We start from the raw sequence: 576716 nt of genomic DNA, 5'->3' as shown, positions 1-576716 counted from the left end.
CTAGTTCTACCCTAAGGCAGAGTAATCACTTCAAGAGTAGCTTCTCCTGTACCTCCGCAGTTTGATTGTTACCCTCGATAAGATGAAGGATGCTGTCCCATTATTGATGTCCCACAGTCAGCATGGTTTCTTTTGTAGGGCAATTAGAATGAAGATGTCAAGCATGTATTTACACAGTCCAGAGCATTTTGTACTTGTTCCTTGATCAAAGCAGCTTAGTTGGCCAACATTTTGATTGTAAAAGGGCAATCCTGAATGCAGTCTGGATCACAGAATCAACAATTGCTGTCATTTTGGGATATTAGTAATGATTCACAGTCCTTTGACAATGATCAGCCTAGTAACTTTGTTTCTACTAATGAACCTCAAGATCACACCTTCCATTTAGAACAAGCTTTTATAACTGAAATCCACATTTTCTTCCACTGACTAGCTTACACCTTTTTGTCTCCCTATGATCTGCCACCAGAGAGTTGGTCACAGGCAACTGCCCATGTATCAAGTAGAGGCCAATGCAAAGTCAGTGATGACTCATAAATTTCATGCAATTGGAAATTTATGCAAAGTAAATTCACCCTCTTGCTTTCTCCACATGGGTTTCATTTCATCAGTTCAGAGAGTGTTCGGCACATCAGACACTCATTTAATTGATTCATCTCTGGCTGTGAAATTTTATTAAAAGAGTGGCTCAAATCACAAAGTCAGAAGAATGTTTCATTGGCCACACAATTCAGAATCAGAGTGTAAATGTGCCTACACAGACAGAATAATCTGGAGTATTTGTGCCCTGGATCTGCCCTGAACATAATTACCAAATTTGGAGCCATATGTTCAGTCAGTCCAGCCTTGATGTCCCGTTCTCTTGTCTCTGTGTCACTACTGCCAATCCCTGCTGGTCATGGAGCTCCTTGCAGCAGCTGGCCATTGCTTGCTGCATCTGCTGAAGTCAGAACAGGTGCTACACAATCAGCAAAGAGGCTCCAATTTAACCCAACACTCTGTTTGGTCTTGTTATTCCATGGTTGGTCATCAATACCATGGAGAGGGAATGAGCTTTCAGAATATGTTCACTATATCCCATGACCAGAGCATACTGAAATCAGAGGATCGGTATGAAATATACCAGGTCATTACTGTAGTTGTCACTGGAATAAGGTTAAAGAGGATCATAAATCCTTTCTTCTACCTGACTCATAAATAAATATTGCTATTGCTTTGGTGTTCAGCCACTTGACATTATGAAGTTGCCTTGACAGTTATAAACATTTCTGAACTGCTCTTTCATGACCTCCCGGATATCTTTTTTCTAATCCAACAGAGGACAACATGTATAAATCTTCACCAACTGCTTTAATGCTTATCTTAATGTAAATGGTACTCTATTAATTAAATATCATAATCAGACTCAGGTAACAGACGTAAGTCAAGTTGTATGTATATCTCTGTTTATACTTGGTTTCACCCACAGTGATAAGAATTTCTGCCCTATTCCTGGCGAATGTGCCTCACCTCTGTCACTAGTGAAAGGCTGAGCTACAATAAAAGGGAAAAGACAGAGAGATTTCCAACCATTCAGAAACATTAAGCTCTTTCGTTAAGTTCCCAGTTAACAATCTGTTGCCAGGTGATAGGCCCATTCACCTCAATCACAGTGGCTAAAACCCATAGTGGGACTATCTGTCATCTCTGTCGATGGCAGGATAACTCATTATAGGGCCGTTATGAGTCCCTGATCCTGTTCATCAACATTTATATTTAGTATAATTATGGTTTACCAAATGGAAATACAAATCCAGTCTCTCTACTACAATATCCTAGTGTCCCAGAAAATGTTTGTATGTGTGTGTATTTGTTTACTCAAATCCCTCCCCATGAGGTATTTTCCATGGTTCAAAAGAAATATTACTTACACACAGTTGAAACAACTTGTATGCCAAAGGCACTGGCCTAACATGTCTCATACGAGGGCGATTTCTACTACTGATAGGTTGGTGAGATTTTTTTGACATGTAACATTTGCTTCTTATTGGCAGCTGCCCTAATTGAACAAGACTGGCTGTTCAGGTAAATTGTCCAAATGGCATTAGACAGAGACTCCTCTCCTAGAAAAAGTCTAGTAGTAGGCTTGTGATGGAAAGGGCAAACTAAATGCAACCTCTATAAATGTTGTCATGAAATCATAAACGTATGGATTTTAAAGGATCCAAAGAATAATGTTACACAATAGGGGTGGTTGGATTTATGGAAGGAAGATTCATATAATTCAATGGAATGCAAGAGTTGGATGCAGAAAATCCCTTTTTGATTTCTGTGATCAGAAGGGTGAAGCAGACCATGTGAAATATATCCACATAAGACACTGGACAACTGCTGTCAAACAGAGTAGACACTGTACTGGTTTAGATAGATAATATGGGAATACCACATTTAACAAAGCCTCTGACAGTAAAGATCCTTATTACAAAGCATTTTTGTGTTTATCAAGCTTTCCTTTCTTCCCCATCCTCCAATTGGTTGGAAATATTCTAGCACCACTGACATTGGAAGAATGTTGAAGGAGGGTTGGAGAACTACACACTTTGGTAGTCCATTTGCAGTAGTATGTCTGCAGTAAACAGTGCAATAAACAAAAACTGAGCAGGCAAGCAGTAGGACTGTAGTGTAGGCAGCCCTAGAGTAGCCGTGTTTGCCTGTATGGAAGTTAAAAAGCAGCTGCCTCCAGAATCTCCTACTGAGCGCATAGGAATACAGTAGCAAACAGGGCTAAAGGAGAAAGTAGATGAGCCTGCCTCATTAGCTATGCCCAGTATGTTTGGCCCCCAAAATAAAAATCATATGAAAAGTGGAAAGTGCTAGAAAAGAAAGTTATCCTTGAATGCTTTCTGGAAGGAATCCTCAAATGGTCTCTAGAAAGTTCAAAACGTTTGTGTTTACTTATGGCAGACTTACTGATCTGGTTGTTTCATTACACATGTGCATGTTGTTAATTTTGAAAAAATACTTGCACATATTGAATGGCTATTCTTTTTCATGGATAGTCTTATAAAATACATGAAGAGATGATTAAGAGCAAATTACATCACTCAACCCTACTTGAATAATGCCATGTATAGTGGATCCCTAGTGGGCTGAGAATGTTGAAAGAATCTGGCATATTTTAAGATAACGGCAATAGTTGAAAAAAATGTGTGCTTTTTAAACAAATGCTCCCAAGATTTGATTTGAACTCCTTCTCCTCCCCCAATACCACTATTGCTCTCTTAAAAGGGACTCTAAGGTTAATACACAAAGAAAGCAAGTAACCATCATATTAGTTTTGTCTCCTAATTTGCTTTGACTTTCCAAACGTGCTTATCACTGCCAAAATTACTCAAGCTAAGTCTAATGCCAACAAGGTGGGAAGTGTGTAGTCTGTGAGCTATGTGCAGTCTTTTGGTACTGCCATATTTCAATATAACTCCGTGAGAACTAAATATCCTAGAAATTATTCCCTGAACAAAATCCTGAAAATTGTCATTTTAGCTTTAAAAACCCAACAACTTTAAAACACATACAAATCACATATTGTGGCTGCAAAATGCTGTTTTGGGGGCTCCCTATCTCCTAAAACCATGGCTCAAATGGCCTGAAATGCAACCAAAAGGAACGTGTCATCCTTTCTGATCAGCCAAAATGGCAGGTGTAATAGCATCCTGTTACAGCTCTTCAGAGCTTTTTATATGTCAACAATCAGGTGACACAACCCTCCAGGTTTTGAAGTGAAGCCAATCTCTATTAAAGTAGTGGGTTGGGAGGGAAAAGATACACTTATCTACACTGCAAACTGTTCCTCCCTTGTTGAACATAACTAGGCATCTAATACAAAAGCAATGAACTGGGAGGTGGGCCAGACATGTATTTCTGTGTCATTATTATATGATCTCAGCTTTGGTTCTGTATTGTTTCCTCAGGAATCTGCAGATTTTTTTTTAATCCCCAAAAAGTCAGTTGGAAAAATGCTACTATCTCCAAACACTGTTGAAATGATACCTTGACTATTAGAGATGTATTACATCTATTAGATAGCTAAGTTTCGATCTCCACATTAGTTTAAGACTGATCAGGCCTTTATAAAAATAGGAATGTTTATGTTTTTGGATTTGAGTTCAAGCTTTTTTTGGCTTCTGGGAGGAGAAAGTAAGAAAGCAGGCACTCACTGGTTACTAGAAGTGACACCTGTTTGTCAAGTCTTGCCAAAATGTGTGGCTCTCTTCCATTGCCCAATTCCCTGGGCCCCAAAATAGTGTGAATTATGAGTGCATATCATGAATGAATCTGCCAGTAAGGATATTCCACATGATACATTATAAACCATCTCATAAGACCAGAGAAGCTATTTGGCAGCATCTACATTCTCTGGGGCTGTTCTTATGTTCCTAAATCAATTACCTTTGTAATTGTCAAATTAAAATTAATTGCAAATCAAATGCTCCATTATAGCTGCAGTCTCTAATTTTCCTGCTGTATTCCAGATTCACAGCTGGAGAAAACATGCCGCCTAGTCACTATTAACATTCAGAACACAGTGGCCTCTTCTGTGTTTGTTTTCTAATGTTCTAATATTGATTGTCCTTCTCCCATGAACCCCCAAAGCTTTGTTTACATCTCTGTAGCATTGCTGACTTTGCGTGGTGGAGGGACTTCCCTCGGCTTTCTTTTTGACAAGGATAGGCTTATTATCCCGATACTTCTGCTGCGCGCACAGCCTCATTCAGAATTCACCAGTGTGTTCTGCTTTATTAGCTCAATTTGTCTTCATTGTAATCCTGCTCTGTTGACCAATAAGGTATATGGCACCATCTGGTGTGTAAGTACCAATAGGGGTATTTGGGGCCTTATTCATTAGAAGATTGGACACCATTTACAACCACATGCACAGAAGGGGGACCCAACCGATCCCAAGGCTCCAGTTTAACAACTCACAAAAGACTTCTTCCTCTGTAAAACAGTCAATAACTCTTTCCTTAACAATAAAACCAAAATTCCCAAGTCCACAGATGCTGGTAGCACAACAAGGTAGTCCAGCAAGGATGAAGTCTGAGGACTCAATTCTCTACTCAAATGCTTCTTTCAACTAGGGGTAACATAGAGGATGTCATGCAGCTCATTTTAGAGCTCCAGTAATTTTTCAAAAACCTAGCTTGCAACACCTTGACATTGCTTGTGAATTGGTTCTGGCACATTATGATTTGTAAGTAGCACTATAAGCGAACTACAGGCAAAGAAGCTAAGAAAGACTCAGGATGCTTCCATACTGGGGGTTCCAACTGCTGAGAAGTGCAGCTATTTTCCCTCTTATTACATTTACTTGATTTTTATGGTGAGGAAGAAAAAAGACAATGCAAATTGAAAATAATGACTGACTATCCCAGGAGATCCCAGGAGTAGGGTACTGTGATTGCACAATAAAACCCTCATCGGGAAGTGATTCTTCATTAAGTTCTTGTCAAAGGCAGCAATAAGTAATTTCAGCAAGCTTTTCCCTTTGTGAGAAAGTTTTAGAAAGCCACACTGTTTACAAAGGGTTACTCTGCACAAAATGTATACATAATTGTTTGAGCAGAAAACAAAATATGCTATATAGGAAATGAAATTTTCTGCATGGGAGATACTATTTCAGTGCAAAAAATATTAATTTCTTGGAAAAACTGTGTGGAAAATGATAATGTCAATGCAAATCAACGATGTGTGAATTTTACACAAAATAAATCCCTATAGCCCTTTCTGTCCAGAAAACTGGATTTTCTAGACAGTAATGGATATTTCTGCTGTTTCTGCACAGTAAATGCTGTTTTCTTTGTAAAACAACCAAATGCCAATTATGCACAGAATAAATTCCAAACAATGAAAATTCTTGTCATCAGGGCTTCTCAAAACATTTTTGACCATTTTTTGAATTCCTTAATATTCTTTCCATCTGAAAGAAGCATTCATAGATTTGAAAATAAGGAAGGATATAAGTAAAGTGATTTACTTGTGAATTAGCCTTTTGGTTGCATAAACTGAAAAGGTTTTGAGAGCTGCTTTTCTCTGAAGTGGGAACAGTGAATGCTGGCAGTATGCTGGAATATTCAAGCTGTAGGGCTTCACCCTCCTATTTGGAAGTCAATGGAAATCTTTAGTAAACCTGGGGCAAGTGCAGCTCACTGTTAGAAACTCGCTGCTATATTTTGTTACATAGGCCCCTTCTACACTGCCACATAAAATACAGATTATGTTTTATACTTGATTATATGGCAGTGTAGACTAATCCAATTCAAAGCAGAAAATGTGGATTATCTGATTTGATAATCTGATTATATACCAGCGTAGAAGGGGTCAAAGTTAAATTGTAGAAACTCATTGCTCTACTTTGTTACTCCCAAAATTCCGTACCACTTTTCCAACATCCCCCCAGCCCTATTCACGTATGCAATTTTGAAAGAATATTAGGGGAGCCAGGCATGTGTGCTTCTAACCCCATTTATCTACCCACCCACTCCTAACTTCCCCATGCTGGTGGAGAAGGTGTGTAAAGGTGCTGCAACCACACCTAAGTGAACATAGCTGTGCATGAACCCAGTTTAAATAGCTTTGAGACTGTGTGAAGCAGAACATAGCTGCTGTTCATTTGCAAATCTTCTTTTCCAATATGGAGAAGAAAGCATGAGGCTGGAACATTCAACCTTGAATCCCTTTAAATGAAGGGGGTGGGGGTTGGTAGGGCTTGACATAGTTTAGAAATTGAAACCTGGTCGTATCAAAAGATATGAGAAGCAGGTTTAGACCAGCTCCAATGCCCTATTCTAGAAGAAGTTCATTCTTTGATTTTCTCCATGCAGTCATGCCGGCCACATGACCTTGGAGGTGTCTACAGACAACGCCGGCTCTTTGGCTTAGAAATGGAGATGAGCACCAACCCCCAGAGTCGGTCATGACTGGACTTAACATCAGGGGAAAACCTTTACCTACCTAGGTAAAGTGTGGGTCTGAATACTTGCAATTTTCCTGCTTCTTGGGAAGGAGTTCGACCGGATGACCCACAAGGTCTCTTCCAACTCTATGAGTCTATGATTCTACATTAGTCTTTAGAAGAATTACATCACCCATGGACCAATGGGCCTTTACTCCAAAACTCTTCAGTATGCTACAAAGAGATTGGGGAGGGTGAGATGCAACATATATTTCTTCTTCTCTTCCTGTGAACTGTCAATGCTTCTAGAGTTCACAAAAAGAGAAGAAGAAATACAGTAGAATCTCACTTATCCAACATAAACGGGCTGGCAAAAAGTTGGATAAGCGAATATGTTGGATAATAAGGAGAGATTAAGGAGAAGCCTATTAAACACCAAATTAGGTTATGATTTTACAAATTAAGCACCAAAAACATCATGTTATACAACACATTTGATAGAAAAAGTAGTTCAATATGCAGTAATGCTACGTAGTAATTACTGTATTTATGAATTAAGCACCAAAATATGATGTATTGAAAACATTGACTACAAAAATGCGCTGGATAATCCAGAATGTTGGATAAGCGAATGTTGGATAAGTGAGACTCTACTGTATATGTTGGGACATCAATATTTCTATTGGGACCTCAATATTTCAAGAGTAGTGGAAAGCTAGTTTGAGGATCAGGAATGTTTGGAGAATTGTTGAAGAGTGTGTTGGCAGGAAGCCAGGAATTCTTGCCTAGCGCAGATTGTAATCCAAGCTACAGAGGGAAACAACCTCAGAAGCTAATTCATCTTTGAGGCCATTATTGCAAGCAAAATGAACCATATTAGATGATAAACTTTCTTGAAATTTCTAGCACCATCTACTAATACACCGTAGCCACTGGAAGCTCAAGCAGTATCCACCGTTCACCTACTAATGCTAGTACACTAACTGTGACTCCCTCCTGGAGAGAAATAGTTTGGCCATAGTTACCCATGTCCTGATAACTTACTTGAATGGACTGCCTTTGAAGTCAAGAAACTGCTATTATTTCTGGTGGTGTAGAGGAGCTGGAGGTCAGAGGGTCAAAGCACCAGCACTTTTTGATTAGCAGGTCTATTCTCTCCTTTCCCTTTGAGCATCTCTTTCAGTAGCTAAGAGACATTTGATTTTTTCCCCCAGAAGCAATATAAGTGTGAGCTATCCCACAGCTATTTGGGGAAGGCTGGTTCTTGAACTGGTAATTAAATCCTATTTCTGTTATAAAAGACTTCATCCTGATTATAGAAACTGACCAAGCCTGCCTTTGTGAACCCACTTGTTGGGATGACTGATAAGGCTTACATGAGGAGTACCTGCACTTCAACTGGATGTTTCTGAATATGGAAGTAAAACTGATAACTGGTGCTAGGTGTAGGAAATCAATTATCTCAATGTGGAAAAAGAATAACTTGTTGCTTCTCACTTTCCAAGTACAATTCAAAGTTTTTCTATTTCCTTTTAAAGCCTTATGTGCTTTAAGGACTGTCTTTTCATGCAAGTCTCCCTCTGTGCTGAGAACATCAAGGAAAAACCCATCTGTGGTGCCTCTTCTTTCTAAAGTGAGGCAGGTGGTGACCCTGGGGGGAGAGTAGTGTGGTTATATGTCCCACTTTACAGAGGTCAGAATTTTATTCAAAGGGCTGTCAGGAGGCATTTCTACATTTGAAGATGCCCTCCTTTGAAGGACCATCCAGTACTGATTGAAATACAAAAAAAAAAAAAAGTAAGGGAAAGCAGGAGTCTTGAAGAGTTATCCCTTGTTTACAGTCATATCTGCTATGCTGGGGTGAACTGCATTTCTATTTAAACCAGGGACCAAAGTGCTGAATCTATCTGGGGACATAACATTCAGAAATTTGGGCAGTTCCTTTAAAGTTCACACTAAAATCCAAAACAGATTTTTCCCCTCCCCTTGAAATGGAAATCACCAGCTTCTACAATAATTCTATATTGTTTGATTATATGAGCAATAATCCCAATACCTAAACATAACAAATAGTACAGGAAGTCAAAACACAGGTGGTTGTTGGGCTAGACCTTAGCTAGTATAGCTAATCTTTTTAATCCTGTGTAAGACTGTGTCTACCTTAGTTTCCTTAGCTCTCTATTAGCTGTTTCATGACAGTAGTTTCCATGGTGGAAAATGTACAAACTTCCAAGCAAAGGGTGGGGGAAGACATCAATACTGGAATGCAGTGTTTGGTATCATTTCTGGATCAGTCACTAAACACAGCTGTGCTGCTGGTGTCTCATGCTGAATTTGAGAAAATGTAAAATCAGATTCCACCCTTATTTCAGGCAAGGCAATATGTTTAAGTGAAACACAAGTTTCTCTGGTCTGTTGTTCCCCACCTGTAAAGAGAACTAATAATGACAGCAAACTACTTCATACTAGGGGGCAAGGGTTGCCATCACTGGTCAGGATTCTTTTCCTGTTCTAGGCTGGATCTAAACTACCATATAATCCAGTTCAATGAAGTTAATCCACATTCTAACACTGCATTATAAGGTAATATAGATCGCGTCCCACTCTCCCTCCTCCCACTTGTTGTTCCAGAACATTTTTAAAAATTACAGTAATATTTGGCTTTTTATTAAAAAAATAACAATAAGAAAAATAGTGAAATCACTTTAAAATATGAATTATGGAACACCAGAAGTACAGGAAAGTAGGATTATGAGGGTATGCAAAAGTATGCACAAGGAACATGGGTCAGCGAATCGACACTGTGCAAATGAAGATAGGGGTGACGATGAGGGTGCACAGGCTGGTATGTATCTGGTTTCAGTTTGATGATTAAAAGATTAAAAAAGATGACATGTTCACACTTTCTAAACACCTTAATGGTTGCCATAAAGATTGGGTGTGTGCTTGTTTTCTGCTGCTTCAGAGGGTAGAACCTGGTCTAATGGCTTGAAGTTACAAAAGGCTAAAATCTGATTGAACATTAGAAGGAATGCCTTGGCCGTGAAAGGAGTTCAGCAAAGGAACCTAATACTTAGAGAGTGGTGGGGACTCCTTTTCTGGGTGTATTCAAAAGGACGCTGGGAAACTACCTGCTAGGATTCTCTAGCTGGAGGTCCTGCACTGATTAGAGAGTTGAACCTGATGAAGCATAAATCCTCCTCCCACTCCATGGTTTTATAAAATGAGTAGCACACACATACATTTCAAGACAGCATTCTCCCCCTGAGATTCCTTCCCCTTGCCCTGATGAGAGGAAAGGTTAGACTTTGGGATCTGGAAAGCCTATTTGTGCGACTTCATAGAATAATTCTATTTGTACAAATAAATAGCCCCAACTGTTTTGCAGTGTATCTTGGTGCCAGTAAGTAGCAAATGGGCTAAAGAATTAGAGAACCAACTGTCCACAAGACCCAGGAGGACTGGTAGGAGAGAATGCAGAAATCAATGCCAGCTGTAGCTATGATATTAGTCCAGCTGACATATCCATCCATGCAACATTGAACTGCATATATACACCATCTATATTCTGTGAAACAGCTTCTACTTGAAATCTTATTGTCATTAGCCTCCTAATGAGGGAGAAAAATACGTAGAACCGTATCAGTTTGTGAAACCATAACCAATAAAGGGTGTCCAAATTTCATTTCTACCCTTTCACACAATGGGCTTTTCATTCTTGATTTTTATATCGCAGTGTAGGTATTCTTCTAAGCCCATTGACCCTTTATGGCTTGTTTGAATTTTAGAAATGATTTTCAAAGCCGTCAATACTGCCAAACTGGTATCTCTGGCCAGACACTCATTGGTCAGGCCAAAAACAGCCTTCATTTTCATCAGATCATAGTGATTTCATTAAAATTATATCTAATACAATAGCCTGGGTTGTAAGGGTAACAAGGAAGCGCTTCTTTCCCCCCTCAAATGCCAAGCAGTTTCTGTGGGTTGTTATGAATCTTAATTATTTGGCACTTCCTAAATCTGTTCTCACAGATGTTACCTGAGATGGTCCATGGAAGCGACTGTTCTATCAGACTGATCTAGGTTTCGTTTGTTTTCTTTCACAAAGGGTGGCAATGGCTACTGACTCTGTCATCTGAAGGAAGATAAAGATAATAGGGAAATGTGAAAATGAGAGATTTGGACACAGTCTCTAAAGATAATTTGATATTGGGATTGGAATATGATGTGTGGAAAAGGCATATGACAATAGACAATAGATCAAGGTGGCTGAGCATCAGTGTTGCAATGAAGCCAGACAGAAAGGCCAGGATGTTTGTTTTCTTTTGAAACAAAAAAACATCTGGCAAACTGCTTAGGCTTTCCTATTCTCTCTCAGAGGCAGGGAGGCAAATCATTGTTTGCTTTGGTATTTGCTTACAAGTGAACAAAGATTGAAGTTTTCTCCTGGCTAAATATGATGACCGTAGACCTGCAGTGCACATTACATGAAGGATCCATTCCAGGACCATTCATGTAACATAATTTTTGCAATGATCTGGAACTTTGTTTTTCATACCAGCAAAAAACAAGGTCTTGGATTTCCGGCCAAAGTGTACCATATAATTGAGCTGGAGAACCCACAGGTGCCTAGGAAAGTGTTCTTTCTAAGCCTCCAAGATCTATGATCTATGATCACCTTCTGGCAGAACTTCTGGCAAAATGTCTGGCAGAAGTTGACCATTGAAACACTGGAGACCTAGAGAGAATACTCCTCCAGGCATCTATAGATCATCCAACATGATTCTATGGTATTCAAAGCTCTCTGTGTATAACTGACATTGTGTTCAATTGGCTAAATTAATAAGCAGCCCTATCATGCAAGATTCTGTGCTTGTTGAGGTATTTTTTTGTCAAACATTCAGGAAGACTGGTGTGTGTGTGTGTGTGTGTTATGTTTGGAATACTTTTCAGGCAGAAAAGCTAGCAGTTTCTGCTCATGCATCTGATGAGGATTGAGAAACGAAGCAAGATGGTTTTTTCCCTCTTTTTGAAAGGGCTAGAAAATCTTACAGAACATAGGCTTCAATCCTGTGTGGATCACATGTAGACTTATGCTAGGCTGACCTATGCAGGCTTATGCTAGGCTGAGTCACTAACCCACCATTTACTGAACAGGATTTGAAACTTCCCTGTGCATGGCTATTCTATGTGCTGAAGCATTATACATGACAAAGCCTAGGCTATTCTAAAACTAGTTTCATTTACAAAATCTCGTATTACAAACAAGCTTCATGCAGAGTGGACAGGATCGCAGAAGTATCTGCCAACATCATCATAGCCAGACACAAAACTATAGAAACATAGAGCTGGAAGAGACCACAAGAACCATACAGTCTAACCTCCTGCCATGCAGGAATACACAATGAAAACACTTCTTATATATAGCCATCAAGCTTCTATTTAAAGACCTCCAGAGAAGGAGACTTCACCATCCTCCATGGCCGCATATTCCACTGTCAAATAAGTTCACTGTCAGGAAGTTCTTCCTAATGTTTAAGTAGAATCTCATTTGTAGTAGCTTAAATCCATTGCTTTGTATCCTCATCTCTGGAGCAACAGAAAACAAGCTTGCTCCATCTTCAATGTGACATCCTTTCAAATATTTAATCACGGGAATCATGTTCCCTCTTAACCTTCTCATACCCAGCTCCCTAAGCTACTCCTCACAGGGAACGTTGTTTTCACACCTAAATGATTACAGAAGTGTTCAGATCAGTAGAAGACCCTGGCATATCTCAGCACTGATGCTATAATTTTTTATTTGGCTATGGAGTAATGGTTCTGCAATCTTGTCTATTCCCTTTGAAACAGGGAATTGCTGAGTGAGGGGCTTCAGAGGCTGTTCTGTAAGTCTGTGGGGCTTTGTGTGCTGTTCAAGGAGGAAGGGGAAATTGCATAGCATCCAAACATGGATGTCTAGATAGTTAAAGTTTTTAGAACAGCAGCAACATATAAATTGGCTATGATGAACAAGGAAAAAACTTTATCGAAGACTGAGAACCATTTCTAAATTTCGTAAAAAAGAAAGAACAAGGGAAACATTTTATCGAAAGGTTCATAATTTAAACTGTTAGAATTTTTGCATATGTATATTAGGTGTGTGTATATATTTATTGTTATTCTTTTTGATAAATAAGCAAATTTAAAATAAAAAATTACAAAAATGGATAGCTGGATTTTCTCCCCAGCTACTTTAGTTAAGTATACTTAACAAAGTAATTTCTCCCAGGCCAGGGCCCCCATAAACCTGAATGAAATGTCCTTCATCCACACTCTAATTGTCAGCAGAATGGATCTCCTTCTTCTCATGTAGCTGATGTAGAATTTGGTGGTAGGAGAATTAGCATTATGGTAATAGTGTCACAGTCATAAACAAGTATTGATTGTGAATATGAAACACTTACCTAAATTTACTTAGCTGCAACTATTTCATATTCATAACTGTTACTTAGTCATGATTTTGGCACAACTGCATGAGAGTTTATTTAGTTAAGTAAGTGACTGATTTAGTCTAATATAAGCATGTGTAAAGGAAACTAAAAAGTGACAATTGTTTTTAACAGGCTACCTGCCAGTTTCCTCCCAATGCATTAAGATATCCCTACCCACTAATAATCAGAAAATGTATAAATATCCTTTACATTCCTGTTCTGAATGGAAATGTAAATTTTCAAGTATTTCATCCGGCAGCATTTGCCTGGCATTTATAAAGCAATTTATTCTACATAGAAATGCATGCTTCTATTTGCATGAAAAGTATGGAATTTTGAGTGAAAACACAGAAACACTGTTTCCAGAAGAATGCCTGTTTTTAAAAAAGTGTTTTCTGTGAAAAATCCCATTAATTTTGTAGGAAAAGCAAGTGATTCTTGACATTTTCTTTACATGGTCACACATATACAGAATCATTTCCTGAAATACATGAAGATGTATGAATATCAGGCAAAAACAGCAACAATTCTCGCCTTTTTCCCAACTATTTTCCTGAGTGTCCAGAATCATATTATATAGTCAGGAAATGAACACCAATGAATATTTTTTGCATTTCTGTTCTGAGCTTTGCTGCTGTCCTTGGGAGGAATAGATTTTTTTTCCCTGCCAAAGGATACTGCTGCGTACTACCCCTGTTGTAATGCAAAGTATTTTGGAGTGGCATGGTGTTGAGACCTCTTAGCTTTTTATCAATCAATGAACAAGTCAATACATCACACAGCTCATAGTAGAGATAAAAACTGCTAAAACTGATTTGTTGATATCTAACAAAGCTGCCCTCATTTTCTGTATATTACACACATAAAAAGGTCTCCTTGTGGGTATAGTTATGAGAACTGTAAAAGCATACAGCTGCACCACTGCTAATAATTTTCCAACTTCATAATGGAACAGCCTAGGAAAGACCAGAGTCATAGAGTTGGAAGAGGCTAAAAGGGCCATCCTGTCATGCAAGATTAGAGTCAAAACTCTTCTGATAGATGGCCTTCGTGTCTCTATTTAAAAACCTCCAAAGATGGACAGTCCATCACACTCCAAGGCAGCATATTCCACTGTCAAATAGCTCTTAGCATCACAAAATTCTTCCCAATATTGGGTGCAATTTGTTTTGCTGTTATTTCCAGAAAGACTAAAAAACTGTTGCCAGTCAAAGTAAGCTAGATGGACCAATCAATTTACTGTACAAGAAAGTTTGGATAATCCAATGCCCTGTGAAATAACTTCTGAAAGGGGCAAGTTATAGATTATTACATCTCTTATTTGAAGGCTAGAAAGCCTATCCCTTATAGCAATAAGGGATATCTATCTGTTTTATAATAAGGGATATCTCTTATTTGAAAGCTCAAAAGATTTTTCTTTCATACAGACTGAATAAGATGCCCCAAATTCCTGTATTTTGTCTTTTTTTTGGGGGGGGGGGTACCATAAAGACAGGAATGTGAACTTCATGTAATGTATGGATGTAGAACATATCCCGATTCTGCTGTCCTTGGGAGGAATAGATTTTTTTTCCCTGCCAAAGGATCTGGGCTGTGGTGCAGGCTGGAGAGCAAGCCAGCTGCTACCAGCTGCAATGAATCACTCTGACCAGGAGGTCATGAGTTCGAGGCCCGCTCGGAGCCTATGTTTGTCTTGTCTTTGTTCTATGTTAAAAGGCATTGAATGTTTGCCTATATGTGTAATGTGATCCGCCCTGAGTCCCCTTTGGGGTGAGAAGGGCGGAATATAAATGCTGCAAATAAATAAATAAATAAATAAATAAATAAATAAATAAATAAATAAATAAATAAATACAGTGATATGCAAGCAAGGTTAACTGAAATCAATACATTCCTTTCATTTCGGATTTATATAGACCACAAACTTGTGAATAACTATTTCTTGATTTTCAGCCATGAATTTTGACTTTACCTTATTGTTATTTCAAAAACTTGGCAACATTAACCATGACTAATATGCTTGGCAACAGCTGGAAACCACAACTGACATCAGCACCAAGAACACATCAGAAAGTGCACCATAGAAGCATTTTGAGTTGTTTCTCATGAGAAGGGAACTTGACTCAATCTGTGGTCACTCTCATATATATCCTGCAACATTTCACTGGTGAAATGTGAAACCTGTGTGACCAAACAACTTCACAGTGCATTCAAGATGGTAAAAGGCATTAATGAGGGAGAATGTATAAATTAGAAGAGATGGTAACAGTTTGTGTCTGCCTGGGCCTACTGGGAAGGACAAGGTTTCACCATCCTGTTTTCTCACAGCTGAATTAATGGTGGGTGCAAAGTACTTTTGTAGCAATTGAATTAACCTGAGGACAAAGGGGGAACGTGGGAGGAGAAAAAAAAGCTGGGACATTTTAAATTGCTGGAAAATTGGGACAACAGAGGATTAATTGGGATTTTTTCTGATAGATTGAGGTAGTTGGGAGAGTATGCTCCCATGTTCTTTCAAAACAAATTGGTAGTAGATGGTAGAGATAGTCTACTTGGCTCCATGATTTCCCCACACATTCTTTCAATGTGATGGTGTTTCTGAGTCACTTTACTGAATTTTGGCTAGCAACATCTTTACAGGTTTGCCTATCCTTTTTGGTCTATTCCATTTTTTTAAAATACAGAGTCTGAAATTGTGATGAAAGGTACACAAGGCTTGTGTTGTCCAAACAACCCTGTCCTAATGAGAGAAGAATATATTGGGTGTATGCATGTTTCCAAGGCAGATGACAATTATTTCAACCTTCTTATATATTGTTCTAGTGTTGCTTGAACATCTTTATTAAAGGAAAACTCTGTGCATTTTTGTTTAGAAATCCTAGGCAGCTATCTAAAAAAAAGAGTTAATCAAGCTCCTGGTAGCTCACCATGCATTCTATAGAGCAGTAGTCCCCAACATTTGGTACTCCAGGTGCTTTGGACTTCAACTCCCAGAAATGCCAGCCATCTTACCAGCTGTTAGGAATTGTGGGAGCCAAAGTTCAAAACACCTGGAGTACTAAAGGTTGGGAACCACAGCTATAGAGGATTGATCTTGCTTTGATGTGTCACAGTCTGTGTCTGTCCACTTTAATGAATCTGAATAATTTTAATCCACAATGCAAGAGATAGGAATACGTACCCAAATTTGCTTGTCTACTTAATTATTCAAGCTACAGGACTGTGTATTCTTCTGCATTTTGTTCTTTTCCAACAGGGAAGTGCAATTTCTAGGCTTCCATGTGTTGCTGGGCTGCAACTCCTATCAGCCCTAGCCAACATTACTAATGATTATGAATGGTGTACATGCACCCCACACATTACCCACCCCTGCCTTTACATCAACATCTTCTATGCACAACCTGTCTGTAGCTTATAAACAATGGGCATTTTGTTTTTAAAACCTTTTCTAATTGTTTTTCAAGATGAAAAATAGGATGATTAGCAAAATGCATCATAAACTATCAATCTTTTTTCAAGACAGCTTGCTTAGCATGTACTATCTCCTGGATGTTTAATGAAGTGACAGCCACATCACACGAGATGTGGGTTAAATTTATCAAAAGCCAACTAACACTTATTTTTTCTGTAGTCTCTGTGCATTATGTAATTTAAAACAACAAAAAGCAAGATCTATAGCTGCAAAAATCCACAGTGAGCCCCCCTCCCTTTGCCTGGAAGTCAGAGATCTTTGCAGAGAGAAAATAATGATCAAAAGCATGACACAAAGAAACTGGCAATAATTAACTGCAACTTTGATCTTGCCTGTAGATTATTTGTTACATTGAGGAATGCTGCAATCTGTCATTTTTATTCCATCACTCCATAACCAAACAATTGTAATTAAAGGACAACTAAAACAGATGCCACATCTCTTGAAAGCAGCAAATAAGGTTATGGATAACATTCGGCTGACCACCTGCCTTGCAATTTATAAAACAGCTTTTTTAGCCCAACAAATGTTTGACACAAGGCCAACTTCTGATCTCAAAAAACAGGGAGAAAAAATCAAATGCAAAGTCCATTTTCTAACCAGCTATATTGCTGGTCCTTAGGGAATACAATACAACAGATGCACCATATCCAACCAACTATTTTAGCAGGATTTTCATGTTTCACAAATCTTTACATTAGCTCATCAGCAGCAATGTTGATGTTCAAACAAAATACTGTTATAGGTCTTTGGGAATCTGAGGACTGGAAGATTTGACCATAGTTACCACCTTAGTGTAGTGTGATCTCAGGGTTCAGAGCTCTGCATGTCTAGCTTCTCAGAAGGTTGAATGGATGCAGACGAGTTGAAGACCAAATCAAAGGTTTACTTCTCAGTGGCCAAAGAGGAGGATAGCAGAGAAAGCACTCCAAAGAACTGAAATACCACAATTTTGGATACAGGACATATTTATAATATTTTGATAGTTATTCAAGGCTCCTGTGCTACCTTCTTATCGGTTCAGAAGTGTCCAGTTAGGATCCACTCCATTATTGGTCAGGGATTGCCTCTGATGTCATTCCTGTTTGGTCCCTGCCATGGCAGGAAACTTAAATAAACTGTCATTAGATTATTTTGAAGACTCTGCCTATTTATTGATCCGCCCCTGAGAGGGGTGTGATCAGAAAGGAATCTGGTGTTCCAATTGATAATGGGCTTAATGATATGGCTCCAGTGAACACTATGGTGTTAGTCTGGATTAAAATGGGTGCTTAGGTATAATGACAATTTCAACGGGTGTTAAAAAGGATGGGTCTCTAGCTTGGTGCATAAGAGAGGAAACGTTCCCATACAATATCAGGCAAAACAGGCAAAAAGGATCCAGGGCTCTGATGCAAGCCCATTGTGTGTTCCCCTGAGTCTCCCTTATTCATTCTGAAAGGATTATGATAATTTGCGGGTTTGCTGGGATTGGGGGGGGGGGTGTTAGGCAACATTCCAAAGTAATTCATGAAGAAAAAAGCGAAAATGCAAAGCGAACTCGCTGAATGTCTCAATGAAGTCACATCTCATAATTCATAATTTGGGGTCCAATTTTTCAATAACATTAGACAGATTTGAATAACGTAGAGCAGTGTTTCTCAACCTGGAACTCCCAGAAATCCCAGCCAGTTTACCAGCTGTTGAAGGTGGAGTTGAAGGCCAAAACATCAGGGAACCCACAGGTTGAGAACCACTGATGTAGAGGGTTCTACAAATGGTTTCTTGTGGTCAATAAAGGTTTCTTGTGGTCAATTTCATATCAATAAATCTACTCCAGAATTTAGTCTGAGCTTTGGTCAAGCACATAGACAGTGTGCAAATGTTCCCAGATTCTATTCTTGCCATCTCCACATGTGGTTGGGAAGAACTGATATCCAAAGTCCTACACTCCAGTTGCTGGTCAATATGAGTCAACTATTACAACAGGAATGTAAATCTTGCCTTGATTCATATTTGAACCTTAAATGAGGAAATTTAAAAGAACTAATGATTTTTCTGTGTGTGCCTCAGTTAAAAACCAGTAAGATTTTGGTATGTCTCTCTCTGCGTGCATGCTTTTATGTGACTATGATTTAAGTTAAACGATCCCTGTCTATTTATCTATCTGTTATCCAGTCTATAGTTTTAAGAAAATGTTTAAAGTAATAGAAGAATGGGAATGAAAAAGCCTGCATTTTTTAAAAAAAAGTGAGATAAAAGTACTGTATTTGTAAAGTCAATGAAAAGCTTTAAACATTTTAAAAACTTTTTAAAAGTGCTGAAGGTCACTTAAAGATCACAAGAGAAGAAAGGAAAGCAGAGTTCTTAGTGGAAGAAATCCTAAAAGTCTGTGACCAATAAAAAGGATGTGTCCCTGGGATCAAACCACAGATAGACCTTAGTAACAGATAAGAGAGCAAGGCCTTTCAAGCTAAGAGCCCAGTTAGATTCCCATAAACAGAGAATACTTCACATCTTCACATCTAAACACTTCACATCTTCAGTTGAGGATATCAGATGTAGCAGAACTTTAAACCTGTAAATGAATGGATGACATTACAACTGGCCTGATACATATGTCTAGTCTCGCACTCATAGGATAATAAATTAATGTGAAACAGTCAGCAACAGATTATGACTAGAGCACAGAAATGCTATTTTAATGGCAGTTTTTGAGAGTTGTAATATAAAAAAATCATTTTGCAAAGCTTTGTTTGTAACCTGCCAAGCTGCTCATTAAGAGAATAGTGCCCAATAAGTCTAATGAAACTTCGTTTTTTTCTTCTGCCCAAGTGGCCATAGTGAAGTATTGGTAGGATGGACAGGATTGGTGAGTGAATATGTAAATCCCATCTGACTGACATGCCAGTTTAGGTCCAGACTCTGAAACAGAATATTCTAGTATTTTAGCAATGTACCTTCATATTTTATCCATTAAAAAGAGAAGCTTTATGACAGGGTAGATCAGGCAGCAATTTTAATAAATGTCAATGGTCTCTCTAATAACATGGCATTTTCACATTGCATGCAGTCCCTAAAGTTAAAAGGCCAGCCCCATAAAGGGAAATGATGACAGGACCCTGTGGGCAATTTTTCCTTCTGCATATGGATGGGGAAGGGGCAGAGGAGGGAATGTCATGGGTAAATTGCTGCGATAGAGATCCAATTCTATGGTCAGAGCCATATTCATTCAAAAAGTGGACCTCAGATAGTCAAAGAACCAGTGGGTTTTTTTTTAACAGACTTGATACTTATGTCTCCCCCTAAAGCAGTAGTTCTCAACTTGTGGGTCCCCAGATGTTTTTGGCCTTCAACTCCCAGAAATCCTAACAGCTAGTAAACTGGCTGGGATTTCTGGGAGTTAAAGGCCAAAACACCTGGGGACCCACAGTTTGAGAACTACTGCCCTACAGCTTCTCTTGCTTCCTCTCAAAGTAGCTGGTGGAGAGAGACTCCTAGTAGCAAGACAAAGTGTTACTTTTGTAATACAAAGGAGTGCCTTGATTATGGATGAGTCATGAAAACCCATTAGTTATTATAAAGGTCTTTCTTCTGAGGTAGAGCAAAATTGGAGTCTTGCTCCTGGAAGGGTTAGAATTGGTTTGCTGATATACATTAACTTAGCAGTCTGTATTTGCCTGTATGGCTTGATTCCCTTATCTATGGACACCATTTCCACCATTTCACTTACCTATACTCCAAATGTTATCCCCACCTGAAGTGTTTGTGGGTCTTCCAGTTCTACTCTAGAGCACGCTTGTGACTCAAATATAATCAAAATATAAAATTTGTAATTACACTTGGTTTCAGTTATCGATGTGGAATCTTAGAACATTTCCCTGCAAATACAGGGTTTGTATTGTACTGTCACACTGAGATCCTAGTGGACTATCACAATATTGCCCCTGCACAAAAGAACTCTAGAGATATCCGGAACTGCAGAAATTCACACATCATGTTTGAAACCTTACGCTGAGTGCCGCAATAAGCAGTAAAATGTGGCATCTGGTAGTTGGAAAGCTCTTGGGCTACAATTCTCTTGACCGTTCTTGGGTTACATTTCTATGGTCCCTTTTTTTCGTGTCAGGAGCAACCTGAGTTGCTTCTGGAGTGAGAGAATTGGCCGTCTGCAAGGACGTTGCCCAGGGGATGCCCGGATGTTTTGATGTTTTACCATCCTTGTGGGAGGCTTCTCTCATGTCCCCGCATGGAGCTGGAGCTGATAGAGGGAGCTCATCCGCACTCTCCCCGGGTGGGATTCAAACCTGGCAGCCTTCAGGTCAGCAACCCAACCTTCAAGTCACAAGGCTTTTATCCCCTAGGCTATCAGAGGCTCCTCTATGGTCCCTAGAAAGGGGTCTTGGCAACACTTGACCTTTTTGTGTCTCCACTGCCAGGGCAGAGAGGATGATGAAAATGAAGATCTGTTCTCGGAAGATGGGAGTCCTCTATTCTGCCTTGGTCAGACCACACCTGGAATACTGTGTCCAATTTTGGGCACCGCAGTTGAAGGGAGATGTTGACAAGCTGGAAAGCATCCAGAGGAGGGCGACTAAAATGATTAAGGGTCTGGAGAACAAGCAGCTTAAAGAGCTGGGCATGTTTAGCCTGCAAAAGAGAAGGTTGAGAGGAGACATGATAGCCATGTATAAATATGTGAGGGGAAGTCATAGGGAGGAGGGAGCAAGCTTGTTTTCTGCTGCCCTGCAGACTAGGACACGGAACAATGGCTTCAAACTACAGGAAAGGAGATTCCACCTGAACATCAGGAAGAACTTCCTCACTGTGAGGGCTCTTCGACAGTGGAACTCTCTTCCCCGGGCTGTGGTGGAGGCTCCTTCTTTGAAGGCTTTTAAGCAGAGGCTGGATGGCCATATGTCGGGGGTGCTTTGAATGTGATTTCCTGCTTCTTAGCGGGGGTTTGGACTGGATGGCCCATGAGGTCTCTTCCAACTCTACTATTCTTTGATTCTATGATTCTATGAGTCACACTTGGAATGCCTTTTTGAGACCTTTCAAAAGCATCCATAGACCTTACATTTCCTGTGCTGGATATGTAGTGAAACAAGAAAAGAGAAAATGAGGACCTGACATGATTGAGGAAGGTTTTTGATTCTCAGAATCCAAAGCGCTTTTTCTTCCTGTCAGCACAGTGGAAAATAAGCACTATGCATAGAGCTCCCAATCTTTTTTAAAAGAAAAAGAAAAGGAAAGACAAAGGAAATGTAAAAAACCCCAACTCTCTTCTGCCATGCTGAGTTTGTGGCAATAGGTCTGTGGATGTATTAGATGTTCCAGTATCACAAATCTCTGCAGGGACAGACTGGCTTGGTTTCTTGGCTTCCTCTCAGGAAAATGGTGGCAGAGGTGGAGAACCCACCTCTTTTTAATGATTCCCAGGAATTGCAGAATGACACCCCAGATGGTTGGCTCCATAATTGAGAGTTAGGTTTCCCTTCCACATTACTGAGATTCTGAATATCTATGATCTTTTCTTTATAATGTAAAAGAAATCCTTTTCCTATTGTGCATAAATGTCACAAGTGAATGCTTGCTGAGAATTAATTTGCTGAAGCCATGAAAAAAGGCAGTATGTGTATACATATAGTGTGGTGCTGATAGGATTGCTACTTATTTTGTTGCATGTGTTCAAGTCATTTATGATACACTATATGGGAATTTTAAAGTGAATTTATCATGGGGTTTTCTTAAGAAGATTGGTTCAGAGAGGTTTGCTGTTGACTTCTTCTGAGGCTGAGAATGTGTGACTTGCCCAAGCATACCCAATGGGTGTCATGGTCAAGTGGGGATTTATCTATGGTTTCTAGAGTTGTAGTCCAGTGCTCAAACCACTATGTCATGCTGCCTTCTAATATGAATATTAATTATTATTTACCATGAGGACAAAGCTACAAAGAAGGTGCCAATTCCAAGACCTATAACAATATTAAGGTGAAGTGCAATGCACAATAATTATTGTGACACTAATTATGATTGTTTTCACACTGGTAAAAGAAACGTCATTACTTTCAAATATGAGATTAATGATGGTTGTGAACACATACAAAGTACAATAGTGATATGAAACTGAATTGCATACCAAATTTTGCAAATACATGTCCTGAGTGTGGGATGATAAATAGGCAGGATAAAGGAAACAGCCATGGAAAGAAAAATATATTGGCTTCACTGTGGCCAAAACATTATCACTCTCTTTCACATATTGCAACAACGAAGGTTGGCAGGTTACACAGAAAAAGTGATGGGGTTGTGGCCTTTTCCAGTCTTGTAACTGTCACTGTCATGAAATTGCATTAATGCAACGCTGCGACCCTCTCATCTACATTGCAGATTTACCCCTTGAGAACTCCCACCTCAGCACTTTTGTTTCTGACATATTTATGGGCAGAGTGGAGCATGATGCTCCTTTGACCTTTCAAGTGGCATGGAGTTGCTGATTCACCCTTGGCTTGGCTCCAGCTGCGTGGGACGCAAAATGCTTGTCCAAAGCCATAGATTAAAAATGGCTGGTGCAGGCAGAAACGTCCACTGTCATTTTGCATGTTGCGGCTCAGAAGGTGTCCTAATTAAGAAACAACGTGTTCGTTTTCTCTTCTGGCTGCCTGAGTGTCCCTAGGCTGTCTCGTTCAGAAGCAAACGAGTACCTTGCAATTGGGTAGACAGTTTGAATATGCCCGGAGCACCCTCCCAGGCTCAAATCGTCTCCCACAGCTCCAGCAGATGAGTCAAAATTGATCTGATAATACAGCTCCCCCTTTACACCCCTCGCCTTCAGTACCTTGACATATGAGGGAGAAAGAATGGAAGAACCAATCTGGTCAACAAGCATATCCTAATCTGCTTCCTTTTTCAGGGGGTCTTTACTATTACATGTCAAATTCATGTACAGCCTGGTATGTTGGAAAAGGTCAGTGAGTACAACTCGTATGCCTGGCAGAGTCAGAGTTAGATTTCATTTCAAGGGAAATGCAATGTCAAATGGGAGAAGGTGTAAAGAAAAAAATGAGAGTTGTGCTGTATGTAGTTTAGTAATGGGTACACAACCTGTGGGCACCACCTGTCCTGATCCTGAAACCCAAGAAAACCCACCCACTTTCCCCTATAGTCCACTGATCAGAAGAGATGTATAGGTAAAGTTGCTAATCACTGGCTTCCAGGATTTTTGTTTTTTTGTCAGTAGTACTAGTGAGAAAACAATAAGGGCTGAAATTCACCATTGATGTTATACATATGTAACAGCACTATAGGTAAAGGTAAAGGTTTCCCCTGATGTTAAGTCTAGTCATGTCTGACTCTGGGGGTTGGTGCTCATCTCCATTTCTAAGCCGAAGAGCCGGCGTTGTCTGTAGACACCTCCAAGGTCATGTGGCCGGCATGACTGCATGGAGCGCTGTTACCTTCCCGCCAGAGCGGTACCTATTGATCTACTCACATTGGCATGCTTTCGAACTGCTAGGTTGGCAGGAGCTGGAGCTAACAGCGGGAGCTCACTCCGCTCCTGGGGTTTGAACCTGGGTCCTTTCGGTCTGCAAGTTCAGCAGCTCAGCACTTTAATGCACTTCGCCACCAGGGCTCTTGACAGCACTATAGGGGATTTGCATTCATGATCCCTAGGTATTCACATTTGTGGCGTTATTGCCATAAATGTAGATATCCCTACTTGTGTTTTACTGGGGTGGCAGCTGCTGCAAGCAGCTTTCCTATTGATCAGGGATCAGCAAAGTAATGTTTACATACCATTCTGCCAACAATCTCTGGTGCAAAGAGGAATTGTGACTGTTTCTGATTGTTGCACTGGAGATGACTAACAAGAGGCTGAGAAATAATGATGGAACAGAGGATCCAACAGCTCGAGCACCGTATTAAGACCCTTAAGGACATTCAGGCACTCGAGCTCTTCTTGGACACTGCACAACACGCTGCTGTAGATCAGCAGCCTGCATCACACCAACACCACCAAGACCATAATCAGGAACCTTATGGGGAGATCAACTCAAAGGTAGACAACCCTCAGGCTTGGAAGGAGGTCACCCATAGAAGGAGACGCAGGACCAGGCAGCCTCCGCAGAACTCCTCTGCTCAGCTGCATTTACACAACAGATTTGAAATTCTTACATCATTAACATACAATCAGGAAACACATCTTGTGGAGGACCACAGTTTCTTAGATACCACTCAGTGGACCACCCTTGATCAATGCGCAGGGGATAGCCCTGACGGGGACAGTGCATCACCACAGTCACACTTATGTAATCATGCAAATGCTCCATCCCCAATCATAGACCAGGAGCAACAGGAACATCCTTGGGAGAGTAATGGGCTCTCGGATGTATCTCAATGGATTGTCATTGATGAATGCACTGGGGATGTTGAGGAGGAGGACAACACTTTACACCTACATGATTCACTTCAACAGGAACACTCTTCAGGGGACATACACACTGTCTTGCACAAAAGGGACCCTGTCAATCCTCAAAGGAAACAGGTCTTGGTAGTAGGTGACTCCCTCCTTAGAGGAACGGAAGCCATCATTTCCAGACCGGATGGGATGGCTCGAGAAACATGCTGCCTCCCGGGGGCAAAAATACACCATATCACTCAGAGGCTCAGCAGGCTCCTAAAGCCCCATCACCCTCCCCACCTTATGTTGATTCATGTAGGTACCAATGACACCGCTAGGCATACTTTTCAAAAGATCACAAATGATTTTCGAGCTCTGGGAACAAAGCTAAAACTGTATAATGTACATGTGATCTTTTCATCCCTCCTCCCTGTTGTAGGACACGGCTCTACAAGGGCCGGAAAAATAGTACAGGTCAATAACTGGCTCAGAAAATGGTGTCAAGAGGAGCATTTTGGCTTCCTTGACCATGGTCTACTCTTCCAAGAGGATGGACTACTGGCAAGTGATGGGGTGCATCTCACACAAGTAGGAAAACATCTTTTTGCACACAGACTCACAAACCTCATCAGGCGCACTTTAAACTAGATCCACTGGGGGAGGGGAACAACAGCCTGGCGAACAATATATTACCCACGACCACAGGGAACCGCCGAAAGGCTAAACGGAGGGCTGCACAAACACAGCAAGGACCAAGTACAGAGAGCACAATAATCCCAAATAAACAGTTCGAGAGGAGGTCACAGGGGCTTACATGTCTTTACACTAATGCTCAGAGCATGGGAAATAAGCAAGACGAACTCCAACTCCTAGCACAGCACCACACATACGATGTCATAGGCATCACCGAAACCTGGTGGGATGACTCCCATCACTGGAATTTAACCATTGAGGGCTATAACCTCTTTCACAGAAATAGAACAAAGGGGAGAGGAGGGGGAGTAGCTTTATATGTCAAAAACAGTTACGTTGCAGAAGAAATGCAAGACTGTAATCCGGGAAACCAGCTTGAAAGCATCTGGATAAGAATCAAGGGAACCGGGACTCAAAAAGATCTTGTCGTGGGTGTCTACTACAGACCTCCGAGTCAGGATGAAGGACTTGATGAAGCCTTCTGTCAACAGCTGACCAAACAAGCACAAAGAAGAGATATAGTAGTCATGGGCGATTTCAATTATCCCGATATCTGCTGGAAAACAAACTCAGCCAAGAGTACAAAGTCCAACAAATTCCTCACTTGCCTTGCAGATAATTTTATGGTCCAGAAGGTAGAAGAGGCAACAAGGGGATCAGCAACTCTTGATCTAATCTTAACAAATGTGGAAGACCTGATCAATACAGTTGAAGTGGTTGGATCCTTAGGGGCAAGTGACCATGTGCTCCTGCAGTTTGCAATACAAAGGAATGCTGAAACTAAGACAAGTCAAACACGCTTTCTGGACTTTAAGAGAGCTGACTTCCAAAAAATGAAGGAATTACTGAGCGGCATTCCATGGACGCCGATATTAAAAAACAAGGGAGTTAAGGATGGATGGGAGTTTTTCAAAAGTGAAATACTCAAGGCGCAAATGCAAACAGTGCCAACAAAGAAGAAAAATAAGACAAGTGCAAAGAAGCCAGAATGGATGTCCAAAGAACTTCTAACTGAGCTAAAGCTCAAAAGTGACATGCACAAGAAGTGGAAAAGGGGAGAAATCACCAAAGAAGAATTCAAACGTATAGCCAACACCTGTAGGGAAAAGGTTCGCAAGGCTAAAGCGCAAAATGAGCTCAGGCTTGCCAGGGACATAAAAAACAACAAAAAAGGCTTTTTTGCTTACGTTGGTAGAAAAAGGAAGAAAAAGGAGGCGATAGGGCCATTGCAAGGAGAAGATGGGGTGATGGCGACAGGGGACAGGGAAAAGGCAGAACTGCTCAATGCCTTCTTTGCCTCGGTCTTCTCAGAAAAAGAAAGCCATCTTCAACCTCAGCAACACGGAATGGACGAAGGATTGGGGGAAATCCAACCCCAAATAGGGAGACACGTTGTCCAGGAACACCTGGCCTCTCTAAACGAATTCAAGTCCCCAGGGCCAGATCAGCTACACCCAAGAGTACTGAAGGAACTAGCGGAAGTTATTTCAGAACCACTGGCAATTATCTTCGAGAGTTCTTGGAGAATGGGAGAAGTCCCAGCAGATTGGAGGAGGGCGAATGTGGTCCCTATCTTCAAGAAGGGAAAAAAGAACGACCCAAATAATTACCGTCCGGTCAGCCTCACATCAATACCAGGCAAAATTCTGGAAAAGATCATTAAGGAAGTGGTCTGTGAACACTTAGAAACAAATGCGGTCATTGCTAATAGTCAACACGGATTTACCAAAAACAAGTCATGCCAGACTAATCTGATCTCTTTTTTCGATAGAGTTACGAGTTGGGTCGATACAGGGAATGCGGTGGATGTAGCGTACCTGGATTTCAGTAAGGCCTTCGACAAAGTCCCCCACGACCTTCTGGCAAACAAACTAGTAAAATGTGGGCTAGACAAAACTACGGTTAGGTGGATCTGTAATTGGCTAAGCGAACGAACCCAAAGGGTGCTCACCAATGCGTCGTCTTCATCATGGAAAGAAGTGACAAGTGGAGTGCCGCAGGGCTCCGTCCTGGGCCCGGTTCTGTTCAACATCTTTATTAACGACTTAGACGAAGGGTTAGAAGGCACGATCATCAAGTTTGCAGACGACACAAAACTGGGAGGGATAGCTAACACTCCAGAAGACAGGAGCAGAATTCAAAACGATCTTGACAGACTAGAGAGATGGGCCAAAACTAACAAAATGAAGTTCAACAGGGACAAATGCAAGATACTTCACTTCGGCAGAAAAAATGGAAATCAAAGATACCGAATGGGGGACGCCTGGCTTGACAGCAGTGTGTGCGAAAAAGACCTTGGAGTCCTCGTGGACAACAAGTTAAACATGAGCCAACAATGTGATGCGGCAGCTAAAAAAGCCAACGGGATTCTGGCCTGCATCAATAGGGGAATAGCGTCTAGATCCAGGGAAGTTATGCTCCCCCTCTATTCTGCCTTGGTCAGACCACACCTGGAATACTGTGTCCAAATTTGGGCACCACAGTTGAAGGGAGATGTTGACAAGCTGGAAAGCGTCCAGAGGAGGGCGACTAAAATGATTAAGGGTCTGGAGAACAAGCCCTATGAGGAGCGGCTTAAAGAGCTGGGCATGTTTAGCCTGCAGAAGAGAAGGCTGAGAGGAGACATGATAGCCATGTACAAATACGTGAAGGGAAGTCATAGGGAAGAGGGAGCAAGCTTGTTTTCTGCTGCCCTGCAGACTAGGACACGGAACAATGGCTTCAAACTACAGGAAAGGAGATTCCACTTGAACATCAGGAAGAACTTCCTCACTGTGAGAGCTGTTCGACAGTGGAACTCTCTCCCCGGGGCCGTGGTGGAGGCTCCTTCCTTGGAGGCTTTTAAGCAGAGGCTGGATGGCCATCTGTCGGGGGTGCTTTGAATGCGATTTCCTGCTTCTTAGCAGGGGGTTGGACTAGATGGCCCATGTGGTCTCTTCCAACTCTACTATTCTATGATTCTATGATTCTATGATTCTAATAGTATGCTGGACCCTGATTGAAAGATGAGAAATTCTATTCATTTTGCAGCATCTGCTGCCTGGTGAATTAGGATGTGGGAAAAGTGCCAGGAGATGATGTTTAGAGCTAATCTAGAATCATAGCCAGCTCTTTTACCGCTCAATCTGAGGACCTTTCCTAACAGGGCCCATATCCTAGGCCATGTCAGATTTTTACCTGGGGCATCCAAACAACGCTTTAGGTAAAAGCAAATTAATTTGGGACATAGCAGGTAAACCCTGCTTTGTCCCAAATTATTTTGATACTCCATTAGACTCAGGCTTCCTGAAAGGCCCGGGTCTAATAGTGTATGAGCCCTGTGGGGACAGACTACTGGGACTCCTTCCACCCTGAGTCCCTTCAGGGAGAGAGGGTGGATAATAAATATATATTTATTATTATTTATTATAGTCTGTCTCTACAGACCAAGTTGCTTCTTCGGTCCCCATGAGCCCAGAAAAACGAAGAGAGCACCCATCCCCTCCCCACCCCACCCCAAAAAGCCTTAAAAATAAAGGAAAACTTACTGGGTTACCATTAGGCCTCACTGCAGGCTTCCTGGAATATACCAATGATGTGCCAGGAAGGCAAATTACTCCCCCTTCCCTCGCCTTCTGGCATGTCATTGGTACGTTCCAGGAAGCCTGCTGAGAGGCCTCATGGTGACTCGGTTAGAAAGCCCGCTTCTTTTGGGCACCCATGGGGACAGCAACGTGGATGAAAACAGGTTACTTTAACCCATTTTTACCCATAATAAATTGCTGTCTGGAAGCACCCAGAGCTATTATTGCACCACAAAAGGCATGGCGGAGGGGGGGGGGGCGGGGGGAGAGAGAGTTTAAGTCTTCCTGGGCCTTCTCACACTACACGGTTAAAGAGCTATATTCCACTTTAACTGCCATGGCACCATGTTATGGCGTCCTGGATTTACAATTTAGGGTGAAGTGTTTAAATTATCAACCAGAGATCCCTAATGTCTCCCAAACTACTCACCACAGATTTCCATAGCATACTTCCACGGCAGTTTAAGTGGAGTCATGGTGATATAATGTTATAGCTTGAAATGATCCCCCTATGGCTTTGCACCAAAGTGATCATGTGTGCATGTCAGAGAAATATTTTGTGTGCATGTGTTGTATGTATGCTTGGTATGTATACATCTATTAACGCATCACCTTGCCACTAGATGAGGTCTGCGGCAATGAAAAGGCTATGCATTTTTGATGTGGATGTGGATTACAATGCAGAAAACAAACTTTCACAGACATGGGAGCCATATTTGTTTCTATCCTAAACTTACAAGGAGCTGCACTGGTATTTGCCATGGAACCAAACAAGATCTCTTTTTAAACTGAAATAAGAAATGTAAAGTACAGTAGAGTCTCACTTATCCAAGCTAAACGGGCCGGCAGAAGCTTGGATAAGCGAATATCTTGGATAATAAGGAGGGATTAAGGAAAAGCCTATTAAACATCAAATTACATTATGATTTTACAAATTAAGCACCAAACCTTCATGTTATACAACAAATTTGACAGAAAAGGTAGTTCAATACGCAGTAATGTTGTGTTGTAATTACTGTATTTACGAATTTAGCACCAAAATATCACGATATATTGAAAACATTGACTACAAAAATGGCTTGGATTATCCTGAGGCTTGGATAAGTGAGGCTTGGATTACTGAGACTCTACTGTATATGCACATTGTAGTAAAGGCCAATACTGCTCCCAAAAACATTATTAGCTTTGTACAGAAGGTATTCCTGCCCTAAATGTCTTAACTGCTGAAAATATTGCATTGCATGCCTGCAGTATGTAGGAATTTTATTTTCATTTTTGCTTTACACAGCTATCCAGAACATGTACTGAATTTATACTGCATGTTTTCTCCCTTGAATGAATAGAAGGATCAATAGGTCTTATCTTTGTCAGAAGCCAGATCTGCTACTTCATGCTATTTTGAAGCACATAATCCTGACTGGTACATCAAAAGGAGATCTGTCCAACTTGCTCACTAGGACAAGTTAACCCACCAAACAAAACATTATACTTTGTCCGGTGTTTAATACCTCCCCTTCATATTTTGCAATCCCAGAAAGATGACGAATACTAAGGAGATCAGCAAAGTTGATCACCTTAGTGTTCCACCACACAACCTTGATGGTGGCCTATACAGTTCAGGCCTGTAGCTGGGTGTGTGTGTGTGTGTGTGTGGGGGGGGGGGGGGTTAAGGGTGCAACACCCCACAAATGTTTCAGGTAAAAAAAACTCGGTTTACTCATTAATTGGTTAATCTGTTAAAATCCATGAGTAACCAAGGGCTTTTTCTTAACCTGAAACATTTTGGGTGGAGGGGGGTTTAAAACCTTACCACCACCACCCCCGCCCCCCGCCCCGGCTACAGGCCTGCATACTTATTTGTTTGGTCAGACATCCAGCAGAAACACACTATGCATGAATATATTTATGTGTGTAATAATATGCTATAGCGTTAATATCAGGTGGGGATTGGTTAAGATGAGCCTTCAGGATCTCTTCCAGTTAAGTTTATTTACTCTAAAGAAAAAGGTTTTTAAGATCAGTTCAGGGGGTGCTGTGGTTTTTAATTAGGGGTGATGTGGGAGGGCTTAAGAGTTTTAAAAGCTATTTTAATGTATTTATTGTATTTTAATATTGTTTTACAACACTGTTATGTAATTGCTTTTACACTTTTGCATTGCACTTTTTAAACTTGTTTAGTGTGGAATGTTAGCCACCTTGAGTTCCTATGGGGAGAAAGGCAGAGTATAAATAAAGACAATAAATGATGATGATGATGATGACGATGATGATGATGATGATGATGATAATGTCTTGACAGAGCAATGGCTTAGTGTGGGAGCCAGGAGGTCATCCCTTTTTAAGACCTGCCAAAATATTGTTGATAGCCTGTAACTTTCCTAACATGTATCTTAGCGGAAGTGACTAGGATGGCCTAAGGAGACACAGCTGTTGGTTAGAGATGAATCATACTTACTCCCCTGCACAAGAGTAGGAAGGAATGAGTCAGGTCTGTGTGTGTAAGCAGGAAGCCAAAAGACGTACCTGCAATTTTGGAGGGGCTGCGAATGAATGAAAATATTGCAAAATAACAGTCTCTCTAACTGCTTTCAAAGGAAAACAATCCAGGGTAACGGATATGATTCCTGAAACTTTCCAACTAAAGGCACTTCCAGACAGGACCCAAAATGTGGGCCCTGTCGGACTTTTACCAGAGGCATCCAAATGATGCCTCTGGTAAATGAGAATTAATTTGTGACAAAGCAGGTAAATACTGCTTCGACTTGAATTAATTTGATACCACATTAGACCTGGGACTTCCTGAAAGGTCTGAGTCCAATGGTCATAGGGCCTGTAGGGACTGACCCATGAGACTGCTTTCACAGTCCCAGGGGTCAGTTCCCACAGCCCATTTCAGTTTTTGGGGGGCTTCCAAAAGCTGGAGGAGTGAGGAGGGAATTCCTCCTCCCCAACCCCAACAAAAGCCTTTAAAATAAAATAAAGCTTATTGGGCAAATCGGTCCTGGTCCCCCTGACTCCTGGCATGTCATTTCTACATGCCAGGAAGCCTGTTGGAGAGGCATCACAATGGCCCAATAAGTTTTATTTTATTTTAAGGCTTAGGGTAGGGCTTTTATGGGGGATGGGTGGCCCCATGCCACCCCAGAAGTTAGTAAGATGTCATGGGGATACCCAACTAGGAAAGCCTGGATTTTTGGGAAAGGCGTGGATACTTAAACCCATGATGAAGCAGGTTTCTTAAGCCCTGTCTCGCAGTGCCCTCAGAGGATAGGAATATATGTATTATATGCATACCGCCCATTTTAACTGGTAGCTACTGCTGTGGTTTTATCGAATTTACTGCAGAGGAAAACATAGGTATTTAGAGGTGGTATGGGATACTGGGGTACTTCTGGTGGTTGGTATGTGTATTTTTCTGTGTTTTCACAGAAAAAATGTTCTAGGGGTTTTTTTAATGAGGGGTTGGGATGCTTGACATAAACCTCAGAAGTGACCAGAACATCATTTCTGGTTTTGAAAAAAAAAATGTTATCATTACATGATATTAAATGGCACAGTTCCCATATAATATATTCAAAAGTTGACTTGCTGCTTCTGAAGCTTCCCAGGGAAGTCAATCCACCCTCTGTGAAGGAGAAGGTATCAGGAAAAGTATGGTCCAGGGAGTCTTGAGGGATGAACACACAAAATAGCACAGAGCCACAGGCTTTCACTTTTGCCTGCCCATGGATAGAACAAGGGTTCATAAACCTTTTCCACTTCTGATCTCTTTCCATCTGAGAAATGTTTTCATGACCCCTTTCGGCCTAACATTTTTATGTGACCCTGACTATATGGGTATATAAAGGGTATAAAATATTAGTTGTGAAATGGACTGATTTTCCTTTTTATGAAGTACAGCTGAATTAATTTCTGCAGATTCCACTGTAAACACTGCATGTTCTAGCTAATAATTTGTTTAAATGTCTACATGGCATCCAGAAACCTTTTCCTGTTGCCAATTTTTTCATAACCCCAGCATCGGGCTAAAGCAATGGTTCTTAACCTGTGGGTCCCCAGGTGTTTTGGCCTACAACTCCCAGAAATCCCAGCCAGTTTACCAGCTGTTAGGAGTTCTGGGCGTTGAAGGCCAAAACATCTGGGGACCCATAGGTTGAGAACCACTTGGAGTTGGGACTCACAGTTTAAGATACAGTGGTCTAGAAGACTCAGGGCCCTTCCACACAGCCATATAACCCAGAATATCAAGGCAGAATATCAAGTTAGCTGGCATTGCCCCTCCTGACGTGCGACGGGAAGTTGCTGCTAATGGTGAGAGAAAAAAGGTTGAACATTGTGAAAGCCACCCACTGTATGGCTATCACCCTCCTCCCACCAGACTCAAATCAAGGAAGGGCTTCATGAGAACCACCACTCCTCTTGATGTTCCTCCAGCAACAGCAAGGGTGTCCCTCTGGGCAGGTAAACCTGGCAATTCTAACTGGATGGCCCCCCAAGAGGGTCTTCCTCCAGGGGCAAACCAGGAATGGGCAACATGGAAGTCCCTAAACAGACTCAGAAGTGGAGTGGGCAGATCAAAAGTCAACTTGGCAAGGTGGCACTGCCTGGAGGAATCCTCCACCTTGTGTGACTGTGGAGCTGAACAAACAACTCAGCATATGTATGCTTGCCCACAATGCCCTGCCTCATGTACAGAGGAGGAGTTGTTTAAAGCTACAGACAATGCGGTTGCTGTTGCCCGCTTTTGGTCCAAAACTATTTAGTTGCTTGTGATTTCTTTTCTTTTTTATTTTATTTCCATTATTTGAAATGTATTTGCTGTATCAATGCTTTTGACATGAAATAAATAAATATAAGGCAGAAAATCCCACAATATCTACTTTGAACTGGGTTATGTGAGCCCACACTGCCATATATTCCAGTTCAAAGCAGAAAATAAGGGATTTTATTCAGCTGTGTGGAAAGGCCCCCAGTATTTGTTACAAAAGCTATTCCTGGGGCAGCATATTGGATCCTTCTATCTAAAACATCTGCAGTGTTTAAGGACTGCAGTGGGAAAATAAAATGGTTTACTATGAATGCTGTGGTGTTAATCATACTTATGTCTACCTCAACTGCTTCCCATCCTCCCTCCCCATCCCAAGTCACAGACGTTTACAAACTATTTCCCTGTCCATCCTCTCACTAATAAATTACCATCTACTCGATTGTCTTATTTTATTAATAATAGTCATATGTTCTCTTAGTCATTTATCCAAAATCTCACTTGGTCTAAGGGTGGTTTAAATCTGCTATTGCTCTGGCACATATAGCTGACAAATGGTTTCCCTACAACCTCGAACAAATTATCTTTCCTTTCTTCTCTCTCTAATCTTACTTTGTATGTTAATTTTTCAGATAAAGCAATGGTCCATATTCTGTTTAATCAATTCTGTATTGATAAAATTTCTAATTTTTCCATACTTTGACTATCTCTATCCTTGCAGCACATATCAGAAATACTATACGTTCTTTATTCAGTAGATTAAAGACTCAGTTAAACACAAAAACAACCACAGATATTATTGATAAACAATCCGTTAAGACATTCCACAAGCCAATGAAAAAAAAAATTGGAAAAAAATTCATTAGGGACTATGGAAATTGTCCTACTGTCAGGCACAGTTACCCTTGCATTTTCAAACCAAAGATATGTTTTGTAGTGGAGCTTCATGATTAATTTGCAGCATCTTTTGGACACTTTGGTAACACTTTGGCATCTACTACAGAACAGAGTCAAGAAAGGAAAATGAAAGGACTAGAGCCTGGACTGGAAAAATACCAGCCAGGACTAGAGGGGCTTTGGGTGGAAAGTTACCAATCAAAACAGAGAGCTCAGGCAAGAGGCAATTTCAAAAGGAAATTGCTGCCTTTGAAGATAGTCTGGAAGCTGCAATTAGTTCAGAGATCAGTAGCCAGATTACTTAGCAGAGTGCAGTATCATGAGAGGACGACTCCCATGTTGTGGCAGCTTCACTGGCTGCTGATCTGCTTCCAGGCTAAATACAAAGTGCTGGCCATTACCTATAAAGCCCTAAACGGTTCGGGCATAGACTATTTGCAGAACCGCATCTTTGAATATAAACTGCTCGAGCGTTGCGATCTGCGGAGGAGGCCATCATCTGTGTCCCACCCCCGTCTCAAGCATGGCTGGTGGGAATGAGAGAGGGGGCCATCTCCATGATCACTCTCCACCTCTGGAGCTCCCTTCCAAAAGAACTAAAAACTGCCCCCTCTTTCCTCCCTTTCAAAAAGCTTCTAAAAACCCACCTATGCACCATGGCGTATGGAGAGGAAGATTAACATGCCTCAACCTACACCTTTGGCTAGATATGTTAAGGCTTGTCTAAAGCTTGTCTATTAAAGCTTGACCTCAGCCTGCTGGTTGCTGCAAATCATTTCATCTTTCTATAAGGTTTTAGTTATTAGTTTCTAGATGTTTTTTACACCATTATAAATTTATACTATGTATTTATGTTTGTATGGGTCATTTAATTTTTATCTTTGGCTATTTTTATCTGTTATTGAGTTCAAAGTTGTGCTACAGATATACTATTTGGTGCAAACTTTGGTGCACACACACCTTTTTTGGCATTGAATGTCTGCCATATATGTTGGAAACTGCCCTGAGTCCCTTCAGGGAGATAGGGCAGTCTATTATTATTATTATTATTATTATTATTATTATTATTATTATTATTATTATTATTATTAATAATAATAATAATAATAATAAGCAGGCGCAGAGGGGAGTGCAGGAGGGGTAATTGGCTGCTGAGGAAAAACAGGCACAGGAATCCTGATAAGAGCTGGCATCAGAAGGGAACAAAGGAAGAAACAGAGCTGAGGCACAAATTTAAGGAAAGATTTTGTGCGCATGCTCAAGGTGTTGATAAAACTGAGCTGCATCTCAGTATTGTGTGACACTTTTTCCTTTTGTTCACCCGGCAGTGTGCTTTGATGAATTAAACCTGTTGAATGAACGTGTTTCCAGTGTTTGACTGGAAAAAAGATCCTGTAGGTTTTTGGCCCATTTGGTAATAAAGGGACATGACATCATGTCCCAACGGTTTTTTTTTTCCTTTTGATATTAAGTATGATTTTAAGACTGCAATTCCCATCAATATTTCAAATTACATGATCTCTTCAATCTTCTGGGGAGGCTCTCCTCTCATTCCCTCCATTATCACAGGCTCGGCTTGTTGGAATGAGGGAGAGGGCCTTCTCTGTGGTGGCCTCTCAGCTCTGGAATTCCCTTCCTATGGAGATTAGACTGGCCCCAACCCTGTCTGCCTTTATTAAACAGCTAAAAACATGGTTTTTCAGATGTGCATTCGAACAATCAATGACATCTTAGACCCCTCCCATTGACATACTGTTTCCTTGCACTTTATTTTCCCTCCTACCTATCCTACCCAAATTATCTCAGGAAATGCTTGACATTTGTCCAGGCACTTTATTAATGCTCTTGAAATCACACACTTTTGACCTGATTTCCCCATTTTATCCATTGATGGTGATGTTGTTTTTACTACCTTCCCTATCGGGTCATTATGCTGTTTTTGTATTTTTAATTTGTCTATTATATCTGAATGTTATGATGATATTGTCTTTACTTACTTATATTGGTTTTAACTGTCATATTTTGTTTCTGTTTTGGGCTTGGCCCCATGTTGGCTGCCCCAAGTCCCTTTGGGCAGACGGTGGCGGGATAGAAAAATAAAGGATGATGATGATGATGATGATGATGATGATTTGTAATGCATTTCTTTGGGGATGGAGTAACAATTGTTCGCATAACAACATTTAAAAAAGATTTTAACATTAATGCTATTTTTGTGAAATGAGTACTATTTGTGACATGACTTAGTAATTTTGGGAACATTTTTTCATGTACTTTTAAGATAGCATGTTAGTAAAACATTATTAATTCACAATGTAATGTATTGCTTCCTCTCAAGATAAAAATATGTAATGAATTGATTAGTTTTTTTAAAATACTACTGAAAATTACCTCTTATCTTTTGAGAAATAATGTTTCATTCTTTTACATTATCCGCTGCTATCTGATCCTTTTCAAACTGGAGATACAAATTTATACTATCATAAGTATCATACTTTTCTTTTAGCTTTTTTGGTATTACAGCTCAGTTGGTTGAAAGAGATTGTGTTAAAAATAGACTTTATTCTGAATGCATTGACATTAATAAAAGTAAAATCAGCCCTAAATTAGAAGTCTCCAAATATTCCTACAGAAGCTGATTTATGGATGGCAGTGACTTGTGAAGTGATGGAAAATCTGCAGAGAATTCAAAATCAATGGTTCATGATCAGCATGGAAAGGACATGGAAATCTTTTCTTAATGGTCAAATTCTTTTAGTTAGATTTCAGCAGACTTAGAATTGACTGAAGTGTCATCATATGACGGGAAGGTTCAGAAACCTCTGTTTCCCTCATGTTTATTGATTCTGGTTGGTTTTATTTTCTGCTTGTTACATTGTGATCTGTTTTGCATCCCTCTTTCTGTCCTACGGTCCTTCCATCAAAGTCTCAACTCACTCTCTCTCTCTCTCTCGCTCTCTCTCTCTCACACACACACACACACAACTTTCAACTAGAGAAGTTGAAATAGATATGAAAGCCACAAAATGGTCTTGGAGGCTGCCCATATTTCCTTTATATGATTAGGACCATATTGTGCAGTATTGTCAGTAGGGACTGACAATAATTTTCATGGATGCAACCCTACTTTCTGTTGTCCATGTATCCATTGCAATGAATATGTCCGAGTAGGACATGGATGCTATTCCTGACTAATAGGAAAAGCAAAGAGAAAATAAACAGAGAATGTATGAATAGGTAAGGCAGAACACAAAACAGGTAAGGAAGTCAAACCATAACAGTTACAAACATCTGACTAATAAACAACTCATAGTTAAGAATGAGGGTGAGACAACAGGAAGTGAGAGAAATCTACCCCTCGGAAAGGAAATTTACTCCATGGGGGAAAGTGTCTCAACTGGAGCTTTATCACCATTCCTCATTTCCACAACAAGCCTTTTCCCCCAAAATCTAATTATCACAAGGACAGAAAGTGAGGTGGAATCTTCTGAACAGCAGCACTGGCAGCAAAACAAACACCACAGGGGGGTTAAATCTTCCTTATGATATCCAAAGCTAATATATATTTTTGGCTGGAGTTACACTGAAAAAACGTACTTGTTCTGACTTTCATACAAATTCAACTTAATAACAGACCTACAGCTGGGCTGTGGAGCAGGCTGTTGAGCAACCAGCTGCAACAAATCACTCTGACCAAGAGGTCATGAGTTCGAGGCCAACTCGGAGCCCCGCGTTTGTCTTGTCTTTGTTCTATGTTAAGGCATTGGATGTTTGCCTTATATGTGTAATGTGATCCGCCCTGAGTCCCCTTCGGGGTGAGAAGGGCAGAATATAAATACTGTAAATAAATAAATAAATCTATCTTGTTCATAACCCGGGGATTGCCTGTAGAGGGTCTTTAATAATTTGTTTCCTCTCCACTCCCTTTCTTTAACATTGAAAAAATAGTAAAATTCTCCTTCCACAAAATGAAAGCAAACAGAGTCCTCTGAGAGAAAGTCCTGAGAATTCCACCGAACTACAAATTCTAAAATTCCACAAGATGGATTCAAAACAGTAAAATCTAGTATTAAAACATGTTAGCTGTACAGTGCTGTCTAAAATTCAAGATCTAGACTACACACAAATGGTGGATGACATAAAGTATCAGAATGCAATCATTCGATGAGGACAATGTCTAGATTAATGGTTCCCAAACTTTGGTCCACCAGGTGTTTGGGAGTTTAGATTTCAGAATTCCTGGCAGTTGGCCAAGCTGGTTGGCATTCTGGGAATTGAAATTTCAAACACCTGGAGGACAAAAGTTTAGGAGCTACAGGTCTAGATTCTTCATTAAAAGTACACCAGTGAAGGATGAAGATTTAGGGTCAAGGGAAAGATAAAATGGAAATAGGCAACCTTGCTTGAAACAGAAACCTAAATCCCATTCCTAACCCCAGCCGATGGGTCTTAGGACTTCATCACACAATGGTCTGCAAGCATCCTAGGACGCTTGCAGCACAGCTGAAAGATGAAACTTCATGTCACTCATCACACAGTGTAGGCTCACTTCCAGCAGGGCTTCATCCATGAACTGGGGTGCAACTGTCCTACAATGATGTGCCCAGAACATGGAAGGCTTCCCATGTTCCATTGGAAACCACAGGGCCTGCGCGGGGGAGTCAGTTAGTGATGTTTCCTCACATGTGATGGGAAAGCATCACCACTGGTGAGGTGGGGTGCTGGGATTGTCCCACAGCCCTGGTGATTCACCACAGAGGCTGGCAAATCGCCCCGCAGAACCTCATCAATGTGATGTGGTCCTTAAAAAGGAACTGGTCTATCATTCAGTGGATCTAATCAAATTAGATGTTTCCCACACAACAACGTATGATTTTTGTCCACTTTGCATTTGCTTTACATTCTTAATTTTGGGGGGTGGATCCAAAGAATATGTATAACCTATAATGTATGGGTGGATCAGTCTACAAAACAAGGATCCCTAACAAATGTAAAGACCATTTTAAAAGTACACCAACAACACAATTGATAAAGTGGTGTTCATTCCACTTTCTTGATTGTATCACATTAACTTGTGACATGTAATGACATGACATGCTAAAATATCAATAATCAAGGTTTGGCCTTGTAACTTGGGTTAGCAAAATCAATAACTGTCTGTAATTTATCTGCTTGAAATCTTGAGAAGATCTGATGAGGATAACTTGCTTGCAAACCTCTTTTCCATTTAATTATTCAGCCCCTTATTTCTGTGCTCTTCAGGTAAATTGTGCTTGATTGTTTAATAACAAAGCTTTTTATGATGTACAGTCACACTGGCAGATTCCACACTGCTTCATTCATGTTCTGCTTAGGAGGAAGCAAACCGAGATCAATTATGTACTCACACTACACGATACAGGTTTAGCATCAAGAATGTTAAAATCTGAAATACTCTTAAATCTGTTTTTTAACTTTATTTATTTATTTCAAAACATTTAACATATTACAATTGCCTTGTTACATCATCTCTTCCCAGATCTATACATAGCCCCACCATCAACATCATCCATATACCGTTATAAAAATACAGCTCTGCCGGTTCTATTACTTTTACGTATTCCGATTTTATTAACTGCATATAATTATTATATTTTGTAATCATTCATTCATAATCTTTCTTGGGCATTTGGTGGTTAGAATTCACCGTTACTTTTACACATGAAGCTGATAAATTGTTTCCATATATTATGAACTAGATCTTTCTTTATTTCTCCTATTACTAATATTAATTTATAGGTTAACTTTTCTGATATGGCTATAGCCCATATCTTATTTATCCAGTTCTCTAGTTTTTTCCAGGTTCTGAATATTTTGAGTCTTGTGACACATAACATGAGCAATATAAGATTTTTATTTACTAAATCCTTATTCTTACTTTCAAATACTGAAATCATTAGTAGAACTTCTCCAAAGCATACTGTCTGCCCCAGCTACTTGGTTTATCCATGAGAGAATGTCATCCCAGAATCTTAGTACTTTGGGACATGTTATCCACACATGACTCCAATCCCATATTCTCTAACATAGTTTAGAAACTGAAATTCAAAACTATCTACATGGGTAGCTGAGATAGAAACACCTTTGTTCTCTGATGGTTTAATGTACACAAACCTCCACTACAGAGTTTGAAGTCTATACAGCATTGGAAGGCCAATCTACATTGCAATATAATCCAGTTTCCGAATTCAGATTATCTGCTTTGTACTGGTTATATGGCAGTGTAGACTCAAGTAATCCAGTTCAAAGAGGATAATCTACATTCAGAAACTGGATTAGATGGCAGTGTAGATCCTGCCTGAGCTATAGTTATGAAAACCTACAGAGGACAGACTTTAAATGTACATGTTATATCACAAGAGATACAACTTTTAATGGAATTTGAAAAACATTTTTAAAATAGTTACAATTATATTTATATAGGTCGTTGACATTGTAGTTTAAGGGTAAATGAATGAAATACAGGACAGATCCATTCTCCCAATAAAACTTGCATGCGCTCCAGCTTGCCTTATTCCTTCTTTCTTTTTTCCTCCCCCTTGATTCTCTCTCATCTTCCTTGCCGCCTTTCTGTTTTTCTCCTTTATGTGCAATAGACATTACACCCACTCATGAAAGCCAGCTTTAGGGGCTCTTCTACTAAAATATAGGTAATCTTCTTTTATCTATTGCCTTTTCTATTCCAGATGGATTTCCTGAAACAGTAAATGTAAGTTTTACTTGTTTTAACCGTACAAGGGCATCCTGAGTATTTATCTCTTATTTCCTATTACAAGCTCGTATTGTTCTGGCTACACTGCACTCTGCTTGATATAGATACCAAATATTCATCTAAGACAGACAGTGTAATAGTCGTTGAATTTCAATGGCACCTGCAAATATGAGCATGGCAGCAAATTCAACAGGAAGGCAGTCCCTCATGGGTTTCACGGATCCAATGCAGGACCTGATCCTGATAAATTATGGACTCTTCCAAATGTTGTTGGATTTCAGCTGCTACCTGCCCCAGTCAGCATGACCAAAGGACAAGAATGATAGCTGCTGGCATCCAATAATTTCAAGAGACATAGTTTTCTCCATATCTGATATAGAGCTTTACAAGTGAGGTCCAGAATCTTCACTTCTGTCCAGAAGTAGAGTGGTTACCAGGAAAGTTTTTCTAATAATCATAGTATATATTCCAAGTAGCCAGTTCCAATCAACAGCTGGTTGTACTTATTACAGATTTTGAATTTTGTCTTTCTGGAGGACAAACCTTAAATTGCTCTTTAAAGTAGGAGTGGGCAATTTGTGGCTCTCCAGATGTTTTTGAATTGAAGTGAACTATTATAGTTCCAACTATCACATGGGTAACTTAGCTATCATCAACTGCAGCTAACTATTGAGAGAAATAATTTTAGCAGCAGAACTACAATATCTGGAGGACCACAAGATTTTGACAAACAACCTTAAAGAAATGGGACCCTCTTCAAGCAGAATTTTATGCTATTCTTAGATCAACTGACCCACCTTTTCTAGGTCAGGAGTGTATAACTCACAGAGCTATGGCCATATGTAGTCCTCAAAGGATTCCTGTGTAGAATCCGCAAGATTATGTTAACTTCCTCCTGTCACTTAGCTGATCCATGCCTCATGCTTTACCCAATGATCAGTATTCCCTTGGATTCCAAAAGTGGTAGAGGATGGTATCACACTGAGGTGTGGATATAAGCACACATGGGCATGGATGCGTGGCCTTCAACTCCCCCTCCCTCAACTAACACTAGATGTAGGACTTGATACTGATAAATCTGAATACACCTTCCGCTTATTCTTCTTCATCTAGCCCACAATTTATTTAGACAATAACTCTTGAATTCTATGGCATCAGCTACATCTAAGAAGTTGTATATGATCTAAATGGTAATAAGTTCTAGTGAGCCAGTGTGATATAGCAATTTCTTGGGAGGATTTCTTTGGAGGAGATTCTGTCTTTGCCTCCCCCTGAGGTTGTGTGAATTGCCCCAGGTCAGTGCAATGAGACTCCCATGCTAGCTCACATGATTAGAGGTGCATCCATTTTCCAGTTCCTAACTCTGTGTCTTTAACAAGTCAAAGAAAGCCAATGAATGATGATGATGATGATGATGATGATGATTTATACCCTGCTTTATATCTCCTGAAAGAGACTCAAAGTGTGGTCCCATGAAATACATAGGATCACCATAAGTGAATAGGCAATTTGAATGCACAAACATAACTTGTATAATACATTTGTAGGTGATGGTTGCAAACAAAACCAGATATGGTCAGGGTCCTGATATCTAACTTGTAATTGGTCTCTTAGAAGGGATTATTTAAGGGAGCATTTGCTGGACATCTGAAGGAAACCAATTTTAATGGACCAGCTTCTGCTTCAGAGATCTCAGGAGGGTACACTGCCTCACAGTTACCTGTTTTCTCTTTTCATGGTCAAATCCATGATTTTCCAGAGGCTGGGGTTGCTGAGAGGAAGTCCCCTTAGAGACAGAACCTAAGAGGAGCATCTGGGACCTGTATCACCTTTTAGACAACAGGGTAAATTGTAATGTTTGTCCAAAGCTGAATGTTGTTCTGTTTCAGGAGGTTTAAATATGTAAGATTAGCTGATGACATCTTTGTGTAGTTCTGCTTCCCATAATCAGAAAGAACCTTGGGCATAAAACACTCAGGAGGCCCTCAAAAAGTCAGTATTTACAAACTGAGAATTCTCCCGGGCTACAACTGATATTTTTTAAAATAATAGGCCCACATATTATATGAGCTCATTGAACGCCATTTCAATTATACACGAAGAGCTGCAAATTATAAAAAAAATGATCTTGCAATGCCTGGAGAAGTCTTCTCTATAGGACTCCAGTGCAACTCCATATCAACTTCTTCCAAAAAGTTCCACCTGAAGTTGACTATGATCCACCCATTAGCATGTGAATAACCATGAGGGTAGCAGAGTCAATTAGTGAGGAGAAACATAACCTACAAACAATCTACAGACCTGCTAAGAAAATTCAACAAATGCTACATTCAGCAAAGGAAAAATAGGATCCAATAACTACTGCAGGAATCTACCCCATACTGTGCAGCTGTGGAGAAGTCTACATAGGGACCACCAAATGCAGCACCTAGATACAAATCAAAGAACACAAAAAGCACTGCAAACTAATTCAACCAGAAAAATCAGCGATAGCAAAACACATGGTAAACCAAGCGGGGCACAAAATATAGAATCATAGAATCATTATGTTGGAAGAGACCACATGGGCCATCTAGTCCAACCCCCTGCCATGCAGAAAAAGCACAATAAAAGCACCCCCGACAGATGGCCATCCAGCCTATGTTTAAATATTATTTGAAAACACAGAAATTCTGGACCACTCTGACAGCCTCTATGTCAGACTTCACTGAGAAGCCACTGAAATCCACAAACACATGGACAATTTCAACAGAAAGGAAGAAACCATGAAAATGAACAAAATTTGGACACTAGTATTGAAAAATACTAGAATCAAGACAGTGACTAATGAACACCACCCAGACACAGGAGGCCTCCTGGCAGCAAAGCAATCAAGGGCTAGTGAACACCACCCAGACCTAGGATATCTCTAGGCAGCAAACAATTCAAAAGGAACAAAGGTCAGGCTACTTTTATCCAGATGCCCTCGTTAATTGACTATGCTACACTCATGGTTACTCACAAGCTAAGGGGTGGATCTCACTCAACACACACAAATCTAGCTTGCTAATGGCACCCTTTACACCTGTTTAACAGACAATTTTTCTTTTCTCCCATCTTGGACATTCCACATGTAATTATACTCCTCTTGCTTTACTAACATCAGATCCTCTGAAGATTCCAACCACAGATTCAGATGAAACGTCTGGAGAAAATGCTGCTAGAACACTGCCAAACAGCCTGGAAACTACACAACACTCCAAAAGAAAATACTATTTTGGTCATATACGCTTGCAGCTTAATTCAGGGCCAAACCTACTTTCATCTGGAAGCTGGAACAAACTTGTTCTCTACTGCTCTTGAGGATAGGACCTAAACCAATGGGTTGAAAATTTCACATTCTAGCTAAAAATAAGGAAGAACTTCACAATAGTAAAAGCTGTTCAACAGTGGAATAGACTGTCTTGGCCTATGAAGAAACCATTCAATACCAAACTATGAAACATCAAAAATGGTTTGATGAGAATGATAATGAAATCTGACATTTAGTCATTAAGAAAAGAAAAGTCTTCCAAATGTGTCAAAAAGACATCAGCTGTGATGCTATGAAAAAATATATATGATAATGCAAAGCTGAGGTCAAAGAAAGACCAGAGAATTTAAGAACATCTGGTGGACAAAAATGGCTCAAGTATAATGTCCACAATGCATGGGGATTCTTTAAAGTCACAAAGGTCATTTATAGCCCAACAACCATGACATACACCCTCTATAGTCATCAGATGGAACCAAACTTCTAAAAGACAAAAGATCAATTGCACTATGTTGGAAAGAGCATGACAAACCATGGATGAGCTTGGCACACTGACTATCTTGGAGAAATCCAGTAAAACCATCAACCAACCAAAAAATAACAAATCCAGTGGACCTAATGGAATTCCTGCTGAAATCTTTAAAGAGGGTGGACATGAGCTGACACAACAACTCCACAAGCTTATTGAAAAAGTGTGGGTGACTGAGAAGTTTCCAGCAGACTTCAAAGATGTCATTATATCACCTTTTTCAAAAAGGGGAAAATAACAGATTGTGAAAACTATCAACTATCCCTTTTAACCTCCACAAGGAAAATCCTCCTGAATCCCAGAATGGCTTCTGCCCCTCCAGAGGAACAGTAGATATGATCTTCACTCCATGACAGCTCGAAGAAAAATGCAGGGAACAAAATCAACCTCTGTACATGGCATTCATTGACCTTGCAAAGGCCGTTGACATGGTAAATCGCAATGCTGTCTGAACCATCCTTCTAAAAATGGGATGCCCTGAAATATTTGTGAACATCCTGTGGCTCTTCCATCATGGCAACAGTCTTGGACAATGGTGACTCCCAACACAACTCATTTAAGATGGGATCAGGTGTCAAACAGGGATGTGCTATTGGCCCAACTTTCCCATCTTCAGCGCAAGGATTATGCACCTTGTTGATGGTACGCCAGTGTAGAAATCACATATCTGATAGATAGCATGCTCTTTAACTTCAGCAGGCTGAAAGGTAAAAGTAAAGTCACAATAACTTCTATTATAGAACTCTAGTATGCTGATGATAATGTAGTCTGTGCTCTTTCAGAGGAAGACCTGCAAGCCACTTTAAACACATTTGTAGAAGCATACAAAAAGCTTGGCCTCTCACTGAACATCAAGAAAATCAAACTGCTCTACCAGCTGGCACCAATCAATCCCTCCACAGTGCCAGAAATAAAGCTCAATGGTGTAATGCTAAAAATGTTGAGCATTTCAACTACCTAGACAGCCACCTCTCCAAAAAGGTTGACACCAACACCGAAATATACTGTTTTAGCTCTGCGAGTGCAGCATTTTTAAATGAAGCAGAAAGTGTTTGAAAATCAGGACATCCGCTAACCAAGGCTCTACACTTGGAAGACAATCATACTTGGTCACGATTGATAGCCTATGACAAGGCTGTCTTTGAAAATTCTTTTTGATTGGAGGTTCTTAAACATATCTTTGAGATCACATGAGGATGTTTGGCATAACTGCACTGGAATAACAGTGAATACTGTTACAATCATAGAATCATAAAGCTGGAAGAGATCGAACGAGCTATCTAGTCCAACCCTATGCCATGCAGGAAAAGCACAAAGTACCCTGGACAGATGTCCATCCAGTTTCTGTTTAAAAACCTCAAAGAAAATGTGTCCACTACACTCTGAGACAGAGTTCCACTGCTGAACAGCTCTGTGGGTTCATACTATAATTCTTTGGATTTATGCTAGGTAAAGGAAAAGGTTTTACCCTGACATTAAGTCTAGTCATGTGCAACTCTGGGGGATGGTGCTTATCTCAATTTCTAAGCCGAAGACCCAGCATTGTCTGTAGACTCCTCCAAAGTCATGTGGCCAGCATGACTGCATGGAGCACCATTACCTTCCTGCCAGAGCGGTACCCATTGATCTACTCAAATTTGCATGTTTTTGAACTGCTAGGCTAGCAGAAGCTGGGGCTAACAGCAGGAGCTCACCCCACCCCTAGATTTGAACCGCTAACCTTTTGGTCAGCAAGTTCAGCAGCTCAGCAATTTAATCCACTGCACCATCAGGGCTCCTTCGGGTTTATGCTGTGATTCTATTATTTCTTCATGTATATAAGCAAAGATATATGATATATCAATAAATCTTGAGGAAGATGAAATTTTTGAATCTGATCAGAAGGGTCAGTGTCCAATTATTCCTCAGCACCGCTGATAGAGTACACAACTGTGTCACTCTCCAATAAAATGCTGCTACAATTCTCTTCTTTCAGAGCTGGGCTGGGTTGATTTCCTAACAGCACTTAAATAGACTGGGAACTAAGTGACCCCTTAGCTCCAATAAATACCAGACAGCTGCCATATTTTATGTTTCATAATGCAATGTCTGCAAGGCAACATCAGACACACTGTGCACTGCCTTATGGAATACTTTAAAAGCTTCCACCTTTATTAAATCAAATCTACAGGTTAGGGTGGAAGACAACAAGAGGCAAACAAATCTGGGGGAGGGAAAAAATGAGGAAAGAGGAGGAATGCAGAGGGCTAATGCTGTGTTATTTTGCTAGCTTGTAACTCAAGAGTAAAGATAATGTTGTTCTTTGGTAATGCATCATACATCCATTTATCATCCATCTATATTCAGATGTAAACCCTCAAAACTCAATGGTAGTTTACATCTGAATATACTAATGAGTCCTGATAACATGATTGTTTCCACTTTACAGGTAGCATATGTTTCCTCCAGCTACTACAAAAGATATCCGGAGACCAGGTATGGTTGAATCCTGCAACTAAAAACCAGACAATTTAAAACTAGTTTAAATGATTTTAAATAAATTAACCATGGTGCATGTGAAGCCTATATAAAACCAGTTATGCTTGTAGGCTTCAATAAAAAGCCAGGTTTTGACTTGGCATCATTAGGATCCCAATATTGGTGCCAATCGGGCCTCCAATGGGAGACCGTTACACATCTGGAGTTCCACCACAGAAAGTCCTCTCCCCATAGCCTCTCATTATGCATTTATCCTACTGATGGGACACAGGGGAGTGCTCCTCCAAAAGATGTCAGTTTTGGGCAGACATATATAGGGAAGCACTCCCTCAAGTATCAAGGCCCCATGCCATTCAGGGTACTAAATGTTATCACCTTGTTTTGAATTCATACCGGAAACATATTGGCAACCAATGCAATTCCTTCAGAACCGGTGCTTTATGGAACCTGTACAGAGTCCCATACCCCTTTGTGAGGGCAGCATTTCTCCAAATGAAGCAGAGAGTGTTTGAGGATTGGGACATCCATAGGAATACCAAGGTGCTAATTTATAAAGCTATTGTCCTTCAAACCCTGCTATACACCTGCAAAACATGGACTGTCTATAGACGTCACACTCAACTCCTGGAAAGTTTCAATCAGTGTTGCCTCTGATAAATCCTGCAAATCTTTTGGGAAGACAGGCGGACAAATGTGAGTGTGCTGGAAAAAGCGAAGTCCACCAGCATTGAAGCGATGCTCCTACGCCATCAACTCTGCTGGACTGGCCACGTTGTCCAAATGCCTGATCACCGTCTCCCATAGCAGTTACTATACTCCCAACTCAAGAATGGGAAACGTAATGTCGGTGCATGGGAAAAGAGATTTAAAGGTGGGCTCAAAGCCAACCTTAAAAGCTGTGGCATAGACACCGAGAACTGGGAAGCCCTGGCCCTTGAGCACTCTAAGTGGAGGTCAGCTGTTACCATTAGTGCTGCAGAATTCGAAGAGCCACGAATGGAGGGCTTAAGGAAGAAACATGCCAAGAGGAAGGAGCGTCAAGCCAACCCTGACCAGGACCGCCTTCCATCTGGAAACCGCTATCTTCACTGAGGAAGAACATGTGGGTCAAGAATAGGTCTGCACAGCCATCTACGCATCCACTGCCAAGACACTACACTTGGGAGGACCATCATCCTCGAGCTATGAGGGATCACCTAAGAAGAAGACAGCATCCCAGCAGGCAGTTCAGCTGCAAAATTTTGTGCTAACTCCAGTTTCCAAGTTGCCTTCAAGGACAGCCCTACACAAAATACATTAAATTATCTAACTGGGAAGTAGCCAATGCATAGACTACTATGACTATGCACTGTCCAGGAAAATGACAACTAGCCATAATTAGAATAATCCATAGAACCCAAAGATTATATAGTTTAGAGAACTGTGGTATCTTCTAAATTAAAAGAGATAGATTTTTATCTCCTATTCTCTTGCAACAGGAAGGCTCGTGATACAAATCAGGACAATGGATGATTTGTAAAGCAAACAAATTAGTAATGTGTGCTTGGTTTAAACATTTATCGGTGACAACTGTCACAGCTACATACATGATGCTGAATGATAAATATCAACTATAAGATGACAAATATTAAATCATGTCCTTCATTTAATGCAGCCTTTTAAAATCAATCATATCATTTATAGTTACTGCATGCACAAATCAATGCAGACTGCTTGGCAGGATATAGCTTTTAATGACAAAGTTCATAGGAGACAAACTTCTTCATAAAACTTAAAGAAGAGTTGAAAGGAAGCAAATTAAAAACATAATTTTGTTTAGATTACAAATAGGCTGAAAGATTCGGTGATGAATAATGCTGTGTTCTTTTTATTCTCTTTTGTTTTCAGAGAACAATGCAGCCCTCTCAATAGGAGAGGAAATTGCCTTGAAGTTTTACTCTTCTGAAGGAACACATTGAAAAGCACTAAATATGTTAGTTAATCGTTTTCCCTCCCTTGCACATTAAAGGGTATTTCTCACTTTACAAAGAAATTATTAAAGTTCTAAGTCGAAAAGTTTAACACACTGTCATCCGAATCAAATGCCAAAGTGGAGATACATACTCTCAATTCATCTATCATATTTAATCCATATTAGAGGTTCTACATTTGTGGTTCATGGGCATCTAGAAGGTCCAATGGATTGACATCATGAACTATTTGTTTTCTTTTTGCTTTCCTTCCTGTTTAAAATTGAGCTTCAGTGATTGCATTAGCAGGGGATAGATTCTATCAAGGAGGCCATGGCCCTGAGTCTGCAAGATCTGAGCGGGGCTTCTGATAATGGGATGACCTGGAGATCTGTCATTCATAGAGTCCCATAAGCTACGGTCAATGTCACAGCAGTTAAAAACAAAACCATTCCACCACAGGAACGTGTCATCCACTGCGTCTTTGCTATCATCTGCGCTGGCAGGACATTCACCATTAGGCAATGTGGGGCAACTGTCTTAGTTTGCAGATGCTGAGGTGTGGCAAGGACAGATATTCCACCTGAGCGTCCCAGCTCTTCTCTTCTCTTGGAGGCATAGTGGTGCACCATCTTTTAAGCTTCAGTGCCAGTCTTTCAGCACCAGTCATAAAGTATGATTTTAGCATCTGGCCCAACAAGTGTCTGCACATTAAGTGGAAAAAAGGATATTATCTTTAACTTTTCTAAATCAGGGAGAAAGGGAAAGGAATAGCAATTAATTCATTCCTATTAGCCATTATAGTGTTTGATAAATATTTGCTAGTTTTCTATTACATTTTGTTCAATAAAAAAACATTTAGGATTGATATGAAAATGATATAATATTTGAAAATCTTGTTAAAATGCCTCTCAAATTTCCCTTTCAAAGATGAAAATGAACGTCAATAGAGAGTTACCCCTATACATCAACAGAGTGAATTCATTCTTACTTGTCTTTCACACTCACTCATCAAAAGGCACTAGATCCCATCTGATCTTGGAAGCTAACCAGGGTCAGCCCTAGTTAGTACTTGGATGAGAGACCACCAATGAATACCAGGTACTGTGGGCTATATTTCAGAACTGGGAAAATTACCTTGCTAAAGAAAATTATATGAAATTTATAAGATTGCTTAAGTTGACAGGTGATTTAAAGATACACATACAAACGTCACACTCAAATGAATTAATTACAGTTAATTGCATTACTTGTAACTGATAACAAATCTGGAGAAGGGACAATGGCCAGTGATAGGAAAAGCTTGGAAATGTGACTTCTGGGGACTTCCTCAAAAAAATTTTTCACAAGTTATGGTGTTAGACATACATTTTGGTTTTGAAGCTCCTATATTTCATTCCTAGCATTTCCAAGTCAAAGGATTTCAGGTAGGAAAAGGATCAGGGAAATAGCTTTCCCTCAGACTTTGACAGCACTGGGTTAAATGAGACAATAGAGTAATTCAACATGTCAGCTTTGTACATTATATACAAAGGAATGGTGAATATCATGTCATTTTATGTAGAATTTCTTTTGTAAATCATGCAACTGTAGTTTGAACAATTTTCTTCCATTTTTCCTCTCTTCATTGGAGGACCTTTCCTACTTCTATAATGAAATCAGCAGCTAAACTGGTGAGGAGCACCACCAGATAGTGCAATGATTTGCCCGTCATTCCCCGCCTTGCAGAAAGTCATGGAATTAAACTTCAGTTTTTGGAACATCTGTAACAGAGATCACATCTATACATCCAGAGCAGAACTGCTTAGACTTGTCCTGAAGGCAGCCATATGTGCCCTCCTGAACCTGCAACAGTGGTGAGTACTGGACCACCACCTTCCCATCTATGATACTACTCCCAGATAGCCACAGAGCTCTATGTGAACTCCTGACCATTGCAACCAACCACCTAGTTATGGTATCAGTAGGGGTGCTTACATGTTCAGGATAAAGACAAGGAAATCAGCCCCTTCCTTTGCTGATGTTAGTACAGGGTGCCCACAATCGCCAGGAGCTGTCATGGAGCTCTGTGGCCATCTGGAAGCAGTGACAGCAGCAACACAGGGCACTATCTGTACCCTTTTCCATGGACTGAATCAGGCTTGATCCTGCTGTCCACACTGCCCCAAAGCATCTTCTGGCTTTTCTTAACACGGGGCCAAACTATATTAATCCAATTTACCTCACAATTCCTACCAGAAGTGAAGGAATGTAAGAAAGGAAGTCTGGATTGAATTCACAGCGAGTAAAGGTTATTCTGCCCCTGAATATAAGCCAAAAGCCTTTGAAAATCTAGTGCTAGTCAAAAAGAACACTGGATTAAATGGATAGATGGATGTAGTGAATAGGCATTTTTTGCTTTTATTTCCTCCTGAGTGAATAGATGTCAAGTTGCAAAAGAAGCAGGTGGGTGTTTAAAAAACAATTTGATCCCGTCCTTCAGTCGAAAAGTAAAGTTGCTGATAGAGCAGCTTACAAAAATCAATGAAAAAGGAAGATCATATTTTTTATGTTTATAATCTAAAAAAGTGTGACACAAAATGGAAAAAATTGGAGATAAGGTAGAAAAAACAAATGGGCTTGTGTTCTTGAATATTAGATGTTTGATTAGCTCCCAATGAACAAAACACCTTTTCAGAAGCAGTTGTTGGCCTTATATGGCAGAACCAGACATAGGGCTAGGCCCCTACATCTGGAGACTTTAACCTGGAGCTTTGTCTTCTGGGTCTTTATTGGAATCTAATAGCATTTCATCACTCCTGACATGGCCTTCAGAGACCACTTTAGAACAGATGGACCTTTTGGTCCTAACTGGACATTTGTTTCTGACACACCACAATGAGGCGAGAGAATGGCTTCAACCCGGCTGGGGAGAAGAGCAAGTAGAAAGTCTACCTGAAGAAGGGCTCATGTTCGGAGGGGAGGTGGAAGTGTGGGGCTTGAGCAACTGGCTGCTGGCCACGGGCTCCTTGTCACTCTGCTGGGCCTTCCAGAACTCCAGCAGGGACTTTTCTCAGATTGCTTTGGAATTGTACTCCTTTTCATATAATGTGTAACACACCCTCTTCAAGTGACATCTAAAGACACCACCTTAAATGTTCTGTACTATTCAGAACTTTGTGGAGTTCTTTCATTTGATCTTATGGTACATCATCTCAGCTGTGTTTCCTATCATTATTTTATAGAACCAATGTGGCGAGAACAGCCTATATTGAATTTTGCATGAGGAAGAATTACTTTTCCAAGTTGTGCAGCAGGGACTGTTTACTAGATTGGTGAGCAAAAGGTACATTCAGTGTAGGAATTCAAGCTTGACCCGGGAATGAAAATAGTAGCCAAGCTTTATTCCAGGTGCTTCTGGGAGATGGTGATATGAGCACAGCTTCTCCAGGGCTGAGATTACTGCAAACTGACATTCCTAATTTTCAGAAATAGGAAGGCTGCCACCTCATTAAAAGGAACACTGTGTTATTAGTCTCTTGGCACTGTACCAGCTGTGGAAAATGCGGCACACATTTCTTCGTGACCAAGGGAAAAACTGCTGAAAAGAGGCTGTGAGGAGATTATTTTGAGGAGGGGAGGTAGAAGGAAGAGAAGCTTTTCAATATTTCTGAGAAAATAGCTGGGCACAGAAGCCTCGCAGACTTGAGCAGCCCCACTGCATGGTGTCATTCTACCTTCTGTGATGCAAATCCACTGAAGCTGTTTCCCTCTTTGACTCATTAAGAATCCAAAACATGGGCCAAGATCCCACACTGAGGATGCATAGTATAAATCTCTGCATGCAGAGATTTGCATTAATTGTACCATGCTACCTTGTGGTGAATTGCACCATTTTAGAATGAACCAATACTAATACCCTATATCACCTCCAGAATTTTCCCACTTTGCTTTCTGATGCCTTGCTCTTTCAGTACTTGCTAGTCACAAACAGGTTCCATGTTGGGTTGTTGTATGTTTTGTGGGCTGTAGGGCCATGTTCTAGGAGTATTCTCTCCTGACGTTTCGCCCACATCTATGGCAGGCATCCTCAGAGGTTGTGAAGTATGGAGAAACTAAGCAAGGAAGGTGTGTGTGTGTGTGTGTGTGTGTGTGTGTGTGTGTGTGTGTGTATATATATATATATATATATATATATATATATATATATATATATATATATATCTGTGGAAAGTCCAGGGTGAGAGAAAAACTCTTTGTCAGTTGGAGGCCAGTGTGAATGTTGTAGTTAATCACCTCAATTAGCATTGAATATCTCCTGGCTTCCTGCCTGGGGGCATTCTTTGCTCAGAGTCGTTACTTGCCCTTGGTTCCATGCTCTTTTGTCAGTTCTTCTTGCCTATGGAGCTCACTTAGGAACTGCTTGAGCAGACATGTGCAGCTTCAAGGCTTGCCTATAGAAAAAGAAGACCTCCCCTCGAATAATTTTTGAATGCGTGTAAAAGCTCTTTTTCTTTATCATGCAATCAGAAATGATATGTAATGTATTATTTATATTTTTCACCAGCCAAAATGCAAACCTGGGCTCTGCTTTTCAACCAATTCCACTATCTGACAAAACTCTGACCTGCCAGATACATAGAGGGGCTTATTGTTGATAAAGGTAGGTTGATATAGGTATCTGAAGATTTATGAGAGGGGGGAATGCAGTTTTTAGGGCATACCAGTCATTCTCAAATTTTGTTTTCAACTCCCAAAAATCCTAGTGCATGTAGCTATAGACAGGAAATCAAAGTTCAAAACACCAAGACAACCAACTCTCTGTTTTTGCAAGTCTTTAGCATTTCAATAGCTTTCTTCCAGTCCATAGAAATAAGGTGGTTGCTAATTCTATCTAGAAATGTAATTATTTGCCAAATTAGCTCTTGAAAGAAGTAATGAGTAATTTTTGTTATTTTTTCCCACTATCAGAAATTGTGACAGTTTTCAAAAACAATTTATTTATTTATTTATTTATTTCCAGAATTTATACCCCGCCCTTCTCACCCGGGGGGACTCAGGGCGGCTTACACAGTTGGCAACATTTAATGCCAAGAACATAATAATAAAACAAAAAAAAGTACATATAATCAATTAAAACTATAAAAATACATCATTAAAATACATTATAAAAATGAAAACATAAGTAATTAGATCCATTTGTCTAAAAACCTCATGCTTCAGCCTTCAATCGGACCATGTCGATGTTATCATATTACTCGTTAAAAGCTTGTGCACACAGCCATGTTTTCACAGCCTTTCTGAAACCCAGAAGTGCAGAACTTAGTATGTGAAAATATTGACTCATTTGTGTATGTGTATGTGCAGAAAATGGCATTTTCTATGCAAATAGTAGTACATTATGTGCAGAAATATTATTTTCTGCAGGGAAAAATGCAGTTTCTCTAAAGAAAATGCTGCTTTCTCCCTCCTCCCCCAATATTTTTATCGTTTCAATTTTACAATATCTTGTTTACACTTAGTTTAATTGGTATTCATATTTATTTATAATACTGTACTTCATTTCTATGTAATATTGCTTTTATCTGCGCCCTCTCGTTTTATATATCCTTCTCTTTAAAAAGGGGGAAAGGAAAAAAGAAAAATAGGGAGCGAGAAAAAAGGGGGGAAAGGGGGAAGAGAGGTGATCTCTAATCTATCCCAATCTAGGCACAAAGAAAAATAATGCCATATGCTTCACCCTGTAGACCTCTCTTTACTAATACTTTTCTCATATTACAACATTAACAAAATAAAACCCTTTAATTTATTCTTCAAAACTCAGAATTGGCAAGCCCTTCTCTTCATGCAAAAAATGAATACAATGTTTCCAGTCTTTTAAAAAAGTTTTCAATGTCCTTCTTAATTTGTGCATTTTGGCCAAGTCCATCATTTGTATTATTCATTCCCCTGTTGTTGATATTGTTTTACTTTTCCATTTCTTTGCATAGAGTAGTCTGGCTGCTGTGGTCATATATTGCCATAGTCTATCCTGGTTATTTTTATCAGTCAGATCAAGTAGAAAAGTCTCTGGTTTTAGCAGTATACTTCCCCCTAAAATTTTCTAGATCACTGTAGTTATTTGAATCCAATATCTTTGGCATGTTTACTTGTCCACCACATATGATAGAAGGACCCCACTTGTTTACATTTCCAGCAAATATTGGAGCTCTTTTTATATATCTTAGAGAGCTTTCTGGGTGTCCTAGTCCACTGGTACATCAGAAAATGTGATTTTCTTCATGACTATACAGAACCAAATTTTGCACAGAACAAATTCTGACTTGTAAAGAGCAGTCTAGGATTCTTCTCGATGCCCAAGAAATGTGTTTTTCATTTATTTATGAGTTTTTTCTACTATTGTCTATAACCCCTGCTTCTATCTGCCTTAATCAAAGCAACTGACAGAAATGACACAAAATGTGTGAGAGAAGTTTTGTTTCACCTCCTTGGAAAAGTTCTGACTTTCCTACCAGGATGATATGGTTGTCTTAGACCAGTGGTTCTCAACCTGTGGGCCCCCAGATATTTTGGCCTTCAGCTCCCAGAAATCCTAACAGCTGGTAAACTGGCTAGGATTTCTGGGAGTTGTAGGTCAAAATACCTGGGGACCCACAGGTTGAGAACCACTGTCTTAAACCTTTTCGAAATACCAAGCTGTCTACATTCAGACAATCTGCAATATAGATAAAATAGTATCTATGTGTCTTTTTCCCCAAAAGCCTTCCCAGTGATGCACTTCTTCATATACTGGTTCCCTCATTTAAGCAAGCCTCTTCATCAACCGTCATGATGGCATGGGGACGTTGGAGAAAAAGCTCTTGCATTCTTAACCCGTGTTAATTGGCATGTCATACACCTTGTTTCCATTTCATGTGAAGGATTACTTGCAAATGGAATGGATTTGAAATGAATGGCTTTGTTCCATCAGTGTGTATGCTGCCCTTTTCAGAAGAAACAACTAATCTTAAAGATGCATTGTGTCTATTAGGGCTTACAACCTAACATTATCTAATTAGTCATGATATGTCATCCATCATAGTACAATCGTCTTCCTGGGACCAGCAAGAACAGACTACAGAAGAACAAAACAAAACCAAAATCCTAAATGCGTGCAAGATTAAAACAACTAATTTGGTTGCCCCACAGCTGTTGAATTAGGCCCAGTTTGGGGGTTTGGTAAGATTTTTTTTTTTTTGAGGGGGCAACTGAAGTTCTTGGAATGAACAAATCAAGTAACCATGGCAACTGAGATTACACAAAATTCATTACATCTTCATGCTAGAGAGAGTTCAATTTTCTTTGTGTTCCTACTAAGAGCATCCTACACTGCTTTAATTGATCATTAATAATTACAGCAACAGTGGTAGAGCTGTGCTGCTAATTAGTTAAAAATATCAATTAAGGAACTGAAAATTACAAGGGCCCAGATTTAGATGCACCAACTGAACACCAGAAGACACAATGGGTTGAACACAAAGTGATAGAAACTTTCTTTTCTCAGTCATTTTTTCAGACCTAGCTACATGAATGCCAAAGTCTTTATTGTGGTGGTTATTTGGCTGATTTCTTTTGCTGCTAGCTAGACTGAAACCATGGTCTACAACATTATCGGCCAGGCACTTCAGTAATTGGCGTCACAACCAGATCACTAATGAAGGCCTGATGAAATGGTTGCTTCTCATAAATATGGCAAGAAAACGCTTGCAGGGTTGTCCCTCAGGAGAGAAGAATTAGCAGGTTAATCATAGTCAAGTTATTTGGCCCCCTTCACTATCATTTGCCCTACTGCTTGGTGCAAGGCCTGCCAGACATTCTACACTTGACACTTAGGATTTCTATCCCTTAGAAATGGGCAAACCTTTTTGCTTTGGGGCCGTACTGCGGGCCTAGCCAGAAGGGCCGGGCCAGAAGAGAAGATGGCCAGACAGATGCTGAGGGTGGCAGCCCTGGGAGGGAGAGAGCCCAGGAGAAGGCGAGCCAGGAGGAGGCAGAGCATGGCCTGGTTCATCCTCAGGTTGTCCTCCTGGCATATAGACAGGACTGTTCGCCCCATCCTTATGCCGGGAGGAAGCCAAGACATGCAGCGACTGCCCTGATCCTTCTTCCAATCCTCCTTCCCTGATCCTCAGGCTGTCCTCTTGGCATTATGTTGAGAGGAAGGTGAGAAAGGTAGTGGTTGAGAGTGCCTTGGAGGGCTCTCAGCTGCCTCGTGCCTTCCTTGAGTCATCCTCAAGCTGTCCTCCCGGTAAAATGACAGGACAGCTTACACTGTCCTTATGCCGGGAAGAGGACAAAACATGAAGTGACTGAGAGTGATTCAGAGGGTGTGCTGCCGTGTCCTTATGCAAAGAGGACAGGGAAAATTAGGACGGCCTCAAGTAAGTGTCCAAGGGGGCGCATATGGCCCCAGGCCATAGTTTGCCCTCACCTGCCTTAGAAGATTAAAAAAATTGAGTGATACATATTTTTCAAGAAGATGGCAATTACATATACATATAGATTAAATTGTGTCTCCCTAATTTTTCACTATGATGATAAAAAAGGTAAAGGTTTCCCCTGACGTTAAGTCCAGTCATGTCTGACTCTGGGGGTTGGTCTCATCTCCATTTCTAAGCTGAAGATCCGGTGTTGTCCGTAAACACCTCCAAGGTCATGTGGCCGGTATGACTGCATGGAGCGCCGTTACCTTCCTGCCGGAGCGGTACCTATTGATCTACTCACATTTGCATGTTTTCGAACTGCTAGGTTGGCAGGAGCTGGAGCTAACAGTGGCCGCTCCCGCCGCTCCCGGGGTTTGAATCTGAGACTCCAGCTCAGTGCTTTAATGCACTTCGCCACCGGGGCTCGCTATGATGATAGGCAAGCTAATTACATTAATCCTAATTGTGTTTATATAACCTGGGAAAGCCCCAGTGGCGAAGTGCTTTAAAGCACTGAGCTGGAGACCGAAAGGTCCCAGGTTCAAACCCCGGGAGCGGCGTGAGCGGCCGCTGTTAGCTCCAGCTCCTGCCAACCTAGCAGTTTGAAAACATGCCAATGTGAGTAGATCAATAGGTACCGCTCCAGCGGGAAGGTAACGGCGCTCCATGCAGTCATGCCGGCCACATGACCTTGGAGATGTCTACGGACAATGCCAGCTCTTCGGCTTAGAAATGGAGATGAGCACCAACCCCCAGAGTCAGACATGACTGGACTTAACGTCAGGGGAAAACCTTTACCTTAACCTGGGAAAGGAGTCAGCGTAGTGTAGAGCGCTGAGCTATGACTCTGGCGACCAGAGTCTACTTGGCCACAAAACCATTCACAAGTCACTCTCTCTATGACTGGGGGTTGGGGAGCAATGGCAAACCTCTTCTGAATAAATCTTGCTTAGAAAATCTTGTGTTAGGTCTGCCTTAGGGTTACTTTGGATTGGGAATAACTTGAAGGCACCCAACGGCACTAAAACTTGGAGAAATCTTGTACATACTATATTTAGCTTTAACACATCATGTTTATTTATACTGCTACATTAAAATTATTCTCTCCTTTACTCCAGCCAAATTAACTTTCCAGATCACTGTCACAAACTGAACTGTTTCCTGCTTTATTTTGATGTCATATATTTGTTAATATTCCATAACATCTAAACAGCAGCTTGGATCTCGCTTGAGAGAAAGGCAGGGTAAATATCCAATTAATTCATTAATTAAACATAGTTTGATCAATTGTTAAAATAAAAGCTACTGTTAAGCACCAGCTACCTTTAGGCTTGTCGCTGCATGATTAAAAGATATGTATGTGATTGTATATGTGTGCCCTCTGTCAACTTATGGCAATTCCATTTTTTTTCATGTTAGGAGTGACTTGAGAAACTGCAAGTTGCATCTGGTGTGAGATAATTGGCTGTCCGCAAGGATGTTGCCCAGGGGATGCCCTGATATTTTTGATGTTTAACCATCCTTGTGGGAGGCTTCTCTCATGTCCCCACATGGAGCTGGATTTGACAGAGGGAGCTCATCCACACTCTCCCCAGGTTGGATTTGAACCAGCAATCTTCAGGTCAGCAATCCAACCTTCAAGTCAGCAGTCCAGCTGGCACAAGGCTTTAACCCATTGCACCACCACAATGAATTTCATAGGCAATGAACATTCAGAGGTGGTTTGGCTAGTTCCTTCCTCTGAAATATAGTCAATAGCAGCTGGTATTTACTGATGGTCTCCCATCCAAATACTTACTAAGATTCAACTGGCATTTAAGGTATTTAGGCCCTATGTGTTTGATAGGAGAGAATGTATGTATGTATTCAAACAATACCTAAGTATTTTTCAATTTTCTGTTTTGTATTTATGGTCAGTCATCTTGCAAGAAGCTGATGGAAATTCCTATTTAACCTTCTTTTCCTATGCCCACTTTAGGGATCACAACAATCTGGACCTAACACAACAAAACATATTCACTGAAGTGAGCTAAAATTCAATTACAGAATGAATTCATTGGAGCAGGTGGTTCCTAGTATATTTGCTGCCAGAAAGAGAGTTTTGCAACCAGGTAAAATCTTACTTCCAGTGCCAAGGAGTTAATCAAAAAGCTATTACAACTTATTACTGGTTAAATTCTGGGTCCACAAAGCATTGTAAACACCATTGTGCTATTTAGGAGTCCATCCTATATCTTTCTCTCCCTCTGTTTGTTTCAAAATTAAGATGATGGGGAATATATAAACATATGTAGTTTGGCATGATTCAACCAGGTGAAATCTATACCATGAAAAGAGTGCGATTTTTGCTCCATCCTTCCCAATTAGAAGCCTGAGTCTATCAGAAGCATATCCATTTGATATTATCAGAAGGGGGATTTCACCAGTGTGAAAAACAGCCAGGAGAAATGACTACAATCTTCAACACTTCCTTGGAGCCAGACTTTAAGAACAGAATTTGACACCAGGACATTTCTTAACCTTACTGTATTATGTAGTTTCTACTGAATAGCAGTTTAACATTTAAAAGGCAGACCAGAAAGGGAGTTCCCTTGTAATGAATCAGATCACTGGCACATCTATTGAATCATAGGTCCGACTCTGATTGGCAGCAATGGGCTTCCAATTTCTGGAAGCATTCTTTACTAGCCATACTTGGAGGTTCCTGGTATTCTCCCATCCAAGTACTAACCACCTTAACCTTGCCTAACTTCCAAAATCAGATGATATCCAGTGTGTACAGCATGGAATAGTGGTATAAGGGTTTCTATAAGTTATCAATGGATTTATCACACTAATCTATTTCTTGAAATATGTCTGACTTGCACATCTATGTATAGGTCAATTTTTGATATCACAAAAGGAGACCTGGTCCTGCAATTGTTTCTCTTAGGCACAACCCAGGAAACCAACTCCCTTGAAACTTTGCTATCAAACATAAATTGTAAAATGCCTCACTGCAGCAGGACCCAATTCAACTGCAATTCCTATTCCCTCCCTTACATCCACCTATTTCATCCATTAAGTCAAGACGGAATTCCCAGTATCACGATATCAAATGTAGACGGGGTGATTGCCTTATGTTTGTATCCAAAACTTTAAAGGTCCACATCCAGTGCCGTTATTATAAGATGGCAACACCAAAACCAGCAGGTGCAGCAATTTCATATAATTTCTGAAGGCCATCAGATGCCTGAAGGTTTTGCAAATCTCATCCTTAATTATGTTTGAAAAATCCACTGAGAAGAGCATGTTCTATACTAAGGAACATCTTTTTCGAAGTGTTCCAATTAGGTTGATGTGTAAAGGCAGATCTTTCAGAAGTGGCATTTCCAAACTTCTTGGAAAGATTTGTTCCTTGAATGCCAAAGCTACTGTTTTCATAAAAAAAAGCTCCCATTTTCACATGTGCTTTAAAGTGAATGCTTTCCTCTTCTGCTTCTAGGAAAGAAAGTTCACTGATCTTCAAAAAAAAAACTGTTGTAGGAAGAAGGGGAAGAAAGGATCATCTGACTCCTGAGGAAGCGATTGCTTCTAAAAATCTGTGCTGAACTTTTTAAAATAATATGTAACTAGGTTTCTAAGCAAAGAAACAGACAAGCAGAGGTAATTGATACTGAGTCACTGATTTATTTTAACTCATGAATTTCTACCTTGCTTTCAGCCCACAACCATCACAATTAGCATGTCATTTACAGCTCAAATCCACCAATGCTCAGTTTAAAATGCAATAAAAACATTAGGGCGATAAACTGAACCATCAAGATAGAACACAAAAGATTGTTATAAAGTCTTCCACTGAAGAATGATGGTAGCAACAGTCTAATCACTTAAAGGTTTCCCTAAAAGCTGCCATCCCATTTCCAAAGCTAGAAATGTGTAGTCCAAATAGAGAGGCAAACTTTCTTCTGCAGGGAGCTCCTTGAGGAAGTTATAAAATCACATTAGGCCTCAGCTCTGGTAAGCTCCCCATTTGCTACAGGGAAACCTGTAGTGTAACTAACTTATCAGATTATCTCAAAACACTGGGGGTAGAAATACTTTACAATGTGAGAGGCACACTCCACCTGGTATCCAAGGTCTCAAGCAATCTTTCATAGCCTGGTTCCCTCTGGATGTTTCAAATTTAAGGTCCAACACCCCCAACCAATTTGCAAGGCTCTAGGGATCACAAAATTGGACTTCTAAGACATGCATGCCCTAAAAGGCTTTTCTCATCCCTGCCTTAGAATATGGCAAATGTGTATAACATGCTCAGAAAACGGTAAATAATGGCTATCATAGTTATTTGGAGAAGCCCAAAGAACCAGATAGGGAACCCATAGTTTCTGGATTCAGCCCTAAGCATGAAGTTCTCCATCTCTGGTATATATGTCCTGAAGAATACTCTTATAGTAAAGTTGCTATTATAATATTTAGTCCAACTTATAGGCACAGTTTCTAGCCTTTTTTCGCCGGGGGTGGGGGGTGGGGAGATATCTAATGGCCAGCTCTCCCCTTGCTGGTGAGATCTACCCACAATGAGTTCTAATATCTGTAGTAACATCAACCAGGAACACTATGGGGAGTTTAAAAATGGTAGGTGCCCTCTTACCAAAACCCACCAGGTGACACTTTTCTATGGGTCCCCTTAGTCCTTGACCCAACTGGGCTTTAACATAGCCCTCCCTTCCTCAGATTGCAGGGACCACCCACTTCACCCAGGCAGGTAAATCAAGCCTTTTTACATTTCTTCTAACACAGTAGATTTGCCTTCTATCGCTTTCTTTCTCTCTAGCATTTTATCTTCCCATATTAGACATCTCCCAAGTACTCATTACTATAACATATAGGATTTCACTAGGAACATGATGGCTTGTGGTAAGCACTTGGAACTGCTCATAACCAAATTCGGTGGCAAGCTGATTGAATACAATTTGTTTAAAATCTATGAACTTGTCATCTGAGAAGCAGATCTGTTAAATCAATATCTTTTAAAGAAATATTCACCAGCTTTTTTATTCCTCTCTGTCTGATTAACTTGTATGTTACATTCCCATAGTCATTACAGTTCCACTTGTCTGAAGCAAAAAAGGAGAAATGATTCAAAGCTCCAAAGACTACTTGAAGGCACAGCTTCCTAGCAAGTCATCTTTTTCTATGGCTGTTTATTAACACCTTCCTCTCTTCTGCTCACAGAGCTATTATACTTGTGCAATGACTTGCAATGCTAGCATTGTGTCTGAGGCCTAGAAATGGAAAAATTGTTTTGTGAGAGTTGAGATTCTTGATGAAAACATCCATTTTGCACCTCCTGAGACTCATTGCAAGACAAATTACACATAGCTTACAATGTGTGCACATTTCTGAAGGCTCATGGGGACTTTTGGAGAACTAAAATATACACACACTGAAAAAAAAACTAAAATGCTAAAATACATATATATGTGAAACATGTACAAACTATGGGGTAAAATTGCAGAAAAATAACTTTTAATCAATTGATAAACTTTGGATTAATTAGATATATAATATAGAAATATGTGCACAGATTAGAAAAAATATGCTTGAAAATTGTGTAAATTTCAGAGTGAGAGGAAACAGAGGGCTCGTAACTCAGGACAAGACAGGAAGAAAATGTATTATTTTTGATGTCGTCATTTTGTTGTTAGTAATAGTAGGACAGAAAGAATGAGGAGATGGCACCATATTCCCCTGCCTCTATCTTCCCTTCCTCCCTCCCTCCCTCCTTCTTTCTACTTCCTTCCTAAGGAGAAGCCTAAAAAATATAGCATCCCTACTTTGCAGATTTTCACTTTTCGCGGGTGGTACTGGAATGTAACCTCTGCGATAAGTGAGGGAACACTGTATTTTGCGCTTGCACAGAAGATGTGTTTGCTCATATCTCTTAAATTAGGTAAGAGGATTCTATTATTGATGTATGTTTTTGCTGAACCCTATATATCCATGGATATAACTTTTTGGGGCAATAACAGCTTGAATATCCCTTACCTTGGTGTTCTGAATTTAAGATTTTTTCCCCAGATTTTGGAAGATTTCCATATATAAAATGAAATATCTTGGAGAAGGGACCCATGGCTAAACATAAAAATTTATATATGTTTCACATATCTAAACATAGCCTGAAGGTAATTTATATAGAAGATTGTGAACATTTTAGGGTATGAAATAAAGTTTGTGTAAATTGAACAATCAGAAAGTAAATGTGTAACTATTTCAGCCACCTGGGTATGTTGTAGAAAACTTGTGTGACCACATAGTTCTTATTCAGAATCATTAATTCAAACAAGTCCCACTGTTACAAAAGAACTCCATTTTAGAAAGACCTCATTTAGAAACAGAAAGAGGATCAGACTCCTGGAAGTATCCAGGTGTTGGGAGATGTAAGACACAAACAGCACCTTGACGAAATCTGTATTGTTCTGTATACTTCCCATCGAACTATCTATATTTGCATAAGCTTCCTTGTTGTCTCAGAAACTGACTCCTTTTGTGTACACCAGACCTCACCTATAATCCTATCTTGGACTATTTACATGTTGCCTCAAACCATTTGATTAGCCCAGCCTGGGCAGACTATATGAACGGCTCCAGCTTCAAATGGACAAATGACAGTTCTCTATTATTCCTGCCATGAAGGAAACTCCATCCATGTCTGATGTCAGAAGGAGCCCCCCTCCCCCTAATGTAAGCCGAGATCCTAACTTGACCATTTTTCAGCCAATCAGGGGAAGGAGGGAGTATTTTGGATAACTGTCCAAGGGGATAAAATGTCTTGTACTGCATTATAAGGGTATGTCTGATTTTTTAAGAGCAGAGACTCTGTATTAGACATTTTTCAGGCCTGAAAGCTAATAAACTTCTGTTTGTTGCCTTTAATCATTATTGGCTGCTAATGCAACGGGGTGCACCAGACAATAGATCCACACTGCTCCTTAAGTGGTTAGCGGAATTTTGGCTTCAGGAAGTCTTTGGATTGTGGAATATTTCAGATTTCAGGATAAAAGATACTCAACCTCTAGTGGGCATGGTGCAGGATTTTTTTTTCTTTATGACACTATCTTCTCTCTCTATCCAATGACTGCCAATAGAATGGCATCATTTTAACAAACATTCTGAGCTGAATGCAGCAGACATATTTTGAAATTTGGCTAAAAGCCACAAAGATTGGGGATGAAGGCAGCTAGTTGTGCAGCTGGGGGTCTTTGAGCTGATTGAGAAAAAAAGATACATAATTTTGAGTGTAAACTGCACCTACAGTTTCCATTCACAAACATAGCACTGCAGGCATTAAAAAGAAAGCTGGAGAAATACAATGTAGAAGCTGAAGAATAGGGAATGAGCCAATTGGCTGATCTTTTTTAAAAATGGAATTAACAGAATAGACTCCCCCCCTCCCACTATGTGCATTCAACACTTTGTAAAAGCTTACAAACAAGTATTTGTGTCCCGCTGATCACTATTTAGTTACACTTGACTAATTTACAGCTGTGTTCAGAGCCAGTACTGGGAACAAATGCATACAGATGCTGTAAGAGTTTCTATATGTGGATGAAAATCACTGACAACAGAGACAAAAACGAGGAGAAAAATATTTTAAAATGTGTTTCTTGCTATCTCCTCTCTCTGTAACATAATTTCTAAATTAGCAGCAGAAGTGTACACATTTACTCAGGAGTACAAGCTATTGAGTTAAATGGAGCTTGCTCCCAGGTAAATGGGTGCAGAATTGCAGCTTTAGTCCTTTAAATCTGGCAGCAGAACTTGTACCGCCCTGAACCGAGAAAGCAATGCATTTCATACTTGATTTAACCCAAATATGTGAAATTGGCAGGTATGCTTGTCCATTTCCAAACTCACTGCGGAGAATAAATTAGGCAATTCTGATTTCTCTTATCAAGTCCAACATAGCCGGGACACTCAGAGTTCGCTGGAGTCTTTCAGTGCAGCTTCAGTCCCGCTCCGCACTATTGAAGTAGGTGACAGACTTGCCAATGACATATGAGAGCAAAGGATTAGGGGGATTGTAAAGAGATGTCTGTATACCACGGCAATGCCTCTGTCCCCTATGGACAGACTTTCCACAAGAAGCATAGCATGCTGGGTAAATTATGTCACAGCAATTCTTAATCTAAAAATACTTTGCTCAGTCAAGAAATATCTGGCTCCAAAAGCTTAAGAAAATGGTTTGAAACCCACACAGATGGGACTCAAAGATGTCTCTGTATGTTTATGTGCAGATAGAAATACAGATTTATATGGAGATACATACACACACACAAAGAGTAACAGAGAAATAAAAACTTCAGATAGTGAAATGGAGGAAAGATGAAAGGCATTATTTCTTAATTTGTGTATTGAGTTTATAACCTGTCCTTCCCCCAAAATGGGGGATTGATGTGTTTATGGGCATTGAATGTTTGCCCTATATGTATATAATGTGATCCACCCTGAGTCCCCTTTGGGGTGAGAAGGGAGGAATATAAATACTGTAAATAAATAAAATAATTTTTAAAAGATCATGTAAAATAAAATGTTACTTTATCAAAGTTAAGGAATTAAACCAATTTTTAAAAAATCTGCCTAAAGCAGTTAAAATATTTTTAAAATAAGTACAAATAAGAAAGATTAAAAAGATTACCAGTAAATTTCTCAGTGAACGGATGATGCTCCCTAACATAGCCTTTCCCAGTTTAAGTTCCTAGATCTCATCTAGGATTACAGATCGCATTGTCCCCAATATGACCAACAGTCTGGGATTATTTATATTGTAGCTCAATGTCTGGAAATCTTAGGGCACTTTACACTATACCCAACTGATTCTATTTTGTTTATATTTTTATATATGTTTTAAGATCGGGTGGTGTGTGAGCAGGGTGATCCTCACAGGTATGAGAGAGCAGAAGAGGCTGGAAAAAAGATTCAACTTAGCCTTCTCTCTGGCATGCTATTTTTTCCACTTGTAAGGAGTTTTCTTCCCTCAAATGACCATGTCAATATGCAGCCTTCTCAGCATCTGCTGCCAGACTTGGATAATATACTAAAACATTTATCTCCTTGCACAAACAAGCCATAAATAAATATACATTTGACACATGAGAGATTTTGAGCAGGATACCCATTATATATCCTATATCACCATTTATTAAGTGCGTAAAATATAAAATTGTTTTGTGTTTCTGGGCAACGAATTCCAGAATCCCCCATTCAGAATGACCAACTGCCAAGGGGAATTCTAGAAGCTGAAGCCTGTGAAATAACTTTGCCAAGCTCTGGGAATATCATGCAGATAGAGAATTCCAATACAAAGTCCAGTTCTTGGAAACAGCGGATCAGATTGCAAATCTCTTTGCTAAGTCTACAAAGGCTGGTACTACAACTTCTTTATCTCAGTCTCAAAGGTGCTACGAGACCCCTCTGCATACCAATATTCCAGACTAACACGGCTATGTCTTTGAATTCTGATTGCAAGTCTGTACAACTTAAGAGTTCAACTGAATGCAAAGTTTGGAACACTTATTTCAGATAATATGTTGCATACTTTCCAGTAGTCATGTTGACTTGGGGTTCTGGGAACTGTTGTCAAAACATTTCTAAGATATGTGATAAATATTTAGGTCAATCCCTTTTTTTAATACACCAGTGATTATTAAAATATGCACATAAAACAAAGTGCTGCTGTACACATTATTTTTAAATGAATCACAGTGGTGTATCAGTCATAGTTACAGAAATTCCAAAGTAGTTTTTTTTTGGGGGGGGGGGGGGGGAGAGGGATACTCTTTATTTCACATAGCCATAGAATGTGTTCAGTCATCACCTCCACAGTTTGCCTGATGAAATGTAAGTACAATATCTCCAGTACAATGTCCCGCATTCAGCTCCTTCCCACACAATTTTGGATCTAAACTCCCCTTGGAACATCTCATTGATTAAATTTTGTTACTTATTTTTTGCTTCTTACCATAACAAAAGACTATTTTTTTTCCTGCTAAGAGGTGAGCAAGTGGCTCCCTCTGGTGCCAAAATCTCTATCAACGTCAGGGAATGTATTCTTCCAATTTCATGTGACACAAGCACCATATGGCAGAATCAGGGCCAGGAAATAAAACTAGAAAAAAACCTAATTATGTACTTATCATTTTGACCCATTATTTCTAAAGCTCTTAAAACAACATTTGGGGGTGGGGGTGGGGGATGGCATTGTAAATAATCCCTGTTATATTATTTGATTGGAAAGAAAAACTCCCTTGAAAATGTTTATTCTGATGCATAGGAGAACTAGTCATGGAGGAAAAGAGTTTAAAATGTGATATAGTAATACATTACCATTCAGTTCCTGTGTGTTTTCAACTTTTAATATAACACAATCTCTAAACCTCACTCTCTATGTTTACTGTGTTTTATTATTTGGAAATGACAAGTCCCAGAATTTCCAGCTATCCTGATTCCAGCAGAATTCTGGATGTTGTAGTCCACCGTCCACCCCCCCCCCCAAAAAAAATATTGCTTTTTCCATACTATGCAAGTACAGCTCCACTCTGGTAATATCCAAAAAGTAATATCCTCATGCATTAGATCAGAAAGGATTTCTTTATAATGTATCTGTATTTGCATGTGAGGTATATGTAGGTGTGTGTACACTCTAGGTTTGTGTATGCATTAAGGCAAAATAATAACCCTCACCTCAAGGTCTAAGGCCCGTGAGCCTGCTGCAGCCCTCCAATGTCATTTACCCAGCCCCTGCCCTAAACTTTAAACTTAATGTTGCCTTAGGTCTGAAAGAAACTGAAGACACACAACAATAACAATCAGAATTAACTTGACTCTCGTATCAGCCAAAAGCAGGTCCACACTTCCCATTGAAATACTGATAAGCTTATGTTGGTTAAAATTGTTCTTCATTTTAAATATAGTATTATTTCATTTTTTGGCTTACAAATAAGATATGTGCACTGTGCATAGGAATTTGTTCATTTTTTTTTCAAACTATAGTCACCTCCCAACAGTTTGAGGGACCCTGAACTGGCCCTCTACTTAAAAATTTGAGGACCCCTGTTCTAATCAATGTAATAAAATGTTTCAAAACTATACCTGTTAAGGCTTCTTAGACTGCATTTTCATCTATCACTTAAGGAAAATCAAAGACATGGTTGGACATCATTTGCTGATTTTTTTTGGTAAATGACGTCACAGGTGTAACTATGCCAGATGATCAGTTTCTCATTAAAATTTCAATGCAGAAAAGGTTTTTAAGACTGAAGGAAAAACCTCATAATGCCTGAAAGTCTATTATCTCAATCAGAAATGGTTGATTTGTCTGTAGGATTTTACCATAAATTGGAAAACAGAAAATGACTGTACAGTTAGCCTAAGGGGAAATAAAGTATTTCAGATATTGCTGTACTATACACAAGCCTAACCGCACTACAAGTAATTTTTAATCATTTATTTTTAAAATATAGAATGCTTTAAAAATGTAAACACAACATTTGGATGGTGTCCAATTTAAAGCTGAAGATGTAACAAGCATGAGAAGAATATGATCACAATTGTTTTTCATACACATGTGTGTATTCCAGTTTTTTAATAAATGCTTTTTTAGTCATAGAGCTGGAAAAGAGTACAAGGAATATCATCTAGTCCAACTTATCATCCAGACTTGCACAATTAAACCACTCCTAAGAGATGGTCATCCAACCTCTGTTTAACAATAGGAGAGCCCATCACCTTGAAAAACAGTCTATTCCACCATCCAAAAAGAAGAGGAGGAGGAGGAGGAGAAAGAGGAGGGGTTGTTCTAGTGAGCAGGCTTGTGCACAGATTCAGTTTGGTCAGTTCCCTTCGGCTTGTTCAGACAGCTGTAACGGCAAGGGCTCAGCTGCCATGTCTTTTTCGACTGAAATAGCCAACGTGCTCCCTGCGTGGTTTCTTCCCTTCTCTTTGGGAGTATGTGGTGCATGCTTCCTTAAACCCATTCCTCAAACTCAGATTCCCTTGAAGACAAGAAAGGAAAGGGTCCCAGGAAGAGTGATTCCTTAACCTCGTTGCTCAAAACCAAACTCCCTTGAAAGGAAGAAAGTAAAGGATCCCAGGAATGGAAAAGGGGAGCCTTGTACATTCCCCATTGCTGCCAGCTGACCAGATCTTCCCAGATCTTTTAGCTGCCTAGCCGAAAACAGATATTTCCATTAGCTGATTTTCGGAAAGCTCCCGAAAATGGATCTGGGTGCCCGACGAAATTTGAACACCAAAAATGGATCATCCTCCCGCCAAATTGCACAAGCCTACTAGTGAGTAATACAGAACAAAACAAATTACCTGGTTGATGCAGTCCAAACAAAGCAAGCAGAGCAGCAGCAAAAAGAAAGACATTGAGTCAATTGACATCCATGAGTCAATGTAAGTACTGTACTTCTACTCTTACCCACAAAGGAATGTCCCCATTATCTGACTATGTGAGAGCTTTGTTCATCCCAATGCTATCAAAACCTAGGACCCCAAAAGACCCCAAAACCCATGGCATTCTATAAATGTCTCTGTATGTATCAGACAAATGTGTGATTAGAGAGTACTGTCTCTTCCACAATCAGTTTTGACTGAATAAAGCCTCTGATTCTTGCCTTCATTCTGTTTGTGTCTGATTTGAAACTTCAGAGCATAGGCACTCTGGGACCCCAAACACACGGTTCTTGCAGAGCTGAAATCACATATCCCCAGGAAAACCTAAAAGAGGAACCAACTAACCTCTCCAATATGGTGCCACCTCTAGTCTATTTGAATGCCTGAGAAAGTATATGGTTGAAATGGTAATCAAGGATGACTGCCCCCTGGAAAAATCTAGCATTTCCTCCTCTTGACAGAATGACACTCAATTTATCATATCAAAATCCACAATTATGGCTCCAAACCAATCCTTAACCTTTACAAGAGGTCAACTTATACATGAGTATATATGGTATATCTTTTCCAAATGTAAAGCATTTTTCTAAGTAGACAAATGTATGGGGAAGCATATCTGAGGGGGCAACTTCTACTTTTTGTAATATATCTACAAGACTATACAAGCCCTTTGCATTGTCCGCTATCATATATTGTGTGTTCCATGCATCTCTATTTAGTCTAATCATTCAAATTTATTCAACACTCATTACTCATTTTCTGCTATACCAAATGATTTTTTTCCCAAATTCAGTCACTAAGCTTATCACTTTCCTCCTGACTAGAGAAGCATTTGAACCAGGTCAGAAGGATGAGAATCCAGAAGTGCAAGAATTGCATGTACAGAAGTTATTGTTCATTCTGAGCTAAAAACCAATAGAAAATTGAGAGAATGGTTAAAAGGTACATTTAGGTAAAGGTAAGGTGTGAGAAGTCCAGAGTAATCAATTCCTCTCTTTTGGCTTTGAAGGACACAGCCATCATCTCAGGAGTCTGAGCAGAAACAGGATCAATAGCCATGGAGCTATACCCAAACAAGGATGCCCAAAGAACAGTCAGTGGTCACCCTAGAAGGTACCTCAGTTCTAGCCAAACAAAGGGAGGCAAATAACCATTCAACTTTTCCTTCTTCTAGGAGCGGAACAAACAATTATGGGGGACAGGGTGAAGCCATGCTAATTTTGGATAAGTGACATAAAAGAAAGCTGTCTGTAGTTTCTGTATTCTATAATGAGCAAATGAAAGAGATGAGAACTTGCCTGGGTTTTAAAAATGGGACTCCACTTGGCAAATTGGATATCCCCATTTATGACTTCCACAAAATTGTACTTAGATGTATTTAAATTATTTATTCATTTTTAATTAGGTATTTGTTTATCACATCTTAGCCTGCTAAAACTTCCAAGGCAATATGAAGCAAATATAAACATAAAAATCCAGACCAAAAAAAGTTTCTAAAAACATTTTTGAACACAAATACGTTTTTACAGTAGTGTGTTTATACAACAAAGGCAACAAAGGCCTATCATGCAGTAGGGCCTTAGAGGCAGATGGCTCTAACCCTTGTTCACTTTGATGTATCCCAAAAATTTCTTCCTTGTTGCTTATTCTTTTGAACATTTCAGAAACAAAAAGCTCATGTTTTGAAAATTACATTTAGTAGTAATCATGTCAATTTCCAAATCATTCTACCATTCCAAAATTAACCAGGGGATCTATGGTACCACTGACTCTAGCAGCTGGAGATTCCCCCTGAGCATCCATTAGCTTCTGAGGCCAGACCAAAATAGGTACTCTCCACCCTGCAAAAGTTGAGCCATAGCAGATACAGATATTATTAGGCAGACATTATCTGTTCATGACAGCTTCTGTGAATCATTCTCAATCAGATGAGCAAAAACACTTAGATGGGTATGTCCAAGCACATGTGTAGGATTAGATATCATCAGAGACAGCATTGTGGTTCCCACAAATCCTGTGCTAGTCATAGCGAGGCCAGAATGTTAGCACTCCTCTAACTCAGTGGTTCAAACCTTTGGTCCTTCAAGTGTTTTGAACTTCAAATCCCAGCACCCCGTCAGCTCTGCCAAAGACTGCATCTACACTTACAGAAACACTTCAGAGTAAACTGCTCCAGCCTATTGTATGGAGTTCATATAGTAGGCTGGCCTGATAGCATATTATACTTGCTACACTGTTGCCACCACTATTTCACCATTCAGAAGCAGCTGCAAGCAGCTCACAAGAGCCTCGTGGGTGGCATTGCTTCTTCTGAGACCACAATGCATGCCCTGCCACATGATCTCTAGAAATTGTGTCCTGAGCAAGATTATGCCATGAGATGCTTCTGTCCAGTGAAACCATGCTGGGCATCATACTAGATCCAGCCTGATCCAATTGTCCTAACTACACGAAATACTGTGATCACTCTGGAGCTTTCAGGAAGCTCTGGAATCAATTCCAGTTCCCTTTGTGCCAGATGGCTGGAAGAAGCACTTCTGCAGCAAAATCAGCTGTACATCACGTGGACTCTTTAAAGCAGTTGCAACATCTACTTCCTCAGATGTATCTTAGGACATTATCCCATTAGGCCCCCACTCCACCCCAATGGATGGGATGTGTCAAATTTGCCCATGTTGAATCGCTTCAGTGAGGTAATGGGTGTTCATATGGGCAGTCTCCTACTAAACCTTGACATTTCTCTCCCAAAATCCTGCTTCATGATCCTGACATGGTAATTTTTAAAAAATTAATTCATTAGAAATACCAACATTTTAAGATATCACCACTGTTTTTCCTGTCATTTCGCCTTCATAGTAATCTTGGCTTTTGAAGTTGTGCTACTGCTAGCTTTTTAAGTTTTGGACTTTCATGATTGAGAGTAATGAGATTGGGAGCAAAGGAGTCAAGAAAAGGGGATCTGCCTTAAGAATGATGCCTTTTGTCTCCTTGAGAGTGAGGAGATTGGGAGGGAGAGCAGAGAAGCCCATGCAGAGAAATGGTGTCTGTCTTAAGAATGGTGCCTCGGGTCTCCTCTAAGTGGACAGTTGAGGTGAGAGGAAGCAATCCTGTTTGATGGAAATAAGTAAATTCTTTGTCTTCTTTAAAGATGCAATCCTACACAAAGAAGATGATTCTACACTCAAGAAGACCCCCCATTTTCCCCAACTACATCTGATGAAGTTCCTAATCTATTAAAGTTTATGTGATCACTTTATTCTCTAAGTTGGTTTCTAAAATGCTACATACTTTGCATACTGACATTCCAGACTAACATGGCTATGTCTTTGAATTCTACTTCTTCCCACTTGACTCATGGAGCAACTCTCAATTACTTTCATTCGCCTTCACTGACATCAACAGTCAAACTGATGTCATCTCATTCCACACATGAGTGAACAATTGGCTGGGATTGCCCATGTGAATGAACCATGAAGGGAAAAAAACAAGAAATAAGAAATAAAACTGATGGTGAAGGAGGGAGCAAGCAAGGCTTAAAGGAAAACGAAAACAATATCAGAGTGAAAGCTTGATATTACATCGCTTCTCTGAAAGTATGATTTTCCCACACCTCAGAATGGAAATGGACTAATGTTTGGCACACTCTTACATTATGCAGATTTTGATTCTAAATCTGTCATAGCCCACTTATTGCATGCTTCCACAATTTCACTTTACAGATGCCTGCCCCTCCCATTGACGGGAGGGCACCTCTTGAATTGAGAAGTTTGCATTAGGTATTTGCACACAGCTTAGCCTGGTGAGTTGATGAGTTTTAGAGAGGCCTCTGAGTGCCCCTGGAACATGAGCAATAGCTAACAATAAGCACCGTTGAATGGATCTGAAGCTCTTCTCCTCTAACAGAGTGACTTTTCATTTTCACTGTACCACCAATTTAATGATAAAAATTGCCAGCCGTATATAGCTTTTGCTGGAGCTTCATCTGCAGTTAAGCCCCTTTTAACTTTAATTTTCTAATAAATATGCTTAATTAGAGGCACAGAGGGTTTTTCTCACTGATTCCTTTTTTTGAATTTTTTTTTAAAGTTAAACGTTTCTCAGCTGGAGGTGAGACTTTATTGAAAACAGCAAGATAAGTTAATTCTGCCAAAGAAAACACTGAACACAAAAGGGAAATATGAGACAAGAAGCAGTCAACATCAAATAACACCAACTAATGTGGAGCTCTTAAAGAGAGTAATTGCATTAAGTTCTATTTATCTGAACTGCTTAAGTCTACTGAGTAACAGAAATTAATAGAATGAAACTTTAAGAAGAGAGGGAAACCTTGTGTAGTAATTTAGATGATGTTGCATAATATCCTTTTCAACTCCCCATGTTTAAACATTGTGTACCTCCAGCAGACTTCAAAAAGAATTCAAAAGCAGTTCGCTGCTGGATAGCCAGCGGGAACTGTGGATATTCCCCACCCCTTCTCCTACAGAACAGTGTTCTACAGTGGAAATAAATAAATAACTATGCAAATAGCTAAGTTAACATGCTTCTAGACAGCTAGCTTTGACTGAAGAAAGGCAGAGCATTACAGGTTTGGTGGAAGTGATTCATGAATGAAGATTCCAACACCCAGAATGAAAACACAAAACAAGAGACAAGACACATGAGAAATCCAACCCAGAAGATTGTTGAACTTTAGGATGCTTTAAACCCCCTACATATCTGTCAAGAAGGTGGTTCCATCCTGGCTTCAAACCAGTGGCTGCCCAAAGTGTCAAAAAGATATGGTTTTACACTTCTACAGCTATTTGAGCACAGTAGTCTTCTCTGTGATCCAGAATCCCTGAGCTAATCAAGATGTTTTCTTCCAAGAAAGAATTCTACATCCAACTCCTATATAGTCTTTCTGATGGCATGATGAATAAATAGAGATGGCAGTGGGCTAATGAGTCTGCTGAAGTTGGGGCCAACATCTGAATTTGGGCTGAAATGTGCTTGCCCCAACCCTCCCCTTCCATTCCTGTTCCTGAGTAGTATTGTCAATGATGTGGGGATCTTCCATGGCTAGAAAAGGCTTTCCTTTTTAGAAATTAAACTTCACATTGCCACTAAATATAAAGCAGAGCATATGGTCAAAGGAGACATCTAGAGAAGCTGCCAGCACATGCCATTCTGCAAAGCTTAAATGATTTTGGTGTACCTCTGGCGGGGGTCCACCAAAATACCGCCATAATAGAACATTCAGCAAGAAGCCTACAAGACTGCCTTTTTATTCCTTTCACACACAAAAATCTGTCAAACAAAAGGAGGCAGGAAGGCATACAATCTCTTGACCATGCCAAGCAATACATAGGTCATGGCTATGCATGTCCACAAAATTTCTCCCCAGTCCTCTGCTTCAGTAACTGCACCTACATTAAAGCCTATGTCTTCATTAAAAGGAACTGCTGCTTTTTCTAACTTGAAGATATAAATTGTGAGGTCTCCTAAGAAAAAATCTGTGTTGAGATTGGTGAATTGTACAGCATGTATTCCAAAAGGAACTCTCCAAATTAGGTGAATTGTCAATAAAATGGCAAACCAATTTAATGTACATAAACATCAACTAATGTAAAGGGTAAAGGATTTTTTTTAGTCACATATATATTATGGGGTTGAGTAGACAATGAAAGATCAGGAAATTGACCTTGGATGTTGTGGTGAATAGAACAGAATGCCAAGTGAGCAGGAGATGTGAAAAAGCCAAATATAACATTAAAGATCATTATGGAAAATAGAATTGTTACTATCATACTACCATTAAACAAATTGGTAGTACAACTAAAATTAGAATATTGTGTTGTGTTCTGGTTGTTCCAGTTCAAAAATATAGTGCAAAGTGACAAAGGTGACTACTGAAGTCAAATAACTGAGGCTGGACTCATGTTCCAATGAAGAAAGGTTAGCGCTTATGACAATTGCTAATTTTGAAGAAGTAAATAAGGATAATAGATCATATGGAAATAGGGGAATTATCTAGTGAAGCTGAACAGTGGAAGATTCCGTGCAGACAAATAGAGGTATTATTACATACAAAGTACATGGTTTCTCTATGAGATGTTATGACTACTAATTCCAGTCATAACATGATGTTATGGCTACTAATACCAGATTACGAATAAGATTATACAAATTCATAAAAGCTAAGTTTATCAATGCTCACTGGTCAAGATGGCAATGTGAGTATTCAGCCTCTGAGGACACATTCTTCTGAATATCAGTTGTTGGAGAACAGCAGCATGCCATGACTATTGCCTTTATATTTTCTTTTGCAGTTTTTTCAAAAGCAATGTGCCAGCTACAGTAAACAGTAGATGATAGACCTTTGGTTTATTACAATAGCCATCTTCTTATCTTAGAACTGGAAAGAGCTGCAAGAGCTAAACCAGTCTATTCTACTGTCAAGCAGTTCTTACCATCAGGAAGATATTCCTAATGTTTAGGTGAGGTCACTTTTTTTGTAAAGAAATCACTTGTTCATGTCCTAGACTTATAGCAGCATGAAACAAGATTGGCCCACCTTCTACACGATATCTCTCCAAACATGTAAAACTGTCCATCATGTCATCTCTCAATCTTCTCTTCTCCAAGCTAGACATATTCAATACCCTAATCTGTTATGAGGCTTGCTCTTTACAATCCTAGTTATCCATCTTTGGACATATTGGTTGTCAATATAATTCTTGAACTGTGGTGCTCAGAACCAGATATAGTATTCTTAAAAATGGGTAGATCGTGCCTATCAGTACTGTTACTTATTTTGCTTGCAATTTTATTTGAAGAATTGTTAGAATATAAGTTAAATCCAGTGACTATGGCCATTTTTCCATAAAGGCCACAAGATAATTTCTAGTTTTGTAATAATGCTAACAAGGCCCAAACAAGGTGTAATGGAAAGAAGGAATAATATTAAAATGGAGAACTGTGAGTTCAAGAGATATATACATGAACAATTGTTTCTCCAGGACTCTTCCTGAGATGCAAGTCTCAATTTTTGATTTCTGTTTGTTTTAGGGCAGTGGAAGACTGGTTCAGGGAAAACCTCTGGAATCATACAAACTGTTTGATTGAACCTAATGCAGCCAGTGGATCACAGAGTCACATTTCTCCTGTAGGATCAGAAACCTGGTTATAAGGTGATCATGGATGTAATTGTTCATTTTTCCTCTTTAATGTTCTTTTTTTCTCTCTCTTGGGCCTCTAGAACTGGCCATCCATGGACGGGGGATACTAAACTAAGTGAATTAAAATACAGCACAAAGGCAGAAATCCATTCCCAAGTTTTGTAAGTGAATCAGTTTAGCCACTAGAATAATTGAACCTCAGGTCAGGCCAACAGTGCATTCTTACACTAGACTAGATGCACTGGTCTCTCGAGTTTCTTTATCGATTGGGTGGTGCAATCAATTCCAGATCCACTAGCACTTAAGGGGCTGCTTTAACAAATTGCCTTTGTGGCGAGGCATCATTTGACCTCTTGGTCCCACCTTGACATTTTGTTTCACTGTGTTAGAAATGTATCAGCCATTACAGTTTTCTGCTCTATCAGGTTGTAGCTCATTTTCTTCAGTAATGTAAAGATAAAAAAATACTTCTACCAAACTGTAATTTGGACTAGCAATTAAAGATAACCTTGCATGATTAGGCAAATGCTAGTAAATTAATCAAATTAATTTTAACGTATTAATTTATCAATAAAAGTAAATTCCAAGAGGATCCAATGGTTTTCATGAAGAAATACCTCTATTCCTGATGGTGGAAGAAGTCTTCATTTTATTAGGGGCTTAGTGTTGGAAGAGGCATTCTATGAGTCTTATCATTGGTGGAGTTCTCTCTGGATGCAGCTTGAACTACAACTCCTACATGGGTAGGTCAGTCCCCCAAACCCCTCCAGTATGTTCAGTTGGTCAACGGGGTTCTTTGTGCCAAGTATAGCCCAGATCCATCAGTGGTGGAGTTCAGAATACTCTCTGGATGCTGGGTGAACTACAACTCACAGCTGTGTGGGTCAGTTCCCTCCCCCACTCCTCCAGTATGTTCTGTTGGTCATGGGGGGGGGGGGTATGTGTGCCAAGTTTGGTCCAGGTCTGCCATTCGTGGGGATCGCAGTGGCCTGTGGAAGTTGGAGCCAATCGGAAAGCTGAGAGAAACATCGCTGCACTTCCCGCCCACCTGTCACCTAGAGCTGATGATGTATGGGGAAAAAAGATTTCTGTTTGTAAAAATATTCTGCATTTGTTTAAGCATCACCACTGAAAATCAATTCAAATTACAAGCTCATGAAAAAATTTTGGAAAGTACAACTGGCCATAATAGACTACTGTCTTCATCTTAGCTGTGGAAAGACTAACTCTGTGGCTTTCAATTTTCTATTCAGAGGGCACTTGTGTTTTTCTGTAAACGGGCCCTTAAATATTTAAGGATCCTGATTTACTTTTTGAACAGATCAGGGAGAGAGGCCAATACTCTTGGTGCATATCATTCTCACATTTGATTTGAATGTGAACTCTTGAAAGCAAACTGGTATCATAGAGGATGATAAATAATTTGTGATTTATGCCCCTTCTACACTGCCATATAATCCAGATTATGAAAAGAGACTATCCACGTTATCTGCTTTCAACTGGATTATATGAGTCTACACTGCCATATAATCCAGTTCAAAGCAGATAATCTAGATTTTATATAGCTGTATAGAGGGGGCCTTAGAGGTATGGTTAAGATACTAGTTTGGTTTGTGGACCTCTCCCCCACCACACTCATATTCATCACAGTGATTGCCCGTAAAGGAAGGAATTCCTAATCTGTCATGTGAAAGCAACATAAACATTGTTTTTATAAAATTTGGTAATGTAATTAATAAACTCAAAACTAATATTCACAACACCTTTAATGCAACATTTCCAAGCTGCCATCCCTTTATCACAGACATGGGAAAACTAAGGCCCGGGGGCCGGATGCGGCCCCCTGGTTGGTTACCTCAGTCCCTCCTCATTTTCCCTGTCCTCTTGGCATAAGGACATGGTGGCCTGACACATCCTATGACCAAAAAGATGGGGGAGGAAGGCACATAGAAGTTGAGAGCTCTCTGGAACACTCTCAGCCACTGTGTGTCTCATCCTCCTCCCGGAATAAGGATGGTACAAGTGACCCCATCCTTAAGCCAAGAGGACAGCTTGAGGAAAACACGTGGTGGCTGAGAACCCTCCAGAGCACACTCAGCCACCATCTGTCTCACCATCCTCCTGGCATAATGCCAAAAGAACAGCCCGAGGTTCAGGGGAGGACGATTGGAAGGTGGATCAGGGCAATCGCCATGTGTCCCACTTTCCTCCCAGTATAAGGATGGGATGAGCAGCCCCAGCCCTGCCCTGCCCCCCTTGGCCATGTCCTTTCCCGGGACCTCCCCACCCACCATGTGCCTGAACCTCCTGGCCCACCCTCCTGGCTAGGCCCACAATGCTGCCCCATGGTAAATAAGTTTGCCCATGCCTGCTTTATTACCATTAAGTCCACGATCTAACATTCCCTAACTGTAGCAGCTTGAAGGTGGCATTTGACTCAGATAATTATGAGTTGTGCAGTTGCAAAGTTTTCATTAGATTCTGGAGAAACTTTCTCCTGCTAGCTTAAAGTCAAGAGGAAATACAAGGGAACTTCTTTTTTATCTCTACCACAAGTTACCCTTAACAGATTTAATTTACCATGCACCTAGATCAGCAATGTTCCCAATCCAATAATGAATTACTGAACTGGCCTCGTGAACTCTAGCGTTTGCCTGCAATTCACTGTCATTTAGAATCACTTATTACGGCTGCATTCACGGGCATAGGATCTCAGAGGGTTTTATGATAGTCTACTAGCAAGACCAATTGCCTTAAAGACAGTCGAGTCAGCTGTAACCAAAAAAAACCTTACCAACAAAATAATCTAGTTCTACAAACACCATCCTTCTAATGTTGCTGGTGGTGCTGATATTATTATTCCCCCAACATTGTCAGACTCAGTTTTCCATAACTACATTGGATCCCATCCCAGGAGAAAAGCAGGGGGCTGGATTCAATAAATAAATAAATCAATTTCCTCAGGAGGTGGTACAGAAAAGCCACAAAATTGTTTCCTGGTTCAGAGGCAGAATTCAAAATAACCTTTGGAAGACAATGATTTATCAAAACCGTAGGAAAAAAGACATTTTCCACTATCTCTCAATTCACGTTTGGATTAACACAAATCCAGGATGGAATACCATACCAGAGAAATTTGAAGGAAAAAAGGAACAGAAAGAAAGAAAAACTCTTCCCATACAGTGTCTCGATGAACTCCACTCTCTACAGGTTATATAGAATTTCTTCATTTCCCCTGGAGAAACTGTCAAAATACCCAGGGCAAATTTGGCACCTGAAAATGTACTCGAAAGAAATGGCCATTTCAGCTCACTGTTGTTTTCAATTCACAACCCACCCACTACTTAATTTTCTTTATAGTAGGCTTGTGTATCACATGAGGGATCCATTTCAGACCCTTACATATAATACAGTTTTCATGTAATCTCACCTGAGATGAATCATGCCTTAGGCTTCTAGCTGAAGCAAGCCATAGAATTATTCTAGGAGACCTAGAAAATGTTCAAAGAACTGTCATCTCTAGGCCTTCTGCATGATCCTATGGTCCACTTTCAACAGAACCAATGGAAACTGACCGCAGAATTGCCCTAGAGACCTAGAGAGAACACTTTTGTAGGCATTTCTATGATATTCAAAGCTCTTTGCATATAAATAAGACAACGTTCAATGTGCTTACATGATAAGTGAACCTACTGTGTTTGTAACGTCATACACATTCATACAGCAGGAAGTGCTATTACACTGATCTGCTCATGAGAATCCCATGAGCAGATCAGTGTAATAGCTAAATTATATAAGCATGTGGCTTGGTTCAGTGGAGAACTAACATGGCGCAGTGGTCTGTGGGCTGGATTAGTTAGGGAGAATAGAATTCAAATTGCCAGCTCAGTCATGGAAACCCATTGGGTGAATTTTTGCAAGCACTCTCTCATCCATTGAGGGGAGGTAATGGCAACCCCCCCCCCCCCCCCGAAGAAATCTTGCCAAGAAAATCTGCCACAAGTTAGAGCCAGCCTGAAGGAACACAACAACTGACTTATTGTATCTTGTTACACTCTTAAACAGTATGGTGAAAGAGTTCGACAACTGAAGGAAATTCGTGGGTGGCATAGGAAGGAGTTACAGGTTGAGCATACCTTATCTATAATTCAAAAATCCAATACGTTCCAGCATTAAAAATGGTGGTGGGGGGGGGGGGGAAGCTGACCAAGCACTTGCAGAAGGCACAGCATAACCACCTCCTCTTTTTGATAAGATCTTATATAGCCAGGCTGGAGAAGGAACATCTGACTTAGACTTTGGAGAGCCACTACCAGACAAAGTAAATGATGCCAGACTAAATGGGATCTCAGCTTGGAAGATATAACCTTTGGAGTGCAAGTCTCAAACTCCCCCAGTCAGCAGATTGTGATCATTCTGTCTTATGGTTTAAGAAAGTAATTATTATCCCAAGCTCTGAAAAATGGGCCATTGGACTGTTGTGATGCAATACAGCTTTATACATTCACATAGGCAGGTGGTTGTTCCCGGATTCTGGAACTTCTTTTTTTTGTTAGAACAAAATGAACCACTTCTTGCAGTCCTTCCACTGGAAGGCAAATACTTTTTATGTGTTGAACTGATTGTATTTTAACTGTATTTTTTTCAAACAGCTTTTTATCATTTTAACTATATGCCTTAAATTGTTTTTAAATGTTGGCAGTTTCATTCCATTTTAATGCTGATCTTTTCTGTTTTAATTGGACTGTATTTTAATTTGTAAGCAGCCTTTAGTCCTAATTTTGGTGGAAAATTGGAATATAAATAAACATAGATGACAGTGAGGAAGAGGGAGGGACAATGACAACAACATAGGACGACGAGGAGAAGAAGAAAAAAGGTGGTGAAGATTTATTATTTTGTTGTGACACACACAGGCCAATAATCAAGACAAATAGATAAACAAAAGGTCACTGCATCAGTGGGCTAAATCAGTGGTTCTCAACCTGTGGTCCATGGAACATCAGTGGTCCCCAAGAACTAAAAAATGGTTTGTGGCCTCACCATTACTACACCATTGCAACGAAAGCAACTGGTCTTGTGGTACCCTCTTATAGTGCTGAGGCAATGGGGAGAGGCTGAAAGGTGCAAAAACAAGCACCTTCCTAACTGCTTATTCTCCTCCTCCTTCCCTTGAGTGGAACCGTTGCATATGACGCCTGGAAGCGGGCTTGGTGTCTTCATTTTTAGGCCTGTTCCTGGGGTTATTTGGGGTGTTGATTCAGAAAATTGCATTGGATAGAGCATATCAGAAACCCAAGCTAATGTGGTCTATCCAATGCAATTTTCTGAATCAGCACCCCAAATAACCAAACCAAATCTAAAGTTGACCAAAGTTGATTCGTAACCCTTTTGGTACTGATGTTGGAGAGTGGTCCCTGGTCAAAGTGGTCCCTAGTCAACTGGTTCCTGGTCAAAAAAAAGTTGGGAATCACTGGGCTAAATAGACTGAGAATATTCCATGACTGATAGAGAAAAGAAGAAGAAAGTCTCCTTGACTCATGTTGTCTACCATGAGAATACCCATTTCTTTTTGGAAGATTGGTCTTTTTGAAAGGCTAGTTCATTTTTCCTGCCTTTAAATTAGGTGACTGTTTTCTAGCTAATTGATTGCTTTAATACAGGTATGTGACACCTTGTCTGTGGCTTGACACATTATCTTTGAGTTATCTGCTTTGTAAGGTATTCCTTGCTTTCTGATACTAGCTAAACTACACTCTGACAGCCACCCTTTGTGTTGCAGGATTGGGTATTGCTTAGAATACTTATATTTTTGGATTACAACACCCATGCTAGCTTTGGGATTATGGGAGTAAATCATTGCTACTTTGTATCTTCAAAGCACTCCCAATTTATGGCAGTTCTAAGGAAGTTTCATGGCAAGATTTTTCATGGCAAAGAGCGTTGACTTTGGCTCCTTGTGGGGCTGAGAGAATGTGACTTGTCCACAATTAAATAGTGGGTTTCCATGGCCAAGTGGAGATTTGTAGGTTGGTTTCCAGAGTTATCATCCAGCATTCAAACCAATACACTACTCAATCTTTTAGTTGATTTTAAAAAATCATAACACTACATCCCTCAAGCTTTGTGGTCCCAAAAATACCCAGGTAAGGAAGTATTGAAGCTACACACATGTGCTGGTAACTAAAAATCTATTTAAAATAATTGTAAGTACACATGAACATTTATTTCTCGTTAACTTGAAGATGTAATAGAACTTAGTTATACCTTGGTAGTTTCAAAATGAAATTACAGCCGTTCATTGTACAAAGTACTGCCAAGCTTTGATCATTTTGCTTAAATCAAAACAAAGTCAAAGCTGGATTTCAGAACACATGACTCAGGAAACCAATTAGATTTGGAGGTGGGATGCTTGTCGGGGCCTATCTAGCTATCCGCTGATCAGATGAGACAGACAGAGAATTCATATAGCATGAATAAATTGAGATGTATAGAACCTAACATACGAATATATCATATGATATGACAGAAAGAAATCATGCATTCATCAAAATCAGTCATGAAGTTGCCTACAAACACACTACATAATAAGGAATCCAAACACCGGGGTCTTGGGGACATTTTGTTATGGAACAACACTGAGAACTACATGCAGCCAATCTAATTTCTCAGTCCATAGTGACACCACAAGTTGAGAATCTATGCAATACTATTTGCATAAGTGGTAGGATTTCCACTTCTAGTTTCCCTTTTTTTTGGGGGGGGGGAGCTGGAAGAGTTTGGGGAGCATCCTATGACCCCACAAAACAGCACAGCATAATTTCTAGTGGATTTTAAAAGGGCTTTAGTACCAAAAAATAAAGAGGTAGGAGCATCACAGGAATTCTATAGGTCTTCATAGAAATGGTTCTGAGGCCATAATATTCCCACCCCTACACTATTATACTATACAGGATTATAAAGGCATCTCACCCCATATATTGAAATAATGTGTGCAAATATCAGAAAGCTGTAGCTCCTTCTAGTGCCATCTGCTTCAGAAATGTTTCCCATCCTATACATATTTGAATAAGGTATGAAAAAGCTCTGGCCTTTGTGTCAACAGAATACCTTTCCTCGTGATGGGTTCTCTAATCATGCACATGAAGAACTCTTAGAAAACATCTTCAAAAATAAAAAAAGCTTTCCTTTCATGCACACAGCCTGGTATTTGGGAAGTTCTGAAGGTGTAGCCCCTAAAAAGTATTTTTTCCAAACTCTGCACAATAAAGGTGGTTGGGAGTGAGGCCCTAGCATGCATGAGGAAAGGGGAGGTGGTGTGTTTGCCTATGCTGCCCTGCTCACACTTTGCAACCTTCAAATTCAAAAAGTGGCATAGAAAAATCGTAGATAAGGAAGTAATGTGGAGAAATTGTGGTTCACCTAAGCCCCCATAGTAATTTCACAGCACTGATGAGATATGATTTGGAATTTCTTGGTCCATGATTCAGTGACTGAGCCTCAAACGCTTCTTGAAGATTGCTGCAACCTGGGCTGGCTCTACCATTCAGTAGTGAGCCACTTCTCTTGGGTGACAGATACTGTAAACCAGTAGTTCTCACCTTGTGGGTCCCCAGATGTTTTGGCCTTCAACTCCCAGAAATCCTAACAGCTGGTAAACTGTCTGGAATTTCTGGGAGTTGAAGGCAAAAACACCTGGGTACCCACAGGTGGAGAATCACTGGTGTAAACCAATCGTAAGGTGTTCGAGGAGAGTGAACTCAAGCAGCAAAATGTCTTGGGCTGGTCCTGGTTATGGCCCATGCAAAGTAACTCCTATTGATTAAGATACGGGTTTCTACTCTGTCCAGTTGCCCCAGAACACAAGCAGTCATTTGATCTATTGGCTGAAGCTACATAAATATTAAACAGAAAAGCTACAAGGTAATTCTCTAGTTAAGAAATTAGTTTCATTGATTAATTATATTCAATACACAGGTGGCCTAGAGAGCTCACGTGATGAATAGAGCCTACATTTCTAATGATGTTTTCCTACAATGAATGATTTGTCAATACCGTTAAATGGAGCTCCAGCTGAATCATGGCAAGATATATTTAAAACAAATGATTGGAGGCAATCAGATATACAACTGTTTGTCTTTAGTTTCAGCAGCAGAGTCTTTTAAAAAGACATTGGGAAGTAAGAGAGGAGAAAAAATTAGGTAAAGCTGTTAAATCTTTTGCTGGGCTCGTTTCTTAGCTTAGCAATAGCAAACAATTGAGCAGCAGTATTATTATTTCTTGGTTGGTCTGGGAGTGCTATAGGGGATTTGTATTATTTATTCCAAATAAAGTTTGCATTTATTAGCAGGAAGAAGAGAAGGAAAATGTTCATCAAATCCCATTAATATAGGAGAAAACTAAAGCTGAGATGTAGTATAAGGATTGAGTGACATACATTTAGATACATACATACACATAAGCTACAATACCTCTTCCTCCAGCACTGCAGGAGCATTAAATATATTCTGCTGAAAAACTGAATGTCACACAGCTCCTGCCTTTATTTAAGAGGATTGCAAAGGCTAACACCCGAACTAGTAGGCTTACAACAACATTGTACTCTGCCCACCATCACCCACCCCACTTTTAATCAAAACATGGAATCAGATGGTCAAAACGGGTGATTCACAGTTGATTTTCATGTTAAATCACTAAAGCAAGTCTTTCAGGTGACTTCACTCTTTGTCTGATCCAAGGAGGATGTACATTTTTGATGCCGCTTTGGCTGCCCACCACTGTCATCATTCCTAAACCTCATACCCTTCTTGTCTAATACGTCCTCAGTTTCCTGTGATCATCCCACACAGAACAAGTGTTGAAATAGATGTGTGTGTATGTGCATGTGTGTCAGAGCCAAAGATCTATGATCCAATGCTATCCACCATTTCTTGAGACACCTTTATTACCAAGAACCTTTTAGTAGTTGTTCACAGCAATTAATTTTTTTGGGAAAGAGATGCATTAAAAATGTTAACATTTATCTAAAGAGGAGCACAAGTCATTTGAGATAGATACAGTCTGCTTTATTAGCACAGAGAGATTTTATTTTAAGACCAAAGGAAAAAAAAGAGACCATTAAATGTCATAAAATGCGGAATATTTCTGCAATTAGCTGCTTGCTGAAAGCCTTGCTCTTTCCCAAGTACAAACCTGGGACATAAAACATAGCCCGAAGAGCACATTGATGAACAGAAAAGAATCTATATTGCTAAGGCCAAGCCTAATCTCTCTTCCCCTTCCTTTGGTTCACCTCTTCTTGTCTGAGCTCTTAATTACATCATGTGAAATATATAACTTTAGCCCAGGGAAAAATAATTTTAAGACAAATGATTCTTTGCAAATCAAATAAATGTTGACCAGGTGGTTCCCACCGTCCCTTTGTTCCCCACCACCACCACTTCTAGTCCCTCCATATAAGAGGAGAAAGGACGTCTACAGAATATTTCTCATCCCTCTAATAATAGACAACCAATGAGAATGACACTCCTGGAAACTAACCTGGGAGGAAAAACACTGTGGAAAGGAATATTAACATCCAAAAGACAGAAATATTGGAATGAAGAGGAGGCCAGAGTGTGATGATGCTAGATCCAGAGACAGAAAACAAGTGTGACAGAAGGCATGCGCTTCACTGTGGTGGCTCAAGTTGACAATGCCTTTCTGTAGCCACATGTGTGTGAGTGTGTGTGTAAGAGAGAGTGTGAGTACAATCAAGTATAAGAGAGCACCGCGTCACCGTTGGGGTATATCCATCTGCCACCAGGTGAATGACAGCCACTTTACTCAGTTAAGTTCAAATACATATACAAATCCACTATATGTCCGATGAAGGAGGTCCTTGTGTAGATGAGATGCTTGCTCACTTATTTTTGATCCAACAGGAAGACCTCATCTTTATGTATCCTATGTTTCTATTCCCCTCCCCTCCTGATTCCTCTATAGTTCTTCAATATCCTCTTCCCACCCTCCCTCCATCTCTCCCAGCTGTTTCGCCCAGTTGTCTTTCAGCTGCCTTAGTAACTAGCAACTAGCACTATGAACACACAGACCTCCAATACCAGCGTGGTCCTACCACTCTCTTGCAAGACAATGGGAAATAGACAAGGAGCCCCCCCCCTTTTAAAGTGGGGTTTCTCCTTGCCACCATGAACAGCCATTCACTGTGTTAATATGTACAGTATCTCTTCCCAAGAAGACTTTTCTCTGTCCCTCCCAAACACACACACACACACACACACACACACACACTAATGATTGGAATTGGTCACTCAGAAGTCAGACCAGGGTGAAGCAGAATGCCAGGATTGTAAGAGACTGAGAAAAGACAGGTCAAGTCAGCATGTATTTGAAACCAGATGGGTCTGATGCTTTTTTTTTTCAGCTTTAGAGGGATCATACTGGGAAAACTCAACATCTCATCCATTGCCATCAGCTCTTGAGCAAAAGAAAAAAAAGAAAGGAACTGCCTCTTCCAAAAAGATTAAGAGGCCCAAACCTACAAATAAAGCCATAATCCATGCTTCCCCTTTCCTAAAGGAATCTAGCTATATATTTATTTATTACAGTCAATGACCAGCACAAAAAATGAATAGGAACATATACATTTAGGTATTAAGAAACACTGTCAAAAGCAAAGTTAAAACCCAGTACTGAATATGATAGCCGTCTCCTTTCTCCGGCACCTCACCACTCTGTTCCCAAGGGGTCCTGATGAAATGATTTCTTCTCATGAAATATGTTTATAGAGATTCAGAGAAAACCTTGGGGTGCTGTGTTAGGAGAGGGTACCACACTTCTCATTCCATTCATCAAGTTCTCCAGGTTATTGGGGGGCAGGGGAATAAAAAGGAGGGCTAAGAAATACATACTCATGCCTCTGTGGTGTGAATGCAGAGGCTGAGGAAGAGAGAGGATGTATTCCCTCCCTCCCAAATAAAAAACACTGAGAGAGAAAGGAGAAGATGAGTGTTTGGTTCCTCAGGAGATCTTGAGATGTGTGTGGAGCAGGCATCAACTCAAAAAAAAAAATACATGGAGAGGGATGGGGAAGGAGAGGGTAGCATCAGGTTCTCTCCTCCTAGAAAGCAAGCCAAGAGAAAGCAGATCTGGAAAAGGCTTCAGAGGGAGAGAGAAGTGTAGGGATTCTCTGGGTGGTGAGAAGAGAGATCTGGAAGGAGGGTGTGAGAGATCAAGTTCTCGGAAAGACCAGGAGGGAAGAAGAAGAAGCAAAAGGCAGAAATAGATGCCTTACCTTCTCAAACTAGTCCTCCTTCGCATCGGATCTGCAGCCACACAGACTTGGAGACGAGGAGACGAAGTTGGGGGCTGCAAAGGGAAAGCAAGGAAGGCGCGGGCTCTCTTGGGGGGCCGAGCCTTCAATGCCCCTCTTCGGCCAAGCCACCCCACCGGAGGCTGTGGGAAGACGGCCCTTTGGTATCCATTAGCTCCCCGGAGCCTTGCAAGTGTCTTGGAAGAGAAGCGGCGAAGGAAGGATGGAAGGAATGGTCTGGCGGAGGAAAAATGTGAGGGGCGCAGGGAAAAGCGAGAGCTGTGCCTCTCTCCGCCTCGCAAGGAAATCAATGGGGCCAAGTGGGGATGTCAGAAGACGTGCCTGGCCTGGCTACAAACTTGGCAAGCCGAAGGGGTCCACGAGAGGAAAATCCTTGTCAAAAGGACGGGGAAATAATAATAATAAAAGTCCTTTGCAGAAGGGCGCCGGGATGATGATGATGATGATGCCATAGAAAGAAGCCGCTCCGAAGTGATTTCGAAAATTAGTGACCAAAAGGGAGGGGTTGGGAAACGAGGAGGAGGAAGTGGGGCGGTGGGGGGGGGGGGGGGGAGAGAGATCAAGAGGAAGCCCGACGCTCTCTGGGCAAAAGAGGAGGAGGAGGAGAAGAGGGAGAGTCCGGGGAAAAAGCTCCCTTAGCCATCCACGCGTCCAAGGCGGCAGCACCCAAGGGCTTCCCGATCCCAGCAGAGGCGCCTCTGCAGCCCGGTTGCCTCTCGCCTCCCGACGCCGCTGCTACCTGTAGACATTGAGGGAGAGAGAGAGCGGGAGCGCGCGCGGCGGGAGCGCGCGTGGCATGGCATGGCATGCGGGCACGCACGCGCGCGCTCTCTCCCTCTCTCTCGCTCTCTCTCCCTCAGCCTCGCGCAGCTGTCCAAGAAGGAGCAGCAGCACAAGCTCCCGCCTTTATAGAGATTCCTCCCTACTCTCCAGTGGAGTGATGTGGGGACTCTCTTTTGGGGCCGAGGGACAAGAGGAGCATCCCTCGTGTGGGAGGACAGAGACAGAGATTGACGGAGAGCGTATGGATGGAAGGAAGGAGGGAGGGAGGCTGAGTGTCTTGGGGTGTCCGCGCGCGCCTGCGCACACTTCACGCCTTTCTCTCTCTCTCTTCTCTCTCTCGCTCTCGCTCTCTCTCTCTCCCGTTTTCTTATCTTTCCCCTTCCCACCGAGTGAAGGCAGCCCTTGAAGTGGAGGGAAGGTTGAGGTTCCCCTTGCGGCCCGTGACGCGGGTGGCCAGGGAAGGGAAGGAGGCAGGCAGGCAGGAGGCGATGCGGCGCCGTGCGTGGGCGCGCTCCCGCTCGCCCGCCTTTCGCAAATCCTTTTCCGCCGCAGAAAGTTTTCCCCACCGAGTCCCCTCCCCACGCCTTGGCCCCCAGTGCGCCCCCCCTCCCTCCCAGAAATAAGAATCTCATAACGAGAGGAAACGCTATGAGAAAGAGGACGAGGTATTTTGCTATTACAATCCGCAGATTCTCCCTGACTTATCGTCATCATCATATTTATTTGTATGACGCTTCTTCTCTCAACAGGGACTCAAAGCGGCGAACAGTGCTAAAAACAATAGAATGTACGATATAAAACATCCATAGGGATACTTTGATGGCTGAAAGCGAGGAGGAGCTGAGGGGGCTTATTGGTTGTTTATTCTTCGTTCAGTTGCTTCGTGACCTCATGGACCAACCCACGCCAAAGCTCCCTGTCGGCCGTCGCCGCCCGCAGTTCCTTCAAGGTCAAGCCAGTCACTCCATGGATACCATCCATCCACCTTGCCCATATACCTGTTGTTGTTTATTCATTCAGTCGCTTCCAACTCTTCCGACGCTTCCTGACCTTATGGACCAGTCCACCCCCAGCTCCCCCAAAGTCAAGCCTTGAAGCCAGTCACTTCAAGGAGGCCATCCATCCATCTTGCCCTTCGTCAGCCCATCATCGTGATCTTTTCCAAGCTTTCCTGTCTCCTCATGATGTGGCCAAAGTACTTCATCTTTGCCTCTAATATCCTTCCCTCCAGTGAGCAGCCGGGCATTATTTCCTGGAGGATGGACTGGTTGGATCTTCTTGCGGTCCAAGGCACTCTCAGGATTTTCCTCCAGCACCAGAGTTGAAAAGCATCTATCTTCCTTTGCTCAGCCTTCCTTATGGTCCAGCTCTCGCATCCATAGGTTACTATGGGGAATACCATTGCTTTGACTATGCAGACCTTCGTTGCCAGTGTGATGTCTCTACTCTTCACTGTTTTATCAAGGTTGGCCATTGCTCTCCTCCCAAGAAGTAAACTGGGAAGTAGACTTCCTGCCTGAAGTCTGTGTCTGCTGTAAGCTTTGCACCTAGAAATGCAAAGTCTGTCACTGCCTCCACGTTTTCTCCCTCTATTTGCCAGTTATCAATCAGTCTGGTTGCCATCATCTTATGGAGCCTTATAAGCAAGGTGAAAGAAGAAAGTGCAAAAGCTGGGTTGCAGTTAAACATCAAGAAAACCAGATTATGGAAAAGAGATTTAAAGATAGTCTTATAGCTAATCTTAAACACTGTGGCATAGACACCGAGAACTGGGAAGCCATGGCCTTTGAGCATTCTAGCTGAAGGTCAGCTGTGACCAGCAGTGCTGTGGAATTTGAAGAGGCACCAATGGAGGGCAAAAGGGAGAAATGTGCCAAGAGGAAGGTGCCTCAAGCCAACCTGATCAGGACTGTCTTCCACCTGGAAACTGATGTCCTCACTATTGAAGAACATGTGGGTCAAGAATAGGGCTAGCTCTATAGTCACCTATGTATCAACCACTAAGACACTACACTTGGAAGGCCATCATACTCGGACAATGAGGGATCACCTAATCTTATATATACAGTAGAGTCTCACTTTCCAACATTCACTTATCCAATGCAGTCGGCCTTTTAGTAGTCAATGTTTTTGTAGTCAATCTTTTCAAAACATTGGTGCTGAATTCGTAAGTACAGTAATTACTACATAACATTGCTGTGTATTGATCTGCTTTTTCTGTCAAATTTGTTGTAAAACATGATGTTTTGGTGCTTAATTTGTAAAATCATAATGTAATTTGATGTTTAATAGTCTTTTCCTTAATCCCTCCTTATTATCCAACATATTCGCTTATCCAATGTTCTGCCTGCCCGTTTATGTTGGATAAGTGAGACTCTACTTAAAGACTATAAACATTAAAATAGCATTATTTAAAAACAAAAATTAATATACATAAAAACACCCCACCCCCGACTCCCTGTTAAAAACTTTCTTCTTCTAAAAAGAAAGGTTTTCAGGGAAGCTTTTCAACCCCATTCTGCCAAGCAGAAATACACAAAGCATTCCTGACAGATGGCCATCCATCTTCTGTTTAAAAAATCTCCAGAGAAAGAGAGTACATCTCACTCCAAGGTAACATATCCCACTGTCAAACAGTCCTTACTGTCAGAAAGTTCTTTCTAATGTTTAGGTGGGAAATCTGTTCCTGTGGTTTGAATGCATTCCTTCATGTTTTTATCTCCAAAACAGCAGAAAACAAGCCTGTTCTTCCTCAATGTGACATCCTTTCAGATATGGCTCTCATATCCCTTCTTAGCCTTCTTTTCTCCAAGCTAAACATACTCAGCTCCATAAGCCTCTCTTCATAGCCTATAGGGCTCGGTTTCCAGATTTTTGGCCATTTTGGTTGCCCTTTTCTGGACATGTTTCAGTTTGACAATATCTTTCTTCAATTGTACTCAGAATAGGGCATAGTTTTCCAGGTGAATATAAAAAACAAACTTTAATCCTGCCATTTTACTATGCCTTTGTACAGTATATATGTATGTATGCATGCATGCATACATACATACATAGTGGGACTGGACCATCCCCAGATTAGAATAGAATTAGATTAGAATAAGAAGAGGCATCTAAGATTTCAACCCAAATGGTTCAGCAGATTTCCCTAGTTAGCCTACTCATTTCATGTACAAGGTGTTTTGAAATTCCTGGCTGTTGGCGAAACTCCTGGAGCTGAAGTCCAAAAAACCTGAAGGGCCAAGTTTGAAAACCACTGGTTTAAGAGATATTTATCTTAGTCAAGAAACTTTTACCTTTTAACTTCTAGAACATGGCCATACAGCCCGGAAAACATACAACAACCCTGTGAACCGGGCTATGAAAGCCTTCGACAACACAAACCTTTATCTAATTCATGCTAAGCCATGATGAGGCCACAATGGCTCCTGCCTGGTAATCTGCTTGAACTTAAGCTAGTGGTAAAATCGTTTTCCTCCTAATGGAAATAGTAGTCAGCTAGTCTCCATGTGATGTGTGTGTGTGTGTGTGTGTGTGTGTGTACAGTAGTATAGCTGTTACAGCAATGCAACCCTAGGGTCAACGTATGCTTATTCATAAGTTCCCAGTAACTTTATTCCAAGGGAACGAAAATCCTGAATAAAGGCTTGTACTTTTCCAGTATTTGTGCTCTGAGAATTGTGTTCTGGGAGCACAATGATATATATGCCAAGTCTTCTGGATTTGCCACACTGAACTAAAACTGCTCCCAACCTCCTCTTCATTTTTCCCCCGTTTAATGTTTTGAGGTTTTTCAAAAAGTGCTTTTTTCAAACAAAGAACCACATTCCATTTTCATCACAAGTGGGAGGCAATCAGAGCATTTTAAAAATAGTTGTACATCACAGCATTTTTAAATAGGTGACAGAATAATGCCGTACTTCGCTTTGCTGTACCAGCTATACTACTGTATACACACACACACATCCTAAACATGGTCAGAATTCTATTCCTAAGATATCAACATGCTTACTATGAGACTATGATGATGTGTTTTATATTGTTAATTGCAATCAAGTTAATGGTAGTTAGTAGCATATTTGACTTATGACAATTAGTAGGATGGTAGCATCATTGACCTGTAACAATTCTATGAAGGAAAGACCTCCAAAACATCATGTCATTAACAGCCCACTCAGGTCTTGCAGACTCAGGACTATGGCTTCCTTGACTGAGTCTATCCATCTGGAATGTGTCTTCCTCCTTTCCTTGCCAAGCCTCACCATCTTTTCTAATGAGTCATGTCAGCTCTTTATATGTCCAAACATGATAGCCTCAGTTTAGTCCTTTTGGCTTCTATGGCGAAATCAGCATCTATCTTTCTATCATCTATCTATCTATCAACTATCAATAATAATAACAACAACAGCAACAACAACAACAACAACAACAACAACAACAATTTTATTTATACACCACCTTTCTCCTGTGGAGGGTCCTTCCACACAGCCATATAACCCAGAAAATCAAGGCAGAAAATCCCAAAAGGACTGGGTTATCTGAGTCCACACTGCCATATATTCCTGTTCAAAGCAGATAATGTGAGATTTTATTCAGCTGTGTGGAAGGGGCTGAGGAATCAAGGTAGCTAACAATCCCACACTAGACAAGTTTTAAAAGTGGAATAAAAGGTAAAGGTTTCCCCTGACGTTCAGTCCAGTCATGTCTGACTCTAGGGGTTGGTGCTCATCTCCATTTCTAAGCCAAAGACCCGGCGTTGTCCATAGACACCTCCAAGGTCATGTGGCCGGCATGACTGCATGGAGCGCCGTTACCTTCCTGCCGGAGCAGTACCTATTGATCTACTCACATTGGCATGTTTTCGAACTGATAGGTTGGCAGAAGCTGGAGCTAACAGCGGCCGCTCAAGCCGCTCCCAGGGTTTGAACCTGGGACCCTTCAGTCTGCAAGTTCAGCAGCTCAGTGCTTTAACACACTTTGCCACCGGGGCTCCTCGCACACACACACACCAACACACATACAAACACACATCAGAGTTTTCATGGTAAAAGGTGCTCAGAAAGTAGTTTGTTGTTGCCTTCTTCTATGCTTGCCTCAGCAAGAGTAAGCTACTGTTCCACTGTCATTGCCTCTGAGGTTGCCACCAGTCTATCTTTTTCTCTGTCTCTGTCTCTGTCTCTCTCTCTCTCTCTCTCTCTCTCTCACACACACACACACACACACTGCTGTCCCCAGTAGCTGTTTGGCAGGTTTAGTCTGGCTTCCCACCAAAGGCCTGCTTGACCTGAGAAACCCTACCAGCTTTGATGCTCCCATCAACATAGCCTTTTGCCTCATAGGAGCATTCAATTCCATCAATCAGAAAGATAGTGATATGTGTGTGCTGAGCGATTTTGTAGCAATCACATTTTTCTATTGCAATGCAGAAATCAAAACTGGATTACAACTGGCCTCTTCTTGCTTCCCTTCCATATTGCCATATTGTTTGTTTGCTAGTGTCTATTCAGCTCCCAATAGCAAATGCCCCGCAACTGCTATTTCCGCTTCTCCTCTTGTAATACTTGTATACGGCACCCACATATCATCCTGTGGTCACGGTTACTTCATCCAAAATGCATCTGAGTCATCAACACAAAAGTGAACTGTAGCGCACTACATGTATATTTCATTTAACTTGTCAAGGCTAAGGTAATGCTGTAGCTCCACTGAACTGCCATTGTAAGAGACAGAGTCATGCAGCTTTCCCAGAATTTGGGGAAGCTACTTATTATGCAGCCCACATGGCATTGGCTATTAGTCATGTTGGATGGGAGTTCTGAAAGTTACAGCCCAGAAAGGTAACATTTCCAAGTTTGGAGTCTCCTCACAATTGGGATCCTCTGGATAATTTGAATTACGATTTTCATCCTCTCTTTAGCCACCATGGTCCTTAACCCTGTTATATGGGAATAACAGGGTTTACCGTTCAATACATATGGAAGGTATTGGGTGCTACAGTGAGGCTGAACAATTTTCAGGGCTGATGTGTGTTTAATACAGCTAGAGCTCTTTTCTTCCTCCCATCCATGACAGCACTGCAATACCACACTCAAAGCTGTTATGGTCCACAAGTAGGAATTTGACCAAGCAGTTGGACATCCATGAGGTAAACATAATGTGCAAATCTGACCATAATCCATGTTCCTCTAGGCTGTAATAAATATATACCAAGAGCTTTTTTATGACAAAAGCAAAATAGCCCAACTGTTCAGTCTCCATGATGGGATGAACAGAAGGAATGGAATGTTGTATTTTTTACCGGTAGTGTTAGATATGAGACAGTCTGGTTGTTTCTGTGGATAGTCCAAAAGATATCACACTTCCATGTGGTCACAGCCATTTGTTAAGCCCTGGGGTCCGCAGGGCATTGGGGGCTCTATTTCCCAAAACTGGCTAGCTGTGCCAAAAATGTGGTGCCTTTTCAGATGGCCAGAGAAAAATGTGATTTAATAGCAGAGAAATGTAAGGAGTTTGGACACAGTTCTTCCTCTTTAAGTGCCAACAACTAGTTCTTTTGAAAAAAGGGTCAGACATCCCATCTGCCACGCAGCATGATACATTCTATTCAAGTATTATGAACAAATATGTTAAATAAACATATGGATAGGGTGCTCTTCAGAGAAGAAACCTTCTTCACATGGAGGCCACCAGTTTGCATATCTTCCAACTATCACAAGTTGGTAGTGAGAATATTGATTAATCCTTTTGTCATATCACTTTTTCCACTTCTTTAAAAATCCCCATCTTTCCCCTGTTCTCATTTTACTTCAATAGCTGCAAAATGAGTTCAAAGTCCAAAAGTAACTTGCATTGAATTAACTTCGTAAAGGCTTGACAACAGAAAATTTGAACGGAATCTAGGAGTCTTAGGCTGGATCTACACTGCTATATAATCCATCATCTGATCCCAGATTATCTGCTTTGAAATGGATTATATGAGTCTACACCGTCATATAATCCAGTTCAAAGCAGATAACCTCAGATCAGATACTGGATTATATGGCAGTGTAGACGGGGCCTTAGTAGACCACAAGCTGATCTTGAGTCAACAGTATGATGTGGTTTGGTTTTGATACATTTTAATGATGTTTTTATACCCTGTTGTTTTTTATTGTTTAATTAGATTGTTACATGTGTTATGTTTTTAACCGTGTTTTAGTTGATATATTTTGTTGTATGCCTTGGGCTTGGTCCCGCATGTAAGGCGCCCTGAGTCCCTTCGGGGAGATGGTGGTGGAGTATAAAAATAAAGTACCATTGATGTTGCCATCCCAGGTGACAGTTGCATTGACGGAAAACAACAGGAAAAACTCAGCCGCTATCAGGACCTCAAGACTGAACTTCAAAGACTCTGGCAGAAACCAGTGCAGGTGGTCCCGGTGGTGATCGGCACATTGGGTGGCGTGCCAAAAGATCTCAGCCAGCATTTGGAAACAATAGACATTGACAAAATCACCATCTGCCAACTGCAAAAGGCCACCCGACTGGGATCTGCACGCATCATCCGAAAATACATCACACAGTCCTAGACACTTGGGAAATGTTCAACTTGTGATTTTGTGATATGAAATCCAGCATATCTATCTTTTTGCTGTGTCATACAACGTCGTTGTGTCAATAATAATATAATTATTATCTGAGTCCACACTGCCATATAGCCCAGTTCAATGTGGATTTTATACAGCTGTGTGGAAGGGACCAAAAGAGCAAGCCTGTTTTCTGTTGTTCCAGAGATTTATAGTGTATCTACACAGTCAACTAATGCAGTTTGGAACCATTTTAACTGACATGGCTGAATACTATGGAATCCTAGAAGGTGTAGTTTGGTTAGGTTCCAGGACTCTTTGGCAGAGAAGGCTAAAGATTATGTAAACTACAATTCCCATGATTCCAAAGCATTGAGCCATGGCAGTTAAATCACATAGTTTTTTTTAGCATCCTAGAACACTTCCCTGCTAGCCCAGTGATAGATGGGCATGCTGCTAATCACAACATTTCTGGACTTCCGGCGGAGGCCCCACACACAACTGGATTGGAAGCATGTTAGGAAGCTTCCCTTCAAACACAGGAACCTGCCTATGTTGTGCTGGCACTAATGGAGCCAGCACGGATCCACGCCACTTCAGCAATGCTTCCCCTATGTGAAGCACTATGTGTTGCCCCATGTAAGCCGCCCTGATTCCCCTTTGGGGAGATAGAGGCGGGGTATAAAAATAAAGTTATTATTATTATTATTGCCCTGACAAAGCAGTACATGGGGCAAGAGAGTCAGCCCTCATCCCTGCCATTTCACCATGGAGATGGGCAAAACAGCACTGGGTTAGGGGGAATCCAAATTTGTATCAAACAGCAAACATTTTACACTATAGGTGTGCCCTAGGACACAGAGCAAGATATTCAAATTACAGGGAAAGAGATTCAATCTAACTGTTAGGAAGAACTTGTGAAGGTGTTCAACAGCAGACTATGCTGCCATGAAGTATAGTGGAGTCTCTTTGGGGTTTTTTAAATAGACTAGATGGCCATCTTTCAGAAATTCTTTGGCTGTGTGTTCCTGCATAGCAGGGAATTAGACTGGATGGCCTTATGATCTCTTCTAGCTCTATGATTCTATGATTTTTATTCTATGATTATATGCTGTCATATTCTCCAATCCTTGACATCTCTGGTTGGTTGACAAGGAACAGATGCCAGCCATAAAACAGGCCGGCCATAAAACATCAATTACCCTCTGGTATGTGGGAGCTCCTATATATGTGGGCCAAAAGAAGGTTCTGGCATTCGGTACAATAAAAATCTGTTGGAATCTACCAGCGTGTCTTGTGCTTTTTCCTTTGGAAGACGGACCCACAGCACAACTGAGAGAAGAGAACCCAGCATATGTTCAGACACCGAGGGAGTTATGGAAAATGTAAGGAGCCTCCCAGTTGTAGTTTTTGACACAACTGAGTGCCATGTCTGAGTGGCTTATACTGACAATGGAGGTAACTCAGATCTGGAGCAAATCTTGGGAAAGGTGATGAATATATTACTATTATTGATAACAGTATCATCTTTTATCAATAACAGTTGGATGTGTCTAGTGCTTTAATATGCTAAGAAATCTTTTGTCCTTTAAATCTTGCAACCTACATTCTTGGTACAGAGGAGGCAATAGTGGACAGAAAGGGAGGGAGAAGGAAAAGAAGAAGCAAGCTTCTCTTTCTTAAAAAGACTGAAATCCAATCTGGGAGCAAATAGCAAGGACAACATAAAGTCATTTCAACCACAAATAGAACCCTCTTCTTCAGCCAGTAATCACAATTCTCTCTGCCACCTCTGTGCTCTTTCCAAATGTCTTAATTCTGAATCAGAGAGAACCTTCACTAGAATTCAGAAAGAATAATGAGAAATAATTGCCTGTTTTAATATCAGAGGTAGGGGGGAGAAGACTTCTGCAATCATTATCTCAGTTTTCATAAGACGCAGAAAATAGAGGGGGCTAAAGGAAGAGAAAACTATGTGCTGGCTTCTCTCTTCTCCCCCCTCCCTACACAGACGCATACACAGCACCCTCGTTTTGTAGAGTAGTGGAATAATGCACGTTCTAACAATGCGGTAACTGTTCAAAGGACAATTGGGGACGAACATTCATTGCAGGAAAATGTACCAAAAAGAGAACACTTGTTACGTTTTGGAAATTTAGTGCAGGGCTTCAAATGATTATATAAAAGCTCACTTTCTTTTTGTCTGTGTGTGTGTTATGTGATTTAAGCTTCGCTAAAATCACGGGTTCAGGGCCTGGAGTGGCAAGCTTCCAAAATACCAGATAATACACCGACAGGCTGAAGGGAAAATCAGAGGCCTCATTCTCAATGGCCAAAGGGGATGTCAGTGGAGATCGACCTCTAAAGAACTGTCATAGCTCAATGCAAACATGTATACATATTTATACACTTTGACAACAGTTTAAAACAAAGGACTTCTACTGTCGTGAGTGCTGATTGGTCCAGGTGGTGGCAGGCTAGGGTCTGTAGGCTGATTGGCTGGGATGTGCTTTCTGTCATTGTTGCTGATTGGTCTCCAAGTCTGGAGGGAAATTTAATAAATTGGAATTGCTCAGTTTGAGGTTTTGTGGCCATTACTAGTTCCACCTCTTAAGGATGTGGGTGGGGTAGAGGTAATGGTTTATAAAGACTGTTCCCATTCACTCCATTATAAAAAATTGGTTCTTTGAAAATCAGATCTCAGGCCTAGAACAGGTGACACTATTAATGCCAGATTGCCAAATACGTAAAATTCTAAGGTTTTTTTTTTACTTCAAATATTTTTAGCATATAGAGAATTATAATAGACTCTCCAAATTTGTTGGGGTTAGGGAAACAGGTCAATCTCAAAAAAGTTTTTAAAAAATCACAAATAAAAGCCCGCTACCTTTACCTGAAAGAACCCATCTCTATGAATCTCTAGGTCCTCCAGCATGACTCAGTGGTCAACATTTGCAAATCAGCTCTGCAAATTTAAACACAAAAATGTGGAAGCCAACTCTATTCATCTATAAGAGGTGAGGCAACCTTGCACATAACGTATCACAATGTTTGGAGATAGGAAGTGATATCAAATTACACAAATGTTCAAAAACTGTGAAGAACATGTGGGGGTGGGAATGTTGATAATGGAATTATGTTTAGCAAATATTACTGTTATTAGTGTTTGAGGAGACAGTCAGAAAAGACAATAGACCAGATGGGTTTCATTTGTAATTAGAACAACTTGGAAGGCAGTTTGGTAGCACAATACAAAAACGTAACATGGCCAAATAAATCAGATGATTGCAGTGTACAATCAGCCCTTCATATCAACAAATTTTGTATCTGTGGATACACCATATATGGCTTGAATATATATGTGTATATATATATATATATATATATATATATATATATATATATATATATACACACACACACACATACATACACACTCCCAAAAGCAAGCCTTGATTTTGCCAGTTTACATATGGGACACCATTTTGCTATGCCATTGTATAATGTATATAAGGAGGTATCCCTGGATGTTGGTATCCATAGGGGATCCTGATACCAAACCCCAACAATACCAATGACCCACTGTACTATTGACAGCAGTAACAACAGGAAACTAAAATGACATTTCTGTAAGAGAGATGGAGTTTTACAGGATATACCTGCACATAAATAGCATTTTGGTGTCCTCCACCATATTTTACCAAATTTCTCGAGGGGTTTCATGTGGGATGGGTTCACCAATAGCAATGTACATCTTCTTTCTTTTTATAGTATTTTTTTAATTTGGTAGGCTGGCAGTTGTAACACTAATTGGTCATTCATGACAGTACCCTCATGTTGCATCAATTCCAAGGCTATGGGAGGCAAGGATACATGATGACTACAAAATTGGACTAGAAAAGTCTACACACTGCCCTTCTCATTCTCATATGGGTGGGGACCATTTATTTATTTATCATATTTATACCCCACCCTTCTCAACCAACCTCACATATTGGCAAAAGTTCAGTGCCTTAAAATACCATACAATTGGTAAACATCTGCATTAAAAACTAGATAAATTAAACATCTAAAAACAATTACATCAATTATTAAAAACACATAATCCATATGGTCCACATGTGGAACACTTCATCCCAATTTTGTGATCCCTCTAGCCTCTTGGTCATTTCCTATGAGCCTCTGCCCCCCCCCCCCCCAATAAAAATAGGAGAACAGGTTTCAGGTGATTTTCAATTGAAATATCTCACAAGGTCAAATAAACTACAAATGTTACAATTCAGCTTCCTTGTCCCCAGAATCCTTTTCGACCATACATGCAAAGTTTGGGATGAAAACAGACTGGCAAAGATGTGATGCCACCTCTGGTGTGTTCAAATGGACTAGAGCAAGTAGATAGATGGGCAGGGTAAAATTTGGTCTCTGTGTGGGATATCCGTCTCTCATTGTTGGGGAATGAGACAAAGAAAGCTCTCAGAGATTTTCTTGGAAATTTGTTTTCTTGGAATCCAGTTCCCCAAAGCCATCTTAACCAGTGCTCAGGAATTCTGAGAGTTGAAATAGGAAATTAAAAGATGGGAAGACTAATTTTGCCTGCAATGCCCATCCAGCTAAATGGACCATCATCATCATCATCATCATCATCATCATCATCATCATCATCATCATCATCATCATCATCTTTATTTTTAACTTGCCCTCTCTCCCTGGAGGGACTCAGGGCAGCTTCCAAAGTGAAAAATGGCAAACATTCAATGGCATGTGCAAATAACAAATTAAAACAATTAAAACAATTAAATGTATGTCATCTTGCCAACACGAAGCTGCCATCTTATCAACAGCCAGCACTTCCTCAAGCTGCTCCCAGTGATATCTATTTTCAACTGTTCGGCATGATAACATTACAGAACATATTTCCTCCAGTACATCTTTGCCAAAATTACTTCTACTTTCAAATCATGTGATCAGATATAGCTATGGCTAGGCTCAGTTGACTAAACCCAGAATGACAATGAGCTCTTCCTTTCCATCTCATAACCCGGGCTTTCCAGATAATAAATATTGCTGAATGTGTTTGAATTGCAGTTATTTTATAAGCACGTTTAGGCTCATTGTGAGATTATTAGAGACTTGGAGAGAAAGAGAGGGGAGGGGGAGAACCTGCTCAGAGTTTTATCTTCTAGCAATGCAAAAAGTGGCAGCTGATGAATCCAATGTCAATGCAGAGGTGATTCCACTCTGGGAGTTAGGAGCTATGCATGGTACTGAGCCTATTTGGGGTTGAGGTTCTACATCATTGCTTGCTCCTTGAAAGTTTAGACTAAAGCCCAGAGTGCGTTCTCAACCCCACTGATTTGGAACTAAGAATAGAAATAATATTCAAAAATAGTTGAAAAACATAGTTGAAAAATTGCTTATTGTCTTGCTGGGAAACCCTGATGAGAATCTTATGCAGACAAAAATCTTTGCAATGAAGGACTTTTTTGCATTAGAAAAAAATGCATGTGGTTTGTTTTTGTGCAAAAGCCAGCATTTTCTATGCAGAAAATAGTATTTCCAGTGCAAAACAAATAATATTGAAACACGGCGTTTTAAGCATAGTCCTGATATAAGACATGTAGTAAAGACTAGAGCCCTCAAACACCAGAGACCTAACAGGGCTTGGGGATGATCATACATTCCTGTTTGTTAGAATTCTGATGTTTCTTCAACCCTTTTCCCATGATCACACACTTCATTTCCATATCTGAGAATTCCAGATCCACTAGATGTGAGGGAGAGCTGTGATTGTCCTTCGACTTCGACTGACATTGTGATGCATGCTTTGTACTTGACACTGGTACATTTCTGCTGTTTTCCTCCTTTTAGCAAAAATGACACAGAGAGAAGCTTTTGAACATTTGTAGATTCATTTAAAAAGTGTATGAGGCGTGATTATGTAATCCCCACATGGTGGGCTGGGAATCTTGCTGTCTCCACAGAATACAACAGTGTCTGGTTATACTACAAGTCTGGGATGCCATGCATTCCTCTGTTCCTTGGTTTGCTTGCGCATGTGTGTGTATGTGTGTGTTAATCCTGGCCTCTTTTTTGTGAAGGCTAGTTAGCACATTAGGCAAATAAAGCACATGTTGTCTTGTAAGTAGGGCAGTTATTCTCCAACTCCAAGGGCATGCCAGTGTGCCACAAAAGAAGAATCTGCATATCACATTAAATGAATGAAAGAAATCACAGGAAAGAAATCTTCTGTCAGCCTAGAGCACACATTTGCACTGAAGAGGCTGCCATTGCAAGTCTCCATGATTTGAAGTTGTGCTAACTGGCACCTTGTTAGTCAAACTTATGCCTTTGCATGTTTTGTTTATTTGTTTGATGAATGCTGAAGTTGGTATTCTCTCCCTTCCTCCACAACAACCAAAGACATACCATAGGACAGTTGCTCTACACATGATCATTCTGTGCATGGTAGAAAATGAAGAGAGAAAATGGAAGAAAGCTGTTCTTGTGGCAAGATGTGAAAATATTACATCATTTGTTGCAACATCTAATGGACCTCAATGGATGGTTCTAATCATTTCTTTTTTGGCTGTGAGGACATAGCAATAGACTTCTCCAATATCAACACCTCATGCTCCACCCATTATGGGATGGCCACAAAGAGGTCATTTCAGCTGGTCCAGTATGAGTCAGGGGTTTAGTGAGAGGCCAGCTGTAGTGTAGTTATGCATGGAAAACTGCTACTCTTTGCTGAGCCATAGAGGATCTCAGCCATTTTCTGCTGACAAGAGAGGTCACTGAAATCTTTTGGATTTCTGGGTTTAGTTGGGGGCAGGGCCAGATTTAGAACCAGGCAACTTCTTTACATACTGAACTTGGAGGTGTCACTCTTTAAATGAACTGCTTATTCCTGACCTGTGTTGACTGATAGTGGTCATTTCAATTAGTGGGGAATCTGCTGTCTATTTAGTCCAGACCTTAAAGGAGCTCTCTATGGTTCTGAATCCTATGCCAAAAATAGGCTCAACAGCTTTGAAAATTTCAATTGAAATCTAGACTAGATTCAGTGATTCACTACCAGCCACCATTGTTCAGTGGAAACATCAGAAAAAAGATTGAGTATCTCTTATTTAGAATTCCAGAATCCAAAAGACTCCAAAATAATAAAAAGTCCACATAGGTTTCTGAGACACTGACATCTTCAATGGTTCAATATACACAAACTTTGCTTTATGCACAAAACTAATTAAAATGTTGTATAAAATGGCATTCAGGCTATCTGAATATAAAAAGTATAAGTAAATTTCATATTTAGACTTGGGTCTCATGGTATCTCAGTATATATTCCAAAATCTATAAAATCGGAAGTCCTAAGCATTTTAAATATGAGATGCTCAACCTTTATCTAGTCTGGCTCACAGTCTTAAGACTAGGCTTGTTGATTCTTTAACTGGTTTCTACAAAAGGAAGTTGCCTTATACTATTTCTTTATTTATCATGTCAGAAGAGCCAAGGGTACAAGTTGTAATGTATTTGAAAACACAAAGTTAAAAAAAACACAACAACAACAACATCAACAACAACTTGGAATTATACTAAATGTCCTTTGACCAGTAGCTGACCACTTGGAATGCCTCTGATGTTGGTTTAAGAAGATCCTTCATAGTGCATGTGGCAGGGCTCAGACTGCTGCCTTATACTGAGGTAGACCATTATTCCATCTTGCCTTGCATTCCTGCACTATCTGTCTGCTACTCTTCAATGTTTCAGAGTGGAAACTTTCCTACTACTCTTCAGAGATTATAGGGATTTAATTTGGCACCATCTATATGTAAAGCACATACTCTATCACTCCACTTCCTCCATCCTGGTAGCTCTGCCTTTCACAGGAGACTGATGTGTGGACATTTGCAGATGAGCACAGTTCTTGACATGCTGTTAAAAACTTCACCTGAAGATCAATCTGCCCATCAGTCTGACTTATCTCAGTAAAGATACTAGAACAAATGAAAAAGGAGCCAATTTGTAAGTATCTTGATAACAATACAGTGATGAGTAGAAGCCAGCATGTATCTGTGGTGAAAAAAATCCTGCCAGACTAACATAATGGTTCAATTTGATCAAATTATTAGTGAATTGTGGGAATGCTCAAGATGTTATTTATCTTGATTTTAGCAAAGAATTTTGACAGACTGCTCCATGGTATTTTGGTTAGCACATTGATAAAAATATGGGCTCATGTAATATTATCAGATAAGTTTACAATTAGTTACAAAGCCATATTTTAAGAGTACTCTTCAATGTTTCTTCATTAAACTGGGAACATTTCAAATGGGAACACACATAATTTTATACTGTGTCCAATATTCTTCAACTTTTAAGACCAATGAGATAGATTAAGTGCTGGCAGGCAGACTCATCATAATCCAATTTACTTTTAGCACAAAATTGAGAAGGATATCTGACACTTCAGAAGATGGGACTAAAATTCAAAATGATCTGGACAGAGTGAAAAATTGTAATAACATAACATTCACCTGGGATGGTGGTGGGGGGTTGAACATTATTTTATTGGACAAAATAACATAACCAGGGTGTGGTGTGTGAGTATGTTGAACATTATGTTGCTCGACAGACCAACTGCACAAATATAAAGTGAGGATAAGTGAGTTAACAGAAGGTCCTTGTGATGATATTGATCCATAACTTAAATCATAAGTCAACAGTGCTATATGATTGCCAAAAAGTGTGCTTAATAGAACCATAGCTTCAAACTATATAGTCCCACTTCATTTGGTAGTATGGGTCTATTTCCTCCCCCCCCCCCAAAAAAAAATCCAGCTGTAATTCAGATTATTCAGCCCCGTAGCTGGCCTGAATTCACCCCACTAATGGCACACCTATTGATAATAATATGCCACATTGAAATAATATTGCTGTCTCCACACCATTTTGGAATCAGGACCAGTTTTAGCAATATATTTGGGAGTAAGTGATTTATTAGGAGTAATCCATTTATGCTTCTCCCTCTTGATTAGACCAGTTCCTTGTCCTGCTCTAATGGCAGTGATTTGCTCCTCTCCTCTGTCTATCAAGTGTCTGGGTGGCCTATAGAACTCCTCTAGCAACCACTGTCATTGCTGTTATGGGTGGTGACAGCTGCACCCAGTTTTCAGACCCACCATGACCATCATGTCACTTGGGCAAGGTTGCAATAGTTGCAATGGTGGCAGTAGCTGGTGAGATGGGAGCCAGTGTAGGCAAGTGTGGGTTGACTCTCCACTTGATTACTCATGACTAAGGCCCTATGTCCCAGGATCTTATCCCAGGTTTTCTGTTTATTCCAGATTATCTGGCAGTGCAGACTCATATAATTCAATTTAAAGCAGAAAACCTGGGATCAGATCCTGGAATATAGGGTCTGTCTGAAAGGGCCCTAAACCATCCCTTCCATATTTTGAGTAGGGATTATGATATTCACAACAATATAAAGGATCTGTAATGTTATATTAAAAAATGTTCAAAAATGAGAATGCTTGCTACCCTAGCAACCTGTCCCACCCCTTTCACCAAAGCCAGTCCAATCTCAATTGCATGCACATAGTAAAAGACAGTTTTGTTGTATCACATCAAACCCTAAAAGAAGGGGTTGTATGTCATGTGTCAAGATCAAGACAGCTATGAAGTGAGTACAATTTTTTGTCTTCATAGACAGGCCCTAAGACATCTGAAATTTTGTGGGCATCATAATTTATAAAAGTTATACACAAGTGGAAGCTGGTTGCTTTTTACTCTGTAAATCATTCCTCGAATCTTCTGGATTAATAGTGGACCAGAGGCACTTTTCATTGAAAGACATAACAAACCAACAGACAGACAAATACAATGAATCTATAGTTGAACTGAAAAAAAGTGTTGTGATAGATGCATATGTTGCTGTTTTTATTTTTCCTTACTCTCTTGCTTTATCTTTTCCTACTAGTTTGGTTAATCAAAAAATTAAGTTTTCCACCCTTGATCACCCTGCAAGTTTATTATACTGCATGTTTCACTCCATGTTGCAATCAAATAGGGCATTTGTCCATTGGATTGTTCTTTACTTTATAGCTGCATGTTATTGAGGCTATTCTGAATGTCATTAAACAGGCTACTGGGGGAAGACTGGTGGGAGCAATAGAAGAGGATAATAGCTTTCAGAATTTGATGAATTCTTCTTCTGATCATTTCTCCCTTCCTCCTTGAAACAAGTCCTCATCTGCATGTGTTCAAACACATGCAGGCACATGTACCCAAGATATGCTGTAGACCAAACCTGCGGCAATTTGTACGGGGAGGAGAGAACATTTCAAGAGGCTCTGGAAGGATAAGAAGCAAACGGTAATTGTGAGTGGTGGCTTAAATGAGAACAGTTGGAGACTTGTGCTTTCAGGCACAGGAAACTTCACCGCAAATTAAGTCCTGTTTCCTTTATGAGCTGCACCAGAATGACAGCTCTGACAGACATATGGATTGTTTACAGCCCCGAAGGCTTTTTTTTTTTCAGTTGTAAATGTACCAAAATTCACTCAGCTACACCATGTGATGTAACTACTCCATTATGACCAACTTCTTCAATATAATGTAATTGGAGTGTGGCACTGAGACAAGGAGTAGGGTAATAGGAAAGTAGTAGTAGTGATGGTGGTTTGTCATTAACATAATCATTATCATTGCAGCTCATTGGGGAAATTTTTTCCAGGTCAAATTAGCTCTAAGGAGAAGGTATCTTGAAATCAGGGCACCACCACAGAGAAGGACCTAGTTTGTCTCCCCATTTCCCTCCAGTAATAGGATAATGAGACAGGCTTCCCCCATAGATCAAAGAGCACTGGCTGGCTGGTAACTCACATCGAAGTCCTCCAGGCAGTATTATAATAACATAACTAATGGTGTGTTTCCCCCACTGTGTCTATTAACAGCTTCAGAGAAAGACTGGTATACAGAAATTGAAGTGGGCAGAGCAGAACATTTAATGCCATCTCTGCCCCATCTCTACCACAGCTCCAGGTCCGAATCAGCTCCTCATCTATATATCTGCTTTTAGGAAAAGGAACAGCTACTGGAAGATCTGGTTTTAATCAGAGGTCTCTTTAGAGCGTAGAGCCAGCATGGTGTAGTGTTTTGAGTGTTAGACTATGGGAATTCCCACTCAGTCATGAAAACTCACTGAGTGACCTAAGGTGAGTCACTCTCAGCCTCAGAGGAGGGCAATGGCAACCCCCTATGAACAGAACCTGCCTAAAGAAGGGTCACCTTATGTCTCCATAAGTTGAAAACAACTTGAAGGAATACAAGAAAATGTATATATGCATGTATTTATTTATTTATTGCATTTCTAAACCACTTTTCTCATTCCTAGGGGGACTCAAAGTGGTGCACTTTTTAGAGCAACTGTTCTCAACCTCTCCACAACTCTCAGAATTTGGCCGTCACATAAGATGGTGAGGCTTTGGGGAACTGAAGTACAAAATTCCTGGAGTAACAAAGGTAGGGAACGCTGCCCTAGAGTCAGAAAGAGCTCTGTAGGGTAATTTTTTTTTTGGAATTTTAAATAAAATTGAGAAGTGGATCTATACCTCTTAATTCAAAATAACAGGGTAACTTGGGCCTGCTTATTTTCCAACCCACCAGGCCAGACACAGCTCATCACAAGGTTGGAGATATTGTCTTTCCTACAGAAAGCTACCACAGTCTGAAAGAGGTACAGTAGAGTCTCACTTATCCAACATAAACGGGCTGGCAGAATGTTGGATAAGCGAATATGTTGGATAATGAGACATTAAGGAAAAGCCTATTAAACATCAAATTAGGTTATGATTTTACAAATGAAGCACCAAAACATCATGTTAGACAACAAATTTGGCAGAAAAAGTAGTTCAATACGCAGTAATGCTATGTAGTAATTACTGTATTTATGAATTTATCACCAAAATATCACGATATATTGAAAACATTGACTACAAAAATGCGTTGGATAATCCAGAACGTTGTATAAGTGAGTGTTGGATAAGTGAGACGCTACTGTACTTCCTTTGCCATGACAAGCAAGCACTTCCTTGTCTTTCCAGGATGTCAGAATGTTCTGGGAGCAGAAGTAGCTAGTACAGAGAGATAACTATGGATAACAAAAGTGTGTGAAATGTCACAAATCTGTTTTGTTTTGAAATACGAATTTAGTATGCCCTCTGTTTTGTTTCATAAGTGTTTCTAATCTATCTTAAGGGGGGGTCCATTTTATTTCAAATGTGAAACACCAAAATTTTGTTAATATTTTGTTTTGTTAGTCTGCCCATTCACACCAATGAGAACCCTTCCGGGCTAGTTTCTCAGTCATTATATGACTATCAGAATGAAACTTGCCACACTTGTAGGACACATTTATTACTGGAAGCCCCCCCCCCCACACACACACACACATTTCAGAACATTTCACTCATCCACTGATTTGGGGAATTTAAAAAAGCTTTTACAAATAACATTTTTTAAAAAACAACAACAAACAACAAGAGCGGTGCCCTTGACTTTCTCTACAATGGCACAACATAACAAGGGCATTTTTTTTTCAATTTCAGAATGTTGGCAAAGTCACTCTCTAAATTAGTGGTTCTCAACTTGTGGGTCCCCAGGTGTGTTGGCCTACAACTCCCAGAAATCCCAGCCATTTTACCAGCTGTTAGGATTTCTGGGAGTTGAAAGCCAAAACATCTGGGGACCCACAGGTTGAGAACCACTGCTCTAAATGAATCCTAGTAAACAGACCCCCACCCCAAACACACACACACACACACACACACACACACACAACGAGATTGGCAGCTGCATGCAAAAAACATTGGAGAAAGGACCATGAATGATCTCCTGATACCTCAATCGATCTCCCTCTAAGAATTATGAGAGAGGAGGCATCATGGCTACAATGGCTGCTGCTGTGATGGAGAAATGCCAGCAGCTGGGGCTCTACCTCCTCTCTTCCCTTTCCCTTAGCCCCAATAAGCTGAGGAGAACATGCGACAGAGCAGTTTGGCTGCACCTCCCAGGACAGTTTTCCTGCGCTCAAAAACAAGCTAATTCATAGAGACATATGAAAACAAACTTCTTCCAAAATTTTCAGAGATGGGTGTTTTTATTCATCTGTATTCAGTGGAGCGGTGACTCTTGTTTTGTAAGTCCCATCATAAGCCCAAATTTGCTGAAATACTTACAATTTATGACCTGCGTCAAAATTTTTGCACAGACCTAATGAATGGGAGGGAATGAGAGAAAAAAATAAGGGAATTTCCCCCCAATAAGAATTCTGCCCCTCAGTTTTCAGATTTCTAGCACCTCGTCTGAACATTTAGGAATACAGTTTAAGCATCCAAAGAAGAAAGGCAGGCTAATTTAGCAAGGGTATATGAATATATCATACATGAGTTGTGAATGATTTTCAGTGATTCACTCTCTGCAATGCTAGAAGTAAGGTGACTGAAGAAGTGTGGAGAGAAGAGTTCTTATTTGGGAGGGTAAAGCACTATAACTAACAAAGACAGTGCCTCCTATGTTCATTGTTGAAATGTCATAGGTTATTTGTTTGCTCTGGGTTTTAGCCTGAACTATAAAGGAACTAGCCAAGATCCTGAACTTATTTAAGAGATAGGGTTCAGCACTTGAGATAATTTCACCAAAGTTGGAGATGTGCCTTCGAGTTATTTCTGACTTATGGCAACCCTAGGGCAAACCTATCCCAAGTTTTTCTGGGGCTGAATGTGTGTGATCTGCCCAGAATCACATACTGAGTTTTCATTGCTAAGTGGGAATTTGGTCTCCAGAGTCATAGTTCTATGCTCAAACCACTATGCCACATTGGCTCTCTTTGGACTACAGCTCACCAGATCTTCCAACTATCATTCCAACAGGCTCTGGACATAATATATGGGCTGTATTTGCCCCCACAGGAAAGGTAGGTCTGGAGTCTTTAGCTGCATGCATCAAGGTGAGCTTTAAAGAGCCCTTCTAAAACACTCTTCTCATGTTGTCGTCTCACCAGGTTCATCTATTTTTCTTTTCCTCCCCAACAGAAACAGTTCTGGATATCTGGAAATGTGTTCCTCTCCCTGCAGGAGTTTGATCTAATTTGTTTCATTCAAATGGCACAGAGGACCATGCAGAGATGGAAGAATTAGAAGGTGGGGGAAACACAAGCCCGGCCCATCTCCACTACTGTGTTGCAAACAGAGCCATGATGAAAGGGTTTTGCATCTTGAAGGGCAGATTGGAAGAAAAGACACTCTTTCCCCCATTCTTTTCAAATTTAAAAATATCTCCTGCATGAGCAAGAGCCTCCTGGGTGCCAGCCTCAGAAGCCACTTAAGAAAGGAAACGCTTCTGTTATTTGCAGCTAATGCTGCTGTGTGCGGCTGCTGTTTTCACATGAACCCAAATGGAAAGCATGCAGCATTTGTAGGCTGAGGTTTTCACCCACTGCATGCAGGTAATAATTATTGCCTTCTCCTCTTTCTGTATCCCTATGAATGAGATGTTTCTTCAAGCAATTAGACACTCTTTCTCCCTCTTTGATAATTACTAGACAACAGCATCAAAACCATGACAATTATAACAGTATTATGAGGCACGTGTCAAGATTTTCCTCATAAAAGTGAATGGGCTTAAAAAGAAAGGCTGAAAAGGAGACCTCAATGTAAAACCATCATAGGATAAAATAACCTTTAAGGATCAGAAATAGTTAAGCCTTAGCCATCATTTGGGTTATTGACTGATCCAGCCCAAACAGTTGAAATCCTTGGCTTGCCTTTCTTCCCATTAAGGCTTCACAAAGCAAGGGAGCTTTGTGAAGTATTTATCTGGAGATCTACAATCAAATCCCCATTTCAGAGAAGAAGGGGAAAACCTATGTGGGTTAGAACACTTTTGAGGGGAGCGTTTCTTTTGCAACTTGACCACAGCTTAATGAGTGTCTCGCAACGTGCTAGGCTTAGTCTTAAGAGGCCAAAACTTTCACCCCAGAACATGACAGCTAATAATAAATGTCACTAAGAGTACAGAAGTACTTTGAGTACCAATTAAAGAGTCACACACTAGTGAGCCTCTGAGCATACCTCAAATGCTTTTCTTTCACTGCTGTGTCAATGCACACAACCGCTGCACTTTGGAAACTAATGTCAGGAGGAGTGCTGTCAGGTCAGAGGATGAGGTCCAATCGGGTTGAAAGCCTGGTGCCTTTCTTAAAGCCTGAATTTGTTTTGAAATATTTTTGCATTCAAATCAATTGTTTGGTGCACTGTGGTATCTTCCAGTAACAGTGTTTGCATTAAGTAGCTGGAAAACTAAACTATGGGGCTATTGTGCAAGCTGCAGGTCACATTTGGCCCACAGATACAAATAGCAAATCTTGAGATTCTTACCAAACCCCGCAATTTTTCAGACAATCTCCTTCTTTTTCAGCCAAAAAGGAAGGAAGGAAGGAAGGAAGGAAGGAAGGAAGGAAGGAAGGAGAGAGGGAGGGAGGGGGGTAGGCTATGAGATACATACATATGCTGCTTCAAAGAGTCTCTCACACCAAAACATAAAGACCCCCCCCCCCCAATACACACACATACCAAAAGAATCTTCTGATCTTCTATACCACCCTGGACCCTCAGAGCTCCAAAGATACCGAACATTGGCTCCCCTGGTGCTCTGGTCTCTGAAGAGTACCCACCTCTGTGATAAACCATATCGTGTTGTGCAAAGTTTGCAGATTAGCCTCTGGAGCAATGAACACAGTCTCAAGTCTCCCTTTGTGCTCTTCTCCCCACATTCATGGACCTAACAAGTTGATTTCTTGTTTTACTTGAACTAAGGATAAAACTTGAGTTAAACATTTTTTTAACTGAAGATGAGAATTTGATTTTGAACCATAGTTCCTGATTCATATCACCAGGAGTTATACGAGGGTTGAATGAAAAGTAATGCCTCCACCTTCGTAACTCCTCAACAGATGACAGTACTGGTATGCAGGAGGTACCAGTAGACTCTCCTCTACAGTTCAATTTGGCAGGAAGCCTTAGCATTGAATGGTTGTGCTGTTAAAGTGTAAAGTATGGAACCCTGCACAGATGGTCAGTCAATGTGACTTAAGCAATGTGCAGTCATTGAATTCTTGACATCGGAAGGTGTCACCCCAAAGGAGATTCCTCAGAGAATGCAAGCTGTTTATGGTGATTATGTTGATGTGAGTACTGTGCATCGTTGGGCAAGTAAGTTTAAAGATGTTGAGATGGGAACATCTAACTTGCGTGACAAACTAAGAGTTGGACGTCCTGTGACAGCAACCACCGAGTTTCACAAGCAAAAGGTTGACAGATTGATTCAAGACGATTGTCGTATCACTCAGAGAAAAATTTAAATCATAATCAGCATTTCACAAGAACGTGTGGGTCACATTCTTGCTTTGCTTGGCTATTGGAAGATCTGTGCATGATGGGTACTGTGAGAAGCTAGTTGCAGAAACAGAGTGTCGACTTCTTCCGTGATGGCTTCAGAAAACTTGTTCATTGTTGGCAAAATGTATCCAATTGTCTGGTGATTTTGTGGAAAAGTGAATAGTGGTGGTTAAAGAGCACATTCTAAGGATTATTTCTGCGTTTGATTTATTAAAATATTCCCATCCAACCCCAAGTAACGAAGGTGGAGGCATTACTCTTCATTCAACCCTTGTAGATACTAGCTGGCAACCTATCACTCAATTATCATGCCATAAACTAAACTTGCAACCTCATAATTGTTTTATATTCACATTTACAACCATGGCAGCATTGCCACAATTGTAAATGCCCCTAAAGCTCACCTTAAAGGCTAAGCAGCCATACCATAGAATCAGGGAATCAGAGAATTGGAAGAAATCACAAGGGCCATTCAGGTCAACTCCCTGCCATGCAGGAATACAAAATACAGAATCATAGGTGGAAATGAGTTGTTGTTGTTGTTGTTATTATTATTATTATTATTATTATTATTATTATTATTATTATTATTATTATTATTTATTCCCACTTTTCTCCCATGAGTTCTTCAGCACTGGCGAGTGGAGCACAGAAAGGTGATGCACCCAGCCATAATGCAGCGAGGGGTTGCAACAGAAAACATGAGATTGGACTATATTGTTCTTGTGGTCTCTTCCAACTCTATGATTCTATAATGGGGGGGGGGGGGCTGACTTCTGCTCATGGCAATGCAGCTTGATAGTAGGAGAGGGCTGAACATTTCATTTTTTTTGTCATCCCACTTCCTAGAACCACAGCATTGCTTTTAAGGTGGTTTTTAGAGGGTCAGACTGAGAGATGGAGATGGAGCATACCAAGACATCGTACTTGCATGTCTTATGCAGGTTCTTGGCCACTGAAACAAACTGCTGGTTAAATTCTCTTCACAGTCACATGGGAAAAGGAAAAAGACCCTTTGCTCAGGATTACTATGAATTACTACACCATCTAGTACTAAATTCTAGGTTGGGTATAACAATGTAGGACTAAATCTTGGTCTAATGTTATGCATGAAATAGCCAATAGAGTTTGGCCACTGACCACCTTCATTCCTATCCTCTTGCCTATTACAAAAACCCCATATCCTTGTCTATATATGAACTTGGCACCCAAAGCATGAGCAGTTAATGGCCATTATATCACCTGCAACAAATTGTAATTAAATATATTCTGTTCCATTAACTCCCACCCCTACTTTTCATCTCCGACCACCGCCACTGAATAATCAGTTTGCACTAAGGAGAATAATAGTCACAAAATTTCTTGTTTTTGATGAGCAAAGCTGCCTTGACACATCAAGACAGCCTGCCAAGAAACCAGCAGCCTTCTCAAGAGTTCTTGCTTCCAGTGTGAATGTGAGACAAGAAGAGCTTTGCTTTTCTATGAGGTTTCCATATCTGATGCAAAAAGATGTCTCTCTTCAAAGTGACTGACTACCACACAAAAGTACTGACTCACCACGAAGCTTTAGAACGGAGCCATGACAATTAAAATGGCATGAAGCCGCAGTGCCAATCACCAGGCGCTTAAAAACACTTCAGGCACTTTTGCTAAAAATGAGCAATGGCACCTAGGACATTTAAAAAAAAAACATTTGATAACAGGAGGAGTATTCAACCCAGAGCAAAGTGATAAACAATATTTTATTTCTTTTTAAAATAACCCATAAATTGGACTGGTGTATTTCCAGGGGGAGAGAATGCTACTCAGATGGGGCTACCACTGAAAAGACATTTCTCCACTGTGCCTGTTAGTTTGATATATTAATTAGCCAGAAAGGGAGAAAAAGTTTGTGGCTGATGGTAGTGTTTGAACAGGGAGAGAGAGGAATCTAAACTAAACCAAAATAATTTGTTATTATTTTGGCCTTTGAAGCACAGTTCCGATCTCACATCTGTAAGCTAAGAGACATATATAGGTCTACCAGTGCCTATATTACATAGTTTGACTGTGCTGAAATTATACCCATAAAATTCCCCTAATTTTGTGGACTGGAAAAAAAGGAACAGGCCTTAAAATCTGACAACCCATTGCAATATGTTTACTGAATAAGCTTGTCATCTCTCAGGGCCTGTTTTGTCTTCTTCAGTCTACAAGATGAAGAGAAGGAATCTCAAGAGAAGAACACTGCCTAAAAAATGTACATATGCCTGCATCTGTGTTATGTATGTGCATGTATACACACACACACACACACACACACACACATATCCTTTAATAGGTGTCATGATAATTATTTGAAGGCTAAATAAATGCATGTAGGTTGAAGAATGAATGTTATAATAATAATTTAATCTAGGTTATAAAAATTCCAACTTAAATTTAAATTTTATGTAACGTTAGCTCCAGCTTCTGACAACCTAGCAGTTCGAAAACATGCCAATGTGGGTAGATCAATAGGTACCGCTCTGGCGGGAAGGTAATGGCGCTCCATGCAGTCATGCCAGCCACATGACCTTGGAGGTGTCTACGGACAACACCGGCTCTTCGGCTTAGAAATGGAGATGAGCACCAACCTCCAGAGTCAGACATGACTATACTTAACGTCAGGGGAAATCTTTACCTTACTATTCAGAATGTTATCCCTGCACAGCAATGTCTTGCTCATGCTATTAAAGCACATAGTTGCAAACCTCACTTTTAAACAATCCCAACATTACAATTAAACTTTTATACATATATGTGAATTCCTTATTTGTTAGACTGAATGTTTTTGTTTGTTTGTTATTGCTTTTTTTCAGAATTTAAATAGCATACTCTTTAAACCAAACTGTGGTTGATTCTTAAGGCACCATCTTAATGGTATCACCAAATACTGTGTTTTTTAACATCATCCTTGTTAACATCTCTAGAACCCACTCTCTTTGAAATCATAAGACATCATCCAAAAGTCTGGTTTTATTGCTGAAATCTCAGGGCTTGGCATAGTCCTAACCTGACAGCACTAAAATTACATATAATAATGATCTCACTTGCACAATTATTAAAAAGAATGCAGCAAAATAGATGTATGTAAGGGGGAGAGGTGGATAGTTGCCTATGCTCTTCTGTACAGGGGAGGTGATGAGACTGAAGGGTCCTATAGTCCAAATTCAACAAACTTTCTTGTTAATCTCAGCTCCAATATTCATTCATGTTAGAATGAAGAGACCCAACACACGTAGCACCCATCCATAAGAACTTTTGGTGACTGCTCTGAAATAGATGAACCACCTCCCATAAAAAGCTATTTGACCCCCTTCTCTGATCTTCTTCTGCCAAAAGGCAAAGAACCTGCATGCATTCATTGAAGTGGTTCATTTCTTGTTCTTAATCATGAAAAATATTCTAAGGAGAACTACTGGAACAAAAAGGTAAGAATCCTAAGTATTATACTCAGTTGTGCAGTGGAAGTAGGGCTGCCAGGGTCAAAACACCATGATTGTTTGAACATCAGGGGCAATGCCAACATCTGCCACACCCTTCAATCTTTGCTAAACTGCAGGAATTGCAGTTTTCTGGAGAAAAAATGTGTCTACCTAATGTTGGGAAAGGACACTCTTGTTAAACTGAATATTGTGTGTACACAGAGAGTGATTTATAGATCTGGATCAACATCACCGCTTCAGTTTTGACCAGTCAGTGCCTACATAGTAGCAAGTGGCATCCTTGTCATCCTACTTTGGGTTTTACTGCAACAGTTAAAGGAATGATCCAAGGTGCTGAGCACTATGAAAATGAAATATGGACTTTGCTGATCTTTCTTTAAATTTGGACTAAAATGTGTAGCAGATATGCTTTCATAAAAAACCACCAATTGTCACTGCTATGCCTATGCTGAATCCTGCAATATATAAAGCCTCTGGTAGATGCCTCTAGTCTTAGATTTTCTTTGAAGGCATGGAAATGGGAACTGTTGTGATGGGCATCTGCACTTCACAATTTGCCATAACAACATGGCTTATTATTTCACACTTGTCAGAGATATAGGCATTGAGGCAGATATCCTCACTTGAACCTGAGTGGAGTTCGGTGACTACACAAGAACTGGATTTTAATAAGTAAATAAATCTCGTAACTTAGATTCACAGTCTGGGGATGCAGAGCCTTCAGCATGAAGGAAGGTAGAAAGGCATCTTATGTGTACTATTGTGCATGCATAAGGATGTTCAACAGCTGGCATTGCGGAAAAGCAGATGGGAACAATACACAACCGAGGAGGAAGAATTTCCCTGCACTAAACAACATGTTTGTTTTCAGGGTATTTTTATTTATTTATTTATTTTCCCCCTCCCTTTGTTCACTTGCTGTTGATCAAAAGATGTCACAGTCCTTCACTGGCAGGAAGAAGTATTCATGTTAGCCACATCAGGTGTGTTTGCCTGGATACATGCCAGTGTAAAGTAGAAGATTATTGCAATGAGATCATGGGTGGAAAACTCCCATTCTCAGGATAAAAAGCCAGACTAAAGAAGCCTTCTTCAAACTGCTGCTCATCAGAGTTGAGTGCTACATTCCACCCATGCAATTCTACATCCCTCCCATCTAAAAAAAAGGCATCTTTCAAGCACTTCTTTGGCCATTTTCTTGCCAGAAGGGAATGAAGTTGGGGAATTCACCTCGAAAAATATTTGAGAGTCACTGTTACTCCAAAATAAGACATCCAGGCTGTTGTTGTACTGTGTCCTTTACAAACCATACATCATCTGTCCTGAAGCAACTGATGTCCCACTTGCTTCTGAACTCAGCTTTTATGGAATAAAACTTTAAACATCTTGCTTGGGGCTAGGATATGTGAAAGACTATTTCCACCAAGACAAGCCTGCCTAGAATCTGATACCTCCTCAATAGAGGCTATGTATCATATTCCCAACACCCAAAGACACAAGTCGGGGCTTTCTCATCCACTGCAGAACTTCTGTCATCAGTTACAGAATTTTCCGAGAGACAATTGAAATTGTTTTACCCCACCAGGCCATTATCTTTTCAATTTTTAAAGTCTGTTTTGAAAGAATGCTTCATTCCTCTGTGTATATACAGTAAGATCCCCATAATTGTTGAACCCATATGCACAGTTTCATTTACCTATACTGGGGGGGGGGGGGGGAGGTTCCATAGGAATTTACTAGGTTCTCCAGGTGATTCTATGATATACTTCCCCCAAAAGTTACAGTAGAGTTGTGTTGGAAGACCTAGACAATTCCTAGATGATACCTGTTGTGACTCAGCAGCAGTGCCAGAGTGAAGATGAGGAAGGGGATTTTGGGTTACAGATGCAGGAGTCAGAGGATGGGATGCAAGATGAATTCCAGGATGATGTCATGGGGATGAGGAATCATGGAGTTACACAGGCTGGTTCAGAAGTGCAAGAAACGCAGCCTGTGGATGAACTCCTGAATCAGCCTGTCACAGATGAAAACCAGGGAGACATTCCCATGGGAAATAATGAGCTTGATTTGTCTCAGGCTCCTATTCAGGTGCAAGATAATGAACTGTTTGACCTTGACAGAGCTCCATTGCTATCTTGGGCAGATCGTTTGCAATGGAAAGGAATGCCTTGGCGTAGCCTGGGATTAGCTGGAAAACAAGAGGCCTCTGAAGGGAAGAGAAATGCCTTTTTGGGTTGCTTTTAAAACGGTGTGTTGGGAGACAAATCTCTGTCAAAGCAAATTCATGCTTCATCAGAGTGGATGGTTTCTCTCTTCAAGCTTTGGAAGTTCTCCTGCTTGTGAATCCTAGTAACCTGTGGACTATTGTATCTTTGGGAATAGACTCTTGTTTTTGCCTATGGACCATTGGATTTATTGACTCTATTTTACAACTACTTTGGGAACTATATTTTTGCCTGCTTTGCTATATATATATATATATATATATATATACACATACAGTAGAGTCTCACTTATCCAACACTCGCTTATCCAACGTTCTGGATTATCCAACGCATTTTTGTAGTCAATGTTTTCAATATATTGTGAGATTTTGGTGCTAAATTCATAAATACAGTAATTACTACATAGCATTACTGCATATTGAACTACTTTTTCTGCCAAATTTGTTGTCTAACATGATGTTTTGGTGCTTCATTTGTAAAATCATAACCTAATTTGATGTTTAATAGGCTTTTCCTTAATGCCGCCTTATTATCCAACATATTCGCTTATCCAACATTCTGCCGGCCCGTTTATGTTGGATAAGTGAGACTCTACTGTATGTGTGTATGTATGTGTGTGTGTGTATGTATATGTATCTATGTGTGTGTGTGTGTGTGTGTGTGTGTGTGTGTATATATATATATATATATATATATATATATATATATATATATATATATATATTGCTTTTGCTCAATAAAACTACAAAAGATTATTTTCTGTGTGTGGCTTGGTGTCAAAAGCAAGGTGAACTATTCTGAGGTGTGACAATACATCTCTAGAGATGTTTAGGACTTCCAATGGAAGAGGCCATTTAGTAACCTCCATGTATGGAAAGTAGAGTCAAGAAAAACTTGCCCCAAGAGGAAGCTGGGAGGGAGCTGAGTCTTTTCCCAGAAGGCAAAATTGGATCACTCAGTCTCCTATATAGTTGAATTTCCTTGGGAGTTATCAGTCAGAAGTGTACTAACTGATTAAATGCTAAGAAATATTAAAACAGCAATTGTTTTTGGATCCTGCAAGGAATAAACGAAGATATCTGCAATTTACTCTATGCACGCCTACTTGAAACTAAACTATGCTGAACACAGACAGGGCACTTTGAAGTACTTGCAAGAGTCTCCATATGAAATTATGTTAGAATAATGGATCGGAAAAAAATAGTGCCCGATACCTACAAGTTGGCTATAATAGTAATAATAGGCTGCCTACCAATCTTGGCTCTTTCCACTATCTTATATATTATATTTATTTTGACAAATTATTCTTCAGCAAAAGCTCCAAGAATGGCTTACCAACCACCTTAAAAACCAAGTCTCTAAGGGCATTTGATGATGCATTACTTCCTATATCCTGTGAGGAAGCACAACTAGGCCACAAATATCTATAGATTTACCCTACAATTTATGTTTTCCTTTTGAATTTACATTTGATCCTGCGTAAGGCCATTCTGCTTTAATGATTGATGCTTCTGAAGCAATTTCATCTTTTTGAAGCTCTGTACCTCTTTTGAACCATCTATATTTTACAGCTTGATTTTTCCTTATTCATTTCTTGGTTTGTTTCTGTTTTTAACCCCCCTTTTAAAAAAACCTTGGAAATGTTAATGAAATATCACATTCCACACGCATTACCTGCTGTTACCAAGGCAGTATTGTTTTGAAATTTGTAGAGGTGGAATTGCTTTCATTTTATCTCAAGTGCTCTATTTTGATCTTGGATCTGCACCTGCTTAGCAACAAAAAGACATGTGTTTGCAGGACTCGCTCCAGCCCCTGAACAAACCCAACACTGATTTGCAATAGGACAGTCTTAAAGATCATTTGGACACATTTGAGCATACTTTACACATTGATCCAGCGCTTTGCAATGTGATGTGATGTCAGCAGTATTTTATAGAGAAAGGAGTACAGTAGAGTCTCACTTATCCAACACTCGCTTATCCAACGTTCTGGATTATCCAACACATTTTTGTAGTCAATGTTTTCAATACACCGTGATATTTTGGTGCTAAATTTGTAAATACAGTAATTACTACATAGCATTACTGCATATTGAACTACTTTTTCTGCCAAATTTGTTGTCTAACATGATGCTTTGGTGCTTCATTTGTAAAATCATAACCTAATTTGATGTTTAATAGGCTTTTCCTTAATGCCTCCTTATTATCCAACGTATTCGCTTATCCAACGTTCTGCTGGCCCGTTTATGTTGGATAAGTGGGACTCTACTGTACCTTATATACTGTATTAATCTGAAGCTTTGGTCAGCCAAAGAGTTCATCTCATCTCTCTTCTCAACTTCAAATTCAGATGTTGCCAACATCTTTGGTTATGAACTGGAATAATTGGGAGGTGCGAATTTCATTGCATGACACCATTGTGGAGAGTGACACCAAAATTACTGTCTATCATATTTTTTTTGTGCAGTATACCAGCAGGGATGTATTGTTCCTTTATTGAAAAATATCCCTGCAGCCAATTATAACGACAGAACCATGTTTTGTAAGCTTGGTTTACATGTACTATATCAATACACCTACTGTACATTTTGAACTTTCTGATTATTACTCAATTAGAATGAAGCTTGAACTCACACGATTTCATTTGCACCCATTAGAAGTTTGCACTGTTGTTTTCGAGCTGGTCATTGACCGTAATAAAAGTTTACTTACTGTTGTTTTCATTGCTACTGTTTTTTTAAAAATATATATGCTTATTTTGTTACTATATTTGGGGATTAGGATTTATGGGTCATATTAGTATAAAGACATTAATAAGGATCCTCTATGGTCTGGTATGGGAGGAGGTCCATGGAGATGACACCAGTGGGTGATATCAACCCTCATGATACCACTGATGCTCTACCTTGCAGACCTAACAGCTCAACTCTAGATAGGACTAGAAATTGGATTTAGGCCACCAATTTCTTCTGGGGTTCTCCAGAATATTCATATGTCATAACAAGAGAAGTTTTGAGAACTGGGAGTGGAAGTGTATTGGAAATCAGACTGTGAATGAATGGAGTCCATAGGCTGGTGATTCTTCTCTGATCCAGAGATGGGAGAATGACATTAAAGGGCTGACAGAAAGGCCATCATGGGGACTGAAGAAGAAATACATTATCCACTACTATTCTTTTGTCAGAACTTGACAGAACATTATGGCGCATCCATTTTTTAAAGAACGATCTGTGCTTTTTTGTAATTTAACATCATCACAGGCTTTGCAAAAATCAGCAGAAGCTGATTTTCTTCTGAAATTCTTTGGTGCTCCGTTATCCAATATACGCTTGCTATATGATCCTTCCTGACTCATGATGAAACAATCCAATAAAAATGTATTATTTACAAATTTGCAGAATAGAACATAGCATTTACAGAGCAGAGGAAAATCTTGAAACATGTGTTTGCTAGTTCATGGTCCTGTCTTTAACAAGCAGCCTGACAAATAACCATTTTCATCACAATAATCAAATTAATGTCTAATGAGTAAGGTTTCGCCCTATCTGTAATGCTTCTCAAGAAAAGAAAAGAGATTCCACCTAAAGTGTTGGACTTAAGCATTATTCAGCAGTTGACTGGTTGTATCAGGTGAAGCAATGCTTCTTCTTATGAGACTTTTGCATAGAGATTGGGTGGTCATCTCTCAGGAGAATGTGTTGTCGAAAGGTTTCATGGATGGAATCCCTGGGTGGCTGTGAGTTTTTCGGGCTGTATGGCCATGTTCCAGAAGCATTCTTTCCTGACATTTCACCCACATCTGTGGCAGACATCCTCAGAGGTTGTGAGTCTACATAGGGACCACCAAGCGCTGCGCCCAAACATGAATCAAGGAACATGAAAGGCACTGCAGACTAACTCAACCAGAGAAGTCAGCCATAGCAGAGCACTTAATGAACCAACCTGGACACAGGATATTATTTGAGAACAAAGAAATACTGGACCACTTTGACAACCACCATGTCAGACTGCACAGAGAAGCCGTTGAAAGCCAAAAGCATGTGAACAATTTCAACAGAAAGGAGGAAACCATAAATATGAACAAAATATGGCTACCAGTATTTTAAAACTCTAAAATCAGGACAGAAAATAAAGTACAACACTCTGAAAATAGGGGAATTCCAGACATGGACCAATCAGGGCCAGCTAAGAATTCCCCCAGGCAGGAATCAGCCTTGAACCTGCAAGGCCATTAAATGCTAATCAGGTCATTAATCGCAACATTCACATTTCCTCCAGCAGACTAGAGTTCTTTCTCCCATCCTGGACCTTCCACAGATATATAAACCTCACCAGCCTAGTTTCCAATATACCTCACAACCTCTGAGAATGCCTGCCACAGATGTGGGCAAAACATCAAGGAAAGAATGCTTCTAGAACGTGGCCATACAGCCTGAAAAACTCACAGCATCTCAGGAGAATGTTTCAGCATGGAAGGGGTTGGACTAGATTGCTTTTGTGGTCCCTTCCAACCCTGTATGATTGTATTATTCTGTGATTCTATGAAAAGAGAACCAGCACTTTTTCCATGTACAAATGTGTGAAAGTGGCTTCATACTAGCTTGCCTTGTAGGGAAAATATTTTTCTACATATTCCTTTTGGAATAAAATCCATTAAGGAGTGGAGCCACAAAGAGACCACGGAGCATCTGAGAGTAACTGACCTGTGGAATGGATATGTTTGATTCCTGGGCTGTCCCAGAATGAGCCATTTTGGGACCACCCTGGAAGATTTATTCCACAGCAGCATTGCCACAGCAGGAAGCTAGCCGGTACAGTTCTGCAAAGCCTGCCAATACCCCATTTCCCGTGACTTCCTGGCTGTGGCATTTGCTGCAGTTGGCCAGTGGCCAGTTAGCCTCTCTGGAGCAGTCACTTTGAGCACCTTCTGGCAAGAATACAACAAACAGACAAACAAGCAGATCATTAAAAAGGAGGGAAAATACTGGTTGGAATTATGAAATGGGGACAGCATTGTTGTTATTGCATGAATTCTAGCCAACAATGGCAAGAAAGAGTGGAAAAGAGGTGATATTTCCTGCACATTATATTTATATGGGCTCAAAGCTTATATGCACAAAGTTAATATGTAGTACAGAATTTCAGTAGCCAGCATGATGTCATTTGGGCACTGGACCACAACTCTGGAGACCAGGTTCTGTTCCCTGATTGGCAATGAAACCCACCAGGTGATCTTAGATATGTTACCCTTTCTCAGCCTCAAAAGAAGGCTGAACAAATCTTGCCACAAAAACCCTGTGATAGGGTCACTTTAGGTTCTCCATAAGTTGGAAATGACTTCAAGGTACACGGCTACAACAACAGAATTTGAACAGTGGAGTATCACAGCAGTGTTTACCTGTGCACTGTGTTTTTCGAAATATGGCTTTTGTCTTTAGCTTTTTGAAGAAAAAAAACTTTATCAAAAATGGATGGATAGGAGAACAGTATGTTTTGTACTACTGACCTGTAACTTACAACATTCATATTTTAAAGAATACAGAAGTTTTGTCGAAGGCTTTCATGGCTGGAAACACTGGGTTTCTGGGCTGTTTGGCTATGTTCCAGAAGCATTCTCTCCTGATGTTTCACCCACATCTATGGCAGGCATCAGCAGAGGCTGAGGGGTCTGTTGGAAACTAAACCACACTTACTTCATTTCCAGCAGACCCCTCAACCTTTGAGGATGCCTGCCATAGATTTTGATGAAATGACAGGAGAGAATGCTTCTGGAACATGGCCATACAGCCCGAAAAATTACAACAACCCAATACAAAAGTTCTGTATTGTTATTTGAGAAAAATAAAACAAAACAAAAGTTACTTAAATGTAATCATAATGAGAATCAGCTACTTATTTGCACTTTGGAGCAATAATGGTAATTAATTTTATTTAACTAATTTTGATTTAATTTTTAACTATTTTCTATTTAATTGCTTTTTAACAAGAACTTTCCAAATCATGAACCAACTAAAGACATAGGGCAATGATAGACTTTGTATCTGCTCAGAAGTATTTCCTGGCCAGTTACTCATCCAAGAGGGCAGTCACAAGATCCAGTCATAACTATATAACTGCCAAATTTCCATTCTTTGAACTCCTGTGATTTTCAGTTTAGAGAGAGACATTTGGAACTCTTGGCCAGAGATCACTAGTGCTTCAGCAACCAACAAGTACCAGGATTTTATATGGCAATTAAAATGGATTATATTGTGCTATAATTATATAGTGTGAATGGGTGAAAGTTTGTCATGGCTGTTCCATATGTGATGACAGAAATGGATTTACAGTTCAGTAAAATACAACAAAATACAAAATTCGCAAACAGCAATACCAACTCCAAAGCAAGCTTTCAAAGATTCACTGGTTTCTTCATCAGGCAAAGATTTAAAAAATCATACAGGAGATTAATAGTGACCATGTTTGAATCACAACCCAACATTCTGTCTGAGATGTTGTTGGTTAAATTAGTAGTAGTAGCAGTAATTTTACTTCTTACCCACCTCTCCTTTTGGCTTGAGGTTGATTACAGCATAATAAAAACACATAAGCATTATAAAAATACCACAAATATACATATTAAAATGTATTTCTATAAAATACATAAAACAGAGATTAAACAAAAGACACAAGTTTTAAAATTCATGCTTAAAACTAGATGAGTAGTATCAAGGAATTTCAATGTAGGCAAAAGCCACTTACCTTGTTGGCCTTGTGAGGACTGGGAACAAATAGTAATAAAAGAGAAGTAATAACATTCAACTCCATTAGTACAGAAAAAATAACTTCTCTTGAGATCCAGTTGTTACTGTCCTATTTGAAACTAACTATTCCTTTCTTGGGTAGAGAAAATTGTTTTTCTTAAAACATCTCTGGGAAAACTTTTGACATGTTGTATAATAAAACAATTGAATAAAAAGTGTTGTGCACAAAACAGAGATGACATTCTTTGTGGCATTCAGTTTGCCAAATTCATCTATCCATCTAACTGGATATTGGCAAAATTCTTGTTCTTATCCTTATTATTTCCCATACATCTACTGCATACATTTTGGAGGCAATCTTCTTAAAAGGGGGATTTAAAGCAACCCAATTTAAAACAAGACAATCCAGGTTTCTGTGTGTGATAAGAACCATAACATTTGCTATAGGGTCCCCCAAAAGTTGGGGGGTTTTTTTGGTTTTTTTGAGGCCGGATCTGGCTGTCTTGCCCAGGCTGCGCCATGGCGGCTATTCACTGGAGTTTTGACCTGCCCCGTCTCCAGCCTGGGCCGATTCACCTCTTCTGAGGCAACCTGGCGGCCCCCGGCTCCCCACGGGCCCCCATATTGATGCCAGACTTAGCCCAGACACCCGATTGGCATAGCCCGCCGCAACCCACAACTCCTAGCTCGCGCCATCCGCCGCCCTCAGCTTCCTCGCAGCTGGATTACAGGCGCGCACCACCGCACCCATTTTTTTGTTGTTGTTGTTGAAGGAGCCCAAAGACTCACACCACTCCTGCTGCCACCAGGAGTGCCTCCCACCCGCAGCAGCAGAAGAGTGACGGCTCTTGCCTTGTGGGCATCACTCGCTGCAAGCCGAATGGGTGCAAGTTGTACAGCTGCAGTATGGCACCTCCCTTGCATTGGGTTCAAACGTTGCTGTTGGCTACTAGGCTTGCTCAAATAATTCGATTTTCCCGTTACCCGTTATTAATTCGTTATTTTCGTTTGTTTTGAAGCAATATAGAACCTTGGTTGTCCACACGTCAGGATATCGCGGTTTCGAATCGCGAGAGGCCGTTTTTTCTTATTTCTTCGTTTTTTTCGTTAGGAAAAAAAAGCTTTTGCAAATCACCCAAACTCCTTTCCTTTTGCCCCTCAGCCAATGGGAGGCTCAGCCAATGGGAGGGGGCGAGGGGGAAGGAGGCCGAGGAGGAGGAGGAAGACGGAGGGGGGAAATGGCCGCCGCCGCCGCCGCCTCGCCTCAGCTCAGTGCATTAATTAATTGGGCCTTAATGAGCCCCCTTCCAAGCCAAACCCACCAGAGAAACACCCTCAATGCAAACCTTGCAACGTCCTTCTCTCCTTCTTGGACACAAAGGCAAAGGGAGGAGGCACTTCGGGTTCCCAAGCGACCTGAAAAGAGCCATAGAGAAAGGGAGAGCCAGTGCGCATGCTCCACCCTCCAAGGCACACAAGGGGGGAGTTCGCATGGGAGCCGGAAGTGTTGGGGCCTCCGTCCCTCCCTTGCTTTTCCTCTTTGGTCTCCCTATCTTGAACACAGAACACGCATGAAAAAAAACACACCATAATTTCACAATATATAGTTTAAATAACAAAAGGAAGAGGAAGGAAGAGGCCCGGGATGCGAGGGGGTGTGGGCCAGGCCCGTCCTCGGCTGCTCCCAGGGGCCCAGATTCGCACCCTCCCTCCCCCCAATACAGGTCTCCAGTCCATACCACGCTACATGAACTTGAATGGATACTGTGGTTGTGTTGTCGAAAGCTTTCATGGCCGGGATCACACTGTTGTGGTATGTATTCCGGGCTCTATGGCCATGTGCCAGAAGCATTCTCTCCTGACGTTTCACCCACATCTGTGGCAGACATAGAGGTTTTGACGTCTGTGCGAAGCTAGGCAAGTGGGGTTTATATATCTGTGGAAGGTCCAGGGTGGGAGAAAGAACTCTTGTCTGTGGGAGGCAAGTGTGAATGTTGCAATTGGTCACCTTGATTAGCATTGAATAGCCTTGCAGCTTCAAAGCCTGGCTGCTTCCTACCTGGGGGAATCCTTTGTTGGGAGGTATTAGCTGGCCCTGATTGTTTCCTGTCTGGAATTCCCATTTTCTGGGTGTTTCTGGGAAGGTAATGGCACTCCATGTAGTCATGCCGGCCACATGACCTTGGAGGTGTCTATGGACAACACTGGCTCTTGGGCTTAGAAATGGAGATGAGCACCAACCCCCAGAGTCAGACATGACTGAACTTAACGTCAAGGGATACCTTTACCTTTACCTACACACACACACACACACACACACACACACACACACACACACACACACACACAAGCAGGGACTATATATACACACAATATATATCACACACACACCAATTTAACAAAGTTTCAGCCACAAAAACAAAGTTTCTGAAGTAGAACAATGACTTTCACAGTAAAGACAACCCAATTTAACAGGAAATAAGACTTTCAAACCAGGAACAGATTTCTGCAATTATTAAAAAATGGTTTATTATAAAAGCTATGAAAATTTGCCAAAAATCAGAGGATAAGGGGAACGTTCCACATTTTGGTGAGCTATCAGTGTTAAATGTGTTCTACCACTGTACCAAGTTTGAAGAAGATCACTCAAAAAATGAGGGCGGGAGAGCCCCCTAAGTCCCCCCCCCTTCGGGCTGTTTTTGGGCCACCGCGCATGCGCGTCCGCCATTAACGAATTAATTTCGAAAATAACGAATTTTCGTTAATTTCGAAAAATTTTGGGGGCCAAATTCGTTATTAGCAACAAAAACGAAAAACTGCCCCCTCTAGTTTTGAAACGAGTTTAGAATCAAATTTTTCATGGATCGATCAAGCCTATTGGCTACCATGCCTTTCCTTTCGTATTGCTTTTGTTCTAGTTCTTATGCCCCAGGAGCAAGGATTGGAAAAGTGCAGCCTTTGAAGCCCATTTCATTCCTTTTCCCATTGTCAGACCCTAAAGCTTCCCAGAAGACCCTCACCAACCTCTCCCAAATTGTTTTGTCTGGTTTTTTTTGTTTTAAAATTGCCCAGCCCATTACAAAAAAGTCCCCTTGCCTGCATCACCCCAAACTCAGAAAAATGGGGAAATTTTAAATTAGTCATTTTCAGCCTTAAATCCATCCATCCTGGGAGCAATGCGGTGAAATTTCTAGGGTTGTCCCAGTCACCCATGCCTGTCCTAAAGCATCACAGGCCTGTTTCTGAATGACCAGCAAAAGCTTATGGGAAAATCTACAAGCAGGATCTGAAGCAAGATACATACTGCTTTGAGGATGATTAATGATTAGCAGCAGCGACTGTGGGCACAATTCTATTCTACATCATAAAATGAACGTGAATTTTAATTTTCCAAAGTCTCTTACTTCTGTCAAATTGTGCTGGTGCCTCACCAAATTATACCTTCCAGGATTCCATAGCAGTTAAAGTGGTGTCAATTTGCATCCATTCTACAATGGATGTTAGGGAGGTGCTAAACATGCACTGGCTTTATTCCAAACTCCTAAGAACAACGGTAACATATGAAAGCCTCTTCTCATTACAGCTTCATACGGCGGTTCTACATATACAGTTATTCCAGGAATATTTGCATTTTAAAAAAGTGAATGTTCCCAGGTCCCCATCCACACACACACACGAGAAAATGCATGCTTTCTGGGGTGGGTGTCCAGATGTTCTCCCGGAACTTTCTGGGAGAACACCTGGACACTCTATCCCCCTCCCCAAAAGTCACCCAAACCACTTTGAAAAGTAAATTCACTTACCGGGCCACGATTAGAGTGGTCCGACAGCTCTCCTGGCTATGCACCAGGAGATTTGTCTGAGCACTCTAATGGAGGTGGTTTGGGGGGCTTTTGGGGAGGGGGTAGGTGTCCTTGCGGTTTTCCAGAAAGTTGTCTGGACTGCAGTAGTGGGTTTATCCCGCACCTTCCTGGAAGGCACAGAATAAACCCACTATCAAATTAATTCACACAAAACAGGGTTTTCCTGGTTTGTGACGAATGAATTCGTGGTTTCCAGAAACATTGTCCAGACAGCCCCCTTTTTGTAGCGGGAAGTCCCGCATTAAAGGGGCTGTCTGGATCAGCCCTTAGACATCTCCTTTGAAGTTCAGAGTAATCACCCGAAGGACATTGGAGCACTGATAACTACTAACCAATTATGCTTATTAACTTCATAATTGAATTATGTGAAAACTCCAGGTTGAAAGAAGAGTCAATATGCATCGCATTGTGCTTGAATTGTTTTTTTTCTGTGTAGAAAATGCTGTTTTTCTGCAAAAAAAAAAAAAATTATACAGAAGTCCTGAACTGAGAACAAATTTCCCAAACTACTCAGTTATTGCTAAAATTATTCACTGCATCTTTAAGAATTATATTAAAAATAATGACATTCCTACTGAAGAAGTATGATTTTGTTGTTGTTGTTGTTGTTGTTGTTGTTGGTATCCTCTTAACATTTAACTTCAATACCTCAGTTTTTAGTGGGTAAGCTCATGGGAGTACTATTTTCCCAGAGATACTGCCAAGGATACAGCACATGTTAAGTATATGACTGCATTTAACTGGAATAAGAACACTCAAAAATAATGGCTGTGGAAACACAGGAGGTTCAATTCATAAAAATTGAATTAAGGATTTCATATGTCAGAATGTATCCTTTTTACTGGCAAGGTTGTCACAAGTTTGCAGAGGGATAATATACTATCAATTTCCATTTTGTTTATTTGATAAAAATTCAAGATTGTAACATTTATTTATGTACATATTAAAAAATATCAAGGAGGATCTTTATGGCCTAAATCCCATGGTAAGCTCCAAATAGAGCAGACCTATATGCATTATTTCACTTTTCAGCTTTGATTCTATTGGTTTATGCTAGCTAAAACCAACCAAAATTATTCCAATCTATATATATATGAATATAGATATAGTATAGCTGTAAAAATGGAAACATTAATTAATGTGGCATTTAAGAAAAACATGTTCCACTTCATTTGGAGAGCAAACCATATTTTCAGCCCCAAACATTTCAAATTATAAAGCAAGTTCGTGATGAAATGTGTCAGGCCTTAACCCACCCACCATGTGCAGCTTTGACATTTTTGAGACAAAATTTAAAATTCCATCATTGGCCTGATATCTGATGAATGTGAAGAACAAACAAAGGAAAATACAGTCTCCCAAAACCACCTTTGCTTTTTCACCTGTCCTCTATAAGCTAAACAACCCTGAATTGATGAAGAATAGAGATGCAGGGAACCATGAAATGTAGGAGCTCCACCTTCTCTTTTTCCTGGACCAAAACTGTTTGATGGATCTCTTATTAAATTTGACCAGGCAGCTTACAATTTGTAACAGAGTGTATGAATCTACAAAGGTCTAGGGAAAACATGAACTCGAGAAACTGCCATAGTTTCATAGCAGTCAGAAATTTTAGATGAATCCGATATCAAACATCAGGGGTATTTTTCTAAGAAGGAGCTAAAAGTTCTCATTTCCAGGCAAGATAGTAAACAAAACAACCCTATAATGACATATATGTTATACTCATTTCATTGCCTAGGCCATCATCTGGAGGTTAAATAAAAAATGGCAAAAGCTCCTGGAAAATTAGGGCCCTTCTGCACATGGCTAAAACCCCAGAAGTTACAGGGTTAAAGGGGGGCAGGTGGCTAAACAACATTTAGCCAAAATTGCAGGTGGAATCGGATAAACAGCTGAAAAGCATGTGTTAAAAAGGTGTGTTTTTATTAAACAGAGTTTGAATTAACAATTGGGTGAAGAGAGAGATAAAAAATATGCATGTGTTTACATTAAGATATTTTCATGTGCCCATATGAGGTCCAGTGCATAACGGAGTAATTTTTTAATAAAACTTCCATCAGATGTCCCCATCCGCCCTCCATCTTGATCCACTTCAAAGGAAGATGTGGAGAGACAGGGACCAATTTCCCAGGACTGACAGGTCTCTGTGTGGACCTGTTGTCAAGTTCTGGGATTTTTTGCCCCAGATTTAAAACACACGTTTTGCCGCTGTCTGGAAGCACCTTCGGTGTAACTTTGACACATAACTTTCTTTGTAAAAGAAACAATGACATACTATGCATTTACTCAGAATTATGTTGCATTTAAGTACAACAAAACCTTGATCCAGTCAATAGGCTATATAATAGATCCAAGTACCAAACTGAGAACTCATCTACACAGGCCTGAAAGTAGGATAAAAGTTGGGGGGGGGGGGGGACTACAAAATGCACACCCATAATGTGTGCTTGATTCCTGGATGACATGAAAAACGTGGTAAAAAGTTTTGCAGAAAATTCGTTACCAGAGAAAAATGTGCTGCTACAGAGCATTGTATGTCCCCGCGTTCCCACAAAATCTCCCGGGAGTTCCTTGTAGTACGTTGGTGTGACTGCTCCAGCGCTTATCCTCATTTTACAATCCCAAAACAGCTGACGGAGGGATGTAAACAGATGGAGCCATGGGCACACAGAAAGCACAAGAAGAAAGCAATTCCCATGAAAACTCTCTTTGACCAATCCTTCTTTCCCATTTCTTGAGTATTACTGAAAGGAAATGGAGCTTGAAATTGCACAGTGAATACCAGCATGTCCCAGGCAAGTGACCCCAAAGGAAAACGGGGTTCAAGGGGGCAAACCTGCAGGCACCAGGAATGAGGAAGAAGAGAAATGACAGAAAATCCACTTGTGCACATTTGGCAAAATGCTTATGAGGTGCAGCTCACCTTGGAGAGTCATAAGGAAAAAAATTAAAAGAAAACTTCCAGCGGATGTCCCAACATATCTTTTGCAGTTCCCTTCAATCTGCATTAACTAAACCTTTCTGGATGCTGTGGGGCCATTTCCCAAGACTAAGAACTCTGTGTGTGTGAATTCTCCTTGAAATACGGGGATTTTTAATCCCACTTTCTTACGCTGGCTTAAACAGCTGGCTGGAAGGGCCCTTAGTTCAACAAGGTTTATTCCAAGGAACGTGAATCCAGCATTGCAGTCTCTGATGTGCTAATATTTCTATGGATTGCGCTAATATAGAGAGAGAGCGAGAGATAGAAAGAGAGAGAGAGGGAGAGGGAGAGGGAGAGAGAGAGAGGGAGAGGGAGAGGGAGAGAGGAGAATGACAGGTAAATAAATAGCAAGTAGTTGTATTTATTTTTCTCCTGTCTTTTGCCTGAAGGGAATGAGCACCCTTATCAATACCTATACCTCCACTGAAAATAACATCATTTTCTTTCTTTGAGTTCCAAATAGAAGTATTATATGAGGGTGTTCAAGAATTATAGCTTCCCATGCTGAATGTCAGAAATTGTCATTACTCTCCAAACTGCTGTCATATATTGATTTAGCCTGTTAAAGGAGAGGAAGCATTTTTACAGTTCAGATTTTCAGTGAGGTTTAAAAACCTATTCCAGATGGAAGAAGCCTCTCTCACATTTCCTGGTACCTTTAATGGAGTAAAGGTTCAGATGTTGGGTCAGCCTTAATATAAACTAACATAAACACAGCTATATCAAATACCAGATTACATTTCTCTCTGCACTGGAACAAAATGAGATATAGACCGTTCAAATCAATGGAAGGCGAAACATCAAGAGTGCATGCAAAACTCATATGCTCTGAAAATCCCTATGCTCCCAATTGTCTGGTAGCTCAGCAAAATAAATCATTATCCCAATTTTGGGATGGGTGGGAGAGTTTGTGGGATATTACACAGTTCATTTTGGTGTTCAAGGATCAGGAAGAGGGCGTTAATTTAGGAGGCCTTGAATGGTTGGGGGGCTGAACTGTTGTTTCTCTGTATATATTGTTGTTTTAGTTTGGTGTCAGAGAAGTTCACATTCTCTTCCACTTCTCCTTGGAGCAGAAAACATAGCATAATGTAGTTTTGTTAATAAGGGGACCATTCACACCATACAGTTATTGTGCAATTATTCGACTTTAACTGCCATGTTTCCATCTATGAAATCCTGGAATTTGCAGTTTAGGGAGGAGTATTTAAAATTATCAGTCAGTGCACCAACACTTCACCAAACTATATATCCCAGGATTCTACAGGATGGAAAAATACAGTTTAAGTGTAATGATAGCAATATAGTTGTGTAGCATGAATGAGTGCTTAATATTAGAAGAAGGTACAAAGTTTGATGCATCCTTGGCACAGTTATCTTGAGTGTCTAAGATGTTTATTGCACATGGATGAAATTAACGTATAACTTTATTGCCCTTCCCAAGCATATATTGCACCAATCAAAAACAATCTTCTGTTTAATTCTTGGCTTTCTCTGTTACATCACCCCAGTTATGGAATATCCTCCCCTTAGATGCTCCTTGGGACCATTACCAGCAAATAAAAGTATGGCTTTTTAATGAAGCCTAATTGGTTTTACACAAACTCCCATATGTAAATAAATGGTTTTAAATTGTTTTAAATTGTTTTAGCTAGATTTAATCTATCTTTTGAACACATTTAAATTTGTTTAATATGGGTTTAGCCTTTAAAACATTTTTACACTGTTTACATTAGCCAGGTTAATTTTATTGTACATCAATCAAAGATCTTTTCAGAGAGGGTGAGATATAAATATTTTAATTAATAAATAATAAACAACTGGCATGGAGAGAAGTGAAGCCAGTTAGGAGCATAAAAATAAGGGGGGGGGGGGTTGGAAAAAGCTATTGCATTATTTAAACAAAGACCTTACCCTGACTCTCTTCTAGATTTTTTTATTTTGCTTTGCTTTGCTTCTTGAGTAAATGTTTTAATGCATTCTGATGTCTTTAGGCTTTAGTTTGTTTCTTTGTCTCCTTTCGTGAGAGAATTCTGAATTTCTTTTCCACAGTTTTGAACATCTTTTGGCCTTGATCATCTCATTCTAAGTCCTTCACTTGCAGTCAGATGCTTGACTCATGAGCTGCCTGGAACAGAAACAACTTCCTTTTCATTGATATTTTCCTTTTCTCATTTCTTGTAATTTTTCATTTCATTTCTCTTTTTCTAGTTTCCCTTTCTCTTTTTTCTCTTCCTCACATCAAACTCTAGCTTCAGTACTTTATTCTTTAATATTTCCAAGCAGAAATAACCTGCACAGAGAATGCTGTTTTCTGTGCAATACAACCATGTACAGAATATATCACAAATTGTGAATAGGCTTCAAAAATTGTGTGTTTTGAAGTTATTTGCACAACAGGAAGAAAATTTTAAAATTACCTGTTGCTTTCTTCAAGAAGAAAATTAATAATGAATTAAACCCCCATTTTAGGCTGAACTTAAAAGGTGCTATCCAATGCAATTGGCATATCTTGATGGGATACAGGTTGCACACTCTCCCCCCCAAAAAATTCCATAATAGGTTTTCATAAGCTGGAAAAAACTTTAAGGTACACAACAATGAAGGGTTCAGTACCCTAGATAGATCCTTCAAAGTTTAAACTAAAACCCAAAGGGGATTCAACCTATCACTGTCATGGAAGCCACCAATTGGCTTTGTTGATTTCTAAACTCTAAAAACTGCTTGAATTTCCTTCACAGCAGCTTCCCTGTTAGTTCAGCAATTGGATCTTAAAACTGGGTTTCAATATTAAATTCCCTGTAAGATCATAAGAAGAATCATGTTGGATTAAACTAAAAATCTATCTAGTACACCTTTCTGTTCACACTGGGACCAAAATCATAGAAGGTACACCCTTTAATAAAGTATAATCAGGACCACTATGTGTCTACACTAGTATGCTTCTATCAATTGTTGAGAAGTGAAAATCAGGGAATAAAATTCCAGCCATGTCCTTCTGGCAGGTTCTCCATAAGCTAAAGGTTGTCCACTCCAATCTATCTGAACAAAATGTTGGACTAAATTATCTTCTGTTGTTCTAAGAAGTTCCAATATAAATACTTTGTGTTCCATTTTGTCTTTATATCCTTTCTGTGAAAAAAATGGGGATATGTTGACTGAATAAAGTCATACAATGAAATTCTTGTTCTAGCCCATCACTCTTTGCACTGTACCAGATGCTGGCTGGAGATAACTGTGGTGATGAGTGTAGCAACACTCATCACTGTAGGAGTAGTGGTTAGTTTTGAGGTGAGGATACTCATTGTGATCATTCCTATAGCCATGCCTTATGGAAGGATCCAAAAAAGGCAGGCAGCTGTATTAATCCTTATCAGGAAATCAGTTCTGACAGTTTTCATTTTCTCCTGGAGGAACTTTTTAGTAAATCAAGTAGGTTTTCACTGAAAACTGAAGTCCAAGCTTTATATCACAACAGAAGTAGCTCACAATATATTGCTGGTGGGAAAATACCTTTCTTCCTAGCTCAGGTACTCTGAGAAACCACTGAGGTTGGGGAAACCATTGAAGAGCAGGGTCGAGGGAAATTAGTTCTTTTTTGGACTACAGCTCCCATAATCCTCATTATGGCAAAGTGATTCTTGGAGTTGTGGGAAGAAAAAAACAATTTTTCTAAACTCTGATAAAGTCTTTTTCCTCTCCATCTGAAAAATCTGTCACTTACCATCTGCATCTAAATGATGTTGCTTGTGCTCTTCTCTGTGACAAACTGATATGAATAGCTTTAAAACAGCATGAGCTGTCAGACATTCCTCTGTGGCTGGAAAGAAATTCCCACGCATACCCATCCAAAGGAATCATTTTTTTATTCCTCAGCCTTTCTTAGTCATCTTTTGTTGAATATGAATAAGGACTGGGCATGGGATAAGGTGTAGTGGGATGATAATTGCCCAGTGTTCACGCAGGTCACTTTAAATCTGTACCCGAAGGTTAGCCAGGAGGAGAGTTGTAATGGTTTTTCAAATGATCATAATATTTTCTGCATGTACACCCACTGAGGGCTGGCATAGATGTAAAGCTGAATAATATAATGCTAAGAGGACAGTGGACTGGGGGAGTTGGAGGCTTCATAACCAATCTTGAAGGTCACTCCATGAGGAGTGGGTGGAAAGGGGAGCAAGAAGATATTGTTTTATTCTACATTGCTCTTTTTAGAAGGATCAAACTGTAGGCTGTTATATGCTTCTTTGTAGCAAGATTGCACATTGTGTACCAACCAAGCGCACTGTGATTCACAGGCAATGTGCTGGGGCCAGCGAAGTACTGGTTGGCGATCTTATCATTTGTCCCCAAAATCATTTGTTCACACAGTATGAAGAGAATTCTCAAATAGGAATTTTGTCCCCAATAACATTTTCTTTCAGTCTCAAAATTTCTTACATTGCATTAATTTAAAACATCAGTTCAGTATTTAGGGATTCAATTCAGGCATCCAAAGCAAAAGGGCAGACAAAAGTACCAAGGGAATGTGAACACGGCAGATATAAAGGTTCCAGGTTAGGGATGTAATTCTTCACAATGTTTCTTCTTTTGCATAGCAATGAGTAATTGTAACAATTCTCTTCCTACTGTGTGAAAATCTTCAAAACATCATGACATTTGAAGGCTATTCACAATTCAGGACTTATTCCATACAAAATTCGCATGTAGTTGTTTTAGATAAGAAACCACCACATAGGAATTATCTGCAGGAGATAGCATTTTGTGCATAGAAAGCAATATTTCACTATCAAAATATTAATTCATGGGCAGAAAATGCTGCTTTTCTATGCAAAGCAACAATGTGTGAATTTTACGCAAAATGAAACTCTAGTTACAGCATTTTCTGACTATTAGCTATTGGTTCTGAGTATGTTTTAATATATTATATGTTTTTTGATTTTATGTCTATATGTTTTAAATATATTTGTGTGATTGTATTTTATTGTGTATTGCTGGGCTTGGTCCCCATGTGAGCTGCCCTGAGTCCTTTCGGGGAGATGGGGCAAGATATAAGAATAAAGTTGTTGTTGTTGTTGTTGTTATTATTATTATTATATTATTATTATTGACACAACGACGTTGTACAACACAGCAAACAAGATAGATATGCTGGATTTCGTTTCACAAAACCACAAGTCGAACACTTCCCAAGTGTCTAGGACTGTGTGATGTATTTTTGGATGATGTGTGCAGATCCCAGTAGGGTGGCCTTTTGCAGTTGGCAGATCGTGATTTTGTCAATGTCTATTGTTTCCAAATGCCGGCTGAGATCTTTTGGCACGGCACCCAGTGTGCCCATCACCACCGGGACCACCTGCACTGGTTTATTATTATTATTATTATTATTATTATTATTATTATTATTATTATTATATAGCCTCAGTATCAGATCCATGTAGTGTGCATGGCTCGCAAAGTGTCTGATTCAAGTTTTCTCCATGTGTGGGGAGTGTGAGTACGTTTTCTTCCTTACCACAATCAATGGCATACACTTCATATGTAATTATAATCCCTGCACTCCAGGTCAATAGGACTGTTTGTGAGCAATATATATTCCTCACGACTAGGTTCCTTAGAGACCCACCTCAAAATGCACCAATTTTCTTCTCGTCAGAACGTCGATGGGAAAGTTCCTCAGGCAAACTAAAAGGAGATCTCCTTGATTGATACCAGTGGTGTCTGTGTTGAATCACTCACGCATTTAATTTTGAGTTTGTACACTGCATTTACTTAGAAAGCCTTAATGATGTTAATTATTTTTGTTGGCACACCATGACATTTCAAGATGTTCTATAATGACTCATGAAGAGGGCTGCTGTATGCTTGTTGAAATCTATGAAGTGGCTGTTGCTTTTCAGTGGACTCTTGGATGATTACCAGGGCTTGATTAAAGGCCATTCTCTTTTTATACCCAAAAAGGAAAGTGGAATATATATATATATATTTGGGAATTCCATTCTATTTGAGCAATAATCCCTGTTACTAGTGGGCTAGACATTTTCTTATTGACTTTGCATTGCCATGTTTTTGGGTCACATAAGGACAGATTGCTTGCGAGGCTCATATAAATGGAATTAAAAAATAAACATGATAGAACTTCTCCCGATGTTCAATGCAATTGAGATTGTGAGCATTGTTCTTTTGTCATGAGATTGCTTTAGGATTGCCTGAAAATGTGCCAAAACATAAGTGGGTGCGTGTCTTTAGTCCCAGCTGTGCTGCAGTTGAGGGCAGACTTGCACATCCTCATTGCTTTTACATAACTGTTTTCTTCTTGACTGTGGACCACATACTGTGCCAGGCCCTGGATGGTCTTCCTGTGATTAGAGTTGCTCTGAATCACAAGCTTTGAAATCCCCAAATATATAATACAATGCAACTACAAGTGAAAATGTATACATAATAACAGGCTGTGTGCGTAAATTTGCATTTTACAAATTGTATGTCCCAAAGCACAGTCTGGGGCACATAATGTAGCAAACTTGCTAAAACTAAAAAAATCTTAATATAGTTGTTGCCTTTTGGACAAAACATAAAGCCAGGTATACATTGAATTGAATCCAGACAAGACAGAAATCCACCTGGTCAGTCGTAAGGCCGAACAGGGCATAGGGTTACAGCCAGTGTTGGACGGGTCACATTCCCCCTGAAGACACAGGTCCGCAGTCTGGGGGTTCTCCTGGACTCATCCCTGAGCTTGGACTTGTGCTCCAGCTGCACCCGTACCTTGGGAAGTCTGACTTGGCCACGGTGGTCCACGCTCTGGTTACATCCTGTTTGGATCACTGCAATGCGCTCTACATGGGGTTGCCTCTGAAGACAGCCTGGAAGCTTCAATTAATACAACGGGCGGCAGCCAGATTGATAACTGGGGCAGCATACAGGGAGCGTACTCCTCCTCTGTTACACCAGCTCCACTGGTTGCCTATATGCTACTGAGCCCAATTCAAAGAGCTGGTTTTGACCTATAAAGTCCTAAACGGTTCTGGTCCAACTTACCTGTCCGAATGTACCTCCTCCTATGAGCCATCAAGAACTTTAAGATCATCTGGGTAGGCCCACAAGGTTTCCGGATAAATGGATTTAAGTATTTTATGGTTTGAGCTTTGTATACTGATTTTATCAAGTAATGGTTAACTGTTATAAATGTGTTATGTTTTATTTCATTGAATTTTGTTATTGGCATTGAATTTTGCCAGATTTTGTAAGCCGACTTGAGTCCCCTCGGGTGAGAAAGACGGGGTAGAAATGCTGCAAAATAAATAAATGTCCTTAATATGAATATAAGAAAGATCAGATATATATGACCAAATACAGGTTGAATGTCATTTATCTAATTTTTTGAGGACAAAAAGAGTTCCATATTTTGGATTTTTAAAAGATTTTGATACTCACACACACACACACACATGACATACCTTGGAAATCAAACTCAAATTTAGTGTATATGTTGAACACTATCCAGAAAGTAATTTTATATGCAATATTTTAAATATTTTTGTACATGAGCCAAATTTTCTATATATTGAACCATTAGAACACAGGGTTGACATCCACTTGAACAATTTTGGACATTTAAGTATTTTAGATTACAGAATTTCTGCTAAAGAATACTCAGATTTCTATTGCATTTACATCAGAGGTTTGGCAATTTATAGAAGGTGAGAAGATCCTCCAAGTACACAAAATACAAGAATTATGTATTGCCTATGTATTTCATGTTAAAGATAAAGAATGGTAATGGAAGCAAGAGAATTGGCTCAAATTTGATGGATTGTTCCTTCACAAAAGATTTTTTCTTGGATGAGTTCAAAATAGAAATTTATGCCTATCTATTATGTGTAGAAAGCCCATTCTCATTTTAAACCCCCAAGGCAAGCTGAGTTACTTCTGTAATTTCATCTTTGTATGCACAGGTAAGCATACATCTGAAAATGGCTTTAGCTCTGGACAGAGATAATTAATTATCTGACAGCAGATTAATTAATATGGACAGAAGATGCAATGTAATTTATCTGCAAGTTTCAGGAAATCCTTGATGAAGTTCCAGAAAACAGGTCATGCATAAACTAATGTGTCCAGAATTTACCGTAATGAATGGAAGCATATTGAGATGTATAATATCAATTTAAAGAACAAAGCATTCCTACCTTAATATCTTCATATTCCCATAGATTATATGGACAAATAGGTCAAAAAAATAGAAAGGACAATGTATTTTTGCAAAAAAAAAATCTTTTACATTTACTATAGAGCTGGGTGGCTTTTAGTGACAGTGGCTTCAGAGGCATTATGGTTGTAAGTGCCATTTGCTAGGGAGTGATGGGGGGACGATGGAACCTGCTCTCTTCAGGCCCTGTTTTTGGTTGGCTAAAAGCATGTAAGTATCCACTATGGAAAATCCGAAGCTGGACTGGATGAAGAAAATAGCACTATGGCAAACATAATTGCCTGATGGAGTCATTTTCAGCAGGAGGGAAAGGTTAAAATCCCTTCCCCTGTGCTCAAGTCCTGACCCAGAAAGAGTGGGGTTGTATCTGTTAACTTTTCTTTAAAAGAGGGTAATTCTAAACACATGATTCAAATGGGTGCCACCTCTAGTTCAATTGAAAGGATGACCAACCAGATCCATTTAGGAAGCCTACAAGTACTGCATGACAACAGTAGCACCTTTCCCCATTGTTGGACCCACAAACTAGGGCCCCTTCAACACTGCCATATAAAATGCAGATTATCTGCTTTGAACTAGATTATATAGCAGTGTAGACTCATATAGTCCAGTTCAAAGCAGATAATATGGATTATCTGTTTTGTTAATTTGGATTATATGGCAGTATAGAAGGAGCCTAAGTTATGCAGTTGCATAGTTCTTCTGTATTGAGTGAAATGTTAGACACAGCCAACATGGCTTCGTATAACCCCCCTTTTTGAAGGAATAAAAGCCTGCCTCCCACCACCAAGAAATAACCCCAATATGGAATAGAGATATACAATTGCCAATGCCTTTTATTTCCCCTAGGAAAAATAGATTCCCCCAGGAAAAATAGATGGTTCAAAAGAAGTTTAATATTAATCCATTTTATGGGCACAGTATGTCCGGCAGCACTTGGGACTATTTTTGTGGTCTCCTCCCCACTACCATTGATCAAAATGAATTCTTGGAAATAAAATTTCAAAAGCTTGGGGGGGGGGCTTGTTCCAGAATGCCCTTGATTTTTTTTCTTCTAGGAACCAAGGAAAGCCCCCAAACATGATGAGAATGCTCCCATGTCCTAAAGGACATTTTGGATATTAAACTGATGGTTTTTTGTGGGAACAGGTTGCAGCTTTCCAAGATCTCCTGGGGAGTGAATTCAGCTCCCCAGTCTTTCAGTGATGTCTACACCGTTTAACTACTTTGGGAATGATGTGGGGTATATATACGTGTGTGTGTGTGTAGATCAAGCATCAGTTTCCTATTTTAGGAACATATATTGTATTATGTATGATTTGTCTGGCATAAAATGATGTTTAGTAAATTAAAAGAACAGTGTATTTGGACAGTGATCACAAAGTGAATTTCACACACTCACATACACACATGTTGTTCTTATTGGTGGTGCTGCTGTTACAAATGGAGTGGCAGGGCCGTGATTGATAAGAATTTGTTTGCCTTTGCTGTTTTATTAAGAGTAAGCTGAAAGTTATAAAAACAAGACCCCATCATCATTTGTAAAACAGAGAAAATTGTTTTCATCTCCTCCAGTTGTCCATAATGTCAAGCAGACATAAAGCATGCATTCTCATAAAAAGTACTGAGAAAAGAAAACAAGGAGTGGAAATGATCAGATACTAAACATTGTTTTCTATAAAGATCTTCCTTATCCTTGTTTTTAGAAATAAATGATAGGTTTAATCATTCGACTATGACTCCATAGACCAGACTTGGAATCCTTGCTCAGCCATATAAACCCACTGGATGACCTTGGGCAAGTCACATTCTCTCAGCCTCAGAGGAAGGCAAAGGCAAGCCTGGACAAATGTTATTGTCACTGTGAGTCAGGAAAGACGTAAAGGCACAAACCAACCACAAATAAATGAACTTCATTATTGTCACCCTCTTGGCAATTTGGGATATTGTAAACCCATTTGGAAGCTCCCGGTGGTGCACTGGGTTAGACTGCTGAGCTGCTGATCCGAATATGGGGAGCAGGATGGGCTCCCAAAGTTAGCCCCAGCTTCTGCCAGCCTAACAGTTCAAAGACATCCAAATATGAGTAGATCAATAGGTACTGCTCCATCAGGAATGTAATGGCGCTCCATACAGTCATGCCGGACAACGCAGGATCTTGGCTTAGAAATGGAGATGAGCACCAACCCCGAAGAGTCGGACATGGCTAAACTTAATGTCAGGGGAAACCTTTACCTTTACTAGAGCTTGGGAAACTACATGGGATCTCAGAAATGTTGGCGATTTGAATTGGGAGCAGGGTGAGCTCTCGCTATTAGCTCCAGCTTCTGCCAACCTAGCAGTATACCCACTCAACCCCATCTGTGGGAGCAGAACCTATGCTATCAACTATCCACAGGTGACAAAATATGTTCTGGGTTGTTGTGTGTTTTTCAAGCTGTATGGCCATGTTCTAGAAATATTCTCTCCCGACGTTTCGTCCACATCTATGGCAGGCATCCTCAGAGGTTGTGAGGATGCCTGCCATAGATATGGGTGAAACGTCAGGAGAGAATATTTCTAGAACATGGCCATATAGCCTGGAAAACAAACAACAACCCTGTGATTCTGGCCATGAAATCCTTCAACAACAAAATATGTTCTCTTTAAAGGTCTTTACAATTTTCCAGACAGTTCAGTTGTTCTATGGTATGATTCTACCAGAAGTTACCTGTGTAAAACAACTACATACATTGAATTCACTCCCCATTTTCCCTGCAGGAAACAGCTTTTTATTTATAGAAAATAATATTTTCACTTACAAATGTTTTTTTCTATGCAGAAAATACTGTTTTATATGTAAATCTTGCAGAGAGTATTATCAAACTGCAATGCTTCTTGTTAGTCCAGGATACTTCCCATGCTATTCTCAACCCCTGCAAAGTGTAGTTCTCAGCTACTTCTCAAATATATTTGAATATTCAATCCACCCCTAGTGTATAGAGCAATAGTAATGTTTTCATTTCAAAAGTCTGTAGCTATTTGGAAAAGGATTGATTGATAATGCGCTGGATAAGAGCTGGCTTTTTAAAATTCATTTGTCTTAATAGCACAATTATTTATTTATTGCATCTATTATATCCCTATATGAATATCTGAGAAAATGCCAGCACTGATCAAAGCTACGGTAACTAACTCTGTGGACCTGTAAGCGATTCTAATTTTAAAAAGACAAGGAAACCCTTCCCATGTAGCAGATGGACTCACTGTGGGATTTTCAGGGCCAGATAAATAATTATTGCTGTTTTCAATATTGCTGTTTTCATTGCATTTACTTCTGGCACAGTATGGCAACAGCTACAATTGCAAACCCTAGTGGTGCCCATGTATGGGCCATTAGCTCTGGGTGCCTCAGCCACTCCTGCTGTGTTGGATGTATCCAGGTTTTTAGCCAGAAAAAAATGGGGGGGGGGGGGAGGTGAAACAATATTTCTTTAGCAAATCATGAAGAGTAAGTCTATAACACAAAATAATTTACATTAGAATAATAGAATTATAGAGTTGGAAGAGATCACACAGGCCATCTAGTCCAACCCCTGCTATGCAAGAAAAGCACAAATCAAACTACCCCCCTAGCAGATGGCTCTCAAGCCTTTGTTTAAAAGCCTCCAAAGAAAAAGCTTCTATCACACTCTGAGACAGAGTGGTGACATATTCTATATTTTATATAGACTTAATTAAATCCAATTTCTATTTTAGCTATAAAGTTTCAAGTCTAAAAAAACCCCTGAAAATTACTCTCAATTGGTAATTTAGTGGTTACAAAAGAATACCGCAAGGCCTGCTGGAAACACTTGAAAACTGTGTCAATACACTAACAGAAATCAAGCTCCATCAATCATCTTTGGTGGACACTCAAGAGTGCAAATCCAGTCAGTCTTCCTTGCCCTTCTTATGTATCTTTTCAAATGTTTAAGAGTTGAAAACAACCTTTCATTTGTAGCTGTTAACACAGGCAATGTTGCAGAAATCTGAAGAATTTTATTCACATTCAGGAAAAACTGTCTATCACAGACAAATATACTTCCAGTGCATTTCATGGTTTTCTGCAGGTGGGATCTTTTCCATTTTCTACACCACAGATCAAACTCTTCCAACAGTGTATCAGTGAAGGCATTAATTGTAAAGTTCTGTGAGAGTTCAAGTTGGATTTTAAATGGCCACAATTAATAGGAAAGAACACTTGCAGTTCCTGAACTACTTCCCTGTGCCTTGCAAACCTTTCTTGAAGTTGACTTCAGAAAAAATTCCAGAAATGGGATGTACACATCTAGCCTATAAAATTCCACTGGTGTTTGGTGAAGTTGCCTGGAGATTGTTTTTACAAGTCTGCCTTGAACAGATGCAAGGAATCCTAACTTCTCCACCAATAGATTCCACCACTGACCTTGCTGTGTCAAAGATCTCTAGAAATTCTTATACAGATTCTCCCTAGCTTCTTCTAAGAGACTGTCAATATGTTGAAAACTACAGAAATATCTGTATCTACTTTTTGTAATGTTTTGCTAAGCTGAACGGATGGTGACAGAAGCTGTCTTCTTAAGATGCTTATGGTTACTGGAAATTCAGCATGCAGAATGGCTAAAAGAAGGTGTCCAGATTGGGAAGAAGCATCACTGTTGTACAGAAGACTCTCTTTTAATTCAAGTGTTTTCACCATCACACTGTATAGTTCAACAAAACATAAAGCTGCACCATGTCACTCGACCTATCCGGTTTCACAAAGTGGCAACAGGTTGTTAGCTCTTGATTCAGGGAAACAGTCTTTTATATTTTTCTTCAACAGTTCCCATCCACTAATACGACCACTCATATTAGCAGCTCTATCATAATCTTGTCCACACAAGAACTGCAAGTTCAGCCCAATTGTTCCAGTATTTTCAAAATAATGCCTGCAAGTCATTATTTGCAGAAGCCTATAAAGTCTTCTCTTATTCTTGCAACTTCAACATCAAAGTACCTTACCAAGAATGATAACTGTTCTGAGGTATTCACATCCAAAGTTTCATCTATCAAAACAGAGAAACACTGTGATGCAATGCATCTTTCAACAAGTATCTTGTCACCACAAATGTCTACCAGTTCATTCTGCATTTGAGGACTAATACACTGGGCATTTATAGCTGCAGGTTCCAGATGAACTTTCAGGTCAGTATCTCCTGATCTGGCACGAGATCTCAACAAGGCCCCCAAATTGCCTTCATTATGCAAAGGTTCTTCACAGATAATAGGTCTTGAATAATTGATTTCTCTTAAAGCTAGTTCTTGTTGGCCACAAAGGACAATAGTTTCCACAATTGACAGAAGTTTCTTTCTATTTTCTTCTGCTTTCTTCTTATTTCCTTCATTATGATGAGGGTTGTAGAAAACATTTTCTACTGTGAATTAGCAAGAATTTTTCAGCCAAGCACAAGTTGTTCTGATGGTACTTTGTTTTTTGGCATCCATTGAAGACATGTATTGCATCTTTCCATCACATAAATGGTTTAGCGCCCAGTGCACCAAGCTTCTGATGACCATCTTTATCCTCAGTTTCTCCTTCAAACACCACACGGTACTTACAGAGTGCAGCTTGTACATGAAATGAATAGGCTAACCAGGGACATCTGTTAAACAATTTGGGTTCAAACTTGGCTGCGTCTTCCTATCCACAGAAAATACATATCCTGGCAATGGTTTATGTGGATTTTGCACAATTGAACTTTCACTTGGTCATCAGAAACAGTTTTGTTCATATAAAATCAAAGTTCTAACAGTGACACAGCTTCTTGTCTTTGCTCCTGTTCCATGGCAGGGCTTAGTTTAGATGAACCAGTGTTAGACACCTCAGTTTTCACAGTTTTCACAGTTTTCACTTGTAATCCAGATGTGCATGTTCTGGGGCCTTCATCAACGCTGTCTTCTGGGTCTTCAATATTTGCCTTTTTCTTTTCTGCCATGAACCCTAAAACTTTCAGTTTATTTGATAGACATTTAGGCACCTTCTGAAGTCGGCTGGATGAAAGGAAACACTAACAGCAACTAACAAGGCTTTAAGTTTCAGAATAGCAACTCAAGCTAGCAGACAAATGCACAATAAGACAGCTACGTTTGGAATGACCCACAGCTGCTTTCATGGCTTCCTTTTATACCCCAGTGGGAGGAGCAAAAAGGCAGATAGAAAAGAGAGCTCTGAAAGGGGAAATAGCAAGAGCGCAGCAATGTGACTACTTTCAGGTGATCTCTTTATAATATTTCAAAAACTATTAAAGATAATTACATAAGATAAAAACAAATGAAACTACATAATAAAATCTATAATTCTGTCCAAATTTCACAAAAAATGTTGATTAGAATCAGAGATACATATATAAATACAGTATATACAAATATTTTCACTTTCAATTGGAATATCTAAAAATCAAAATCTATGACCCACACATATTATTACATTTTATAAACTACATAAAGTTCCTTTAATCTGTTACCTAGTTATTCAAAAATACCTGATCGTTTAGGAGAAATTAAAGTATACACTTTTAAAACAAACACAAATAATCATAGTTGTTATATGCCTGGAAATATCTCATATATATATATATATATATATATATATATATATATATATATATACACTGTGTGCTTTTCCTATGGAGTAAACAACAAAACCACTGAACCAAATCAAACCAAATTTGGCCACAAAAGACAAAGTCATCCAATCTATGTCTTTCAATAAAAAAAACCTAGAAAAATACATTCCAAATTACAGAGAACGAGGAAGATCGTTCTTCCGTGGAATAAAATAGAACAACATAATATCTAAAATCAGGACAGCAAATAAAGAACAACACTCTAAAAACAGGGAAATTCCAGACAGGAAACAATCAGGGCGAGCTAACACCTCCCAACAAAGGATTCCCCCAGGGAGGAAACAGCCAGGCTTTGAAGCTGAAAGGTCATTACATACTGATCATTCTGTCTAATTGCAGCATTCATACTTCCCTCCAACAGAAAGAAAAGGAACAACCAGAAATATTGTATATTCACATGCTTTAGGAAATAATATATACTAACTACCACCAATTCCTCAATACTTTATTTTCCATACCACCACACTTTGCCACAGCAACGCATGGCTGGGCATACGTATAAGCTTAAGTTTTTCTTATGGAGTCTAACCTGGGGATTCTGATTCTGATGTCAGTTTCAGTGGATTACATCATCTTCCTGTCAAAAATGTTGATAAACATCTGTGACATCAGAACATTGTCGCTTCCACTATGCCAGCTATTGCTGCTATTACAATGCAATTTGTCAGAAAGGTATGTAATGATAATGGGAATAAATGATCAAAATTTGGTTGAGATAGCACTTGCAATTCTGGAGGAACTCTAATTTTTGCTTCTCATAGACTTAGCATGGAGATTTGGTTAACTAATTAAAATGTATGAGTAAATGAGTTTTTTAAAAAACTGAAAAATTGGGGGGGGGAATAGGAGGGGTTAGGGGGGGGCTGGTGGCACAGTGTGTTAAAGCGCTGAGCTGCTGAACTTGCAGACCAAAAGGTCCCAGGTTCAAATCCCGGGAGCGGAATAAGCACCTGCTGTTAGCCCCAGCTCCTGCCAACCTAGTAGTTCGAAAACATGCAAATGTGACTTGTGCAAAATCACCTAACCTGGTGATCCCCAGTCATAGACCAATGCTGATATTACTGTGTCATTCTTTGTTTATCTTCTTTATATATTTAAATCCAATACCATATTTAAAAGTCCAAAGGTTTATGAAGAATGCTACAGACAATTCACTGACAATTTGTACATTTATAAATGAGTCACAGGTACAGAAGGACAAAAGGCAAGCCACACTGACTCAGACCAAAGGCATTTTGTCCTCACTGCAGCTAATGTGGGAAACCATTGAGCAAGATATGAGTTCAAGTAGCGTGTGTTCTGTTTGCATTTCCCAGCATGCAGTCTCTGATATTAGAAGTAATATATAGCCACCGTGGCTTGAAGATTTGAATCAAGTCAAATCAATGAGTCTAAGTGTGTTAATTCTGGTATTCAGAATGATGTAATCCTCATTGTGGAAAATAAGCAGCTCCCATCCTGTAGGGAAAAAAAGATCTGAAAACATCTGCCACTTGGAACATCTGATCCAGCATAGCTTTAATTTAAGGGAGATGAACTTCCTTTCAGAGGCAGATTATGAAAATTCATTTTGCAGAATTTGCAATGTTCTAAATGTTGATGAGGGATAACTGGAAAATAGAGATCTGTAAACCTAGCATAATGTTTGAACAACAACAAAGTTGAAACAGCCCACATATTATGGCCAAGTCATCATTTTAAACACTAGAATTTTATATTTAAACTCTTAGGCATGCAGAAATCCATTTTTGGCTGTTGCAAGGGTTGGTATTTTCTCTTTCCCTCTGCAACATCCAAAGCTTCTCTCACAACATTGAAAGCCCCCAAAGCCACTTCATGTGGCCATTCTATGCTTTTCAGCAAGCAGTCAGGTTGAGAGAAACATCTGATTTTGCCATAAGCACAATATGGCATTAGCATGGAGATCTAGCAGCGCAGCCCAGGGGCCTCAATGTGATTGTCGTCGTCCAGACAGGGCCCATAACACACGAGCTCCCACGGTTTTATGAGGTATCCAAACAACGTCTCTACTAAAGCCAAATTAATTTGAGACAAAGCAAGAAAACCCTGTTTTGTCCTGAATTAATTTGATACTCCATTAGACCTGGGCCTTCCTGAAAGACTCGGTTCTAATGGAGTATGGACCATGTGGGGACTGACCTCCAGGTAGTCCTGGGACTATCAAGGGGTCTGTCTGCACAGCTCAAATCACTTCTTCCGGCACTGTGGGCCCAGAGAAGCGAAGAGGAAACCCACCCCTCCCTAATTGCCACCCTCTTCCAAATCCTCCCCCCCCCCCCGCTTCCTGGTATTGCTATTCGCCAGGAAGCATGCAAAGAGGCATAATGGTGGCCTGGTAAGTTTTTATTTTAATTTAAAGGTTTTAGGGGGGGGGATTCGGGTTGTCACCATTGTAGCGAGGTTGTTACAGCACTACAATGGGGACAACGCACATGTGGAAAGCAGTGTGTTTTCTTGTGAGATAAATTGCTGTCTGGAAGTGGACCCAGAGGACAAAGTGAGATGCTTCTTAGGACTCTTCTACACTGACTATATAATGCAGTTCAAAGTCAACTCAAGGCTGTGGTGGCCACAAAATAATAATAATAATAATAATAATAATAATAATAATAATAATAATAATAATAACTTTATTTTTATACCCTGCCTCTATCTCCCCAAAGGGGACTCAGGGCGGCTTACATGGGGCTAAGCCCGAATAAAAACAATAGCAATATAAAACACAACAATAGATAAGAGAACTGCACAAATATAAAAATTTAAACATTACCCAATAAAAACAAATGACAAAAACTGATAAAAACATGGATTAAAACGGAGAGGTTGTAAAAGTAGACTAGGTAAGGTGCACCATATAAATATTGTAAACACGAGGTGACTGATAAAGTGCTGCAAATTCTTGGAAGTGCAAATAACACATATTGACAAAGCACAGTAAAGAATTGTGAATGGGGGCTGCTGAAAAATCCCCCAAGGGAATGGCTTTTCAGTAGGGGACTTTTGGTCCCTAACATGGGGTAAAACCAGTTAATGTGGTTTAGCCTGGAATTTCACCTGCATCTTTGCTGAAATCTGTAAAGGCACATAGCAGCAGCCAGGAGCTTTCTGAAACTCTGTGGCCACATTTCAATGCTTCAAACCAGCCCCTGATTTTGTGGTCTGTGTAGATGGGCCATCAGATTGGTGCAATTTGACATGACTTTAACTGCCATGGCTTAATGCTATGGACACTTGAGAGTTGTAATTTACTAAGGCACCACACTTTTTTGCAGAGGAGGTTAAGAACCTTGTAAAACTACAGCTCCAGTGATTCCACAGCAGTGAGCCATGGCTGTTAAAGTGTGTTGAGCTGCATTGTTTCTATAGTGTAGATCCACACTAAGATATAGAAAGACTGATTCAAATTATAGGAAAAGAAATTCCACCTAAACATAGGAATGTCTTCATGAATAACCTCAGTGGCCTGAGACCCAGGGAATTTTAGCGGTACATGTCGTATTCATTCGGCTTGTTGAATATTGTTTATGTAATGTGTTATTGTTTATTTGTTTTATTTCGGGTCATGATGTTGTGCTTTTGTGTTATGTAATTTCTGTTGTTTTAACCATTGCTTGTCGCTTTGAATCCCACCCATGGGAGAAAAATGGGATAAAATTAAATAAATAATAATTATTATTATTTCTGCAATTCATACTATTTTAAAAGATGTGCTGAATCGAAGTCTTCAGATGATCTCTAAGAAGAACGAAACCTCTTGAAGATGCATGCTGATAAGCAGGTACTTCTGCAAATAAGTAATTGGATGTTTAAGAAAATACTTATCTGGAGAACAATCATTTGGGAAAGGAAGATCAGTTGGCTGGCACAGTTTCCGAAAGCTTTCTCAGAGCAACTGACTGAAGTCTGTTTTAGAAGCATGCAATGCTTCTCTCATCCCAGCTTTACCAGTTGATGAATCATTTCTTGATACCATTAAGGAGGGAGGGGGCATTTATTTCCCTGAAAGCCCTAGATACACAGAGATCAGGATCTCTAAAAGTCTTACTTCTCCTGTATGTATATTCCTGCCGCGTGTTACCATATTATGCTTCCTCAAATTTAGGCATATAATTTGCATATTATAGGCATTATTATATCTATGTATCTTATTAATGTGCATTCTAATTTTGAAGATTTAACACCATAACAATTGCATTTATTTCCATAGCTATATTTCAGCCATGGTATCAGGTTTATAGCAATCACATTTCCAAGAAAACTAATAAAGCAATGTTTACGGTTCTAAACCTGGAAGAGACAGACACATGTTCAAATCTTTCTTACCATGAGATCCTTGGCTGTTGCTACCTATCAGCAAATCCACCTTTCACTGTTGTTGTGGGGATCAAGAGCAGGACAGGTGTTGGATGCATATACGTGGTGTGTTAAACAACTCTTTTTGGCCGGCATGGATATTTCAGTAAGGGCTTTGACAAGGTCCACCATCACATGTACCTTTCAGAATATTTTAAGGGTTCCCCACCACCACTTCTACCAAAATGTTTTCACTATTATAATTGTATATTTATATTACATGCAATATTACTAATAATATTGCGATATAGTTGTATAATATAATATATTGTATGTATATATACTTGTAAACCACCCTGAGTCCCCTTCGGGGTGAGAAGGGCGGTATATAAATGTCGCAAATAAATAAATAAATAATTTCATCACAATTTTCACCTTCTATAATCATAGAAACATAAGGCTGGAAGAGACTACAAGGGCCATACAGTATATCCATCCACCTATGTTTTAAGACCAGAAGAGGGCTTTGTTTAAGCAGATAGCAATCAAGACATTGATTACCAATTACAATTTACTTCATAGTAACATAAAGGCTTCTCTAGAGTGAGAAGAGTGGCCAAAAATATACTGCAATTACACTTTTAACCTTCACCACCACCAAAATGAAAACAACCATGTTGGGGAGATCCCTTTGTGGTTTCAGAAATAATAATGGGGAGAGAAGCAAGCAATCCACAGGACAATGCTTTCCTCGCCATTATATTGCTCTTCATTATTTGTTTTTTCATACTTCTTGAAGACTTGGCTCTTGCTGTTTCAGTGGGCATTTGGCCTGGCCTTTATTAGGCTTTAATTAAATAATTCTACAATGATTCTTAAAGTTGCTTTCTTTTCTTTTTAAATTTACAAAGTTTTAAATGATTTGATTGCATTATTTTTTTTGTTTTTTTGCTTCATCATATCACTTCTCATTTGAAGTAGAATCTAAAGCCATTGAGCATGCAGTCAATACCCATTCCTTCTCATTGATCAAAATGTAATTTTGTGGTTAGTAACTGATGGGTAGTGACTGAACACTATTTGTTTGTTTGTTTGTTTGTTTAGACTCATATTCTATATCACCAAAAAAAGGATTTTATCAAGCACAGTCATCTCTGTTTCTATGCACTGCTGAAACAGAAGCCCACGGATGCCATCACATGATGCAAGGCCACTTCTGGTGGTTGCCCATGGGATTCTGTTGTGGCAGTGTAGAGAAATGGAGGGAAAACTGCACTCTCAGGAGTTGGGTACTACCCAACTCACAATGGGAGAAGGCATATAGAAACTGGGTAGAAGCAGGGAAAGGACATAGGATGGTTGCCATCTTTGAATACAGAAAGTCGTGGGATCTGACAGTAGGGAATGAAATAAAGATGTTTCCTTCTGCTTTCCTCTGCTTTCCCTCACTTTCCCCACATTCACTTGATGAGGTCCTTAGTTACGTATGCATGATTAAATTAAAATTTCTTGGACCTATCTTCCCACCCACTAACTACTTTAACATCCACACTAAAAGATTTGCAAAATTTTACAATGTTCCAACCACAAAAAACACTGATGCAATGATACAGTTAGCTTGCTAAAATAGTTAGGAATGCTATTTTACATGCATGAATAATTAGCCAAACTGAAGGCATAAGGGTTTCAATCATAATATTTTCATACATATGTAAACTTTTCCTCTCTACTATCCCTCAAGGTAGGAGAAACTATCCAGTTAAACCTAATGTTCCAATAAAGAATCCACAGCTTTACCCGAAATATTAAATATTATATTGTGATATTAGTAATAGCTAAATGAAGTTAGACAGCTCCATAAAAACCATCTGAATGGACTCGTTTCGCTTCCTTTTCTGCAAAGAGGTAACTTCACTTTGCCCCACTCAGATGGAACAGCTCCAAGACACAGTGATAAATTGAAAATACAGGTGAGAAGGCCCAGGGATAACTGAAGCATCCTGTTTTAAAGAAGTGTTGGAACCAGCCCAGATACATTTCCCTGCTGTTGCTGCCACTACTGCCTTTACAAGATCCGTTGTCTTTTCCTTTCTTTCCCCAATCTCTCCTCCTCTTTCTTTCTTTATCTTTCTCATCTTATCTCATACCATCCAATTCATTAGTTAAACTGTTTCTACATTTCAACCCCAGGATCCAGTTAGGTAAACAAGATGAAACCCATAATTTTCCCCAACATGGACGAATCTCTCCACTAAATATTGTTTTGAGGGGATGGGAGACACTCTGAAGCAAGTTGTTTTGCTTCATGGTGACTCCATGATGGAGGGCAGATCTCCAGTTCTGGTAGACACAGTAAATCTAGCTTAATTTAGATCTTTGAGGGGGTTACTATTTTGGCTACAACTCCCACAGTCCTTACTGATAGGGCATTTGGGAGTTGCTGATCACATAAGACTATTCTGAGTTTGGGGCAAGACAGTTGCTTATGATTGCCCCAAAAGAAAGAGGAATCTCCATTCCTCAAATGCCTCTAGAAGGATGTAAAATTGTGATACCATCACACAACTTCTGGCGGAGGCCCCACCTACAACTGGGAGCCTTACCGTGTTGTGCTGGCTCAAATGGAGCCAGCATGAATCCGCATCGCTTCAGCGATGCTTCCCCCATATGATGGGGGAAGTGTTGCCCTTCATCCCCACAGTTTCTCTGTGGAGGCTGGCAAAATGGCACCGAGGGGGAAGAGTCCCCTGTGTGATAAGATTGTTGGTTTGCTTGTTTTTAAGGCTATTTGTAAAGGAAGAAAAGAAAGCAATTTTGAGGGGGGCGGGCTGTGACGCAGCTGGCTAGTAACCAGCTGCTATAAATCACTACTGACCGAGAGGTCATGAGTTCGAAGCCCGGGTCGGGTTAAGCCTCCGGCTGTTGACCTATGCAGCCCCGAAAGACAGTTGCACCTGTCAATTAGGGAAATTTAGGGACGTTTTATGTGGGAGGCTAATTTACAACACCATAAAACTGCCAGCAAAACATGAGGAAAGGAATGCGGAAGTACAGCCACTACTGGACGGTGAAGCAACAGCTCCCCCTGTGGCCGGAATCGTGAAGCTGGAAAAATGTTAAAAATGCCTCCGAGTCTGTCTAATGTATGTTGTTTGTCTGTTGGCATTGAATGTTTGCCATATATGTGTTCATTGTAATCCGCCCTGAGTCCCCTTCGGGGTGAGAAGGGCGGAATATAAATACTGTAAATAAATAAATAAATAAATAACTACTTTCTCGTCGCCTTTTCTTTCCGTCCAAGGACAGCCAAGTTGGAAGGAATCAGTCAAAAACATTGGTTCAGCATTACATATACAAAAAAACCCCCTCCATCTTTGCCACATGTGCTTATGGGCCAGGGGAAACCTCTGATGTTTCCTGTAGTGAAGCTAGAAATAAGGCCTCCCAAGACCTTGTCACATACTTGTATGTCAAATCAGGATTACAATTTTGGTGCCAACTAATGTATCAGAATGCATTATTAATTTCCCATTTACAGACCCGTTTTATCCTCAAGAGACTCAGTACACAACATAAGTGTGAGAAACCATTGCTGATCCTAAGCACACAGCCCATTAACCTGAGTTCTTAGACTGAATTGTTAACACTCTTAGAAAAAAAAATGGCAGACATCCTCGATTATGGGAATCACTTTGATACAAATGGTAAATATACATGTAAAAACACTTCTAGTTAAACTGCAAATTAATTTAGGTAAAGAATGGCTTTGAATGCTAAGCACCTTTACTAGAGATAAATGAAAAGGGAGGGTTTTCCTCCTCCTATTCTCCTAGGGAGTATTTTACATCTGTTGTCAAGTTGTTGCTGAGATACCATATTAATAGCATGTACGTACAGTGATTTATGAAAAGGACATATTTTCTGTACATTATCCTTGATTGCCTACCTGCCCTCTTGAGCAATTTGTCTACAAGGAAGCTTGGGAACAGCCGGTCACACTAAAGTAATATGTCTGTGATAGTTTTGAGTAGAGATAATGTGTTTTTTTAAAAATAGCATCTATCTGTTTTAATGCTACATAAGCACTGAGCCAACCCATCAATGAAATTATTTATTTTCTCTAGGATGTAAGAAGAAAAGAAATACTCAAGTATCCATGGACCCATCTCTGAGAGTCTCAGCATTAATTAGCATTGCCACAGTAAGATAATAGCCACCTATCTGCACGAAACAATCAAATGAAGAACCAGATAAACACAACTTATAATCAGCTGCATATAGTCATCACTGATAACACTTCATCAATCTGCACTTTCAAGCAGTATAAAATTAGTGGCTTTCCCCAGGTTATTTGTAAGAGTTTGGCACAGTGAAGAAAGTGAATTTTATCCCATGTTTATGCTCTTGGAATTATAGCATCACATATGTTCAAAAGAGGAATTGCAACATTGGAGAGACACAAATATCTTCTCAAATGGGTAAAGGGAATGAGCAACAGTGGTCCTCTAGGTGCTCTTGTCCTGCAACTCCCATCAGACCTAGCTAACACAGCCAATACAGAAGGATTATGGGATCTAATATTTGAAAATGTAGAGAGCAACAGTTGCTCACCTCTGCTTTCAACTGTAGATGGGGTTGCACAAAAAAAAGATTATGGATTCATTGTTATAATTCTATTTATTTAGGTGCAGTCCTTTCTATTTCCCTAGGAATACAGATGATTATTATTGATTTATTCGATTTATACTCTGCCTTTCTCCCAGATATATAGATGGAGATAGATCAGGGCTTCTTAACTGTTTTTGTGTTATGAACTCCTTTGCCAGTCAGGTGAAAACTATGGGCCCCTTCTCAGAATGTTATTTTGTTACCATTACATTTATTATAATGGTGCAAAGAGAAATATTTTATGTATATAATTTGTACCAACCCTGTGATTTATTCTCTCCAATGGTGCCCCTATATTTCAAAAGATTAAAGACACTACTCAAGAGATTTCCTTGTCTGTTACCTATTCTGGATGGCAAGATTAACGACTTCATCACAAAGGGCACATCACAAACTGGGCAGATATGCACCAGTTCTGACCTACATCACACATGGAGCCTGCTGGCTCCCATCAAACGATGCCGGCACGACTCTCTGGGTGATGTAGGGCAAAGCAGGCACATGCCACTAGCATGGCAACACTGGAGGCTTCCTGTGTTGACATAAGAAACAATGGGGAAAGCTGCATGGTCAATGCTTCCCTCATGGGATCACTGAATTCTGGAGTTGGGCAATGAGAAGCATGGTGCCCCTCCACGCCCCCAAAAGACATAAGGCGATTCCAGCTGCCATGTGACAAGGTCAATCATTGACCAACAGTTACAGGTCAAAAAATAAAGATAAGTTTATGTTCTTTCCATTCAAACTTCTGAAATCTTTCTATGGATTCCCAAGAAGCCCATGGACCCCTGGTTAAGAACCCCGAGTTAGATGGATACCTAACATGACTTCTCATTAACTAAAACTCCCTCCTTTAACTTTTTTTCTTTTAAAATAACAAATATAGGATTTTAAAAACATAAAAAATGAAAGTGGGAAAAACAAGAGAAAGGGGGAGGAAGAGATATATGTAGAATAGCCTGGGCATATACAAAATTGCAGCCTGATTCCTATTGGCTCCAACTATAAGAGATTATTGAATCCATTCAAACATGAGTCAATATACAGGTAATTTCAAGTGATTCAATGGGCTTGCTCTAGTTGAGACAGTAGCATTCAAGCCTATATGTCCAAAATTTTTGGAGCTGGCATCTGTAGATCATTCACACATGACTAAAGCACTAAGATCTTGTCCATGAAAAGATAGACAATGAATATTTGTCTTTCCAGCCATGGAATATGTGTCTTTAGCTACATTTTATGATAAGACTTTTAATTTCAGACTTATTTAGGTTCCAGGTTCAAGAATACAGTTTAAAACTATATGCACAACTACAGAAACCAAAGACTTAAGTTACTTTGTGGGGGCACACCCATTTGAATACAGGGTTGGTGACTGGCCTCATGATTTCCCTATTGAGTTGGAAGGGACCCCCAAGGGCCATCCATTTAGGGATTTCTTCCTAGCCCAGCACAGAGATTGACTAGCAGATTCAACAATTTATTGGAACTTGGGGTCTGGGGCGAAGTGTTGTGCTGGTCACCCTGCCTGGCAAACAACAAATCAGTCCCCTAAAGAAGAAAAGGGTTTGGTGGAGGGAAGGAGAAGACTCCCAGCATGGCCAGGGGTCTGGAACAGCTCGTAAATTTGTTGTTTGTAAAAACTGTAGTTTGCAAAAAATTGTCGTTTGTAAAAATTGTGGTACAAAAGATTGTGAGGTTTAGGCACTGTTGTCCAGCTCAGGGAAACTGTTGCAGCCCAGACACCTACTTGATCCCCTTTTCACCCAAACACCACACAGATGAACAAGAATAAGTTTATTAAGAAAATAGTATCTAATATAAAAACAGTTTCAAAAAACATCCATGAGCTAGATTTCCAGAAGCTCGTGGAATTTAAAGCCAAAATGGCGGCCGCTCTGCCTCCCATTCCCCCCCCTCCTCCGTCAGCCCTGATTGGCTGAGAGACATGCCAACAAGTTTAGCTTTACCTCTGAGCAGAGCTTGGTTTTCCTGTGAGTTTTAACTGTGCCACAGGGGCCTTATGAATAAATCAAAACTTAATAAACAATGGCATCAAGTTTCAATTTTTAAATTTTTGGTGCACACTATGCATGCGCGTTGGATATCACATTGTAAGTACGAAAATAACAAAATGGATCTGACTTACAACTGAATATGATTTTTTCGCTCAAGCCTACTACATACATCAGATCTAATTTCTGACCCCTCTAAATAGACCCCCTTTAAAATTCATGGAAGTATTTCAAAGGTCATCTAGCCAACTTTTCTACTTTTTCAGGAAATATACAGTAAAAGCCTTCCAAAGTAGACCATTCTAGTGCTAAACAGCATTTGCTATCAGGACATTCGTTTTCAGTGTTAGCAGAGATATCCTTGTCATATGAACCAATTAGCTTGGCTTGGACCTTACCCTTTGAAGGAGCAGAAAACACCATCATTCCATCTTCTATCTTACAGCCCTTCAAATATTGAAGATAGTGACGATACTCCATCTCAATTCTCTCTTATCTTGGCTAAGGTTGCTGAGCCCTCTCAACTGTTTCTCACAGGATTTAGTCTCCTGGCTCTTTACCAGAGAAATGGAAAGCCTGCAATCTGCAGGGTTTTTGGTTTTTGTGTTGCTGCCTTGGCTTTTGTTTAGTTTTGTTTAATCTTCTTGCTTTCTCCTTTCCTAGACACTCCCATCAGAAAAAAATACAAAATAAAATCTTCAACAAAATGCAAAAGAAGGCTATTCCAGAAAAGATTTTGTAGCCAGAAATGGTTTATAATATAGATATCATTTCTAAATGTTCATCTGCATAAATTTTATGCAAATCTGTAATCTTTCATCCTCTTTTTTAAACTGATGTATTGTCTATTTTTAATGAAGAAATGTCCATGACCAAAATGTAGTCTCCTACAAGTCTCTACTCCAACAATTCTTCAAAAGTGAGATGATGTGAATATTAAAAGGCTTTAGTATTAACAAGCAGAAGCATCTCCAGAGTCCAACAGTTATGGAAAATGAAAACCAATAGGGTCATAGGACTGAGACAACTGTTCTACAAAGGGTTGAGTTAGCAAAGATTTTGGAAAGGTAGATACAACCATGCACGACAAGCAGAAAGTAGACAAGAAAGAAATTTTCTCCCCCTCATCATACTGGAATCCAGGGTCATCCACTTACATTAAATACAGGGATATTCAGGAAAGACCATAAGAGCTACAGCTTCACAAATTGTGAAACTCACATCCACACCATTCAATGATGACCACCAGCTTGGATACTTGCAAATTTGAACTTGATGAGGCAATCAATGTTTACTATGTTGCCTCCTTTAAGTCCTGATTTGTCAGTTACTGGTAAATGTGAAGTCTAGCATTCATATCCTATAGGTAAGCTTCCCATGGACAGTGTATTGTGTGAACAGGATGTTGGACTAGAGTGTACCTTGGTCTGATTCAATTCAAGTTTTCTTTGGATAGTAACGATTTGAGATAAATTGATCTTGGAAAGAAGGGGAGAGAGGGGGGGAGGAAGAGGGGGGAGGGAGGGAGAGAGAGAGAGAGGGGGGGACCTTTTTCAAGGAATGAAGGTTGCCCATGTGCATGGAAATATCTGAAAAAAGTATAGATTCATCAAGGGTCTTATGCTGTCAATAAATAACAGAAGTTATAGGACAGTGTGAAGTATTATTTCTTATCTATCATATTCTGGCCTGTGGATTGATACCCATGTGCAGAACTTGAAAACCTAACTTTTTTGGATTCTAGCTCCCAGAATCTTAAAGCCATCATAGTTGAAACAAGCATTTTTTTTTCAAGAATGATCAATAACTGGATACTTGCATTACTAAAATTTCAAGTTTCCAAACTGTTGACATGTGGCAACTTTTTCCGGCTGATTTAATCTTCTGATTCATCATTTTCTCTGTGACACAATTCCATTCAGGAGGCCAAAGAAACAATAAATCTTGTGCTCCCGAGAACAAAACTGAGGGTTTCAAATTAAGGAATTGGCTTCTCCATCAGCAGTCAGTCCCCTGCCTTTCTAAAAGGTCTGATTGTTTTTCTTGTTGAAGAGACCAGTGGACTGATAAGAAGGATCACTGTTGGTAGAAGCAAAACTGATTTTGAGAAAGTTCTGGGCTGGGCTAGAGTTTGGCCTAAAATAGGTTATATTTTTCAAACTGCAAGGAGAGCCTGTTGTAATTCAAACTTCCCTATTTTAAACTTTCCTCCAGTGTTGGGTTTATCTAGTGAAGATGATCTTGGAGCGAACAGAATTCACTGGAAATACAGTGTTTAGACAACAATTATCTAATACAGTCTTTCTTACAATGGGGTGTCTTTGAGGTGTTTTGGATAGATGCATAGCTAGACATCCCAGCACTAAGGGCTTGACCCATCTTTTCTGGTTTTCAGTCCAATGAGAATCAATCTCAGGATAACAACTTTACCTTGAAATCTAGCTAGCTAGTTACCTACTTATCTAACTAGCTAGCTAACTATCTATATATCATCTATCTCATCTATTATTTTATCTATGAACGAATAGGGCAAGCTAAAGATATCAGTATTACTGCATACTCAGAGTTCCCATACTCCCTAATGTGGCTAATGTAAACTGTTTTATGTTAAAAAGAGCCATTTTATCTTTCTTATTACACATCCCTTTAGGAACCCAGCTGCGGAGAAAAGTGATAAAATATCCTCCAAAAAGTGCCTCCAAGTTGGCTCAGATTCATGGCAACCCTATCAAAAATTTTATTGCCAAGATTTATTCAGAGGAAGCTGCCTTTCTGTCAGAAAAAAATAATGTAACTTACAAGAAGTCAGCCAAGGTTTCCATGGCAAAGAGATAAGTCCAACTCTAGCCTTCTGGACTCTCGGGGAGCATCTAAACTGTGGAATTAATGGTTGACATCAGTTTGACTGCTATGGTTCAATGCTATGGAATTCTGGAAGGTGTCATTTTACAAGGTCTTTCACTTTTTTGCCAAAGAGTGCTGGTGCTTCACCAAACTACAACTTTCATGAATCCATTGATCTTGATCCATGGCAGTTAAAGTGGTGCCAAACTGCATTAATATTACAGTACCCCTCATCTAACATTCAAACCATAACACCATTAAGATCCCCATGGAAGGATTTGTTTTTTGTAAAATATCTGCTTTCAGTTTACAGTTACAGAAACAAAGTTGCAAACGTATTGCCATTACATTTGTGCGTTTCACACTGGACAGCTAGGTAGACACTGTGCATCACACATTGTGCCATACCACCTTGGCTCTTAATTTTGAGGAAGAGGCTGGTATAACAGCAATGATTTGGATATAGATTAGTAATTTTATTTTGCATCTCATCTCTATAGTCTTGGGACTATGGACACCAGCAACAATTCAGGAATAATAACTGTGTGTGGGATCACGGGGAGAATACAACTGTGGTTGCAGTGGTGATATGTAGTCTGGGAGCAATTCCAAATGGACTGAAAAACATACAAATAAATAGGATCACAACAGCACAATTGTAACAAGCTCTGACAGCTTTATTCTTTATAAATTTGATTTCACTTAAACCATTTGGACTCCATATGAAATCACTAAACTAATTGGCTCATCAAAACCCTCTACTATTATTTAGTAACTGACTGACAAAATATCTGAATGAAATACCATACATAGGATCAGAACAACACAGTGGCTAAAAAGAGATAGGTACTAATTGGAACATGCTACATTATTTGATAATATCTCACTGGTACCTAGATCCTTGGATAGATTCTGCATCATTGATGGTCCAAAACTCCAGTGCCATCTGTTAGACCATGAAACTGAGATAATTTTAATGATGTTGGTAATGATGAACAATAATAATAACAACAACAACATTGTTTTCATCATCTTGATGTTACCATGTGGACACCACTCCAAGTTTCTGCCTCAGGCAATAGGACCGTGCCTGCTTTAGAAATGTGCCTTCTTTCAAAAGACCACACAAATACATTTCTGCCTGGTGTTCTGTGTATTTCTATTCTGTTTTTAAAAGCTGCCTGTGGATTGCCTCTGAAGACTCTTAATACAGATCTTCCTTTTGACAGAAACAGATGCATACCATTTGTTCAAAGTATATCTCAGTTCCTTCTGAATTACTAAGGATCAATAGTTTTCATTATGGTGGATGAGAATTATTTTGGTGCCGCTCTTCAACAATTTGGTTTGTACAATCTCAAGGTGTGAAAAAAGCAGTTTATCTGGTATTTGAAAGCTTATTTCTACAACCATTTCAGGCAATTGCTCTTTAAACAAAATAAAGCAATGTAGCTTTCATAACAGATGTGATGCTGCAAAAGAGAATAGCTGTGGACCTCACAGTCAAATCAATGGTGAAATTAAGACATTTAGATCAGACAGAAAGGATTTTATCCACAAAGTGTATTTTCACAGTTACAAAATAAGCATTGATTGCTGCAGAGAAATGAATACATAGTTTTCATATGTATTTTGCTGCTGAAAGCCCAATTGCAGCAAACATAAAAACCCAAACTCTTTGACAGTAGCATTCCTTCAAAACTTCATTATAATTAACCTTAAAAGCATCATTATACAGGAGGGTGGGAAGAAACATTGAAAAGCTAGTTACCAATAGACAAAGCCAAGCTTAAAACCCAGTTCTGTTAGAATCTTCCAGACAGATATTTCGTTATAGCTAAATAAACAAAGATCTTCAACTCCTAGAAGTTTGCAGTGAATATGGTCCCTGGTGGGTAATTTTAAAGGTTGTTGTTAAGCTCTAGGTCACATCAGTTCCAGTAATTTCAGCAAACCCACCTCCAGATTTGGTGTGTTGTGAACATGTTTGCTTTACTATTTCTTCCCATTAACATTGTACTTTAATGTGTGTTGATTAGTCATATTTTCCATCTTAGTGATGACAGTTCTACTTCCAAAGTCCACACACCAAAGGCTCTTTGATCCTACACAAGTATAGCACTATGGTTCCACTTTAATTGCCCTGGTTGCATCCTATGGAATCTTAGGATCTGTAATTTGGGGAAGTACTAGATTTCTCTGGCAGAGAAATCTAAATATTCCTCCTGAAATTGCAAACTCAAAGTGAGATAAAAATGGAGGAGGAAATCCCTGTGAACTTAAAACTCTTTCCACAGAGCTTGGCTCAGTAATTTTGGAAGGAAATCAAGGTTTTGTTATGCCTAACGTGGGGTCAAGGGAATGAGAATGACTAATTGGGTCCTCATCCACCTGGAGATGGTAAACATTGTCCTCCATCCAGAAACAGTGTGTTTTCAGCTTCTCAGCAGAAAGCAGATGTTTCCAAAGTAGCCAATATAATACAAGCCAAAAGAACATCAAGTGACATAATTGTAGTATCTGGTTTCTGCCATCTTATGAATTCCTTTGTTACTCAAGCTATTTTATAATAAAGAAATGAGAATAAAGACTAAATACTGGAGCAATTTACATCTCTTTGCTTTGTTAAACATAACAGTGATTATGAATTACCAAATCTGTACGCCATGCAAAGTATTTAATAAAGCAATGTTAATCTGTACTTGTCTTCCATTCATCCATGCAAATTGGAAATATCCTGATCAGCCTGACCCAGGGGTAAGATGCTTACAGGAAAAGCCTCCTCATTTATAGTAATAACATCGTAATCATCAAGCCATTAGGTTACATGTAAGTGTTGCGTGTATATCTGTGTTAATTTTGATATGACTCCAATGGCACTTTAAAATTATCCACTCATTGAGCACGAAGGAAAAACTTACATTATTACTTAACCACTATCACCACCACCATTATTACCAATAATAACAACACATTAAAAAGATATTTAAATAAAAAGCTATATCTTTCTAATTGTACTTGTGCAGCACTTTAATTTGGGCAATGAAATTCATACAAAGAAGTGTGCAAAATCCACTGCTTGAATCGAGCAACTGATAAGGTTCATCCATATTTCTCCTCCTCTCAGAGTTGCCTACTTCCATGTTGCACAGTTATTTCAGTCTGATACCACTGTAGCTGTCATGGTTTTGTTTTACAGAATCAACTCCCCACCCCCCACAGAGCTGGGGGAGGGAAGTGGCTTTGCCACCTCCCACCGGAAGAGAGACTCATTGGGGGGCAGGGCTTCTAGGAAGCAGCCCGTCCTTCTTCAGTTGCAATCGGAAAGTCAACCCACCCACCCGCCACTAACAGTATAACAATTTGGTCACCTAGCGGGCTAGGTAGGATTTTTTTCCCTATTATGTTCTAGGAGGGGTTTTCGCATACCCTATACTGTTTAAAGTGGCAAATTGGGAGATGTGATCAATTAAATAGGGTAGTGAACATGATAAGGGAATTACATCTTTGGTGTACACTCCAAGGTACCTCATTTTGGGTCTGGGCCAGAAGCAGAAACTCGCCTAGGGTTCAAGCAACGCCGGCGAGGGGGAATGATTATGGCCTAGGAATGAGAGATTATGACCTCAATTATTCTTGGGACAGAACTCTCCACCACATTCCCCTTTAGGTCATCCAGGTTTAGTTGAGCCGGGGACCTGATGTTTCACCCCAATTCAACTAAGGGTAGGTCAGGAAAGACCACCAGCTGGGCTTTGTGCCTCACCAAAATTTCAAGAAACACTTTAGAGTTAGCTGCAAGTTGCAAGTTATAAAGACTTAATTAGGTAACATTCAATGAAGTTGCCCAGTTTTAAACCCGTGCATGTTGTGTTGGCTCGTTATTTCAGTGAGTTGGATGGCAATACTGAGATTGGTAATTTGTTGAGATAGTTAGAATTTGATGCTTTACCACATTTTGAGGGGAATTGGATATAAATTAAATAATAATAATATTTTATTTTTTACCAACCTCCCCTCATTTTTCAGGGTGGGTTACAACATCGCTTCTGGCAGGATGGAGTAGCCACCCCCAGAGGACCTAAGTGTGTGGAGTAGATTGTACGGGAGAAGGTGATCCTGTAGATAACCTGGACCCAAACCACTTCATGCTTTAAAGGTCAAAACCAACACTTTGCACTTTTCCCAGAATCTAATAGGCAGCGCGTGTATTGACCTTAGTATGGGTGTAATATGCTCACTCCTGGATATTCCTGTAACCAATCAGGTTGTCATATTTTGAACCAGCTGGAGTCTTTTATCTGTCAGTTAGACAGATGATAAGGACATGACAAAATGGCAGATGAAACAGCCCCAAAGCATCTTTTTTCCTTTTGTATGTACCTGCTATTGTTTTGTAGTCAATGCTGAAACTGACCAGTAACCACAGCAATGTAACTGGGCTTATACTTTTTATTTTGCCTGGGAATATCATTGCTCTGTTTTGCTAGTGTGAGCAGTTCGACATTTCTCTCTATCGAAAGGCTAGTGCTTTAAGAAAGAAATATTACATAGCAATAAAAATGTCAGAATTTATAACATTTCAACCTCTCCATTTGGAAAGTAAATTAATGCACGTTCTGGAGATGGTATTTTGGAAGGTCTTTGGTGAGGCATTCTGTTTGACCCGCCTGGCACATTAAGCATGGCAACCATAGAAGGACTCCTTTTGTTACTGAATGCACAACACGTCATCCTGTCCTGTCAAGATACATGGGCAGGTCTTTGGCAGTCACATTTCTGGTGATTTGAGCCTCAAAAGGGCTGACCTATCCTGAAAAATGAGTTGTGATTAAATAATAAAGAATGCACCTTTCCAGGTTTTAATAGTGTGTGTGTGTGAGAGAGAGGGGGGAGACCTTGCATGCACAGCTGATATTCATGACAACATTTAAAGACTTCAGTTATGATATATTTTGAATAGGGGATAAAGCTTTAACCTCTTCCTCTCTCTATTGTCTTGGGCCTCTTTTACACTACACATTTATATCAGTATGGTTGCACTGTATTGCTGGCCTTTCACTCTCGAGTTAAAACTCTCGAGTTTTATGGAACCAGGCCTTTCCTGAAGATCAACAATAGGTGATGGCCAGATGCATACAGGTAATTGTATATTTTTGGAATGTTATTTTGGACCGGCAATATTTTAACAATGGCCTAAAGGAAATGGAGCTTTTAGAACAACTCTTTTAAGGGATAATCTTAATTGCCTGAGGGTCAGGGAATTTTTTTAATGATATAATGGTATAATGTTTTCATTTATTAATTTGTTAAATTTGGCTTATGTAGTGCGTATTTCTGTTTACGTTGCTTATATGATTTTTTTGTTGTATTTTTATTTTATGTAATTTTGTTGTTTTAACCATTGTACGCTGCTTTGAATCCCACCTATGAGAGAAAAGTGGGATTAAAAATAAACAAACAAACAAACAAATAAAATCCACTATTCATTACTGTTTAGATAGATTCAGTTGAAGTGAGATAGCAGATTTCGCATCTATGGCTACATTAGCTTTTCTTTTCCACAGAAGTGAAAATCAACAATAATAAGTATAGTACCAAGCTGCGTTCATGGAGAATATATTCCATGACTCCCCCATGGATGCTTGAAACTGTTTGATTTCTTTATGTGCATTACTTCATTTATAATGATTAATTTACTTTATTTCTGTCTCACATTTCCCCTGATATAGAGACTCAAGGCGGTTCACAAGGTGAATTACAGCAAAATGAATACATATAAATAAATTAAAATGTCAACCCAACTTGAAATCAATCACACCATCCTTAAAAGCCTGTCTTCTTTGAGAATACATGTGCGCACACACATCTTCAGTAGTGAACTGGATGCATTTAACAATACAATGTAATTTATGGATCAATGTAGATGTTGTGAGGTAATAAGAACAAGGCCTTATGATAATTTTCCATATTCTCCATAGTTTTAGCGCTGGACTCTTCTCAGTGAATCAGTGTTTTCAGAATAACATTCTTATACTGCTTCCTTTATGGATTCAGGATGAATTTGTTTTTGTTGATACTATTACTTTGCTTCTTAATCGCATATATATCTACTAAGCATGTGAGGTCGATGAAAAAACGTTTCAAAAATCATTACAAAATTAAGGGGTGAGGGTGTTTTGTTTCTAAAGTGTTTCTAAAGTATCATTTGAATAACTTTCCTTACTATAATGAGAGTAAAAAAAAATTACATTTTCGTTATCGTAATTGCATAAGTGGAGAAAATTCAGGGGCTCCTTTCTCCCTCATTTGTATAGATATTGGGGTGAAACTTGCTACAATGGTAGAACACATTTACCACTATCAGTTTATCAAGTTTCAGAATGTTTCACTTACCCATGAATATATGGGGAATTTTAAACATTTTTTTAAAAAAAAACTACAAGAGCAATCTCTTTGAAATTTCTATGCAATGACACAAAATAAAAGGGGATAATTCCCCCAACTTTCAGAAATATTAATACATCTACTGACTTTAGGGAATGTTTTTAATGTTTTGACAAAAATGTGTTGGTTTTTTAAAAGTTATTTCATTGAATGTCTCTCATATTAACACATTAACATATTTAACACATTTCTTCCCAGCCCAGCACAGAGATTTACTTATTAGAAGTATCAGTCAGTCCTCCTCTTTGCATTCAAAAATGTATTGGGACTCTAGCTGGCTGATGCTATGGAGAGAAAATAGCTCTCCCCTATCCTGACTGGGGCTTTCTTATGCTGAACAGAATTCTGGGAAATGTAGTTTAGGGCAGGGCCTTTTGAATTCTCTAGCATCGGGCTCCTTGCCTTCCCACACTACATTTCCCAGAAATTTGTGCTGTCTCAGTCTCTTTCCCAGAGAACTCTACTTTCTCCCCACTGTTTCTCTCTCCTAATGGCAAGAGGCCATTAATTTAAAGAGGAAAAGCAGCCTTTCTGGCTTTGCTTTGCTTCCTTGCACTGAAAATGAAACTGACTTTGGGAGGCTTCCAAGATTTACAAAATGTGAATGAAAAAGTATTGGGCAAATTTTGATTCTTAAGTATATGAATGTCATATCATAAGTACAAATTTAATTAATTTGATCTGACTTATGACGATTAACAAAAAATTGCACGTACCTAATTTCTACCAGTCACACATTAAACTCTCGTGGCTTGAAAATGTTTTTTTACAAATAAATTCAGGAAGCAAAGCTTGATTTTACCATTTTACATATATACAGAGCAACATTTACACCATTGTATATTCTGGGACTTGAACATCCACATATTTTGATATCCACTGGAGGGAATGGGAGAGGGTCCTAGAACCAAATGCTGGTGGATACTAAGGGCCAGAGTATTGAACTATGAGTGAGTAGGGTGAGTAGGGCTTGAATGCCACATTACCATGACCACATCCTGGATCACAAACTGGAGATTTGTGATCCAGAAAGGCACTAGAGTTCTTTGGTTGTGCATTCTAAACACAACCCCTTAAACTGTGAACTCAGAATTCCATGGAATGGAGCCACGGCAAATAAAGTAGAATCATAGTGACATATGCTGTGTGAAAAGACCCTTGATAAGGCCTGCTGGCAGAATCCCTCACAGAATCCACAGGAACCGGATTTTTCCTCTTTCAAATGGGTGGCATTCTCACTATACTAGATTGCCTCATCTCCACAGAATGTTTGGTCAGATGAAAAGGATTTTCTCCCCAGGAAGCCTACAGAGATCTTTCCTTACATCCCTTTAAAAAAAAATAATGCCTTACTTTTGAAAGCAGGAGACAATGATGAAAGAGATGCAAATAAAAGAGAGAAGAAGCACTTTTGCATAGAGTAATGCATATAAGTGTCTGTATTAGCATGCTTTCTCAGAAAGTACATATTATTTTGCTCATTATTTTTAACCCAATTATTGCTGTTATTGTTGAAAATGCAGAAACTGCTCTCTGTGAGTGATGAAGTGAACAAAAGTATCTGTCTACAAAACATGTAGAAGTGGGTACAAAGACAGTCCCCCACCCCGCCACCCATTGATTCTATGGTCAACTTTCAATTAAGGCATGGATAGCTGACACATAATGAGAAGGCAGGAAAGCTTGGAAAATATCATGATGCTGGGGAAAATGGAAGGAAAAAAGGAAGAGAGGCCGACCAAGGGCAAGATAGTTGGATGGTATCCTTGAAGTGACTGGCTTGACCTTGAAAGAACTGGGGGCGGCGATGGCCGACAGGAAGCTCTAGTGTGGGCTGGTTCATGAGGTCACGAAGAGTTGGAAGCAACTGAACAAATAAACAACAACAACAAGCTGACAGTTCAGTAAATAGTGGCCAATTTGCAGCTCTGGACCAATGTGTTCCTAGTGCACCAAAACATGTACATATTTCAACATGTGATACCATTGTGAATTGCACACATACAAAGTGCATTCTGCACTATACATTACACATATGAATAAAGGCACTGGGCATTGTAATCTCACATTTATTTGCACATTCACTTGTGTAGTTTTGTAATGCAGTAGTGTACATTTCTTGTGTAACTTAATTACACAATACATTCATTCTTTCTGATGGAAGAGCTCAGCCATAGCTTCTTTGAGTCACTAATTTGACCGATATCAAGGATTTGTGGTATATTGCACTTCTGGGAAAGTGACTAAACCTGCCACATTTACAGATAGTTTTGGTACATTTGGGATCTGATTCAGGCAAAATAATAATCCAGAAATCAAATTGGATTAAAAAAAAATAGCAGTGTCCAGAGGTGCTCCAGAAACGGCAAAACTGAAGCTTGTGGACTTCACTTTCCCCATTCTGGTATTAAGGGGTGTGTAATAATAATACTAATACTAATATTACTACTACTAATAATAATTATAATAGCATCTGTAAACCATTTAATTCAGACTAATATACTTCATTATCTTCCTATTCTGATTGTTTTCCCTAGATCACTGCTTCTAATTTTGCTTCCTTCAAGTCTGGGTTCCATAACTTTGGAAAAAAACACAACTTCCAATTGCCCCAATTAAATCTCTGTCATCCTACTAATTCAACAGCCCTGACTTTTTCTTTCTTTCTCGCACCTTGCCTTTCTTGGGCAAGGTGCTAAAGCGGGTGGTCGCCTCTCAGCTCCAGGGATTCCTAGAGGACACTGACTTCCTTGACCGGTCACAGTCTGGTTTCAGACCTGGGCACAATACCAAGACGGCTTTGGTCGCCTTGGTGGATGACCTCCGCAGGGAACTAGACAGGCTGGTTCTCTTGGACATCTCAGCAACTTTTGATACCATCGACCATGGTATTCTGGGTCAGCTCTCAGGGATGGGTCTTGGGGGCACTGCTTTGCAGTGGCTCCATTCCTTCCTGGTGAGCCGTTCCCAGTTGGTGAAGCTGGGGGACACTTGCTCGGACCCCTGGCCATTGACCTGTGGGGTCCTGCAAGGTTCTATTCTGTCCCCTATGCTTTTCAATATCTACATGAAACCGCTGGGTGAGGTCATCCGGAGTTTTGGAGTTCGGTGTCATCTGTACGCAGATGACACTCAACTCTACTACTCCTTTCCACTGAAATCCAAGGAAGCCCCTCAGATTCTGGACCAGTGTCTGGCCACTGTGATGGGCTGGCTGAGGGCGAACAAGCTGAAGCTCAATCCTGACAAGACAGAGGTCCTCCAGGTCAGTCACTCAGCCGATCGGGGCATAGAGTGGCAACCTGTGCTCGACAGGGTTGCACTCCCCCTGAAGACACAGGTCTGCAGTTTGGGGGTCCTCCTGGATTAATTGCTGAAACTTGATGCTCAGGTGTTGGTGGAGGCCAGGAGGGACTTTGCACAATTAAAACTTGTGCACCAACTGTGACCGTACCTCATGAAGTCTGACTTGGCTATGGTGGTTCATGCCTTAGTTACCTCCAGGATGGACTATTGCAATACACTCTACGTGGGGCTGCCCTTGAAGACAGCCTGGAAACTACAATTAGTCCAACGATTGGCAGCCAGACTGCTAACTGGAGCAACCTGCAGGGAGCAGTCAACCCCCCTGTTTAAGGAGCTCCATTGGCTGCCGTTCACTTTCCCGCTCCAATCCAAGGTGCAGGTAATCACCTATAAAGTCCTGTATGGTTCGGGACCTGCCTACCTTCGTGACCGCCTTTCTCTCTATGAGCCTGCATGCTCTCTGATCTTCAGGGAAGGCTCTCCTCTTGTTCCCACCACTATCACAGGCTTGGCTTGTTGGAACGAGGGAGAGGGCCTTCTCTGTGGTGGCCCCTTGGCTTTGGAATTCCCTCCCTAAGGAGATTAGGCTGGCCCCAACCCTGTCTGCCTTTATTAAACAGCTTAAAACATGGCTCTTCCGGTGTGCATTTGAATAACCAACAACATGCTAGAACACCTTCACTGATATACTGCTTCCTTGCACTTTATTTTCCTTCCTATCCATCTTATCCCAAATCTTCTCAGGCAATTCTCCGACACCTGTCCATGCACTTTATTAAATGGTGTTGAAATTATGCACTTTTATATGACCGCCCCCATTTTATCCATCAGTGGTGATGCTTTTTTTATTACCTCATTTTTATATAGTAATGATGGTAGTATACTGCATTCTGTGTTTTAATTGTAATTGAATTTTTTTAATTATTTTATTTGATTGTTTTATTGACACTTTTAGTTATTGGTGCTTGTTTTAACTTGTTATGTTTTGTCTCTGTTTTGGACTTGGCCCCATGTTAGCCACCCCAAGTCCCTTCGGGGAGATGGTGGCGGGACAAAAAAATAAAGTTTTATTATTATTATTATTATTATTATTATTATTATTATTATTATTATTATTGTGTGGCCCTGAAATCAAACAAAATTTGAGACTTCCCTCTTTTACCCTTTGTGGAGGCCGCTTCCCACCCATTATTTATTTATTTATTTATTATTTACTAAATTTATATCCTGCCCTTCTCACCCCGAAGGGGACTCAGAGCGGCTTACAAATTATATTTACATACAATTCATTATATTATTAGCATAGTACAATACTAGTATTAAATTACTATATTGTACTATATCATTATATCGTAATATTATTAGTATTATATGCCAGTTTTAAAAAGCCCAAAACTGCTGATCAGCTGTTTGGGCTCCCACAGAGACACAGTTGGTTTCCAGCTGGTTTCAGGAGAGGAGAATCAAAGAGCCATAAGAGGTCTCCAAAAGTGTTTATTTTAAACTTTATAATATTAAATAAGGAATTGGAGGAAAAGGGAAATCAGCGGCATTAAAAAATCCTGCCATTTTGCGCTGATGCATATATGCACACATAGAAATCTCTCCATATTTGTATTTGGATGTTCATATAATTGAGTGATTTTTTAAACTAAAAATTCCAGTGGATGTCCCGGTCCATCCTCCATTTTATTCTGAGACACAGAAGGGCTGTAAAGGATGGTGAGGGAAGAAAGCCTGGAATTGGCAGGTGTGTGCTGGGACCTGCTCTGAGGTCTAGGATTTGTTTATTCTTTATATTAATCCTGCATTTTGGTGCTGTCTTGAAGCACCCACAGTTGCCACAAACTGAGCTCAAAGTGCCACAGTAATTTGCACTATAAAAATGTAGTCAGGGGAAAGGATAGGAAGAGGAAGAGCATAGCCAGGCCTGGCCCAACATGGGACGCTAACCACGCCCCCGCATTGGGTGTCATGTTCCCAGGGGCGCTATTGAGCCAGGGACAGAGGCGGGGCCAGGGTGCGCAGTGTGGGAGGCGGGGCCAGGGTTGCAGCGCGGGAGGCAGAGCCAGGTCTGGCCCCGCCTCCCATGCCACACACCCTGGCCCAGACAGGCTACAGTGGGAGTCAAGGCCTTCGCTGCAGCCTGGAAGGACTCCCGCCGCAGCCTGGCTGGGCCAGGGCGCGTGGTGTGGGAGGCGGGGCCAGAGGTGGCCCTGCCTCCCGCGCCGTGCACCCTGGCCCCACCTCCTTCACCGCCCATGCCACGGGAGGCGTGGCCGCACACCGCGGCACGGGGGGGGGGCATTTTTTTCTCTTCAAATTTCCTCAGGCCAGTCCTGAGCATTGCCTTCTTAGTAAGTTCAGGCAAATGCAGACTTTCCTAGGTGAATTCTGTACCCATTTCACCCCATCACCTGCATAGCTATTCTATGTACACTTGTATAAGTTTTGACATTTTAGTCAAAAAAACCTACCCAAACCAAACAGGGTCAAGTTATTACGGGTCAATGTTAATACCGCACCATAATTCTTATTCAAAAAGGAACCATCCCCTTCTCTGAGTAGAATGGTGAAAGGCAAGAGAACTAAAAGAACCTCCAACCCTCTCTACTCTTTCTGCCATGGTGCCACTTCTGGCCTTTTTGAATGGCTGAGTGAAGAAATGGTAGAGGCTACCAAGATTGCTGGCCCTCTAAGGTGACATTGATGCTTTCTCCTCTCTGAAGAATTACACTCAACTTATCCATGGGTCATATCAAAATCCATATTTTGGCCTCAGAACCTGTCCTGGACTTATATATGACTTATACATGTGTATATGGTATTTTAATTGAATGAATAATTAAGCCTCCATCACAAGCTTGGTTGGTGGAAACTAGAGAGTGGGCCTTCTCGGTGGCTGCCCCTCAACTCTGGAACTCCTTGCCCAAGAAAGTCAGAATGGCCTCCTTCCTGCTATCCTTTTGGAGGCAGGCTAAAATCTTTTTATTCAGGCAGGCTTTTAAAGAAGCAGTCTTTAAAGATCAAGTTGGGGGGGTGCTGTGGTTTTAACTATGAATAGGTTTTTAATCAGTTTTAAGGGTTTATTTTTAATCCCGTTAATATTTAATTCTATTTTAATGTTTGTATGTTTTTCAGGTAAGCCTCTTTGAGATTATTTTTGGAGATAAATGTAGGGTATACATATTATTATTATTATTATTATTATTATTATTATTATTATTATTAAACATTAACCATTCTTAACTATTTTACTTTATTTTCATTAAAAAAACAACAATCAAACACTACTACAGGTGTTTGCATTTTGTGCTCCACTTCCCCATCCAGTCATCAGGATGCTTGAAATTGGAGGACACCACACAATGTCCTTGAACTCATTCAGAGATCTGGCTCTCCAGAACCATGCCTTAGGCACTTAGCAAAACTTCACATTGTTCTTGAACCAGATATAAAAGTTTGGGTAATGATTAAAAAGGCATTTGTAAAATCCCTAAAGAAGTAAATGTCTTTAAAAAAAACCCACACACACACAACCTCATTCTGTTTTCAAACAAAAGGGGGATTTTAAAGTAATAAGTCAAGTGTAAGGGAAGGAAAGGTATCTTTGTGCTAAATTGCTCTAATTTTTGCTTTTATAGCAAAGTAAAAGAAAGCTGGTTCAATATTGTATTAAGACAAAAATCTGCAGGTTTAAAGGGCATTCAAAAGTAGTTATCTGTTTATAAAAACACCTTCAGGGGTGTAACTAGGGAGGGGACAAAATAAGGACAGTAGACCCCTCAAACAATGCTACTCCCCAAAATTAAATTTTCCTTCAGTCTCCAAATTTCTCAGAACACATATTATAAAAAGTGCCTTGCATAACTGAAAGAAATATGTACGCGGGAAACATATTATGATGGGAAAAATTGTATAAATTAGGTCAAACGCACAAATAAATATGCACACTAAGTGAAATGTGTTATGAATATAAATGTATATGAATTTCAGTGCAAGATGTAAAAACAAAATCTTACAACCTGATATAAAAAAGAGGGGGGGGGGGATTGAGAACAGGGTTGTAATTCTTTGCTGCATTTTTTCTCAAAGGAAACAGCAGATAATTTTAGCAATATCTTTTCACAGCAAGAAAGCCTCCCAAAACTATGCAGTTTTTGAAGAATCTGCACAGATCGTGACTTGTTTTGTGCAAAAATTGAACATAATATTTTCCCATAGAAAACAGTATTTATGCACACGAAACCGTATCTTATGTGCTGGAATAATTCATAATTTGTGCAGAAAGTGTTGTTTCCTGCACAAAAAATTGCTGTTTTCTGTGTAAGCCAGCTATTTGTGAATTTTACACACAATAAAGACTGGGCAATGAAGTTTCTCATCACTCTTGGATTTTTCTCATCAGGGCACCTGAACTCTTGAGAAATAAGTTTTTCATAAATGGTATCAAATATTTTCAAATATGTGTTCTATGAAGGCATAGGAAAGAATGAATTTACCTAAATTTAAATATATTGTATTAAATTATACCGGCTAGCGTATGACCAGTACATTACGACCGCCCTTGGTCTAAACTCATATCAAGTTGCTTCCCATATCTTAGTCAGTGTCCCAGAGAAAAATAGTAAATAGTGTAAGTCAATAGGATGCCCCTTCTTACCCAAGCTTCTGTGCTTGACTTCTTTATTTCATGTTTGGGCTTCAGTTCAAAGTACTTAAAATTGGGATCCTAGAAAATTACAATTGCAGTGTTCTCCTTGTGACAGACAAATTGAGAGAAGCACTCACAGCAGGAACCCAAGGATTATGTCTAGATTCAATACATTTGGGACATTTGCCAGCATCCTAATCTGCAGCACTTCAGGTATGCTTCAGTTGGGATGGTTCCCAAGGGAAAGAGTAAGTTTGGAGGGTTGATGTCATAATCAGATAAAACTTCAGTGATGGAGCTCAGCATTGTAGTTATGCCTGATGATAACAGGATCTTGGCCACTAACTTTAAAAGATTGGTGTGGTTAAGCTGTAAGGGACTATTCAAACATGGAGCACAATAACATAGCATTATCTGCGAGTTGTTCTTCTGTTTCAAATGTCCCTTTCTTCATTGCTAATGTCATTGGAAAAATGCGCTAACATATTGCAAAAACACATCTTTTACATGTGACACGCCCTGGGTTCAATTCCTAACATCCTCATTTGAATTTTTTAAATAGAAGATCTCCGCTTATTTATTTATTTATTTATTTATTGTTTCAGAAGCAAATGGAGAATACAGTTATAATGAATAGAAAACCACAAACAAAGTTTAAAACTTGGCAGTGTGCTAAATTTCCTTTGACCAGAAGCTGGCCACTTCAAGTGCCTCAGGTGTCACTGTAAAAAAGGTCCTCCACTGCACTTGTTGCAGTGCTCAGATTGCATTGTAGTAAGTGGTCTGTGGTTTGCTCTTCTCCACACTCGCATGTTGTGGACTCCACTTTATAGCCCCATTTCTTAAGATTGGCTCCGCATCTTGTGGTACCCGAGCACAGTCTGTTCAGTGCCTTCCAAGTCTTCTGTGTGCCCAGGGAAGAGCTTCTCATCTAATATCAGCCACTAATTGAGGTTCCGGGTTTTTACCTGCCACTTTTGGACTCTCGCTTGCTGAGGTGTTCCTGTAAGTATCTCTGTAGATCTTAGGAAGCTGTTTCTTGATTTAAGATGTTGGCATGCTGGCTGATATCCAAACAGAGGGTGGGCTAGACATCTCAGCTGAAGACCCCCAAAAGCTGTTATCAGCTGCAGAGGACAGGACTGGGATAGATGGATGAATAATACAAACAGGTATAAAGCAATTTATGTTTCTTTGATGCTTTGTGATGACAGCTCATTTATGAATGCTTAGAGCTAGTTTTTCACAGAAGCCTTTCCCTTTTCTGAAGCAGACAGGTTTTGTTTTTATTTCTGAATTTTAGTCAGAGTGCCATTCTCATGCTGTTTCTTACTGCATGGTAGCTTTTTCCTTTCAAGATCACATTTATCATACCTTGCATGGAAGGATCATTCTGCTCTATGCATTTTAAGAAATGGTATGTCTAGTTTTAAGTTTGATATGTAAAATGTATTATTTTGCAAATATTTAACACATTATAGGGTTGATTCATTTTGGAAGCTCATTTTCACAAAAACAGAAAAAACTTGTGATTGTCTATGTGGACCTGTGAGCAAACATTCCCTTTTCAGAGTCAGCTGGGTTCCTCTCTGAGACCATAGATGTGTTTTACAAGTCACCACAATTCAGATTGTTGCTGTGTAACTGACTAGTTCACACCATTGTCATTTCATGTGGCCATGAGCCTGTGTTATTGGCTGCACGGAGAAAACCAGCCTTCTCTCTGTGTTTGCTGTGTGAAAATGTACCCTGTAGAGGAAACACGGAGTGAGACAGCCCACTGTCCTGATCCAGCACAGCTGTTCTTACAGAAAGTGATCTCATTGTGGTGGAAGATAAATGCCAGCCAAATCCACCAACCTCAACAGGAAAATGAGTACATTTTAATATAATTAAAGCAAGAAGTCTGATTTTTTTCTCTCTTTTTTAAAAAAAGCAGATACTTAACCTCACAGGTACTGAGAACATTCTGTTCTGGATACAACGTTGAGCCATTGCAACCCTTTGTAATTAGGCGAATAGCACCTGCTCATTTTGCTGCTGATTTTGTCCATTTAGTTTAAAGCGGTAGAACTGCTTAGAACTAAAAATGTGGGAGCTAGATGTGAGTAAATTGCCATTATATTTTAGCCATCATGTGCTAAATGAGAGAGAATTGCTGTTCCATTTGTTCAGCTGGTTTAGAGTTCAAGGGCAGTGTAAAATTGCAGGTTGAACTTTACCTGAACTACAGCACTTTCTTGTATGTATTTAGGCCAACTATATTTAAAATGATCTAGTGTGACATGCTTTGAAACTTTCATGTAATGTGTATTAATTGTGCCATGGTCTGACCTTTATAAAAACCACAGTTGGACTTTGCTTCAGAGTATCATTTTCTTTTCCATATTGGCAGCCTAAAGCCTGATATTTTTAAAAGAAAGAAAGAAGAATCATTGTAAGTGGGCAGAAAGCCACTTGAGTAAAGGCAAAATGAGCTTCCCAGATAAGAAGGCAACCACATCAGAAGAAACCTGCTGAATCAGAGGAGAACACCCTTCACCATGTGAAGGAATTATATTGAACAGAAATGAGCAAATGTCAGGCAGGGTCAACATATGGTCAAGCACCAATATTGCTACAGCTGAGTTATGGTTTGTCGAAGGAAGTTATGCATTTTTCCTCAATGTAAAAGTCATGTAAGAAGATCGAATTCCATGTCCAGTATTGTGGAAATCATATAATCACTATCATATCTAGTAGCCATATTTTCCATGAGTTGTTCTGGTCCCTTTTAAAATAATCCAAGTGAGTCATCGTCATTTTATTTTCTGATTGCAAACTCTATGTTACATGAAGAAATGCTTCCTGTCATTCAACTTCACTGGATGATTTGGGCCTACATTCAGTACTTAGTTCCAATTAAAGTAGATGCACTAAATAACTGAAACTTATATGACAGATGATTTTCCAAATTCATATTGATTCAGCATGTCTTCTGAAGTTGGGACTAACAATGGGATTCAAACCCAGGGCAAAAAGATATTTGGAGCAAAAAGGGGTCTTTCTCCATGCTGTGCATAATTTTACACATCACTGTTGTGGTCTCTATAATATCTTTACTAGACTTACGGTTTTACTGTATGCAACACTTTGCAAGCAAAAAGAAATGAGTTGAGCTCTACAGAACTATAAAAACACTGTGCACATGGCCAGAAACTGGCACTGCAACAGAAACTGGGTGACCTGGGGAGCCAAAAGAATTGTATCTATAAGTCTACTATGGAGACTTATGCTTATCTATGAACTTTCTATTGATGAGGCCATCTGCCTCTGGGCCATCAGCCCAGAAACTCCTGATTTCCCATCAGACCCCTTATAAACTATGATATATATTTGAAAAGTAAAACATGTTATGCGTTTTCAGCTACCACAATGATCGTGGGTTTGGAGCTTGGAGTATCTAGCTCCCAAAAGATCAAATGAGACACCAACAGGATGAAGGCCATGATCAGATACTTTATTCTCCTTGAACAAAGAGGATGTCCACAGAGTCAGTGCTCCAACACTGACATACTTGTAATTACGAACATACAGATTTATTTATAGCACTTTATCAGCTCTCCCATGCTGACTTCTGATTGGTCCAGAATGATGCGAACTAGGATCCGCTCCGTAATAATAGCAGGGCTCCATTTTTTTGTCATCACTGATTGGCTCCAGTCATGGTGAGAAATGTAATAAACTATCATTTGATTATTTGAAGACTTGTGTCTTTTTATTGATCTAGCCAGGAGATGGGTGCATGCAAAAAGGAATGTAGCTGGACAAAGGATAGTGGGTTGAAACTGGGTTTTGTTAAAACAATGGGTGCCAGCCAGGTTGGCAAATTCAGTAGAGACCCCAAGGAGAGTATCTAATTTAGCAATAGGGTTGAGGGAACGTTCCTAGGGGAAAAAATTATCTGATGATAATATCAGGAAACCTTTTGGCTCTTCCTGTGTCTTCTCAGGGTATTGTGAAGCGGTTAACTAAATGAGGTCATTCCCTGAAGTCCAGGGTGTGTGTAGTGGTTGTGCAGCATTCTAGAGAAGTTCAATGAAAGGTGACTTGAAACTGAGGAAAAGGTTAAACCCGGGCTCCCTATTAATTCCTATATAGGCAAGGCCTCTGGGGTTCATCTTTTTGGAGTCCAGTTTTTGATAACACATAGAAATTGGTCACTTCTACATCAGTTCTACATCAGTAGAACAGTGAGACTTTTCTAGGTTTTAAGGTGCTACAATACTGTCAAATTATTGCCGTTTCACCCCACTTTAACTGCCATAGCTCAATGCTATGGAATCTTGATAGGTGTGATTTGGGGAGGCATCAGCACTCCTTATCAGATCTTGTAAAACCCCCAATGATTCCATAGCTTTGAACCATGGCATTGATTCTGCAACATAGATGCACCTCTAGTCCAGGGTGCTGAACCCTACCTTCAAGGAGTGGATTCCACAATCACTAACATCACTGGTGTCTCCAATCCCTGAAATTCTTGGTGGACATGGCCAGCATAGGACATGCTGGAATGGGTTAAGCATTACTAGAACAAGAATATATATATATATATATATATATATATATATATATATATATATATATCAGTCAGTGATCTTAAACTACATCTGTGGTGGGAGTAGGTCTGAAAAGAACCTGAACATGTTTAAGTAACTCTTAAAGAAATTACCCTCCCACGTCTTCAGTTGTCAGGTTCCCTAGGTAACCTTGAGGGCAGAAGTTTCTTGTTTCAGTGTGCTTTCCTTTGAAACTCTGCAAAAGACAATCACCCCCAAGACACTGCTTGCATGTGAAAAGTATCTCCTGCATTTCAGTTCTTTCACCCCAATAGCAAGTAGTTGTTAGAAATCACAATGGGGTTCCTTCTGTAAGGGAAAAGAACAAAAAGAAAGCATAGCCAAAAGCAAACTCAAACAACGTTTTCTATTTTTTTAAAAAACACAAATGGAGAGGTTAATAAATGAAGTGGAGCTAACCAATTCAGATTTATTCCTGAAAGAGTTATTAATGTTAAGAATAGGACAAGTATGGTGATTGGGCCACAACTGAAGAAAAAAAAAGATAGGGAGACTACGGGGAGGGGGGGGGGATTTGAGGCCATTATTATGGAGAGGTTTTGTATATTTGTGATGATCCTGATCTATTTGACAATGTTGCTGCTAAGAAGACTATTCTGATGTCAGTGAGATAATGAATCTATTAAATTCTTTAGTCCAGTATGGTCCAGCACACGGCCTGCTGGCCACATGCGGCCCACCAATTCATTTTTGTTGGCCCTTGCCCTTCTTACTGGAAAAATATTTTAATTTAACGTTTAAAAAAAAGTTTATCCTTCTTACTGCTTTAAGCTTTTAAGAATTCATTTTCTTTCTGGAATGTCTCTGATCGTCACATTCCTATACTAAAGTTTGATTGGCTCTCGGGAAACTAAAGGTTGGACCACACTGCTTTAGTCCAAAGTTTAAAAGAGCTATCCAAAAGGGTTAATCTTTTCTAGGTTTCAATGGGTACTTCATCTATGAGCATCTTTGATGTGCCCAGATCTTGTTTGTTTCACAAAGGGACCAAAGTTCTACAACTTTGCAGAGCAAGGATGTGAATTGTGCTGCCTTTGAGTTGCAGCTTTGGTTTTATTTGGAGGGGTGGGGCATCCATTGAGATCCCCATCACCAGCAGGAGCCAGTTCCAAGAAAATGTTTTTTCAGTCACCTCATCAATTCCAAACATGTTTTTAAAAGCATCACAGGACACTTTTGCAAGAGCGGGTCTTCTCCCATCCCAGAAAGTCACTCTCATGCTCAGAATGGCCTCAAAGGTGACTTTAGCGATAAGTCATCACTTCCAATTGCCCAAAATGGTTGCTATGAATTTGCAATGTCTTCCTGATTCCAGAGAAGTGGTAAAATTGATATTTCATCTTTTTTTACATTTATTAAAGGACTAAGCAAAGAAAAAATGAGGCAAAATTAAAATTGAGAAAAATTGAAAAAAACTAAACAGCTTTAAAAATTAAAGGAACAAATGGACCATTTGCCAATTAAATTTATTTGGATTCATTCAATAACAGACCGAAGATATTTTAAGGATTTTACTGGGGAGCTTTAAATAAGTGTTACTTATTTGCCACTCAGATTAAGACAAAGTAATTTTCCTTTATAATTCAGGCTTTACTTCTGGACAGCTGGGCAGCTCCAAGATATAAAGACTCATGTATTGTGTTGCACCCTTTCCTTGAGATGCTGGATCTAACCACAGTGATACATGTAGACTATTGTGACACGCTCTACATGGGACTAATGTCAAAGAATGTTCAGACATGGGACATAATACTCCCCTGTTATAACAGTTCAATTGCCTGTTTCCAGGCACAATTCAAAATTCTGGTTATGATGTATAAAAGCCCTATATAGCTTCAATTCTGTTGGACCATATCTCCCCATATGAGACTTTTGTACAAAAGAAACACCATTTATTTATTTATTTATTTACTTACTTATTTACAGTATTTATATTCCGCCCTTCTCACCTCAAAGGGGGCACAGGGCGGATCACAGTATACACATAATTGGAAAATTTTCATTGCCATAGACACATAGAACAGAAACAGACATAGAGGCAATTTAAACTTCTCCAGCTTCCTGAGGGTATGCTCGATTCCGGCCACAGGCGAGCAGCTGCTTCATCATCCACTGCAACAGCACTTCCTCATTCCAACGGCGGCTGGACAATTTTTTTATGGAGTCGTAAATTAGTTAAATTAGCCTCCCCACTTTATAAGTGATACCTTAATTTCCTACTTGATAGATGCAACTATCTTTCAGGTTGCTAGGTCAGCAATGAGCAGGGGCTATTTTTTATTTTTTATTGCCAGGTGCTCACCCCACGGGCTGGCCTCGAACTCATGACCTCTTGGTCAGAGTGATTTATTGCAGATGACTGCTCACCATCCTGCGCCACAGCCCGGCATGGAGCCCCACTGGAAGTAGCCCTTCACCATATGATGGGCTCTGGGAAACTTCATGCCGGCATCATGCCAGCAGTGCAGATAAGCAGAGAGAAGACGCTTCTTGGACACAACATGATGAGATCTTAACCAGAGACCAAAATCATAGCCCCTCTCTTTTTTCTTTTCTTCTTTTTCGCTGCCTTCTATTGGTAGGCAAAGCCCTTTTTATCTGAACAGGACTGTAAAACAGAAAGGTTTGTTTTTAATCGGGATCAGGGGTGCTATAGCACTTTAAACTGAACCGTTATCAATAGGCTTTTATCTTTTTAATTGCATTTTATTCTTTTGACTATAGGTTTGAATTAATTTAATACAGTGAATAGGTTAATTCCCTTGCAACAGTCACTTTGTATTACTGTTAATTGTCAATAATTTTTAAAAGCACAACTTTTTTCTTCCCAACCCTCCAGCCATTGAACTTCTTTGCCTTTTGTTTGGTTCTAGTTTCTTCCTGATCTGTGTCTATTTCACATCCAGATGTGCCGCCCTCTCAAAATAATGAGTTTTAAATAATGCTGGATGTGCACAGCTGTGTGTACACAATGCACAAAAGCAACTGATGATTTTTGCAATGAAAAAATCAGTAGCTGTACACAGCTGGAGGGACAATCCTCTCATCTGCCCAAAGACTGTGGCTTTTATATATGTTTAATATGGTGCCAGGTGTGATGGAATGATTTAAGTGTGAAAGATGAGGATTTAAATCCTTGGTCATCAATAGAAACTCACTGGGAGACCTCGGACAAGTTACTCTTCTCAGCCTTCAAGAAAGACCTGGAATACTGTGTCCAATTCTGGGCACTGCAATTTAAGGGAGATGTTGACAAGCTGGAATGTGTCCAGAGGAGGGCAACTAAAATGATCAAAGGTCTGGAGAACAAGCCCTATGAGGAGCGGCTTAAAGAGCTGGGCATATTTAGCCTGCAAAGGAAAGGCTGAGAGGAGACATGATGGCCATGTATAAATATGTGAGGGGAAGTTATAAGGAGGAGGGAGCAAGCTTGTTTTCTGCGGCCCTGCAGTCTAGGACGCGGAACAATGGCTTCAAACTACAGGAAAGGAGATTCCACCTGAACATCAGGAAGAACTACTTCACTGTGAGGGCTGTTCAGCAGTGGAACTCTCTGCCCCAGACTGTGGTGGAGTCTCCTTCTTTGGAGGCTTTTAAGCAGAGGCTTCATGCCCATTTGCTAGGAGTGCTTTGAATGCGATTTCATGCTTCTGGGCATGAAAAAAAGGTAAGGGGGAAGGGTTTGGTTTGTGTGTGTGCATGTTTACTCTACTCTGGTCAACTACAAAATCCATGATGCAGATCAGTCTAAAGTGGTGCTCTTTCTATTGTATACCTCTTAGTGTTACTCTGCAGATTAAAGCTATTGTATTTTAAAATCTCCTCATCTCTATTGTCTGATTGGAATAGATACTGGGGTTTTGGGGGGCGCCTAGCCTTAACAGTGTAATGATAACAATATCAGAAGTAATCTTTATGAAATGATTGTGTGCTTGTCATGTTAGGATGAGATACATGAGAACTTAGAAACACAAAGTAAAACAAAAGTCAAACTAGGATTGAGTCGGAAGTTCATGATACAAGAACAAGTAACAGATGGCATTGTCAATTGTGTTGAAATAATCAGCATTTACAAAGCATAAAGATATAATTTTGTCTAGTGATGTCAAGTTATTTGCAGATCTGATGCACCTAATGCTGAACGAAGTTCATATTTTTAGAGTTGGGCTGCGTCACACACAGAGGCTATTTTAGAAAATTTCCCTGTCAAAATGTGTGATTGACATGAGGTAGAAATACAGAGACCTACTCTTAGGAAAGTAGCAGGCAGAATAAGGAAGGAAAGAATGTGGAAAAGGGAAAGACTTTTGTGAAACACTAGCTCTAAGCATTCACAAAGGAGCTGTCATCACAAAGCATCAAGGGAACATATGAAGTTGCTTTATAACTAGTTGGATTATTCATATATCTACATCAGTCCTGTCTTCTGCAGCTGATAACAGCTTTTGGAGGTCTTCAACTGAGACCTTTTTTAAAAAAAAAAATAATCAAATGAGGATGTTAGGAATTGAACCCAGACCTATCACATGCAAAACATGTGTTCTTGCAATATGTTAGCAGCATTCTTCCACATGGCATTAGCAATGAAGAAAGGGACGTTTGAAACAGAAAATCAACCAAATGTATTTGTTGGTGTCATGTTCCACTTGCCACATAAGGGAGAAGGAAGTGTGAGATTGCAATTCCTGAGATGTAATAGAGGAGCAAAGACCTGAGCAGAATAAATACAAAACAACAGAAGGTGTGTGCAGTATGTTTTCTACACCTGGTATCTTGGAGAATCTAAATAGACTACCATCACCTCCAAATGAAACCAAAAGTGGCTAGAAGTCCATTTTAGGTTGTGAAAAATTGGAGTATGTGTAAAGCCATGCTCAGGGGTAGCAGGAACTATAATCTATATAAAGGTAATTTGCCACTCCTGGATTTTTCTCAAGAGTGCAAATTTACTATTTCTGATGACAAATGATTGGGACAAGATAATGGGGAATTTTGGGGGTTGGCCACGAATGGCCTTCATGGTGTAATGGAGCCACCACTGCCTTAGGGGTAACCTCTTTTGATTAAAATCAGTGTTGGAAATGTCTGACTAGGTCATTTCAAACTGTTAAACACATTGACTTGAATCTTGTTGGTATATTTGATGTGCCTAAATTCCCTGTGGACTCAGTTGAACCTTTTTGTCCAGTGCTCATCTGCATCCAGTTCAAAGTGACACACCTGCATTCATATGTGCTGCAGCCATACATTGTTTATTTATGTGCAAGCTCTCTACCCCTACTGACACTGGCTCTTTGTTTATCCATGTTGATTGTGTGCTTTCCAGCCACCTGTTGACTTATGACAACCCTATAAATTTCATAGGCAAGGAATACTTAGAGGTGGTTTTGCCACTTCTGAAATATAATTGACAGCACCCAGTATTTGTTGGTGCTCTCCCATGCAAGTACTAACTAGGACTGATCCTGCTTAGCTTCCAAGATCAGATGACATCTGATGAGTAAATAATAATAATCTTACGTTTATAATTTGTTACCTGCCTCTCCTTGCAGCTTTGATATTTTAAATATACATTCCTGTATCCGTTCTTTGCATTAGATTGACATTGATTGTGCTTTCCATTTTGCAGCACTGCTATGTAATACAAAGTTCCTCTGGCAGGATCAGTGAGTATGTAAAGATTTACATGCAGAGATTTACTTTACCAAAACCTGATGTGTGATTTTAGCCACTGAGCTTTAGCGCTAGATCTTCAGCCCATGGAAATGTCACCTGATAGGAGTCTCTGAAAAAATAAAAACACTGGTCTGCCACATCAGATAGCTGAAAAAAACCTGATCTGCCCTAACCTTTAACAAATATGGGTAGAACCTGAAAAATTCCACTACACTGCTCTCCATGAGCATGAGAATGGCACTCTGACCAAAATTCGAAAATAAAAACAAAGCCTATCTGCTTCAGAAAGAAGAATAGGTAAATATCTGAGGGGAGAAATTGAGAAAGCTTTTTTATGTGCACCCTAAGCCATTGTATGATTATTCAAAAGCAAGTTCCGCTGAGTTCAATGCAGAGCTTGGCAAGGTGGAAAGAACAAGTGGCAGATTATGTAACATATACCTGCACATTTTTATCTTCCCCAAGTAGAAAGCGTATCTTCACACATCATGGTATGCCCATTGTACCTAGCCTCCCAATAATATTGGAGCAACACTACATTTCAAAAATAACAGAAAGAAATGGCAACAAACTTACCTGAGGCTTGTCTTCACTACTTAAAAGGAACATTCATGCCCTGAATCTGGGGTGGGTGGTCTTCACAATGTTTGGCAACTTCCAGTATCCAAGGTTTTTTGTCCTTAACCTAACTTTGCTCCACACCCAGTAAAATCAGGGAATACTCTGGAACACCTATGGGGTTTATAAACATCTGGACAGGTGGCTCAGGTCAGTTTAGGTCCAATCCATTGTGCACATGGAAACTCCTGCAGTCACCCTTTCCTTGCATGGAGAAGGAGACAGATCTGCTCCTCCTCACCATTGCAGCTTCTCACTCGCCACGGAGCTCCGTGCAAATATCTGGCCAATTCAGTTGCACCTGCTGAGGTCAGAGTGGGGTGTCTGTGTAAAAGAGGGGATTGTTCTACCTTCTCCTTGCTTATATGATCAGCAAGGAGGGGATAGAGCAGTGTTTCTCAACCTGTGGGTCCTCAGATGTTTTGGCCTTCAACTCCGAGAAATCCTAACAGCTAGTAAACTGGCTGGGATTTCTGGGAGTTATAGTCCAAAACACCTGGGGACCCACAGGTTAAGAACCAGTGGGATAGAGCAACTCTGCCTTCTTACTGATCTTATGACCTCAGTAGATGCAACCACGATGGCTAGACACTCCATGTCTGATTACAACAACATGGACAACAAGGAGATGGCCTAGTGAGGCCAATGCAGTCTCAGCTCAGTCTGGACAGAAACACAGTGCAACAGAAATTAAAGCCCTGTATGTATGGCCACCATCACAGTCAATCCTGGGGCCAGTCTTGAACATAATTTATTTTGCTGGTTCTGGATTAGAAGCCAGTCTAGGCAATCCCATTGTCACTGTAAAGAACACCAGTTTCTAATGGCAATATTTTCAAGCAAAACCTTTAAAAGGTATTTTGACAGCAATTGTATGTGATTTTTAAGATATAGAAGATTTTAATGCTAAATTTTTCCCCTACTGCAAAGTAGTAAAAAATAACAAAAAGGCAATAGGTAATGTTACAAGTCATTCAGGGTAACTTTTTAAACATTGAATTGAGTAATAAAAACAAGTTAGTCATTAAATGCTGTAACTAGTAAAGAGAAGATTATCTATCTGTCTGTTTCAGTGTTTTCTCAAACTCCTCTAGATGTTTTGGCTTTCAGCTCCCATAATTTCTAACAGCTGGAAAGGAGCTGAAGTCCAAAGCACCTGGAGGAGCAAAGTTTGGGAAACACTGATCTATCTATCATCACACTGATCACACTGCAAGATATGGTTCAATGAAGCTTATTCCTAGATCAGTTTAGTGGGATTACAAGTATGCTTGTCATTGACTATAACAGTAAAGAATGACAGATTGGTGAAATTGCTGTGGAATCCCCATAGAAGAGCCTACAGTGTAGATGTTTCATTTCTTTTCAATGGAGCTTTCTTCTAAGTATATGGACATTGGTTTGTAGCCTTGATGTATCTACTCATAAGAAAAAGACATTATGCCACTCAGCAGCTATATTCTGTCGCAACTGCAATTCTGTATCCTGTCATTAGCTCTCAAGTCTGCTTCAAAACACAAATCTATCATGCCTCGCAAAATGCGAGCTCAACTTATTATTGCTTTTTCCTATTCCCTAAATCTAACCAAAGAAGTTAATATAGTTCTATCTGTGTCTCTGCATGTATGTGGTATTCTAAATTCTTTTTCAGTTAATTTTCAACTGAAAGACCATCACATATATTTCCATTTGCAGCCCAATGACTTTTCTGCAGACTTTATTGCAATCCTGCATACCGTTCAATTTCTGTATGTGTCCTTAGTGAAATATTTCTGCTGTTAAAAATCTGATTTGGACACAAAGGGGCTATTCACCTTTATTTATGGGGGAGGATGAAGAGGAAAGCTGAAAGTGTAATTTCTCTTCTGTTCAAACCCCTTGATTCACTTTTTTAAAGGAAAAGAAAAGGATTTAAATCTTGGGACTGGGATGGGAGCTCACTTGGCTGTCGATAAATCTTGGCATAGATTTTGATTTGGATCTGTGAGGCTGATTTTATTCGACAGGGTAAACTAACCGTTGAGTAATTATAATGATCCAATAGCCAACACACACTTTGTACATCCTGAGGCATCTCCTGAAAGAGCAGAGTATGTGTGACAAAAGCTGATGCCACTTCTATAGGAACTGCTGGCTGTCTTTGCATTGACCCTTTCATACAATTTTATGAACCAAAATAAACATATCAGGTGAATATTCAATAATTGAGTGAAATGAGGTTTCTTAGAGCTGAAGTAATGGGATTTTTTTGGTGAACAGGGGTATGTGCCTTTAACTTGGAATAAAATAAATAAAATAAAAAATAAGTTGTTAGCTGACTTGTGATGCCCCATTAACTTTATACAGTTTTTTTTTAAGACAAAGAATACTCAGAGATGGTTTTGCCAGTTTCTTTTAGCTGCTAAACATGCTGACTGAAAGGTCAGTGGTTTGAATTCGGGGAGCAGGGTGAGCTCCCACTGTTATCCCGAGCTGCTGCCAACCTAGCAGTTTAAAAACATGCAAATGTGAGTAGATCAAAAGGTACCGCTCCGGTGAGAAGGTAACAGAACTCCATGCAGTCATGCCAGCCACATGATCTTGGAGGCATCTATGGACAACACCGGCTCTTCGGCTTAAAAATGAAGATGAGCACCAATCCCCAAGTCGGACACAACTAGACTTAATGTCAAGGGAAAACCTTTACCTTTTTACTTCTCTGAAATATAGTCAAAAGTGCCTGATATTTGTTAGTGGTTTCCCATTCAAGCATTAACTGGGGATGACTCTGCTTACCTTCCAAGATCAGAGGGGATGTGTATTTAGGCTTGTTGTCACACTTTAAAATGTTCCTCTGAGTTCAGCTGCATCTCTCAATCTTACTAAAAGAAAATGCGTTGCTGTAAGGTATGTCTATAACAATGCAATAGGATTGCTATGTGAAATGAAGAACATGGCTCCTATCTCTTCAATAACTGTGCAGAAAGAAGGATTTCCGCAGATGTTACTTTTGTGACAAGCAACACCTACTAACATTCCTGTTTCTATCCAACTGTCTGTGCCTTGTTTGAGTTAGCAATCTTACAATGCAAGCTATTATAGGGTTGTTTGATCCAATTTTAAAATCATTAGATTGATAAAAGGTCTGTTCTCAGTGGAGAAGGACATTTCTACAACTACTAGCATAAACTGTCACCATGGGATGGGGGCAAGATGCTTAGGTTTCTCTTCAGTATTTTCCATGAAGTTTTTGGGTAAATATGCCGGATTTCACTAATCTTTGTCTGATCCCAAGTGATTCCTCAGCTAGATAGTGTAGTTCCACATCTGATGGGATAACTTCACAAATACAACATTCCTCCCCTCAATAGTGGCTCTTCTTCTTCTTCTTCTCCTTCTTCTTCTCCTTCTCCTTCTCCTTCTCCTTCTCCTTCCTCTTCTCCTTCCTCTTCCTCTTCCTCTTCTTCTTTAAAAAGTGAATCAGCACCTCAGATTCATCACTTTTTTTGTATAATGTGTATTTTGTTAATATTTGATTCTTGGTTGTATTTTTAAACTTTCTCATTAAGGAATGTCATCTGTGTGATGCTTTTTCTATTATTATTATTATTATTATTATTATTATTGTTATTATTATTATTATTATTATTATTATTATTATTATTATTTCAATTATATTATTATTGTCTGCTTGTAAATGAAAACTTTCACCTAGCTCATGCTCATGGACTACAATACCAATTACGGGGAACAAAATGTCCCCTGCGCCACCACAAACATTTCCTAAAGTTCATGATGCCTCTTGTGTTTTGTATCAGTGCTGTCAGATCCCAAGTTCTGAGGATTTTCCTCCCACTGCTTGTAGGTTTCTAAATGTCAGTAGAGATGATGTTAAGCACCAAAGTGCACATGTGCCCACATTCATGGAAGGAAAGGTCCACAGATGTTTTGTACCAATATGTAGTACACAGGAAAATCCCATTCACTGATCACTACACAGCTTCCTTGACACAGAAAAAAAAATGTACCAATGTCCTTGGCCCCAGTGATTCATTCATTTTATGATCCCCAAACTAGAATTGAGAGTCAGGCTGCATATCTTATGTTCTGGCCTAATTTCTGGACGTTTTTCTCTCCACCCTACGAGGTAGCTTGATAAATGCTTTCTAGAAGCTGTGGGATAGTCCAGTGTCCAGAAAACTCTGGAGAATTCTCCCAGCTTTGTCCAAAGCATGGCAAAAAAATACCCAAACCCCAGTGATATACATTGGAAGTTGGCAAATATTGTGGTAACAATCAGAAGTGAATTCTATGCGAGTACAGGTTGCCTTGTCCATTTAGACTAATCTTTTGTCAGGCCTCTTAAGCAAAGAAACAATTATGTTTGTCATCTGATGATTTTACTGTTCACTATTATTAAAGCATTTCATATCTTCCAGCATTTCAAATATGAAAACTGCAGTGTATGCAGCCAAACATATTATAGTGTGCTCAAGATGGGGAAAGCAATGAATGATAAAGAAGTGGTGAGTTTGAGGAGACCACAGCAGTTTGTTTTTGCCTGAGCCCACTGGAAAGAACAAGCTCTCTCTGTGGTTAAGTTACTGAGTTCAGATTATCTTTACATTTCGAGCTCCAATTGCAGCAACTGAAGTAAGTTTAGGACAGAGGGGGAAAGAGAGACAAGGGCCCCTTCCACACAGCTGAATAAAATCCCACATTTTCAGCTTTAAACTGGGATATATGGCAGTATGGACTCAGATAACCCGGTTCAAAGCAGATATTGTGGGATTTTCCATCTTGACATTCTGGATTATATGGCTGTGTGGAAGAGCCCAAAGTTACTGAGACATTTTAAAGCAGCAAAAAGGAGGATGACAGAAAATTAATTGGGAATGTTCCTGCCAAATCAGGGAAGCTGTGGGCTGTGGAATACAAGGCAACTCAGCCCATAATTGTGTAGAGGCAGATGGTCGAATGATAGCGATACCTGAAGTACATGTTTCATGTTGAATTATGGAACATTCTTGAAAATAGCCAGGGCCCTTTCACATTAGACAGCACTGTGGTTCCACTTTATTTGCCATAGCAAACAACACCCTATTGAATCCCGGGGTTTGCAATTTAGAGACGGAATATTTAGAATTCTTAGCCAGAGATCTCTAGTGCCTCATCAGACTGCAAACCTCAGGATTCCTTCGGATGTTTCCATAGAAATTAAAGTGGAATCATAGTGCTGTAATGCCCCCAGATTGTTTCTCTGCAATTATTCTTTCACAGAAGAAAAATATTGCTCAAGGATAAGTGTTTGTGAAATTTTCTGTCACAGATACTGATCAGTCCTATACAGCTTGATGTGTAGGAGTAGTTACATCTACTCTGACAGCAACATGCTTTATTCAGAGCTTGTAAATTAACTAGTGAAGATATACCAGTTTCCTTCAGTCCATGTACTCCCTTGAAGAAAAATTCTCATCTCATCCCAGCTCAAGGCAGCCCTGCCCGGCCAAGACCTTCTGGGATCAGAAGTTCCTGGTGCTTCCAGTCTCTCTGGAAATCATCTCCACATTTCTCTAGTTTGGAAGGTGAGATCTTAGGTTTTATGCTTTAAACCTCTTTGACATTGCTGGTGGGTTGAGTAAAATTGCTTATTTTGTGGTTATTTCAGTTCCATTAGAACACATTGCTCTTATCTCCAATGTATTGGGAAAAACGTATTCCAAAACTTCCACATTCCCCTTAGGAAGTGAGGGATGTCTTGCAATTCAACACAGATGGGGAAAAATATTGATGAGATTAAGATTTTGATGTCTTCGAACTAGGTTTCATGTTTATATATTGCCAAAATAAAGGAGTTCATAAACTGAGGTTAAAACTCAGTATTCAGTGTTGTCTTGAAGCTTGGTAGAAAAAGCATCTCAATTGATGATCTTTATAAATGAGGGTTGTACCCTTTAAACAAATTATCAAAGTCCCAAGCAAGAAAGAGTCTTCAAAATGTACATTCAAAGAAAGCAACAGCAAAAAACAACAAGGGTTCCCGGGGTATTCTATGTCCTTGTTTCAGAAATTTAAATTTTGTTTCATGCTACTGGGTGCTGGTAACAGCAAATCTATTATATTGTCTCCTTATAATACAGTTTGTAATAATCTTCAGAAGACTATACAAGAAGCAACTAAACCTGAAGAAGGGACACCCATCCTGAAACAAGGACATAGAATACCCCGGGAACCCTTGTTGTTTTTTGCTGTTGCTTTTTTTGAATGTACATTCTGAAGACTCTTTCTTGCTTGGGACTTTGATAATTTGTTTAAAGGGTACAACCCCCATTTATAAAGATCATCAATTGAGATGCTTTTTCTACCAAGCTTCAAGACAACACTGAATACTGAGTTTTAACCTCAGTTTATGAACTCCTTTATTTTGGCAATATATAAACATGAATGCTATGTTTGCTATAATGCTGTGAAATAGTTTATATAATGCTGTAAAATAGTTTATATATGTGCCTTGGTGATTATACGTTTGCTACTTCGTTTCTATTATATACTGTGTGTAACAGGACAACCTTTCTCTACATTATATATAGGTTTCTGTGTTATATTAGTTCGAACTAGGTTTGGCAGTGGTGGTGATTGCTATTCAAGACTTATTTGGGGTCCAATGGTAAAAAGAAAAAAAGGGCTATGGAACAGATTACAATGAATCTCTGGTTTGTCTTATCATCTCATGATTGTGTTTAATTTGAAGAGTAAACAGAGGCCCCTCCCCCCTTCAAACTGGGCATCTGGATTCTGGAATGAGGGGACAAAGAAATGGACAAATAAGGAGAAGTAGCAAGGTTGTACTTTCAATAGCTCTACATCTAGTCCAGAGTGTACCTTGATAAGATTATGTTAGTTGCCTCAAGACAATGGGAGGTGATTTCCAGGCAGCATACAAAAGTGGTGTAAAGCAATTTTTCTCCTCACTTGCCATCTCCCAATACAGAACTGAATTCTAGTTAGGAAAGGAAAAGAGATCAATCAGACGGCAGAAAAATTGTTACTGGGTCAAAAGCAATTGCACTCTTTTCTCATTTTAATTTTACTTACTACTTTGTCCTGCTTTTTTGCTACTAGATTTGTATTTGTTCTGGAGTCTTTGGGCCTTACTTTGCTTTTTAAACTTTCTCTGTGCTTGAACATCCTTCTTACTTCAGCTTTTTTAGCATACAAGAGGTTTTTCCTGATGCTTCATGTATGCAGAAACCTTTTTATTTAATTATATAGGGAGATGTATCTTTTTAAATAACTTTCAATTTGCTCGCACTGATTTTACAATGGGTTCAATATGCCAGTACATAGTAATCCTTAAATTTCTTGCACTGCTCAGTTTTTTTTTCTTGTTTACTTCTTTCAGTACATTCTGCTCTTTTCTTATAATTTTTATACAGAGATAGCTTTTTCTTCAACTAGGTAGATTTACAGCTTTTGTGTAATTTAGAATAAATTTTGATATTTTTCCATTCTTTTTTCCTCTTTCTTATGATCTTCTAATGAGATACAAACTTCACTACATTGTTTTTAGTGCAATTCTCCTGAATACTGGCAGAATACTTTTCATGAACATTAAGGTTTAGGATGCACCATTATATGAGTACCAAAACATTATAAAAATTTGCTCGTAACAGTATACTGAATAAATCATTTGCCCCAATATGACCTTGGTCTTTTAATTTTTCTTCTATTTTTCCTTGGAGTAAGTTTTCCATCTAAATTTCCTTGACCCTAGATATATTGTCCCTGGATTAATCTTCTTTGACTTTCAATTGGGTCCTCAGGAAACCTGTCCTCAGAATCAGTCGCTTCAAGTTTTTGTTATGCACTGTTTATGCCACACTATCATATAAATGGGAACAGAGCCATCTTTAACAGAACTAGTGGACAGTTAAAGAGAAGTGTTTTATTGAAGGCTTTACTGTGACCAATTTGATTCTCGAAAATGTTCTTGGTATGAGCCAACCTCATTTTATGTTTAATCGAAATTGTAACACATTGTCCTTTGATTAAATATCTGTGCTGTACTTGTTTCCTGGAATTCATTTCTTATGTATTGTGCATTCATCTCATATTTCTTAATCCTTGTTTATCTTGATTATTTCTCTGAATAGCATTGGGTCTTTCCTGGATTAAATAAATAACCTAATTTCTAATTATGGTGGTGATGGTGATGGTGATGATGGCAGTGGCTACGAATCCACCACCCCAATAGTACTCCCACTTTTAATCCAGGTTTGCATGGAGCACTATATCAGAGACAGCATGAAGTATTTCTCAATGTACATCCTCAAACACATCTTCCAAACTAAGGTATCCTAGACTTACAGAGTTAGAATGGTCTCCAAAGACCATCTAGTCCAACCTCCTGGAAGAATACACATCAAAAGCGCTCCTGAAAGATAACTATTCAAACTCTGTTTAAAGACATCCTAAACATGATGTTTGTGAGGAATCTCTTTGCTTTCAATTTAAACTTGCTATGGTGCTCTGTTTTCTTGCTATGCTGCTCTGTTTTACAGATAAACCTCTTATGTTTGGAGTGTAGAGAGAGAAGTTTTCTGGGTGAAGGCATCCTCAGTTTGAAAGTGAGTCCAATCTGCCTCAAGTTGAAAGATAAAGAGCTGTAAGAAAGAACAGTGGTGTCCTTGATATTGCCTATCAATAGTTAACAAAAGAACAGCAGACTGAGCAGGCACACAGGACACCTGCTCATAGTCTTCTCTCCACCATTCTTATGAGCAAATGAAGGCAGAAACACAATCTGCTGTTCAGAGATTTCACTGGAATGAACAGTTTTGTACTTCAATTCAAATTATAGTATAATTGGCTGGAATCTGGACTTAGTCGTACTTCAAGGAGACCCACTGTCATCACAGAGACTTAAATAATCATGACTCATTTGTCCAATGTAGATCCAACCCATTTCTAAAATATGCATCTCTATTCACAAATTAATATATTAAAATTTGTGATATGTAACCTTTTTGGGATGATTCTGCTTCTCTTTTATAACCATACATAACGGGATAAGTGCATTGGACTAGGTGAAATTATTTGGCCCAAAGGTCTTCAAAATAAGAACTGTGATAAGAGTCATCATACCATTTAGCCCTCTGGCTTTATCTCTTTTAACCACTGGAAGACGCTAAAATTCATTCTGTTACAAACATGATGTATCTGCTGCCAGGGATGATCCCCAAAGCAGAATGTGTTAGTAACCTGGATTATCTTCCCGTCTGCTAAGTGATTTACGCCAAATGAAACTGCAAAGCTAGGATTTCAGCTCAGTCAATTCCAGCTTTTGTTTACATTTTATCAAATAATTGGGTGCTGGTGGGTGTTGCCTATAAAAGAGATTATTTATTTAAGGATGTGACATTTCATGGCAATACATGGAATACAAAAGAATGTCAATAGAAAATCCCTATTGTGGCTAGGAAGGAAACATGTTAACATGGAGTTTTAAGACATTAAGTATAGAAAGAGCTTACATTGATGATGAACACTTGAGGATACAGGTGACTCTTTCCAGTACTGTTTCTGAACAACCAGAATATTCTTCATATGTGTTTGTTTCCCTTATGGGAAAACCAGAACTAGCTGAAAAGGTTCAAATGGACAGAGAAATAAAAGGGGGTGAGAGTGGAAATACCATTCTAGTTCCAGAAATTGAAGAAAACAAAATAAAAGAAAATAGAGCCAGCAGAAGAACCAGATGGTGCACTCCATATTCAGGGCAGTTCAGAAACCTAGTGCTATTCAAAATAATTAATGCAATTAAATCACTGTAAGTGGGTGCTTAATACAACCTACTCACAAATGTATACACAAGTACACACACCCTTACCTCTAAATTCCACCAGGAAGCATAATTCAAGATGTAATTTTCTGAACTCTGTGTATTCAATATCTACTCCTCCTGAAAACACAGTTCACAATTGTCAATACTTCTGGATTCAATTCTGAGCCTATAGGCCAAAGTTTCAGCTGTGACCAGGAGTTCATTTGCACAATTAAAGCTAGTGTGCCAACTGTACCTACTCCTGCAGAAGTTGAATCTGGCCAAAGGAGTACATGCCTCAGTTACCTCCTGTTTAGATTACTACAATGCTGTCTACATGGGGTTGCCTTTAAAAAGGATTCAGCCTGATTTTTAAGTAGGGTTGGCTACAGGAAGCAAAGGCTTTTTCTTTTCCTAGCACAATTCAGTGTGCTGGTTTTGACCAATAAAGCCCTATACAGTTTGATTCCAAGTCATTTGAAGGACTGCATCTAGATTGAGGAGTCCATCAGAACTTTAAGATCATCTGGAGAGGATCTTCTCTGAGTCACAACATCATCTCTGGTTCATTTGGTAGGAACAAAGCTGTTGTTCAGACTTTGGAACACCCTCCCCAGAGAGGCCAGGATATTATCAGAAACATCTTTATGTTGAAACTCAATCCAGGTAACATGTATGTTTATATATTTAGGTATATAAACTGGAATCCTAATTGGGAGAATTACTCTAGTATGTAACTATATCTCCATACCTATGTCTCCCAGTCCTACTCTATCTCAAAACCACCTTACAAATAGTGGAGCTCTCAAACCCAATCATTTTTGTATCCTTGGAAAGGAAGGGGAATCTGTGGAGATGCTACCAGCTATATTCCTGTAACCAGATGTACTCCAATAGACATATGAAGGAACCTTCATTGGTCCCTGTAGATTATTTCCTTGCAGTATATCAACAACAGGAAAATAGCTTAGCATATATCTGCTGATCCCTCAGTTCTCCAATGAGACAGAAATTGCTGTGTTTAGGCTTTGCTATGCCACTTTTCAAAGGGGCTGGGGATTTCATCATTTTCTTGTCAGCAGATTCAGCTGGAGCTATGCAAGTGCTGGGCCAGTGCATGGATGCTGTAATGGGCTGGATGACAGCCTGTAAACTAAGGCTGAATTCTGATAAGTCGGAGGCTCTATGAATTTGAAGTTTGAGGTCTGGGAAGTGAGTAAACAGCCTGTTCTAGATGGGGTTGCATTCCTTCAAAAGAGCAGGTACATAGCTTGGGAGTGCGCCTAGTTCCATCCCTGTTACTGAAGGATAAATGTACCCGATGGCTCAGAGTGCCTCACACAAGCTAGGAGTAATATGCCAGCTATGGTCTTTCCTGGAAAAAAGATCAGTTATCCACAGTACTCCATGCATTGATAACCTTTGAGTTAGACTACTGCAATGCACTTTACACGAAGCTGCCCTTGAAGTGCAAAATGCAGCAACTCAACACATCATGCCAGCCTAGAAAAAGTTTCAGCAGCTGCAAATAAGTGTCATGGTCTGAATTCAAGGTGCTTGGGATGATATTCAAAGACCTAAATGACTTGGGACCTTAGTACCTGAGAAAAGACCTCTCCCCAAATGTACCTGTCCAAGAATTAAGATTTATTGGGCAGGGAGAGTTCACCATGTCCCACCAGTGAGATAAACATACCATGTTGGGACATGTGAATGGGCATCTCAGTTGTGGCATTTTAGTTGTGGAATGTTCACATAGACACAATGGTATCCGAATAGTATCATTTAGGTTCCTACTTAGCCTTTCATCAAATCCTTTGGACCTAATTAACTAATCCCAAATACAATATAGAATCTTGGAAACATCAAGCTGGAAGAGACCACATGAACCATCCAACCCCTGCCATGCAAGAAAAGCATACCTAAAGTACCTATGGCAGATGGCCATCCAGCCTCTACTTAATTCCAAAGAAGAAGTTTCCATCACATTACGAGGCAGAGATTTCCACTGTTGAACTGTTCTCGTGGTAAGAAAGTTTTTCCTAATACTCAGGTGAAATTTCCTTTTCTGTCATTTGAACCCATTGCTTTGAATCTTAGGGTCCTTCCAAATACACCCAAAAATGTGGGGCCTATCGGGCTTTTATCTGATGCCTCCAAACGATGCCTCAGGTAAAAGTAAATTAATTTGGGACAAAGCAGGTAATTCAGAACAAATTAATTAGATACCTCATTAGATCTGGGCCTTCCTGAAAGGCTCGGTTCTAGTGGGTTATTGGGCCTTAGAGGACTCACCCACAGGTAGTCTAGGACTTCTTGGGGGTGAGTCCCCATTTGCCATTTCTCTCTTTTTGGGCCTCTGAAGCCGAAAGGTGTGAGATGGTACCCACCCCACCTCAAGCCCCCAAAACAAGCTTTTTTAAAACAAATCAAAACAAAACAAACTTACCATGCTGCCATTAAGGTGTTCCTTCTGTTCTCCTGGAGCATAAAAATGATGCGCCAGAAGACTGGGAGGGGGGTGAGGAGAAATTATGTGCCAGGAAAACAGAAGGACCACCCTAATGTCGGCCTGGTAAGTTTTAAAAATAAATTTAAGGCTTGTTTGGGGGTTTTGGGGGGTGGACACCACCACCATGAGAAAACCCGGGTTTGTTTGGGAGGGAGGGCTCAAATCTGCGCCAAAGCGGGATTTTGAAGGTCATTTGAATTCTGATCCTGTCTTCTGGAGTATTAGCTATGCCTCCCAATTTTGTTTCATCAGCAAACTTCTAAACCTTCGTCCAAATCATCAAGAAAGATGTTGAACAGAGCTGCGCCCAGGACAGAACCCCACCGGCACCCCATAGTGTCGGAAGCAGCAGAAAACATGCTTCCTCCATCTTCTGCAGGACATCCCTTCAGATATTTAGAAATGGTTGTCATGGCATATCTGTCTGTATCTGTCTTCTATAACTCTGTCTATTAATATCTATCTAATTGTGTATTTATTTTATTAATATACAATCTTTTTTCCTGCCATTGGTCAGGAAGTTTACAAGAAACTAAAATATGACTATGAAAGTTTAAAACAAATGAGAAACTATTAAAACATGAAAAGATAAAAGAACATTGCATCCTACTGAAAGACAAACTAAGAAACCCTCTGTTGTCTACTCCAATGAATCATTGGAGGAGTCAGAAGTGAACAGATGCAACACTTGTTCACAGATATCTAGACCATTATTGCATCACCTTTGACGACCCTAAAATATTTTCCTGAGACCCTTTATGGCTTCCTTGTCAAGATTTGCCCTAAGGGATGTACTGTGTAAACTTCAGATGTGTAGTGAAAATGGCAATGGAACTGTCTAGAATTAGCTTTCTTGTTCACCAAACATTTTGAAAAGCTGAGGAGCAGAAGAAATCTCTCAAAGAGATAAGGTCAACAACATGCTCACCTGCACATCAGGAGACAGCATAATAGCATTTACTGCTCCTTGAAAGGTTTCTGAGCCAAATTACAGTTCCTTTATTACAGGCAATGGCAGCATTCTGCTCTTGACTCTGTTAGATACAAACATTTGATCTACCTCCATCCCAGTTATTAAGAACTGTTTTATCTGGGGAGGGGGCAATCCCTTGTTGATCTTGGGGTCTTCATTTTATAAATTGTCTGCTATTCAGACAAGATGATGGATTTCTTTGGCATTAACGTGCTTCTGATTGACCATATTGCTGCAGTCAGTGACACAGTTTCAGGTTATTTGGAGAAGCCAATTTTCAAGGTTAATGCCTCAATTGAGTGGAAGTATAGCTCCAATTTTCTTCTTTTAAAAATGTGCATCAAATTACATTGTCTTTCTCCTCCTTGGCAAGAGTTTTATGATTTCACAGGTGGATGAAACTGTGCTAAAGCTCTGTATAGAGCTGCCTATAGGCCTACAACTCAATTGGAAACCCGATTCAGTGTTTCGGGTTTGGGCCCAAACAGGGTGCAACTCAGTCCAGAACAATAAAGTCCAGATCCATGCCCAAATCTGAATGCTAACTGTGACTTGGAAATTCAGATCAGTTGCTTTTACTTTCTTCACTGAGAAAATAAAAACAACCATGGCTAGCTAGCAAAATATTTGTTCATATAACCACATAAAACTCGAAGACATGGTTTCTAAACCCAACCAAACTTCAGGCAAGTGTTGGTTTGTCTGTAAAGTTTGATGTTTTCCTTAAAAGGAGAAACCTGTTGACAGAACACTGTATGTTCTTTGTATTTTATATCAATATTCTGTTATCTACTCAGCAAAACATGTCAAGATGTTAAGAAGCATAGATCAGCATGTTTTGGACATGCTTAACTTGAAATCGCTGAGAGCTGCTAACATTTTCCATGTCTGAGCAGACTGTTTTCCTCTAGTGTGGCTTTATCTGCCATAGATCATATGGTTACTGACTGGTCTTTCCTTTTCAGTGCCCACCTGGGACATAGACTGTAACTTTTTTTAACAGAGAAAAGACATCTCTGCCTTTTTTTTGGCTCTCTTTAACTATGGGGTGAGTCTCCTTTATTCAAAATTTTTGAGTTCAACGGTTTTTCAGATTTTAGATTTTTCCCAGTTTTTGGCATTTCTGTATTTGCATATACATAGAGAATGAGGGATTCGGGAAAGGGGGCTAGCTATGCATCCAACCTCCACTGAGTTTTTCTCAAAGAGCTGTTAATCTACTACAGTCTGATGGAGTGGGGGGGGAGGAAGGAGCAAGACCCTGGGTTTTGCTGCTAGACGTATACAAATCCCTTGTAAAGTTAGGGGAGGAAAAAACCCAGATGCACCTGGTTTCTATAGTCTCAGATAACATTGCCATGCTCCAATGACCAATCCATGCAGATTCTAAGGTGTCCACCCTGCTCCACCATTGGACAAATGGAAGGAAAGCTCTACATGGATCATTAATTAACTCATTCAATATAATAGAATATATTAGTTTCACATTCTGCCAAGTGCTCTTGACTGGTGTTTGGACCATTAATGATTCAATATATCGGATTAAGAATTTAGGAACCAATGAGATGTTAATGGAAAACGTGGCATATTCCAATTAGCAGTACTTTCTGCAGTTGTGATGATGATGATGATGATGATGACGACAATGACAACAACAACAACAACAACAACAACAACAACATTTCTATTCAGGGTTTTTTTCAGTTTCAGTAACTCCAAATAATAGATGATGATTATGAATACTGATTGATAGATTGTTTGATTGATTGACAATTAATTTACTCTTCTAATGAATTCTTATGAAATCCAACTAGTTTATATGGATTTTGAAAGACTGGTCAAACTCACCAAGAATAAATCTGTCAAAAGCTTTTCTGGTAAATAGAACATTCAGGCTTAGAGAATATATATCTTTAGCTAGCTAATATAGAAGGCAGTCAGCAGAAAATGTCTACAGTGCTATGGCCTGTTTTTGAGTTTTAAGACGTATTTGACTCACATTAAAAGAAACAGAAAAATGAACTTGATGGCATGACCTTGTCTCATATTCTTATTTCACTATTATTAAGATGAGCTGGAATGGATAAAAAATCTAGGTTAGGGCCAATAACTTCTGTGCACCCAAATATCTCATTTCCTGTAATTCTGAGGACTCTGTGAAGTAGTTCAAGGTCATAATCTGCCCTAGCCAAACATTTCTGATTCAAAAATGACTCAGACTGAATTATTTGAAGTTGAACTCTCAAGATATGGCAATACAAGTCCACTGCTAATTAGTTGTGCTTTTGTATTTATGAGAGAGAAACCGTTTGAACTTTGAGTCTGAATATTCAAAGCCAGCAGACATGATGATGACAATGACGATGATGAGGATAATGAAAGAAAATGACACTCACTTGTTACTGTCACAGTGGAATTTACTTAGTTAGGCCCCTTCCACACAACTGCACAAAATCCATATTGAACTGGATTATGTGGCAGTGTGGACTCAAATAATCCAGTTCAAGGCAGATACTGTGGATTATCTGTCTTGATATTCTGTTTCATATGGATGTGTGGAAAGGTCCTAAGCTGCACCTTCCCTGTAATGCTCTCCTCAGTTTAATGTTCTTACATTTAAAACTGGGTACATGTACATATACACCAAAATCTGGGGACATTCTGAAGCATTTTTGCCCAGACAGGCATAGATTCCCCAGAGCCGTTCAAGTGGTCTGACCCTGACCCATGGCATTAGCAGAAGCAGAATACAGACTATCCAGTCAGGCTGAACCCAAAACAATTGACTTTATGAAGGACTACATGTACACAACCTCTGTGAAATCACAGCATATTGTCTTTATATTAGCCAAGTGCCCCAATAGCAGACTCCCAGGCAGGTTTGAAAAACCAAACTCAAATTATGCACATCAAGCCTTTAATGTTTGCATTTCTCACTTTCCTTTAGATGTGCCTTCTCCACATTGTCTCTCGCTATGGGACTTCCTGCAGTGTTTATGTCAAACTGGGTCTAGCCTATTACTAACATTTTGAAACAAGACCACCTAGGTACTCCTTTACCCACAGTTTATCTTGTTTTAAATCAAATCTATGTTAGTGCTTTGATTTATCTTGTTTTGTGCATATTTCCCCTGTTGGTATTGCTCCTGAGCCAACAGGAACATGAGCACAGCTGCCATGTTTGAAAAGAACAATTCAATTCAGCAGCTGTTCTGCCTGTCACTCCTGGTTGTACTGTCTCTTATAGTCAAATTGGAAAATGTGCTCACTGAGAAAGTCTCTGTTGCACTGTACTTTATACTTGCATCATCAAGGTTTCCTTTTAAAAGGTGTGCACAACTCTCTCGGATTTATATTTATTTTCTGGCAGAGTGTACGGCTTTTCCAGTCTATTTGAAGGTCAGTTACTTTTCCCTCTCTTTACATGCATAACTCTGAAATGTTTAATAAAAACATTGTTTTTAAAAATAAAAGGCAGTGACAAGCTTACACAACAAATTGTACCTAGATGCAGCAACAATTATTTCTCCCCAGTACATCCAGAACACTGCCACCAAAACATTGCTCATTTTAAAATAGCCAAAGAGAAAACCAAGCCTTGTCTTGATTCTATATTCTTTAGCTATTTCTATCCTTGCAGATCAAGATGTTCTTGCTCCTCAATACTTCATATCTTTTTTTAAGGCTGTCATTGCATGTGTAATTTATTTTACTGATGGCTTTATGGCAGGGATGGGCAAACTTTGCCCCTCCAGGTGTTTTGGATTTCAACTCCCAGAAATCCCAGCCAGTTTTCCGGCTGTTATGAATTGTGAGAGTTGAAGTCCACAACACTTGGAGAGCTGAAGTTTGCCCATGCCTGCTTTATGGTCATCCTTCCACATTCACTGGGATGCAGAGTCCCGTAAAAGTGGGAAACCCATTAATAAAGTGGTTAATATCTACCTGAGAGAAGTGTTCTTCTTAGGATACTCTAGGTGCTCCAGTGCGGCTTCTTGCAAAAGTCGAAGATAGAGTTGCTCTGGGGGATCTTGAGATCACTAGCGGGAACATATGAGCCCCATTTGGGGAGATAAAGGGCCCTTCCACACAGCCATACAATCCACAATATCAAGGCAGATGATCCACAATATCTGCTTTGAACTGGTTTACTCATGGATTTTAACTGATTAACCAAATCCCAATGAGTGTCCACTGAAGTTTATCTGTTTTGAGTGTCCACTGAAGTTTATCGATGGAGCCTGATTTCTAAATTATTTTGCGTTATGGAAACTATATGATTCGCTAAAAAAAGTTTCAACTCTCCTCCCCCTGCCCCAATTTTTTCTGGCCCTCTGTGCATACGTATGCTCTGAAATCTGGAGGGCCACACTGCGGCATCTTGGGCAACTGGAAATTATAACATACTAATCCTAGATGCTTTGGGTGACATTTTCAAACTGTTTGGGGGGAAGGATGCTTCCCAAAGCTCTATTTCACTACAGTTGGGAAGATGGTCAGCATACAAATAAAGGCCTTAGGAAATTAATAAGACTCTTTTTTCCCCTTGGCTAGTGTTCTAGACTTTTATAAACAGTGAGGACTGGAAAGGTTCAATTACTGTTTTCCTGAGTGTATATCAGTTAACCAGATGCTCCCCAGGAGGTGTGAAGTGTGAGACATACTTAGACAAAAACAAGAAACCTGTGGGATGATTCATATCAAAGATGAAGACATTTGCAAGGAACAGGAACAAGAGGAAATCTACTCTACAAAGTGTACATCTCAGAAGTCATGCTCTTAAGTCTGTTTCAGGTGCTGGAATCTTTTAGTACACTGTTATCCAATGTCCTTCGTGACATTCCTCCTCAGCCATCACTCTGCATAATCACATCTGGGATGTGGCCAATTTGGTCATTGAATTGTGTTACATTGCATTGCATTATTTTCTCCCACTGATGAAATTCAAGTACCACAATACATCTTTCTAGCCTATACCATCTCTGTTCCTGCTACCCAAAGGAGTATTTACCCCTATATGGTACGGCTTATGGAACTTGCAGGGACAACAACAATTGACAAAATCCTACTTGTTGTTCCTTTACCATCCAAGCCATGCCAAGTGAACTATTTGAGTTATGGTTGCTCTGCCTGTCATGCCTGTGATCTAAAGCCAACTTCTGGTCTCAACTAGAGGCATTGAATCAATACTATTATATGTAAGTATTGTGTTAGCTTTCCCCAGTTTAATTCACTTGGTCTAATATGGTTGGAAATGGCAATTGAATTTGGACCACTGGATTCCTAACCAATGATTAGAAAACACTATTTTAAAAATACATCTCTCAAAATACTGAAGTCAGAAAAATAAATAGCCATACTGTCTGGAAGATTTTGGACATGGTAATACAAAAAGTAAAATATCCAAATTCTATACCTAAGAGCATTTTGAGATTCTTTAAGTATGGGTAATTTCCTTGCCATCTAGTGGCTGACACAACTTCTGAGGACTTCTGAGGACACTGTCCATGGCATCTGCATCTACTAACTCAAGCAACCATCGCTCGAAAATATTAAAGAAAAAAAAATTCAAGCAGCAACACCTTGATTTTGTATTGCCATCACATATAATGGTCTCCTTGAGTGTTTGGTTTTAATGTATAATTTTTACCTTCAATTTTTATCTAATTCCATGCAAGGAGAGTCCGAATAGTGGTCAGAGTGAGGCAGATACCTCAGGCAACGGGTTCAAAGTGGACAAAGAGAAGAAAATTATTACTTAGGATTTTAATATTACTGTATTACTGCTACAAGGGAGAAAAATTTATGGGCTTTCCTACCATAAGACATTCATCCCAAAATAAAACTTGAGTCCTTGAGTCAGAAAAGTGGCATCCTTTGCTACCTAGACTCAGGTAGCAAAATATTTTCAACTAGGCATAATCTTAAAGACGAAGCAGGTACAGTTGGCTTTCCATGTTTATGGGTTCCCCATTTGTGAATATGATTATTCACCAATTTGATTAATATGTTTTCTCTAGAAATCTCTTGATGCTCCAGTGAAACTCAATAGTTCATGCTGGAAGACATAAAGATTTCTAGAGAGAAATGGAAATGGAAGTTGACCACAGAATTGCACTGGAGGACCTAGATGTTTATCTCTTAGTTTTAAAAAACTGTATTTGTTATTTGAGGGTTTTTCCCCATTTCCACAAGAGTGCTATGCTTCTAATCCTAATAAATATGGAGGGATGGCTATACATGCAGGAGAAGACAACCCCTCAGAAAACCAGGTTCCTGGCTACTTTGGATTTCAGAGACTAATACTGGTTTTTGGAGTTGGACCCAGAAATGGACTGACAGCCACTAAACAGTGTATCTGTCTATCTGATTGATTGACTGACTGACTATGCCCCTGTGTGTGTTTGTGAGTCTATGCTTTTATCTCATTGACATAAGTCTATATGTGAAGGATTTTTTAATAAAAAAAGGCACTGGGTTTGCATTTTCTTCACTGCAGACCTAGTCCCTGTTTGATTTACTTCCCCACAAGAAGGTGACTGAAAGATTAAACTTTTGTGTAAGGTCGCCTAGTGATAGTATGTGGGCTGCAGTTCTAAATCTTTCTGCACATTTCTGCAGATTGATGGTAAGAAGTGCCCATGACCATTTTCAGGACAGCAAAAACCTTTCATTGTAAAGGGAGGGAGAACAACACAGTTGAGCAAATATTACAGTTTGCTGATATTGGGCAGATTCCAGGAGGATGTTCGCCTGCTGAAACAGCCCTATTGTGGCAACAGCAATATTGTAGAACTCCTGAACAACAAACCAGTCAGTTGTGTCCTTTAAAAAGCAATCCGGTATGAATCTGGAACAGAACTTGGGAGACCTACTTTTTTCAACAAGAACTTCTGGATTCCAGATTCTGCTAGCCAGTATTGAGGGGCAAGTCGATTTCAAGCTCTCATTTGGATTACAATCTGTAGTGCAAACTAGGCAAACACTTTTGAATGATTTTCCCCCATTCAAACAGTGCAGTATAGATGAACCTATTTGGGTGCATCTATACTGTAGAATCAATGGAGTTTGACAGCACTTTAAATAATAATAATAATAATAATAATAATAATAATAATAATAATAATAATAATAATAATAACTTTATTTTTATACCCCGCCCCATCTCCCCGGAGGGACTCGGAGCGGCTTACATGCCCGACATAAAAATACAATAACAGCAATAAAACAGTAAAACAATTTCACATCAATAAGACATCAACATCAGTAAAACAGTCATAAAAGTCAGCATACAGCATAAAATATTAAAAACGGGAGGCTAAAACACGGATCTGGGCCAAAGTGCAGAAAACTTCACATGGGAGAGGTAGTTTCATAGCTAAAATAGTCAAAGTGCAAAGTAATAATGGCCAGGCATCTTATTTTTGAGTGGGCAGAAATCAACCTACAATGATTAATCCTTGAAGGCCTTTTGGAACTACCATGGCTTAATGTCATGGAACTCTTTGTTTTGGTTTGGTAAGGCATCAGTATTCTTTGGCAGAGAAGGTCAAATTCAAAACTACAACTGCCATGTTTCCATGGTACTGGGCCATGGCAGTTAGAGAGGTACCATCTGAATTAAATCTACAGTGTAGATCTCATCTAAAGTGGTCATTTAATACAGCTACAAGTTAGCTTGAAAATGCATTGGCTAGACTACACACACTGGAAATGTACACTGCAGCACATTTTAAGGGCTATAACCCAACACAACCAAATTTGGGAAATAGTCCAAAATAGAGCCCTTAATGTGCATCAATGTGCTCTAGTGTAAATCACACTACATGGTGAAATTGACTCCACAGAATGTGAATTGCTGTGTGGATACCAAAGCGCTTCACTCATGAACACATTTGCACTTATTGGGAAGGAGTTGAAAAAAATGTATTCCCAGCCATGGATATGATGGATCCTTAAAGCAGTTTGAAGCCAGCTGCTGCAGTTTGTGTAATCACCATCCAAGCCTCAAACTGGTTCCAGGATTACCAAACGAATCATGCATGCACACTGAAACTGCTTTCTCATATGCCAGTGTGAAACTGACTCAAGTGGTCAATGTAGATATGTAGAATGACATGTTCAAAGCCCCACTCATCTATGTAACCACTGCCACTATAAATGATAAAATGGGAGGTGTAAATCACTTATGCCATCTTGAGCTATTTGAAGGAACAATGGGATGTCGTAGGATTGCCAGATGTTTCGACTTTGCCCAAAATCTGTGGGAAAAGACCCACCCTCTGGGTTGGAGGTGAGAACAGAAATCTCAAGAGAGGTGAGCTATGTCTTTCTTAAACAAAAGATGGGAAACACGGCTTTTTAAATAGGGCATGCAGTATCCAGCAGACGAGTTACTGAAAATCCTGGCTAGTTCACTGTCGGAATCTATTCGGGGTGAACGTTTGTTCCTTTCCCCCTTTTCCTACCGGATGCTTGCAGAATCACTCATTAAGACCTCCTGCTTTGGCATGCTTGAGTAAGGAAGGAAAAGATAAGCTGCAGAGGTGAGGGCACATTGACACCTTTAACAGCAGCAGTTAGTTTGAGAGCATGGTGCAATATTGAGAGAGCACACTTCAGACTGGTTAAAGTTTTTCTATGCTATTCCTAGTCTTCTCAGAACCAGCAGACAAAACACACTGCTTCATTTCCAGAGGGAGTTCAAGAATTGTGTAGGCTGCAACTCTGCCACTTTGTTTTCAAACAGCTGACCAGAAAGAAGATTCAGTTGTCCTCATTTGATCTGGTGTTTTGGCTGGAGATCAAGCTTTTCCTACTGATGCTAGCTGTTGCATCCTACTCTCCAATATTGGCTAGCATAACATAACATTATAACATAGATCTAGCTCTCACAGTGTGGCTATGGTATGTGTCTCTATGAGCAGATGAAGTGAGTGGGAATTGCTTCCCCTTTTTAGCTGGTGTTAATTACTCCTCCTCCTCTCTTATCCAAAGAAATTATTTTGGTTGGCTTTTTTATCCTTATAATGAAGCTGAATCTTCCTCTTGTTTTAAAAGACAGAGTGGGAGATTAAAGTACAATACAGCCCCCATATGTGCAGGGGATGTGTTCATAGACTTTGTGTGGATACATGAAATCTTGGATAGCAGTAAATCTTATTAGAATGAAAGACTTGTGGCCCAAATAACATACAGTCACATTGGAAGACCTAGAAAATGCCTACAGAGAACATATTTTGTCAGATATGAATAAATGAAACCACTGATACCTGTATGGGGGTTATACTGTTCAGCCTGGTAAGTTGTTCATCATCATCATCATCATCATCATCATCATCATTAATTACTTATTAATCGCCCTCCATCCACGATGCTCTAGGCGATTTACAAGATAAATTTGTAAAGGATAAAAATACATACATACAATATATTCAGTTCTCCCCATTCTTCTCCTATAGTAACCAAACTCAAGATTTTGCTATGGCTGTAGCAACTGAAGTTGGGAATCTGAGGATGCATCTACACTGCAGAATCAATTCAGTTTGACACAAGTTTTACTGCCATGTCTCAATACTATTGAATCTTGAGATTTGTAGTTTTGTGAAACACCCGCACTCTGGAAGAAAAGGCTAAAGACCTTGGGAAACTACACCTCCCAAGATTTCGCAGCATTGAGCCATGGCAGGTAAAGTGATGTCAATATGCCTTAATTCCATAGTGTATATTCACCCTAAGCAACACAGACAGTGTGGAAAGCAGAGGCGAGGAGGCCTTATTTTAACTTCAAGTGAAGGCAGATCACGCTCCTACTTCTTTCCCCCAGTTTGAAAGATGTAACTAAAATCAATGCTGGATCAAATATTTCTTGCTCCAATTGTCTTTGTTACTTTTTCCAGATATTTTGTATTTCTATGTGTTTTTGCATAAATATGCATTTCTTTAGCAAGGCACATATCACTGTGACTGATAAGCCTAAGCCTCTCCAGGAATAGGCAGAGCTGCAGCCATAGTTTTAATTTTGCAAATACACTTCTGGACTCCACTAGAACTCAGGGCTTACCCAAATATATACTCAAGTTTCAGCAACAGAGTGTTCATTTACCAGGGTAATGTTTAAAATGCTTTTTAAATAAATATCCTTAAACATAGTTTTCTAAGAATTTTTATTCCAAGTAGTTGAACCAGTTTTATTAGTATCTCAGAACAACAAGAACAACATACAATGAGCCTTCCAAAAATTAACAGTCACAACCATCTCAGAGTCTTTGTCTAGTTCTGCAGTTAGATTTCAGAGACAATATATCTGTCAGCAATCTCTCCAAATATAAAGGAGAGGAGGCCATTATTCTGAAATATAGACACCTGACTCTCATAAATCTTTAGCTGGATAGAAAAGGGGATGTGCAAATCCGTCGGTCTCATTTTTGTTTCATTCCTCACAATCCCACTGGCATATTTTTTTCACTCCAGTTCCATATCAGTTTGTAGGGAGGAAATTCCAGCATAGGAGATTGGGTGTGTTTCCTTCTAAATGTGCGCACCTTTTTAAAAAATATATTTTTATTAAGTGTTTTTAAACATAAAAAGAGTGGGAACAATAATAAATGTAGAAAAGAAAGTGAAACCTAATCTCTGGATTTTTCTAATTATGCAGTTTGGTACTCATTCTTCTATGGCAAGCAAAGGTGGGGAAAATATGACCCATCAGTTACATACAATCCACAAGCTACACATGAATAACATGTGGCCCCAATCTCCCTACCTTTAGGCTCTGAGAGCTCCCTGAAATAGGTTTAGTTGCCAATACTCCTCTGGCTTTCTAAGTGGGTAAGAAGAATATTTGCCTTATGCTTGTCCATCTATATGTACCTAGCACTCCTTAGTGTTCACCATTGTGGTCACCTGAATATGCCCTTATTGTAATCAACAATATAGCCTAGTAGACAGGTCAGTATCAACATTCTCCTTAAATATATATGAAGCTTTGGACTTTGCAGATATTTATATTATAGGAGAATAAATAGACTGTGGCATATTTTTACATCACACTATTGACCTTATCACACGAGGGACTCCCCCCTGTGCTGTCTCGCCAGCCTCCGTGGTGAAACAGCGGGGCTGAGAGGTGACTCTGTCACCCCACATGCTGCTTTGTTGTGGTGACGTAGATCCGTACTGGCTCCATTGTGGGCAGCACAACATGGGAAGGTTTCTGTGTTGCAAGAAAAGTGTCATACGATGCTTCCACTCCAGTTGTGGATGGGGCCTCCACCGGAATTTCAGCAACATCATGTGATGGGCAACATATCCATCTGTCGTGAAGCTTCCTAGGACACTAAAGACACTTTGTGTGATGAGGTCACTAGGCATTTTTATTTCCCACCATTATTACTCCACTCAGTAATCTGCCCAAATAACTCTTAATTATGAGAATCTTTGTGTCTTTCCATACTTCTGCAAGATAAATTTGGAAGACAGTGGTAGTGGCATCAACCTTTTTTTATAAAATGACTGTTCCTGACCCAGAACAGAGTGTTTACGACGTATTCATGAGCTCCCATTTTGAGTGGTTGGACTTGCTGCTTATGTGTCACAATGTCTTTTCTTGTTGCTCTGCCAGAATGTCTGAATATTCACCTTCTGTGACTCAATAGTGAACAAATAAATATAAAGCTTTGGGTTTTTTAATATTATTGAAAAACTCATAAAGCTGTTCTTTTCCCTTTTCGCCCTGGGTTTTAAAAACAAAACTGAACAGAAGCCTCTCAAATGAGTGTCTTAAAATATACAGCTGAAGAAGAAGAGAACAAGAGATGATTTAGTACCAGGCAGGTGTGATCTCTAAGAGGCATGCAGGTGTGGGCAAATATGCTGGATCCAAAAGAATACACAGCTAGTAGTCGGTAATTTATGGTCCTGCTGTCAGTGACTCTTAATTTTGCTTCTCTTTTAAACTTTCTTGCATGAGGGGAAAAAATCGGTTCATCACATTACTGATTACTGTTAGGGAACATTACCACAGCTTGATTCTTCATTAAAGTATCAATAATCTTCCCAACACCATTTGCCCCCGAATCTCCCATTAAATTGTAACTTTAATTGTCTGCCTCCACTGACGGATAAGTAAAACGCAGAGCCCAAAACTGCAGTAATGAGAGCATTTCCTTAATGTGGCATTACCGTGCAGGTTGGATTGTTTTGTTTCTATATAATGTATGAGCTGCTGACTAGTGACATGCCTAAAATAATAATAAAAAACTTTTAGTATGACAAATGGTATTGAACTGGCTGCATTCGCTGGTATAGTTTCCTACTTGGTTTGGCACTGGTTCCGTGGCAGATGGTGCCCTTCATTTCTGTGGGGCAGTGAATCCATGCTGGCTTTTAGTATAAACTTTGAAGAGCCACTCAAAGTGTATTGATCCCCCCTTATCTGAAGAGGATACATTCAAAGACATTCAGCAAACACCTGAATCTAAACATAGCACCTATAGTTTTGGACTGCAGTTGTCTGTCACGACCCAGGTTGCAAAGGCACCAATAACCAAACACAGAGGCCAGAATCTAACTAATATCTTTATTGAAGGAATATATAAAGTTAATAAAAACAAGTGTAGAAAATGGTCCAGAATTAGACCTTTCAGGAAAGGTCAAAATTAGTCCAAAGAAACAATGTCCAATATGAAATATTAAGGTCCAAAGTTGTAATCCAATAACCGAAACACTCACTTTGCCAAGCAAAGTGAGGGGAGATGACAAGGTCCTTTAGTCCATGAAACTGGAGCGAGGCTAGGAAATAACTTGATACTTGAAACAAGGCTTGAACGTGGAACAAGGTAACTAAGAACAAGAACAAGGTCCGTGGAATAACTTGGTAAAATCCGTGAAACAAGGCAAGGATTGATCCTGGGAAACAAGGCAAGGTCCGTAGATAAACAAAGGCTGGGAAGCAAGGCGAAGGCTGGATAGCAAGGCAAGGCTTGAGCAGGAGCGAGGCTTGAATCGGAGCGCGCTGTCCAGACACAACTCGCTCCGTAGGCTGACGAATTGACTCCGCAAAGTTACTACGCGGGTAAAACACCTAAATAGAGTCTAACTTTCCCGCCGAAGCGGTTCTCTGGGAATCAGAACCGAAAGCTAACTCTGAGACCAGATGTGAGACTCCCCAAAGATTCTCACGAGAAGCAGTCTTAATTGGCCACATTCTTAGCTGCGATCCTCGCACTCCTGCGCGAAGCTGATTCCAAACTTCTCTGTTGTTTACAAAACTCCCGGCGCAAGAACACGGGAGAAGTAGGCTCTGGGCTTGTTTGACATACTTCTGGGAGACAACTTTCTTGCAGGTGCAAGGTTCCCAGATCAGCCTGGGAAAGATCTGGCTGAGAGGAATCCAGTTCAGACTGGGAAGGTAAAAAACCCAAGTTTTCATCTTCATCAGGAATTACAATGTCCTGAGCAGGACTACAAGGCCCATGGGTCATCACACTATCCCCCTCCTCAAGGCCCCTCCCAAACTGGGGCCCTCTCCCTGAAGCGCGAGGTCGCGGTTTGGTGGGATAGGTCTGATGGAAGCGACGGGTTAGATCAGGAGCATGGACTGTGGAGGCGTCTTCCCAAGAGCGTTCCTCAGGGCCAAAACCCACCCAGTCAATGAGATATTGTAGGCGGCGGCGGTGAAAGCGAGAATCCAAAATGTCCTCAACCTCGAACTCCTCCTCCCCATTCATCAAAACAGGAGGGGGGGCCGGTTGGTCTGTATCAGGTCGTACACCATCCGCCGGAAGGAGCAGGGAACGGTGAAACACTGGGTGAATGCGCATTGAACGCGGAAGTTGGAGTTTGAAAGTCACGGGGTTTAATTGCGCCACCACTGGATAGGGGCCAAAGAAACGGGCATCTAACTTCCGGCAAGGGCGGTGGGAGGGCAGAAAACGAGTGGACAGGAAAACCCGATCTCCTACCTTGATTTCGGGGCCCGGCTGGCGATGTTTGTCAGCGTGGCGTTTATAGTCCTCCTTGGCTTGGTCCAGTTGCTGGAGCAAAAGTTGTTGCACCGCTGTGAGTTCCTGCAGCCAATCCTCTGCTGCGGGAACTTCTGAAGTTTCAATGACAGGGGGGAAGAAACGTGGATGGAAGCCGTAGTTTGCAAAGAACGGCGTTTCCTTTGTAGAAGCTTGAACTCCATTGTTGTAGGCAAACTCAGACAGTGGTAACAGAGAAGCCCAATTGTCCTGTTGGTAGTTTACGTAACAGCGAAGATACTGCTCCAAAGTGGCATTGGTGCGCTCCGTTTGCCCATCTGTTTGGGGATGATGAGCTGAAGATAAACGAGAGTCTATGCCCAATAGTTTTTGTAGTGCCTTCCAAAAACGAGAGGTGAATTGAGATCCACGGTCTGTGACTAAACTCTTGGGCAATCCATGTAATCTGAAAACATGTTGAAGAAATAGATCCGCAGTTTCTTTGGCCGTGGGGAGGCCTTCGCAGGGAATGAAATGGGCTAACTTGGTGAAAAGGTCCACCACCACTAAGATCGTGGTGAATCCACAGGAAGGTGGTAGATCAGTGATGAAATCCGCGGAAATTATTTCCCATGGGCGAGATGGGGTAGGAAGGGGGTGTAAAAGCCCTGAGGGCTTCTCCCTTCGTATCTTGGAGCGCTGGCATACTGGGCAGGTGTTGACATATTTTTCCACATCCTTGCGGATCTTGGGCCACCAAAAATCCCTTAGGATCAAATGCATAGTTTTAAATAGTCCGAAGTGTCCTGCTGGTTTGCAGTCATGACACAGGCGAAGCGCTTTTTCCCTGCCCGGTCCGGGTGGGATATAAACATGATTTCTATAGCAGAGTAGCCCATCTTTAAGCGAAAAGGGAAAATGCAGACCCTGGCGAAGTTGGTCCTGCGCCCAGGCATCTGCTTGTTGACTAGCCCTGATTTCTTGAGCACAGATGGGTCCTGGAGTAGGGGAAGTTGAACCAATGGGAATGGATTTGGTGTTCCCCACCGTGAGCGTGGCAAAGTTCTCGGGTTGTAGCAGTTGGGATTCAAAGGTCTCCTTGCGTCCTGCAGCGTATTCCGGTTTACGTGACAGGGCGTCTGCTTGCTTGGTTTGGGCTGGAGTCACATAATGGATCTGGAAGTTGAAACGTTCGAAGAATAAAGCCCAACGTTGCTGTCTCTGATTTAGTTTGCGGGCAGTTCTTAGATGTTCTAGATTACGATGATCAGTGTGGACTTCAATGGGAAATTTGGCCCCTTCTAGCCAATGTCTCCAAGTTTCAAAGGCTGCCTTGATGGCCAGTAGTTCTTTTTCCCAAATGGTGTAATTTCTCTCTGGTGTGGTTAGTTGACGAGAGTAAAAGGCACAGGGATGGAGGTGATCTCCCACCGGTTGTAAGAGTACAGCCCCAATTGCCACATCAGAGGCGTCCGCTTGCACAACAAAAGGGGTTCCAGGATTTGGGTGCTGTAGAATTGGCTGGGAGGTGAATAGTTTCTTTAGTTGCTGAAACCCTTTCTCTGCTTGGTCAGTCCAGCGGAAAGGCTGCTTTCCACGGATGCAGCTAGTGATGGGGTCGGACCAGCGGGCAAAATCTGGAATGAACTTGCGGTAATAGTTCGCGAACCCCAAGAAACGCTGCACCTCTTTCTTGTTAGTTGGCGCCCGCCATTCCAATACTGCTGAAACCTTGGCTGGATCCATGGAAAGCCCTAGAGGCGAGATGCGGTAACCAAGGAAATCTACCTCTTGTAGATCAAAGGCGCATTTTTCCAGCTTGGCATAAAGTCCATGATCCCGCAATCGTTGTAACACCATTTTGACGTGGTTCTCATGTTCTGATTGTGATCTGGAAAACACCAAAAAATCGTCCAGGTAGATTATCAAGAACCTGTCTAGATAGTCCTGAAAAATGTCATTGACAAAATGCTGGAACGTTGCGGGGGCTCCGCATAAACCGAAATTCATAACTCGGGACTCAAATAATCCGAATTTGGTCTGGAAGGCGGTCTTCCACTCGTCCCCTTCCCTGATGCGAACTAAGTTGTAAGCCCCCCGAAGATCCAGTTTGGTGTAAACCTTGGCTCCTCGAAGCCGATCCAGTAGATCCGAGATTAGGGGCAGGGGATAGCTGTTCCGCTTGGTGATATTGTTCAATGCTCTGTAGTCCACCACCAAGCGTAGTTCCCCTGACTTTTTCTTCACAAACATCACTGGGGAGGCGGCTGGGGATTGAGAGGGTCTGATGAATCCCTTGCGAAGGTTTGTCTCTAGGAATTCCCTGAGAGCTTCTTGCTCTGGTTCAGTCAGGGAGTAGAGATGCCCTCGCGGGATCGGGGCCCCCTCCACCAAGTCAATGGCACAATCATAAGGTCTATGTGGGGGTAATTTTTCGGCTTCTTTCTCATTGAATACATCCCAATACTCGGAGTACTTCTTTGGCAAGGTGATGATGGGTTCGGTGTCTGTGGCATGGCATACCTTGGCTACGAGGCAATGGTTTTGGCAGTACGGTGAAGCAAACTGCAGTTCTCTGTTGGACCAGGATATGTTAGGGTCGTGGAGAGTCAGCCATGGAATTCCCAAAATCACAGGGAAATGGGGAACCTCGGTGACAAAGAAGGAAATCTCTTCCATATGTTCCCTTATCCACATCCTGGTGGGTTCCGACCACTGACTTACGGGGCCCGTCTTGAGGGGGCGGCCGTCTATGGCTTGCACCACACGGGCATTCTTGAAATCATGGTATTGTAATCCCAGAGAGTCGGCATACTCTCTATCGATGAAATTGTTGGTAGCTCCAGAGTCTATCATAGCGTGGATCATGACGGGTCCCCTTTTTGCTGACCATAAAGTGACCACGAGAAGGAACAGGACCCCGGTTGGCGGCTCTTGGATGGATTTTTTGACCGGGTTGGCGAGCCTCTCTACACCCGGTCGTTGGCTTCCCCCGCCGGCTGTGTGCCAGTCGGCTCAGACGCCTTCGTCTCCGTGGAGGACGCCGCCGCAAGACGGGCGGCCGGCTTCCCTTTGGCTGGGCACTCTCTGGCGAAGTGGCCCCCGTTCCCGCAGTACCAGCAGAGGTTTAAGCGTTGACGACGGGCCTTCTCGGCGGCATCTAGTCTGGGACGCACATTGCCCAACTGCATCGGCACCTCCTCGCCTCCTCTGGGGTATGGGGTTGGCGGTGGGGGTCTCCACACTGGTCGTGGCTGAACGCTGGCGGGAGCGGGGGGTTTTGCCCCGGCTCTACTGCCCTGGCCTCGAACCCACTGTTTCCTGTTGGCAATCATGACTTCAGCCCGTAAACATTGATCAATGAGTGCCTCGAGGGTCTGGGGAGGGTCCACCTTGGAGATTTCTTCCAGCATTTCAATGTTGAGACCCTCCCGGAATTGTCCTCTGAGGGCTACATCGTTCCAGCCGGTGTTGTGGGCCAGCACTCGGAACTCGGCTATATACTGAGACATAGGTCTGTCTCCTTGGAAAAGGCGACGGAGTTTGTGACCGGCTGCCTCCAAATTGTCCTCGATTCCCCAAGTCTCCTTGAGGTGGTCCAAGAAGTGTTGCGCTGATCTTAGGTGTGGAGAGGCTTGGTCGTACAGTGCCGTCGCCCAATTGGCCGCTGGCCCGTCTAGAAGACTGTAAACCCACGCCACTTTGATGTCTTCTTGGGGAAACTCGGCATCTCGGGCCTCTAGATAAGCTTGACATTGGCGACGGAAAACATGAACCTTAGAAGCTTCTCCAGTAAACTTGGTGGGCAACGCCATGGCCGGGAGGCGGACTCCGCGCTCCCGCAAGCCCTTTATTTCTCCATCCTGGGCGTTGAGTCTGTCGCGGATGCGATCCACCTCTTCCTTGTCGATGGTGTAGGTAATCGGCTGGCCGCTCGGCCCAGGTACGACTCCGGTGGACATTCTGGCCGAGGTTAATTGGTGCTTAGGGTGGCGGAGTCAAACTGTCACGACCCAGGTTGCAAAGGCACCAATAACCAAACACAGAGGCCAGAATCTAACTAATATCTTTATTGAAGGAATATATAAAGTTAATAAAAACAAGTGTAGAAAATGGTCCAGAATTAGACCTTTCAGGAAAGGTCAAAATTAGTCCAAAGAAACAATGTCCAATATGAAATATTAAGGTCCAAAGTTGTAATCCAATAACCGAAACACTCACTTTGCCAAGCAAAGTGAGGGGAGATGACAAGGTCCTTTAGTCCATGAAACTGGAGCGAGGCTAGGAAATAACTTGATACTTGAAACAAGGCTTGAACGTGGAACAAGGTAACTAAGAACAAGAACAAGGTCCGTGGAATAACTTGGTAAAATCCGTGAAACAAGGCAAGGATTGATCCTGGGAAACAAGGCAAGGTCCGTAGATAAACAAAGGCTGGGAAGCAAGGCGAAGGCTGGATAGCAAGGCAAGGCTTGAGCAGGAGCGAGGCTTGAATCGGAGCGCGCTGTCCAGACACAACTCGCTCCGTAGGCTGACGAATTGACTCCGCAAAGTTACTACGCGGGTAAAACACCTAAATAGAGTCTAACTTTCCCGCCGAAGCGGTTCTCTGGGAATCAGAACCGAAAGCTAACTCTGAGACCAGATGTGAGACTCCCCAAAGATTCTCACGAGAAGCAGTCTTAATTGGCCACATTCTTAGCTGCGATCCTCGCACTCCTGCGCGAAGCTGATTCCAAACTTCTCTGTTGTTTACAAAACTCCCGGCGCAAGAACACGGGAGAAGTAGGCTCTGGGCTTGTTTGACATACTTCTGGGAGACAACTTTCTTGCAGGTGCAAGGTTCCCAGATCAGCCTGGGAAAGATCTGGCTGAGAGGAATCCAGTTCAGACTGGGAAGGTAAAAAACCCAAGTTTTCATCTTCATCAGGAATTACAATGTCCTGAGCAGGACTACAAGGCCCATGGGTCATCACATTGTCAACCTAATCTTAACTACTACCCACAGAGTTAAAGGGGACTTGAAAACTGCAGCTGGAACGAGCACACTTGCATGCACTTAGCTGCTGCCCCATAGAGACTGGGGCAACCAATCCATTGCCAACTTTCCCTTTGTTGTTTTCCCAGCCGATGTTTGTACAACACGTGGAAAGTGAGAGGTCAACCAAGACCAAGCATAGCATAGAACTGCATTAGAAGATCAAGAGTTGGCCACAACATTAACATTCTCACATGACAACCACAGTCTCCTAGTATCCAGTTTTATGAAACTGAAACTGCAGAAAAGTAATTTGTGCGTGGAGGGGGATCTACTGTATTTTGGGGATAGGGATTAGCTTCTTGGAAACCTTGCTTTAAGTTCAGACTAAGAACTGCAGCAGATGGAAGCCATCAGCCATAAAGGCATTGCTTGACTTAAGGCCATGAAGTCCTGTTTAATACTGAAACAAAGATTGTGGTCGAATTCAAACTGGGCCATTTACAATTTCATTATTTCTCATTTACTAACCCAACTGGAAACCACTGAAGTAGTCAAGCTGGAATACTAAATTTTATATGTATGTACAGAAACTGAAATGTCAGAGCCCAAACCTGAGGAGAATTGGGGGACGGTTTGGGAGGGAAACGCTTATAGAACAGATCTCTTCTGGCTGAATAGTGAGATATTTTCAGACAGGTTGTCTAGCTGACAACAGCTTGTGCTCAATTATATCTCTCTGGTTGTTCCTTTTTATTAGGTTTGCTAATGTTTCTGGGCTGTTTTTAATTAAGGAAATGTTGGTGCCTTAACAGGCTTCTTAGCAATGGATTACATGATAATATAAGGCTTGCTGTAATTCGGCTATTCTTCTAGTATTATTGAATGTCTCAGTTTGTACCAATGTTCCAAGCCATTTTATCCATTACAGTTACCTAGCAATGCCACTGGGCAAATGTGAAAAATGTGTTGTTATTTTGAAGTTTAAAGTAATTGCTCTGATTCTATGAAATGAATCCTATGTAGGGAGTCTTTTGTATTTTACAGCCAGCTTATAAATAAAAGCATACTATGTCACTTGTATCCATGGGGGGATAGGTTCATGAACTTTTAATGGACACAGGAAATGGTGGATTATGGCAAATCCTATTAAAATGAATTACTTCTACCGGAGGTTATTATACAGTCAACCTGGAGAACCTACACAATTCCTAGAAAAATAGTCTCTTCATTCTACAGAGAAATTACTAGTGGAGTGCCATAAGTCTCTGGTGTTGTTCAACATCTTGATACATGACTTTGATGACTGAATAAAAGGCATGAAGATGGCACCAAATTGGGGAGGGTGGTCTGTCATGCCTTGGTTATATCATGTGGTTGCATGACCCATTAGAAAAAACAATAATGTTTAGCCAATTAGAAGGCAGTAGGAAAATGGGAACATCCCATTACAAAAAGATAGACTCAATCAAGATAGAAACATCTTTGAATCTGCAAGATCTGAGCAAGATGGTTGATGCTGAACATTTAAAAATGGAGGTTGGGGAGAAAGCATAGGACAGGATCTTTACACATCCCACTGGATTCTATTCTTCCTGATCTAGTCTAGAGGAATTATTAAATATAGGTTATATCTGTTCATTACTACCCAGTTCACCTAACATACTCCCAGAATGATTGTGAACCTCATATTCTCCACCCCTACTCTGGACAAATTGTTTCTGTACACACCCACCTAAGTCAGGCAAAGCTGGATGAAGACCGCTGCCTAAGATGGAGAATACCACATGATGGACAAGTGCTCAAAGGGAGCTCCATGGCTGGCAGAGAGTGGTGATGGATACAGGGGAACAAGCCAACCTTTTTGCCTGCAGTGATCAGCACTGTTGATGTAGATGATGGATCAGGACAAAACAGACCCGATCCTACTGCCCAGACCACCAAAAAGCTCCAGGATACTCTGGAGTTTCCTGTCAAATTCAGGGTACTCACCGGAAGCCACTTTGCATTGTGAAAACAGCAGCACTGGATTTGAGGTGAGTCCAGGATATTTTTGTCCATATCAATAAGTGCTCAGTCTCAGAAGAAGGCAAAGGCAAAGCCCCAGTGAAAAATTCAGCCCAAGAAAAATGTGTGATAGGTTCCCTTAAGGGTCACCATAAATCGGAAATCATCTTAAAACACACAGCAGCAACAACAAGAATTGTTTTATTGCAAACAAATTTAAGTTAGACTTCCATCTACTGCATATGAGCCTGAAGTGCTTTCTCTCCACCTTGCTACTATCACAGGCACATTTGGTGAGGATTACTTTGAGAAACTACAATGCCCAGATCACATGCTAGATGGAAGATTATAAGAATTACAATTTTTCTCCCCCCATAAGGTGTTGTTTCTAAGATCTGATATTGATATACACGTTTGTACGCATATCCTTACTCCATTCCATTTATAAAAAGAAACATTTCCATTGAATTAAAGTTTTAGGGAGGAAATCCTGTAAACCCGGATGTAGAACTGAATCAAATAAGTGTATATTTGAGGATGGGAAGCTCTGCAGAGGGAAAAATGGGGGAGAGGGAAACTCAGAGATGCATCTTAAACTTGGCATATGTTATCAAGAACACTATAATCATATCATAATTATGTATAATACCTGAGAATTTTCTATTCATCCTACTTAGAAGTAATGTAATATGAGTCACTGAAATTATGAAATGAAATTGCCGTTTTAATTCTAGGATATTATTACCTCCCATTTGTTCAGCCCGGAGAGATATGACTAGGAATTATATTTTTAAACACATGTTTCTATTTACGCAAGCTCTGGAAGGGAAAAGAAAGGAGGCAGGAAATAATTTAGGGACCTGTTGTTTGGAAATTGGTCTTTGTGATTCTGGGTGACCAGGGACTCAGCCGATCGAGATGGTTTTTCCTCACCATCCACTCCCTTTTCTTGTTCCTTGCCACGTTTCCCCTGTTATTTGCCAGCAACAAGATTGCAGTGGAGGTCGGAATCCAGCGATCTGAGTGGGTGATATCTATCAATCTCATACCAAGCACAAGCACAATTGCTAGGCAACCAGTGGCAACACGACACCCACATACTACAATTTCCTCCTCGTGATTTACTCTTTCACTCTTAATATATTAATTACATCAAACTTTCTCTCTTTTTTATATACTTTGGGCAAATAATCATTCTTTTCATGTGCCAAGAATCCTTCCCATCTTGGAAACAAGCAGTCAGCAGTGTTGCTGTTCAGGTTGCAAGGTCCAAGTAGTAACAAAAAAAAAAAAAAACTCCATCCCAAAATTCCCCGACCTTTATTTTTGAAAATATACTAGTAAAGTATGGATGGTCATCAATTTAGGGTGTAGGTATGCTGTACAATTGATGAAGTTTTACACCACTTTAATTGTCATGACTCCATGCTATGGAATCATGTGATTTGTAGTTTAGTGAGGCACCAGTACTCTTTGGCAGAGAAGGCTAAAAAACTTATAAAACCACAGCTCTCCGGAATCATAGTTGAGATATGGCAGGTAAGGTGATTTCAAATAGCATTAATTCTGCAATGTACTGTAGATGCACCCTTATATGTCTTTAAGGGAACTATTGATGGAATATAAACCTCTCTGTCCATAGCAATCATGATGGTTCTATGCTGTCTCTAGCATAGTGTGGTATACTATGAAGCACAAGCTGAGAAGACAGCCACAGTGTGCTTTCCAGACACACCAGATTGACCACTATCGAGATAAGGTCCTAAGACACGTGACATCTACTGATCCATGGGAGTGGAATCTTTGTTATTCCAAATGTTTTAGATTACAACTCCCATAATGCCTGGTGGCTATGGTTGATGGGAATTATGGGCCCAATCACTTGGAATTAGAAATCTTCTTATGAGCAAGGAGATTTTATTCCCTCCCTCCCTCCCTCCCTCCCTCCCTCCCTCCCTCCCTCCCTCCCTCTCTCTCTCTTATTTATTTATTTATTTATTTATTTACACCATTTATATTCCGCCCTTCTCACCCCGAAGGGAACTCAGGGCGGATCACATTACACATATTAGGCAAACATTCAATGCCTTTTTTAACACAGGACAAAGACAAACCAACATAGCTCCGAGCGGGCCTCGAATTTATGACCTCCTGGTCAATGGCTCATTGCTCTCCCGTCTGCGCCACAGCCCCGGGCTGCATTTGTTTGTCTTTCTTCTTCCCTAACTTGACAAATGTTGGGTCTGAAATCTTTTAAATTTGTCTGTATTGTTAATTCTAGAATTTAAACAAATAATGTTTCCAGTTCTTAAATTGCTTGATCTTGAACATTAGGCCTGCAGTTCCCACAAATTCTAGATATGCTTGCTCACACAGTCTTATGCCCATCTCTCATGCCTTCTGCCTACTTGTGCCTAAGGGTCTATGACATATTGCAAGGTCCGTTTCATCAGTAACCCATAGGCATTAGTACACACAGAATTTGCCAATAGGACCTTTTGTTAAATGGGAAATAATCAACTTAATTCATCATTTGTTTCTTCAAGTGCACCAGTGATTATATACTCATCTGCAGCTCCTCGGCTTGCCCTCTGTGCCAGTGACTTGTCTCTTGGGGAATGTTTTGAGGCAGTCTTTTAATCCTGCTTGCACCCCCTTGACTAAATGGCTGGCAGTACATTTCTGGTGGCAGTCAGAGAAAGACTATAAGTAAAGCCTTAAATGTTTGGGGTTTTTTTAAGAAACTGTACAGGTTTGTAGGAGTAAATAAATGTTTTAACGTTCCTCCATTGGGTAGAAAGAACAAAGTTGTGCAAGATCTATCTGCCAAAAATAGGGGGTAGAGATAGTGACCTAGAAGAACATCAGACAGATAGGAAGGAGTCATCTGCTGGCTGTGTGATTTGTCAAAGGTGCATTATTTTATTATTTATTGAAAGGAGGGAAGTAGTGTGATGGGGTGGAGATGTATCTAATCCTCATCTAGTCTTCTTAAGTCATGGGTTGTTTTAGACCAGCTCCAAATTGTGTGCCCCCCCCCACTCCATGGATGGTCACCCTTTTCTTTATCATTCTCACTGTGGCAGTAGTCATGGAGTTCCAGAAAGCACCTGACCATCACTGGGTGTGTTTACCAACATCTGTGATGTGGAGAGGGCAAATGTGGGGGGAAATCCTTCTTTGTCCTCCAAGTCACATGCACACCTTTGCTGACATTGGCAAAAGTGCCCAGTGAAAGCCAGGAGCTCCCTGAAACTCTATGACTGCTGCTGAAGCAACAAACACTGAAAAGAGTAACTGCCATTCCCTTTTCCCAAACTGCAGGGTGCAGGAAAAGCAGGATGGCAACACTGGCCTAGATGAACAGCGGAGCTGATTCTGAATTAGAACTATATGTGGGTTAAATCACATTAGTCTGTTTTACACCACGTTAGTGTTCCTGAACATTTACTGGATGTCAAGGAGTGACCTCTGGTCCACTTTGGGGTTTGTGGCCCATACAGAGGGGCCGTAGGTTTATCATAATCATTATATAAACATTACAACCTGATACCATTTTGTGTGACCAACCCACAATAAGTTGAATATTCAAAGCTTCTCAAAAATGGCACATGTGATGCTTCAGAAGAAGGAACACCATCAGCTTTTTGAAATATTTGCAAAATACTGTGAAATGTCCAAAGGACAGAGGAGGCCCACGCAGTCATCTATAAAACTCCAGAATGGTTGTCAGCTGTTCCTGCGCTGAAACATAGCCTAGAAAGACAAATAAAGATATTTGTCTTTAAATGCCATTTAAAATCACAGTTTTGTTTATCACCACACTCCTTTATTTCATGTCATTCCACTTGAAATCTGATGAGCCAGTCTCATGAAGTTAACCTTGCTTCTTGTGCATTAAGAGTGCCAGTTGCATGCTTTTCATTTTATTTGCATTAATAACACCATTATCAACTCCACACTTTGCAATTGGTTTGTCTATTTTTTTAAATGCAGCATTTATAATGGTGCAGCAGTACATTGTAATGATATGGCAGCAATGTGTATATATATATTGCACAGCCTCTATATATATATATATATATAGGCTGTGCAAAATTAGTGTTAGTCCTCATAAGTTGGATCACATTTGTTAAATTCGTACTTATGTCACGCTATCCGACACGTGGACATGGCCCGCTCCAAAAACTTTAAAATCCAAACTTACCCAATACTTTTTTATTTGGATTTTATAAACCACAGAAGCTTCCCAAAGTCAGTTTCATTTTCAGTGCAAGGAAGCAAAGCAAAGCCAAAAAGGCTGCCTTTCCCCTTTAAATTAATGATCTCTTGCCATTAGAAGAGGGAAGCAGCAAAAAGAAAGAGTTCTCTGGGAAAGAGACTGAGAAAGCACAGAATTCTGAGAAATGTAATTTGGGAAGACAAGGAGCCCTATGCCAGAGAATTCAAAAAGCCCTCCCCTAAACTACATTGCCCAGAATTCTGCTCTGCATCAGAAAATCACAATCAGGATAGGAGAGATATTTGTCCCTCCATAGCAGCAGCCAGCCAGTTCCAATAAATTGTTGAATCTGCAAAGAGGATGACCGACTGATACTTCTTGTAAGTAAATGTCTGTGCTGGGAATGAAAGAAATCCCTAAATAGAAGTTATATTGGTTAATATGAGATACATTCAATAAAATAGCTGTTGTGACTATAAAAAACATTTTGTCAACATTTTAAAAAATTCTCTAAAATTAAATATATAAAAAATTTAAAAATTTAGATATAAAAGTAGATATATGAATATTTCTGAAAGTTGGGGAAAATGATCCCCTGTTATCTTGTGTCATTGTATAGAAAATTCAAAAAGATCGTTCTTGTAGGGTTTTTTTAAAAAATGTTGTTTATAAAAACTTTAAAAATTTCCCCAAATATCTGTGGATAGGTGAAACAGTCTAAAAATTGATAGGTGAACAGCGGTAAATGTGTTCTACCATTGTAGCAAGTTTCACCCTAAAAGCTGTAAAACTGAGGGAGAAAGGAGCCCCTGAAGTTTCCCCACTTGCGCAATTACTATAACAAAAAGTAACAGAATTTCATTACTCTCGTTATAGTAACAAATTTTTCACTAGTCATACTTCAGAAATAAAATTCCGGTGCAATATGTTTTGAAACATTATATCTCTATCTATCTATCTATCTATCTATCTATCTATCTATCTATAAAACAGAAGGGAGTCATAAGAGAGGTTTAAACAAACTAGAAAAGTCATCTTCCCTGCCTGAAAACCAGAAGTGATCTGGAGCTTCTCTGCTAGAGATTTCCCTGAAAATCCCTAAGAGAAACACACCTAACATACCAATCATTCATGGAAGAAAGCACTATGAAACATCTCAATCCAATCTGGTTACTGAATTACTGCAGATTATTTCCAGTGTGTCAGAAAGACGCATTTCAATGACCCTACAACACAAAAAACCCTGGATGACACAAGGTCTGAAACTTAGGAAAGGATGGGGAAAGTGTGGTATTTTCCCTTGCAACAGTTTAGAGTCCCACCCCCCACTTATAAATATATGTTCAAGAATTTCTATTTCATCTGAAGAAACATAACAAAATGATTTCCAAAGTCTCTCTAATAACAAATAATCCTGAAAATTTTTGAGATACTATTTGTGCATGGTTCTAGATTTTTTTCCTGCAGGATCTAATAATAGAAACTATCCATCGCTCAATCATCTATTTTTTAATCCTATTAGCAATTGGGAACTAAATATGTGTCCATGTATTAATGAATTCTGACCTACAAAAGAAGCCATAGGTATATTGTAATACCTATATCCTTCTGCCAGGATAAAAAACAGTTTTTCCTTCACAGTCTCTCTTTTATACACAAAAAATGATCTCTATGGGAAAATTGCTATTTTAAGTTAGGGTTTATGTCTTGGCTGTAGAGCCTGAAGATATACCTTTCTCCCACCTTTGAGTTCCACTGGCCCTGCAGAGCTAGACATGCTGAGAGGCCTACATAAAAATCAGGATGAATTTTTAAAAATTAAGTTGTTCCCTGATGCACGTTTTATGCAGGATACAAGTTTTAGTCAGATCTGAGAAAGCAGGTTGCATATGCTAACGCCTGCCAGCAACCTAATGAGAAAATGATACTGAGCTCCTCCTGATTCATTGTAGAAAAATGTTTTTCACTTAATGGTTTTGTTTTTGTTTTTTTGCTTAATGATTTTGTTTTGTTTTGTTGGATTTTAAAAGAAGACACGGAGGGAAATAATAGAAACTTTGTATAAAACAGTATAACCCTATGTCCATGAGGGATATGTACCTAGGCATCATATAAATAAGTGAAACTGTGGATAAAGCAAACCCTATCCCACAAAGAACTATTTTATCCCCAATACTTTTCAATATTTACATGAAGAGATCATCCATAGGCATGGGGTGAGTTGTTATCAGTATGCTGATGCCTTCCAAAACAACCTCTTCTAAGGAGAGCGTGTCTTCGCCAAATGAATTCCTAGATGAGGCAATCGACTGGATGAGGAAAAATTGAAACTGAATCCACACAAAACAAAGGTGCTTGCCATCAAGGGTCCTAATCTTGGGACCCTTACACTCCCCCTAAAAGATTATGTTTACAGCTTGGGAGTGCTCCTGGATCCATCTCTCCAAATGTCAGCCCAGGTTGATGTGACAATCACTTACTACCAACTTCAGCTAATACGCCAGTTGTGCCCCTTCCTAGATTTGAAGGACCTAAGAAGGACCTTGGATAACCTCAAGTTTGGACTTTTGCAATGTGCTTTACATTGGACTACCTTTGTACCAACTTTGGAAACTCCAGCTGGTTTGAAATATGGCAGCCAGGCTGGTTACAGGAATATCCAGGATTGAACATATAGCACCTATTCCGAAGTCACTCCGCTAGCTCTGGGCAAAGTGTTGGTTTTCACCTTTAAAGTCCTACATGGTTTGGGTCCAGGTTGCTTTCAGGATCACTTTCTCCCAAACAATCCTACCTGCTACTATGGGAGGCAGCTACTCCATTCATTCAGAACATGACTGGCAACCGTTACCCAAATGACCTTTTCATCAGCTGCCCTAAGATTGTGGAATGATTTGCCGGAGGAACTCCAACAGCTAAATGAGCTGCCAGAATTTAAAAACCATCTAAAGACCTATCTCTTCCAGCAGGCCTACTTAGCCAGTTTTAATCACATTTTTTTTAACTTGCATCTTATGTGTCTTTTATCCGTGTATTTTAATATGTATTTTGTAGAATGCTTATAGATGATTGTGTGTGTTTTAGTGATGTCACCAACCTCGAGACATGAGGAGAGGCGGGTAAAAAATAAAATTATTATTATTTGATATACAACAAGATTAGTACACAGCCAGATCACTAGGCTGGCTTTTATATTGGATCACACGTCTGACACTTCCCAAGTGTTTAGGATTGTATGATGTATTGGCAAATAATCCATGAAGATCCGAGTAGGGTGGCCTTTTGCAGCTGACAGATGGTAATTTTGTTAGTGTCAAATGTGTTTAAGTACTGGCCAAGGTCTTTAGACACTGCACCCAGTTGTCCGATCACCACGGGGACCACCTTTACTGGCTTGTCTTTGCAGTTCGAGCTTTAAATCCTTGTATCGTGTCAGCTTTTCCAGTTGTTTCTCTTCAATCCTGCTGCCACCTGGGGTTGCAACATCAATGATCCATACTTTGTTTTTTAACTCAATCGTGAAGTCAGGAGTATTGTGCTCCAAAACTCTATCAGTCTGAATTCGGAAGTCCCAGAGTAGTTTGACGTGTTGATTTTCTGTAACCTTTTCAGACTTGTGGTTCCCCGAGACAGATGGTATTACTATTTATGGCACAAGTTCCAATGGATCAATGGAGCAATATTATTATCATCATAACCATCATCATCATCACCATCATCATCATCATCATCATCATTTGTCTGAACAACAGAGGTACCAAGAATCAGATATAGCTTATGCAGGAAGGTCCTAAGTGAAAACCGCACCCACAGCGAAATAGGGCAAGCCCGTGAGGTGGGGAGGGATTGAATGCCCCCTCAAAGGATGCCAGAATGGTTGGGGCCACATCAGCTTCAGTGTCCTGGTCACGTAGGGAGGGGTGAGATCAAGCCTATTTAAGTCTGATCCACCCCTCCTTCCTCCTCATGCTTTCGGCATGTGGCCCTCCCACCCTATTGACAGTGTGAGTATAGAGTGGTTGCATTAGGGCCGGGTAGGAATTTTCCCCCCTCAAGATATCTTGGGGCATGGTGGGTTTCACTTACCCCACACTGTTTCAGATGGGTGTGGCAAATGGCTTAGGGTGTGTCATTTCAGTTGGTGATTATGGTAAAACAAATGTCCTTTTAGCTCCACGTTTTGTGCCTGGTCTCTTTATTTGAGGATGGGAGTTCAACATTGTGATACATGAGATTATTATAGCACTTTAATGGATAAGGGAGTTCTACGGTAACTGGACTTCAGGCTTCAGATCACATTGAGTCACTATGGTGTAGTGATTTTTTTTTCCGAACACAGCACCCTCACTCCTAATTAAAAAAGGATCTGTAGTTCGGCAAGGGGCCAAAATAAATTGCAGCAGCACTTTTCCTTTTAGATGAAGTCTTCCCCAATCCACCATATGCCCACAGCAGACCACTCTCCTCCATTTTTCTATTTTACACTTTTTGGCCCAATGCTTTAATGTAAGCTGATCTGGATCAGCACACGTTCAAAGAGAATCAGGACTGCTTAAATGTGCACCCCAGGATCGAGTGGAGTTGGGTCCACCCAAGAGCCTCTTTCCTGGAGCCCAGGAATCTTTAACAGGCTCCCCAGTCTCGACTTTGCCCTGATCTAAGGGAGCCAAACCCTGGCTCCCCAATCAATGCTAGTCTGCACTAGTCTCATGGACCCTGGCCCCAATGTGAAGCCTCTCTAGGGAAAACAAAATATTCAGTTTACCAAAATGAAACATATCTTTATGATGCTACAATGTATCTGTCTCCATGAACTTCATAACACTTTCCTTTTTTATGTCTCCATGTTCTTTTCTCTCTATTAATATTTGCATGTGCACAGGAGCCAGATAATAAAAGGAAAAAGGGAAATAACCTTTATAACCTTCACATGTATGATCACTATGCAGTCATTTCATCTCCTCCAGACCCCTGCTTCTCTCACCTATTTTCCTAACTATGAATTATGCTTGATCTCATTTTATTTTAATTTATTCCTAGAAGTATATTAAATAGAAGGCAAATTTCAAAGAACTGTTTTAACCTCTGCCCAGCCCCTGGGCAGAGTCAACATTCTTGGAATTTCTCTCCAATGCCTTAAGCTGAAGGCTCAGAAAGGAAAATTATCACTTGGACATTATCTATTTGCAACTAAGATGATGTTCTCATGACTGGCATCCTGAGTCCCCTTTGGTGGGACCTGAGGCATCAGTTAGACATAGCCATGGACAAAGAAATATGATTACTCTGCTATTCCCAATAGACATCTTGAAACCCAGTAATTGTTTGTTCAGTCTGGGAACAGGCATAAGGAATTGCCACCCTTTGTCCCCAGCATCCTGTACTTAGCATTTACCTAATCCCATCATTCCTGCACCTGGACATTCATTGTTTTCCAAATTCCATCCTGGGATGGGTGCAGCTTCCTGGGAACCCTCTCCACCTCAAGACATGCCTCCAAAAGTTAATTGGAAGCCCCAGGGCTTCCTTGCCCAGCTGGGTGGGAATCCCCAGCTGAGTAATCAGGGCTTGAACCAATTACAGAGTGAGTTCAACTGAGTCCACCCCTCAGCCAATCAGGAGTGGAGGTGGCACTCTGCAATCTAGTCCTTGGCCAATCAGGGAAAGGTGAGAGAATTTTAAAACTTGGTAATGTTCATGCATGGTGTTTCTTCTGTACAAAAGTTAATGCATCTCTCATGTTGCTTAAACTTGTACATTTTGGCATCCAGTGTGGTACATTGCATTCCTTCTGCAGATTGAATAAAGCCTTTGTCATTTACCTTCACCTGGTGGGTCCTTATCTCTGTTCCGGAATATTGGCGGTTAGCAGAACCTGCCAGGCAGCCCTCATTATCCGTGATCCTTAGAAAACTAAATCCCAACTTCAATTTGAGTACTGGCCACAATATCCAGGACACCATAGTTCAAATCCCCACTCAGCCATGGACAAAATCCCCACTCAGCCACTGGATAACCATGACCCAAGTTGCGCACTTTCAGCCTCAGAGGAAGACAATGGCTAAACAACTGTTGCCAAGAAAACCCTGTGAAAAGGTTGTCATATATCAGAAATGACCTGAAGACACAAAACAAAAATTAAGGATAAATTGAGAGATAGAGGTGGTGAAGGTGAAGTTTTTCTTGGCAGTGAAATAAACCGATTAAATGAAATTTCACCTATTCATTGCAGTCTTTCATACTCCTCCAGAGCATGAAAAAACTACTTTCCTCCCCTATATCATCCAGAATTCCAAGGCAAAATTGGGGAAATTCTAGGAAATAATATATCCACCCATTCTCTGTTACAGATATAGCTCTAGATCCTACAGGACTCAACATGGTATAAAAGAATTCTGCTGGATGAACTCTGCTACAGCTTCCCTCAAGGTTCACTGTTTTTCTGTGACAGCCTCCTTCCCCAGTGAGTGTGAAGGGGTCACGGAGCACCCAAAAAGGGTTCTGGGGGTAGGCTTTCAACATTGTGGAGGAAGGAAGAGAATGACAACTTTTGCAACAACCAAATAAGATATGGAAAGATGTATTTTTGAGTTAGTACTGCATATGTCATTAATGGGATGCTACTCTCTGGGTTTTTTTAAAGGCAGCAATGTCCATACATAACAACAAAATCAAAAGTTTGGTGATGCTTTTATGAAGAGCACTAAAATATTTAAAAGTATTGCATGATTTTGCATTGCTTAGGCACTTCTTTTGTCATAATTTAGTGCTCTTAATAAAGTTTAGTTTGAGCCTGGTCATTTGGATTAATTTTTAAGACTGCTTTTGACTAGCTTGCAAACAGCTGATCAGCTCAAATGCAAATTCAGCATGCATATTCAAGATATTATCAAGAAATTCAGTAACAGAGCAGTCCTATTTATTTTCAGATTTTGTCTTTGCCTTTGAGGTTTTGGGAGGCACAGGGCTCTTTAGAGCTCACATTTTGGAACCTAAGGAAGAAGTGCACTCCAGAGTATGTGAGCAGACCTTGGAGATCTTCTAATAGGCAAAACAAAAGAACAGCTACACTAGTATTAAAATGAAGGGGTGGAGAGAGAGATGCAGTATAGCTTTAAAACTGACTGGTGACCAATATATTCTTCAAAATATATCCTTGGGTTTTTGTTATCTAGCATTTCCAGACCAAAGCTCTTTCTCAGGGGAACTCAGCTCTGACTTTCTGCAGTGACTTTTAAAAGCTATCCAGGGCCCCATCTACACTGACCATTTAATGCAGCTTCAACCTAGCTTCAAAATGCAGCAGCAATAAAATGGATGTAGTAAAAGTGTACTGTAGCATCCAAGCAGTTTTAATGACAAATTTTAAACTTCCATTCTATGTCTAATTTTTGTTTTGTGTATTTTAATATGTATTTTATGGAAATATGTTTTAATATGTGTATTCTACTGAGTGTTTTTAAATGATTATGTGCTTTGATTATGTGTTTTAGCAATGTTGTAACTCGCCTTGAGCCATGAGGAGAGGCAAGAAATAAATACAATTATTATTATTTTATTATGACACAGCAAACAAGATAGATATGCTGGATTTCGTATCACAAAATCACAAGTCGAACACTTCCCAAGCGTTTAGGACTGTGTGATGTATTTTCGGATGATGCGCGCAGATCCTAGTAGGGTGGCCTTTTGCAGTTGGCAGATCGTAATTTTGTCAATGTCTGTTGTTTCCAAATGCCGGCTGAGATCTTTTGGCACAGCACCCAATGTGCCGATCACCACCGGGACTGCCTGTACTGGTTTCTGCCACAGTCTTTGAAGTTCGATCTTGAGGTCCTGATAGCGACTGAGTTTTTCCTGTTGTTTTTCATCAATTTGACTGTCATCTGGTATGGCAACATCAATAATCCAAACGTTTTTCTTTTCCACAACTGTGATGTCTGGTGTGTTGTGTTCCAGAACTTTGTCAGTCTGGATTCGAAAGTCCCACAGTATCTTTGTGTGATTATTATTATTATTATTATTATTATTATTATTATTATTATTATTATTATTATCAACCTACCCTGTACTACCACCCACGAAGATAACACAAATTGTGTTTGGTTGCCAGTTGATGTCATTATTTATTATTATAAATTTGTTTTTACTCTGTTTTTATATTGTAAACTGCATTCATATGTAATTTTCATTTTAATTGTGTTGTTGGGCATTGCCCCATGTGAGCTGCCCCGAGTCCCCTAGGGGAGATTGTAGCGGGAATGTTGAGACAGACCCTCCTGCAACCTACACAAGAACTCCTATGGTCCTTCCCACCATCATGTTGGAGAAAATAGCAAGGAGGTAGATCTGGGGTGTCCCGAGTGGAGCACGCAAGGCATAATCCAGCCCTCCCCATTTCCAATCACCAATGCCCCCTTGCAAGGGAGTATGTCATCCCTGTCAACTGTCTCAGTTTTATAGAGGCAGTCCCAACACATTCTCTATCATTTCACTTTTACACTGATTTTAAAATATCCCAATTTCTTTCTTCCCCTTTTATCCTCAATTTACTTCCATTCCTGCAAACGGGATTATTTGGATTGTGTGGTTTTGTTTTTGATCAATGATTTTGGGAAAAATTTTGTGGGGCAGGCATAGAATTTGTAGAGCTCTCCTCCAGCAACACATTGGAATTGGAATTGTCTAGAAATCTAAATCTTTTTTCATAAAAACACTTTTAGGGAATGAAGCAAGTCAGGATGATATGCTAAAAGAATTACTTTTCCTAGAGGATCCTGGTGATAGTTTTTTTTTTCTCCTGGTAAAAATAAGGGAAGGATTAAAGAGCTTCACATAATGACTGCAGGATACATAGCCCACATGTATCCAGCAGTCAACATGAGACCTATCCTTAAGGTAAAGGTAAAGGTTTCCCCTGACATTAAGTCCAGTCGTGACTGACTCTGGGGGTTGGTGCTCATCTCCATTTCTAAGCCAAAGAGCCAGCATTGTCCATAGACATCTCCAAGGTCATGTGGCTGGCATGACTGCATGGAGCGCCATTACCTTCCCGCCGGAGCGGTACCTATTGATCTACTCACATTTGCATGTTTTCGAACTGCTAGGTTGGCAGGAGCTGGGGCTAACAGCGGGTGCTCAAGCCGCTCCCGGGCTTTGAACCTGGGACCTTTCGGTCTGCAAGTTCAGCAGCTCAGCGCTTTAACACACTGAGCCATTGGGGCTCCATGACCTATCCTTACTTTAATTCTTTTCCATATCTTTTCCTATGCTGCCTATAGCTGATGGGAGATGCAATCCCACAACACCCTGAGGACTGCAGAGTCCTCACACTGGATGTACATGGACCCAAATCCTAACCTGAAATAAAGCAGTGTTTCTAGTTTCTAACTCAGAGCTCCATAAATAAATATCTTCTGAAATAAGAGGGATGGAGAATTGTGCACTGGTTAGTTAGACCATAAAATTTATATAGTATTTTACCTTCCAGTTTCCTATTAAATTCTTATTGCACTTGACAAGGGGTTGTAAATAAAATTTCTTTAAGAATTGTCTTCTTAAATTGCATGCTGAGAATGGGCCTGGGCTACATTCTCATCCAAGGGATATATAAATCAGTATAAATTGAGTCACATTTATGTAAAAACAGTAAAATTAAGGGGAGAATTGGACCTGTGTTTTTCCTCTATTCGAGTCAAACAAGGAAAAAGTCCTATGCTTTCTCTCCCAAATTTCATCCGATATTCTAATCAAGCAGCTCAATGTACTGATTGTGCTCAAAAGTATTTCCTTTCTAATTGAATGTACACTTTAATCCTGTGTCTAAAGTCATCCAACGATGCTCTCAGCATGGTCCACAAAGTGATTTAATAATTCATTCCTCAGTATGTGGAATAGCGGACTGCACTGGCAAGGGTTTAGGCGATAGGGAATTACTTATGCAGCACTTGTGTGACTTGTGTGCCATGTTCTAGTGAGAAAAATAATCTTTTCCATGCTTATGAAAATTACATAGTTCAAATGTTTTCATTGAGATAATAAGAGGCATTGCCTAATGCCTGCGGGGACTTTTCATACAATTGTTAACCATCCTGAGTCCCCACGGAGAGATAAGGTGGGATATAAACAAAGTTTTTATATTGTTGTTTGTGTGTGTGTGTGTATAAAATACAGCAATAGTTTGCAAAGACCATTCCATTTAGTGCAAAATATTTCTTTTCTCTCTCTTGTGAATGCAATCCTTGGATGTGTCAAGGACTGGGGATAACGAGATTTGTAAATAATTTTTATATTACCAGTGTTTATGTGGGTGGCTGCTTTTTGGGGGTGGGCAGGTTGTTTCTTTGTTGTGATTGTGTGTGTTTTCTTTGTGTTAAAGGCACTTTTGTATATGGAATGTGGATTAGGCTTGTGTACTTGGGGATCTTTAGGCATTAATTCTAGTATTTTTGTGATTTTTTTGTTGTTTTAAAGGAGAATAATATTGCTTGGATGTGTTTCCCTTACCATTTGCATTTTTCCTTCTGTAATTTTGCTTTGAGAGACAAATATATAATTTGGCATTTGGAGGTCAAACTCCAACTCTTTTCCGAGCTCTAGTTCCTGAGCAAGTCAGTCTTTTAAGGCTGAACTTTGCCCTTCTGTGAAAATTGTACCCTGTTGAAAGAGAAAATTTTAGTGCTGTGTTCTGCCTTTTGTGTTTATGCTGTAGTAAACTTTAGATTTGGCCAAATAGCCTAGAGCTGTCATTTTGTGGCCTGCCAAATCCATATTAACCTGACCCATTTTTTTTGTAAATGTCTATACAGTTGGCACTCCCCATTTGCCGATTTGAAATTTGTGGATTAGATTACACAGCCCAACCAAAAAGAATTCTTGGTATCTTAGTTTTTAGGCCTGTTCCTGGGGTTATTTGGAGTGCTGATTCAAAAAAATCGCATTGAATAGACCATATCAGCTGTAGTTCCTAAGCTATGATTATCATGATTTTCTACAAGCAAGCAGATGAAGACTGTTATATGGAATATTTTCTATTTCTCAAAATCTAGAACTGATGGGCTGGTGTCATTTTTTAGAATCAGCAAGTCAAATATACCCAGAAACAGGGCTACTATTTGAGACACCAAAACAGGTCTGGGCCAGAGTTACTTGCCAAATTAATTAATATGGTCTCTCTGGGAATTTCTAGGTCCTCTAGCATGACTCTATTGTAATGCTGACTACAGAATTGGACTGGAAGACCTAGAGACTCCTAGGGACACCATAAAATAGGTTTTTAAATTCAGTTTTTCCACTTCCATGGAGATCTTTTCCCCCTAACTCCAGCAAGTATGGAGGACTGACCGTAGTCCTTTCTCAAAATCCTCAATCTGCTCTCAAAAAGTTGGGGGGAAAACAGGTTAATGAAAAGTTTAAAAAAAATGAAGAGCATTGGCTTAAACTCCATGAATTGATCTAGAACAACAGATGAGGGAGGGTACGCTGAGAGATATCAGCCCCAAATCACCTTACTCTGTGAGTTTTGTGACTGAATGGGGATTTGAACCTGCATTTTTCCACTCCTACAAAAAAAATTAAAGCAAGAGAGCCACTAACCAATGAGGTGGCAAATCTGCATAGGCAAACATTGCTTTCTTTTCTTATTCTTCAAATTCCTATGGCTTGTCATCCTGTCAAGAATACTTGAGTTTCTTTGGAAACTGAAGGTAGATTTTTGTAAACACAGTGCAGGTGTTACTGCGAAGAAACAAGAGTCTTCACTCAGGGTCAAATTGTATGCTCATTTATGCCAATCACTCTGACTGGGATATGAGTCAGGTCAGAACTTCGTGCTCGCCTTGCCATGGCAGGGCCATTGTGTGGGCTAGCATGCCAAATGATTTATGGGAGGAATGCAGAGGGCAGATGGGGATCCCATCTGCAAATGGGACACAAAGGAGAAGTATCTTCACCTGGAGGATAACAGATTCTCTGTCCCCTCAAGCCTGCCCAAAGCAGGAAGGAGGGAGAAAGTGACTGCATCTTCAAGAATGAAGATTAATTGCTTCACAGCCAAAACGTCTGCCCTGAATTTGTTCAATCAAAGAGAGACAGCCTGCTTAGCTGTGTTGATTCCTGGACAGAGAAGGTCAAGGCTAAAGCAAGAGGGTGAAAGAGGACTTCAAGTCAATTGTGCCATCCTTCGAAAAAGCAAGGAGGGGAGGGATGTTGCCTGATGGGATTTTTGCCAAGTTAGTGAAAAGATAACAAGACACCATTTTCATTACTGAGAGAAGGTGTTTCAAACAAATAAACTGTATATCCAATAGATGAAACTAGAGTAAGTAGTAGCATAGAATTGAAAGAGCTGTATTGTATATAACACTATGTGAATGATGGGATAGTGGTGGGGTGAATAGATCTGTGAATAGATGATGTAACAAGACAACTCTATTATGTAAAACAATTTATTTATTTATTTATTTATTTATTTATTTATTTATTTATTTATTTACAGTATTTATATTCCGCCCTTCTCACCCCGAAGGGGACTCAGGGCGGATCACATTATACGCACATAGGGCAAACATTCAGTGCCCATAAACACATCAAACAGAGACCGAGACAAACAGACGCAGAGGCAATTTAACCTTCTTCTGAGGGGATGTTCGATTCTGGCCACAGGGGGGAGCAGCTGCTTCATCATCCACTCTGATGGCAGTTCCTCATTCCAGGTCGTAAATTAGTTGAACTTGCCTCCCCACTTTTTTATAAGTGGTACCTTATTTCCTACTTGATAGATGCAACTATATTTCGGGTTGCTAGGTCAGCAACAAGAAGGGGCTATTTTTTATTTTTTATTGACGGGTGCTCACCCCGCCATGGGCTGGCCTCGAACTCATGACCTCATGGTCAGAGTGATTTATTGCAGGTGCTCAACAGCCTGCGCCACAGCCCGGCCCTTTTTTCCACTGGGTGGCAGATAGCTGGTTTCAATAACACATTTAAGTGTAATGCAACACCATATTCATTGAGAGCCATGACAATTAAAATAGTACCAAACTACATTAATCAGACAGTGTGGATGGATCTACCCTGAATAGCCCTAATTCAACACTTTAACCCAGGATAGAAAATCCATGGTCTTCTAGTTATCACACCCCAACTCCTGTCACCCACATCTAGCATGGTCAACACTTGGCAATGGGAGTTGTGATCTAGAAACATGTAGAAAGTCACAAATTTCATACTCATTCTCCAGCCACTGCATTATTTTTGTTCTTACATCCCATTAGCAGCAAGCCATAAATAAAAAACAACCTAACAGCTACTCTGCTGCATTTCAAACTGTAGCCATAACATATTTTGGTCCTCCAACACACAAGGCCTGGAATGAATTAGTAACATCAATTTTGTGATTGTTCTTCCTATGCCAGGCTGCTTTCTACAATGCGATCTCTTTATATGGAACCCTGTGAAGCCCTTTGAGAAAAACAGAGGTAAGTCCATCTAAAAAGAAATTGGTATCCTGAGCCACATAATTTCACCTCATTTTCTTGTCCCCATCTATTGGGTTAGAGAAAACTCTCTTAACACTGTACAACTCAGCCATCACACACACTGTATCCCAGCATTGCATAGAATCAGGCCCAACCATTACTCAGATATTCCAGGCGAATGAGAGTGTTGATGCCTGGGGGAGAAAAAGAAACACCATGGCAGTGAGTCAAAGCAGGCCAGGAATTCCCATCTAATGAGGCTGGCCATTCTCTTTGGGGGGTTCCAAGCAAAAGAATAAGTTTGTTGAAGCAGGGACTAGGAGTTAAGATACCGTCAGGATCTCCCAAAGGGAAAGGGCTGTGTTATACAATATGAACATGTTGTAGCCAATTTAAGAAATGTACATCTCAATCTGAACATTTATAAATAACTTGTATTAATTATTTTGCTTTGCTGCATGAAACTCAAAAACACAGTCCCGTTCATTTGCATGTGCATTTGTACTGTAGAATTAATGCAGTTTGACCAGACTTTAACAGTAATGGCTCCATGCAAGGGAATCTGGGAGTTAGCCTTTTCTGCCCAAAAGTGCTAGTGCTTCATAAAACTACAGTTCCCAGGATTCCATAAAATTGAGTGGCAGAAAGTAAAGTGGTGTCAAACTGCATTTATTCTACAGGCTAAATGTACCCTAAGTGCAGGGTATTAATTATTGCATTATGAACATTAACATATGATTAAGCTAAATATGCCCTCCTGCAATGGGATGTGCTTCTCTTTGTTTTTAACAGTAACGACTATGCTGATATGAGATAGGCTTTCCTTAAAATTCATATGATTCAACCATTTAATGAAGGGTACCTGACCCTTCATTAAAAGATAAGAAAACATGCATAATGACATAGAATCATACAATACAACCTTTTGCCAGTGCAGGAACCCGTCAATCCATGTCAATGTTCAGTCGATTGATTGATAATTGCCCATAGTCCTTCTTTCCACCCTTTTTAAAGATGAAGGCAACATTTTCCGACAGGTGCACTTCAGTTTGGTTCTCACTTGTTTCTAAAACTTCACAATCGGATTCTAGAGAAAGGCTCTAAGTTTATATTTGCACATTCTTTTATTACTGTTGGAGAGAGTTCACCTGGCCCTGAAGACATGAATTCATTTAAAATACAGTTAGGTATATTTTGGGTGTTCTGTACCATGTCTTTACTTATTTTGAGCTGCAGCCCACTCACTACATCATTTATTCTATTTTGACCCTGTTCAGCAAAGATTTTCTTTTGGGAGATGACAGAGGTAGAATAGGAACTGAACTATTATCTCCCATTAGCATTTCATCATCCTCTCCATGCAATGGACCTACATTTCTTTGTTCTTCCTCTTGCTCTGAACATATCTGGGGGAAAAAACCTCATTATTTTTAACTTTCTTGCAAGTTCTTCCAGAGCTTTATCTTTATTAACCTATTTTCTACAAATACTAACTACTTGATTGCACTCCTTGGTGATTTTGCTGTTTCTTGTGTATGCAACTTTAGAATCCTAGTTCATCTAAATGTGCTTATGCAGCCATCCTGATTTCTTTAAATGCTTCTCACTTTTCCTTTGGAACATTTTGTGATGATGCCTTCAGTATCCCAACTGCAAGAAGCTTCCATATGTCTCTTTGAACATTTCTAACTAGAATACCAAGTATTTCTTTAAGCTTATTGAAAATTGCTTTGTTAAAGTATGCATCTGGCTATGCATGGCTTCATCTATCCCATGTATCTAAGGAGCATGTGGTCAGTGCCACCTAAGGTTCTCATTACTTCTAACACATTGAATAGTTCTTCCTGACTGGTGAAAAGTGGATTCACAATAGTCAATCCCTTTGCGGCATTTTCTGCCTTCTGAAAACTGAAATTATCAGCAAGTGAAGAATTCATTGAATCTTATATTTATGTCAGTGTTTGACTTCCAAAGATATTAGGGCAACTGAAGTATCTTGCTACATATCTCATTTGTGAATGTTTGATAATTTATTCTAAGGCATCACTCTGACTTAGAAGTCAAAAGCTGACTTTCACTCTGATATCTATTTTTTCCTCTCCTACTTTTTCACTAAATCCTTTCAACCTCTTTTCCACGCTCCAAGTTATGAATCTTCTGACAGTGTACACAACTTTTATATGTAATGCTACTTCCTTCTTGTTTGGTCTATTCATTTTGAATCTTCTATCCTACCCCTTGTGCTCAGTTACTACATACCAGATTGCAATAATGCCTCATATTTCTTTTCCTGTTAAATGTTAAGAATTCAGGTTCATCTTATTTATTGTTATGCTCCTTTAGGTTAACGTAGACACATCTGAAACCATGGGTCACTCTGTCCAGCTCCTTCCTTATTTTATCCTAGACATTTGTGAGTTCATTGAAAATGGCCCCTATAACATGAGTGCTATTGTTGCTAGTATTTGGTAACCATTGTCTTCTGAAATACTCCACTCTAGGATTCAGTTTAAAGTCTCCTTAATCGTGTTTTTAACACTCCTAACAAACAAATTCTGACTTAATGCTATTGGGTACAACCCTCTGTTGCTAGAAATCTTCATTAATGAAGTATAGCCCTTGGTCCAAGAGCCAAAACTTCCCCAACAACACCATCTGTACAACTGATTATTCACTTTCAGTACTCTTCTCAGTTTTTATTGCACCTCAGCGCAGGTACACCTTGCTCACAAGCACTCACCAAGAAACCAAACATTATGGTAAAACAGTTGATTGATAAAAACATATAAAAGGGGGGAAATGTCACGCCCGAGGCAACGGAGCAGCAAGAACCGGACACGGAGGCCAATAACTATCTAATATCTTTATTAAGGAAATATATAAGAATAATAAAAACAAGTAGAAAATATAGTCCAGAAGCAGACCTATCAAATGAGGTCAATTGTAGTCCAGAAATACTTTGTCCAATAAATGATATTAGAGTTCAAAGTAGAATCCAACAAACCGAAACACACACTATTGCCAAGCAATAGTGTGGGGAAATGTCCAGGGTCTTTCAAGGTCCAAGGTAAATTCGCAACAAGGCTGAAACAAAACTCGATTCCATGAACAAGGTCCGTGACTAGGAACAAGGCAAGGCAATACTTGAATACTTGGTTAGGCAAAGCAAGGAGGCTGGGGTTGCGGACTTTGCGAAGTCCACACAAGGCTGGAAACACGAAATCACTCCTGAAGCTGCTCTGTTGACTCCGCATGGAACCAACCGTGCCAGGCACATTTAACTGGGTCTCGTTTCCCTGCCAAGCAGGTGTCCAGCGTTCTCTTTCCCTAGAGAACAGGAAACGAAACCCAGCTTTCTCCAGATGTGAGACTCCCTAGATTTTCCCAGGGGAAACATGGCTAATCAGTGTCTTGTTTAGCTGCAATTCTCAAACTCCTGCGAACCTGCTCTTTCACTCCCCTGTCCGCAGTATAGGACTGTCTCCTAGCGAAAGGAGGTGAGAGCTGCTCAAGGTCTGTTTTAATGGATTCTTGGGCAAAAACATCAACATCAGGCATCTGGAAGGATTCCGGCTCTTGCTGAGCCGGCGAAAACCCCATGTTTTCATCTTCATCAGCCACAGTGGCACTAGGAGCAGGACTACAGGGCCCATGAGGCATTACAGGAAAACACCATAAGAAATCAAAAGGTAAAATCCAAGAGTTGATATAGAGGACAAGTCTCACATGTGATACGCCAGGTCAGACAGGCAGTAGGAAAATAATCCAAAGACACTATAGATCCAGGAAACAAGGCTTAAAACCATGGAACAAGGCTTAAAGCATGAAAATGATTCCTAAGGTAAATCCAGAAAACAAGGAGCAAAACATGAGCATGAATCCAAAGGTATATTCATAAAATCAGCATCAAAACATGACATGAAACTTGGGTCTTGAACAAAGGCCTGAAGTAGGAACAAGATAGGAGTTCTTCACTTGGATAGCTACATTGTTTGATCTAAAATCCCAACAGAGCTCTCTCTGCTTTAAGGACTGCAAAGCATGAACACATTTCTTTGACCTTGAGGGACTTGCTTCTGCTTCTCTTTCTCACAGATTCTTTCTGATTTCCTGAACCTGAATCTCTCCCCCCTTAGAAGCAGTCTTGTATCTTTATTCCTCGGATGAGCTAATGTTATCATGGCTGCTTGTGGGTGAAAGGTCAATAGTGAAACACATTGGCTCCAAGTGTACTGAAGTCTTACCACTTCATCACATTTACTAAATTCCACTGAGTGCTATACTTAAAATCTGGGAAGACATTTTGCTCAACATATTAGTTTGGCTTCAAGTGTAGGATATAGTATTCTTTGCATATTTTAAGCATGGGGGTCAGCATTCTTTTCAAACGTTTCAAAAGGCATTGGGGAAGTGAATTTTTGGTAATGATCTGGATGAATTGCCAATTCTCTAATGTGAGGGCATGTGTTGCTCCCAGGTTTAAAATGAAATGTTTCCCCAATTTGTGGAAGGGAAAATTGTGGGAGGAGCCCAAAGTATCCTTGTTGGGGAAAGCATTACCTTTTACTCACTGAGTTTTTATTTTGCCAAAACAATTTATTTTTTAAAAATAGCCTTTCTGGTCTTTCCCTTCCCTTCCTTCTGTGATACATCTGTGCCTCTCTCCGGAAAGCCGGGAGAGAAGGATGATGATGTTGATGATTATGTCATGTCTCCATGCTGTGCAGTCCTGGGAGTTATAGTTTTCCAAGGTCCATACTCTTCTCTTGGTGCATTTACACTATCGAATGAATGCTGTTGGAGCCCACTTTAAGTATCATAGCTCCATACTATGTTGTCCTGGGAGTTATAGTTTCCCAAGGTCCATACCCTTATCTGGATGCATCTGCACTGGAGAATAAATGCACTTGGGGTCCATTTTAAATGCCATTATTGTTGTTGTTCTTCTTCTTGTTGTTGTTATGCCATGTCACCATGCTGTGCAGTCCTGGGAGTCATAGTTTTGCAGAGGTCTGCTCCCTTCTCTTGGTGCATTTACACTATGGAATGAATGCCCTTGCACCCAATTTTAAATGCCATGGCTCCATGTGATGGAGTCTTCCTGGGAGGTATAAATTCTCAAGGTTCATACCCTTCTCTTGGAGAATTTACACTATGGAATGAATGCAGCTGGACCTCACTTTAAATACCATAGCTCCATTCTATGCTGCCCTGGAAGTTATAGTTTTCAAGGTGCATCCTCTTCTCTGCGGGGCAGCCAAGGGGGGGGGAGCATCATCACTTTCCCTCCCTCCCTGTTTCCTTACTTCTGGAATTGAAGGCACATAACTGCTGATATTTCAAAGAGAGAGTTTTTGCATCCACAAAAATGGGGGGGAGGGATGATGGGCGGTGCCTAGCAATTAAAGTGTGATGGCAAATGTACTGAAAGAATACTGAGTACCACTGATACAATTAACTGTGTGACGAAGGTATGGGAAATCATCCATTTCATTCCAACACTGAGTCAGACGGAGTTCTACATTTCCCAGCTTAATGTGATGAAGTGGTTATTCTCAGTAGATTTTTAAACAGAAGCTGGATAACCAACTGTTGTGGGTGTTTTCTGTGTTACAGGTGAGTTGTGCTGGGTGGGTCTTGATTCCATAACGTTCAATGGGAAGGAGTGATGAAATAAAAAATCTGTGCCACAAGGTCCTTGTGTTCTACCCAAAGTCACATCTGCCATATGTTAAAGTCTGGATCTGGCAGTACCATGTATTCCCACGTGTTTCAGAAGAAAGAGTTTGTGGTCAGTGATCTTGATGAATCTTAGAAGCCTTTATATTACATCTTGAATTCTTGCACCAAGGAGATGACAAGACCCTATGTTAGACCATAAACTGGTACCCCTATCCTCTCCATTAGGGAGACACCTGCCAATCATACATGTCTCCTCCTCCTGTGGGAAATGCCGGTATTCTTTCTTCCACAGATCCCCTTATGCGTATGTTTATGTTCTCTAAGGTTTGTAACTGACCATGTGGTCCAGAATCACTTTTCAGATTGTGCCTGGAATTGATTTTCAAGGCACAACAGTGTTCCTAATAGTCTTGCTTCTGTATGTCACATTCTTCCGAGCATTTGCTTTCTGCTTTTGGTAATTTTCCTTACGCCTAGAGCCGCCATCCCCCATTGTTCATCTAAGAGAGTCCACTCTGCATTATCCAAAAAAAACTATTCATCTCCCCTGATGAATCAAAGTGTATACATGGGCCTCATGCTGTTGTATCTTCTCTTCCAGCAGGCAACCGGCTTGCTCTTGCTGCAGGTATAGCTTTCTACACCCTCAGGCAGGAAAACAAACATGGTCCAGATGTTGCAGGTCACTGCAGCAGCTTCTTCACATCTATGTCTCATTGCCTATATAGGCAATGAAACTCCAGGCCTTTTAAAAACTCTCCTTTTCACACACTGTCACTTGTGAGCTCACAGTGTTTGTGAGAGCAGCTATATAAAGCTAAGGGCCACTCAGGGCTGTTACTATGCGCAGGGTAAAATGAAAAGATTAACCTCACCCCCACCCCATAACAATTCTGCCCTCCCAAGTGAAATTTCTCATAAATCCCCAAATTTTTAGCTTGGAAGTCACTTAAAAATTCAGCCACACAATCTATATATATAAAAGAGTGATGGCATCAGGGCATAGAATCATAGAATCATAGAATAGTAGAGTTGGAAGAGACCTCATGGGCCATCCAGTCCAACCCCCTGCCAAGAAGCAGGAAATCGCATTCAAAGCACCCCCGACAGATGGCCATCCAGCCTCTGCTTAAAAGCCTCCAAGGAAGGAGCCTCCACCACAGCCCGGGGGAGAGAATTCCACTGTCGAACAGCCCTCACAGTGAGGAAGTTCTTCCTGATGTTCAGGTGGAATCTCCTTTCCTGTAGTTTGAAGCCATTGTTCCGTGTCCTAGTCTGCAGGGCAGCAGAAAACAAGCTTGCTCCCTCCTCCCTATGACTTCCCTTCACGTATTTGTACATGGCTATCATGTCTCCTCTCAGCCTTCTCTTCTGCAGGCTAAACATGCCAAGCTCTTTAAGCCGCTCCTCATGGGGCTTGTTCTCCAGACCCTTAATCATTTTAGTCGCCCTCCTCTGGACGCTTTCCAGCTTGTCAACATCTCCCTTCAACTGTGGTGCCCAGAATTGGACGCAGTATTCCAGGTGTGGTCTGACCAAGGCAGAATAGAGGGGGAGCATGACTTCCCTGGATCTAGACGCTATTCCCCTATTGATGCAGGCCAGAATCCCGTTGGCTTTTTTAGCTGCTGCATCACATTGTTGGCTCATGTTTAACTTGTTGTCCACGAGGACTCCAAGGTCTTTTTCGCACACACTGCTGTCAAGCCAGGCGTCCCCCATTCTGTATCTTTGATTTCCATTTTTTCTGCCGAAATGAAGTATCTTGCATTTGTCCCTGTTGAACTTCATTTTGTTAGTTTCGGCCCATCTCTCTAGTCTGTCAAGATCGTTTTGAATTCTGCTCCTGTCTTCTGGGGTGTTGGCTATCCCTCCCAGTTTGGTGTCGTCTGCAAACCTGATGATCGTGCCTTCTAACGATCGGACAAAACAACAAAACTACAGGCAGCGGACAAAACAACAAAACTACAGGCCCCCCAACCTCGAAATTTGACAACACAACCCATCATTCACGGCTCTAGGTTGATACAACAACAAAAAAAAGAAAAATAAAGTCCTAATTACAGGGAGAGGAATAATAGTTTTTATCCAATTGCTGCCAGTTAGAAGGCTAAGCTCCGCCCACTTGGTCTCCTAGCAACCTACTCAGCCCAGGGGACAGGCACAGTTAGTCCTCACTTAGGCCTCTTCCACAGATTATCAGATTTTAACTGGATTATATGGCAGTGTAGACTCAAGGCCCTTCCACACAGCTATATAACCCATTTAGAATATTATATTATCTGCTTTGAACTGGATTATCTTGACTCCACACTGCCATATAATCCACTTCAGTGTGCATACTAAGCATAAAGACTACCATACAACAGACATTCAATACCACCACTACCTCAACAATTTCTCACCAACACCACCAGAAAATGCCACAGCAACGCGTGGCTGGGCACAGCTAGTTAGAAATAAAAGAAGAAGAAAGGCAAACCACCATATAAAGGCTATAGGAGAGAACAATTTCCAATGCCTCACTCTCTGCAAAACTAAACATTTGGAGGCTGAAGGAAAATCCCTACTCCACGGAAGTTGATGATCAGCATTAAAGGGCATTACCCTTAAGAGATTTCAGTTGTCCATCTCTATAAAAGCCATTTCTGAAGATTCTCTCACACTACCACGTGGACAAGATGCAGAACCTAGAACTGATTTCTTCTAAGGAACAGGCTCTACAGACAGGGTTAGCATCATTTCTAAATTGCTCCCACTGAGATCCATTTGATGGAGTAAATCTTGACTGCTCTGCACACAGAAACTTATATTTATTCAACACTAGGGAAGCCATGCTATATTTAAGACTCTTCTTCATATAACCATTACTGATATGCACAATTTTTGAACTTGAGTTGTGCTTGGCTTGACAATTAACAAACATTACTGGAAAACACATGCATGAAATCATGGCTCTATAAGAGCTTCTTTCAGAAAGAATGTATGAGCCAGTCTGGCATAGCTGTTAAACCATTGGATGGAGACTGGGAAGATCCAACCTTGCTGAGCCTTAAAACTCACTAGGTGACTCTGGGCCAGCCATTCTCTCTCTCAGCTTCAAAATGGTTGTTTGGCAGGAACGAATCACATATCCAGTCTTCAGCTCATTAGAGGAAAGAATATAAATGAATGAAATACATCTAAAGAAAATAAAATGTTGCATTTTATGAACTCATAAAAAAAGTTGCTCCCATAGAATTCCCACCCCTGTAACAACACATCAAAGGCTTCTGAAATTGGTTTAAGGAAACTGGATATGTTTAGCCTGGAGGAGAGAAGGTTAAAATGTGACACGTTTAAATGTTTGAAAGGATATCATATTGAAGAGCTTGTTTTCTGCTTCCCCAGAGACTAAAACACAGAGTAATGGAGTCAAAGTACAAGAAAAGGGGTTCCACCTAAACATTAGGAAGAATTTCCTGTTGGGTAAAATTGTTCAACGGTGGAATACTTTGCCTCATAGTGTGGTGGAGTCTTCTCTTGGGGGTTTAAAACAAAGTAGGATGGCTATCTGTCAGAATGCTTTGATTGTGTATTCCTGGATAGTAGGACATTGGACTGACTGGTCCTTGTGGTCTTTTCCATCTTTATGATTCTATGGGTGCATCTACATTGTAGAATTCAGTTTGATACCACTTTAACTGCCATGGCTTAATGTTACAAAATCATGGGAGTTATTGTTTGGTGAGGAAGCATCACTTTTTAATAGAGAACACAAAAGACCTGGTAAACAGCTGTTGCAATAAATCACTCTGACCATGAGGTCATGAGTTCGAGGCCAGCCTGTGGCGAGGTGAGCATCCGTCGATTAAAAATAAAATATAGCCCCTGCTCGTTGCTGACCTAGCAACCCGAAAGATAGTTGCATCTATCAAGTAGGAAATAAGGTACCACTTATAAAAGTGGGGAGGCAAGTTTAACTAATTTACAACGTTGGAATGAGGAAGTGAGGAAGTGCCATCAGAGTGGATGATGAAGCAGCTGCTCCCCCCTGTGGCCAGAATCGAACATCCCCTCAGGAGAAGGTTAAATTGCCTCTGTGTCTGTCTGTCTGTTGTCTCTGTCTCAGTTCGATGTGTTTATGGGCATTGAATGTTTGCCCTATATGTACATAATGTGATCCGCCCTGAGTCCCCTTCGGGGTGAGAAGGGTGGAATATAAATACTGTAAATAAATAAATAATAAAACCACAACTGTCATCATTCCATAGCATTGGGCCATGACAGTTAAAGTGATATCAAATTGCATTAATTCTGCACTGTAGATTTACCCTACATTATTATTTCATTATTGCACTGTGCTGTCAAGACTTATGTGGGGTTGTTCTAAAAATTGCATACCTAGTTAGTTACTACAGCAGTTGGTTTTCTCCATGTCAATGGGCCAGTGAACCTCCTCATATCTTAATCTCAGCTTTAAAGGAGACATCTGAGGTTCTGAAATCTGTTTCCCAAGTGCATTCAGTATCTTTGATAGCTCCTTTGATATTTAGGCTAAAACTCACTGGCATGGAAGGCACTAGCTGCTTTTGTAAGTTACAAGTGCTCTGGGTCAGCAGTAGATCAACAGCTGCCAAACAACTGCCAACACAGCAGCCACCATATCTAGCCATTTAGTCTGAAAAAATTGGACTGCCGAGCACAAAGTAGGCAATGACACTTGTCATACACATGATTTCAGTTGCAAGCAGAGGACCATTTTCATGAGTAAAGAACCCTATCTTGAAAATATTTTTACACCACATTCTTATCGTCATGCTCAGTGGTGCCACAAGTCATACAAGTTGGCATTTTTCTAGTTCTATAATACAAAGCCACACTTGTAGATATTTTCATAAGACAGCTATTACTTTTCTTCTACATTGGAAATATGGGAGGGGGGAAGGAAGAGAGAGAATAGCCCAGCAACTCATGTTTTCTTTTGCATCTTATTGAATCATTTGAACTTTTTTTCCTTCAGCTATTAGCAAGAGACATATTTCTAATAATTCCAGCTGGGATACATAAAGCCAATGCTGAACATTACTAATTTTCAAAGCAGGCTTCTTATCGCACAGTAGTATGGGCCACAAACATTTAATGAACCAACCAGAGATTTCTCAGCCAAAGCCAATGAGCTAGAGCCTTTGACCTCTCTGGGTTTGTGTTTTGCTTTGTTTTTAATCCTTTGATGTCAAGAAGGCCAGAAATATAAAAAGTACATAAATTTAGGGGAGAAATAATGGCTGTATCGATGTGTCCACAGTAACATTCTGAACCACATGTGTGATTGACGATAAGACCAGCTGAGGTTATCGCCCAGTGCTTCTCAATGGATTGATTCTGGGATAATTGATTCAGCTGAAATGTGTTTTTTCCCCCTAAGAACTACCTTTTCAGCACATTTTCAAGCTAAAGCTCAAAAGTGACATGCACAAGAAGTGGAAAAGGGGAGAAATCACCAAAGAAGAATTCAAATGTATAGCCAACACCTGTAGGGAAAAGGTTCGCAAGGCTAAAGTGCAAAATGAGCTCAGGCTTGCCAGGGACATAAAAAACAACAAAAAAGGCTTTTTTGCTTACGTTGGTAGAAAAAGGAAGAAAAAGGAGGCGATAGGGCCACTGCAAGGAGAAGATGGGGTGATGGTGACAGGGGATAGGGAAAAGGCAGAACTGCTTAATGCCTTCTTTGCCTCGGTCTTCTCACAAAAAGAAAGCCATCTTCAACCTCAGCAACATGGAATGGACGAAGGATTGGGGGAAATCCAACCCCAAATAGGGAAATAAGTTGTCCAGGAACACCTGGCCACTCTAAACGAATTCAAGTCCCCAGGGCCAGATCAGCTACATCCAAGAGTATTGAAGGAACTAGCGGAAGTTATTTCAGAACCACTGGCAATCATCTTTGAGAGTTCTTGGAGAACGGGAGAAGTCCCAGCAGATTGGAGGAGGGCGAATGTGGTCCCTATCTTCAAGAAGGGAAAAAAGAATGACCCAAACAATTACCGTCCGGTCAGCCTCACATCAATACCAGGCAAGATTCTGGAAAAGATCATTAAGGAGGTGGTCTGCAAACACTTAGATACAAGTGCGGTCATTGCTAATAGTCAACACGGATTTACCAAAAACAAGTCATGCTAGACTAATCTGATCTCTTTTTTCGATAGAGTTACGAGTTGGATCGATACAGGGAATGCCGTGGATGTAGCGTACCTGGATTTCAGTAAGGCCTTCGACAAAGTCCCCCACGACCTTCTGGCAAACAAACTAGTAAAATGTGGGCTAGACAAAACTACGGTTAGGTGGATCTGTAATTGGCTAAGCAAACGAACCCAAAGGGTGCTCACCAATGCATCGTCTTCATCATGGAAAGAAGTGACAAGTGGAGTGCCGCAGGGCTCCGTCCTGGGCCCGGTTCTGTTCAACATCTTTATTAACGACTTAGACGAAGGGTTAGAAGGCACGATCATCAAGTTTACAGATGACACCAAACTCGGAGGGATAGCTAACACTCCAGAAGACAGGAGCAGAATTCAAAACGATCTTGACAGACTAGAGAGATGGGCCGAAACTAACAAAATGAAGTTCAACAGGGACAAATGCAAGATACTTCACTTCGGCAGAAAAAATGGAAATCAAAGATACAGAATGGGGGACTCCTGGCTTGACAGCAGTGTGTGCGAAAAAGACCTTGGAGTCCTCGTGGACAACAAGTTAAACATGAGCCTACAATGTGATGCGGCAGCTAAAAAAGCCAATGGGATTCTGGCCTGCATCAATAGGGGAATAGCGTCTAGATCCAGGGAAGTCATGCTCCCCCTCTATTCTGCCTTGGTCAGACCACACCTGGAATACTGTGTCCAATTTTGGGCACCGCAGATGAAGGGAGATGTTGACAAGCTGGAAAGCGTCCAGAGGAGGGCGACTAAAATGATTAAGGGTCTGGAGAACAAGCCCTATGAGGAGCGGCTTAAAGAGCTGGGCATGTTTAGCCTGCAGAAGAGAAGGCTGAGAGGAGACATGATAGCCATGTACAAATATGTGAAGGGAAGTCATAGGGAAGAGGGAGCAAGCTTGTTTTCTGCTGCCCTGCAGACTAGGACACGGAACAATGGCTTCAAACTACAGGAAAGGAGATTCCACCTGAACATCAGGAAGAACTTCCTCACTGTGAGGGCTATTCGGCAGTGGAACTCTCTCCCCCAGACTGTGGTGGAGGCTCCTTCTTTGGAAGCTTTTAAGCAGAGGCTGGATGGCCATCTGTCGGGGGTGCTTTGAATGCGATTTCCTGCTTCTTAGCAGGGGGTTGGACTGGATGGCCCATGAGGTCTCTTCCAACTCTACTATTCTATGACTCTATGATTCAACTTCAAACTCAGGAAAGCCTGTTTGAATCTCTGGAGTGTTTTGATACATTAAAAATGGCAATACAGCTTGAAGTGATTCATGCTGCAAGCCAAGACTGGATCAGCCATAAAGGCATAGAAGTCAACATTCCTCTGCTCTAAAATCATACGTGTGTAGATATCAAGTATTTTGACATCATAGAAAGAAACAGAGTGAGCTTACAATTCCTAATGTGGCAGAGTGAGATGACCTGGGCAATAGAGACAATTCCTTCCCATGTTTCTCATGTTTCTCCTTTATCACCAGTGCTGCAGAACAATTCAGATGCCGCTTCAATTGAAATATGAGTTGGTGCCCTCAACATTTCATGCTGAATGTTTGGAATGGCAGGGCTACCACGTCCTTTACTTGAAGCACAAAAGATCTTGGGTTAGTTCTGGTGGAGCATAATTCTATCGAGACTGGGATTGTTATACCACAGTTGGAATAATGTCACTGTGATTATAGTGGGACCAAAAGGTAAAGGTAAAGGTTTCCCCTGACATTAAGTCCAGTCATGTTCGACTGGGGGTTGGTGTTCATCTCCATATCTAAGCCAAAGAGCCGGCATTGTTCGTAGACACCTCCAAGGTCATGTGGCCGGCATGACTGCATGGAGCGCCGTTACCTTCCCGCCGGAGCGGTACCTATTGATCTACTCACATTGGCATGTTTTCGAACTGCTAGGTTGGCAGGAGCTGGGGCTAACAGCGGGTGCTCATTCCACTCCCGGGATTTGAACCTGCGACCTTTCGGTCTGCAAGTTCAGCAGCTCAGTGCTTTAACACACTTCACCACCGAGGCTCCCTGGAGCAACCTCAAATCAAAAATGCTGAATCTGGGACGGTGTACAGACAAGCCAGGACCACATCAGCCTCAATGGGCTGCTATTCTCAGTGTCACCTCCATCACTCCTGTTGGTCACAAAACATCATCCAAGCATCTGGCCATTTGATGGAGTGCCTGTGCTATTATCAAGAAAGAAGGGGTCAACTTGGAGGACAAGCCAACCCTGATCAGGGGCAGTGTCTGTCTGGGTAAGGTATCAGTCTGAACTGAACCGGATCCAGCTGTCCAGACTCCTGAAAAGACCTGGATTTTGCCTAAAGTGGAGCAAAGTTGTATTAACCCTCCTCCCCTGCCTCAAAACCTGGAAATACGCTGAAGGTTACTGTGAACCGTAGAAATAGCCAATGTTGCATTTGTGCTGAGTTTTTTGGCTAATGTAGACAAGCTCTAAGCTAAAGCCAGGATTTTGACAAAGAGAATGAACTAACAAGATTGTCTGGCCAAAATCCCAGTTTCTGAATATCTGAAAGGGTGATTGCAGCTTAAAAATGTCCACAACATTCCAGGGGAACATCTCAGGTCACAGGTTTTGGCTCTAAAATCTCATGGCTTGGGATGCTCTTGACATAACAACCCTAGCAGACAGAGCAACCCTTCCCATACTGAAGTGCACATATTGCTTTCAGGCAGGGGTACCCTATATAAGAAACAAAGCACTGCAGTTGAAAAAGTTTGCTCTTTTTATGGCATCCTACCTACCTTCTCTTCCTTGGAAGAGAATATATCTGAAAAACATGAGCACAAAAGGAGATTCATGTGAAATAAAGTAGTCCTGAAGATCTGCTAGAGGCTTTGTTCCAGATTTCATCTGCTTGAAATGTAAATTGGACATCTATCTTCCACGTCTGCAGGGGCTCTAGAATTTCTGTGAAAACTCTGCTTGTGTTCCTCCATGATATTATTTCAGAGGCAAGTAAAGCCATATCAGTAATTTCAAATAGTTGGGATAAGTTAGAAACATTTTTATTTTATTTTATTTTAAAAAACACAACTATTTGCTTTATTTTTAAAATCTTGTTTGAATTCCTTTATCTGTTTATTTTTTTTTACCTTGCAAACTCTCTTTGGAAACTATTTTTTGGGGGGAGGGTCAAAAAGCGCTTTCAACATTTTTCCATGGAATAGGGAAAATATTCTATTGACTTCCTTTTGAACCTCTTCTCTCATCTCTCCCTCCTTTTAGCAGGCTCCAAGGCTTCACAGTTGTAGCTCCAAGGATTTGCAGCCTTGCAAGTTTGCTCATTTGAGTTAGTATTTCCCCATCCTAAAGCAATGTTATTCAATGAGGTGCTTTTTTGTACTTCACATTGCTATTTATGAAGCTCTGTAATAGTATTACTCTTGCCCAATGCAATTACAGGCTGGAATTCAGGATTAGATTTACAAATTTTTAACCTGAAGTTAAGCATCAGTTCCAGCTCCCTTGCGCTGAGATTTCACCCTTTGGGCCTCAGGGTTGGATTATGGGAACCTTATAGAATGGCAACTGCTAGTTGTTGAGGAACATAATTGGGATAAAGCTACTGTATTCATATCTTCCTTATGGGTTTTCCATGGTTTTTTGCTGGCTCCAGTGACAACAGAAGGTTTATTGTTTTCATCTTTTAATTGCATTTTTTCCTTTTTTATGAATAGTCTTAAATTATGCTAATATTGCCAACAGTTAATTCCGCTTCAATGGTCACCTTATTGTATATTTTACTTGTACTGTTTCTAAGGAGGAGGGGGAGAAACCAGCACCAGTTATGTCTTTGGTTTGATCCAGCATAGCTTCATATTTTTAACAATCTATTTTTAACATTCATGAGACATCCTGCTTTTTTCACCAAAGGTAATGGGAAATTTTAATATGGGGAAAGATAGCATTTAATCTTGATTATATTTATACAAGGCATATGAATACTTAATTATTTAGCTGCATATATATATATATATATATATATATATATATATATATATATACACCATTTTTTCAGCAATACCATTTCTGAAGCAGGTAGCCCATAAACATTAAAACAATAGATTCCACCAGAACTATTACAGACAAATGGACTAGGAGGATAATGCTAGAGAAAATTTTAAATTCAAAAAGATATTAAGTCCCAGTTTTCATGAATAGCAGATGAAGTTGATATTAAGTTGATCTTCTCCACTCATGCTGCAGAACTAAAGACTGATTTTATCTACTACTTCAAAAGATGGTCAAGTGGGATGACTAGATGGATTTTTCTCCCACTGGGAAATCATGCTATTGCTGTGATTATGCACTAGTTCTACATAGTCACCATATATTGATATTGGCAGTGATCAAACAACCCCCTTGGCACTGTCAAACAACTTTGGGGGCAGATTTGCCCACTGGTCATGCCCTTCATATTGATGAATCTACTGGCTGGACTCCCATTCCCTGATCAACACTTTAAAAAAGAAGTCTATCCAATAGAGGTGTGCACAAAGCCAAAAATCTGCTTCATTTGTATTTACAAAATTCGTGCAATCCCCATTTTTATTCTAAAGTGTTTTAAAGTTTTTGTAAGGGGTCCGGGTCATCTCTAATGCAAAGTGACAAAAAATGTTATTTTTTCCATTCATTGTTTTTTAAAAAACCTACAAGAGCTAAGACAGTGATTCTCAACCTATGAGTCTCCAGATGTTTTGGCCTTCAACTCCCAGAAATCCTAACAGCTGGTAAACTGGCTGGGATTTCTGGGAGTTGTAGGCCAAAACACCTGGGGACCCACAGATTGAGAACCACTGAGCTAAGGTCCCGTGGAGCTTGGGGTTCCTGTTCTCCAGCCTTATGCAAGCAGAAGGTGGCTCTGAGGGTCAAAAATCCTAAGTCATAAATCATTAAATCATAAGTGCAGATTTAACAAAATGCTTATGATTTACAGTCCTCTTACAATTTTTTGCACAGCCGTACTATCCACATACAGCTGCATATAGAATCTTTCCTACTAACCTTGAATGTCTTATCCATCAAAGTGTATGGTCAGAATCACAAAAGCATGTGGTCAACTTTTTGCTCTTCTGTTACTTCTATTCATTTGCCTGTTCACTGAATGTATGGAGAGTTCAAACACAGAGTTCCACAAGCGTAATCAGTGGATATATGGACATACGGATAGTGAATTGCCCAATGTACGGCTTGATTCACAATATTGCATAATTAGTCACTGTTCAATAAGCAGACCCCTTTATGGATACACAATTGGTTGCAAATTCATAATATAACAACAACAACAACAACAACAACAATTTTATTTCTAGACCGCCCTCTCTCCCTAAAGGGAATTCATATAGCACAAACATATTTAACTATGTGCGTGTAGATTTGTATCAGCCTGGCATGATGTATGATTTCAGCCAGCCTTCACACAAGTCTTCTTCAGAGGAAATGGAGCCTACATGCATGCTGCTCACTTGATGACCAAATCACCCAGTGGAGAATGACATGTGAATGATACACCAATGGTTAAATACTGAACCAACTTTTATATCATATCATCAAAATCAAATAAATGGTTTTCAGTTCACTCACTTCACACATTTAAAGGTGACTCATCAAGTCCAAAATGATCCAGGGACAATAAGAGAAATAATCCAGATCTCATCATGTTCACAATCCTGTCTATATGAGAAAAATTGATATACATGGATTTTACCATCCTAATGACTATGCTGATATCTCCCTCTAGTGGCAAGTTTTCTTCATTCACTCAAAGTAATATGTTCTAAACTTTCATTAAGTTATTCAATATATTGAGCCTTCTTCTCCAAAGCACCCCTGACAGATGGTCATTCAGCAGAGCCTGGGTGGCCATAAATTGGGGGTGCTTTGATTGTGTGTTTCTGCATGGCAGGGGGTTGGACTGGATGGCCCTTGTGTTTTCTTTTAACTCTATGATTCCATGAAATAGATTTAGTGCCTTGGATTGAGGGAGCCACTGGTGGTACAGTGGATTAAATCTTTGTGCTGGCAAGACTGCTGACTTAAAGGCTGGATTGCTGACCTGAAGGTTGCCGGTTTGAATCCAACCAGGGAGAGCACAGATGAGCTCCCTCTTGTCAGCTCCAGCTCCATGCAGGGACATGAGAGAAGCCTCCCACAAAGATGGTAAAAACATCAAAAAACATCTGGGCATCCCCTGGGCCACATCCTTGCAGACAGTGAATTCTCTCACACCAGAAGAAACTTGCAGTTTCTCAAGTCGCTCCTGACGTGAAAAAAGTGCCTTGAATAGTTTCTTTAAAGTTCAGAAAAAAATCAAAAACCATAGCAGATTCATTACTCTTCTGATATGGGAGCCACTGGCTATGTGGAAAATTCTCTAGCTGCCTTTAATTTTTTTTAATGCACTTCCTTGCCCTCTTTCAACCCACCTCCCAAAATCTCTACCTAAGTTTCACTCCATGCATTAGTTTTTCTTAGATTCAGTGGCATCACTAGGGGTGTGTGGAGGGGGGTGCGGACTTCATCATCTGACATTATCAGAGCACTTGACACCAGAATGATTGTTAATACAATTTTTGTGCAGGGTTTCAGTAGATATGTATTATATCTCTGTATTAGCTTTGATAAACACAAAAATGTTTTTGTAAGCCCAGCTTACATATACAGTATCAATATACCTACAAGGCTAAAGGTATGCTAATTCACTTTTTGCTCTCACATGCTCTCCTGTCAGAGCAGTCATTGTTACCCAATTACAATGATACTTCAAGTCAGATAGTTTTATCTGCATACACTACAAGCATGTGCTGTTTTTTCATTGGTACTGGGTTTTTTATAGTCATTAATGTAATGATATATGGGAATATATAATCACATTTAATCATATATGGGGATTTTGATTTACAAGTATCATTAGTAGAAAAAGATACAGGGAACACCGTGGATGTAGCGTACCTGGATTTCAGTAAGTCCTTCGACAAGGTCCCCCATGACCTTCTGGCAAACAAGTTAGTCAAATGTGAGCTAGGCAAAACTACAGTTAGGTGGATCTATAATTGGCTAAGTGAGCAAACCCAAAGGGTGCTTACCAATGCGTCTTCTTCATCCTGGAAAGAAGTGACTAGTGGAGTGCTGCAGGACAAATGCAAGATACTCCATTTAGGCAGGAAAAAAAATGAAATGCAAAGATAAAGAATGGGGGATACCTGGATCAACAGCAGTATGTGTGAAAAAGTTCTTGGAGTCCTCGTGGACAAGAAGTTAAATATGAGCCAACAATGTGATGCGACAATGGCAGTTTAGTCAGAGTATAGTGACTAGATCCAGGGAAGTCCTGCTCCCCCTCTATTCTGCCTTGGTCAGACCACACCTGGAATACTGTGTCCAATTTTGAGCACCGCAGTTGAAGGGAGATGTTGACAAGCTGGAATGTGTCCAGAGGAGGGCAACTAAAATGATCAAAGGTCTGGAGAACAAGCCCTATGAGGAGAGGCTTAAAGAATTGGGGATGTTTAGCCTGCAGAAGAGAAGGCTGAGAGGAGACATGATAGCCATGTACAAATATGTGAGGGGAAGTCATAGGGAGGAGGGAGCAAGCTTGTTTTCTGCTGCCCTGGAGACTAGGACACGGAACAATGGCTTCAAACTACAGGAAACGAGATTCCACCTGAACATTAGAAAGAACTTCCTCACTGTGAGGGCTGTTCGGCGGTTGAAATCTCTGCCCCGGAGTGTTGTGGAGGCTCCTTCTTTGGAGGCTTTTAAACAGAGGCTGGATGGCCATCTGTCGGGGGTGCTTTGAATGCGATTTTCTGCTTCTTGGCAGGGGGTTGGACTGGATGGCCCATGAGGTCTCTTCCAACTCTATGATTCTATGATTCTATAGAAATATGGTCTGGTATGGCAGAGGCAGTCTATGGAGTGACACTATGAATTACCACACTGGATGACACCAACCCTTGTGACATAACTGCAGAAATCTGTAGGGTTACAGATTACAAGCATTTAGCAAAGAGTTTTGCTGGATGAAACCAAAATGTCCTCATGCTTCCAACAATGACCAAGTATATGTCTCTGGGAAGTCCATAAAGGTCACATAGGTCATTTTCCTCTGTTGTCAATGCTCTCTTAGCCTTTGTTAATAGTAGAATAAGACCTTTGAACACCGAGACTGTTTCTGATACCCTAGCGATGACACAACTCAAATGCTTCATTAAAAGAGATGTGCAACAAAAGGGGAGAAAAGAAACAAGCAAGGATGAAGTGCCAATTCCTCCCTGTGGAGAAACTCTCATAAATGTTAAGTTTTGAAAAATCCTGCTTCTTAAAGATTATTATCTCAGAGAACTAACTCAGTGAAAGATCTCATGCGCCACTCTAACCTACGCCCATCTTGGCAGTACCCTTTCAATTTTCCACTTCTTAAGAATTATATACTTCTGGTACTTTCCAGTGGCAAAGCAATTGCCTTTTTGATTTGTCTGAGAGAGGCAAAAGCACTATATAACCCCTTGTGCTGGCAAAAGAGCATCAGATCTGCAAAGGAAAAAGAAATGAATACGGGAATTTTCAAATTGACCTCAATGGAGCTCATGCTTAGAAGTATTAAAACATTCATGAGACTTGGTTCTGGAACATGAACAATATCCTCTCTTAAACATTAATGGTGGGGTAATATTTAAAGTAATTTGTTTTAAAATGGGAAACAAGCCTATCTGGATTAGGGCTCACCCAGTCCTATTGGGATTGTTTATTGACTCAAGATACAGACAGAAAGAAAAAGTTAAATATGATTGAAAGCAGAGTCAGCAAAAACAAAATGAATCATGAATAAGTTGGATAAACAATGAGAGGAAGAAGGAGAAAGATGTTAGGTAAACAATACAGAAAATTGACAGTTTCCATCATCACAGTTTGGTTGCACTATTTTCAAGTACACTTCGAGAATATAGCCATGTTAGTCTGGATCAGTGTGCAAAGAGATCTTTTATATCCTTTGAAACAGAGAGCTGTAAGTTGGTTGCATTAAGCATTCATGGAGTTAATACATCTGATGAAGTTTATGCCTGTGAAGGTTTATGCTACCAACTTATTAGTCTTAAACTTAGTGTTAAAGGGGATACAAAATCATTTTGCTTCCAGTGCATTGTAATGGAAGCGCCATGAATCAGATTGCAATAAGAATGAGTCTACACTGGCTCCTAAATCTGGGACTAGTCCGGCGGTGGACAGACACCTATCCAAACCCACTGAGATATGGTGTTGCCATCCAGATAGTCCATTCAAGCCAAGACCACATCAGTATTACTGGACTGTCACCTCGCCCTCTGTATTGCCACCACGGCTCCCAGTTGGCTATATAGATCCATTCAGGCTGCTGGCCATCAGACGGAGCTCTGGTGCTGACTAGGAGTGGCATTGGTGGCACAGGCACAATCCATTCCCTCTTCCTGGGAAAAGGGTATGTGTCGGTGTCCCACCTGATCAGTAGATTGATCCAAATCTGTTCTGACCCTCCTGTCCAAACTGGCCCAAAGTTGCTGGATACTCTGGAGTTTCCAGCAAGCTCTAGAGATCCCAAATCTTGCCAAAGCAAGGTAGTTTGTTCAGCCCCCCAAAAAAACCCACAATACTTACAGAAATGAGCAAATGTCATGGGGACAGTAAGTCAATAGGCAGCATGAAGGCATATGTTGTTGTGTATATCCAAGTCATTTCAAGCCTGTGATGACCCTAAGATGAACCTATCATTGGGTTTTCTTGACAAGGTTGGTTCAGAAGAAGCTTGGTGTTGCCCTCCTCTACATCTGACAAAGTGTGGCTTGCCCAAAGTCACTGAGTGGGGTTCATGGGCAAGCAACAACTCAAACCCTTGTCTCCAGAGTCATAGTCTAATACTCACACCACTATACCATGCTGACTCCCTGAAGATATATAGACACAGACATGTACACAAGAGAGAGTGTGGTGTAATGGTTCAATTATTGGTCTGCAGGTGCACTGCAGAATTAATGCAGAGTGACACCATTTAAACTGCCATGGCTCAAAACTATAAAACCATGGAATTTGAGGCACCACCACACTTTGGCAAAGAATGCTAAAGGTCTTCTTAAACTACATGTCCTAGGATTCTACACCATTGAGCCAGAGCAGTTAAAGTGATATCAAACTGCATTAACCTCTACAGTCTAGATGCACCCTGGCACTCTAGAGTATGGCTTAAATCTCCACTGAACCATAGCAAGCCACAGTCTCAGCTTCATGAGATGGCAGACATGACAATGCAACAAAAATATATACAAAATTATGTGTAAACAGCTAGTTTTTCAGATATCCTCAACAGATGAGTTGTTACAAAAAGTAGCAGTACAGGAGAAGAGATAGAGAGGGGGAAAGGTGACTTGAATCTGAAGTTGTGAAAATCTTATAGGATTATCCCTAAAATGGAGTAGCAGGGAAGACACAGCTTTAAGTGGATTTGTTAGGTGTCATGCTGGATTCTGCAATGCAAAGAAGATAAGAATCAACCACCTGAAAATGAGAGTTATCATCATAAGATTACCTTCCTTCCACCTGCTAGGCATAACTATCCAATTTGGTTCCAATTTCTGTCAAGGTTTCTTTTTTTATTTAATGCACCACCCAAAATCAGGCTCCATTATTTCAAATAGGAAAAATTGTTACTTTGGTCTTTATTCTCTGTTTGCCAATGCACCTACATTTTTTAAAAGTCAGTGGTGACAAATTCAAGTACTAAACGGAGTGTTTGTTTGTATGTATGAACATTAAATGACACAATGAGCCATTTCATCTGGCATGGACAATGGATAGCCCTAGGTCTGGATGGAGGGCCCAAGTTTGTTTATATGGCCCATGCATCTCCAGGTTACCTGGGTCACCCTTTTTCTGGCCAAAAATAACATTGACTCCAGGACCATACAGTTATTTTTATACACTGCGTGTATGGGAGTTTAGTTTAAAATAAAATTCTCATATTTTATTTCTTAAAAACACATTTATGCCCTGCCCAATATTATGGAATTTCAAGGCAGCATAGAAATCAAATCAACTTAACATATTTAAAACCATTGAAAACAATAGAAATAATAGCTAAAACAATGTTTAAAGTTAAAAAGACATGTCAAAAATAAGAAAGCCAGTTAAGAAATGTTAAAACTGCTTGAAACTAAATGAAAGTTTGAACATAATAAATGAGACTCCAGAGACTTTGGTAAAAAGCTGTGCTACTTTGCACTGGCAATTATGCCAATGTTGGTACTAATCAGGCCTCCAAAAGAAAGGTCTTCCAAAAGTAGGGAAGGTCTCCCTGATGTTCTCTGATTTCTTTGGTTTTTGGCTGTTTTTTCAACCCCAATGGGTCCTAATTGCCTAATATTGCCCAATATTGTTATAATTGCCCAACCCCACAATAGATATTTCCAACAGAATCCTGGGCATAATATGAATCCTGCACAGCATGTATCGAAACCTAAGCCAAATTTCAGCCTATGAAAGGTTCATCGCCAGAACGTTTCTTTCTCTCCCCCTCATCTTCTCACTCCCACCCTGCTTTTTGTTCCATCTTGCTCACTGAAGAAATCTGGAGATCTCAAGAGCTTGCATACAATTTCACACATATTTTGCTGGTTCTAATCAAGATATTGCTTGTTAAGGGATCTTGGATATTTTTGCCCATTTATCAGCCAACATGTGTTATACTGTTAATGAGGATGAACCACTTCTGCTGCTTCTTCTGTAGACTGGCTTTCCAGAGAAGTGGGCAGTTGTTTGTGGAATGTTTCCTTTCAAACCCATTGCAAAGATTCTGCTTGTTTCTGAACTGACAACTGTTCTAACTGTGGTTCAAGAGACAAGACAAGTGTGGGGCACTCAGGAATGCAACACTGATATCGAAACGGCTGCTCTGAAATAGTGAGTAAACATTGCTTGTTGGGGAGACTATGTGTATTCATGGTTGTATTTATTAATTTGATTTTTATCCTAGTTTTTTTTTTTGTTCCGTGTGCCCAAAGCAGCCTACAATGGTTAGAAAAAATCAGAACCCCACTAAAGAAAAAACCTGGTGCTTAGAGGCAATAGGACAGCCTTCACCAGAATCTTGGTATCCAAGGCTGGAAGGAAGCTAAGAAGAAATACGTTACAAAGCAGAATATTGAAATAACAGACTCAGAAATCAAGCTAGTATTAAATACTTTAAAGTAATACAAAATCATAAAACCATCTGATCTTTTTTAAAGATCTCCAGACAAGGAAATTCCTCCACTCTTTGAGTCTCTGGAGCAGCAAAAAACAAGGTGACCTCCTCTTCCATGTGATTTCTATTCAAAATACTCAAATATGGCTATCATGTCACCTCTCCGTTTTCTTTATCTAGCTCCATAAGCTAGTCTTCATAAAGCTTTGATTTCCAGACTTTTTGCCATTTTGGTTGTCCTCTGGACATGTTCTAACTTAACAGTGCCCTTCTTGAATAGTGGTGCTCAGTACTAGATACAGTATCCCAAATAAGGTCTGGCTAAAGCAGAATAAACTGTCACTATGGCTTCCCTCAATCTGGATTCTATACTTTTGATGCAACCCAGAATTGGCTGTCCTTCTTCATATGAACTTGCTACCCATTACCTATAAAACCTAATGTCAAATGAAATTTGTGTATTCAAGGTACTGAAAGATGATTCCTGCTCTCCCCCCACCTCTGCCCACTGTATATTTTATGTGTTTTTATTTATTATATTTTTCTTTCTCTTTATGACAATCTTCCAAAGGCACGTATATGCCACTTCTCTGGTAGCAGAATTCTATTCTCTTGAATAGAATAGATTGGATGCATGATAAAAAATAACTATGTCTGTTTTCCTTTTAATACCCCACATTCAAAATATACCACATTCTCCATGTTAGATGTTTTAAGCTTCCCAATAATCCAGTGAACTAGGTTATATTAATTCAGTTTACCAACAAATAAAGCAGAAAATGGCAAGCCTAACACATGATAGTTCTGTTGTTCTAGCACCAAGTCCAAATTGGGCTGTTAGACTACACTGTCAACATTCACTCATATTAACAGTATGAGTAAGAATAGTGGTTGTAATCCCATGTCTGAGAAGATAAACCTCATTCCCTTTTCCCACTCTGCCAAGAGTTTAGATTTTTATCTCCATAAGTTTCTCTTATTGTCCCTCAGCTAATTTAATAAGGTGCAACATATCTAATTATCTCGGCCATGGCTTGCCGGTCTGCTTTTTATATTTGAAGAAATAATGGATGGGAGCGGGGGAAGTGTAACTTTTTTCCTCCTGGTCAAATTTTGAACTCACATGCCAGCAAATTTTAAAATATTGCCACTTATTATCATCCTGTTTACGGGAAACAAACCAATCACATTATAAAATCCTTTCCAGTAATCTCATCTAGAATTAGAAGAACAGAGCATCCTTGGTCTAAGGAATGAAGATGTATGTTGTTTTTTTCTGAGCAAACACTCATCTGTTTTTTTTCCCTATAGAGTAGGGGAGAAAGAAAAGAATACAACTTTTGGTATTCATAGAATTATATAAAAATATAGAAGCTTATCAGGGCTCATTTACATTTTACTGAATTGGGAATGAGAAATACATATGGATGAATCATTTGACTTAACTGTAGATATTTGAGGAATCTGAAGATTAATGAACATTGGCTGGCATTTTACTTGGGACTTGCATTTTTATAAATGGTCTTACATGTACAGAAATGGAATTGAGTAGTTGCACAACATCCACATTAACCTAGACTGCAGTGATATTATAACGTAGAGGGATCCATTTCACAAGGGTAGATTGACTGATTTGCATGATCTATACTCAATGGATACTATGCACATTGGGGTTATCTCCCCAGTGCACATCCAAATACTATTAGGGAACACCAGAGCACAACAGACATGCCCAACATGCACCAGAAATGTCTGATGCACATTGGAGCATTCTTACACCTCTTCACATTATGTCCCTTTAGTACAGCTACAGATTCATAAAATTACAAAATGTAGATCATGTATGAAATGGCTCAAAAGTAGATGATCAATTTAAAATTATGAGTCGTGAGCAGCCATAAGAAATCATGTGTGTTGCTATACACAAAATTCTTGTCATTCCATGTCACTACCATATCTATACTGTGTGGTCTCATGCTGCTTCCCAAAACCAAAGCAGAAAAATGCATCTTAAAGCAGCCAACTTAAAACAATCTTTAGAGTCTCTCTCCATGGAGAAAAATCATAGCCATTTGAAGAGTAGTCGAGATGCCATACCAAAGCTCCTGACGTCAGTGTTCGAGTCACATTGCCACCAATTGAAATTCCAATGGCAACATCTTGCACCCTTTAAGCCTTGTGGAATTTTCTCGGGAAGGTCATAAAATGAAACATTACTGCATGCTCACTTAAAGGTTACAAAATCATGGGCTCAAGCAGAAACATTAGTCTGTGACAACGCTGGCGTCCTTCCAGCTGTCTGCAGGAGATGAAAAGAGAAGTAGGGCTAAGGAGGAAGAATACGTAAATGTACATTTGAGGCTGTAGACAAATGATTTCTTTCAATAAAGCTGAAGGTGATCAGATGGAAACCTTGTTGCCTATGGTGTTTCCAAACTCAGAAGCTCAGCTCTGTTGGATCAGACCAAAAGGTCCATTTAATCCATCATCTCCTTTCCAGCAGTGCTCAGTGGCATCTCTTCAAAAGAAATGAACAAGATGCTAAAGACCTTCCTTTGGTTTTCATCTCCAGCATATTATGTCCAAAGATACATTGCCTCCAAATGTAGATATCCCATTAAGTATAATAGATAATAATACAATTGACAAGACTTATCATCTATAAATTGAACTGTACAAACTAGTGACTCTTATCATGCCTTGGACACCATACAAAGTACACTGCCCTGTTGTCATCCCTGTGTACTGGCTTGTTGGGGTTTTGTAGTGGTGTTTTAAAAGGCAAAACCCAGTTTGTCTTCTTATGGTGACAGGACAAAAGAAATGAGCATGTTATACACAGGCAAACAGGCTTCTCTTCTAACACTGCCAACTCTTTTGTACCACTCCAGCCTGTACTGATGAATGAAGTGTGGCAATGCAACTGTTTTGGACAAACTCTGAACTCCAGAGAAAATGGTTCAACATTTGGATTTGGTCTGAAGCAAACTGGATCAGCCCAGTCTAAATCCAGAGTGGGTCAATTTAATTTAAAGTGATTCTGATTGATAAAAGGTGTACAGGAATGGTAGAAAAGCTGTCTCCAATAGCACCATGTAACACAGACAAAGACAACTGCTAGTTTTGACCCTTCTTTGTTTTGTAACTTCTGGACTGGAAAATGGTCAGCTCCAGGGTTTTGTGGTGTTATCTTGGAAGACACAAAGGGTCACAAAAGGCACAGTAGACAGAAGAACAATGACCTGTTAAAGGTTAATCAGTTAGCTTCATTCCAGAATGGACTCAATCTCAGTCACACCATAATATGACTGAATGTTTGGAACTGAATTAGGGAAAGAAATTCTTTACACTCATTAGTGTAAAACTTCTATCTCAATGGAATGATGAAGCTCCTCTGGTTTTTAGCACATACTACTTTAAAAGAGATATCCAGTGTGCCAAATATATTAAGAGGATAGGATTCAGCACTTTCAGAGTTTCATTTAAAGTTCAGTCTGAAATCCAGAGTATGTCTCTATCAACACTGAAACCAACAGTTGCCATTGCATGTGGTAAAACACCCAAAATATTTTCTTTCACTAATGCTCCCTATTAGCAGTATGTGGATGCATGTTTGAAAGTTTCAGGACTTTTGCCCTTCTGTTTCCTGCACTGGGAAATTTCAGGGTGTGGGTGTGCACCTGGTGATTCCACATGCATGAATGCTCCAGTGCCCTTCTACCAGTTATCACTTAGATTCCTATTAGCCAGCCGAAGCCAAGCAGAAGAATTCCAATGCTACCTTTAAGGATCACCTGAGCGGAAGTTTCCAGATAAATTGCATTGTGCACAGTGTACTGGCATTCTGTGCATCTAAACTGTCAGAAAACTGCTTAATGCTGTTGGCTGAAGTGTAGGAGGATTACAGACTGACATGAAGCCTGTCTGTCCCTTTCCCCTCAACAAAGGATAAACCTTTGATCACAGGAATTGACTTTAGTGGTTCCTGCAGAAATCATATTGCTGAGGTCAGAGAAGATTCTAGGTTTGGATTGAATTTCCCTGGCCATTGGAATTGCAGTCCAAAAAGGAACATTTTCTTAGCTCTGCAATCTGTCCTTGGCTTCATCTTCCCTCTTTCCAGGGCTGCATCTACACTGTAGAATTAATGCAGTTTGACACCAGTTAACTGCCATGGCTCAATGTACTGGAGTCATGGAGGTTGTAGTTTGGTGAAGCACCAACACTCTGGCAGAAAAGGCTAAAGACCTTGTAAAACTACAACTGCCATGGTTCCATAGCATTGAGCCAGGGCAGTTAAACTGGTGTCCAGCTGCATTAATTATACAGTGCAAATGCACCTATGTCTTTCGAGTAGGTTTACTTTTATGAGAGAATTTAAGGGTAGGGTCATACTGGGCAGTGAAACTTGAAATTGGTACAATTGGATGTGCTAGGGGCAATAAATAGAAGCAGTTAATGTCTTATGCAATGGGACAGTTTGTCTGCTTTGAATTTTAGTCCAAGATACCATGGATATCTCTTTTAAAGTTCAGATGAAAACCTGAAGTAGATTTATCACCACCACCAGCCTTCACTCTGGTCAATTTTGAGTTCAAAGGCTGCAAAGAAGACTCCTCACTCCTAAGCTGCTTTGTTCTCAGCCACAGCAATAAAGGTGGGATACAAACAACAGCAACAGCAACAACAACAACAACAACAACAACAACAACAACAACAACAACAAGCATTTATATGAGCCAGCCCAGGCTCTGAAATCTTTTTTACAGTCCCACCATCCTTTCAAGTATGGTTGGTGGGGACGTGAAAGATGGCCTTCTTGGTGGCTGCCTCTTAACTCTGGAACTCCCTTCCCAAGGGAGTTGTCCTTACACTGGCAAGCAAAAACCATTATGTTCACACAGGCTTTTAAAACTGAAATGGGCTAGGGATTTTTAAAGTTTTTTTCATATAATTATATTTCTATTGAATTGCTTAAATAACGGAATTAATTCAACCCTTCTTTTTACCTCTCATATGATATTAACTAACACTTTTTAATTGTTAGTTGTGCTGTATCCCATCTTGGGGAGGGGGGTGGTGGTGCAAAAATAAATACAACAATAATCATATAAAAATGAACTCGCTCAATTCACACTTCCCAAAATAATAAGCAGGTCAGGATGCAATTATCCTTTCATCCTGATATACTTCTCCAAATGTTGCAGTAATGTACTCATTTTTAATGTGCTTTCAATTTGACTCCAGTTTATCATTGGGGTTCCTTGACAAATAATTATTCAGAAGAAGTTTCCCATTGCTTTCTTCTAAGGCTGAGAAAATGCGACCTGACCAAGATCACCTGGTGTTTTTGGGGGTCACAGGGATTCAAGCTTAAAGATCCTGTAGTCCAACAATCCAACCAAGAAAGTCCTATAACTCAGTTACTGGAAAGTACATAACAACAACAAAATTGCCTGAGCAGTTTGAGTTCACGCCACCTCATTCTGCCGTAATTCAGGCTGAAGACTGTAATGTGACATCTTTTTTTTTCCAAGTAAGAAAAATATTTTAAAGAAAATTTAAAGGTCACATTACAAAGACTGTGACAGGGTCACTCTTGATAGCCCAGTTTTACAACAGGGCCATCAGAAGTGTCAGGGTGACTTAGTTGCAGGTGTTCTTTTAATATGACCTGGTCTTTAGTGATAAGAGAATGAATTGAAAGCATAACAACCCTTGTGATTGAATAAAACATACAGTAAAACGTATGGCCAATGTGCCAAATACTCCTCCCCCCCCCCTTAGAAAATTGCTTCCTTTCACCCTAGTACTCGGGGATGGAAAATTAGATTATTTTTAAAAAGCAAGAGTACAAAAGTACATTTTTCCAAACCCATTTAAAATGGGTGATGTTTTCCGTCAGGTTTTTTTCCCATTTGAAGAAGTCTGCCCACCTTGCTGCTGTGTGTGCCATGTTTGTAACTCATCATTTTTCCAAGCCAAAAGAAGTTAATTCTAAGGAACACAAAGATGCTTGCTCACATCAGCCACAGAAAGGCACTTTGGGGAACAAAAAGTCATTCTGGAAGAAACTGTTCTCTGCAAATAACGCTTGGTAGCCATCTCTCCTTTTCATTCTTGATGGCTTATGTTGATTATAAACCTTTTAGATGAAACGGAAGATTCCCTTCCTTGACTGTTTATAACGCAATTATGCTTTCAATGGCACATAGCTTGGAGGGAATGTAATTTTACAGCAAACCTTCCCAAAGACATGGAATAATAGGCTGCTTAAGAAAAGTGATCAGGAAAAGATGTCTATCTGACAAAGATGATGATTTGTGAACAGTTGCTCCTTAAAGCTGTCAAGGGATTGGTTTGTCTAAGCAAACTGTTTCCACAGAACAGCTGTTAAAGATGTACTAACTGGTTTTCTAAACTACTTATGCAAGAGCAGAGATTACCTTCTTCTTATACATAGGTGTGTAAACGCCATTAGGTATTAAATCAGTGACAGCTAATGGCTTCCATGTTACTGGATGGAGAATTCATTATGGGTTTACCCTGAATGCCAAATGAACAATTCAAGATGTTGAAATTTCTCTCCAAATACATTTCCAAGCTTGAACAGCTCCCATGAAACCTGGAAGAAAATCTGGGGTGAGTCTACAGCTTCACTGACATGGGAACCAACAGTCACCACAGTACCATGCATCAAATTCCAATAAAACCAAGTTCCACTAGAAACTCATCAACTATGGAAAAATATGAAAATATCAAAATAATTTAAAATCATCTATACCTTGGCTGAGTAATTAATTAAAATAGAGCTAAATCAGAAGATTAATGCTTGGAAGGAAAGTTGTGAATGAACTAGATCACATCCTCAAGTGTAAAGAAGTTTAATTAAATACCAGAATCAAAATAATCATGCTGTATATTTCCAATTGTTATGTATGGTTGTGAAAGTCAGACAATTAAGAGAGATGACTGGAATAAGATCAAAATATTTGAAATATGGTGCTAGAAGAGAGTTCTGTTGATATCAAAAAGACAAATAAATGGGCCAAATCCACCCCAACCTCTCACTAGGGGACAAAATGGATAAACTGTGGCTATTGCACTTTGAACATATCATGAGATGAAATGACTTCCTTAGAAAATATGATAATCTTCACGAAAAAGGAAGGCAGTAGTAAAAGAGGAAGACCACATTAAAGATTGATTGAATGGTTGATTCCATCAAGGAAACCACAGCTGAGTTAGTAAGCCCTTAGAAGAGTTGTTGGTCTATGGAGGTCTTTCTTTCATTGGACCACCACAATAGGGTCAGAGCTGACTTGATGCCAAAAAGCAACAACAACTGGAGAAACCAATAGATACAAGTGATTAACGATCCATCATCTATATGAAAGACATATTGTCAAAGGCTTTCACGGCTAGAGTCACTGAGGAGTTGGGTGGTTTCCGGGCTGTATGGCCGTGTTCTAGCAGCATTTTTTCCTGATGTTTCACCAAACGCAGCTCCCATACATGAATCAAAGAACATGAAAGGCACTGCAGACTACTTCAGCCAGAAAAATCAGCAATAGCAGAACACATGATAAACCAAGCTAAGCACAGAATATTATTTGAAAATATAGAAATTCCAGACCACACTGACAACTACTTTATCAGACTACACAGAGAAGACACTGAAATCCACAAGCACATGGATAATTTCAACAAAAAGGAAGAACCATGAAAATGAACAAAATCTTATTATCAGTATTCAGAAACACCAAAATCAATACAGTAACTAATGAACACCACCCAGACACAAGAAGGCCCCAAGTGTTGAGGCCTGTGAAGCCTCTGAGGATGATGAGGATGTTCTGTTGGAGCCTGATGTTTCTGTGGGGGGAAGCAAAAATGTTTTTCAAGACTATGGGAATGTTTGGGGTAGATCTGTTATCAGGGAAACAGGCAGTGATTCTCATGAGAATCAGCCAGGGGTTGACTCTGAAAGGAATGTGGGGGAGACAGGAGGGTTACTGATAACCCAGCGTTTACAAATCAGAAGAGGTAGTGCAAAACAGAGACAAATTCATTGTTCTCAGAGGCTGAAAGATAAACAAAGGGAACCCAGGTGTGAGCAAGAGTGATGTCATAGGCCAGAGAGAGTATTCTTACGGAATTGGAGTCAATGTTCGGTGGGAAGATCAGTGTTGGATTTTCATGTGTCAAGTTGCCTATCTTGGGAGCTTCTTTTCTCGAATCAGGAGTTCTTTTCTCGAATCTGTATCTTGTTTTGCTGTTTAACTTCCATGCCTACTGTTTGGATTGCAAATCTTGCTTTAAGTTTCAAGCCTCTGGGATTATAGTCAACTTCAAGTATCAAGTCTTTGGATTATGGTCATATTCATGTTCAAGCTTTTGGATATAATTCTAGTTTAAGTGCAACAAACCTTGGATTACAGTTTCTTGCTTTTGTCTCCGGTGAAGTTTGGAATTCATATTCAGAATTGATTACTTTTTTTTTAAGCTCCTGGAAATCTAGCTCCTGGATGTAACTTTGAAATTGCTTTTACATACTGGGTTTTGCTGGTACTTTAGTGAATGCTTCGTCTATTTATTTTGAACACTATTTTGAAACTGTTTTTACATTAGATACTCTTTTCTTAATAAAATTATTATTATTGATCAATGTGGTGTTTGGGTAAGATAGGGATCAAGCAGGTGGCTGGGCTGCAACAACAGGCAGCAAACAACCAAGGGATAGTGAACACCATCCAGACAAAGGATGCCTCCAGGTAATAAACACTGCAAGGGTACAAAGGCATGGCTACTTCCAGGCAGATGCCCTCATTATTGACTATGCAATCTTCTCAGTTACTCGCATGCTAATGGATGGATCCCACTCCAGCTCTTGCTAATCAGGCTTGCTAATTGCACCCTTCACACTTGGTTAACAGACATTGGCTCTTTATCCCACCCTGGACATTCCACAGGTATATATATACTCCACTTGCTTAATCACCATCAGATCCTTTGAAGATTCCAGCCACATATGCAGGCAAAACATCAGGAGAAAATGCTGCTAGAACATGGCCATACAGCCTGGAAGCCATACAACATATGAAAGACCTTCACCTGTTGGAAATGAAGACTGACGGACCTTTGAATTTAAGATAAATGTTTCTCTTTCATACAGGGAAGAGAAATTCCACTAACATTTTGAATTAGGCATCTTAGGCAGTTAGGAGAAATATGGCATCTATTTTTCTTCAGCCCAACATGTTAATCATTATGCTACCTTTTCTAGCTCACTCTTCTACAACCACCGACTGTCGATCCTAATGGACTTTGTTGTAAATAAGAGCTGGGGGGGGGGGGAGAGAGAGAGAGAGAGAGAGAGAGAGAGAGAGAGAGAGAGAGAGGGAGAGGGAGAATTTGTATGACAATTTCTCAAATCACCCAGTCAGCATATATTGTTGTCCCTCAAAAACACATAATTGAACCCATTGGTACCTTTGAGACTAACCAGTTTATTCTAGTATGAGTGTTTATGTATATCAGTTCACCTCCATGAAAACGCATGCTAGAATAATCTCAAGGGTACTACTGGATTCCTTTATGCTTTTTTACACCAACACAGACCCACTGTTTTAATTATCTCTTTTAATAGTCCCAAAAAGCAATGCTTCCCAGTTCTAATTTTCACACTGTATTAAACGTACAGCTATATGTGAAGATTTATGACTACACTACTGAAACCTACAAGCTAGTCATTAATGCAATTATGTTTTGCTCACTGTTGTTGCAATAAGGTGTATTTTGATCATTTGTGAAGATGGTCCTTCCAGTTTCTTAATAATTTCTGCAGATTTTATAAAATCTTTTTCCAGCTTCAAATACTGGAAAAGGCAGTCAACACAGGAACAAGGGTTTGTCCAGAAATCCACTTATGTTCTGGTCTTTTATGATCCAACCACATATGTGGCATTTATTCAGTATTAGTTGTATACTAATTTCTTTGCCCAAATATTTAAAAAATAGAACAAAGTGTGTAAAGCTTATGGATATGACCCAGTCAGAGTGAAGTACTGTTTGTAGAGTCCTATTAATTTCAACAGACAAATTAAGGGCATGCTTAAATTGCAACTATTGAAACTCAAGTGAAATTTCACTTGTGTTTTCTTACGCTCAAAGAATAGGAAATATCTCTTCTTCCTTCCATCTGAGCCCAGCCACACTGGGAGGATTCCTTTTTCCAATTAAAGAGCTAGGAATCCTACCCCTTTGCTCTCGTCCCTTACTAGTAATAACAGGATCAAGGTAATAGTGGCCTCGCTACTGTCCGTAATGGCTGGTGGATTCTGAGAACCCATGTAGTTTCCCAAGCTCTAGTAAAGGTGAAGGTTTCCTCTGATGTTAAGTCTAGTCATGTCCAACTCTGGGGTTTGGTGCTCATCTCCATTTCTAAGCCAAAGAGCCAGCATTTTCAGTAGACACCTCCAAGGTCATGTGGCCATTGGCATGACTGCATGGAGCGCCATTACCTTCCCTCCGGAGTGATACTTATTGATCTACTCACATTTGCACATTTTCGAACTGCTAGGTTGGCAGAAGCTGGGGCTAACAGCGGGAGCTCACCTTGCTCCCCAGATTCGAATGGCCGACCTTTTGGTCAGCAAGTTCAGCAGCTCAGTGGTGTAACCTGCTGCACCACCGGTGACTCCTTCCCAAGCAGGAGGTGAATAAAGTGCACCTTATGGGCCATGTGCCTCCCCAATGACATTTCTGGGACCCAAGAGATCCCCACTTTCCACTGATTTGATAGCAATCAAAATTTAAATGTATACTATATCCTGCAGCCCAGATGAGGATGAGGAGCTAGTTTATCATTTCCCACCTCTGCCTATTTTAAGTCCTTTGTCACAGCAAAGTTCTTTATTTATAAAATTAATTCAAGTAAGGAAAATGCACCCTGTGATCCCCAAGTGTCAGTAAAAAAACAGCGAATGGGGGCATCTTTTCTCCATTCTAAGCTTTACAGACACTAATTTTCCTATATACAGAAAGGGGTCAAAATTCTGAAATCTTTAAAGGCAAAAAAAGAAAAGAAAAATCCCTTTTCTCTTTGCTAACTATAGCTGAGTGGCACCATTTGAAGTTAGCAGCTGTGGGCAAATTGAATAAAGTGTTTCCTTTGCATCCTTTATTTGCACAGAATTGTAAACATTCCCACCTTTCTCCTCCTCCCTCTTAGGATTCTGCATCTAACTACTTTGGGGGTCTTTTTTTTGGTGACTCATGGAAACAGCAAGCAACTCACATTTTGAAAACATCACAAATGAAATATGCCAAAAGGAGTACCTTGTTGAGGAAGCAAGAGGAAAAACATACCAGCAGAATGATATTTTGGAAGCTTTGCAAGAGGGTAAAAGCCCCTCAGGGGGAGAAACCATAGAAATTGTAATGGAGAAACTAAAAACTGAGAAGAACAGTATCAAGGAAAAACAAAGCCATGATGCAGACAGACTGAGCCTTAAAAGAAAGTCAGAAAGTGATGAAAAGCTGATTCTGCGGAAGGAACCACGCCTGTCAGAGACAGATTTCCAGCCCCTTCCAATACTTCTGCCCCATATCCCCTTAAAGAGTCTCATGGAGGTAGAAATAAAGTTGGTCTACATGGATGAGGAGGATGTCACCTATGAGTTTCTGGAGTCCCAGCTACCCACCAATGAAGAGCCAAAATATTCAGTGGCTACAAGTATGAATTCCCAGAGAGCTTCTGACACGAGCATTGTTCCACCACAGATGGACAAATGGCTTCAAGTAGCTTTGAAGGATGCCAGCACTTGCTATCGGCAAAAGAAGTACGCAATGGCAGCTGGGCAGTTCAGAACAGCTCTTGAGGTAGGTCAGTGGCATAAGAAGCACAGCTAAGCTCACTAATCAGAAAAGCAATGACACCAACTATGACAAGAACCATAACCCAGGGTGGTCACAAATCCCAATGCCCTCATATGGTTTTATAAGATACATTTTGTTTAATTTCTCCAAATTAGGGGTGGAAACTATTGGTTCCCCAGATGTTGTTGAACTGTAATCCCCATAAACTCCAGCCAGTCTCATCATTGGTGAAGAACACTAGGAGCTGAAGGCCAACAATATATGGAGGGATACGTGTACATGATTTATATATTCTAACCCTTGGCCAAATCCCTTTAAAAACTTCCAGAATTGGGAAGTTCAGTTGGTGAGTAGAGACCTAATGTCATGATGTGCTGACAATGGACACTATCCATTCTTCATGTCAGTGATAACATTTTGCCCCTTCTTACTTTTAAGTAGTGCGAGACAGTTGCCATAATTATTTAAACAATTGATTGTAATGTGGGTTTGATTATAATTCAGAAAGCTTTGTGCCAGATTCATAATTTAAATCTAGTTATCCCCCATCCAAACTCAGGTTACCAAAAGTTATGCCAATAAGGAGCTCTCCAAATGTTGACAAAGTGTAGCTTTTATTATCTTTTCTCCCTAGTTAGACTCTCTAAAGCTGGTATCCCATTTCTATTTTACCCTTCCTTAAAACCAGTCTGCTTTCATCCAGTCCTGTAATGCAAGAAAGGTTGAGAGCAGGTGGCTGATGCCAAACTGAGGATTTTCACCTCAGTTTCCCCAATGACAACCCAACATGCTACCCAAGATGCCACAACAGCTTTCCAACTTTGTCTCTGCTTCTGGTGCATTGGTGTTTTAATGCTGTTGGGAGGCTTATGGATACATCATCCTCCTTCATGACAGGGAAAGCCAATTAAGTAAACCATGTATGCACTATCTTAAAGGGGCTCACAATCATGACAGAATGATGAACATCCAAATACACCATTGAGTTCAATTCCTAAATATAGAAATAAAGGAAACCTTTCGCCATCAAATAACATTCTTTAAAAATAAAGCACAAATAAAACTTCAAGGTCTTCTCCAGCGACTCACTAAATATTCTGAGGCACCTTCCACATCTGAATAAAACCCCACATTGTCTGCTTTGAACTAGAATATATAGCAGTGTAGACTCAGATAACCCAATTCAAAGCAGATTTTGTGGCATTTTCTGCCTTGATATTATGGGTTATATGACTGTGTGGAAGGGCCCTGAGAAAAGCTGAAGAGCACCTCCAAAAACTATTTCTAGCAAAGGTTGTCCTCTCTGTGACAGACAATATACAAATCATGCCACTTCGGGCTATCTTAAAAGGGATTGCACAACAAGAAATACTGTATTTTCTTGAGTCTAATGTGCCATAGAATCTAATGTGCATCTCAATTTTCAAAAACCTGAAACCAAAAAAAGTATTTGCTGTTGAATATAATGCACAGAGGCAAAACATGTGCTCTTTGTAGTTTGGCCAAAAATGTGCACATTACTGTTGCTGCCTGCTTAGAATTCCTTCAATATAAACAATTGCAATAGAACACCAAAGCTTCTAGCAATGGAGAAAAAAACTTGGGATGCATCTATGCTGTAGAATGAACTCATTTTAATTGCCTTGGTTAAATGCTATGGAGTTGTGAGGGCTGTAGTTTGACAAGGTTTTGAGCCTTCTCTGCCAAATAATGCTGGTGCCTCACCAAACTACAAATCCCAGGATTGCATAGCATTGAGCCCTGGACATTTAATTAGAGATGACATCCCTCAAAGAGGAGCTCCAACTGCACCTCCTGAAACACCTTCTCCTTTTGCTTTGGCTCAGCATTAACATTACTGTATTATGTGAATCTTATGCACACCCCAGTTTTGGCAAAGTCATTTAGCCCAAAATGTCGAGCATTAGATTTGAGTAAATATAGTATTCCATGAGATACACAAAGAGTTCCTGAGTCACAGAGGATTTTAAACATGTCAGGATTGAGTCATCAGCAGCTGTTGTCTCAAGAAATCAGGAGACATAGATAATGCCAATTACCACTATTATGTGACTCATACTTCTGCCAGGAATCTGTCCAGATATTCTAGATACCAAGGGTGTTGTCCAACAAAGACGGGTAGGAGGATATCCATTCAGTAATAGCTAGCCCAAACCTGAGCAGCATTGGCTCAGATACCTCACCTCTTTCTAGCCCAAGACAAAACAAAGCTCCCTGAGTTTAGGGAAGACAGGTGAAGTTCCAACCCAAAAAAAAGAAGCCCTTTCTTGTCCCCGCTCTCGAGACAGTCCCAAAGTGCAGCCTTGTTTGACATGTTTAGGTCAAACCCTAAGGATTCGTCCGTTGCATGAAAAACCTTCTATCTCTCCATTTATAGTTGCACAGAAAACATGCTTTCCAGAAAAAAAGAAATGCAGAAAATGAGTTTTGCACACACAAATCCCCCACAAATCTCTACAGAATAATATATCTGCAACATTTCAAGATGTTTGAATATCAGGAGAAAAATATACCAATTCTTATTAGTCTATTCTTCTTCCTGAAGAGGAAATATCTACAAATATTGTTTCTGTCCCTAACATCCACAAAGGCTACACACAGAACCAGAAATGTCCAGTTTTTATTTCAATATCACTTGGCACAAGCAAAATCTGTGCCTACTGGAATCTAGAAAGTCAGTGGTGGGTAGACAAAACTGGCAGCTTAGCTCAATTTGGGGCATTTGTTCTCTTCTAAATTTGTGAGTTGTAGATTCTACCTTTCTCCAAAAGTCAGTCAGTGAATTTTTGGGATCTTGTCGCTTCAATGGGGACAAAGAGGAAACATGGCAAAGCCTCAGTGGAAAATGGAAATTTACACCTATTAGGTGTGTGCTGGCTGGAAGCCAGGGCTATTGGCATTTACAGGAAAGCCATTGTAATGTTCCACCCTGATTTCTGTGGTGCTGCCAATCTGATCTAATTATATTGGAAATCCCTCCTATCATAACAATGTAACTCCTACTGTGCTGTGGCTCATAATAATCACATAATGGTCCAGGATTTAGGTGTAATCAGATTTTAGCTTCCCTGTCATGTTTCCTTAAGGCTGCTATAAAACTGACATAATTGCCCAAATAAAAGGGGGGGAGCAAAGCCCATTATTAAACATCTTTATCATATTGATACATGACAGCTCTCCCTCTTTCTTTTTTTCTCTTTTTCTGTCACCTTTTTCAAAAATATATCTTTCTTAACAATGAGAAATAACAGAAATTGGATTACCACTGCTGGGAACAAGGCTATGATAGACAGTTTGCTTGTGTGCAGACTCAGACACCACTGTTGGCATTGAACTCCCTTTATCGCTGGCCCATTGGCTTGTAAAGGGGATAGTGCTCCCAGATGGAAGTATAGATTGAAGGCTGTAGCTCAGAATAACACATCAGTATTGCAAGAAACAATCTAGCTTTGAGCTCCTGCAGATTATGGAGTCAGATCATTGTTATCCCTGTGCACCTAATATACATAGAATCCTGGGTGGTGTAGTTTGGTGAGGCACCTGCACTCTTAGACAGAGAAAGCCAAATACCTTGTAAACTACACTCCCATGATTCCATAGCATTGAATAATAATAGTTACAGTGGTGTCAAGATGCATTAATTCTACAGTGTATATGCAGCCATGGTTATCCCCTTTAATATTTAGGTTAAAATTCAATGATGTTGGTTACCAGAAACAAAAGCATAGTTCCTTGCAGTTTGTTCATTATTTTTCCAATGAAGATATTACTACTACTACTACTATTACTATTACTATTCCTGTAATTCTTCCAGCTCTACGATTCTTCTATAACTGTATTTTAATATAGAATATCTTTATTTTATTTAATCTTTGCTTTTTCTGTGATGTATCACTAGTTCACCTTGAGAATTAGCTCTGGCTTTGCTTAATAGTGGAGAAGTAGGAGCACATGGCTGTTGCCGTACTTCATGCTTCTACTTCATTCTCTTTCATGAGCGAGAGATGACTACTAGATAGGAGCACGTTGTTTTGTACGACAGACCAGTGGCCTGCATCACTTCAATGTTCAAAATAAGTAAAACTAGTTACTTTTAGGGTAGAAGGCAGGAAGAGAACTACTTTTAATGGAACTAGTTTGTTGCTGTTTTTAAAAATTTGGAACCTTTGTAAACAGATTTACATGTGTGGGAAATAGAATTGAACAAAGTCCATGTCCACCCAGGTTATGCCATGACTTTTCTGTGTATGAACATCCATTTTACAATGGTGGGGTGACTGATGTACCATGGCCCATATACAATGGGCACCAATATGCATGAGGTCATTTCCCAAGGTGCATTTGATCACCAGTTTGGAATTGCTGGAGCACAAAAGGAGGACCCAATGTGTGTTGGAAAAGTTCAATGCACATCAGAGGTGGTTGTAAATGCCCACTATCCAGCCAAGATCCTAATGTGCAGGAGACATCCCTGTTTGAAGGCTGTAGCACTCTTCCCAATGCTCTGTTAGACATCTTCAAAATTCACTAACACGGTTTTGTTGCATTTGTTGAATAGTTAAGGATTTGCCAAGTTACATATTTTACACAGTGATGTGAAATATCAGCCTGTGATAGTGACATCAGACTTTTGAGAGGGCCTTGGAATGATCATTGTCACTTACTGCTTGTAAAAAAAAAGTGAATTTCCAAGCTCTGTGTCTCTTTATGTCATCAAATGACAGCCTCGATGCACAGCCGCTGCTCACGTTAAGCCCATGTTTGCATTCAGATTTTTTCTATTTTTCTGATATACCACCTCATATTTTGTGGCAACTGCCAACTGAAGTGTGCAGAAAACTGAAACAAGCCACTTCTGACATCTAGCCTGCTTTTGCAGCGTTTAACAATTAATCCCACAGGGAGGCAACATTTGAAAAACCCTTGTGCTATTCTAGCGCTCCTAAAAGCCTACCGAAGCCTGCTGGGGACTTGGCATTTACAGCTGTATGACCAGAGCCTTATGTGTACAGCAACTCAACAAAGTTGGGAGATAAATTGCAAAATTTGCATTGCAGCAGGACACAAACCACCTCAGGCCCCTTTTGTCACCATAAAGCCCCACATTTTCTTGACAGCTGCCACCCGGTAGAAAAAAGCAACATCACGAACAAGTGGTGGGAACCAGCAGCTACTTTTCAGCAACAAGGAAACAGGACAACAGCTTCGGGGGCAATTGAGCCGTGTTTGCCTGAATTTTATGTGTGACACATTGACCCACCTTACTTGTTTAGCATCAAAGAGGGAAGTTTGGTTTCCTGTTAGAAATGTTTGGACACACCCCCATAAGGGGGAATAGTGACAAAGATCTCCCTTCTAACTGACACAACGGAAATTGCTGACAGGAAGTGAGGTATAACCATGTCTACTGCATGCATGTCCAAAGTCTGGCCCAGGGGACAATTGCTGCCTCTGTTCAAATTTTCACTGGACCTCTATCTCCAGGGCTCCGTCCCTCCCTTGCTTCTTTCCTTCCTCCCTTCTTTGTCTTCCTTCCTTTCTCCCTTCCTCCCTTCCTTTCTTTGTTCATTCCTTCCTTCCTTCTTGGCAATCAGGACCCCAGAAAAGGTGGGTTCCTAGGGAGGAAAGAAAAAGAGATGGAGGTCTCTTGCAATTAAGTGTCACCTTCTCCTCTGATGACTCTGGCCTCAGGCAGCCAATCACAGTAGCCCCCCCCCCTCTATTCTCTGATAACTTTTTCTTTAGTTTTTGGGAAAAGAAAGCTCCCCAATTGTGTGCTTGCCCCAGGCGCTCTCTGCCATTGCCACCATCACTGCTGCCACTGCATGGCTAGAAAGGGCGAATTCTGGAGGCTGAGCACCTGCCTAGTTTCCCTTCCTCCCTTCCTTCCTTCTCTGCTCCACCACAAGTCCCTCTGCCCAGTGGGATTCCAAGTCTATTTCTGTCTTGCATGTCTAGGAATCATTGTTTTTTATTACAAGTCCAAGAACCTTCAGACATTAAAGCCACTAGTCATGCTGTAGTGCAACTTTCAGAAATCCCCCTAGACATGGCCACTGACAAGGCTGGCTGGGGTGTCCTAGGAGTTGCCATAACAATAAGTACCTCTTTACAAGATTTGCTCTTTCTTCTACAAACACATATTCTTTCTATGTGACTCTAACAATAGCATAAAGCAGCTAGGGCCCTCCATTGCCTTTTCCAATTGCTAGTAATCCTGGGAAATGTAATCTTATACAGCATCTTTGTGGATCATACTACATTTATTTGGGCCTGGATAGACTAGATAGCACAGCATCAGATTACACTGAGAATATCTTTTGCCATTATTAGAACCGACAGTTTACTAAAAGTTTGGAATAAGAGAAAGGTAGGACAGAGACAAATTGTGAGACTGAACAAGGAATGCACTAGATTCCTTTCTAGCTCAGAATAAAAGCTAAACAAAGAAATGCATGAAAAAATGCAGTCACTGTGAGGAAATGTAAATATTTGGCAATATAATCATTTGTTATGCACTTAACAAAGGTAGAAATAACATGTAATCCTCCATCCAGATCAGAAATGGGAGGAAAAAAATCCTTAAGACTAGCATTTCAAGATTCCCTCAGCTAGCATAGCATCTAACCTTTCCAAACTCCTCTCCAAATATTGTTGGGCTGCAACTTCCATGGTCTTCATTACAGACTCTGTTGTTGCTGATCATCGACCGTAATAAATAAATATATATATATATATATATATATATATATATATATATATACATACAGATTCTGTTTATTGGGGCTCATGGGAGTTATAGGGTGGCAACACTGGAGGGCCAAAGTTTCTCCAGCAATAGCTAGTGCCTGATATCTCAGCAGGGTGGTGGAATATATTCTGGATTTTAGTCTGAACTTTAATGGATTGATTCAAGGCCATACACCCTGTCCCCAAAGAAGGTTCAGCACCTTGGATAGTTCCTTTTTCTTGTTTGTTTTAATGTATGGGAGTTGTGAGCATACTTTACAGTTGCCTATGTGCTCTCCTCTTGCCAGTTTCCTTTCTGAGACTGGCATGATGCCACATTAAACAAAGCAGCCTTTTCTCTATTACACCCGCAATGCAAGTTGCAGTGAGGAACCAGCATTTCTTACCTGTGGCTTCCTTCCCTTTGCTTTTATGACCCCATATCTTGTAAAAGGCACATTATGAACTATAATTCACAGAATTCCCCAGATGGTCATGTTATATTCTGGGAACTGCCATCTATAAAAGCAACTTTTCCCAAGTTCTGCCCAATCCTCATTCCATCCTGGAGCACCTGGTCTCAAAACCTTCACCTGTGGTTTGCACAGTGATCAGCAGCCCTTATTATCAGAGTTCTCCGTGTTGTTCAGAAAGATTTCCAAGGCACATTCTGTCACTCTGGGTAATGGCGTGCTCCCCAGAGGCTGGGAAATGGCCTACTTTGGAGTGTATGTGTATGTGTATTTAGCAAACCATGTTCTTTCCATTCGAGAACCAAAATGTAATTAGCTGCTGTAATTTATCCCAAGAGGGAAGATTTCCCTGGCACCTAACCCCAAGAGAGATGTTAGCTGCTCTTACGAGTAAGAGAGCTACAGCATTCCTCATGTCATCTTGCCTATCGTTTTTAAATACTTGATCTTTCTTTCGCTGTTCTGTTATTTATTAACTTTAGCTCTCATTGCTTAAAGATAACTGTGAGGCAGGTGGAGAAAGAACTAAATCTTAAAATTGCAACATTCACTAGACAAAGCCCTATGTCACAGATGTGTTGCAGAAGGCTCTGCATGTAGAGTTGCATTTTAATTGTGCTACATAGTCCTTGTGTAAAATGACAACATCGTGAAACTGAATCAAGGCACCAAACATACAACTGAGTGCACATCCATATGCAATATAAAACACATTGGTGCAAAATGTGTATCCATACATAATGCACAGATTGTGCAGGGTCATTACCTGCAAAATTCCAATTCTGTCACCTTGACTTGAATGCAAAACTGCCCATCCACTTCTATAAGGATCATACACATATGCAAGGCATCAATGGGTTAAAACAGGTAGAGCCTGGAAAGTTCTTGTTTGGGAATCAAGTGCTCCAAGTCCCATTTGCCAGGTGGATTCTCAAAATTGTAGTTCCAAACATTGTCCATCAACAGTTTTCTGGAAGAATAAACTCACTGCACTCCAGAACTATGGTTCTTTTTTTCTTGTGTGGGCATACATGATATGCAATCATGATTAGGATTTGAAAAAAAATCTTTGAATACATTGTAATGTACCATAAATAATCACAGCATTCTAGCTGATGATTGGTGCATGAGCCAAGGGCAAAGATGCATTGATTGACACAACTTGTGTTACCTCTCAGACTAGGAACAATTTGCTAGTTCCCCAAATTCAATGCCATGCTTTTATTAATCCTAAATTTTGTATTTTAAGAAACAGGATGTTATGAAAAAGCAACAATCGAACAACAATTAATAATAACAAGCTAATTTCACCAGCACCACCACAAGAAGTGATAATTGGTCATGTTTCCAAACACCATAACAAGAAGTTGTTTTTAAAAAGTAATTTTCCAAGCTCTGTTCCTCAGCTAGGCATTGTACTTAACACATTCATATAATTCCAGTCTCAGGAAGATGCCGAGTCCATAGCCAGTAAGTTATATGTGGAAGGTGGAATGTGATAGGACTGAGACACCATTATAACTCAGAGCAAGAACAGGTTGTATTCTGCTGGCTAGAGTTGGACTGATAGTCTAATGCTGTGAATTGTGCAGTCCTTCAGAATCAATTGCAATTCAGCTCCCATCACAATTGGCTATGCCAGCCACGGCTGCTAGGAGTTGAAGTTTACTCAGAGATGTCACTAAAGGGATATGGAGAGTACAGATCACACCAGGTGACACCAGCAGATGGGGTGGCTCAAAAATAATTGTCTTTTGAGGGGGCAGTGTTCCAACAGAAATTTGTTATCTTTCATAAAAATGTCTCTCTACTTAGATATAACCACAAAATCATTTTTCACAAGCCCTGATTACATGTACTATATCAATATACCTACACCTCTGAGCATTCCTTGCCTATGAAAGTCATAAGTTGGCAGATGACTTGGTATACATTTTTGGTTCAAGCTGAGCTAAACTGATGAAAGTAATTCAGATCCTCTTATCCTCTACAACAGCAGAGCCCAGTCTTATATTTACAGAATCTTGTATTGTGACCAAAATCTAATTTTAGATGGAATGTGATGGCAGTCCTGGTCCTAATTTGTAAAATGCTTTGCTCTCTTTTATTCCATTGGCCTTTGTAATAATCCTTGAGATAATCCTGTGACCTAGTTTGCCACATCTGTGTAGCTGCTTCCCACAGGATGTAATGGCAAAAATATGTGAGAGGGGTGTATGGGCTATTTCCAAAGTACCTGATGTCATTACTATTTTTCTATTCTTCAACACAGTTTCACAATGTCCCTATTTTCGACCACAGCATCCAGAATCCTCCTACTCAAGCATCTTGTGAAACTCTGCTCTTCCCTACCCTTTGTGGTTATATCTCCATGGGGCACAGGGCAGAAGCCAAAAAACCAAATTCTGAATGTCCCCAAACAAATATTAAGATCAGCAACCATGATGCATTTATACATCTTGTTTATCATTGAAGGTGTACATCCATGACCAGTAAATGTTCTTTGCTGCCCTGCTGAAATAACCAGACCTTCCGCAAGTTTTGTTGTTAAAGTGGGAGTTATTAGCAAGATGTTTGGGGCAAGAGATGTCTCGACAGCCAATTAATTATACTGATAAAGATGGTGCACATATTCTAGAAAGGCTTCCTTGTGCCATAAATCTCTTCCAGAATTAAATTTTACACTCTGTTGTCCTGAAAATAATCTCCTCCAGGTCATTAAACAAACAAATGAAGTAAGTTAATGGCTGGTGTGTTACTTCAGAGCCTAGAAACCGCTCCAACTGTATCGCCGGTGCATGCTGTATTAGATGCCAGCCTTTGTCTCAGGCTGGAAATGAAGATCTCAAATGAAGTGTGATTAATTCACCAGAGGGCCATCGAAATCTCTTTTCAGGGCTAGATTAATTCCATAATCCACAGATGGTCATTATGGTGCTCTGCTGATGGGATTGTGAAATAAAGATCAGCGAGATCCTCTATTTATTTATTTATTTATTTATATTTAATCGTAGCCTGGGTTTCCACTTAACTTTTTGTAAGATGTTCTGCAGTAATGCATATCCAGCTCATAACCTCACATGCTTTTCATGGACAAAGGGTATTTATACATGTATGATCCTTGCTGATTTTGTATAGTGGGTACCAATAATAAAAGTCAAAATCGTAGAGTCATTGAATCATATTTGCCTAGATGTCGGCTCACCATTCAACATGGATCTACTCTAATTGGTTTAACCAATAGGATTACCATCAAAGACTTCCAAGTCAGGCCCATCTACACTTCCAAATAATGCAGTTTGAAACTGAAACATAATGCACTTCAATGCAGTTAAACTGTATTATATTGTCTACAGTGTAAATCCAGCCACAGAGAGATCCTTTAAATCTCCAAGTGGATCTAAGGATATAGGCATGGAGTGTGGGGAGGAATAATGTTTCCTGAATAACAATTCTGCCCCCCAACTCAGGAAATTTTTCTACAATCTTCAGATTTCTAGCATTGCAGCAAATTCCTAGCATTTCTTCCTAACAGTTCACGGTTCAATGTTTACAACCATACATAGAAATCAGAAATATGATGCCAATCCTGACTTTGATATTCAATAATACATTTTTATACTTGAGGATCTGATCTAATTCTGTTATAGCTATCCTTCCAAGTCCTACCATTCTTCTGATTTCTGGACTGCACTCTCCATTTTGATTATTGATTTATCCATGTATGGAAGGTTTTGAACCATATCAAGTGTCCTCATGAACTGCTTTAAAGTTATATAAATAATCTGTGCTCATTATTTCTTTTTTCTTCTTGTTCAGCTGTAACCTTGCTTTTCCTTGACTCACTGCAATAATCATTCCAAATCTTTGCTACTTTCTGCTGGCAGTATGGTGTCATCTGCATATCTTAAATTGCCAATGTCCCTTCTTCCAACTTTCATGCCTCCTTCCTCTGAACCTATGCTATTTTTATGTGTCAGTAAGCAGTCAAGTTAAATGGATAGGGTAATAAAATGTAGTCTTATCTGATTTCCTTACTAAATTACTAACTTTTTCTGTTTCCCCATATTTTGTCCTGACACTGCTCTCTTCTCCTGAGTACAGGTCACACATCAGGACAATCAAATGTTGTGGCACATCAATTTCTTTAAGAGGGATCCATATTTTCCATTGTTTGTACATAACTCTTTAAATAAACACATGTGGATCTTTCCTCTCTAGCTATAGTTCAGTTGACAACATGTGGTTCATCATGATTTCAACAATACTAGTTTCTTCTGACTCTCATGGAGGGATGGGATAAAAGGGACTGGAACATTTACTTTTATCTGCAACAAAAACTTCTTAAAGACAGGAAGCTAACAGATAAAAATATCTCTTTTCTTAGTAGAAAAGACGGCTCTACCGATTACTTTTCAAAACTCCAATGTACAAAAGCAAGGAAATGCAAGCAAAGCCAAGCCAGCAAATATTGTGTGACAATCATTGTGTATTGTGTATTATTTGTATTACACAATGATTGCTATGCAGGGTTTCTTCGCCAGCTTCGTTTGCACTTTCTTGCTATTGTGGATTTTGAAGAATTAATGACTATAGCAACTTTAACTCTTAGTGTGATAAAGGCTTATTTTATCAGTGAGGGCTGTAAAACGTGTACATATCTTAAATGCAATGGGACCACCAGTGGATAGTGGCGTCTATGGCAGTGGGGTTGGCAAACTATTCTGGGTTTTAGTCCAAGTTGTGCAAGCTATCAAACCTATAGCCCACATAGTACCACAAGCTTCTTATATAGTGTATTTAAAAGTTGGAGTGAAGCCCCATGTGGATTTATCAACTTCTCCCTCCCTTCCAGTTTGCAGCTGCTAGTGAATAGGACTTACATTTGAGTAAATATGTATGTATATGATTGCATGTTTTCAAAATCTGAAACATGAAAAAACTGAAGAGCAGACTGGAAATTGTTAAAAAGAGGTCGAGTGACCATCTTTTAGGAATGCTTTGGTTGTGTGTCCCTACCCGGCAGGGGGGTGGACTGGATGGTCTTGTAGTATCTTCCAGCTCCATGATACTATATATTTGTCAGCAACAACCACATGCAATTAACAGGGAATTGATTACTAATGAAAGTCCAGGAAGCTCTCAGGGCCTAGCTAGGTCCTTAAAGGGGGCATCCTACAGTTCTGAATGAGAGCACAGCAGCTGGCCAATTAAAACTTCTGTTGAAGCACACTAGAGAGGAAGGTTCACTTGCAGACCTAAAGAGCCTTATGCTTTGGCCAAGCATGGACAATGTAAATATGAACAACTCAGAAGCAAATTTCATTCAGTAGCAGCTGATGGCTTCCACATTCTTCTCTCATCCTTCCCCGGTTGCCCTGATTTCCCTGCTGCGTGGGACCTGGTATGAAGGATCACCACTTGACAGAAGCCTTCCTTTCCCTTCAGTATCACTGAACCAAGCCCAGAAAATTGAAATCTAGTTCATCGGCTGACTTTCATGGTGTGGTGCTCTCCTTACCTTATAAGTAGCTATCCAACACAATGCACAATTACAGCAGTTGGACATGTCTTTAACAGTCATCTTTCCATTATATGGAAGGTTTTGTGAAATATTTAGAATTCTGTTCTTTAACCTACAGCATTGGAGCAATTCAGAATGAAATCAGATATCACAGCATTCCATAAACTTTTCCATGGCTTTTAAAGGTATTATCCAATTGCTGTAATTGTCTACTATAGATTCAAACTAAATAAACAGCCTAGGGACAGGAGAGGAAAAAATGTGTATACTGACAGAGCCACAATCTCACCTTCACCTTTTCTAAAAAGCAGAGCTCAGGTGGACAGGAGATGTTGATTGTTCTGGGAGATGGGGAGGATCTCACAAAAGGAAGAGAATACATAGTTCTCCTGTCCTTTTTTCTAGCCTTACCTTTGTTGCAAAGCAAAGTGAATGAAACCGCACAATTGCATGAACCAAAGGAAGGAAGACCCACTGACAGGTCTATTTGTCATTCTTCCTAACTTTTCTATCAGTAAGCAGTGCTCTTCCACTGCTTTCTGATTCTCCTACTCTGAATTGTCTTGATGCCAACATGAGGCACAAAGCAGCAATACAAGGAAGAAGCCTAAATAACCCAGCACATCTGTCACCATCACCATCGTTAATGCCCCATCCCAATCATGAGTGCATAGAAATGCATTAACATTATATTGCATGAAAAATGTGCATATTTTTCTTACATTGCATCCTTAATTTAGTGCCATTATGCTCTCATTAACCAGAGAAACCCACCCACTCACAATGAATTCCTAAATTATATGTTATTTTAAACACATTATCTTTTTTTAACATGTTGTTTTCCAGCTCTCGTAGTGTTTTTTGCCACTGAGATTGCAAGATCAGTGACTTAACATTCATGTCAATGGTGTGCCATCAGATGTTTTGATATTCACCTGATTTTTCACTCCTGGGGTAGATGCCCTGAAATAGTTCAAATCTGGTTCAGCTCTGGCAGGATCATTTCTAGAATGTCCTTGTAACCTGGTAACCTAGTTTAAAGAGAAAGAAGAAAAGAGGGCAGCCTTTTATTTGAAAGGCTGGAAAGCCCAAATCTCATTTAAAGATTAAAAATATGTACATGAAAGGACAGCTCCTGCCTTGAACGTATTGACCTACAGCTAGCACTCAGTAGACATGTAGATCACCAGGTGACAGCTGTTACTACTAAGCTGAGATATTCTGTCTTTTTCTTCAAATTATGGTAAATCTCTAAAAAGAGTATTATCAACTACAAGTTTGATACTGATATATGTCCTCTCTTTTGGTGATGCGGTTTCTCTTTTGGGGGATAATACACAAATGGCAATCCTATTGAAGGTTCTGATCAGGGAGAAGTATGGATTTTCAGGGCAACTCATTTCCTCTTTTTTGATTATGCAAGACTGAGTGTTCTAATATTACAACTTTGCATGCTCCCACCAGGGAAGAAAGAAGTGGAGCATCAGTCCTATGTATTGCTGTCAATGGTGCTGAAAATGTTTAAGTAATGCCATCACATGGATCCTTTAAGGCAGGGGTCCCCAAACTAAGGCCCGGGGGCCAGATGCGGCCCTCCAAGGTCATTGACCTGGCCCCCATCCTCAGTTTTAGACTTAGGTTCACCCAAAGTCCAAAATGGCTTGAAGACACAACAACAACAATCCTACTTAGCTTGACTATCTCATTGGCCAGAAGCAGGCCCACACTTCCCATTGAAATCCTGATAGGTTTACACAGTATGTTGGTTAAAATTGTTTTCATTTTTAAATATTGTATTGTTCTTTAATTTACTAATACTGTGCAATCCTAATATAATATATTGTGTATACATATAATATTGATAATAATCTTATAATGTAATACAGTATAATATTTGTTTATTTATTTATTACAGTATTTCTACCCCTCCCTTCTCACCCAACAGGGGACTCAGGGTGGCTAATAATAATAATCATACAATATAATAATATTGTGTAATATAGTAATATTAATTGCATATTATGTATTAAATGTAATATTACTAATAATATTATAGTACAGTGGTATAGTACAATATAGTAATATATAATGCTAATATCGTGCTATGCTAATAATATAATATATTGTATGTGCATACAACTTGTAAGCCGCTCCTAGTCCCCTTCGGGGTGAGAGAGGGTGGGGTATAAATGTAGTTAGTAAATAAATAAATAATTGTTGTTTGGGGGGGGGGGGTTTGCACTACAAATAAGACATGTGCAGTGTGAATAGAAATTTGTTTGTATTTTTTTTTCAAATGATAATTCGGCCCCTCAACAGTCTGAGGGGCCATGAACGGGCCCTCCACTTAAAAAGTTTGAGGACCCCTGTTTTAAGGTTTTGGCTTAAACGTCTTTTTCAAATGTTATAGCAGAACATTGAGATGACAGCCAGTGGAGCTTCAAAAACCTGCAAAATGTGTTTTGTGCCTTTTCGTTAGCTGATGGAGGTATCAATCTTTTATAGATTTTTGATTTCATTGTATTTTGCTATCTGTCCAACATGGCTACCCCTGAATATGTTTCCCTCAGCAATCTTCATAAAAACATACAAATGGAGGAGATCTTGATGACCATCTAGTCCAAACCACTGCCAGTGCAGGAATATGCAGCCATAGCATCCCTGACATGTGTCCATCTAAAATCTGCTTAAATAGCTGTATAAAAAGGATGGTCATGTGAGAAGGGGTAGAAATGTCAGTCAGCTGATTCCTGAGTTACAGGGAAACAGATCTCTGTCAATTGCAATAGTTGTTTAGTGATTGCTGAAAAAATAGGGAACGTTCATGGTCCCAGTGTGTCCCCTAAACTAGGGAATACATAGCGATTTTGAATAGTATACAGTTATCAATGCATAATTCTGGGTTACACATTCATGGCTCTTCAATAAGATTCTGGCCAATAAATAATAATGCCGACTGCTTGGTATTGAAGCTTGGCACTTCCTAGCTTTTGGTTTGGAAGGCTTCATCTCTAGGCTGAATTGTGAAGACTCAAAGTGTGGGAGTCATTGATTTATTAAGCTCTTCTCTCCAACTTTCTCCCGTAACTCAAGCTTGAAAATCAAACATATAACATACATTGTGAAGCAACACAGTCATATTTATTTTTATTAATGTGAATCTATGCTTTATCACTGTGGTATTATCACTATATTTTAGGTGGCATTGCTAAGGAATTGATTTTCACACAGACATACCACTTCCCTTGGTACTTTATATTTTCTTTTATTGCTGTTAGAGATTCATTTTTAAAAAAATGATTATAATAATCTATTCCCCCATCCTCTTTTCTGATAGATGAATTTTCAATCTATCCCATCTTTTTTGGCATTTTATGCTGTGTGCCATTATCCTCAGAATGGTAGGCAGAACAATTTGATTATTTGACCACCAAAAGTCCTATTCTGCCTTCTCTCTTTGCATTAACTTCTGCTATTTATTTGACTTTACAAGTGCGTGGGTGTTTCTATCACTAAGGAACATCTTCTGAATATTTGCAACCACATGCTCATATGTGCAAAAATTCTCCATTAATGAAAAAGAAGGGACTAGAACAGATTGGGTGATTTATAATTAGGTCTAATTGGTTCCTCTGTAGATTTGGCAATTTTACCCAGAGTTGACAAGTCTCTAAAACTCAAAAATATGTCTCAGCTATTCTGGGAACATATTTAATAATCCCAGAATTTTTCCCACAAGGTGTCATTTACACGTGATACAAAGGTTCCGGCAATCTGTATATGAGTATGTATTATCTAATCAAGACAGAAAAATGATGTTTTCAATGATGAAAGGGTTTTTACTGATTATTGCTTTTGCCTTGTCAAAAAATGAGTGCTTTCTGCTCTCCTCTTGATAAGCTGTGGAAGCAACTTGTGGCTTTCATAAATGTCATTGGACTCAAACTCCCATTGACCCTAGCCAACCTAACCAATGGTGTGCATAAAGAAAGCTGCAATATAAGAAGACCTGGAGAGTTGGATTACAAAAAGGTGGCTTTTTCTGTTATTGGATTCCAAGCACAACATCCTAACCCCATCTCAAAAACGTATTATTTTTTTGCATATCAAAACTATTAAGATCATTTCCCCCCCCCCCCCTTGGAAAGCTACCCTGTATCTCAGGAGAGCCTCTACAAGTGTTTCCAGGGAGGAAAGCCATATTACTCTCTTTTGTTGAAAACAATTTGCTTTTGGAAAAGACATTGTAGCCATTTCTGTAAGATGTCCACAAAATCAGGCAAATTTTGCAATCATACTAAGCCTATTATTGGGGGCTTATCCATGAGCAGCAGTATAATAGAGTTCACTAGGATCTAGGTAGCAGGAGTCACAACTGGAGAATTTTCAGGATCAAAGGACAAACAACAAAACAGGATTATAAAGAAAAGCCAGGCACCAAAAGTAAAGGACAGCCAGAAAGCAATCTAGAAAGCAGATTGAACAAACCAAGTGCCAAAACTAAGGAGATAGTGCAACCAGGATTAAAGGGCACAGAGAAATTAGAGTAAACCAAAAGGGTTTACTCTACAGATTTTGACATCTGTATGAAAGTCAAAAGCTGAAACTACTGTGTAGCACAACAGGAAGATCCAATGATCTGCATTCCTGCACCATTGCTTGAGATCCTATTGGCAGATTCACTGGAAATGTTATTGAATTAGATAAACCCCATTGATTTAATGACCCACTCTACCTGGATTTAACAATATGATTTGAACCATATTTGGAAATAAAAATAACGGAAAGATTTATAATTCATTATTATGACTGCATAATCATGTATTATAATCTTTCAGTTAATTTTATTTCCAAATATCATTCAAAATCATATTGTAACAAGCCGCTTTAAGTCCTATTGGGAGAAGAGAAGCTGGACTTGCATTAATGCAGAAGCTGCATTAATGACCTGATAATGCAGGCCTGGAATGGAGGAGAAGGAGCACTGGGACCCCTTGTACAAAGAGTTATCAACAGGTGTTTCAGAATAGTCGTTCCTTTTGCTGGCCCTGCAAGACACATGAGTATTCAAGACAGAGGTGGTCCATAGTGCTGATCTTGAGCGGAATGCCTTCACTTTTACTGATATCATGGAATTGTATGAGTGCTCAAAATCTGGCACAGAATTCTAGCCACCCACTCCCAATGAAACAAAGTCACAAGCACCTGGAATTTATACCAGAGACATACTGGTAGTCAATACAGTTCCTCTAAAACTGGTATTCGGAGCCTCTAGTGGCTCAGTGTGTTAAAGCGCTGAGCTGCTGAACTTGCAGACTGAAAGGTTCCAGGTTCAAACCCAGGGAGTGGAGTGAGCGCCCACTGTTAGCTCCAGCTTCTGCCAACCTAGCAGTTTGAAAACATGCAAATGTGAGTAGATCAATAGGTACCGCTCCGGCGGGAAGGTAACGGCGTTCCATGCAGTCATGCCGGCCACATGACCTTGGAGGTGTCTATGGACAACACCGGCTCTTCGGCTTAGAAATGGAGATGAGCACCAACCCCCAGAGTCAGACACGACTGGACTTAATGTCAGGGGAAACCTTTACCTTTTACTAAAACCAGTATTATATTGTTTCTACATTCTGATCAACCATCTAGCAGCAGTTTCTGAGTCTTCTTGAAGGGCAGCCTCACATAAAGCATACCACAGTGGCCTTTTGGTAAAGGAGTATTGTGCCATAGACATGATGTTGAATGCACTCATTTTTGTAGTCATTTGGGAAATTTCTCTAAAAATTATTCTAGGCACATGGATATTTTGAAGAGGGCTCTAGAGAAGAGGGCCTGCTAAGATCAACGTTCATGGACTGATTTGAGAGGGGCTTTATCCATGCAAAGATAACACAGGAGGAGGTGGAAGGTGAATTGTCATTAAAGCACTTTAGTGGCATTTAGGCTATTTGCACTGAGACATGCTGGCAGAACATGGTGACAGCTGCTAGCAGAGACATTTGTTATTTCACAGTGTCAAAGGATGAACAACAACAATGTGGGGGGAGATGCTGTTGACAGAGGGAATGAAAGGTGTGGGAGGACATGCTGAGGGTTTGGGCTCTATTCAAAATGAGGGTCTAGTTTGTTTGTTTGTTTGTGTGGTCATAATGCATTTGAGATTGCTAGCTTGCTGCAACTGAATGGTGACAGCAGCTTTTTGGAAGAATGCCTCCGCATCTAAGTGGAAGAAGAGGCAAGGAGCCAGCTGAACATACGTAACGTCAATTCAGTACTCTTAAACAGCCTATAATGGTGGCTCACATCCAGCAAATGCACAAGCTCCTGTCAACATATTGTGGATTTCATCCCAGTGGGTGGTGGGTGGTTCATGCTTTGGCATGACTTTCCCTCATATGCCCAGGAATTAATGTTGGTATTAATCTGCACATTAAGCTTGGCAACTGTCCAAACTGATGTTGGAACCCTCAAACATCACGGTCTGAGACTTCAGTCTTATCCTCTTGGAGGGTGAGGGCAAGAGGTAGGTGTCATGAGAGCCTCATTAATTCAACTATTTGCATGACAGCCATATTTTCTTTAACTGAATGTGGAGTTGTGTGATCCCTGGACTAGGTTGCTTTCATTCTAGTTTTAAACAACGAATGACATGTGAATGTTTTTCCCTTTAATTTCATGCTTCTTGTTGTTGTAAACATTTTTTTAAATCAAAGCAGTTGTAATGAAATATAGAAAGTAGCAAGTCCTTGTGACATCACACTCACTTGCCAGTCAGTACTGATTAGAAATGGCTTTTACGGCAAACTTGGGTAAACTTTTTCCTGGAACTAAACTACAGGGGGGATGCTTCTGTACTGAATCTCATTCAAATTCTTACAGATCTATCCTGATGCTCTACAAAGTGTCTTAATGCCCTTTCCCCTATAAAGTAGGTGGAAATTGTGCAGCCCATAAACTAAATGTAGGCGAAGTGCAGAAATCCCAACCAACCCCTCAATGTCTCCAGTGTAAACCCCCCCTCCCCCAAAAAAATCTTAGCCACTTTGAAATAACCCCTCTATTCAAAATAGCATAAGTCCCACCACTGGGAAAGGCCCAAAGATTGGTTAGAAGTGGCATAATTTTACCTGGAGCCACCTAAAATGGTGGCTCAACAGCATCATGTGGTCCTTCAGAGCTCCTGAATTGAATGAAATAGGATAGTCTTATTCTAGACAGTGGTCCATGATCTTAGGAGCTGAAGTCCAAAATACCCAGAGGGCCAAAAGTGGTCCTCTAAAGCAGTGGTTCCCAATCTTGGTCCTCCAGACATTTCAGTATTCAACTCTCAGAAGCCCCAGACAGTTTGGCCAACTGGGAGCTGAAATCAAAAACACCTAACAGGCCCCTGCCATAAAGTACTAGGGATTTTTAATTCAAAAAAACTGAATTGATCTTGTTTTGAACCCCCCCCCCCCCCCAAAAAAAAATTAAACACCAATAGGAACAATTTCTTTAGGAGCAGGACTTTGAAGCAATTTAAGATAATGATTTTTTAGACTAACGTAATGAACATGCCCCTGGTGGCACAGTGTGTTAAAGCATTGAGCTGCTGAACTTGCGGACCGAAAGGTGCCAGGTTCAAATCTCAGGAGGGGAATGAGTGCCTGCTGTTAGCCCCAGCTCCTGCCAACCTAGCAATTCGAAAACATTAAAATGTGAGTAGATTAATAGGTACCGCTCTGGCGGGAAGGTAACAGCGCTCCATGCAGTCATGCCGGCCACATGACCTGGAGATGTCTATGGACAACGCTAGCTCTTTGGCTTAGAAATGGAGATGAGCACCAACCCCCAGAGTTGATCACAACTGGACTTAACGTCAGGGGAAACCTTTACCTTACTTAATGAACATGCTCGTAGAAGTCTGAACTAGAACTTCAATACCCTGGGCATGAAGTGTTTGAGATCTGTTCAATGACCAAAACTTAAAGATTTGAAAAGTTAATTTTCTGGATTTCACTATCCACAGTCCTGTTTTCTGGGTTCTAGTACCCACAGTTATTTTTTCTCCTAAATAGTAATTTTGTCCAAAAATAACATTTTCACATTCTTTTTAGATTTACAGATATGTCTTTGTCTGACATCATACAGAACTGATGAGTTTGTTAGTCAGGTATGTGTGTTCTACCCAGAGATCTGGCTATCTTTGGAAAAATGTTTGTATAGTGAAAATTACATTTTCACACTACAAATCCCAGAATATTTCATCCAACAATAAAAAATTACTGTTTCAGGTTAGAGTAAAAATACATGTTTGGGCATTTGATTGTAAGAATATTTGGATGACAATCTTTGTATACCTGTATAATTTTTACAGTCAGCCTCCAACTTCCCACTATAGTTAAAGACACAGCATAATGAAAAGTCATCCATCCAGGGATGGTTTTGTGAACTGAAATATTATGATGAATCCCAGACTTTTAGCCCACCTAGCTACTAACAGTGCCATGAGAATAACAAACAATAAAACTCTCAAGACAGCAATTGCAGAATGGTTCACATAAAAGCAGTAAATTCAGCTACTCTTGGATGACAGCTGCATACAGATTTAGTATTGAATTAACATGAAATGAAAATTTCAAGACATTGTGCGGGAAGTTATTTACACAACTCTCATTAACAATAAAGACAGGATTTTTTAAAAATAGAATTCTTGCATGGTCAGCTGAAAATGTCTGCTTGTTCATATAGTATTGATTTGAGCAGGGAAGGAAACTGTTCCAATCTGTTCATATTTTATTTTCATTTAGAGATGAGGTCCCAGCATCCCCTAGCCACAATGAATAATGCCCATGGTGTCATGGGGATTTGTAGTCCTAAGAGAATAGCCTGTGAATGTTTTTTTTACTACAATCCCCAGAATCCCCTGATCATCTTAACCAGCTATAGTTCAAAACTTAATCTTTCTAAGCTTCGTAAAAAGTAACTTTTCTAAGCTTTATGCATGCAGATGTATACATATTATATTATCTTTAAACAATCTCTCATCACACTCTTTTCCTGACACTTCACCAGTAAAGTAGGTTTGAGTAGCATGTGAAGTACTATTGTTTAGAGACTTTCCTCTTGGTTTCCTACATCAACAATCTTTTGGATTGAAGGCCTCAAGATAAAATATAGCAAGAAGCAGTGAGCAGCTTGCCATATTTGAAATGTAGTCCCCAGTGTAGCCTTCCTTAAGAGGTACTTCATGAAATGAAATTCGTATCTTGAAGCAGGAACAGCCAAGTTCTGTATTCTTCAGGACCATTTAAGAATATAAGAGCCTTGAAGGTTCAGAGTCAAGGTATATCAAGTACAGCACTCTGTGCCCACGTTGACCTGTGAGAAGTGTACAAGCTAAACATGAGCTCACCAGCACCTATCCGTGCCTGTTCCCTAGCAATAGACATGGTAGGGAAGAATTACATATCCATTGCAAGTAATAGGCATCACTAACCTCCTCAAGGGTTTGGAGAGCAAAACCAGCAATGAACGGTTGAGAGCCTTAAATATATTTATCTTGGAGACAATGAGAATGATCTTTGAATATGGAAACAATGTCATCTGAAGGTGGAGCTTCTCCAGATTGCAGAACCAAAAGCAATTGACTGAAATTTCATGAAAAGAGATTCCAACTCAACAAAAGGAAGAACTTTCCTAAAGTAAGTCCCGTTGAACAATGGAATGAACTACCTGGGAGAGAGTAGGTTCTTCCTTGTAGGACACAGAGGTCTTCTGTCGGACTTCCTTTACTTATGGATTCCTCCTCCATTATAGGCTGTTTCAGAATACTAGATCAACATGACCTATGGGGTCCCTTCCAACTTTACAATTTTACATTTCCCCATGGATTTGTGTAATGCTTTGGCAGCCATGACTACAATTTATTAATCTAAACAGCCTTGTTTAAATATGTGTCATGTAGAATAATCTGTCTACACTTAAGGATATAACATGTGATTGATTAATCGAGTTTGAATACAACACATACTATACAAGCCAGTGCCTCTTTTTAAAAATTGAAAAGCATTTTGTTCCTTTTCTAATGACAAAAGTGTTTTTTAAAAGCAGTTTGTGTATATGTGCTTTCAATTCACTTGTTGACTTATCATGACCCCATTGATTTTATAGGTTTTTCTTAGGCCAAATTTTTAAGGTGGCCTTTTTTTTCCTAAAAGGAATTCAAAAGAGGCAAGCAGCAAATATTTGATATAATGAGTAACCAGTAAGCTACAACAGCTCTATTTTTAGGTTACTATGGAGGGTTTTGTAAGAAATTATAGAATACATTGCTTGTTAAAGATAGCTCCTCAAATTCTGGCAACAGAGATATCCCATGGCACTTTCATCCAGGTCTGCGTTATTAAGAAAACTAAGAACTTCTGTTTCATTCATAGATCATATGCATACATTTGAATAATAAAGAACAACTCTAAGGATGAATAGTCCAGATACTGGCCCACTGTACACTTAATTTGAAATTAGTTCAAACCTGTTATGATGCTGTTATGAAGGGAGCTGGAACCATTTTGTGGCATGTTTAAGGCTCAGACAAAAACATGTAGTGAAGTCTCTGCCCCCATTGACATGGAAAGGACTAGAGGAATGGGTGTGGTAGTCTTCAGGACAGACCCCCCCCCCCGGCCTTAAGGTTCTGCTTCTGAATGCCAGATCTGTCAATGGTAAGACAACTGTTATTCAGGATTTAATCCTGGATGAGGGGGCGGATCTGGCATGCATCACCGAGACGTGGTTAGACAAGCTGGGTGGGGTGAATCTCACTCAGCTGTGTCCACCGGGTTTTGGGGTGCATCAGCAGGCCAGGGCTGGGGGGCGGGGAGGAGGAGTCGCGGTGATCTTTCGGCAGTCCATCGCCCTGATCAGATGCGCCGTTCCGCAAACTTCGAGGTTCGAGTGTGTCTTCCTGAGGGTGGGAGCCCGAGACAGCGTGGGGATTCTGCTGGTGTACCACCCACCCCGCAACCCAGCAGTCTCCCTGTCCGAGCTAGCAGATGTGGTCTCTAATGTGGCCCTGGCCTCCCAACAACTTATAGTTTTGGGAGACTTTAACATTCATGCCGAGACCACATTGACAGGTGCAGCTCAGGATTTCATGGTTGCCATGACGACCATGGGGCTGTCTCAAGTTATATCTGGGCCCACACATCAGGCGGGACACACGTTGGACCTTGTTTTTATTGTGGACGGTGGGACAGTCAGAGTGGAAGAGCAAAATATTCGTCCATTGTCATGGTCTGACCATCATCTGATCTGTGTAAGTTTCGCCGTGTCTTCTAACCTCCGCAGGGGTGGTGGACCCACTAAGATGGTCCAACCCAGGAGGCTGATGGATCCGAATGGACTCCTGAGGTCTCTTGGGGATCTTCCTGTTCTGGAGACTGGCGATCCTGTCGATGTCCTGGCTGATCGCTATAATAGTGAGCTGACAAGGGCATTGGACATGATCGCTCCCGAACGTCCCCTCTCGCTGCGTAGAGCCACGTCGACCCCTTGGTTCACTGAGGAGCTGGCCGTGATGAAGCATGCGAGGAGGGGACTAGAGTGCATCTGGAGGAAATCTCAGGATGTGTCTGACCAAGCACGGGCTAAAGCCGCTATTAAGGCTTACTCCGTGGCTCTGCGAGCAGCCAGGAAAGCTTTCACAACTGCTCGCATAGCGTCTGCGGCCAATAGGCCATCTGAGCTGTTCCGAGTTGTGGGAGAGTTTCTGTGGCCTCCTGAGGCCCAGGGGCTCCCCGATGACTTGGCAGCCAGGTGCAGCGATTTCGCGCACCATTTTGCAGGCAAAGTTGCTCAGATACGCCGTGAGTTGGACTCCAGTTTAATTGTAGTTCCAGCGGAGGTAACCGAGGTACCTGTCTGTTCGATCTTGTGGGATTCTTTCCGGCTTGTTCTTCCTGATGACGTGGAGGGGATTCTTGGGTCTGTGAGGGCGACCACTTGTGCTCTGGATCCTTGTCCCTCTTGGCTGGTTAAGCTGGCCAAAGAGGGGCTGTTGGATTGGTTTGTGGCTATAATAAATGCCTCTTTGAGCCAGGGGTCAGTTCCATCCTGCTTTAAGCAGGCGGTAGTAAAACCGCTACTTAAAAAGTCCTCGTTAGACCCATCCGTATGTAACAACTACAGACCAATTTCCAACCTCCCATTTTTGGGCAAGGTTCTGGAGCAGGTGGTTGCCACGCAGCTCCAGGGGTTCCTCGATGACACTGATTTTCTGGACCGCTCGCAGTCTGGCTTCAGGCCTGGGCACAGTACCGAGACGGCTTTGGTCGCCTTGGTGGATGACCTCCGCAGGGAACTGGACAGGGGGAGTGTGACCCTGCTGGTTCTCTTGGACATCTCAGCGGCTTTCGATACCATCGACCATGGTATCCTTCTGGGACGGCTCTCTGGGATGGGGCTTGGTGGCACTGTTCTGCAGTGGCTCCGGTCCTTCCTGAAGGGCCGTTCCCAGATGGTGAAGCTGGGGGACACCTGCTCGGACCCCTGGCCTTTGACCTGTGGGGTCCCGCAAGGGTCTATTTTATCCCCCATGCTTTTCAACATCTACATGAAACCGCTGGGAGAGGTCATCCGTAGTTTTGGAGGGCGTAGCCATCTCTACGCAGATGACATGCAAATCCACTACTCGTTCCCATCTGACTCCAAGGAAGCCCCTCGGATGCTGAACCAGTGCCTGGCCGCTGTGACGGACTGGATGAGGTGGAACAAGCTGAGGATCAATCCTGACAAGACAGAGGCCCTCCTGGTCAGTCGCTCATCGGATCGGGGTATTGGGTGGCAACCTGTGCTGGACGGGGTCGCACTCCCCCTGAAATCACAGGTCTGCAGTTTGGGGGTCCTCCTGGACTCAGCGTTGACGCTTGAGGCTCAGGTGTCGGCGGTGGCCGGGAGGGCTTTCGCACAACTCAAACTTGTGCGCCAACTGCGACCATACCTCGTGAAGTCTGACTTGACCACGGTGGTGCACGCCTTAGTTACCTCTAGACTGGACTACTGTAATGCGCTCTACGTGGGGCTTCCCTTGAAGACGGCCCGGAAACTACAATTGGTCCAACGCTCGGCTGCCAGATTAATAACGGGAGCGAGTTACAGGGAGAGATCTACTCCCTTGTTTAAGGAGCTCCACTGGCTGCCGTTCATTTTCCGGTCCCAATTCAAGGTGCAGACCATCATTTATAAAGCCCTAAACGGTTTGGGACCCACCTACCTTCGTGACCGTATCTCCTACCATAAACCTGCCCGAGCCCTTCGATCATCTGGGGAGGCCCTCCTGTCACCACTGCCTTTATCTCAGGCCCGCCTTGTGGGAACAAGGGAGAGGGCCTTTTCTGCTGTGGCCCCCCGTTTATGGAACTCACTGCCCATTGAGATCAGGCAAGCCCCCACTCTTTTAGCCTTTAGGAAAGATTTAAAAACATGGCTCTTCCGGTGTGCTTTTGGAGAGTAACTGTATATACCTCCTTTGTTTCTCCCCCCAACATCTATCCTTTAGACCCCTGTTCCCCATGGTTTTATTCTTATCTCTTCTTACCCCGAGTTTTTAACTTTGTGTCCATGCGGCCCGCCCTTGTTATGTTATGCTACGTTTTGCTTTGATTTTGTTCTGTACTGTGTAGTGTTGTTCTTGTATTGTTTAATTGTATTTTGATATGTTGTTTTTATATTTTGTTTATTGTATTGTCTTGAGCATGGCCCCATGTGAGCCGCCCCGAGTCCCCGTTGGGGAGATGGTGGCGGGGTATAAATAAACTATTATTATTATTATTATTATTATTATTATTATTATTATTATTGAGACACCCATGGGTAAAGCTGTTACAGTTTCCACAAAATCTACTAATGGATCCCAGTCTATGTTGATCATAATCTCTCACATAAAGTTTATCTTTTCCTTTCCATCGCAAGGAACATCTAGAGGGGAATACCATCTGCTAACATTTAATGGTTTTGCTCTTTTTAAGGCTTTCTTGGGATTAAGGTGCTGAACCAAACTCTTCAAATTGGTTGAAATAACACAGAATACCTTTAAAAGTATTCGAAAGGGCAAGGCTTTAGTGCCAAGGGTCCCAAATAATTGTCTTTTTCTAGCTATGATTCAAAACCTTGCAGTCACAATTTTCCAAGTTGCCGTACACATATTTGTGAGGTTGAAGCAGGGTCTAGTCTGTGTAAAAGCATTACTACCAGACATACATCCACACAATCTTATCCACATCATCCCCTAAAAAACTTGACAATGCCTTTGTGCTCACTGAGGTGTGTGAGAATCATTCTCTGGCATTTTTAGTCATATCTGTATCTTCTCTACTGGAGTATTTCAAAGAGATGATAGCAAGAGTAAAGTTGCAAGCAATGTACTCCCTGATTTATGGCACTTGCCTATAATGAGATATTATGGGTATTTGAAATTGAGGGGCATTACATTTGGCCCTTCATTTTTCCTGGTAAAGGCTGGATAAAAGAAAATAAGTAACTGTTCTTATATACCATATTTCACGTATCCACAACACTTCTAATGCATTTGTTCAGGTTGAAACTAGAAGGTGGCAATGATGTGGCACTCTGTCTAGGTCATGGGAATCCATAATAAAATCCACAGAAATTGCATTAAAAGTGTAGTCAAACATTGGGAAAGCTGCCTTTTGGAACTGATCCTCACAGAATTCTTCAACTGAGATTGGAGTACCTTATGGCATGATACAGCGCTTCTCCCCAATACACACTACTGACAGCAACCTGTTTTAATCCCTTGTGTTTTTTCCTGACATAGAGATTATTCCATTAATCTCATCTTAAAGTTTTAAAATATTGCCATCATTTTGTTTCCGTATTGAATTGAACACAATTTTTCAGATTTCCAAACCAAAGGGCAGCAATGAAAAACTTAGAATCATAGAATCATAGACTTGGAAGAGACCTATGGGCCATCCAGTCCAACCCCCTGCTAAGAAGCAGGAAATTGCATTCAAAGCACCCCCAACAGATGGCCATCCAGCTTCTGCTTAAAAGCCTCCAAAGAAGGAGCCTCCACCACACCACACCACACCACAACACCACACTCCTTAACCATGTTTTGTTCAGACAAGCTCACTGCAAACCATAGTTTCCAATTTAGCTTGTTCTGACAAACCATCAGTAAGAGTAACCATTATTCATGGTTTGGACATTATCGTTTACATTGAGTAATGAAAATAGAGGCAGAAGGTTCTGATTTGCCTTTGCAGCTATGCTAGTGCAGTGAAGGAAGAGAGGACTGATTGTGAAGGGAGCTCACAAGCCTGTAACATACTGTAGTTTGTACATACCTTTATTAACAATGAGGTGGTTGGTGGACTCCATCTGTGGAATTATGGATCCATTCTGTGTTTTACTGAACATTAAAAGAGCTCTCCAAGATGCTGAAGCTATTGGGAGGTAGGGAACAACTTCTTGTGTTTCTCTTTAAAATTAAAAGTTTAAACTGACACTAAGTCCAACCACACAAAAAATAACCAATGCAAAGTGTCTCCGTATGGATAAGAAAATGAGTCAGATTCATTCTCTTGTAGCAGCCCATGCTGTGATTTTAAAATGATATTTTATGCTTGTTTGGGTAGATTTAATAATGAAGACTTCCTGGTTCTTATTTGTATCAATGCAGGTCTACAAATTAATTGCTTATGTATTGTTATCGTTTTATTGTGTTTTTATTGCCAGATATGAGGGGATGCATATGTAATTTGGTAGGTGGAAATCATATACCGGTACTAAAAATAAAAAAGAAACAATCCCTTGGTTGGTTTTTGATGCAATAGGAACTGAGCATGATGAGTAACACCAATTTCTTCTCCATCTCAGGCAGCAAAAGATCTGGACAACAAGCCAGCCAGTACTGTATTATTTTTGTTCCCTGTTGGCTATATTGCAAACAGAGACAGAGTTTGAGACAGAGGGAAAGCTTCTGGCTTAGTGCCATTTGTTTCATCTTTGTACTAGTACTTTTAAATCTGGACCATTATTTGTTAAATGCCACACTGTAGTTAGAGATGTAGAGATATATTTGTCCTTGTTTGCCATTTCTGAATATAAAAGGATGACCAAAGTAACCCTTTTCTTGTTTCTTTCACAAGCTTATAATGCAGATAGCTTTTAAGAAGAGAGGCATAAGGATTTAATTGCACAGAAATGCTCAAAGCTTGGGAAAGCTGGGGGCAGGGGGAGATTTACTACTGTCACAATTCTCTGGTTAGGGGATTCTGGGAGCTGTCATCCAAAGGAAAGAATTTCTAGAAATGCTTGTGTTACGTCTGTGTTGATATCAATAGACTACCATGTGTTTGCCATAATTATAGAATCACAGAATCACTGAGTTGAAAGAGGCCCATAGGCCATTGAGTCCAGTTATCACATCTTGCGCAGATAGCTGTCCAGCCTCTTTTTGAAGACATCCAGAGAAAGGTCCCCGTCACATCTCCAATTAATTGGTTTCATTATCAAACTGCTCTCACTGTCAAGAAGTTCCTTCTGAAGTTCAATTCAAATCTCCTCTCCTGTGACTTAAAACCATTAGCAACGGCCATACTGTCTTGGGCAACAGGGAAACACATCTTGACTTTTCTCTTTGTCGTAGCCATTTATACATTAAAACAGTCATCCCATCAGTCTTCTTAGTATTTTTCTGAAAATAGGGAATTTAGTTAGCCCCATTCTGTGGGAAAAGACATTTAGAAGTGATCGCCTCCACTACCCAGGCCATTTCTTTTTTCCAGAGATGCCAAATGGACAGAAACCTTCACAAGACCCAGGAGAAATCCATCCAGATCCATAAGCCTCTGGGGATGGATGAGCCCCTCTTAATTGGGGTCTGATCCTGCACTGGCTCCAAACCACAGTGAATCTAAATTTTTTCTTTCACTAGGAGTATAGTATCTATCTCTCTTCTGCCTTGGTCAGACCACATCTGGAATACTGTGTCCAATTCTACTATGTCCAATTGAAGGGAGATGTTGACAAGCTGGAATATGTCTGGAGGAGAGTGACTAAAATGATCAAGGGTCTCAAGAACAAACCCTATGAGGAGCGGCTTAAAGAGCTGGGCATGTTTAGCCTGCAGAAGAGAAGGCTAAGATGAGACATGATAGCCATGTACAAATATGTGAGGGGAAGTCATAGGGAGGAAGGAGCAAGCTTGTTTGCTGCTGCCCTGGAGACTAGGACGCGGAACAATGGCTTCAAACTACAGGAAAGGAGATTCCACCTGAACATCAGGAAGAACTTCCTCACTGTGAGGGCTGTTTAGCAGTGGAACTCTCTGCCCTGAAGTGTGGTGGAGGCTCCTTCTTTGGAGGCTTTTTAAACAGAGTGTGGATGGCCATCTATTAGGGCTGCTTTGAATGTTATTTTCCTGTTTCTTGGCAGGGGGTTGGGCTGGATGGCCCACAAGGTCTCTTCCATCTCTATGATTCTATGATTCTAAATCCCACCAAGTAGTGGTCCAGGTCCGTGACAGCAGCACAGAGAAGTATAGTATTTCCTGCATAGTGGATACTACCAGATTTTATTTTGGAAAGATCAATGGTTGTCATAGAAGATATAAAATCCTAAGCAGTGACTGAGTGGCCTCATGTTGAAGTTCCCCAGCACAACGTGCTAGAAAGGGTGTAGGGGAGGCTCCTGTGCCATTGCTGAGATGAACTCAAGGTGGTCAAGAAGAAATATTGCTGAGCAGCAGTGTAGAAAGTACACCAACAGAATCCTTATTATGTCTTGGCAATGCACCTTCAAATACATACTATCCAAACTGAATAGACCATGAGATGGGACACTTGCTAGTAACTCTGTTAATGGACTGGAATTTTCTTTCAAATAAGCCATGTTCAAGTATTTAAAAAGGAGGGTGGAAGGAACCACTTTATGCCCACTTTCTCCACATCATGGAGTTTCACATACCTGTTTTTGTTTATTTGTTCAGTCACTTCCAACTCTTCGTGACCTCATGGACCAGTCCACGCCAGAGCTCCCTGTCGGCCGTTGCCACCTCCAGCTCCTTCAAGGTTAAGCCAGTCACTTCAAGGATGCCATCTATCTGTCTTGCTCTTGGTTGGCCCCTCTTCCTTTTTCCTTCCATTTTTCCCAATATCATTATCTTCTCCAAGCTTTCTTGTCTTCACATTATGTGGCCAAAGTACTTCATCTTTGCCTCTAATATCCTTCCCTCCAGTGAGCAGCTGGGCATTATTTCCTGGAGGATGGACTGGTTGGATCTTCTTGCGGTCCAAGGCACTCTCAGGATTTTCCTCTAACACCAAAGTTCAAAAGCGTCTATCTTCCTTCGCTCAGCCTTCCTTATGGTCCAGCTCTCGCATCCATAGGTTACTATGGGGAGTACCATTGCTTTGACTATGTGGACCTTTGTTACCAGTGTGATGTCTCTGCTCTTCACTATTTTATTGAGGTTAGCCATTGCTCTCCTCCCAAGAAGTAAATGTCTTCTGATTTCCTGGCTGCAGTCTGCATCTGCAGTGATCTTTGCACCTAGAAATATAAAGTCTGTCACTGCCACAACGTTTTCTCCCTCTATTTGCCAATTATCAATCAGTCTGGTTGCCATGATCTTGATTTTCTTGATGTTTGACTGCAACCCAGCTTTTGCACTTTCTTCTTTCACCATGGTTATAAGGCTCTTCATATCTTCCTCTCTTTCAGCCATCAGAGTGTTATCGTCTGCATATCTAAGGTTGTTAATGTTTCTTCCTGCAATTTTAACTCCGGCCTTGGACATATACCTGTTAGTGGAGACAATATATAAATGCCATTGATAGTAGCTATTAATTGTTTGGTAAAAGGAAGGGAGTGATGAAGGATAAATGAGTGTGGAATGGAATAGTGACAAATTTAAGTCATCTCCTGAATATATTGACCTACTTTGATACCCCCTTCCCCAAATGGGCTAATATTTTCTTCATGAAGAGAAAGACTCTGCTCCCCAAGTGTCAGCCACCTCATTCTGCCCACCAAAAAAGAAAAGAAAATACACAATGCCTAGAGAGGTTTTTTTTTTTCCTTCCTCATGACACTGCTTAAAATTGCTCCATATAAATGGAGAATCTTAGCCTTGCATTACAATTTCAGAATGCTTTTAAAGTATGCTGTAATAAGGTGATTATTCTATATTAAATTCCATGGAAGAAGAATATGAGGTGAAATATGAAAACATGCTCATGTTATCCTTAAAGCATTCTGTGGACCACTTTTCAAATGATTCCCTTCCATTAACTGAGAATTAAGAACAGAAATTACTCCCTCTTTTTATTATTTTTCTACTTACATTCCTCCATTGCTTTCTTGATGGATGGATTAAAGCAGCCTTTTCTAATCTGAATCCCCTCTGTTATGATTGGACAGAGGGGAGTGAGGGGGAAAATTATAAAAGGTGTTCTCATATTTTTTATTTCTTTCGACCTGACCTTTTTCACCGACTAAGAGATATGCAAATAGGATTCTCAACTGGATCATTGGGAGAAAATTATTCTAAATCGTCCTAGAATATTCTGTTCCCCTTTCAATTCATCCTTCATGGGCTCTACTATGCCTGGTGGAAATCTCTCATAATGAGCAATGAATAGCATCCTCATTCTGCATAACTTTACATCTCTTTCTGGACAAACAGTGTACATAGCCTGACAGCACAAAGTAGAATGTATTCTCTACCTTAAGTACCTTTTATGCAAAAAAGCAGGAAAACATGCAGAATCTAATTTTTTAAAACTTGTCTTTGATCTTCTGCATTTTGTAGTGTAGTCAGATCTGGAATATATTCCGTTAGGGGTACAAAGTTTGTTTGTTTGTTTTAAAACTAATAACTCATTATGACTATGAAAAACACCAGTCAAATCGCCTCTGAAATGCATAACATTTTTAAAGTAAAAAGGGCACATTTACACTGCAAAACTAATGCAGTTTGACTCCATTTAACTGTCATGGCTCAATACTATGCAATTACAGAAGTTGCAGGTTTATAAGGTCTTTATCCTTCTCTGCCAAAGGGTTTTGTGTGTCACCAAACTGCAAATTCCAGAATTCCATAGCACTGAGTCATAACAATTAAAGTGATGACAAACAGCATTAATTTTACAAGGCAAGTGCACCACCAAACAATAGCACTTGTTCAACAATAAAGTAACTTCATACCTATATACGAAGCCTCCGGTGGTGCAGCGGATTAAACCTAAGCTGCTGAACTTGCTGACCAAAAGGTCAGTGGTTCGAATCCAGGGAGCGGGGAGAGCTCCTGCTGTTGGCCCCGGCTTCTGCCAACCTAGCAGTTCAAAAACATGCAAATGTTAGGTACCACTCAGTCGGGAAGGTAATGGCGCTCCATGCAGTCATGCTGGCCACATAACCTAGGAGATGTCTATGGACAATGCCAACTCTTCACCTTAGAAATGGAAATGAGCACCAACCCCTAGAGCAGGGGTCCCCAAACTAAGGCCCGGGGGCCGGATGCGGCCCATCGAAGCCATTTATCCGGCCCCCACGGCACAAGGGCAGAAGGGGGTTGGGCTAAATGACCCAAGGGGTCTCTTCTTCTCTTAAAACCCATTATTATTATTATTTGAAACACAAGATGAGTCCACAGCAGACACTCTGCTGGCTGTTGTATTGGATCATACGTCGGACATTTCCCAAGTGTCTAGGACTGTATGAAGTATCAGCGAATAATGATTGCAGATCTCAGTAAGGTGGCCTTCTGCAGCTGGCAGATGGTAATTTTGTTAGCGCCGATTGTGTTTAAGTGCAGGCCAAGATCTTTAGGCACTGCACCCAGTGTGCCGATCACCACTGGGACCATCTTGACTGGCTTGTGCCAGAGTCTTTGTAATTCGATCTTTAAATCCTCATATCGTGTCAGCTTTTCCAGTTGTTTCTCCTCAATCCTTTTGTCACCTGGGATTGCAACATCGACAGTCCATACTTTGTTTTTTAACACGATTGTGAGGTCAGGAGTACTGTGTTCCAAAACCCTGTATTATTATTATTATTAACATTGAGGCTGGGTGGCCATCTGTTAGGAGTGCTGTGCTTGTGCTTTCGGTGCACAAAGGCAGAAGGGGATTGGACTCAATAGCCCAAAGGGTCTCTGCCAACCCTCTTTTTTATTATTATTGTTGTTATTATTATTATTAATTATTATTGCTCGGTGGCCAACTATAGTCCGGCCCTCCAATGGTCCAAAGGATCGTGAAGTGGCCCTCTGTTTAAAAAGTTTGGGGACCCCTGCCCTAGAGTCAGACACAACTAGACTTAATGTCAGGGGAAAACCTTTCCCTTTCCCTAGACCTATATACACACGCTAAATAACGTATTGCAGGGGTGAATGGATTATTTGGTATCCATATAACACACATAGCTGCTGCTGTTTACATGGCCATCCTGCAATCCCTGGGCTCAGGGGCTCAGGGACAAGGTTTGGTACTTACTGTAGTCATCTTCTTGCCATTGTAGTGGTGACAACGAAACACAAAGGTACTCCTAGTAATTGCTCATCATCTTTGCTGATACTTGCAAAAGTAGTAACATGGCTTGGAGAATGAAGAGGGTTATGAGCAAAAACAAGAAGCGCTTTTCTGCTCTGTGGTCAATGCTGTGGTGATGACAAGATGACAGTAAAGCTGGCCACTGGATGGTGTGGATTCCCTCCTGCAATTCCAGATACCCTCCCATGTCTGCAGTGGCATGGAGGTTGGCCTTGCAACCTCCACCCCCCAACCAGGGCCAATCCACTCTGGATCAGCTGTAAGTTAAAAGATCAATGTAGATGCTTTTTGCTCCTGCATGGGGCTAATTTAGTTTGTGATTTCATCTTGCCCTTGATAGCAAGAAGGAATACCTTGTAAATAGCTATCTTACTTGTAACCCAATTTTTCCAAGTTCTGAAGTTTCTTCATTTACTGAGTACAAATATTATTATTATTTCTTTACAATATATAATCATTTCCTACTGCTAAATGACGCATGTAACACTGGCAGCAGAATTCACGTTAAGCTGTCGTCATGATATTGTGGCTTGTTAAGTATTAAGAATATTCAGCAGGATTTGCTTTGTTTTGTCTTATTCCTATCAGGAATGTTGAAGCAGCTGTAAAAAATGCAGTGGCAGCTGTATGTGAAAAAAAGAAATAATTAGTTGTGTGCTTCATGTCCACAACAATGGACATAGCTATATAATGCCTGCTCCCTTCTGTAAGACCATCATGTTGAAGGTCTAAAATTACCTCATTGAACTACTGTCTACATCTCTTTGCTCCTTCTTCTCTATAGACCCAAGATGGGATCTTTGAAAGTTGAGATGCAGGAGTTAAAGCCACAGAAATCAGCCCTGAGCTGGTGGTGGGAGTCCTGCATTGATCCAGAATATGGAAGCATCGCCTTTTTAAATTACTCTTCCCAGGATTTCCAATACCCTTAATGAATAAGCGATTCTAGGACTTGTATGTGTAACTTTTCCAAGCTCCACACCTATTACGTTGGGAGTGGACATTTCTGAATTGGTTGGGCTGGAGTACTGTGGCTGCCACATCTTAAGAAGAAGGTAAGCAAAATGGAACAAGATCAGAGCAGGACACTTGAGATGGTCTGATATAAAGCAAAAGCAAAGCAAAGAACTGCTATGAGGAAGGTTCGAAAGGATTTAATGTATTCAACCTTGAGAGGGAAATGACTGAGAATGGGGAGAGGAGAATCGGGGTGTATATTTTCACTTTCTAATTTCATTCTTGAAATAAAATTAGGAATTTCGGTTCAAGACAGTATTCTCCATGCTAAATTTGGATGGGGTATTTTTGGGAAGAAATCGGCATTTTATGTGCAAAAATATGTGCAGAAACACTACTGTCTTCTAGAAAATGCTGCTTCCTGCTCACAAAATGCTATAGTTGGAGATTTATTTCTTGCACAAGATTTCTTGCAGATGTTACTTTGTACAGAAACCAGATTTGTGCAAGAAATTATGTTTTGTGGGCACAAAATATGCATGTCCATAAATATTGGTGCCTGCTTAGAAAAGGAAACCTTTCCAACAGAAATGCTGATATTTGTAAAATAATAATAAAAAAACCTCCATGTGCAAATTTTGTGCAACATAAGTCCCAAACTACAGGATCCTCCTAGTAAAACTTTCCCAATAGTCAAGAAACATGCTTTTTAACCATTGTTGAATATTTTAAAATATTATTTACATCCTTAAATGACTTCAAACTCCTCAAGGATTATTACATAGAAAATACCACTTTGTTCTCCATTGCCCATGTAGGAAGGATTGAATCTAATAGCTTTATATTAGATAGCGCATGTGGAAATTTCATCAGATAATCTGAAAAAAACATTTAATGTGTAATTACAGATTGACAATGGTTCCAATTAAAACAGGGTTAATCCAAGATAGCAGGTCTGTTCAATAAAAACAGCATGTCAAGTTAAAAGACTACATCAGATTAACAGACTGAGGATTTGCATATCTGTGTGTGATTGCCAGCAAATTAAAAGGATATGTTGGGTGGACTTTTCCCCTTAAGTCATTTCTTCTTCTTCTCTTTCTTATTATCTAGAGGCTTTTTTACTTACACTTACCCTTGGTCAGTCCAACTGAAGCTACTTAGAAAAAGCCATGTCCTCTCACTCTCACGTCTTCAACTAAGTATGTTGAGAGTGATGAAACAGACTCTTTACACCAGAATACGGGTGCATCTTGTCTTCTTGATTTTCAATGAGGCTCTCTTTGAATTCTAAGAGACCCATACCACTCCTCCATGATTACAACATCATTAGATTATTTCCTAGCGTTTATATAGATTTTTCCTTTCACTGTGGCTAAAAAAGGGTTAAATTCCTCTCCAGTGGTTAAATATTGGAAGTATGAGTTTTAAACTAAAATATAATGATATTGTTCATCCTGTTTTTTCCCCTTTGATCCTCCAGAACGTGCCTCCTGAGAATTTACCTCCAATTCAATTTAGGTTTTTGGGCAAAAAGATGTTTCTCACTGTTGCTTGCAGAGTGATGGCAAGTTTTATTGGGAAATATAAGAGAGTGTAGTATTCTCTCAACTGGAATTACTAATGCACCAGGCATAGGTTGAACAATTCATCAGCCCACTCCACATACAAGACCTAGCAGAGAAAGATACCAAATTTAGTCTTCTTTGTATTTTGCCAAAGTATTTTTACTCATGAAAACTTGACCAAAATCAATACAAATTCATTTCTTCATCTTACCTTAAAGAAAGGTAAGAAGAGTTGAAGTACCTCAACTTGAGAAGCTCTTAATACAGGTAGATAAAGAGAGAGGAGTGCAAGTGGAGGAGACCTTAGAGAAGAAAGTCTATAAGGAGAGCGTGAGTGTGACCCAATTCACAGATAAACATGCACTTACAATAAATATGTTGTTCTTAACCTCCTGAAGAGTGACATGCACTCTAACTACCAATGAGTATAGGCATGCAAAAGTTGCAAACTCCAACAAGTTTATCATAATTTGCAGAAAACAAAATAGTTTGGACATGAAAAATATGAGTTGATTGCTCCATTTTTCATCTGGATACATGATTTACTTGTCATACGTGTGTGGCATCACATCAGTAACGAGTCAACTCTTTAATTTTTTCTTTCTTTCTAGCTCTGCAGCAAAGGTGCAGCTTTAGGGAAGCCCTTTGAAGCCTCTCCAAAAGATATTTCAAGCATTGCCAGTTTCATTGAAACAAAGCTTGTAATCTGCTACTTGAAAATGAGAAAGCCTGACCTTGCACTGAATCATTCCCACAGGTAAAACTCCAGAAATATTGGTGTAATCTTTTTCGGTGAAAACATCAAGCACATATATGTGAATGCATGCAGAAAGATCAATCAAGAATGGGAAAACATGTCTCAGGATCATTGTAAAAATTACAATTGCCCAGGTAATCTCTCAATTTGAAAAACATATTCAGATGTATGCACTGGTTGGTTTCTAACTTCACAAATTTGAATTTTTGTTGAAGCAAATGGTTTTGCATTAACATAACTCTGAACAAGATGCCAGCCTAAAACAAGAGATTTGGCAAGTTTCTTTTTCTTCTGCTTTAATTCTGACTTTGGTTTATTTAGTCATATTTTGAATATGAAGAAGAAAACTTTTTTTTATTTGCATGTGTTGAATGGCATTTATTTTGGTTAACTTGGGGTGTTTTCATGCTTTTAGTTTACAGTAGTTAACGTTTTTATTCATTTCTATTTGCCTCCTTGGGAAAGTTTTTGCTTGAAATACGTCGGGCACCAAGGATATTATTTGGAGATAAGTGTAATTTTTCAGAACCCTGAGCTATATCTTTCTAAGGGAGAAATTTTGTATTCTTCTTCTTTAAATCTTTTAAAAGAAAATGGAAAGAAAGAAGATAAGATAAGATAACAGGATGAGAGCAGGATAAGAAAAAAGTGGAGGACTGAAGAGAAAAGGAAGATAGATATATAATGTGAAAAATGAAACTTGGTTCCTGTTTATCAAGCTAGGGTTTTAAGTCAGTCTTAAGAAGCTAGATGCTATTATTTTGATTATTATTAGATAGATGATAGATGATAGAGAGATGATAGATAGATAGATAGATAGATAGATAGATAGATAGATAGATAGATAGATAGATAGGTATCAATGTGAACTTCTCAGGTCTCAGCTCAATACCCTGATCAATATGCCACCCCAGATTTTTCTAACCCAATACTATTATCTAGGTAGGTTTGCTCTGCTGGGTCCCACTTTTTAAAGATGTTTGCTCAAAGAGCTGCCAGAGCAGGACTTTTGTGATGATGTTACTTATGATCTAGAATCAGCTCCTAAATTAAAATTACTAATGTACGACTCTGTAAGGATGTATGAAAAGTCTTTCTACTTTATCTGGCTTTTAAAGATGTGTCGCCGTTTATCTGCTGCTTTGCTTTAAACGACTGCTCAGCTAATTAGTTGTGGTATGAAATTTGTTTTGAATGTCACTGTATAAAGTGCTCATTGTCGGGAATAATAGCTTTTGCCTATTTTGAATTTCTTGCTCAGCAGTGTGCAGAGAGCCTTATATACAGATTCAGGTCCTTTCAGAGAACTGGAACAGCAGGGAACATATCATAGTGATGGACAAGGTCAGGAGATCCGACTTAGGATCACCACTGAAGCCGTGAAACCAGCTTGGCTATTCAGCTTGACTTACCTTACAGGGTTGTTGAGAGGGTTGTTGAGAGAAACAAGTGGGGGGGAAATATGCAAATGTCGATAATTCTCTTGAAACAAGTAAGAACACAGAGGCAAAATACCACATCTTGAACTCCATGGAGAAAATGTAACTAACAGTAACAATAGTTAGCAGCCATTGTTGAAACTCTATGGAGAGGGAGGATGGTGGTGGAGGAGAAGGGATCTATGTTAATTGCTGTAATAAAATGTTTCATACATATGTCTATGTTTGATATTTTTGTAGTTTTAATGCTTGATTTTGATTTGGATATGTGATATATTTTTATATATACAGTAGAGTCTCGCTTATCCAACGTAAACGGGCCGGCAGAATGTTGGATAAGCGAATATTTTGGATAATAAGGAGAGATTAAGGAAAAGCCTATTAAACATCAAATTAGGTTATGATTTTACAAATTAAGCACCAAAACATCATGTTAGGCAACAAATTTTGCAGAAAAAGTAGTTCAATACACAGTAATGCTATTTAGTCATTACTGTATTTATTAATTTAGCACCAAAATATCATGATGTATTGAAAACATTGACTACAAAAATGCGTTGGATAATCCAGAACGTTGGATAAGCAAGTGTTGGATAAGTGAGACTCTACTGTATGTGTGTGTATATATATATATGTGTGTGTGTGTGTATGTAAGGCATTGAATTTTGCCATTTATTATGTTGTAAACCGCTTTGAGGGGTGAGAAAAGCGGTATAGAAATGCAGATGATGATGATGATGATGATGATGATGATGATGATGATGATGATGATGATGATGATGATGATGATGATGATTGGGGGAAAGCTCTCATAACCTCTAAAGAGATTATTCTAGTTTGTTATTCTAGTTTGTTTTTGATAAATGAATCTTTTCAGAGAAAAGGCATTTTAATAAAGTGATGTACTGTTTTTAATTGTACTGTTTCTACACTGACTATTATTATTACAGTAAAGTCTCACTTATCCAACATTTGCTTATCCAACGTTCTGGATTATCCAACGCATTTTTTTAGTCAATGTTTTCAATATATCATGATATTTTGATGCTAAATTCGTAAATACAGGAATTACTACATAGCATTACTGCGTATTGAACTACTTTTTCTGTCAAATTTGTTGCATGTTTTGGTGCTTAATTTGTAAAATCATAACCTAATTTGATGTTTAATAGGCTTCTCCTTAATCTCTCCTTATTATCCAACATATTCGCTTATCCAACGTTCTGGATTATCCAACACATTTTTTTTAGTCAATGTTTTCAATATATCATGATATTTTGGTGCTAAATTCGTAAATACAGTAATTACCACATAGCATTACTGCGTATTGAACTACTTTTTCTGTCAAATTTGTTGCATAACATGATGTTTTGGTGCTTAATTTGTAAAATCATAACCTAATTTGATGTTTAATAGGCTTCTCCTTAATCTCTCCTTATTATCCAACATATTTGCTTATCCAACGTTCTGCCGGCCTGTTTATGTTGGATAAGTGAGATTCTACTGTATTAGTTGTACATTTTACGTTATTTTTAATTCTGGCTGACAGTATTGCAATTATGGATTTTAAACCTGGAGTTACAGATTCGTACACTCTGTATTTACTCAGTAAGACTAGGCAATTTTAGGACCTCTTCACACGGGCTAGAATTTGGCAGTGGTGGTTTTTTGGGATTTTTTTTTTTTTGCACTTTTGCCACAGAGCCTGCCAGCTCCCATCACACACCGGAAAAGTACTTTTGGGGCAGCTCTGGGGCAAAAGTGCAACTCCCCCCACTGCCACTGGAAAAAAATGCCGACACTGCATGACAGGAGGCTTCCCGTCTTTCCATAAGGAAAGATGGGTTGAGCTGGCTTACTGAGGCTTCCCCCATGTGATGAGGTAGAGGGGAGCTGCGAAGGTGCAGGGTGACAGATCCCCACACCCCCTGGGTGGATGCCGCCAGATTCGCAGTGATACTCAGCAATTCCGGTGGCATGTGTGAAGAAGTCCTTACTGGAAAACTATATAAATTCCACCTCAGACCACCTTAAAGTCTAGAGTAAATGTCAGGTAAAGGAGGTAAGGTCAGCTTCTGGTCAGAGTGCAAGGAGGATGTTTTCACTTCTTTACCACCAGTGTGTAGGACTGCTACAATCAGAAGCTGTGAGACCTTGTTGCAGCCTTTCTATTGTAGTCTACAGTGTTCCCTCACTTATCGCTGGGGTTAGGTTCCAGGACCACCTGCAATAAGTGAAAATCCACAAAGTAGGGACACTATATTTATTTTAATATTGATACATTATTTTAGTAGTTATACACTATTTTAAGTCTTTATCAACCAATCGTGTGTTGATAAATCACCTCCTTCTCCTCCCGTTGCCGCTTGGGCTCCATTTCTCTCCCTTTAGCTTCTTCTTCCTCCCTTCCTTAGGCTGTAAATTGTAATTTTTTTATGATTTATAATAGTCTTTTAGAGTTTATTGAACAACCGCAAAACAGCGAATCCGCGAAAAGTGAACCGCGAAGTAGTGAGGGAACACTACTTTAGGGGTGGATGTCAGGCCTAGAGATGATATTTTGTATACAGAAGCAACTAAATAACTAATGCAGGTTCAATATTCCTTATCAAAAATGTTTGTATTTCAGGGGGATCCACAGGTTTTGGAATACTTGTATTTGCATATACCGTGTTTCCCCTAAAATAAGACAGTGTCTTATATTATTTTTTGCTCCCAAAGATGCACAAGGTCTTATTTTCAGAGGACGTCTTATTTTTCCATGAAGAAGAATTCACATTTATTGTTGAACAAAAAAATGAATATTTATTATATACTGTACAGTAGTTGTTATCACAAACCATCATAACTAGACAAACTGTGAATCCTATCAAGAATTTCTTGTTACTACTATGGTACTTACATTTACTGATCCTGCATGCTCTGGTGTTCTGTTCGTTGAGCATGCTTCCAAACAAAAGCTTTGCTAGGTCTTACTTTCAGGGGAGGCCTTATATTTAGCAATTCAGCAAAACCTCTACTAGGTCTTATTTTCTGGGGGTGTCTTATTTTAGGGGAAACAGGGTATGTGCATAATGAGATATCTGGGGATGGGACCGAAATCTAAACACAAAATTCATCTATGTTTCACAAACACCTTAAACACATAGCCTAAAGGCAATTTTATATAAAATATTTTAAATAATTTTATGCACAGGGGATGCTCAATCTGTAATTTAATTACATTTTAATGGCTGTTTTAACTCAATTAAACCTATCTTAATTTGTAGGCTGCCTTAAGTCCCAGTGTTGTGGAGGAGGGAAACAGAGAATCAAGAAAGATGGTGGTGTTGGTGGTGATGATGGTGGAGTGGGGGGTAGGGAGACATGTGATGGTGACGGTGACATAAACTGTGAAGCACTGGAAGGTGCCATCCACTTCTTTGAAGCTTGTACTTATTAATTGGAAATGACTGAGAGTTTATCTTCACTGTACAGTTTTATTACCTTTTATGAGTTTTCATAATTATCAGACTTTATCCTATAGAATCCTGGGCTTTGTAGTGTGTGGTGTGATTCTTCTCTACAGAGAGCTTTGTCTGTCATTCAGAGGCATGCACTTGAGTTCTCTAGCAGAGAAGTCTAAGGGCCTCATCACAAAAGCCAGGGGAAACATCCCATTTCACCTGGGGTCCGGGGAAAAAAGGAGGAGCCGTGGGGCAAATCTGTCAGCCCGAGCACAGCTCCCTCTCAGCAATGCTTTCTGCATCACACAAGGGAAGTGTCGACAGAGTGCCAAGAATCTTTGCTAGCTCCATTGGAGCCAGCACAACACAGGAAGCCTTCAGTGCTGAGAGTGAGGCCTCCGATGAAGCTATCACCCCAGTTGGGGGGTAGGGCCTTTGCCAGAAGGCATCCAATATTGTGTGATGGCTGGCGTGGGGCATGATTCCCATGTCAGGGTGAAAGCGTCCAAGGACACTGCTTAAGGTATGTATGATGAGGTCATAACTACCTGACCAAACTCCTGAATCCCAGTTTCCACTTAAGAGGATTGACCAAGATAGTCAAATCAAACTGATTGTATAGATATACCCTGAATATGAATGACATGGAAATGATGATTTTACTCTGAAGTTATATCACACGCTGAAGTCAAAACCATGTGAAGTGATTTCACTGGCTGAAAACATGTCTTTCGACCACAGCCAAAATTCTAATTTCCCAATAGTAGAAAATGAATAGGACAACCAAGCAGTTACAGAAGGCTTTGGAGGGAGGTTCAGGTTCATGTCACTGTTGACCACTGGATCTTAATTACTCAGGTGGGAAATATTACCCAAATTACCCAAGTGATTAACGGCGCTCCATGCAGTCATGCCGGCCACATGACCTTGGAGGTGTCTATGGACAACGCCAACTCTTCGGCTTAGAAATGAAAATGAGCACCAACCCCCAGAGTCAGACATGACTGGACTTAACGTCAGGGGGAAACCTTTACCTTACTTTTTTTACCCAAGTGAACCTTCTAATAAGTTGTTCATAGCTGAAAAGGTTACAATAAAGTTTGTTAAATACTGCTTCATTGTGCTATGCAGATATTTGGGGGAGTTCCTGCAAAAGTAAAATAAATAAACCAGCATACACTGCATGCATGACTGTAAATTGATAATAAAATGTGGTAGCAGAATACTCAATTGCATAAACCTTTGGCCTTATTGTTCAGGACTTTTTTTTCACTCCTTTACGTGATCCTGGAAAATGCAGGAGCTGACCATTCCATTCCTTGTTTAAAACGTTCACTTTATTTCAGAATTGAAGGCAGGTCCTTCAGGGAATATGTTTCTGAGTATGGCAAGCTACTCATTGCTTCCTGCTATGCTTTACCCTGAGGCATTCATGCAAAATAACTGGTATGGGCTAGACAAAGAAGTATAGCTCAGATTAATAATACTGTGAGTGGGTAAGGTGTTTTCCTCAATGAGTTGGGAGTGATGCAATTATAGAGATGAGCCTGTCCAAAATCATCACAAAGTGTGATCCAGTTAGAAATCATTTGCCTATTGAGAGGGTACAAAAGGGGAATTGGAATATGCTGAGGAATAATGGTCAAATTCACAATAATTGAATTCAATTTATAATGGAGAATGCGGAATAAATTTGCTGTCCCTGTGCTTGACACATTAATATAAGAAAATTCAGGGATACAATTAACGTGGACAGAAATGGAAACATAATCAATAGCTGAATTTTTTTCAAAGAAAAAAAAAGATAAATAACTTATACCGAACATTCCAGGTATAAATAGCTTTCAGCCATCCATTATGTGATTTCCTTTTTCCGTTCTATTGAGTCTTTATTTGCTGTATTAGAGTGGTTTGGTAGCAAACCTTTTTTTTCTATTTCTATTTGGAAGAAGATTCTTTGTTTTGTATGTGTATTATAACATCCCTGCACATGTTTCAGTGCATTTCACCAAGATGACGATCCTGTTTGAGGAACTACAGTAAAAAAAAAAAAACTTTTCTGAGCTGGGGGCCCTTTAGATGGAGATGCTGCAGAGAGTTTCTTGATGACCCACAAGGCCCCTTCCAACTTTATGATTCTGTGACTAGATGGATCATATTTCATAAAGACAGTTTTAAGCACAATTAGGATACAGACATTACTTTGCACCACAAAAGTGAAACAGACTCAAGTTAGATGACAGGAACATTGTGTGATTGGGAACTACTCATGGGTTTGGGATGATTATGGGAAAGACACAGACTAGCAGTAGGATGACCATGACATCATGTGGTAAGAACCATCACTAAAGGCAACATGATCTGCCTGCTGCATGCGATAAAGTCCTTAGATAAGGATGCCAGAAGCCAATCACTTGGGTTTGAAAAATGAGTATTTAGAAATGCTAACCAATCCTATTTAAAAGTAAGAAGCAATTTACCCATGGTGGAGGTCAGTAAAGGGGGTGGTCCAGAAATCAAGGGTAATAAAATCACTTGGGGGGGGGGGGTCCTGCCAATGAAAAGATATCGCTAACAGCAATGTTTAGATGCCAAATGGGTTGCTAACTAAAATGGTCCTTTCCCTAAAATGTACCTAGGTCATCATGTTTAGTTGAGAGGCAAGCACAATTACACTTGAGAATGAAACTTATAGCAGGAGAAGGCCTTGTTTTGAAGCAGTATTTCACACTGTTTTCCAGTCTTCAAGATGTTTTGAACATCAGCTCCCAGAATTCCTAACTGTCACCCAAGCTAATGGGGACTTCTAGAAGTTGAAGTCCAAGACAGGTGGAGGACCAAAGGAAAAGCTTGGAGCTACTTTTGAGAAAAGGAAGAATAAACAAGGGAAGCTCATGGCTCTTCAAGCTTGTTCAGGAAAAATGCTTGCCCAAGAAGTAGGCATGACAAAAAGCATTGAACTCTTGCCCAAATGTCAGCTGCACAGAGATCTTCCAGCAATTAAGACCTAAGAATCAAATTGAATAACAACTTCCAATATTTTCCAGCATTGCCTATTCTACCACAGGCAGATAGTCCAACAACAGCTTGAAAGCCGCATGGATCACAACCCTGCAGACATGTCTAGAAAGATATACCTTATTTCCTGACATCACTCTACCAAGTGTTATCTTGCAACACCATTGGGAGAGAGGGCAACCGTGTTAGGGACATAAACTAAATTGTCTGAAGGTCAAAAAATGGGGGAAGCAAGAGCTTAGAAAACTTAGTTTTGGGCTAGAACAACTAGTATTCCCCCAACCAAGATAGCCACTGGTATACAATTACCGCCTTGCTGGCTGAGGCTGGCTGTGGTGCCTTAAGGAGTTGTGGTTCCAAATAGTAACTTCTCTCAACTCTGGAGCATTCAGAGAAGTTACTATTTTCATAACTACTTGTCTATTGTTCTGTAATGTCTACAGTTTATTTTTTACCTTAAATTCTTTTGACTAATTTAATTTTTCTGTAATATTTATGTGAACATCTACTTGTAGCTAATGCATGAAACAACATGAGGAAAAGCAGCATTTGTAATGTGAATGTGCATTCAGGCCAATATAAGTTTCATATTCTCCTCTGAAGATACTTGGAACAAAACCAATTTAAGCCTGGTGTGTCAAATTGGTATCTGTTTCCGTGAATTTATCTTTTAGAAGTGATTTGTTTGACTAGACTGAAGATAACATTGAATGGAGAGCCCAAGAAGCAGTGAGAAACCTCATTTGATTAATATGTATTACTGTGATGATGCAAAATAGAGAGATCTTCATCAGTTACCAGGCATTGTTAACAACTGAGCCCAGAAAAACTGGATGTTCAAAATGATGGATGTATAATGTCCACAGTGACAATTAGGAACTCTTCCACACTCCTGCTATCTCTCCATATTTTGGGCATTCAACAAACAAATGAGTTATTATCTACATTCCCTTGCCATTGTGAACCATTTCTACACTTTGGACAGTTTCACAGAGCATATTAATCATTTGATTACTGCAAAAACATCAAGTGAAAACTTGCATGTGTAAATTGACCTTCACAGCTAAATAGCATGGTTGGAAGTTTCATCTCAACCTCAAATGAATTGTTTTTCAATTTGCACATTATTGCATTAGCAATGGTATTTGTGATATTCACACACATGTCAATTGACTTACTGGAAGGCTAAATTCAGGAGCCATACATGTGAATGTAACATGCATGCATGTATGCTATGTAATGTTTGTATCTTATGTATGTATATATATTATGTAACATTGCGTAATGGTTTGGGCATTAGGCTGTGACCCTAGAATCCAAGGTTCAAATTCCTGCTCAGCCATGGAAACCTACTAGCCACAGAACACTTTCTCAACCTCTGAAGAAAGTAAAAGCAGCCACCACCATCCAACAGGAAAAGCCCATGATAAGTTCACCATAGTATCATTATTAGTTAGAAATGACGTGAAGGCACACAAGAGCTATGTATTAAAAGGATGGTTGTATATTGTCTACAATACTCTTTAATAGAAGAAAAGCTTTATTTTATTCTCTCTGCATTATAAAAAAAGTTATTACAAAGCAACAATATGAAAATTATGTTGTCTTTTGAACCAATTACTGGAGATTTGAAAAACTGGAAATGGTAGGAAATCATGACTTATGAACCATAACTTGTATGTAGGAGTAGGAAGCACCACCCATAACATGCAAACCAAGAAACGATCAAAGCCCAGTACTTAGTGATAAAGCTAGAATTTAAAAGAAACTTTTTAGCCAGTGTCATCAGTGTCAATGCTGACTGAGGAATTCTACCTATTGCAGTCCATAAAAAGCTCTTCTATGAATATGTTCTTTGTATACATACTCAGCCACATTCTCCATAATTTCCAGTTCAACAGTTTTCAGGAAGACTGCCTTAGACATTGCTGTAATAGATGAACCAATGGTCTGATTCAGCCCAACCTCCCAACAGTTTCAGGGACTCTGAACTGGCTCTCTGCTTAAAAAGTTTGAGGACCCCCTGGTCTATTTGGATAGTTTCAACAAGCAGGGCTTTCTCCAGAAAGCCATTATACCGCGTTTCCCCGAAAATAAGACCTCCCCAAAGAATAAGACCTAGCAGGGGTTTGGGGGGATTGCCAAATATAAGGCCTCCCCTGAAAGTAAGACCTAGCAACGAAGGTTGCAGCAGAGTTCCATTGGGAAGCATGGCTGCCGGGCAGAACCAGCACTCATACACACACCGGAGGGAGGGAGGGAAAGTGCTTGCTTTCTGTGCCTCCCTCCCTGCCTGCCTTGCCTTGCCTGTCCCCCAGCCGAGGCTTGAAAAACCTTCAGTGGCTGCTGCCTGCACTGCCTTTTCTTCCTTCTCCGTCCTGGCCATGCTGGCCATGCTCTCTTCTTCCCAGAGGCTTCTGATTGGCTCCTGGTGCCAGGGCAAGGGAGGGTGGGAGGGAGGGAAGGAAGAGGGCTTTCAACTCCTCCCCAAGGCTTCGCTCCTTAAAGGTACAGGACGCATTGGGATTCTCCTCTCATCTTCCTATCCTATGCCATGAAACTGATTATTTTATACTATTATTCTATTGCCATATTATTATCATCATATTCTATTACTATTATTATATCCCATTATTATATTATCTTATTAATATATTTTAAATCATTATATTATATTTTTCTATTATATTATTATTCTATTATTATTCTATTATATTTTCATATTATTATATTGTTATTCTGTTATTATTAAATTCCATTTTATATTACCCTATTAATATATTTTATATCATTATATTCTATACTATTATTCTATTATATTATCATATTATTATTATTTTATTATTAGCATATTCTGTTATTATTATTATATTCCATTTTATATTATCCTATTAATATATTTTATATCATTCTATTCCATTCTATTATTCTATTATATTATCCTATTATTATTATATTATTATGCTATTCTGTTATTATATCCCATTATTATATTATCCTATTAATACCATATTATTATCATTTTCTGTTATTATTATATCCTATATTATATTATCTCATTAATATATTGTATATCATTATATTATTATTATATTATCATATTATTATTATAGTATATTATATTATTCATCATTCATGACTATATTGAAACTAGAATAGAGAGAAATCAGCATGGAAACCTTGTGAAACCTAAATTGCAAGAGGTACCATAGATTGTTGCACATGTAAATAATGGTAGTAACAAGAAATTCTTGATAGGATTCATAGTTTGTCTGGTTATGCTGGTTTGTGATGACAACTACTTTACAGTATATAATAAATGTTCATTTTGTTGTTATAAATGTGAGCTCTTCTTCATGGAAAAATAAGACATCCCCTGAAAATAAGACCTAGTGTATCTTTGGGAGCAAAAATTAATATAAGACCCTGTCTTATTTTCGGGGAAACAGGGTATAACAGTTTTGCATGTAAAACAAAATGTCTGTGTGGAGTCTGTCTTGCCTGAATTTGAGTTCCATTTTCACAACAATAAATACATCTGTACTTCATAGACAAGATAAGTGTCATTCCTTCTTGGGTGACCTGCTTTTCATGCAACTGGTTCATGTAGTTTCATGATATATAGAAACAGTCCTGTTTTGTATGCACATGTGGATGCTATGTATGTGTATACAAGGATTCTTTAGAACATGGCCATTATTATTCTTTGTTTAGAGCTCCTGAGATATGGCGAGTATTACATATATACTATCAAAATAAACACATTGATTTTAGTGCATGGTAGAATATTGAAGTAGAATTGCAAGTATCATGAAAATGTGGAAGCATTTCCATTGTTCATGTCACCTGATAGATCAGCAATTTCAGGTATAATGCAGATGCACATAGAATCCCGTCTCCAGATGGATGCCATCTGTTTATTTTGCACTGCTTCCAGTGAAATTCTCACTAGTATATGCATCCCTGTCCACAATCTGAGTCAACCAGACAATTCAGAAAAGTTTGTTTGGGAAATGCAGTTCCCCAAATCCCACATCCATGCATGGTTAATATCTTTCCTGGCTGGTGGACATTTTTCCCTACTCTGACCATATGTAAATCTCTGTTTACCACATATCTAGAGTTTGACCAGGGCAAAAAATTTCCCAGCTGCCTCCTGTAAGATATTTGTTTCATACTATGACTATGCTGCCTACCTTATGCTCTCCGTGTAGGTCAAGATCCATATTCAGTCCAGAAAAAAGTTGTATTTGTATGTCACTTAAATCTTCCTTGAAAAAAAAGGAAGAGCATCATAAATCAAGGAAGGAATCACTATGAAAGAAAACCCAGAAATTGTATCTTCTGTAAACCAATTATAACAAGCATCCAAGAATGTAAATCAGCACACAATAAATTCTGCCAAGGATATTACTCTTCACATGGATTTTCTTTTGAAAGGGAAGGGAGAATGGTAATTTTAATAAACAAAATTGTGCTTTATACACAAAGCTATTATAAGAAAGATTTATATTGTTACAGGTCACCACATACAGTGGAAAGCATATATCTCAGCCAGTCAGTCTGTTGCCATGGTTTGAGATGGAAATGTTTTGAAGATCAATTTTGCATAAAAAATGCAAAGTCTGCAGATGGGGAAATTATGATTGGACAAGATCTTCATGTTCTATCAGACCTGCCCATGGATAGATTCTTTATCACAAATAGAGATTAAAGTTTAAGCCAAGGATCAAAACAACCTGTACTTTATCTCATGAGTCAGAATTTCTATCTTCACATCTCTGTGAGATACGCAGCAGGATTGATTGCATCCTAAATTCATTGTTTACAGGACTAATAAATCCAGAAGTTCCAGCTTCATCCAAACTAGCACATTCTAATGTTCTAAATTAAAATAAAGTGGGCATAATTCAGCAAAAGATCAGCATATTTGTCCACAGATTTCATAAATGAGTTAAACCTCTGCATGGCTGTTAAAAGTGCTGTGCAGCCTAAGCTTTTGCATGTTTATTCAAAAGTCAATCTTATTGAGTTCTGTGAAATTTATGTCCAGGTAATAATAATAATAATAATAATAATAATAATAATAATAACTTTATTTTTCTATCCCACGGCTCCCCATGTGAGCCACTCGGGGCAGTTTACATGGAGAGGTGTTACAGGATTATATCCTTATTTTGGTAAAATATTTTAGATTAATCCCAAGGCTTTGATAAGGTAGAAGCACTAAAGTGGTGGGCCAAAATCAAGTGCTGAGCTTTTATGGATATATGCCATTCCCTAGCTCAGTGGTTCTCAACATGTGGATCCCCAGGTGTTTTGGCCTACCACTCCCAAAAATCCCAGCCAATTTACCAGCTGTTAGGATTTCTGGGAGTTGAAGACCAAAACATCTGGGGACCCACAGGTTGACCACTGCCCTAGCTTATTTAAGACAGAATGTACCTGTGCAAGTGTAGTGCATTAGTCTGCATTAAGAAACATGAGCAAACATGATGAAAACAAGTGGAATGTTAAGAGAATCGGAAGATATTGTGTTTGTTTTTATCTAAATGGAAAAGAAATGTAATTTTCCAAGCATCTTTAAACTCAGCCAGAGCACCTACAAGGTCATCATATTTAGCAGACTGCTATGCATTATTTCAGAAGCCAGGACTTGAAGAATCTCATTTTCAAGTGAAACAAAATAGCACTTCATTGCTGAATCCTCTTTTCTGAAGCTCTTTTAAGCTTCTATCATAATGCTGATTTCTAAGAAAAATCTCAAGATTAGATCGGTAGCTCTTCAGTAACCAAATTTAGCTGGAAAGGGATGCTATAAGCAAAAGAAGATGAGTCTCTCTCACCAGAAAATTGGAATTTTTAGGTCTACATTCCCTGCAACTACTGCTTAATGCTCCCCAATTTTAACTATATTATCTATTTTTCTTATCTAGTACACCACTTACATTCAAGCTTCCTTTTCTTGATAAAAAAAATATCCTGTCTAGTTTATCTTGGTTTCGGTTTTCTGGGATGTAATTGTCCACTAATTTTGTCCTTAAAGAAAGTAACAAATAATTTGAGCAATTTTCCCATTTTAAAATTTTTTTAGAAATCCAGATTTTGAAGTCTATTCACAATTTGAGATTGTGCAAAATTCACACGTGGTTCTTTTGTGATGAAAATAGCATGCTGTTTTCTATGTATATCAAACACATGCAAATTTTATGCAGAAAGTAACATGTTTTTCAACTATTTTCAAATATTCTTTCCATCCCTACTCTCTATCCAAGAAATCTGTGTGTTAACCTAAGAATGGAGATGCAAGTAAAAGTCAAATTTTATCTTATCAGACAACCGTTGTGTTTTCAGACAGCTACAAGTTTACGGTGAATCCTAGGAGCCACCTGAAAATTATAGTTGTATAGCTTAATCTATTCCTTAATCTCCCTTTAATCTTATGAAAATGTGCTGTTACCACGATGATTTCACATTCATTTTTAATTTCCTTTCTCTGTCTCCCTTCCCCTTTCTTGAGTAACAGTTCTTAAGAACCCAAAAACCATCTTGTGACATCTTGGTTAGTTCTGATAAAGGCATTCCCTCTCTCTAGATTGTAAATGTTCTTTTTGATGGACCAATACTGCTTCTTCTCCTTTCAATTTGTCTTCATCTGTCAGTCTATCTATCTTCTATATTTTTACCCAAGAGCCACAAAGAAGATTGCAAAGTTGATAAAAATACAAGTGGGAGCTGCAAGATATGAGTTGTTCCTTGTCAATACACTCCATTTCTCAATGCCCCTCTCATCTGATTTTCCATTCTCATTCCCTGCAATGGTCAGCCTATACTCTGAACATGTTCAGTCCTTATTTTGGTGGTTTCTCCTCACTTCCAGCTTCTTTCTTTCCTATATTTCTTCTCTGAGATATTTTTGTTCCACTGAAAACCTCCAGGCCTACTTGCATTTTTATAAGCCCTGCAAGCTGCTTTGCATATGTTGTGATAATTTGTGGCCAAACAGAGACAAATAAAGACAAAAATAACACTGGCTAATCAGAAAGAATTGTACAAACCACAATCAGGCCATGTTTTAATCAGAAGTCTACCATTACATTGCTTCCTTTTTGTGTTTAGATGATGCTGTTTTGTTTCTTAAAAACAACTGGGCATATCTCAAAACATGCAAAATGGTGGGAAGGAAATAAAAGGAAACTGGAAAATAAGCTACCCTTCCAAAGTGAAAAATAGGAGAAAAGCAAGAAAAAGATTGTTTGCAAATGAGGCATTTGAGAAAGTTTAAAAGCTGTCCTTATTGGTCTCCAACCCACCTATGGTTTCTATTTCCAGTTCAAAAATTAGGGTGTCATTCACACTTTGCAACACTTTGAATTCACTTCAGCTGCCATGACTGACACTTATTAAAACTTGGGATTTGTGCTTTAGTACATCACTAGAGCACCCTGGCAGAGAACTCCATACTACAAATCCAAAGATTCAGCAGGATGGACCTAGGGCAATTAACGTTTATCAAAGTGCAATAATTTTGCAGCATGAAAGAGTTCGTTTTAGTCACAAAGAATTTAAGCAAGAATTTCTGACCACATAATCAATTATCTCTTCTTTTTACAAATGGAAAGAGGGCTTTGGAACCCATTTCCTATGCCTGGAGAATAGCAATAAATGGGTCATAAAAAGTAGCAGCTGGTGGCTTCCACATGAGATCAGCACTAAATCCATTCTAAACCTTAGTCAGAACTTTATAGAAGTTCTCCAAATGAGCTAACCCTGTCCCCAGAATAGGTCCAGCACCTTGGCTAGCTCCTTTTATGTTTGGACTAAAGCCCAGACTGAATTAACCACCCCACCACATGGAAGCCATCCACCATCTCAATCAGAAATCAAAATTATGGTGTTGCAGCAGCATCTGTCAATACAGTACTGTTCTTACTGAAGCCAAAGGCAATGTATGCACACATTGATTCTGACAGCTCAGTGAAAAAGTGGCTCAGCTTACAGGTCTGGAGTGTGGCTGGAATGGTTTTCAGAAAAAAAGTATATCGAGCAAGGGATTCGCTTTGAAATTTTGCCCTGAGGGAAAAGCAACAACAAAGAGTACAAACAGGTTTCACAAAAAGTAATGATTGCTCTCCTCCTCCAAATGACACTGGTTATAAGGAAACTGGCAAGGTTTCAGTAATTGAGAAATTAGTTCTTACTTTGATGGAAAATCAGTCAGTGTCATAGTAGTCAAACATGATGGAGGGTTGGAGGTGGAGGTGGGGGGTAGAGTAAGATCTACCTGCATGAACTAGGAGTGATTCATAGTGTTGAGCTGGATGCCCAAAACATAGGCTTCTTTTCTGTCTTGCAAGGTGGGCAGAAAAAATAATTTCCTTGTTAATGAAGCCAGAGCTGATGAATAGATTTATCTGTTTGTTAGTAATTCAAAGCATCTCCCTCCCTTTCTTCTCTCCCTCCCCCCTCCATCTCATACACTTTGAATACTATAAGGAAAATACGTTCTGCATCTAAATGTCTGATGATATGCCTTCAGATCACCTGTCAACTTATAGTTTCCCATTAATTCTATAGAATTTTCTTAGATAAGGAATACTCAGAGGTGGTTTTGCTCAGAAGTGGTTCCTTCCTCTAAAATACAGCCTACTGCAAAAGTTTGTATACCCTGGTTGGTTAGTGTGACTGTGTAAGAGCAATGTATTTTGCATACCTAAAAATTAGTTCCTGTGAAATAATATGCTATTGTGTACATGCACTGCATTGTGGGCATACACTGCATATGAATGTGTTTATACATTCAGCACCCTAGTGCATGGATGTGCATACAGAGCTGTCAGCATTTGTATGAGGAAAAGGGAAAAGGTGCCACTTGTCTTTCACTTCAAGCACAAAATGGCTTGGGCTGTCCTTCCAAAGAAAATTATGCATATTCTTCTTAGAGTACCACAGCCAAACCACCTTGTTATTATTACTATTATTACATATGGTTGACATATTACTGTTTATGATGCAAACCACTTTTAATACAATGTATTGGCCTGAATGATATTGGCTAGTCCCAAATAGAGTAGGCCCACCAAGTTTATTGTAATATACTAGGTCAACATACAGGTTTCCTGTTAGTTGCAGCCAATTCAGCTTCAATTCATGGCAATTGTATAAAGAGGAGACCTTCAAAATTCATCCTCAGAAGCTGAATCAGCAAAACAAAATCTGAGTATCCCTTGCCTAAGAATACCCTGTGAAATCAATGAGGCCTTTATGAGTTGACAAGCAATTTGAAGATACACACACAGATGACAGCCTCTTATTAACAGCAATGTAAGATCGTGCAAACTCAGGGCCATGACTATTCTTATTCTTCCCATATTATTTCTACTAGTCGTACCAAATTTTCTATAAATGAATTAATACTTAGAAACACATATTCTTTCTTCACTGTACATTAAATCCCTACATGGTCTGGGTCCAGTTAGCTATGGGATCACCTCCCCCCATATAATCTGACCCATACACTCAGGTCCTCTGGGGACATTTGCTCCGATTAGCCAGGACAAGGGATGCATCTAACCCATAAAATGAATGCAGTTTGACACACTTTAATTGCTATGTGTTGATACTGTGAGACTCTGAGATTTGTTGTTTACTGAGACACCAGTACTCTTTGGCACAAAAGGTGAAATTTCTTGTTAAAATGGCATTGAGTAATGGCAGTTAATGTGAGATCAAACTGCATTATTTCTACAGTGTAGATGCATTCTTAGCTGACAATTGTTACCCAAATAATTTTTTCTTCAGTTACCCACAATTTGTGGAATGACCTGCTAGAGGAGCTTCAATAGCTGGATACAGTGAGTTGGAAAAAACCCTAAAGGCCATTCTCTTCTAGAAGGCCTATCTAGATTATTTTTAAATTATGAATTTGTGTAGCAACTCTTTTACATGTAATACTCTTGTGTGTTCTTTTAAAATGATGTTTTAATTGGTTTGTATGTTATGTGTTTTTAACTGATGTTGTATTTTAGTATGGGAAGAGATTGGCAAGAATAATAATATACATTGTTGAAAGAGATGGCACCTCAATTCCAAATACAGAAAAATTAGATAGGCTGCACTGTTCCAAAGTGAAAGGCCTAACCACTTGTTGCTCAAGCTTTCTTGTTACTGCAGACTTGAAACATCTGAAATAGGTGTGCAAGTCTGTTTTTGTTTTCCCCACATATTGTGAATGACACCCTGTATATCTGCATTCAAATACATAACTAAGATTGTAGGATCAGCGAGTGATGTTCTGTTAAATAATATGGAAGGGCCTGCCTCCTAAAAGTAGCTGTCTTCTCCAGATACATATAGTTAATGCAATGCAGGCAATCACAGAGATGTCCAATACAAGATTGGTGACTGACATTTTAAGGACAGGTTTTATCACCAATTTAACACCAGTAGATTATGTGGCTGACAGAAAATTATAATGGGAGGCTTACTGCTGGCTCTAGCAACACATTCAGAGTTTTGCTAATAGCTTTATGATAGTTTTGGAAATGCTGGATGGATTTCCACCTCAAATGGAATGAGATGTTGGCTATTGCTTGATCCATGTTTTTTGTGGGGAAGACTATTTCAAAATAGTGGTTGTCTTCTTGAGATTGTCATCAGTCAAAAGCATTACCACCATGAAGGAACTGTTGCTACAGTGATTTTCATTGGTGTTATAGATGCCTCTGATTTTTAGAGCCTAACAGTAGATATTATTCATTTGAATATGCTTGGAGTAGTCATTTGATTAAGTATGAGCATCAGCAGATGTATTTTGGAGATCACTGCCAATTTTGTGATTTTTCAGTTGGGTAGAGGACATCAAGGAAAGGAATATGTTGGTGTTGTGCTGCTAGGTGTAAACCTGATTATTGGATGGACAGAGATGATATATAATACAAAAAGTTGGCCCAATAGAGATTACACTGTTAAAGATTTTTTTTGTACAAACTTTCTCAAGCATCTTCCTCTATTCATCCAGTCCAAGAAGATGCCAACAATGTACTGCCACCACATGGGAGGCTTGTCATTAGCCTATTTAAAGAAGTTATTTTTAGGTTGCCCATGAATAGATTTGCATGAGAAGTTTAAGTAGTAGTAGTAGTAGTAGTAGTAACAACAACAACAACAACAACAACAACAACAACAACAACTCCCTAGGGGACTTGGGGTGGCTTACAACATTAATAATACAATAAGTACAATACAATAAAATACAGAAAATGGGATACACATTAATAGCACATCAATCAATATAAAACACAAAATACGACACAATCAAATACAAAAATTAACAATAAACATTATGAGCATTGAGATAAAACACAGTCATTCAATTAACTAGTAATCATTCTATAGCCTGAATTAAAGTGCCCTATCTTTCAAGTACTTTAGCTCATGGAGAGAATTTCTGGCTCCACAGACTTAAGACCATATGGTCTCAGCCTAGAAGATAATACAATACAACTCCGTATTCACTGGAGATATGTTCCAATACCCTACATGGCTACTGAAAACCACAGATAATAGCAAATCATATACATTGCCTATATTTGGAGGAGTCCCCAGTGGCACAGTGAGTTAAAACTTTGTGCCAACAGGACTGATGACTTGAAGGTTGGGTTGCTGACCTGAAGGTTGCCAATTTGAATCCAATTCAGGGAGAGCATGGATGAGATCGCTCTATCAGCTCCACATCCATGCGGGGACAAGAGAGAAGCCTCCCAAAGGGTGGTAAAAAAAAAACATCCAGGCATCCCCTGGGTAACGTCCTTGCAGACAGCCAATTCGCTCACACCAGAAGTGACTTGCAGTTTCTCAAGTCGCTCCTGACACACACACACACAAATTATACTTGGGCCAGACAAAACTCATTAACATCATCACTCTGGGCTCAAAACAAATGCCTTGTAAGTTCTGTTTGTTTTCTTTTAAATCATGTGGGTGTTTGTGTGTTTAAAATCTAGACTTTGCAGATAGGATTATTTTGACACAATTTAAGATTCTCAGATGTAATCCATAAATCTAGCTTGGACAAATCATGAATCAATTTTCATAGAGCACCTTGATTGTCTTGCTGTATCAGTTTTAATGGATTTGAGCTTTAGATGTGAACAACAAACTGTAGGAAGAGAATGATGGTCTAAATATGAACATTCTTTATTCATGTGAGCGGATGGTTTTTGTTGTGGAGATGCAATCCCTACCCCCCCCCCCCCCAAATACACACACACACTTTTTTTCCTTTCCTTTTCTTTTTTTTAACTGAAGAAAAGATAATAGGGCCAACACCATATTATTTTGAAGGTTTCTGAGGAGATGTCAAGAAGAAAAAATGAAAATGTCAAAAATGGGTTGATATACTATATTACTTACAGCCTGTTTGGCTGAGGGAAAACTGACCAAATGATTTACCGAAAGCATTTACAAGACAGTCTTTAGATTACAGGGAGGATGAAAAATAAATGAAAATCTATTTTGTGTTTACTTTAGTGCAGCCATTTAAGAGAGACAGGGGGAAGGATTGCAGATTGACACGTCTAATATTCATGTATAGAGTTTGACTTGCGTATTTCTCTCAATACAAATCTCCTTCTGTGTGTTTGCATAATGTAAAATAGATATCTGACAGAGAGATAGAATAGGTGAATGAAGTCAACCATCAAGAGAGTCACTGCAAACGAATGACAGCCAGTAACTCTGGAGCAATGCATCTGCTCTGGGTTTTTGTCTGAATTTCAAAGGAACTATTCAAGGTGCTGAACTTTAGTCTCAAAATAGTCTCAGAAATCTGGTTTGCTCCTTCAAAGTTCAACCTAGAACTTGGAGCAGAATCAATGCTGCACTAACATTGGAGCCACAAAACACAAATAAACAGATAAAACTTTCTTTACCTGTTAATGGCTGGTGCTACCCAAGGAATCAAGAAGTCAGGAGATGATTAGGACTTGTAAAGGAACTAGATATGATCCTCATCATCATATTGGAAAAGCCATGATCATCCATGTCATAATTTTTATATGTATGATTGTAAATACTGGACAGAGAAGAAAAATTATGAGAAGGGAAAGCTCATTCAAAATGTTATGTTGGAAAGAAAAATAACTATGGAAGAAATCATGTCTGAGCTCTTCCTAGAAACCAATATAATCAACTTGAGGCTACCATACTTTGGCCATATCATGGCATAACATGACTCAATGGATTTCTTGAGGAGAGATGGCTGCAGCTCAAAATTCAGCTTTGGAAAGTGAGGAAACACATTGTGCTTGACAGAACTGTAGGGCTCCACAATCTGTAAAGAATTAAAATTGCAGGAGACCCCTCCAAGCAACCAAATACTGGTCCATGCTCTTACCTCAATCAACATTATATTTCGGATTCCTTTAAAACCAATGAGCATGAGAGCTGGAGAAACTGATTGTTTCCATTTGGAAACAGGCTATTAGACTAGCTTGAGTCTTGTGCCACCTCTACACTGCAATATAAAATCCAAATTATCTGGTTTGAACTGGATTATACAGCAGTGTAGACTAATATAATCTAGTTCAGAGCAGATAATCTGAATTTTATATGGCAGTGTAGATGGGGCCTTGGGCTGATCCAGCATAATTCTTTTGGTTCTTGATGGGCAATTGCTACTAGGGAGTCTCATGCAGACTGGAAGAATACAACTGCAAATATTAAAGTGACCCAGGCCTAAGGCAATCACCCATCCTGCTGCACAAATAATTTTAATTTAGCTAGCAAACTTTTGAAAAGCATTGCATGGCTGGCCTAGTTTTGGACTGTTACTGCTTTGCAATGTGTACTTCTTCTGAATGTGTTCATATCCTGGACATTTCCCACACAGCCAGATGGACCTTCCATCTGCTCACTTGTTTAATGGTTAGCATTTCTTTCTAATCTCTCCTTTCATCACACCCATTTTTATTGGTTGTTGATTTAAGTAACCCATCTACCATGCTTCTTGTTTTTCCCTTTAATGTAGGATGGTTTGTTCTTCAAATTATTATTTCCAATAGGGAGTAAGAACAACAAGTTCTGCTGCCTTTTCATTGCTGAAGTTGCCTTCCCTCCTCCCAGCCCTATACAGACGTCACACTCAACTCCTGAAGTGATTCCATCAACATTGCCTCCAAAATATTCTGCAAATCTCTTGGGAAGACAGGCAGACAAATGTCAGCATGCTGGAAGAAGCAAAGACCACCAGCATTGAAGTGATGCTCCTATGCCATCAACTCTGCATAGGCCACGTTGTCCAAATACCCGATCACCGTCTCCGAAAGCAGTTGCTATACTCCAAAACTCAAGAATGGGAAATGTAATGCTGGTGGACAGGAAAAGAGATTTAAAGATGGGCTTAAAGCCAACCTTAAAAACTGTGGCATAGACAATGAGAACTGGGAAACCCTGGCCCTTGAGCGCTCTAACTGGAGATCAGCTGTGGCTGGCAGTGCTGCAGAATTTGAAGAGGCATGAATTGAGGGCTTAAGGGAGAAACATGCCAAGAGGAAGGTGCATCAAGCCAACCCTGACCGGGACCGCCTTCCATCTGGAAACCAATGTCTCCACTGAGGGAGAACATGTGGATCAAAATAGGGCTCCAAAGCCGCTTACGAATCCACAGCCAAGACACTACACTTAGAGGATCATCATCCTCAGTCTACGAGGGATCGCCTAATGGAAATGGAAATAATGTATATTTTTACATGAAAGATGAAATGGCCAAGATGAGTTTTTATTATCAACACTCTCTTGTTGTCTAAGGGACACTGAAAAACCCCAATAATTCATTTTTCTTACTGTTTAGAGTAGTTTAATTACAAAAATGGCTCTATTCAGATTATCCATTCATCCATCCATTCTATGTATATATGTATGTAGGTATCCCTTTCTTTCTTCTAGCATGGGATTCAAGATGGTATAACAACATTTAAAAGCACAATATAATTTTTTAAAGTTCTGATGCAAAAGTTAAATTGCTAACTTTCATTTAAAAAACACTAGTTAAAACAGCATTAAAAAGACATTTAAAATGTTCTAATGTACTAACAGCACTATTGTATTACAGTATTATTATTAAAAACCCTAGTGATACTTAAAATCTAACTAATGTGACATGAAAAAGTTGGAATCGTGGCATAATCAAACAATCAATCAAAAACTCTGAGGCATTTCTAAATCTTACACATTTTCTTGGTTCCAACAACAGTTGTCTGAGGGTAATACATCATTTATCACATGATTTTTAAAAGATTTACAGCATTGTTTTTGAGTGTCTGTAGAATTAATGCAGTTTGACACCACTTTAACTGCTATGGCTCAATATTACGGAATCCTGGGATTTGTAGCTTGGTGAGACACCCATACACTTTGACAGAAGGCTTAAAATTGCAAAATGTCAATTCCTTTCATTTCATAGCACTGAGCCATGGCAGTTAAACTGCTGTCAAACTGCATTAATTCAACAGTGTAGATGCACCCTTTGTGAATGTTTTACTGTTCCACTTGCCAGCAAAAATTGGATTAGATATCCATTTTCAGTTTATATGCATGAACTCGAGGAGCTCATAGCAGAAGAGAAAGACAAACTCATAGAAATTTCTATGGATCGTGCTCTGAAATTTCCCTTCAAGGAACAGTCCATTCCAAATTTCTGAGCTCACTTACAAGTAGATTTTCTGTAGATTTTCTGTAGATTTTATTATTATTATTACTATTTTATTATGACACAGAAAACAAGATAGATATGCTGGATTTCGTATCACAAAATCACAAGTCGAACACTTCCCAAGTGTATAGGAATGTGTGATGTATTTTTGGATGATGCACGTAGATCCCAGTAAGGTGGCCTTTTGCAGTTGGCAGATCGTAATTTTGTCAATGTTTATTGTTTCCAAATGCCGACTTATTATTATTATTATTATTATTATTATTATTATTATTATTTGAAAAATTTGAGTCAGAGCTCAGAATACAATTTTCAGCTTTTAAGTCTAACATTACAAGGCTTGTAAGTGAAATGCAACACCAGCCTTCTCATTGCTTAATAATCAAAATTAATAAATAATTTTAAAATATGATTCAGTGTTCTATAATTATTAGTTGTGTGGAATAATTCCAATAAAATATTGTAATAGGAGCATGTGCATTTTCGTATTTCTCCTGTCTTTCCAAATTTGAATACACTTGATAAGCAATTTTAAATGAATATTTGATGCACTTTAAGGTTGCTTAACTTTGAGATAAGTCTTTGTAGTCCAAGGCAATGAAAGGTATTTAAGGGGGGCATAGTAAACAAAAGGTTAAGAACCACTGCTTTATTGACTCTGTAGTTTGTTTCTCTGGTGGGGGTAGTGTACAATCCTAGGCATCTCGTTTTAGGAAGCTGGAGTTGGTTTGCAGAAGGGCAACAAGAATGATATGAAGTATGCAGAAAATATAGAGATATATGAGGAACTACTACAGGAATAGAGTATGTTCAGCCTCACGAGAAGACTGAGGGTGATATGATTGCACTCCTCAAATATCTAGAGAGCTGGGAGTAGGTTTGTTCAATGATGCCACAGAGAATAAAATCAGGTCTTACGGTTTTAAATTACAGGGTGATAGACTTCAATTGAACATTAAAAGGATCTGCTTGATAATAAGAGAACATTGGCAATGGAACAGATTACCTAGAATGGTAATGAGCCACCTTCCTCTAACAGCTACTTTCTGGGATTGTTTTAGCTGGATTTCCTGCATTGAACATGAGGTTGGACTCGATAACCTGTGGACCTCCTTCCAACTTTGTGATTCTGATTCCTCTGATAATATTTTTAGAAGAAATGTGACTCTTCCCCACAGAAAAACTATTGCCCTCACTTATGATCTCCAGTAACATTTTCCTATCCTCCTTTCAATACATGTGGAGGAGATGGCATGCCACTGGTTTTTCTAGGGTCTCCTAAGACCTTGCTGCCAAGACTAATCATGGTCAAAGCATGTTTTGAACAATCATCTGGATCAACTCTGAAACTTTTTCAGTAAACAAAAGTAGCTTACAAATCAAGAGAGATTTGTATTTAATTTGTCAGAAGCTAATTGGGGATACAGTTCTAATATATTTAAATAAATAAATAAAGTTTAAATCTTGGCATTATACTAGATTTCCTTTGCTCAGAAGCTGGCCACTTGGAGTGTCTGTGGTGTCCATGTGAGAAGGTCCTCCATTGTGCATGTGGCAGATCAAGAGATTTACCAATAGAGTTAATAAGATATTAAGAAATGCTGTCATATTATTCCACAGAGAAGACATGAGAAAAAGCACAGATCTTAGCGTGAAAACCAATTTGTTCAGTGTGCTACAACTCTCTCTCTCTCTCCCTCATTCTGTCTCTCATGTGAGTGTGTGTGTGTACACACCTATCAAAACACATCATGCTTTAAGAGTAGGAAATGAGTGGCTAACTACCATAAAATGATTGATTTTTCCACCAGTGCTATTGCTTAGCTGTGGTACAGTCAGGAACCTGGTGGGGGAATCAATATAGCTATTATCAGCCGTTGACTACAGTTTACAAAAGCAATAATAGTCTTTAAATTCTTTCTTGACAGCCTCAGCAATCATCCCATTTGTTAACATGTTAAGACTCTGTGTGAGAGCTTCTTTAAAATGCAAAAAAAACAAACCCAATTTTTATCTAATTTTTGCTTTTACACAAAGAACTTGTCTCTTACTAGTAGGCTACTATGCTAAGTAGAATTGTGTAGGACCTACAGAAAGTAAAACAGTAGAAACCAAGCTAGTGTTCATTTGAAATATACGGCTTCTCTTCTTCCCAATCTCAAGATAGGTAAAGGAGGTCAATATGCCCTAAATCTGATTTCTTATCCAAACTAGACAAGATCCATTGAACAATAAGTACTAGGTACATGGACATTTATGTAAGTTGCATTGATTGAATAAGTCCATTCAAGTTAGGACTAACAATTTTATTTTTATTCTGACAGGTTTATACGAGTGGACTGAAATGGGTTTTTGTGTGTTGTCTTGCTGCTTTTTATTTTCTGACTTTAATTGACTTTTAAATGGTTTTTAATGCTATGGATTGATTACATTTATTTTAAAACAACTTCCATAAATAAGGCCTACCCTGAAAAAAAGACCTGTCATGATTTTTCAGCATTTCTAAGGATGCTCAAAATACACACCCTATTTCAAAAATAAGCCCTAGATATAGTTCATTTAAAAAGTCAATTTGGAAAAATAAGACTGCCCCTGGAAACAAGCCCTAATGCAAATTTTAGAGCAAAAATTAATATAAGACCCGGTCTTACTTTGGGGAAAACAGGATATATATTCTGAATACTTTGTCAGCTGCTTTGGGGTCCAATATTGGAAGGAAATGAAATAATAATAATGATGATGATGATGATGCCAATATTTTACATTGCATGTCTACTTAGTTATACATATGCATAACTATCATGTGCACTCATGTATCAGTCAACCTCATGAATAAGTTGAGAACATATTTAGAGGCCAAAATATAAGAGCTCACACATATACATACATGCAAGAGTTGAAGTAGGGCAGAGGTAATTTTTATAGGTGCATTCACGCAAGAATAAATATTTTTAAAGCCCTCCCTCATTCCTGGAACCTGATCCGATCACAAATGGACACAGATACACATCCAGCAGCTGCCTTTTTAAAAAAAAAACAACAGCAGTCACACTGTAATATCTTATCATGAAATCTGTACTTTACACATCCTTTGGCCAAAAAGATTAGTAATTCTCTGCTTTCTGCTTTCTGATAATGCTTTCCCTATTGGCTTGCTTGCCCAAGGGTCTGTGAATATTTGAGAGACAAAAACATTTTTGGAAAGGTAACCTGCCACTGAACCGCCATCGCTGGTGGGCTTCGTAGAGCAAGGAAAACATTAACACTAGCACCAATGAATCAAAATTCAATTACTTTTTTAAACTGCTAATGTTAAAATGTCAAGGACATTTTAGAAAATTAATTCCTTAATTATTTAAGTTGTAAAAGCATTAAATTAAAATACCATTTAAAATTACTAAAAAATGTGCAGTGACAAATTACAGTCACAAGGAACATTGATTTTTATTCAAAAATAACATTATTTGGCATTTAAATATTAAAATAGCAAGTTCTAAAATTATTGTTGAATTTTTCAAAAAGAAATTCTGAGTAATACATTATTCACAGACTCCAGGCATTTGATTAGTCACTTCTGGGATCAGGATAGATCTTTTGTCTGATTTGGTTTCTTATGTTCTTATGCATATTGGAAGGGTCCTCCTCTATGTCCTATTAGAATGTGAAAGACATTGTGGGAGGACATGGGAATTGTCTCTTCTTGGATCCCTGATTGGTACCAACACTGGGATCATTATCGCACGAAGTTAGAACCCAGCTTTTTATTAAAGTTTTCAAGCCAAACTGATTTCGTCAAGGATGCATATATATTCAAGATTATTTTAACTGGTTATGAATTAATCAAATTGAAAGGCTGATTCATATATTTTTAATCTTTTTAAAAACTTCTGTAAATATTACATTTAGTTGATTTTATTATCAACTGTACTGAGATCTTTGGCTAAAGGACAGGATATGGCTATTAAAATAACTAACAGATTTCTAACGGGAGCTGGCTATAGGGAGCACACAATGCCCCTATTAAAGCAGCTCCACTGGCTGCCAATAAACTACCGGGCCCAATTCAAGGTGCAGGTCTTGACCTATAAAGCCCTACACGGCTCGGGCCCTACCTATCTCCGTGATCGCATCTCCTCCTATGAGCCAGTGCGGACCTTGAGATCTTCCGGGGAGGCTCTTCTCGCACTCCCACCACCGTCTCAAGTGCGGCTGGTGGGGACGAGGGAACGAGCCTTCTCGGCAGTGGCCCCCCGGCTCTGGAATGCACTGCCAAAAGAGATCAGGCAATCCCCTACATTATCCAATTTCCGTAAGGAACTGAAGACCTGGTGGTGTCGGCAGGTTTTTGAGTAATTATATTGGACTACCGCCGATTTCTGAGCCTGAATACATTGCACAAGATTTCCCTATCCTAAAATGATACATTTTAATATATTGGGTTTATGGTTCCCGTCCCCTTGATCTGGTCATGTAAGTGTGATTTATCGTTATAATTGTACTATTTTACCTTGTTTAATAATGTGTGTTATGTCGTTATGTAATGTTGTGTTGCTTTTATGACTGTAAACCGCCCTGAGTCCCATCTGGGAGATAGGGCTGTATATAAATAAAGTTTTATTATTTATTATTATTATTAAATAAATTAGTCAAAGCTTTATATTTCTTGAAGGCCTCGCTTCTCAAGGATGGGCACAAAGCCAAGGTAATAGGGACAATTGTTTGTATTGTGGTACAAAGAAGCCTATAGTCCTGGGGGGGGGAGGTTATGGGTTCCACCCCAAAATGTATCAGGTTATAAAAAAAAACCTGGTTTACTCATGAATTTTAACTGGTTAACCAAATCCCCATGCTAAGTCTATGAGAAGCAAAACTTAGAGTTCCTGCAAAACTTCAAGCACTATCTCAACCAAATTTTAATAATTTATTCATGCTATCATTACCTACTTTTCCATCAATTTACATTGCAATAGCAGCAATAGACAACATAGTGGAAGTGACCAGGTTTTTGACATCATGTATCAATAATTTTGATGTGAAGAACAATGTAATCCACTGAAACTGATATCAGAATCAGACTCCCCATATTAAGCTCCATAAGAAAAATGTTAAGTTTAAATAAAATTTACAATGTTTCCAGGTATATAACAACTATATATATAACAACTATAACAACTGTATAACAACTATGATCATTTGTGCTTGCTTTAAAAGTTTATACTTTAATTTCTCCAAAGCTATCAAGTATTTTTTTTAAAAAATAATCAAGAGCAAACACCCTGTTGCACTTTGTAAAACCTTGCAGAAAAGCCATCAAGTGCACTGGAAGCATATCTTGTCTGTGACAGAGTTTTTTCCAAATGTGAAGAAACTTCTTTAGATTTCTGCAACAGTACAAGTGTCAACAGCTACAAATGAAAGGCCATTTTTAACTTTTGAATATTTGAAAACATACATAAGAAGCACAATGAGGAAAGAACGACTGACTGGACCTGCACTCTTGAGTATCCACCAAAGTTTATCGATGGAGCTTAATTTTTGTCACAGATATCAACAGGCATTGTGGCATTCTTTTGTAACCTCTAAATTGTTTCAACCCACCCACTCCCAATTTTTTTCTGGCTGCAGGCCTGGATATGAGTGGTTGTCCAAACTTCTCCTGTCATAAAAAAACTAGTTCTGTGACCCCCATCCCGGCCAAAGCTACGCATTTGAGAAACAGACAACTTGGTTCCAGAAGCTGTAACCTCCTCTAGCAGCTGCCACTGGCTGGTTTCTGATATTCCTTACTGGAAGGAGGAAGAGGGAAATAAAACCCTAGCATTTTGGGATAACTTAGAAACATGGATTTCTTTATAATTGTGTGGGCTGGTCTACACTGGCCAAAAAAACCCAAAAAACAGTCTCACTGTGAATCCACAGATTTCTGTTTTAAACCGCATTATATGACAACATGGATGGGGCCTTGCTTTTAGCAATACAGTACTTTGGGTCTCAGCTTTGTGATGTCTTTTTTTTTTTTGCCTGCATAATATATGCTTATTATCCCAACCTACAGATGCAGATGACAGATAACAAAAGGCATTATTACAGTAAGGCCTGATGTCTTGCTGATTTTTATATTCTTGATAAATGCAGTAGAACATATGCTCACAAAGGGTTTTAACTGCTGCTTCTCTAATAGGCAGTGCTATGAGTGAAATTACATTTATGACACAGCTTTAATAGACATTTCAATAATGCCTGTTCGTCCATCTCAGCTGTCAACAGAGTAGATGTGATAATTTATTGTTGGGGACTGGAAGAAATGCAATCAACTTAGCATTGGTAGGAGAAATGTTTGTGCATACACTGTGTGTGTGTGTGTATAACAAACACACACACATATATATAATATATGCTAAATATATGCTAAATGATCTTCAAACAATCCAGTGAAAGGTTTTGACTTGCATATTTATTTCCTTTTCTCCCCAAGGAGCATTATGCTGAATCCTGCCTATTTCCGTAACCACCTTCGTCAAGCTGCTGTGTTTCGGAGCTTAGAGAGATATTCTGAGGCTGCAAGGTAAATCTGGGGTTCACTGGGGACTCTTCCTCATCAATACCACACTGTTTCTTTATTTTATCTGTTGCTTCCTGGAAAAACTAAGGAGGATGAGTGGAGAACTGCCTCATTTTAGAATCAGTAAACCATCCCTGTTCTTCCAGCCTCATTGCAACACCTACCATTTTCAATTTTTAATCGACGTATAGGCAAACATAGAATTATAAAGTTGAGAGGGACATTCAGTCCAACTCACCGCCATTCAGGAATGTGCAAGAAAAGCACTCAAGACAAATGGTTATCCAACTTCTGTTTAAAAATGTCCAGAGAAAGAGACTCCGCCAAACTCCAATGCAGTGTATTTCATCACTAATCCCTCATTGCAACATTAAGTAATAGCAGTGGAAGTATGAAAGAATTCATTAACATCATAAATTACTTTTGTTTATCTGAATGAGTGTAACAGTAGGCTGAGACTTGTGGAATTCATTAAGGATTTTAGTGGCAGTTTGTGGCTTCCATATAATTTAGACCAGTGTTATCCAACCTTTAGTTACCCGAGGGCCAATCAGACTTTAGTATAGGAATGTGAGGGCCAGATGTACCAAACAGATATTTTTTGGCATAAAAGAAAGAGGGGCAAGGATGTCACCAATGTAGGGTGTAAATGTAGGGGCCGGGCTGTGGTGCAGGCTGGTGAGAAGCCTACTGCAATAAATCACTCTGACCATGAGGTCATGAGTTTGAGGCCAGCCCTTGGCGGGGTAAGCACCTGTCAATTAAAAATAAAAAATAGCCCCTGCTCGTTGCTGATCTAGCAACCCGAAAGATAGTTGCATCTATCAAGTAGGAAATAAGGTACCACTTATAAAGTGGGGGAGGCAAATTTAACTAATTTACGACGTTGGAATGAGGAAGTGCCGTCACAGTGGATGATGAAGCAGCTGCTCCCCACTGTGGCCAGAATCGAACATCCCCTCAGGAGAAGGTTAAATTGCCTCTGTGTCTGTCTCTGTTCTATGTGTATATGGGCATTGAATGTTTGCCCTATATGTATATAATGTTGATCCGCCCTGAGTCCCCTTCACGGTGAGAAGGGTGGAATATAAATACTGTAAATAAATAAATAAATAAATAAACATGATGTTCAACTAGGCCAGTGGTTCTCAACCTGTGGGCCCCCAGATGTTTTGGCCTTTAAGTTCCAGAAATCCTAACAGCTGGTTAACCAGCTGGAATTTCTGAGAGTTGTAGGCCAAAACACCTGGGGACCCATAGGTTGAGAATCACTGAACTTGATGGACTCCCTAAGAATGCTAGGGTAAATTGACTCTTCTTAATTTCTTTGTGAAACTCAGACCAAGTGTAATTCAGCTGAATTGTGGGAAACCAAACAGAATCCCACAGCACTATTTTGCCAGTGCCCACTAATAGAAATGTTGTGGAGGAGTTTCTGTATTGGGTTTCTTTGGATTGTGAGAGAGAAAGAAATATGACATTTTAGGAGAGAGTCTGTCAGAAAAGGCTAATGATTTTTTTCCAGGTGACATAGCATCCCAGGAAAGCTTCTGAAGAAACTGCAGTGAGGAGTTATGCTAGAATTATAGGAGGAATAACATGCTCATAAAGAGGTTAATGTGGTGACCGTAAATCTTTAATGAACCTACACTAGTGTCCAGAAATATCTGCCTTTGAAATTAAGAGTCAAGGTCTGTTCTTAGATATACAAGTGGAGAGGCTCATAAATTTGCAAATGAGTTCTTTTGTGTGCAATACTTTCTCCATGTCTGTTTTCTCATACTTCTCATACCCCCTTACTTGTTTTCATACAATATTCATATACACACACACTGTGCATATATTCTTACGTATACACAAGCAAACACATACACAACCTTGTAATAGTGACATTTCTTGCTTTCTCTGCTGAAATCTCTCCCCCTCCCCTCCAGTGTAAAGGACTGCCTTAGTTCCTTGGGCCATGCATTGGCCTTAAAAGGTGCCTTTTCTATTGTGTAAAATCTTCAAGCTATGTATATATGTGCATACATGGATTTTGTGTTCAAAGTATCTCATTATCTAGTAAAGGTAAAGGTTTCCCCCTGGCATTAAGTCTAGTCGTGGGTTGGTGCCATTTCTAAGCCAAAGAGTCAGCGTTGTCCGTAGACACCTTCAAGGTCATGTGGCTGGCATTACTGCATGGAGCACCGTTACCTTCCCACCGGAGTGGTACCTACGGATCGACTCACATTTGTGTGTTTTCAAACTGCTAGCTTGGGGCTAATAGCGGGAGTTCACCCCGCTCTCCAGATTCAAACTGCCAACCTTTTGGTCAGCAAGTTCAGCATTATCTCATTATCTGCATATAAGCAAATACAAGTATTCCAAAATCTGGAAAAAAAATCCAAAAAACTTTTCATGTGAACCATTTCAAATAAGGAACACTCTATCTGTTAAATTAATTGTTGAAATTGCTATATAACATTAATAATTGTCCAATCCTGCCATACCTGTCTGGCAGTATATGAAGAAAATAGCCTTCTCAAATACCAATCTGTTCTGAAGTTCTCTAACATATGTTTGCTATGTCAAATAGATAGGTGTCGTACAGCAACTTTCCAAAACATCTATAACATTAGAGCACTGTTTGAACAATGTTTGATATGAACCTTAGGAAGCTTACAGTATATTCAGACCCAGGCATAATTGGCAGTGGCTTTTAGATCTTACTCATCCCGTTCATTGGGTTTCTTTTAGGAGAGAGAGAAAAAAACAGAATACAATATTATTATTATTATTATTATTATTATTATTATTATTATTATTATTATTAATAATAATAATAATATGTCCTATCTGATGCTGCTTTTCATTGTAGCCTCCAATGCAATCAAAGATACTGTAGAAATAGACTTTTTTTGCAGAGAATGGAATCATTTCCTTGTGGAGGAAGAATAATAGGATACATAGACTTTTGATTTGATCTTGGAAAACTATTCTTAATGTTTTTAAAAAGAGATCTAGGAGAAACATTCTGCAAAAAAATAACAGAGCTTTACATTTGTGGACTCCCTATAGAGTCTAGAAGCCTTCTGGTTTTGTTTAGAGAAGTTTTCATTATGCTTTTTTTATATAATTATGACATTGTCGTCTTTCTGCTGATCTGAGAAAAATATACATTCCCTGGATTAACTGTATTATTACATTGTGCTTGAAAAGTTTTACGGTCAGCCTTTTTGACATCAGCCAGAACACCTGGATCTAGGCGGAAGAAAGGTATAACATTTTTAGAGCAGCAAGATCATTCTGGAAGCACTGTTTAAATGACCTGTGCCTGTTTTGCTCTGGGACTGAGCTTGAACAGAAAAAGAAAGGAAAAGGAAAAGAAATAATACAATTCAGAGGAAAGGCTGGCTGTTTAGAGCGCTGATTGGGTAGGGTTCATGCCATCATCAAGAAGCATCCTGTACAATCCCAGGAGTCAAAATGTAATTAAAGAATAGATTCTTTTTGAGAATGCAAATGAATGCATGAGTGAATAGTCAAATGTTCATGCATTTTGGGAAATATTCTTTTTAAAGTTGACAACTGACCCAACGCTTAGGTTTCTCTTGGGGGTGTTCATATCTCTTACTGTCAAAGAGGGTTTGCCCCCCCCCCCTTTTCCATTAACAACAACAATGACTGGAAATTAGCTCCTTGCTTCCTCAAAGCTATATCTAATGGTGTATCTCACTAGAGAGTTACAGTAGTCTGATATCACTTTAGCTGCCGCAGCTTCATCCTACAAATTTATATTTTGCGGAAGGATTTAGAATTCTCTGCAAAATAGACAATTTTAAGTACCTCAGCAAAGTGCAAATCCCAGCATACCATAGGATGATGTCCTAAAAGTAAATGTATGCTATAACTCTAAAGCATAGGTAAGTTCAAAAGCTGGCATCCTATTGATTAGTCATTGATAAAACCACCTCTGAGTGTTTCTTGCCTAAGGAAACCCTATGAAACCCAACTTGCCTGCCAACTTATGGGGTCACCATCAGTTAGCAGGCAACTTGAAGGGACAGAATAACAGAGTAGACCCACTGAATGACTTATTTAGTCACTGGTGTGGTGACACATAGATAAATCCAGTTGTTTCTATGTGACTCCTCTAGTCAAAACAAACAATAGGATTAGGAATGATTCTATAAACTAAATCAGACCCTATCTACACTGCCATATAAAATCCTGTTTATTTGATTTGAAATTGATTATATGGCAGTGTAGGCTCATATTATTCAATGCAAGGTAGATAATCTGTATTATCTGATTTGATAATCAGGATTAAATGGCAATGTAGGTCCAGCCTCTTTAGAAACTGCCTTCCACAATCTTGGCTCTAGGAATGTAAAAATCTCACAGTATCAATTCCATTGGATTGTTCTAAACCTGCATGCAATGTGTTTTCATCTTTCTTTTCTACTAGTTGTCAGACTTTCGTGGGGAGAGGTAAATTCAGGCATATTTTTGTATATATACAGTACGTCTCATAAAGTATGCAGATTTTATGCATTTTCCGTCATGTACTCATTTTTCCAATTTTCTTGTTTTTTATGAGAACTGTCTCTTTTATTTTTTATCCTTGGGATATTTTTTTGGGATATGTGATTGCACTGTTAGTCCAGTACATGCCAAGACAATCTAGAATTGGATATTAGAAGAGTCAATGAGTCAAAGCATGGTTCTTGTCCTTGGTAAACAATGGAAAGTTGTATGGTCGGTCGTCTATATCCACAGATTCTGTACCCATGGATCCAGCCATCCACAGTTTTTATTTAAATCCCCAAAAGGAAACCTTGATGTTGTCAATTTGCACATGGGATACTATTTTACTATGCAATTGTATATGATGAAAGTTGAACATGCATACATTTTGGTATCCACAAGGAGTAATGAAACCCAACCACCTCAGATATCAGCACCCACTATTTCAAGAAACATAGAGATGAACAAGTGACTTACTCATATAACAGTTTGGCAAGTTATTGTTATTATTATTATTAACTTTATTTAATATTAATTAACTTTCTCCCTGCAGGGACTCAAGGCAGCTAACAATCCCACACTTAGTCAAGATTTAAAAGCACAGTACAAAGGTTAAAAACAATTAAATAGTAACAGTATGGAAAAAGTGGATTAAGTAAAAGGTAAAGGTTTCCCCTGACGTTAAGTCCAGTCGTGACCAACTCTGGGGGTTGGTGCTCATCTTCATTTCTAGGCCCAAGAGCCGGCGTTGTCTATAGACATCTCCAAGGTCATGTGGCCGGCATGACTGCATGGAGAGCCGTTACCTTCCTGCCGGAGTGGTACTTATTGATCTACTCACATTTGCATGTTTTCGAACTGCTAGGTTAGCAGGAGCTGGGGCTAACAGCGGGCGCTCATTCCGCTCCCAGGATTTGAACTTGGGACCTTTTGGTCTGCAAGTTCAGGAGCTCAGTGCTTTAACACACTGTGCCACCAGAGGCCCCTTAAAAGTGGATTAAAATATAATAAATAAGGCTATTTTATGTGTATTTATTATAAAAGTGGATTAAATATAATAAATACACATAAAATAGCCTTTAAAACTCACCGCCCCTTCCCCCAATCCCACCCACACCTCCCCAGCAGCATGCCCTTTATCCTTCCCCAAATACCTACTGGCAGAAGAAGGCCTTGACCTGCTTGCAGAAGGAGGCCATCAGGGATGGGGTCATCCTGGTCTCCCTTGGCAGGGAGTTCCACAGTTTAGCAGCAGCCACTGAAAAGGCTCTCTCCCATGTTCCCACCAAGCATGCTCTCTTGCCTAAAATGTGTAACTAACAGCAACAACAGAAGGTGGATCTAATTTCAATAGAGGATTCACAATACTTTTAGAAAATAAAGTTCCAGGTTCGTTGTTTGTGGGGGTCACAGTGGTGTGATTTGGATGAAGGTACTGCAAATCTCATCATCTCTGGTTTGTCTTCCTTTAACTGCACCAGGACGTAAAGTAGGGCATGGGGGGTTTTTGTACCAGGTTTGGTCCTGATCTGTCATTGGTGCAGTAGCAGTGGCCTGTGGGAGGTGAATTGTTTGAAAGTACTGCATAACCCATAATCCCTGTCTCTCCCTCCCCCAACACATTTTTAAATGCACGCATATTGGCATGCCATGTTGTGTCAAAATTTCAAGTTGATCAACCGACTACTTTTAGAGTTTTGTGTGCACAACAAATACAGGCTCTATTTTTTATATGTGTGTGTGTGTGTTTAAGGTTAGTATACAAACTCTTTGCTAGTTTCATTAAAGTTGAGACTAAATATAGATTGGATTCAGCACCATAATAATAAAGCACAATAATGCACAATCTAAATCTGAAGAATACTTTTAAAAAAATATCTAGCTAGGACTTATTCCACAGTTAACTCCACCATATGTCTATCTAAAACTTACTATGAAGGAGGTGAAAGCTACAGCAATCTTTTTTTCTCTCTGGCTGCACTTAGAATTCATGCCAAACCACAGTTTGTTATTCTATACATAAGCAGAATCAAGCAGAGCCAAACCTCAAACTCCAACAATCCCAATTTCTTTCTTTTACCAATACACCTGAGGTTTTTAAATTGACCACAGATTTGCCATCAAATCATGATTTGTCATAGTATGCAAGTGCAACAAATCATAGCTTGATCAGACTTTTATGTTGTTCTTAGTCATAAGTGTGTCAATGATACAAAATGAGCACTTAGATTTATTATTATTATTATTATGTTTATTTATATCCCGCTTTTTTTCTCTATAAGGTTAAGCCAATTACTTTCCACACTGTAGGTATTTCCAGTATGTTGTTAAAATCCTGCCTCAATTCCTGCATAGGTTTATTTTCTTACTCAGGACATTTGATGCTATCCACACATAGAGATTTAGCAATCTCTGTTTTAGAGGCTTAGATATCTCTTTCCACCCCAATTGGAAAAGCATTTTGAAAAACACCGGAAACTGCTGACATTTTGCTTCTGGACAGCCTATAATCATGAATACGAGTTTTAGTTATCGAATAGTCAAAAAGTCCAGACAGACTTTAGGAATAAACTAAAGAATTAAGGAACTTGACTAGGAAAACGAAAGCATTTAGCATCCATTTGTCTTCGTGCTGGAAGGATTTTCATTCCACATACTTATACTTTAAACAACCTAATTCAGCAAGACTATATTTCTCTCAGCTGTGTAAATGGAGCAGTCTTGGATCAATGGAACCTGCCAAGATATCACAGCTATAGTATCTTGTGGAAAAGTCAGACCAGACAAAGCTCTCCCTGCTTTCTTTCCAGCTCAAGGAATCATTTTTAACACTAACTGTGTGAGCCACCTTTAAGTATACAATGTCAAGCATTCCTATCATTTGCCAAGGGTCCATCAAATTGTATTTACAGGCCTCCTTCGGGCTGAATTGAGTGTAAGTTTGGCGAGTATGTATTCACAGCCTTGTCTATATTGAGATAACGAAAATGGAGGGGTGATAAGAGTGACATGGATGGGAGGATCAGCAAGCAAGACGAGGGATGCTTAACCCAAGGCCAGCCCTACCATTAGGCAGAGTGGGGTGACTGCCCCGGGTATATTTTGACTGTCATGGAAGAATAGCAAATTGTTAGCTATTTACATCATCATTATTATTATTTTAAAAAACAATCAAGGGACTTAAGCACTTAGAAAGATAGAGATTTATAGAGATGAGAAATAACAGAAGATAGCTAGACAGCTAGACAGATAGATGATAGATAGATGACAAACCTCTTGTGCTCAAATATCTTGACTGCTTTTGATGTTTATATGAGTGAGTGGGGAGCACCATTTGTTGTACTGCCTCTAGTATTAAAAGGACTTAACTATCATCCTGATTTAGGCCCCCGCACACACACATTTTCTACGGCCCTTTCCTCCTCTGTCACATTTAATTTTAGAGCCTGGCTTCTGTGGTATGGTATAGATGGGAGACCTATCAAATGAGGGAAAGCTTGAGACATCTTGGGGGCCACCCATTCCCATTTGCAAATGCATGCATTCATTCATTCATTCATTTATATCCCATGACCACTCAATATGGGAAGTGAGGTAGCTTAGCATATAGGTTAACAAAAAATAGAGAACAACTAAAACAATAATAATACAAATGTTTTTTAAAACCCACTGAATAGGAAATCCTATGAAACATGAATTTAACAACATTTTAAAAACACATTTAAAACCCAATAAGGCAAAAATCTAGCACACTCTTTAACATAGCCAAGAAAAAGTTGAATAAAAATGCAAGATGACACCATCTTGCTATTTCAAAGTTATATTTATTAAAATAGGAATACCGTAAATAAAAAAATCATATACTAACAATTAATACTATAATTATATGTATTTTAATAATGTTAAAGGTAAAGGTAAAGGTTTCCCCTGACATTAAGTCCAGTCATGTCTGACTCTGGGGGGTTGGTGCTCATCTCCATTTCTAAGCTGAAGAGCCGGTGTTGTCCGTAGACACCTCCAAGGTCATGTGGCTGGCATGACTGCATGGAGCGCCCTTACCTTCCCGCCAGAGTGGTACCTATTGATCTACTTACATTGGCATGTTTTCTAACTGCTAGGTTGGCAGAAGCTGGAGCTAACAGTGCCCACTTACGCTGCTCCCGGGATTTGAACCTGGGACCTTCCGATCTGCAAGTTCAGCAGCTCAGTGCTTTAATGCACTTCGCCATCGGGGCTCCTTAAGTAATAATAATGTTATCTGTGTTTTAATCATGTTTTGTTTTATTGAGCTGTTTTAATTTTGTTGTACCCCACTTGTTGTACCCCACCTTGAGCCGCAAGGTGAGGCAGTTAAATGCTACAAACCCCCCCCCCCCCAAAAAAAAACTTCTCTAACTCTTTCACTCATACAGAGAAAACATCTTCAGCCCAAGGATATCTGTATGAAAAATAGTCATCTTCTCATTTCTGCGTAGTATATAATCATCATATCTTCTACCTAATGAGCAAAGAAAAGGTAAAGCTTAAGTCAAACCCCACAAGCGTCTTCATATTTTCCTTCTTTATGAAAGTTGAAAAGAGTTCACAATCCTTAATAAAGTTCTCTAATGACTTCTCTTTAATCAAATTGGATAATTTATGCATCTCTGCCATCTTCAAAATCCAATTTTCAAGTCCATATTGTTCCATTTCTATATGTAAAGCAGCACCATCCTCTAAGTTTGAACAGCAGAGTCTGCAAGGAAGTTGTTTTTTGTATTTTCTTCAATATCAGCAGAACTCTTAACAAAATCAGAAATGCTGGTAAAACGGGATTCCTAGTTGCACTATGGGATTTCATCACATTTAGATGAATGCAAATCAAACTCCCTCATAGATCTTGCTGCCAATTTTAAGCATTAAAACCCTAAATGTCATAGGGCCAAATATCTGAATACATATTTGGTGCCATCCTGGTCAGTAGGGACATAAAATCCACTATTCATCCTAGTCCAAACATGAAAGGAGCTTTTGAAGCCACTGAAGCCCAAATGGGTTGGATGACTTCTTTAAAGTTTGGATTAAAACCCAGAAATGATTCACAGCCCAACTACCATGAAAATGATGGTGTCAGTCTGATCAGCAGGGAAGGGTAAGAAAAGAAAAGTTAGCACTTGTTACTTGCAAGTACAGTGAGTTTAAATCAACTCCAGATGTTAGATGAGACTTGAAAAAAGCTATCTGAGGCCCCTTCAATACCGCCCTATAATTCAGATTATCAAAGCAGATAGTTCACATTATCTGCGTTAAACCATATAATCCAGTTCAAAGCAGATAATCTGGATTTTATAAGGCAGTGTAGAAGGGGCCCAAGAGGCTGAGCACTGGTCCCAATTAGGTTCAGCACCTTGGATAGCTTCCTTACTGACCTGACAACTCCAAAATAATTTCACCTGACAACAAAGATCCAGCTGCCATTGGTGTCTTCTTCCATGTCTACCCTAGGATCTGCATCATCCAAGTTTCCTCCTCTGGGTGCTCCCATCAAATGAAGCAAGGCTAATATACAGAGGGACTTCTCAAAGTGTTTCAACTCATATGTGGAATGCCTTCCCCAAAGAAGTATGGTTATTGCTGAGAGTATGATCTTTTTAGTACCAGTGATTCGTTTAGACATTTTACAAAATATTTATTTAGACATTTTAAAAAATATTTTAGTGCTTTTTGTTGCTGTTGTTGTTAAATGTTTTCAAGTTGAACACTAACCTGACAATAGGGCTTTTTGGAATCATTTATTCAGAGAAGGTTTGCGACTGCCTTCCTGAGAAAGTATGACTTGTCCAGGATCACCCAGTGGGTTCAAGGCTCAATGGAGATTCAAACCCTAATTTTCCAAAATCCTAGTCAAATGCTCTAACTATTACACCATGCTGGTCTTCGCTCGCTTCTATTTTGTTCCTGGCTTTACTTGATCCTTACATACCACACTGGTTTTTTAATCTTTCATTGCTAGTTTTTCCTGAATTCTATTATGTCTCATTTTTGTTCATGGTTCATTATTTCAATTCAGTGGTAACTGACAATGTTCAAGTCAGGTGGTGAATCTATTCTGGGTTTTCATTCAAATATTCCAGGACCTATCTAAGGTGCTGGTTCTTATCACCAAAACAGGTTCAATACCTTTGTTTGGCAATAAAGGCTGGCACTTTAGATAGAGACTACCAGCTTCCACTTTTTGTACATTTTTTAATGCTGGATGCACATCACCTAGAAATCACTGGGTGCTCTAAAAGTAGACCAAATAAACTGCATAAGTAGAGGAAGCAGAAGACAAAATGCTGCAGAAAGAGCAAATATTCCATAGCTATTTTCCTCCTCCATTCAATCTGTCAGAACCCAGGTTTACAGCTCAGGAATTTTGCTTGGTGGCCCCAAGACAGAACTCTGGATTCTAAGGCTTTGAGCCAAAGTTGGAGACCAAACCAGGACTGGCTAAAACCTGTCATGGCTCCATACTTGTCTTGTTATTGATTTTTACACTATATCCCAGTCAGCCTTTCGAGAACATTCTGCATCAATCTTGTATCAAGTTTCATATATTTCCTTCCTGAGCTAAGGAGGCAAGGGGACCTCCACTGGGGCAGAAAAGGAGAAAACGATGGCATCAGTCTGATCAGCAGGGAAGAGAAGGGAAAGCAAATACATTTTCTGGAGATGTTGAGCTAAAAAGACTCCATGTGTCAATGTGGCTATGACCTCCATTGTTCCCAGAGACACATTCCAAGTAGAGCTGCTGCAAATTAGAGTAGAGAAAGTCTCTGTTGACACTCATCTAGACCTGCTCACAGGGGAGCCTGCATGCCCTGTTATTTAATTTGACACTCACATATGATGCAAGTCAACATCTCCCAAAATAATATTTCTATGCTAAATTCATTAGGCTTCCAACAGTCCAAGCAGGATTTTTGCTGATCACTAAGCATATCAGTCTGTCTCAGTTACTCAGGCTGGATTACTGGTTACGTTTTTTTTCTCAACACTATATATATTGTTTCCGTTAGTACAATTTATATTTCCTGAAGACTGCCCCCTATGCTCACTAAACTGGGAATAAGTCTTGTTGAATTTAATAGAGCTTACCCTTGAGGAGATTTTCTGTAGGATTGTGCTCTAAAGGAGATGGCAATACATTCATAAGAGAAAAGAACACAATAGAACTGTAATGGTAGTATTATCACTATAGCTGGCACATACATTTTAAAAGCAGAATAAATTGCTCCTGTATAATCAGTTAATCACAAGTTCTGCCATCTAGCACACAAAGTGCCTATCACTCTGAGAAAGAACAGGACAAAATCCTACTTTTTTCTCAGGGAGAAAACCTTATCTGAAATGTGTTGTACCATTTTGGTGCACTGGACCATTTTAGGAGTGCTAGCATGGTTTGAGCCTTGGACTACAACTCTATTCCTTGTTAGCCATAGGAACCCAATCGGTGACCTTGGACAAGTCACATTCCCTCACATGTTAACCTTAGGGTCACCATATGTTGTAAACTTCTTGAAGACACACAATAGTGAACACCATTTTAGTCTTTAAAAGTCAGGAGGAGGCTCCATTTGTCTAAAAGCTACTCTGTACATGTATATCTCCTCCAGAATTTCCTAACTAATATGAGCTGTTCTAGTTTTAAAGAGGATTTCTTTCCCAAGTCAATTTGCCTGTGCCAGACATGAGGTTCATACAACCCTTGGTCATTTGTAGGTCCTGGAGAATTAAATAATTCTCACTCCTGACCTATGGCAGCAGTAGAAAATTTATGATCTTCCAGATGTTATGATGCTACAGTCCTTACTATCTTTGGCCATTGGTCATGCCGGCTGAGGCTGATAGGAGCTGCAGCTCAACAATATCTGGAGGACCACAAAGTCTTTTTGCCTGCTTTACAGAACATAGTAACCCTCTCCTACAACCACTCCTGTTGCACATTGCAATATAGTGCCTTATACAGGTACAACAGAGCACTAATAATAATAATAAACTTTATTTTTATATCCCGCCCCATCTCCCCGAAGGGACTCGGGGCGGCTCACAACAGGGACAAGCCCGAAACGACAACACAACATATTTGACAAAAACTTAAAACATTTCAACGATACACAAAATAAAATAATGGACAATACATTAAAATCCAGTACTAGACTCTGGATAAGGCCTAAGAACCAAGCAGGACATCACAAAGTATTCAGTAAAGTCTGGAGTGCCTTAGGAGACTCCTCCAGACTGAATTTTTAGCAAAATTAAAAATGTGGCAAAGTAACAGTGGAAGCTTTCTTTGTGACTATGATATCATGGCTCCCCCTTGCTCCACCTCATGCTCAATTTTCTAAAACGGAATATAGAAGCTGTTGTGCAATATTACTTGGAACAAACTATAAAGGCCACAGAAAAATCGAAATCAGAGGCTGCTGTGAAGTATGCAGGGGCAGGAAATGGGGGACAGAGTGCTGCTGCTCTCAATTACACTAAAAGTGTTTAAAGTGTTTAGACAACATCCTCCCCCTCCCTCAAGAAAAACCCTTCAAAATCCTGGCCAGTTTTTATTGGTTTGTTTGTTTTCTTTTGTGGCCAGTCTGCAAGCTTACGTTTATCTCAGGCCATAAAAACAGATGCAAATCACTTTATACAATTCCTTAGTTTCTGAGAGACCACATACGAATGAATATTGCAAACACATATAAAAATGTAAACAACAACAAAACTGCATTTTTTATATAAATCTAATATAGATTGTTGTTGCCTTCAAGTAATTTCTGACTCATGGCAATCCAAAACCAGATTGATCATGGGGGTTTCTGGCAAAATTTGTTCAGAGAGGATTTCTCAATGCATTACTCTGAGGCTGAGCCCTGATGGCGCAACAGGTTAAACTGCTGAGCTGTTGAACTTGCTGACTGAAAGGTTGGTGGTTCAGATCTGGGGAGTGGGGTGAGCTCCTCCTGTTAGCCCCAGCTTCTGCCAAGCTAAGAGTTTGAAAACATGCAAATGTGAGTAGATCAATAGGTGCCACTCTGGTGGGAAGGTAACGGTGCTCCATGCAGTCATGCCGGCCACATGACCTTGGAGGTGTCTATGGACGACACTGGCTCTTTGGCTTAGAAATGGAGATGAGCACCAAACCCCAGAGTCAGACAAGACTAGACTTAATGTCAGGGGAATACCTTTATCTTTACTCTGAGGCTGAGATAGTAGGACTTTCTCAAGAGCAGAGATTCTAGCTCTATCCCCCAGAGTCATTGGGTGCATCTACACTGTAGAATAAATGCAGTTTGACACCACTATAACTGCCATGGCTCAATGCTAAGGAATCATGGATGTTGTAGTTTTACAAGTTCTTTAGCCTTCTCTGCCAAAAAGTACTGTGTCTCACCAAGGTATAACTCCCAAGATTCCAAAGCACTGAACCATGGCATTGAAAGTTATGTCAAACTGCATTAATTCTACAGTGTAGATGAACCTTTGTTCAACACTTGAACAACTATATGTTGGCTCTCCATTGCAGATACAGTTTCCTAAAGTCCCATGTCTCATTCCCCACTCCCACCCACATCGCCAAAAAATGCCAGGTTTGCTTGCTGCTCAGCAGGTATTTTTAGGCATCTCAAGGCCTCCAAGAATAATGCAAAATAGATATACACAACACCACAAAGTCCAGTATAAGAAAGATGCCTTTCTACTCCCTCCTAACTCCACACATTATAAACTACAGTACATACAATGGCAAAGTCCTTATTCTTATCCCAAACTTAGCTTCTCTCTCTCTTCCTCTCCTCTCCCCACCATAAGGAAAGGTACATCCCTATCCTTATGGTTTCTTTACCCACTGGGCCAAACCAGTAATTCGTATGGACTACACTGACATAAAATAAGTACCAAACTAAATGGGATGTTCGTGCATTTTTTTATTTTTTAAAAATTGCAAACACTATAGAGAATGGGGAAGAAAATTAACCAGAGTTCAAGAGATTATGGGGAAGAAATAATGTTTTCTTTTCAGCTGCTCTCTTAAGAAAAATCCCGCCTGTGCTGTTATAAATTCCTATTAGCATTAAGAGGGAACTGATACCCAAAGCAAACAACTTCACCAGGACTCGACCAGTAAATGAAAGAGTTAAGTTCCTCCTTCTGCGATTATATATCTTTTAAAACCACAAATAATGGATGTTCTTTGCAGTTTTTAAAGTGCACACATTCAATTCGTACATTTAGCATCAGGTCTCCCTTCGCCCTGCTTTATTAGACATAAAGGCTCAACAAGGCCAACCTGTATTGTCCTTAATACTTGCTTTTCTTTATGTGTCTGGCTGTTTTGTTCTATCGTATTTTCTGCTTTTGCAGCCTATCCATTATGGGTCACTTTGGGCTAGGTTATGTCTTTCTTGCACAGCACAATGACTGGCATTTTGAAAGGAGGCAAGCCTCTCTTTTTTGTAGCAGTAGTAGTAGTTGTCAGACTTCCACTGTATTTCTCTCACTGCGACATTCTGCTTTTCCAATAGACACATTACAGCCTATTACTTTGAGATGGGTTTCTATTTTAATGGCAGCCACGGTACCAAAAGAGGGGATGTGGGGGGAGGGCTCCATGGCCTGGAAGTTAATGTTCAAATGCATTGCAGGAGATTTATTTATTCTTCCTATCCTGGGTTTCAGACAGCCGAAATCACCTGGGAACCCACACATTACAGAAACTGCATGTTTATATCTTTGTGGAACTGCCTTATGCAGTTTCTAAATGGCTTGTAGACAGGGTTGTCCCCCCCCCCCCATTTTTTCAGGTTTAAAAAAAAACCTGGTTTACTCATGAATTTAAACTGATTAACCAAATCCCCGTGAGTATCCACTGAAGTTTATCAGTCTTGAGTGTCCACTGAAGTTTATCAGTCTTGAGTGTCCACTGAAGTTTATCAGTCTTGAGTGTCCACTGAAGTTTATCTGTCTTGAGTATCCACTGAAGTTTATCTATCTTGAGTGTCCACTGAAGTTTATCTGTCTTGAGTGTCCACTGAAGTTTATAAATGGAGCCTGATTTCTAAATTATTTTGTGTTATGGAACTACTTTTCATGATTCAATAAAAAAGTTTCAAACCCCCTTTCACACGAATTTTTTTTCTGGCTACAGCCCTGCTTATAGACTGAAAAAAATGTTGCACACTTCATAGGCACTGTGATCTTGTCACACACATGGTGATTCATTTGCAGTACACTTCTTCATGTCATCTTAACAACAAATATGTATATGCATGTGCATGATGAAAAAAGCTATAATGAAAAGTGTGCATCCATGGTCATGTGGCCAAAAATAATGTGAAGGATTTGCAATGTGTGCCCCACTACACGGTGAGCAAGGCAATACTTTCATAGGGAAAGGTACAGCCAGTTATGGCAGTCTTACCACGATGTGAGAAATATATGTAGTATTACCAAGTCATGCAGGATCAATGCAGACCAGGAAAAGGCAGTAGCAAACACAGCTTTTTTTGGCCATGGGAGACAAATCCTTAGACTGACTTGACTCTGTTGACTCAGCATTACCAGAACCTGATGCCCAGCCCTTGCTGCTTCTAAGCTCAGGACATACATAGGGCAAAGCCATTGGAGTTATTCTTCTTGGCCAGGTCATTAAATGGTTGATAGTCGCTGCAATTTTCTGTAGCCATATTCTTACATACATAATGATGCTAAGAGTAAATAGGGCTTTCCCTTACAAATGCAAAAAGCAACTTCAGAGAAGAGCCATTTGTTTGGAACGCAACCTGGGAATAAAGGATTAAATGTCCCAATGCAATTACTCTAGTTGTGGATTCACACATTTGTGATCCCAACTAGGTTAGTGTAATTCTTTGATCTTTTTTTTTTTGCAAAAAAAAAAAGTGCAAAGGGGTTTAGAAATCAAATAAAACTTAAAAGAAAGAAAAATGCATCAAAAATACATGAAAGGAAATCAGAATTAAAACAACAGATAAAAAATATAAGTAGAGATTAGAACATATGCTTTTATGTGAAGCAGTCCCCAAATTCTCTCAAGGAAATGATTCAGAGCTTAGAAACTATGCATTTTTGGACTAGAGATCCCAGAATCCCTCAGCCAACATAGTCATGCTGGCTGGGGAATTTTATAAACTCCAGTTCAAAAAAGCAATTGTGCTAAAAATTCTAATATGACTAGTTGTTAGTGTGCCTCTTTCTGGGTTCTACGGGACCAAGTACAATTGAATTCCGAAGTCCCAATAAATGTTTTTTTAGCAACAATATGACAAATTATATATAAAATTGGACAGACATCCACTGTCTCAAAATACAGTTGGCCTTCTACATTTGCAAGTTCAACTTTTATGGATTTGATTAGTATGTTCTCGCTAGATATTTCATGGTCCTCCAGTGCTACTCTAAGGTCAATTTCCATTGCAACTTGACTATAGAGTCATGATGAAGGATCTAGAGATTTGTGGTTTTTCTTCTTTTATGTGCGTTCTTGCCCCTAACCCCTGCAAAAGAGAAGGGCCTACTGTATCACAGCACGTGGAGGCAATTTTAAAGCTCTGAATGGAAAAAATGCAAGTCAGAGATAAATAAAATATTGAAATCACACTATAAACAATTCGTCTTTTTGTTGTTGTTGTTTCTGAATGCACAACTCCAAATGCCATTCCCTTACTCAAGATGATGAGGGCCTGTTCCCTGGACCCAGCAACTACAGTTCCTCTCCAGGTCTCCCCGATAAGCACAGCCCCTTCCTTAGGGTTTCCCCACCTGTACAGCCAAACCAATACTCATAGGGTTTACATTAGCATAGGTCGCATCATCCCATTAATGTCTGCAAAGGGGACTAAAGATGACATAGTGCAGGCTCTGGTGATCTACCCTATGGTTATTAACTATATATCGTAGGGTTTTACTCCACCCAGTGGCCAGATTCAGCAAATAAAATCCATATCTGAAATTGATGGGGGGGGGGGGGTTCTACCACAGTGTTGTTGCTCTTCCTGCACACCATTGCCTATTTAGCAAAAAGGTTTTCACATAATGTTTTGCAAGGCTTTTTGAAGCAAACTTTCCTGGCTGTTGAGTATGTTCTTGAAATTCATGGGGCCTTGCCACCAGGTTTTTAGAAGCCTGGCTTCTAAAGAATTGTCCTTTAGAAAAGATCCAAATGGACAAAGATCCAAATGGACAAAGATCCAAATGGACAAAGATCCAAATGTTTTAGTGGGGAGGGTGGCATCCCAAACAGGAAGCTTTGCTTTGGATCCAATGGAGGAGTTAGGAATGACTAGAATTAGTTGGTGGAAGGTGACCAGGGCCGGCAGGTCATGTGCTTGTCCTGCAAGAAAGTGAGCTCAGTATATATATGGATAATTCAGATCAATATACAGTAGAGTCTCACTTATCCAAGCTAAATGGGCTGGCAGAAGCTTGGATAAGCGAGTATCTTGGATAATAAGGAGGGATTAAGGAAAAGCCTATTAAACATCAAATTAAGTTATGGTTTTACAAATTAAGCACCAAAACATCATGTTATACAACAAATTTGACAGAAAAAGTAGCTCAATACGCAGGAATGTTATGTTGTAATTACTGTATTTATGAATTTAGCACCAAAATATCATGATATATTGAAAACATTAACTACAAAAATGGCTTGGATAATCCAGAGGCTTGGATAAGCGAGGCTTGGATAAGTGGGACTCTACTGTACAAATATATCAGTATTAACATACCTCTGCATAACAAGATAAAGGCACCTTAAACAAAAGTACATATATTCATATGCATGACAGGAAGGGTAAAAAAAAAAAAGAAAGCAAAGTAACCACTGCCAGGTGGCTGCTAATAGTGCTCATTTTCTTAAAGCATACCAACATCGAGGTGAGTTTGCCCAGGGGACATGTATGGCCACTAAAGACAAACTCATCACAATGTCTGTGCCATGTGTGATGTTAACAAGGCAACCATAGGGTCTACATGGATCAGGAAAATTCAGTGCCAATAAGGATTTTTTTTTCAGGTATAGACAGACCCCCAGTATTAAGAGCAAATGCTACCCAGCTAACTAGGTCTCTTAGATGATCTGGAAACTTCAGCTGGTTCAAAGATCGGCAGCCAGGCTTCTAACTGGAGCTAACTATAGAGAGCATAGTACACCACTACTAAAGCAACTCCACTGGCTGCCAATAAGCTGCCAGTCCCAATTCAAAGGACTGGCAGCCTGCCTATCTTCATGATCACATCTCCCCTTACAAACCAGCATGGGCTCTAAGATCTTGCTCCCACCGCCGTCACAAGCATGACTGGTGGGGACGAGGGAGAGGGCCTTCTCAGTGGTGGCTCCCCGACTCTGAAACACCCTTCCTAGAGAGATCAGCACCTACACTGTCCTCTTTCCACAAGGACCTGAAAACTTGGTGATTCCTGCAGGTTTTTGAGCAAGATTGGTCCTGGGCCCCCTCTGGTTGTGAGCTAGGACCCTGATCTGCACTTTATCCACTTCCTAGCCCTATGATATTATGTTGCACTTGTGTTGTCTAGCACTTTATAGTTGGCCATGCCCATTCTGAAGGCCTGGTCATTGCATTTTGGCCCCGTTGATGGAGCATATTGTAACTGGATTTTATTCTTTATGATTGTTTTGAATTGTATGTTCTTGTTTTGTGTTAATTATTTTTACTCTGTTTAATTTGTTGTATGGTTTCTATTCAGCAATTGAATGTTTCGCTATGTTGGAAACCGCCCCGAGTCCTTTTGAGGAGATAAGGCGGTATATAAATAAAGTATTTATTATCATCATCATCATCATCATCATCATCATCATCATTTAATTACTTATTAATCACCCTCCATCCAATGTGCTCTAGGCAATTTACAAGATAAAATTGTAAAGGATAAAAACATATGTTGTCGAAGGCTTTCATGGCCGGGATCACAGGGTTGTTGTATGTCTTTCAGGCTGTGTGGCCATGTTCCAGAAGTATTCTCTCCTGACGTTTCGCCTACATCTATGGCAGGCATCCTCAGAGGTTGTGAGGTATTCCATCTGAGGATGCCTGCCATAGATGTGGGCGAAACGTCAGGAGAGAATACTTCTGGAACATGGCCACACAGCCCGGAAGACATACAGCAACCCTCCGATAAAAACATACATACAAATCTTGATAAAATTCACATAGATCAAAAGCTCTAGTAAAGAGCCAGGTCTTGAGTTGTTGTTGTTGTTGTTGTTGTTGTTATTATTATTATTATTATTATTATTATTATTATTATTATTATTATTATTTCAGCACCTATTGCTGGGCTTTATTACGTACTATACCTGAGAGTAGAAAGCTAGATCAGGGGTAGACTATGCTGCACCCATAGCACTGTCTTCAAATATCTTGCCAGTATTGCCTGTATCCCTTTTCGCTCTCCACCTGATGCAACAGCCTAAGGACCTCATCACATTAGAGCATGGATCCACTTTAAATCCAGTTTCTGTGTCCTGCAGAATTCTGGGGCTTGTAGTTTAGGGAGGGGCCTTTAAACTGCTCAGCCAGATAGGTCCTGGGCCTCACTAAACTACAAACCCCAGAATTCTGCAGGAGGCAGAAACTGGATTTAAGGTGGATCCATGCTCTAATGTGATGCCTAATGGAAGGGCTGACTCCAATGTTAGAGCACTAAGTTAAGCTGCAGTTGTCATGACAAAGACATGGGAGATCATCTGACTCTGCCGTGCCATTTTCAGAGACAGACACATTGCGTAGTTCTACCCAAGATGATAGGTGTGGGCTGGCTTTATTGCAAGAAGGTGCAGAGAGAAATGTTACATTTGCAAATCAGTCAAACAGATGGAAGGTTTCACCTACGCTGCCAACAACCAAGTTGAGGGAAGCCACTAGCTTATGAATGCACCCGTATAACATATACACACAGGTAGTTTCATTTGGACAGTGATGGAGCTGCTTGGCACTAACAATAGTGTAAAATCCATTTAACAGAAAATGGAAAGATACTGGTGACATTTGCAGAATTTAATCTCTTAAACTACAGTTGCTTTGGAAGCATCAGATGCCGTGTGATGAATAAATAGGTATTTATATAACCAGGATTCTTTTCAAATAAAACCAAATAAAAGTTATGTCCTTCTGCTCCCTTCCATCATCATACATTCTGATACAGAACATCTGCATGACATGGACAAGATATAAAGGTTAAATTGGACAGCATTTCTTGACACTGCAAAGGAAAAAAAACTGTAGATGAAATCCACAAGCTCAAGCTATTAAAGCCATCCTTTCAAATCTCACTTCCACTATAAATGTCCAGCTTGACCTTAAGAAATTAACTGGCTACAGTCTCAGAAAAAAGGAGCAGAATAATACCGAGGCATTGAAATCTAAAGACAGAGACATCTGCAGCCCCCATTGTGCCAGAAACTGGGTTTGAAGGGTTGCTAAACTTTGCAGGTTTAATTTTCAGCTACACATAGTACAGGCGGTACACCACACACACACACACACTGCTTGCAAGCTGAATTTGCCCCCTCAGGAATACACACCCAAATTTAGTAGTAAATCATACTGCTGAAAGTCAGCAATCAACCAAGAAAGGTTCTGTTTCCTGCCTGATTCTACTGCTTTTCCCATGATGTTGCCAAATATCAGAGCCATATTATGTTCCTGAACTTCAGAAGCATGACATCAGTGTATATAACCCACAATGGTCCCTATCTTAGAGAAAGGCAAAACTAAGCCCTGTTGCCATGTTCTCTGGTCCTGATTTAGTCCCTAACACAAGCATTTGCCTCTTGACTTGCTGAAGGGAGATTCCAGGCCCAACTTCACATTGTGGCAAGATCTGGTCAGAAAGCCTAGATTAACAACTCCCAGCCCACCACATTTTATCCTGAGAGCACTTCCATGTTCACGTGGTATGGAACTGCTGAGAACATCAAAGTCAATATGTACGAATTCTTCATTTATCAACACCTGGCCCAAAGGTGTAACATGATTGTACTGTGCCGTTTATTAACTGTGTTTAATTTGAGGGTTAGCATGGTTTCATCGAGATTTCTCAGATTTTTGTCAGTGACTTACAAAATTTCAGTGAAGAACCCTTAGCAGATATAGACACCAAAGTAATTCAAGAGATGGATGCATCTGCGTACAGATATAGATTTATCTTATTTCTCAGTTTACTATAGAATATCGCCACATTCTCCCACTACACCCAGATAACTCTGAACCGTTTGTGATTTAAATCCTCCATTTCCTTTATTTTCATTTGGCCATATCTCATTAAGAACATAATGCAGCTTGCAAAAACATGCTTGAAAATGGCATTACTGCTAGCCTGGGATTAGGGTTTTATAACACATGTAACTGGGGAGAGAATTCTGAATTCAATTTACGTTAATGTCAAGGAGCAATAAATATATCGACAGTGATGGGGAGGGGAGATGGGCAGCTAGACGCCGATAGGAAAGCATCAACAAATAAACTTTTTGTGCTAGTAATTAGACGCAGAAGATTATTATATGTTTAATTGACTAAAGTGACAATTTGAAATTACATCTAGTTTCATTTAATTGGATTTAGAATCTCCAGAGGGAAGGAAATGGAGAGGGGTATTGGTGGAGCAGCCATAAAAAGCAATCCAGTTTTCTGAAGTCTGTTGAAGCCGGCATTAATATCCATAGCACAATAGTTTTTAATATCCTCCTAGCCTAATAAGAGAAATGTGGCAGTTGTTAACACACACTCAGGGTACTAAAGCATATTGAATTAGCTGGCGTGTGCGCTGTCTCCTCCAACCTACCCTTCGCCAGCCCATAAGAAGAGGCGTAATTTAATCAAAGGTGAACTGTGTTTGACTTCACCACAGACTGCAATATTCTTCTCTGACACCAGCATCACACTATATCAAGCCTTCCACCACTGTCCTAGAAGACGTTTTGACTGTATATAATGTGTGAGAGTCCGTAAATACTTTAAAGCGAGCCAGAATAAAACATTTTTGAGTGAGCATTAAATATTTCCACCCAGTAAAAATAGAAAATGCTATCAACGGTTAGGATTGTTTCCCCTCTCCCCATATACTTTTGTTGCCTCATAAAACAGCTCCTCAGAGCTTCCCTGCAGATATACCATGACTGATTATTGTGAATCTATAAATATAATATAAAACTAATAAAAATAGAGGCATATATAAATAACCGTTAGTCCAGCAGCTATGCCACAGTTCATGGTAACAATGAATTAAGGTGTTGCATCAACTGTACAAATTCTTTGGAGCTAGTGAAAGGATGGCACTGGGGATATAGCCATGTCCCAGAGGTGTAGCCAAAAATATAACTTGGCATTATTTGGCCTACCATACTGTAGGAAGGGTGAGGGATCTTTCCTACCACCTAAAATTGTTCCCCAAACGTTACTATGCCTAAATTAACAGGCATAGTCCCTAAGTTGCAAACATTCGACTTGCAAATGATTCAGAGTTAAGAATGGGGGTGAGACAACAGGAAGTGAAAAGAAAAATTCTCTCGTGAAAGAGTTATCATGGGGAAAAGGTTTCTCCACTGAAGCTTTATCTCCCATCCTTGTTTCCGCAACAAGCCAATTTTTTCAAAATCCAATTATCACAGAAACAGAAAGTGAAGTGAATCTTCTGAACAGGGGCTCGGACAGCAAAACAAACACCAAAGACGTGGGGGTGACTTAAAAATTATCCTCACCTTTCTTTTTGGCCTGAAAAAAGACCAGCAACATGGGACAGTGATTTCAGGTTATTGGGGCTGAGAGAAGCAGTGGCAGCCATTTTTAATAAGGAAGGTCTTTCTACATTAGCTTCCCTGCAGAGAAGCTGTGGAAGCCGTTTTTAATAGAGGCTTACAAGTGGAAACGTAATTCTTTCCTTCCTCTCCCCCTTCTTTTTTCCAGGGGGCATTCTCATTCATTTTCCTCCTTTATAGTCTTTCCTCTTTATGTATAGATTTTAAAGTAATAAGATCAGAAATGTAATTTACCCCTCCCTTAACTATAACCCTTGCTTGGCTCTTTAACTCCAGCCAAACTCTAACTAATTGGCAGCTACCCTGCTGATAATCAGGCTAAGACATGAGCTGCCCAATATGTATATTTTATAGAAATATGTTTTAATACAGGCTTTTGTTAAGAGTATTTTATGATGTGTTGTGCAGTGAGCCCCCGATGGTGTAGCGGATTAAATCGCTGAGCTGCTGAACTTGCTGACCGAAAGGTCGGCAGATCAAATCTCGGGAGTGGGGTGAGCTCCCACTGTTAGCCCCAACCTAGCAGTTTGAAAACATGCAAATGTGAGTAGATCAATAGGTACCGCTCCTGCGGGAAGGTAACGGCACTCCATGCAGTCATGCCGGTCACATGACCTTGGAGGTATCTAAGGAAAATGCCAGCTCTTCAGCTTAGAAATGGAGATAAGCACCAATCCCCAGAGTCGGACACGACTAGACTTAATGTCAGGGGAAAACCTTTATCTTTACCTTATGCTTTAATATATGATTTTATTGAATGTATTTTATTATGCATTATGCCCCAACTTCAAGCCTTAAGGAGAGGCAGGCAATAAATTATTATTATTATTATTATTATTATTATTATTATTATTATTATCATCATCATCATCATTATTCTGCACTTCACTTTTCCTTCTAGATTGCCATCTGTACAGGTTAAAAAGATTCACTTCAGTGGGCCATATTACAGCATCCAACTCAGACAGTGATTTTCCAGACAAAACTAGCAGATTTTCTCAACCCGCATGGCCACTGTTGCTACCAGGAGATTCTGAGAGTTTAAAAACCTATTAATTTTGCTTAGAGCTCTGTTGGTGCAGTATAAGAATACATTCATTTTCATATCATGAGCCTGGCATTCTTGTACCCTCCCCAGATGCCTTTCCTCTCCCTCAGTTATTTCACTTACTGATTCTGTTTTTGTCACCAGGAGCACTATGGTTGCTGACTACATCTACTGGTTGTCTGGAGGAAGGGAGCAGCATACCAGCAAGCTCATCAAACTGTATTGGCAGGTAAAAATTGATGGTCCAGCTCCGAAGGAGGAGCCCATCTTGCTGTTAGAACCCAAATGAAGGATTGTTGCTTAAAAGACTGCCGGCTGAGGTTGCTCTGGGGCTTATCAATCAGGAAGCCATTACAGAGCAGTAACGTATTTATAATGAAGTAGATTTTTTCCCCAAGACTAATTTTAAGGGTAAAACGCGAGGTTGTTAACCCTTGGCTCATACTTCAATTTTACAGACAGACATAAAATTTCATCTTTGATAATGTATCATCCCAAGTGCTACATATATATTTCCATATATAGATAGAGATCCCTCTTAGTATTGAGGCTTCCCTGGAAAAAAAATCATGCACAATATTTTGATATGCACTTTGCACACAAGGAGGATTCAACCTCGAAAGAAGTCTGTTGTTACAGCAGATGAATGTTGTAGTGTGGAGTCATCGCAATTTTTTTTCTTACAAAATCTCAAACTAATATGCGGATCAGAACTTCGCTGGCTGACAGATTTCACAGTTCCTGCATGATGGGAGGCAGTCCTCATTAGTTTAACTGTATTCAAATGAATACTTAAATATCGAGAGAGAGAAAATGCACATTTAAATAGTGAGGGTTGAGAGTTTTTTTGGGGGGGGGAAATATTCATAGAGCAACCAAATGGAACTAGAGTCAACTCACCACATTCACTGGGATGAGAGGTGTAGGACCCCAAGGAAATGAAAACCTGTAATGAAAGAATTGCTATTTTTTCTTCTTCTGATGGAACACTTCTCTAGAAATCTCTTGGTCCTCCAGCGTGACTCTATGTCCAACTTCCATTAGATATTGACCACAGAATTATGCTGAAGGACTTAGAGATTCCTAGAGGTGATCTCTCCAGGAATCTTCTGATTAAGGTTGACCATTGGATTGCACTGAAGGACCTAAAGATTCCTAGAGCCAGGAAAGGTTTTTGGTTTTTTTGAGGGGGGGGTTGGTTTTGGATGATATCCTCCAAAATCCCTTAGCCAATATAGATCAAGGGAAGGCTGTCTTGAAGAGTCTGAGAATACCGGATGATGATGATGATGATGATGATGATGATGATGATGATGATGATGATGATGATGATGATGATGATTGATTATGATGATAATGATGTTTTGATTCTCTGGCCTATCCCTAGTTCAGTGCATGCTCATATTATTGACAAATATTGAAGGATATATTTTTCAGTTGCTTTTAAAATGTCCTACTTTCTCTCTCCCTTCCCACTTTCTGTTTTGCCCCCATCTTATATCCACTACTTCTCAGTAGGTTCAGACAAATCAAGCTGCTGTGGTAGTGGTGGTGGTTGTGTGCCTTCAAAGAGTTTCTGAGTTATGGTTACCTACAGCTAATTTATTATGGGGTTTTATTGACAAGATTTGTTCAGGGGGGGTTGCCTTTGCCTTCCTCCAAAGCTGAGAGATTGTGACTTGACCAAGGTCACCCTGTAAGTTTCCATGACCAATAGGGGATTTGAACCCAGATCTCCAGAGCTGTAGCCCAATGCTCAAACCACTACACCATGTTGGCTCTCTCCTAAGCTTACTCCCACTCCCAATTGAGTTCAAGAAAAAAAAAAAGTTTGCATTCAGTTAACCCAGCAGAAGGGGAGAAGAGTGGGCAAAATCTTGCTCTTCCCAGTGGGTCCTGGTCAAAGCAAACTGCCGTAGTCCTTTCTGATTTATCTATTGTTCCCTGTTAATAAAAGTTACCGTTTTTGACCACACTCCAATGTTGCTTCACTACATGACTCCCGGATTTCATATGTGAAATTTGGAGAGGGGAGATATGTGATAAGAGCTGTTTGAAACTGACACCAACTGCATGTAGAGATAGTAAAAGCTGCCCATTGTTAGAAATATTTAAGCAGATGTCAGAAGGCCATCTGTCTGGTGAACTGTATTTATAGCCCAAAAATCATCTTCTGCCTTGATATAGTTGGGTTAGATGACTCCAAGCCTCTATCTCCTCCTAAATTCACTTAATCTATGACATGCTTCACAACCCATTTGTTTTATTATTACATTTTCTTCCACCACTCCTCCAGAGATCTCACAGAAGCATATGATCTGTCTTCTCCTTTTTAATCATGAGAAAACCCCTGCTTAATAGACAAAGCTTGAAACGTTATCCTTCCTCATGCTGCTGGTAGTGGGTTATGAGAGCTATAGCCCAAGAAGGTATTTTCCAAATGTTACTTTTCTAGTAGAGTAAGCTGAGAAACAATGATGGCAATATTTAGGTTTGGAAAAGTTGGATCAGACTACCCAGGCAGTCAGCATTGTTGGAAAGCTGCATTCAAGTCTTCCTAAATCAAATCCAAATCCATCACTAAATGACAACAGCTCTCAGCCTACAACAGATATTGTATGTGCACTATATAATTAATGCAGTTTGACATTACTTATCTACCCAGATGTGGGTAACGAATGCAGATCAGGGGACTACACTGATACCCAGAAAAATCACAAAAGGTCATACCCCTTCACCCCAACTTTATTTTTGTTTAGTTTACACCCAAATGCACCTGTGGGGGTTTTGGGGGGATTCCCATTGTTCAGTCCATTTATGACCAACAATGTCATTACTTTTCAACAGGAAGTAATCAGAACCTCAATTTCAGGTCACTTTTTATTTGGGGGCAAAAAAAAAGCCTCTTATGAGCCTAAAATGGCAAAATGCAGTGAAATAGCCCCGACAACTTCTGGAGGCATCAGGGAAGCTGAATGAGGACTTCAAACCATACTTTCCTCACCCTTGATTTCATCAGCAGTGGCTGGTGATCCTGATGTGCATTTTATTTTGAATTTCATTTATTTAGAACTTCTGGGTCCCTATTGGCATGACATTATTTAAAAACCTACTACACCTGTCGCAAAAAGCACCATTTCAGAATCTAGCTGTGTATATTAATATATAGTCTCCAAATTCAGATAATGCCAAAAATAACTTGTCACATGTTTGTACGCACATGCTTCTGTGTTACCAAAGCAACAGCAACCGATTATGTACTTTCACAGTAGCCATCAATATCCTCCCTTTTTTTTTATTTTCAAAATCGCATGCAATTCTTGATGAAAATATTGAAGGAGTATAAAGTAAGGCAGTGGGGGATTTTTAAAAAACAATAACGATCAAGGCATGCATTTGTAGGAAAAACTCTTAGTTTTTTGACAGAACTCAACTACAGTTAATGAGGTCTGTGTGTCTGCATGTGAAAATTTTAATTGATACTGAAAATGTTTCCTCTTTTCAGTAAGAATTTCTTTTTAAAATGTTCCCACATGGTGTCGTAAGGGTATTACTCCATAGATTGAATCCTTAAGAATTTAGTTCCTGTTCTTAACGGCCATTAAGTCATCTTCAACTGATGGTAACTCCATGAATTAGAGACCTCCAGGTCATCCTATCTTCAAAAGCCCTGCTCAGATCTTGTAGACTCAGGACCATAGATTCATTGAATTTATCTACATCTGGAGTGGGCAAGATGTCACTTTAAGGCATTTTAAGCACATCATCTAATCCAGTGGTTCTGAACCTGTGGGTCCCCAGATATTTGGTCTTCAACTTCCAGAAATGCTAACAAGCTGGCAAACTAGCTGGGATTTCTGGGGGTTGTAGGCCAAAACCCTTGGAGACACACAAGTTAAGAACCACTGTTCTAATTCCTCTGGTCCTACCATTGGAGAAAAAATTCCAATCAAAAGTAGATTTTCCTATTATTGGATACCTCTAAGATTGATTTTCCATGATACAGGGCACACAACACCCCAGACTACACAACTCAAGAAATTAAATCCAATATAGACATTTTATTATGTAGACAATTTATTTCTCTTTATTTTGACATGTTTCTGAAAGAACTGTGCTCTGTATATCTGTGTGTATATACAATTCTCCCAGGACTGTCCAAAGTTGTCCACATTTATCCACCATGGCCCACCGATCCATAATTACCCACAATTAACTCTCCTTGTTGTTGTCATGCAGCCATAAATGCCTGGTACATAGCATTAGAAAATCATTTCTTTTCTTGTTGGGCCATGAGACTAATTTAGGGATGGGTTTCTTCCAGATGAAGGCAGCTAACTTCAGTTTCGAACTAAGCTCAAAAATTAGGAATATATGGCCTCCTCCAGTTGGAGCGGATGTGTCTGGAAGTTGTAAACATTGCTGTTTCAACATGTTTGTGTTTTCTTAAAGTGCAATATTTCTGATATCTAGGATGATTTTCTGACAATTTCTAACCCTAGTTGCAAAATCTTGTTTGAACCCTTGAGTGGATTTCTTTTTAATTCCAAGACACATCAGAACTAAGAAAGTCTCATCTCCTCTTTTTTACCCTAGTTTTTTGTGCAAAATAGCTACATCTGACATGTGTGCAGAACAAATCCTGATCTACAAACAGGTTTCAAAACCTGCAGATCTTTTGAAGACTTTCTCACAATGGGAAGAAAATTGCTAAAATACTTATTGCTGCCTTTGAGAAGAAAAGAGGTACATCCTGCCCTAATGTAAATCCAAGAAATTGCCCCAGAGGAATAGAATGAGTGGACACAGGGATGAGAACAATTAGCAAAAGCCATGGAGTTATTTTGTAAAAACTGCTTTCATAAACCAATCTGGAAGAGCCCAGAGGCTTGTCTTTCAAGATTATTTTTAAACATATCCTAAAATACCTGCAAATACATTTTAATATGATTCTTACAACAATCAAGCAGTTATAACACAGTAGCTGTTAAATCTTCACCTTGTAAAGGACAAGGAGAGATAAGCTTGCTGTGGGTATGAGAGTCATATGTTTGCCACTTTTAAAAAAGAAGACAGTCATAATTGAAAGTTTGCTTGCTTTATCTGCAGCAGGTTTCCATGCAAAAAAGTAGAATCTAGAGATATTATCAGTTGATGTGCCTTAAATCTGAGCATCAGCAAAAATCTTTGCATGTTGGTTCTTGCCTGCCAATTTGCTAGTAAAGTCACCATAGATATTGGGTTGCCAGATTCAAGGCCAGAGCTCCTTTAAATCTCCTCACATGGTAGCAGATTGGGCAGACAGCCTGATTTGTTCCAGCAGAAAAGCCTGTGAGAGATCCAGGTCTGATGCTGGCTACTCAAGCCACAGGGTGGGAAGTCCAGAGAATGAACAAGTTGACTACAGTTTACACATATGTGTTTTATTTTTCAAGAATAGACTTCTTTCTCATTTAAAACTTCACCCTGGTTCTCACACCAGGCTTGATGATCCCAGATTTCCCCCCTTTTCCTGTCCTGTTTTGAGTGCAGAGCTGTCATTTTGCCTTAGGCAGATCATAAATTCACCTGGATTGAAATACTTTACAGCCAGGTGGGATGATTATCTACTCTGACCTCCCACATAATGTGCAGGGCATACCATTTCACTACCAATTCCTTCACAATGCTTAATAGCTCCATTGCATTGTAGCCGATCTCCCATCGCTCTGCCTCTCCCGCCTTCCTGTCCGCACCTGCCAGGTGTGTACCTGTCTCTGTCCTGAAGATTACTGAGTTAGGGAATCCATCATGTTGCTTTGTAAGCTGTCTGACTGATTAATTACTGGTCAGTTTGTTTTTCTAACTGTGCTTTGTTTCCTTGTTGAATTTGTCTCAATTCTGTCTGTGGCCAACAAATTTTATTACAACATATTTTGTAAGATAAAAAGATCCACCAGTTGACAGGTATCCTCAAACAGAAAAGGGACCATCAGAGAGTGTTATAGAAGAGCATGCTTTGGTGCAGATTTTTGTCCCCACTCCCCTCAAAAAACCTGGGCATGCAGCCACCTCCAAAGCCCCCCCCCCCCAAAAAAAAAAACCTAAAATAAAGTTAAACTTACCTGGTCATCATTACGTTCCTCCTCACGTCAGAAGAGCACAAGGAGGAACATAGTGACAGCAAGTTTAACTTTATTTTTAGGGGTTATTTTGGGGCTTGGGGGAAAGGCGTGGGTGCCATCCTGGCCCTTTAGACTCCAAGAGCTCAAAGGTTTGGCATGGTAAATGAGGACTCACCCTCTGGTAGTCCCAGGACTACCCAGAAGTGAGTCCCCACAGGCCCATTACCCGATTAGACCTGGGCCTTTCAGGAAGGCCAGATCTAATGGAGTATTTAATTAATTCAGAATAACTTAGGTCATTCTGAATTAATTAGTTTTTACTGGGGTATTGTTTGGATGCCCCTGGTAAAATCCCAGACAGGTCCCACATTTTGGACCTGTCTGGATGGGCCCTAATTTGCTGCCTTTGTTCATCTGTTTCTATCCAGAATCTCTTCCTGTCCAGGTTCTTTATAAAAGCCTCTGTTTCAGAAGACGTGTAATTCTTTTGTCCTTGGGGATGGAAGAAACAGTGCCTTTAAGTAGAAGCCCTTTTTGTAAGGCACTAGCAGCTGTGTGAAATTGATGAGGATCATGACTGCAGACCTGCCTAGCATCATGCTTCTGCAAGTGCTCGAAGGAAAATCCTGCTGTCAAAGCACATCCTCCCATTAAATTGTGGTCCTAGGGTACTGAAACTATACCATTGTTCACTAACCAAACATCTTGCCCATTTGTTTTTAAAAAACAAATACAAATTGAGAACATCAGAAGCTGCATGGATAGTGGGCCAGTCACACTTAATTTGGATGTAGTATACAAGTACATGCAGAGTGTCGAGCTCAGTTGATAGTCATAAAATCATGCACAGAGTAGGCGAGTTTGGGTTATGGAGGCCATCTCTACATCGTCATCATTTTTAGCTCTCCTGCTGGGACCAAGTCCCACAGAATATTGTCATCTTATACCACATTTAGAATTTCTCATGGCCACAATGATCCCTGGGCCAAAGGCAGACAAAACTGTTTTAAAATAAGCTGAAGCCATAAACTGCGTTTCTTGCATGGAGCTGCATAAAATCTAAGGTTTTAAAAAAGAGGATGGATGGCCATCTCTCATGTGTATTTTATGTGTGCATGGGAGGAGGTTCGACTAGGTAAATCTGATATCTAGAAATGACCCTTTCCGATGTCACTGGGGACAACTGTGACATTAGAAACAATACATTCAGCACCAGCTCCGTTATACCATCCAAATAAAAAAATCCAACTCTCATGAATGAGATATAACAAGCACACCTTCTTTTATGACAGCACTCACACCTTCAAATTCCTCCCACCCGGAAGGTTCTCTGGTCATATGATACAACTGCTTAGATACATCTCCACAACAGGAGACAGAAAAGGGGAAAACTTTAGAGACAGCATGTACAGGGTAGAGGCATGCAGAAAACCTGTAAAGCTTAATTGCTCTAATAGCAAGTTGGTAATGGGATTAAACAGAACGCTTGATTGGGTAGCACTTTCCAACAGGTGTGAGCAAATTCTTTTGGTCAGCTGACACGTATCAGGTTGAAATCATCCAATGGCAACTCAGAAGGGCAGAACTTGGAAACATTGCCTTTCTGACATACAGTTCCATGAATTTCCTAGTGGCCGGTGGTCCAAACAGAATGCTTTTCCCATACTCGCCAAAAGAATTTCTATCTCTTCACTATGGACATGAGAGAGAAACTCACATTTAAAGCCATAACCTTGTGGTCCTCGTTTCCTTGTCCATTTTAGGCACAGAATGAAATACATGCATGAACTTACATCCTACTGAAATTTGCTGATAATATGAAACCTCTAGATCTGCCCAGTGTGGAATAAATACTAGATAGCCTACCTTTTGGGCTTATATCAGTGGTTATCAACCTGCGGGTCCCCAGGTGTTTTGGCCTACAACTCCCAGAAATCCCAGCCAGTTTACCAACTGTTAGGATTTCTGTGAGTTGAAGGCCAAAACATCTGGGAACTCACAGGTTGAGAACCACTACCTTATATGCTGAGGAGAGCTATACATTTTGACCTGGTGCTACATTTCCACCATGCTCAAATTTCCTTCGTTTCCAATGGTTAAGCGATGAGTGTCATTCTTATATAGTCAAAGTTCTATTGTCATGCAGAACAGATGATTGTGCAGAATTACCCCTGAAAATTAGGAGGCAAGATTAGCTTTAGTGTGGATGGGGAAAATAAAAAAAATCAAATGTGGATGAAATACACACAGTGGCAATGAACTGCTTAGCACTAGAAGCAAAAGGAGCACAGAGTAGAGTATCCTGGCTGGAACTGACTGGAACCTTCTTCAATGGTCCTTCATTTATTTGACTTTGAAAGGCCTCCTACAGTTCAAGACTGGCCCTATCCTTGAGATTTCTGGGTTAAAACAGACCTAGGGAAAGTCCTCAAGATGTCATTAAGCATTATTCATTAAGAACCGATTCCAGTTGCTCACAGATGATCATTTTCTGTGTGTGTGTGTGTGTGTGTGTGTGTGTGAGAGAGAGAGAGAGAGAGAGAGAGAGAGAGAGAGAGAGAGAGAGAGAGTTTATGCTTATTAAAGAAGGACCATTTAATCTAGCCCACTGACTTCTAACCAGAGGATGATGCAAAGCGGAACGGAATGTGAGCCCTAGCACCACAACAACTGAGGCAGAAATAGGAGATTTATTAAGAAATTGCATAGACCTCGACCCCCTCCCGTCACCACCACCCTGAGAGTCTTTGCAAGTAACATCAACAAATAAATTGTTTCTTACCAATTATAGGAAGCTGCTACTCTGCTAGCTGAGTGAAAGATTTGCCCACAATCCTTTCTTTGTGCCCAGAGCTGAGCCCACTAAAACATTTCATTTTTACCCTTGCCTCCTTCATGGAAATAATCCACAAAAACAAGAGTCAAGACCAGGCCAAAAATCTGACAAGCCCATCCCTTGCAGCTTCAGAGGGACATGAAGGCAGCCAGAAATGAATTCTGGCTCTTATTTTTGTAGGGGCAATGATGGAGGAAGAAAGCTTCCTCTAGGTCTCATCGAGTCAGGAACCCCAAAAAGATGGCGAAATTCCCCAACCGTATCCACAATCAGCTTGTTCAAACAATCCCTGCTGCAACAAAGAAGTTCACACTGGGAAGCTGCTTTCCTGGGTGTATCTGCCTTACTGGATCGAAAGAACATTAAGTCCAGATCCTCTTTCCTGCAAAATAATACACTTACAGTTTGCTGTAGCATCTAACACTTCCTGAACTTTAAAATAAATCTCTTAAGCCGTTGTGCTTTTGCCTTTTAGAGCTCAGCAGAACACCGAGATATATTTTTGGCTGTTCTGCAAGGCCAATTTTAAAATAACTACACCGTGTACCAAAATACAACTGCCGTCTTAAGTTATTAAACACATTTAAGAACCTAAATAATAAGCTGATATGTGACGTGACCTACATTAACAGAAGCATAAAATGGCAGATAAGCTACATGTTCTCAACTATAATACATTGGATGTTTTATTCATTGAAGTTATTCTACCAAATTGGAAAGGAAGAAAAATACACTGTATACATTTTCCCCATTCCTTGGAAATAAAAATAACATACGGGGATCATAACAGGAAGTATTGTTCATGTACTGTTCAAGAATATAAGTCTAGTGGAAAAGAATTAGCATGTTGTAAAGGACTATGTGTTGGACAAGGATTCCAGGAGACCTGTGTTCAAATCCCCACTCGGTAGTGAAGCCCACTGAGTAACCTTGGTCAGCCCTAATTTGAAGTGAGGTAAACTTGGTTTGGAAGCACTCCTAATTCTCATTTTCTAAGTACAGGACATAGTAAATAATGGCTACCTAAATTTCCAAGGCAATGTACATTTTGTAAATGTCATTATTCCCTAAGGAATCCTGAATCCTCAGCTCAGAATGCATCTGGTCCATTCTTCTTCCCACTTTCTCCTCTGACTTCACCATCTGTCCTTGAGACCTTCACTGTATTGTAGCAGATTTAGAAATGACTCCCATTCCTTGGGAGAATTTGTGCAATGTGAAAATAGGCAATGAGATTGACTTCAAGTCTCTCTATGCACCATGATTCCTAGACCAAACCTATAACACATTGATTGTGTGACAACCATTTGAAACATTTTTCAGCTCAATGCAAAGGGTTCAATGTTAGACTCAAATTCATATCCAATATTTGGGGGTTCATTGAGTAGCTTCCACCAAATTGTTGCCACACTGCCTCAACTAATGGAAATGGGCCAAGTAGCTTGGGTAAAAGTCACCACTGCTCCTGGCACTCTTCTCATCTCATCTGAACCACCTGTCATCAAAACTCCTTCAGTAGGATAATCCCCCATGACTACTTCCAAATATTCAGTAATATCTTTATAGTTCTCAGAATCCACAATGTTCTACAAAACTATACAGCAAGAGTAGGCAAATGCATAGGTTGGGAAGGGAAGATTTAGAATGAGGAGGAAAAGGAGGTGAAGGAAGAGAAGTTGACACCAGAAACCTACTTCTGCCTGAAAATGAGATGGCTAGTTGTTACCATCTGCCCTATAGGAAATATCTCAATGACCTTTAATATTGATATTTTCCCTGATTTTAGGAGGAGTTCTGTCTTTAATTGGAGCCCCCAGTGGTGCAGCAGATTAAACCACTGAGCTGCTGAACTTGCTGAGCAAAAGGTCAGCTGTTTGAATCTGGGGGGCGGGGTGAGCTCCCACTGGTAGCCCCAGCTTCTGCCAACCTAGCAGTTTGCAAACATGCAAATGTAAGTAGATCAATAGGTAGTGCTCCGGCGGGAAAGTAAAAGCACTCCATGCAGTCATGCCAGCCACATGACCTTGGAGGTATCTATGGACAATGCCGACTCTTCAGCTTAGAAATGGAGATAAGCACCCCCAAGTGTCTACAGACAATCCCAGCTCTTCGGCTTAGAAATTGAGATGAGCACAAACCCACAGAGTAACTAGACTTAACATCAGGGGGAAACCTTTACTTTTACCTACCTCTGTCCTTAATAGGGAGGATATAAACTATTTTAACAAAAAAGAACATATGAAGCATGAGGAGAACCATTAGATCAGGCTGAAAGCCTAATTGGTCAAGCATTATGTTCTCATGGTGGGCAACCATATACAGTATACCTGTGTATGTCCACAAGCGATGGGCAGTAATGCCTTTTTGATAGCTTTCCTAACTAGCTCATATTCAGAGGCATTTTGCTTCTGTATAATGTAAGTCTGGGGAAGCAGCATTTCATAAGAGAACTGAATACCCTGGAGATTTCCCATCAAAAGCTGAAAACTTTTGATGGAGGGCTCAGTAGATGGATTAATTTCAAAACATATTATATGAAAGACCATGATGGACAGATAGCAACAATAAAAGTTACCTTTGGGAGCAGGAGAAGATGAAAAAAATACAACCCTTTCTGTTCCTCTATGTTGCCAGGCACTGGATTTTTTCCATTAAAAATAGTTTGTAACTGTTTATTGTTAAAAGACAACCCTCCCACCAAGGCTGCTACTGCTACTATAAACTATTTACTTTTCTGTTTCTTAACAGTAGCTAAATCGCTTCTTTTAGTTCCATGTTTAAATATCTAAATGCTACAATCCACAGGTCTGTGATTCAGAACTATCTCTTTTCCCTTTCACCCCATTATCACCTCAGTACCCATCACACAGCCTAAGGCAGCAACACAAAATAATAACACAAGCCATCATTTGAGTGTTGTTGTATTCTTATTCTACTATTTAGTGAGGCTACATTCCTGTAGCTACTAAAGTAATGAAAAAGTTACAGTGAGAGTGCAAAGGGAGTGATGGTTACTCTCATTAAGATATTATCATGATGTGATGTAGTTATATCTTCACCACTGAAGAATGAACTTGATTACTTATTGTTTTAGCAAGTTTTCTTTCAAATCTCAAATACCAGTTGAAGACTTCATATTCCAGAACTCTTTCAGCTAAAAAAAAAAAACAGAGTTATATTCATCTGATAACAACTTTGGTGATTGTAAGCGCCTTTGTCCCATTCCTAGAGGTTTTTAACATACATACATACATACATACATACACACACACACACACACACACTTTGTCTCTTACTTCTCCAATTTGAGTCCACTGCCTTCCTTGAAACAGGTTATCCGGCTTTTATGTCAGCTTACTCTCTGTGGAGCCCAGCTTGCCTATCCATCAGTGAAATGCCAGGATGTGCAAATCCAACTTTGTGCCTCTGGTGTTGTTGATGTGCATGTTTGTCAGTGATAAGTTAAGAAGACTGTGTGCCTTGGGCTTTGGCAAAGGTCAACAACCTCACAAATCTGATTTCTGCACCAAATGTTTCTTAAAGCTTGCAAAGGGTGAGGACAGGGATGGACACAGTTTTCAGAGCTGTGGTGCTTTGGTCTGGAAGCACACTTGCCACATTTGATACAAAAATACTGCCTTTTCTCTATTAAAGGAAGGCCTGGGAAACCAGCTTCAGAACTGGAGAAAACCAGGAGTGAAAGCAAGCACCAACTGGCTAGAACTTGTGAGGTTGTCCTTGCACTTTCTTTTTCCCAGCCTCTAGAGCTGTGCAAAAAGTATTTATCAAGGGACTCAACCTTTTTCTCTTTTTTGTCTTGCATTCTTTGAATATAAATTTATAATATAATTTGTTTACATTTTAAAATTGTGTTTGCAATAAAATGGCCCAATAGAACCTAAGGGAATGGGACAAAATTGGAGCTTAGAATCAATAAACACAATTTTGAAAATGTAAACAATTTGCAGATTCATATAAACTTTCAAAATCCAGCAGTCTTCTATAAAGTGCCAATGCAGACTTGCTTGCAGAAATCCTGCTGCTCAGTTGCTCAGCAACCACAACGCCTTACTCCAAAGTGACTAGGGCCTAATTATTACCCCCCCCCCCCCCCCCGCCCTTCTTCCCAAACCAAACTAATAAGTACAGCCCTTTCTTAGAATTTCTGCACCCACTGGGCCAAACCAATAATTCACAAAAATTAAATTACTATGTAACTAAGGGCACTTCTACAAAGGCATTAAAATCCAGACACATGGTAAATTGGTTCCTGGCTGTCTTAATGATGTCTGTACACTTCTGAGAGTATTGTGGGTTAAATTTGGTTATTCTGGCTATGACCTGCTTTACCACGTCATCACACAAAGTGAACTTAGCATCCTAGCTCACTGCCAGGACACTTCCTACTAGCTGGGCTTTATGGAGGAAGTGTCCTGACAACATAGTAGGACACTTCCCTCAGAACACAGGAAGCTTCCCGTGTTCCATTGGGAACCACAAGGGGGAAGCCACATGACGATGCTTCATCACTTGGAATTAGGAAGCATTGCTGCAGGAGAAGCGGGGTGCAGGGTGCCCAGATTGCTCAGCAGCCCTTCTGATTCGCCACAGAGGCTGGCAAATCACCCCATGGAACCTCATCCATGCAGCCACAAATTTTAGGTAAAGGTAATGGTTAAGTCCAGTCGTGTCCGACTCTGGGGGTTGGTGCTCATCTCCATTTCTAAGCCGAAGAGCCGGCGTTGTCCCTAGACATCTCCAAGGTCATGTGGCCGGCATGACTGCATGGAGCGCCGTTACCTTCCCACCAGAATGGTACCTATTGATCTACTCACATTTGCATGTTTTCGAACTGCTAGGTTGGTAGGAGCTGGGGCTAACAGCGGGTGCTCAATCTGCTCCCAGGATTTGAACTTGGGACCTTTTGGTTTGCAAGTTCAGCAGCTCAGCGTTTTAACACACTGTGCCACCAGGGACCCACCACAAATTTTACCTGCTCCATTATCCAAAAGCAGCCACTGGTAAGAAAGCAAAGATTTGCTTGGAGAAAATGCACAAGTAAGGGTTCACATGGTGCTCCACATAAAGCCCACAAATTCTCCTGAACAAAGGAATGCTTTTGGCATATATATTCCTCAACTTAACAAGAGGGCATTCTTCCTTCCTTATAAGGATATGTTTCTGTATCATTTCTACCCCCTTTCTCTCCAGCCTGCAATCAGTACAGGTATTCTCACTATCTTGTACATGATTTGCTGCTTAGCTCTAATGATGGGGAGGCAAATTCCCCAAATTCTTTCTCTCAAGCCCTTCAAGAGCACGCATACCACAAATGGCTTTCTTTTTGCCCCCTTCCTCCATTTTACACCCCACCCCATCTTCTATTGTTTCCCCATGTTGGAATTTCAGATTGCATGTTCTCCTGCGCTTTGTGTAGTGCCGCACACCAAAGGCTGGCACATTCTCTGTCCTTCACACCAAACTTAGGTGCCCTTTCACGCTGTGCAATTACAGCCTTCTCATTTTGCTTTAACTGCATCCTGTTGAATCCTACGTTTTGTCGTTGGGTCTGACACAAGAGCTCTTTAGCTGAGAATTCTAAATACCGCTCCCTGAAGTGCAAATCCCAGGATGTTGCCATGGCAGTTAAAGTGGAACATAGCACTATTAACTGTGCAGTGTGAAAAGGCCCTCTGGGCTAGATGGGCTGATAATATGATTCAGAGTAAAGTAGTTTCATGAATTCCAGTGCAAAGATTCTCAGGCTGCAGAAGAGGGATTTGTTTATTTTAGTATTTATTTTGTTCTGCTTTTCTCTTCGGCCTTGCTAGTGTGACCATCCGCACACTCAGTGTCCCTTCCTGCAGACAATCTGCTGTGCATATTACAAAAAACATCACTGCTGAAAAAGATTGTTCCAGGAGAAGCATGATTACTGTTTAATTCATTCTGCGTGGGTGATACACCAGGAGGGATATGCCACACATTCTTAAGAAGAAAATGTTTGAAAAAGCCAAACTCCCTTCCTTTCTGAACATGAAATATAGACTCGGGATTTTATGTCCACAATGACTGGAGAAACACAAGTCCAGGAGGATGATAAAGCAAATAGCCATGAAAATAGCTGGACAGTACTATTGGGGGTGGGAGAATGGGTCATATTTCCTCTGTGGGGATATTTGTACCCTTTCAGGTACCTTTTATTGATGATGCCATCTCATTACAACCACCCTTTTGCTTCATCAGACTATAAATGGCACCAACATTTCCCCTACTTCCCCATTTCTACCTGGAGTCAAGAAAAAAACAAATCAAGAAAAAAGTGTTAACAAAACCTTCATAGTAAAACAATTCATACACAGGGATGTAAGAATCAAAGATGTTCAGAACCTGCAGTAACCTCAAGTGTTTCACCAGAGAGGAGGAAAAGGAGGAGGAGAAGAAAAACAACACAATGCCCTGTATTCACAGGAGATCTGTTCTAAGACATACACAGCCCCCATTATATATTTATGGCCAGAAAGGAAGAAAGGACTTTGTGGAGATTTTTATTTGCCTCATGTGCTCAATAATTTGATTGGTGTGGGGTTTTAAATGTGCCTTAACTTGGAAGGGGATGCCACTGGCTTCCTCAGATGGCAACGTGGCTTGTGTTGGCCCTGCCTAGACCTAAGCCTGCCTTATCTTAACCTTTAGCTTCTTCCCTGAAATGGTTAGAAAGAGCAGGTCTTCTTTGCCTTGTGGCATCATCCCAGTGCATTTCATTCCCAGAGCGTCTTGCATAAGGGCAAACAGATCAAATCACTGTTTTCATCAGAGGCGGCGTTCAGCTGAGAGTGAAGTGGTATAATGCACAGCAAAGTACCTGTTTATGTCCATTACAAAAGAGAAGACAAATACCAAATTACCTCAGCCTCTCTATTCCAGCTGAGCAGAGACAATTGTCTCGGCTTTTGGAAACATTACTCAGATTTACACATAACTTCTCCGGCAATTTTACATCATCGAGGAGTGACCTTGAGATGCAAAACACTGTCTGTTCTGCCTGCCAGTGAAACAGCAAATGGTTATTTCTCAGTTCCGCACCGAGATTTTTCCCGTTAGTCATTCCAGGGTGAACATCTTTTCCTTCCACCTTTGCCTTTGTCAGTTTATCTTCACTAATAGCAAACTGCTGGGGTTTTTTGTTTTAAAATGGGCATTAGGTTGAATTTGTCTCATCTGTCATATATGCAGTTGATATGCCATGTCTTTAGACAACATTCTGTTCCTAAAATCAAAGGTTTTCTAAGTTTGGATACAATAAACATGTCAATGGGATAGCAAACATGTTTTTCCCATTAGCTCTGGAGCTTTACCCCATGTTTGGGATCCTGGGCTCCCTCAATATTGTTGAACTGCACCCCCACAATTCCTCAATCCAGGCCTGAGGCTTACTGCTAGCTTCAGTGAGAGTAATTCTGTTCAGTCAATGAGATCAACCAACTTGTTGATTCCCCATTCAATAATCAATTTAGTGGGAGTTGGAATTCACCAGTAGAATTAAGGTCCAAGCCTATTGAGACTAGCAATGCGACAATATCTGGAGAGCCATATGAGCCCCAACCCTCATTTATACATTTTTTTTCCCCTGTCAGGAGTGACTTGAGAAACTGCAAGTCACTTCTGGTGTGAGAGAATTGGCCGTCTGCAAGGGCATTGCCCAGGGGACGCCCGGATGTTTTGATGTTTTTATCATCCTTGTGGGAGGCTTCTCTCATGTCCCTGCATGGAGCTGGAGCTAATAGAGGGAGCTCATCAGCGCTCTCCCCGGGTGGGATTCGAACCTGGCAGCTTTCAGATCAGCAACGAGGCTTTAATCCACTACGCCACTGGGGGCTCAATTTATACATAATGAAAGCTGTATGTAGATGAACTGATTTCATGCTGTGTTTGCTCTATAAAAAGAGACAGAAAACAGATCAAACATACAAAGCCTACATCTGTAATGCTTGTATTTCTCAAAGCTCTGTGTACATGGAGCAAGACTTTGGTGCTCTGTTGGTAGGATCTGCAAGTCGTACAAGATGTTACAATGTTGGTACATTTCTTTACTATTCCAGCTATGGCAATCCATTCCTCTTCTGATATTAAATCCTTTTCCCAAAATCAGTCATCATTCCATAGCCCTGGAGCATGATGATTGGATTGATTTAGGAGGCAATGTTCTTCTGCATCTTTGGAATTGTGTGCATGTGGTTGCCTGAACTTTTGGGGTCCGACAACTGGCTGATAGATCACACATACATGTAGATGTGTGGCAAAGCTTGGAAATGTTGTTTCTTTCAAGTTGTTGTTACTTGTTGTTACATTGACTTCAACTTATGGCCACCATCTGCATAAATGACACCCAAGATCCACAATTGTCAACTATCATGCCTAGATCTTGCCAATTCAAGACTATGGCTTCATTGATTGAGCCTGTCCAAATATATTGTGCTCTTTCTTTGTTTCTACAACCTTTCACTTTGCCAACCATTATCACCAGTGCGAGTGAGTCTGATAATGTTCCAAAGTTTAATCACACAGAACTAAACCTGATTATATCTAGGGCCAATTCATCATATCAGCCATACATCATATCCTTAGAATATTCCTCCAGCACAGTGGTTCTCAACCTGGGGTCTCCAGCTGTTTTGGGCTTCAACTCCCAGAAATCCTAACAGCTGGTAAACTGGCTGGGATTTCTGGGAGTTGTAGGCCAAAAACATCTGGGGACTTCAGGTTGAGAACCACTGTGCCCAGCACATTTCAAATGAGGTTTTTTTTTTCTTCCTATCAGCTTTCTTCTTATCCAGACTTCACATATACATAGAAATCGGACTACAGTTACCAAAATCCCTTAGCTAGCATCCCCAGTGGCTATGCTGGCTGAAGAACTAAGGAACTTCTCCAGGCTCTGGTGGATGGTCTTTTGAGTTAAGTCTGAACATTAGCAGCATAGGGGAAATGAATCTGCAGGATGTTGGCTAGACTTCTTTACTCCCTGGCCTTCTAAAGACCTCTTTAAGTATCTGTCTGTCTGTGGAACTTGAGGCAAGGATAGCAGATTCATTTAAAGATGCTCTTTGCTTTTTGATGTGTGCTTATAAAGCCATTGCTTTTAGCCAGTGTTCTGTGACTGTTTTCTCATGGCTATTGGCTGGGTGTATGTGTATATAAGATTTAATGTTTGTTAGCCACTTCCTTATAACCACCCCCATCCCAGCTCCAATGTTGACTGTATCTTAATTTAGAATGCCTGCAGAAGGTTTGTGGTTTCCAATTTCATGCGTGAGTTCTCAAAGTCACAAAACACTTGGCATGTGTCAACAGCAAATCCAGTGTCCCTTCCCGACACTGCTAAAGGTTCTGGATATATACACTCTAGGCTATGTATATTCTCTACTCTAGGAAAAGCACCAAAATGTGGTTATATGGGCAGAATTCAGTCTTTCTGTTATCTGAGTTAGCTTTAGAGTTCTTTTCCCATAAACAGAGTGAGGTTCCTAGTCCCTATTGTTGCAAAGTTATTTTTCACACTAAAAAATTCTAGCATCCTAATTTTGCTCAAACTGCCATGGCTCCATCCTATCAAATCCAGGGATTTGTAGTTTGGTGAGGCACTGAAGCTCTATGTTAGATAATTGTAAATATTTCTCTCTAAACTACAAATCCCAGAATCCCATAGGGAGAAACCACGTTAATTAGTTAGCTTACCTCAGGTGGCGGTGGCACAACCAGTGGCAAGTCACTCCTGGTCAACTTTCTCCTTCCTGTCAAGCCTCGAAGGATAGCTTACTGTGAAATTAATGCAATTTGACACCACTTTAACTTTCATGACTCAGTGGTATGGAATCATGTGAGTTGGTTTGGTGAGGAACCAGCACATTTTGGCAAAGAAGATTAAAGATCTTGAACTACAACTCCCATGATTCCATAGAATTGAGTCATGGCAGTTAAAGTGATGTCAAATTGCATTAACTCTACAGTGTACATTCAGCCATGGTGTCCCTTATCATCCTATGGGTTTTCTGGTGGCAGGCTGGATCATCATCTCATTGATAAACAGATAGTTTGGTCAAGCCCTGAATCCAGTATCATGTATTGGGCCAACTAATTTCAGCTGTAAACAATTAAGTTAGGATATTTATTGTTCCAATTATATTGGTGTGTGGTGTTTTGTTTGGAGTCAGAGCAGTCTTGCTCTGTTCTCATATTTAGTAGAATAATGTTGTTATAACTGAGTAATGTGGAAGGACCCCTGGCCACAGCTTTCCCCATTTGGACCAGATGATAGTGAAAAAGCAACAGTCATTTCTATCAAAATTACAGTAATTATTTCTAAATTTGTATCTGTGCATGCAAATTATCAATATATGAGTTTTATGCAAATCTCTGCCAAGTTTATTGATTGCTGGTTTTCAGGGGATGCATTTCCTCTTAAGAGGCAGCCTTAAAAGTAGTTGTATGTAGATCATAAATTGTTTGCCCTTTTATTATATCCTGCACGCACTGCCTCGTCTCTGGATAATCCACATTTGAATCAACTCAAATTGAAATCAATTCTCCAAGCTTTGAACAAAATCTCTGGTGGTGTAGATATAACCTTCAAAGGAAGTAAAATTCATTTTCTTATTATCATTGAGATAATTTCTCTAATGCTGCTATTCTTCCTATTGAAGGCATAGACCCACCACAGAGGAAACTGTTTACAAATGTTCTCATTCTACATTAAAATTGACTTTCTGAGGGCAAGATAGGCAATGCGTTCTGGAACTAATTTGAATTTTTCTCTTAATTAATATTCAGACCCAAAATATGTTATCTTTGCATGACTGTGCAATTATTAAGGGGGAAATATCATCCATGAAGGTAATTATTTTTCATTTTCCTTCCCTTGTCTTTCCCTCCCTTCTTCTTTAATAGCAGCTCACGTATTTTAAAAAATGCAAAGTGTGTGCTGTATCTTTCTTCCCCCTTTTTAGGCTATGATTGAAGAAGCCATCACAAGAGCCGAATGTTTTTCGGTGATGTACACACCATTTGCAACTAAAATAAAGGCTGAAAATATAGAGAAGCTGAAGGAAGCTTTTACCAAAAAGCACCCGGACTATGTGGAATACATCTATACAGGTGACAAAGTTGATGTTTGCAACCAAGAGAGTAGTCCCACCAGAACTGAGCGTTTTAGAACAATGGATTTTACCTTTTCAGTTATGTATGGTTTAGAGAGAAACCAGACAAAATATTTTTTAAAGACAACAACTTTGCAGCCCTATAATTAGGTAGAATAAGATGGCTGCTTCAGACACAAGATACAAGACACTGAGATTTCAGGGGTAGTATCCAGATTGAGATGCTGAAGGACATAACTATCTATACTAAGTTACTTCTCCTGAACCCTTTAAGTTCTGCTCTTACCTTCTGTGGTGATGAAATATGCTATCTGGTGTAAGATTCAGTTTCTAATCCAGTTTGTGTGAGATGTGTCATTGAGTCCTTTGTCTGAGGTATCAAAATTGAGCAGACCTTGGAAACAGAAAAAACTGACAAGGCAGCAATTAAAATTAAAATTCAGTAACATAAAACACTTCTCAAGGATTCGTAATACAGCATCCTCTCTGTTTAATTGAAAGCTCAGAAAAGAAGACGAGTTGATTTTGATTGGATTCATCAAAAAACTGAATGTTGAGACCATGGATGTATCCACACTGCGCAATTATAACAGTTTGATACTATTTTTGTATCCTTTTTATAACTGCCATGGCTCTACCTTATGGAAGCTTGGCAAGTTCTTTAGCTAGAGAGTAGCTTGGGCGAATGCAATAAGAACTCTCAAGGGTTTTTTTTTATGTCAGGAGCGACTTGAGAAACTGCAAGTCGCTTCTAGTATGAGAGAATTGGCCGTCTGCAAGGATGTTGCCCAAGGGATGCCCAGGTGTTTTGATTTTATTTATTTATTTACAGCATTTATATTCCGCCCTTCTCACCCCGAAGGGGACTCAGGGTGGATCACATTACACATATAGGCAAACATTCAATGCCTTTTAACATAGAACAAAGACAAGACAAACATAGGCTCCGAGCGGGCCTCGAACTCATGACCTCCTGGTCAGAGTGATTCATTGCAGCTGATTGCAGCTGGCTTGCTCTCCCGCCTGCGCCACAACCCGGGCCCCACCTTGTGGGAGGCTTCTCTCATGTCCCCACATGGGGAGCTGGAGCTGACAGAGGGAGCTCACCCGTGCTCTCCCTGAATTTGAACTGGCAAACTTCAGGTCTGCAACCCAACCTTCAGGTCAGCAGTCCTGTCAGAACAAGAGTTTAACCCATTGCGCTACCAGGGGCTCCAACTCTCTGGTGGCAGATATATTTGAGGGTGCACATACACAGTAGAATTAATGTAGTTTGACACCACTTGAACTGCCATGGTTCAATGCTATGGAATCCTGAGTAAGGCACCAGCACTTTTTGGCAGAGAAGGCTAAAGACCTTGAAGAATTCCCAGGATTCCATAGAATTGTGACATGGCAGTTAAAGTGGCACCAAACTGTATTAGTTCTACAGTGCAGATGCATTCTAAGGCTTCATATCCTAGCATTCTGTAAAATGGAAACATGGCAAATAAAGAGTTATTAGGCTGTGATTATTGTGCAGTGTAGATTTATCTCCCTAGCAAAGATCTCTGGGGAATGTCTTTCTGGAATGGGGTGCTGTTATGATCAAAGAAATTACTAGGCCAGGTGAAGGTGCCTAACTCAGGCATCAGAATGAGAGGCAGGGGATTGTAACCATGAAGTGGCAAACAATACGAGAGAGGGCAGTGAAGGCCTTACTATGTGGTCACTGCCCATGTGTACATAGAATCATAGAGTTGGAAGAGACTTCATGGGCCATCCAGTCCAACCCCTGCAAAGAAGCAGGAAATCACATTCAAAGCATCCCCGACAGATGGCCATCCAGCCTCTGCTTAAAAGCCTCCAAAGAAGGAGCCTCCACCACACTCTGCAGCAGAGAGTTCCACTGCTGAACAGCTCTCACAATGAGGAAGTTCAGGTGGAATCTCCTTTCCTATATTCTTAAGGCATTGTTCCATGCCCTAGTCTCCAAGGCAGCAGAAAACAAGCTTGCTCCTTCCTCCCTAGGACTTCCCCTCACATATTTATACATGGCTATCGTGTCTCCTCTCAGCCTTCTTTTCTGCAGGCTAAACATGCCCAGCTCTTTAAGCTTCTCCTCATAGGGCTTGTTCTCCAGACCCTTTTAGTCACCGTCCTCTGGACACATTCCAGCTTGTCAACATCTCCCTTCAATTGCGGTGCCCAGAATTGGACAAAGTATTCGAGGTGTGGTCTGACCAAGGCAGAATAGCGGGGTAGCATGACTTCCCTGCATCTAGACACTATACATCTATTTATGCAGGCCAAAATCCCATTGGCCTTTTTAGCTGCTGCATCGCATTGTTGGCTCATGTTCACCTTCCTGTCCACAAGGACTCCAAGATCCTTTTCACATGTACTGCTGTCAAGCCAGGCGTCCCCCAATCTGTATCTTTGCATTTCATTCAGTTGTTTCAAGATCAACAATTATCTACCTTCTGCATATGGCACCATTATGTCTTGCTGAGGATGCTTTTCCTGCACTTTGCAGGCTGTACACAGGCCCTTTTTACAAATGCACTGAAATGCGTAAGGCATGAGCTTGCCCTTCCCTGTGCAACCCTCTATGCCCCAAGGGGATGCGTTATATCCATAAACATGTTGCTGAACCTACCCTGCAGGTCAATGAGAACCTTTTATTTCAAATTTCAGTGCAATGAAGAGGTCAATTATCAGGGGGGGGGGGGGGGTAATAGCCAAAGGGAACATTAGTCTTTCCTCTCTACAGTCTGTAGCACCATCATGAAACTTTAGCTGGAACAGACAGGGAGACCCATTCATCCAAAAGAAAACGTTGCTCCCCTAAAATCTGATCAAGAGAGATTTTTTGGAAAGGAAGAGAAAGAAAGGCATTTCCCTGAAAGATTGTGACAGTGACAGAATGAGGTGGGAATAAGAAGAGGAGGGATAGATAAGGGATAAGAGATAATGTGCACTGAGATAAGAAAACTAGAGGAGATATCTGCAGCAATAAAGTGGCTGGCTACCCTGAAGCGATGGCCTTCTAAAATGTTAGGAGCAAAGCAACCCACTGCTTATTCTGGCCTGTCTTCCCTAGATTATGTGCAGCCCCGAGAGATTTCACCAAAATCTTAAGACATTCTTACAAGTAAAAAAAAGGAGGGCCCTTACTTATTCCAGCAGAACAAACAGTGATTGTTAAAGAATTTAGTCTTCATTATTTTTTTACAGAATTTATATTCAAAATTGCTTTTAAAGTTCCTCCAGGAATTCAGGGAAATGAAATCAGTAGGGTTATATTTATACCACTCTCTGTGTACTGACTGTAACAGAAGTTCCTCTTCCTTTCATATTTCAGATCCTCATGGACTACACAGTTTGCCTCAGACAGCTGACTGGTCTTGTCCTTCTCCCCAAACTTATTTGCTAACACTGGGCTTCCGAAACAAAGAAGTTGGAAAATTTCTTGAAAAGATGTCTTGCAGAAAGTTGCCCACATTTTCAGGTAACAATCATAGAGCTAGAAGGTATTTCATGGGCCACTTGATTCAACCTCCTTCCAGTTCAAGAATTGACAGCTAAAGTGTCCGTAATAAGAGGCCTCCCTAGAAAACATCTCTGAGGAATGTCTTTTTGGAATGTGTTGCTGTTCTGATCAAAGAAATTACCAGGCTAGGTGAAGACACCTAGCTCCAGCATCAACAAGCAACAAAAGCCTATTCATTCCTCAAATGGAAGGAGAACAAGTCTACCACAATCCCATTAGTGTCTATTCTGTGCATGGAAGCCAGAGAGAAGATAAGGCTTTCTATCAGTAGTTGCACAAAACTACCAGCACTGTGGTTGGAAGAGACAATCTCTGGCTCTGAGGAATCCTGCCTCAGGGCCAATATGTTGAACTTGCTAACCAAAAGGTCAGTGGTTCGAATCAGAGGAGTGAGGTGAGCTCCTGCTGTTAGCCCCAGCTTTTGCCAACCTAGCAGTTCAAAACCATGCAAATGTGAGTAAATCTATAGGTAACACTTTGGCAGGAAAGTATCAGTGCTCCATGCAGTCATGCCGACCACATGACCTTGGAGGAGTCTACGGACAATGCCAGCTCTTCGGCTTAGAAATGGAGATGAACACCAACCCGCAGAGTTGGACATGACTAGACTTAATGTCAGGGGAAAACCTTTACCTATGCTTCTCTCAAAATTTTCTAGGTCCTCCAGCACAACTCTGTGGTAACTTTCATCAGAAGCTGTTCATATAAATAAGGTTTGCTATATTTTCCTTTGTTTCCTGTTTCCATGGTAAATTCAGGAATCTATCTCCAATAGATCTGGGAGTTGTATTGTATTCCACCAGATGTGGGTGGGTTGGGCACTCCATACTGCAACATCACGGTAATGTTGGTGGTGGTTATGATGAAGCAACAGCAACAGTTATCTTCATATGACAATCAGTGTTGAGAGAGACAACAATTTCAGATGAGATTTCTTTTTATTTCCCCAGATCATAAAGCTCCTTTCAGCCCTCTCACTAAAGAAGAGGCAGGAAGACATCTGGAGACTATAGGGAAAAGAATCTTGCCAATCATGGATTTCATTCGAGGCACCAAATTAACTGTAAGTATAAGAATCACTTTCATTGGAGTTCTCTCCCCATTCTAAATATTTTATTACATGCAAGTAACAAATTATATGTTTGATATTTCCTATAAAGAGTCCCCAAGCGTTTTCAACAAGGATAAAACACATTAAATGAATTTTCAGGGTAAATGCAATCCTCTGCCCTGCCCCTGTCAAAATGCAACATTATAATTTATTACATTTCAACAATACCAAATTATCGTCTCAGCATCACTATAATTCAACTCCTACAGGACTATGAGCTATTTATTTCTTTTCCTGAAGTATATCCTAATTTATGAGACAGAAGAAGACTGGTTGGTTCTAGTGAATCTGAAGGGAAGGTGTTTCCAGTCAGCTCCAAGCAGAACTGACTTGGAACTGCTGATAACCAGCAGCAGATAGAAGAATTTGATCTCCATAAAGCAGCGTGTAAGTCAGATGCTGAAGGACCTTGGAGAGCTCCTTGGGGTAGCTGAACACTACCCAAGGAGAGAGCATCATGTGGCATCTTACATATGATCCAATTTGTTGTGACAGAAGCTTTTATGGAGTACAGCAGCTTAATCCTTTTATTCCCCCAGTAGGAAATGACCGCCTGATGACTTCCCTTGCTCCAGGTGATTCCAGAAATATTGAAAGGAATTTAAAAGAATAGCATTGTAGTCATGCAATGTGCTCTTGCTAAATAGTCATGCAATGTGCTTCGGGTTACCTGAAGTAACATCTCCCCTACACAAATCTCCCAATAACCTATGATATTCAGTATGAGTATGGTTGTTCAGGTTCAAACCCTGGGAGCAGCGTGAGCGGCTGCTGTTAGCTCCAGCTTCTGCCAACCTAGCAGTTCAAAAACATGCCAATGTGAGTAGATCAATAGGTACCGCTCCGGCGGGAAGGTAATGGCGCTCCATGCAGTCATGCTGGTCACATGACCTTGGAGGTGTCTATGGACAGCGCCGGCTCTTCGGCTTGGAAATGGAGATGAGCACCAACCCCCAGAGTCAGACATGACTGGACTTAACGTCAGGGGAAACCTTTACCTTTACTATGGTTGTTCATACCATAGCCTTTGGATTACTGTTTGCTAATAATAAGAAGCCATGTCACCTGTGGTGGGTCCATAGCAATGGAAAATCCCCCTTCTATCAGTCCCCAACATTTGACATGTTTTATGGCAGGGTGGGCAACTGGAGTACTTTTAAAATAAAATAATCTGTATACAATAATGAAAAAATACATATACAAAGACATATCACATGCTACTACTTGCCAACTAGTATTGCTAAACTTCAAATGGCTAATACTGTGACTATAAAAAAGAAGAAAACTAAATACACATAAAGAATAGATGGAGGTGGGGAGCGAGAGAAAGTTAAAAGTTTACTTTCAACTTTCCTACCAAAGTTGTAGATAAAAATCCGACTTCTCTTACAATCCCAGTACTTCACACTTCTACTTGTTCTAAACTACAAATTCTCAAACTGCACCATTAACATCTTCTCAATTCTTTCTTGCAAAAAAAACCCACCAAGCCATCAATTGTTTCCAACCTTTCAAAAAATTCCTTAACATCAGTGATCGAAGATAAGAGCAGGAGTTGTTGGACCACTTGTAGGATATCATGACTGCTCTGAGGCCTGGTCATCCCACCTGTAGGTATCATGACTGTTCTGAGATATCATTTCATATATGATCACAGGTATATGCATTGATTACATAAATAAAATATAAATAACACAGACTGGAGGCTTCACATTGTTGGCATATTGTACTGTGTTTCTTTTTAAAAAAATTAATACTCCTGTGCACCAGCTGGGCATCTGCAAGGATGAAGGGCAGATTTTAAATATTTTAAGATCAAACAATATATCAATATGAGATGCTGGTTTCCTATTTGAGGGGAGCAAAACTGGCTGAAAACAGCTGGAGCCTCTATGAATGTGAATCTTCAAACACACTCCTTTTGAAAGTGCTCCCTTTTCTTCCCACATAGACACCTATTTTCACAATGTATCTTTGCACTTAACATGCGCCATAGGGGTTTTTCTTTTTTTTCTCTTCTTGGAAGGGGTGGATTGTGCTTCTTCTTTTGATTAGCATGAAGGGTGAACAATAAAAAATTTGCATTGAATCTTAATGCAACCCTTCAATTATTCTAGAGACAATAATAGAAGAGGTGTGCAGAATCTCTCCTCAACACTCTGCAGGATAATAACTTCAAGGTTTATTTTGCAGTCAACAGTAACAGCCTCCCCAAAGGGGCTCCTAGGTGGCATGAAGGAAGGAAGGGGGAATTTAGAAGGGATGTCTTAGCAGATCATCTAATTTGCATTAATAGAGAAAATATTTAATCAAAATCATAGACTCTTCGTGTTAGAAGGGACCATAAGGGCCATGAAGAATACACAGCTAAACCACTGCTGAAAAACGCCCATCCAACCTCTGTTTAGAGATCTCCAAAGAAAGAGAGTCCACAACCCCTAAGGCAGCCCTTTCCCATCAAACAGCTTTTAACAGCAAAAAAAAAAGTTCATTGGAATCTCTTTTCTTGTCATTTGAATCCATTGCTTTATGTTCTAATCTCTGCTGCTGCAGAGAACAAGCTTGCTCCCTCTTCTACATGACATTCCTTCAAATATTTAAAGATAGCTATCATGTTACCCTTCAGTCATCTCTTCTCCAAGATAAAAATATCCAGCTCCCTAAGTCTTTCCTGATGAGGCTTAGACCATCTTGGTTGCCCTTCTTTGGACATATTCCATATTCCAGCTTGGCGGTATCCTTGAACTGTGGTGTTCACAGACAAGTTTTCCATGTGAGATCCCACCAAAGCAGAATAGATTAGAACCAATGCTTCCATCAGTCTGAATACTATACTTCTCTTGATGCAGGCCAGAACTGCATTGGCTTTTTAAACCTCTGATTTCACACTGCTGATTTACCTTTTACTACTACTAAGTCTACTAAGACCTCCAGATCTCTTTCACGTGTACTGTTTTCCAGCCAGGTATCCCATCCTATATTAGTTCATTTCATTTTTCCTGTCTAGAGGCATCTATTCAGAATACAGATGTGTCATCTAGAAACCTCCAGATATTTGGGTCTGGTTTCCATATAAAACCTGGCAATTGATCAATGCTGGACATGGAACTTCGGGGACTTGTAGCCCAAAGCCCTGTAAGGGCACTGCATTACCTTCACAAAGTTTAGAAAAACCATCTATCAAACTAATAAAGTGCTCAATTGTTGAAAAAAAATATTTTTGGGAGTTGTGGAATAAAACAGCTAGAAGGTACAGACTTTCTTTCTGCAGTTTACAAAGAACATCTGCCAATATAATATACACAGCAAAGGAACAGTAAAGCACACTGACAGGGTGAGAATCCCTGTCCTTTCTTGTAAACATCTTTTTACATAGTGATCATGAAAAGTGAGCCCTTGACTCGCCCAAACTGGATTATATAGTAGGTGATATAGGACAAGAAGTGCTCTTCATTCCTGTCTAGACACTGATGGAATTGGACACTTCTGTTTGCTGTGAAAGTAGTCCAATTTTTGTTTGAATTATATTTGCAGCTATTATTTATCAGCCTTAATACCCATTCCATGGAAGAATGTGCTTTATAGAACACTTTCTTTCATGTTACCTGCTATTAGATCTTTGAATTTATCTTGGGTTGTAGGAGAGGATGGTTTATGGGGGAGAACATACTTCAGTTGAAAAGAGGCAATTATTTTCTGCACGATCTGAAAGACTTTGGATAGTTTTCTGTTGAAAAACAGTGATAGAAGCACCTCAGGACGAGATGGGGAGAAGCAAGCAAACATGCAAGCTCCTTAATAGCCCAAATCTGCAAGCCAGCTATACCAACATTTGAATGAATAGCTCACAACATTAGCTTTTTGAAACCTGGTATTTTGGGTGACCTGCTTTATGAATTGGGCTTTAAATAAGGCGAGTTGCTTTAAATGAAAATAATCTCTGTATTTAAAAAGCCCCACAAAATATGGTTGTTTTTAAATACAACTTGTTGCATATCTTGAAAATAGCTAGTTATTAGTCAATTTCATTTTTCTAATAACCATGTTATTACTGCCTTAAATTAGAGCAGTGGTTCTTAATCTGGGGTCCCCAGATGTTTTTGGTCTTCTACCAGAAATCCCAGCCAGTTTACCAGCTGTTAGAATCTGGGGAGTTGAGGGCCAAAAACATCTGGGGATCCCAGGTTGAGAACCACTGAATTAGAGGATTAATTTAATAAAATCTCCATTTTATGATGTAGCTGTAACTTCTTTTTAAGGTTTCCCCTGATGTTAAGTCCAGTCATGTCTGACTCTGGGGGTTGGTGCTCATCTCCATTTCTAAGCCAAAGAGCCGGTGTTATCCGTAGACACCTCCAAGGTCATGTGGCCGGCATGACTGCATGGAGCGCCGTTACCTTCCCGCCAGAGTGGTACCTATTTATCTACTCACATTGGCATGTTTTCGAACTGCTAGGTTGGCAGGAGCTGGAGCTAACAGCGGCCGCTCACGCCACACCCGGGGTTTGAACCTGGGACCTTTCAGTTTGCAAGTTCAGCAGCTCGGTGCTTTAACACACTTCGCTATCGGGGCTCCTAGCTGTAACTTCTACTCACTTGTAAAATTATGGAGTGGTAGTCTTGCTACATGTTGGAGGAAGAATGATACATTGGTGTTGGCTTGCATTGCTGATCTCTAAGAATTTATGGACTATTGGGTGGATAAAGGGGAATGTTTCATACCACAGACCAGTGGCTCTTTAGCATTCAGATGTCTTTCATAACTAAAAAGAAACTACTTAGGTCCATTTAAAACATGAAAAGGTATATTCTAACTATAATTGCCATGAACCACTTCTTTTGAGCTAGTAACTTTAACTACTTATTAATAATATTCCAAGCTCTGGTTGGATGCACAGGATTTTCCACATCCTAACAAGGTTCATTTGAACTCTTTCTCTCCATCAGGTACAAGCAGAGTCAAGCATCCTGTAGTGCAATTGGGGCTTCATATTAGATAGAAAGTCCAAGGGACCTGTGTGGTCATTATGTTCAGAGAATTTCAAGTGAATTGGTTACTATCAAGCCATTCTCTTTCATTAAAGTAACACACTGAAAGGTGGGACGTGAATATTTAAAGTAACTTAATGGTGTTCCATCAAACCTATCAAGTTGGATTTGGACTTAGTCGTACTTAGGTTAGGACCACTGAAATGAATTGAGGTTTATCTGTCATGACTAATTCATGACAATATTCTACTATCCTCTGGTGTGAATGGACCTTAGGTTTATGCACTGGATTTAAACAAGTCTCTTACACATTACCCAATGGCAGCATTTAGATACCACTTTAACAACCTTGGTTTCACTCTTTTGAATCCTGGGATTTGAAGTTTTAGGAGGTCTTTAAAGTTCACATCTCCAGTGCATCACCAAACTGCAAATCCAAGGATTCCAATGGATGGAGCCATACCAGTTAAAGTGGTATCAGAATATTATAACTAGATGATGCAAAAGACATCCAAGGACAGGTCGAAAGCTTGCTTTGCTTTGCCTATATAATTTCTTCCTTAGAGAAAGCACTGTTGCTATCGGCTTCTAGCATTTGTTTCATTTTTGCCTTCACACAATTGAGAGGAAACAGGAGTTCATTGTTGGACCCTCTGACAAATCTTGCTTCAGTTCATTTCCTTCCTATTAAAAAGCCCATTTCCCCAAACCTCATGCCAAGTTTGTTTCCTCGTCCCCATTCCCATTTGTCAGGCATTCAGCTATTTCCTCTGCTAAATCATCCAATTCTGTCGGCCTAAAGCCTCTATTTAAGCTTGCTATTTACTTAACCTTCACTGTATCAGGATGAGGTGGTTTCGGCTTCATCCTTGGCCACTTTATTATTTTCTTTACTGCAGCTTAGTCGCCTCTTGAACTCCACCGTAGCTCAGGTAATTCTCATCATGCGTGCCATATCCCGGTGGGCTCTTATTGCTGCCAGAAGCAGTTATTTACACTCTCTTTCTGCATTTTTCCTTGCCACTGAAACACAACCCCCTGACAGCATTCAACCTGCTGCAATCTCCCCTTCCCTTTTAAAAGATGAGAATTAGGATGTAGTTTATTTCTTCCAGTTGTAGCTGGCCTACTGTTAGGCTTATAGAAAATTGCCACGTCTATTGAGTGTTAGCCAGAACAGGCACTCAATTTGGATTTGCTAGTGCCATTGTGTTTGAGGGCAGGACAAAGGGAGGAGAAAACTCCCTGCGTTTAGTAAATGAGCCCAGCAAAGAAAAAGGTTAATACCATTTTCTACCTGATGTGCCTATTTACTACATGTAAGACGTCTCTGGCATGGATAGATACATTCAGACATCACCATCTGCTCTTTGATATGCTAAACAGTCCATATTTCTACCAACACAGAAGTCAAAGCCACAGAAGACAAACAGTTATGCAGTTATGAGTGTTGATTTGACATTCCCTTTCTCTGAAATGAGCCATTCAGTACCTGGCATTTGTTGGTTGTCTCCCATCCAAGTACTAACTAGGGTTGTCTTTGCTAAACTTCCAAGATCAGACTGAATCTGGTGCCTTTAGGGTTGTAGGAATAAAAAAGAACAGTCAGCTAGTCTCTCAATGGTTAGCCTCAGTTTTTCCCTTTCTGAACATTCTCCCCATCATCTAATTTTGGAAGCTAAACAAATTCAAGCCTGATTTGCACTTGGATGGAAAATTGTAAGAGATCTCTACATAAGGCTGGGAAGGAATTCTGGATGAAACTGTGAAGAACCCCAACTTCTAGACAGAGATGAGAACATTGAGCTAGATGGACTAATAGTCTAACTCCATTCTTCTTCCCAGCACTCTTCCCTTAGTCTAAGCAACAGTAAGGTGGTGCAAACAGGCAATCACGTAAGGAATACCATTATTCTGACATTCTTGTTATGGAGCATATCTACACCTACCTAAGTAATCAGGAGTAAACCACTCCAGAGCTACTCCAATGCAGACCAGGAACATCTCCAGAGCTTTTTGGGTGTCTGTATGGCCAACTAGACTAAGGGTGCATTGGAGTCTCCACTAATAGGATTGTGTTGCTGCAAGCAACTCCCTCCCAGAGACATGTTGGTGATGTCACATTTCTGGTCACGTGGCATGGCACCTTAGTGTGTCATCACCAGAAGCAATCTTCTAGTTATCTGATATAGGCCTGAGATACAGAAGACACAATGGAAAATGCTGGTTATATAGCTTTCTGGACACAGGGATCCAGAGGAGAGGAACTTCTCTCAGCCCTACCACTTCCACACAATCATGGCTGTTGTGGTTGTAAGGAAGAGCCTTCTTGGTGACTAGGTAGACCAGAACAGCTCTTCCTGACTGTCCTCCTGCCAGAATGCAAAGACTGTTTTATTGCAATAGGCTTTTAAAACTAAAAGAAAGGGGATTTTAAAGGAGTGATTCGCAAGCTCTAGTCCTCCAGGTGTTTTTGATTTCAACTTCCAGCTGCCTTGGCCAATGATCAAGGGTTCTTGGAACTGAAATCCAAAACACCTGGAAGACCAAAGTTTGGGGAGCACTGTTTTAAGTGAGGCTGTTTTTAGTTTATTTTAATTGTCTTAAATGTATATTTTAAATTGTACTGATATTGTTAATAGTGTAAATCTCTTTTGATGTTGATTTTTTTGTATTGTTTTAACTATATTGTAATCACTTTAGTTCATAAACTGTGTTGATTCCTAATCTTGAGGGAAATACATACATATTTATTTGTACAGACATAAATAAAGGGTATAACGATGATAATGATGCTGATTTAAAATTAATGTGTTCTACATCTGAGCTATGCCTGAGCCTTTCCTTGCTTTCCCCCCATTAAGTCCGACAACCTGGTTATTGCAAGGTCATTCTTAGTCAACAAAAGCAAGTAATAATAGGTGTTGGCACCCCACCTGCTTGCTGACATTCTTGGTTCACTTATGAGTCACAGTGAGGTAAAAACCCACCTGAGGCAAAACCCGCCATTGCTGCTTCCCTGGTTGTTTATTCTGGCATGAAGGATGTGAATCCAGATTTTTGCACCTGCCAAGGGGTTCTGACCCTCTTTCAACCGCAGACAAAAGAGGGATTGCCCACGGTGGTTTGCTGGATGTGTAAACAAGCTTATATCAGAAGGAAGCCACTACCTTCCATTGCTGTTCTCGGAGCAGATGAGGGCATCATCCCTGTGTGTTTGCAAGATCAAGTTCAAATCCTGCCATATGTCAGTGTCTTGAGGTTTTGCTTAAATATTTTGGATTCACATTGACAGTGAAAAGCCTGTAGAGATTTATGTATTACAGGCTTTTCTCCCTCTCAAACCTAACATTTCAGTGAACTATCCAATGCTTTTTTTTTCCCTAAAGAAAAAGGATTATGTAAAATTCTGGCAAGAAGAAGGGGGGGGGAATCACATTCTTCTCACCTCTTCACAGTTCACATTCATATATTTAATACAAGTATTGTATTTTCTGGTGCCACACTAGAGAGGTTGTTTCAAAGATCTGTGACAACCTATTATAGAGATCTAGCACAACCAGAGTTTTGTGTGTTGTGAATGAACCTATACCATCCTCAAACTGGTGCCTACCTTACTTTTTGTCACTTCCTCTGGCTTTTTATATCATCTGGATAATGTCAACTTTGAACAAGATGGCTACATGGGTGATAAAGATCACCTATTCAAGTGAACCATAGTTAATATTAACCTGGAATATGGAAGTTGTAAGTTATCACATGTTAGCTGTTGCTGATGGGTAATAAGAATTGAACAATATTACATTGCAAAAGCAATACAAGCAAGCACAAAATTACGTTACCAGTGTATCAAATAATTTCCCAGTTACTTTCAAAAGTTAACTGTTCAGAGAAATATTGACTCAAATACGTTGGGTTTTACGCCATTCCTTTATCAATAGTAAGACTTCACTATATTGTTTCAATGCATTGTTAGCTGCATTTAATAATAAGCAAGGGTGCATCTACATTGTAGAATTAATGCAGTTTGTCACCACTTTAAAAACCATGGCTCAATGCTATAGGACGGTGGTTCCCAACCTTTGGGCCTTCAGGTGTTTTGGACTTCAGCTCCCACAGTTCCTAACAGCTGGTAAACTGGCTGAGATTTCTGGGAGTTGAAGTCCAAACACCTGGAGGCCCAAAAGTTGGAAACCACTGCTATAGGATCTCAACAGTTGTAATCTGATGAGGCACCAGTACTCTTTGACAGAGAAGGCTAAAGGCTTTGCAAAAGTACAGCTACCACAATTCCACAGCATTGAGCCATGATAGTATCAAACTGCTTTAAATCTAGAGTGTAGATATACCCCAAAACAACATGTTATTTAACAACTTACTTTTCAGCTGCTATTGGCTACTTTTCAAACAGAATAATAAACAAGGGAGTATATTCCTTTTATAAAATACTAGCTGTGCCCGGCCACGCGTTGCTGTGGCGAAGTATGGTGGTATGGGAAATAAAGTATTGAAGAATTGGTGGTAGTTAAAGGTAAAGGTAAAGGTAAGGTAAAGGGTAAAGGTTTTCCCCTGACATTAAGTCCAATCGTGTCTGACTCTGGGGGTTGGTGCTCATCTTGAGTCTACACTGCCATATAATCCAGTTGAAATCAGATAATCTTATTTTATAGGCAGTGTGGAAGAGGCCTGACTTGAAGTGGCCCTGGGCTGAGTGGGTTGCTAGGAGACCAAGTGGTGGAGCTTAGCCTTCTAACTGACAGCAGACCATGTGGGTGGAGCGTAGCCTTCTAACTGGCAGCAATTGGATAAAAACAATTGTTCCTCTCTCTCTAATTAGGACTTTATTTTTCTTTTCTTTTTGTTGTATGAACATAGAGGCATGGATGAGGGGTTGTGCTGCCAAGTTTAGTGTTTCTGGGATGTGTGGTTTTGTTGTTTTGTCCTAGGCCGAAATTTCATTACCCTTTTATATATATAGATAACTCTCCTAGCTGAGCATTAACCATGGTTTAGAGATCATATGAAGCAGTGGTTAATGGAAATCAGGAAGCCAAGTCTTGCCAAGACTCATTTACGTGGCATTAAATGTGTTAATGTGATGCTGAAACAAGATGCAAATCTGATCACGGAAGGGCAAATATGTGATGAGAAGATACAATGTAAACTTTCCAGAAGGGTATTGGACCCTGTCCAACAGCTCTCATCTAACCCATCTGCTTTTCATTACGAGCTCAGGAGACTTTCTGTGCATGTTCTGGCATGATAGAGAAGCTGCAGCATGCCAGCCTGCTTGGCCGCTTGCAGCGTGTCAAGGAGCAGTCCCAAGTGATCAATCAAGCCATGGCTGAGCTTGCCACCATCCCCTACCTCCAGGACATCAGCCAGCAGGATGCTGAACTGGTAAGTGATCGCTGATTCTAGCCTTGTTTTGGCTTTGGTGGTCAAAGAGAATATTACTTATTTTCACTTTCCCTTGGCATTCCCTCCTCCCCCCGCAAATATTGAAAGCTTTGAAAACATAAACACATCATTTTGGCAGAGCAAATGGCCAGAATGGACGCAGAAGTGTCAAAATGCAGGATTATAATTAAAGTGAACACCCCTCAGAGGTCTACCATTAATGTGACTCTTTTTAAAAATATGTAATAAACCATGAACATTGTGCCCAGTGCTGTTAGCATTCTATAGTATAAAAGGCACATTTGGAAGCACATAATAGCAACAAATCTGCAGTATGTCTTTATCCTAGTACTCTAATTTCAGGTTTATTCCTGTGACTTGGTGAGTATGGCCAGAAAGCACACTCACCAAACCACTGACTTAATGCTGTTTCTCCTTCAAAACTTCAAAATTTCTCAGACTATTTTTAGGATGCATTGCTCCTTTATGCTTCCAAATGTACGAAAACTAGTGTTATCACCTTTTCACAGGAAATCCATTCTCTAGGACTGGGGAAAGAATCTGAGGCCAAACACAGAAATTGAAGAGAAAGCTAGAATCATAGAATCATAGAATCATAGAATAGTAGAGTTGGAAGAGACCTCATGGGCCATCTAGTCCAACCCCCCGCTAAGAAGCAGGAAATCGCATTCAAAGCACCCCCGACAGATGGCCATCCAGCCTCTGCTTAAAAGCTTCCAAAGAAGGAGCCTCCACTACAGTCCGGGGGAGAGAGTTCCACTGCCGAACAGCCCTCACTGTGAGGAAGTTCTTCCTAATGTTCAGGTGGAATCTCCTTTCCTGTAGTTTGAAGCCATTGTTCCGTGTCCTAGTCTGCAGGGCAGCAGAAAATAAGCTTGCTCCCTCCTCCCTGTGACTTCCCCTCACATATTTGTACATGGCTATCATGTCTCCTCTCAGCCTTCTCTTCTGCAGGCTAAACATGCCCAGCTCTTTAAGCCGCTCCTCATAGGGCTTGTTCTCCAGACCCTTAATCATTTTAGTCGCCCTCCTCTGGACGCTTTCCAGCTTGTCAACATCTCCCTTCATCTGCGGTGCCCAAAATTGGACACAGTATTCCAGGTGTGGTCTGACCAAGGCAGAGTAGAGGGGGAGCATGACTTCCCTGGATCTAGACGCTATTCCCCTATTGATGCAGGCCAAAATCCCATTGGCTTTTTTAGCTGCCGCATCACATTGTAGGCTCATGTTTAACTTGTTGTCCACGAGGACTCCAAGGTCTTTTTCGCACACACTGCTGTCAAGCCAGGAGTCCCCTATTCTGTATCTTTGATTTCCATTTTTTCTGCCAAAGTGAAGTATCTTGCATTTGTCCCTGTTGAACTTCATTTTGTTAGTTTCGGCCCATCTCTCTAGTCTGTCAAGATCGTTTTGAATTCTGCTCCTGTCTTCTGGAGTGTTAGCTATCCCTCCGAGTTTGGTGTCATCTGCAAACTTGATGATCGTGCCTTCTAACCCTTCGTCTAAGTCGTTAATAAAGATGTTGAACAGAACCGGGCCCAGGACGGAGCCCTGCGGCACTCCACTTGTCACTTCTTTCCATGATGAAGACGACGCATTGGTGAGCACCCTTTGGGTTCGTTCGCTTAGCCAATTACAGATCCACCTAACCGTAGTTTTGTCTAGCCCACATTTTACTAGTTTGTTTGCCAGAAGGTCGTGGGGGACTTTGTCGAAGGCCTTACTGAAATCCAGGTAGGCTACATCCACGGCATTCCCTGTATCGACCCAACTCGTAACTCTATCGAAAAAAGAGATCAGATTAGTCTGGCATGACTTGTTTTTGGTAAATCCGTGTTGACTATTAGCAATGACCGCATTTGTTTCTAAGTGTTTGCAGACCACTTCCTTAATGATCTTTTCCAGAATCTTGCCTGGTATTGATGTGAGGCTGACCGGACGGTAATTGTTTGGGTCGTTCTTTTTTCCCTTCTTGAAGATAGGGACCACATTCGCCCTCCTCCAATCTGCTGGGACTTCTCCCATTCTCCAAGAACTCTCGAAGATGATTGCCAGTGGTTCTGAAATAACTTCCGCTAGTTCCTTCAATACTCTTGGATGTAGCTGATCTGGCCATGGCGACTTGAATTCGTTTAGAGTGGCCAGGTGTTCCTGGACAACTTGTTTCCCTATTTGGGGTTGGATTTCCTCCAATCCTTCGTCCATTCCATGTTGCTGAGGTTGAAGATGGCTTTCTTTTTGTGAGAAGACCGAGGCAAAGAAGGCATTAAGCAGTTCTGCTTTCTCCCTATCCCCTGTCACCATCACCCCATCTTCTCCTTGCAGAGGCCCTATCGCCTCCTTTTTCTTCCTTTTTCTACCAACATAAGCAAAAAAACCTTTTTTGTCGTTTTTTATGTCCCTGGCAAGCCTGAGCTCATTTTGCGCTTTAGCCTTGCGAACCTTTTCCCTACAGGTGTTGGCTATACGTTTGAATTCTTCTTTGGTGATTTCTCCCCTTTTCCACTTCTTGTGCATGTCACTTTTGAGCTTTAGCTCAGTTAGAAGTTCTTTGGACATCCATTCTGGCTTCTTTGCATTTGTCTTATTTTTCTTCTTTGTTGGCACTGTTTGCATTTGCGCGTTGAGTATTTCACTTTTGAAAAACTCCCATCCATCCTTAACTCCCTTGTTTTTTAATATTGGCGTCCATGGGATGCCGCTGTGATGTCTCATGGGCCATGTAGTCCCCTTCCTAGTACTATTGTGGCAGACGAAGAGGAAAACTTGGGTTTCCCACCGTTTCAGCCAGAATTGGAGCCCCTGCACCTGCAAGATGTTTGCCCACGAGAAGTCAGCCAAACAAGCCTTGAGCAGAATTCTCCCCCGTTCTCTCGCAAAGATAATTATAATCGAGATAGAGGCGCTAGGGAGGCGAATCGCCGAAGCGCCAGAATCGCTGCCAGACAATTAGCTGATTAAGCCTGTTTCCCTTGGGAAATCTTAAGGAGTCATGCATCTGGACACAGTATGGGTTTCACTTCTTGTTCCCCAGGGAAAGTGTTCCTTGGCGGGAAAACAAGATCCTATATAGGTGTTTACCCGCAAGGAAATCCTTGCGGAGTCAATTCGTCAGCTTCTGGAGTGAGATCGTGTGTGGACTACGCTACTCCAGTTCCTTGTTCCCAGGACCTTGCCCCGGACCTTGTTCTAGTTCCAAGCCTGCCTTGTACCCCGGACCTCGCCACAGACCCTGTTCTTGCTTATTGCATCTTGTTGCCTCGTATCAAGTCTTGTTTGCCAAGAATCTAGTTTGTTTTCCAGCCTTGTTGTCAAGCTCCATTGGACTAAAGGACCTTGTCATTTCCCCACACTTTGCTTGGCAAAGTGTGTGTTTCGGTTATTGGATTATAACTTTGGACTCTAATATCTCATATTGGACATTGATTTCCTGGACTATATTTGACCTTTCCTGAAAGGTCTACTTCTGAACTTTATTCTACACTTGTTTTTATTGACTTTATATATTTCTTTAATAAAGATATTAGATAGATTCTGGTCTCTGCGCATGGTTATTGGTGCTCTGCAGCCTGGGTCCTGACAGCCGCTCAGTAATTCCTTCATTTTTTGGAAGTCAGCTCTCTTAAAGTCCAGAATGCGTTTTTGACTTGTCTTAGTTTCAGCATTCCTTTGTATTGCAAACTGCAGGAGCACATGGTCACTTGCCCCTAAGGATCCAATCACTTCAACTGTATTGATCAGGTCTTCCACATTTGTTAAGATTAAATCAAGAGTTGCTGATCCCCTTGTTGCCTCTTCTACCTTCTGGACCATAAAATTGTCTGCAAGGCAAGTAAGGAATTTGTTGGACTTTGTACTCTTGGCCGAGTTTGTTTCCCAGCAGATATCGGGATAATTGAAATCGCCCATGACTACTATATCTCTTCTTTGTGCCTGTTTGGTCAGCTGTTGACAGAAAGCTTCATCAAGTCCTTCATCCTGACTCAGAGGTCTGTAGTAGACACCCACGACAAGGTCTTTTTGAGTCCCGGTTCCCTTGATTCTTATCCAGATGCTTTCAAGCTGATTTCCCGGATTACAGTCTTGCATTTCTTCTGCAACGTAACTGTTTTTGACATATAAAGCTACTCCCCCTCCTCTCCCCTTTGTTCTATTTCTGTGAAAGAGGTTATAGCCCTCAATGGTTAAATTCCAGTGATGGGAGTCATCCCACCAGGTTTCAGTGATGCCTATGACATCGTATGTGTGGTGCTGTGCTAAGAGTTGGAGTTCGTCTTGCTTATTTCCCATGCTCTGAGCATTAGTGTAAAGACATGTAAGCCCCTGTGACCTCCCCTTGAGCTGTTTATTTGGAATTATTGTGCTCTCTGTACTTGGTCCTTGCTGTGTTTGTGCAGCCCTCCGTTTAGCCTTTTGGCGGTTCCCTGTAGTCGTGGGTAATATAGTGTTCGCCAGGCTGTTGTTCCCCTCCCCCAGTGGATCTAGTTTAAAGTGCGCTTGATGAGGTTTGTGAGTCTGTGTGCAAAAAGATGTTTTCCTACTTGTGTGAGATGCACCCCATCACTTGCCAGTAGTCCATCCTCTTGGAAGAGTAGACCATGGTCAAGGAAGCCAAAATGCTCCTCTTGGCACCATTTTCTGAGCCAGTTATTGACTTGTACTACTTTTCCGGCCCTTGTAGAGCCATGTCCTACAACGGGGAGGAGGGATGAAAAGATCACATGCACATTATACAGTTTTAGCTTTGTTCCCAGAGCTCGAAAATCATTTGTGATCTTTTGAAAAGTATGCCTAGCGGTGTCATTGGTACCTACATGAATCAACATAAGGTGGGGAGGGTGATGGGGCTTTAGGAGCCTGCTGAGCCTCTGAGTGATATGGTGTATTTTTGCCCCCGGGAGGCAGCATGTTTCTCGAGCCATCCCATCCGGTCTGGAAATGATGGCTTCCGTTCCTCTAAGGAGGGAGTCACCTACTACCAAGACCTGTTTCCTTTGAGGATTGACAGGGTCCCTTTTGTGCAAGACAGTGTGTATGTCCCCTGAAGAGTGTTCCTGTTGAAGTGAATCATGTAGGTGTAAAGTGTTGTCCTCCTCCTCAACATCCCCAGTGCATTCATCAATGACAATCCATTGAGATACATCCGAGAGCCCATTACTCTCCCAAGGATGTTCCTGTTGCTCCTGGTCTATGATTGGGGATGGAGCATTTGCATGATTACATAAGTGTGAATGTGGTGATGCACTGTCCCCGTCAGGGCTATCCCCTGCGCATTGATCAAGGGTGGCCCACTGAGTAGTATCTAAGAAACTGTGGTCCTCCACAAGATGTGTTTCCTGATTGTATGTTGATGGTGTAAGAATATCAAATCTGTTGTGTAAATCCAGCTGAGCAGAGGAGTTCAGCGGAGGCTGCCTGGTCCTGTGTCTCCTTCTATGGGTGACCTCCTTCCAAGCCTGAGGGTTGTCTACCTTTGAGTTGATCTCCCCATAAGGTTCGTGATCATGGTCATGGTGGTGTTGGTGTGATGCAGGCTGCAAATCTACAGCAGCGTGTTGTGCAGTGTCCAAGAAGAGCTCGAGTGCCTGAATGTCCTTAAGGGTCTTAATACGGTGCTCGAGCTGTTGGATCCTCTGCTCCATCAGAGTCATCTGTTTGCATTTGGAGCAGATGTAGTTGACTAGTTTTTGTGTGAAAAAGCGGAACATGCCGCAGCTGGTGCATGTGATGGGAATGTTTTGCTTTTGTTGCATCTCTTGGTGAGTGTGGTGGCCAAGTGGGATCTTTGTACAGTTAAGTAATATGCACGCACTTTATGTGCAGACTGCCCCAAACCACCTCTTTGTGTATTTGTTTATGTTGTTTTGTTTCCTGTATGTACTGCAAAGGATAGTTAGTAAGGTGTCCTCCTGCTGCCTCTGCTTCTGTGAGAACCAACTGCCCTTCTGAGAGCAGCCTCTGGCAAATAAAGCTTTCCCAGAAACTCAATTAACAGGGCACAATGCCTGCTGTCAATCAACTTAAGTACCTGGCTCTCTTTCAACACAACAGTCACACAACAGTTAGACTTTGACCACAGGAGCCAAGCCCAAACTCAGTTTAAAATCTTAGCCAAATCTTAGCCAAATCCTACCTGAAGCCAGGGAGCAAAAATGTCCTCCTGCTGCCTCTGCTTCTGCGAGAACCAACTGCCCTTCTGAGAGCAGCCTCTGGCAAATAAAGCTTTCCCAGAAACTCAATTAACAGGGGACAATGCCTGCTGTCAATCAACTTAAGTACCTGGCTATCTTTCAACACAACAGTCACACAACAGTTAGACTTTGACCACAGGAGCCAAGCCCAAACTCAGTTTAAAATCTTAGCCAAATCTGTGCCAAAGCTAGACCATGTCTGATATTTATTAGCTTTTCAGTTCTAATTACTGGTTATGAACAGACATAATCAGATCAGGATAATAAAACAGATTGTCCAGCAACCCTGTTCAAAACTATAAGGCCAATTAGGAGTGTGTTAAAGCACTGAGCTGCTGAACTTACAGACCGAAAGGTCCCAGGTTCAAATCCCAGGAGCGGCGTGAATGCCCGCTGTTAGCTCCAGCACCTGCCAACCAAGCAGTTCGAAAACATGCCAATGTGAGTAGATCAATAGGTACCACTCTGGTGGGAAGGTAACGGCGCTCCATGCAGTCATGCCAGCCACATGACCTTGGACGTGTCTACGGACAATGCCGGCTCTTCGGCTTAGAAATGGAGATGAGCACCAACCCCCAGAGTCGGTCATGACTGGACTTAACGTCAGGGGAAAACCTTTAACCTTTAGGACTGTCCCATGATACAAGACTAGCAGAAGCACAGTGAACAGACTTTGAAAACAAGGTCAAGGAATTATATTCATTCCAATGCTGTTATCAGGAGGAAGCCCGCGGTGGTGCCATGGGTTAAACCTTTGTGCTGGCAGGACTGTTTATCGAAAGGTTGGTGGTTCGAATCCAGAGAGCAGGTTGAGGTCCCATCTGTCAGCTCCAGCTTCCCATGCAGGGACATGAGAAAACCTTCGTTCAGGATGGTAAAACATCAGGATGTCCTCGGGGCAGCATCCTTGCAGATGGCCAATTCTCTCACACCAGAAGCGATATGCAGTTTCTCAAGTCACTCCTGACATGGTAAAAAAATCAGAAGTAAAAATTCAGCAGGCCAGACAATAGCATGATGGAAGAGCCCACCCTTCAATCTCTACTCCTATCCTGAGAGCAAGTGACTGCCCCTCTCCTTAGTCCATTACCAGTTTACCCAAGTGCAGAATTCTTTGCCAGGTTCTCTCTGAATATAAGTGCCTTCCTTAGCCCCTCATGAGTTAAGACAGGATATGTGCCTGTGATGCAGTGGATATGCTTTGGGTTGTAGTCTGAACAAAGTGCTAAGTCTGATCAGCGCCTTGGATTGTTCCTTTAAAGCTCAGACTAAAACTTATAGCAGATTCACAGAAACGTTGCCCCTCACTACCTGACTGGATAAAAGTTTTCTTTTCCATTGCTAACTGGAGGCAACAGAGAAAGTTTCTCCATCCCACCTTCCTTCCAATTTGGGGAATGGCCACTGAGAGGAGAGAAATGTGTTCTCTCTGATCAGATAACAGCATGATTTCCTCACACAGCATTTGTCTTCTCAGTTTGAAAACAAGTTGCATATGGTGCAACTTCCTTCACTCCAGGGGTTCGAGCTTCACCAGATGAAACAGGACTTTGGGGAGAATGAGGCTAGAATAGAGTGGTGGGTTGGGGGTTTTCACCACTTGCTTGTTCTGTGGTGACTTTCATATCAGTAGAGCAGTGTATCCACTCTGGGTTTTAGTCCAATCCTTAAAGGGGCTCTCCATGGTCCACAACGTTTTGTAGAGGGAGGGGAGAATGTTCAGTAGCTTGACTAAGTTTGGATTAAAACACGAGCAATTCAGTGTTTCGGTGACATGGGAGCCACCACCCATCCACTAGTAATTGGGCTTCAGCTCCAAGGAAGTCAACTTGGCTAAAGGTCATGGGTTGTGGTGGCTGGAGAGCAAACATTTTTGAACTGCTATTCCATAGATTTCTTTTAGCTCTGTGGAATCTCCTGGCAACAGCTTGCTGAGTGTTTACCGTAAGCATAAATCCCCACACAAGAGGCCTTCAAACAAGCAGATGGTTTTGTAAGGCTGGTTACACCAAAGAAGAGCACACTTGTTTGTTACCATGACCTTACGAGCCTCAAAGGAGTCCACAATGCAAAAGGTTCCTGAAAGATTCTCAGTGAAACCACTGGTCATTCTCCCCACACAACATGCCACCCAGAAATCTGTTTGAAACAGAGGCTACAGGCCACTTTTAAAACTGTGTGCATTTAAATTAATTATTGTATGCAAATGAGCAGTGGCTGGTACTTTTCCTTTGGGATGAAATGGCAGCCCAAACCATACATCACAGCCTAAACCCATGCTGTGAAAACATTACTTAAAAACTAGCTCTCCCAGCTGCAAATTTCACCTTCAGGAAAACATGGTGACCTTCTCAAGGGTAGAATAACAGCAAACCTCTGGAGTGTTTTCCGTTGTTTCCAATCTTTCTTTATCAAATGCTGCAGCTTCAGAAGCCCATTCTGAATATTCAGTGATGAATATGCTCATCTTTCTTTTGGATAGCTAGATGTGATGCAGCGGGACATCCGTGCTCAGCATCCTCTCTAGTTTGGGCATTTTTTAAAAGCTAGTTTTTGCCACAAGTGGAGGATTGAATTATACTGTGCTCGAAAAGTGCTTTCTGACTACTAGAAGCTCAGCGGTCATGTTGATTGTGGGATTCTAGAATGTGTAATCAAAAAACCATCTTTTATAAATTGTACCATAGTGAGTACATTTTTTGCCTTCAGGGCAGATAATAGTTTGGTGGGCGAGTGGGTAGAATTTTAATTAGGAAAAAATAAGGGAATTAGAGGGTTTTTAAACCCTTCCTAGTGTCCTGATGGCCATGTATAGCAAAGCAAAATCAGAGTGTAGTCAAGAGAGATCATCCGGAGTTTCGGGGTGCGGTGTCATCTGTACGCAGATGATGTCCAGCTCTGTCACTCCTTCCCACCTGTCAGTCCTTCCCACCTGTCACTAAGGAGGCTGTCCAGGTCCTGAACCGGTGTCTGACCGCTATGTCGGACTGGATGAGGGCTAACAAATTGAAATTGAATCCAGACAAGACAGAGGTCCTCCTGGTCAGTCGTAAGGCTGAACAGGGAATAGGGTTACAGCCTGTGTTGGACGGGGTCGCACTCCCCCTGAAGACACAGGTTCGCAGTCTGGGGGTTCTCCTGGACTCATCGCTGAGCCTGGAACCCCAGGTCTCGGCGGTGGCCAGGGGAGCCTTTGCACAACTCAGACTTGTGCGCCAGCTGCGCCCGTTCCTTGGGAGGTCTGACTTGGCCACGGTGGTCCACGCTCTGGTTACAGCTCGTTTGGACTACTGCAACGCGCTCTACGTGGGGCTGCCTTTGAAGACGGCCCGGAAGCTTCAATTAGTACAACGAGCGGCAGCCAGGCTTATAACTGGAGCGGCGTACAGGGAGCACACCACTCCTCTGTTGTGTCAGCTCCACTGGCTGCCAATATGCTACCGAGCCCAATTCAAAGTGCTGGTTTTGGCCTACAAAGCCCTAAACGGTTCCGGTCCAACGTACCTATCTGAACGTATCTCCTCCTATGAGCCCATGAGAACTTTAAGATTGTCTGGGGAGGCCCTGCTCTCGGTCCCACCTGCCTCACAAGTGCAGCTGGTGGGAACGAGGGACAGGGCCTTCTCGGTGGTGGCTCCTCGGCTGTGGAACTCCCTCCCCAGTGACATCCGGCAGGCTCCATCCCTTCTGAGTTTCAGAAAAAAGGTAAAGACCTGGCTTTGCGAACAAGCGTTTAATGAATGAATTATGATGGCTTTAACTCGGTCCGGACTAAGGTTTACGTGCAAGGTTTATGTGGACGAATGGATTAAGTATTTTATTATACTGTTTTAAATGTATTTATTGGATTGTTTTAAATTGATTGTTTTAATTGCTATGTTTTATTTTTCTACTGTATTGTGAGCCGCCCTGAGTCCCTTCGGGTGAGAAGGGCGGCATATAAATGATGGAAAATAAATAAATAAGTCATCTGTGGAAAGTTGGAAGGTACCTCCACCCCACTTTTCAAAAGCTGAATTCTGGTTTACAGCCAAAAGGGCAACAACATAATAAACCTACCTGCTGTACTATCTACAGGGAGCACTTATGTTTTTAAAAACCCACAGCTGTGGGGCTCATGATGTCTGTACATCTGGCAATCCAATCTCACTTTTTCTATATTCAGCTGGTAAGTGCAGCTTGTTCCTTAGGGTTTTCCCAAGCAATAATTCATATGGGTTGCTTTTATAATTGTTCGATACTTTTTATGAATCACCTAGAGTGCCCGTGGGATTTGAAAGGTATATTGCGATTTACTGTTCATTTTTAATAGGCAAATCCAGTCTGTTACACACTTTGACTTCCTTGTTAGTTTCAGCTGAAGAAATTTAACTCTGATCTTAGTCTTAAACTGAAATGCACGTGACTTTAAAATGTGTTTAACTCTTCATTGTTGAAGTTCTGTCTTAAAACTATGCAATAGTTACAAACCTATTATAAAGTAAATGTTTTTTTCCTTTAGAAGTCTATATTCTAAAAGTACAGTGGACTCTTGGTATCCACTGTGGTTTGGTTCCAGGATTCCCAGGTGGACCCAAAATCCATGGCTGCTCCAGTCCCATTATATACAATGGCATAATAAAATGATATCCTTTATATAAAATGAAAGATCAAGATTTGCTTTTTGAATTTTTAAACATATTTTTAACCCATGCATGGTTGATACAGAGCTAACTGTACCCATTTTCCAGTGGAAGTTTCCTTTTTGTTGGGCATTATTCACCCCACAATAACGCAAGGCAAATGTGGATGACACACACATAACCACAACCCCCCACCCCCAAGCAGTAGTGGTGCACATTGTGTGAAAGATGAGCAATAAAATCATCAGCGTACAAATGATTTTTTAATTAGGTTTTAATCTGTGTATTTAGAGAAGTTATTTCTGTGTGAATTCCATTCTGATAATTTTTATCTTGGTGTCACAGCTGCAGTCACTAATGGCAGATGCCATGGACACCCTCGAAGGAAGGAAAAGCGATAAAGAGCGTGTCTGGAATAAAATAGAAAAGGTAAAAAAAAGAGGAGTAGAAGAAGAAATTATTGCTGAAGACAGAGCAGATATAGTGTTTGCTGAGAGAAGTAAAGGTCTTTCTCAGGGGTCACACTTGTTACAAAGGGTTTGCAAGAGTTTGTCACATTACTATCAGGAACTCTTGATTTGGAGAATTAGAAGCTTGTGAAGAGTTTTGTGTCGTGCATCAACATGCTCTCATCTTGTTAGTTCCTTTGCTGTAAGGCCCATCAAGGTAGATATTTATCTACAGTTATATTGTTAATTGTGGCCTAGACAGTCCATCAAAATATTCAGGTTTACAGGAATCAAGCAGTTTTGCAAGGAGCAGCAATGAACTTTGATAATAATTGCAGTCAGAGAATTATGACTATAGTTCCCATCCTCAAGCTTCACAGATGAAAAGAGGAATTGAAAAGTTCTGTTTTCTGTCTACCATCTCATTCAAACCCTAAACTGTGATACTGTGATTGCAAAAATTAGAAAATTAGGTTTCCCTTTCACATTAACCAAAGCTAAACATGTTGTCTGAATTATGAACAGTGGCTATTTTTCATTATGTTTAATGAAAAGAAGCTAAGTTCATGAACCAGTTTGAAGACATGCTTCCTAAACTAAGCTACTGTGAAGTTGGTTGTTTCTATTGACCATAGTTATGATTGGCTACAGTACTTCTAGGCTCAGAAGGCATGGCAAATGGTTTCATGTTGTTGGGTTGGATCCTCTGCTAAGAAACCTCTTGGATAGGGGTTTGGACTCCCCCAAGTATCATGTTCATAGACTATAAGTGTTTTTACATCCATTGTTAATAGCAGGACTGGTGAGTTGAAACACCTTTTCTATGTGGTACCTTTGAAAAGTATTGGGAAGCTCCTGCTATTCTTAAATAAAGTACTTTACCAGCAGTGATGGGAAGATAAGATTTTTCCATCTGCATTGGCTGAGGTTCCATTTCAAGGTCCAAGTTTTAACTTTTAATTTCATAGTAGTTTAAGACCATCTTATCTGAAGAATATTGGCTCCCATCTATAACTGCCAATGTTCTCAGATCTTCACTTGTTTTAATGTTAATTTTATCTTGAATTTATTATGCACTGACACTAATTAGAGTTTATTGTTTTTAATGTTTTCTATACTGTCCACAGAACTTATGTTAGTGGGTAATTTAAAGTGCAGTCAGTCAACTCATTTGGAGTTAATAGAAGCAAAGCTTTTGAATGTCTCCATTGTGACTCCAGCAGGGCATGAGCCCTGAGGAAGACTAGCGGCCCATCCAGACAGTACCTTTAACCCAGGAGCTCCCACAGCAATCAGGAGAGTGGCCTGACGCCATTCCCTGTAAACCTGGAAGCAATCGCTACAAAAGGCAAAAAATGTGAGATTTCCATGTGCATGAATATTGCAGTTTTTAGCCGAATATCCAGATCTTTGCATGTCTGTATGTCCCTGCAATTGGAAATCAGTGAATTTTTATCTGGGTATTTTCCTGGGTTTTAGATATTTTTTCCTGATTGGTCAGTTGCTAAAAAGAATGTGACACTTGAGTAGAAGGCAAAAACTCTGTCCTGGGAATAGGAATTTCGTCCTTCACCTGTTTAATGAAGCTTGTGGCAGAAAAAAATGAAGTTCCTAGGGTGCAACAAGTACTTTCACATTAAGTAGTAAACAAAGAAACAGGAGCAGACAGTTTCAGACCAGGAACAGAATGTCATCATTACTGTAGTTAGTCAGACCCTGTTGTATGGCCATCTGTGCAGACAGGTTTCATGGTATACTTGTGCCAGGGAACAACAGGATTATGTTGCCGGGTTATACATGTTGGTTCCTCATTGGGTGTATGCTGACAATATGAGTACAGTTTAGTAAATGCAAAAACTTACTACTGGCTGTTGGGACATGGATGTGCTGGAGAGGAATGTAAATATTGAGAGCCAAGGTCATACAGGTGGCTAACAGAAACAGCCATGTATAACCCAGGAACAGCACCCTATTGTTCCATGCCACAAGTACACAACCAAATCTATCTGGACAGATGGCCAGGCAGCCAGGCTCTAAAAGTGTCAATAATGACAAAGTTCTGTTCCTGGCTTGAAAGTTTGTGTTCCTCTTTTATTGTGCACTGCTGACTTGGACAATAGTGATCCTACCCCATGAGGTTTATTTGTGTGGCAGATACTTCCTGAAATGTTTGGAGGGCACCATTTTTCTGGCCAGGACAAAGAATGGAAATTTTGCGGAGATCTGCATATCCATATATCTGCATCACAGGGCCTTTTTAAAAAAGTTGCTGAAGTTTCCGGAGGAAGTCCCATGCTGGCCATCTTGGGAACCTCTAAATCTCAGAACAAAACAGCAAGTCTGGAAAATGGAGGCAGAAATCCCAGGACTACAGGTCTGTACGTGGACCTCTTCTGAAGTCCTGGGATTTTTTGCCTCTGTTTAAAACTTATGATTTAGTGCTGTCTGGAAGTGCCCTAGGTTCAACCTTATAATGGCACACTGTGATTGTGTGTTTATATAAAGCCCACTCAGTGTTGTGATACAAAATAAGAACAGCTAGTGATTACCCAGATTGTGATATGCATATTCTGGCTTCACCAGCAGAGTAAGTAAAATAAGCAAGTGAAAATGACAGTAGCTGGCTGAACATCCTCAGAGACAGTGTGTGTTTTCAAAGACACTTTATATCCCATTCCTTTCTGTGTTCTAGCAAGTGATATTTTTAGGCAGAGAGAAAGTACATATTTAAAAATACAGGCGCAGGGGCGTATGGCACATGACATATTCTCGGAAAGGATGTTCTTAATTTACATATATTGGTTGGCATCCTATTAGCAACTTGTTCCTTTTTGGACAGTGCACAAAAGACTAATCTGTTGCATTTATACTGTGTCTAAAAATCTGCACAGCTTCTGAAGTAACTCCTGCTCCTGATTCAGCAATAGTCTGCCTGATCTGGGCTCCTGGGAAGAAAAGGCAGATGGACACCACATGAAACACTACTTTCATTTCTCTCCCTCCACTCCCAACCAAATAATAATGTTAATCATTTTATTTCTTACCTGCCTCTCCCCGTGACTCGAGGCTGGTTACAACATCACTAAAAACACATAATAATTTAAAACATTCTATCAAATGCATGTATTGAAACATATTTCTACAAAATACATATTAAAATACACAGAACAAAGATTAAATACAAAATGTAAGTTTAAAATTCGTGATTAAAACTGGCTGGGAAAGCCTGTCGAAAGAGATAGGTCTTCAAATCAGTTTTAAATTCTGACAGCTCATTTAGCTGTCGGAGCTCTTCTGGCAGGTCATTCCACAGCTTTGGGGTGTCTGATGAAAAGGTCCTCTGGGTGACAGTTGCCAATCAGGTTCTGGGAGGCTGGAGCAGATGCCACACAGAAGACCTCAGTGTTTGGGGTGGATTGTACGGGAGAAGGCAATCCCGTAGGTAACCTGGACCCAAACCATGTAAGGCTTTCAATGAGAGGTCCAGATTGCTCCCTCCTTGAACTATTTTAAGTGAAGACTTTGTTAATTATTTGAGAATTAAATAACATAGCAGTAATATCTGTGTGAGATAGCATGCTGTGCAGTATTCTCTTTCTTTAGTAGTAATGCTTGAAATGTATTTGTATTAGGTTGCTCTGAGTTTTTCAGTCTCTATGGACATGTTCCAGAAGCATTCTTTCCTGATGTTTCGCCTGCATCTATGGCAGGCATCCTCAGAGGTTGTGAGGTCTGTTGTAAACCAGGCAAGTGGGGTTTATGTATCAGTGGAATAATCAGGGTGGGAGAAAGAACTCTTGTCTGTTTGAGGCAGGTGTGAATGCTTCAATTGGCTACCTTGATTAGCATTGAATAGCCTTTCAGCTTCAAGGTCTGGCTGCTTACTGCCTGGGGAAATCCTTTGTTGAGAGGTGTTAGCTGGCCCTGATTTATTCATGTCTGGAATTCCTGTTTTCTGAGTGGTGTTCTTTATTTAGTGTCCTGATTTTAGAGTTCTTTAATACTGGTAGCCAGATTTTGTTCATGGTTTCCTCCTTTCTGTTGAAATTGTTCACATGCTTGTGGATCTCAGTGGCTTTTCTGTATAATCTGACATGGTGGTTGTTAGAGTGGTCCAACATTTCTGTGTTCTCAAATAATATGCTGTGTCCAGGTGGGATCGTCAAGTGCTCTTGCTATGGATGACTTCTCTGGTTGGATTAGTCTGCAGTGCCTTTCATGTTCCTTGATTTGTGTTTGCATTTGTATTGTTTTTAACTATTCTTTTTAATAATTGCTTTATTTAATTCTTTTTTAACTTTGGTAAAATGAGATTTCAGCTTCATCTTGTTTTAAATTAATGGAAGCCAACTTGGATCATAACCTAGGAGAAAAGGTAGGGAATAAATGCAAAAATAAATAAGATGTGAAATTGCACATGTGGATCTATGAACACATGTAGAATTGTGGCCATTATCCCTTTTGCAACTGGTTGCAGGACATGCACAGGTGGGGTGCGGGGACAGTATTAGATACCACCCCTACCCTTGTGTTAACTTTGCAAATGTGTAACTACTGGTGCAAATGCTCTTGTATACATTGAGCATGCCATTTTCAGAATTCCAAAATACTCTAAAATCGAAATAGTGACACATTTGCTTTCTGATGCTTCTGTATACAGAAACGTTGTACTTATTATACAAAATTAACTCCAGGCATACATAAGGTATACATGAAGCATAATTAAATATGTTTATTCTTGTGTCCCATCTCCAAGATATTATATACAGGCAGTCCCTGAGTTACAAACATCTAACTAACTAACAACTCAGAGTTAAAAGAGAGACAACAGGAAGTGAGAGAAATCTAACCCTAGGAAAGGGAATTCACTTCTGAAAGAGTTATCATGGGAGAAAGATGTCTCCACTGAAGTTTTACCACCAATCCTTGTTTCCACAACAAGCCAAATATTTCAAAATCCAATTATCACAGGGACAGAAAGTGCAGTGAAATCTTCTGAACAGGGGCGCAGACAGCAAAACAAACACCACAGGGGTGTTAACCCTTCCCTATGCTATCCAAAACTAAAATATGGGCTGAAGTTACACTTCAAAATGTACCTCTTCCAACTTACAAACAATTCAACTTAATAACAAACTATCGGAACGTATCTAGTTTGTAACTAGGTAAGTTCTGAAGTCCAAAACAATTTCTTCTCCCAACATTTTGGATAAGGGATACTCAACCTTTGTAACATAAGGACTTCACTGGATGCATGCCTTCATCTTCAAAAATGCAGTCATGCTGCCTGGAAGGATTTTAGGAGTTATAGTCCATCACCATTACAAAAAAGTAATATTTCCAAACTCTGAATCCTTTGCATGCAAGCCCTCTGGTCTACATTTGCATGGAAACTTCATTAGATATTAAACCTAACATTTCTATGTTCAGCCAAGTAAAACCAAGGTGTCTCAAGCTAATTAAAATAAAGTATGGTTGGAGAAATATAAAGAGATTTGGCTATGTTTGGAATGAATATTTGTCAGGAGACTTATATATATATACACCATCATCCTCAGACTGCACCTATAACACACATATCTAAAAGAGATAAGAAAACAATCATGCCTTGTTATAGTAACTGGTGGGGGTGCCTTCCTGGGCATATAATTTGCTTATTGTGGTTTGTTCTGGAAGCACCCAGAAAACAAACACTGCCCCTTTCTTCTCTGTGTTTCATCTCAAGGGATAAAGAGCATAAACTCAAGCCATTTCTGAGCTCTCTTCCACTATTTGATCTTCCATTTGCTCACACAGTCCACTGGAGAAGCCTTTTAGAAATAATAAGTGCAAATTGCATTTTGTTATTAATGCAATCATTGGCATTGGAATAAACACAAATTAACTTTGTCTTGTTATTTGCCTCCCTACTTCCTCTTCAATATTGAAGACACAGGCAGACACTCCACTGGCAACAACTGGGCTTAAAGCATCGAGTAGAAATTCCATGCAGAATTAATGAATTCAATGTGAAGTATAACACTCAAATACATTTTATTCCTATCCATGTTAAAACAAGTATTTGTAGCTAGATCAGGACTTCTTAAACTTTTTCCACTCATGACTCTTCAATTCAAAATGCTCTTAAGTCGGGATGCTCTTAAGTAGAGGTTTCACTATTTATAACAATCAAACATTTACAGATAAATCAGTATTTGCAAGACTTGCTAAACTATCTGGTTGTTGAGTATGCTCAAGATGGCTGAAGTCATTAATGAGGCAAGAGACACAAGATACCATGTTTCCCCGAAAATAAGACAGTGTCTTATATTAATTTTTGCTCCCAAAGATGTACTAGGTCTTATTTTCAGGGGGTGTCTTATTTTTCCATGAAGAAGAATTCATATTTATTGTTGAACAAAAAAATGAACATTTATTATATACTGTACAGTAGTTGTCATCACAAACCAGCATAACCAGACAAATTGTGAATCCTATCAAGAATTTCTTGTTACTACCAATATTTCCATGTATAACACTCTACGATACGTACATTTACCAATCCTGCATGCTCTGGTGTTCTGTTCGATGGGCATACTTCCAAACAAAAACTTTGCTAGGTCTTACTTTCGGGGGAGGCCTTATATTTAGCAATTCAGTAAAACCTCTACTAGGTCTTATTTTCTGAGGATGTCTTATTTTAGGGGAAACAGGGTAGGAGAGCCTGCAATAGCTTGCTTTTGCCTGAGCCTACTGCAAAATATAAAATGCCACACTTTCTCTCCTCTTCTTCCTTCCTGCTTATGTGAATTGAATGCAAAGTACTTTTACACTTTTAATTCAGCTTGCAGCAATTGAATTAAGCTGAAGACAAAAGGGGAACATGGCAGGAGGGAAGAAAACAGGATGTTTTAAAAGCTGATGAAGAAGAATTAATTTGATTAATTGGAGCTGTCTCTATCCAATTGAAACAGTTGGAGAATGTAAATCTGGTTCAAAGATAATTTAAAAAAAACAAGAAAAGCTACAGCGACCGTGAAGCTGTTTGCCAGCACTTTGCAGCTTGGATACAAAAGAAAGAAAGGCAATGCCAATATGTTTCCATTTTCATTAAGAATGCTATTGTGGCTCTAAAAGAATATGGTGTGATAAAGTCCTTGAGCCACGGACTCAATAAGAAGTGAACACAAAAGTTTCCCTGTCACAGCCTTCCCTACTAGAGTGAGATGCATTGCTTTTCTATTTTAATTATAGTCATTCTTTCTCATTTAGCATCTACATACATATCTTTCATTCATACGTAATTTTAATGAGCTCTGTGCCAATAGATTTTGCAGCATTTTATCATTTAGAAAAAAGCACTGAAAAATTACTAAAAGCAACATAAACAATAAAAATATTAAATCACTAGTAAAGCAAATTAAACAAGAAAACCATAAACATAAAAACAGCCTCAAAGGACTGCCTGAAGGCAAACACTTCTTTTTTTCTTTAATAACGATGATGATGATATGCAAGTAGCTATCTAATCTTTATCATGTAATGATAGTAAGGCTTCATGTAGTATTTGAAGTATGTTTCACTTATATTGGATGACTACTTTGTACAAATATCCATCCTATTTGGTTACCAAATAATCCAGACAGACAGCATGAGACTATAGCTTGCATGAGGTCAGTATTGTGTAATGATTAGGGGGTAATTTAGGACTTGGGGGGGGGGGGAAGGTTCAAATCCTCAAATCCAACTGTTTATTCAGTCATGCTGGGCTGGCTATTTTCAGGTTAACTTATCTCACAAGGTTACTATGAACATGACAGCCAATGATTGGGGTTGCTAAATAGAACAGGTAACCTGTGCCCTGCCACTTAATTTCAAAAAGACACCTTTGGCAGACCTTTGGCAAAAGTAATCTGCCTTTGACCCAGCAGCCCACTGAGTGGGGAGAGAGAGAGTGAGTGGTAAGTCAAAAATGGGGACAAGAGAAGAAATCACAGCAGAGACAGGTAGGAGATACCAGGGAAAGGGAGCGGGAGGGCAGGGATAGGATAACCAGTTCAGGGCCTCACATTATCCCTCACTGGCAAGCAAACTGGTTTCCAATGTAGCCTCCAGGAAAAACAAACAGTGATCTCCAGTCTATGGACCACATTAATCCTTCAGGACGTCCAAGGACTTTGTCGCAGGAGACAGGCAAACAGACATCGAAGCTTTGGTGATGGTCCCTTTCATATGACATTGTGCACATTCCACTCCGGCTCTCCCTCCTCCCCTCACTATTTAGGGGCAAAGAGTCAATAGCATATAATCTACAAGCAATAATATTACCTATATTGTTCAATGGTTTCATTCTGTTTGCATGTGGAGTCTCCTTCTATGGAGGTTTTTAAGCAGAAGCTGGACGACTATCTGGTGGTACTTTGATTGTGAAAGTATGGTTGCAGGACCATGATATGGTGAATTGAAGAGAGGTGTGCTACCTAAGGGACTCGTCCTATTGTCTATGATCGTGCAACTGCCATGGAATATAGGCTTCGTGCAATAAAGTCCCAGTTCCCCCTCCTAGAAACCTTCCTTCCCATGTAAGCTAATAAGGAGTAGCCCCACATTTTTGGCTTGAAACTTAGTCACCACAATCATGAAAGCTTGCTAAAAACGTAGCCATTGTGGTGAGACCCAGGAACTTCCACCTTTGTGCCACATTTGACTCATGTCTGGTCCAGGTCATCCTGTGCTCCTCTAAACTAATGAGGATCATAAAAGCAAATCTTTTATCTCTTTGGTTGGCTGGATTTAGCAAGGATTCCTGTTTCCACTTCTCAGTGGTCATGTTCAAATTCAGATGAAAGGAAAATAAAGGAAGAGGAAGCGCAAAGTCAGTTGGTTTCAGAAAGCATAGGCTAGCATAGGCTAAGAGCCTGCCACAAAGCCTGTTCCCCACTAATGTTTTTGGTGTAAAAGCTCCATCCTCACAGATAATGCCAGGTGTGGGTAAGCAATCCCAAACACTTTTGGCTCAAGCGTACTTATGTTAATCGCAGTGGTTCCCAACCTTTGGTCCTCCAGGTGTTTTGGAGTTCAACCACCAGAAATCCCAACCAGGTTACAAGCTGTTAGGAATTGTGGGAGCTGAAGTCCAAAACACCTGGAGGACCAAAGGCTGAGAACCACTGTGTTAACAGTTAAATTAATCCAATTGATTGTGAAACTACATTGCATGGATACACAGCTCCTGCCACCTGTTTGAAAGAGAAATAAAGGGGAAACAAACATCTCTCACAATCACAGATCCAGGTTTGCTGTTTTGTCTTTATTGCAATCAATTTAATTTGCACGTGCTGAAGAAAATAATCACAATTTAAGGCCGTGCAATTAGTGCGTTAAATGAAAAGTGCTGATACTGCCATTGCATCTCGCAGTTTGGCTGTTGTAGAAGAAACATCTGCTGTGCTTAATGACACAACATTCAGCCTTTTCCTCTGAAACAGCAGAATAACGGCTGCAATGCCTGTTTTCCAAATAGTTTTTTAAAAGGGGGGGCATTCAGAATGGGAGAATTTCTGTTAGGTACCATATCTTTGGGTAGAAATGTGCATCTAACTCTTTGCATGGGAAGCAAACCCATAGGAAAATAGGACAGCTTGAAAAGTTTTCATGTGAAATTTTCCATGTGATTTTTGAGCATTTGACAGCTAGGTTTAGCTCTAGCAAAAAGGTGGGTAACTGTGGTCAGGGACTATTTTTTGTCTCTCTGCCCTTCATACAGTATATGACAAGGATGCATTCAGAGTGTTCATTAATGCCACTGCGTCATTTAGGGCTGCCACTTTGGCCAATTATTATTATTTTTATTAGTTAACATTCACCTTACTCTCAAAGTGACGTCCAGTTTGCCAAGTTGCAATTAGTTATCAGCTGATTTCTAACATATTTGTATGGTTTGGCAGCTTGGGGGACTCTGTGGGGTTAGAAGACATAAAATTCCACTTTTGCAGCTGGTTTACATTAATTTGGGGATTTAAAAATCTGGCAAAAATTGGCAAGAAAGCATGTTTATGCTTTCAAAGGCTATATATATATGTATGTATGTATGTATGTATGTATGTATGTATGTTGTGCTTTCAAGTAATTTCTGACCCTAAGGTGATCCTATCATGAGAATTGACAGAATTTGTTCAACAATATTGGGTAATCTTCCTCTCTCTGTGTGTATAGTGGGGCCCCTGCAAAAGTGAAAAACCAGAAATAATAAAAGTGTTTCAACTTTTTTGCCTGAGAGAACACCTCACTAGGAATGTCTAGTTTCTCCAGCCTGAAGGTTTGGTTTACCCTCAATTAACTCCGAAAGAGGGAATAAAGCCCTTCTCAGAAGGCTTAGGCAAAATCAAACAACTATAACCTCTCTTAGCTTTTTCTACATTGATATCTCAGCCATCATGACCACACTTTATGTTGTTTGACCACACATGTCCATGCTTTCATCTATGAAATGTTGGAGGGACTGAAAGTGGCATATTGGGGTGGAAAGGTGGCCGGCAAATACACTGGGATACTATTAAACTGACTTTGTGCCAATTACGTTATCTAGGCCAATCTTCATTTTGCTCTGCTAAAAGGTTACACTATAAACATTAGCATGCAATTTTCCCTTCCACATCAATTCACTGTTAATTTCAAGCAGTAATTGCACATTCAAGTTGTAAACGAGTTTGGGATATAACCAAACCCACTGGAAATCACTGCCTGTGCTTCCAATATAATTTCTACAGACACAAAGGTCTTCGATGTACTTTTTCAAGAAGGAATGTTTTTTTCCCCAGTTCCAGTTGCACAAAGGGAAGGGAGAGAAAGAACAGTGCCTTATAGCCCTTGAACTCATTTTTGGGGTGGAGGAGGAGGATTACATTTGCTAAGACCCAGAGATTGCTGCAGTGTAAGGTAGCTGCTTATAGATCACCAAAAAGAGAGAAATTCATCTCCAGAAAGGAGCAAAATAAGACAATTATTGTCATAAAACCTAGACATGCAACCTTTCATGCATAGATTCAGGTTTAAAAACCTAAATGTATTTTAAAACCAATCTGGTCAGCGGTTTGAATCTGGGGAGTGAAGTGAGCTCCCGCTGTTAGCCCCAGCTTCTGCCAACCTAGTAGTTTGAAAATATGCAAATGTGAGTAGATCGATAGGTACCGCTCTGATGGGAAGGTAACGGTGCTCCATGCAGTCATGCCAGCCACATGACCTTGGAGGTGTCTACGGACAATGCCAGCTTTTCAGCTTAGAAATGGAGATGAGCACCAACCCCCAGTCTCGGGCACAAGTAGACTTAATGTCAGGAAAACCTTTGCCTTTACTCTAAAACCAATTCATCTCATCCTAACAGGTAAGCAATGACACTATCATCTATATATAGTTTTGCCAGGTTTTTAAAATAATAATTTGGCACAGTTAAAAAAATCAGGGTTGTCAATCAGGAAGTACCTTATCTTAATACCAAATCAAATGTTGGTTTAACATAACCATATGCTTCAATGTAAAATTAACTTATTTTCCTTTTTCATAAATTACATGATGAAAATCTTTCTTTATGAAGGGCCGCACAGCAAAGTGTGGACATTTGGGAATGGGGGCCTCTTGTTAAGTCTAGATAAAAAGAAAGCTTTCCATCCCTACTAAAAAGGGAGCATCGCTTAAAGTAAGGGACACTTGCTCCTATATTTGACGGTATCAGTTTTAGTAAATCAGCATTCTGCTCAGGAAACAAGACTGGCTTTGCTTAACTGTGTTTTGTAGCAACGAAACATCTATTGAAAGAACAACCTCTGAAACAACATACAACTTGACCTGTCACAAATGCAGTAGCAGTTGTATGTGTGTAGTGAATTAGCAAGATCCATGCAAATACATTTACTTAAAAGCTAGAAAACAGAGTTTCAGACCAATATAGACATGAACTGAAAGGCAGAATAGGGAAAAAGGAAAAGAGTTCTAATTTTTGTTGAGACATTAATAGTAAAGAGAGGTAGTACTGAGCCCTTCACCATTGTCTTCTCGACATTTGCTGCTGTTGCTTGCAGTTAGATTGTCTTAAAAATCAGAAACATTGTGGCATGGATAGTTCTGACTTTGATATTATGATACACTTTGCATTTGAGCATCTAAACTGCTTGGAACCTTGTCATCTCAGCCTAAAAGAAAAAAATATATAGGTATGACACAAATCTATTTTTGACTCAGGGTTTCATAGCATCTTTGATGTGAATTTAGACTTAGAAAGTCACATCACGTAGAGAGATAACATACACCCAAGGAATTCAGGATTCTCACCACTGCAGGATCGCTAAAACAAAACAGCAAGATCACTGCTGCTACCAACTGTGTTTCCATAGTATTTCTTCATCCAAAGGAGCCATTGTCTTTTTACTTTTAAAATCAGAGCAAGATTGCCTATAGCAGAGTAAATAAATATAGGAAACAGTATAAGAGGTGGTGAGGTTTGCAAAGGGTTCCTCGGTACAGAAATGCTGGTGAAATGTCAGCAAAGATATTTAACATTACATTCACAAAGGGTTTTTTTTATAATAACTTCACTTGTGGATTAGGGTTTATACATGATTTTTGTGGGATCTCTACATTTAATATAACCATTCCAGTATCTTGGAAACAGTTGTCATCTCCATCTCCATTCATTTAGAAAGAGGGAATGGCAGACAAATCTGTTGCATCACTGAGTCCATTTATCTTTTCATCTGAAAGACATTCTATCTCTCTTTCCCGCTTTTATCTACTAATGTATAGTCTATGTCCTTCACAAGATGCTTCTATAGAGATAGGGTCATCTTTCAATCAAGATCTGTCTGTATTCATTTCAAATGAAGATGACTGGTGGTGTTGGATTGTATGTATATGTGTGTGTCTGTGTACCATATATGTGTGAGTATAAGTTCACCTCATCTAGAAGTCAAGGACAGGGGTTTTAGAGCAAATTTATGGAATTTGATAAAAATTTATAGATAAGTTGAGGGCCATTCCATGGTGAAGAAAAAGTAGTAGCATTGCCCCAGGATGGCAGCTAACCCCAATCCCTGCTGCCATTTTCTCACCCAGGCATTATGTTCATGTATGTGTAAGTCTACAGATGGAGCCCCCGGTGGTGCATCGGGTTAATCCACTGAGCTGCTGAGCTTGCTGACCGAAAAGTTGGCGGTTCGAATCTGGTGGGCGGGGTGAGCTCTCGCTGTTAGCCCCAGCTTCTGCCAACCTAGCAGTTCAAAATCATGCAAATGTGAGTAGATCAATAGGTACCACTCTGGCGGGAAGGTAACGGCGCTCCATGCAGTCATACCAGCCACATGACCTTGGAGGTGTGTATGGACAATGCTGGCTCTTCAGCTTAGAAATGGAGGTGAGCACCAACCACCAGAGTTGGACATGACTAGACTTAATGTCAGGGGAAAACCTTTACCTGTAAGTCTACAGATTTTTTCACTAAAATACCTAGATCTATACATTTATACAATGTTTATACAGTACATACACACATAAAATAACCCCGTATCCATGGGAGATGCACTCCTTAACCTATCATGGAAATAGGATTGCTTGTTTAATAGCATACCCTATTGAAATGGTTTGCTGGAGGACCTAGAAAATTCCTTAGATACATACACCTGCGGTAGGTGAACCGCAGGTGTATGTGTATACAGAAGGAATTAGAATCCCTTTCCCTTTCCATTTAACATTTCATGTTTGGTAGAGGGTGGAGGAAATATAACATTCATCTGAATGAAAACACCCCCTCTCAAGTGTTCCTTTTAAAATCCATCTCCTTGATTGAGGAGCAATTCCACAGTTCAGTGTTCTCAACTTAATCCAGTTCTCTTGTGAAAAGGCACTTGGTTGCCGCCTGACAGCCTTTCATAAAAGGAGAGAAAATATTTAACTGTTTGTAATTTCCCCACATTATCGCAGACTAATATAATAGTGTATTTGTTAAACGGGTGCCACTCTTCTCCTCCGTGGCTAAATGAACCATAGGCCATCTCCTTTTCTGTAGTCAATTTGGAATTAACATATAATGCAGAGTAATTGACTTGTCGGCCACCCAGCCATTTTACAGAGTGAATTATACCTTTCATCATTTTCCTGATGCATGAGGATGAAAAGTGCTTTAAGGTTCCTTCCTTTGGTGTTGTGCAGTCAGATACAGGTGGTTCCTCTTTGTAGTTATGTTGTGAGGATTAAAAAAGGAAAAGAAAAGAGGAATTATAAATTGAATATAAATACCCTTTAACCACTGCCACTTAACAAGAGGTACCTTGGCAACCAGGAGAGAGGAAGAATTTTATGCTCAAGTAATTAAACAAAAAAGACAAAGAGGAAATCAAGACCTGGTGCTGAGGGCCAGTTTATACATTGGAGTTGGAAGAGACCACAAAGGCCAAGCAGTACAACGTCGTTCTGCCTGGCAGGAATACATAATCAAAGCATTCCTGATAGATGCCCACCTAACCTATTTAAAAGCCTCCAAAGAAGGAAATTCCACCACATTTAGAGGGAATATATTCCACTGTTGGACAGCTTTTAGTATCAGGAAGTTGCTCCTAATGTTTCAGTGAAATCTTTTTTCTTGCAACTTGAATCCATTACTTTGTGGCCTAGTCTCCAGAGCAGCAGAAAACGAGCTTGCACCGTCCTCAATATGATATCTTTTCAGATGTTAAACATGGATATCATGTCCTCTCTCAGCCTTCTATTCTCCAAGCTAAACATTCCCAGTTCCCCAAGCCACTTCTTAAGGGCTTGGCTTGCAAACCTTTGACAATTTATTTGGCCATCTCTGGACACATTCCAGTTTGTCAATATCACTCTTAAATTGTGGTGCCCAGAACTGGATACAGTATTCCTGGTGAGGTCTGGCCAAAGCCGAATAGAGTAGAAAAATGACTTACCTCGATCTAGACACTATATCCCTATTGATTAAACACAATAGCTTTTTTAGCTGCCACATTGCAATGCTGGCTCATTTTTAGCATATCATCTGCAAAGACTCCCTAAACCTGTGAGTCCCCAGGCGTTTTGGCCTACAACTCCCAGAAATCCCAGCCAGTTTACCAGCTGTTTTTGTGAGTGAAATGCTAAGACATCTGGGGAGCCATAGGTTGAGAAACACTGCCCTAGATTCTTTTCACCTCTAGGCTGTTTCATCACTTGCAGGCATGTTCTGCTCATCTAAGGAGATTGTCATTCAAAACAGGAATCAAACTCCCATTACCTGTCTACCTCACAATCTGGAAAAAAAAGTCCAGGCCTTGCCTTCCAGTTTTAAAACCAACCATAAGACATCTACGGTGACAATTAAACAACAGAATAAAACATGCCAAGAAACGCAAATGAGGGAACATGATTGCAGGACTTTAATTTTAAAATGCCCACTGAAATAAAAATAGGCTTTTCCAGTCATTGAAAAGCAGCCAATACAGATTATTAGACTTCATTTCCTGAGTATGAATAATTTAGCTTGTGCTTCAGTTTGCCCCTGTGGAATTTAATGATTGTTTTCTCTTAAGCTGCTGCAGCATCACATTTAATGGCAAAAATCAGGATATGCTAAGAACTGCTTTCTATTCTCAGCTGTAAATAGAAGTTAAATGTGTTCAATATATTTTCATATGTTTCTAGTCCTTATGGCAGCCAAGAAAGTTGCATATAGCAACTTAGAACTAAGGCCATGTTTTTGTTTGGGTTTTTTTTCACAAGGGTACAGTTCTCATCATTTTGAGAGGCAGAGGTGACTTTGCAATTTCATTGTGAAGATGTCTGCTCCAACCTTTAGAATTTCTCTGCTGATCTTTGCAACTGGTCCATAACATCTGACCAGTTTATTTATGCTACCAATGCTTTCCTTCTCCATTCTTGGCACGGAGCACTCTCCGTGAGGCCTCAAGATCAACCTCTGCCTTCCAAAACTGACAATGTCTGCAGTACAGTTACGAGCTGTCAGTGCTAAAATCTGAAGCACCAAAGGAAAATTTATAGATGACGTAAAACGAATTGGATTTAATATCAAATTAAATAGCACAAGGAATAAACTGCACCGAGCCTATTATCTGTTTACATATTTCATTCCATTAAAAAAAACCTTGTTGAAGCTGCTACAGCACTCAGAACCTGGCACCAAGCAGATGTTTTGTGGGAAAGGGACACCCTCAATACATAAAAGAGGCCAAAAAGTACCTGAAGCTCCTTCCAGAAAAAAAAAAATCTGTTCATCTTGGGTTGACATACAGCCAAGGAAAGCATCTGACTCTGGCTCCCATCCTGTTAGCTGAAGTTGCTCTCATTTGGTTTCACCTTTCAAGAAAGCAACATGCTCAACACATGGAGGAGACCATACAAATAAGTAGAGTTTTTAAAAGGGCTGGGTTTTTTGGGCTACAACTCTGAGTATCTTGCTTCTGAGGGGGATTCTGAGCATTGTAAGCCTTCCAACTGTTCCCCTTTGGCAAAGAGTCCCGGTTAACCCTCTACTATCCCACTTTTCCAGCTGCTTTTGAAGTGTACCAGTTTCCTTTTCTGCTTTCCCCTTTTGTCCTCAGCTTAGCATCAGTTGCTACTCACTCCAGGAAGTTTAAAATGCCAAGTTTGCACTTAACTCAATGTAGGGGAGTGGTTAACCATATTGGGTCCCTGTATTGAAAGAAAGACAGGATAAAAATTAAGTAAACATATAGGAATAATCTATCCCTATCTTGTATTCTCAAGCAAAAATCTATAGTCTCTCCCAGCTTTTGTGTTCTCAATTATTGATCACTTTTGACACATTGGCCATGTTTTAATGTTGCTTGGAAATATATGTCCTGAATTCCATCTGTGAAATATTGGGGGAATAGAGTTGTAGTCTATAAAAGTACTTTTTCCCAGCTTTATAGACCATGTTTACTTCATTAGAAAATCCAGTTATCAAAACAATAGTTGCAACTCACACAAAAAAATAGGATTGCCAGGTTAGGACTTTCCAAAGCCATGAGCTATCAGCGCCAGAGATCTTGTGGCATCACAGGAGCTAAGACCTAATGGTGTTACAGGGAATACTATCTGCTGATGACCACATTTGCCCCTCTTTCAAGTTGAAAAAAAAAACACAAAGTCTAGCAAATGAAGAACTTTATTCAAGGTGATTCCTGCCCTCACTCAGAGGACTGGAGAAGTGGGGCCAGGCTTAGAGATCTGGGGAACCTAAGAGTGATGCATCTTGAAGGAAACAGAGTTCTTTCCCTATTTGCCTTATTTATGTTCTAAGGGGAGATTCAGATCTAAGTTGGGATTTTTCAGTTCTAGTCTATTAATTCATTCTATATCTTTCCTTTTTCTGTTCCTGTTTCTCCCAGCATCACAAACTACTCTGAACTGCAAGACCATGTAGTTTTTCTCCCTGACATTTCCCTTTTTCAACCTAAAGCACCTTCAGGTTGAAAGAGAGACCAGATAGCAAGGGATATCACATAGCACCGTCTACACAATACACTATCAATATTTTTTACATATATTTATAATGCAATTCTGTCTTTTGCTAAAGTAAGATGTCATTGTTAAAAAAATAAAAGCAATGCTCACTGACAGAAAAAAGGCAACAGCAGTGAGACAATCAAAGAAACTTTTGAATATCGGAAGCGGTACCACAGAGATCTTAAAACATCCAGCTTTATTTGATGTTGGAGGCTAAACAAGGCTAAGCCTAGTTGGTATGTGGATAAGAGATCAGACAAGTCTAAGTAGGACTATGAAGGAATCCTGCCTGAAATTTGAAGAACGCTGGTTGCCAGTCAGAGTTGACATCACTGAGCTAAATGGACCAATGGTTTGTCCATTTAGGCTCCCGAGTCTTAAACAAATCCATGGTTATTTTTAATTAAAAAAATAAAATAAAACAATTTAGAACTCCAGAAACACAACAATGAGCAGAAGTGGCCTTGGAAGAGATGAAGCAAGCCTCAGTTACTCTTAGTAGTGTCTGCCTCAAATGGGACAGAGGTAACCATTGGCTACCATTGGGATGGTCCTCAAGACCTACCATCAGAAGCCTCTGTGTGTACCCATTTTGTGGCATTGACAAGTATTATTATTATTATTATTATTATTATTATTATTATTATTCTTTTACCCACCTTTCCTTGCAGTTCAATGGAAACAGATATTTCCATTTTCATGTATTTCATCATTCCATGACAACAGAAAAATATATATATTTTAGAGGAAGAAGCTGGCAAAACCACCTTTGGGCATGCTTTGCCTAAGAAATTCCATGGGATCATCATAATTAAAAACTGAAAGGCAAATAGACACTTGTTTATTTGTGGCGTAAGATTGCACCTCAATGGCTGAGTGCAAGCTTTGCATGGATCCTAGAGACAGAGATGACAAACAGACAGACAGATGACAGCTAGTTAGTAGCAGTAGTTTAAATACTTAATTCTGGGAGATCAGAGTTCAATTCTCCACTTTGTCGTGCAAACCTACTGGGTGACCTTGGTCAAGTAACACTATCTCAGCCTCAGAGGAAGGCACTAGTAAGCTCCCTTTGAACAAATCCTGTGATATGTTCATTTTAGGATTGCCAGAAGTCAAAAACAACTTGAAAACCCTTCTTCACACCAATATACATTTACATATTTATTTGAGGAGTGAGGTTATACTTGAGCTCTTGCAGGTAACTTTTACATAAAGTCCCAGATTCAGTAGCTGGATCAGAACATCCCTCTAAGAAATTAGCAAAGTTGCCTATTACATTTTCCAAACAGTGCCTTCTCTGACCTCAAATTAAGGAGCACAAGCATTTTCTTCCTCTCCCCTGGCAGTACAAATACAAAAGTAAATGAAAATACTGTTTCTGCCCTTGACAGCCCATATTAGTTAATGGCAAGGCTGGCTCCCATAGAAGACAACACTGGCTTAAACCATGAATCATGCAAATATTTAGAAATTGACTTCATCTTCCAGCACTCTTCAATTTAGCTAAGTTGGCTCAAAATGAAAGGAAATACAACTCAAGAATATCTGGAGAGTGCCATGACTTCTATCTATGAATTAGGTGAATAAACAGCTCCACTTGCTTTCTCCTACTGTGTGTCACTTTATTTAAATATTAATCTATATATATAAAAGGGTAATGAAATTTCAGCCTAGGACAAAACAACAAAACTATACATCCCAGAAACACGAAACTTGGCAGCACAACCCCTCATCCATGCCTCTACGTTCATACAACAAAAAGCTCCAGCTACTCCAGAAAACGGCCAGGCTTTGAGACTGCAAGACTATTCACTGCTATTCCACCTGGCCAACAAAGGATTCCCATAAGCCACAGCAACGCATGGCCGGGCAAAGCTAGTTACATATATATTGCTTTTCAGCCCCAAATGAGGCACTTCTCATTTTTTAAAAGTACTGTATTTACTCAATTCTAATTATATGCTAATAAAGGCTTATTGGATTAGGGGTACTCAATTCTAATGCTCACCTTTTAAAACTAAATTACCATCCCAAAATTAGGGTGCACATTAGATTTGCGTAATATGGTAAATACTTTTTTTGGTTTCAGAGTTTTGAAAATTGGGGTGCGCTTTAGATTTGATGGTGCATTAGACTCGAGTAAATGTAGTAATTCTTCCATAAAGCAACTACTAATTTTCTAAAAAAACAGTAGCAACAGCAAATAGCAATGAAAAGTACACCTCAACAAAAGCAACAAAAACTCGCACAAAGAGCATTTGTGTTCTTTTTGAGGGCCAGCAGAAAAGAGGTGCTAACACCCGAAAGGTCCTGTCCTATGTAGTCACCAAGCACTCTTCAGAGCGTAATGGGAGACAGGGCAAAACTTCTGTCACTAAAAGGCTGAAATCTGTTCATCCTCGAAGTCATCCCTCCTAGTTTCAAGTCAGAAACGCTTTCATCGGAAGCAGCCCGCTCCTTGTGACAGGAGCATTGGCAGCTTCAATGAAGACTTGCTCTTTGAAATCCCCTCAGTTGCCACCTGCCAACTGCGCCTCTTCAACCTGACATCCAGGTCTCACACTTTAAATGCTTTCCCACAAAGCGAAAAAATAAAAATGAAATAAAATGCTGGCATTTCCCAGGGAGATGCAACCATCCTAGCTTTTCTTCTTTGCGAAGGCAGATCAACAGGCAACTTGAAAAAGAAAAGGGGGAGGAAAAAACAAAAAGAAAGAAGGAAAGAGCTGACATTCTCTCTCACTCTCAAGTTTGCTTTTAAAATCAAAAGTAGAGGTAGGAAGCCATGAAAGAGCACTATAGCCATAACTGCCTATCGTAGCAGATGTTTTTGTACTATTTCCCCACCATCACCACCCAATGTTTTGTCGATGGATGAAGGGGTGTGTGTGTGCCTATATTTCTCCCCATTCTGTTCATATCATAATTTGTTGCTTGCACACACTGGCTACATATAGTTTAATTATATGGCTTGATTGGCTTCATCAGATGCAGCCGTGACATAAAAATCAATTATACAGCTAAGACTTCTTCCCGAACCTTCACACACTACATAACAAGAAGGTGATTATTCTGAAGCCTTGCTTTGATAGACAAGATCGAAATAGAAAATACGGCTGTCACTTGATATGTAGCGGTAACGATGGGATGGGATGGGATGATCAACCACTTAAAATGTTATTCCAGAATTTGGAAATGTTACTTTTTCTTTTTCTTTTTGGAGTAATGCTCTCAGAATTCTGGGAGCTATAGGACACAAAGGAACCAGGCACGAATATCAGGGAAGGAATATTCTCAATTGAAAATATGCAGATGACATCATATTACAGTAGAGTCTCACTTATCCAACATAAACAGGCTGGCAGAACGTTGGATAAGCGAATATGTTGGATAATAAGGAGGGATTAAGGAAAAGCCTATTAAACATCAAATTAGGTTATGATTTTACAAATTAAGCACCAAAACATCATGTTATACAACAAATTTGACAGAAAAAGTAGTTCAATACGCAGTAATGCTATGTAGTAATTACTAATTTGGCACCAAAATATCACGATGTATTGAAAACATTGACTACAAAAATGCATTGGATAATCCAGAATGTTGGATAAGTGAATGTTGGATAAGTGAGACTCTACTGTACTTGCAAAAAATAGCAAAGTTGTGGAACCACGACTGAAATCAAAGATGAAGGGGCAAAAGCAAGCTTCCAGATGAATATTAAAACACAGAGGATTTATACAACTTTAAACAATGTAGCAAATACATTGGGATAGTTAAAGATGTCTCTGTACCTTGGCTCAAAAAATAGAAATCTTAGTGATGAATTGAGAACAAGACTTAAGATTTGGAAAAGCGACCATGAAGGAGCCAAATGAGGTCCTCAGGTATTAAGTCATTAAATATCAAAGTCATTCGTTCAGACAGCTGTATTTCAAATCTCCAATATTTCAAATCTTACTGGACAACAAAGAAATTTGACAAGAAAAAAGCAATTGCTCTGAAATGTGCTGAAGAAGAGTTCTATAAATACTTTGAATTTGTTGTTGTTGTTCAATCACTCAGTTGTTTCAGGCTATTCATGACCTCATGCACCAGTCCACTCGAGAGCTCCCTGTCGACCATCACCACCCCCAGTTCCTTCAAGGTCAAACCAGTCTCTTCAAGGATACCATCCATCCATCTTGCCCTTGGTCTGCCTCTCTTCTTTTTTCCTTCAATTTTCCCCAGCATCATGATCTTTTCCAAACTTTCCTGTCTTCTCATGATGTGGCCAAAATACTTCATCTTTGCCTCTAATATCCTTCCCTCTGGTGAGCAGCCGGGCATTATTTCCTGGAGAATGTACTGGTTGGATCTTCTTGCGGTCCAAGGCAGTCTCAGGATTTTCCTCCAGCACCAAAGTTCAAAAGCATCAATCTTTCTTCGCTCAGCCTTCCTTATGGTCCAGCTCTCGCATCCATAGGTTACTACGGATTGCTAAAAGACAAATGAATAGGTCTGATAGAAAATCAAGCTTGGACTGTCCCTAGAAATGAAAATGACCAAACTGAGGCTGTTGTAGTTTGGACATATTGTGAAATTGTGTAATTTATTGGAAAAGAAAACGATGCTTGGTGAAATGGAAGGCATTAGGAAAAGAGAAACCATTCCGAGTTTATTCAAGTCAACGAAGCCACAGCCTAGAGTTTGTAGGATTTGAGTAGGACAGTAGATGGCCAGAGATCTTTCATTCTTAACTCCTCTATAAATTGAAGTGGAAATCATATGAAAACTACAAAGTAACCTTGGAAAAAAAAGGGACACTGACTGATGTAATCTTAATGCATCAAAGATTAGGGACCACCACAGGGAGAAGGTCATCCTCAAATACTATATGTTGTACATAGGAAAACCAGAAAAGAAAGAAAATGAATATTATGGCTAGCCATGGTAGTTTGAATCTGCCTCTAAGAGACTGAGAATCATCCTGTTGCAAGCTGCTGTCTGAGCAAATGCCATTTTAGCACACACTGACTCAAAATGTGTGAGCTCCTTCATTACATTGATGTAACTGTAAACAAACCATATCCACAATTATTCATACATATTTGGTCACTCACTTGCAATCATGAGTAAAAACACTTCCAGTCCCACCAGCCCCTGAGGAAAAAAGAAGAAGCTCATTCAGACTAATGACAAAGTGATGCATTGATTTAATTTTACTTCTCTTTCTTTAAAGAAAAGGAATTCAGCTGTTTGCAATCCAGGGAAAAAAGAGCTTCCATACCTGTATATCTCAGAATGGAAGCAGTGGGGTGGCTTAGTGGATAATTAATTGCAAACTTCCAGCTATCTTGTGCTCACTTTATTGGGCTCTTTGCATTTCTGAAAATGGTAATGCCTATGAATAAACATGAAAGATATGTAGCTGGGGTTGGGGGTGAGGTATTCATACAGAACACCTGGATGCTGCCCTCATCTGTATATAGTAAGATGCTCTTTAAAATTGTTTTAAAGCTGTTCATGATACGAGGGTGGGGGGAGGAAGAGGCAGGGAGACAGGCATTTCAATATGCCACTTATTAAAATAATTATTGGTTTGTTCTTGAAGAAGATGGATGGCACCTGCACGAATTGTTTTGCATCCTTTATTCTTTTACTGAGCCCTCTGGTGAATGATATTTCTCAGGAAAATGTATTTATTCAGAACTTCATTTTGATTTAATAGAAAAATGGCTCTTGCCATGGCAGTGTGGAATGCACATTTTTCTCCCTACACTGACTTTCAGCCTGCAAAATGCCAGAAGCTCCAATTCTTCTGTCGGTATTCTCTCCTTATCAGGCAAACTTGTTCAAGATTAATTTTCCCGTCGTGCCCTCCTTTTAAAGTGGCTGTTTTTCAATGCCAGTTAAAGACAGCGTTTTGATAAATTCCCAACGGTAACGTGCACAAGCAGAACGAAGGCACTATTGTCGATCTATCCCACATCAGGAAAATTACAGATACCTTGTGAAGCTTCTGTATGCATGCGTGAACACACAAACAAGCGGATAGACACAGTCTTACGACATAATTTGTCAAATTAGGCAAGACTATTTTGTTTAAATTCGAACATGGACTGGAGAGAAAAATGCAACATTTTGTACAAATACAGTATTACAAACCACTGCTTTTAAAACTGTGGGTTTCAACCCCAAATGGCTCAGTGTTGAGGTCACAAAAATCTGGCAACTTGGAAAGGTTTTTGAATGCTATATAGATATTTACACAAATGTGATAGCAACAACATGCACTGTTTACAGTGGACTCTGCATAAATTGCTTCAGTTGTACTTCATAAAAGGAGAAATCAGCCTCTTTAGCAACCCTTGCAACTGCTGGTTTATTATCAGTCAATGTTTAATTTTATACCTATTTTATATGGCTATATATTCAGAGTCAAGAAAAAAATCTCATGCAAAGAAGGCCGTGAGTGGGAAAAGTTTAAGAAGCCCTGCTACAAACTATGCAGAGAATATTCTTGTTGGACACTATGGATAAAGGCTGCAGACCTTCTTTCTCTTGAACAGTGGTGACAAACTTGTGGCACTCCAGGTGTTTTGAACTTCATCTTCCAGAATTCCTGGTCATTGGACAAACTGGCTAGGGCTTTTGGGAGTTGGAGTCTGAAACATCTGGAGGGCCACAAGTTTGACACCTCTGATCTTGAGGGTTAGATTCCTGGAAGTCCTCAGGAGGTCATATTCCACCAGTGAGTTGGGACCAAAGACAAAAGGATGGGCTCATGTTGCACTACTAGGCTGCATAGGCACATCAAAACCACACTTAAGCCCCAGAATATAAGCAAGCAAGCTGTTTATTGAAGATTATATGCAAGCAATAGCAAAATCAAAGTTCAAAGTCAATAAAATGGGTTTGAATCCACAGGAACAAAGTACTTGAAAACCTGGAAACAAGAGTCTATAAAAATCACTCAAAAAACATAGCCCAAAACAGATATCAAAGTCAGTTCCAAGAAAAGTATCATGAGTAGTCTGAACAGGATTTCAGGGATTAATCCAAGGCATGAATCAAGCTGGGAACACAAGAAGCAAAACTGGAATACAGGAACAAAACTCCACATTTAGTCCAAGGTAGAGAGACAAAGCTGGAACACAAAGCAAGGGGCTTGGCTGGAACCGAAATCCAAACTGCAAAATACTGGAGCATTCAACTGGAAACACGGGAACAAGCAAGGCTGGAACTTGAATCAAGATACAAGGCTGCAGGAATACACACAAAGCAAAGATCTTCCTTCTTGGATTAGCAAAGTTACCACGTCTGATAGTGTCAGAGAAAGAAACCCTTCTTATGAGAAATTCAAGGTCCTTTTCCATGAGAAGGTTGCTCATTATTTTGTTTTTTAAAAAGTCTACTTCTCCTTTTCTTTTCTCAACTGAGTTATCACTCTCCTCCTGTCAAGCTCATTATCCCTCTCCACCTTATAAGTTCCAGCATCCAAACTAGAATGTCCATCTGGCACCTGAAGATCTGACCTTGACTGCTTTGAGGAATGTGGTTCAAACTGCCTACTTGCAACCATCTTGTCTCTGGTCCCAGAATCAACTGGAACAAACTCTGGCTGCATCTCAGGCCCAAACCTGAGTCCTCTGGCAAGGCAGGTGCAGGGACAATCACAGACAGAATGGGGCCAACCTCAGGCTCACCTGACAGCTCAGATGGAGGCTAGTCTACAACAGATCAAATATATCGGCATGTTTTCACTTTCACCTCTTTCTGCCAGGAAGTAACTCTAAGGAGAAGCATTTCAAGTATTTATAACGGGGAGAGGGTATATAAATTTGGAGCTCTGTCAGACAAGTGTCATAAAAAGGGGGTACATGACCATATGGAGTCAGATTGAATTGCTACAACCTGGAGCTTCTGATCCCTGTAAACAGGATATATACACATACCAAAAATGACCCAAATCAAAAGATTATTGTAAAAGATCCATCATCATAAACCATGTAAGGGCTCCATGTGTCACAGTGAATAGTTCAATCTAATACATGATATAAAGGTGTGGTTCTCAACTTAGGTACTCCAGGTTTTGTAGACTTTAACCTGCAGAAACCTTTACCATTGGTCATGTTTGCTTGGGTTTGGGGGAGAGAATGTCCCAAACACATAGAGCACTGCTTTTTAAACTGTGGGGTCCCATGAGCTCAATGTTGGAGTCACAAAAATTAGCAATAGTGAAAGGTTTCTGAATTCCACTTATTTACAAACTTGTTAGCAAGAATGTACAGTGTTTACAGTGGATTCTGCAGAAAATGCTTCAGCTGTACTCCACAAAAAAAGAAAATCAGCCTATTTAGCAAGCCTGACTTCCAATCAAAGGCACCTTAGGAATGTAGCAATGTAATGAAACTAGGAATTTTTAACTGAGGGTTTACCATGGCTTCCAGGAATTAATTTTATTTATTTCATTTATATATTGTTGCTTTTCTCAGGGGATGGGAACTGGGACTCAAGGCAGTTTCCAGGAATAATAGGTGGCTTTCAGAATGAATGAATGAATGACTGAATTAATGAATAAAGAGCAGCTCTACTGATTCAAATCTATTTGCATTTATCGTATAGAACCTGATGTATCTGACAGAATTCTGCAAACTTCTCAGCACAAGACCCATCATTTCTATAAGCCAGTGGTTCTCAACCTGGGGTCCCCAGATGTTTTTGGCCTACAACTCCCAGAAATTCCAGCCAGTTTACCAGCTGTTAGGATTTCTGGGAGTTGAAGGCCAAAAACATCTGGGGATTTCAGGTTGAGAGCCACTTCTATAAGCCCTTTTTAAATCCTCAAAAATATAAGATTATAAAATGGAGGAGTTTTAACCTAAATATATGTTTGCCTAACATGTATCTTTCTTGTAGTTACACAGTTTATTTTGCTAACTTAACACAGGGACTAGAAGACATGCCATGGTGAAGAGCAATTCATGGCCTCAGCCATGACGTTTTTGTCTACAATTCCTATTAGTCCCTGCTAGAATAGCTAATGGTGAAGGAGGGTCTGGGGTTTGACTCTGATATTTCCTGAGGGGTTCAAGTTTGGAAATTCTCTTTCAGATCTTGCTATCTATTTCAGCCAGATATTCCAAATCTCTTTACTTGACAAGATAGACTTAAAGCAAGGCTGGGAATCATGTGGTCCTCCAGATGTTGTGGATCTGCAATTCCCAGCATTCCTCAGCCTTGCTATGATGGCTAAGTTTGCTAAGACTTACTTTCCAATAACATGGAGGGCTGCATGAATCTCACTCCAAAAAAAAAAGAAAAGAAAGAGAAGTACATAGGTAGTTAGGATCATATGGCCGGGCTGTTAGGATCATATGGCCGGGGCCGGGCTGTGGCGCAGGCTGGTAAACAGCTGCTGCAATAAATCACTCTGACCATGAGGTCATGAGTTCGAGGCCAGCCCATGGCGGGGTAAGCACCCGTCAATAAAAAATAAAATATAGCCCCTGCTCGTTGCTGACCTAGCAACCCGAAAGATAGTTGCATCTATCAAGTAGGAAATAAGGTACCACTTATAAAAGTGGGGAGGCAAGTTTAACTAATTTACAACGTTGGAATGAGGAAGTGAGGAAGTGCCATCAGAGTGAATGATGAAGCAGCTGCTCCCCCCTGTGGCCAGAATCGAACATCCCCCAGAAGGAGGTTAAATTGCCTCTGCGTCTGTCTGTTGTCTCTGTCTTGGTTCGATGTGTTTATGTGCATTGAATGTTTGCCCTATATGTACATAATGTGATCCGCCCTGAGTCCCCTTCGGGGTGAGAAGGGTGGAATATAAATACTGTAAATAAATAAATAAATAAATAAATAAATAAGCTGACTGCGGCTGCTATCATTCCTCACCTCCAGCTGTTGGTGCTGTCTAGGGTTGATTAAAATTGCAGCAGTTTGAGCATTGGCTTAGTCCTCTGGAAAGCAGAGTTCAAATCCCCATTCCACCATGAAAACCCACTGGGTGACTATTAGTGAGTCACACTCTCTGCCCCAGAGAAAGCAACAGCAAGAAGCCCTTTGAACAAATCTTGCCAAGAAAACCCTGTGATAGGTTTGCCTTAGAGTTGCCACAAGACGGAAGCAACTTGAAAGCACACAATAATAAGTTCCCTATTATTGAATGAGGTAATTTCTTTTTAAAAATGGATGCTGTCCATTTTGTTTTCAAGGGCAATTTCCAAAGCAAACATCCAAAGAAGCAGCAGCTACAATCCATGATTTTTCTGTTGTTTGTGCTCATTCCCTTTTCTTTCAGAGAGATTAAACATTGTGTTCCCGACTCCAGTTTCCATATGTGTAATGGGAATATTATGGGCCTCTGGGGGATGGTTCCTGCACCTGAATAATATAATCTTTACCATTTTGAAAGAAAAGTAGTCCATTTAACAATGGATGTTGACTACCTGCAAGCAAGTGAATGCTGCATTGTCTGACAGCCCCGTATCCTTTTATGTTTCCTTGCAGGTTGGAATAATAGAAGACTTCTTATACCAATTAGAAGATAGTTTCTTAAAGACCAAAAAACTCAGAACGGCAAGGAGGCAGAAAATGAAAATGAAGCGGCTTCAAAGTGAACAGCCCTGCTAGGCCTGCTGGGGGAAGAGGCTCCCGTCCTGCACCGGGGATGGCAGGAGAGGACATTAATATCGCCAGAGTTTGACAGCTGGGATAACAAAGGCTGGCCTTCAAATTAATGAGGTGTCCCCTCCCTTACAGCTCATCTTTCGCAACCAGCTCCTGCACTTCATTAGTCTCATCTGACAAGAATAAACGTTCACAGGATGCTTGACTGGATTCTTATGCAGAACAGCCTTGTTTATTCAAACTTAGTGTGGAATATGGATCATGGCAATATACTTTCTTTTAGGCACATTCAAAGTGATGCAGTTTTGCATGGGTCTACTGAATCCCATCATAGGTCTTTTCCAGGAGAAAATTCTCCTGGAAAGGTGCATTGTGGGTCTTTTTAATCCACAGTGCTTCTATACAGGAATTATATAGCTATGCCCTTCACATAATACATAATGCCTTCTCTTTCTTTATTACTTAAACTTTTCAGAAATCTGTTACCCAGTTAGGAAAGGGGATCTTGTTGGTTGCATAAAACTGTTGGTTACATGTACTGAAGTCTGCTTTATCGGATGCATGTAATTAAGTGCTTTTGGACAGACCTTTCAAGCTATCATTAACAGGCTGTATTTGTCAATAAAAATAGAGACTTGCAAAAACTGTGGCTATGGTGACCAGATGACTAGTTCAGTTTTAAATATACCCATTAGGGAACAAAGCTGGACTGATCTAGACTAACGTGTCTATATCTTTGACTGCTACCCAGTTGTGTTAGGCCTGAAAAGCTGCAGCAACATATGCTGTAAAAGTTCCCTAGCAAATCAGTGTATTCTGTCAAGTTAAATATGTTAGTATAATAAAGGCACCAGATCCGATCTAATCTTGGCAGTTAAGCAGTGTCAAGCCTGGTTTAGTGCATTATTATTATTAGTATTATTATTATTAAAAATAATAATAATAATAATACCCCACTTTATTTCCCTTGAAAGAGACCCAAAGCAGCATCAGCATAACAATCTAAAATATAAGAACATTTAAACAGGATTAAATATAAAAATATTTTAAAAGTTCCCAGTTAAAAATCATTAAAACAAAGGTAAAGTTAAAAACTACAGCACCCCCAGAATTGATCTGCCTGACTAAATAAAATGGTTTTAGCCTGCTGCCAGAAGGACAACAGGGAGGGGACCATTGTAGCTTCCTTAGGCAGGGAGTTCCCGAGTTGTGGGGCAGCCACTAAGAAGGAAGTCCCAGTCTCTCATTCCCACCAACCGAGCTTCAGATGGAGATGGGACTGGGAGAAGGGCCTCTCCTGAAGATCTCAGGGCCTGGGCAGGTTTGTACAAAGGGGATGTGGTTGGCCAAATAGCCTGGACCTGAACCATCTATGGCTTTAAAGGTCATAACCAGCACTTTGACTTGTTCCCGGAGCTGCTGTAACAGGGGGGTTGTCTGCTCCCTGTAGCCAGTCCCAGTTAGAAACCTGCCCACAGCCCTTTGGACCAGTGGAAGTTTCCAAGCACTTTTCAGAGACAGCCACACATAGAGCATGTTACAGTAATGCAGACGGGATGTAATTGAGGCATGTACCACCATGGCCAGATCTGGCTTTTTCAAGAAACAGGCACAGTTGGCACACAAGTTTTAATTGTGCAAAGGCCCTCCCAGCCACCGCCAACACCTGGGCCTCCAGGTTCATTCAGTGCTGAGTCCAGGAGGACCCCCAAACTGTGGACCTGTGTCTTCAGAGGGAGTGTGACCCCATCCAGCACAGGCTGGATCCCTATTCCCTGATCTGCCTTCTGACTGAAAAGGAGTGCCTCTCTCTTGTCTGGATTAAGTTTCAATTTGTTTGTCCTCATCCAGTCCATTATGGATGACAGCACTGGTTTAGGGTCAGGACAGCTTCCTTGGCATTAGGTGGAAAGGTGTAGTAGAGCTGGGAAGATCATCAAGGAATAGGAAGTGCTGTAGGACAAACCTCAGAAGAACGCAACAGCAAATAACCTCTGAGTATTTCTTGCTGAATAAAATCCTATAAAAATCATGGGGTCTCCATAAATCCACAGGGAATTTAAAGAACATATACCTTCTCTCTCTGTGACTGTCTCTCACATACACAGAGAAAGATTAAAAAGAGTACACATGGAAAGGCATACAAACATGTTATAGATGTGGGTGCTTATGTCCAATCCAAAGCTCCAACAAGCCCCCCTTAGGACCTAAGGTTACTTGCTACACCAAGATTACTTGCTACACTAGGGGTGGAAATAATTTATCTTATGGTCTGAAGGCCACCTTTTAGGGAATTTACCAGTCTTTTGGACCCACACAGTCCCACCAAGCCTATGGCATGTTTACCCAAAAAAACATTCCACCAAAAATAACTCAGAGGCAATCAAATCCCCCCTCAAAAAACCTCCTGATTATAATGGTGTTGAAGGGGGCTTAAATGCCTAAAGTTGCAGGAGAAAGCCAATTGAAAAACATCCCACAAAGCGAAGGGCAGTAATATATCATGCTTGGGTGCCCAATATGGCAACTGTGCTGGGCTTTCTAGGAGCTCAGGAGAAGCCAACAGGGCAACGGTGCTTCATGGACTAAGAGGCACCTACCTTTATTACCCCCCCCCCCAAAATTGGCCTGTGATCAATCAAAGAGCAGGGAGAAGAAAGCTGCCCTTCCACCTCTCTGACCAGTCTGCAGCAAACAGGCATGGAATGGGGCATGGAAGCTGGACTGCCATAAAATCTTTCCCCCTGCTCAGTGTGATAGCATTGTTTTGTCCATTATGTATGTGTAAATCAAGTTGGCTTATATTTCTAAAATAAAGAAATGCATGGTCTTGATTTATTTCTGAAATAAACCAGGGTCATGCAAATAAGGTCTGCACGCAGTTTTCCACTCAGGCATTGATGAGACCTGCTGAGCTTCAGCCAAGTTATTATATCATATACCTGTAGATTATTTACATACTGACGTCAAACTGTTTGCCATCGAGTTCAGACAGAGCAAGCTTTGGCTATCACAGCTTGTTTCTCCCTTCAGTTACCTGTGGCTTCCTTGCCACCCACTCCCAGAATACATCCTGTCCTGAAGCCCAGCTCTTAAATCAAAATGCATGCAAGATGCACAAGCTCACCAGCATGATAGCAGCTTGATTTACGCAACTGTGACTCAAAGAAATTGTGTAATGGAATCAAAAAATGATCAAATGTTTTTTGCATAATCTACCTTGAAAGAGTGCAGACTCCTGAGAGAGAGCTACAAAGTGTTATTGCACTATGGAGGCAGGAGTAATTGTGCCAATCTTTTTTCTCTCTCTCCAATGGAACTTTATGACACCATGACAAGCAGCCTTTCTTGATGAATGCAGGCAAGGTAAACAAGAAAGATAACTCCGCATGCATCATTAAGGTTACAACCTAAATGTTTCATAAGTAAACTCTCTAATGTCAGAGCTCTTGTGTCTCATGGCATCTCCTGCATTATGCAGTTTTATCATGCTTTCCCCCACACCCAGGTTTCTTTTAGATATAGATACCTTTGTTGTGTAGAAATGATCTATTCTGTTGTCTACTCCAATTTCCTGTTGTAGCCTGGAGTGTCAATGCTTTCTTAAGTGCACATAGCTATGCTTTTGGCTGTCATCATCCGAAGGTAGTTTGATGACCAACCATGGAATAATGAGACCAGATGCAGAAAGTTGGGTAAACAAGGGCCACTTTAGTTTATCTATCTCCTGTTTACATTGGTTGTACCTAAAAGGCACAAAAGGAGCAAGCAAATTGAAGTGAGTTCAGCCGAACCCATGTGTTTACCCTAGACCACTTCCTCAGGCTTTTCTTCACAAAACATCTGAGACCCCAGGGCCATCCAACAGTTTGATTGCTCCCCAGTTGGCTACTTACAAGAAGATGAACCCAGAGTAATCTTATTCAAGCCCCAGGACCTTATAAATGAATGTACAGTTCCTCAGGTCAACCTCAAGAGTAGATCCCTTCCGTAGGCTATTCCAGAACCTTAATCTTCACCAAATCGGTCCATCCACTGGGACAATTGAAAGAGGACTATGGTCCCACCTTCTTCTTGTTTCACATTTTGGTGCCCTACGCCACACACAAAACCTCCTGTTCTCTGACAATGGAGATCATAAAAAGGTACCTACCCTGGCAGTACCTTTTGCCATGCTGATCCTGGTCTGTATTGTCCATCCAGGTCAATTCATGATTCTAGAATTGTCATGTCAGGACTAACTCGGGTCTTGAGATTTCAGAGCCAAAACCTGAGACCCAGGGATCACCCCTTCTGATGCTACTAGAAGCAGGTCCTGTTGATGTGAAGGTACTTTTTCAAGAGGTGGTCTCTGGTAGTGTCATTAATCATTATGCATTTAACCTCAACTTCTCTTCCAGAGAGCACACCATTCAAATAAAAAACACCAAGTCTAACCAATGACTAAAACATTCACATACTTTAGCTATAGTGCTCTTCTCCTGAGACTCCCCTCTCGTATGCTACAAATGGAAAAAGAGGGGTCCAGCCCAAGACCTGGGAACTTAATCAACTGCCATTTATACTTGTCTCAAAAAGTTAGCATGCTTTTGTGCCATGCTGCACACCTTACTGTAGTATTATTGCCCTGAGTAAACATTTTAAGTACTTTTATAAGAAATATATGTTCTATTATTTAAAAATATCAACATATCAGAAGGAACTACTCAAATGTATTTAAACAGCAAACAGACGAATGGAGATGGGACTACGGTATGTGTGGAGACAACTGACTGAGTTTACCATGTATGCATAACCAAAAAATTATTAAAAATGCTGCTGTAAATAAATGTAAGTGCATTGCCAAAAAAAGGACAACAGCAACAGAGGGAAGCAATTTAAAATAACTACCATTTATATATCAACTAAATAAATGGCAGTAAAGACTGTGAGTATTGTATATGCCTGCTCTATCTGCTGTTTGAATACTCGGTTATTAATTAATAGGCAACATCAAGATTTCTGTTCACATTAACAGTTCTTTTTCTTTAAACAAAGCTTAGACCAGGCAGATTTTCAAATGGAAAGCTTCCTATCGAAGCTTGTCCTGTCTAAAGTAGGCTACATGTCCATTTTGATGTTCTGTGCCTTCAAGGCATTTCTGACTCTAGTGGGTTTTTCTTAATAATAATAATAATAATAATAATAATAATTTTATTTTTGTACCCCGCCACCATCTCCCCAGAGGGACTCGGGGCGGCTTACAGATATAAAACCAACATACAATAATATCGAATACAAAAACACACAAATAAATTTAAAAATAAATTTTCTTGGCAAGATTTGGTCAGGGGATGTTTGCCATTGCTGTCCCCTGAGGGTGAGAATATGTTAACTTGCCCAAAGTCACCCAGAGAATTTCAAATTCTGATCTCCCAGAGTCCTACGCCAGAAGTCAAACCGCTACAACACACTGGCTTTCCGTGGCCATTTAGGGAACACTAAATGCTAACCACTATAGTAAATCTCTGCCAAACCACACACCTGCTCATTATTTCTATTCACATAGTGTGAAGCTGTCTTGGTGCTTGATGACCAGTTTTTGTAATAATAGTCAGGCATCAAAAGAAGTGGGTGGAGGGGTGGATATTTACTGAAATTGTCACAAATAGCTAATAGCAATAGGCTGTTCACTAAATGTATTTGGCATGTGAATTGTGTTGGCCCACTCTACCTGTATCATCACAAAGCACTCTGCTATAAAGACTAGAATAACTGTTTTGAAAGAACCTTGAACTACTTTGCATACCCCAAAATTAAGAATCCTTTCAAAACAGAAGTCAGGTCTTCCGAAAGAAACTTGATTTTGCTGACAGAACTATGTTTTTATCAGAACAATGACATTAAACAAACAAGAAAAAAGTCCTACAGAAAATAGGCCTGGCCGTCTTGAGTGGTTAAAAAAAAAAAAACATGTGGCAAGATTAAATTATAGAAAGGCATGGGGTGGGAAGGTGAGAACCTACTGAGAAGTTAAATGATTTGCTTAGGGGCGACAGCACGAGTCAAAGAAAAAAAAGGAATCCTAGAGGATAAAATATCACCAGGCAGTAATTACAATCAAAGGAGGAATGCTGAAATACACTAACCTACACTTGCTGATTTTAAGAATAACATCTGGCACTCTTCTCTAAGACATGGTCTTCTGCATTCTTTTAACTTTAAACTAACTAAGAAAGATGGGTTAGACTCCTCCAGAGTTCCAGTTTTAAACAATTATTGTCACAAAGACCAGCTTTAATACTGAGCTCTTTCTTGTAACAATCCATCATGCAGTGTGACACCCAAACTGGGACACCTTTGTCAGCCAATGAGAGATAATAATAGAATGCATTACCCTGACCTTTTCCGTTTTGCCTGGCAATGCAGTTGGAAATACTTTTTTCTCCTCCCTTCTTAACTACCCCATTAACCTGGGCGGGAAAGGGGGAGGAATGGACAATTAGCCCGCAGCATATTAAAAAGGTTAACACTGAATGGCACATTCCCAGCCAGCCTCAGTCATGGTGTGGTATTAAAAATCTGGTGTGGTGGTCTACTATCCAAAATCTAACAATGCCTGGTTTTAGACTGGAGAGACTTGGGTGTTTTCTCATGGAATACTGAGGGAGCCATGCATCCTATTTTACAAAGGACAATCCTTTTTGTTGATAAGGGTTCTCATAGGACAATCATTTTTAAAGGAAGTATCCTTTAGAGGGTTGCTCAGTACAACTCTACTTTAGAGATAATGGTAGACGCAGGAAGAACAGGATCCATACAGCTGTCCAACAACTTAAAGTCTGCATATCTTCCCCAATTTGATGAGATTTGTTGAAACTGTATTTCAATTACAGTAGTTATATCTCTATCTATCTATCTATCTATCTATCTATAATTAGGATGTGCTTATTCCACATAATTCCAATTGGTCCTCGCTTTGTAGAATACTATCTTGGTGGAAATTAGAGTATCCCCATCTTAGGCATGGCATTTCGGTAGCAGCCTCAGCATGTCCTTGAATAAAGCCAATACAGAAGAGTTTGCCATAGTACAACTTGGAGGATATGAACATATCTTACACATAATGAACAGCCAGAACAAACAATTCTATATTCAGCACTGAAAGGTGAAAATGTAACCCAGCTATGAGAGGGGGGAATGAGAATATCTGAATAAACAGCCTTTAATTACCGGTTGCCTGCTCTCGCTCTCTTTGTTGTGATCTACCTGAGCAAGAACCACAATAATATGTATAGGCAACATAAATGGGAGCAGAAGAAAAACTATCCAGCACCCATACCTTCCATCCATCATACTTAAGCTCAATGGTATTGTCCAGACCAACTTTTAATGGAATGCATTGATGCAAACAAAAACAGTGTTTTATATTGCTATGTTTTTCAGTCTTGAAATAGTTGGTGCAATTCAGGTGAGCTTTCCTCAATCTGGTATGCTCCAGATACATTTGGATCACAACTCCCATCATGCCTAAACAACATGGTCAAGCTGGCTGAGGATGGTAACCATTGCAGTGCAACTTATATGGAGTGTTTGACATTGTGGAAGGCCGGTTTAGTTATTTATTTCATGTCAAAAGCATTGCATAATAAATATGTTTAAAAGCAATGAAATAAAGCAATCAGAAACAGTTAATTAGTTTTAGACCAAAAGTGGGCAACAGCAATCGCATTGTCCGTAGCTTTAAACAACTCCTCCGTGCATGAGGCAGGGCATTGTGGGCAAGCATACATATGAGTTGTTTGTTCTGCTCCATAGTCACAGAAGGTCGAGGATTCCTCCAGGTAGTGCCATCTTGCCAGGTTGTCTTTTGATCTGCCCACTCCGCTCCTCAGTCTATTTGGGGACTTCCAGGTTGCCCATTCTTGGTTTGCCCCTGGAGGCAGACCCTCATGGGGGGCCATCCAGTTGGAATTGCCTGGTTTAGCTGCCCAGAGGGAAACATTTACTGTTACTGAGGGAACATCAAGAGGACTGGTGGTTCTCATGAAGCCCTTCCTTGACCTGAGTGTACTGGGAGGAAGCTGATAGTCATGCAGTGGGTGGTTTAGTGGAGCAACCTCTGTCTCCAACTTGTTGCTCAGACTTTGCTCTCTGAGTTATAAGATCTAAAACTTGTTATAACAGTTTGTTATAACAAGCTGGTCTGTTCCTCTCTGCTGATGCCATGGTATTGGTTTTCTCTTTTATTCGTCACTGTGATAACTAGTTTTTATTGATTTATTTATTGGCACACTTCCTCCGTTAGTCTCAATACTAACAGCTCTGGACTGTGATTGCTACTTTACTTTGGCCAAACTCAACAGGGAGCCAAGAACTGACAATGACTAAAAATCATTAGCAACCTGATGCAGATTCAGTCTCTTGACCGAGAAGACAGGTCCTGAATTTCAATACTCAACTAATTCTCTTGGGATATGCTTCCTAATTCAATTAGCTCTTCCACTGTATACTCAGTTCAAGAGGATTCACTTTCTAAGATCCTAGTCAATGGTTTACAGCCTCACGAATATACTATCAAACAATCAGATTCTTACTGGATTTCTCCAGACAAGCTGTTTGGTCCCATTAAAACCTTTGTTCCTCTAAGCTGCCTAAATATGTCATTTGTATTTATTAGTGTAAGATAAATAAGAGCATACAACATTTCTGAAGTAAAATGTCCACCCACACTTCTGTGATTTCACACATTACAATCTTCATGCTTTTGGTTTTGATTTTAATCATGGAATGGTTTTCAAGATCTAATAATGTGTTTAATGCATCATTGATCAAAAGAGCTGCTATTCATTGGCATACTGCCTTTGAATTTAAGAGTTGCACACAGACATCATGACTAATATCCCAAATTCTTTGAAGATTTGTAATGTCAACTGGTACAGATAGTCCTTCCACTAATGTAGATGGCTATTCTGCACCGTCACTTTGCTCACAGCTACTGTGGACAATTTATCATAGTCAAACTTCTAGTGACAACCCATTATGTACTTAGCTAAAGCAGACCTGAGATTATGACAGAAAGTCCACCTCTAGGGCTATACTTGGATGGTTTTTCCAGATTGGGGGGACTTGTCAGATCTTGAACTCCACTGGCATAGCTGTTGAAATTTCAGGATCATACCAAGGCAAAATATATTTTGGAATATCATAATAGTCTTGGATAAACTTTTCCTTCATGGGCCATCTCATTTTTACTCTTGTATACTTGTATACTACCATATCTTGTGAGCTCAATGAAATGAAAATTATGCACGTATTATATCCACTACTGCTTTAATGTTGACCTATGTGGATAGTTTTCTTTGACCTTGTGGCCATTCAATGAATTTGATTGAAAGCATTTTTGAAGAGCAGAAATCTACCTTTTAAAGAAGTCAGAGGAACAGCCCTTTACATATCACCACGTATTGTAGTTCACTTTTGTTTTGATGTTTCTTGGGAGGGTTAGTATGTTTGTCAGTCCTTGTGGCTTGCAGAGTAATCTGGGGAAGACAACTGGCTTTTTGACTCGCCAGCAACATCTTCCCTCTTCTGCCAAGTTGATTCTCTTTCTCTGATGTCTTCAAGAAAATGCAGGGCAGATATCTGTTGGCAATGCTCTACCTCTGAGGAAACATAGAGCACGGAGAAAGGAATTGGACTATATGGCCTACAAGGGTTTCTCCAAATCCAGTGGACTGTGTTAAGCCATCTCTATGTTAACAATGCTACATGCTAAACTATGTTCCTGAATCAGGCTGTGGAAAGAAACTTAATGTTGCCAAGCAACAAGATAGCTCACCACAAATGAAACAATTAGGGAATAGATTGGCTCAGGAAAACTTTTTACATAATTTGGAACATTTCATTTATATTTTCTTCCAACATGGAACCTAAGGTACCTTACAACAAGACTCAAACAAATTAGTTTTTGAAGTAATTAATTCCTTTTACTCAATAGCAGGGGTGAGAATTATGTGGCCTACCAGATGTTGCTTGTCATAGCTCACCCTCTGGAATACAAAGCATTAGATGCAGAGGAGTCTGTGATGTCTCATGGGCCTTGTAGTCCCGTTCCTAGCACTATTGTGGCAGACGAAGAGGAAAACATGGGTTTTTCACCGGTTCAGCCAGAATCGGAGCCTCTGCACCTGGAGGATGTTTGCCCTCAAGAAGTCAGCCAAACAAGCCTTGGACAGAATTCTCCCCCGTTTTCTCGAAAGGACAATTATAATAGAGATAGAGGAGCGAGGGAAGCGAATCGCCGGAGCCTCAGAATCGCAGCCAAACAATTAGCTGATTAGGTCTGCTTCCCTTGGGAAATTCTAAGGAGTCATGCATCTGGACAGAGTTGGGTTTCACTTCTAGTTCTCCAGGGAAAGTGTTCTTCTGGCGGGAAACGAGACCCTATTTAGGTGTTTTGCCGCGAAGGAAACCTTGCGGAGTCAACTCGTCAGCTTGAGGAGTGAGATCGTGTGTGGACTTCGTGATCCCCAGTTCCTTGTTTCCCGGACCAAGTTCCAAGCCTGCCTTGTTCCCCGTTTGACCGCGGACCTCGCCACGGACCTTATTCTTGCTTCTTGTTCACCTCGTATCAAGTCTTGTCTAGCCAAGTATCAAGTTTGTTTTCCAGCCTTGTTGTCAAGCTTCAATGGACTAAAAGACCTTGTCATCTCCCCACACTATTGCTTGGCAAAGTGTGTGTTTCGGTTATTGGATTATAACTTTGGACTCTAATATCACATATTGGACATTGTTTTCCTGGACTATATTTGACCTTTCCTGGAAGGTCTACTTCTGAACTATATTCTTCACTTGTTTTTATTGACTTTATATATTCCTATAATAAAGATATTAGATAGAATCCGGCCTCTGCGCATGGTTATTGGTGTTCTGTAGCCTGGGTCTTGACAGTTTGACTCCGCCACCCTAAGCACCAATTAACCTAGGCCAGGATGTCTACAGGAACCGGGGCGGAAGCCCAACCACTCAGCTACACCATTTCCAAGGAAGAATTCGACAGAATCCGTGATACACTCCGTACGCAGGAGGGAGAAATCCGGGGCTTGAAAGAACGCGGTGTCCAGCTCCCTGCCCTAGCGCTTCCAACCAAGTTTTCTGGAGAAGCATCCAAGGTTCATGTTTTCCGTCGCCAGTGCCAGGCGTACATAGAAGCCCGCCAAGCCGAGTTCCCCCAAGAAGAAGTCAAGGTGGCGTGGATTTACAGCCTCTTAGAAGGGCCTGCGGCCAATTGGGCGACGGCGCTATTTGATGCGGGTTCCATGCACCTAAGTTCCGCGCAAAACTTCCTGAATCACCTTAAGGCGACATGGGGGATCGAGGACAACGAGGAGGCGGCCGGCCATAAACTCCGGCGTCTTTTCCAAGGGGACAGGCCGTTGTCCCAGTACATAGCCGAGTTCCGGGTGCTGGCTCAGAACACCGGCTGGAACGATATAGCCCTCAGAGGACAGTTTCGTGAGGGTCTCAACATCGAGATGCAGGAAGAAATCTCCAAGGTAGATACTCCAAATTCTCTTGAGAGACTTATCAATCATTGTTTACGAGCCGAAGTCCTGCTTGCCAACAAAAAACAGTGGCTCCGAGGCAAGAGTGGAAGAGCCGGAGTGAAACCTCCCGCTTCCGCCAGTATTCAGCCACGTCCAGTGTGGAGATCCCCACCACCAGCCCCAAACCCCAGGGGAAGCGAGGAGCCGATGCAGTTGGGCAATGTGCGCCCCAGACTAGATGTTGCCGAAAAGGCCTGCCGCCAACGTTCAAACCTCTGTTGGTACTGCGGGAATGGGGGGCACTTCGCCAAAGGATGCCCAGCCAAGGGAAAGCCCACCACCCGCCTGGCGGCGGCGTCCTCCGCAGAGGCGGAAGCGGCCGCGGCGACTGGAATCAAGCCGGCGGGGGAAGCCAGCGACCGGGCGTAGAGAGGCTCGACAACCCGGTCAAAAACCCCGCTCAAGAGCCGCAAACCGGGGTCCTATTTCTCCTGGTGATTACGCTGTGGTCGGTGAAAAAGGGACCCGTCATGATCCACGCCATGATAGACTCAGGGGCAACAAACAATTTCATCGATAGAGAGTATGCCGACTCTCTGGGATTACAATATCACGATTTCAAGAATGCCCGGGTGGTGCAGGCCATAGATGGTCGTCCCCTAAAGACGGGTCCAGTAAGCCAATGGACTGAACCCACCAGGATGTGGATAAGGGAACACATGGAAGAAATTTCCTTCTTCGTTACCGAGGTTCCCCACTTCCCTGTGATTTTGGGGATTCCATGGCTGACGCTTCACGACCCAAACATCTCCTGGTCCAACAGAGAACTACAGTTTGCCTCAAGATATTGGCAAAACCATTGTCTAGTAGCCAAGGTCTGCCATGCCACAGACGCTGAGCCCATCATCACCTTGCCCAAGAAATATTCGGACTTTTGGGACGTTTTCAATGAAAAGGAAGCCGAGAAACTACCCCCACATAGACCCTACGACTGTGCCATTGATTTGGTGGAGGGGGCCCCGATTCCGCGATGACACCTCTACTCCCTGACTGAACCAGAGCAAGAAGCTCTCAGGGAGTTTATAGAGTCAAACCTGCGCAAGGGATTCATCAGACCCTCTCAATCCCCAGCTGCTTCCCCAGTGATGTTTGTGAAAAAGAAGTCAGGGGACCTACGCTTGGTTGTGGACTATAGAGCATTGAACAATATCACGAAGCGGAACCGCTACCCCCTGCCTTTGATCTCGGACCTATTAGACCGGTTACGAGGGGACAAGGTTTACACCAAGCTGGATCTCCGGGGGGCTTACAATCTAGTTCGCATAAGAGAAGGGGACGAATGGAAAACGGCCTTCCAGACCAAATTCGGATTATTCGAGTCCCTAGTCATGAATTACGGTTTATCCGGAGCTCCTGCAACATTCCAGCATTTTGTCAACGATATCTTCCAGGATTATCTAGATCGGTTCTTGATCATATACTTGGACGATTTTTTGGTGTTTTCTAGATCACAATCAGAGCACGAGAAACACGTCAGAATGGTGCTACAACGATTGCGGGATCATGGACTATATGCCAAGTTAGAAAAATGCGCCTTTGATCTGCAAGAAGTAGACTTCCTGGGGTACCGCGTCTCGCCACTAGGGCTCTCCATGGACCCGGCAAAGGTTTCAGCAGTATTGGAATGGCGGGCGCCAACCAACAAGAAGGAAGTGCAGCGCTTCTTGGGGTTCACAAACTACTACCGCAAATTCATCCCAGACTTCGCTCGCTGGTCTGACCCAATCACCAGCTGCATCCGTGGGAAACAGCCTTTCCGCTGGACGGAGCAAGCAGAGAAAGGGTTCCAGCAGCTAAAGAAGTTATTCACGACCCAGCCAATTCTTCAGCACCCTGATCCTACAACCCCTTTTGTTGTACAGGCTGACGCCTCTGATGTGGCAATTGGGGCTATACTCATGCAACCAGTGGGAGAGCATCTTCATCCTTGTGCCTATTACTCCCGTCAACTAACAGCCCCAGAGAGAAATTACACTATTTGAGAGAAAGAACTTTTGGCCATAAAGGCAGCTTTTGAAAATTGGAGACATTGGTTGGAAGGGGCCAAATTTCCCATTGAGGTTCATACTGACCATCGTAATTTGGAACATCTAAGAACTGCACGAAAGCTAAATCAAAGGCAGCAGCGCTGGGCTTTGTTTTTTGAACGTTTTGACTTCCAGATCCATTATGTGACCCCGGCTCAGACCAAGCAAGCAGATGCTCTATCACGGAAACCGGAGTATGCTGCAGGGCGCAGAGAGACCACAGAGTCCCGATTGCTGCAGCCCGAAAACTTTGCCACGCTCACGGTGGGAAACACCAAATCCACTCCAACTGAACCAACTCCCTCTAACCCAGAATCCCTTTGCTCTCAAGAAATTAGAGCCAGTCAACAGACAGATGCCTGGGCTCAAGAACAGATTCGCCAAGGACTACGTTTCCCATTCTCACTTAAAGATGGCCTGCTATGCTACAGGAACCATGTTTACATCCCTCCAGGCCCCGGCAGAGAAAGGGCATTTCGTCTGTGTCATGACAGCAAGCCAGCAGGGCATTTCGGACTATTTAAAACCATGCACTTGATCCTGCGAGACTTCTGGTGGCCCAAGATCCGCAAGGATGTGGAGAAATATGTCAATACCTGTCCTGTATGTCAGCGCTCCAAGACACGAAGGGAGAAGCCCTCAGGGCTACTTCATCCCCTTCCCACTCCTTCTCGTCCATGGGAGATAATTTCCGCGGATTTTATCACTGACTTACCACCTTCCCTTGGATTCACCACGATTCTAGTAGTGGTGGACCTTTTTACCAAATTGGCCCATTTCATTCCCTGTGATGGCCTTCCCACGGCCAAAGAGACTGCAGATTTATTCCTTCAACATATCTTCCGCCTACATGGGTTGCCCAAGAGTTTGGTCGCTGACCGTGGATCTCAATTCACCTCTTGGTTCTGGAAGGCACTGCAACAACTATTGGGCATAGACTCTCGTTCATCTTCAGCTCACCATCCCCAAACGGATGGGCAAACGGAGCGCACCAATGCCACTTTGGAACAATACCTTCGCTGTTATGTAAATTATCAACAGGACAATTGGGCTTCCCTATTACCTCTGTCAGAGTTTGCCTACAACAACGGTGTCCAGGCTTCAACTAAGGAAACCCCGTTCTTTGCAAACTACGGTTTCCATCCACGTTTCTTTCCTTCTGTCATTGAAACCTCAGAAGTCCCCGCAGCAGAGGACTGGCTGCAAGAACTCACAGCGGTGCAACAACTCTTGCACCAGCAACTGGATCAAGCCAAGGAGGACTATAAACGCCACGCTGACGGTCATCGCCAGCCAGGCCCCGAGATTAAGGTAGGAGATCGGGTTCTATTGTCCACTCGCTTTTTGCCCTCCCACCGTCCCTGCCGGAAGCTAGATGCCCGTTTCATTGGCCCCTACCCAGTGGTGGCACAACTTAACCCCATGACTTTCAAACTTCAACTTCCGCGCTCCATGCGCATTCATCCAGTGTTTCATCATTCCCTGCTCCTTCCGGCGGATGGTGTACGCCCTGATGCGAACCGGCCGGCCCCCACCCCTGTTTTGGTGGACGGGGAGGAGGAATTCGAGGTTCAGGACATTTTGGATTCTCGCTTTCATCGCCGCCGCCTTCAGTATCTCATTGACTGGGTGGGTTTTGGCCCCGAAGAACGCTCTTGGGAAGATGCTTCCACAGTCCATGCCCCCGACTTAATCCGCCACTTCCATCAGGCCTACCCTGCCAAGCCGTGGCCCCGCGCCCTGCGGAGAGGGCCCATGTTGGAAAGGGGCCTTGAGGAGGGGGATAGTGTGATGTCTCATGGGCCTTGTAGTCCCGTTCCTAGCACTATTGTGGCAGACGAAGAGGAAAACATGGGTTTTTCACCGGTTCAGCCAGAATCGGAGCCTCTGCACCTGGAGGATGTTTGCCCTCAAGAAGTCAGCCAAACAAGCCTTGGACAGAATTCTCCCCCGTTTTCTCGAAAGGACAATTATAATAGAGATAGAGGAGCGAGGGAGGCGAATCGCCGGAGCCTCAGAATCGCAGCCAAACAATTAGCTGATTAGGTCTGCTTCCCTTGGGAAATTCTAAGGAGTCATGCATCTGGACAGAGTTGGGTTTCACTTCTAGTTCTCCAGGGAAAGTGTTCTTCTGGCGGGAAACGAGACCCTATTTAGGTGTTTTGCCGCGAAGGAAACCTTGCGGAGTCAACTCGTCAGCTTGAGGAGTGAGATCGTGTGTGGACTTCGTGATCCCCAGTTCCTTGTTTCCCGGACCAAGTTCCAAGCCTGCCTTGTTCCCCGTTTGACTGCGGACCTCGCCACGGACCTTATTCTTGCTTCTTGTTCACCTCGTATCAAGTCTTGTCTAGCCAAGTATCAAGTTTGTTTTCCAGCCTTGTTGTCAAGCTTCAATGGACTAAAAGACCTTGTCATCTCCCCACACTATTGCTTGGCAAAGTGTGTGTTTCGGTTATTGGATTATAACTTTGGACTCTAATATCACATATTGGACATTGTTTTCCTGGACTATATTTGACCTTTCCTGGAAGGTCTACTTCTGAACTATATTCTTCACTTGTTTTTATTGACTTTATATATTCCTATAATAAAGATATTAGATAGAATCCGGCCTCTGCGCATGGTTATTGGTGTTTTGTAGCCTGGGTCTTGACAGAGTCAGATTAACAGGAGTTTCAGGCTCAAGATAACAATAGCCTAAGTCTGAGAAAGTGAAAGCTAAGGAAACTGGGCGTCCGTCTCCTTTACAGAGATGTGGCAGATGGTATGAATGCATCTTCCTCTGAAGTTTATAGAAGAGAATAATGAGAACAACTCATTGTAGGTAATTATGTTACTTGTAATTTGATAATTCCAAACTCTGTTCCTTTACCATCTCAGAAATACGTATGAGAAGGTGTAGAAACACAAAGGATCTGATCTGGCCATCTCTGTACATTTCCACAAACTCAAAAACTCAGGAATGTTTTTATCAAAGCTTTGGTTAGAAAAGCATAATGAACACTGTTTGATGCCTCATTTGTCTCCTAGGCACCAGTCAAATATCTGGACCCATTACATGGACACTATGCCTTCCAAATGTTCCCAAATAAAAAGGAATCACACTGCATTGCCTTTGACTTTTCAACTCATTTCCAGATTAGATAAAAATTGTTTCATTTTAGAAAAAAAAAGATCTCACATGTTTCAGGGAAGATAATCCTAATTAAACATAAGGTCATCGCACTTTGGGACGTCCTCTCAAGCATAATGCCCCTTTTAATGAGCTATTTCATTTGAGTTATATTTTAACCATCTATTTTTTGTGAAGTCATCTAATATGGCTTCCTAACTCATTGAGTGGTCCTGTTTCAATGGTGGATGACGACTCTCTCTCAAAGGGCTCCTACACTTTACTGAACAATAGAAAGCTAGAAAGGAAAGGAATGTTAAAATATGCCAATCTTGTTAGGACTGTTTTAGTGCTGGGAGTGAATTAAATTGAAAAAAAATAGCCTAAAATCCTTGCTGCTTAACCATCTCATTCTGTAGATAAAAGTTGAACGCCTTTTTGTCCTTGACTTGGATGTGATTGTGGAGATACATGAGGAAAATGGTGCATTAAAAACATGCGAAACCACAGAAGCACCATGAGACACCATTCGCTCTTGCAAGATAGTATTTCAAAGCAATATAATAGATTTCTGAAACAAAATTTAACAATAGCCATCTAATTTAACATGACCTGCAGACATTTTGCTTTTTCCCAGAATAAGAACGCTTTCTAAACAGAAATGAGACAACACATTATTTTACCTGGTCATATAAAACATAACTTTTTGGGGAGGCCAAAGAAGGTTCAGGCTAATTCCTTTAGATTCTGCAGAAACTTCCCGAAGTAAGTCCACTTTCCTCTTATTTTACACCTTTTCAAATTTTCAAAGCTACCATAAATGCCTTGATTTATTATTGGTAACCTTAATGATCTACAAACCAGTTTTTATCCTTTGCTTAGTTGCATCCAGTCACACAGAGTTTTCCTCAGGATACTGCCCAGTACTGGCTCACTTCTCAACTAAGGATGGACATCTTTGAAGCCATTGATAATGTTGGTCCTCCATGGGCCATCTATCTAATATGGCTTCCCAAATCTTAAGAGAGGTATTTTAAATCACAAAAGTTGAGAAACTACCAAATCATGGTGGGAAACTATCTGGACAAGGTCAACCAGACTGGGACCTCTGAAGGGCCAGAGTCAGTCTCAGGTCCTGAGGCTCCTCACCCATGTCTTAGAAGATTAAGGCTAGTTTGGCTTTCTAGTTATGGCTAGCCATCAACTGGGGAGGGTGTGACATTTAGTGGTCTGTAACAGGGAAGAAATCTTCTGTCTTTGCCAAAGAGAAAGTGCCATACAAAATCAGTGTCCGCTGAATGTCATTCCTGCATTCTAGGGCAACTATTAAGTAGTGCCCCAGTAGGGCCCAAAAGTGCTTATATTTCTGCAAGTTAGATAGAAGTAGCCATTTAATTCTCATATTATTTGTAAATGACACTAATGCTAGCACTTTATGACATTGTGAGAAGGGGAAATGCCATCTCTCAACCAACCTTGGGATGACATTACAACTGTTGCTAAGAAGTACATTTCACCAGGGACTGGAGGGGTCATGGATATAAAAGCAGGCTCACCAAGGGGAATGTATTTCCAAATCTGCTCAAACCCAGTCACCCAGGAATCTCCATACTATAGTGAAGGTGAAACCACGGCTTCAGATCAATGTTAGGAAGTAACACCAGGTTAGTATTATGGAAACAGAGAGAACAAAATGGACAACCAACTTAGGTGGCTTAAAGGGGGAAATTGACATATTCAAAAATATTAAGAAAACCATTTGAAAGGTTAAGATGGCTATATAGAAGCCACAGCCAACAGGATGGCTGATTTCTTTATATCCTGCTTAGGGGCCTATGAGAAGTTATTGATTGTCCACTAGTCTATGTGAATGTGTGATCTCACCCAACAGAGCTCTGCCTGTTCTTAAAAACTGATGGTTTCTGTATCAAAAAAAACCCTATGTAATGTTCCTAATATTTTTTTCCCAATTTAAACTGTGGCCAGTAGATCCGTTAGTGTCTCATAACAGAACCTTCTGACCTGAGAACAGAGTTGGAAATGCGACAGCCACAACCTTTTGATCTGCTTGATCTGCTTCTTCTTCTACTTTGAACATGCAAACCAGTGAGGTACCAAAGATAGAAACTAGCACACTTCAAATCAATTATGCTCATATATATATTCACCCTAGGCCTGACACTGTAGAAGTAACTGAAATATTATCTTTACCATCACAGAGTAGCAGAAAGCATGTAGGTGCTTGCAATCCTGTATAGTTAATAAATCACTTCCACTTTAGGCAAAGAAAATGGAAGTTTGCATATTTATAAGGACACTGAGGCTGAGAGGTATTTAGTATCCACTTTTGGTTCTCCATGTGCCCAAGCTTCAGACACCAGTAAGTGGCAAAGAGGCACTATCATTTTGGAAAGGTGCGTGAAACAGAAAACTCAGCCATATGATTTATATTCCACTCCAGTCTAGTCTAGAAAACTCTATAACAAAGTTAATGCTGAGCATGCTATACTTTCTGGATGAGAGAAAAGGACAAGACAAGTACACATAGCAGCTCACCATGACTTAGAGAACAACAAAACTGTAAAAATACAATTTCCCCTGCTCCTCCAACTCAGTTCCATATAGATAGAGCTAAAACCGCCTGACAAATTTAGCTTCCTCTCAATTTGTTTGCAGATGAGGAAAGAAGAGGATCACATTATCCTATGGCCTAAAGAGTTATATCTGATACAAACCTCAGAACAAGAGGAGAGATTACATAACTATAACTGTAGTTCTTCAGGTGGTAATCTCAGAAATCATACAAATGGATTGTTTGCACCTGTGTAGCAGTTTAGAACCTTCTAGAGCTGTCACATAAACTTTACGGTCATAACCCTGTCCAGTATTAGGTCTCTTCCCTCATTTCATGCCCAAATATTGAGGGTTATGAAAGCAACAGTAGTTCTCAAACTGTGCCCTGAGGAGCCCTAAGGGCTCTGTGAGAGGTGCTCAGGGGCTCTGCGGGTGCCTCACCTCTTCAGAGTTTTGCTACTGCTACTGTTGTTATTATTGTTACAAAGGCTGGGTGGCAATCTGTTGGAGGTGTTTGTGTTTTTCCTGCATGGCAGAAAGGGTTTGTACTGGAAAGCCCTGGGGGTCTTTTACTGAAATACTGTTAAATTTATGTTTGTTTACATTGTTATTCATTTTAAATATTATTATTATTATTATTATTATTATTATTATTATTATTATTACTATTTTATTGTATGACACAGCAAACAAGATAGATATGCTGGATTTCGTATCACAAAATCACAAGTCGAACACTTCCCAAGTGTCTAGGACTGTGTGATGTATTTTCGGATTATGCGTGCAGATCCCAGTAGGGTGGTCTTTTGTAGTTGGGAGATTGTGATTTTGTCAATGTCTATTGTTTCCAAATGCCGGCTGAGATCTTTTGGCACGGCACCCAGTGTGCCCATCACCACCAGGACCACCTGCACTGGTTTCTGCCAGAGTCTTTGATGTTCAATCTTGAGGTCCTGATAGCGGCTGAGTTTTTCCTGTTGTTTTTCGTCAATGCGGCAGTCACCTGGGATTGCGACATCAATAATCCAAACCTTTTTCTTCTCCACAACTGTGATGTCTGGTGTGTTGTGTTCCAGAACTTTGTCAGTCTGGATTCGGAAGTCCCACAGTATCTTTGTGCGCTCATTTTCCAATACTTTTGCAGATTTGTGATCTCACCAGTTCTTTGCTGCTGGGAGGTGGTACTTGAGGCATAAGTTCCAATGAATCATTTGGGCCTCATAGTTGTGCCTCTGTTTGTAGTCTGTCTGTGCAATTTTCTTACAGCAGCTGAGGATATGATCAATGGTTTCGTCGGTTTCCTTGCACCGTCTGCATTTTGGGTCATCAGCTGATTTTTCGATCTTGGCCTTAATTGCATTTGTTCTGATGGCTTGCTCCTGGGCTGCAAGGATCAGGCCTTCTGTCTCTTTCTTCAGTGTCCCATTTGTGAGCCATAGCCAGGTCTTCTCCTTATCCACTTTTCCTTCAATTTTGTCAAGGAACTTTCCATGCAATGTTTTGTTGTACCAGCTATCAGCTCTAGTTTGTAGTGCGGTTTTCTTGTACTGGTTTTTTGTCTGCTGTGCTTTGAGGAGTTTCTGAGCACAGCAGACATCTAACCCATTAGCATTATGGAGAATCAAACCCAAACGAAGTCTATACTGGCTCGGTCCTCACCCAGGATAAAAAGGACCACGGTGGATGCTGCTGATTCTGGTCATCCATCGACAAGTGGGCTACGGAATCAAAATACAAATGAACAGTCACAGAAGCGGCAGAAATAGACAATGCCAGAAAACCTCACAATTATTATTATTATTATTACTGTGTGAGTTAGTTTACACAAACACTCTCCATCTATCTGCCACTGGCCCGGCCCATGCTTGATATATATACATACATTATATATAATATATAAACTTAGGGCTCCATGAGAAACGTTTGCTTTAAAAAGGGCTCCACGGCTGAAAAAGTTTGAGAACCCCTGATCTAAGGGAAAGCAGCATGCAGTGAGGTCAGAGCCAGCAGGGTTGTGTGAATTCACAGATGATCACTCAAAGAACTAGTTACAGATATGCAACCTGACCTACTTCTTCATAGCCTCTGTGACTCAAACAATTGGGAGACTATTTACCAACCCTAGGAGAAGGTCATCATGCAAGGCATGGGAAAAGTACAGGTTTCCTAGAGCAGCATCATCACTATATTGTGCATCTATCCCATAGAGAGAAACTGAAGATAAAGGCTGCAACCAGGTGACTGTCTTCTAAACATTCTCCACAGGAACACCTCTCAAGAAAGCAGCAGATCCAGCTGGAGCTCACGGAGAATGAAATCAAACCCAAGCTTGACAATCTCTCTTGGCCAGTTCATAGGCAAGATGAATAGTAGAAACCATTTAGCTAACCACTGTGAGGAAACAGAAAATATTTTCTTCTTTGAAAAATAACAAATGAAATGTCTCTGAGACTAGCAGTCCTATCAACATAGAAGACAAAGGCTCTTTTAACATCAATACAATGCAAGCCTGTGGTAGAATTCTGCATTAATGTATGTAGCATCAAGTCCTGAATAATGTGAAATGGAAGCACCACATTGGGTGGAAAAGTAATATTTGACGTGAAAACATTATCACAATGGAACCAAAGATAAAGTTGATCCACTCAAATGCACATAACTCTCCTGATTATCTGGCTGGTGTAACTGTGAAAGCCATCTTCCAGGTAAGTAACTGGATATCTTAAAATGTTCAAACCACTGTCTGCGAAGTTGAGACACAACTAACTCCATGTCCCACTGAGGCGTTGACTTTGAAACTGGAGGCTGAAGATTCTTGTACACTTTTGGAATCTTAGCACTTGGAAATAAGAAAGCTTATCCCCAAACTGAAAGTTAACTAAAATTGTAGCATGCTAGCATTTCAGGGAGGAAAATGAAAGACTTCTATCAGACAAGGATATCAGAAATTGCTAGACATGGCTACTGTGTCTATGGCACAGAGTTTCCTCCAGGTACTAAAACGGCACAAAACATACTCCATTTCTAAGTATAGTAACATTGTGTACCAGGCCTATGAGTCACAGCACTGACAGTCTTGTCAATCTGAAGCAGAGAAGCTAAGGATGTACCCTCTAAGCTAAGACTTATAAAGTGTTGCTATCAGGAAGGATATTCTTCTTCTTTAAGAGAGTGTCAGGAGGGGATTAATATGGATCATCCCAGCAGAGGGATTGTCTGCGAACTCTATAATATGCCTATCTGGACAATATCAAAGTTAAACATTCTTCCCCCAATCGTGTTTTACCAACACTCAATTTTGAAAGCAACAGTTATGATTTTCAGTTACATTTCTGATCTCCAGAAGAAGGGAAAATAGACTCCAGTACATGGTAATATCAAATTGGTTCTCAAAGGGACTTTGATTCTGAAGCCTTGTGAATCAAGGAGCTAGCTTTATGGAATGGAATGAAAACATTTCTGTCTTTTATCCTGACAGACCAGAATCTGGAGAGAATGAGGGCCCTAAACCATGAGCCCTTGCAACTTCATTTGCCAAGGCTGTGAAGTCACTACTGCAAAGCACATGTACTTGGAAATTCCATCAAGCTAACAAACAAGGTAGAAATCAAAACTTCTAGGCATCAGTTCCTCATATCACAGCATTGGTAACCAAAACATGCTACATAACTGGCAGTGTCAGCTTTTCCGATTGGAGGAATTTTCCCAGCCTCAGGACATATGAGTATAAATAAAAGATGCAATCATTTTGGGGATTAGTACATGCAAAACCATTTTGTTCCACCTTAAACTGATTCAAACTTTGGAAAGGATGCTAGTCTCAAGAGTATACTCAAATGGAGAGTGCATGTATCTGAAAGAAAGCAACACTTTAACACCAGTTTTACTTTCTATCTTTACATGCTAAAGGGTTTTTAAAAGTAAAAAAATAATAATAGAACATATCTCTTTCAGTGCCACTGGAAGCAAGCCAACTTGAGCTATCATAACTGTTCCAATCTTTCCACCACTTCTGTTCAATAAAGAATATAGATGAATCACCGTAGTCCATAAATGCCTTACTTACACTGCAGTGAGAATATATGCCTCTTCAAACAGCACTAGGAACCTTAAATAGATTGGAACAGTGCTGACACGGGAAGATAAACATATTTCAGGCCATGATTAATTCCCTCCACATCTCTCACCCATCTCATCAGGTGGCTCCTAACCCTAAACTGTGACAATTTTGATAAAAGAATTTGTTACTTTGCCAGACTATGGGATCAATGCACCCCCTTCCCCCAAAAGTAGAAAAGGCAGGAAATTACTCTTCATCTTGGAGCATGTTGCATATAAAATACTTTGTGTATCGGCATGTTTGATTTCTATCCATATGAAATTTCTTTTCATGCCTCTACCTTCATACAATTCATTGTTAGATTTGGAAATCTAACACTGCATTAAGTTCACCCTTTTGGACTTCTCTGTGGAACCAAGAAGATATGAAAGAAATTTATTTCTCCTTGCCTTCTAAAACTGACTATGGCAGTCAGCAATGGCTTGCATGCCTAGTTTTCACTGAAAGATTATGAATAGGGTATTTCCAGAATTGTGGCATGACAAAGCTCTAATAATTCACAACCACTGCAGTTGTTCTCAAACTTGGAAATGCCCAAGTAAGGATTCCTGACACACAACTATTTATGTACTGGCATCACCATTCTTACCTTCTGATCTGCATTTTTCTTCCTGTTGAGTGGAATGGGAATTGAACAATTCTAGTGAAAAGCATTATTGTAGTGAATCAGAAACTTTCAGTGGTATTTTAGTATCACATTAGGAACTTTTTTGGCCAACAAATTATCAGAAGCAAATAAAATGTTGTGGAGTAGTTGAATGTGAAGATGTTTTCAACACATTAAATAAAACAGATTACGACATACATATCCTTGATCAATTTTCCATTGTAGGAAATCCTCAAAAGCAACTGAACAAACCATGCATTCTATGTGTTGCTAAGATATGGAAAAAAATCACACAGCGACAGAGAGCACATCCCTTTTAACAGGTCTAGTGATTAATATCACTCTGTTTCCAAGTACAGTTCAAATGTCTGCTTACAATCTATACAACCCTATATTGCCTGGGTAATAACTATCTGAAAAATCAGACCTTCCCCTATGAGATTTTCAAGAGGCCCACACGTGTCATTGCCATGGCCCTCATAAATAGGTTTACTGTAAATGCAAGAGAGGACCTTTTCTGTGATTGCACGGTTTTTGGAACTTCCTTCCTAGAAAATTGGATTGTCTCCCCTGTATTATAATTTTTTATTTTGCTCCAACAGGCTTTTTAGAATTTTTGTGTGTCGTACTCCTTTTATCTTTTGCTTTTCATTCAACTGATGTGTTAAATGGTTTTAATGGCATAGACAGTTCGATGCCATTTTAAACATAAGTATATCTTTGTTTTATTTCTATTTCTTTGTATCTTGTAAGCCTTCTTGATTCTGAGCTTTGGAGGAAAAAATAATGTATTAATGATGCAGTACAATCTAATCCAAACATTACTGCAGTGATAGGGGCAAAATTTATAAGATTAAGAATTCAACGTTAACATAAACAGTTTATTTACATATGTTTCTGCCAGTATAGAATTTTTAAAAGATACAGAAGTAATAAAAGTGTCACAAATTATGCCAGCATACAAGTAGCATCTGTGGTTAAAGGAATGAGAAGCTAGAAGTCCCACCCACTATTTCTCCCTAATACACAGAGCAAGTAAAAGATTAATTTCCAGAGAAAGTGTTAAAATTCTATTATGAAACCTGATTATTCCATAGATGTTTTTCTGTAAGGGAAAATACTAGAAGCATAAGAAAAAACACAAAGCGAATTTTTCAAAGGAATTTATATAAAGGCCTATGGATAAAAAAAAAAATAGCAGCAGTAGATATTGAAGTCAAATCTACATTTTATCTCCATACTGAAATCTGTGCATGAGCAGTATGTGTAAGAGGTGTTTCATTATATTTTAGAGACAGCTTCTTTTAAAAATGGTCTCCATCAAATATTATAAATATAATGATCAAAAGTGATATTTTTTTAGCACAGTTCCTATCTTGGGAAAATTTCCTTTCTGTTGAATAATAGTTAAACCTAGCAGCTGAACATTAAATCAATTGAAAAACTGGCGAAAATATTTCATGTTTTCCACTGAAACACCATCATCACCACACTGTCATGCAGGAATAAAAGAATATTCAGACATTTTGAAACCTCAATTTTTTTGATATCCTATAAAAACAGGTTAATTTCTGTACTTTAAAAATGAAGCATGTTTCTTACTGTACAAATTTGTTAATGCAGTTGAATAAAACCCACAATATATGCAGCCAATATATATATAAAAATACTGTTTTAAGAGGAAAATTCACCATCCTCGGTCAGTTGGGATACCACTGATTAACTTTCAATTTTTCAAATACCATTTTATTTATGACGTTTTACATAAAGCAAAATATTTTGATTATGTTGATAGAGTAACATGTGCAAAGAAAAAGCTTATACCCAAACCAAGGTCCAGTCCTTTACTTCGTTTTGTAAACAAATCAGACAACTCTTGATGCTCACCTTAGTGTTATCTACAAGTTTACTAATTGCCACTAAGTGCTAGCTAAGTACCTCCATTCATGTCAGTAAGGGATTGCTTGGGAAGCCAAACCACCTTTTGGCCATCGGCAATTTTATGTTGCAAGTCCATTTCCCACCAAGTTCATATCAAATGAGTAGTCGATCGACTTAAGGTATGACTCCTTTTTTCAAACACCGACGGCAGGTTGATCAAAGAAGGGGAATGGATGCCCTGTTAAAAAGAACGGAAGAAATATTGACTCATCTCATTAGAAAAAAAGAAATCCCAAACTATCCCTGTGGGTGGAGGAGTTGAGGGAGGAAGCTATTCAAGAGGATCCCAGGAAATACAGAAAAACCTTCCTTTTTAAAGAATCCAGGCTTTCAAAGTTCTGGCAAGTTATATTCAGCAATACTGTTGAGATATATATGTGCAAAATGTATGTCAAAATCAGAGCTCTCCTTCAGACTTTGATGTTCAGTAACACTTCTTTTCAGGTTTTCCAGTCTCAAAAAATTAATTTAATTGGCTCTATTTGCATGTTCACATTTCCAAACAAAATAGTATCCTTCCATCTAACAGGGAGGTCAAAAGCCTCTCTGGATAACAAGAATGAATACAAAACTCTTTTTTTTTTTGGTACAGGTTAAGTTTCAGGGTTGCTTAAAAAGTTGCTGACTGCCCTTCAGTTTTCTTCCCTACATTTACATCCTTTGGGATATAAACACCTTCTAATGATTCCGTACCACATCAATAACAAAAGAATGAAGCACAGTACAACTTAAAAATACAAAGCTGATGAAGAAGTGATTACGGAAGTTATCCTGACTTGTTCAAACAATCTTCAAAATTATTATTTAATTGTAATTAGGTCCAGAGTTCAAAGCCAAATCCCTACACGCCACATTTAAAGAGAAACACCTGAATTTTAGAAAACATGGAAAGAAAGCCCAACAAATATGTATCCATGGTGAACATATCTTGCCCGATGAAGAGAGTTAAATAAAAGAGAAAGAATTAAAGTGTCGCCTGGTATGAGCAAAGTGTGCTGAAATCCCAAAATAGACCCAGAACGTAAATCAGGGGTGAGTAGGAAAGTCAAGGCCCCAATTTCACCCTCCCCTAGACCATGGCAGACCACACATTCATTTTTAAAAATCAGAAGTGTCTGGAAGTTCACTATAATAAAAGGCCATTTGAGCCTCAAAATGGACCCAGAGGAGTGAAATAACCTTCGGTGGTTACAAAAATAATTTAGAGGCTTCTGCAAGCAAGGAGGGGAAGGGGGTCAAGAGATCTGAATCCCTGACAACCCACAGGCCATATTTCTCCTATCCCTAACCTAGAGAACTTAGTACAGGCTGTGCACCTTATTAAATGAAAGCTATTTTGCACCCAAAGTGTGTCCAAAGAGGGGATAAAGCTCACTTTAGGCAACCCTTTTGTCTCCACCCACTTCGTCATTAGTGGTGCCCAAGCAAGAACAGGCCAGCGAGGGGACACTTAAAGTTTCCGAGCTGGAGGCAGTTCTCCCTTGCCGATCATGGGAAGTACAGATCAGAGGCCGAAGCCTAGCGGTTTGGGAGCTCCCATCAATAGAGTTGGAACGCTGCACACTAACAGTATTTTTAATAGGTCCACTTAAGGAGTATGTAGAAGAGGAGCGAATCATCTAAAATGGGGAGGAAGAGAAAGCATTAAACTACATGGTGCATACAAATACAATTTAAATCTCTCATTTCTTCCAATACTATTTATTTTAGATGGAAGGGGAAAAAACAACTTAAGCCCTAGCTAGCCCACAGACCAAGAGCAACAAATTAACAATTTTCTTGGAAATCTTCCATTTAAGCTCCACTGGAACTAGTTTTACTTTCTAGAGATTTATTTATTTATTTTATATTATGATATTGTTACCCAGTATGACTAATCCTCTCCATTCTTAAAGAATTTACATTCCTCCCCTCCCAAAAATTGTTTCAGCTGCTGAAGTTGCAAGATATGGTGTAATTAAAAAATAATAAGTACTAAAGCAGCATCTTTAAGAAGAGATTTCTAGGAAAGAGCAACAACTGGTTTAAACTTAGTTTAAAATGTGTCTTCATTCAGTGTCCTGCTTACAAAATCTGCTATTAGTAGCTACTTGCCCCTTCCTTTACAGAGGAAAAATCAATTCCTTGGAATATGGCCCATGGTTGCACCTCAACTGTATCATCACTATTTCCAAGAGGCCTATAAAATGAAACTTCAGTGAATTCTTTGACCGTCAATCTCTCTTTTCTGAAAACTAAATTGGTTGCTTTTTAGTGCTATATATAGTTTTAGTTGTGTTTTGTTTTAATTTGGTCTGTAGGCCTCAGAGAAAGGTGGCATATAAAATCTCTTTATTTATTTATTAATTTCATAATCTCAAAGAGTCTTCCTTCTGGAACTGTATAGCTAAGCCTCCTTTTAGAAAATGTGTATCTACAACATGAGAGTGATATACAGGGTGTTTGAAAAAGAACTCCCTAATTTTAACTTAAAACACATTAAAACTAGGGAGTTCTTTTTCAAACACCCTGTACTTTTCTTCCTTTTTTGTCCTTCTTTCAGTTCTTCTAAAGTTACATGGTTCTCTACCTGGATGATGATATGAAGAAATCAATAATGCTTCCTGTAGTAATGGTTATTATGGCCTGGTGTATGAAAAGGTAAAAGTTGATCATGCCAAAAACAAAACAACCCCCCCCCCCCCAAAAAAAAAATGCCATTGGGCTGTCAAACTATACTCCAAAGGCTCTATCCATTTGGGATATAACTAAGTAGTCATAATCTCATAACACTAAATACAACTCCATATTTAAGAAGTATACTATATAAAAGTTTCATGTCATGTTTTTTTGTTTTGTTTTTAGAAACTGCAAGTTGCTTCTGGTGTGAGAGAATTGGCCATCTGTAAGGACCTTGCCCAGGGGACGCCTGGATGTTTTAAAATCCTATAGGAGGCTTCTTTCATGTCCCCGCATGGGGAGCTGGAGCTGACAGAGGGGAGCTCACCTGCTCTCCCTGGATTCAAACTGCCAACCTGTCTGTCAGCAGTCCTGCCGGCACAAAGGTTTAACCCATTGTGCCACTGGGGGCTCCATTTCATATTTTGAATTGATATTTATATTGTGCTATTTACAATACCAGTTTCTATCTCTTCTTTTTTTCTTTTTCTTTTTTGAGCCTTTATTTCTACAAGAATAAGTTTTACATTTAAATTTCTCAATACTATCCCACCTCAATACACACATATTTGCAAGTATTTCACTATCGGAGACATTTCTCTATGGCAAGATTATTCTTTAATGGATACAAATCTCCAAGACCCCCATCACTCAGGTTTAGTTAATGCCTTGCTTTCTCAGAAGTGTGAAACCAACCACAAGGGGAAAGATTTCCTTCTGTTAAATACATTCCCCAGCATCTCCATCATGTGTATACTCACTTCTGGTTGACATTTACAATGCACTTATCTAATTCAGTTGATAATGTCTTTTAATCACATCACCCATGTAGTTGTTATGAATTCAGAGAGCTTAACCAACATGCCAGAATACATTTCATTATTCAAATACGTATAATGAAAGAGTCTGTCTCCCCAGGCAAGTCACTTACTGCTAGGGATGAAGTACTGGCAAGGCGCCCCCCTAAGTAGCTGTCACTTGTTGGGCAGAAATTATTTCCGTCCGCACTGTTATGTGCCATCAACGCTCTTCGAAGGGCTCTCTTGGGCGTCTTGGAAAAAGAGAAGGCTCGGGTAACCTGCAAAGTGTAACCACAGTCACATAAGTGGTAAACAAGAAATGAAGTCATGCTACTTGGAAACTTGGAATTCAATCTAAGGTTTGACAGTAAGTAGTTATTATACTGAGCCTCAGTTATGCAATGATTTCCTGGATTTTGTATTACTCCTCACCAAACATCAAGAAATAAATAAGGCAATAATCTCATCTGACATTATGTGCAATCCAACCATACAGTCAATTTTCCTCTATGCATCCCCGACGAAGCACCTACCCATTGCAATCCTTAGCTACCAAAGACTTGTGATCTGATGTATGTACCCTTTCACTGGCATCTGGGCAGACATCAGTGGTTGGCAGCAGGAAATGTAGTTCGCGCCACTCATGGAAAGAACCGTCACCAATTCTCCCACTGGTGGCTAGCAGATGCAGTGTCCCAAAATGTGGTATCCTGATGACAGACAAAAGCTAGGACTGACTTCTTGTTGTTATCCTGTTTTCCTCTTTCAAATGAGACTCAAATCAGCTTAAATGCCCTCTTATACAGAAGAGAGACCTCCTTCTGAAAGTGTGGTGAAGCATAATGTAACCTAAAGACCCATAATGAGGGAAACCAGGGGCTTTTCAAGTTGCACATTCTCCATTCCCTGGACAGGTGACTGAGCAAACACACAATTCACCAAGTCAGTTTCTCCAACTTGGGTGAGATGTATTGTGATTTTGCTTATACATATCAGTTTTGATTTTGCCTCGGGGCACATAGGTTGGCTTATGAATTTTATGCAAGCCAGCATCCTCATGTTTTGACAACATTAATCAAAGCTGGTTTTGGGCCCATGGGACCTGTTTCTTTTTCCAAAAGAGACCCTTACAAAATGTCTGGAGAATGCTTAGAACTGCCAAAAGGGGTGGCAATTAAATACCCTGGGTTGTTGTGTGTTTTCTGGGCTGTATGGTCATGTTCCAGAAGTATTCTCTCCTGACATTTCGCCCACATCTATGGCAGGCATCCTCAGAGAATATACCTCACAATCTCTGAGGATGCCTGCCATAGATGTGGGCAAAACCTCAGGAGAGAATACTTCTGGAACATGGCCATACATTCCGGAAAACACACAACAACTGAGTGATTCTGACTATGAAAGCCTTTGACAACACAGTAAATACCGTTCTCCTGGTGAAAGTAAGTGATCTTCCTTGCCCCTGTTTCTAGCTGATGTATAGCTGAAAAGCTGTGAAGATAGGAACAATCCCATCTCAAAACAACTTTATCCACCCACTTTACTTTTTAAAATAAGGCAACAAAGAGCCTTATACTACTGTGTGTGTGTGTGTGCGCGCGCGCACACACACACACACACATATCTTCAAGTTGGCTTTTGATTTCTACCTTAAGGGCTAACAAATGTAATAAGCTTTATGGATGCATGAAACATTTATCCTCCATTGGTAAAAAGTCCCTCTCTCCCTCCCCATCCTCTAAAATATTTAAGATAAATACACATATAACAAATTACATAAACGGAGAGCAGAGAAGTTGCAAGTGGTTGAATCAAACTACAATCAAATGGAAGAAATGCAGACTCTTGCTTTTCCAGGATTGAATCTAAATTCAATTAATCTCCTTCTTTGTGGTCAAAAAGAACGTTTCAATTTGGAAAATATTGAAGTGATGCTAGTTCTGAAGCAGACTCTCAAGCTTTGCAGCACACACAAACACACACACACAAAATGAAAACCTTTCATAAAACTGTGAATCATTGCAGACTACATGTATTCAAAATGTGACTTCCAGTTGTCAGAAGAAAATATTCTCTCATCAAAAGAGTGGAGTGTGTGTATGTTCTTTGACTTTAAAAGGTAAATTTATCTGGAGCACTTTAAATGGGTACTCTATTGGAACAGAAGTTTGCAGTTTTCTGTATATAAACCTCCCTTGGAGAGAATCTATCCCCCCAAAATATTGAAAATTAAACAAATAAAATTAATAAATATAGCAACTGAGAAAGGACTGAAGTGGGTTTGATTAAACTGTAACCTCTGATATAAGTAACTTCAGAGTAACACTTTTAAAAATCAGTTATATCCTTACCTTTTTGGATGTTTTCCTTATGGCACGGGATGCTCTGCTCAATGTACTGTCCATATCTTTTGTGTTTACTTCAATGGAATCAGGATCAGTTGTATAAATTAGATTTTCCTAATAAAAGAATGGTCAAGAAAATCATTCTGAAATAAAGATCCACATGCAAATATCTCAGCTTAAGTGCTCAAGTTTCCTCAACAAAACCAAGATGTTTTACTTATGCAAAAGGGGAAATATATACATTAGAATGTGCACACATGTACATCTACTAACATTTACTCTTCATGGCTTCAGACTATTTTACAGCTTAGCCTGAAAGTAAAAAAGATAAAAATTAAAGCCTCTGCTGCCACCATGTGGGATGTGTCTGTCAGTGTACATGAGCATTTTCAACCTGCTTCTTGACACAAATGTTTGTAAGAAATTTTAAAGATATTTGGCTCTATAAAGCCTACTGTACTTCAGCACTAGTCTTCCTGTATGTCAGACATTAAACCCTAGGTACTGGATCTGCCCCATGACATTAGGAATATTAAAACATTGGCATAGGCTGTTTAAACATAAATTTTATTAGAGGCCTAGAAAAAATGGATAAACTTGCTTTTAATCATCTGTTCCACACCATTTCAACTAATTATTTTAATATGCTTTGAAGAACAGAGTTTCAAAATTAACCACAAGGTTATATTAATGTTAAACACGGTTTTACACACTTGGTCAAACATGATAGTAAATTGTTCACTTGACTACAAAGGGACCTTGTAACATCTTTGAGACTGAGAAAAGGCATCTAATGAAGCAGACAGGTATCCAAAAGCTTGTGATACTGATTTCCTTCGTCATTCGTCTCAAAGGTAGTACAAGATCCTTTGCATACTGATCAAGACTGACATGGTCATGTGCTTTGAATTCTATTTACTCAATAATTTAGCATGACTTCAAATGTGTTGTTTTATCATTTTCCCATTCAGATATATCATAATGTCTGTAACAAAGTCATTTTATGGGAGTGCATTCCCATCCCGGTTTTTTTCTGCCTAGATTAAACTTTTGTTTTGTTTGTTTTGCTTTGTTTTACAGCATTAGCACTGGAAGATGGTGAAGTGGGACTGGAGAGGGGAAAAAAAGCTTTCAGTGTTGGGCTGTAACATCATGTCTTTAATAAATACTGCAATAAAACTTGACCAGAGAAGGAACAGTATTCTGTTTGTGGTTCTCCTGTAGATGCGTGCTTCCATACAACAGCAAATTTGCCTCCACAATGACTTACTAGGCATATTTAAAGAGAAAACAGGGGGAAAGGGACAGTAGTGTAAGCCTGCCTCACCAGCTGTCCTAGCGTACTGGAAAAAAGCATAGATCTTTAAGTTTGGCCACCAAAATGGTTGAAAGGTGGTTAAAAGAAGGGGGAAAATCAACCTGAGTTGCAGTTTGAAAGAGGCTTTCAAATGGTTTCTACAAGAATCAAAATGTCCTTATTTATGCAAGGCTTACTTGACCTGGTTGTTTAATTTTACATGTTCATAATGTTAGTTTGGAATAAAAAGCTTGCTGAAACCTGTTGAACATACTATCTCGATTTCCATGTTTTTTCTACCTCTGGCACCAAATTTTCTATAAACGTAGAAGCCCAGGAGCAAATCTACTTCATTAACTGAGATATACCTGTGTTTGCATCTTTTTGTAATTTCCTTTTCACTTCTAAAAGCTCTATGGACTACATTTACTAGGCTATTTATTAACTCAGCGTAGTACAAACCTTAATCATACAAAAAGAACCCCCCTGAGTTCAGTAAACTTAACAGCTTCACAAGTGAAGACACGCCAATCTATCTCCATGAAATAGTGATAGTTGGAACATACTAAAGCTACAATTCCAAATTAATTCCCGGTAGAATGAAATTAGTTAAGAACAGAATATATAGATCATATTATGTTGACTGAGCAATAATATAGTACACTGATTCATTCCCTGTAACTAAGGAAATGGCACATTTTTAGAAGCAGCCATATTATTGGTTTTTGGAAGTATACTTGGCATTAACAAATCCTCTTTTCACCATAAGACCTAATCATTTTGATGATCACAACAAATCCAGTGGCAAACACAAAGAAGTTCTACTACTACTAAGATTATATTGAATGTATTTAACACCTATTTCATCTGCACCTTTTTTCTCAAATCAACCTCAAGATACCAAACAAAATTAAAAACTATGCATAAGGCAATGGAAACAATAGAAAACAGAAAATATTATCACTAGCACCAAGAGAAAAAAGAAAATAAAAGATAAAAATATTTCATTAAAATAACTTGACTAGGCAGCTTTTAGAAATCTAATAAGGCCCAAAGGGTTCCTGAAAAGTACCCCACTCTTCTGGGCAGCATAGCTTATCCCATCTTTTTTATTATTGTTGTGATTGCTCTTTTTTATCTCATGCAGCTAAACAGGTAGACAGATGAATCACATCAACATATAGCAATACACTTACCCACTACTGAACACTGAGTACCAATGCAAACCAAAAAACTGCTGCATTTGTACACTGCACTGCTTTGGAGTAATACAGCCATAACAATCTAATTTGACTTACAAGACATTTTGAATTTTGTGAAAATTATTGGCAACTGTTCAAGACATGGCAAATTTAACAGCATTCCATTTGCCCTTCTGCCTTTGTCTATCAGTACCAATGTGTTATCAGTAAAATGAATAATGATTCCCAGAGTTCCTGTACTGTTTCTCTGTCATCTGGGAACTTACAGTGTCAGCTTTACATATTGTGTTGGCCACATGCCGACACAGCATCTTCAGCCAGTCCTCCTTGGGAGGCTCCTCTGTTGTTATCTGGAAACTGAACAGCAAGTTGGTCTGTTCTGTTGGGGGTCGCACAACCAGTGCAAATGCTTTGTGGCAATCTATGAAGAGTAGAGAAATTATTTTAATCATTTAGTGTGGGACTACAGGAGGAGAAGTAAATATTTTGGGAATGAGAAAATCTGTAAAGCATCAAAATCAACATTTAAAGGCTTAACTATCTACAAGCAACTTGTAGGCTAACTCATTCCTATCCATAAGTAGCTAAACTGGTGCTCCTTCTTCTGATATCACAAGCTATATGTGTGACTCTAGGGAGTGCCTAACAATGCTTCTGGCTCATTGTGGTGGGACACAAAAGAAATAGCCATACTAGTATAGAAGTTTAAATGCACAAAAGACTACCGTAAGCCAACTATAGGAATACATATCTTCGCGAAGTTCCCATACCTACAGTGAGTCTTTTTTTTCCCTAACTGCAGAAAGCAAGAGGGCAAAGTTCAGCAGGGCTCTATACACAGTATTGTGGCTGCAGGATGTTTTGTTTCAATCTGCAGTGACTGAGACAGGGTACAAAATCCCATTGGACAAGGTGAGTTGTAAAGGCATGTCAGCTGAATAAAGATACAGGAGTGAAGAGTACCCCCGTTAAGCCACAACAAGGTCACTGCAGAGAATTCAGAAGCAAGAGGTGAGTTTCTATTTGTCGTGCCCTCTGTGAAGAGGGCTCAAAACCTTTAGGACTTTCTCCCCCTCCCCGTGCTATAATAAAAACAATTTGTACTGCTGTCATGCCCTGACTTCTAAGAATTGTTACACTTCAGATATAGCAGTGTATCAAGTAAAATGATTCTACCTGTCATTCCCTGTACTCACAGATTATTTCTTTTGCTCAGCAATCAAATACAAACCCTCAGCATCTCCTCCAGGAGCAGAAGCAAACATGCAATTAATTGGAGTTTAGGGATCAGGAAAGGTTCGTGGGATATGGTATAAACACGTCCACTGCTACTGAATTCTAATTCCCTACCACACTAAAGCATGTTATTTTTATACAAACCTTCCTCCAAAGAGCTCAGGACTGCCTACGCAATTTCAAAAAAATGTTTACTGGTCAAAAGTCACCCAGTGAGCCTCATGACTATTTTTTAAAAATGAAAACAGCTCTTTTCTAAGGCCATGTGAGGAGCAGGAATGGGCCAGTCTTGTTATTGGACTGCTACTCCCATCCACCCCAAGATAGACAGGTTAATGGTGAGAAATGCTGGGATTTATAGTCCAATAAGATCAGGAGAGTTGTAAAATTTCACACTTGGGCCTACGTCAACACAATGTCACTATTTATCACGGCTATGCTGAGCAGTGAATTAAGTGAAATTAAGACTGGCATCATGTTGATTTCATTGGGGTTTACAGCCGTATTAATGCCATAATCTAAAGAAATGTGCAAGGTATCTCTAGGGCAGGAATATGAGCTTGGTTTCTACCTGAGATTCAAACTGCTAGTCACATAAAGCTTTGTTCTGAAAGGATAAAATGCATAAGTTAAATGCTTTGTTTTTAATACAAATATTGTACCAAGGTACATGGAAAGCCTCCGTGTGTGCTCTGAAAGCTTTGAAAGATTTCTCTCTTTCAAATACAAGTTTAAAACTGACATTTGACTGCTTTCTTACACTTGTTCTTTTAATGATTATTTTTAGTTCCACTGATCACCAAAGTGAAACTTCTTTGGAAGGAATCTTGTGGGTTGCCCATGTGTCAACACATTAGCATTTGAAACCATTATTCCGTGAAGACATCCTCAAAACCCTCACTTCTACCAGAAATGTTCCAACCTTCTGTCTCTCGGATGTCTAGCACTTTCTTGATCTGAGACAACGGCATGAGGACGACATGCTTGAGGCAGGCTGGGGGCCTGGTGTGGCTGTGCGGGCTCTTGAAACCGCCAATGACTTTGTGCCGTTTCCTTGCAATCTGTGTTTTAAAAGAAAAAATAAATCAAAATGAGTTCCAGTGTTCCCAGAGAACTTTCAATGGCAAGTTCTGTATCAACAATCTTAAGCAATTATAACATATGGATTTATGTTTCTGTTTCAAATGCCAAGTTTCCGGTCTATTATGAGAAGAATTTACAGTTTTTATGTTCCTTTGAAGAGTACATGCTGAATTCTAGTGCACGTCTTTCCTCTCTTCTGTAAAGTGTTCCAGGACTGCATATGGTTAGTGGCAAGGCATGGAACAGGCATGTCCAATTAAGTACCATCACTTCCTCCACAGGTAGGTACATTTTGGATCATGACCCATCAATTATGATAGATCTTGTGAACAAGCATACATATGGCTCTAAAGATACTTTGAGGGCCTCAGCTTTATATGGATGTTGTGTCAAATGCCAAAATCCATTAATATATGCAGAGGAACAATGTAGATTCCTTTTCCTAACTCAACATCAACTCAAATACATCAATCTGAACACCCAAGTGAAAGGCAGCATTTATTCATTAAAAGGAAAGGTATATGATGCATTCAAAAAAGTACATCAATTGGCTTAATAATTTTCTGGTGTCTATGTTACATTAGTTAAAAGCTGTTTAACATTTTAATGTTTTTGATACAGTCTAGGGCTGTGGCTGTCAGGACATGGAGCTGTTCTTGGCTTTCTATGGGACCTTAGAAGACTATGTTCAGTCACCATGCTCTCCACCTTCTAGATTTCTTTTTATTTTAATCACTAGATATACTCATCCCACCTGAAGTTGCTCAAGTGAAAATTGGATAGGTTTAATGGTTGTGTAGAAGCAGGTATCATCTGGTTGTTTGGCAAGCAACTCCTGCTGAAATGTCCTTTAACACAACTATTAAAAGTCAAGGCTTCCCTCCAGTTTTCAGCCTGGCAATCCTATTCCCATCCCTATGGTAGAGTAGGGTAGACAATTTCATTACTTTCCCCCCTTCCCAGTTGTTTTAGACCCAGGAGAGGCTTTCAATAAAGTAGAAAACAAGTCAAAAGTTGACTTATTATTTATTTCCTCTTTTCAAAAAGCTTTCTCTTGGGCCTAAACAGTCTGGTCAGTTGGCACCCATCTTCTAGAGGTCATTTACCATTTTAAATGTTCTTCCACAAAATTGGGGGGGGGGGGGGGCTCTGAAAGACCTCGGGTGCATTTAGCATCAATGCGATTTATCTTCTCCTGGTGAACTGTAAACAGTTTTGTCAAGTTTATAATGGTATTGCTGCTATTGTTATTTATTATCAGAACAAAAAAATGTTTGTCAACAGAAGAAAAACAAGGTGACTGATGTAGTGTCATAGGGAAAGAAGTCACATGGACACCCACTTAGAAGCTATAATAAACTGTACGGGTGGCTTCTGTTATTTTCATAAATAATCCCTCTCTTCAAGGTAGAAAGAAGACCTAAAGGTCCACTAGATGTTTGACTTCTGGTCCCTTTTGCCATTGCCTACATATTTTCAAGCACCACTTTTAACTGTATTTATACATACTTATAACAGCTAGATTAAATTACTTCAGCAGCTTCTAAATAGGGTTATATCTCAGGAGTGTCCAAAACATCCACCAGTTACAAAATTATTTTTTTCTAAACATGTAATGCCAATATTACATGCCCTACCAGCTCTTGATGCATTTCAAAGTTCACTTATCCTGAAAGTCATTAATTCTTGAGAAGCTGGATAGCCTCAAAGGACCTGAGCCTTCTACATACATTGGGCTTTGGAGGAAGTTGAAGCTCTGATTCATCACCTATAACACAGCTTGGATGCTTTACTATCAGCGATGGGAGTTGTCTGGTGTTGGCACCAAGGATGTGAGGCTCCCCTGCCCCAGGAGAGCTGCAAAACATCTTCACTGTGTACATTTGAGGGTTACAAAAACCCCTGAATTGTCAGTCATCAGCCATTCCAAGAGAGGTGGAACCATTCATGAGCCCCTTCCAGCTCTTGCTTGTCTTAAACCATTTTTCATTGCAGCTATTGTAAGAATTCTGCAACTTTAAAAACTGGATTTTATTTTATTTTTAATTATGCCTACTCTATCTTTTTTTTCTATTGTGTCAAAGCATAAGACTGGGTGGTTGTCTGTAAATCCACTCTAGGTGCTTTTTTGGGCTGAGGAATGGACCAAAATTATTGAAATAAAAGAACAAAGCTATTTAAACACACATTTCAGTTAGATATTCGACTAATCTGGTTATTTGCTTGTTGGTCCTTTAATGCTGTTTTTATCTTTTATTTTTATCTCAACGGGTTTTTTAAAAATGACTTCAACTTCCTTGCACCACCATTTTGCATTTTGCATAAGGACACAAATGGGGGGAGCAGATTCCTAGGAAGGTGGAGGCCACAAGCCATCACTCCATTATAGACAATCCTGCTCTAATTTTGGCAGTTAAATCTCAATTGACCACCTGGCTTAAGTACTCATCATGGATGATCAAGGCCCACCTTCAAATTAAGTCATGGCCATTCAGGGCACATTTGCTTCAAAAGTTCTGCATCCCCCATCATACAACAGGAGCAAGCTACAATGAACATGTGCTTTATGGCTTCTCCCATGCTACACTTAGACCTCTGAAACTTAATTGGTTTGTTTTCCCCTAGCTCAGTATCTTTCCAACAGCAATTACTGGTTATATTGCTTGTGTGGACACTTTATGTGCACATTTTGTATAGCCTAAGCAGAAGCCAAACAGACTTACCTGACACAGACTAGTTATTTATTCACATTAAATTACAAATAAGCCCCATGACAATTTGTGGGCTGCTGAGCCACTGTCTTGACAACCTGAAACAGTGCCAGGACTCTAAGTAGCACCAAGAGACCAACTAATTCTGATGAATTACATGTGTGCAACCAAGATGCATCCATTCCCAAGATGCAAAAAAAACAATCTACTACCTTCTCTTGCTTGTTCTGCATCAAGTGGACATTAGGGACAGGAAGACAGTAAAAGACAACAGGAAGATCGGAGACAGTTCAAAAGATTGAAGCAGTTCTCTTCTGTACTTAACTACTGAGTTGGGAAATCAGTTTAACCCGAATTCTGAGGTAAAAGGAAACCCATGTTACTAAGGCACTTGACTACAGAATCAGGACAATTGATTTGTTCTTTCCAGCCAATTATAAGCTTCCTGACTGACAGGTTGCAATCTTATGCATGTTGAACAGGAGTAAAACCTCACTGCACTCAGTAAACTATACTCTGTATATATATGACCATGTGAAGACTTTGCAAATCCAACACAGTAGTACACTCCAAGTAGCCCAGTAGAATTGACATATAATAAACCTATTTTAGACATCTCTGCATTAAACTAAGGAAGCAGATTCATTCTGCAGCGCACTAGCCAAGTATCCTCTGGAGCAGTTAAATAATATTTTTTCACAACCACATTGCACAGCAATTATTAACTATGCATTGACAACAATTATGCAGATTGGGTCACAGGCAGGACTGTGGGTCTTGCTGTTATTTTCAGGAGCAAAAAATAACAACAGAGACAGAACTGGGTTTTCAGTGAGCTTCTATTTATATTAAAACAGAAAGGAGCATATTAACAGTTGGTATATTGTTGCAGTAAAAACAACAGGCTCTTGTAGAACCATAGAAAGTAACAAGTTGTATTCAGCATAAATTCTTGTGGAGAGAAGACTAGTTCATCAATTAAATGAATTGAGTTCCTCAGCAAGCAAATGATAGCTTACAGGCCACAGAAATACCTTGCTAGCCCTTGGGAGCTAAAACCCTACAAAAATCTCAGAAACCAAAAGATACAGCTGAAGAATTTCTTGAGTACAGATATTGGACCTCAGGCCCAAAATGGCATACCCATTTGTTTCAATTTGCACAATCTGTTGTAAATTGTAGAACTCAATCCCCTATCACAGAATTTGCACTTTTCTCTCTGTTTTGTAAACACACAGCTTTGGTAGTAACTCATTCAATGAATTACATAATTTATTTCCTCAAGAACTCACACAGAATTGCTGAAAGGTCTCTCACTGCTTCAATAAGAACACCCCCTTCCCATCAACTTTCACTTCTCAACAAATCTTCTCACTGCCAGTAGCAAGACATAGCAGTAGAAAGTTGTTCTGTCTGTCTTCCTAATTCCCACAGTATCGAGCTACAAAAGCATTAAGTCTGTAGAAATAAAGTGCTCCTTGTGACAATCTGCACAGCAGTTCTTACCAGCTGAGCGAGTGCTACATATAGTGGAATGCTTTCTGTCAAGACAAGAAAAAAGTGTTCAAGTTGTCCTTCACAGACTCCAGGTATTTTGGCTGCTATTTATTCCTCTGGGTTGGAAGTCCATTCCAGAATGTCACCGCCAAATGAATATCTACAGACTTACCTCCAGGCAGTCGTTAAAAAGAAACAGTGTGACCTGCTCCCCTCTGTCACAGAGGTCATCACCAAGTGCTACCGTTTCCAGCCGCTGAATTAGACTTCGGTGAGATGACAAGAGATTGGCCTTTGGGAAACAGAAGCTCATTAAAAAATAATAATCATAATTCAAAGGCTTGCCACATCAGCCAGAAATAATAATAACATACTGTTCTTTTAGCTGCAAAGATTTCCTAATACAAAATGTGTGTGTTCATGCACATGCACACAAACACACACATGTGAATATATAGTTGCTGTATAGTTAATGTATAGCATTATGAAGACTAGATAGAAGCCCATATCAACACAGGTTACACGTACTAGTGGTTTCCCTCCAAAAAATTGACTTTCTTTTCAAAAAGGTCAAATATCAAAATGCAAAGGATAAATAGAAAACTTTAAAAGTAATGTCCTTTCCTTCAAGCATTTGCACAGTTCCAAATCAGGAATTACCTCAAGATCAAAAAGATCAACATCATGTTCTCTCAAATACAGTAGAGTCTCACTTATCCAACATAAACGGGCTGGCAGAACGTTGGATAAGTGAATATGTTGGATAATAAGGAGGGATTAAGGAAAAGCCTATTACACATCAAATTAGGTTATAATTTTACAAATGAAGCACCAAAACATCATGTTTAACAACAAATTTGACAGAAAAAGTAATAACGTAGTAATTACTGTATTTATGAATTTAGCACCAAAATATCATGATGTATTGAAAACATTGACTACAAAAATGCATTGGATAATCCAGAACATTGGATAAGTGAGCGTTGGATAAGTGAGACTCTACTGTACTGTACATCTGATTTCAGGAAAAGGGGGAGAGGGAGAAAAGCCCAAATTATAACGATGTTTCATCTTTATTGCTTCTTTTACTACCAAGTGCTCATCTAAACATAACATGCAGAATCAGGCCAAAGATCTAGTATTCCAACCCTGCAATAGCTGTCCAATACCTGGCATGTGAAATACAGTACATTTCCTTCCTTGTGTTCCTCAAAAACTGGTACTTATACTCATACTACAATTTATCAACTACAGTAAAAATACTCCACCCCACAGTTAAAGCACCATTACTTACTGGGCAACCATCTACTTCATAAACAACATCAAAAATCTGCCTCTGTGCTTCAGTTTTCCTTTTATCTTCATTAATATGCCTGGAGGGGAAAAGAAAATAAGAAAAAGATTTCAATTCCTGGGTTGAGACACAGCTCAGAAAGTAAATTCAGATTTTTGGTTTTCGGATTAAGTGATGATAAAATCTACCACTTAGTTATGTGATGTTAGCTTTCATTCAGTTAAGGAAAGTGAACATTCATGTGAAGAAAATTCATGTGAACATGTATGTTTTCTTCTCAAAGTTTCCAGTAAATCAAATACCCTAAATCTAGATGATTGCAATTACTTCTGTCTAGCAAGTATGTAGGGATCAACTTCCCACTATCCTTCTATAAACTTTAAATTGGGGCAGGCAGACTTCAGTCTTGTGGGATCTACTTTGTTTTAAATTAGAACCCCAGGATCTTTAATCTATATCCAAGTGCAATTTGAAAAAAATACATACTGAGAACTCAAACATCCTGAGCATAGTAGTTTGTTTCCAATTCAAAAACTGAAATGAAGTCCAGCCAGACTGTTACCCAAAGATTCTGCATTTCAGCATGGATTAGACAGAAAATGATATAATTTTATTGTTGTTATCAATGAACAATCTCAAATTGGACATTCTTATCTATGCATTTCTCTCATGGGTCTCCCAGCAAGATCTCTGTCTTCGCTACAGCCTTGCTCTTGCTAAAGTTTTGTGCTAGCTAAGGTCTAAGAAGCAACCCACATGGATGGTTTTGTCAAATACGTTATTCACCTGAGCTTTTCCTGGCTTGAGTGAGAAAAGAAAAAGGTTCAAAATCTATCCTGCAGCCTTAAGGAATAGAGCTACTTCTCTTACAGAAATGGGGAAGTCTTTATTTGTTCTTTGCTACAAAATTCTCAACAGTAACGTGAACTTGTCTACGAAGCAAATCATCTCTCATTACAAAATGTATTATTGAAAGGATACTCGTGCTAGAGGTAAGGGGTGCAGGTTTTCCAGGAGAATAAAATGCTCAGGGCCTGTTGTAATCACAATCCAATTCAAGGCCTAATTTTTTGGATGCAGCTGCAGTTCAGCTCCACATTTAGTTATTTCAGCACAAAAGCAGTCCCTTGCTAGCTAACTAAAGCATCTACTTACAAACACAAACTGGAAATATAACACAAGAAAAATTATATAAGGAATACATGCATGCTCAGCAGACAATCTATAATATTCCATAATAATGTAAGTAAACTTTTTCTAGGCTGCACTGATGACGACCACTTACGTCATCACTTCCTTTAGTGACTCAATGGCTTTCTCAAGAGTGGCCTTGTCAGGATTGTCTTCTGCAGTATGTTTCCTGAGGTCTACAACAAGAAAATATCAAATTGGTATTGTTTTTCAAAATGCTACGGTGATGTTGGACATATTACTGTAGGAGAGGTTTTCAATAAGCCCATCCATAATCTTTTTAAGTTGCCCCATTTTTCATGGTAGTGGGGAGAAATTTAGATGTCACAGTTGATTTTTACTAATGCACAGGCATGGTTTTCCTCACTTCCAAAAGAATTCAAAACCTAAGTAGATATCTGAAGATCTGTAAAACTTTACATCTTTCAGGCATATTCTAAAACCTGTTTTGGTAGCCAAAATTTAAATGCCAAATACCCCAATAACAGTTTTGCTCATTCAGATTCAAATAAGCACTCAGAGACAGAAATGGCTGGCTGGAGAAGAAAAGCAGATACAGGATACATATTACAGATACACAGATACATATTTTGATAAAATGGAACAGGAATGCTTTTCAAAGTGACTGTTCCACTGCATTCCATCAGGCTTATTAAGATACATGTTAAAGATACCCTTAGTGTTATATTAAATTTGTTTTACGCTCTAAACAGACACCATCTGTATCATAACTGTATCAGAACCTGGTCAAATGCATGTTAAGTTCATTGAAGTTATTACATAAAGTTATTACAGAAAGTTTGGCTCCAGAATGAAAGCAGATCAAGTGAAATCTCAAACTTATTTGATCTCAATCACTAACGAAGTTCAATAAACAAGCCTATACCATTTACCGTTTAAAAGAAGAGCAACGCTAGGAAGCCTCTGAACAGGACGAATGAGGAGTTCTGCCAAACTCTGGCGGCCACACTCTGGTTTAGCTTGATTTATCTGTTGCAAGCAAATGTATGGAATTATTTGTGACAAAGAAATATAGCTTTTATAATTTCAATCCTTGCCATTCCTAAGGGATAAATTCTTAATTTTCTCCACTTCCTCAGTCTCCATTCCACATGCTGACAGGTAATTAAATCTGGTTTTAATAGCCAACACCACTGACATGTTAATAAGCTGTTAATTGCTTGCTTGAGAATGCTATTAGATGTTTATATTCAGAACTGGCTAAATCAATAACTTGAAAGCATTTAGCACAATTGTAACATTACTACTGCCTTTTTTCTTCCCTGACAGTTACTCATATCAGCACCATAGCTTCTGCCATATCTCCTTAACTACTCTTTTAATATTTTGAAAAGAGGAAATGAAAAAAAGACTCATCCACCCACAGTGCCCACTTTTGGAATATTTTGAATTTCAAATAAGGGATTCTCAACCTACAATAGATACAGGTTTTTAAATTTAGCCCTATTTTTAATCTTACGAGAGTTGAAACAATGAAAACTAGTTGACTCAGTACTTATAAAAGGGCCACTGACTTGATGGGCCTACTCCAGTTAGAATTTTTGCCCAAGTCTCTATTACAAAATGTTTCTGCTACAGAACAAGAAGGCAAGATTTTATTCTAATATACTTGTTTCTTCAGTGCTCAAAATTGTGATTGCTTGTCTCTATCTCTACAGTAAAGTGGAGGTGACACTCTACATTAGAGGTCAGAGAGAATGAAACAAATAGAAAACCATTACCTTCAAGAAAGCATGAAACCTTGGCTTCTGTTTTTCACACTTGGTAATTGTTTCTTTGCTCATTTCGAAGAAGTTCACAAATGGAGGGTACGTTTTCAGCAAGTCTCTTGACTGAAAGAATGAAGAATGTTCATTTACATCACAGTGCAAAAAGATGCCACTAAGAAAACAGGGTTTTTTGGAGCAGCTGTAACTATTGGTGCTTCACAGCAAACAGCCTTAACATACTCTGAAGTAAATGAAGGCATATATGGCCGTCCAAATCCACAGATTTTGAATCTACAGATTAAATTCCACCACCTGAATTTTAAAGAAATCCCAAAAGCAAAGCTTGATTTTTGCCATTTTACTTCACTGGGACACTTTTTTACTTCACCGCTAAATATAATGGGACTTGAGTATCCACAGGTTCTGGTATCCATGAAGGGTTTTGGATCCAACCCCAATGGATACTAAGGGCCCAAATTGGTCAAAACATTATATATTTTGGTAATGCTGTACCACACTGGTGTTAGGAAGAAATGTGGTCAATCCCACACGTTGCTGTGAGTCACTGAGATGCAGAGGGACTGGGTATCCCACAGAGAATACTATACTTAAAGTTTACATACAAAGAATCAAATATACTTGGGTTTTCTTCCCAATATCCTCTCTAGTACAAAGGACCTTTTTAACATTTGAAGCTTAAATTAATTTCCTTAGGAAAGCAATCCTGTTATATTCCATAAAGAAGCTTTGCTTAATCAGATAATCACCAAAGGCTTAAAAACTGAGCTGCGAGTTTACATTGCTCCTGCATTCATGTACATAATCGGAGCTAACGAAAAAAAGCGAATTATTCAGACTATACAACATATAGTAGAGTAGCCCCTATGCAAGAAATTAGACGATTGAACATTCTCTATAGACATTCCCATGTTGAAACACGTAATCCAAGTATCCATTTTATAAACCAATCACTGATAAATTTAAGACCAACAGAGGGCGAAGGTCAAAGTGCTTATGAACTGAAGGAACATTATGAATCATGTAAGTCATCTCCTTCAAACACTACAATGGTCCAAAGATAAATAGTATCTCAGGGTTGTCTACTATTACACAAAATCCACATACATATTGATTTAAAAATAGTTCACAGCTAGTATAAAGAAATTACATATTTGAGGATGACATCGCCAATGCTTTTGCTTTCAGTCCAATTTATCATAAGGTCTTCAAGGTCCTCCTGTAACACAAATATGAAATAGTGGTCATTTTCTTCAAGTATTTACAGTTCCCTAAAATGGAAGTTTCAATTAACATTCTGCTCGTGTGCTACTCTTAGGTGACTTTTCATCTGATGCCACATTTAGAGGCAAGACATAAAAAATAAGCTCTATTAGTTTTAGTGCTGAACTTAGTAAGAGTGAATTTGAAGGTGTCCACTTACTAGATATTGTACTAAAAAACAGAACAATATGTATTACAGAATGCTAAACTTCCCAATATAAGACCAGGTTTTTAAAAAATCATCAATGATCAAAATAAACATTGTAAAAATAATTTGTAGAACACTAGAATTTACACAGTGCACCTGTCTAACCATCAAAATTATTTTATTTATGAACCATGCCTTCCCTTTCTAGAGGGTGTAGATGGTAGCATTCAGAAAACTACCTATGAACAGTAAAATGAATGGGTTGCTTACATGTAACCATGTTTCTTTGAGTGGTCATTTGTGAAATTGTGCATGCACATTTTCGGACTCTCTAGATATTAAAAATTGTAACATTTTGGCAGTAGACCTATCCACTTTCCCCTTGTAGTATATAGCCTGTGGGGGGGCGGGGGGGGCGGGGCGGAGAGTAATGCCTCCGTCCCTTAGCAGCAATAAAGGCCATGGATACCTTGGTCCTCAGCTCTGTCGCTGGATGCTTGCTAAAATGGTCTGGCGCCCCAAACAATGCCTGCTCATAGAGTAGGGCTTTCATGCGGGACTCATGATTCTTCGTGGCATGGGAGGTAAATGCCTGGCAGATGCAGCAAGACTGGACCCCATGGGTCTCCCCCAAGCACAGCAGGCACATGATGAGACCGTCGGTGTCTGGCTGCTTTCCCTCAAGCTGCACACTTCTTAAAAGAAGTTGTAGTCACCATGATAGAATGGTCACTAGCCTGATCCAGTAGACAGAGAGCTTATCTAAAAAGTCAGCATCAGTAAGGAATAAACAAAAGTCCAGGAAATTGTGAGGCAAAGAGAGAAGTCAAACCAAACAGTCAAACAGTCCAAAGAAGTGATCCAAAGAATAGTCAGCAAAAGTCCAAGTCAAGCCAAAAACAGATCCAAAATCCACCAAGAAAGAGCGAAAGCTAGAGAGGTTCCTTAGCTACTGCTATTGCAGTGAACAAAAGGAACTAAGGTGTTAGCCCCTCCCACTGGCTATATACTACGAAGGGAGGTGGGTGGAGCTACCGCCAAAATATCACAATTTTTAACTTCTAGAGTCCGAAACTGTCTGCACATACACAAGACCTATATGTGCGCATTTCACAAAGACCACAAAGAAGAATTTTTTAAAAAATCCACTTGAATAAGTTTAAATAAGAGAGATTCGTTATCTCTCATTTTAAGATTACCTTTATTTTGATGTGTACATCTAGGATGTCAGGAATACTTCCAAAAATAGTTTTAATTTCTTCTGATGCAAGGATGGGCCCTCCAAGCTGTCCTTCCTTTTCCAATGGCACTTGAAAGACCTGAAACAGACAACAATGAACACAATAAAATCTTCTTATTTGGGCTGAGATAGTTGAGAACCACTGCTCTATCAACTAGAGCAGTAGTTCTCAACCTATGGGTCTCCAGGTGTTTTGATTTGTAACTCCCAGAAATTCCAGCCAGTTTACCAGCTGTTAGGATTTCTGGGAACTGAAGACCAAGTCCTTTCCTACCGCCCAACCTAAGAAAGAAAAGTTGTTCCAAGAGCATTGCTCCCCATCTTCTGCTTTGATTATCTCACTGACAGACCATTTCGGGACACAAAAATGTCACCTTTCTCTTCCTTTTTAAAGCAGCAATCTATAAAAGGTATAGAGTATATAGCTGCAAACATGAGATCTGAGAGTGAAAAACTAAAGAGGCAGAGTGCAAAGTGGAAGGCACCTGATTTTGCAGTAGAAATTAAAACAAATAGACATGGAACTGACTATTTGGATGGGAAAAGAATAGATACTCTTGTAAAAGCCTATTTCAGGGAACACACATTTAGTGGACATGTGCCAGGAAACTGTAACCAGCTACAGTTCCCTAGCACATGACCATTATCTCTGCATTTTGAATGACTTTCACTAGAGCAGCGGTTTTTAAAATGTGCTCCGCGGAGCCCTTAGGGCTCCGTAACAGCCCCATGGACACCCCCCTACTCTCCCCTACATGTGAAGCTGGGGGGCCTCACTGCTGCCGACACGAGCTATGGGGCCTTCCTGAAGCACGCGGCCTGGAGACCAGCCTGCAGCCGGTGCACAGGTCTAAATGTGATGAACTGGGTGACCATCTGTTGGGAGTGTATGGCAGAATAAAGGGGGTTGGACTGGATGGCCCTTGGGGTTGCTATTATTACTACTACTACGACTACTACTACTACTTATGATTTAGCAGAGGCTGAGTGACCATCTGTTGGGATGCTTTGATTTTGCTTTTTCTGCATGGCAAAATAAAAGGGGTTGGACTGGATGGCACCTGGGGTCTTCCATTGAAATACTGTTAAGTTTATGTTGGTTAAAATTGTTCTTCATTTTAAATATTGTGTTGTTCTTTCTTTCTTTTTGCACTACAAACAGGATATGTGCCATGTGCATAAGAATTTGTTCATTTTATTTCAATGAGTTCACACAAACATTCTCCATTCATCTGCCACTGGCTCGGCCCCTCTGTCATATTTTAAAATGCAATGCGGCCCCTGTGTCTAAATGTTTCTTGGGGCTCCATGAGATACCTTTCCTTCAAAAAGGGCTCCAGGCTTTAAAAGTTTGAGAATCCCTGAACTAGAGCAATTAAGCAAACGGAGTGACTTGATACAATAGATACACATTTGTTAAAGGTGAGAAGAACATTTCTCCTCAAGCTCTCTAAAGCTCTGCATCAGGATAGCAGTGTGCCCTGCAATCAGTATAGATGGCCATCCAGAGCGAAGTGGTAAAATTGTTCTTCTTTTTCCATTAGCAGAAACTAACACTGAATAAAAAGATAATTCAATGATTGGAAACTGCTACTGGACTCCATTGATCCCATATAATTAAACTCACACCTCCCATCCTCCAAAATCTCCAGGAGATAGTATAGTACAAATATGTTTACCATGTATGTAAGTATACATCTCTTAAAAGATCATTTGAAAAAGTGATGTGATACACATTTGCAGGAGTAGTTCATCAGCCACAGAAAAAATAACTTTTACCAATTCACCTGGATTATGGTTGTCAGGATATCTACATAGTTGCTTTCTGTCTGATATAGCTCCTTTGCAACCTGCCACCTTGCAGACTGCTTTGGGGGAAGAGGCGTTGAATTTTTCGATGGCTTTGCACATGATTTTGGAGTTTCTGTGAACAATGAAGAAACCATATTCAAAACATATTGCTTGTGTCCAGTGTCAATGAGCATCTTCTGGTTCTATCACTCCCTTCCTGTACTACAGGCAGCTATCACTGCCAGCCAAATAAATAACAGTAAGGATTGTAACTGGAATATTTTGGAGAAATAGACTAAGAAAATTATAAAATTATCTTTGCAATTTCAAACATATATAAAATTGAAATTGTAAAGAGAATTTCAAGCATTCTGTAGTGTATTGAAACAATGATCAATTTTGGAAATGCTATGAACAGGGATTCTATAAAAGAATGTAATTAATGCTTATTTGCTTTCAATACAGAAATACAGTAGGGTCTCACCTGTTATACAACAAGTTTGATAGAAAAAGTAGTTCAATACACAGTAATGTTGTGTTGTAATTACTATATTTACAAATTTAACACCAAAATATCATGATATATTGAAAACATTGACTACAAAAATGGCTTGGATAATCCAGAAACTTGGATAAGTGAGTCTTGGATAAGTGAGACTCTACTGTAGCATAAATGAAATTATAGTTCAGATCCTATTATCTAACCACTACAGCCATTAACAGATATCCCATTGAGAGAAATGCACTTCTCCTCAAAGTCTTGATCCTGCCTCCCCAATTTCCTGCCTCACTAACATTTAAACAAGATTATGTACGTTTATTTTCATCAATATAGTACGTATCTACATTTCTTGTGAGAAATGTGATCAGTTTCGTGAGTCAGGTCTCTTTAATACAAGATCTACATTCCAAGCTAAGTTTTGCAATACATAAAAAGGTTTTGCTATGTAAAACATTAAGGATCATCACCTTGTGACATTCTTGGTACATCTCTAGCTGGATGGTGTCCTGGAAAGGAACAGAGCCTTACAGGGATTTCCTTGTTTTCCACTGGTAAATTAGTGCATTTCTGAAGATTCAATTGAGCTGTTCCATTAACTAGGCTTTCAGATAGATAACTGCTAGCTGCCTCAATGGTTTGCTGAAGACTTTCTAAAGACTCTCTACAATGTTTAGGAATAACATTATCCGGATAAATACAACTGGAACATCTGTGCGATTTCTTCCTCATCCGTCTAAGTCTAAGGACATGAGAACTGCCTTTCTGTCTATCATTATCCACGTTCCTCAGTTCTATCCTGTTCCCTGCATCGATTGAGAAGGAAATACCTGTTACTTATGACAGCAACATTATTCAATAGTGGGGGGGGGGGGGGTTGCTGCTGGTATTTTTGCTCCAAAATTCTTAAGATACATGGGGCTGATTTGGCTGTACCTCCATGAGTCACACTTGATTCAGGCGTGTTGGAAATGTCAAGTAAGGATCCCATAGAAAGAGAATGCTCAGCCGATGGCCTTTTCCTTGGTGGGAAGGGAGACATGTCTGTCTCCCTGGTGAGCTGGGCAAGGGTCTCCCTCAAGCGGCGCCTCTTGCGATTGCTATTTGGAGTATTCAGAGACAATTGCGAGACAGACGTTTTCAATTCAGAATTATCTGGCTGTAAGAAAATACAAACATTCAGTTTGCTAACTTTATTCATATTCTATAGCTAAGGACTATTCAAAATTGCATAATAGAGTTACTTCTAAAATGATTGGCTTCACTGTAAGATTGCATATAGAAACACTGAGAAAATATACATTAAAGACCCTATCCAACTCAGTTATACAACAAAAGAGGAACAACATTCAAAATTTCATTCTGACTGCAAGTTGCAAGTTTCCTTCAGCAGCAGCTTACCTTTTCAAATAAATACATAGATTCTCCAGCTCTGGCATCCATCTGAATGCTTCCCCAAAACCACTAGAGGGAGAAAAAGGATTTTCTGTAATTCAGTCAAGCTTAAGCAGGAACTATGCTATTACAGCAAACAAACAATTAAAAACATGAATCTGAACTATAAACCTTAGTGTTCAATTTCTAGAAATCAGGACAAGAGTTTAAGAATCCAGGATGTTTTGCTAAAACTCACCTCCTGCTTTACAACATAAAGATTTTGAGATGGCTCAAATGGAAGGTCTTTCACAGTGTTTTCTTCAACTATGAGGTGAGTGCACCTTTCATCACCAACAGGCAAATGTTGTCCACCTGCAGACAGAAGAGACAGGTATAACTCAACTGTTCCAAATTATACCATTAATTTTATTACACTGAAGTAAAGTTAAGAAAATAGTATTGCACCTATTCGCAAGCATTCTGTTAACAACAACAGATAAATTCTTATAACTAAAACAATACAAAATAATAATAATAATAATAATAATAATAATAATAATAATAATAATAATAAACACTGGGTGCCGTGCCAAAAGATCTCAGCCGGCATTTGGAAACAATAGACATTGACAAAATTACGATCTACCAACTGCAAAAGGCCACCCTACTGGAATCCGTACACATCATCCGAAAATACATCACACAGTCCTAGACACTTGGGAAGTGTTCGACTTGTGATTTTGTGATATGAAATCCAGCATGTCTATCTTGTTTGCTGTGTCATACAATAAAATAATAATAATTTTATTCAAAACACTGTCTGTTCAATATAAGATATTAGACAGGAAGACACAGACCTAAGGCTTGATGACAGAAGTAGGCGCAGGTTTCAGGAGAATAGCAGACAAAAGAAATCATCTCCAGGAGCTCAAATATTGAGCAAAAGTGTGAGACACAAAGCCACTCCTCAAAATGACAAAATCATGAACTTGTTTCTTGCCTATTCTTGTGGTAGCATTCTGTCCTATGAATATGTAATTTTGAATTAATGTTGACTTTTCCTAGATAATTGTAAAAGTAATAAGGATTTGTGCAGTACTCCAAGAACTCTAAAGTACTAATAACAATGCTAAGTAGGATTCAAAGGACGGGAAAGACAGTTGAAACCAAGAGCACTGGTTTCTGTCAAGTATCTTCACCTTTGGATTATATACAATCCCTAAACCAGTACTCCTCAACTTTACACTCAAGAGTGTTAAACAAAAAGTACAGACCAGCACAACTAACATAACAGCAAGTCAAGATTAAAGATTATTTCTGTCCTTTGGGGCAAATACTCAGTCTTTAGACCCACTTTAGACTGAAATGCAAGGCAAAAAACTGATGGATACATCCCATGGCTTGTAGACAGTCTGTTAAATAAATGACCAATTGCTCTAAGACATTTAATAATAGAGGTTGAGCATCCTTTATCCAAAAAGCTTAGAATCAGAGGTATACAGTTTACACGCATAGCCTGAAGGCAATGTCATACACAATATTTTTAACAACTTTGTGCATAAATGTTTGTGTACACTGAACCATCAAAAACAAAAGTGTTGCTATCACAGTCACCCATGTGGACAATTATGGAGCATCAGGGGATAAGGGACATTCAACCTGTACTTATAATAAAATTACTAGAAAAGCTGCCACGGAAATCCAGGGTGAAGCCTTATTTTTAAAAGGCTCAAAAAACAGATCTATGCCATCAGTTCCTTAAAAACGTCTGTTATTTCTGCAGTTGACCTTCACAACATACGAATAAAAGTCTCTGCGCCAGTGATGTAGTTTTTAGACAAGGACAAGAGTGAAGGAATTAAAGCATTCAAACATTTATAGAACTCATTTTTACCCTGCATTTCTGTCATTTCTTCCATATTTTTCTTCTCGTCATCAGAGAATCCAAGAAAACTTAGCATGCAGTCCTGAAATGGGGGAACTTTAAATTCCTTCCTGAATTCCTCAGCAGCAGCACAGAAGTCGCTGAAATTGGAAAAAGAGATTTGAACAAATTGCATGAGATTTTATTAATGGGGCCGGGCTGTGGCGCAGCTGTTGAGCAGCTGCCTTAAATCACTCTGACCATGAGGTCATGAGTTCGAGGCCAGCCCGTGGCGGGGTGAGCATCCATCAATTAAAAATAAAAAATAGCCCCTGCTCGTTGCTGACCTAGCAACCCGAAAGATAGTTGCATCTATCAAGTAGGAGATAAGGTACCACTTATAAAAAGTGGGGAGGCAAGATTGACTGGTTTGCGACCTGGTGTGGGGGGGTGCCGTCGGGTTGGGTGGTGGGGCGGCTGCTCCCCCCTGTGGCCAGAGTTGAACATCCCCTCAGAAGAAGGTTAACTTGCCTCTGCGTGTCTCTTTCTGTCTCTGTTTGATGTGTTTATGGGCATTGAATGTTTGCCTTATGTGTGTTATAATGTGATCCGCCCTGAGTCCCCTTCGGGGTGAGAAGGGCGGAATATAAATACTGTAAATAAAAATAAATAAATAAATAAATAAATAATAGAGAAGGGCCATGTTTACTATACTACCATGGCAGATCTGGGGAAGAACAAAAAATACAAATATCATCTTCACAATTTTATACATACATGTCATTTCTTTTCTCCCAAGACTTATAGATCCACTCTGCTTTCATGATTGGAGTGCCTAGACTAACCGCTACCTGAAACCCAAGAAAGAAAGAAATTAACTCAAAATATTCCTTTATACTTGAAAAATTCAAAAATACAAAATGTGTGTTTTTCCCAGAGAATATACTTGGTAACAGTAAGATACATTAGCTCACAGCATTAACATCAAGGAAATAGTATAATTTGGTTTAGTAGTAGACAAAATCCATGCTGTATACCTCAAAAACTAGAATGTGAGTGTCTGAGGTTTTGTTTTGTTTGATATGGGGAGGGATGTCAGTTTTGCTACATGGCTCTTTAAATATGTTTTGTATTAGAGCCAGGATGAAGTTTAAAGTGCTTTTCATTAAGTTTTTTTTTAGGTCCATTTCAACGTGGTTCTTTATTTTTGTTAATATCGCTGGCTACCTGGCTATTTGGTTAGATAGGTTTTTTTAAAAAGAGGGCAGGCAGGATATAAAACATTCACTAAATAAACCCAGACCGACATAAAACTCAATCCATGACCCACTTACCAAGATTCAAACCAACAGAACAAAGCAGGGCAATTCTCCTATTTATGTTGTAAGTGAGACACTCCTGGCAATGTAAACACTCTGAAACGTATTTAATGTTACCACAAGCATAAGGCTTTCCAATTCCCTCTTCTTCCCCTCTGAATGCAGAGATTAGAAACATCTCATTACACATGTAGGCTATATGAACAAGAGTTTGGGATTATGTTCCTAGGCTGCTTTATTCACTTGCAAAACAAGGTTTTAGTTGTTATAGCAATCAGTTAGGATGCATTGTTCCTCAGAAATTATGGATCAAAACAACTTGACCTTTTTAAGTAGTTGAATGGATGAAGGGGCGATTTAAATTGAGTTGTCTATCTATGATTTGCATTTATTTCTCCATTCACAACAGCATTCTAGCCCTGGATAAAATCACCACCTATTTGAAATGATCCTGACAAGACTAGAGGGCAAGGGACACTTTTCCATTTGAAAAGAACCACAATGATAGAGGGTTTTAAAAGTTAGAAATATATGAAATTGCTTGCATGTATGTAAAATAGAGCCAGCTGGCATTTCCAGGAAGGGCAAGAACAGAAACCTGTCTGAAATCATGAAAAGCCACTGCCAATTTAACATCAACCACACGGGGCTAGATGAGATTGATTGATACAGTTAAGGCAACTGAGTTTAAAACTGTATAAAAGATCTATCTTTTTCAGAAAGTTTGTCTAGATGGTTTCTATGTATTGAATTTTACAGTTTGCATCCTATATGTGTGTGTATCATATGCCCTTTTAACTGTATTATGTATTTGATTTATTGTTCACATCTCAATCCTCAGGGAGAAACAGGTAAGAAATAGCTATTATGCAGATATTTTTTATATAAAAATCAAGAACCTAATGTTCCATATTAATTTATATAGAATCAATAATGTCCCTATATCCTTAAAAGCGCACAGAGGTGTCAATTGATAAAGCAATGGATACTGACTGTTGCTGAATTTATAAATTTCTGAATCAGGTCTAGAACAGACCCTGCTACTCAGTGTGGAATCCAGCTTGGTGTATCCCACATGCCAAAGTCAGGTTTCTCTTCCCATTTGTTTCTTGATGAGTCACAACAAGGTCATCCATTAATTTTCAACCCATGTTACACAATGTTGACATTTACTTTCACATACAGTATATATAGTCCTTTAAATTGTACTTTCTTGTATGTACGAAAAGAAAGATAATCTCCACTCAAATCCAATGTGAATTTCACATACTCTGAATTTGTCTCCTTGTGTTGAATTAGCCACTAGATGAGTAACCTTTGAACCAAAATCCCGTCGAATAATGCCTCCCATATGATGTGCCAAGGTCACCAGTTTAACCTATGAACAAAATTAGAATACAATTAATTTCTTACTTACTTTGTAAGAAGACTATTGTCAAGACAGAGCTAACATGTATCCATAATGCAAAGTAATTTTATTTTCTTTCCAAAGAAAAGTTCTTCAAACTACTCTAATGCAGCATCCTGAACATGCTCTCCCAAAATGCTTGGCATTTTGAATATCATTACCAACTTTTATTCACCACAATTGAGTCAATATTTTCTCCGCAGCAGAAGTTTGCACATATGACCTTATTTCCATAGCGTCACAAAAACATTGAAAGTTGGACATGCCACTGACCCTCATCTGAAGATCTTCTAGGGCAGTGGTTCTCAACCTGTGGGTCCCCAGGTGTTTTGGCCGACAACTCCCAGAAATCCAAGCCAGTTTAACAGCTGTTAGGATTTCTGGGAGTTTGAGACCAAAACATCTGGGGATCCACAGGTTGAGAACCACTGTTCAAGGGCCTTTCCAGACAGGTCCTATATCCCAGGATCTGATCCCAGGTTTTCTGCTTTAAACTGGATTATAGGAGTCTGCACTGCCAGATAATCTGGGATAGACAGAAAACCTGTGATTAGTTCCTGGAATATAGGGCCTATCTGGAAGGGCCCCTAGTAAGCTTAAAAACTGACTAAAGATTTGAAGCCAAATCCCCATAGCTTATGCTCAACATGCAATTCATTATTTGATAATGAACTATACTCTCTTGTGTAAAGTGGAAAAATCTGCTGAAAGAATCTAAAAGAAACTTCAACAATTAAGGCCCCACTCGCAGACACTACTATAGTGATTAATACTAAATTCAAAGCAGATCTTCAAGTAAACTGCTCTATACCCAGTCCCACAACTTCTCAATAGCTACTTTCAGATGTATAGAGAACAGTCTTACCAATTCTTCTTTCTTCCTGAAGCCTGTGAAGCACAACACAAGATCCATCATACTTCCACAGTAAAGTGGGCGACATGAAAATGGCAGCGGCTAAAAAAGAATTAGATACATCTGTTATCTGTTTCTCAAGGATTCAACAGTTATGTTGCTGCTAAACAAAAAAAACTTACTATATCTTAAAAATTAATATGGCATAAGCTTTCAAGGACCACAGTAGCCAAAGAATGCTTCTGCTGTAATAAATTTGTTGGTATTTAAAGCATGTCAGAACTACTGTATTGGTTATTGTTAAAGAAAATTACTGTTAACAGTTAAACAAGTATTAATGGAAACCATACTCCAATAGGACTGATTCTACTATTCATGAAACCACAGTGCCTATTTATTCATAACCACAACAATATGGTTCTAATTAAATGTGGTTCCGATCTGTTCTAATTAAAATCCACTATTTTAATAAAGAATTACAGCAACTAATTATGATGATTAAGTACAAACCCCAGCATCAGAGACAGGATGCCTCCTATTGCCTGTTGCTGGGAATACGAGCAGAAAAGAGCTATTTGCACTCATATACTGCTCCAGGGCTTCCCAGTAGGAAGCTTTAAATAGTTATCTAGTTTTGTACATGAGGATGTAAGAGTGAAATAGTAACCAAATAAATCTATATTGCCTGTTGTTCAAGATTTTATTGTGGGCTACAACTTATTTTACTGGTGATTTTAGTGAAGTTTTATTTTTCTGTTTATTTCTAAGCTACTTCAGAAGTGCTCTGAGTCAGAAATCAGTGCAAGAATTCAACACAGAACAGTTCAGGGAAAGCCATTAATTGTATTCAAATACTCAAATAATATGATTCAAAATAGAAGCTTGTCATTTCAAGGTTTCTTACCCTGTATTCTTACCTCGCCTTTTCTAGCACACTGCAGGACTATTGGAGGCCCAAGAATTCGGCACTCTGCCTTGTACAAGTTATTGAAAACAGAGCCTTGAAAGTCTGCTACCACAAAAACTGTCTCAAACTCCAATGAATCAGAGTCCTGATACTCGTCTACTGTATCCGTCCTTATGTAGGGCACTTTAATTTCCTTGAAGTGTTTACAAAGAATGCAAATGTTATTTATGCATGAAGTTTCATACCAGAGTACACAAATACATTGCTCCCCTTAATTTTACAACAGGATTATTCCTTTTTTTCCGAATAAGTGAAAGTAAGTTTACAAGCAAACAAATTATATAAAAAAACTGACAGAAGAAAACCATTCCATTGGAAGCTAGTTCAACAGAAACATGACTGCTTTTTCCAAGACAAAAAATAGAAGTTATAATATAAGCAATTTGAATTCTACTTCCTTGGTGTAATACTCATTACTCTAGTAAGCATAGATGTGCCTGAACATATTCACTGGAGAATAACTTGGCAGAGTGGTAAGAACAGTGAAAAGAATCTTAGACATTCAGGCTCAGGTCCCCACTCCAACATGAAGATCAATGGTTGATTTTTGGTCATTTACTCTTCCTCAGCCTGAACTGCTTCATAATTTGTTGTGATGATAAAGTGCAGAGGAGGAAGGTTACTTTGAATTGATTGGATGAATGTTGGGACATAAAGATAACTATGGTATGGCCACAATATTCACGGGGTATCAATTCCCATACTTTGTAGGGAAATGGACACCTAGAGGAAATCAGATGTGGACAGATGAAACCAATGATACAGAGGTCATATAATGAATGAATAAACTCAGAACCAGAATGGACATCTGAAGAGTTTCAAAGCTAGTGTAAGTTTCAGTTTAGCTAGCTTCACTGTGCACCATTCACTTCAGTTGTGCAGTTACTTTCATATTTTTACTATGTTGTAATAGCAGTGATTTCCCCCAGATGGCCTCAAACGCAACATGCTGCATGCAGACTCATATACGAACAGTTGCCCCAACATACCATTTGTATAATACTTTTTATTAGTTTTTCTTCCAATTTACCAGAACTAGTTTCCTTTATCTTTATCACTGGAACTTCCATTATCTTAACAGTCTGCAGAAGAGGAGAACTTCAGCATGAGAATGAGAATATTATCCCAAATCCCAACTGCAACAAGATTTTAACATCTCTTTATCTATCTATATCCACGTACCTCTAAAGCTTTCAGAAGTTCTTCACATTTTGCAGCTTCCTGAACTAGAACAACCCTGGTTTCAACCTGGGGCATTTCCTCAGCTGGGGATAAGCAGAGAACAGAGGTGATTATAATCAGTATCCAGACCCAAAACTAATTATAGAGAAGAAAAAAGAAGTTATCTGCACACTAGAGGCAAGGGCAGAGAAGAGCAAGGGAGAGAGAGAAGAAAATTGTTCTTCCTAATCACATTTTCTACATGACAATCCTTTGTATATTTGAAGATGGCTCTGTCTTCTCTTATCCATCTCCTCAACAGGGGCTAACCTACAGACCTTTTACCATCGTAATTGCCCTCCTCTGGAAATGTTTCGCCTTGCTAAAACCTGTCAATAATGGGATCCATAATGCATTCCAGGTAAGGTCTGACCAAAGCAATAACGTTGTCCCTTGATATGGGCACCATATTTCTTCTGTTGACTCATTGGCCTTTTTTGTTGCAGTAAACATCTTTCAGCAAAGCCCTCCTGCCACTAATATTCCCTCATGTTGGTGTAAAAACACTAACAAGGATCTGATGAAACCAACTTATTCCAAATGAAGTCTTAAAGCTTGGCATTATTCTCATCCTTTATACTCCCTGGAGCTTCCGATTCTTTTCTGGATGATGTCCAAAGAGAGGAATATACTCCATGCTCCATTTAAGAAAGAACTGGTGGCCACGAGGAGGATTTTCTAGTAGTGGAAGCCAGCTTAAGGAATGTATTTATTATATTTATACTATATTTTATCCCATGTCAACACAGCTTCCAATAGAATAAATTGAATCCATAAAATGTACATTTCAGTAGTCAAGATATTAAATGAAAAATTAAAAGCTGAAATAGTCCAGCAACAGTAATAATTAAAAGGTATAGCTTATCTGTCTTAAATCTTTGTTTGTATAAGTCAGTCAGTTGAAAGCCTGAGGTTTTTTTTTAAAAAAAGGTACCATAACTGTAGAGCTCCCATCTCACATGCCATAACTGAAGCTCAACTCAGCTGAATACCAATTTTTATATATAAATAATTGCTTTGACTGTGCTTTTCCTGCATGGCAGGGGGTTTGACTAAATGGCCTGTGTGGTTTCTTTCAACTGTTATGATTCTATGATTCTCTTGGTGCCTGTTTTTTCTGATTTCTTCTTGGGAACCAGTAGGAATCCAAAAAGCAAGACAGAAATAATTTATATAAACAGAGTACAAGTCTAGACAGACAACATTAATGCTTTTGTTTTTGTCTAGCACCAAAGTATTTTCAAATGATATTGTGCATTAAAATTCTCACATCCTAAAAGAATAGAAGAAAAGTGCAATTGTCTTTTGATGCTACAATGTTGCAGTGATCAAACATTGCTGTAATATATTCTGTTGCAAATAGTTACCCTCTACATTTGAAAGTAACTACTGTTCTCTCCTTTACCTTCGCCATCAGAAGCAGATCGTGTGAATATGTTGTCCTTTGAGGTTTCGGTAATTCTGGAGTCAGTAATAGAAGAATCTGCCAAGATGCTCTTCCCCGTTTCAGCTATAAGTGTACTATTATCAGCCATAGTTAAAATAGTATTTTCCTTCTACAGCTAGAAGACAAAAATGGAGTTGGGGTTAAAAATGCTAGGTAGCAGATACACAGAACAGTACATTTATCCAAATTGTCTTTAAAACTAGTCACACTATATGCAAAATTGGCAATCTAAGGCCCCATGTACATCTAAATAATCCAGTTTCTGAATCCAGACTATCTGTTTTGAACTGGATTATATGGCAGTGTAGACACAAACAATCCAGTTGAAATCAGATCTGGATTCAGAAACTGGATTATATGGCAGTGTAGATCCAGCCTAATTTCCACTGAGGATTTCATTGCTGAGGCTTGCTACTTAAGAACATTGTGAAAGTGCCACTTTTATTTTCCACATTCATAAAATTATGACCTCTTGCTTCCTCAATAAGATTCTCAGGCTTCAAACAGTGAGAAGGGGTGGCAAAAAGATTCTGTTTGAGCTTGGACATCTTTGGTAGAGCAGGGTGTTTTTTTAGATATATTATTTCTATGTTTCAGGTGTTCAAACATTTTATGATGCACTAAGCCAAATCAGCAACATTCTGAAAAAAAACCTGTTTATACAGAGTCATATAAGAGTTCAAACAGCTGTGTCTGCTTTTATTCATGCTTAGACCACAGGCCAATTGCATACAAGTAAATAAATATGATGTAAAATTACAGCAATATAAAACAATACATAAAGGTACAAAATAAAGTAATTGGCATATAGATCTTGTACACTGAAATCCAATACCATTAAAGTACAATATAACACATTGAATATAAACAATACCAAAAATTTAGATTAGACAAAATTAGATTAGCTAAAAGCATCTCCATAAGAAGCCACTACAATATCAGCAATAAATTTAGCCTGAATTTTCATTGCCCCCTGGACAAAAAGCATTTAAGAGCTAGAATGCGGTCTTCTGTAAGAACACACATTCCATTATATAAGACACTCCCCACTTACTGGAACTTACTTAGTGAGAGTATGGACTTTCAGACTTCTAGGGTGAGTTACAAGTAAGTTTTATTTTGAACATATTTAGTCTCTCTTCAAGATTCTGTTTCAACCTTTGCTGCCTTTAATTGATTATTGCTGTGCTATTGCTGTGGGGGTTTTTGATAGATTTGGGATTTTATTTGTCTTTGTTAATTTATCAGCTATTGGATAACTAAATAAATTTAGTCTCACTGATAGCCTACTAGCTTCTGTAGTAGGCAGAGCACATATTGATACAAGAACCTAGGTAATAAAATAACTTGAGATTCATTGGAGTAATTTGTGCCCACGAAAGAATAGCCAAAAGAATGCACAAACCAAGTGAGCAGGAAAAAGAACAAGGACAAATAGTTCCTATGAATGTCTATGTCCTAGATTACACAAAAGCAAAATGAGTTAAGTAGAAAAACAGACATTAAATCCCATGAACTGTTAAAAACTATGAGACATTTGTCACTCATACTGTACATCCAAAAATCTACTGTCCAGATCCTTGATGACAACTGTCCTCAGCACTCTGCCACGCAGTACAATATCCTTTCTACAGAGGCCTCTATTTCACTGTGTTTTTGAACAAGCAAAAAATTACCTTACAAACAGAAAAATAATACTGTACTAACAATAATGGTTGGAGGAATGTGGTATGGTGCTTACACTCCTTACCTGTGAAGCCAATTTCAGAAAGCGATAGTGCAGAGATAGCCTGTCAAGCCCCATGATATGAGTTGTAAGATCTCATAAAGGATAACCTTATCTCCCATAACCTTTCACGTTTATGTAAGGTCATTGGGTGAAGTCATAAGGATCTGGTGTGAGGTGCTATTAATACCACAACACATTCAGCTCTATTTCTTCTTGTCAGGCCACAAAATATCTGAATCTAGATTCTGAGACCATCACAAAGACTCAATGCACAAATTATCCATTAATTATAGTGGCTAAAATGGCTATTTCCCACATCAGCAAATTGCAAGACAAGTGCTGGTACGGAAAGGAATTACACAAGCTGAGCAGGCCATGTGATTAGTGCAGCCATGCATTAATATATACAATGTGGAACCAACTAGAGAGAAACTGTTTTTCCAGCCAAACACTAGGCATGCGAATTAGGCATCATTCACAAGATCACCAGCAAACAATGGAGCAAAGAGGCAGCATCCAAGCTTGTGAGTTCAGTGATTCACATGAGGAAATTAAAATGCACTCCCCATCTGAGTAACTTAAATTCCATTCATAAGAACTGCCTGAAACATTTCAAATATTTAGGTCATGCAGTAACACTTTCCAAATAAAAGACACAGTCAAGGATTAAATCACAATTCTAAAAAAAACTACATTTGCAAAATCACATGCAGACCTATATGTTTTCCCAGACCTCTTTGTGAATATCATTACTTCATTCTCCTTCAAAACAGAAGTATGTCTATGGCATTTCTGTTTTATACAGGAGCACAAATTAAAAGCCTATAGCAAAGCAACAATTTGAAGACAGCTTTTCCAATCAGACACAAACCTGAAATGTTACCAATTAGTGACCATACAAATTCACAGTCACTGAAATCTATCCTTCCCACTATTGCTATTTCCATATCTCATGTCACTGAGTGTACATATGTGTACATATCATATACTTAGTTGACATCCATTACGTATCATGGAAGGGATTAATAAAATCAACTGTAACAACGTAGTTTCCTAAGAAAGGAACAGAGCTGGTCTGCTAGAACCCCTTTAGCAGGAAATTCAAAATATGCTTGTTGAGTACTTTATTAGTTTTAAACTGCACATTATAGTTTTGAATGTATCTTTTCAGCACCATTCTTGTTGTGAAAGATCAGAAATGGTACCTGCTATCTAACGGCACTTCCACACTACACATTTATCCCAGGATCTGATGCCAGATTATCTGTTTATCCCAGGTTATCTGGCAATGGGGACTAAAATATTCCAGTTTAAAGCAGATAATCTAGGATCAGATCCTGGGATAAATGGCAGTGTGGAAGAGCCCTAAGATACAGCAGCTCTATTTTAAATTGCTTTATGAAATCACAAGGCACCTGCCAACAGTCCACCAACTTAGTACATGGACATTTTAAAAAGGAGGTAATATCAAAGATAATGTTAAGCATATTATTCACCATGATAGCAAAGAAGAGCATCTCTTTCATCTCCACAAATCTCTCAGTTACAGTCCCAACAATCAGGAGCTAGAACCCAGCAACACCTGCAGGGCCATCCAGGCATCCCCTGATCAATGTCTCTGTGGACGGCCAATTCTCTCACACCAGAATTTACTTGCAGTATGTTCTCAAGTCGCTTCTGACACAATTTACAAACAAATCAGGGCCAGAGTCCAAAAAGCAACCTTGCCAAGGGCTGAAGGGAACTGGAATGCAATCACTGCCTGAAGTGCATCTACACTTTAGAACAAGCATGGGCAAACTACGGCCCTGCAGGTGTTTTGGACTTCAACTCCCGCAATTCCTAGCCTCAGGCCCCTTCCTTTTTCCCCTCAGCCACGTAAGCTTAAGTGACTGAGGGGGGGAAAGAAGGGGCCTGATGTTTATATTGATATATTGTATTATTGTTTTATCTTTTTATATTGTGATTGTATTGTGTTGCTTATATTTTGTTCTTATGTTGTTTGGGCCACTGCCCCATGTAAGCCGCCCCGAGTCCCCGTGGGGAGATGGTGGCGGGATATAAAGTTTTATGATGATGATGATGATGATTATTATTATGGGAGTTGAAGTTCAAACACCTGCAGGACCAAAGTTTGCCCTTGCCTGCTTTAGAATTAACGTGGTTTGGCACTACTTTAACTGCTATGGCTCACTATTTATTTATTTATATCCCACTTTATCTCTTCATACAGAGATTCAAAGCGGCTCACAATAAAAAAGCATTACAATTTTATATATACAAATATATAATAATAAAACAGTATATCATTATATATTATAGGATTAGTATTATGTTTAATATATTAGTATTATTATATTACAATATTATTAGCAATACTATGTGTGTGTGTGTGTGTGTATGTATGTGTGTGTGTGTGTGTATATATATATATATATATATATATTAGTAGAGTCTCACTTATCCAACATAAACGGGCCGGCAGAATGTAGGATAAGCAAATATGTTGGATAATAAGGAGGGATTAAGGAAAAGCCTATTAAACATCAAATTAGGTTATGATTTTACAAATTAAGCACCTAAACATCATGTTATTCAACAAATTTGACAGAAAAAGTAGTTCAATACGCAGTAATGTTATGTTTTGATTACTGTATTTGTGAATTTAACACCAAAATATCACGATATAATGAAAACATTGACTACAAAAATGGCTTGGATAATCCAGAGGCTTGGATAAGTGAGACTCTACTGTATTATTAAAATAGCACAACATTAGTATTATATATTATATTGTACTACACCACTATACTGCAATATTATTAGAATCATTATATATTATCATATGATCAGTATTATATTTAATATATTGGTATTCTTATATTAAAATATCAACATTATATGTATATATATATTATTAGCATAGCACATTAGTATTATATATTATTATATTGTACTATACCACTATACTGAAATATTATTAGTATCATTGTACATTATCATATATGATCAGTAGTATATTTAATATATTAGTATTATTACAGTATTATCAAAATTGTATGTATATATAATATATTCTATTATTAGCATAGCACAATATTAGCATTATATATTATTATAATGTACTACACCACTATACTGCAATATTAGCATCATTATATAAGTAGTGTTATATTTAATATATTTGTATTATTATATTAAAATATTATCAACATTATATGTACTGTACATATATCATATTATTAGCATAGCACAAATATTAGTATTATATATTATCTTGTACTATACCACAATACTTCAATATTAGCAATATTACATGCAATATATAATATACAATTATTATATATTATTATATTGTACTATATTATACCAAAATATATATACCGTATTTATTTATATCCCAGTTTATCTCTCCATTTTAAAAGCAGCGCACAATAAAAATATTACAATTTAATATATACAAATATACAATATAAAACAGTATATCACATATGATTAGTATTATGTTTAATATATTAGTATTATTATCAACATTATATGTATATATAATATATTATATTATTAGCATAGCACAAATCTTTAAAAATAAACTCCATAGATCGGTGGTTCTCAATCTGTGGGTCCCCAGATGTTTTTAGCTTTCAACTTCTAGAAATCCTAACCGCTGGTAAACTGACTGGAATTCTGGGAGTTGTAGGCCAAAACACCTGGGGACCCACTGGTTGAGAACCACTGCCGTAGAGCCGTGGCAGTTTAAGTGGGACCAAACTGCGTTAACTCTGCAGTGTAGATGCACCCAAGGCGTGCCCCTGCAGCCCACTTTCGCTCCGGCCCGCCTCCAGACGCCATTGCCCTGAATAACCACTATCTGCGAGGCCCAGGCGCTTCTCCCTTCTCCTTCCCGCCTTGGTCGCCTCACCATTCAGTCCGCTGATTGTTATGCGCCCCTTCCTTCCGAAGCCGCCATTCGAGAGACACCCGCAGCACGCAATTCAAAAAGCGAGCGTCCGCTCCCTGCCCTTCTCCTATTGGTTGCCCCGGCCCACCTGGAAAGGAAAGGGGCGGGGAGATGCAAATATGGCTTCTCCAACTCCAGCTCTCATTGGTGAATGTTTCCCAGCAATTTAGGCTGTAAACAATGACATCAGCTTCTTTCCTTCCTCCCCCTCAGGAGTCGCTATGGATACCGGCTTGTTTTCCAAGTTTGGTAGAGAGGAAAGGCACGAGGACCCGGATGTTGCCTTTCCCTAGTTCTCCTCTCAGCTTGCCTGCCTGCTGTTCAAACAGTGAGGCGTTACGAGATGCCTAGAAGCACCACGCAGTTGTAAACAGGATGCTAGGAAAGGTAGGTTTGTTACAGCAGGTGGCAAAATGGGCGCCTATAGACAGAAAAATTCCTGATAAAGGGTTCATCTACACCAGGCATGGGTAATGTTTGGCCCTGTAGGTGTTTTGGACTTCAACTCCCACCATTCCTGGCCTCAGGCCCTTTCCTTTTCCCCCTCAGCCGCTTAAGCGGCTGAGGGGGAAAAGGAAAGGGCCTGAGGCCAGGAATGGGAGTTGAAGTCCAAAACACCTGCAGGGCAGAAATCTGCCCACGCCTGATCTACACTGTAGAATGAATACGGTTTGGCCCCAGATCAATGTTGTGGAATCATGAAAGTTGTAGTTTGGTGAGGAGACAGCACTCTACCAGAGAAGGCTAAGACTCAAGGCCTTGTAAAACTACAACTCCCATGCTTCCATAGCCCTCAGCCGTGGCAGTTCAAGTGGGGTCAATCTGCATTCATTCTACAGTGTAGATGCACCCTAGACTCTGGAAACTTTAGAAGCAGTGACCATTGAAACAAGAAGGAACATTGGGCTCTACAGGCCAATGGATACTCCACCACAGACGTCAGAAGAGCTGCAAGAACAACCTACAAACAATCTACAGACCCATGCAAGGCCAAGAACAAGCTACGAGAGTAAAGACAAAGATCTTACCATACATCAAGGGACCACTGACCGCATAGGGAAGCTGATGACGAAACACAACCTACAAATGATCTACAGATCCATGCAAGGCCAAGAATAAGCCACGAGAATGAAGAAAAGATCTGCCCAGAGGAAAAGTGTTCTTACCATACATCAAGGGAACCACTGACCGCACTAGGAAATTGATGATGAAACATAATGTACAAACGATCTACAGACCCATGCAAGGCCAAGAACAAGCCACGAGAGGAAAAACAAAGATCCACCCAGAGGAAAGGTGTTCTTGCCACATATCAAGGTAACCACTGACCACACTAGGAAGCTGATGACGAAACATAATGTACAAACGATCTACAGACCCATGGAAGGCCAAGAACAAGCCACGAGAGGAAAAACAAAGATCCGCCCAGAGGAAAAGTGTTCTTGCCACACATCAAGGGAACCACTGACCGCACAAGGAAGCTGATGACGAAACACAACCTACAAGCGATCTACAGATCCATACAAGACCAAGAAAAAGCCACAAGAGGAAAGACAAAGATCCACTCAGAGGAAAAGTGTTCCTGCCATACATCAAGGGAAACATCTGACCGCACAAGGAAGCTGATGAAGAAACACAACCTGCAAACGATCTACAGATCCCTAAAAGGCCAAGAACAAGCCACGGGAGGAAAGACAAAGATCCACCCAGAGGAAAGGTGTTCTTGCCACACATCAAGGGAACCACTGACTGCACAGGGAAGCTGATGAAGAAATACAACCTACAAACTATCTACAGATCCCTACAAGGCCAAGAACAAGCCACGAGAGGAAAGACAAAGATCCACCCAGAGGAAAGGTGTTCTTACCATACATCAAAGGAAACATCAGACCACACAGGGAAGCTGATGAAGAAATACAACCTACAAACAATCTACCCACCCACAGAAAATCCAACAAATGCTCTATTCAGCAAAGGACAAAAAGGGATCCACTCACCTCTGCAGGAGTCTATTGTATACCATGCAGCTGTGGACAAGTCTACAGAGGGACCACCTAACGCAGCATTGCCCAAACATAAATCAAGGAACATGAAAGGCACTGCAGAAGTCAGACATAGCAAAGCACTTGATGAACCAACCTGGACACAGCATATTATTTGAACTTCCATCACTCAGTGGCATAGAATCCTGGGATTTGTGATTTTTCAAGGTCTTGTGCCTTCTCTGCCAAAGAGTGCTGGTGCCTCACCAAACTACAACTCCCAGGTTTCCATAGCATTGAGCCATGGTCATTCAAGTGGTGTCAAAGTGCATTCACTCTACGGTGTGAATTCACCCCTGAAATCACTAGCCAAGATGAAAAGTTTATTCCAAAAAAGAGGGGGAATTTGCAGCATCACTATAGAGTTACCACCCATCCTAGGATGAGGTCATGATCCTCTACCTAACAGTTGCAACTACCTAACAGTTGCAAATTTCTCTCTATATATTTTGTTGCTGAACTCCACACCTTGCACCAAATTTAAAACCATGCTGTAGGTTTTCCTCCTCTTTGGTCTGTCAAGCACTTTGCAATGTGTCTGAATGTTCCCAAAATGAGTTTAAATAATTGCTTTTGAACATTCTATCAAAGCACCAAAATAGAAAACGTAACAAGATTTGCCTTTTGTAGGACTAGAGGTGCCTTTCAGCTTTTCCAGCAATAAAGTGGAGCTTATGGATTATTCATCTTAAAGTAAAGAGGAAGGATATAGAAAGCAGTAAATGAAATGTGAATGCACTCCACTGCCAAAGTACGGGCATAAAATTTACTAAACCTAATGATTTTTCAAATTTCTTTTTCTTATTTCTTTTATACTCAAAAGTCTATGAGGTGGAAAAGATGTTTTCTACACTTACATGTTCTTTTTATTGATGAAGATCCTACAAGTTCTCTTTTAGCATAAGCATAATGGGGGGGCTGATGTAAAAAGCAGTTTTGGCTCAGTTTTTTAATGTGCTAAATTATTGGGAGCAATTTTAGCACATCTTCGAATCTTCTGATTGTCATTAGATATTGACCAATTTGTTATAAAAAATTGACACACATACCTCCCGATAAAACATCAATAAGCAGAGATTAATTACATGTGATTTTATTTTTTTCCAACTTCACAATTCCGGAATGCCATTCTGCTTCAACTGCGGAAAAGTCCGACGAGTCATATTTCCTCCTGTATATGAAATCCACTTTTATGAAATTGTATACATTGTATGGAATGGAATCAAACCCTTAAAAGTGTAATTGGAAATGCCTGGGGACAGGAAATGAGCTAAGATAAATAATGTATGTATGCACACCTGAAGTCCAAGTCTCATTGATGGAGTTTCCATTGCGAATGTAAACTGCAATTCCATCCCATTGTAAAAACCTCTCCCCATTCACAAATCGCCTTACGTGTGCTGGGAAACTTCCTGGTCTTCAATTATGTACTTCAATGATAGGATTGGAGCAGACGTACTGTGGGTGGAATCAGCCTTAGTTTCACCAGACGTTTTCTGGACTATCTCTTTGTGCTTACCTGAACTGGACATTAAGTCAACATTCCTGGACTCACACCGCTCACAAGAGCAGATTTCTAAACAGACTTAGATTTTAAATCCACCAACCACAGCTATTCCTTTTTCCAAACATGAAAGAACCTCCCCTAGTCAGTGACCTCAGGAGGTTCCCTAGCTAACAGAAGCCCAAATTGAAATTGGGTCAGCTCTTCAGCCAATCAGGAGAAGGTGCGGGTATTTTGAATGGCTGTCAAAAAGAATAAAATGTTTTGTACTTTCCTGTATGCTTTAGGTTGGTTCTTTTTGAGTGAAGACTCTGTACTAATGTCCTTTTGGTGGGTTTTTTTATTAAGAGAGATTAAATCAACACCTACATACAAACGTACTAAAACAAAAAAACAAAACATCATCAACAACAAAATATTAAAACTATATTTTCTAGAATAATACTTTTACATCCTAAACACACAAAAAACCAAAAACTACAAACATTCTACATTATCTAATCTAAGGACTTTACATTCTCTGTCTAACAGTTATATTTACTCAGTTTTCTACAACAATTTAGTGAAAAGGAACCATTGGTACAACCTTTCCAAACATAATAACACACTTCTAGTCCAAAACAACAGTGATGGAGATTTGGCCGCATTTTTGCTGGAGGTGCCCTCGATGGCACAGCGTGTTTTTGGCCTTTTCACATGACCACCACATATAATAAAAAGTGGCCACCTTTTACCTGCGTTTCCAATAATCATTGAAACTATTTTTATATATCTCTTAGCAATCCTTTCTGATATGAGGTACCATCTATACATCATTTTATTAAAAAAAAATATTTTAAGTCATTGTATTGTGTAAATTTCAAACTCTTTCCCATTGTTCCATTTGCATTTGTTTACAAAAAAAATTGTTCCCACTTAAACATACAATCTTTCACCTGTTCCTCCTCCATTTCATATTTTAACAACAATTTATACTATCTATTAATTAAGTGGTCATCTCTAGAGTCCAAAACAGTTTCAAATTTGGGTTTATCAATAACAAATCCACTAAGTTTTATCTATTTTAAATTGTTCTACTAATTGCCTGTAGAGAAACCATTGTATTGGGAAGTTTTCGGAGAGTATTTCCTCTCTCGTCTTTGTTCTGTACTGATCATTATGCAACACCAACAAGTACTTTTAAGTCAGCTATTTCTCTTTCACTCTGTACTGACATCCTATGTGGCCAAGTAGAATAAACATTTTTTGCTGCCTTCAAACCCAGTTTGTGTCTTGAATCTGTCTCATTGGAAGTAATGGAGCACACCAGGCTCAAGTCCAATTTTCGTGTTTAGCTGAAATCACTCGAGTTCACATTGTAAAATACTAGCCAATTGAACCAGAATATATTGTCTCACTAACTTCAAATCACTATAGTTGCATATGACAACTGTTAGGTGTTTTGGAAATCTGAACTTGGAAAAGTTCCTTTTTTTTACTACAATTCCATCAGTTTGTTCTATGGATTCTGAGAGTTGTAGGGCAAAAGTTCTACTGAAATATGCATTAGGAAGAGCAGCATGTTACATTACTGTTCATGCATAAGCATTGGGAAAAAACATCTGTGTTGCAGAATTAATGCAACTCTGATACCACTTTAATGGTCATGGCTCAATGATGTGAAATCTTGGGGTTTGTAGTTTGGTGAGGCACCAGCACACTGTGTCAAAAAAGGCTTTGTAAAACTATAACTCCTATGATTCCATTGCATTGAGTCATGGCCATTAAAATGGTTTCAAACTGCATTAATTATACAGTGTAGAAATGAATCTAGCTCTTACGCTTGGACAGTGACTTTTTGAAGTGCTGTGTCCAAGGAGGCACTTCATACTGCTGATTTAACAACTCAAACATATTTCCATGAACCTCTTTCCTGGTGGTTATTTTTTAATATGACACGAGACATCTTCAGCTAAGAATTATTTATGGTAATATATAGAAACACCAGGTTTACACAATGTGAATATTGTCCTTGGTGACTATGTAGTATAGTAAGGATAGGCTCAGATTGTCTTAGCATGTTTGGGGAATCCAACGCCTCCTGTAAGGGTACATCTACCCTGTAGAATTAATGCAGTTTGACACTACTTTAATGTTATGACTCAATGCTGTGGAATCCTGGGAATTATAGTTTTACCTTCTCTACCTCACCAACCTACGGAATTCTATAGCACTGAGCCATGACAGTGAAAGTGTCTCAAACTGCATTAATTCTAAAGCATAGTTGCACTTCTAGACTGTGCCCCAAATTGAAAGCATTCTCTTTGCAATTTAAAACTAGCTTCGTATTCTAGTGATTTAACTTTCTGGTTATCATCTCTTTAAAAGAGTAGCACATGTCATTTGGTTCTCCGAGATGCCACACTGAGAAACACCCAGACCAATACATTATATCCTGATAAATCAATTAAGTTTGTTTTTGTTGTGTGGCTTTAAGTCAGCTTCTCCAAAATCAATATGACTGAAATGTGTTATATCAATTAAAAATATTTCTGCCTGGTTTACACTCAAAGCTAATAGCTATTACTCCAAGAACGTTGCGGCAGTTAGTCTTCTGCTTACAGAATTAATTAAGAAATGACCTAGTTAAAATCCATATAAATATAAAATGAAGCACCAATATCTGTTCTTGCAGACAAGTAGCTACCATTCTGTTAAATACATCTTTGTCTATTTCTTTTTTATGATGTGTCACTTCTTCCAGGTTTTCTTCTTCTTTGTTGTCATGTTTACCTCATTTCCAGCTATGTTATCTTTAAGTCAAGATGTTCCTAATCTTTAAGTATCCATCTATGGGCACTGACCAAATATTCTGAGGCCAATCCAGAGCAGAAGCTACTGGGCTTAGAGCTCACAGAGGCTTTTCCCCAACCAGTCAGCCCCACCGGTCCTTCACTGTCACTGCTGCCAGAAAGCCACAGAATTGTAAAATCACAGAGTTAGAAGATCTGAAGAGCCATCCAACCCAACCTCCATGCAGGAACACACCATCAAAGCACCTTTGACAGATGGCCACCCAGCCTCTGCTTAACAACCTCCAGAGAAGGAGACCCCATAACGCTCTGAGGCAGCATATTTCACTGCCAAACAACTCTTGCCATCAGCACGCTCTTCTTAATGTTTAAGTGGAAACTCTTTCCCTGCAATCTGAATCAATTGCTTCATTGTGTCCTAGTCTCCAGAGCAGTGGTAAACAAGCTCCCATTCGCCTCAATGTGACCTCCTTTCAAATATTTAAGCATGGCTATCATGTCCTCTCTCAACCTCTTCTGCAGGCTAAACACACCCAGTTTCCTAAACCATTCTTCACAGGGCTTGGTTTCCAAACCTTTGATCATTTTGGTCACAGAATTCCAGAAGAGGTCTGATCAAAGCAGAACAGAGTGGAAGTGTGACTTCCCTCAATCTCAACACTATACTCCTATGGATGCATCTTAAAATTGAATTGGCTTCTTCCTCTGCTGCATTCATAGATTCAACCCAGTCACTTTTAAACAGTGAGTTTTAACCTACATTTTATTAGTATTATTGTTGGTCTTTATGTGTATTTTCATATATACATTTTAATAGCATATTTTTTTTCTGTTCGTTTTAAACATATTGTGTCCCTTCTTGAGCTGTATCCAGAGGAAAGTAACAAATAATAATAATAATAATAACCACCACCATATATGGATCAAAAATATTTTTTAGAAAAAATAAATTCCAAATAGCAAATCTTGATTTTGCAGTTTCATATAACTATGCTATTACTCTATGTAACAAAATTTGAAACACTTTCTGCTTTGAACATACCGGCTGTTAGGAACGGTGGGAGTTGAAGTCCAAAACACCTGGAGGGCCCAAGTTTGCCCATGCCTGGTCTAGCTCCCTCCTGAGGCTTTGTGTCCTCATCCATCCCCATTTACTGTACTTTATTTGGCCCAGCTCCTGAGATTGGAATGATTGCACATTTTATCGCCTGACCCCATTGAATACCCTAACAGTGCCTCATCTACTGTTCATTATGTTTTATTGTGTATATGCTTGTTTTATATGTTCTTGTTTTAAATGCATTTGATACTGTATTTTATGGTGTACTGGGCTTCGTCCCCATGTGAGCTGCCCCGAGTCCCTCTGGGAAGATGGGGCAGGACACAAAAATAAAGTTATTACTGTATTATTATATTATGTAGAGTCTCACTTATCCAACATAAATAGGCCGGCAGACCGTTGGATAAGTGAAAATGTTGGATAATAAGGAGGGATTAAGGAAAAGCTTATTAAATGTCAAATTACGTTATGATTTTACAAATTAAGCACCAAAACATGTTTTACAACAAATCTACAGAAAAAGCAGTTCAATACATGGCAACGTTGTGTAGCAATTACTGTATTTATGAATTTAGTACAAAACATTGCAATATATTGAAAACATTGATGACAAAAACATTGGCTACTAACAAATTGTGTTGTCGAAGGCTTTCACAGCCAGGATCACAGCGTTTTTGTATGTTTTCCAGGCTGTGTGTCCATGTTACAGAAGAGAATACTTCTAAAACATGGCCATACAGCCCAGAAAACATACAACAACCCTGCTAACAAATTGACAACAAATAAAGATAGAATTGTGTAGAATGACTTATATGTGTTGTCGAAGGCTTTCATGGCCGGGATCACAGGGTTGTTGTATGTCTTTTGGGCTGTGTGGCCATGTTCCAGAAGTATTCTCTCCTGGGTGAAACTTCAGGAGAGAATACTTCTGGAACATGGCCACACAGCCCGAAAGACATACATACAACAACCCAGTGAACTTATAGTAACATCATTGTTGGGAATTATTAAATCCATAAAAAGTTCAGTCCTTGCTTCCTAGAGAAACAGCTGTGGATCCGGGCTGGAGGCAGACTGCGTTGGATCATCCAGAACGTTGGATAAGTGAATGTTGGATAAGGGAGACTCCACTGTATTATTGTGGGTGAGGTTTGTTTCCCTTGCTGGGCGGGTGCCCTTGAGCCGCAGAGCCGCGTCCGGCCGGTAGGGGCCGCCCTTGCGCCCCCTCCGCAGCGCGCCCGTCCTCCAAAGCGCAAACAATCGCAACAAGCGAGGCTGGGGCGAGGGGGACGGAAGCGCCTGGACTTCCTCCCTTCCTCGCTCCCTCCCTCGGCTCCCATTGGCTTGGCGAGGTTATGAAAGCCTTGAATGGGCGACCGCGAGGCACCTTGGCCGCCTTTGCAACGGGGAGGAAGCGGGGAGAGGCGGCGGGGGGCTCCCGGCCATGAAGTCCGCGGCGGTGGTGCTGGCCGGCTTGCTGGCCCTGGGCGCCTATTACGTCTACCTGCCTCTGCCCGGCACCGTCTCCCAGCCCTGGCGGCTCATGGCCCTGGATGCCGCCTTCAGGGTCGCGCAGGACACGGTAAGGCAAGGCAAGGCCGGCACCCAGGAGCCCATCTCTTCTTCCCTCCTTCTCTTCCTTCTTTCTCCCCATTCAGGACCCAGAGGTAGGCACTGCCTGCCTCGCCCTTGCCCGCCCGCCCGCCCTTGATGCGGCTTCTTCTAGGAAGAGATCCCTCTCTCTCTCTGTGCAGCTTTCCTACTAAAGGGTTAGACCTAGGAGGCATGGCATGAAGGCAGCTTGACTCCACGGGGTCTTGCGCTTTGCTCATCCACTCCAGCACTCTTGGGCAGAGAAGGTTAGGGACCTTGTGAGATCACAAGCTTAGACAAGCACATCCACATTGCAGAATGAATGCCCCTTTAAATGCCGCTGGCTGCATGCTGTGGAGTCTTGGGATTGGGAGTTTGGTGAGGCAGCAGCGCTCTGCGTTGCTGTTGAGTTTTCCGGGCTGTATGGCCATGTTCCAGAAGCATTCTCTCCTGACGCTTCGCCTGCATCTGTGACAAGCGTCCTCGGAGGTATGTTAGAAAATAGGTAAAATAGGTTTATATCTCTGTGGAATGTGTCCAGGGTGGAAGAAAGAACTCTTTGTCTGTTTGAGGCAGGTGTAAATGTTTCAATTGGCCACCTAGACTAGCATTGAGTAGCCTTTCAGTTTCAAGGTCTAGCTGTTTACTGCCTGCGGGAATCCTTTGTTGGAAGGTGTTAGCTGGCCCTGAAGGATACAGTTTCATGGTCTGGCTGTTTCCTGCTTGCGGAATCCTTTGTTGGCATGTATTAGCTGGCCCTGATTGATACAGCTTCAAGGTCTGTTGTTTCTTGCTTGGGGAATCCTTTGTTGGGAGGTGTTAGCTGGCCCTGGTTGATACAGTTTCAAGGTCTGGTTGTTTACTGCCTGGGGGAATCCTTTGTTGGGAGGTGTTAGCAGGCCCTGATTTATACAGTTTCAAGGTCTGGCTGTTTCCTACCTGGGGAAATCTGTTGTTGTGAGGTGTTAGCAGGCCCTGGTTGATACAGCTTCAAGGTCTGGCTGTTTACTGCTTGGGGAATCCTTTGTTGGGAGGTGTTAGCTGGCCCTGGTTGATACAGTTTCAAGGTCTGGCTGTTTACTGCCTGGGGGAATCCTTTTTTGGGAAGTGGTAGCTGACCCTGATTGATACAGTTTCAAGGTCTGGCTGTTTACTGCCTGGGGGAATCCTTTGTTGGGAGGTGTTAGCTGGCCCTGATTCATGTATGGAATTCCTCTGTTTTCTGAGTGGTGTTGTTTAGTCACTGTTCTTTACTACTTTGTTACAAAGTAGGCTCTAGACCAGGCATGAGCAAACTTTGGCCCTCCAAGTGTTTTGTACTTCAACTACCACAATTCCCAACAGCCGGTGGTTTGTCCATGCCTGCTCAAGACCATGCTAACTTGCAACTCCCAGATTTCCATAGCATTGAGCCAAAGCAGTTAGGGTGGAACTAAAATTCATCCATTCTACAGTGTAGATACACCCCTAGAGTAAATAAGTGCCTCTGTGTTCTGGAAATAATGCACATTGACTCCACTTGAACTGCCCTGGCTGAATACTATTGAATCCTGGGAGTTACAGTTTGGGGAGAGAAGGGCTGAAGACCTTGTGAAACTACAACTCTCATGATTCTATAGCATTGAGCCCTGGCCGTTACAGCGATGACAAACTGCCTTCATTCTACAGTTTAAATATGACTCTAGAGATCAGTGTTTGAATCCCCACTTGGCATGGAAGGCCACTGGGTGACACTGGGCAAGTTACACTCACTCAGCCTCTTCCAAGAAACCCTTGTGATAGGTTAGTTGGCAAGCTGAAGACAGACAGCAACAATAATTGGATTTAGGTTGGGATTATTCCATGCTTCCATCCTTGGGTGCCTTCCTCTGAAAAACTTTGTGTGGAGATTGTCAAAGGAAGAGGCATAATCCTTCCTCTTGGCTTTTTTATTTATATTTATTTTGAGGAGAAAGCAGCCTCCAACTTGTGAAAACCCACCACTTGTAGCCATTTCCCCCCCCCCCCCCCCCCCATCCACCCAGGTCTTTCTTTCTAATCAGCTGCCCTGCAGGACTTAGCGAAAGTATGTTACAGGAGCTGCCACTAATGAAGATAATGAAGGAATCCTCTAATCTGCCAGAGCCGGGTATTGTTTTGCAGTGACCTCCTGCAAAGGTTGGCGAGAGTGAGAGGAGAGGAATGACCTTCTTTAATTTTCTAGGCTTAGGCCAATGACATTCACAGTTTTTCTTGCAGATATTCTCAAGAGGTGTTTTAAATTTTCTTTTATGAATGACGCCTTTGTTTTTTTTAGCAGAGAGGGGGAGGATTTAGATTTTTTAACATTTTGAATGTAACCAGACATATTATCCATAGATACATATTACAAAATATATCAAGAAGTTACCAGGTTTATACAAATGCACACTTAAATGAATATCTAACATTAATACTAATTGTTACTACCTAAATGTACACATACATTAAATAAATTGACTAACATATCTACTACCTACCTTACATACAGTTTTTTAAAGGTGTCTTCCCACTTTCTTACTGCATATATTTTATTAATTCAAATTCCTAGAGTTAGTACAGTAGAGTCTCACTTATCCAAGCTGAACGGGTCGGTAGAAGCTTGGATAAGCGAATATCTTGGATAATAAGGAGGGATTAAGGAAAAGCCTATTAAACATCAAATTAGGTAATGATTTTAAAAATTAAGCACCAAAACATCATGTTATACAACAAATTTGAAAGAAAAAGTACAGTAGAGTCTCGCTTATCCAAGGTTCTGGGTTATCCAACGCATTTTTGTAGTCAATGTTTTCGATATATCATGATATTTTGGTGCTAAATTCGTAAATACAGTAATTACTACATAGCATTACTGTGTATAGAACTACTTTTTCTGTCAAATTTGTTGTATAACATGATGTTTTGGTGCTTAATTTGTAAAATCATAATCTAATTTGATGTTTAATAGGCTTTTCCCTAAGCTCTCCTTATTATCCAACATATTCGCTTATCCAACGTTCTGCCGGCCCGTTTACGTTGGATAAGCGAGACTCTACTGTAGTTCAATACGCAGTAATGTTATATTGCAATTACTGTATTTATGAATTTAGCACCAAAATATCATGATATATTGAAAACATTGACTACAAAAATGCCTTGGATAATGCAGAACCTTGGATAAGCGAGTCTTGGATAAGTGAGACTCTATTGTAATTGCATCATTAACCCTCCAGCTTGTTATGGTATTTTTTTCATCTGCAAACTCTGTTTTTTCTCATTTTTTATTCAAAAGTTTGTTCCCAGTCTTCCATAAAGTCTTTGCTTGTTTTTCCTCTCATCAGCATGGTTAATTTATTTGTTCCTACCATCTTGAAGCCTCTGGTGGCACAGCGGGTTAAACCACTGTGTTGCTGAACTTGCTGACTGAAAGGTCGGCAGTTCAAATCTAGGGGGCTGGGTGAGCTCCCACTATTAGCCCCAGCTTCTGCCAACCTAGCAGTTCAAAAACATGCAAATGTGAGTAGATCAGTAGGTACCACTCTGGCAGTAAGGTAACGGCGCTCCATGTGATCATGCCAACCACATGACCTTGGAGGTGTCTACGGACAACGCCAGCTATTCAGCTTAGAAATGGAGATGAGCACCAATCCTCAGAATTGGACACAACTAGACTTAATGTCAGGGGGAAACCTTTACCTTTACCTACCATCTTGAAAGTTTTTGTTTCATCTGTCTCCTCCGTATCTTGAAAAATCTCCCAAAGTGAACCTTGATTTTGCCATTTTATATAAGGAACCCATTTTCATAAGTTATTGAATATAATCAGATTTGAGCATCCACAGCTTTTGGGTCTGGAGTGATTGTTGTTCTTGAAGTAAAGCCCCAGCTGATACTAAAGGCCGTCTGTGTAAAGAATTTGCAAGTACAGTACAATGTGTTATTTAAAAGTATCCAACCTGTGTTCAGCACAGCTTACTTCCTATTAAAAGAGCATATGACAGATTGCAGGCAGCCTTTATTGTCCCTGAGAGAGCTCAGTGACTTAATCTTTGTTAGCACTGGATCACTTGGTACACTTTTGATAGATAGTTCCTAAGGAGACTCAATTTCAATGAAATCTTGGTTTGGTTTTGCCACATCATATCTTGCCTAGTCAAGCCCCCCCCCCCTTCTTTTTCAGGTCCATGAAATCATCCGGTTCCACTCCTTTAAAAACAATTTCCTTCCAGTGCATTTGCAGTACAGTCTTAAACGTGTCAACAAAAGAGGTCTTCATTGAGTTTGATGGGATGTGCCTTCCTTGGAAGAACTGTTGCATTCCAATAGTTAAAGACTAAAGTCCAAGACTAGGCAAGGCTCTCCCCACCATTAGGCAGAGTGAGGTGGCTGCTTTAGTTGATTTGGGGTTGTCTTGAAAGGGTAATGAATTGTTACTTAATCTCTTACTGTGTTTCTACTGCCAGAGGAAGGAAAATAACAACAACAACAATAATGTGTTGTCGAAGGCTTGCATGGGCAGAATCACTGGGTTGCTGTGAGTTTTCTGGGCTGTATAGAATCCTTTGTTGGATGTTCCTTGCCTGTTTCTTGCCTGGGGGATCCTTTGTTTGCTAATGCCTTCCAACAAAGGATTCCCTCAGGCAAGAAACAGCCAGGCTTTGAAGCTGCAAGACCATTTAATGTTAATCAAGGTGATTAATTGCAACATTCACATTTGCCTCCAAAGACAAGAGTTCTTTCTCCCATCCTGGACCTTCTACAGATATATAAACCTCACTGACCTAGTTTCCAGTATACCTCACAACCTCTGAGGATGCCTGCCATAGATGTGGTTAAAACGTCAGGAGAGAATGCTTCTGGAACATGGCAATACTGCCTGCTAAAATCACAGCAACCCAATTATTATTTATTATTTATTTATTTGTTACTAGTCTCTCCTTACATCTCAAGTTGGGGTACCTGAGAGAATACCTCACTAGGATTTTCTAGGTCTTCCAGCATGAAGGTCAGGTTGCACTGGAAGCTGACTATAAAATTGCACTGGAAGACAAAAATTCCTAGAGAGATGTTCTCTGTAGAAATCGCCGAGCCCTCCAGCATAACCAGAAAATGTTGAGCTTAGAGTTGTACTAGATGTTTTTAGAGAGAGCATTTGAAATCAAATCCACAAATAATCAATGTATGTGGAAGGGGATTTTTTAATTTTTTTATGTATTATTTGCCTCAGGTGCCAAACCTGCTGGGTTGGCCTTGGGTTCCAATGGACCTAATTTAGGGTTTTGTGGTTTTGTAAGGTAATTAGTCATACATCTGGAAAGAAGCTATAGTCAGAAATCAGACAAAGGCTAAAGCTTGGTAAGGTATCTATGAAGGAGCTAGTTGTGATCCCCAAGTGTAAAGACACATATAATATCAAAAATAAAATTGCCCATACCATATTTTTTAATATATATATGGTTGTGAATGCTGGATGGTGAAGAAAGTTGACAGGAAGGAGGCGAACTCATTTGAAATGTGGTGCTGGAGGATACCACAGACCAGAGTGACAGCAAATATTAATAGCAGCAAATCAAACTCTCTTGGAGCCAGAATGAGTATACAGTGGGTTCTTGGTATCGACTGAAATTTGGTTCCAGGACCCTCTCCCACTATAATGAACACTAAAATCTATGAATGTACAAGTCCTGTTATATATTGCTTTTAGGATTAAAAGTATTTTCAAGCTGTGCATGGTGAAATCTGTGGGCGTAGAAGGCCAACTATACTGAGACTGTAATATTTTTGACATATATATCCTACGTCAACATGACTCATTGGAAGAAATAATGTGAAAGGCAAGGAGAAAAGAGGAAAATCATACAATAGATAGATTGATTCAGTGAAGAAATGGCCTTGAATTTGATAACAAGGACTCATGGAGGACTTTTGTTCATAAGGTCACCATAGATATAGATAAATAATAAAGTATTATTATTATAGATCAGAGTTGACTTGATGGCCAATAAAAACCCAACAACACGATGTTTAAAATTCTTGGCTGGAGAGTTCTTCTCCCATCTGGTTATTACTGGAGACATTTATGGCTCCTCCTCCTATAAGTGCTCCAGCCATCTAGGAGCCAATTCCCAGCAAAGAATGGACAACTCATTTGCTTGAAAGTTTAGTCTTCAAATTCAGTCATTAGCCAAAGACCTTGTCGCTGAAATTGAAACCCGGTAGCATTTTACTAAACGTGTTATCATCAAAGTGACAACAGTTGCCCCTCCCTCATTGTCAGTGATTTGTTTAACAAAATTAACTATATCATGGCAAACATAAGCTGCCATTTCATACTACTCATGCTAATGCACAAGTGCTATTGAAAGCAGTGGCACTCCTGAATGTATAGCTGTTGGTGACAAGCATAAGATTGGCAATGCTAATAGAAGGGTAAATGGAAACCCTGTTAGGCCAGTTTCATGAAGCTGGTAGTTCTACCAACATATGAAACAAAGGGAGGTTGTATGTATAGGAACTAACTCCAATGCTTTTGAATAGTAAGCCATATTTATTGGCTTCCTGATGCATAATAAACAATGGGACATTTATTTGCATTAAGACATTTGTTTACACAGTGTTTTGCCTTGGCACAGCTGTTGCTTTGGAGCAATTCCTTACCAGCTTTAAAGATGTGTTGAGTCAAATAAAGTTGAGAAATAAACAGTTGTAGTGCCAGATTTGCCAGATTTATTTTGGAGTAGCATGGTAGTCAACCTGAACACCTGAGAAGGAGGAGGATTCAGCCCATTGGAAAAAAAGGATTGGCTATAGCTGTGAGTTGCAACTCAGGAATTTATTAAAGAGGCTCAGCCTTAAAATGCACATTGCTTTAGAACCAAATAGCATCTCTGTTCAGGTATTCTTAGTGCCTGTAACCTGTACGCAAGATGTAAGAGAGGAGGAGTATACATCTCACACCCTGTTTTCACCTCATTGTGGTCTTGCTCTCCAGTGTCCACCACCTATATGGATTGCAGGAAAGTGCTTCTGTTTTTGTAGAGTCTGTATGATTTAACATGTTTAATTTCACAGGACATCTGCAGGGCAGTGATAACAAGGTAAATTTAAGGATATGGCACTGAAATGGCCTTGGTGATTGATGATTGGCTCTCGTGGAAAAATGGGCAGTGCTATGTTTTGATCTTCCAAGATCTCTCATTTGATTTTCCTAGATCTCTCAGCATCTCTTTATACCATTAATCATGGTATCTCACTGAACTGGTTCTGTTGGATGGGATTAGGAGGCCCTGTGCTCCAGTGTTTCACATCCTATGTGAAGGACCTGTTCCAGGAAACAGTATGGGGAAATTCTTGTTCAGTTTAATGGCTATTAATCAGTGGGTTACCGCAGTGTCCTGTCTTATCTCCGCTGTTGTTCAGTATTACTACATGAGAACCATAATGCTCCAACCAGCATGGATTGTGGTAGGGAATGCTTTGACTTGCAGTTCAACAAAGTTTGGCAGGCCCCCTGCTTCCCTCCAGTGATCTAGCGCCGTGGTTCTCAACCTTGTGGGAGCTGGAGAGAGAACCAAAGGTTGAAAATCACTGATCAAGAGTGTATTTACATGGCACAGTTATAATAGTTTGATATCCCTATGGCTCCATCTCATTGACTACTTGGATTTGTGATTTGGTGAGATGTTTAGAATTTTCTGTAAAAGAATTCTAATGCCGTAATTGAGGGAGGGAATAGAATAATTGCGTAATAATCTTTGGAGCAATGCTTCTAAAACTGCTCCCCCAGGTGTTTTGGACTTCAGCCTCCAGAAATCCCAACCAACTTACCAGCTGTTCGGAATTGTGGGAGCTGAAGATGAAAACATTTGGAGGAGCACAGTTTGAGAACCACTGCTTTAGAGAGCACTTTCCTAGGATTATGTAACATGAAAGTGACAGCTTGGCAGCCCCCCCCCCCCCGCTTCCTTCCTATCACTTTGATATAGTAGTATCAATTCCTATTTGTATGTAGTGTGGATGCATTCTTGAAATGTCTGTATAGGACATTTTGGATAATAATAACTTTATGTTTGTACCTCGCCTCCATCTCACCAAAGGGACTCAGGGCAGCTTACATGGGGACGAGCCCGATCAGCATGGTTAAAATGTAACACACTAAAATACATATACAATAGCATAAAACACAATAAAACAACATTATTACAGAATATAAGAGCAACCATCGAACCAACAACCAATGAGCCTGAAATAACAATCAGTTTCTGGACACGGATGGGTGGACAGGTGTAAATCAATTTTGAGGATAGCGCTGAAGGATAAAGTGCGTAAAGTGGATTACAGGTTATTAATATGTGAAACATATCAGATTATCCTTCTAGTCCAGTATTGGCTGCTGAGAGAGACCACAGATTTCTGAGGTCTTTGGGACAGTTTTTTCCTGGCGCCAGGTATCTGAGCTCTTTAAAGAAGAGATACCATGGACCCAGCCTGTGATTTTTATACACCTCTCTTCAGTGGTGTTTGATACCATTGAATATTGTATCCTTCTGAAACTCCTGAAAGGGGGTTTGGGTATCTGAGGCACTGTGTTGCAGTAGTTCCAGTCATACCTCTCAATCAGGTACCAGATGGTGGTGCTTGGGGATAGCGGCTCCTCAAAAAAGGAGCTGTTGTGTGCCATTCCACAAGGAGCTATTCTATCCCCAATGCTTTTAAACATTTACATGAAACCACTGGGAAAAATTGGGCGGGCTGCTATCAGTATGCTAATGAAACCCAGTATGGTAATGTTCCCTTTAAAAACAGCTTTAGCTAAGGATAGTGTCTCCTCTGAATGAATGTGTAGAAGAGGTAGTGGGCTGGATGAAGAAAAAGAAATTGAAACTGAATCCAGACAAAACAAAGGTGTTTTCCATTAAGGGTCTTAATCTGGGGCTGGAGGTGTGTCAGCCAGTTCTGGATGGGGTTACACTCCCACTGAAATACTGTGTTTACAACTTGGGGGTGTTTCTGGATCTGTCTCTCCAAAATGTCAGCCCAGGTGGATGCAATAGTCAGAGGAATGCTTACTACCAGCTTCGGCTGGTACGCCAGCTGCACCTCTTTCTAGATTTGGAGGACCTAAAGATGGTAGTGAATGTGCTGGTAACCTCAAGGTCAAAGTTCTGCAATGCGCTTTACATTGAGCTACCTCTGTACTGGGTTCGGAAACTCCAATTAGTTCAAAATACTCATCCAGACCAGTAACAGGAACATTCAGGAGTGAACATACTACACCCATACTAAAGTCACTCCACTGGCTGCAAAGTAGTTTTATGCAAAGTACAAAGTGTTGGTTTTGACCTTTAAAGTCCTTCATGGTTTGGGTCCAGGTTACCTACAAGTTGCCTTCTCCCATACAATCCGCTCTGAACACTGAAGTCCTTGTGGGTTGGCTACTCCAGTCAGGACCCAACTGGCAATCATCACCTCGAGGACCTTTTCATCAGCTGCCCCAAGACTGTGGATTGACCTGCCAAAAGAGCTTTGACAGCTAAATCAGCTGTCAGAATTTAAAACACAACTATCCAGTAGGCTTGAGCAAATTTTTCGTTATTTCGTTAAATTCGTTAAAAATTCGTTTCGTAAGCAATTTTGAATTAATATTGAACCATCTGCTCACTGCCCTTACAAATATTACGAATTTGAATAATAAAAGTACCTTTTTTCGTTTGTTTCTGATGTCTTCGGATGAAGCTGTAGAGGAGAAGCCATGTTGGCATGCCTCTCAGTCAATCAGAGCGGAAGAGGGAGGGAGGGAGAGGCATGGGACATCGATCTGCTAGCATTTTAAAAAAAATGTTGCTTCAAAAATCCCCAAAAATCAGTGGATGGGTCAAACATTATGAAACTTGATAGGCAAAGAGTACTTAATTTTTGCTTCCATTCTGGCAAATTTCATCATAATAGCTTTCATAATGCAGGAGAACGAAGCCTCTGAATATTGACCATTAATGAAGCAATTCGCCATAACGAGAGAAAAAACTCCATTTCCCAGAAGCCTTAGCAAGCCAATCAAAGTGGAAGGAAGTGGAAGGACAGGGAGGCGTGGCTATCGATCTGCTAACATTTTAAAAAAATGTTGCTTCAGAAATCCCCAAAAATCAGTGGATGGGTCAAACATTATGAAACTTGATAGGCAAAGAGTACTTAATTTTTGCTTCCATTCTGGCAAATTTCATCATAATAGCTTTCAAAATGCAGGAGAAGGAAGCCTCTGAATATTGACCATTTATAAAAGCATTGGGCTGAAGCAAACGTTTCTCCAATAGTATTATGCCCGCTTTAAAACTACAATTCCTAGGTGTTCCAGGCCCTCTCTCCTCTTAACATTCTCCACCCCCTTTTGTCCTCGCTTAGAATCAGAGAGTCATTGAACAGTAGAGTTGGAAGAGACCTCTTGGGCCATCCAGTCCAACCCTATTCTGCCAAGAAGCAGGAAATCGCATTCAAAGCACCCCCAACAGATGGCCATCCAGCCTCTGCTTAAAAGCCTCCAAAGAAGGAGCCTCCACCACAGTCCGGGGCAGAGAGTTCCACAGGTGAACAGCTCACAGTGAGGAAGTTCTTCCTAATGTTCAGGTGAAATCTCCTTTCCTGTAGTTTAAAGCCATTGTTCAGTGTCCTAGTCTGCAGGGCAGCAGAAAACAAGCTTGCTCCCTCCTCTCTATGACTTCCCCTCACATATTATACATCATGTCTCCTCTCAGCCTTCTTTTCTGCAGGCTAAACATGCCCAGTTCTTCAAGCCACTCCTCATAGGGCTTGTTCTCCAGACCCTAGATCATTTTAGTTGCCCTCCTCTGACCATCTTGACCAAACTTTCATACAGTATGTGAATTCTTGGAAGGTATGAGAAGTTTAGAGAAGGAGGGAGGAAGAGGTTTGAATTTTGGACTCCAATTGTGTCATGATTCCCCACTCTGCCACCCACTTGGGCAAGTCACACACTCTCAGCCCAGAAAAGCCAATGGAACAGGAAATAGCACTTTCAAACCAGGAACTAATTTCCTTATTCAGAGGCTGATAGCCATCTGTCAGGAATGATTTGATGGTGTACTACGATTTCTGTTCCTGGGTGATAAATGTCATTTCCTAATTGGTTCTGTCATAGAAACATGGCAAAATCTATGACACTGCCTGAACTTTGTGCAAGCGACATGGATGGAACATATTATGGTTTGGTCCACCAATTTAACAAAGTTTCAGCCACAAAAACAAAGTTTCTGAAGTAGAACAATGACTTTCACAGTAAAGACAACCCAATGAAACAGGAAATAAGACTTTCAAACCAGGAACAGATTTCTGCAATTATTAAAAAATGGTTTATTATAAAAGCTATGAAAATTTGCCAAAAATCAGAGGATAAGGGAAACGTTCCACATTTTGGTGAGCTATCAGTGTTAAATGTGTTCTACCACTGTACCAAGTTTGAAGAAGATCACTCAAAAAATGAGGGCGGGAGAGCCCCCTAAGTCCCCCCCCTGGGGCTGTTTTGGGGCGACCACGCATGCGCGTCCGCCATTAACGAATTAATTTCGAAAATAACGAATTTTCGTTAATTTCGAAAAATTTTGGGGGCCAAATTCGTTATTAGCAACAAAAACGAAAAACTGCCCCCTCTAGTTTTGAAACGAGTTTAGAATCAAATTTTTCATGGATCGATCAAGCCTACTATCCAGTAAATTTTAACTTGTGAATTTTGACCTGAATTTTATCTGTAAATGTTAAGCTGCATTTTACCTGTGTGTATGTTACATGAACTTCAGCAGTGCTCTGTTCTACATCACTGTTTTGACTATGTTGTACTCCACCTTGAACCACAAAGAGAGGTCGATGTGATTATTATTCACCTGTAGGACTGTTTATGATAATTACATAGGATAGGTAGGGTGCTTTGAGAAAGAGCTGCCTTAAGGAACCTCTAGAATAATTTCAGGATTTGATTGAGTTTCCATTTGTTTGTATGGTTGGGGGTCAACCAGAGGTTGAAGTGTTCTGAGCTGACAGCTGACAAGTTCATGAATAGGAGATTGCCTCGGTGAATTAGAGCAGGAGCCCATTGAACTGGCCTTCTGTCTTCAGCCACTGATTCCCTCAAGAAGCTCATAAGCTGGTCTGTACAATAACACTCACACACATTCTTTCTTGACCGCTCTTGACCTCTACCCTGAATCACCTCCATGAACCTTGACTAATTGATCCCTGTGGATACAAACTATCAAAGTTGTGGAGTTGACATTCCCAAGGCACTCCTTGATCTATTTTCTTTCTGCATGCAGTGATGAAGCCAAGGATGTAATAGCCTCTGCATTCTGACTGCAAATATACCTGAAATTAGATGTGTATTCCAGCACCCCCCCCTCCCTTTAATCCAATCCTAGAAGGGAACATCTTATGGCTGATGAGCTCTACAACAATAAGATGAGTTGTCTTTGTTAGGCAGCAGTGACCTTAATCTCTTTTGTTGAAGTATAAACCAGTGTGTCAGGGAGTTGGAAGCACCCAGAGCCCTTGACTTTTGACTCTGGCAAATTTACTTCTTACGTTGATGATTTTAGAAAAGGGAGGAGGGATGGAGTTCTACCACTGTGGTAGAGCACTTGCTTCACATTTCAAAGGTGACAGGTTTGATATCTGGCATTTTCTGGTGTTGCTGGGAGAAGAGTTTGTCCCAAATTCTATAGAACTATTGCCAGTCAGTATAACGGGGCATGGAATTTGGATAAGGAATTCCTAGGTTGAGTTAAGAAACTACTTCAATATTTCTACGAGTTGGTTCTTTATGAAAGGAGGTGTCTCTCACAAGTTGCCAACTTATTAAGTACCTAATGTAGCTGTGTTCGAAAGGACCATAATTCCAAAGCTTGCAATTGGACAACATGTGACTTGGCTTGGCTAAAATCTGATGGAGAGTTACATTTCTGTGTCCTTATATTGATGGAAGCATGAGGAGTGGATAGAAGGGCATTGATTTCCATATCCATGCAAATGTGAATCCATCAACACTTAAAAGAACCTCTCCAACGTGTTGAATGTATTTTAGGAATTAGTACCTTGACATTCCAGAGATGATTATCTTTACTACAAGAATACTACAATACTACACTAACCACCATTGGAGAAGAGAAAAGCTATCTTCTCTGCTCACACAATTGTTTAGTTCTCGGTTCTGGCAGGGGCAAATCAGGGACTCCCTTTGAAAGGACTTTGAAAGCATATGGAAGGTGGTTTTATCTTATCCAGATTAGGCCCTCCTAGGATCCCTAATTTACTTTCCAACATATGTAAATGGCTGTGGCGCTTTGCCCATGGCCTATCATTTAGCGCTTTTACTTTTGCCTGTTTTTAATTTATTTTAAAATAATACAATTTCAATTGTTTTAAATTGAATAATAAATGTTTTCAATTATTATTTAAGTCTGGACAAAAAGCAGCATACAAATAAATGAATAAATTTGTGGTTTCTTAGACTTCAGAGTTTTTCTCACTCCAAATTGCAAACTATCCCAGCAATCAACATGTCATGTAAAAATACATTGGACCTTCAGTATCTGCTATGGTTCAGTTCCAGAAATCCCCTCTTCCCCCCTCTCTCCGCTTCTTGCGGATTTGCTATCTTGCGGTTTTTCAATAAACTAAAAGAATATTATAAATCATAAAAATTACAACTTATAGACTAAGGAAGGGAGAAAGGAAAAGCCAAAGGGAGAGCAAAGGAGCCCAGGCAGCAACGGGAGGAGAAGGAGGTGATTTATCAACACACGATTGGTTGATAAAGACTTAAAATAGTGTATAACTACTAAAATAATGTATAAATACATAGCGTCCCTACTTCACGGATTTTCACTTATTGTGGATGGTTCTGGAACCTAACCCCCACAATAAGTGAGGGAATACTGTATTTTCAAGTTGTGGTTGAATCCATGGACACAGGATCTGCAAACATGGACTGTATTATTTATTTATTTATTTATTTATTTGCAGTATTTATATTCTGCCCTTCTCACCCCGAAGGGGACTCAGGGCAGATCACATTACACATATAAGGCAAACATTCAATGCCTTAACATAGAACAAAGACAAGACAAACGTGGTCCGAGCTGGCCTCAAACTCATGACCTCTTGGTCAGAGTGATTTGTTGCAGCTGGCTGCAGCTGGTTGCTCAACAGCCTGCGCCACAGCCCAGCCCCAAATGTATATACTGTACATTTGTCTGTTCCCCGCTCCTCCCATCCTTTCTTCTTGGCTTTGTCTCCCATGCAGCTTGGCTGCTTCCATGCCCGAACAATTGAATTTGCTTTTTGGGTTGAAAGGACTTTCCCTTCCGTTCCATCATTTGAGCGTGAGCGGCCGCTGTTAGCTCCAGCTCCTGCCAACCTAGCAGTTCGAAAACATGCCAATGTGAGTAGATCAATAGGTACCACTCCGGTGGGAAGGTAACGGCGCTCCATGCAGTCATGCTGGCCACATGACCTTGGAGGTGTCTCTACAGACAACGCCGGCTCTTCGGCTTAGAAATGGAGATGAGCACCAACCCCCAGAGTCAGACATGACTGGACTTAACATCAGGGGAAAACCTTTACCTTTACCTACCATCATTTGATCTTGTTGTCTCTTCCTTTTCTTAGGGTGTATTATAGCTCTTTTGAAGTTTGCATGGTTTTAAAAAAAGCCTATAAGTACCAACTGTGCTGTGCAGCTCTTTTCAGATAGCTCACTTGCTAATAATTGATACTTCTGTAAAGAGTGGCTCTGCTGCCTTTGATCAGTGCCAGCGGGATTGTATTTCTTCATATGGGACCCTTGAACTTTCACCTATTTTCATCCAGTTGCCATTTGTCCCAGTATTCTTCCCTTCAGGATTGGATGAAGGACAGGAGACTCCCAGTTCTATGTAGCTCTATAAGTTGTGCAATGCATTTTTAATACCCAGAGTATTATGCATGAAAACAATTTTCTGAAAGCTTTTTATTCACAACTGAAAATGTTATTTGCTTTAAAAATAGTCTTTTAAATACATTGAGTCATTAAAACATGTTCTCTTTATCCTTTCAGATGCTAAGGTGGCGTTCAAATAAAATTAGAAGGATAAACTAACTACAGGCACAACCATAGAAACTTACAGATATGTCATTGAAACAAAGAAACCCATTAAACAGGCTGAATCTATGCTCAGATAAGAGCTTCTCCAAATGACCTTATGCCACAGACAGGTCAATAGTGGGAGAGATGTTCCTGCAGATATTTGGATTCAAAGCTGCTTAGTCTTTTATTTCTAAGCATTAATACTTTACATTAGGCTCAGAAATGACCTCTTTCGGAATATTCGAAAGATGCAGGGTTGCAGTAGCTGGTTTTGTTTGTTTGTGTTTCATAGAATCATAGAATCATAGAATAGTAGAGTTGAAAGAGACCTCATGGGCCATCCAGTCCAACCCCCTGCCAAGAAGCAGGAAATCGCATTCAAAGCACCCCTGACAGATGGCCATCCAGCCTCTGCTTAAAAGCCTCCAAGGAAGGAGCCTCCACCACAGTCCGGGGGAGAGAGTAATAATAATAATAATAATAATAATAATAATAATAATAATAATTTTATTCTTATATCCCGCCCCATCTCCCCGAGGGGACTCGGGGCGGCTCACAGCAATAGTAAAAATAGTGACAATTAAACATTGTAAAATCAAACATGAAAAACAATCATACAATCAAAACACACATCACATGTTAAAAACAAGGAGGTAAAACAGTTCTGGGCCAAAATAGAGGGCTACATGAAGAAGGTAGCTTCGTAGCAGAAGTGCTCGACAAGGTATCAATATTCATGGAAGGACACTCTCTAATTAAATTAAAAGGGCAGACAAATCAACCCCCAAGAATTAGTCGTCGAAGGCCCTCTGGAAAAGCCAGGTTTTAAGGCTTTTTCGAAAGGCAAGGAGGGTGGGGGCCTGTCTAATCTCCCTCGGGGGTGAGTTCCAAAGGCGGGGGGCCACAGCGGAGAAGGCCCTCTCTCTCGTCCCCACCAACCGCAACTGCGAAGGTGGTGGAAGTGAGAGGAGGGCCTCCCCCGAAGAGCGAAGAGATCGTGCAGGTTCATAGGGGGAGATGCGGTCTCTAAGGTAGGTGGGTCCCAAACCATTTAGGGCTTTGTAGGTGATAACCTGCACCTTGAATTGGGCCCGGAAAACAAACGGCAGCCAATGGAGCTCCTTAAACAGAGGCGTGGAACGCGCCCTGTAGTTTGCTCCTGTTAGAAGCCTGGCTGCCGAGCGCTGAACTAGTTGCAATTTCCGGGCCGTCTTCAAAGGCAGCCCCACGTAGAGTGCATTGCAATAATCCAGTCTAGAGGTAACTAAGGCGTGGACCACCATGGTCAGATCAGACTTCTCGAGATATGGTCGCAGCTGGCGCACAAGTTTTAATTGTGCAAAGGCCCTCCCGGCCATGGCCGACACCTGGGCCTCAAGCGTCAGCCCCGAATCCAGGAGGACCCCCAAGCTGCGGACCTGCGCCTTCAGGGGGAGTGCGACCCCGTCGAGCACAGGTTGCCACCCAATACTTGGAGGACCTCTGTCTTGTCAGGATTAAGTCTCAGCTTGTTCGCCCTCATCCAGGCCAACACAGCGGCCAGGCACTGGTCCAGAATCCGAGGGGCTTCCTTGGATTTAGGTGGAAAAGAGTAGTAAAGTTGGGTGTCATCCGCGTAGAGATGGCACCTCACTCCAAAACTCCGGATGACTTCTCCCAGCGGTTTCATGTAGATGTTAAAAAGCATGGGGGACAAAATAGAACCTTGCGGGACCCCACAGGTCAAAGGCCAGGGGTCCGAGCAGGTGTCCCCCAGCTTCACCAACTGGGAACGGCCCTCCAGGAAGGACAGGAGCCACTGGAGTGCAGTACCCCCAAGGCCCATCCCAGAGAGCCGTCCCAGAAGGATACCATGGTCGATGGTATCGAAAGCCGCTGAGATGTCCAAGAGAACCAGCAGGGTCACACTCCCCCTGTCCAGTTCCCTGCGGAGGTCATCCACCAAGGCGACCAAGGCCGTCTCAGTACTGAACCCAGGCCTGAAGCCAGACTGTGATTGGTCCAGAAAATCCGCATCCTCCAAGAATCCCTGTAGCTGCGAGGCAACCACCCGCTCCAAGACCTTGCCCAAAAATGGAAGGTTAGAGATTGGTCTGTAATTGCCTAGGTTGGTCGAATCCAGAGTGGCCTTCTTCAGAATAGGCCTAACCACAACTTGCTTTCGGCTAGATGGAAATTTGCCCTGTGATAACGAAGCATTAATTATAGGCATAAACCAATCAACTAACCCGCCACTGGCCTGTTTTAAAAGCCAAGATGGGCAAGGATCCAGGGCGCAGGTGGTTGCCCTCACAGCCCTGAGGATCTTGTCCACATCATCAGGGCGCACAAGCTGAAACGAATCCCACAAGATCGAACAGACAGATGCCTCGGTTGCCTCACCTGGCAATGCTTCAAGGCCGGCGTCCAAGTCAGAACGGATCTGAGCGACTTTGTCTGCAAAATAGTGAGCGAACTCGCTGCACCGAGTTGCCGAGAAGTCGGGTGGCTCCCCTCGCCCAGGAGGGTGGAGGAGCTCCCCAACAACCCGAAACAACTCCGAGGGTCTGTTATTTGCAGACGCGATGCGGGCAGTCGAGAAAGCCTTCCTGGCTGCTCGCAACGCCACGGAATAGGACCTAATAGCGGCCTTTGACCGTGTTCGGTCAGAGCTGTCCTGAGTTTTCCGCCAGCGGCACTCTAGTCTCCTTCTCGCACGTTTCATCTCCGCCAGCTCCCCAGTAAACCAGGGGGCCGGGGCAACTCCACGCTGCGAGAGGGGACGTTCGGGGGCAATCGTGTCTATTGCCCTAGTCATCTCGCTGTTGTAGCGAGCGACCAAGGCATCGACAGAATCGTCAGCCTCCATGGCAGACAAACCCCCAAGAGACTTCAGGAATCCCTCGGGATCCATTAGCCTCCTGGGGCGGACCATCTTAATCGGTCCACCACCCCTGCGGAGGTTTGAGGGCGCGGTGAGTCTTAGACTGATCAGATGGTGGTCAGACCATGACAATGGAAGAATAATTTGCTCTTCCACTCTGGCCAACCAGGTCGAGTGTATGTCCAGCTTGATGAGTGGGACCCGATATTACTTGGGACAGTCCCATGGTCGTCATGAAGTCCTGAGCTGCACCTGTCAAGGTGGCCTCTGCATGGATGTTGAAGTCACCCAGAACCATAAGGCGCTGGGAACCCAGCACCACGCTAGAGACCACCTCTGCAAGCTCAGGCAGGCAGGGAGACTGCTGTGTCGCGGGGTGGACGGTACACTAGCAGAATCCCCAAACTGTCCCAGGTACCCACCTTCAAGTGGAGACATTCGAACCCAGCGGATTGCGGAACGGCGCATCTGACCAGGGCGATGGACTGCCGAAAGACCACCGCAACCCCACTTCCCCGCCCTCCAGGCCTGGCCTGCTGGTGCACCCCGAAACCCAGAGGACAAAGCTGGGTAAGATTTACCCCACCCAGCTCATCCAACCAGGTCTCAGTGATGCAGGCCAGATCCGCCCGCTCATCCAGGATTAGGTCCTGGATAATTGAAGATTTCCCATTGACGGATCTGGCATTAAGCAGCAGTACCTTCAGCCTGGAGGGGCTGCCATGGGGACTACCACACCTATCCTTCTCCAGGGTCGCAAGACATCTGTTGTGCTTCTCCCTGGGAAACCGTTAACCGCACAACCTCCTCCCCCACACGACCTTGATGGAACCTTCCCCCTCCCGGTCCCCACCCCCCAGGGATCCTAGTTCAATGGGAGCATTATTAGTCAGGCCTAGTCAACTCCTGAAATCCGAGCTGTTGCAATGACTTCCAGCCGGAAAAATGTCTAGAGGAAAAGGCGGGAGAAGCTTATCCGAGGGGGAAGATCTCTCAAGCTGGCATGGTAGGGACGTAGATGGCAGGGAATATGGGTAGGGAATGGACATAGAATGGGTAGGCGAATCAGAGAAACTAATCACTTTGGGAGGGGACCCACAAGGAGAGGTCAACAACCTGTTGCCTCTAGCCCCAATAGAGGCTCGTGTATGTAAGGGCAGGTTGGTTATTAAAGGTCGAATTACGGGGTCCACAACAACCTTCCTGAGTGTGATACCCCGTGAACTCAACCAGTATCTAAAAGCCCACAACTCATTTCTAATTTGTCTATCCTCAAAAGTGATAATAATGCCTACTGAGTGGTCGGGAGACTGGAACCCCTTGTGGAGCCTCCCTATGACTTCCCCTCACGTATTTGTACTTGGCTATCATGTCTCCTCTCAGCCTTCTCTTCTGCAGGCTAAACATGCCAAGCTCTTTAAGCCGCTCCTCATAGGGCTTGTTCTCCAGACCCTTAATCATTTTAGTCGCCCTCCTCTGGACGCTTTCCAGCTTGTCAACATCTCCCTTCAACTGTGGTGCCCAGAATTGGACGCAGTATTCCAGGTGTGGTCTGACCAAGGCAGAATAGAGGGGGACCATGACTTCCCTGGATCTAGACGCTATTCCCCTATTGATGCAGGCCAGAATCCCGTTGGCTTTTTTAGCTGCTGCATCACATTGTTGGCTCATGTTTAACTTGTTGTCCACGAGGACTCCAAGGTCTTTTTCGCACACACTGCTGTCAAGCCAGGCGTCCCCCATTCTGTATCTTTGATTTCCATTTTTTCTGCCGAAATGAAGTATCTTGCATTTGTCCCTGTTGAACTTCATTTTGTGAGTTTCGGCCCATTTCTCTAGTCTGTCAAGATCGTTTTGAATTCTGCTCCTGTCTTCTGGAGTGTTAGCTATCCCTCCCAGTTTGGTGTCGTCTGCAAACTTGATGATCGTGCCTTCTAACCCTTCGTCTAAGTCGTTAATAAAGATGTTGATCAGAACCGGGCCCAGGACGGAGCCCTGCGGCACTCCACTTGTCACTTCTTTCCATGATGAAGATGACGCATTGGTGAGCACCTTTTGGGTTCGTTCGCTTAGCCAATTGCAGATCCACCTAACTGTAGTTTTGTCTAGCCCACATTTTACTAGTTTATTTGCCAGAAGGTCGTGGGGGACTTTGTCGAAGGCCTTACTGAAATCCAGGTAGGCTACATCCACAGCATTCCCTGTATCGACCCAACTCGTAACTCTATCGAAAAAAGAGATCAGATTAGTCTGGCATGACTTGTTTTTGGTAAATCCGTGTTGACTATTAGCAATGACCGCATTTGTTTCTAAGTGTTCGCAGACCACTTCCTTGATGATCTTTTCCAGAATCTTGCCTGGTATCGATGTGAGGCTGACAGGACGGTAATTGTTTGGGTCGTTCTTTTTTCCCTTCTTGAAGATAGGGACCACATTCGCCCTCCTCCAATCTGCTGGGACTTCTCCCGTTCTCAAAGAACTCTAGTGGTTGCTAGTGGTTCTGAAATAACTTCCGCTAATTTCTTCAATACTCTTGGATGAAATAACTTCCGCTAATTCCTTCAATACTCTTGGATGTAGCTGATCTGGCCCTGGGGACTTGAATTCGTTTAGAGAGGCCAGGTGTTCCTGGACAGCTTAACCTGCATCAAAAGATTGTATCTATAATGTAACAGTGGAAATTTTGGTGATCACAAGATGCATTTTATCACTTCTCACCTTTCCATCTGTTAAAGGGGTGAGTTCTTTTAGATTGGGCTTGGGGGAACCACCTGAATTGTACTTTTTAAGCATTTAAGGGGTTTTTTTTAGCCAATAAAGGAATAGCTCCCAATATCAGAGATCCTGCATATTGGGAAGTCAGTGGGAAGCCAAAGAACCATGCACTGCCCAGGCTACAATTATCCTATTTTTATTGTACCTGTTTAACATTGCTATATCCTGTGGTACCATCCAAATTGTTTGTTGTTGTACCTTCAAGTTGCTTTTGACTTACAGCATCCTTAAGGCAGACTTATAATGAAGGTTTCTTGGTTTGTTTTGCTGATTTGCCTTTGTTTTTCTATGAGACTGAGGAAATGTAACTTGCCCAGTGAGTTTTTGTGGCCAAACAGAGATTCGAACCCTAGTCTCCAGAATCTATCATTAAGTTGCATGTAAGTGAATCAATGAAATTATTTGCTTCCTTTTAGAAGCGCCTCTCTTGCTTTAAATGTCCAGCTGTCTTGTTCAAACCACAAGGAGTCAGCATAAAATTGTGATCTCCAATTTTTAACTTAATATTTCCTCTAAAAAGGCTAATGTTATCCTAGGGAAAGGTCTCTGCTTGTATTTATTCTAAACTCTTAGAAGAGCCCTTCTAAGACAATGATTCTTAAGCCCAGCATGTGTCTTTAACATACCAAAGATATCTGTGACACCCAGATCTTAAATCATGACCATTCAGTTCCAAATATTTCTTATTTCTAATCAGTATCAGTGTATTTAACCATATAAAACAACAGGCACCACAATATAATTTAATATTTGGAATTTAATGCAAATCCCTTCCTTAACATTATACAGTGTTTTAATTTTATTCTTCGATTCCATGCCTGTCATATAAATCCTTGTGAAATGGCACAAAGGGTATTCATTTTCTTATGCTATAGATCTTATGAATGTAGAGTAAAAGTCTTGACAAAACATTTAACTTTTCCCTCTTTCCTAAGTGTTTCTCTTTCCACAGGCTATTTCATAATTGTTTTGACCATTGATTTTCAGAATTGTAACTCTTGAGATATTTATTTCTTCCCTCGCCCCACTTTCCAGTTAATTAATATTCCTCTTCTGAAATCATGTTTTTAATCAACTGGTTTATTACTTTTCACCTAAATCCCAGTGTATGTTTCAAACTTTTTTTTCCAAAAGAGCCTTAAATGAATCCAGTGGACTTTATTTTATCACAAGATCAATCACATAAGCTCTCAGTATATTGTACTGTTTGGTTTTTTCTCCTCCACAACTTATGCCTCCTTTTCTCATATCTTTTAGTAAAGTCTCCAGTGTACTGGGATGCAGTCTTGTTACATCCATCAGTGTAAAAAAAAGACTGTGCTTAATGCTGCTGAAGCAAAATATCATTACATTTTAAAAAGCAGGACAAATGTGCTCAGCTACAAACAACTCTTGCATAAAAACATTATGCAGCTGGGGATGTGGGGGCAATGTGAATTGCAGCTTGTTTGCCAACCAGATGATCTGTTGAAATGTTACTTACTTGGGGAAAATTTCAACACACTAATTATCTCAGGGCCAAAAGAGATGTGTGGAGGAATGTGGCCTTTATGATCCGTGTCAGGGTTCCTCCCGCTTATATTTAGAGCAGATGAAAGTGACTTGATTTTTTCATCAGGACTGCATTGGATGGGGAAGTTTTAACACTTTTCTACCAGCAGTGCCAACATATTGAAAATCCCAACCTAATACAGTGAAAGGGGGGAAATCATGAATTATAAAAACTCCTCAATTTGTAACTTAAGAAAACACCTCTCTAGGAATCTCTAGGTCCTCCAGAATGACTGTGTGATTCAGACTGTGTGATATCTGCTAGAGGTGGAAGATTCTAGGAAGAACATATGAATCAAAACCATGGATAATCAAATCTGAAAAAGTTAAATCTGCAAATGTGGGTGACTGACTTTTGTATTTATTTAAATCATTTCTAGTAAAACTTGGAAAAGTTACCATTTCATTGCCCAGCCAGGTAGCCAGTGATCTTGCTGACTAGTGAATTATGGGAACTATAGTCCAAAACAATTCCAAATGGGACTAAATGTGTTATTAGCCTGCTGGATTGCTTTTAGAGATAGTAAGAACATTTGAGAAAAAAAATCCAAAAATGATTGGAAAACATGTTTAAATATTGTGGAAAACTCTGATAAGAAGACTCTTAGACTGAGAAGATCTTTGCAGTTGAAGATTTACTCAATCCAAATTTGCACAGAATAAGTCCTAAACTGTAGGTAGTCTTTGAAAACATTGCCATTGAAAAGACTTTTCACAGCGGAAATAAAATTTATAAAAATGCTACTTGCGTCCTTTGAGAAGAAAGTCAGTCCCTGATTAATTTTTCGATTTTCCCCCTTCTTGCTAGAATGATTGGGTCAGATAACAGCCCAGCTATTACCTGATTCAGTAGGACTATTTGGGCTCTGATTCATAAAAAAGGTAAAGGTTTTCCCTTGACATTAAGTCTAGTCATGTCCATTGGTGCATGGAGGTTGGTTCTCATCTCCATTTCTGAGCCAAAGAGCTGGCGTTGTCCATAGACACCTTCAAGATCATGTGGCCAGCATGACTGCATGACTGTTACCTTCCCTCTGAAGTGGTACCTATTAATCTATTCACATTTGCATATTTTCGAACTGCTAGGTTGGCAGAAGCTTGGGCTAACAGCAGGAGCTCACGCAGTTCCCAGGATTTGAACTGCCGACCTTTCAGTCAGCGAGTTCAGCAGCTCAGCGCTTTAATCTGCTCTGCTACCACTGGGCACTACTGTTCATACTAGTGTATAGATGAAATATTACTTCAAATTGTTATCTCAGCCATCTCTTAGAAGACTGTGGGGGCTGGAGAGTGTGTGCAGGTTAGACAACAGTTGAGTATTATTGTCTGATTAACAAATCTGAATAGGCGGAGGTGGTATCTAATATTCTGGGAGGCCCTGGCTGAATTTCAGAATAAAACTAATTATACTTCAGTATCACCTGGACAAGGTTCAAGCTTGTCAGCTCTCTTCTTACTCATGTGAATGTTTGGGTTGACATTATATTCTGATTGAGACAAATTGTGGTTGCTTTTGAGTATGCCCAAACAGCAGAATCATGAAGAAAAGGTAGAACCCAATCCTCACCTAAAGCACTGAGAATGGCTAAGGATAGAAATGTAAGTTGCTTCCGTTTTCACTTCCAGCTGAATACTGACTGATATTCAGACAGATGTGGCTTACCATGTGGTACAGGAGCACTGAGACTTATATTTACAGAGGAGACATTCCTTGCTGGACTAGTTACTTCAAACTGTAGATATGAGCATAAAGTTACATTCGAAGTCTACAGTTTGAAGGAATGTGCTAGATCCTCCAATGCCAGGGGAAGCATACCATAGAATTGCCTGGAGGATCTGGCATATTCCTGGAGAGAGCATTTCTTCCTGGGTGCAAGTAAGTGAAACTGTGGATGTAAGTTCTGTGGTTACAAGGGCCTTACAGCAACCTCCCAGTAGCATAAAGAAATATATGTCTCTCCATATCTTTCTTTATGCTTCCCCCTGTTTTAAGCACACTGATGCTCATAAGCCTATACAAATAATCCTCAACTATTTGTTCATGCGCACTTCTGATGTTATGCATTCCAGTTCAGATATGATTCACACAGTGTTTGGTGCCACTTTCTCCCAGTGACTTCTGCCACTTTCTCCCAGTGACTTCTGTCTTGGTTGTCTGTTTTATATGCCATACCTTTAACCACTTTCCTGCAGACAGTCTTGGGGTTCCGCCAATTAGTTGCCCTGAAATTTTTATTGTTATTTCCAGACTTTGAAAACATGACTAAGAGACTTGTGGTTTTGAAACAACTGGAGTCTCATGGGAGAAATATTACTTGTTTTGCCATTTGCTCCATTGCAGGATCTCTGCTAAAAGTTCTCTTCTCCTTTCTGTACCCCACCTTCTCTTTCATGTATTATTGTTATTATTATTATTTTTTAAAAGGACAGTCTACTTTAGTCTTCAGTTTCAGTCATTTTATACCATAGTCTTTGGTGAATGTTGCACAGCCTGCTTTTCCTGGCTTCTGTGTTTCAAGTCCTGGGAGATGCTGCAACCTAAGCTCTTTCAGCAGGCTTCTGTAGCTATGCCTTTAGCAGTGACCAGTTTGGCAGAGACTGCATGATTAATACTCTGTTGTCCTACTTTTTCAACTGCAATTACAATGTTTTGGGTTTTTTTTCTCCTCCCACGTTTCCTTTTATCCTCTGCTTCCTTTGGTTGTTGCAACTTGAAAAGTAGTTTGCTTTCCACTATAGTAGAGTCTCGCTTATCCAACATAAATGGGCTGGCAGAACGTTGGATAAGCGAAAATGTTGGATAATAAGGAGGGATTAAGGAAAAGCCTGTTAAATGTCAAATTAAGATGATTTTACAAATTAAGCACTAAAACATGTTTTTACAACAAATCAACAGAAAAAGAAGTTCAATACACGGCAATGTTATGTAGCAATTACTGTATATACCAGTGATGGCCAACCTATGACACGCATGTCAGCACTGACACGCCTAGGCATTTTTGCTGATTGATTGGATGACTGCGTCTTTTGTGGCCAAATTTAGTGTGATTTCGTCCAATGATTTTGTTGTTTACTCCATGGGAATTATGCACATTACATTTATATATATGTATATGTATTATTCTATTATTGTAGTATATTATATTATTACTATTAAATTATTATTATATTATTCATTATTCATGACTACATTGAAAATACAATAGAGAGAAATCAATATGGAAACTGCAAGAGGTACCATAGATTGTTGTACATGGAAATAATGGTAGTAAATAGTTTTTGATTTATTAAATACAGTTATATACAGTAGAGTCTCACTTATCCAACACTCGCTTATCCAATGTTCTGGATTATTCAATGCATTTTTGTAGTCAATGTTTTCAATACATCGTGATATTTTGGTGCTAAATTCGTAAATACAGTAATTACTACTTAGCATTACTGTGTATTGAACTACATTTTCTGTCAAATTTGTTTTATAACATGATGTTTTGGTGCTTAATTTGTAAAATCATAACCTAATTTAATGTTTAATAGGCTTTTCCTTAATCTCTCCTTATTATCCAACATATTCGCTTATCCAGTGTTCTGCCGGCCCGTTTATATTGGATAAGTGAGACTCTACTGTATTACAATTATACATTTTAGTTATTTAAACTATACATATTGCGAAATTATGGGGTTTTTTTCTCGAAGTGACACACCACCCAAGTCATGCTAGGTTTTTTGGTGAATTTTGACACACCAAGCGCAAAAGCTTGCCCATCATTGGTATATACGAATTTAACACCAAAACATCACAATGTATTGAAAATATTGACTACAAAAACAATTACTACTAAACAGCAAACTGTGTTGGATAATACAGAATGTTGGATAAGTGAATATTGGATAAGTAAGACTCTACTGTAAGTCAAAGGGAGGGAAAGCAGGGGATGGAATGGAATCCTGTTCTTCCTAGTAGGCAAAAGTAAACTGCTGCAACTTCTCCTAGTTTGTACGTTTTCCTTCACTAACAACTTTTGCCATTTTGAACACATTCTGGGGTTTTCATGCATGTCCTGGTTTCCATCTGTGAATGGAAGTTTTACAAGGCCTTTAACCAAAGAGTGCTGGTGGCTCACCAAACTACAAGTCCTGGGATTCCATAGCACATGGCATGTAGTTTTCCCTCTTCTCCTGTTACCTTCATCATTTTTTCTAACGAGTCTCCCTTCTCATGATATGGCCAAGTACAACATCCTCAATGTAGTGTGATCTTTCTTCTAAGGAGGGTACAGGCCTGCTTTGTATTATGATCCATTCATTTGTCCTTTCAGTTGTCCCCAGTATCTTCAGAACATTTCTCCAACAACATATCAGAATTTAATTCCGTGATATATCAAAATCTTATCTAGTTTGCAACACTTTGTATTTTAGAAAAAGTAAAAGGGTACAGAAACCAATGAACGAGCATTAAAGTTAAAGTTTGCATGAACATTTCTTCCACTCTTCTTTGCAGTTGTTTTCATTTTTGTGTGTGTGATCCTTGTTGTTGTTGTTTTTTTCTCCCTCTAGTGTAACCTGGCTCATTTCCTGGGAATTGGCCACCACCTCAGAGTTCTGAACTTCCTTATTGGTTCATTTGACCAGACAAATTCCCAAACTTCTGAACGAGTGAAGATAACAGATACTCAGTTTGATGGTGTGGAGGTCAGAGTATATGAACCCTCTCAAGAAGGAGAAAAGAGACTAAAACGTAGTGTGGTCTACATTCATGGAGGAGGATGGGCTCTGGCAAGTGCAAGTATGTGGTTTACAATCTTCCTCCTTTTTGTTTTGTGCTCTTCCATTCCCGTTTTGCAATTTGGGGATAAGTTCCAGGAATTCCACTGCAGCTTAATGGATAGACAACAGGTCAGCATCTACTGGAAGATAGTGTACAGTGTCTTCGGAAGAGTCACTGACTCCCAATTGTCTAACAGCAATAACTAAAATTATTTTTCCCCTAAAGAAAATTGTTAAAATAGTAAGTGGGGAATAATGAATATGTGTTCATATAGAAGGTGTGGTGAGCTTTGCTCAGATAACACTGGCAAATTATGAAACCATGTTTATTCTTAGAGTCATCCTATTTAATTTGGAACATATATTTTCTTCTCTTTACCTCTCATACTTGGACTTGGCTTTTGGATATTGAGGTCTCTAGTAAAAAAATTACAGTGGTTCCTACAAGCCTATAGTTTGCTAATCTCTGCATAAAGATGCTCACCCATGTCTGTGAGAGAGCAGTAAGAATAAGTTATTTACTTAGTGAGGTTTTAATGTAGGTTGAGCATCACTTACCTAGAATTCCAAAATATTCCAAAATCCAAAATGGTTTACATGGTTGGCTGAGATAGTGACACCTTTGCTTTCCTTTGGTCTAAAGTACTCAAATTTTGTTTCATGCACAAAAGTGTTAAAATATTATATACTAAATTTCTTTCAGGATGTATGTATAAGCTCTTGGTAATAAATTGAGATTTAGTGGAGTGAGCAGCCAATTTTAAGTTCCTGGGTGTTCATACTGCTGCATTGGTTAAGAGGGACCAGCTATTATCTGAGACTTTTAAGGAACCAACAATTGGTGATTTTCTACGGTTGTGCTCTAGAGAGTGTTCTGACCTATTGTATCTGTGTATGGTTTGCTAATTGCACAATGGCAGATAGGAAGGTGCCCCAGAGGGTTACAACTACTTCTCAGAGAATTATGGATTGCCCTCTCCCCTCTTTGGAAGAACTGCATAATTCCTTCTAGCTTAAGAAAGCTCAAAATATTCTTAAGGATCCATCTCACCCTGGATATTCTTTTTTTGAATTGTTACCATCTGGCAGACAGTATAGGATGATAAAAACAAGAACAAATAGGCAGTGAGATAGCTTTTAACCCAGAGCTGTGACTACATCGAACTCTGTGGTTTCACACTGATGTGGCATTAGGGGTTGTGCAATAGCTATTAGAATGTGGAAGGATGGGTGTTTTGTTTTGTACTTTGTACATATATAATATGATTGGGGATGGCATTTCATTTCATTGTATGATGTACGGTGGTAATAAAGTTATTCTATTCTGTTGTAGGATCTATAAATGAATGTTATGTTTAGACTTGGGTCCCTTTTCCAAGATAGCTCAAGATGTATGTATATGGAAACACAGGTATTCCAATTTTTTTTGTAAAGTCCCAAATTACTTCTGGTCTCAGGCATTTACTCTTAAGGGACATATTCAACCTGTACAAGCAAGCAGACCTGAATATCGTTTTTTGAGGAGCAGCTATCCTAAACACCAACATCTGGAACCTACCTGAGAGACAGGGCTGGAACCATTGGATCACAATCCCCCTTATTTTCAGATCCCTCCAGTATTCCAAAAGGGTGTCATGATCATTGATATCAGATTTATTTATTTATTTATTTATTTACATTATTTATATTCCGCCCTTCTCACCCCAAAGGGAACTCAGGGCGGATCACATTGTACACATATAAGGCAAACATTCAATGCCATATAACATAGAACAGACAGATGCAGAGGCAATTTAAACCTTCTCCAGCTTCCAGCTTCCAGAGGGTATGCTTGATTCCGGCCACAGGGGGAGCAGCTGCTTCATTATCCACTGCAACAGCAACTTCCTCATTCCAACGGCGGCTGGGTGATTTTTATGGTGTCGTAAATTAGCCTCCCCACATATAAGTGGTACCTAAATTTCCTACTTGATAGATGCAACTATCTTTCTGGTTGCATAGGTCAGCAACAAGCAGGGGCTATATTTTATTTTTAATTGTCGGGTGCTCACCCCGACAAAGGCTGGCCTCGAACTCATGACTTCTTGGTCAGTGATTTACTGCATCTGGCTGCTAACCAGCCTGCGCCACAGCCGGGCCCCAAATGTCAGTGAGAGGTCCAAAAGCACTAATAGGGACACATTCCCCCTGTTGATGCTTGTACAAAGATCATCGACAAAGGAAGCAATTGTAGCCTCAGTTCTATACCCTGCTCTGAAGTTGATTTGAAACGGGTTTAGAAAATCTGTCTCATCCAAGACTTTCTGGAGTGGGAAGGCAACTGCTCTCTCATTCACCTTGCCAAAAAAGGTAGATTTTATATTTGTTGGTCGTTGTTCAAGTCAGAAGGTCCAGGGAATGTTTTTTAAAATAAAAAAGAACTCTCCCCAGGAGATGTGTTAAAAACATATTATATCTGAGATCTAACCGCACTGTCACTCTGAATAACTAGCCAAAGAGGACAAAGGCCAAGGGGACAGGTCACATTTCTCACCCTGATAGTTTGTCCATACCATATCTGCAGTACTCGCCTATTAAAACTGATCCGGTGTAATCCTATTCACACCCAAATGTTAGTTATGACAACACCAAAGTCGGCTTGTATACAAAAGATTTTATCTCTGAAATGTTGTTAACAAGCAGCCCCAACTTCAGAAGGCTCAAGAATTGGATTTAGGGAGGAAGATACTTAATTAAACCTTTACCACCCTGAATAGCTCAATTAGACATGGGTTCACAGACACAGTGCACTCTGAGAAGGCTCTCTTCACTACACATAATGTGTCATGCATGTAAGGAAACAGGAACAGAAACATGTGGTATGCCTGCATCCCAAACAGCACTCCCTGCTCACCTCTTATGGATGAGGCTGCTGTGTAAGTGTTGGAAGTTGGGGCCTGGTGGCCAAATAACCAAAAAACAAAAAGTATAAAACCCATGAAAGCGGAAGGATGACTGTATATCTGCCTTGGGTTCCCATCAGGAGAATGCAGGATAATAAATAAGTTTGGTAAAAAATCCTAAGCAGTGGCAATAGTTTATTAACACCTGTCTTACCTTCCATTTGCTCTGCCAATCCAGGTAACACTCAAAGTAAACCAAGCCATGCATAAAATTTCACCTTGTTCCAATGTAAAGCCAGGTCAGTTAAAAATAAAATAATGTATTCTAGATGAAGATGCCAATCTGGCACACTTTACAGAATCTTAGCTGGGAGATGATTAAGGCCTGGCATAAGCTCAGCTTCTCACGCCAGGATACTGTGTTAGTGAGCAGCAAAAGGAAAGAATGCAGGGGTGGGATGGGGTAGTTGTAGTCTATAAAACTCATCCTAACCTGATGAGACTACCTATAAAAGAAATGAATCACATTAAATGCTGAACTTACATGCCACTTCACTTACCTCATAGATACAACTTGTCTTCCTTTTCCTCTGTGCCACAAATGTCTGTTTTGCCCAGGCAAAGGAAAGGAGGAACTGGTAGGAACAAGAACAAGCAATATACAGGAAGAAGAGAAGGAAGCAGATCTGTAGGGTAAGCAATGTTGTGGTTGTGTTCAACACTGTTTCCTTCTCTTCCTCCTGTTTGCTTCATGTTTCTGTTCCACCCACCATTTCCGTGCCTTTGCCTTGGTGAAACAGACAGTTATAACACACAGGGAGTATAAAGGAGGTGTTATCCACAGGATAAATGAAGTTGCACCTGAAAATTTTCCTCCTAGGACCACGATAGGTAGCCCCCTTATGGGACCACAGCAATGTCTCCCCCCACCCCTGAGATATTTGTGTTGTTGTACACCCAGCAAGTTTCCATGTGCTTGTTTAAATCAAAAGCCAGGGCCGGGCTGTGGCGCAGGCTGGTAAACAGCTGCTGCAATAAATCACTCTGACCATGAGGTCATGAATTCGAGGCCAGTCCATGGCAGGGTGAGCACACGTCAATTAAAAATAAAATATAGCCCCTGCTTGTTGCTGACCTAGCAACCCGAAAGATAGTTGCATCTATCAAGTAGGAAATAAGGTACCACTTATAAAAGTGGGGAGGCAAGTTTAACTAATTTACAACATTGGAATGAGGAAGTGAGGAAGTGCCATCAGAGTGGATGATGAAGCACCTGCTCGCTGTGGCCAGAATCGAACATCCCCTCAAGAGAAGATTAAATTGCCTCTGCGTCTGTCGTCTCTGTCTCGGTTCGATGTGTTTATGGGCATTGAATGTTTGCCCTATATGTACATAATGTGATCCGCCCTGAGTCCCCTTCGGGGTGAGAAGGGCGGAATATAAATACTGTAAATAAATAAATAAAAGAGAGCAGAGAGAAGGCTGCACGAGAGTAAGGGGCTGGGCAGTCTGTTATTACATGGGAGGGAATTCCACAACTTGGGAGCAGCCACCAAAAAGGCCCTTCACCTATCCTAACCAAATGGACCTGTGTCAAGTGCAGAACCATTAGAAAGCCTTATCTCACAGACTTCCAAGACTCAGGCAAACTCATATAAGGATCTGCTAAGCCTGTTGATATTTACTTCATATAAGTGTCTAGTGCCATCTTGATTTGCATAAACAACAGCATTCAAACCCCAGGAAGAGCAGCAATATCTGTCAATTATTTTGTGAAATTGACGGTATGCTATAGCAAATGAAGTTCATGTTGATTTCATGTTTGGTTGCAAATGAGCCTAAGGATCCTTGGGATGCTAAAGATTAATCCCAATTGCATGTATTGCCTTAATGTTTCCTTGTTTCTTTGTATTGGTCGTCTTTTACTCTAGGAGGTGGTTACTACAATAACCTGTGCTTGGTTATGGCTGAGTCTCTGGATGCTGTCATTGTCTCAATTGAGTAAGTAGATGGCGAACAGTAAGAAAATCCAACTTTGGATCTCAATTTTCCATTTTCATCATTTCAGATGTTTTGTGCTTCGGAAGCAAAAAAAGGAAAAAAGCAGTAATCCGATCAGTGAATGTTATCATTCTGTGCACATTGATATTTTCACTTTGATAAAGCAGCAGAATAGTTCGTCATTTTTTAACCATATATTGTCTCAGTCATTGCTTTGTGCAAACTGAGATTTCTGTTGTTAACCAAAAATCTCAACAGGGCTAAATCTTGCAAAGTAATACCATCGGCAAGGAGGTGAGCGAGGAAGCCCAATGTGCCAGAAGTACAAGACAGCAGTGGCTCTCCATTGTTCCCCCTGTCTCCTATACCATTGCATATACTGATTAGGAATGATGGGAGTTGCAGTCCTAAAAAAGTTGTCACAAATTGCCTATCCTGCCTTGAAGAATAACATAATGAGAAAACCTTACTTTCTAATTCAAGGCAGGAGGCTGTGTGATCTATTCTTCTTCCTTTCTTTTGTCCTTAGCCCTCCTGTGGAGTGGCTCAGTTTCTAGATAACTTGTTGAGAAAGGCAACTGTCTGGGGAATGACCGGCATTGTAGTCATGTAAAGGGCACTAGATTTGGCTGGTTGCAAAGGGATGAGGGAGAGAATGGCTAGTAAAATGTGAATTCTGCCACCACAAGAGAAGACATTGTAGATACAAATGTGCTACTATTTCTTATCAAATAGTTCCAAACTTTTTTTTTTTCGTGTCAGGAGCAACCGGAGTTGCTGTTCCAAACTTCTGTTCCAAACTTAAAATGCTGGACATTTTGTTGAAGAATGTTGTATAAACCTTTGAAATAAAATTAAAATACTGTATTAACAGCTGAGTGGGGCAAAGGCTAAGGAGTGGCATTATCTGAAGCAAAATAAGGACCAAGGTTATCATGTTAAATGTGTTCAGAGTGTGCTTTGGAAATCTCTTGCCCTTTCCGCACAGACTCCAAAAAAGGACGAAAACATCACATTCAGATCAGTGGATGCAATGCTGCCCTCTGGTGGCTCTATGTCTGAACACCACATGTAATCCTAGCCTTTGTGTTTTCTTTCCCATGTCAGGAGAAAACAAATGATGACACATTAGGTGGCTTGCTTTGTTTTATTGCTGTTGTTATTCATGGTTGGGGCTAATTTTTCTGCAGTGCGGCATTTGTTTTTTTGAAAAATACCTTTCTTCCTCTGCCAACCTCATGAGTGAAATGTATCCACCTAGTATTTTATATTAACTTTAGAAAGCATTAGACATAAATTAACCCTTTAAAGATAATGGATAGAGACTGTTAGTAGATTGAACACAGTACAGTCAACTCCCCATATCCGTGGATTCTTCATTCACAGATGGAAAATATTCAGAAAGAAATCACAAAAGATAACCTTGCTTTTGCCATTTTATATAAGACACATCATTTTATTATGCCATTATGTATAATGGGATTTGAGCATCCATAGATTTTGGTATCTGCAGCAGATCCTGGAACCAGACGTCAGGGGATACCGCTATGTATATTTAGATAGCAGTGTCTCAATGTTTCCAATTTCCTGAGTGTAGGCCTACACAAAAGCAAGTTCTGTAGGTCTCTTTAACTTGCAAAAATAATTGCTATCTCATGCTTCAAGCAAATAGCGGAGATGTTATTAGGACATCATTGGTATAAAAATATTTGAGCTTATGAATAGCTTTTTTTCCTCACCTAAATATTGGACAGTGCTCATTTTTTATTGACTGCATGGCTAGTAGTCAGAGATTATAATAGTTGTATTCTACTCATAACAATATATAAGGACTCTAGATTCCATCTGCCATTGTGGTTCTATGCAAGTATGGCATTTCCTTGATGATATGTGTTTAGAGAGAGGTCAGAGGCTGAGAGAACATAACAGCATAAGATCACCCAATGGATGTCTATGGCTGAGTAGGGATTCAATCCGCTATCTCTCAAACCATTACACCATGCTGGTTCTTGACTGGACCTGATTTCTCCACTTTTAACTTAACTGACTTAACTGACTACAGCTTTTCACAAGTAGACACCTTTCTAGATGTTTTGCACTACAATTCCCACAGTCACCAGACAATCAATCTTGGGATATTTGCTTTTGAGCAGCTATATCAGCGGCCTTTCAAATGTTCTGGATACCATCCTATCGGAGATACCTAAGGAGGACAAAATCATCCTCCTGGGGGACTTTAATGCAAGAGTCGGAAGGGACTCTGACCTGTGGCCAGGGATCATAGGAAAAGACGGGGTTGGAAACAGCAACTCGAATGGCATCTTGCTTCTCACCAAATGCGGAGAGCACAACCTTGTCATCACCAATACGCTCTTCCGCCAGAAAAACAAGCTCAAGACATCATGGAAGCACCCTCGGTCAAAGCATTGGCACCTCCTGGACTATGTTATCACACGTGCCAGAGACCGCCGCGATGTGCTTCTCACAAGAGCCATGACAGGTACTGATGACTGCTGGACAGATCACAGGCTAATCCGATCCACGATGGCTATCAAGATCGTCCCCAAACGCAGACTCCAAGGAAGAAAAACAAGGCGCAAAATGAACACCCAAGCCCTTCAGGAGCCCTCCAAACGAGCCCTTCTCCAAACAACACTCAAAGATCATCTACCCACAGAACACCCCGAAAATGTTGAGGAACATTGGAACAAACTGAAGACCTCCATCATCACAGCCTGCGAAGAAAGCATTGGATACCTAACTAAGAAACATCAAGACTGGTTTGATGATAACGACAAAGAGATCCAACAGCTGATTGATAGCAAAAGGAAAGCCTTCCAAACATGGCAGAGAGACACCAACTGTGCTGCCAAGAAAAAGATCTATGCCAGTGCAAAAGCTGAGGTCCAAAGAAGGACCAGAGAACTCAAGAACATCTGGTGGACAAAGAAGGCTGAAGAAATCCAACACCTTGCAGATACCCATGACGCTCAGGGATTTTTCAAAGCCACAAAGATCATTTACGGACCAAGAAACCATGGCATACAGCCCCTACGCTCATCAGATGGAACCAAAATTCTGAAGGACAAAACATCAATTGCACTACGTTGGAAAGAGCACTACCAGAACCTGCTGAATCGCAGCTCCAATGTGGCCGAAGAGACCCTCTCACAAATCCCGCAACAACAAACCAGGGATGAGCTTGCAGCACTGCCTAGTTTGGAAGAAGTCAGCAATGCCATCAGCCAACAAAAAAACAACAAAGCCAGCGGACCTGATGGGATTCCTGCTGAAATCTTCAAAGAGGGTGGACCTGAGCTGATACAACAACTCCACCAGCTCATTAAAAAGGTGTGGATGACCGAGAAAATCCCAACTCACTTCAAGGATGCCACCATCATCACCCTTTTCAAGAAAGGGGACAGAACAGACTGCGGGAACTATCGTGGTATCTCCCTTCTAACCTCGGCCGGGAAAATCCTTGCAAGAATCCTTGCAAACCGCCTTCTCCCTGTCTCAGAAGACACCCTCCCAGAATCCCAGAATGGCTTCCGTCCCTCCAGAGGAACAGTGGACATGATCTTCACTGCTTGACAGCTCCAAGAAAAATGCAGGGAACAAAACCAACCTCTGTACATGGCATTCATTGACCTTGCAAAGGCATTCGACACAGTGAATCGCAGCGCTCTCTGGACCATCCTCCAAAAAATCGGGTGCCCTGACAAATTTGTGAACATCCTGCGGCTCCTCCATGATGACATGATGGCAACAGTCTTGGACAGCAACGGCTCCCAAAGTGACCCATTTAAGGTGGAATCAGGCGTCAAGCAGGGATGTGTTATTGCCCCCACCTTATTTTCCATCTTCATCGCTATGATACTTCACCTTGTTGATGGGAAGCTTCCCACCGGAGTGGAAATAATCTATCGGACAGATGGCAAGCTATTTAACCTCAGCAGACTGAGAGCCAAAACCAAGGTCACCACAAAATCTGTTATAGAACTCCAATATGCTGATGACAACGTAGTCTGTGCGCATTCAGAAGAAGACCTACAAGCCACTCTAAACACCTTCGCAGAAGCATACGAGAAGCTCGGCCTCTCACTGAACATCGAGAAAACCAAAGTGCTCCTCCAACAGGCACCAGCTAATCCCTCTGCAAAGCCAGGAATACAGCTTAACGGTGTAACATTAGAAAACGTTGACCATTTCCGCTACCTTGGTAGCCACCTCTCCACAAAAGTCAACATCGACACTGAAATACAACACCGCCTGAGCTCTGCGAGTGCAGCATTTTTCCGTATGAAGCAGAGAGTGTTTGATGACCGGGACATCCGTAGAGAGACCAAGGTGCTTGTTTATAAAGCCATTGTCCTCCCAACCCTGCTCTACGCCTGCGAAACGTGGACTGTGTACAGACGTCACACCAAACTCCTGGAGCGTTTCCATCAGCGTTGCCTCAGGAAAATCCTGCAAATCTCTTGGGAAGACAGGCGGACAAATGTCAGTGTGCTTGAGGAAGCAAAGACCACCAGCATTGAAGCGATGCTCCTACGCCATCAACTCCGCTGGACTGGCCACGTTGTCCGAATGTCCGATCACTGTCTCCCAAAGCAGCTCCTCTACTCCGAACTCAAGAATGGGAAACGGAATGTTGGTGGGCAGGAAAAAAGATTTAAAGATGGGCTCAAAGCCAACCTTAAAAACTGTGGCATAGACACTGAGAACTGGGAAGCCCTGGCCCTTGAGCGCTCTAATTGGAGGTCAGCTGTGACCAGCAGTGCTGCGGAGTTCGAAGAGGCACGAACGGAGGGCTTAAGGGAGAAACGTGCCAAGAGGAAGGAGCGTCAAGCTAACCCCAACCAGGACCGCCTTCCACCTGGAAACCGATGTCCTCACTGCGGGAGAATATGCGGGTCAAGAATCGGTCTCTTCAGTCACCTAAGAACACACGCCCAAGATACCAAGGTTGGAAGACTATCGTCCTCGAACGACGAGGGATCGCCTAAGTAAGTATCAGCGGCCTTTCAAATGTTCTGTCTTTAAAAGAAAAGTCCTCTCCCCACACACACTTGTGCATGTTGCAAATGATTCTTCACAAATTAACCAGATTGTCTAGCTCCATCAGCACAAAGCCACTGTTGCTGGCAGGGACTGTCTCAGAGCATGGAAAGGTTGTTTGCTTGTTACTGTAACCTCCACTATGAATCCCTGGCAAGACTCCACAGGTTCAGTGTTTTGTCTTATGGAAACAACTCTTTTCATGGCAGGTACAGGTTGGTGCCAGATTTCCACTTCCCTGCTCAGTTTGATGATGTCATGAATGCTGTGAAACACTTCATGCTTCCCGAGGTCCTGGCACACTATTCCGTGGATCCCAACAGAGTTGCAATTTCTGGTGACAGTGCAGGAGGAAACTTGGCAGCCGCTGTGTGCCAAGAGGTAACCCAAGAAACACAAAGAAGGGGTACAAGGGGCACGTATAGGGATCAGGGGCAACTAATGGCTTCTATATCAGTAGGATGGTGAATTTACTTAAAGTAGGATCAGTTCTGTTCCTTCACTTTCCCCTCAGACCCTTTTGTGGGTGGCCGCTTCCTTATTAACTGACAGAACTGACACGCCTTAGAAAACTTTTCCAAATGTGTATTGAGTGCCACTGAATGAAAACCCAAATTCTCCTCCAAGTCAATTGTAAGGATACGTAAGACAAGAAAAAGATTCTTTTAGCAAGAATTCAGTAAATAATTACCTTGAATACAATGGAATTCATTTAGGACAAACATACCACATAATTGTGAAATGCAAAAGGCATTCCAAAGTGTTTACCAGAAACTCTTAGGTTTCTTTGTAGGTTTTTTTGTGTGTGTCAGGAGCAACCGGAGTTGTTTCTGGAGTGAGAGAATTGGCCGTCTGCAAGGACGTTGCCCAGGGGATGCCCGGATGTTTTGATGTTTTTACCATCCTTGTGGGAGGCTTCTCTCATGTCCCCACATGGAGCTGGAGCTGATAGAGGGAACTCATCCGCGCTCTCCCCGGGTGGGATTCGAACCTGGCAGCCTTCAGGTCAGCAACCCAACCTTCAAGTCACAAGGCTTTTATCCCCTAGGCCACCGGAGGCTCCTCTTTGTAGTTGATATTAGCCAGTCCTGTTAAATATGAGAGTGGAATTTCTTGCAAAGGAGATTGTCTCTTTCATTAAAGATAGGAGACTGCAGACTTTGCAAAAGTTCCTTCTTGGATTACATCTCCCTGAATCTCCTCCAACCACCAAGCTGGAGAAGATTCTGGGAAATGTAGTTCAAAAGAGAATACTCCCAAGTTTTGGGAGTATGGGGTAGAGAAAATGAAGCAAATCTCTCCTAGTTTCTTTGCATGAGTTTATTATTTATTTATTTATTACAATATTTATATCCCGCCCTTCTCACCCAACAGGGGACTCAGGGCGGCTTACAATAAAATAGACATATAAAAACAGTACAATACACTATAAATCAGTTAAAAAATTAACTTACATATAACATTCATAAAATGCATTTATAAAATATAGATAGGCGTGTACAAGTTTAAAAGACTGGGTCTGTCAATTGAGTTCCAGTATACATAATAGTAATTAATTAATAGTGGACCACCGTGGCCAAGTCTGGCTTCCCAAGGTACGGTCGCAGCTGGCGCACAAGTTTTAATTGTGCGAAGGCTCCCCTAGCCACCGCTGAGACCTGGGGCTCCAGGCTCAACGATGAGTCCGGGATCACCCCCAGACTGCGCACCTGCGCCTTCAGGGTAGTATTGTACAGTACTTGAACTGTGCTTTCTTGCCTGTCTTCTGCAGATGACCCAAGAGGAGAATGTCACCAACCAATTTAAACTGCAAGCTCTCATCTATCCAGTCCTCCAGCCACTGGATTTCAACACTCCCTCGTACCAGCAGAACGAAATCACGGCTGTCCTTTCCCGCTTCGTCATGGTGAAGTTCTGGCTTGACTATTTCAACGGAGACTATGACTTTGCCTTTTCCATGATGATGAACAACCACACTGCCCTTGATGTGGACCTTGTCAGCCCTTTCCGAGAACGGTTGGATTGGACTTTCCTCCTGCCTTCAAGGTTCAGAAAGAACTATAAGCCAGCAGTGCCCGCAACAGGAAAGGCAGAGATAATCCAAGCTCTGCCAGCCCTGCTTGATGTCCGTGCAGCTCCATTGTTAGCCGAGCGGGAGGTCTTTCGCCTCCAGCCGAAAACTTACATCTTGACTTGCGAGATTGATGTTCTGAGAGATGATGGTCTAATGTATGCCAAGCGATTGGAGAAAGCTGGGGTGGAGGTGACTGTGGATCACTTTGAAGACTGCTTCCATGGCTGTATGATCTTCACTGTTTGGCCTACAAACTTTTTTGCGGGGCATCTAACCAGGGACAGCTATATCAAGTGGTTAGATCAAAACCTGTGAAACAAATGGGCTTTCCCCACCATATATACAAACTAACCAACCCTAAGGGGTTCCAAAGCTATGTATGCTCCTTATACAATTTTGTGCCATCCGTTTTAAGATCTCGTGGATGTCAATTAGAGCATAACCTAGCATGTGCCCCTTTGTCTCTCATATGACTTGTTTGCACTTGCAAATAGCAGTTTTGTCTTAATCCATTTGTCAGCCTAAAGCCTAATCTACCATGCAGAATAAAAAGGTAATAAATTAGGCAGCTCCACCTCAGACTCTGGCAGTGGGGCAGAATGCCATTTCTGAATATTTTTCCACATAAAATAACTCCTTAAGTGGAACGTCGAGGTATCGGTTGGAAGGAGTGTTTATAGTTTTTAATTTACAGAGTGGGTGAAGCAGTGCTGGATTAATCTGAAGTATAATGTTCCCTATTTGCAGTGTCATATGATCAGTTATATTTTCGCTTTCTGCTACCTGCACAGAAATATCCCAGGTTCCATTCAAATCCAGTGGCCTTGGAGGCCAAATTTCAAGTTGCATTTAGAATGCAACAGCAAATCATTGACTTCAGCTAACATACTTGCACAGGCCATTCTAAACTTTAAGTCACTGATCTGGAATGTGTCATGTTCACCAGATCAGAGTGGGGCAATACTGTTTCCATATAACATGGTGACTACTTAAGGGTATATATTTATACCTGTTCATGGTTCTATCCCACAGAATCCCAGGATTTGTGTTTTAGTGAAATACATCAAATTTTCTACTGGAGACATGCCCAGCTTTTGAAAGTAAAGCTTGGTTGAAATTCCTGTCACTAACCCTTCCCCAAACAGTGTTTCCTGGGGTATTTCGGGAACTGTATTCCCCCCCAAAAGAGGATTTTTTTCTCAGTTCCTGCTAGTCTTCCAGTCAACTGAATGCAGTCCTTCAGGCACTGATTATGATTTTCTGGTGCTTTGTATCACTCTTAGCGTCCTTTCATATGACAGAGTGCTGTGGTCCACTTTACCTGGGTTTCATTCCATGGAATCCTGGGATTTTCAGTGTAAGGAGTGGCATTTAGAATTCGAAGCCAGAGAGTTCTAGTGCTTCATCAGATTATCAACCCCAAAATTTCATAGGGTGCAGTGCTGGCCATTAAAGTGGAATCATAGAGCTATCATTGTTTAATATGAATGGGCCCCTGCTTTTTACATCCTGCTGAATAGAGTGATTCAGAAATCCTTCAGGGATCGATACTCAGCTTGGGTGAGTCAGAGGTGCTTCAAAAACAGAAAGCAAGACCCTGTAACTTGTGGTGCAGATTTTATGTCTATTGTTTCCATTGGAAATTGAGACAGTGGCATTTTGAGTTAGGTGGTTTATTGAGTTGATGTCTGATTTGTTGTCTATCATGGATATGATTCTTGGTTGGAGCTACTGCATAGCAAAAGGTTCCAGGTATGTATTCCCGCAGCTCTAGATAATAGTGCCAGGGAATGCACCTCTCTGAAACCCTGCAGAGATCTTCAGTTTTAGTAAGACTGGATTACCCAGACCAGTGTTTTTCCCTTTTGTTTATACTTAAGCTTCCATTTGGCAGAGGTGGTTTCCTTGCCAGGTCAACACCTTTTATCCTTTAAAATCTGGACTAAAGCCCGGAGTGGATTAATGGCCCCATTGATAACCACTGGATAGCTACTGATTTTTACCCTCTAATCAATGCAAGACAAAGGGTTCTGTTGGATCTTCAGAGCCTGGTGCCATAAGCTGTAACCCTGCCTCCCGTCAGATCAGGTGCTGATATATTTATCTTTAAGTGTATTATCCTGGTGTTTGAACCTCAATGTGACGTCATCGGAATGGTTTGTTTAAAAAATGAATATTGCACATAAATGCTTCCTCTTTGAGAAAGACTGTTTATAAACACACAGAGACACAGTAGAACTGAACTAGAAATTTGATTTTTTGCACTACAGTTCCCAGAATCCTTTGGGATAGATATTGCACCTAGCTGTACAAGCAGAGTTCTTTCTACTGCAGAATTAGAAACTGATGATATGCTGATAATTGATTGATGATATGCTGATAATTGGTTTCATGGAATTTGCCTATCTTCAGGGTCCCATGATTCTGTTTGGGCTTCTGATGATACTGTATTCTTCATGTTATATAGAAGTTGGTAAGTACTCAGAAAGATTACCAGGGTTGTCTTAAAACACTGTGCTGCCTGAAGCACAGGAGTAAACAGTGCACTCAATGATCCAAAGCCAGACAGATGAATATGAACTAAAATTATGACAGCAGACAAATGGCTTTTGTTTTGCCAGTGTTTTCAAAAGCAGTGCTTTTGTGGGACGAAATTCCAGCTTGGAAAAATTACTTTTTGGACTACAGCTTCCCAAATCCCCCAGTCAGCCTGTTTTGCATAAACCCCAGCCAATATCTACTTACTAATGGACAGAAATGCAAAAGTGAATGGAGATTTTCTGCCTTTGACTGTTGTGTGATGCAGCAAGTTAAACCACTAAGCAGCTGAACTTGCTGACCGAAAGGTTGGCAGTTCAAATCCAGGGAGCGGGGTGAATTCCCGCTGGTAGCCCCAGCTTCTGCCAATCTAGCAGTTCAGAAACATGCAAATGTGAGTAGATCAATAGGTACCACTCTGACGGGAAGGTAACGGCACTCCAGTCATGCTGGCCACATGACATAGGAGGTGTCTACGGACAATGCCGGCTCTTCGGCTTAGAAATGTTAGAAACCCCCAGAGTCAGACACAACTAGACTTAACATCAGGACAAACCTTTACCTAATGCTTTGAGTGCTGACTGAGACTGGAGACCATGGTTCAAGTCATTGCTCTGCCTTGGAAACTAACTAGGTGACCAAGTCTCACTCTCTCAGCCTCAGAGGAAATCAAAGACAAACTGGCTCTGAACAAATATGGCCAAGAAAACCCCTTAATAAGATCACCACAAGTACCATACAAACCTTCAGCAATGGAGTAAACGCTTTCTTCCTTTAATTGCCTTTTTCACCAATGATCTTTTGAAACCTGGATTAAATGTACTGCTTGTAGTCTTAGTAAAGGTAAAGGTTTCCCCTGACATTACGTCCAGTCATTTCTGACTCTGGGGGTTGGTGCTCATCTCCATTTCTAAGCCGAAGATCCGGCGTTGTCCGCAGACACCTCCAAGGTCATGTGGTCGGCATGACTGCATGGAGCGCTATTACCTTCCCGCCTGAGCGGTACCTATTGATCTACTCACATTGGCACATTTCAAACTGCTAGGTTGGCAGAAGCTGGGGCTAACAGCAGGTGCTCATTGCGCTCCCAGGATTTGAACCTGCAACCTTTCGGTCTGCAAGTTCAGCAGTTCAGCGCTTTAGCACACTTCGCCACCAGGGCTCCCGCTTGTTGTCTTACATATCCTTTTTTTAGTTTCCAGTGCCTCTGATAATGCAAACACCAAACATTCCCTTTCAAATCATCCTGCCATAAGAAGATTTGCATCCTTCCCCAAAGGCAGGAAAACAGCCATATGACAAATGCCTTCCTTTAAAACACAATTAGCAACTATTTTAACCATTTGTCTCTTCACCTTCCTGATAGTTCTGGAGCAACAGGGAGTGATTTTGTTTGCTTGCAACCCTTCCTTCCCTGACTTTAAAAACAAAACCGCTACAGTGTTGTTGTTTCAAAAGGAAATGTAATTGGTTTCAACATGGTGGGATTTCATACTGGGGCTGACATTGGCGGAGGATCTCTCAAAGACAGTGACACTGCCATCAAGGCCAACACTTGTCAGTACTACACAGAAAGAGGCGCAGCAAACCCCTTATGAATGTTTTTAAGCATAGGAAGCCTATGATGGGACAGTCCAGAAGGAAAAAAGAGATACAGGTAGTCTCCAAATTATGACCAAGAAAGGTTCTATAATTGGATTTGTAAATTGGAAACTGTCCAAATTTTTTCAAGTTTCTGATAGCATAGGGAAGGGTTAAGACCCCTGATGTTTGGAGCCCCCAGTGGCATAGTGGGTTAAAGCCTTGTGACTTCAAGGTTGGGTTGCTGACCTGAAGGCTGCCAGGTTCAAATCCAATCCAGGGAGAGCGTGCATGAGCTCCCCCTATCAGCTCCAGCTCCATGCGGGGACATGAGAGAAGCCTCCCACAAGGATGGTAAAAACATCCAGGCGTCCCCTGGATAATGTCCTTGCAGATGGCCAATTCTCTCACACCAAAAGCGACTTGCAGTTTCTCAAGTCACTCCTGACATGAAAAAAAGACCCCTGTGATGTTCATTTTGCTGTCCGTGCCCGTTAGAAGATTTCACCTCACTTTCTGTCCTATAGATTTTGACAAAATTGTCTTGTGGAAACAAGGATTGGTGAGAAAACTTCGGTGGAGACGCCTTTTCCCCATGATAACTCTCAGGAGTGAAATCACTCTCGGAGAAAGATTTCTCTCACTTCCTGTTGTCTCACCCTATTCTTAACTGTGAGTCATTTGTAAATCGGATTTTTGTAACTCGGACTACCTGTAGTGCCAAAAGATGAGACCCTCCAAGTTAGATGGCACTCAACAACGTATTGGTATACATCAAAGGAAACCAGGTAGCACTAGGGCTAATGTCACATTTGGACTCAAGCAAAAACAATCCCCATCTGTTGATGTCATCAGAAGGCAGCTTAATTGGTTTATATATATACAGTGTGTGTGTGTGTGTATGTGTATATATATTAATGTTGCAAATAAAACGGGAACAGAAGCTCATAAAGCAACACATCTTAAAGCAATACCTCCAAACCATGAATTGTAACAGTTCAGAGGGCATTTTCACACAAGGATACTACAATTATAACACTGATACCACTCTTTTTGGGAACCAGCATGGCGTGGTTTGATGGTTGGCCTAGGATGCGAATCCCTTGTAGATGGCATTAGGCAAGTCTCATTTCTCTCAGTCTCTAAGGGAGAGGAAGGCAAACACTTTCCAAACAAATCTTGCCAAGAACAGAGGATAGAGTCGTCTTAGGGTTGCCATAGGTCAGAATTGCCTTGAAGGCACATGACAGCAACAAACCACTTACATTCCCTTAGCTCTTTCCTATGGATTCCTGGGATTTGTAATTTCATAGGCTACTCTGAATTCTAAGGAGCCCCGATAGCGCAGTGGGTTAAACCGCTGAGCTGCTGAATGTGCTGACTGACAGGTCAGTGGTTTGAATCTGGGGAGCAGAGTTTCCCAGTATTAGCCCCAGCTTCTGCCAACCTAACAGTTCAAAAACATGCAAATGTGAGTAGATCAATAGGTACCGCTCTGGCAGAAGGGTAACAGTGCTTCATGCAGTCATGCTGGCCACATGACCTTGGAGACATCTAAACACAACTCCAGCTCTTCAGCTTAGAAATGGAAATAAGCACCAACCCCCAGAGTTGGACATAACTAGACTTCATGTCAGGGAAAACCTTTACCTTATTCTATGCCTGCCTTGCAGCCTAAGCCTGTGTTTGATATCGTCTATTCAAGTGAGCCTTGCTTTTGTGTGGGAGTGGTTATCTTGGCCATTTGTCCCACCCACACACACACAAGAAGCAAAAGATTCCTTCTTCAAAGGAAAGGAAGTTTCCTAAATTATGTGGAGAGATGCACAGACCTTGGCCCATATAAACAATGTTGTGCTTTTGATATTTGAGTTTCTTGTTTGGAAAAGGCAAGAAAGGAGCTTCTCCCAAATTTCCAAACAGCGTAAATTAGTAATAAGAAAGGTGACTGCCTTGTGGAAAGAGACATTCCTTCATATTTTAAAACCAGTAAAAAGATTGCAAAAACCTTGTAAAGTCCTGAGCAAACAGAAGAACGTGTGAACGTGACTTAGTATTATAACCTTAAACATAGCTACCAGGAAGAAAATCCTGCTGACCTAGATACACAAACTTTACAAGAGGGTGGTAAGAGCCTCATATTCTCATTCTAGTGCAATCTAAAGATCCCTCCCTAGTATTGTTTGTTCCCACAAAAGAAGAAACTCTTCTTTCTTTAATCCAGAGACTAGCAGATAAACAAGAACTTGGCAAGAAAAACTCATAAGTTGGAAACAACTTGAAGATGCAAAGCAATAACAAAATAAGTGCTGGGCTATAAGAGAATTTAAATCAACCCACCACATTGAAGTTGGGAGCACAACATCTTCACACACAAAAAACCCCCCAGCAAATACTTCTCTAGGAATCTCAAGGTCATTCAGCATGATCTAGCAGAAGCTGACCATACAGTTGTGCTGGAAGACTTAGAGATTTTTAGAATATTTTAATTAAATCCATGTATAATATCAAACCCACAAGTGTGGAGGGCTGACTGGATATAGATTCCCTGAGGCTGGACTTGGCACGAAGAGAGGGTGGCTGAGAGGAGCTTGATGTTCACCAATATTAGGCAGAGACAGGGCCAGATCCCTTATAAAATGATCTGTTAAAAAAGACTCACGTGGTATTATCAATCTGACCATTATTGATGACAGAGCATTACAAAATATTATGGCAATTATTGCTGCTGACTTCTTCTAGGAATAATAAAGGCTGCTTGCAGGCTATTCTACCCACACTGATTTGGTAGTAAGCCACAATGAACACATGGTATGGTCTTCTAAGTACTCTCTCCATTACGTTTGTAAGAGCCTTCATATTTAAGGATATTTAAATGATGGACAGGACAGGTAATTTGCTCTCCCTCTGCAAATACTTGCAAGTAAGCAAAATTAATATCTACCCAACATTGTTGAGCCCATGCTCCCTTTAAAAACAGTTCTGGGGTCTAAAAAAGGGAGGCTGCCAAGGAAAACCCAGTGCTGTAGGCTATGTGTTTCAGAGGGAAGCAATGGCAGACCATTCTCAATATTTCTGGTTTTGTACTCCACATATCCATAGATTCTGCATCCATTGATTCAATCAGCCATATCATTATATTATTTTTTTTACAAAATCCCAAAACGCCAACACCAGCTGATACCAATAGTTGGGGTTAGAGGTGCAGGTTCACCATGAAAGTGGAAAAACTGCAAAAAGAAAAAGCCCTACCCAGATCCTTCAGTATGGCCCTGTGGACAAATTTCACTGGAGGACCTACACATGCCTAGAGAAGTGTTCTCTCTAGGAATCTCTTGCTTCTCTGGTATCTCTGTGTTCAACTTTTGGCAGAAGTTGATCACAGAGTTGCACTGGAGGGCCTAGTGATTGTTAGCCAGAACATTATAATAAAATCTGTGAATAATCAAATCTTCAAAAATCAAACCTGGAAATTGGGCGGCCTACTGCATACAATTTTCAAAAGGGAACAAAGTTTAAGCTAGCATAAGAATACCCAGCAGGTGGCACTCTTGAAAATAACATCCACTTTCCCTAAATGTCTCTCAGGCCACGTAGCTGTTTTAATGTAGGGCTTCAACAATTCTAAAAACACAAGCTATTTTTATTGGAAAAGCAGAGGTGACCTCAATGTCCAAATACCTTTATTTTGTCATAAGACTCAAGCCAAGTAGTAGATCTAAGAAAGTGCTGGAAATAAAGAACTCGGTGTCAAAATAGACTTGATGATGGAACTTTGAGTCACATATTCTGGTGCTGTCTTCCTTTAAAGCATTTTTTTGTGTACTTGTATATTTATATGTCTTCTGTGTGTACACCAAGGTATTATTATTCAGTGAAATAAGTCATACATAACGTATCTAATGCAGGGGTTCTTAAACTGTGCTCCATGGAGCCCTTGGGGCTTCGTGGGTGATAGTGAGGAGCTCCGCAATATTGTGCTGCTTCCCACCTCCTCCTCTTTCCTCCTCCAGAGAAATGCAGGGAAAATAAAGTTTTGAGCTGCAGGAAACAGCAGCAGCAGAGTCCTCCCGCAGCACAGACCCTTTCTCCTTCACCTCCCTTGCTGCCCAGATTTTTTTTCCTTGCTGCCCAAACCCACACAAACACTCTCCATCCATCTGCCACTGGCCCGGTCCATGCCTGATATATATACATTCTATATAATATATAATATAATATATAAACTTTTCTTGGGGCTCCATGAGAATGTTTTGCTTCAAAAAGTGCTCAGTGACTGAAAATGTTTGAGAATCCCTGATCAAATGATTTGGGGGAGCCAATGTGGTGCTGTGGTTTCAATGTTAGACAAGCCACACTCTCTGGGGCTTGGAGGAAAGCAAGAGCAAAGCCCCTCTGAACAAGACCTCATGACAGCGTCACCTGAGGGTTGTCTTTAAGGTACACAAACAGAAAGATATGTGCATTTTTATGAGTTCTCATGAATATAAGCCCATTTATTTGAATGCAGAATTGAGTAGTATTAAGGTCCTGGCATAGAGATGTTTTCAAAAAATCTTTATTGTGGCATGTTGTTGTTTACTCAATCAGTTGCTTCCAACTCTTTGTGATCTCATGAACCAGCCTACAACAGAGCTCCCGGTCAGCCATTGCCACCCCCGTCAAGGTCAAGTCAGTCACTTCAAGGATACCATCCATCCATTTTGCCCTTGGTCTGCCCTTCTTCCTTTTTCCTTCAATTTTCCCCAGCATCATTCTCTTCTCCAAGCTTTCCTGTCTTCTCATGATGTGGCCAAAATACTTCATCTTTGTCTCTAATATCCTTCCCTCCAGTGAGCAGCCTGGCATTATTTCCTGGAGGATGGACTGGTTGGATCTTCTTGCAGCATAGGATGGGTTAAGCATATATTTGTCAAACAGCATTTCTTCAGCGACTCTGAAAAGAAAACAAAAGTTTAGGATGAACATTCTCTTTTGAAACATCTGTTTTGATTTTGCCCTTCATGCTAAGAAAGGTGCTGAATCAGCACACAAAAGCCAACGCCCTGTGTTTTAAATCCCAGAGCTTTCAAACTGTCTCAGTATGGTGTGTTGTTGAAGGCTTTCACAGCTGGAATCACTGGGGTGTTATGTGGTTTACGGGCTGTATGGCCGTGTTCTAGCAGTATTTTCTCCTAATGTTTTGCCTGCATCTGTGACTGGTATCTGTAAGAACTGCAAGCAATAAAATATCTTTCTGTCCACAGCTGCCTATTCTTACATTAAACCCAGCCCCCCAATTCCATCCAATCAGCTCAAAGTCAGATATAGACCCGTCTTATCATGGGAGAGCTGATTATTTGAAACCCAAAGGGCGCCTGATTAGAAGTGTTTACTAGATATTATGCTGTGTTCATTCACTTTGTGATGGCCTTCCCTCTGCACACTACGGAACTGAAGGGATACTGCCACTTACATTTGTGTTTTTAAAAAAGCAATCCCAAGCTATTTTGCAACTGTGGGAAAATTTTCCCCTTTTGTTGATTGTTATTGTTATGAATCTTTAAGTTGATGCCAATTTATGGTGACTCCATCAAAGCATTTTCTGGGCAAGACCTGGTCAGAAGAGTTTTCCCTTTGCCTTCCTCTATGGCTGAGAGAGTGAGACTTGCCCAGGATCATCCAGTGGTTCCATGACTGAGTAAAATTTAAACCCTAGACTCCCAGAATCCTAGTTTAACCCCCAAACCACCGTGCTGGTGCAGTCTTTTGTTGATGCTGTCATTTAACAACATGGAATGCTCTGACTGCTCTCGTGCAGGGCTTCTTAAACTTTTCCCATTCATGACCTCTTTCTGTCCAAGAATTCTTTATGCAAACCTGGGTATATAGTTATATAAAATAGATAGATATTGGGCTCTACTGATAGATATTAGATCTACTGCTTGGCTTGAGTCTTATGACAATAGATATTGGGCTCGGGTTGTGGCGCAGGCTGGAGAGCAAGCCAGCTGTAACCAGCTGCAATGAATCACTCTGACCAGGAGGTCATGAGTTCGAGGCCCGCTCGGAGCCTATGTTTGTCTTGTCTTTGTTCTATGTTAAAAAGCATTGAATGTTTGCCTATATGTGTAATGTGATCCACCCTGAGTCCCCTTCGGGATGAGAAGGGCAAAATATAAATGCTGTAAATAATAATAATAATAATAATAATAATAATAATAATAATAATAATAATAATAATAATAATAATAATAATAAACATGTACTAATAATACCAGTAAGTCAGCATTAGAAAGGCTGATTTTCCCTTTTGTGGAGTACAACTGAAGCATTTTCTGCATAGTCTGTTGCATGTTGTTGCTTACAGATTTGTGGAAATGGGTGGTGTTCAGAAACCTTTTACTACTGCTAAATTTTTCAAGACCCCAACATTGAGCTAAGGTGACCCCATTTATGGCCGGGACCACAGTTTAAGAAGCACTGATGTAGGGTAAGTCATCCAGTAGATCTCTAGCTAGTCTAGTAGATCTCAACCCAGTGGTTCAACTCCCAGAAATCCTAACAGCTGGTAAACTAGCTGGAATTTCTGGGAGTTGTAGGCCAAAACACCTGGGGACTCACAGGTTGAGAACCACTGGGCTAGCCTTTATGATGGGAATTGTATGGCTTTCCAGATGTTGGTGAGGGCATAGAAATCTAAACAGTCCATCTAGCATAACTCCTATCCAGCATAAAGGGACACTTAGGGTTGGAGAGCCTGCACATTTCCTACCCCTCCTCTAGGACAGCACACTAACACAGAACATTTGGCAATCATGGGGGCAAAATAAGAACAAGGTTTGATCAGGGAAAAAAGGAACAGCCTAAGGTAAATATTGAACAGCTGGAAGTGTTCTCTGGTGACCTAAACTCTGGACTATTTCAATAAAGCTCTTGGATCAACCCTCATTTTGCTGACAGTGGGGCTTTATAATCAGTAAACAAGCCTGCCTTGGTTCCAGAGTCGAAGGGTTATTTTATCAATGCAGTGTGAACACTGATATCACCAACCACTGTTGTCCTAAGATGTCTGGCTACCTGAAGCAGAAAAACAAGAGCTGTGGTTGAATTTCACCAGTGATGACAAATCGTCCTGGGCTGTATCTGAAGCAGAGCTTACTCTTTCAGGTTGACAATTGTAGTTCAAGAAAGTAATGTTTTTAAGCTTTAATGTAGATGATGTGGGTGACCATCAGGTTCACATTGTTTTGCCTGCAAATACCCCCAATGCTTTATAGAGGATGTGGCCATACATATATGTATACATGTCAGGTATGCCACATAATATGGGCTATTAACAATATATTAAGGCTATGTCTACATGTATATTGTATGTAACATGATACTTATCATATTTCTTCAGTTCTAAGATACAATAGATTTTAAGATGCACACTAATTTTAGTGCCACCAACAGAATATACCTCCCTCCCTCCCTCCCTCCCTCCCTCCCTCTGTGTATGTGTGTATCTCCTGCAATTTTAAGACACAACCCATTTTTGAGATGTTTATATGGGAAAAAGTAAACTTACAAATCAAAGAAATACAGTATATTACAGCAATACTTTTTTTAAAAAATGCCTTTAAAATTCTACAAAAGTCTGCAAGCATTTTAGATTTCCAGAATCCTTCATCAAGTTGGGTGGTCCAAAAGTAGATGAAGTCAAAATATTAGACAATGAGGACGAATGGCTATGGTTTTGTGGTCACAACAACCAGAATTAGATGTGGTAGCCATTCATTTTCAAGATGGTGATTAGAAATGGCCCAAATCATAGGCAATGATTGCTCATGGAATGAGTGAACCATCTGTGTGCGAGTATCAAAATATACCCAACAAAGCATTATTTTTTTTTTAAAAAAAAAACAGGTCAGCTGCATCTGCAAATATTCCCCTAGGTTTTTTGAAAGCATGCCTAGTGGACTACCTGCATTATGCTGAGGTTTTTAAGGACATGGAACTAAATGTGATAATCTTAGCAGTCACTGCACAGTGTGCATCTACACTATAGAATTAATGCAGTTTGACACCACTTTAGTTGCCAAGGATCAATGCTATGGAATTCTGGGAGGTGTAGTTTGGTGAAGCATCAGCACTTTCTGGCAAAGAAGATTGAAGACCTTGTGCAAGTACAGATGTTTCCACAGTATTGAGTCATGGCAGTTAAAGTGGTGTCAAACTGCATTAACTCTGCAATGTAGATTAATTAACTCTGCAGTGATCACTGTGGCAAAGATCACTGGAAAAGGGCCAAGTAAGTATTCAGTTTAAGGTTGGACTCTCTAGAGATATTTTATTCAATGACAGAACTTTCCAAGGGCTATGTTTACAAAAGCTGCAAACAATGCCCAGCTACCATGACTTCAAAAACTAAGAAAAAGGAAGCTGAGTATGTCTATCATAACAACCCCTGTTGTAAATCCAGCATAATCAGCCCTCCTTTTTCATGGAGTTAGGGGCACAGGATGCCCATGAAAGTGAAAAGCCAGGAATAAAGAGATTTCCAGGTCTTCCCACATGACTCTATGGTCAATTTCCACTGGAAGCTGGACACAGAATCACATTGAAGGACCCAATGATTTCTAGGGACATGTTCTCTCAAGTTGCTTCTGGTTAAGTGGTGGAACGTGACTATAAGTTGCACTGAAGGACCCAGAGGACCTTGAGAGAACATTTTAATCAATTCCTTGAATAATTAAATCCAGAACATGTGCAGAGATTACTGTAATTTTGTCAAGTGTCCAACTTCAAATCTGACAGCTCACATGGTTTGAGTGTTGGACCTGGATTTTGGGAAACTAAGGTTGAAGCCATCTACATCCATGGAAGGCTACTGTATGCCCTTGGGCAAGTTAACCTTAAATGAAATTAATAGTCCCCCTCCTCTGAATAAATAATCCCCCTCCAAAAAAACCCCAGCAATTGGGTTGACATACATTGAAAATGGCTTCAAGGAACACAACAACATCAATGTTAAGAGTTTAACAGCAAACCTTGAAAACCTTTGCCTTAATCCACAAGAGATGTTGGCTATTCCTAAGCATAAAGAGATTGTGGACTATTTATCTTTCAGCAGCTTGATAAAGAAAGTTGGCAATTACATCTTGTTTATAAGTAGGTGGTGCTTTTTTCCTGGCACTGGATTTTGTCCACTTGTTTTCAGAGCGTTGGGGAATTCCACCCATAAAGGCACGGTTTATGTGGTTCTTCCTTATTGCAAGCATTTGAAATGATGCCACACTGCCTGAGTCCTCTGCAAGACTATGACTCTTTCTAAGGAAAGTGTATACTTTGTTTGCAATAGCATTATTTCCTTCAACCATTGTAGACCAATATTTGTCTTTTCCAACTGTATGGACATGTGCATCTGGATCATGAATGCATATGTACATTTTTATGTATTTATTATTTTTATTCTGTCTTTCTCCACTTACAGAATCTGAGGAAGCGTCACTCTGTAGTGAGGACTTGCACTTGGGTTCTCTTCCCTCTATATCTATATCTATAAAAAGGTAAAGTTGTGACTATAACAACACAACTATACGCCCCAGAACCACCAAACTTGACAACACAACGCAAAAGCCTTGCCTCAAGGTTCATACAACACAACCGAACCCCTAAAACGGAACCGGGACCCGCAAAACCCCAAAACCTGGCAAATATGAAGAGCGCATGTGCCATACACAAAAAGGCCAACACACTCCCCAACCCCTCCCCTCAATGGTCGCTCCCACGCAGTGGCGAGGCCTCTGGTGAGACCTGGCCAGGAGCAGGGCCGGGAGAGGTGGTGAGGAGAAGGTCCGGAGGCCAGGCCTCCTCCCTGGCCAGCCTCCTCCGGGGCCTCCTCCGCCTCCTCTGCCTCCTCATTGTCGCGAGGGACACAGACTGAGGAGGGAGGAAGGGAGGGGCCTGGCCCACACCACCCCATGAAACAGAGGCACACCGACGCCACAGAGGTACGGGCGGGACGGGGGCAGGAGGAGGAGGAATGGGAGGGCGGAAGAGTTCTCCCTCAATCACTTAAATGTTCTACTCCTCTTTCCCTCAATTTACCCCTCAATTCTCATAATAACAATAACAACCACAACAAGAATAAAAACCATCACAGACAACAAGCAACCAGGCACTGAAGCTGCGAAGCCATTCAGTGCTAATCAGGCTCACCAATGGCAACATTCACACTTGGCCTCCAAACCAAGCATCACTTATCCAATGTTCTCTATTACCCAAGGCAGTCTGCCTTATAGTACTCAATGTTTTTCTACTAAATGTGGCAATGTTTGGCTGCTAGATTCGAAAATCCAGATTATCAAATCACATAATCCATATTATCTGCTTTGAACCGGATTATATGAGTTTCCACTGCCATATAAGAAAGATAATCTGGATTTTATGACAGTGAATGACTAGGGGTGCATCCATACTGTAGTATTAATGCCGTTTGACAGCACTTTAACTGTTATATATCAATACTATATAATCCTGGAAGTTGTAATTTGATAAAGCAGCAGCACTCTTTAGCAGGGAAGGCTGAAAACCTTATAAAATTACAATCTCACTATTCCATAGCATTGAGTCATGGCAAGTGATGTCAAACTGCATTAATTCTACAGTGCAGAATGTACCCTCCCATGAATCTTGATTTTCGCCTGTGAAATGTCAGTGGCATTTACAATATGTTGTTGGCCTGCAACTCCAATTATTCCTAGTCACCACAGCCAATGATAAGAATGCTGAGAGATGCAGTCAGACACTGTATAATATTCCCAGCAAACCACAAATGTTGTTTTCATAAATGAATATTGCATTGCTACCTTAGTGAGCAAAACCATTCCAGCAGAGATAAGTTTCTGTTTCCCAAGTTCCTAAATTTGTTTCACTTTTTATTCTGCTGCATTACCCTGTAAGGGTTGCCAAATACTTCAGGAAATATGAGATCCCAATTCTTTTCTTTAGTTTTTTTTTAAATGTTATTGCCAATGTGTTTATCCTGGGCTTTTATTTCCTGGTTTTAGTAGCCATAGAATGGCTTGTAATTCTATAGTATTTGTGGTTGATGTCATGTATTTTTCAACATGTTTGCATATTTGTAAAAGCATTTGGCAGTAAGTCAACAGAAGATTTGAAGACTTGCACACACACAATAAACACTGAACTGGATTTGAACACACCCCACAGTGAGTTCATTGCCTTTTGATTTGTAGATTAGAAGCAACTGGACTAGAAGCCAACCTTACATGTCAATAAACTGTTTTATAATCAAGGCCAGAAAAATAACTGACATTTAATAACTTGTCATAAACAGAGCAAAGTTTTTGCCTTGTCCTCTCAGCAAGTCCAGACATTTATGACCATTCATGTTTATCCTATGAATACATGTAAAAACACAAAATTATGATGTTAGGTAACTGGCCATGAAAGATCTTTGCAAGCCATGATTCTCCCCCTCATTTTATGGTTTAAGGGAAACTGTAGCTTACTTTTCTCCATTTACAAAGAAACAAAAACTATCCAGAATTTGAAACTCTAGGCTCGCCCACCCCCCAAAAAAACATTTTAAATACAAATTGAAGAGCAAATGTTTCCTGATTTCGAATGTTGTTGAACCATGGCTCCCCCCCTCACCCCCAGAATGTTTGAGACTCCAAACAAATTACATGATTTGGACTATGACTCTAGAAACCAAGTTTCAAATACCTGCTCAGTCATGGAAACCCAATTGGTAACCTTGGAGAAGTCACACACACTCTCAGCTTCAGGCAAATGCAACCCCTCTCTGAACAAATCTTGCCAAGAAATCCCCTGGTTAGGTTTGCCTTAGATTCACCATAAGTCAGAAAGGAGTTGAAAGCAAGGCACAACAACAGCAAGAAGTTTAGGATTGTTCATGCCGCTGTATTTCTAGTTTTTAGTGTGGTTGTAAAAAGTAGACCATAAGAAAGCCAATAAGAAGAAAATCAGCTCATTTAAATGGAGAAGAGCTCTACAGGTACTGTGGACTGTTAAAGCCAAGAGGGCTAACCTGAGACTTGACACTAGAAAACAATCTGCAAAACCTCTGGATGAGAGGGTGATTTGAAGATCTCTTGCTCATAAAGTTGCCGTAAATCCAAGTCAACTTGATGGCAGTTAAGAACAACAAAGGATGGGTTGAAAGCTGATCTACCTGACTGAGCAAGACATTTGATTCTGACCTCCCAGAAAGGGGTCCAAGTCTAACTTGATATCCGGGCTACCTCACCAGTTTTGCTTGCAACTTTAAAATGAAAAGAGTCAATCATTAAATCATTACAGTCTCTCAATGTACCTTTGTTAAGAAGACTGCTGGTTAATACCTCAGGATCTTTGGTTGATGTTCCATCAAGCTAATGATTAGAAGACAATGGGAGGGGTGTGTGTGTGTGTGTGTGTGAATGAAATACCTTTCAGAGTTTACAAAAGAAAACTTGACAAAACCAAAGGATGGGAGAGGATAGTCTGAACAGTTAAAAAATTGATCTGTTCAATTAAAAAGTAAATTCTTTTGACGTTACCTTTTACTGAATGCATTCTGAAAAAGCGAGCCACTCATTGTGCTATTTGAAAAATAACTCATTGACAATGTGTGATCAAAGGCATGACAGTTTTATGTCTGTGTGGAAAGAGTAACCTATCTGTAACTTGTTGCTCTACTCTTCATCTTACTTCAGCTGCTTTTTGAAAGGGGAGTTAGTTGATAAAAAATGACATAGGCATACACATACCTTTAAAAGTTACTTTTGAAAGTAGTTAGTTACAAATTATAACAATAAATGTGACTTCTTTTCTACATTTGACATCACTTTGAATAGTAACTTTTTTACCTGCCTTGGCATTCCTCAAAAGTAACTAGGTACAGGTAACTGTTACTTATAATGGGTTCCTTCCAAGCTCTGGAAGACACTAAAGGAGAAGCAATCTGGGAATTCAGCCGTTTTCTGGGGTCTGATGGAAGACAGTAGACTAGCTGCTGTGCAGGAATGCCTACTATTCATCCCCATTTATACTGTTTATTATTTGTAACCCACAGTTTTGGAAGGTGTGCTGCTGTTATCTCCACTTTGCAGATGTGAGAGGAGAATTCTGTGGATACTGTGGGCTGCCAAAAAGACAAACAAATAGGCCCAAGAGGACATCAAGCTTGAATACTCCCTAAAAACCAGTTTGGCTAAGCTATCATGCTTTTAATTAATTAGGGGACAAATAATGCTGAGAAAAGTGGAAGGCAGGAAAAGAGCAAGACACATGAGTTGATTCAGTAAAGGGAGACAAGACCTGTTCAGGGTTATTTGAGGTTTCCCATTCACGGAATTGTCATATGCCCAAGCTGACTTGGTGGCAAATAACAACAAAGGCACATGTAATTAATTAGGGTTGGGTATCATATGTTTGCTTTGCTATTTATCACTCTGCCATTGCCACACAAGAAGCTAGCCATCCCTGCTTGACAAAGCCTTTGGCAGTTATGTGAGGAGTTCTTCCATGTGCAGAGGGGATTCTGGGCTAATAATGTGGAAGAACTTTCTATACATAAAGCTGTACACATGTAAGGCCGATTCAAATAACCACTATACATCTACAGCTGTGCAAACAAATTGCAAGGAGAGAGTTTGAATTATTGATCTGTGGTAGAGATAGGGCTTGGTTTCCATAGCTGGACTTTCCCAAGCTGGTGCCTTCTTAATAAATTAAACTACAAGTTTGGTTATTCCTGGAGTGATGGGAGTTATAGTCCAAATCATCGTTTTCCTAGATTAAGTATTCAAAAATTCAAACTCATTACAATCATGATTTTCTCATTAGGACAAAACTACCCCTTATCTTGTACTTTTTGAATTATGGTGTAGCCATCTTCCATTTTCTTGTGCAACCCTGTTGCATTGACATCAATTAAATGTCACATCAAAAAGAACTGGTTTGGGGGTGGCTATTTCTACCATTCCCATCGTAAAGCCTATGTATTTTATCTTAGGTTTTGCCCTTCAGTTTGGAAAAAATAGAGGCTTTGTTTGCTTGGACTGCCTAAGATTACCAACAATCTTCAACAGCTTGTTGAAGATTAGAGTCCTCCCAGCCTTTCAAGGCTATTTGAATACAATGAAATTACCAACAACAGGCCCATTTGTATCATTTTCTGATTGCTCAGAAAATGTCAACATCCTCCTACAAGACATGTCAGCATTTTGTGAGTTCATTGACTTTTACAAACATTGTGGAGGTGTAAGGAATTTCTCTAGTATTTTAAAGAATTGTAAAAAAAAGCAAAGAAAATGAGTTCCCATTTGTTAATTTCATTTCTTGTGTCTTATGAACATTGGATTTCTCCTCTTGTCCTCCCTTTGAATGATCAGAATTTCATACCTTTCCAAGACAGCAGAGCTTGGAAAAGTTACTTTTTTGGGGCTTTTAACACCTGGAAACTAGCCATGATGGCTGCAGGGCCATGATAGTTGTAGTCCACAACAGTTAGTTTCCAATTCATGGTGACCCTATCATAGGGTTTTTTTTAATAAAAGTTCTTCAGAGGGAGTTAGCTTTTGTTTTTCACTGAGGCTGAGAGACTATGACTTGCACAAGGTCACCCAAATGGCTTCCATAACTGAGTGGGAATTTGAACCCTGAACGCCGATGGTTCTATTTGACACTGTAACCATAATAAACTTAATAATAACAAACTTTATTTATAACCTACCCCATCTTCCCGGAGGGACCATCACACCACACCAATTTTTCTGGCAAGTGGATCACCACCTTAAAAAAGCTGCACACTTGCAACAACAAGCCACACAAGACATAAAACTCAGGACTTGCCACAGTGCCACTTGTGGCATCTGTCATTGTGCTGTTGTTTCTATTCTGTGTTGTAGTCTGAACTTTAAATGAGTGGTGGTGGTGGTTGTTTTTGTTATGTGCCATCAAATCATGTCCACCTTATATGGCAACTGTAAGGCAAAGTCATCCCTATTATTTGCAGGGTGGGGGAGGCTGGCAGTGTGTAACTTACTCACAGTTGACCAATTAGTTTCCATGGCCAAATAGGGAATTGAACTCTGATCTCCAGAGTTGTAATTTATCGTGCAAACCACTACACCCCAAAGCATCTTTCAAGGAGCTAGTCTAGGTGCTAAGCCCATGTTGGAATAAGGATTAGCACCTTGGATAGCTCTTGTTAACTTCCATTTAAAACCTAGAACAGATTCCTACTATAATATTATTTGCATATCTTCCCTTCAACTGTACAATCTCCTGCAATCTCCTTACAAAACTTGCTGTCTCCTCCTCCTCCCAATAACACTTTGTACACCTGGATTGGAGGGTGGTAGTCGAGGAAAGTTTATGTCAACATAGGTTTATCTTGAAGAGCTGTTAAGATGCCAGGAGTTGCACTAAATCAATTCATTTGCATTTTATCAGGATGATTTCTTTTGCAATTGTATTGTACAGTTTTGTTCCTTGTTGTTCCTCATTTCGTATGGGTGTGTGCAAATACATTTTAGATTGTACACCTTTGGCAGTGCCCATTGTTTTTACTTGTTTTATTGCAAAGTGCCATGCACAGTTAATGGTGTTATATAAATAAGATGGTGATGATTTTTATTGGGTGCAAAAAGGACTAAGCTGAGGGTAGAGATCATCACCTTATGCAACTATATTATGGACATTATCCCACACAGCCCCCCTCCCCGGGTTTCTAAACACTTCTAATACAGGGAAAACAATGTATTATGAAGCCCATCAGATGATGCAGGGGGACTCATCAGGGAAGCGTTTTTGAAGTGTCTGGAAACCAGGGGGAGGGGGGGAGATGGGGGCAGAGATTGTCTTCTGAACTCAGGAATCATTATACAATTAGAGAAAATGGTAAAATGCATGTGGAATGGGATCTGTCAAATTTGCCTGTTGATGTGGAATAAGGGGTATTCCCATAGGTGGTCTCCTATCAAACACTGACATTTATCTCCAAAAATCCCGCTTCATGTGTCTGACATGGTAATTTTTTGAAATTAATTTAATCATTAGAAACATTGAAATTTCAAAACATCATCACTTTGTTTTTCCTGTCATTTCTCCATCACAGTAATCTTGACTTTTGAAATTGCACT

General features: G+C 40.2%; 4 protein-coding genes and 1 long non-coding RNA gene across 13 annotated transcripts in view; 2 read left to right on the top strand and 3 right to left on the bottom strand.

The window, feature by feature from the left end:
- Positions 1–89648, bottom strand: part of nlgn1 (neuroligin 1) — an 816109-nt gene extending 726461 nt beyond the window's left edge. Inside the window, exon 1 of the mRNA XM_008106015.3 lies at positions 89509–89648. The gene's annotated coding sequence lies outside the window, so the exon portion shown is untranslated. The remainder of the gene's footprint in view (positions 1–89508) is intronic.
- A 102501-nt stretch (positions 89649–192149) lies between these two features.
- Positions 192150–442892, top strand: spata16 (spermatogenesis associated 16). Of its 3 annotated transcripts, none has more exons than XM_062976770.1 (11): positions 192150–193243; positions 274956–275605; positions 313040–313185; positions 343276–343365; positions 367872–367956; positions 387674–387821; positions 391167–391313; positions 392306–392418; positions 402691–402855; positions 414035–414118; positions 442129–442892. In XM_062976770.1, exons 2-11 carry the CDS (start codon positions 275000–275002, stop codon positions 442249–442251), a joined length of 1707 nt encoding a protein of 568 aa, XP_062832840.1. In that variant the 5' UTR covers positions 192150–193243; positions 274956–274999; the 3' UTR covers positions 442252–442892. The 3 variants fall into 3 exon arrangements, with proteins under 3 accessions (XP_062832840.1, XP_062832841.1, XP_008104280.1); XM_008106073.3 differs by lacking the exon at positions 192150–193243 and adding an exon at positions 263057–263439; XM_062976771.1 differs by lacking the exons at positions 192150–193243; positions 402691–402855; positions 414035–414118 and adding an exon at positions 262534–263439.
- Positions 442893–467136: 24244 nt separating this feature from the next.
- Positions 467137–508483, bottom strand: ect2 (epithelial cell transforming 2). Of its 6 annotated transcripts, none has more exons than XM_016992000.2 (26): positions 508325–508483; positions 502635–502791; positions 501191–501273; positions 500998–501090; positions 499959–500141; positions 499054–499143; positions 498051–498158; positions 496239–496312; positions 495492–495622; positions 493854–493969; positions 493622–493684; positions 493157–493379; positions 491718–491854; positions 489890–490009; positions 488430–488498; positions 487274–487384; positions 486425–486521; positions 485626–485707; positions 484341–484419; positions 483219–483338; positions 478657–478816; positions 476786–476940; positions 474027–474134; positions 471807–471953; positions 469593–469836; positions 467137–468395 (listed from the first exon to the last, which is right to left on the bottom strand). In XM_016992000.2, the coding sequence occupies exons 2-25, from the start codon at positions 502762–502764 to the stop codon at positions 469594–469596; spliced, it is 2922 nt and encodes a 973-aa protein (XP_016847489.2). In that variant the 5' UTR covers positions 502765–502791; positions 508325–508483; the 3' UTR covers positions 467137–468395; position 469593. The 6 variants fall into 6 exon arrangements, with proteins under 6 accessions (XP_016847489.2, XP_008104226.2, XP_016847490.2 ...); XM_008106019.3 differs by having other exon boundaries at positions 478678–478816; XM_016992001.2 differs by lacking the exon at positions 500998–501090.
- Positions 508484–508623: 140 nt separating this feature from the next.
- Positions 508624–557060, top strand: nceh1 (neutral cholesterol ester hydrolase 1). Of its 2 annotated transcripts, none has more exons than XM_062976769.1 (5): positions 508624–508750; positions 544228–544456; positions 549251–549320; positions 554591–554762; positions 556153–557060. In XM_062976769.1, the coding sequence occupies exons 1-5, from the start codon at positions 508739–508741 to the stop codon at positions 556768–556770; spliced, it is 1101 nt and encodes a 366-aa protein (XP_062832839.1). In that variant the 5' UTR covers positions 508624–508738; the 3' UTR covers positions 556771–557060. The 2 variants fall into 2 exon arrangements, with proteins under 2 accessions (XP_062832839.1, XP_003218178.1); XM_003218130.4 differs by lacking the exon at positions 508624–508750 and adding an exon at positions 516998–517343.
- Positions 557061–565116: 8056 nt separating this feature from the next.
- LOC103278160 (uncharacterized) lies at positions 565117–573192 on the bottom strand. The gene is made up of 2 exons (XR_010004846.1): positions 572618–573192; positions 565117–565510 (listed from the first exon to the last, which is right to left on the bottom strand). It is a non-coding gene; the product is annotated as an uncharacterized LOC103278160 (long non-coding RNA).
- Positions 573193–576716: the final 3524 nt, after the last annotated feature.

This window comes from Anolis carolinensis, chromosome 3 (genome assembly GCF_035594765.1).
Source record: "Anolis carolinensis isolate JA03-04 chromosome 3, rAnoCar3.1.pri, whole genome shotgun sequence".
Taxonomy (NCBI): domain Eukaryota; kingdom Metazoa; phylum Chordata; class Lepidosauria; order Squamata; family Dactyloidae; genus Anolis; species Anolis carolinensis.
Note: the sequence above shows the minus strand (reverse complement) of the source record. Positions and strands in the feature narration are given on the sequence as shown.

Coding starts and splice junctions, on each gene's coding strand:
- spata16 (XM_062976770.1), top strand. CDS start 275,000: ATGGAAACAGCAAGCAACTCACATTTTGAAAACATCACAAATGAAATA. Junction 343,366..367,871: donor AGATATTCTGAGGCTGCAAG/GTAAATCTGGGG, acceptor TTTTGTCACCAG/GAGCACTATGGTTGCTGACT. Junction 392,419..402,690: donor TTCGAGGCACCAAATTAACT/GTAAGTATAAGA, acceptor TTACGAGCTCAG/GAGACTTTCTGTGCATGTTC.
- ect2 (XM_016992000.2), bottom strand. CDS start 502,764: ATGGCTGATAATAGTACACTTATAGCTGAAACGGGGAAGAGCATCTTG. Junction 493,380..493,621: donor CTATGTATTTATTTGAAAAG/GTAAGCTGCTGC, acceptor ATTTTCTTACAG/CCAGATAATTCTGAATTGAA. Junction 474,135..476,785: donor CAATATGTAAAGCTGACACT/GTAAGTTCCCAG, acceptor TTCTTTTATTAG/GAAAATCTAATTTATACAAC.
- nceh1 (XM_003218130.4), top strand. CDS start 517,206: ATGAAGTCCGCGGCGGTGGTGCTGGCCGGCTTGCTGGCCCTGGGCGCC. Junction 517,344..544,227: donor TCAGGGTCGCGCAGGACACG/GTAAGGCAAGGC, acceptor TTCTCCCTCTAG/TGTAACCTGGCTCATTTCCT. Junction 549,321..554,590: donor GCTGTCATTGTCTCAATTGA/GTAAGTAGATGG, acceptor TTTTCATGGCAG/GTACAGGTTGGTGCCAGATT.